Genomic DNA, 574,645 nt, shown 5'->3' on the forward strand with positions numbered 1-574,645 from the left:
GTTGTGGCAGAAGAGAAGCTATAAAAGAAGCTGCAGTTTCTCTTTTTTTCAGATAGTCCAGCTCCTGAAACATCAGTTTTGGGCGTTTGGTCCAATCTGAAAGCGTTTTGTTTTGTTTAATCATGCAGTGATCGACACAGGTTTCACTGTCCAAAGATCATAAATCACTTGGTTTATATTTACAGTTCTTAGGTAACGTACTGCAATCCTTTTGCATTTAAAAGACCTTTTTTTGTTGTTGTTTGCACTGAGTTTACTCTTTTAATTAAAAAGACAAATCACTTGGTAGCGAGAATAACAAGCTAAGGTGACGAATATTGCACAGATGCACAGCAAATATGGAGCTTCAGCCAAGAAAAGATAAGTGTAGCACAAAGCCTGGAAGGTCATATTTGAAGTAAAAAAGGAAAATGAACTTATTTCTCACTCCATCTCGCTCCAGTTTCACTCACACCATGCATCTGAAGCACAGCAGATGATTCTCTGTTGGCGATAAGCGGGAACTCTCAGTGCTTACAAGGTTTGCTTTTGGTCAAAGGCATGCAAGCCGTGCAGCTACAGACTCCAGCGCCATATTTACTGTAGACAAATGAGATTTGCTTATTTCCTCATGGGCAACAAGTTCTAGCATGACTCGGCTCGACTCATTTTTTTTTTTGCTTTTCCATTAGTGATAGTACCTGGTACGTTTCAAGTGAGCTGAGCCGATACTAAAATGTGATGACACTGCGAGTCATGAGCTCGCGACGTGCGACACAAGACTCAAACTGGACAATGCCAAACTGTAGATCAGTTGAAAAGACTTAAAAATCCTGAAAATGTGCGTTAATCTCCAACAATTAGCGACGACATTTCTAAAATCTCAATATTTAACACAGAAGTCTGGTGTATTTAGCAACAGCACTGGTGAAAGCCGGCGATCCGGAGCCAAATCCGTATTTCAGTTCAGTGACTGTTTCAGACGGAGTCTCACAGGAAGTACTGAACGATTCCTCTTGATGAACTGATTCTAATGATTCAGTACACCAAAAACGACTGCTTTTGCTCATCACGACACTTTCATGCAGCCATCACCGCCTAAAATGACGAGCCTGATACCGAGCCGAGTCGTGCTAGAACAGTGCCGTACGTCTCTCAAGACTTCTCGCAGTGCGGCGGGGACTGCTCTCGCTGAAAGAGCAGACTCATGCCCTTCCTGAAGCGGTGGTCCCTGACACTGTAGATGATCACATTACAGCAGCTGTTTCCTGTCAGGATCCAGAAGGCAATGAAGGAAAAGTTACACCAGGTGTATCCCACCACGTTCCCGAACACAAAGACCGCGATGGGCGAGAAGGACGCCGTGAAGGCGAATGTCAGGATGCCAATCGTCTTGGCAGCTTTGATGTCTGAAAAGGAGGGTCTGTGCGAGCAGCCGCCTCCTCCTACACTGCTGCCATCGCTCAGACTCCCCTGTGAGAGCAGTTTGCGTTTGCGCGAGTACCGTCGGATACTCGTGAAAGACAAGATGTTGACTGCTAGCGTTCCGCCGAGCAGCGTGAAGTCAAATGTTGGGAACAACAGCAAAATGTAGGCGTCGGGTGGCGGCTGGCTCCCAAACAACAGTGGCGTGTAGTTGCACATGCGACTGCATTCGTTGTACTCCAAAATGAAGTTACTGCTAAAGGTGAGAGGCGCAAGGGCCAGCAGGAAGCTAGCGGCCCAGGAGAGCAGGATGAGGAGCAGAGTCCGCTTACGCGTCACCAGGACGTCTTTGTGGAGAGGCCACAGGATGGCGACACTTCGCTCCAGGGTCATGAGGAAAATGGTGCTGATGGAGACAAACGTGCAGCCGGCAAACACGGGGCCGATCAGCATGCACGGCTGCCAGGGACTCACGAGTCCACCGACGGAGGAGGAGGATGCCGGGGACGTAGGACTACCCTGGTACCATGAGGGAGGAGCGCTCGTCACCATCAGCGATATTTCCGTGTAGACGGAGAACGGAACCACGAGGACACCGACCATCATGTCCGCTATGGCCAGAGACACTGTCAAAAGAGGGGGAGAAGAAAAGAGTTTAGGGGAAACATTCAAGTGAACCCACTGGCACCTTTTCTGATGCCAGTCATTTGGAGGAAGAAGAAAACAACACAACGGCGCTCAGTGACAATGTTAACCCTTTATAACCGAGCGTATCGCCGACGACGCGTTTGCACAAGTTTCGAAAAGCTGAGAAGTTGCGCGCCAGAGCCAACATGTGGTTATTACGGTGATTTCCCTCAAATCGGTGTCTCTGTCACCAGAGAGGAGGGAGTGGGAAAAACACCCGTACATAGTTTTCATTTTTTGCCTGTTTTTGCACATTGAGAGACATAAATTTTATGTTAAATATGTTTCATACTGTTTTAAATTCCAAATTCAACATGCAAAATCTTTTGTTCATGTACAACTGCTGTGTTTTTCTTAATTTTAAATTGTTAAAACAGTATTTTAACATGCAGTAAATTGTGAATAGCTGCCATATATTGGAAGTTATTCTGGAATTTTCAGGTTTTTTTTATTTATTAATGGTTAAAATAAGCAACATTTTGAGAGTTAGGTGTTAAAGGGTTAAAGTCATATTAACTATTTTGCATCATGGTGACATTACAATATTTATATATTCATATATTGGTCATTCTGCACCCAACATGTCGGGATTCATTTTAGATAATTCCAAATTTATGTTCATCTGGATGCCGACTCCTTTTTTCCTGTGAGTCATAATCCAATTACAAACATGAAGAATGTGCATGTTCTGCATTTATTAATTCATCTAATGTGAGTGTCAAAAGAAGGAGGCTTATGCTGTCTGCTGCCACAGTGGAAAGAACAGCACCGATTTGCATTTATTCAAATCAACTGCTGGTAAAAAAAGGTTCCCATCACTCACCTTTCAGGTATCCCTGTGGTGTCCTCGACTGCCTAGTTTGCACAAAAACAGTGAGCGTGACCACATTTCCGACCACGATGGCAAACGCCAGGCTGACCATGAACACCACGGTCAGGGTGCGATTGACAAAACCACAGCAGCAGAGAGTGCAGAGAGGGGCCAGGGTCTGTCCCGACCCCGGTGCTGCCGTCAGGTTTAATGGTCTGTCTGTGATTGGCAGCTGCGCCGCTGCACCGCCGGAGATAGTGACGTTGTGAAGCAAAGCAGTCATGGCCCGGGACAGACTGGTGTATCCTTGTGGATGTGATGGTAGAAGAGCCAATCAGGAAACCATGTCCTGTTGAATTAAACACATTTAAACCATTTTGCTTAAAAGAAATGAAAGAAAAATCGCACAGAATATATCAATTCATTTGTTATTCTGTCAGAGTAATCAGTCTGTATAATGAAATGTGCAAGCAAAGCTTTTGTCCCAACACAGAGCAACACAAATTAAAAATATTGGAGAGTAGAGCTGCAACTAACGGTTCTTTTCATAATCGATTAATCTGTCCATTATTTTCTCGATTAATCGCTCAATGGTCCATAAAATATCAGAAAGCCTTAAAAAATGTTGAACGCTGTTTCGTCAAACCTGGAAATGATGATATTCTCAATGTCTTGTTTTGTCCACAAACCAAAATGATTAACTTTTAATGATTTCTTTGTTATCCAGAGCAAAGAAATTGAGAAAATACTCACATTTAAGAAGCTTAAACAATCCGGAAATCTTGTTTTAATCATGAAAAAAGCCTTGAACCGATTAATCGATTATCAAAATAGTTGTCGATTCATTTAGTAATCCATGAATCGATGATTAATTGTTTCAGCTCTATTGGAGAGTATTGCTGTCCCTCCCTCTTCTCCAAGTGGAAGAAGAATCTATGAGGAGCTACTCTTATACCACGTTTTCCATAATATGACCATAAACAGAATTTGCAGGCGTTTTAAATTGCAAATAAACCCACTACTTCATTGTTATCAGTGAAGCCAATATTTCAATGGAACTTAATCTCTGATGACATACTGCGGTTGTTTTTTGAGTCGTTGCAGATGTTGCTTTGTCGTCAAGCTTCATCTTTATATGATCAATCCACAAAAAGCTGCTAATCTTCTAAATTCTGTTCCATCATAAAATGTCGTACCACAAACCAAATCAAGGTTTTGGATGACTCAATAATTCAGTCAGGCCCTGTCTGGTCCGCCCTATGTCAGCTGGGATTGGCACCAGCATCCTCCGCAACCCTCATGTGGTAGAAGGTGAGCGAATGAATGATAAATTGAGTCAGTCATGTATATGCCTGGGGAGCCAATGGCTGAGTGAAAAGGGTTGCCGGATCAAATCCTGACAGGTAAAGTGAGTAAAGGAGTAAGGCAGTTGGATTAAATGGGTTAATTGGACACTCTTAATGGGTGAGCCATATCCAGTGTCATGCCAAATACATGCCATTTTCAAAGCAGGCAGGATTAGTAACATACAAATACAGAGTTGTGTGTTGTAGTTACGCGCTTCTTCTGTGGCCTAACACTGTTGGAAGCACCTCAGTGCAGTCAGTAGCCCGGGCGCAGGACTAAACGTCTCTCAGCTGACAACTAAATACGCAGGTCCTTCAATCATTTAAGCTGCTCACTGGACCGGAGAGCAGGAAGGTACGCGCGTCCGAGACGACAGAGCGTAACAAGACTGGACGTATTCAGACCAGCGCGAAAACCCAAGTCCAGTGTCCTCACAGCAGCTGGAAACACAGTCAACAAAACATCACAGTTTAAATCCTCTAACTGTTACTGCTGCTGAATTTCTTCCTCGGAAATAATAAGAAGGGAAAACACGTCTGTTCATGTGGGCTTCGTGACGGGCACGTTGTTCCAGATCAGTGTAATTAAGTTTCCTTGAGGTTTATTACTAGGCACAAAATTCCATGAATATCAATCGCGTATGGAGACAATAATTATTTATTTGTTAGCCTTTCCTGGACTCGGGTGCAGCGTGTTGGACAGCAGCCCGGAAGAAACAGGGCAAAAAATGTCTCTATAGAGAGAGAGGGTTGTTTTGTTTTTACATCTCGGCCAATTAAGGTTTCCCTTTACAATTGATTTGGACAAAGGGGGAAATTCTGTATATAGATGGTTCCTTTAAATCTAGATTCCCTTCTTTATTCCACACATAAAGTTCAAATCTGCTGCTAAATCACATGTTATGTTATATTGCGTCATACACTTTTACAGAGTAATAATGTACAGAAACAACATGGTAATATTATGGTAACTTATTTTCTAAAGCAATTTCCACCTGGGTAACAGTACCAGTGTGGTAATTTACTGCCTGTATTTGATTTATTTTTACTGCTCTTTTAATCATGTGACCTTGACTGCTCTGAAAGGCACACTTTAATTAAATAGATCATTATTATTATTATTATTATTATCACCAGTTATCAGTGTAATAATCACTGTTCCACACACATTTTTTTAAATTGTTTTTAATTCTTATTACCAAGCTATTGATTGGTGATTACTATAATAATTAAATAATATTACAATTAAATGACATACCATATAAAAAAATATATATACTATTACCATATTGTGACTGTACTGTAATGTAATGTTTTTAAGCTATATTTTTGACACTGATTCATTTCTTTTTGCCCATTAAATTAAAGATATTTTGATATTTTTTATAATGAAATAATTGAAATGATTAGAAACCAGGGCTTTCCTGTCCATCTTTGCCTCAGAAGTGCTGTGTGGTTTCTCTGTTGTGTTGGATTCCTGTGGTAATCCTGCATGTCAAATACCAATGGGCTTCATATACATACATATATATATGTATATGTATATATATATATATATATATATATATATATATATATATATATATATATATATATATATATATATATATCATATACATATACATATATATATTTATATATATATATCATATACATATACATATATCATACAGTAGCTCCATGGTCATCGGCCCTCAGCATCCAGCTGGCACACGCTCGTCAGCCTACGGTCTCGAAATGAGCGCACAGCGTGAATCTCAGTCGGCCATGTTTCTGCCTCAGGTGATGAAAACCATTTGATTACTCTCTGAATGCCTGGCTGATACTATTGTCTGCATGCTGGATACTGTGCTACACTTCTCGACCAACGATACACATGCAGAGTAAGATAAACTGCTGCTGTTAAAGATTGCAGTTTTACCTCGTTGTTATTGTAAATGACCTTTAATATGCCATAGCGTATTTTCATTATGTTTTGTTTCTATAGTTATTTATTTCATAAGTAATCTCTTTGAAAGATTAACTTGTTTCCTTTATTTTACCGTAAATTTCCTGTTTTTAGGTTGGTGCTTTTATTTTGATACAGTGTAACCGGAAAAAGGGAAAAAAAAGACGAATCTGCAGATAGTCAAGCGTTTGCACGGCACAAACGGGTCTATTAAAAGTTAAAAACATTAAGAAACGTCTACTTATAAGTTTGTTTAGCACCTGGCTGATAAGGGCACAAGGTTTGTCATCATTTCGTTTTAATGTGATGACGTCCTTCTATAGTTTTGGCTTTGTTTTATTCCAGTGTATTTTAAGCTAGCAATAACGCTGTTTTGGTGCGATGTTGGGCATGTCTGTCGATCTGAAAGGGACTGTTATTTCAGTTGCTTGATTTGTTAGTATAAATAAATTATACAACATTTTTGGGTGTATTAATAACGATTCCAGAGGTTGAAATAACAGTTAAAATATTGAATTTCAAGTTAAATATGTTTGTTTATTACATTGTATTCTTTAAGTTATTATTGAACTAAAAACAGGCTAAAAACACACTTTTGGATACTGTTGAACATTATGAAGTTGATAATACTTTTTTTGTATTATTCCATAGCTCTTACGGTGTGTTCAGAGTGTGTTATCAAGGATTTTAGTGGAGCAACGTTACCTTCTGTTCAGTACAAAAATAAACACCTATGAACCATCAGTTACAGAGTTCGACCATCATTCAGCCGGGGACGCTACAGTTATAAAGACAATATTCTTTTTCTTTCTTCTTTTGGCTTTCCTCATGTCCTCCTTCATAACATCCACAAACCTTCTCTGTGGTCTTCCTCTTTATCTCCTGCCCGGCAGCTCCATCGTCAACATCCTTTGTCCACTAACCAAAGCATCTCAACCTTCCATCCATCCATCTTCTACCACTTTATCCTCCTCATGAAGGTCGCGGGGGAAGCTGTGCCACATAGAGACAAACAACCCTGTTTCTTTTATTTTATTTCCAAACCGTTCAACCTGAGCTGTCCTTCACATATGCTCATTTCTAATCTTGTCCATCCTGGTCGCTCCCAATGGAAATCTGAGCATCTACAGCTCTGCTTCAGCTCCTGTCTTTTAGACGGTGCCACTGTCTCCATGCCATACATCATAGTAGGTCTATACTGTCATTCTTTTCCCAAATGAATTTGTGGTTTGTGACAGTTTAGTCCTGTCCTGTTTCTGCTCTCTACCAACTCATTCATTATCTACTGCTTTATCCTTCACATGAGGATCCCAGGGGAGCTGGAGCATATCCCAGCAAACCTTGGGGGAAAAAAACCTCTCTTCATGTTTTTGAACTGTGAGAGGGAGCTGGGGTACCCAGAGACAACCCATCCTTGAACCGGTGACCCTCTTGCTGTGATGTAGCAATGCTAACCACTGTTCCCCTATCATGTAGTCTTCTGTGTTCTTCCCTGAAGCCAACCCTGAAGTAAAAATACAGTAAATAACCAAAGGGGGCGATTTAATTTGTTTTAAAATAATTCCGTTTGAATGAAACGCTGTGGGAAAATGAGCCTTTATACTTTACAACGTCAGTAAATCAGTCAATCACTATTTTCAGGTCTTTTACAGTAGAACATGAACATATATTCCAGTAGGCGTCTGTGAACTACTTGGTGTCGGCCTTCTTGAACTCCTGAACACTAGTCACATGATGTTTTTCACTTTGTCATTTGTCAGTCAGTCAGTCATCATCTACCGCTTTATCCTCAACCAGAGGGTCGCGGGGGGTGCCGTGCCAATCTCAGCTACATCGGGCGATAGGCGGGGTACACCCAGGACAGTTCGCCAGTCCATCGCAGGGCCACACAGATAGAGACAAACAACCATTCGCTCTCACACTCGCTCCTATGGTCAATTTAGAGTGTCCAATTTACCTATCCCCACACACTATGCAAACTCCATCAGAAAGGCCCTTGTTCCAATGATGTTTTTCACATTGTCATTTGTATGATTTTTTTTTTTTTTTGCAAAATAACAGATTTTAGCCATGTTTTCCTCAGTCCACACCAAATCCCATGGAGAAAATCGTCTGTTTTTAAATCCCGGCACACAAGAGTTGTCGATCTACTGTTGCCGCCATCATTAAGTTCAACTATGTTATTTTGTGACTTATTGTTTCAAGTCATCAGTTTGGATTCATCTAAGTGACACTAACTTAACAAAGCAGCAGCAGAGCAACAGCTCCTGTGTCAGGCCTGTGTTAAAAATGCTGATTTTCTGTATGGACTTTGGTGCAGGAGAGTGAGGGGATGACAAACTTCAGTCTCTAGCTGGATAAGGCTGTCTAACGGCGAGATAAAGTAAGGAACTTACTCTTAAGATAATTGTAGACTTAGACTTAGAGTTTGTTGTGAAGTGTCAGTACAGTGTCATCAGTGACAGCGAGTGTCCAAGTCTCAGACTCCATCACAAAATCTGCCATGGTGAATTCTGCTTTTCTTTGCACTGCCTGACAACTGTGATTCAGACGCCGCTGCAGCAAGAACAATACGGTTTTATAACTCAGGGCCATTCGCGGAAGTCTGCTGAGAATTAACACCTCGAAAGAAACTTGTAAAATACTTGAGAAATGTGGGAGAGCAAGGCAATGGAAAAAAGAGTCAGACACAGGTTATCCTTTTGCTATTATTTGTGTGGTAAAAATGAAAGAAAAGGAAATGTTTTTTGGATGAACCTCATTAAGGGGCTCTCTTGCCTTTACCTTGAGTGAGTATGACAGGTGGAAGTGAACCCTGTGGCAAGACCTCAGGCAAAATGAGACAAGCAGCTGACACACACACACACACACACACTTTAATTTAAGCTCCTGAGTGCCTGTGTGTGTGTCTTCTCGCATGTGATTGTGAGAAACAAAGTAACAATCATCAATATTCTGTATGTTTATAGAAGTGAGTCTGGAACCCTAAAGCTGTGCAGCCAGGGACAGGAGGTCTCCTCTTTACTCAGGAGGAAGTTGCAAAGTTGACGACATTTATGTTTAGGAGTAGGAGACACAATTATTTAAACTGAATAAACACTCGAGGCTCATGACATACCATCCACAGGAGGAGACCTTGGAGTGAGCACAAAGAACCAACTCAATTCAATCTCTTCATCCCCTGATGTGAAGAGGTTCACAGTGTGTGAGTAACTTGAGTTGTGACGTCAGCGGTGTGAGATTCAAGAGAAAAAGCGTTTGGAATCTTGTCCCGTGAGCTGCAGCAGGCAGGACTGTGATTGTCTCATGTGCGGGGACTTTGTGGCCAAAAAGGAGCTTAAGCCTGCGCAACTCATTTTAAGTATGAATGCGCATGTCACTCAGCAAAAAAATGATGTTCCCACGTAATTAAAATTCTAATTTACATTTTTTTTCCTGCCAGATTACACTTGCTTTTGACATAGAACCAGTTGTAATACTGTATTATTCCCTTGCAGCAACACGTCAGGTTCATATGCATGTCTACAGCCAAGAGTATAAGTGGTATATTGTGGTTCAGACAATATCACTCAGAACAGATGTTAATATCAAGTCTGAATGGGACCAAAAACTCATTGTGTGCTACATAAAAATAGCAGTAATGGACAGTCTGCACTTCCTGTAACTACTGTAATTATTTCCTTCAGTGTGTTTGACCCACTCGATTGCACTGTGTTACTTCACCTACCTAATTTTAAGATAAGATAAGCGATAAGACAGTTTTATAAAATAATCTGAAATCACTCTACTTAGCTGAGTAGAGTGATTTCCTTGAGAAGTAAATTACCGGTTATACTGAAAAAAGAGATGTGACAAAATGCTTATTGTCCTGGTTTATATAATAGTGTTTTTCACATATATATATATATATATATATATATATATATATATATATATATATATATATATATATATATATATATATATATATATATATATATATATATATATATATATATATATATAATTTGATAAGGTCACTTATTTTTCAGCTTCATAAATATGAATATTTTCTGGTTTCTTTGCTCCATACAACAAAGAAAACCCAATATTGTTGCTTCGTGGACCATTTGACAACACTCTTTGAGGTCCATTTTGTTTTGTTTTAATGATGTCACAGACCAGACAAAGGTAGACCACAGTCCAGATCTGGCCCTGGGGCTGTATATGTGTGAGTCATTTGGTTTTTAGTCATGCTGTAGTGCAATGAGTCGCTGCTTGAAGCAACTGCAATGATGCCATCAAGAGCATTGTACAAGAATAGCTGCGTACATGTGTGCGTTCTTGTATGTGCATGCAGGGAATTTCCTTTGACAGGGCTGCATCCCTGAGTGACAGGCCAGACGTATGTGGGAAGACCGTAGGGCTTGGTCAGAGCTCTCAGGCCGGGTCACCCAATGCACAGAGGGGTCAGAGGCTGGCTCAGAGCGGCCGCCCGAGGCCGACTGCCACAGCACATGAGCAGAAAGACGACTTCCTCTTGTCACTCTGACTCTGTCGGTGTTTGTTTCCCTTGTGGTTGTCACAGAATTGCACATAGTTCTTACACAGAAATCCAAATGCATGGATGTAGCCAGCGTTACTTTCTTTGACTTAGTTTTTCCTGCTTTACTTTACCCGCTAACAACGGCTTTGCTTTCATATCGCAATTTCACCACGATAAATAAAATAAATACTTATATTTTAGATTACATGTACAATCCCTCATGTACTGGGTAAGTACAAGTGAAAGAAAACAGAAATACTAATTAGTGTTTTGTTGGAAGCTAAAAATACATTGTATTTAAAATTAGCCATTAAACAGGGGAACAGTATATACAGAGGCTATAAGAATGTGCAATATGGAGTGTCATTTTCTTATTTCTTATTTTTCAACTATATAATAACACCTGAGTGCATAAAGTACTCAAAAGGTTTAAAATTAAGATTGAATTTGTGAAATTTCCAAGTTTCATAAATTCAATCTTGTTTTTATGAACAAAAAGAAAAGAAAAAAATGGTCTAATTTTGTGACTTATGCGCACTTATCTCTACTTTAGTGTATATCACTCCTAAAAATGACTTTGACTCAACAGCGCATACGAAAACGAAAAAAAGCATTTTGAAGCCTGAATATGTGACCTATAGACACACACACACACACCCAGGACGTCCATATAAGGAGTTGTGTATTATTCCCATGGCAAATTACCGATTATAGATCTGTGCCGCTAAGGGTGAACCTCCTTGGTGCTTATTATAGTTCCACATTCACACTCAGTATCAAAAGTAGCAATAATTATTCAAATATGCAATAATTATATTCTAATTTCTCATATTTTGCTACAGGGATTGTTCTGTTGCCCACTGGAATTATAATTTAAAAACTTAAATGTAGTTAATTTAGAACAAAACTACAAAATAATGGCATTTTAGCTTGTGGGCTGTACTAGAAACTGAATGCATTTTGTTTTATTCCCTGAATCTTGTCTGTGTGTTTGTCTCCAATAACTCCCAGGATAAATCTGGACGTTACACCCACTTCACGTTTACTCAGTCAACAGCAGCTGCATGACTGGATGAGACAGTGGGCAGGAATCCCCCTCTGCACTGTCATTCTTATCGCTTATATTTATTTATGAAGGTGCATTCGCAAGACTTTGCTTTGCGAAAGTAAGAAAAAACAGCCGATGATGAAAGGTCTTATTTATATTTATTTCATCTCTTAGTGAGAAACACCTGATGCTCAGCTCTCGTCTTCATTCATTATGTATAATTCCTCTTGATTAACCTGCGACGACTACCAGCCTAATTCAAATTCAACAGAACAAACGAGAAATATGAAATAATCTATTACAGGCACTGAAATATTTTCCTGTTACATCGCCACAAATATGCAGATGACTTTGTCTCTTGGGAAATAATTGTTAGAATTATGAGTCACCGAATGTCTTTCAACTGGTTTAACAAGGCAACAATAATAATTTTACTCCAAATAGAAATACTAGTAGCTACTTTTTTTTACACTAATGTGATTATTCATAATTCTATATAAGTTAAACAAATATAGAAACATTCTATCTCCTTGTGAGGCTTTTATTTCTCCTTTATTTAACCAGATAAAAGACCCATTGAGATCAAGATCTCTTTCACAAGGGCGACCTGGCCAAGAAAGGCAGCAGCACACATCATAGTTAAATAAAAACAGGAAGGCAGCAACTGCAATACAAACATGGAAAGTAACAGGTAGAGAAAGGTCACAGTCACAATTTTAAGAACACAGGCACTGTTCAATGGATTTTTGTTGTCTGTCTTTTAAGATGGAGCGGAAAGCTCCCAGTGGTATTTGTGTTTAAAAACATCAACTACAGAAATACTACACATCCACAAACACATGAAAAAAAAAAAGACAAATGAAATGGAACGACGGTCTTACTGGCATTTCCCGATGTTGTGCACCAGAGAGGGGTTTACGCACACAGGCGCCGATGAAGGCAAAAGAATCCAGCACTACTGTGTAAAGTGTGGGTAACGTCCTCCAAGAAGAAAGTGGAGCGGCGGTCCTCTCATCATTCCTTTCCTCTGAAGCACACTGACATTCTCTCCACTCTGTGCATCCCTGTGATTCACCCCCCTCTCTCTCTCTCTTATTCTTTGCATTGCTCAACCTCCAGCACTTCTCTCCTCTCCCCTCCTCTCCTCTCCTCTCCTCTCCTCTCCTCTCCTCTCCCCTCCCTCTCCCTCTCCTCTCCTCTCCTCTCGTGTCCTCTTGTCACCCACTGTGTGTCTTGCAGTCATTATTACATGCACATGCTCTTCCCTAGAGCTTCAAGGTAAAGTCCACAGCAGCGTTTCACTCCCACGCTTTCTTTTCCCGTGTGCCTCCCCCCCACCCCACTCATCTTCACCCCTGGTTTCTCACACCTCTCCCAGCATCTCTCTCTCTCTCACAAACACACACACACTGATCTCCCTTTACTTATGTCACTGGTACTCAGTCGTTTGTTTTGGATGGCGCACACAGAGACACACTGTACTAATGAGAGGTGGCTCTTACAGTAAAGGTTAGAATGCATCCATCCTCCCTGTCCACTGATGACTTCGTCCAGCATTCACAGCTTTGACCGTGTCATAGGTCAAGTTGTCTCTCTTGGGCCCAGGCAGCGGAGACTGCCTAAAATAAAAATTAGAGTTAGTAACTAACTGCTTAGTATTCGTCTTTGTAAATTCATTTCATTTATAATCCTTTTAAGTTCATATTTAGTGTATTTATTTGGCAATTTTGAAAGCTAGATGTGTCTCATGAGGGTTATTTATTATTATTTATGTGTTTTTTGGCTATTTGATTTATATCTGTCACACTAACTGTGTGATGCACATGTTGCACCTCAGTCTCTGGGGGTGGTTTTATGACACAATACTGAATCTTGCACCTGGCAAATACTTCATATTACAAAAAAATAAAAACTAGTAAAACGGCTCTAAAACTCATTAAAACGCACTCAAATGAGTCAAAACTAAATAAAAACTTAATCTAATGAAAAATGAATGAACAAAACTATTATAACCTTGCTCTGTTTGACCACATCACATTGATTTATCTGTCATTTTAAGTAAATGTATTTATTTATTGGCTAGTCAGTAGATCAAAACAAAATCTTAAAAAAATAAACACGTCATAGAGGTGGACATAACATATGTACACAACAAAAACCCTGGGTAAAAAACCCCCCAGGCTTACAAAGCCAGGTTTGTAACCCTGCCGGAAAATTATTTTTATTGCCGCACATCTTATTACTTCATATATAGTAAAGGTCACTTCATTCACAGGGGGATTCAATAGTGTGAGACCACTCAGAGTGAGCTGCAGAAAGGAGATTTTCAGACCTTTCTGCAGCTCACTGCACTTTTCAGTCACGGGCGACATGTTTTTATGCCGCCAAATAGTTTGTCACAAGCTCCGATCAGATGTATAAAATAATTCTTCTATAAATGATTCTAAAGGTGACAGTTCCTGTTCATCCTTTAAAAGTTGTTTATTTTCTTGAAGAGTTTAGCTGAGGCTTAGTTAATCAATCACACTACTGCCTAATTCTACAGTATGAACTTTGGTGCAAGAGTGAGAGCAGTTTACAAACGTCAGTTTCCAGCTAAAACTGGCCTCTTTTTTTTTATTATTTTAACCATAAAAGTATATATTTTATAAACAGTAGGGGAACTATTATAGAACCTTGTGGAACGCCTTTTTACCATAAAGACCAGATATGGAGATAGATAGATAAATCTGATAATAATCAACATTGGCTGATTATTACCATTTATTACTAATTAGACATTTTTGTTCTTGCTAAGTCACTAAAACCAACGCTGTAGTTTTCTTAGTTTTCTTATCACTTTTTTCATGTTGTTTATATTTAGTTTATAAAATCTACACTGGCTAAAACTGACCTTTTTTTTTTATTTTAACCATAAAAGGGCCAGAAAATGTCCTGTGAGAAAGTGTCCAGTTTTCCAGGATAACTTTCAATATCTGCAAGTTCTTTACAATTTACTGCATGTTGTAATAGTGTATTAACAATTTAAAAAGAAGACTGTAGTTGTATGTGAACACCAGATTTTGTGTGTTAAATTTGAAATTTGAAAAAGATGACGATCCACTGGGCTGCCAGTTTTCTCCGGGTTCTCCGACTTCCTACCACAGTCCAAAAACATGCAATGTGGGGATTAGGTAAATTGGACACTCTAAATTGACCTCAGGTGTGAGAGTGGATGGTTGTTTGTGCGATGAACTGGTGAACTGTCCAGCGTGTACCCCGCCTATCGTCCCCTATATCAGCTGAGATTGGCACCCTGGCAACTTCGTCGCTTTCAGACACCGTTGCCGTCAGTTGTCAGTCAGAGCGAGTTGTTGCGCTGAAGTACTAAGACTTGAGCAACAATTGAGCAAAACGTGCATGTCAATGCTGCAGTACTGGAGAGGAACATGGCAGAGTTGTCTGGATAAGTGGGTCCTTGTTTTTTGGATTGGTGGCAAAAATGTCTCTACAGGCTTCGTAAGGAGCAACTGTGAGGTGCACTTGACTCAAATCATTAAATAAAACGGAAATAACACTGGCACCATGCATGACTTCAATTTGATGTGGTTACCCCTCAGTGAAAGTCACTTTGAGGTCTAAGATATGAATGTGAAATCCTGTAGTCAGGCTTGTTTCATGTTTCTCTGATAAAGTATTTATACTCTGCAGACGTGTCAGGCGTGCACTGGAAATCATTGGTATCATCTATTCACTTGATGTTCATTTGCACTGTTTATTTAAGACCATGTAGACACTTCACTGTGTCTTACAACAAAAATAATGAACCGTTGGAAATTGTAGGGATAAGACTTGAAGACTTGCAACATCTTGAATCAAGGCAGCAAATTTAACACATTAAACATCTCATCATGGTCGCACAAACCTCTAATGTTTCTGTGACCCAAATAAGCAGCAGTAACACATGGACTTTCATCTCTGCAGCACAGTCCTGACTCATTGCTGCTGCTGCTGCTACTGCTGCCCATTTAACTATTTACTGCTGGGAATTAGATGAAAATGTGTGTTTGTTTTCACGGCGGAACACTCAGACTGACTCAGCAGCACATTTTGTAATATTACTGCACGTCCATAAGAGATAAAACCTTTCAAACACTGTGTGTCAGCAGTGTTTAGTAAAGTCTTTTTGTAGGTTACAATAAAAACAGAATACATTTTCAGTCACGGTTGTGTTCTGAAATGTACTAACTTGGAAAAAAAAGAATTACTTTACTGCAAAACACCAAATTATAATAAAACTAACACAAGATCCACAGCTAAAGTAAACTGTAAGAAAACAAAAACAACACAGAATTAGCAAAACTAAGTATTTAAACATTAAAAACTCTCTTTAAGTGACTTGCGGTGTTATTTTTACCATGCGATCTCACTGACTGAGCTGTACACATGCATAAATGTTAAATATTTATCATGCAAGGAACCACAGACCCCAAATTTGAATCACGGATTATTGCTCTTTGTCCTGAACCCAGTGTGATTTTATTTCACAATCCAGGAATAAACATTTGAGCAACAAGTCCCTGAGCAGCCAATATAAATACTCCACCTGCAGCTCTGCAACATACGACACACTTAAGGTTATTGACGATCCCTTCAGAAGATGATCCTTCTCAACAAAATGTGGTGAGTATTCTTTTCAACTGAGCTTCTACAATTAAAAAAACTAAAATGAATACTTATGCAGTGATGTTTCGTTAGCTCATGTAAATGAAGGGTTGAATATGTGCATTAGTCAATGTGAGATGTCACAAATATTACCTTCACAATATGCATTATACAAAATATAGAAGAATAGAAAAAATCAAATCAAATTTAAACTAATAACAAATACAGAAAGAAAACAAAAGAGCTAAAATATGAACAAAAACATTTAATGTTTCTGAATCATGTGGCTTTTGTTGTTTGAAGGTTTTCTCTGGCTCTGCTCTGCCTGGCTGCACAGACACACGTGTCTCTCACTGAAACATCTGTCGCAGGTAACAAACAAACACATGTCTGCGGTGATAAACATGCTTTCTTATCATTTACAAATAATTGATCATGTTACAGCTATACTGCATAGACAGGCAGCAACTGGAATGCTGTATTTTATCCTGGGTAAAACCTGATAACGTATGAGCCAATAGAACAGTATATATTTTATAAACAGTAGGGGAACTATTATAGAACCTTGTGGAACGCCTTTTTACCATAAAGACCTTCTTGCTAAGTCACTAAAACCAACAGTGTAGTTTTCTTAGTTTTTTGATCACTTTTTTCATGTTGTTTATATTTAGTTTAAAAAATCTACACACGAAAGTCAGACTAAAAGTGTTGTTCAATGCATGTGTACTAAAGTTAAGCAGTTTTTATGCATCATTTGTCATCAATAAACAGTTAGAACTTATCAGAAAAAAAGAAATTGGCAAAATAAATGAACAAAAATGGCAGTAAAATTGCCATTGCTCATAGAAAATCCCATATTAATCCATGTGTAGTTGGTTGTAATCAATCCAAAGAGAAGCCGTTTAAAAAAGTATAAAGATACGCAGTATACTTGTGTTTCTAAGTGATTAAAATAGGAATGATATTTCAGCCTCCAGGTTAGCGTCGCTGCGCTCCAGGCGAATGGTTGGGGGCACTCTGGCCCCTCATATCCCCTGGCAGGTCATGGTCTACATTTCTGACTCCGTGCTGGCGGGCGGCGCTCTCGTCTCTGACCGCTGGGTTCTGACGGCTGGCAGGAACCTGTTTGTCAGGAAGCGTCGACGGGAAATTCAGGGCAAAGAGCCCGTGATGCCTAAAGTGTACCTGGGAATCACAGGGCGGCCAGAAGCAAATGCATCCAACGAGGTCGCAGTAGAGAGGGTAAGAGCAAAAAACCACAACAAACAAACATTAAGATTAGAGAAACCTTGAATCAGAACAGGGCTGATAATCAAGGACAGGACACAGGAAGTTCTCATACCAGGAACATCTACAAAATAAAAGCGGCCAGATTTAACACTAACCTTCCTCTCTCCTGCAGATTGTTCTCCATCCAGGCTTCCAGAATCATTCTGACTGGGACAATGACCTGGCTCTGATCCAGCTGAAGCAGCCCGTGGTTATGAGCAATAAAGTGACGGCCATCCCCCTGCCTGAGAGAGGACAAGACCTGGACAACACCGCGGACGGGTTAGGGGCGATCGCCGGCTGGGGATGGGGCGTCCACCTCAGCCTCGCTGCATCACTCAAACACCTCATACTCCCTCTGGCCAATCAGTCTGAATGTAAAGCAGAATATGAGCGTGTCCCTTTCACACCAGATGTGGACGACAACATGTTCTGCACAGCAACTGCAATGGACAGGGAGAATGTTTGTTTGGGTGATGCGGGAGGTGCTCTGGCTGTCAAACACCCTGAAACTGGTGACATTTACGCTGCAGGGATCCTCTCCTATGACGAGGCCTGCAGCATTCACAAGCACGGTGTCTACACCAAGATTTCGTCATATTTACCCTGGATTCACAGTGTCATCAGGGGAGACACGGAGAAATCATTGGCTATGCGCGCTGGTGCAATGTCCAAAATGTATTCCTGGCAGCAGCTGTAGAGCTTCAGGCTTTTTAAAAGGGTCTTAAATGTAATTTAATCCTTGTAATTAAACTAAAGTTGAAAGTTAAAGTTTGCCGCTGAAAGTCCAGTGTGTGATCATTTGTGTTACCAATAACTGAGACTACAGACTGAAACAAACAGAAAACTCCTCTGTTCCTGTTCATTCCTTCCTCTTCCAAGCTACGGGTGCCTGAAAGGATGTTGTTCTTAGTTTGCATCGTAAGTTTCACCTTCACAATGTACTAGTTTGTCTATTGCTTTAAAAAGCTAAAAAACATATTTAAAAAGCTTATTCTAAGCAATATAGTATATAATGGTTGTATATTCAATTTCTGTCACACACTCGAACTTTAAAGTTGTGTGACTAAAGTAAAAAGTAAATCTATCAAATTTGTATATGTGCAATTTGACAGCCATGGAAATTATAACAATAAGTAGGAGGTTTATTATATTATATTGCTGTAAAACCAGCTACTTTTTTTTAGTGTGGAACCGTATCCTTCAATTTATATATACAGCAACAAGTTTAATTCCTTTATTTATTTCTAAAATACATATGGATACATTCTAAAGGCCATTGATTACTAAAGTTGTCTGCTACGGAAAAAGAAAATGTAGTTTAATGCTGTTATATTGAAGAAAGAGAGACCAAACGGCACAAAATTACCCAATTAATAATTCACATTTATTGAACAAACTCATCATTTTAGACATAAAATGACAAAAATAAATGGTATTTCTATGGTAGCAAAAACTATCTATAGAGGGAGTCACTGAAATGAAGCACAGCTGAGTGGAGAGGAAGAGAGAGAGAGAGAGAGTGCATCAAACTACGTGAGGTCTGAATCACAAATGGAAAAAAAAACACAAAACATTATCATAATGAACTGCACAGGTACATTATGATGGTTTGGTAATGATCAACTTATCATAATAAACTTAAGATAACAAAGTGCTTGTTTGAAGCAATTATAAAAAGCAAACAATAGGTATGAATCAGGGTTAGGGTGTTTTTATAGTCCTGAAGCCAACAACAAATGTTATCCTGCTAACAGAGGCTCCAGAAGATATAGTTTCTTATTTAATTTGGAGGAATTAAGCTGCTTTTACTGTTTCTAACTCAATATTTCATCATGTGGAGTCAGTTGCAATAAAAAAATCCAAATGTTGCTTCTTCTTTTTTTTTTTCTAACCTCAAAGGCAGTGGTGTGTGGCAGAGTGGATGCACCTGCATCCATCACAAACTCTTCTCTCCACACCGGATCGATGAGATGACGACAACCAGCTGATACGAGATAAGACGGAAGGAAAAATCAAAGTGCAAGGCCCCTGATTTTTTTTTTTTATGCCTGGACAGAAAATAGATTATATAATATATAATATTCTTAACATTATAATATATACAAGCTATTATCAGGATTTTGCAGACAGCTTTCATATAATCCATAAATTAAAATGAAACATCCCGATTCCCTGGACAACATCAAATTATGGTCTCCTGCATTTTCCCCTACACTGACCCTCATGTACTGTATGTTTGATTTGATTTCCTTCACTTACTTGAGCTTTCAAAGCAGAGGCGAATGAGATTGTGCTTGTTAAAAAAACAACAATGTTAAATCATCTGAAAATGGACAAGCATGGAAATCTGTTTATGTTTTAGGCCATAGATTATGGCGATGGATAGCATGTCTCTGCGTTCAAAAATAGCCCAGATGTTGCTGTAATTTGGAGTCTGTACATGATGGCGTGTTTATTTTTACTCATTATTTTGCGTTTAATGAACTGATTCTAATGATTCAGTTGCACTGAAAACAACTGCTTTACAAGTCACTCGTTTGTGTGTGTCGCCTGGAAAACAGCCGTGACTGCGCCCACGTTGAGTAGGTACTATTCTGTAGTGGAAAACTAACGTAAACTGTGCCGTGACGAGGCGAGGCGAGCTGGGACCATGGTGGAAAAGGGGACTGCAGAGAGGAACCATGTCATCAAGTCCCAACAATTCAATCAGGAGTCATTCTTCTGACTTGCGACTGGTCAGAAATTGTGTGGATCGTGTGGACATGACATTCCGCCCCAGCTTTTTTGAGCCTCTAAAGGCCTATTAAATATAAATTATCATCACTGCATAAAGTAACAGCTTGCTGGGTCATTTTAATTCATATTTTAGGTGGCATGACTTATACCAGTGTTTCCCACGGAACACTGCATGTTTCAGATCACACCTGATTCAGAAGAACAGCTCATTGACCATTTGAATCAGGTGTGTTGGAGCAGGGCAACATCTGAAACATGCAGGGCAGTGTTCCCTGAGGACCAGGGTAACCGGGGGTAACAGAAATGCTCTCCCATTTGAGAAGATGTCATGTCTTCATCCATCTCCACCCGCTTTATCCTCCACATGAGGGTCGCGGGGGGAGCTGTGCCAATCTTTATCTGACATAGGACAGGCAGGATACACCTTGGACAGGTCGCGAGTCCATCACAGGGACACATAGAGACAAACAGCCAATCCAATTTGACTAATCGCCAAATCTGCATGTCTTTGGACTGTGGGAGGAAACCGGAGAACCTGCAGAAAACCCACACACACGGGGAGAAGTCCCTTGTTTCTTCTTGCTGCAAAGGCAAAAGTGCTGTCATGTCATCCATATTTAAAAATGTCAGGCAGGCAGAGAGGCGAAAAAAAAATTAGGAACATAACGAATGCAGATGCTTTGAGACTGGACAGGAGAACTTACACTGTTAATTATAGTCATTGTATGGCCCTCAGATTTACATTTCAATGTGTTTGACAGCCACCATCACCATAAATTTACTTTATTTAGTAATGCTAATCATGGACAGTTCTTACATTTCAAAATGACTGCTTCCCTGTCTTCAAACGCCAGCAAATTCATTAGAATTCATATACACTGGACCTTGTCATCAGCGAACTGGGCAATTATTCTAATGTGTCATTCTCTCATGTGCAATCATAGTCTGTGTAAGTAGGATTAAAGTAGCAGTTAATCACCAGGGGGCGCCTCAGCTGCACTCGAAAAGATCTGCATTTGAATGAAGCTCTTATTTCTCAACTGATTTGTAAATATTCTCTTATTTTCAGGTCCCCCTTCTTCAGCAGAACACGTTGTCAGCTTTGTAAATTATGAGGAAAATAGAAACATGTGAGTGAACACCAGTTTGACTGACAGCTGGTATTGTCCAATAAGAGCTTGTAAATCTTGATGCTTCAAAATGGGAGTTCCTTTAGCAACAACAGTCTGTGTTTGCAGCTCTTGTTTTAGATTATTTCTTGTTTTTTTTTTTTGCTCTTATTTATGGAAAGTGACACGACTCCTTACTACAGGTGCCGCTTGGCTCAATCAATAATTGTTGGCCAACCAAAAGTAACACAGCAACGGTCTTTGCAGTAATGACCCACAAGGTGACAACTCAAAGTGTAAATCCCATAACTCTTTATTGCAACTGACAATAAAGGCATTTATTTATTAATTCATTTATCTTTTTATTTCATCTACGGTTTTGACAGTTTGAACCCAAATACTCTAAACCAGTGGTTCGGTAAGTAAACTTGTCGAGAGCCAACATTTTTCCAAGCAATTGGCCAAAAACAATGTTTTTTCTACCAATTTAATTTGTCCGATATTGTAAAAAGTGGCAAATTTAAGATAAACGATTAGCTTAAATTTGATAAGTGTCTTAAAAACTCAGCTCATCTTTTTTCTGCATGTTTTTGTCGTTTAAAAACAAAAAAAGTATTTTTGAATGAATCTGCCGGGCCAGATATTGATGCTGGCGGGTCAGTTTTGGCCCGCGTGCCACCAGTTGTTGACCACTGCTCTTAACAGTGAGTCTTTGCTGCTTTTACACAAACACCTCTCATCTGAGAGAAGCACGTCATGAGTCCATCACGGTCCACCGCGTACATATTGTGTTGTCTCCGTTTATGATCAGTGATATCATATTGACGTTCGAAAATGATTTTGAGTCAGATTAACTGCTCCTTTGTGGACTCTAATCCACATCATTTAACACAACGAAGGATGAGGCTGTAGGAGCAGTCAGTGAGAGGTACTTTTAAGCAGCTCTGCATCAGGGTGCACAGGGTTTCTCCTTTGCCCTCTGAAATATTAATATCCCTGTCAAAGACCATTACTGTGCTCCAGTCTCAGAGTGTACGCTCTCTCACTCCATCACACCCACCTGCAGAACACTGACTGACGTCTGGCTGTCTTCCAGTGGATTCAAGCAGTGATAGACCTGCCTGCGTGTGAAGTACTTTGTGAGATGAGAGTTGTGTATTTGTAGATGTCACGGAGGATGAGATAATGTCTCAGTAGCAGCAGGTCGCACGTCATCCTACGGTGTTTTCTCGACGCATACACGCTGAAGAATGATTTCTGTTTATGTTCATGGCTGCATTTAGCATAACTCAAAATCTGAAGGGTGGATTTAGATTCCATTTTCTTGGTAAGTAGGTTTTCCCCCCCGAGGAAGAAATGATTAGATTTTGTGAATTTCACCATCATGAGTTTTTCTAAGTTTTGTTGTTGTGATAATAATAATAATGCATTTTAAGGACACTTTACAGAGACAAAACAATAAAACAGCACGCAACAGGAGAAATGGCGTTGTGATATTACAGAGAGTATTTGCTAGGTAAGTTTTGAAGAGAGTCAGAGGAGGAGGATCTGAGGGAGGTCAGAGAGATAAGGAGTAGTGAGGTGGCCTTGAAAGCACAGTTGTATGAATTATAGACACATTATCAACTGACTGCGGCGCACATGGCAGAGCACACTGCCCACTCACACTCACTCAATAATTGTACACTTGCTTAAGTCTACATTATCTTTTCTGACTAGAACCTAAACATCTAATTCTCACGCACCAAAGTCCATTCTTATAATCACTGTTTTTAGCATGCAGGGACACGGGAGCTGCTGCTCCACTGCTGCCTCAGCTGGTACATTTGTGTCACTTATTCAAATATGAACAAAAGCTTTCACCAATGCTACAAAATAACACATTTAAAATTGTAAAATATCACACCACACCTTTATCATATATTTATTTTGCTTTTATATTATTATATTTTTATTTAGTTCAAAGCCTTGTTTTTTTTATGTGAGCCATAAAATGTGACGCTCTCTGTTCATCCATCCAGACAAAATGGCAGTCACTATTGACTGTCTTACATTAAACACAGATGCAGCGATGAGGCCAGTCCTGAACATCTGTCGCATCAGTAATGATACACATCAGCAGTATTCTCTAACCCTTCCTGCAGTCTGAAAACACATTGTACTGTATAAACAACTGCCAGTTCCTCGATGTCCTTTGTCCCCATGTGTAACTGTGGAAACTGAAGCTCAGTAAGCATCATCACCCACCCTCATATTTACTGTACTTATCTCTCTCTCTCTCTCTCACACACACACACACACACACACACACATTCACATGCACACACACACACATACACACAGCTTTTCATGGAACTGTATAAGCTGATGAATCATTGCTGATGCATCATTTTCCGCCGCTGATTCTGCCTTTTAATGATCGTGGCTTGACTTAATTTATAATAGAAACAGTGTGTGTCTGGTGATTAAGTACACTTCTGTACAAACATTAAACAGATATCATCAGGAAATTAAGTAATCAGGCATCAAATACAGTCATTATCTCAAAGATGTCTGTTGTCATATAGAAAAAGAAAATTCCACGGCAAAATTTTGATCGTACCTGCTTCTTGCTGCTGATTTTGGGTTTTTAGAGTTTTTAGAACAGGAGTATACAAACTTTAACCCTAACCCTAACCCTAACCCAGATTTGATAATGTGAAGATGTTCTAGGGCCAATGGTCGCTTCACACCTTTTTTTTAACAGTAACTTTTATACAAATGGACTTTTTGATTAAAATTGGTGGTCTAACTATGAGCTATTTTGTCTCATTTTGGACGAAATACTAAACTATGTGATTTTTGTCTCATTTTGGGCGACTAACTAAACTACGTGATATTAGTGAATTTTTAGACGACATACCAAAACTATGACATTTTGGTGAATTTTTGGCCGACATACTAAACTATGACTTTTTGTGTCATTTTGGACAGCATACTAAAATATAACATTTTTGTCTCATTTTGGAAGACATGCTAAACTATGATTTTATTGTCTCATTTGGGATGACATACTAAACTATTAGCATCCTTCTACCAGTATACTCACTATCCCTCCTCTGTACATGACCAAACCATCTCATTCTGGTCTCTCTGACCTCGAAAAATCGGTCCAAAACGTCATAGTATAGTATGTCGTCCAAAATCGGTCAAAAACGTCAAAGTATAGTATGCATATCCTGCTCTTGAGTCAACACTCGGCGTAATCAGGTGCCACTTCCTCCTCTGTCAGTTTGCACTCGTGCGGGTCAGCTGTGATACTGCGTGCACTGTGTGCAGACGAAGACATAATCGTAATAGTCCGTGCACCTGCAGACGAGCGATTGGGTACAAGATCTAATGACTGCAAAGACCAAATCAATTGGATTTAGCTGTGATATTCTGGTCGCCGGTGGCATCCAAAACATAGTTTTATTGTTATTAAAAGGTACAATGAATGGTGAACTCATAGTGGGTGTACCTGATTCTCAGTGAAGGAGGTGGCTAATGCTAAAGTAACTTTAAATCCATGTAAATCCATCGTTTGGAAAGAGCCGTAGATTTGTTTCTGATGTTTCGCCGCAGGTCTGATCCCAACCAAACGACAAACAAACAGTACATTTTGAAAACAGCGCCTCCTGGTGGTGACAGACATTATAGTAAATGTCAGTTTATTTACGATTTCGGGGAATTACTTTTACACAGGTTATCGTAACAAACTAAAAATTGGTGGAAACACTCAGAATACATGGTAGGTGATGCGTGCCGAATATGACGACAAATCGTTTAACGGCGTAGCCACGGCAACAACGCAAAGTCGTATTTTTGCGACAAATAAACCAAACTGCTTAAGAGTATGTCTTGGGGGACACACTTTTATATCCATTTCTCTGTCTCAATGCATTTGAAATGAAAAACTAGCATGTTTCAGTATCTGAAAAAGGAAAAATAACTTTTTAAAAAGTGCAGGTTGTTTTGACCTTGGAAGTGTAGCATTTGAAAAGGACCTTATTCTTTCCAAAGATTTCATTTTGAATTCCCTTCATGTTTGTATAATTACCTCAAACCGAGGAGGTTATGTTTTCGTGGACGCGGGTTTTTATGCAAGTTTGTCTTTCAGTTAGCAACTCCCTGTCGACACTTTCCGACAAATCAATCTGAACTTGCCGTGATTTCGGTGTTTAGACAAGAATCTACCCACTGATAACAAAATAGGAAATTTAAATTGGAACCATAAAACTAAGTTTCATCGGGATCTGATCCAGATTACAGATTTGGAGGCAATTTAAATGAAACATGATGTAGTTTTATTGGCCAGGACACAAAAGAGATTTATAATCTCACTGAGTTACATAAAGGTTGTAGCATAGGACGTCCCATTTAACAAGTTCATGTGTATAGCTGAGCTTTTTGTCATGCTAATGTGAGATGGTAATAGGTCACAAGTTACAACAAGTTTAATCTATTGCGACGCAATAAGATTAACCGACCAACAATAATGCATCACACACAAATAGATCCAAATTATTTTAAAAAGGTGCTAAAAACTACGCAATAAAGAGTCGTCCAACCTACCAGGACGGAGCTAAGCCTAGCTCGTCTTTAATAGCTTGCTGAGGATTTGAACTCACTGAGGACCCGGCGTAGTCAACATCAACAATCTGAATCTGGATTACCACCAAAAATAAGATCATAAAGTGGCAAGGTTGACACACTGAACACACTGAGCTCACCTCATGGATGTTCAGATCCCGAACCAGTCCTGGACGAGCCGCAAGAACCTAATTTGCCCAACCCAACTCCCAAGAAACCACCAGCAACACACCGAACAAACCATTTTAAGTTCAAAATGTCTGATGGCGGTCTGGTTCAAGGAAGTCCAAGTGCAGCTGGGACGATCAGGCCTCCTGTGCAGGACCAATCAGCTCCCAGGAACCACACATGTTGTTCAATCAGGCATGCACACCTGCAACCCATCTCCCTCTCACACGCAGACACAGGGAATACCAAACCGCAACCCTGATCCAGATCCACATCATGTGACAATTTGCAGACTAAGAATGTCTCCTCCTCCTTCAGATTAGATGGAGTCGCTTGAGGACACACAGCACAGACATGTTATATCTATATATGTACATAAAAAAAAAGAAGTCAAAGAATGACATCCTCTTGAGCACAAAGACAGAAAAAAAACGTGTTTTACTCAGAAAAACGCCTATTCATGGAGGATGGTCATGACTCAGAGACACATTTCGCAACCCAACTATATCTATCAGCGCTTAAATCGGCATTACGCCGCCTTTTTTTATTTTGATGGAGTGAGATGTCCTCTTTCCCCTTTCACGATGACTACACTGGTGTCTTTCATTGGGTGCCTGTTGTCTGCTCAGTGCGCACGAGAGACGAGAGGACGGGAGAATTGAGAAGAGCGCGGGGGGACACAATGGGTCTCGCGGTTCCTTTCACTCGACTCAGGGCCTTATCTCCTTTCAACACACTAGCCTGTGACGGCCACTATAGGAAAAGGATTTACATTGTGTGAGGAGAGGAAACGCGGCAAACTTTCCCTCCTGCTTTTACTCCGACACAGACAAACACGCGGCACAAAGCCCGAGCCTGGCTCATGTGCCACAGAGCGTGTTCAACCATCCAGAAGATGCCCAGTCCAGAGAATGGAGGTGATCAAAAGAGCTGACGGAGAAGTAGACGAGACAAAGCCTGCTTCGTCATTAATTCCAATGGAAAACACGCCATTATGGCACTTGAAGTTCATCGAGGCGAGTTCCCACCTTGTGTGTGTCTCATTGTGCAGTTTATCAGGCCGGCCACATGGAGTGTCAGCGCTAACCCAGTGACCGCTCGACAAAAGGCCAAATTAAGAGGAGTGAGGGGCTGCCGTGCCGAGACGCTGACAGGCTGACTGACGCCGTTCCCGAGGAGAATAGCATCCTGTCAATCTCAGAGCTGTCACCTTGACAGGAATCCTTTCTTGGGATGCAACCCCCATCGCCAACCTTTCTGTCACTCAAGGCCACACATGCCCACACACACACACACACACACACACACCTCTTCCCCTTTTCCGTAGTCTGCACAAGACACAAATAAGCTGCCTAAACAGTAAGATACTAAGGATACACACACACACACTCAATGCTGCATACACACAGAGCCACCTAAGGCCATAAGTCTGAGGTGGCTCTGTGTGAAATATGGCGATTGAATTTCATTAACACTCCATCCATCTCCTTGACAACTGTACTTCCACCACAGCACACTGTGTGCCATTACACCTGTAATGGCCTGTTCGGCTGTTTAGTTTATGAATCTAATTTAGTATGTGCATTGTATACGGCCACAATTAAAAAAAAGAGAATGGTTGACAAAGGAATAACTAAATAACTAAATAAATAAATGTGTAACACGGTCACTTCCTGATTTTCAAGAAGCGAGCTGGACTATTTCTAGTCTAGATGTTCTACCACACACACTCTAAAATCCTCATGTAACGGAAGAGTATTAGGGCCACATTAGAGATTAAAGTCAGAATTCTGAGATTAAAGTCACAATTGTGAGAAAAAAAGTCAGAATTCTGAGATTAAAGTCAGAATTCTAAGATTTGTCAAGTCAGAATTCTGAGATTAAAGTCAGAATTCTAAGATTTGTCACAATTTTGAGGGAAAAAAAGTCAGAATTCTGTGATTAAAGTCAGAATTCTGGGGAACAAAAGTCAGAATTCTGAAATTAAAGTCAACATTATTGAACAAAAAGTCAGAATTCTAGGATTAAAGTCAGAATTCTGGAAAAAAAAAAGTCTGAATTCTGTGATCAAAGACAATTTTTGAACAAAAAGTCAGAATTCTGAGATTAAAGTCAGAATTCTGGGGGAAAAAAAGTCAGAATTCTGAAATTAAAGTCACATTTTTTGAACAAAAAGTCAGAATTCTGGAAAAAAAAGTCACAATTTTGAGATTTAGATTGAGATGTTTTACACTCTCCCACCACATCAGAGTTGGGATTGTTAGGGGAGTAAAATCATCAAGTTACGGAAGAGTATAAGGGCCAAATTCTGAGATTAAAGTCAGAATTCTGAGATTAAAAGTTACAATTTTGAGAACAAAATGTCAGAATTCTGAGATTAAAGTCAGAATTCTGAAATTAAAGTCACAATTTTGAGATTTAGATCTAGATGTTTTACACTCTACCACCACATCAGAGTAGGGATTGGGTTTCTTACATTAGAGGAGTAAAATCATCAAGTTATGGAAGAGTATAAGCGCCACATTAGAGATTACAGTCACAATTAAGTCACAATTGTGAGGAAAAAAAAGTCAGAATTCTGAGATTAAAGTCAGAATTCTAAGATTTAAGTCACAATTTTGGGAACAAAATGTCACAATTCTGAGTTTAAAGTCAGAATTCCGGAAAAAAAAAGAGTCCGAATTTGAAGAAAAAAGTCAGAATTTAGAGACAAATCTTATAAGATTATTTCTTTAACATGTCTAAAGAACCTTAAACAATGCCTTTTTCTTGTTGAATCTCTCAGGACTAACTACTAAAAGACAATGTAAACATTTTCGATCAATAACGTCGGTTTTAATCTCTGGCGTTACCTGAAAAAGTCTGGTGACAACTTGCCAGAAGTGGAAGTTCACTCATTTCAGTTTGAATTCACTTTTGTAACAGTTTGTAAGTTTTTCATTTTCTTTATTATTTTTTACAGTGCATGTTTAGTGCAGCACCTGCACCTGAAGTCATTCCTTCTCCCAGGCCACGCAGAGCACCGGGGGTTTCCCGGGTTTCCCGGGTTTCCCCTCTTCTGTGTGGCTGTTCATCATGTTACAGTGGAGTGTTTTTTTTCTTTTATTTACTTATTTATTTTTCAGAAGCTCTATATGAAGGCTGCATTTGTCTGGGGGCGGAGCAGCTGTCCGTGTGTACTTTACGAGCTGGTTCTGTTTGTTCTGCAGACACGGGAGGGGTCAGGAGGGTGTCAGCTTTGTCTTCTCCACTGCTAGGTGTGTGTGCATGTGCATGTGTGTTTGTGTGTGTGTGTGTGTCCGCCAGAGGACAGGTGGAGGATTCTCACTATATGCATCGACTGCATGTACCTGCCTTTTCCTTGGTCCTCCCCACATGCGTCCATCTATTAAAAGACAATAATATAATACAAATGTGTCAAAGTCAGCCAATGACAATAATAATAATAATAATAATAATATTATTAATAATAAAAGATGAATTTAAACAGTTTAAAACAGGATAATCAGGGACAGGCATGAGCGATATTTAACTTCCGCGACAGTTTCATGCAAAGACGGCCGACGCTTGAGGATCTGAGGCCGCTCTGGAGCTCAGGGTCAGGATCAGTAAAATCCTAAAATCAATGACTGGATGACTCATGATTAATGACTCGTACCAGAAATAGTGTAACCTGCAACAAATCTAACTAATCATTGTTAACTTTTAAAGTTGCCGGTGATGAAATCTGTCATGTAATGTGGATTTAATAGTTCCGTGATGGTCAAGCAACGCTGTCGCCCTCCTTTTTAAGTCGAATAAATGACCAACTAATCACCGATAAAGATGCCGACAGATTAATAGCCATGACAGTATCATAGTGTGATGAAACTGAGGGTGATTGTTTACACTTGTCATCCATCCTCACATCCAACCGACTAATTATGGCGACACAAACATAAGAAATCATAGGTTTTTATAAGCTATTTATTTACTGTGTGTGTCGACAGATGCATTATATATATATATTATATAAGTGTTTCAAATAAAGAAAATAAGGAAAAAGTCAGTGCAGTCTAATGGACTCAAGTCCTCTGCCTCCCCTTCTGTGGAGCTGAGGCTGCGGCTCGGCCCTGATGTGGGGAAACAGCGCCGCCCGTGGGCAGACAGCGGGACTGTGGAAGTGTTGTATTTTCGCTGAGATCATTGCTTTTTTTTTTTCTTAATTCGACCACTTTTAGTATAATGTAGTAAAACTTAAAATCGCTTTAATTTTTTTGTTATTCTTTGAAGGTCACACACGGTGCGTAATGTATATGACTTACAAACAGCAGTTTATTCTTTATCATTATAAATATTATATTTTTTTTATGATAATATTTATGATTTATAATAATTTTACTAATAATAATGAAGGTTCTCTTCAATTTGGAAGCGGATTCCTGCACAATGGATGCCAGCTCCTGGTACCCGAGAGAGAGAGAGAGGGAGAGAGAGAGGGAGGGAGGGAGAGAGAGAGGGGTTAGGAGCTCCAGATGGTGTTTAAACGCAGACAGAAGGCTACACCGAGGACAGAGAGAGAGAGAGAGAGAGAAGGAGGAGGAGGAGAGAGAGCCAGCCGCGGTTATTGCGCACAGTGGTCCCGTCAGCTCCACTCATCACCGAGGACAAAACAAGTCAGGGGGGGGGGAAAAATACAGAAATTTCTCAAAAAATCCACGGCGAGGAAAACAAAAAAAAAAGGCTCTAAAAATATGCTCAGCTGATTGTGATTATCTCCGGAGGAGGCGACTATTTTTCTCTCGCAGCATCTGACGTGCGAGGAGAAGCGCGTCGGAGGAGGAGGACACGAAGGAGCACGAAGGAGAGAGAGATCGGTTATTGTCATTATTTCGGTTCCTCTGCTCGGATGCGCGAGGACTCGATCCCGACACTGTGAACTAAAGAAGAAGAACGTGTGTGTGTGTGTGTGTGTGTGTGGGGGCCCTTTAAAAGTTGACACGGGGATAAAAAAAGACGCACCCTGCACGCGCAAGGACCCCGCATCTTCTCATCGTTTTTACGCGCGAGCCGTGGAGGATTTATGGACAAAATATAACCCTGTTTATTCTTTTTCCTGATTTTCCTTCACCTGGGATGTTTCCAATGAGCATGAGAGCGGATTTAAATGACCGGAACAAGTTGTGATTGTTTTTTTTCTATATATATACATGTATATATATATATATAATCACGTTCAGCACCAGAAGCTGTTTGCGTGACAAAAAAACTGCAAAAAACCAAAGACATCAGTGTTTTTCTTCTTCTTTTCTTTTAAAGGATCACAGAGCTCTGCGGTTTCCATGATGTCCTTTCTCTTCCCCTATAATTGAGAAGAGAAATATCCCATCATTTATTTATTTTTCTTTAAAAAGAAAACCCTGGAAAGTCAAGATTCCTTCTGAACTTCCAAAGGAGAGATCAACATTTATTGTCTCGTGTCTCAGAGACCAAAAAAAAAAAACCCCACCTGAATAGTTGTTGTTTTTTTAATCCCCACAAATGATGAAGATATAAAAGCTTATTATTTTTTTTTTCCAACAACAACAAAAAAAAAGACTCTGCTGTGGATTTATCATCGCCACAATTTCAGTTTGACCTCGACCTTCACAAAGTAAGTGCAACCTGCAGACTTGTAAATAAATAAATACAACTTGGGAGTCACATGCTGGTTACTGAGGCTTGTTAAAGCAGTCAAAGCTCTGTTTTACCCTTTATTATTTTTCTAAGTTATCATTTTTATCTTTGTGTGCAGTTGGATTTGCATAGTATGTCGTCTTTAGAGGTTTTATGGTAGAAACAAAAGGGGAAAAATGGGCACAAACACTAAAAAAACACTGAAGGGTGTTGAATCAATCACAAAATGACCAAAAATGACATGAGTTGTTACAGTTATTGTTGATGTTATTGTTGTGTTGAGGGAGGATAGGTGGGGAGAGGGAGAGAGGGAGAGGAGGGGGAGACTCGTTTGCCTCATCGGTCCGTGCTGCACATCAAAGTGATGCCACGAAATCTCTGGTCCCCGTGAACTTCGGCGTCCACCTGGACTGTAACCGGGGTCAGGGGTGTGAAGGGATAAAGCAAAACAATTTCCCTCGACATGAACTGTGATTTAAGCAAAAAGGAAAGTTTTTTTCTGTGATCTTTGCAAATTAGGAAAGAAATACAGGTTCCCGTCCTTATATTACTCAAATGAATCAGGTTTATTCTAACTAAATGATATGAAATCGTCCTCATTCCAACTTTATCACAGTAAACTGAAGGTAGACGTTAATCGTAGTCCCAATTTGGCATTTTATACATTCTCATTCACCCTTACGTGAAAGAAAAAGGTTGAGAAAGAGTTTCGATAACCCGATAAAGTACGTCGCTTGCTAGTAAACAAAGGCCATTAACTCAAAAGTGAGTAAAAAAGATGAGTGGTTTCTCTGGCTTCTTTGCTCCATGTCGCAAAGAAGTCATGGAAGAGCGTCATCGTCATCTTGAGGTTTGGGAAACACGGATGAACCTTTTATGGACCGACCGGGGGATCGTGAAAATCGGGAGTTGCAGTCCACGATGTGTGTGCGCTTTCTTAGAAACCTTGGGGACACTCCCTGAGAAACACGTCCAGCATCATCCAGAGGTTTCAGCCTCCACTTGAACAGCCTCAGCAGCAGCAGCAGCAGCAGCAGCAGCAGCAGCAGCGCACTCTTCCGCCCCGTGAGTGCAACGGTAAAACACTCAGGCCATCTTCTCTGCAGGACACAGCCTCGGTATAATTGGCCCTGGTAAATATCACCTGAATAATTGAACAGTCCATAATAGTCTCGAACAATGGATGGTGGGCGGTTGCAGGGGTGAAACCGCAGTGCAGACACCCGGCCTCACCGCACATTATACCTCCATCGCCGCCAAATGTGAGCGTCTCCTCCTGTCTCCTGACCAAACGCTGACCGCCCCGTCGCTCGCGGTCGCCGCCCATCATCGGGTAGCTCCTCGTCTATGCCGCACGTGCACGCCGACATGGCCGAGAAGCCAGAGCTCGATATTGGTCTCAACTTTATCCCAGTATGGATATCGAGGTGGTTTCCCTGAAAGTTTCTGCTCCTCCCAGGACATTGTTTACATTACACTGTAAATAGTGTTTAAGAAGAGATTAAACCCTGGATTTAGGGCTGCAATCAAGTCATCGATTCCTTGTTTGAATGATTCATTTTGAAAATATTCACACTTAAAAATGAGAAAACATGTTTTCAATCATCAAAAGAAAGGATTTCTAATCGATTCCCTTCCCATCAGTGTGTGCTGCAGGTTGTGGGTGCAGCTTATGTGTGGGCTTACTGTGTGTGTGTGTGTGATAATTATTGTGAGCTAAATGCAGGTGAAGCTGCCTGTCTCTTCATTAATGAGCGGAGCAGATGGCCCCGGGTGGGCGGGAGCTCCTGCGAGCGGCGCGGCGAGCCAGTCAGGTGGTCAGACACACAACACACACACACACACACACACACACCTGGGCCGACATCAGGCCTTTGTGTGTGTGTGGGTCTCTGTGCATGCATGGCTTCCTCTGTGTCAACAACCTCATATAGGCATTATGAGATCACATGTCGCGCTTATGCAAATCACCGCCCGTACGCGCACACACGCACACGCGTGTGTGAAAGTCGATACGTGCAAACAGACCCACTTCTTTAGGTCTTGTGTGTACCTAATTAAGTGGCCATGTGTGGTCCTTTCAATCTCTTGTGACCTCTGACATGCTGGATGTTTTCTCTGTACCTAATAAAGTGGTCAGATTAGATGCAAGTGATGTTATATATATATATATATATATATATAATCCATTCGATTTCAAAATAAAAGGGGAAAGCCCCTCACACTTCTGAAGAGGAAACAGTGTTCGCTGGTTCTGTTCGTCCCTGGGTGTATGTTCACGCTTGTGCAGCTCTGATGCTCCAAGCAGAGACACAGTGTGCTTATTGTTCGGTTAAAGAGAGTTTAATGAGCTCCGTGTGTAAATTTGTTTGTATTGTGGAGGGGGGAGAAATGGTTGAAATGTCTTTTCCCAGCTTTGAATCGGAATGGTTTCACTGGTGTTTATCCTAATCTATAATGGGAAAGACCAAAGATCTGGCTGTCTCCTGCTCCGTCCCCCGTGCTGGATGTGTGTGTGTGTGTGTTGCTGCTCTGCCCTGGTCTGTTCCACATGTGTTTGACATTACTGTGACAAGGCTGCCCAGCCTCTCTGGGGAGATGGAGAATGTCAGAGACTAGAGCGGAGAAGCAAACTGCTTCCCAACATCTGATGGAATGAGAAACACACTCGCTTGGATGGCCGGCCCGCTGACGCCACAGCGTGGGAGCAGAGCGGAGGGTGGAGGCCAAGTAAAACCCCAAATGTGTGTGTGAAATATCACTCTTTTTTCCCCCTCTTTTCCAAGTGCACACATCCACATTTGATTCCCAAGAAAAAACACACACGCAGCTCCTCATAATGCTGTTTTGCATCCACGGGAATTATCTTTTCTGACGATTTCCATGGACGCGTGTGGCGCAGGTGAAATTTTCCAATTACCTTATCGGTGACATTGAGAAATGAAAACACGCCGTCGCGGCTGACAAATTATTTGTTCAATTGACTCTTCATTCCGCTAAAAATTACCTTTCAACAGACGGCGCTGACAAAATTGCACCCTCCGCTTTTGCATTTCAAAAGGGGGAAACACTCTCCCGGCGCAATCATGACTACAATTGTGAACAAATGTCACAACATCGGAGAATTAGCGCGCACACTACAGCTGGATTTCTGACAGCTACAAGTCAAGAGAGAACGAGGGAAAAACCTTCCTCCTCCCTCCTCCCTTATTCCACTTCCTTACTTTCCCGCTGACCTCTCACTTTTTCTTGACCCCTCCCTCTCTTCCACGTCCCATTCTCTCCGCGTCACCTTCTCACCTCCCCGCTTTGTCCTCATGGTAGGAAGTGCGCCCGGGATCAGAGTCAGACGCAGGAAGCAGCTGGACTAAATCTACGGCGGCGCGGGGGCTCCGCGTTAATCGAGTCGCGCGGAGAAAATGGGAAGTGCATATCGCCACTGCTACCCGATATGAGGAATCCCCTCCCTTTCCCTTCTGCCTTTATCACAGGCGGCGAGTAAACAAACACAAAGCGGACGATACGGTGGCGTAAAGTTCCCGCAGGACGGGAACATTGGGGAGGAAGGTGCGTCACAACACTTCCATTCACCCGTCCTCTGTACAGCATTTGTGAAATTTCACAAAAAAAAAGAGCCGTTATCTCCTGGAAACAGATCCTGTGCCACACAGATGGTTCCGTCTCTCTTCAAATAGGAGGCCGAGCCAACAAGTGCGGTTTGTGTTAACAGTTAGTCGTACAGACCTTAATCTTGGCTCCAGCTTTCCTTCCTCTGCTTCTCCCTCTCTCTCTCGACACAGACACACCCGTGCACACAGAAACACAGAAAGTCTAAACACAGAATGCAAAGTACTCCACGTTTGAGGTGTTTTTGTTGCGGCGCGGACGGATTAAAAAGGTTCAGATGTTTTCTTCACGAACACCGGGTCACTTTGTGGAGTGAGTCGTCTCAGGTACGTGAAGGCGCCGGGTCGTCTCAGTGGAGCGCGCGGGGGGGTCAGGAGAGGCCTTTAAATGCAGGGTCAGCCCTATGTTCCCACATTTTTCTCAAAATCAAACCCTCTGGTCCAATATTGCTTAAATTGTGACAAAAAAAGAATCTTGAATTGAATCCAGGACATTAAATGTATGCCCCGACCTACCACAATGTTTTCTGGAACTTTCTGGAACCTTTTGGTGGGAACATAGGGCCTAATATTCATAAATATGGACACATTTCTTGTGGAACACGTGAAAAGTTTCTCCTAAATTTCCGTCCAGACCGCAGTGACGTTTCTTTATTGCCTCACCGCCCTGACCACAACACCAGATTGTCTTGATCTGGCCAATTAGCTCACGTCAGCAGCATGTTATCGGTGCCACAGTCGCTCCTTTCTTCCGCGTTCGTCGCGGCGGCGGCGGCGGCGGCGTCCCGGAGTCGGCTCATGTCCCAGAGGGAGTAGCTGGTATTTATTCCGGCGGGCTGTAGGCTAAATTGAGAAACTGTCAAAGCATGTCTCTAACCTGTCACATGAATGCGCCTCCCCCTCCTCCCTCCCTCCCTCCCTGTGGTTGTGTGTGTGTGTGTGTGTGCGACCTATGGGGTCCCCGCAGTGTAACGCAGAACACCCTTTCCCGTGTCTGGCTAATGTCAGGAGCTATTGTTACTGTGCCTGCGGGGCCAAATGAAGAGGTATGTGAGCCGCTCGCGACGCTAATGTCAGCACTGACAGCTTCTAGTCGTGACGGAGCAGACGGTTACCACGGAATAAAAGTGAAAAAAAAACATGACATCAAGTCAGAGAATGACTAAGCTGTTATTTGTGCTCCTGTAGCTGAAAGTGAAAGCTGAGTGTCGGGGTTTTTTTTTAAATGTGCACAACAAACCACGATAGCAAGAGACGAGGGTTACGTTCCCTAGATTGCCCCTCCCACTTAGCTCCACCCCTGTGGCAATGTTGTCCATTTGGGCTCAGCAAATGTGTCAAATGTGCTCGATTGGTTTGCGATTGGTTCAAAGTTGATCATCTCTCGCACAGTGACGGACCCACAATGCAGTTCTGCAAATGCGTACAAGTGCTGTAAATGGCTAGCGGTATGGTTGACGAAGAAACCCATGTTAGCGACATAAAGCTAACATTGGGTAGCAGCTAACCTGATTGCAGTCTCTTGTACACTTATTTATTGGGCACTGAAGTAACAGTAAAGTAGAGCTGAAACGATTAATCGATTATTAATCGGTTACTAAATTAATCGACAAGCTTTTTTTCATGATTATAACGAGATTTCCGATTGTTTCGGCTTCTTAAATGTGAATATTTCCTTCATTTCTTTGCTCTGGATAACAAAGAACTCATGAAACAGGAATCATTTTCGGTTTGTGGACAAAACAAGACGTTTGAGAACGGACAGCGGTCCACAAGGTTTTAATCGATTAATCGATTATGAAAATAATCGTTAGTTGCAGCTCTACAGTTAAGAGTTAGCAAGAGCAGCCACATGTCACACTCGCTGTTTAACAGTTTAACGGCACATGCAAAGATTTGGGGTTTATGAGGAGGAAGGACATACATGGGGCACTTGTGTGTGTGTGTGTGTGTTTGTTTGTTGCCAGGGTCAAATCCTTAGTCTTTTGTGCTCCATAAATCAGCAGCAGCAGCAGCAGCAGCAGCAGCAGTGACGTAAGAACAAACACAACCACTCTCTGCTGCAGCTGGCTGGAGAGAGGGAGAAACGGGAGAGTGGAATACACGGAGAGAGAGAGAGAGAGAGAGAGAGAGCAGGACAGCAGCTGTCAGGCCTCCATCGCACACCTGTCACACAGGAAGTGAGCGCCGGCCACTGTTTCCTGGATACACCTCCTCAAACACTGCTCCTGCTAGAAATGAGCGACGGACATCTGTCGCGAGGGTGAGACCGAGTGATGCACTTATAGCGACAATAGACACCGACATTTGCCAAACGCCAAATAAATAATACACGGAACACGTCGAGGATTTTCTCACGGCTGCGTCGCTGTTCTCACATTAGTGTGTGTGTGTGTGTGTGTGTGTGTGTGTGTGTGTGCGTCCAGACTTAAGAGGATGTTTGTGTTACGGCCGAGCTCTGTGACAGACAGGTCACTCTGTGAAAGGCTCCGGCGCTAACTCTCCCACAACTACAGTGAAGCTCACATGCCCTGAAACGAACAGCGGGACGTTTCCCACGCTTGCTCAAGCCCCCACCACCAGCACCAGCACCAGCACCGCCGCCCCCCCCTGTGACCGATATCAAGAAGTCCAGATGTAGCGTAGCAGCTCGCAGATGTGCGCGGAACTCTCTCCTCCTGTGTTTCCCTAAGCTCTCCCGAGCTTTTCAGGCAGACTGTCCAAGTGATGGAGTCTGATTCCCGTGTCCAGACATTCAGACCCTGACGCAGCGTCACGTTAAGCAAACAATTGCCCCTCTGTGGCACATAATGGCGCCTGCCTCGATGACGGTACGATCGCTTGTATCGCAGAGTTGGGATTACAGCCATGTTCCAATGTCCTGTCACTCAATACCAGTAATATTAAGTGCAATATGACCACAAATGCTAATGGTTTTGATAACATACAGTCGGTAAAGCCTTAGCCGAGTTGTTGCCAAAACAAGAGAAGCCTGGCTGAGACCAGCTGACCCGAAATGACCTTTTTTGGTCAACTTCCTAAAAAAAAAAAGAGAAAAGAAAAAGGATCCAATCACATAAAGAGCAACACTATTTCAAATCTCGGTGGTGATGTGAACAGGAAGTGACATCACCCGGCTGCGCTGACGTAGCACTTGGACCCATTGTCTCCTGTCGTGCTTGTCCTCCCAGCCCCCTGAGTCCCTCTGTTGTGGCTGCTGTTGGTAAAAAAAACTCCTCTTTGTTTGTCAGGTTTTGTCAGGCTGAGTCCTCTGGAGGCCCCCCTTGCCCTATTCCCAGGCTGCCCTTCACGCAGCCTGTATGCAATTAACAGAGTAATTAAACGCCTGATGAGCTAATTGGTGCTGTGTGAAGGTGCAGGTGTTCGGATGGAGGAGTTTATTTATGGCCGTGCGCGGTGAACATCGTCATAGTTAAGGGAATATTTTGAATCCGACTTTTCCGTTTGAATTTTCTTTCTATTCCGTGTTGTCTTTGCTGCGTGTTTGTGAAGTCGATGCGGCGCAGTCAAAAGTCAGTGCCGCTTGTGACCCAGTGTGACTCCTTGATGAGATTTACTTCTGCTACCAGACTCAGATCCAGATAGTTTGGCAGGGTCTGTCATGCTTTAGTCATCTTGCAGCAGAAATCGAAAACCGTATGGGTTTGGTTATTTTTATCTGTAATTCATTTAAGAGATTTATCTCCCGCTTGCTTTCATCCGCAGCAAGTACACGCACAATGGTCAGTGATCGGGAGGAGACAGAGAGTGTGTTGCAATAGATACCTGGTGAGCGAGCGGCGAATATTCAGTCAATATTGTGTAATGAAAGAAAATGTGTCTAAGGTCAGGCTTGGGGTTCCAAATTTGGCAATATCAGTCACGAGAGCGTGTCTTAAAGGTGCAGTGTGTAAGAAATTGTGCCATCTGACGGTGAGAATAGATGTCTTTATTGTGAAGTATACATCGTCCCATATAAAACCCAAGCACTTTTATTTTGAAATTCGGTGAAATATCAGCATGAATATCCTAAATATGATACCTAGGGTCATTTGAGTTTGAAACCCTTGTATGATGACACACCGTCGTGGGTCGTAAATTCAATATCTGCAAATAAAACCCTCCTCGGTGTCACATACTAGACCTTTAAAGACAGAGGTAAAGTTTTACGGCCGTGCAAAAACTCTCTCTCGTGTCAGTGCACTGGAGTGAATCATGTCCCCGTCTTGACATAATGGAGCTCGCAAACAAGAGCGTCTGATCCGATGCTGGATTGCGGCCGCCCCGAGGCTGCAGCAGCAGCAGCAGCAGCAGCAGCAGCAGCGGCGGCGGCTCTCAGCTGGCGATATTAGGCGCACAGCTGACAGGATGAAGTGGAAGAAGATGTGGCTGAGTGGGGAGGAAAGTCGAGTTATCATGCAGAGCAGAAGCTACATGTAAATCCCCTCTCTCTCTCTCTCTCTCTCTCGTGTCTGTCTGCCTCTCTGTCTCTCTGGCCCATTCCCAGATGTACATGCACAGTCACTTCCTCACATGTGCGCCTCTTCCTTGTCTCCTCCGCCCCCGCCGCCTCCCCCACCCCCACCCCCATTTCTTTCTCTGTGGCAGCTGTGCTGGTGATGGCTGTGTGCCCATGGTGCAAGCTGGCTGTGGGGTCCCAGGTGGCCCCGCGTGACAGTTATTGATGTTCAGGTGTTCAACTCCTCTCACACAGAGACCCTGGAGCCACACAAACAGAAGCACAACACACACACACACATGCACTCAATTGTAGCTCTCATGCAGAAACACAAATGCATGTATGTCATCACGCTGCTCGACAAACTGCGTCAACAATAACCGTAGATTAAAAACAACTTTCTACATTCTCACCCGTTTAAACTCGGTATTAAAGTGTTTTTTTTGGACCGGTGGGAGCATGTTTAATCAGCATTCACTCCCGGGTCAAAGTTTTTTTATCAGTTACTTGAGTAAACACTCTCGTTTCTCATTCGCCTGCTGCATTTTTGACTTAAATCTGCGAGACTTTTCTGTATTCTGCCTTGGTTCCTCCAAATCCGGGCTATATCTGCTAATTTTTTGTGAGTGTGAAAGAAGCTTATGCGATTCCTAGGGGGGGGCCCAGTATTTTGGGATCGTTTACAAATATGTGTGTGCATGTATGGTAGAGAGAGCCAGGGCCGGTGCCAGCGCCCAGTGCAGCTCTAACACACTCCAGATGTCTCTGGCTGGCCAGGGAGTTGTTCTTGGCACAGCCTGCCTTGAGTGAATGTCACAAATACTTTCCTTTATTTAGGAATGGCTCTGAGGTTGGTGGCTGCAGAGAAAGACGGAGCAGAGGGAGGAGAAAAGGGGGAATACAGGGCCATGAGGAGAAGAGGAGGGAGGCTCCAGTCCATTCTAGCATCTGGATTTTATTAGCAGCCGTTGGGAAAAATCTGAAAAAGGAAGTTTTTTCTCTGCGAGCGCGTCGGCAGCAGTGATATGCTGCACATAACCACTTCGCTGCCGACAAGACGAGCCGGGGCCCTCCCAGAGGAGAACAGATGGTCGCTAGAACTTCAATACAATTACATCAATAACAGCTTTCACAGACATAAGCACTAGTATGACAGGAGCCCCGCAGCTCGCAGAGGCAGGAATACAACTCCTCTGGCCCTGGACAAACTGTCCAATCCGTCCTCATTCTCTCCTTGTATTCGACTTATCCCGCGCTGTTCTTGCCAGTACATGATCTTGATAAAGTGGCTGACCCGAGCGACGGTTTCGCTCACGATAATCTGATCAGAGAGTCATGAGAGTGTGTTGTTTGTTCAGCCCGTCAGACGTTCTCGAGCCATGCACGGGGAGGATGATCATGTGCGCTCCTGCAAATGTGCGAGCGCGTGTGCGTGTGCGTGTGTGTACGCGTTGTACGGGGCCCCGCCTCCCACCCTGTCATTAGTGAGGGCTTTAAAGCCGCGGCGCTCTAAATCAGTTTGAGATGAAGTGGAGTCTGGGATCTGTCTGCAGAGTCAGCCCGTGTGCTGACACACACACACAATCACTGTAATATTATCACTTTAACCAATAATGTAAAGGATTACATTTTATAAAACAGCGAGAATAGTTATGCTGACATTTCTGTCCGGCTTATGATGACGTGGACAAAGTTCAGAGAGACAGATTTTGACTGCAAGGCTGATTTCAGTCCTGATCTGACCCTTCCGGCGATCGTGGGTACCTTCTGATTTTAGGCCGAGGAGTTAATGGACGTGTTTTTTTTACGCCATCGGACACATCAGAGTCTTCCCGGTTTCCAATAACCTGGAAATGAGAGCGAGTTGCGTCTGTTTGTGTTCTGAAATCATCCCAAATCCTGCGGGTTTCTGCGAGATCCCAAATCCCCTGGAGTGGTCCTGCGTCTGGTCTGTGCTTTCTCACGATTAAAACGTTGAAAATCGCTTGCAAAGTTCGTTGTGTCTGTGGTCTCCCGTGTTTTTTTTAAATTTTAACATAAAAAAACTTGTTATATATAAATCACTTTTTGAATATCGTTATAATAATACAATATTATCACTTTTCTGAGAAGTCTTACATCAGAAAAACTGGCTGATGGGTGCTGTGTCCATGAGGCGCAGGGCTACAATCCCCATGTTTTGATACGAAGGCCTGGTGGGGGGCTGGGGGCCAGAGGCTGAGGCTGTGTTTGTGTGGACTCCTCGGCGGCGTGATAGGGAACAGATGTGGGAAGGCAGGAGGCTGGGCAGCCAGCCAGAGCAGCTGGGAGAAATTAAAAACAACAGCATTCCTGGAGACTGGGGGAATTACAGTGAGAGGGGAGGGTGGATGTAAGGAGCCAGAGACGGAGGGAGAGTTTTAGGGCTATGCGGTCACCGAGGAGAGTCTCTGCGGAGGACGCGGGATTGAAGAGACAGGGGGAGGATTTGAGGGGATGGTCGTCAGCGGTTAGCCGGAGCTAATAAGTCACAGCTGTATTTCCAGGGGAAACATGAACGTTATGGAAGTCACCGCTCAGACATACGTGAAGCGGGACCAACATCTGCACTCGAACGACTTGTCAGTGCATGGTGGTGCAAAGAGGCTCTAATGAACAACGAGAAGGTTCCAGAAAGTTCAACAAGAGTTGTTTTTCATTGGGTTTCATCATTGCACGTGGGGGCGAGTGCAAGGCAGAGACACATTTCTTTTCTTTTTTAGAGCTCAGATGGCGAAACCGCTTCTTTGGTGAGCAATCATTTAGCCCCGGTTACGTCAAACGTGCACACGTGCAGCTGTTCAGAGAGACAGACGGAGGCGCAGAGGTACAGTGGGTAATGACTGCATCATGTTTCCAGTCCCTCAATAAGAGAGTGTGTGTGTGTGTGTGTGCGACAGGCGACAACACATCTGTGTCCAGATCTTGAACCTTAAGCATTTAGCTCCCACTTAGCTTTCTTTTGGTACATGTGTGTGTGTTGTCTCTTCAGCACACAACATAATGGGAGGACAGATGGCTGCAGATGGAGCTACACAGACCAAGCAGACTTCCTAATGTATTAAAAGTGAAATCCAGAGAATGGTTGCTTTATGTGTGTGTGTGTGTGCTCCGTGTCCTGGTCAGATTAAACAGCTGTCTGTAATCCCACAGTGGGAGTAGACGGTCCGTTTTGCTATTTGTGCGATAGTTGTGAGTAAAAGTCAAGCTTTTTCCACTGTGTGCCCATGACACGTGAACACACGTCTGTCGCGTGTGTAATACTTTTTAATACTCTTTTTTTATATTTCATAAAACCACACATCCCACAACCCAGGAAAGACTGTACTCGAGGTATTTCTTGCCATTTTTAATAAGCCTCTGTCAATTGTTATTACATTAATTAGACTATTATTACTATGTTGTGCAGATTAACCCATTTTTGTTCTCAGAAACTTGATAAATGCACTAATAAAGTACACAAAAAACATCATTTTTGCAGAAGGGCATCGCTGTTTAGGCTCAAATGTTTGTTGGCGATGGAGGAAAATGATTTTTAAAGGACTAGCATTAGCATTTAGAACAACCGCGTGCCGTTTTCACTGGAACATACAGTATGGTTGCCTCCTGGCAGGGCACGGCCCACTCATTCAGTAGCATGGAGCGCTTGTTTGTGTGTTTAGACTTGTATAGAAGAGAGAATGGCTCAGTCTATTTATACCAGCCGAACCCCAGCCGCCTCCATCTACAACCTTGTGTGTTTGTGTTGACAGCGTCTGGCGTGGGGCAAACAGCAGAGTGCCCCTCGTGCTCCGAGGATCGCCGTGTCAATGGCCCTCGTACGGCGCACTCCAGAGAGTGGCACTCTTTAAATACAGACACCAGCTGCTGAATGCTTGTACGTGAGAGCGGAGAAATAGGCTAAATAGGCTGCGGAGGGAGAAACAGCCGGATTTATCGCCGGCTCGTGGGAGAAGTGAAATGAAGAGCACATTATGCGACAGTGATTTAACGCCGTTCGCCGCCGCCTATAATGTATTAACGCCGCGGCTGCAAATGGGATTTTCCAAAAGGTAACGGCGTATAAAAAGTGGAGCAGGAGATTAGCGTAGCCGCGCTGCTAAAGTCATCGCACGTCAGGATACACACTTCCCGGCTTCTGATACCTTGATTGTAACGAGTGATTATCTGAGTTACTGTTGCCTTTCTGTCATTTCCTTCCCGTAACCCTACAGTTGGAAGGGGAAATCAGTTATTTGTGAGAGCGGTGTCTAAATGCCTTAGGTTGCTGCCGTGTGATTGGCTGATTAGAAAATTGGCATTGGCGAGCACATGATACAGGTGTGTCTAAACAATGCGGGGTTTTACGGCTAACGCGTGTGTGTCAAAACATGACGCTCCAATTGTGTGCCAACTATTCTGCTCCCATAAAGAAGAAATAAACCATGACTGAGTTCAAATATACTCTACTTTTGTTTACAGTCTGTCGTTTTCGATAAGCTCACAACTATGACGAGTGTGTAAGAGTGTAAATGTTATTATATTGAACACAGAATGCACAGAACACAGATGTGGAGTCAGAAAAATAACCATTTTTTCATTCGAACAAGATGTTTTTTCATGTTATTATGACGTAAAAACCTATTATGTTACGCTTGGACGCTTTAATGTGTGATCTCATCATGAGGTTGTGATGTCATAATAAAGTGAGACTATCTGATTGATTGTCGCGTTCTCTTCTCGCGGCCCTCGCTGTGCGCACCGTCCAGTCCCCTCAATGACAGAGCGCTGGGCCTTGCCTTGTTTGGTCCTGGCAGCGTGTCTGGCAGAGGACAGGAGAGACTCCAGTAGCAGCATGGAGCTCTGCCTGAAAGCCGCTCGGCAGTGATGGACAGCAGCAGATCCAGCTGCACTTGTCACTGGCTGTCAAGGCGGCTGTCTGAACTCGGGGACGAGAGGGGACAGGCGGGGAGGAGAGAGTGCGTGTGTGTGTGTGTGTGTGTGTGTGTCGTAGTGAGGGGCACTGATTGGGATGTCAGGGCTACATGGAGTGTGTATGTGTGAGCGTATTTCAGTCAGCAGCAGCTGAGTGTGTGAGCAGGTGTTACTGTATGTCTCCCAGGCCCATGAATCCTCCAACACAATACAAGTTTGGATTCATTTCCACTCTCTGCATTGATTTGTTTTAGTTCTTTTTTTTTTTCACTCTTGGGTGTAAGGAAACAATCAATGGTTCCCGGGTGCAAATGTGAGCCCTCGCCTCCTTAAACCAGCTGTTTCCACTTTGAAAGTCTGTTGTTTTTTTGTTGATGCTGGAGCTGCACCTTCATGGCTGTTTCTGTCTCCCCTCGTTCTCTTTCATATCTCAGGTAGCAGAGTGCAGACGGTTGGAACAATGCCAGATTCACCTGCGGATGTGAAAACCCAGCCCAGGTCCACCCCACCCACCATGCCTCCACCACCCCCGGCTGTCAGCCAAGCAACCAATCGCAGCGCTTCATTCACCCCGACCACCAGTAAATCAAGTAAGGAGCCCGGCGGATGTGTGACTATTTCTAGAATTACTCCCATCTTACTAATCTGCCTGTGAACAGGAACGATGTAACGTTATTTATATGAAAACAGGCTCTGTCAAGCAATACTATCAGGCGGGGACTAGAAGCATTTATCCTGTCAAACTGCTATTTGAAATAAGACATTATATTTAAGCCTAACAAACTTGAAATGAGCTAAAAACAAATTTTTAGCTATATTTTACTAGGATTGCGATGTGTATTTAACTCATTTTTAGTGACACTGTTCTAGATGAAGTCCACCGCCTACATGAAATTAGATTATAAACTGGCATTTTGAGACATAATGTCTTGAGGTTAGCATTCCTGACTCGTATTAGGCATTCATTTTGAGTTGGGCATGTTGACCATGCAGTTTTCAATAAAGCAGATTTGTTGTCTCGGTTCAAGTTAAGTCTAGACCCGTGGTTCTCAAACTTTTTTTGTTGGGCCCCCCTTTTGGAGGAAGAAATTCTCCCAGGGCCCCCCCGCCCCCCGACTCTCACAAAAGTGTAACAATGTGTCAAGTATAACATTTATTGAATCAATAGTAGAACAAAGTTTCACTTTTCTTTCAATAGTTTGTTGTGCAAATAACATAACCTCAATATTGCTTCGTGAGAGAGCAATTTCCAAACAAAAATATGAAATTATACTATTACTATACCATTATAATTATAATAGTGTCCTTTTTTTAAACAATAAATACATTTGGATAACAAAGAATACTTTACTAATATCAATAAATTGCTGTGAAAATAATTTTTTTTTGTATTAGCAATACAAATGCTGTCCCCTGCCAATGTTTTGAGACACAACACACTGAGTTTTTGGTCGTCATGAATCATTGTACTTCTGTATTATCCAAACCTTGTCACCAGTGTGGATTTTGTTGTGTTACGTCACTTAAAGGAGTCCGGCTCACAGCGAGACCAAAAGTTCCGCCTGTTAAACTTTAGTTAGGAAAAACAGAACTCGCCCCCCCTGGAAAGTCTCTACGCCCCCCCAGGGTGGCCCCGCCCCACAGTTTGAAAAAGGCTGTGTTGTGATGTGTCAGATAATAATCCAGACACAAACACAGAATGACACAGAATGCAGGGGAGCTTTGTGACAGTGACAGTGTGGCGGAGGAAGAGGAGGAGGGGGAGGAGGAGGAGGGTGAACGTGAACTGATAAGCACTCTGGGCGGCAAACGAGCAGATGAGCTGCAGGTGAGAGGCAGAGCAGGAGGAGGAGGACACCAGGTGAGGAGAGGGAGCTGATTGCCTGCAGGGCGCCATCTGAAATGAAATGTCAGTGAAATCACGGCCGAGGGGAAAACAAAGCGTCACAAATGAACGTTTCGCCGCAGATTCATTAAACGTGGCGGCGGAAAAGGGGTTTGTTGTTGTGTCTCCTCCGAGAAGTTTAAAGCAACAAACCTGCTGGTAATATTGAATCCTTCATTATGTCATAATCCATATTATACTGGCTGTATTGTGATAGGCAGTTAGCCAAATGCAATTATGAAGAGGATTACGAAATATCGCTTCCCTGTCTCGTGTTTAAAAGGCATTTTGACTTCAACTGTGCTAAATTAGAACGGCCAGTGGCCTTTAAATGTTTAATTGCACATTATTTACTGTGATCATAAGGTCTGTAGTTTGAATGTAGCTGTGCTGCGTTTCCTTTGTGTTCATTTCTATTTCCACTGTCAATTGTGAGTATAAAATGTGCCCAAACTTTCTAATCTCTGTAGTCGCACAGTGAAAGTCTAGGTCACCGATTCACAAAGGCTGCACTTTAATTCTGCCACTTTTATTTTCCTTTATTGTTGGAAAATGTAATGTGCACATGTTGGAAACAATTCATTTCTTTCCATTTTCAGTACAATAGTACATCCTTTATGATAATGGTGGTAATGGTCCAGGTTATGAAATAAGTCTGATCATAATAAAGTCTGACAGTATTTGATATTTTCTCTATATAACACATCTTTAATGTGTTTTATTTATTAAACAGTATTAAATCTTCACACATTTACAACACCTCCGAGGCCGTTTACCCTGGACTACACAGTCAACTGTCGCACTTAGGTCAACTGTCACGAAGGCTTTATAGGAGAAATTCCAAATATGTGTTTCGGACACACACGTGTTGGAGTCACTTGTGTGTCAGGTGTGTGTGTGTGTGTGTGTGTCTTTACATTCTACTCAGTGTGTGTCTTTTCGTGTGCCGAATGCCCTTGTTGGTGGGACATGTGTCTTTGAGGGCTTGTGTGTGTGAGTGTCTCTGTGTTGTTTACCAGCTGGCGAGGCGGGCATACAGGGGGGACATCAGCCCGGGGTGCTGTTGCGGTGTCGTAGACTACTTTCTTCCCTATATAGCAATGACAGGCCATGTTGTTTCACCTGTTGGCGGTCAGCAGTGTGGCTCTCCTTGCACCGCTCTCTCTCTCTCTAAAGCCAGAACACAAGCGCTGCCTCCTGGGATCACATGGGTTAGTACATATGTGTCGAGGCCCTCGACCCACAGATTAGGGCAACAAGCGTGGCTGAGAAAAACAGCAGCAACTAGTCTATTAAAAAAACTCAACTCTCTATGGTCTTGTGTTTTAATTATGAATTAAAGTTAGAGGGTTGCGGTCTTTAGTGGCTCGGCAAAAATCACGTTCAAACAAGACTCTGCCCATCTGTGACGTAGCCTTCACTACAGGTGAAGCTAGCAACAGCTAAGCTAACAGGTGAGTCAGCAGATTTGCTCATTACGGTGCGTTCCATTTGTAGTCGGAACTCAGAGATTCCGAGTTCGTAGTCCCCGAATTCGGATTTCCGACTTGGAAAAACTTATTTACTACGACATGGGATTCCAAGATAGCTGCCATCATACAAACACTGCTATTTTTTTTTTTACTAGCATTTTTTTAAGTAAATCAGTTGTAGACATGTAGCTACTCTGTTATTGTGCGCAAAATACCTCGTAGAGCGTTACTATCGACTGGTGTTAGCCCGAGATACGTTTGCATTTCCGACTTTTCAACTGAAACACATGGAACTTGGGGGTGATGTTCCAAGTTCCAGGTTCCGAGCTACTTCCAGTGTAAACGGAACTTTGCCATCGATGGCTTAGAACCCAAAAATACTTTTATACTCCACTTTCCAGATGCATTTGTGGTGTGATTGTCGTTTAGCTGGCTAAACTAATCACTGTCTTGTTTTCTGAGGGCATTCAAAATGGATCCAAGGTGAAGCTGCACTCACAGCGCCCTCTGCTGGATCATACGCAATTACTTCAGATAGTCTGCTGTGCCTCCAGGCTGTTTTAGTTTGAAGTGCCCCACCCCCAAATTTCAGATAAAAAGTGACAGCCCTAATGTAATTATATGATTTTCAAAGGGTTAAGTTGCTTAGTGCATATCCACTGTGAGCATAACGACCATTTTACGTCATAAATCGCAGCGCAACTTCCACGCATAATTTTAGTCGTCTGGTGCGGACATGAAAATATGAAAAGAGGGGAAAAGGTCAAACGTGTGAGTGCTAGCGCTCCTGTGTGTTTATGAGTTTGTTTGCGCTTGAATTAAGAAGGATATGTATGAGTGATTATTTTTATATATGTGTGTGTGTGTGTGTGTGCGTGTGTGTGTGGTGTCTATTCTGAACCATAAAGCTGCAAATCTACTTTCAGCTGGTGGACAGGTGTGGGTCCAAATTTGGCTGCACACCTGCTACCGGAATAAAAGTAACATGGGCCACAGGGCTATTTTTGGCACCTCTTTAACAAGTTCCTCTTATAGTTGTGTCCTACTGAGTGAGTGAGGGGGGAAGCGGGTGAGGAGCGGTGGTGGAGCAGACTGATATGGGGGGTGGAGGTGTGGACGGGGTCAAATGTATCACTTGTGAAACAGCTGAAGTTACCACAGACACACACACACACACACAAACATATGCCGAGAGTGTTCAGCAAAACTGGCAGAGAAGTGAAACACAGAAGTCGCTTCGTGCATCACTGATATTGTGTCATACTTGAGTCTGTTTCGTGTTTAATCTTGGACTACATACTCCTCTGTCAGCAGGGTGATTGTGGAAGTGTCTCTTCCCTCATCATAATCTACAGATCCGTCAGTTGTTCCCTCCGCACTGACCCATTTCATGCTGACTCTTCCCTCGGTTTGTTTATCTGCAGTGTTGAACGGGAGCAGCCATTCTCCTACTTCACTAAACGGTGCTCCATCCACCCCTAACGGCTTCAGTAACGGGCCAGCCATGTCCTCCACGGCCTCACTGTCCAACCAGCAGCTCCCGCCGGCTTGCGGAGCTCGGCAGCTCTGCAAGCTGAAGCGCTTCCTCACCACGCTGCAGCAGTTTGGCAACGACATATCGCCCGAGATTGGCGAGAGAGTGCGCAGCCTTGTGTTGGGGCTGGTGGTAAGTTCTCATTATACTTTTCCGGCCCTGTCCCCAAAAAAAAGAGACTCTTGTGTCCTCTTTGTCTTACTTCCCCCTCTTGTCTTGGACAGAACTCCACCCTCACGATCGAAGAGTTCCACTCCAAACTTCACGAGGCCACCAATTTTCCTCTGAGGCCATTCGTCATTCCCTTCCTGAAGGTAAATGCCATATTATGGACCGAGGGTTCAGGACAGTGTGTTTGTACTGCTGTATGACAAGTGCACTACAACCCGATCAACTATACAACGTCGATTTCAGATCGTCTGGCGTGAGACGCAGATGAGTTAAATGCGGCAAAATCGTCACTTCCAGGGAAGCTCGGCGTCTCTGGGAGTCAATGAGGCACAGGGTTGATGTATGATTATTGGAGGAACTGGCGGAACCGCTTTTTCTGTCTCAGGCCCCTACGAGCAAAGTGTTGAAACATATGATACACTCTAAATAAAAAGTTAATTGCAGAGTCGACGAGGAACATTCAATTGCTCGCCGCATTTCAAAAAGCTCCGTTATTTTCATCTCCCAACAGACGCGCGATGCAACGGATGCTCTTGTGTGCACATGTCTGACACATGTCTCCGTTGAAAAGTTTAGTATTTTTATTTGAATGGTCCCAGGAACTGTTCGTACCCAAAGAGTTTTATTATCTAATTAATTGGTCAGTTATTACTTACTTATGCAAGTTTACAAATGTTTATTTTCAGAAACTTGACGAAGAACTTAAAACCTTTATCAAAAGGTTCATTTGACTTAAATTACCCAATATTTAGTTTATACCTTATTTTTATTTAAAATAATATCCGATATCTTCAACTCGGCATTGACATTGGTCGTGTGTGTGTGTGTGTGTGTGTGTGTTAGACCTCCTTGCATGCAATGGTCCGCCACATCTGGGACATTGCAGCGATGGCTGTGTTACATCACGCAGACAGGTCTGAGAGAACTGTTTGACAGCACTGTTATGACAGACACACATACTCAGACAATACACACACACACACACAGCAGACAGAGACACACACACGCGGCAGAGGAATGTGTCAGGCGGCCTGTCTTATCTCATCCTGTCTATTTATCTATCACTTTATTTCTTTCCTCGCCCTAATCTGGTGTTATTCTACTCTCCCCCCGTCAGTCAATTGTTCCACCTTGACTTTTCTTGCTCTCTTCTCATCTACTGTTCTCTAAATCTACAAAACCCTTCCTGAAATAACGTTTTTCATCACTAATCTCTCTCTCTCCCTCCTTTTTCTTTTATTTCAACCACTGAAGGCAAACCTGCCTCTGCTGCAGAGAGAGTTGCTCCACTGCGCCAGATTAGCCAAGCAGACTCCGGCTCAGTATCTGGCCCAACACGAGCAGCTCCTCCTGGACGCCAACGCCAGCTCGCCCCTCGACTCCTCCGAGATCATGCTGGAGATGAACGAACACGGCAAGAGAAGGACTCCTGACAGGTAAGCGTGTCTCTCACGCGTGTAAACTTACTGTACACTGGCAAACTCTCACACTGTCAGTTGTTGTAAATGAATTATTTCAGGGCATTTCAGAATGCTATAAATCCTTTACGCGGGAGGCGGAAGTCTGGACAGTCCTGATGCCAGGCAGGCTCTGCCAGCTGTCTGGGAGGGAGGGAGGGAGGGGGGAGATAAACGAAGAATATGAAAATAAAGGCAGAATTAAGAGAGGGAGAGAAGAATGGAGGCAGTGACGCACAGTTAGATGTCCTCATTCCAACCCAAAGAGAGACAGAAAGAGCAGCAGTAAGCTGCGGGTTTACTATCATCCCACATTTGTGCCCCTGTGCTCGCCCATTATTCTCTGCGCTAAGAAGCTGACACAAGAGCATTAACAGGCGTTTTTCTTTTTGTCTCCAACCATAGACCATTCACAAGAACTAGAAGTAGTTTTCTTTGCAAGGCTCGGGGCATCATGTGCTTTCTGAAGAGGCTCTGAAAGTGGGAGACTGTGAATGTTTACTGATATTATGCTGTGTTTCCATCAAGACACACCGGTCTCAAGTCAGTTGACGAGTACCAGAATAAAGGGGCTGGTCATTTTGGTACTGTTCCTAATGGAATACGTATTGAGTATTGTACCAATAGACCATATATTAAAATGAACATAGTCTTCCAGTTGGAAAAGGGAGGCCCAGGACGTAGGATGGAAGTAGCAGTTATAGCCAACAGGGATTGCAAAAAACAACTCGGTTTGAATGGAGGTCTACGGGAAAATGAGTGTCATTTTTCACTTGATTTGTAATGTCAGTATTTATCTGGAGAGTTCATGGTCTCAGTCACTGGTCTCCAGTCAGTTGACGTTACCATACCATTTTTTGGAGTACCAGAGTATGAAGTATGGAATACGTAGAGTATTTTACCAATAGACCATATATTAAAATGAACATAGTCTTCCAGTTGGAAAAGGGAGGCCCAGGACGTAGAATGGAAGTAGCAGTTATAGCCAACAGGGATTGCAAAAAACAACTCAGTTTGAATGGAGGTCTACGGGAAAATGAGTGTCATTTTTCACTTGATTTATAATGTCAGTATTTATCTGGAGAGTTCATGGTCTCAGTCACTGGTCTCCAGTCAGTTGACGTTACCATACCATTTTTTGGAGTACCAGAGTATGAAGTATGGAATACGTAGAGTATTTTACCAATAGACCATATATTAAAATGAACATAGTCTTCCAGTTGGAAAAGGGAGGCCCAGGACGTAGGATGGAAGTAGCAGTTATAGCCAACAGGGATTGCAAAAAACAACTCAGTTTGAATGGAGGTCTACGGGAAAATGAGTGTCATTTTTCACTTGATTTGTAATGTCAGTAAACATTTATCTGGAGAGTTCATGGTCTCAGTCACTGGTTTCACCTTTTCTCCAATAGAACTTGACGTGCATTTTGTAAATGATGTTCCCATTGAGAGGAAAATGAGAGGGACACCATGTGACTGATAATATAGGAGCCTGGTTGCAGGTGAGGTCTATGAACGTAAAGTTTCAAAAACAGACATTGCACGGGTCTTGTAAAAAATTCAAGTTTGATTTCCATCCAGAAGACGATGTCCTTTTATTATATACAGTCAATGTTCTCAACTGGTGTAGTTGCCCCCTCGTGGCTAACTGCTAAATCCTGAAGTGTCCCTTTTTATATACATTCTACGGCATCTTCCTTTTTCGCCCGTGTTCTCTTTTTGCGGCATTTCTGTTCCTTTCTGATCCCCCTCCTCACCTTTTTTTTCTCTGTCTCTTGCTCGCCCCGACGGCCTGACCTGCAGGCTCCCAGCAGCTGTCCATATGTCATGGATGTGTCCAGATGGCGATGTGCTGACCGTAATACTTTCTGAGCAGAGGGTGGGGGGGCGGGGGTAAGGCGGTGCCGGTTTGGGGTTGGGAAAAATGGTGGTGGTGGTGGTTTGGTTCGGATGCATAATCTCGCTGTAATCAACACTCCTCCCCCTCCACCTCCTCGTCCCTAAGTCTGGTTTATATACAGGGGAGGGTGGGGGTTGGGGGGCGTGGCTTCATCGTGCCAGCTGTTCCTGCGATTTGTCAGATACTCACAGAGTGGTGATGTGTGCAAGTATAGCGAACATGCACAAATATACACGTGGATAACCTAGCAGGAGTGCACGAGCACGCACACACACACACACACACACACACACACACACATCCTCCACCGTTGCATTTATTTGATCCCCGTGACGATAAAGAGTGATTTCCATCCGAATGTGCGGCTATTGCGCTCCAGCTAAACAGATTAATATCAACACTCCCATTTAAACTGTCCAGATGGCTCACAAACACAACGTCTCTCACATGCTCACACTCAAAGTACACAGACACAATTGAGTGTCACTAAACATCTGCCAAACACACAGCGTTCAGCCTGTGTTGCCCTTTAAGCCTGAAAGCAGGGAGGGTGGGAGGGACAGAGGGAGGGAAAGAAAGCCTCGCAATCTAAGTGCAAGTATTCAGATTAAGAGTCTGAGACTCGGAATGTACAGTCGGACTCGGCTCTGTTTGTTTGGTGCATATGGCGCACAGCTGTGTGGAAGCTTTACTGTGAGTCAACAACAAGCAGCAGGGATAAATGACGTGCACCTGGTTTCCATTCAAATGTATGGACGGTTTTAACTTTAAATTAGGTTGGAGAAAATACACATTGAAAGAAAATGTAAAGTCTTGAGCCGCCACAACAAAACTGTGCAACTATTTTAGCCAAAGAAACAAATCTTTAATACGTACGACATATGCTTTTGTGATATTTGATTTTGTCACTGCTCTGGCTGACGCAGCTGAACAGATCCTAGAGTGGAACAACGGCACATGTGGTTTTTTGAAACAGACCTACGTACACAAATAAAGAAATATTACGGAGTAGATTTGACAGATTGCACGTGCCTCACCCGTGGAACAACACTTGAGGCCTCAGCGTTGCATCCAAGCAGTTAAACTTTCATCTCACGAGGTCTGCTTTTCACACTGTTTACTGGAACTGACATTTATTATTGCCTGGCTATAATTTCTCTTTTTTTTTTATTTGAAGTCATGAAACAATGTTGAATTTGTAAGAACAACCCACAATAATGGCGCTCTGTGTAAAACGGAGCATTTATTGGTGAAGTTGCGTGTCGCAGCTTCACCCTTCCCCTCCAAGTAGCCTTCCAAGTGTGTTGGAAGGGAAATTAAAAGATGTTTAATTTGTCCGTTGTGGGCGATTGTAAAAAACATGGTGGTCCAAAATGGATATAAATATGAAAGGCTCATTCTGGGGTGAAGAAAAACTTCTAAATTCTATACAATCAGGTGATTGTTAACATAAAAAAAGGGTTTATTTTATTTCTTCCCTTATTCAAATTGTAATAGTACTGAGAAATAGTATTTCACGTTCGGTTTCCCTCCCTTGTTCTCCTCTGCAGGACCAAAGAGAGCTCAGAGAGAGACGGTTTGCACCCAGAGCACCTCGCGAAGAGGCCCTGCACCATCAGCCCCAGCCAACGCTTCAGCCCCAGCACGGGTCTCCCTGCTCACCCGCCTCCTAATGGCCTCCCCACGCACCCCCCTAACGGCCTCCCCCACCCATCCAACCACCAAGTGGGACCTCAGCACTATCGCCTGGAAGACATGGCCCTGGCTCACCAATACAGAGACGCGTACAGGCACAACGAACACCGCGACGCTCGGGACAGGCATCGGCCGACAGGTAGAACATCTGAATCTATAGATCCGCAGGCGTACGTGATGAACAAAGGCCAGTTGTCGCTCCGGCGTGATAATCCTCGTGGCAGTGTGTCTATATAAAGCTCACAGCCGTACATGCCTGTGTGCTACAACTGTGACAACCATATATGCCGTCCTTCTGCTTTCCCATATGGAAAGAGGTGAATTTGAGGATTGTAAAACTGCAACGTTACAGGAGGAAACACAAAAATAATCCTCGTTTTTACAGTACTCGCAGGAAAATGGTCATAGTATTATGAAATAATTGAATTTATTTGTTGGAAGCGCACGAGTCTAACCCGAGATCTTGTCCTGTGTGACTCGGTTGCAGCGGTGCACGGAGCTCGCCAAGAGGAGGTGATCGACCACCGTCTGACAGACAGGGAGTGGGCCGAGGAATGGAAGCACCTCGACAACGTATGTATCAAAATACCTTCATTAATCCATATTTAGTCACTTCGGCCTGGTTCATCTTTGTTTCATTCATAAATATCATGACACACATGGGAGGAGCCACCGGGGACAGTAGGACGATACGGACAGTCCTTCATCACTGTTAACAGTTGATGGATAGGTGATCCTATCAGTGTGATAAATTAACAACACGTGGACTAAATCGTGTTTGTAAGACACACACACATACACACACACTGAGAGAGAGAGAGGGAGAGAAACAGGGCCCCAGATGGAGCTCAGGACCCAGCAGAGAGCAGCTCCAGCTGGGCAGAGCAGCTGAGACAAGAGCTGCAGTCATGGAGAGAACCGGCCAGGCCTGGACCCCTGCCAAATTAGAAACACTTCAGTGAAATAAATATAGCTGAAACACAGAGAGAAAGAGGGGAGGGAGGGAGGGGCAAACGGGCAAAGATGAATGAGAATAATGATATGGATTGAATGTCAACCCTGCTAAAACCCATTTAGCAGAGCGGGCCAGGTCTGGAAACATAAGGCCCTGTTGTCATTGTTTACAACAGTGGGGCAGAGAGAGAGAGAGAGAGAGGCAAATCTGCTGAGTTGGCAGTGAGTGTGGCAGAAGGGTTGGAAGGAAGTGGCTCAACTATTTCATCAGCAGTCCAGCTGTTGATTTCGTCGTCGGCGTAATGCTCTTAAGACGCTAAAAAATCACAGACTTCGCGAACAGATTGGCGCCGACAGTGGCACATTGTGGCACAGCGCCCGCGCGCTGGTACATGTATGTGTTCCGGGGACGGATTAAAGAAGCTCAGGGACTCTAAAAAATGACAACTAGTTACTTTTGAACGGGCTCCGTTCTCTGTTGTCGCCGCGGAAGTGTTCGGGTTTGGATTGTAGCGTCTGCAGCTGTTAGAATCTCTCATTCTCGGGAGTCGGGGATGAAAGATCTCTCGCTTGCAATTTGTGTTTTCACTCAAGCTTGTGTTCGACACTCATTACACATCGTAATAGATTTAGAAACATGATGAGGCGTGACCAAATAAGACACCGTCATGTATTAACTGTAGTTTGTATTCTAATGCGAGGATGACAACATTAAGACGGCCAAGATCAGGCTAAAAATGATTCTAATTCTAATAACAGAAAATAAGGTATAAACCATGGGTTAGATATGTTGATAAATTGCGTTTCAGTGTGTAAATTCGATCTGGAAGCAATTAACACAGCTGAAAATGAATTTTCCAACCTTTTTCTGTGCATATTTTCTAAAAAAAACACATGCATACACTAAAGCTGTGATCAGGAAGTCACATGAAGGTCACTGCTTCCTGTAATCCTCACTCCTGTCCCCCGCCGCAGCTCCTGAACTGCATCATGGACATGGTGGAGAAGACGCGGCGCTCTCTGACGGTGCTGCGCCGCTGCCAGGAGGCCGACCGCGAGGAGATGAACCACTGGATCCGGCGCTACAGCGACGTGGAGGAGATGAAAAAAGGTGGGAGCAACGGACAGCACTGCCTCCCTCCTCCTCTTCCTCCTCCTCCTCCTCCTCCTCCTCACCACAACTCCTCCTCCAACACAGCTAGCAGCAGCGAGGCGCTGCCCATAGGAACTCCCTCGGCTGCTGAAAGGCAGTCGGGCAGACAGACAGGTAGACAAACACACAACGCGGGGCATGTTTGGCAAAGCAAAACACTCACAGCGAGGTGGCGACGCCTTCGTAGAGACATTTAAACCCAAAAAACCACTCATTCTGGCTCATAATGTGATTAAATATCCATCCTTTCGTTGTCAGCATGCACATAACGAAGATAGTCGCATGTGGTTTTAACGTAACTTAAAACGTGGCCGCCAGTGGAGACAGAAGGGAGAACAGGTTTTCGCCACTCAACAAAAAGCTCACGTAATAAAACCTGCACCTGCTTCAGCCCCGACAATATCTGCAGAATATGTTCTCTGGCTTTCAGAAGTGACGTTTGTGCACCGCTCTCTCCCTGAGAGAATCAAAAAAAATGTGGATTTTCTGTAGGGAGCATCATCTGAGGATGTTGTAGTTTTCAAGCCTTTAGTTCAAATCTATTTTCCATGAACTCCCTGAAAATTAACTATCCCTTTTATGATGTATATGTAAAATATAACTTCTGAATTCCAATTCGTGCTTAGAGAAGAAGTTTTTTTTTTTTTTACTGACTCGGCCACATACAGCTTTTCTTGATTCTTAATATAAACCTTGAAACTGTAAAAGGGCGGGTTTGTGCAGATCAAGAGTGCAACTGAGACTGAGTGTGTGTTTGTGTGTGTGTGTGTGTTGCAGATATCCACCGAGACTTCTTACACCGGCCTCCCTCAGGATACCTGCCAGAAGAAATCTGGCGGAAAGCCGGTAAGAGCCGCGCATATGTACCATTTTCTCCCCCTCCGTGAATCACCCACACACACAGGAAGTCACTCTTACAGCCATAGGTCCAACACAGGGTTCTGTGTCATTCGGGTAAAGATGCCCCCTCCATCAGTCACCACTATGAAAGGCCACTGCAGTTAAAGCTGCAGTGAAAATGCAGTCACCTGGCCCGGTGAGGGTTACCGCAGCAGCGCAGCAGCGCAGCGCGCGTCGGAGCTCAACGTCATCCGCATTTCCCCGGGATTCACACATCATATCGGCACATACACATCAAATACAGACGTTTAGTGATTATACGGATAAAGAAATTGCAGGTGGGAGCGGTGCACTGCTCGGGGGCCTTTCCCGTTAGATAGCGCCCATCCCAGGAGTCGCCCCCGGCTCCGCTCTTGTTCCAGCCCAGTCCCAGCGCTATTACGTCGCAGTCATACTCCCAATACCCTGCGGAGGAAAGATGCTGCTGCTGTTGGCAAAAAATGACTGTGCTGCATTTTCACCAGCAGGGAAAGGAAAAAAAAAAAAAATTTAATTGCAGTTGTTTTTCATACAGGTACTACAAGCATCCCGCTCTCCCCAGCACTAAAGCACCTCCAAAACAAGCAGGGTGAGTAACGCGTCTCACTCCCAACATCTTACCTCCAGTGTTTTTTGTATGTCTATGTGCCACCTCTATCTCGGGAGCCAGGATGCCTGATGCAGCTGCCGCACCGCTCACTTTTTTTAATTAAAACCACACACGTATCCTCTGGTCTGGTTCAGGTTGAGAGACTGCCGTGTTTTTTTTTTTGAAAAATAAGATCTGAAAGTGTTTAAAGCGGACAGAAATAACACGTTCCAGGGACTTGCCAAATCCCCGCGGAATTAAAACGTTAATATTGCTGCCCCCGTGTTTTCCATTAAGTGCTAATTGCCCCGGCATCTGCTGTGCCGTCTCCTTGATAAGAATTAATTAAATTTGCAAACTAATCTTAGTGGTGCATGCGTTAGGCCAGATAATTGAGAAGCTTGGGATAATGCAGATATTGTTTGCAGGGGGAGAGGCGAGCGACGAGGAGGAGGAAGGGTATCAGAGAGAGAAAAGGAAGTGGAATGAAATGAAAGTGGAGGCAGGATGAGGCAAGGCACAGAGACTTGTGTTTGAGTGTGACTTTACATTGACGGAATACGACAGAGTATTACACTTTTCTAAGCGCGCAAACCTACAAAGTGTGGATAAGGGTTCTCCTCTACGGCTTATCTGCCGTTTTGCAGCGCAGTTTGAAACTAATGGAGTAGGCCGTCAATGAAAAGTGACAGTTATTAATGACTTTTCCTTCAAAGAAGCACAGTGTGTTTCCAATGCTCTTTTAATTGTACTACTACAGGGGGATAGGGCAAGATGGAGGCAGTGATGGAGAAGTGTACGACCATTTATTGATTTATTGAATGACGTGTGTCCACCTCCTCTACACTAGGTGGCGATATGGCCGCTTTCACCTTGTTAGTTTAGGCGGTTTGACCCCTTACGTTAGATCCATAAACCTCAAAATATAATGGATTATTTCAGCTGACAGAGCATAAATTCAGGCGATTTACAGCAAGGGAAGCTTCCTCTAAACTGTCATAAAATAAATGGTCTATGTATCTACAGCATTTCATGACTCAAAGTGTGCTAGAGCACAATCAACTATATGATTGGTCCATTCAGAATCAGCTTTTTATCGCAGATTTTTGTTCCCGGAGCAGCACGGCACATTAAAACCCACGGAAGTGGAATCTTCCATTGATCTGAGACGGCACATGGATAACCGCAGAATTTATGTGGAAATAACTGGGCCTGAAATGAGCTTCCCCTGTTTCAAAGACCAGCAACCGCCACTGATTTCTGGGGCCAACGAGCCTCTTTGAGTCTGTTTGAACATAAACATGCGATAGAAATTGCATAAACTGGATGTGTTAGTCTGAATTTGGTCGTAGACCACACATCACTGGTGTATTTTAAAGTGTAACTAAAGCCTTAGACCATTTTATCCCGGGTGTAAACTAGTGCAGTCACAGTTTAGCGTAAAGTATTTAAATGATACATGTACTGGTCAAACACCAGCTTCTGCTTTGGCTATTTTAGTCCATAATCAGTGCGACTCCTCCCCCTTTTTTAAAAGAAATGCATTAGCTGTTTCTCTGTCAACTTTCTCCTGTCGCGGAAAATTGGTTACAATTCTCTCACATTATGTAAACACACTGACTGACTGGGAAGGACAATGTCCTACTTATCTGAGCTCACACATTACCTGCAGGGTCACTCGCTGCATGTGTGTGCGTGTTATTTGTGTCAGGAGGGAGAAAAATCATTGAATCTTTACAAACCGCTGTGGTTAATGGCGGCGGAGGAGGCGTTCGTAGGGGGGAGTCCATGCCTTGTGATCACAACAAACCACTTTAGCGTTTGATGAATGATTAGTGTACATTTGTCAACACAGTTCTCAGGTATAGTCTCGTGTGCCACTGCGAGGCCGGTAATGAAAGATGGCAAAATGTAATCACTCCTGCCGCTGCGGGAAGTTTCTATTTTAGACTGCCATCTGGAGAGGATACACAACACACACACACGCACACCTGCCTGTTGTAAAAAACACAGCCTCCTCACTCATAGAGCCTGCGCTTGTGTTGGATGAACAATAGTCCCCATGATAACATCTACAATGTAGGAAGCCCTGCAGAGGAAATATGCATGCCTACTGCCGGGGAAATGATTCACACGGCGGTGAAAACTCTAACAAATCCACTTTAAACGACTCTTATGAGAGGACGACGTGCAAACAGGGAATCCCAGGATGAGCAGCCGGAGAATCCGGAGACATCTGCTGTTGTCAACACGGAAAATGATCGCGGCCAGACGTGTTTGAATGAATTATTGAATGTTCCCCCTCTTTTCGAGCAGAAAGTTTTAAATCTTGGATGATGTACATCTGCTCGCTTAGACACAACACGGGCGACAGCTTACGCTGCCTTAATAAAGCATGACAGAACAGACCGGATCGGACGGTGGTCACGAGCGCTAACACCCACCTCTGTCGCTCTTGTTCTCTCTCTCTCTCTCTCTCAGAGGAGGCCGTGAATGAGGTGAAGCGGCAGGCGATGTCGGAGCTGCAGAAGGCCGTGTCGGACGCCGAGAGGAAGGCTCACGAGATGATCTCGGCCGAGCGCTCTAAAATGGAAAGGGCGCTGGCCGAGGCTAAGAGGCAAGCCTCCGAGGACGCGCTAACAGTCATCAACCAACAGGAGGACTCCAGTGAAGTGAGTATCACACACGAGCTAACGCATCGTTTCGCCGCCGTCTCCTCTTGTGGTACGAGGAGATGCGGAGACGTTACCGACACTGACTCTGATAATTACACGGCTGCCGACAGGGCCAGAAGGAAAAACAGATGCCTCCATCTCGCTATTTTTACAGCATCACACTGAGGATTGCAAACCGCTCTCGAAAAATCTGCGATTCTTATACATCATGGCCTCAGTCAGGGGTGTCAAACTCAAACGACCTGGGGGCCAATGAGCATCTAGTCTGGTCAAGCAGGGGCCGACATAGTGGAAAAAAAGTGGAAAAAAACAACTATTTAGTAGCCGAGGGGTCAATATAAGATATTCATTATGATATTAGACAGAATTGCAAAGTAAAAGTGCTTGTTTTGATATAAAATGATTCAAGTGTAATACATTTAATAAAGCTACTATTTTAAAAATACATTTAGTCTTATATCCTGTCTCTATTCCATCACCTCGCACAGTTTTGGGGGGCGGGCCGCATGTCATCGATTGGAGGGCCGCGCATGGCCCCCGAGCCACCAGTTTGACACCCCTGCACTAAGTTAAAAGGTGTTATCTTGTTACTTCAGTGTTTGAAAGTGGTACAGACTTGTGACAGCATCATAGACAAGCAGGTACCGCTTTTATTTGGTGAACATTTTCGCTCCGTGGCAAAAATCTGTTTTTCCTTCTGTCCCTGCTGGCAGCCGCGCTGTCAGTAGGAACACAGAAATCTGTCTTAATAATATGCCAAAACCCCTTACAACCACACTTAAACAGTCCCTCAAGTTTGGGCACTCTGTGGTCGGGTTTCCAGCCTCCGTCCGTGTCTGAACTCCTTCCACACTTTCCCCCTCAGCCATCTTGTGTTGTGTAATCCACACAGCTGGGCCGGCGCTGCACCAGAGTGTCACCGTCAGTGTAGAAAACAGGTCCAGTTGTCTGTGCGAATAAAAGCAAACAGACCCAGATGGCTGGAGCACCGTGCCAGACTCGGGCCATTACGGAGCAATTGACCACCACCTGCTGGGCAACACAACTCACTGGTGCCGGTGCAGGCCTTTAAAGGTCCGGCGTGTAAGATTTAGTGACATCTACTGGTGAGACTGCAGACTGTAACACATGGGGGACTCAGATGATACAGATATTATTGACTATGTTCTTCTTTGTTGGTTGTGTAGTATGAAAACACATGAAACACATACTCTTATGGTGGCACAAAATGGCAGACTTCATGACACACAATCCTGGTGTCCTAGTATATAAAAAGCTTATTCTAAGGCGACTTCTATTTTTTTTCATTAATATTAGAGCTGCAACGAACGCTTATTTTCATAATCGATTCATTTGTCAATTATTTTCTCGATGAATTGTTGATAAAATGTCAGAAAACCTTAAAAAAATGATGATCCAGAGCAAAAAATGGAAGAAAATATTCACATTTTAGAAGGTTAAATAATCGTAAATCTTGTTTTAATCGTGGAAAAAAGCTTCAAACTGATGAATCGATTATCAAAATAGCATTAATGTTCGATTAGTTGTTTCAGCACTAATTAATATCATTCATTTTCCGCCACTAAACCCTCTTTGAAATAAAAGAGCACATCTGTATATGAAGAATAAACTGCACATGTCGCGTATGTCAAGGTCTGTGATGTCCTGGGACAAAAAAGAGACTTATTTTTATCAATGCACTCTCTCCCCACTGTCTCACCAGAGCTGCTGGAACTGCGGGAGAAAAGCCAGTGAGACGTGCAGCGGCTGCAACACGGCTCGCTACTGCGGCTCCTTCTGCCAACACAAGGACTGGGAGAAGCACCACCACGTCTGCGGTCAGGGCCTGCAGGGGATGCCGGGGGGCAGCAGCGTCCCTCTGGGCACGCCCTCGTCCTCCGGCGCGCCCCCCACTCACTCGGAGAGCGCGCCGCCGGGACCGCTGTCCCTGGCGGGCCAGAGCAGTATTGTGGCGGGAGCGGGCAGCGGCAGTGGGAGTGTCTCTGCCAGCCCCAAAGAGAGCAGCTCGAGCAGTGCCTCGCGCTCCACGACTCCGGCGACCCCCGCGCTCCTGGACGCCACCTCTCGCTGACGCCTGTCCCCCTCCCCGGATACGGATGCCCACACTCCACACAAACCAAACTGAGGAATCTTCATTGCACACTCCTCCTCTTCCGCCTTCCTTATCACGCTACCTGATTATCAACTCGACCTGGAACCCCGCCCCCTCCCCTAAAAATACCCGTTTTCTGTCTCTTCTTCACACGCAAAGATTCCAGTGTAGTGTCAAGCGTGAACTGTGCTGTGTCTCTTTAACGGAAACATATCAGACGCGTTTGCTGAGAACATGAACGGGAGTGAGTGTCCGCGTTAAGGACACAAGACAAGGGCTGTAGTGCGGCAACATCGGTGAGGAAGGGAGGGAGCGGAGGGGTGTCTAAGCCGATTAGCACTTGGGTAGGATTTCCCTTTAATTACCAATGAGAGAACAGTACCCAGCCCTCAGATGTGCACTACTCGTCCAAACAGTTCACTGATGTGGCACATTTTTTTCCAACAGTGTCCTAATGGAAAACAGGCAAGGGACATAATAGTTTTCTTCAATGGATGACGGAAAAGGGGGGAGGACCTGTGGTGCGATTAATTCCTCAGAAACACAGCTTAGTATTTATTAAAGGTTTCTTTCTGGCTTTAAGGAAAAAATAAAGAAAAGTCCAAATATTCTAAATGCAGAATAATAACAATAATGATATGAGAATAAATTAATTTTTAAAGAGAAAAGAAAAACTGCTAACTACCTTGCTAGCAAGCCAAGAAAAATCTACACCGGACTCACCTCTCTGCACCGTTGTGAACCCAAATGAATTCAAAGATGGAAAAAAAACAAAAAAAAAAAAACCTGATCCAAACCTTTGTATTACACTGCCAAAGTGAGTAAGTAAGCGATAAAGGAGACGCACTCATCTTTATAACCAAACGCAACATCACCTCCTCAGCAGATAAGCCAGCACGGAGAGGACCGGGCTGTGGAGAAGCTGCAGGAACGCGTGGGACCCCAGAGGTAAACAAACCAACAACTGTGACTCACGGTCTACACACAACCACAGTGATTCCTCAGCGACGAGTGAATATGGACGATGCTGTGAACGTGACTTCATGAAACGGATAAGAAACCCTGCCACAGTGTGATTTTTTTTTTTTGTTGTTGTTGTTTTTGTGAACGGTAACAGAAGGAGACGAAGATACGGACACGGCAACAGAGCTGCCAAAAACCTCAAAACACGCTTGGAAACTCTCCCTTTTTTTTGTTCCCCCCTGAAGGCATCACGTACAATACAGACGCATGGGAAGATTGTTTCCGAGTCGCTTTTCTTTTTAAAAAGCTCCGCAATGAGGAGATATTTCAAGGAGTTGCTGTTACCTTTACATTCACGCCCTCCTTTTTCCAAAGCATGATGAACAGATGTAAGAGCCTAGCGAAGGGAGGTGTAGACTTGATGATCCTCTCTCTTTCTACCTCCCCTCGCCCCGCACCTCCTTTCTACGCTCTTCCCAGACTACTTGACTCGCCCCAAAGCGGCGACCTGCTTTGGACAGAGCAGTGACGCGTGCTGGGGCTCAAACCTGCGTGTAGATATTGTTCCTCTTTTCATTTCTTTTTCTTTCTTTGTTCTTTTTCAATAACGTCTCTTGTTGCTGATGTCCACATGTGCTGCCCTCGTGTGTGTCCAGAAAGACGGACTCTTCCGTCGCTTGTTCCCTTACCATTTTCTTTCCCTTCCTTTGAGTTTCGGGCTGAGCAGTGAAGTCAGAGCACGGACACTCGGATGTCGATGAAAGGAAGTCCCACATTGTACTTATTGTTTGAGTTCTTGTATCTATATTAACGAGATGAAAACCCCCCCTCTTGTAGAATATTTTGTATTGCTCGCATTGTAAGACAGTGAGAGGACGGAGGTGCAATATGAAGAGAATTCAGCTACTGAATGGAACCTCAGCAACTGCCCGTAGGGTGTCATATAATATAGATACATATAAATATATTTAAAGCAACATCGGTAACTTAATGTGAATGTACATAGTATTTAAAGAGGTCCAAAAATGTGTTTGCCAAATAACAGAAACCTTTAAAGTTTAATGTCCAGAATATGATTTCCTCACAGTACATTTTTTAGCATTTTTTGTTCCCCCCCCTCACAAGCTAAAAACAAACAAAGTGGCACTGAGTGGAGGAGACTGTCAGCTGAAAAGGATTGAACAAGAGATTTCTTCATGTACACTTTAACCCACATGTTATCAACCTACAGGAACTGTCATTATCGGGGCTAAACGCCTGTTTTCACATCCTTTATCCATCAGTGTTCACCTTCCAGGAGAGGGGACACACACACGAGTGGATGTTTTATTAGGAAAGTTAATAAAAAGCTCACATTCACATCATCAGGCATCTTTTCAGCTCTCGCGAGAGCGAAACCGGGCAGGTCGTTACTGTAGGATTCAGTGATACGCCAGTGTTAAGCTCCAGTGAACTTCAAAGCTAATTTTTGATATCAGTCATTGATTATTATTATGACGTAGAGTGTCATAAGCTTGAGATCCACGTCCAGAGATGCATCCAGGCCTGATCAGAGGGGTTTATTCCCATCTATAGTTTGGTTTATACAAAATGAACTACATTATTTGGCGTGACGATAGCAAATTAAGCAAAAGAGATATAAGAAATTGTGATTTGAACTAAAGAATTAGCAACTAGTAGTAGTATTTAACTTTAATTGATTTAATTCTGTGGCTAAATCAATTTAAATATATCGTTTTAAAGCTTTTAAAAGCCCCTGCAGTCACAGGACTGGATGCATCACCTCCTTAGGTGGACGTTTTTATTTTCCAGCCCCAGCAAATATCACTTGCAAAGACATGTATGTGGTTTTTTTTTGTGCGTGTGCACGACATGACGCTCACGCTTACTGATCACGGTAAAAACCCTGCGTTCATATACACGTGGACCAAACACAAAAGAAATGGATACAGTTTTTGGACTCTTCAGATTGGATATAAGCTGCAAGGTACTCCTGCATCTGCATGTGGCATTCATGTACAATACGTTTGTCATCATGATTGTCTTTTTGTGTGTCAGATGTCCAGTCCCTCGCCCCCCCCTACACGACTACCATAGACCACTCTCCACACACACACACACCCCCTCGCTCACACTAGCTACCTCCTGTGACCATACAGCTAACCACCAGGAGAGGTTGGCCTGGACTTTGAAAGGCCGGGCTGAGAGCAGACAAGGACGTGCATATTCAAAAGCGAAAAAAAAAAAGGAACCGTCACTGGAATCGCGATCGATGATCCCACTGGAATTCACCGACACGTCGCGTATTAAAACCTGCATCTTACCAAAACGACGCATTGACTCAAACATAACATGCCATTTGTTGTCCAAAACCAATAAAAAAAATAAAATAAAAAATAAAGCACAGACCAAAGTACTCCTGCATTGCCATAGTAGGCTTTGACTCAGTGTGTATTGACAGACCAGAAATAATAAGGTTAGACCTCGGCGACCGCAGTTAACCAAAGTGTCTGGAATACTCAGAGCATAAGAGTGAAGAGCACGCTCAGTAGACTGCGCTGAGTTTGGAAATGTGTAGAAATCCCGTTCAAGCAATCAAAGCGCTTGTCGTCTACGTATTGAAAGGAGCCTCTGGGAAAACAATGGAGGCCTCTCTCGCTCAGAAAAGCCTACTGATTGCGTGTTCTTACAATTACAAAGCCTTGCAGAGATAAAAAAAAAAATAAAAAAAAATGAATGCATGGTGTGAGTGTTTGTGTGTGTGTTTGAATTTTGGTGTGTGATTTTGTAAAAAAAAAAAAAATATCCTTTTTCTTTGTGTCTCTGTACAAACTACTTGAAAACCTTCAGAGCTTTAATGAAACATCCCAGATCGATTCACACAGTGTGTAGCGTCGTCGGCGCGTTTCAGCGACAGTTTCCCTCTTTTGCACCTCCTTGTCTGCACGCCGGCCCCCAGACTAACCTTAACTAAACCAAACCCAATAGACCACATGACCAAAATATAACCAAAAGCTACAACGTCCTCCTTTAGAGTCCACTTCACTTAAAGGGCGATTCTTTTCCACCTGGGCCCTGGGTTTCAAAATCTGGGTGTGTCAATAACAACATCGTACGTTATGTCCGCTAAATAATGCTAGTTTTTGCCAATAAATGGCTGAAGTTGTTATCCTGCTCTCTTACTTTTGTTTGCTGCAACAAATCAGAAGTATTGAGAGAGTTCAGAATTACATTTTGAGCCATTTATTTGCAAAAACTAGCATTTTTTTGGACAAAACCATAGACCGTATACATACGGAAGTTCCCAAACTGACACATATTGGACAATACCAGTTGCCGATCACATAATTGACATTATTAACTCTTCAGGAAAATGTTTTCTCATGTTATCCAAGACTTTAATTCAAATGGAACCACGGTGGCTAAGTGCTACTTTCATCCTACTTCCTGAGCTCCACTTATCAAGACTACATTCATTTTAATATACACTCAGCACCTGGCAGCCGACCTGATCCACCGGGCCCGGGTTGAAGAATTCCCCTTTAAGGTTTCTGTCACACAACGGTCTGAAAACTGTCCTTCACTAAGATTCTCCCTCCTTCCATGTTCTGTTCAGCTGTGACGATATTATTGATGGCAAACTCACAAGGGCTCTGCTGTTGTAAGGTGTAAGGGTCTCCAGACACTCCTCATCAGCCACTTTTGTTCGTTTATTTGATTTTATGTACATGATGTGGGCAAAAACGCATGTTTAGAAAAAAGGTTTTTTGGCATTTGTCCCCTCCCACCCCTGAACCGGTAACTCTACCAATGAAGATGGTAGTGACACGTCCGTCCACTGAAGAACAGCTACGGTGGAAAGCTACAGTGGATTTAGCACTAGTTTCCCAAAAGCCATGGCTCAGGATGGCCTCGTTTTTAAACCTTTACATGAACAGGAAAAAAGAAAAAAAAAAGAAAAGGTTTATGGTTTTATATGTGTAGGGAATCATTCTATACTGTATTGTGCAATACGTTATTACAGAGGAAAACACGTTTCTGTCGGGAAGGTTGGCGCTTTGAAGATCTTTCTCCTTTTGACTTTATTTCTCCTCTTCACAAAGTCCTGTTGCCGTTTTTAGATGAAGTAAACTGTGCCAGAAGAATTCAATTCTGATTTGTATTTATTTCTTGCATGCTTTCCTCCCTGTTGCTAATACCGCTCTTTAACTGTTCGCTCTGTTGGATGTGTGAAGCTGTAAAACATTCTAATTCAGGTTATTGTCTGTGTTGAACAATGTAACAGTGTAATTAAAACATGAAATTAAGTATTCATTACCCTTGTTGCTTTTATTCTTAAGATTCAGCCTAAAACCTTTGTTCTCAAACTGTGGTACGTGTACTGCCAGTGGTACGCGAGCTTCCTCTGGAAAATCAAGATCGATGAAGTAACCATATATGGTTCCTTGTCCGTCTAGGGTAAAACATCTTCATCCTGAAGCAGATATAAACTTTAAGGAACCCTAACCTGCGGCTGATTGTAACGTAGCCTTCGCTGATTGGCTGAGAGAAGTCACATGATTTTCCAACCTCACTGGGCTGCATAGCGATGCTATTTTGGATATGAAAATGTGCTTTTGGTCACTTTTCTTTCTTTTCTTTTTTAATTCTAGTGAAAAGAAAATCAATTGGTGACTTGTGGACTGAAATGTGTAGGAAAAGCACAAGAATTGAATGAATATTTAGATAATATAGACTAATAATGTGACTTCTCCAGTTAGTTACTTAACCTCTGTAGCTTCAATTTGACATTATGGGTCAGGATCCATAATACTCTTATATACTCTATAATACTCTTACTTATTTAACAGAGCAATCATTAAAGTTCTGAGTATCAACATTGTTTTCCCTATTGGTTTAAAAAATGCTTTATATATATATATTATATTATTATATTACATTACATCATGTTATATTAGATTATATTACATTATCTTTTTAAAACATTTGCTTATCTTTACAAGAAACAACAATTTCATCCAGAATTCAGAGCCTTTATTCTGAAAAGAAATGTGAACTGACTCAAAAAGATTCTGTTGCTGGAATTACAACAATTAACTGACATATGTTTGGTTTGAAACATAAGAATAAAACACTGCTGTTGAAATGGATATCCAATTTCAGAGAGTAATGTCCGTAAAATAACGATCAGCATATGTTAGCCTCAAAGAAGAAGTCAGTCTGGAAATTGAAATAATGCACAATAATTGCAAACAATGCAAAAAGGGAAAATATAGTTTGTTAAATCACATTATATTACATTATATTATATTATATTATATTATATTATATTATATTATATTATATTACATATGAACAACAGTGTACTTGGGTTAAGGCCTGTACATGCAGAATTTAACGAAAGAAATAAACTCCTGTGAAGACCTCAAAGGGAATGACAACATTTCTTCATTAACCACACCCACTTCAAATTTCTGGCCAAAACACACAATAGTTGTCGGACACCACACAAGAAAAAAGTTCTGCTCAGATGACGTGTCAAGAACAAGCTGCAAGAGAATAATGACTCATTATTTTCTCGTTGCCCTGGGAGAGAGAACACAGTTCTTTGTTATTGTGGTTCTATGTGTTATGTACAGGCCTTTAGTTTTTTTTGATGTTTCAAATGACCTTAGTATCCAACAATAACAGCAACAGCTGTTCTGCATTATTTTTAAATTGATCATAAAAATCACAGAAATATCGCCGTAAAATGCAATTTCTCCCCGGATAACGAGAGCCTGTCAAACATGCACACGGATAACTCAATAGAGAGGGTTTTCAAAATTGTTTGACTTCCTGAGGATATGCAGTTTTCATATTTGATACTTAATTAGCGCTAACGATCCCTTTGCACAGCAGCCATCTTGACAGGATTTAGCGGTAAAGGCACAGGTGTTACTGATCAGGTTAATGGCGGCTTTGTTCAGCGCATGTAAGTCGGAACAGTGTGACAGTGAACCAGTATGAACCCTGAAAACCATGGAAGCTAAATGGAACTCAGCCATCGTTAAATTAACAATTTTACACGTGTGATTTCCCTACTACTTAGCTATCAAAATGGCTGCCATGCACGTGGCCCAATGATCCCGGCTTCTGGTTGGTTGGTTGACATATTATGTTGCCTGTGCCAGATAAAAGGTTTAGCCATAGCTAAGGAGCATGGAGAATAAATTAGTATTTGACCATGCTTTTATTTTGTAATCCAGTTTCACAGTTTTTGGTGAAGCATGCGCCATATGTTCTGAGACTATAGATCTCCAGTAGCTATTGTTAGGCAAACAAGTGAACACCATTTTGGCAGGGAATATACACAGTACTGTATATAAATAACAATACAACGTTAACAATTGTTTTTACTCTTCTTACTGATGTAAAAGTGCATGTGCGAAAAGCTTTACTGTATTTTAAGACACACAGACATTGTTAAAAAATTTATTTTATTTGACAAATGTATGGACACGATCGTTTTAGGTTAAACTGCTGACCAGGAAGCTAAGTCACTAAGTCTTATACGCTCCATTTTTATAGCAGTAATGCCATCCTCAGGATCTTTGATGAAATGAACTTAAATACCTTGTTTATTTTATGCATAAGTTTATAAGAAAATTGAGGTCTGGAATAATGTCTGCTGTGGTTGTTTCCATCAGTGGCGTAGTCTACGTGACACGCATGTATACGGCGTGTGCCCACTACGAAAGGATTGCCAGGATTGCCATATTAACCACCTGAAATACTAATTGATACCTATCAACTCTGTTTTCCGACAGAAATTGCACTCAAGTGGAGATAACTGTTGTTTTCATTAAAATTATAATAAAATTCAAAATGTAGGTTATTGCGCTGCTGTTCTGGCAACCCATGCAAGAAAGTGGGCTGGACTCTAGGGACACTTATTGGGTGTTTTCACTTTTTCACTTTAGAAGAAAACACCCATTACAGTAGACCACACTACACTTCTTTTTTTCAGAAGCTATTATATTTAGTCTGTCAGGTTCTGTGATTGTTTTTATTGTTGTTTTGTTTTTTGTCTCTGTGCACATTGAGCTATGTAAGCTTGAAACCGTCTTTTTTTCAGAAGGGACATGGGGTAACAAAGGGGGCCAGTCTGGGACCCTTCGCGCAGCAGATGCGGCACTGGCGAAGACACCCTCCTCCTTGTTCTCCTCCTCTTTCTCCAGCGTCCGTCACGTGCGCCGCACTGTCAATCAAACCCCCGCGCCATGACACGCATTCACAGGTGATATCTATTAGCTTACCTCACATCCCATCAGGTGTCGCGTCTGTACACCATTAAACGGTTTCCGTCCTGTTTGGAGATATTTTTGAGGGGGAGGGTTTTCGCCGAGGTGCAGTGTTCGCGCTGCAGATGCCATGTTGGAGCAGTGAGCATGGCGGACAATCATCTGGAGTACGGCTACCTGGAGGAGGGCGAGTGTGTCGGGGAGCATTTCACCGAGGACCCGGTGAGTTTCTTGGAAGTGTCGGTGCAGCAGGGGCCGATAAAGATGCCGTAGCGTTGCCCCGTTGTGTTTGTTAGCACGCATGTCAGCAGCAAGGTTGAGGTTTGTCACGTTGCTGCAACAAACGTAAGGAAACAACAGTGTGGAGAAGATAAACGACGACATCACTGAGCCTCGTCCCGCAGTGACATGTTCAACATGGAGGCTGTCCGGCTCCCTCCGTGTCCGCTTTTCCACGGTTTAATACAGAGCTGTGGTGTGAGTGTGAAATTATACAGTGTGTTTGTATGCACAGATTAAAAAAAACCCTCCTTCTACCATGAAATCTTAGTCACAGGGCCGGTGCTAACCATTGTGCTGCCCATGGCAAGATGGGAATATGGTGCCTGTACCTTAAAAGCATCACTACAGTGTTTTGTTTTGTTTTCTTTAAAAAGACACCGTGTTTCCTCCTACACTAATTCAGCACTTCTGGCTGCTAAATCATCACCTTATTAATATTAATCAGTCTGTATTGATTGTCACGAGGGCTGCAACTAATGGTGCGTTCCATTTGTAGTCGGAAGTCAGATTTCCATCTCGGAGCAACCTGACAGAATTCCAAGATGGCCGGCTCTGTACAGACACTGCTACTTTCACCACTAATGGCACTAATGTTGTATATGTTTCACAGTAAATCAGTTGTACACATAGTACTGTTCAATTTCAATTGATGTTGCTACACATGTTTCTGTGTGTGCTAATATAAACAAACATGTAGAGTGTTATCGACTGGCTAGCCCAGGATAGGGCTGGGCAATATGGACCAAAACTGAAATCACGATATTTTTTGTTCAAAATGGCGATATGCGATATCATAACGATATTTTGAACACCGATTGGCCGCTCAGCTGAGCGCTGAAACCGCTGATAGCTGGTGTGTACAACAGAGACCAGCGCCTCGGTGACGGACATGGTAAACAACGAGCCGCTGATGTGTTTTAAGTCCACTTGCAGCCAAAATCTGCGGCTAACCACTGAACGGCTAACTGGTGCTGGTGCTGTTAAACACTAGCATCAACAAACAGGCATTACCAGTAGTAACAAAGATGGTTAAGAAAAGTGTTTGGAGTAAAAGTACAAAATTTGATTATTCTTTTTCTGCTCACTCTCCACCTGCACCGTGTCCACCACGTTTTCGTTCAAATGTCTGTTGCGATGTGTAGCGTGGGTGGGAGAACACTACTTAATACGTACATGTAAGGGGCGTGATTGAGCAGCTGAGCTATGCTTGTAGGTTCAGAGAGAAGCGCTCAGCTTTATTAAATAGCGTTCGCAAGGCAACATCAAAATAATATAGTATAGTATAGCGATATTCTCTCAACTACATATGTCTTTCAGAAACATACTGGTATAACACTTACTACTACTAACCTCATCATCTGGTTATTGTTTACTAAAACAATCCACAACTCGAATAACCTTGAAACCTGTCTGAGTTGAAATTACAGTCTAAAAGTGTAACCGACTGTTTGACTTTGAAGAAGTTGCTTTGACAGCGGAGGACACAAACTATCTAAACTCCTCTTGAGCAGTGTGTTAAAGTATTTCGTGTTCTACACCACGGAGTTGGTGGCAGATTTGGGGATGCTGTACATCCATGGTTCTCAAACTGTGGTACTTGAGCTTCCTCTGGCGGCACTCGGAAGGAAATCAGAAATACTGTTCTACTGTGTATATACTGCAGAATTTTGTCCGGAGTTTGTAGAATATGAAACGAATAACACAAATGTATCTCGTGCTTAGCTGGTCTCTGTTTGTGTGTCAGGAGCTGGCGGCAATTAAGGCCCGGGTTCACGAGCTGGAGATGGAAGAGGAGTCGGGGAGACTACACGACGACGACGAGCGATGTGACCTGTCCGAGATGCAGCTACTGACCAGTACCCCCCGTCCTGGTGAGACACCGCCTCATTGTTTTGTTTGTGTCGCGTCAGCGTTTGGGTAAATCCACATTCTGAACCCCAGAAGTCTTCAGCCAGGTGTGTGGCAACTGAGCCTATAGGCAGGTGTGATGACTGCATTACTTTTTCCACCTGGTCAACACCTGTGGTCAAACCAGTGTTCACATGTGTCTCATCACTGCCCAATGAGGTGAAGCAGAACAGTCCTCCTTACTGCCTGTGGCTATTTTCTGCCTTTGTGTCTCTCCTCCTCCTCCATTGCACTCATCCCTTCCCATATTTTTTTGCTTCCTCCTCAATTTTGAGATGCACTGTCAATAATGATGCAAGAAATGGACATTTTGGACAAATTGACCACCCAGTATGTTGACATGACAAAAACATTTGAATTGCAGAGTTAGCTCTACTAAAACACAAGTAAGTGTCTTAGTCACACCTCAAATTATAAGTAATTTAGTTTCTTATTTGGGAGTTGAATAACTATTGTACATAAGTACATGTTCAACTTGACCCAATGTGGTCTATGGGTCCCCTTTACACCTGGTATTAATGTGTGATGTCCACATGTGATCATTTTCCGATCAGATTCTTTCGAAGCGGGGGAAAAGTCGGCGTTGATAAGTGGAAAACCGATGAAAGCAGAGGAGACTGTCACAGTAACTGTTTCTAACTTTCCAAGTACCTCTGCTCAGTTTTTGTGGGTGGAGCGGAGAGCATCAGAAGTGTAAATGTGATAGGTCTCTGAAGTGGTTTGGCAGATCGGATAACAATTTGTGTCTGTACACCTGTATTTACAATTGGTCAGGCGCTATCTGATTGCAATCTGATGACAAAACGCATTTTAATGCCAGGTGTATAGGGGCCCTATGTGCTCTACGCATGTTCCGTAGTTCAGGCGGCCCCTGAACTTTGACCCCAAAATAATAGAAGAAGCTGGTACACAGAATCAGGAAACGATGATAAAAACATGGCAAGTTCAAGACTTTTCATACTTGAGATTGAATTTATGCTCCATCACCTTTAAAAGTTATGGATAGAAAGACACAAAATGGCGCTCCAAGTGGTCCCAATTAGCTGCCGGCGTAAGTCGCCATGGTCCACAACCACAGCTTGATTTGACTACATAGAAACATAATTGCTCTTCCTGTTCGTTTGACCTGGAGTAACCTTTTGTGTGTACATTCTTTTATCCTGCACAGGCCCTTTCTACAACATGACTCCTGAAGAGAGAATAGATGCAGACAACCGATCGGTGTATGTAGGAAATGTAAGCCGTGTTTGATTGTATGTTATTTACATTACATGTTGCATTACATGTCACTTAGCGGACGCTTTTTTACAATATTTTACATATTGAGCGTGTTTTTCATGGCTCTGACCTAACGCACTGTCCCAACAAATCCCAGGTAGACTATGGAGCGACTGCAGATGAGTTGGAAATCCATTTCAACGGCTGTGGACCCGTGAACAGAGTCACCATCCTGTGTGACCGCTTCTCTGGCCATCCCAAAGGGTGAGTTGGACAATTTTTTTTATTTTTTTTTTTTTATTATTATTTAGAAACAAGCAAATATGAACTTCAAATTAGAAAAAGGCCCATAGTCACACCTTTTGAATATAGCTGTGATTACACCACAAATGTAGATATTAAACATAACTGAATTACAGTCAACAGCAAATCGTTTTTGTTGAAGCCCTTTTGAATATTATCATGGTCACGTGTCGTCCTCGTCTTGTTTGTGTTACGCCGCTGGGAGCGGATATCAATATCGTACACACACTGTGGACACATAAGGTGTTAATTATTAATTGATTTTACCTGCCATGACCCAGTGTTCTGGATTCTGATTCTAATGAGTGATTTAAAAACGTGTCACCTGCTGCCACCTTCTCACACACACCTCCATCACCACTTGGCAACAATGGAGACCTATGATTTATTCATGTATTTATTTTTTTTAGACAGTTGCAGAACTTTGTGGCGTTCATGTGGATAAAATGGTGACTCGTCGGGGTGTCACGATCTTGATTGTTAATTTGAATATTGATCGAAACGACGTCAGGATCTTAATAGCTATTGTTAATAAATGATTTAAATTTGACAATAAGGCCTTAGTATGGTACATTGCAAACAAATGATGGACATTATATCACTCATTGAAAAGGGAATTAAAAATTAAATGAGTTATCATGACATAAAACCAATGGTCCTAGATTATGGTGATATTATTCCTAACACCAGACTGGACACTTCTACAGTAAAATAGCATTTTTCTCTCCTCCCCCTTTTCACAGCTTTGCTTACATCGAGTTTTCCGATAGAGACTCCGTGCAGAGTGCCATTGGTTTGCATGAGACCTTGTTCAGAGGGAGAGTCCTTAAGGTGAGTCACATCACACTACATGATTAAAACAGCTCGTCAGACCTCAGTGACCATCAGCCTCATGACTTATACCAGACTTGAGGATACATGGAGATGGTCGGTAGTAAAAGTTAAAGTTAGTTTTTATTAATCCCCTTAGGGAAAGTATTCCTCTGCATTTTGACCCATCCTAGAATTAGGAGCAGTGGGCTGCCACACTGAGTAACGCCCGGGGAGAATTGGGGGTTGGGTACCTTGCTCAGGGGTACCCCAGCCCTTTTTGGCCGGGTGGGGATTTGAACCGGCGACCCTCTGGTTACAAGTTCCTTTTCCACTTGGGCACCTTTAAAACTTTTATCAGTAGCCAGGTCATGTTTTTACCGTAGTAAAGTAAATCTTTTGACTTTTGATGCTAACTGAAGGCTACATCAGTTCCCTCACACACATGGAAGAGAAGGGTGAGCTGCCAAATGAAACTTTGCCAGTAAATTTACACACTGTACCTTGAAGTGAGGGTCATTTTAAAAAAACAAATGAGTCCCAGCACTTTTTTTATGTCCGTCATGAAAATGTTAGCCTCGCTCCGTTTCTTTAAAAGACCAGTCTCTAAGAATTAGTGACATCTTAAGTGCATCAGTTAACTTCGGTGGCCTTCAAATGCCAGAAGGGATGTAAAAATTTTCACAACCCTCCCTCTCACCTTCAATGAGAGCCATTTTTCCTTACTTAAGCTTCTGCTTTAAAAATGCACACGCATGCACTGGCTGGTTAGAAACACGGTGACACAACATGGCAGCCTCTGAGAAGCAAAGCCCTTGCATAAAGCACCTACAAAAGGCTTATTCTTATGCTATTGCCATCATGTTTCACAACACCATCTGGAGCCGTTTCCGTCTGGTGTGAACACAGCATTAGGCTACAAAAACCAAACGATTATACACTTTAACAAATCTAAATACGATAGCCTGTTGAATTTCTGCCAATAAACCCTCCTTAATGTTACACAGTGGACCTATTTTAAAATAAATCAATAAATCATCCCAAAGAAAACACTTGGTATAAAAGTTTCCTTTGGTTTGCAGGTAATGCCAAAAAGGACCAATATGCCAGGCATCAGCACCACAGACAGGGGAGGACACTCCAGAGGAGGAGGAGGACACTCCAGAGGCAGAGGTAGAGGTTATCGCCCCCCCAGGTATCAGAGCAGCTCGCGAGGCCGATTCCGGTACCAGTCGACCAGGCCGCAACATCAAACGCCCCACCCTTATTACGGAGGCCCGACAGTGGGGAAGAGACAGTGGGGGCACATGGACTACCACGAACAGATGCCTAAACGTTATCCATGTCTTCTGCTCATCACGCCGCCATCCGAGGAGTTGGGGGAAGCGTCGAGTGGACAACACTACGCCCAACAGCGCTAACACTACCCACAGTCTACGTCCCGAGTGGGTGAATGGAAATAATTTTAACAATTGTTTCTAGGCGTTACTGAGTGGAGTGTGCGTGTGTGTATATGTACAGAATGGGGAAGTTTCACCCATGCATCAGTCTTGAGTTAGACACAATGTAAAGAACAAGGGCTTGGGAGCACAGATTGTTGGCATTATAAGCTTAAGTTGCTGTGGATGCATGGACAGACCTCAAATCATGATGCAGTTGCATTTCTTGATGTTTTTACAAACTGAATGTTTAGTGTCGCTGCTTGCAATGTTAAGTATCACGCCTCCGTATGTATAACTTTTTTTTTTTCTTTGGCTATGTTAAGTGAATAAATAAAACAAATATCTGGTATTCCATTGTAGTAAAATGACACAGTGATGTGCAACAGTTAAGTTTTATTAGTTATGCATTTTAAAATTAAAGGCAACATGTAAACAAAAGTTCAGTATTATGTACAGTGGACAATAGGATGTTCATGAGTAGAAACGGACATCATCCAGTTTGCACCATCATCGCCGATACTATTCCATCAAAGGCCCTGAAGAACAAATGGTTAAATAACGGTGATTAAAAATCTTAAAACAAACCCTTTAAAAGATTTCAAAAGACTTGACTCACTTGGACTGAATGGTGTCCCCAGGATTGTGGAAGGGGTTGCACATCACATCAGTAAATGAGTTGTGTAATTTTCTGAACATCTGGAAAAGAATGATCACAAGTTAAATGGTAAATTACTCTGACTCAAATCAGGGCTTTAATCTGACAGTTCATGTGTGTTCATCAATCCAGACTTTATATGAAAATGAAATGTTCATGGTAAAACCCAATTACATACACAGTAACTGTAATGACATTAAAAAAGCTTAGTGCACTTAAATCATTACAAAGTGAACCAAGTGTGTCAAGGACTCTACTAATTTGAGTTTGTGAGCATGTGTGCGTCGTGAACAGACGTAACTTACACTTCTTATTTCATTGTCCCTCAACGATGTGTTTGAAGAGTCCACAACAATGACGAATTTCACCTTGGAGTTCGTTACATACCCATATCTAGTTCACCAGTCAAGGATGGAAGACGGTAGTTGTTTCCTATCTGTATTAGTACATACAAAGGCAGTGTCACAAATAAAGAAGGATCATCTCACGGTCAAAAAAAAACTATACATGAAATTCAGGACCTTTTTTAAATGTAGTGTGTAATAAAGGATAACTTTAGATCACAATATAAATTGAGATCAACTCATAAAAAGGTACATCAAGTACTAAAATGAAAACATTGACAAAGTAATCCTTGCAGTAATGTTGTCAATTCCAGTCATTTAGGAATAAGTGACATTAACCCTGGTTTCTGAATAATTAATATCCATTCCAATTTTGGATGATGGGTGAAATCGACTGTATTCTGCCTGAAATAAGTTGTATACATTCAGATAATTGCTAATTTTATTATTTTAAGTCTTGTAGCTCCTATTTCCAGGTATTGTTATGGTGTTCTCTCCATACAGGTTTGTCAAAATATGGGAGATTGAGGGAAAAAATGCTTTTGAATCTGGTATTGAGGGATTTTGCCATCTTTCACTGACTTAAATAATAAATACACACAGAAACAAAGGATACACTTTATAGTCTTCAGTGGGATAGAGCAGACCCAGGTACAGCTCTCTCTGGTCTCCCAGTGATTTGCCCACGGCTGAGATCTTCTCCTCCACCACGTCCAGAGAGGTGTGTACTGTGTAGTGAAACTTCAGCTCATTTTGAGTGGGCACACTGCGAATGTACAGCGGGTAGTTCTGGGGGTGGGAAAGAATGCAGAAAAACAACAGAACGCTCAGTTATAATGAAACACGTCCATTAAATCGTCATAAATACAGCGGATGTTGGCAGGAGCCTGTCCTCAATAAATGCTAATGTTGTTAGCTCCCTTGGTGCATTTCATGCTGCTGAACTCTCTGACAGCCAGACAAACATGAACGTTGTTGCCAATTCCATTCTAAGAAGGTGTTAAATACATTTGACGTCACAAAACGCAGTGTAGATAAAACCTCAGATATTTAAAAGCAATAACCATTACCTCTTTCGCGATTACTGCTATGCACACCGCCATGTTACTTTTCCTCCTCTGAGCTGTCAGACGCGGTCACGTGATGCGTTGCGTTCAAACACAGTTGGAAAAGTCATAACTGGGTTCAGTTTCTCGTTTATCTATAGAACTTTACGTAATTAAAAACGTTTAATATCTTAATTATCCGCTAAACCCTTTTATTTTATGTTAGGAACGTAGTTAGGAAGGTGGTTATTGTTAATGAAGAAACTCTGTTCAGCGCGAAGTAAAATCTAACAGAAGTTCGTGAATGCACCAAAAGTCGAGGAACAAACTTGAATGTGTTTTCCCTTTAACGACGTTATCATGCGTTGTAATTGTTCGGTAGTACTATTTTGACAAAATAACAAAATATATAAATGAAATAACTCCGAATTGAGTCAAGCGGACACACCGCAAAACCTGCTCCACTCTGTATGCGCAAACATTGAGCCTAAGACCCGCACGAAGACAAACAAACCACTTCCTTGAAGCAGTGGCTCGTCTCATGTGACTGAGTGAAGTGGATCTCTTCTGCGAGGGATGGCTGCTCTAACTCTGCTCCTGCTGACTGCAATAATATGTAGTTCGCTGACTGAAAACCCATCGAATGTTTCGCCTCCAAACATCATCATCATGCTCATGGACGACGTGAGTAATTTTCGCTTTTTAGTCCAACACACTAAAGAAAAAGTTCACTGGCTCAGTAGTGAGTTATGAATATTAATATTACTCACCATGTCTGTGTCCTTGGAGTAGTAGCTGTTAATTTTACAAAGCATTTTTTTTAAATACATTTAAGTGTGTGGTTGTAGAGTATGTGTGGACCTGCTCATTATATGTATATGCTGGATTAGTTAATAATCTGGATTTTGCCCTTCAGATGGGTTGGGGGGATTTGGGGGTGTTTGGCCAGCCTTCTAAAGAAACCCCTAACCTGGACGCCATGGCTGCTGAAGGAATGCTATTTCCAAACTTCTACACTGCCAACCCTCTCTGTTCCCCATGTAAGTCAGCAATATTCCCTGATTTATACCTCTGTTTAGATGAAATTCTAACATCATTAGTTGTTTTTTGAGAAGCTTCAGGTCAACACTGAAGCTGGTTTTCCAAAATAATGAATCTCACCAACCAAATTCACTCAAATCAATGCAGCATTTCACGTAAAAGTCAAAATGAACGTCAGAAAGCAACACTGTCACTCTTTTAAAATGTTATGATTTTGAACATCGATCAGTATCTTATTACAGAGTAAAAACAGCACATTTGCACGTTATTAACACTGAAGTATACACAAGTAACACCAATGAATCAGAAATACAGCAGTTTGCGTCAATACCCTTTCTATATCCCTGCATAGTCGTTTACTTTGGGTTGAAATAAAAGCAAATTAGTGAAATTCTGGGACTTCAATAACAACAATAATAATAAAAAAATATATATGTGATATTGTCTGGCAGCACTTGAATATTTTCAGTTGCACAACCTTTGTATCCTACAGTAATTTACACGATAATGATTATTTTCATAATCGATTCATCTATTGATTATTTTCTCGATTATAAAATGTTAAAAAAGGACTGAAATGATGAATGTACCAAAAAACATTCATTTTTTAATGATTTCTGTGTTATACGAAGCAAAGAAACCAGAAATTATTCACATTTAAGAAGCTAAAACAAACAGAAATCTTGTTTAAATCATGAAAAAAAGCTTCAAACCGATTAATTGATTATCTAAATAGTTGACGGTTCATTTAGTAATCGATTAATAATCGATTATTAAAGCTCGAGTCGTCCTTCAAACATAGCAGAACAGAGTACAGGAAAGAGGAACAGAAAACATCGGTGATGTGAGAAACCATTTGTTAGAACTATAATAATGGATGTATTCAGATAAGTTTTGTCTCCTTTGTTGTTGAAAAACTATGAAAAAAATGAAAGTAGTCCTGTAGACAAACCACAAAAACACCATTTATTTAAGTCAAGCTGCTTTTCTGCTTGCAGTGTTGTATCAGTGGTTTGTGTATACAGTATTCACCCCCTTGGCTTTTTACCCCTTTGTTATGAAGCCCATAAAAAGCTCTGGTGCAACCAATTACCTTCAGAAGTCACATAATTAGTGTGCAATCTAAGTGTCACATGATCTGTCAGTACATATACACACCTTTTTTGAAAGGCCCCAACATGAAGCCCAAGGAACTCTCCAAACAAGTAAGGGACAATGTTGTTGGCTTAGGTTATAAAAGAATATCCAAATCTTTGATGATCCCCAGGAGCACCATCAAGTCTATCATAACCAAATGGAAATAACTTGGCACATCAGCACCCACCAAAACTCACGGACCAGGCAAGGAGGGCAACAATAAGCCGTACGCTCCATAGAGTTGGGCTTTATGGCAGAGTGGCCAGAAGAAAGTCATTACTTTCAGCAAAAAAAACCCCAAAATGTGCCATTTTGGGTTTGCCAAAAGGTGCTTTGGTGGGATGAGACGAAAATTGGACTTTTCAGCAAAGAAAACGCTATGTCTGACGCAAACCCAACTGGTCAGAGTTGAGGGAAAGATGGATGGTGCTATATACAGGGATGTTCTTCAGCAAGACCTGTACCACGCTGAAAAACACGCTGCTAAAGCAACACTTGAGTGGTTTAAGGGGAAACATGTAAATGTGTTGGAATGGCCTCGTCAAAGCCCAGACCTCAATCCAATAGAAAATCTGTGGTCAGACTTAAAATTCACAAAGCACAATCTTGAAGGAGTTGGAGCAGTTTTGCAAGGAGGAATGGGCAATTGTCCAATAATTAGTCTTCTAATTTCACAAAGTATCTCTCAATATCATGATAATATCACATTTTTGTGTCATTTTGTCCACAGCCAGAGCTGCACTTCTCACCGGCAGGCTGCCTGTCAGAAACGGCTTCTACACCACTAATGCCCACGCCCGCAACGGTACTCCCTCAGTACACATACACACATATTTACACCAATCGTTCACTAGCTATTAAATAACTGATTTTTTTTTTTGATAGCGTACACACCCCAGGAGATAGTCGGAGGAATCTCTGAGGATGAGATTCTGTTACCCCAGATTCTGAAAAAAAGGGGATATGTCAGCAAGATAGTTGGCAAGTGGTGAGCTCTTTATCTTTGGTCTTTATTCCATTTCTTTTGAGGCTTTTTTAAGGATTAGAGCAGTAGTTCTCAAACTCTTTGTGACCAATGTACTGCCATTATTACCAGTGTGGAAATAAACACTTTTTCCAGGACTTTAATCTCACAGCTGAAAATCCCAAATTTGAATCGGAATGCATCGCGAATGCGGCTCCTGTGCTTCAGGGGGCGACTCCACGTCAGATAGCATTTTTCCTAATGATTTAATGATGTTCAATTTAGTCAATTATGTTCCCATTTAGAGCAAAAAAGACAATAAATTCCACCTCATACGAGTGGGCACAGGTGTGATTTTTTTTTTTTACCCTAATGTAACAGCTTTGGAGTCATTGTGAGGGTTAAAGGGGAATTCTGGTATATTTTGAGGTCCTATGTTTATAAATGTGGGTGTGTCTATGTGAATAGTACTTGCAAAAAGTTTCATAATTGGTTTATATATACATATATCGCTTTTGAGTCAAGTTTAAACATTTTTTTAGCATACAATTTTTATATATATATATATAACTATATTGCAATAACGTGATAATATCATGTCATGGGTCCTCTGGTAGTGTCTGAATACTCTTTTCTTTGTTGCCACAGGCATTTGGGCCACAGACCACAGTACCTTCCTCTGGAGAATGGCTTCGATGAATGGTTCGGCGCACCAAACTGCCACTTTGGCCCTTACAGGAGCAACCACTCACGCCCCAACATCCCCGTCTACAACAATTCAGAGATGGTCGGCAGGTAGAGTCACACGCAAGCACTCGCAGCAGACACAAAAGAAAATCATCTTCTCTCCCTGTGACTCAGTGGAATACTTTGGCTGTCTGTTCAAGTGTCTTCCCTCCTCTTCCTCTCTCTGTACCAGCTGTGCTTGTGTATTCCATTTTCCGCCCATTTGTTTTTCCCCCCAAAACTGCCATATGTGTATTCAGGGTCATTGAAACTGGCAGCCGGGCGTGTTTTTCGCTTAGCCATGGGTTTAATCAGCGCTGCATACCTGGGCCCTGGACACACACACACACACACAGACACATATACACACAGGCATACGCACGCCCTCAAGAGACGGCAGGTTGCGTTGGCTGTGTGCGAGGACACCTGGAGGCGGCGAGGCGTATGAAAAGAGAGACGCCTGTCACCGCTTGTGTGTTCGCCGTGTCACGCTTCAGCGGCACCTCATAAAAGTTCCCTCTGCTCAGCTCTGCTGAGACTTCCGCCAAAACATGTCGCTCACCGAATGCCTTCCTCGAACACAATCAGCGTGGAGCGAGATTGTAAAGCCCCCGATGATACAATCGTGTCATTGTGGAAGAAGAAGTAGAGGAGAAAGGACATGGCACAGACACAGCAGCCATTCAGACCGAGGTTTATTTAGTGATTCATGTCAACGCACTTGTTTTTCAGATACTATGAGGAGTTTGTGATTGACAGGGAAACGGGAGAGTCCAACTTCACGCAGATGCTTTTGAAGGTAAGGCTCACTGCTTCTTTTTTCCAGAACTCCAGGAGGCGAGTCTTTCAAGTGTTGTCGATCCCCCAGTGCATTTACGTCCGAGTCCGACTATAATCGAGCTAGCCTTAATCGGACTAACATACCTGGATAATGAGATTCATAGTCCGATTACTCCTGCCTGCGTACGCTTAGTCGGATTGGAGTCGGACTTGGCGTTCTGCGCATGCGCCAACATTTCTTGGACCCGGAAGTAGATGGAGACGACTGCAGTGCTGTTGCCCGGAAATCATACGACAGCAACCAAAAGAGCCGCGCTCCATCTAATTTATTTAGGTACGAAACATGCAGAACCACAGCACCATCCATCTCACCGGTCATGTGACGTAAAGGTCAACAGGATGCTGCAATAGCTTATAGAGATACAGTGCCACCTACAGAGGCATACAGAGTCATATATACTTGGAGTCGGGTTGATGAGGTTACTCCGGATTTCCAAGTTTAGGGGGCTTACCATAATATAATTAATATAGGTATTAATATCTTATGGCATATAATTTGTGCATATTAAAAAAACAAATAACCTTTAAAATAATCCTGCATTAATCAGTTGAAAAGTCCCAATGCAGCCAGTGCTCGAATCACAAGTACTGGAAACTGGGGCTTCAGTCTGACGACTACAACATTAGTTACACCCAGTATATTTTCAATATTTCCTTCCATAAATCAAATAAATTAAGAAAGAATATTATTATTTTATTGTCCAACAGAGTCAAAAACATTCAAAACACCAAGTAACCAAACGAAAGCATGATTGTGGGCCTTTTCACGAGAAATACTTTTCGCACACTCTCGCTCACCGATCGCTTCCGTCGCCTGCTTCAGTCTCACCCGCTTCGCCTCCTGAAGGGATCAAACGCCGCATGCTGAGACACGCGGCGTGCGTGATACGGGTAACATGTCGTCATAAGAAGTGGGGGGATCCTGTTGAAGCTCACTTTCAGCGTTTCTTCTCATAACTTTGAAATAATGATGCTCTATTGGTGTCAGTGCTCGTGGGATGTGCTTCTGTTAGTATAGACAAACAAACTAATGTACTAATGTCTACACACTATATTTTATGTATATAGTATATATATATATATTTTTATATGTGTATAAGTTGACATTATAGAATGTAGCCTTTTTTCTTCGTCGTCTTTTGAATTATCTGCGTTACTAGTAAAATAATATATTGGAATATTGGATTATTCTCTCCAATATAATCCAACAGCAACCAGTGCAGCCTCCATTAAAGGGCTGTTTCACACATGGGGAAGTAAAGAATAAACTTAAATCATTATGATGTTGCCGTGTTGGATTACTTGGATTACATTTGACCATTTCTTTTTTTTATTTCATTCATATTTTATTTAATTTTTTTGGTGACTTAAGTGACTTAAACATCAACCTTTTGTCAATTTATTAAATTTTTTTTCCAATCCTAACCCTCTGTTGTTGTGGGAATGAGAGCTGTATTTTAGATCCACTGTCTGATGATCAAATGACACATTTATCTATGGAAATTAGTAAAATACTGTATATTCTTTTTGGTGAAGTGGCCCTTTAATGATTGCACAGTTAAATTAGACTCATTTCAAACAACAACAGGGAAGTGCAACCTTGTATTGTATCACAGCTGTGGCTAAGTGTCCCTAATAAACAGGCACCTGAGTGTACCACACGCACACACACACACACACACAAACATGGGCCCAGCCATTTCGAGCACTTTTTGACCACTTTAAATTGGCATTTCATAAAATAAAAAAATAAAAAACATAGACTAGAGGGAATAATAAATTGCTAACTCAGACACTTTGCAGGTGACAACATCAATGTCTGTGTGATTTCGTGGGCTTAAGGGTTTAAGAGGGGGGATAGTGAGATTTGGCAGTGGGTATGTGATGATTATGAGAAAGTGAGACTTTCTACAGCTTAACCACAGTTACAGGAAGGTCCTCATCTCGTACAGTGTCACGCTGAGGCTCAGCGACTTTGACATCTTCCTCTTATCTGGGTATCTGACACCTTTGCGACATGCCGTCATCGACACCTGCTTCGCGTCCTTTTTTTTACGTGCGAAATGTGATGTTTTAAAGAGAATTGTCGTTTGACGTCTGTGTTGAAAGTGTCTCACCTCTTGCAGGAAGGTCTTGAGTTCATACAGCGTCAGACTAAGGCTCAGCGACCCTTCTTCCTCTACTGGGCAGCCGACTCCACTCACGCCCCCGTCTACGCCTCCAAAGGCTTCCTAGGAAAAAGCCAGCGAGGCCGGTAAACGACATCCTGCCTTACTGACTCTTTTATACACACACAGTTCACCCTGATGAGGTTATACATTGAATATTGAATATTATTTTCCATGGCTGCTCACTGCAGGTATGGAGATGCGGTGATGGAGCTGGATGACAGTGTGGGTCACATCCTGTCCTCGCTGCGCACTCTGGGAATTGAGAATAACACCTTTGTCTTCTTCACGTCAGACAACGGAGCGGCTTTAACATCCGGCCCACACCAAAGTAGGTACATTCACACTTATACTCTACAGTATAAAGCACTTTACAGTCATAATTGCTGCTTATTCCTCAGGTGGCAGCAATGGGCCGTTCCTCTGCGGGAAGGAGACTACTTTTGAGGGCGGCATGAGGGAGCCTGCCATCGCCTGGTGGCCTGGACGCATCACTAAAGGCACGGTAAGTTAGAATAACTCAGCGATTCAAAGGTTGTCACAAATAAATCCTACAGAAATACGCAAAAAAACAATCACTTGCTGAATCCCTGACATCTTCCAGAGCCAGGTTTGTATTGTCTCTCATCACTCTGAATTTGTGATGCCAAGCAAGAGCAGCGCGGGAGGGGGGGATATTTTTCTTCCTGTATTAAAAAACGTTTTTCATTTCAAATGCTTATCAACAGCTACCAGAAGATGAAATATGCTCTATAAGGCAGTGTACAATTCTGGGGATCAGACTGAGAGTAAATAGTAAGAAATAATTGTAGAGGTCGATTGATAAGGCTTTTTTTTGTAGCCAGTTCCACTGTTGACCTTTAGAATGGAGTGCAGGCGATGGTTCATATATGATGGCAATTTTATATCAACCATCAACCACTTTTTTTCGCTCTCTCCATCTGATACAATAGAACAGTTTATTAACAGCAAATGTTGTACGTTAACCTAAATAAACCTTTCTTTCTTACTTACCAGGCAAATATTTAATTAGGGTTGGTTTGACTCACATTGTAACATGTGTTACCCCATTGTAATTGATTCTTCTTCTTCTTATTACGGCTGAGGCAAATTTGAGGGACTAAACATGCCAGAACACACTTCAGTCGTGGTGAAAATGTACGCATGAAAGTGGTGAGTGGGTGTGGTAAATGGGAAATGGGAGGGGCAAGTGAAATTGGGAAAAAAAAAAAGTCCCATCTCGGGACTCTGCATGTTGGGTCTGCACTGCGGTTTCTGTATAAACTTCAAATCATCAGAAAACTCAACTTTAGCAAACAAACTTTTGGATAAAGTGACACCGTTGATATGTACTGTTGTTGTTTTTTTGTTATTTAATATATGTATGATTTACTGTGACCCATTAACAGGTGCATCTTGGCCACACAGTGTGAGGGCATCTGTCTTTTCCCCCAGTTTCCTCAAATATTTTTTGGGCTGGAATTAATACCCCAACTCTCTGTCTCTCTCTATATTTTCCCAAAAACCCCCACCCACCCACAACGCGATCCCCTAAGCCCATGCGTTCTGCAAATGACTTTTAATTGTATTAGGGGCAGCTGTGACACGGGGCTGTGACGCAGAGGGATTTGGTGGAGGAGCGAGCGGAGGCTGCAGTCTGCAGTAAGCCTTGCCCCTGGCTCATCTCACAGGCGTGTGCTGGGGCCTGATAGCGCAGCAGAATAACGCGGGAGAGGGGGATTGGGAGCGTCTTAAGCGGCTAATCTGTTTGTGTGTTTGCTTAGGTTGGATTGAGCTGTAATGAGGACTTCAGTATCTGAATATGCCAGGCGCTCAGGATAAAGGAGCGGGAGGAGTGGAGGGGGGGGGGTGGCAGGGAAGAAGTAAAGGGGGCTGCTAGGGTATAGAAGAGAGAAAAAAGGAGGAGGAGTGTTGAAGACGCTGGCACTGGCGCTGTTGAGTTCGCAGGGCTTTGCTGCACCTGTGCCACATTCTCCTAGCCGGTGTGTCGACGTATCTATCAAAAGTGTGTAGATCATGAGTTTTTGTTGATCCTACGTCGCCACATAGATGGGAGGGGCATATACTGTAGTGAAACTATGGACAACAGCAACCTTGTGCATTTCAAAACAGTGACTGCGGTCCCAGTTCACAACGTTGAGGAGCACGAGTTGCCAATATTTCTGGAGCGTGAAAGCACACACGGATCCGCTCTTAAATTCAGCATTACACTGTCGTCATGCTCACACACACACACATACCTCACTTCCCCACTGTCTGCTCTGTGCTTTTATAAACACCAAACCCATTTAAATGATTTTTTTCATGTCGGCAACAGGCTGAGTTTGGAAGTGAAAGTGTGGCTGTTTGAGAGCTGCAACAAGGAGACAGTCACTACTCAGGTTTGGGGATTTTAAATAAAATGTTATATTAAGTTTTTAGCAGTTATTCTTGGAAAATAAACGCACATTTTTACGTCATCTTTTGTTTTAGTAGTATAACCGAGCGGCTATGTTCACCTATATATTTTATTTGTTTTATTTATCTCTGATGTACAGCACTTTGTTTTTAAAGTGCTTTATAAATAAAGTTGGGTTGGATTGGATTGGACCTGTACTGCAGGTCCAAAAACAAAAAAGATGCGGGGGGGCTCCAACAGCCAATCTTACACAGCACCACTTCCTATCAAACCTGGCTTTCAAAATAAGAGACACAACTTTCTGTGCAAACCTTTTGCCGCAATGTGTGGCAATAAAAGTAGCGTGCAGTCATTACTCTTATTAAACAAAACACGTTATTATTTTATCTTCTGTTTTAGTTGTATTTTCTTTATGATGTCTTTCATTCTACTAGTTAACTCTATGTTATATTTAGTTTTTTGTAGTCATTCCACAACTGAACAATGTGATTTTATGAGTTAATGTGTTATATTTCATACACATACACTGCTTTAAATTGTATTATATGGATGATAACTGCCATAAAAAAGTAAAAAAAAAAAAAACTTAACCAACCGACTGACTTTCAAGGTCAGTGGCAGAAACATAATATAAAGACACGACAGAATAATCGCGCGTGTGTTTGTGAATGCCGCTGTGGCTTGGCTGCGAGGACGACGATCTATAGATCCTCCCCTCAAGCATCTCTGGGGTTGTAGTGACAAAGCTGCTTAGTTGGAGCTACTGTACTGTGCGGCTGTGGATTTATCACAGCCCTGTGCTGTGTGGTAGGGAGGACACCCCCCAGACACAGGGTTGCCCCCTCTCTTATTTTGTAGTCCTCTGAAATCTCCGTTGATCTGTGCATTGAAAAGTCCATAAGCTTTTGCAGTGAAATAATGGAGACAATGAAACAGCCATGCAGGCCTTTGTTGAGCAGGTTTATCGTACCAACTGAGAAAAGAACAATCTCATGGTGTTAAGATGAGGGGGCATATTTGGGCGGTGGGGATTGGAGAAAGAAGAACAATTTCACTGTTTATTTGGGGCCTTTTTCTGTGGAAGCATCAATGAAACCTGGCTGCGGATCAAACTGAGTGTCAGAATGTGGAAGGAAGTTGATTTAAGCGACGAAAAAAAGAGCAAATATCCAATGAGCAGCAGCTCTCTGGGAAGAAACGCCTTGTTGATGTTTGAGGTCTGAGGAGAATGGCCTTGAACGGGGTTTATCGTGTGTGTTAGAGCAGGGAAACATCTAAAACATGCAGGACTGGCGTCCCCGAGGACCGGGATTGGGAAAGTAGAACGTACAATACAATACAATACAATAAGACACAAAGAGGCTTGACCGGCTTGTTTACCACAGCATCTGTGATGCTTCTTCTCAGGGGCTGGTGCGTGGAAAAGTTGTGCAGGTACGCCTGACAGGAGCAGAGGACTCTACTATAAACTCTACTATATTCTTGGCACAGAGATGAATCTCAAGCTTTTGGAACACAAACCAGATGAGCTACAGCAGCACAAGACCACACGGGGTGCACCTCCTGCCACTTTATTGGTTGTCCTGTGTACCTAATAAAGTGGCCAGTGTAGATGACCCATGTGAAGCTGTTGGAAAACTGCTGTTGTGCAGTCCTTTTTAATAGGATTGTCTACCGGAATGAAGGAGCACGGGTGGTCTTAGCACAGGTGCGGATTCAGCATTCCTCCACTGCCCGAGGGCCGCGAGGAGGATGAGGGGCGGTGGCTGCAGGAACAAAGGCGCCGAGGTGGGTGGGGTTGTCGGCCCCTGCAATGTTGTCGAGTGTCACGGTCCCTTTTGTTGCGTTTTATCAGGCAACAGACACACGGGCGGAGTGGCAGGGACCGGGATAGAAGCGCTGCCTCCTCTGATAACCAGCATCACCACTCACAATGCCGTGAGAGAGAGAGAGAGAGAGACTGTGACATTAACAGAGAGTGATGAGTCAGACAAAAAAGGAAGAAGAACAAAGCGGGGCAAGACAATGAAGTTCAGTTTTAGACTGCAAAGCAAGGCAGAGCTAATAAAGGGAAGGAAATGAAAAGGCGGCAACTCTTAAGATAGAGTTTGAAAGGTTCGGTGCTTGGTCTCGCAAGTTGTTAAACTACTAAATGTCACTTTCGCTTCTTGTGTGCTTTTGTTCTGCCTTCTTTAACAATGCGTGTGTGTGTGTAGACACTTTTTCTGGCATGAAGACTGACCTTGTGAGGAAAGAAGTCCTCATGGGTACCAAAACCTGGTCCTAATGAGGCAGAAACGAATTTCTAAAGGGACAGGTTATGGTTTGGTTAGGCTGTCCGAATCAATGGAAGTCAATGCACAGTGCTAACAAGAATAGCTGCGTGTGTATCTGTCTATCTAAAGGAGACTTGAATAAAATGAAGTGAAGGACTAAATCTGTTCGTGTGTGTGTGTGTGTGTGTGTGGTTGTGCAGATAGATCATGGAATGCGTTGCGGCGCCTTTTCTGTGGCTAGTTCTGTGGATACGGGGGGAAAAAGAAGGAATTCATTTCATTGCTTTAGAGCTTGTGTATGTGATTTTTTTGTGTGTGTGTGTGTGCGCGTGCACTCCGGTGCCTGCATGTGTGCCGGCTCCCGATAGGAGCACAGCGGCACATGGCGGTGCAGCTGCACAGGCCTGATAGCGCTATCTGATCGCGAGCATGCCGTCGCCCTCTAAGGCTCGCTCAGGAGAGAATGGAACGGAAGATCAAGGATGACAGCGAAAAAATGGCATTTTATCTGAATATAGTTCAAAGTTTATAAATAAAATAAAGCTTTTCAGTGGGACTGGGAGAAGGAGATAAAACACCAGCTTGCTCCAGCTCCAGCCGCCTGCCTGTCTGCCTGCTTGCCTGGGCCTCATCCTCTCCTCACTTCCTCTCTCTTTTTTGTCCCCGCTCCGTCTTTTTTCCTTCCTCACCAAAAAACTCATTTTGGAAATAGAGGCATTCTGGAGGTTTTATAATAAACCTGCAGGCCGAGATTAGACAGCAGACTGGAGAAATGCAGCTCCTTCCCACATGTGCGTCCTATCGTGACTGTGCCTTGTTGCCTTGTTCGTGAAGGAAATCCAGCGTGAAGGAGCGAGCTTTGTGGTATTCAGTCCAATCTTGATTTGTGAAAAAGCGTCGCGATAAATGTGAGATCAGTTTTTCGAGGATGCCTCGTGTCGTGTGTGAACACCTTCCTTGAGAGGTTCCTCAGTTTGTTTTTTTGTGTGAACTGGACCGTATGTGTTTCTCATGCTGCAGACGGCGCCTGTGTTTTGTTTACTCTTTTTTTGCAGGTGAGCTTCCAGTTGGCCAGTGTGATGGACCTGTTCACCACCAGTTTGGCTCTGGCTGACATCGGCCCTCCTGACAACAGAACCTTGGATGGACTGGACCTCACACCAGTCCTGTTGAGCAGCTCCGACAAGGTCTTAGACAGGTGACTACACACATTTATACTTTGGAGGATTTGTACCCTTTGGAGAAGTGTTGCTTTCGTCATCGAATCTTTTTCATGTGACGATAACTAGAATAAAATATACAATACGGTATTGTTGACGAATAAAAACGAGACACGATGTGGTTTACAAAATAAAAGCTCTGCTCATGTCTCTTCATCTTCGTTGACCCAAAACGAGACGAGACGAAAAACCGTTAGAATGTTTGGTCCTGGGGGAGAAAACGAAGAAATGATATGTGGACATACTTTGATTACGTGTACAAGTGGGTTTCTCCAAAATATCTGCTAAATAACTCTGTGGGAACTGTTATATTCTTGTGTATCCACAACAACACACATATATATATATTGATTGGGTTAAATAGAATTACATCACTAAAAAGAGAGTAAAATACAGTTTTCATTCGTCGACTAAAACTAGAAGAAAATAGTCATGGGTTATTCTGCTCACACTAAAACTTGACTAGATAAAAAGAGTATGAATGTGGTTAAAACTAATAAAAACTAAAATGACACTACTTTGCAGTCATGGTGATGGTTCAATGTCTCGTTAGCAGAAAACCAGACTTGCAAGATCAGGGTCGCCGACCCTGAGGTCCCTCGGAATCAGGAGGTCTCGCGAGAAACACAAATTGCTTCACGGCAATACACTCACACACCCTAGCCATGTAATGGCTTTAAGATCAGAAGATCATTTTAGATCTTCATCATGGCAGAAGCATCCTCAGTGGTCAGCTTGCATGCTGATAGCACCAAGTGCCCACACCTGGCAATAAATTGCATCCTGGTAACAACATGAAAACCGACCTGGCATCCCACAACCTGTAAACAAATACACTAACAAAATTAGGTCTGACTTTTCAGAGAAATTGAGAAATGAAGAGATAATATTGTGGCTGCAAATAAGTGCGCTGATGAAAAGTGAAAGAAAAAGACAGGTATGTCGGTGAAATAGTGGTTAGCATTGTTGCCTCGCAGGAAGAAGGTCACCACTTTGAATCCTGACTGAAGGCACTTCCCCCCGCAGTTCAAAAACGCGCAGTTTGGTGATTGACAAGCCAGAAACAAACACTAGACTCTCACTCTCTGAGAATTGATTCTTCTGCTCCATAAAAATGAATTGGACAGAAAAAATAGGGTAAAATTAAGAAGTGCCGATACCGGCCCCACTTCAAGCACTGGTCATATGTGAATTAAATGATATGATAAGCGTGTCAAATGTTAGAAATTCCACTCACTTACATTATATCTCCATTTGGTGCAAAGAAGAAGAAATCGGAGCATACCATCTTCCTCTCATCCTCCACAGGCCTATCTTCTACTACCGTGGGAATGAGATGATGGCTGTGAGGCTAGGACAGTACAAGGCGCACTACTGGACCTGGAGCAACTCCTGGAACGAGTTCAAAACAGTAAGTGTCCATTTTTTTTAACAAGGCAACTCTGTCCCGTCTCTTTTTTCCTCAGTTCTGGATTTGCGCCGGCACATCCGCCCTCTGTGATTCCCCTAATCTCCCTCCAACACACAAACACTCTCACTGTTGGTGTTATCTTGAAAGTGGCTCATCAGTCGACTGCTGTGTACATCAGAGCGTAATGAATATTAATGAAGAGCCCCCACATCAGCCGACTTACATCATTCATCAGTCAGTTGACTTGTTTGTTCGAACTCCAGTGGAGATTTTCTTCCTCTCCATTTTCATACCGTCCCTCCCTGCTGTCGGCTCATTCATCTGGCATCATGTCTCATTTTGAAAAGAAAGATAGAAGCCGGCGGTATCGCGCGACCACAATGGCGTCAACTCGGTGCTGATTAAATGTATCAGGAGGAATGTGAAATCCAGAGAAACAGGACAGCTTTGTCTGTCTTTTCTCTGCTTTGTCCGCATTAAACATATTCTCCTGTCCTCCCTCTGGGGCTCTGCTTTTCCTGTGATCCAGTTTGTTTTATGCCCCAGCAGTCGCTTAAATTGCTCTCTCCTTCAGGGCCGCTGAATCAATAGCAGCCTCCTTTATCAACTCATGTGAACTGAAGTGGAACTTCACAAATAATGGCATCTGATTGCCTGTGAGTTGCCTATTGATTCGGTGGGAGTACATGAAAGGGATGGCAGAGAGAACATGGACATGTATGTCTGGTTCTCTGTTTTTGGGGGCGAGGCATTGTTAAAAGGTTGAATCTTTAAAGAGTTTCTTGTAAAACTTACTAACTGTTTTTGCCCTCATACAAAATCACACTGAAGGAAGAGAGAATTTAACAAAGATCATTTATCCAGTTAGAAAAATGACATTGAGCCTAAAACTGTCCTCAAGATTTGGGTTTAGTGTGTAACTTTTAAATATAAAACAAACCTTAAACCCAACGGGGGGACTGGCAACACGACTAAGTATGACCCCCGACCAATCGTCGTTTATGGCGCTGGGCAAGTGCATAGGTCGTCGGGGAGGCGGGCCAAGCGGTTGTCAATCGTGGCTACCCAGGCGTTGTGGGTGATGAATCATGGTCACAAAAGAGAAAAGAAAGGAAAAAACACTGTGGACCGGTTCCTGGGTGTCATTATGGACTGTCTGAAGTTATATGTACACTCAGTGTTTATGTCTGTATCTTACACACTCTGTTATCATGTTATTGGTCAACGTCGTAGGAGATGTCAAGAAAAAGGTTGGGCATCGTTTGAATTTGAACGATCCCGATTCCGATTCCTTGTTCCAATTTTGATTCCTTGTTTCGATTCCAGTTCCTAACGATTCTCGATTCCAGTTCCTAACGATTCTCGATTCCGGTTCCTAACGACTCTTGATTCCGATTCTCTTAAGAGGCAGGGTCAAAAAAGTTTACATATTTTAAATGAGCTAGCTAACCAGAGGTCTTTCTGAATGAAATAGTCTGTCAGTGGATTCTTCTTCATTGGTGTTCGGTGGCTTCTTCTTCTTCTTCCGACTGGGTATCGAAACTAGGAATTGAAATTAAAAAATTTGAACGATTCCGGGAGAATCGGAAAGTTAGTCCCGGTTCCAATTGATACTCGATACTCGATGCCCAACCCTAGTCAAGACGGATAGTGACAGCAGCAACGTTGTGCTAGCCTACCAAAGTGAGAATGTGTTAGAACACGCTTCTTGTCCCCGCCCACCACTGCTCTGCTGCTGTATACACGCAAACGTTCCCTCAGTCAGCTCTGATGCTTGAACAAAACACGGACAAAGCATACAATTAATGTTACATCGTTTCTGTTCATGAAGACCAAACAGAGGCAGAATAATAACAACAATCAACAACAAAAAGTTACGCACTGATGCTAAATTCCTCCTTAAAGTTTGGGTTTATCCTCCATAATCAAATCTGAAATCTGCTGAAATCAAAAATTTACCTCGTTGCCGTGCAGTTTTGGTAATAATAATAAAAAAAAAACAATGTGACCCTTGATGAAAAATAAACAAGGGGAGATGTGTGTGTGTGTCTGTGAAGACGAATGAAATTACAGGTTAACAGGTGGAAGACATATTGCTCTGTGCAGCCGTGTTCATGCAGCTCAGCCATGAGGAAAATGAGAAATATCACAGGCTTAAATGGCTCTTATCAAACTCTCTTCAGGCAGTGTAGTGATGTTAATACCGCGAAACGTCGTCTGGCAGGAATGTGGCTGCTTTGTGTCGGGATTGCTGAGTAACCTGTGTTACAGTCGGAGCTCAATAACAGCTTTACGTTTGACCTTTGTGAATGCGTAGCACGGAAATGAATGGGAACTGAAAAATGACTCGTTTCACAGGTGTCCATTAGTCCTACTGTGGATACTCACTGGGAATGGGGCTGTTCCACATAGATATCATATATTGTGTTATGAGCCAGAGAAAGAGCAGCGGTTCTCAAACTTTTCATACCAAGTAACCACCTCAGAAAATATTTAGCTCTTGAAGTAACACCATGATCGCCAACGTTAAAAAATACAGTGGTTTAAATCAGCCAGTATGAGGCAGATTTATTCCCAATAAGATCATTTACTCTCTTATCATCCTCCTCTTCCTCACATATATAGTGAAAATAGATTAAGATGGAGTGGGAGATAAGGTGACTATATAGTATATACTATATTATTGTTGCTGATCACATACCCAGTGTAAGTTGCATGATCATATTGCATGAGGACATAAAATATCACAAAATTAGTGAGAGAATATATTCAAACTTGTGTAAAAAAAAAGAACAAACACATTTTAAAATCAAATTTTTTTAGCACATGAGCCCGAGTTTCCAGATCCTGCTGGTTTTTTTTCTTTCTTCCTCTTCTAAAATAGACAGCAATTGCCTTTTCCAAAAATCCATCCCTGGATGCTCTCGCGTCTTATCTCGTGGTTGTGGCTGCTCCGCTCCAGGTTGAAAGCAGCCTTGTTGTATCTATAGCGTTAATGTCAGAGCAGATACGGAGTTCTCGCTGTTATGTCTTGGGTGTAAGTGACAGAGTCGCAGAGATACGGGCGCTTTCCTGCTTTTCCCCCCCGATCTTTTCTGCATTTCTTAGCTTTTGACTTCAAAAATAAAAGTACATGTCTGGATCAGAGGAGGCTCTGCAGGTCGGAAGGTATCTGTCACTTCCCCCCCCCCCATGTCTCGCTCTTCTATATGTATTTTAAGGTGCTCTTTTGAGCGATCTCAGCGGGGGGGGCGGCACCAGCGGCAGCCTTACAGATGAATGCTCTCTCAAATATTACTTGTGCTCATCATAACGTGTGCGTTTGCCGGTGTGCAAAGAGTGTGTGTGTGTGTGTGTGTGTGTGTTTGGTGGAATAGGGAGCAGATCTGCGGGAGGTGCCGGAGGAGTGAGTGGGACTCAATCACACTAAGATCACTGCCAAGGCTCGTGAGCGTGGAGTGGAGAGATGAAGGGGAGGACTTGATCCTTGTTGCCACAGTAGCGACATAAATAACATGAGAGAGTGTCCATATAGACAACATTATACAAATAAATTCAGCTCGGAGCAGCGTGTCAATGCAAGCCATAATCTATTCCTTACAAAAGCAGGAAGTTAAACAGAATAAAAACTGACCGGGAGCTACATATTATCATGAATATTATTTTTTCGCGTAATAACGCTGCGAATGAGTATGAAAGAACTTTTACTTATATATTTAAATTATATCTTGCTAAATATTGTTGGATTTCCAATTTCCTAACTTTATTTTTATGTCAGCTTTTATTTTATTTCAATATACAGTACATTTTTCTGGGAAACCTTTACATTACAGTATAGTAACACCATGCTAATATTTTGTTTATCTTTTTTTTTTTATTATGGTTAAACCATATCATATCTAATGCAATTTCCAGCTTGGTAATAACAATGGAAAATCCTTTGCTCAGTCCTTGTATAGATGTTGCTTTACCATTTTTTAATACACATTAGCCATAGCGTTTATAAGATGAATATCCCTCAACACTGGTTACTCGATCAGAAGATCCATGGTCGTCCTCCAGTTCTTTGTTGTGCATTGACACCATTATCACTATTTCGTAAACATACTTTGCATTATCGCGTCTGTCGTCTCTTACAGGGAATCAACTTCTGTCCCGGTGAGGAAGTCCCGGGCGTGACCACTCACGATCAGACGGAGCACACGCTGCAGCCAATCCTCTTCCATCTGGGACGGGATCCCGGAGAGAAGTATCCAATCAGGTCAGTTTCCACGAGAACAAAAAGTTCCAGAGAACGAAAAGGGAAGGTCAGCGCGAGGGAATAAGTGAGGTGTGAGAATGGGAAGGTTGTTTGCCTGCTGGTAACACAGACGGTGGATCAGATCAATGCTGATTCAGTGGCATGAAAAAGAAAGAAGGCAGCGGCGGATTGATCGGCTCAAGCGGCGCGCGCCTGATTACACCCCTTCTCTTTGTGATTGCAAACAGCTCCTTAAAGATTACTATCTGGCCCCCAGTCCTCCGCCGCGCCGCTGCAGCTTATAATTGCAAGATGAATTGTCCATGTCTAAATTGAGAGCGGGTGCTGTTTAATGGAGCTTTGTGTGAGGAGAGGAGAGCGGCGGCAGAAGATGCAGACAGCAAAGGCTGGACTGAGGACACTGTTAAACAAGAGAGAACCTACTGTGTTAATGTGGGTCAAGATCCAAGCTTTTCACCAAACTATGGAGTAACAACCAACTGGCATCTGGTTGTGACACCACTCCATATAAATCTCAGTGTCCACTCATGTGCCATGCTTTTATTTTCCTCTAAATGGGATCAGCAAAAGTGACATCATGGTCTACTGAATAAGATCTGACACTATTGATTGAGACCATCAACTCCTCAGGAACACTTTTACTGATGTTATAAATGTAGATGTAGAAATGTACAAGTCAATGGAAAGCAACCCAAAAAACTGTATATATATATATATATATATATATATATATATATATATGTATATATGTATATATATATATACATATGTATATATACAGGGTTTTCGCCAGTGCAGTTGGGCATAGAGGGCCCCTATGCTGTGATTTTGGCCCCTACACTGCGTATCAAACGGCATAGGGGGGCTTTTCTGTTTTGTTTTTTTTCCTTTTTTATAATTGGTACTGTCGTAATAATAGCTTTACTTCACAACATTTGGCCCTCAAAATGCAGGAAATAGTGTTTCATATATATATATAAATTTATATATATATATGATATATATAATTACAATACTACAATACTACAATACTCACGCCGCTGCGCCGCACAAGTCCCTCCCATGCTGTGGTATGGATGTTTACGGTGGTAATATGCACTCAGAACAGTAGGGGGTGCTCCGTAGAGAAAAAGCGACCACTTGATTAGTTGTCAATAATTACACTCTAGTACATTTTAGGAAATAAAATATATATGACAAAGTTACACAGCCTTGTATGCAAGGGCAGTGCAAACCATCAGTGATGGATACACAGGTTTAATGAGGAAGCTAACTGTGCAAACAAAGCCTCGTGGTTTATGTGTCAAGAAAAGACATATTTATAGTTTGGCAGCAACAATGTGCGGTACAGCGGTACCTCGGCATGTCCTGTTAAAGTCAAACGCTGGCTCAACTGGAACACAGTTTTAAAAGCATTTGCGGCAATAAATGAATCATCTAGAATTTAAAAATGTGGTTTATGTATCAAGATAGGACATATTTAGCAAACAATGTCAGAGGTGAACAGCCCAGGGACGCTGCTGCTCACAGTGCCCGACAGAGCAGCGTTGCCTCGGCTTGTCTTACTGAAATGAACCACCAACTACTCGTCAGTAACACTAGCTGCCCATGGATATGCCTGACTGTAAATATGTAAATACTGTACGTCTATTTATCGGCCGATAGACTAAAGATTGCTAAATATCGGGCCAATATATCTGTTGACCCTTTACCAGAAAATGTCTTAAAAAATGTTGATCAAGGTTTCTCAAACCTCAAAATAATGATGTAAAATTCATGTCTTGTCCACAAACAGAAATTATTCAGTTTTAATGATTTATTTGTTTTATGTATCAAAGAAATCAGAAACTATTCACATTTAAGAAGCTTAAAAAACACTCTATTAATCTATTATTAAAATAGTTGACAATTAATTTGGCAATAGATGAATCGTTGCAGCCCCAATTACTTTAATTCTCTATATGTTGGTCATGATCAGTCATTCGGGTTTTTTTCTCCTCCCACCATGAAATTGAGAAATCACTCCCGTACTGCGCTCCGTTCACTGACTTGTCACATTTTCACACATTATTTGTTTCTAAAAGACCCAAATGCAGCTTATTTGTCTGAGCTTACAGGCTCACCGTCCAGCCAGAGCTCTGATCGAGCCACTTTTTGGCAGTCCTAAAGCTTTGGAGGAGCCTTTTCATGTGAGAGCTGCCAAGATCCTTAAATAATTAAAAAAAAGAAGCTCCTGAAAACCTGTCTCTTCTCGTTGGCTTTCATCATCACTTGAGCAAAATCTCGTGTGTGTTTACTGAGCATATACAACTCTTTAGATCTTAAAATTGAAAGAGAATATAATATTTGCAAGTCTGCCCCCTACAGTTTCGGAGTACATATTTTTACATCACCACCATAGTCTCAATTCAGTGTTCAATTCAGATGAAAATCCTGCACAGAAAATGAATTCTTAACTTTTCTAACTCATATTATTCACAAATAGACAAACACCAGCAAAAGTGCAAAGATAGATGACCATCTTCTTTTATTAAAAGCAATCAATATAGAATATTTATGTGATTTTTTAGAATATTTTAGAATATTAGAATATAGAATATTTAAGTAAGCGGACGCCATGACTAATACATTAAGCTGTTCTCAGAATCACCTTGATGAGAGAATATCGCGCGGTCTTCGCTTTGTCTCCCTGCTGCCGTAAAATCCTCCCGAGGCTGACCTTCCCGTAGCTCTGCCGCTCATATTTTACGCCGGCCTCATCTCTGCTCAAACCGCTTTTACTTGGGGAGTGAGATTGGATGATAAAACATTAATGTTGTTTTTCATTTGCCCACCTCTTAGCCTTGCTATTCAGTTGGAGGATGAGAAAAAAAAACAAAAAAACAATCAATATGCAGCCATGTGTTGTGCTCTGACACACACACACACACAGAAAATTAAAATGACAGTTATTTTCTGCCCTTCCCAGAGGAGGGGTCATCGAGTTTGTCTGAAGGTCACCCCCACATGCTGCTGCTTGACCTCTTCACTGCTCTTCTTCTTCTTCTGTCCACTCATATCTGAACCATTCATTCATTCTTTCTCTCCAGACGTTTGTCTTACCTTTACCTTTTTTTTTTACTTCTGATATGCATTGCAGCTCACTTCTCACCACTCGGCCTCCGTCTCTCTGCGTCCACTGGGACGATTCTGTGTATGCGCATGTGTGTGTGAGTACACACATGCGTTTATATGTGCGTTTTGTCCGCGTGCTCCTCGGTCCCCCAGCTGGACTCGCTGCATGGCTGTCATTAATCTCTGTCGACACCTAAAGAGCCACTTAAGATGATGTAGGGCCTGTCTGCACACATACCTTCACCACTGTCGCAGGCTGTGATATAGTACACACACACACACACACACACACACGCACGCACAACCATACATTCACCTCACCGTAGAGGAGTCACTGGGAAAAAAAAAAGAGATGAGATGATATAATTTTATAATTATATCATGTAAGAGAGCGTTTGGCAACGAACGCAAGGTTGTTTTTAGTTTCACTTGTTTGTCTTTTGTGTTTTTTTTTATTGACCAGTGGCCCAGAGCCACCGGGGTTTCACAATAAATGTGATTGCTAGAGTGGAGTTTGGCTACGTCCATACTGCTACTGCTACTTCAATTGAAAACGCAGTTTCCAAATCAAAATCTGGCCAGGAGATAAGGCAAAGTTTACTTTATTAATAATTAATAATTGACACTTTATTTACAACGCTGCTAGCATTAGGGTAACAATAGCATACAGTGCTCAGTAGAGTGGGATGGAATAAACTGACAACAGGAGGAAGCTCCGACAGCTTTTAGCTAAAATGTAATAATGCTACATCGGTTCTATGTTAAAGTGTAACGATGCAGACGTCATTGCGGGGAGATTGGATCTCCACGTCCCCTATTGTGTGTTATAGAAAACCAGACTTGTAGCTTGAAGGTTGTGGGTTCAATTCCCGGCTAGTCTACACGCCGTTGTGTCCTTTGGCAAGACACTTAACGTTGCTCTATATAAATACAACCCATTTACTACTATTATTATTATCATTATTATTATTATTATTATTGTTAATGTACAATCATGGTCACCAAGCTTTAATCTTCAGAATCAGGAGGTCTCACAAAGTCTCGGGTCTGGCCAGAAACAGGAAACTGAGAACAGAGAACAGAAAAATCGTTGTCGGAGGAAGCAAGGAAAGAGGAAACGACTGTCTGACCGAGAGAGTAAGAATGAGAATTGAAAAACAGAAGCCGACCAGCATGGACTTGGCTCCATGGCTTGTGTTTGCCACCTCTGTTTAAAATAAGTGAGTTGTTATGACGGTGAGGGCTAGATGGACCTGTGGTGTAAATAGAAAGAGTGTCGTCACCCACGAATGAGGACACGACTTGCATGTCTCTCCACTAAACCAGTGGTTCGACCTTGTGTCGGTTTGCATCTCCAAGGTGCTGTCGCTGCTGTGGTTGCCTCAGCCAAAGTCTCTCACCTTTTACACTTCCTACTTGTGCTGTTGCCATCGTTTGATATGGGAGGAAGCCTTTTGAGCGCCCTCTGCCAGATCCTATGGGGTACTACAAAAGGTCATTACAGCTTGACCTTTTCAACCCATAACATCGAATTTTGAATAAAACCCTAAAGTGACTGCCCCACGAGATGACAATTTCACCCCCATATACTTATAACACACAAAAATGTATATTGTATCCATTCAGGTTCACTGTGCATGGATATGGTGTAACAGGTGTAATTTCCTGTTACGTGGTGTAACAGGAAGCTGGTTCTCTCTGAGAAACAACAATGGTGAAAACTCAGAGCAGGGATTTCTGTTATGAAACTGACAACGAGGTGAAACTCCAAGTATAGGCTCCTTTCCGTTCGGATTTGGTGTTAGTATCTGTCTTGAGTGATCACATGTGCAGATTGTGTTAAGTTCAGGTGTGAACACTCCCAGTCCCTTGTGAATGCGTCCTCAGATCTGGTCACAGAAACCGCATTCGGAGGAGCTCTTAGGACACATGTGGCCACATTAATGAGCTGCAATCTGTCCTCAGGACGGATTAGAGACCGCCTCCTCAGCTGATGTCTGCTAATCCGCTGCTGGTTTCATAATTTCTTTTTTCTTTCTTTTTTTTTTTACACTAATCAGGGCTCATTCATTAATTTATTATAACTTGCAGCCACACTGTTCACCCTATGATTTCCCTGACAGTTAAAATAGTATTTCATGTCACAGCAGTGTGAGTAGATCATACAAACACAGTGACATCGGACACATGTGTGCAGTCAGACCCGTTAAAAACAGCCATGACAGTCAGTCAGTCAGTCATAAAACCAGGTCTCAGCTGAGTTGTGGCTCAGAATCACTGGGGTAAAGCATGCATCAGAGTCCAGAGCAGGATTTATGCTCATTTAGAAGGAAATGGAGTAATGTAGTTATAGCCTTAGAGGACGACGAGGCCTGTGTTGTGTTGGTGGTCCATCTGTCTGAGAAGAAACACACGTTTCTGTGTCTACCTACCTCACTCAGGTTTGCACTCACCATTTCTCCTCCTCCCACCCTTGACCTAAGGCCTTGAGGTTAACACATCCTCGGTTCTCACCAGCCGCCCACCTCGCCTCGCGTCCCCAGAGCAAACGGAGTGCAGCGCCGGCCCTGACACCGCGGGCAGCGCCGCACACACAGTCTGGCCTCATATGCTGCCTGCCACCGCGCTCCTGTGTCCCCAATCAATAGTCCTCAGTGAAGTGCTCAATTTCCACCGGGGTGGAGAAGACGGTGGAGGGGAGGGGGGGAGGTGGGACAGATGTATTTGATTGTCTCCTCAATTCCCCCACCTTCTGCTGCTCTGTGTGTGTGTGTGTGTGTGTGTGTGTGTGTGTGTGTTCCAGCAATAGTGTTATGAATCAGTAATCAGAGTGGTGACACACCTGAGAAATGCCCCCATCCCCCTTGGGTGCCATACATTATAAATCAAAAGACTCAATTTGCATACAGCCTGCTTATTATTCCAGATTTTGCCTCTACACCAGTAAGCTAAGGGTTATAATCATGATAATGAGGTGTGCTGACGGTGGGCTTTTTATTTATTTTTTGTGTGTTTGCAGAGGAGGCATAAACAAATGATATTATTAGTTTGTTGATTTAGAGGTCCGCACTCTGTGGTTCTCAGCGCAGACACAAAACAATGGAAAACTTTTGTGTCTTGCGCAAGTTTCTCCATACGTGGCATGCTTTGCTTGCAGACCTGTACGGAATAAATGTAGTACTTACAGTGGTCTGATAAATTTACTTCCATTAAGTTGCTTCATCACTTATCATAAAATGAATCGCAGCGGGCACAGATAAATGAGGGGAGGAATGAAAAAACTTGCCAAAAGCAGAATTTGAGATTTTAGATAGCGGAAGCAATTTAATCTTCTTTTTTTTTAACTGTAGATGGAATAATCACAGACTGCGTACAGAAATGGACATATAGTCCTCCTTTTCGCAAAGTTAAATCTCTTTTTGAAACTTCTGGAATTCACTGACATGAAAATGTAAAAAGATGTAAAAAGAAAAGTGTCAGGATGTTAAAAAAAAAAGTATTGAAGGAGACCCTGTGATGGTCTTTCACCCTTTGTCAGCTGAGATAGGTGACCCTCATGTGGAGGATAAAGTGGTAGAAGTTGAATTGAAGTGTATGAGGTATGCTTGGTGTAGTCGAGTCCTATTTTCAGCCACTACTGATTGCCAATTGGTAGCTTATTCAGACGTGTAACTCTGAGAAACTGATACGAAACTTTCTTATAATTCAACTCAACCTTTACCATTGCACCCCCTAATATTCGGGAATAAACCCAGAAAATACTAATTAATATGTGTGTATATATATGTATGTATATATATATATGTATATGTATATATATATATATATATATAAATATACACACATATATATATATACATGTGCTACATCTGTCCTACTTATCCAAGCTTTACTTATCAAACCTGGAAGTCGATGGGTGTAATATTTCAGTTTGCATTACAAGGTTTTTGTTAGTTTTTCCTTTAGAATCAGCCCCAATAGTTCCATTCTTTGGCACCCTTTCCTTGGGGTACCAGAGTTAAATAGTACGTTACCGTCAACTCGGCGCTCCACCAGCTCCATCCACGACAATCAGCTGATTGGGCGACAAAAAAACATCACTCTCTTGTGATTGGTGTAAATATCCCTTGAAGTCAAGGCACTTTTAAATAGCACTCTACCACTAAGAACTAGAGAAAGCAGCCACTTTATTCTCTGTTGTGTCGCGTTCATCGCCGCCGGTTCGTTGTCGAGTTGCACAGCCTTCGGGCAAAGCCCACATCCCGCCTACCAAGTAAAGGTACTGTTTTTAGTCAAAACACCAGCCTGACACAGGGCTTTCCCGTTCCACACCACACCAGACTGTACCAAACCCAACCGTACCATGATTGAAACACGTCTTAATTGCAGCCAGTGCAGTAGCATTGGGGTAATTGCAGGGGGAAAGTAAAGAGTGAGAGTATCGAGGAAAAGGAGCAGGTGCTGGCTGATGGAGGAAGCCTTGCTGCCCTGTGGGAGATCTAAGAGGGAGGGTAGGTGTGAGCTGGACAGAGCCTGGGGTTATTACTCTAATTGACACTTCACCTCACACACATGCACATGTTCCCAAGGGGCCAATCAGAGGGCCCACTCTGCAGCGGAGGGAGGATGGAAGGCTGGCACAGGTGCTGCCAGAGAGTGTATCAAGGGTGTAATTGCACTGCTGATATTTGTCTATCTGTGTGTCACGCCACCAGACGCCTACTCCCCCAACACACACACACACGGGCATGGACACACAGCCCATTAACCCTACAGGTCCTATTGAGAGCAGCGTTCCTTTGAAAGCCTTCAGGGCCCCTGTGTTTTACACACTGAATATAATAATGCACAGAGGTGCTCGTGCTCACTGGTGTCCAACAGCAGTAATTGAGAGACAGGGGATGTGATGGAGGTTACGCAGTTCACGCTGCTGAGTGCGCTTTACCAAAGAGTGACCGAGTGATTGGACAGTGTGTTATTGTTGTAATGGTTGAAAAGCTACAGCCATGTGGCCTTAAACATTAAAGGTCCGGTATTGTATGAATTGTTGTTTTTCATTAGCCCAGAATGAGCCTGGGTCGGCTCGAGCGCCACGTTTTCACAATAGCCCACAATGGACCAAGTCATTTTGAGTTTGACGCTAACTTAACGCGGACTGTGGACTGAATTGATTTTTTGTACTTTGTTTAAGAAAAAATATGTTTATTAGTAATGTATTTAAACGTTTAATGTTGTCATTTTTTTGTATTGCGTGGACTTGAGGTTTCCTACATTTTTTTTTTTGGGCTTAGCGGGCTGCTTGGCCAGACCAGGGAGCATCTAAACAGCAGCCAGTTCATTTCCATGTGTTGCGATAAATAGTTTAATTATGACGAGAAACAAAGTAATCTGTTTCCTCTGTGTTCATAAGCTTTCAGAGAGGATTCCGTTCCATTCAGTTTTATTTGTATAGCACCAAACATACATTATCTCAAGGCAGTGTACATATTAAGGCAGAAACCTTTACAATGTTATAGAGAGCAGAGAAACCTAACTGTTCACACAATTTAACCCGGAAGAAATCTCTGACAGAACCAGAGTTAAAAAATGCGCAACATCTGCCTAGACAGGTTGTGGTGAAGGAAAAGTTTAGACAAGACATTTCTAAATCAGTGATGACATGTTTATAGTACAGTATAGTACAAAATTATGCTGATATCAACTTCAGTTATAGCATATTAATAATGACAATAATACTACTGCTAATGATAATAAAAATAAAAGCCTCAATGTGGCCTCAAAATTCATTCATCTACCACTTTTTCCTCCACATGGTGGTCACAGGTCGCTGGAGCCAATCCCAGCTGACACATGGTGAAACTAGGGGTTCACCCTGGACAGGTTGCCATGTCTTTACCTCGCCTCCCTCTTTTCCTTTCACCCCAACCTGTCCAGGCAGATGCTGCACATTTTTGAGTCTGGTTGAGTTTGTGAACTGTTGGGTTTCTCTTCTCGCTATAATATTGTTTACTTTGTAAAGTGCCCTGAGAACATGTATGCTATCATTTGGAGCTATACCCACAAACACACACACACACGGACCACTTTGCAAACCCCGGTCTTTTGCCACTACACCACGTGAGGCACCTTATACGTTCATCAACATTTTAAAAAAACAAACAAACATGTTTTTCCTGAAAACAGTACATTCATCAATGTGAACCTTGCTAATGTTTAATCCAGGTGTTTACTAAAAATTCTGAAGAATTGAGTGAGTCGGTCGAGTGTCTGACTGACAGAGAAATAAATGGATCCTTTTAAAAGAGAATCTTTTCGGGCTTGTTTCAATGTCAGTTATTAAGTGTGAGATTTTGCTGTTGTTCTTTGTCACTGTCAGATAAAGATGTAATTGGTTTTGGGCTTTGGTCAGATAAAGCAGGACATCTAAGGATGTCTCCTCAATCGTGAATTGAATCTCAAATGTGTTTGTTTTTGTTTAATTGCGGCAGATAATAGATAATCAAACGGAGTGTGTGTCTGTCTGTGTTGCAGCGTTTTGTCTAAGGAGTACAGCGACGTGCTGAGCAGGATCTCTGCAGTCGTGGAGCAGCATAAGAACACGCTGGTGCCTGGTATTCCACAGCTCAACATGTGTGACATGGCAGTGATGGTGAGATTTACAGACCATAAACACACACACACATGTATATATATATATATATATATATATATATATATATATATATGTGTATATATATATATATATATATATATATATATGTATATATATATATATAAAAACAAATGCTGTGCCTCCTGCGATTTCAAAAATTGCAGCAGTAAAATTACAATGAATTGTTCAAAACCGCATTATTGATCAAACCTAAAAAAGACAAAACGATAATTGCAGTATGTGAAAATGGAGATGGCCTCATTACGTGTGATAATTTACTCATTATATAAATGTGATGGACTCAGTCCTCACTGTGTTTCCAGGTCTCCATTGAGCCTGTGATGCTCCATTTCAACATATTGACATTTTTTTTTTATTTATCACCAGCTTGCTTCATCCTGTGAGTCATATTATTTCATGGATCTTGTTTTACTGGATTATTTTTTTTGTGTGGCTTTGTCTCCTTACTCCCTGTGAGCGTCACTGCTCAGGATTTATTTGTGTCGCAGCACTGCCCCCTTGTGGTGAACCACAGAAACACATCTTTAAGTACATTTAAAGTCGTGATTAGGTTGTTTGCAGTCTTGTAATATCAGTCCCATTTTCTTTAATACATGGAGACCAAGGTTATGTAATAGTTTGGGATTTTTCATTAGTTTTAGTTTTTATTTAGTTTTCGCTTTTTGTTTTTAACAATTGGTTAGTTTTCATTATTTTTAAGAGAAGGGTTTGAATAATATAATTTTAATAAATAACCCTCATGAGACACGTCACAGTCTAAGAAGCTCAATCTTGAGAAAAAACATGAGCAAAATTAAAAAACTCAATAAAAGACGTGTCTAAACTTTTTTTAACGAGGATGTCAACAGTCCTTTTTTTCCCCTTTTTTTAACACTAACATTTACATACAAATACACTATTTTATTAAAATGTGATTTTTTTATTCACACAATTATCATTTTTAAATGGAAATGTAACCAAATCTAAAAGAAAAAATTGCCTTTCTTTCCACATCTGGAGTCAAATAACATTATATGAGATGAGTGCATGTACAGGTGGGTTTCGAACCCGGGACTCTGGCCGTGCAACATCTCACCGAGGGCTGGACTTTGGACATTCCTGACTTAGATGAACCAACTCAACCAAATTAACTACCTTAACTAGTGTTATGATTAACTTGCAAAGCCTTATGTCTCACATTCTAAAGAAAAACAAATGCTTTTATCATGAATGAATAATCAAATGCAAGCGTAAGGATTATGTACAAAATGAATTTACAAAAATGAAAACTAAGCACATTTTCGCTACAATAGTAGTTATAGTTAGTTTTATAAACACACAATTCAGTTTTCAGTTGTGTTAAACAGTTTTCTCTTCATCTGAGACTTCTTTATGAGCGAAGCATCTGTTGATAAAGCGCTCTCATGTGGCTAAAAGGTGAACTGCAGATAGAAAACCCAAAAGAGAATCTCCCGTTTGTCGCGACCCCACATCTTCTTCTGTGTTAACGTGGGTCCAGAACATTAAATGTCTGTTAACAATCGAATCAGTTTGCGCTTGACACACACTGTGAATAGAGGGAAAACGCAATTAATGTAATTAATTAATGGGTGTAGTCTGTGAATGCGGCAGCGGTTGTGACTTTTCCCTCTAAACTGGCTTTTAAATAAATACAATATTCAAATGTATGAGACCGTATATTGTACAGAACAGTGTTAACTTTATAATATCACCACCTAACAAGCACAGATATTGTTAAATATGCCATTTTTTCCTTCAATAGATGTGAAACGAACAATTAATTAATAAAATACTTTTTATTTTATATTATGTTATTATTATTATTATTTTTGTTATTATTTTTGAAAAAAGAATAAGAATAAGAAGGAACAACTTGGAAATCAGTCGTACATTAAGGACAGGGCAGGAGACAAAGCCAAATAAGGGCTTAAAGGGGCACCTACCCAGCGTGTCGAGGCCCACTAGTGGGTGTAGGTGGTATTACAGGTGAACCTCATCTTAAGGTGGAAATGAAAACTAATTTATATTAAAAAATATGTCTACTATTTGTGTCAATTTTATGTCACCGTGCGGCTGCTTCTCTGTTGCAGAACTGGGCTCCAGCCGGATGTGAGAAGTTAGGAAAGTGTCTCAAAGTGCCCAAGTCTGAGAGCTGGAAGTGCTCGTGGCCACACTGACACCATCAAGCAAAAAGACTCTAAAAAAGAAAAATACAGACACCCTGATTATTTATTCTGCTAAGGAGGTGTTGTCAACTCAAAAGGTAAAGCACGTATTTGGATGGAGTTTGTTAGATTTTGGTGGTGATCTGGATTTTTAACGGTGAGTTTTTGGACATTTTTGTTACATTACCTGTATGATACAGGTTTATGTTACCGTGTTATTTGATTGAAATCTGGGTAACAGTTACAGTTTGAGTGTATTGACACTGTTGGAAAAGTTGAGGTTTGCTCTCTCTCTCTCCCCGAGTGCTTTCTCTCATTTAACTCTCGTGGTAAATTGCCCCTTTGTCTATATTGGACAGGAATTTTTGTGGAATGACATGCCTTGACATAAAAATTGGCCTATTATTTATGTTTTTTATGATTATAACACATTTCTTCACGTATACAGTGTCAGAATAAATGTTTTTACAATTTAGAAAATCAACTCTGTATGAGATAGTAAGCCAAACCAAACAAATTCAATCCAATTTTAAAACATTTGAGTACTTTTCACTCAGGTATACTTACAGCTATACATAGAACTATATAAGTAAACTTAGGTTGTGCTGAAAAAAGTGATATTAGACGAGAATCTAGATATGAGTTTTAACATAGTGATGGAAAAAAAGGGGTTTAATGGTTATAATGTAAACGAGGGCATACAGGGTGAATCCATTTAGTTGCAACAAAAGGGCTTTGAGTACAAATAACTTTTTACAGCTGTGAATTTAATGTTCTGGAAGAAACCTGCGACAAGTGTCGGTGCTTTCAATCCAAAAACGTGAGCATGTGAGGGAAATGTTTTTGTAAAATATTATTTCAATCATTATCCGGCTGGATTATGGGATTAATTCAGCTTCATTTGTATTTGCATACTTGAAAAACAGATTTGGTTTGTCGGCTTTCTATTAAATTGTATCAAAGTTTACATGTGTCACTTTCAGAAGTCAATATTTGTGACTCATATTCAATGTGTTTGATTCATAAAACACTTCATGTCCACAAACATGCATGAAAAAGTGGATAAAAAAAAAGAAATTTGCTTACAGGTCCAAAAAAACTTGTGGACGGATGAAAGAGAACCTCACTCGTTCATCGATCAGCTACCACAACAATAAAACAGGTGACTGCTTTAAATGTTGTGGCTCATCAGTGTTTTATAGAAGTTTATTGTATTTACCTTAAATCATTTTTAAAAAGGTTCTGTTTTTTACCAGATTTTTTTCAGAGGTCAGTTTTTATGGGATTTATTTTCCGGGTCTGTTTTTACGAGATATTTTTTTCGGGTTTGTTTTTACAAGAGATTTTTTTTTTTGGGTTTGTTTTTACAAGAGATTATTGTTTTGGTCTGTTTTCAAGAGATTTTTTTGGGGTTGTTTTTACGAGAGATTTTTCTCTGGTTTGTTTTTACAATAGATTTTTTTCGGGTTTATTTTTACGAGATTATTTTTTTGGGTCTGTATTTACGAGATTATTTTTTGGGGTCTGTATTTACTGAGAGATTTTTCGGTTTTGTTTTTACAAGAGATTTTTTGGTTCTGTTTTTCTGAGAGATTATTTTTTTTTGGGTGTTTTTTTTGGGTCTGAGAGATTATTTTTTGGTCTGTTTTCTGACGAGAGATTATTTTTTTGGGTCTGTTTTTATGAGAGATTATTTTTTGGGTCTGTTTTTACGAGAGATTTTTTTGGGGTCTGTTTTCAAGAGATTTTTTTTCGGGTTTGTTTTTACGAGAGATTTTTTAGAAAATGTGCTGCACACCGTATGAAAGTGTGGGTGAATGGCAAAAAGAGTGTAAAGAAGGTTTGAGTGGTCATCAGGACTAGAGAAACACTATAATAAGACCATTTACCATTTTCATGTGATCAGTTTTAAACACAACCATCGTCATCAAACGTGTTCATGTATTGTCTATTTCGGCTTCATAAGGCCTCAGTGATTTTATTATAACTGCACATGTATTTTTTTTTTGGTGACAACCTTTGACAAACGTCTTACTGATGTGAAATAAAAATAGTGAAAAAGTGAAAGATAGAAATGCTCCAGACGTTAAATACACAATGAATTACAGAGCAAATAAACAAATATGACTAGATTTCAAACGGAAATAGATAATAAATAAATGAACAACTTGAGGCTGTAAACCTGTTACATAAAGTGTAGCAACAAAAATGGGACCTATTTTACATATTATGAAGCAAAACTTATTTAACTTCGTCCATTTCAGTTCAACGAGAAACACAATGGAGAAAAAATGTGTCAAAAAAGAAGTATGTTTTACCTTTTGAGATTAAAATCTCTTGTACAAGTAGCCAACAAACAACTGACAACAAATAGCACTGATAAACAATAAATACACAATATTGTAAACAAAGCAGGCATGACTTCCTTTATTCATCCATCCATCGTCAAACGCTTATCCAGGATCAGAGTATTGGGGGTAGCAGCTCGTCCTCCATCTGCCCAGAGGTCTCCTTCCAAGTCCCTGAGGCACCACGGCAGCAGCATCCTTACCAGGTGCCTGAATCACCTTTCCACACATAGAACTTCTCATCCTATCGCTTAGGGAGACCCCAGCTGCCTTGTTCTCAAACTGTGGCTCATGTACCACCAGTGGTGCGTGAGCTTCCTCCGGTGGAACTTGGAGTAAAATCAGAAATACTGTTCTACTGTATTGTACCAGGGTATGTAATAAGCAGCGGTGGAAAGAGTTTTGAAATAAATTCACTGAAGTAAAAGTAATTGACTTTAAAAAGTACAAGTACACAAAAATACTACTCAATTACAGTAAAGCGAGGAAATGAAATGTATTACTTTTCACTGATTCAAAGGTAGTTTAGTTTTGTTTGTTTTGAGTGAGTTTCTCGGTATAGCTTTGGGCTTTTGTTTGTGTCTGTGGAGACACAGTGTTGACGCGTCTTACATCGCGACTGATGGAGGGAAGGTTACGTTTGTGTTAAGGAATTAACCCCAGTTCTCTGAGTCATGAGCGATTTTGTGGGATACAGCAAGGTTGCAACATTAGCAACACAACTTACACACTGGAGCTTTAACCTGATGCTGATATTTAAACTTGAGATTGTGATTGTGCTTTTTTAAGAGTGTAAACCTCTGACTCAAGTTGGCAGGAAGCTTATATTTAGTCAGATGGGACTTCTTGTAATCTTCTTGTAGTCTTGCCTTTGCAGCAAGAAGACCCGGGTTCAAGACCTGGTCAGAATAAGGGTCTTTCTGCATGGCGTTTGCATGTTCTCCCCGTTTGTGTATGTGTTTCCTCCCACAGTCCAAAAACATGCAATATGGGGATTAGGCAAAATTGGACACTAGAGATGGGATGGATGGAGGCGTGTTGTATTTCAGAAGTCAGAATATCTCGGTGTACAAAGTTTGAATGACGCGTTCACAGATTTATGATGTTTGAGTGAGAATTGGATGGAACTGTGCATAGAGACGAACAGTTTGGAGACCATGTTGTTCATACATAAGTGTGCATAGTTTCATTTATGTATATATCAAGGAGTAAAAACGACTGTAAATATGTCAGATTTTACAGATACAGAGTAGATCTTGCATCTTAAAAAAAGCAGCACACATATTTATTTACGTCTTATTTGTGCAGCAGCAGCGGCAACGGCGGCTGTTTTGACATTATTCTTACTAACAGTCACTTCCTGTGCAGCTCTAAGGAAACAGCCAGTTTGAGGAAGCTGCGAGTGAGCTGTCGATTAGAGGCTCACATTGCATCATTGTCATCCTCCTCATCATCATCGCCATGTCAACAGATCCCGGTACATCAACAATCATGGACGTGGACGTGGCTTTTCTCAAATCCACGAGGGCCATGCTGAAAGCAGCAGAGATGGTGAGATACTGAACATCATCGGGAGCGTCACACGTCCTCTACACTTAACGGATGGAAGTAAATGAGGCAATAACAGAGGAGTCGCATGTTTTCTGTGTAATTCAGTCACTGGAGCTTCTGTAGTTTGTTTGACGAACTCTGACTCGAACATTTCAGAGAAGAAACTGAATCACTTACTTGTTTAAAACAAAAAAATGTGATGTGGAACCAGGAGCGAAAACTCACAGTCCACAGTTCCTCTTTCACTCTGAAGTGCAACATGGTGAACAAAGGACACATGTAAATCTTACAAATCGAAGTCACACCGTCACAAATCAACGTGTTTGAGTGTTAACGCTTAAATGCAAGAGGTGTTAGAGTGAGTAAGGGTTTGTCTGTGTTAAGTATATCATATTTAAAGTGTGTGAAAGGTTAGAGTAAATTATTTTTATACAAACAAACTCAACACAAACTTCTTTGGAGTTTGAAAACTAACTGAAGGGTCAGGTGAGAGATATTCAGCTGCAACAACTCAACAAACAGAATTTTACACACTAAAACTAACACAAACAGAACTTTCATTTTTTGACAAAAATAACTATAAAAATGGCCGATTAACCCAAGATGGCAGACTTCCTGTTGGGTGTGGATCATGGTCATAATGTCGTTTTCTATTCACCCCGACATTCTACGCATGTGTGCCGATTTTCGTGCATGTACGATAATTGTGTTGTTCGGGGGGAATTTGGACAGGGGGCGGCGCACTTATTGGCCCCTCCCACATCCAATTTTGGACCTACATCCCCCAAACCTTTTTTAGACGTATATTTACACCAGGTCTGACACAAATATCTGTGAGTTTTGGGTTCAAATACACAATTCATTTGTCGTAATAATAATAATACTAAAATAGTTTAATAAACAAAGATTTACAGACAAAAATGCTCAACTTTATTGGATGTCTGTCTCGTCTGCATCTTGTGTAGATATTTCTAAATAAAAATACAAATAAACTAAATATTACACATATGAAAATGGTCCTTAAAAAACAGTTTTAGTGACTTAGCCGCATTTATAGTAAGTAAACTTAGATAAATAAGTAGAATTGTCCCAATTCACTGGTCTACATTGAGTTAGAATTCATATTTTGGATTGATTTTGTTCAAATAAATGTTTCTGTGTCCGTGTTTCGGCTGCAGACGTCTCTGTTTGTGGCCTTTGTGTGTTTCACCGTCGCCTCCAGTCCAAGGCTCATCACAGCGACGGTGTTGGAGTTTCTCGTCACGTTGTTGCTGTACCTGCTGTACCTGCTCAAACTCAACAAGAGGCTGACGTTCTTCTTTTGGCCTTTCGTGGTGGGTGTATATTCGCCCGACCTTTTATTTTGAATGTCCCCGTGAGCAGAGAATACGAATACATGTTTAGTTTCTTCTTCTTCTTCGTTTCTTTTCAGGACATGTTTAATTCAGTCTTCGCTGCGGTTTACCTGACTGTGCTGAGCCTGATGGCGTTGACCACGTACACAGTTACAGGCACACTGGCCGGAGGGGTAAGACAGGTTTCTTTGTCTAATCGTACTTTAAGCTGTTTAGGCTGGAGAGTTTATGCCCTTACCCTTACCCTGAACTTAACCACCACTACTAAATGGCCCTAAAACGAAGTGGGTTTAAAAAGCCCTTATAAGTTGTGGACCTCACAAAGATATAACTACATGTACACACACACACACACTTCCTGGAGACTTCCCCCAACCACTTCCCCCAACATCCTCTAACCTCAACCTTCAAATAAACCTTAACCTAAACCTTCACCTTATTTGAAACGTAACTCGAGTCCTATTTCTTAAATTGAAATATTTTCTCCCTGAAAAATGACCTATTGTCCCCCCTGACAGGAAGTCAGGCTCCGACAATGCAAGACATAAATATCCACAATTACTGGACATGTCTTAATGTCATTTTGTCATTAGGAGTGAAAGTACAATGATAACAAGTATCACTATACATCATAATAATAGTAATAATAATAAATGGCAATGGCAGTGAGCAAACACTGCTATATATAATCCACATATAATAGTAATTAAAAGAAATGAATATTATAGGCATGTACATATGAATATACATAATAATAATAATTATTATTATTATTGTACATTAGGTTACATTTATCACATTCAATTATAACTTTAACATTTAATAATATATAAGCTTCAATTTCAATTGTCTATGTGTTATTTTTGATAACATTTTTTGATTCTATTTTATTTTTCTGTGTAGTTTTGCGATTTACTGATTTGTTTTGCATCAAAAATAATTTTCTGTTGTGAATTATATGTACATATATATATATATATATATATATATATATATATATATATATATATATATATATGTATATATATATATATACATATATACAGTATATATGTATATGCTATATATCTTTCCCAAAATTGAGCGAAATGCGTCGCTCACATTGCGCGGACTCCGGTATCCTCGCGTGTCAAGTGTCCTGTAGTATCCCACTTCATCATCAGGTATATACAGTATATATAAAGATATATATTAGAAGTACACAAACACACAAATGATTTTATCAATGTCATGTGGTCTAATGCTTTTATTTTTCTCTCTCGTCACAGATCGTTGGTTTCATGGCGGTTGTTCTCTTCTGTGCCGACACCTATCTGCTCTTCACCAAGATCACTTTCAACAATCCAAGACATGCAACACAGGGCAATCAATGAATGAATGAATGAACCCTTCACAGACCCTGAATAAAGGCTACAGTTTATGTGAATTTATATATAAATATAGCACAAAAAGTAAGAAAATGTGTGTTTGCTGGATTATTTCTTTGTTGTAACATTGTTTCTTGGCAGTAAATCTTATTGGATTGGATGATTGAAGTGTGAAGAAACAAAACATATTTGCAATCTAACAATTTATTAATTCAACAAATAGGGGCCTCAGTAGCATGTGGAAGGACCATACACAGCCACAACATCACCTCCTCCTCATGGTGTAAGATTTATTGCCAAGAAACAACACATTTCCTTACTTTTTGTGCTAAGTTTATACACAGAAACCACTTTTTTTCAGTCTGAATTATCAACACGTACCCGGGCCAATGGTTAACCTCACTTATAAAACTCTCGTCACCAAAACATGCCGTACGTGTCTGAAAATAGACTCGGTCGACCACAACACTGCAGCTGTTCTACTTTAACCTGCCGCTCGCTGATGTACACAAACAGCTTCATTCTGTAGCAGTCGCCTTGTGCATGTTTGGTAACGAGAGTAGACTTTCACTTTCATCACGTACTATCTTCTGCTTTTGTATGTGTATTTCAATATAGTTATTTTAGACGCATATGATTTCCCCTCATCCTATTTCTAATGTTTTGGGTTTGTTTGTTTTTATGTTGTGTCAGCATCTGTAATACATAGTGTTTTTCAGATCCATTTTAATAAATCATGACATTTAATGCATTTTGTGTGAAAGCAATGTTTCACTGGCTGTGTGAAGAGAATGTGACTTGAGTTTATTTTAGCATTAGCCACAGAAAAGACACTTTCTTTCTTGCTCCAGTTAAAAAAAAAGTCTCTCTGACTTATATGAATAATGTTTTATAGATTCCCTTTTAATGATTATAAGTAAACAACAGATATATTAAAACACAATACATTTGTTGATGTGATAGTGCAGGGACCTGTGGCTCCGTGGCTGCAGGATCCAGATACAGTAATTTACATGTCTGTCAGATTAAGAAAACAGACTGCTTTGGTGGTGGACTTCTGTCTTTTTTTTTGCTGCTTTCCTGTGGAGGGGTCACCTGCAGATGGTTCATGGCACTGAATCCTCTTTCACACTCTGCTGTTGACACCCAGGACAGTGGAGACAGTTGTTAGCACCTTCCTGATGTTGTTGTTTACGTTACAGACTTTCAATTTGCAGCATTTTATTTTATGTATTTGATATGGTCCATTAGGCAGGGATACATAGAAAACATATACCACACCCCATGGCTGCAGGATCCACATCTAGACCTCATGCAATGAAAAAAAGTGCAGTATATGGCCAAATGGGAAGGAATTGAGCTTGCAACCAGTGCCTTTGAGCAAAGTACTATTGCTTCCTGTGCACAGATTTACATTTGTATTATTTTATTCATTGTTCTGCCTGTAGAAATGACATTGTGGGAAATGCTGTCATAATATTGTACTTTATCTGCTTTACTGTGAAAAGTGCCTTGAGATGGCGCTATACAAATAAAACTTGATCTGATGTGACCGTGTAGTCGTGCAGCCGCGGGGGCATCGCATTTCACATCTGGACAAAGCAGCAGCAGATGTTGCGCTTCGTGTGCTCCGTTTCCGCGCTGTCATTGTTTCCGTTTCCACCCACGAGAAGACACTGCCTCGCGCCTCCACACAAACTGTGGAGCAGCCTGTATCTCCTTTCCTTTCTTGTTTTCTTTTTTTCCTTGAATCCGTTACGTGCAGTTTGGAGTCTCTGAAGCGATTTGAGGAGATACTTCTGGTTGAAGAATGGGGGACATCGAGGCTCCCAGCTCTCCGCCGAGCCACACCGCCACACTGCTCTCTGTTCTCCCGAGCAAAGAGTTCGCCTCGTCCAGGAAAGGAATGCTGCTTATTGCTGAAGTGGTAAGAAATGAGCAGAGAGACTCTCCTCTCATGTTCCTCTCTGAAACTCCTGGAACTCTCCCTGTGCCATTGCTTGTGTCTGTGCGCACAAATGCGCGCTGCGTTCTGGACGCTTTGATTTGAACGTTTTTGCAGAAGCGATTGCAGCTTCATGATGATGATGATGATGATGACGAGCATGTGTTGAATTACTTCACATCCAGAAACTGTTGCTTTGAATGTAGGTCAGTCTGCGTTTCCGTCACCATGTTTCCATTAGTGAAGGGAGGCGCGGTGAGGTCACGTTTTTGTCACATCTGGATTATGGAGACGAGTCATCTGTACCGTCAGTGATCTAATGTGAGATTATCTGCAACGTCCAAACAATATCAGTGTTGAAATAACACAAACAATGGGGAAAAGTGTGTATTTTATAGCAGATTTACTAACGAATCTGCTTTAAAACCACACTCTCTTCAAGTATAACATGTTTAATGAAAAAGATATGAATGATGAAGTATGATGATGAAGATCAGAATAAAAATGGAAACTTTTCTTGGACTGTCCAAGTGGATTTCACTTAACCAGGAAGTGAAAGTTTGTGTGTCGCTGTGATGGTGCCAGTACAGCGAGGAAGGAGGAGGAGGAGGAGGAGGACTGACCATGTGAGCCTTAACATTTGTGTCATGTGACATGGTCATCACATCCTCCGTAAGATCTAGCTCCGTCCTCATTTGTACGGCATAAAGCATGATCCCTAACTTTGACCCTAACCCACAAGCACAATTCTCCACGAATCTAAGCACCAAACTGAACCAGTTCCCCAAAAATGAAATTCTGCCTCATTAGGACCAGGTTTTGGTCTCCATGAGGACTACAAATGCAACACACACAGGCTGTTTACTGCTTCTTTACCAGCAACAGCCTTTGGCTAAAATTCCTCTGAAAGTTTATTGACCTCAGCTGACAGTGGGAAACACAACCATCTCCTTTTATACGAGGGTCCCACTTTTAATGAGTAAGAGACTCAGTGCTGGGTCATGAGGGGCAGGCGACGATCATGAAATACACACACACACACACACAAACACACTCTTTGTTAAACTGTAAATCACAGATTCACAGAGAAATCCTACTGTCTGTCATCCAGGACATAGTTGTAGTCGTAGTTGAGTTGAAGATGTTCCACCTCCCATCCAAGAGGCTTTTCCAGTTCATCAGCAAGCAGATAGCACAAACAGCACAGGGTCATTATTAGTTGTTGTAGTAGTAGTGGGGGTATAAGTAAAATAAATCAGTTAAATATGTCAGTTGTTTGGCTAATCTCATGTACAAAATCTGATTTTACTTTGCTTGATTTGAACATAATGCTACAGCTCTAGGTATAAGGTCAAGTCAGTCAGGATTTAACATTATTTGTTTGCTGTGTCCTTCAGCTAAAACCCCCCAAAACAGGCTTTGTCAAGCAAAACTATCAGACCTGACTGAGGGAGTGTTTGTGAGTATACAGCAGTAGTGCAGGGACGGGCATTTATCGCATTAAACTGCCGAACAAACAGGGTTTTTTTTTAGTAGGAACCTCTGAAATCTAGAGCTGAAATGATGAATCGATAATTAATCGATTACTAAATTAATCGACAACTATTTTGATAATCGAATAATCGGTTTGAAGCTTTTTTCATGATTAAAACAAGATTTTCGATTGTTTAAGCTTCTTAAATGTGAATATTTTCTTCATTTCTTTGCTCTGGATAACAAAGAAATCAATAAAAGTTAATCATTTTGGTTTGTGGACAAAACAAGACATTTGAGAACATCATCATTTCCAGGTTTGACGAACACCAATCCACATTTTTTAAGGTTTTAACACCAAACAATTAATCGAGAAAATAATCGACAGATTCATCGATTATGAAAATAATCGTTAGTTACAGCTCTACTGAAATCCAAGCTGTTTGCAGTCGTCTCATCTTGCTTCCACACTGTTGCTGTTGCCTCCATCTATCTTGATTTAACACAAATCGCTTCCTGTGTGCAGTGCAGGAATGTCACCGGGCGACACGAGATTAAACCCTGCTACACACATGCACAGTTTAATGGAGCTAAGGCCATAGTCTGACTAAGACAGACAATCAGACAACTTTGCCGAGTCTGAGCATAAATGCAGGGGAGAACATTGATTTATTGGCCGCGTACGTATGACTCCGCCTCTGTAGGTGGCGCTGTATTATCTCTCTATAAGCTAGTACGTATTGAATCAGTTTCCTGTTGACCTTTTACGTCACAGAATTCTGTATGTTTCGTATCTGCTGTACACACTGGATCCAACATGTCTGGTTGCTGTGTTGCCCGCAGTACAACAAGTCTGACTAAGTGTATACATGCCGGAGTGATCAGACTATGAATCAGATTATCCAGGTATGTTAGTCCAACTAAGACTAGCTTGATTTTAGTCAGACTAATGTGTTTACATGACATTAAGAAAACTGAATTATGCTCTTATGCTGAGTTCACACCGAATGTCAGTATTTCAAATTCACACAGTACACATAAAGCAGGGGTGTCAAATGTACGGCCCGCGGGCCAGAATCGCCCCACCAGAGGGTCCAATCCGGCCCCTCTGGTAATACTATATTTTTCACTTCCAGATACCTATGACTAACTGTTTGTGCCTGTATAGATCCACTGTGATCTGTAGGTTGTTATGCACATGTGCAAATGGTAAATTTAGGCATAGCATTGTTGAAATTGCACTTGTTTTTCTCAAGAAACCTCATTGAATGTAGAACAAAGGAAAACAAATTCAGAGTTCTTGTTGTTTAAAGGGTATTATGCTATTATTTTACTAATCCGGCCCACTTGAGATCAGATTGTGCTGTATTTGGCCCCTGGTCTAAAGTATCGCTGCTGCTGAACTGTGTTTTTGATAGAGAGCTCACAGTCTGTGTTGTATCACTGAACTCAGCTGTAGATTTGTGGCTTCCGGAGGGAAAACAGCGCGTAGCTTCATTATACCTCACAATATCAGTGAGACACACACACACACATCCTGCTGAGCGAGCATTATTACAGTGTGTCACACCGCTGTGTTCTTCTTGTAGGTTTTTTTTTTCCCTGTAATGTTGCGCTAATGAAGGACACATGGTACAGTAAGCGTGTGTGAAGTGTGCCTCGTCTTCCCTACATGGTGTGAACACAAAGACTGAGGAGGGCTGACACAATTCTTAGCTCACTATGTAATGTGTTTGTGGCCTCTGAGTGTAAAAGTCCCTCGTGTGCAAGTTTGTCTGTTTTCAAATGCCCAAACTGTCTTTAAATTGCAGGAACCTGATGTTTTCCATGTGATTCTGCTCCCAAAAATACAGCATATCGTCACGTCATCGGTATAATCAATAACACAGTTTGTCGAAGTTTGACTGTTTCATTCAAATTGTTGATGATTTTAATCTATACTGTCTGTCAAATTCAAGTTTTTATATTTGAATGGTAAACAAGAACAATATCTGTTGGTTTAAGTGTTTGATTTCTTGCCACATTGTTGTTTAAAATGTTATGGATAAAATAAATATACGAGTTGACAAAAACGTGTAACATAAGTACAGTTTTTAGTTACTTTATTATGGAATAATATTTCAATAAATAGATGTGAACGTCTTCTGGTTTCATTTATTTACTGGAAATGTTCATAATTTAGTGTTGAAGGATTTAGTAATACCGACTAATATGGATAAGGAGAGAACTGGCATTTATTTTTTAGCGTCAAATTTGCAAAATATGTGTGAAAGTGCTTTTCCGTCTATGAAGACGTTTTAAAACCACAATTAACTTCAATGAATTCAGTTAATTCATTCAATCTTGACTGAAGTTTTTGTCCATACTGCCCGAGCCCTAATTTCATGTCTTGACTTAAGGGACTGACTGGGAAACTGAGGAGAAACTAAAGGGAAACTTTCCCTATTTTAAGGGAAATTGAAGATTCTTTCCTTTTTTAATTATGTACATACATAATTAAATACATACCTTTTTAATTATGTACATACATAATTAAAAAAGACAACTTCAGTTTTGTATTTGACAGAAAAGGAGTCAGCAAAATGCTTTATGACTCTTTCTTTGTTGCCTTTCATGGTTTTCTATGATTATAAATAGAAGGGTTTGGGGTTTGGGGTCTGTTTGGGTCAGCACAAATTTTCACTATTCATGCAAGTTTTGAGACTAAATAAACAATTGATCAGTTTATTCACTTTAAGAGAGGTCATGGAAGGTTTTTTAGTCCTGATGGATTGCACTGCTATGTATCACTTGAGGAAACATGGAAAATAAGGTGATTTTGTGCAGTTTTGAGTGACATAATGTACGTGTAAATATACATAATCTATGTTACCAACATCCCACTGTTTATTCTTCAGGAGCAAACGTTCCGGAGGATCTTCCCGTGCGCTCGGAGATTTCTCAGGTTTTTTACTTGACACTTTTTGCCCTCACACTGACAGCAGCTGCAGCAGTTTAAGGTCGAGTCAGGGGGAGTTTTCCGCCCTCGAGCCCGTGTGGTGTGGCGTGACTCAGACTGAGACAAAGACAAGATGGCCGGGCCTGTCTGAGATTACAGCGCTTTCATTTTTCTGCCGATACGGTGTGTCTAATCTCGTCTGACAGGAACTTTCCAAACGCGAGGGAAGGCTCACTTTACTCTCATGATTGCAGCTTCGTGTTCGGGTGTTTTTAACCACAGCTATGTTGCTGTTGCTGTTGCTGTGTGAAAAGAAATACACTGAATAAATGTGAATGTGTGGATAATCACTGTATTTACACAGATTTGAGTAATCCACAGTGGATTACAGTGTCAAATCTCAAAGTAATTTATTTTTAAATAAATATACTAGGGATGCAAGTAGAGCTGAAACAATTACTCGATTAAATACATTTTTTAGAATCGATGAATCAGTTTTAAGATTTTTTTTCAGGATTAAAACAAGATTTGTGATTGTTTCCTCATTTTTTTGAACGTTTTTCTGACATTTTTTGGACCAATTTTATTTTTTTTTACTTAATCGATTATGAAAAATTAGCGGTATTTATTTTCTTTATTGTGCAAAGTAAACATAAATTAATAATAGTTGAAGAGGAGGTAGAAGCCTATTCAAGTCCACTGTTTTAGTCATCAGTCATAGCAAGGGTTGATACTGTGTATGCCTAAAATACATATACTTGATTTAAGGCCAGAGCAATAAATGCAAGTATCCTAAAATCTGTTTTTCTAATTTTTTTTAGGTTCTCTCCTTCATTTCGTTCGTGTGCTTCGCCGCGTCCACTGCAGCCGGCTTCGTCACCATCCCGCTGGTGGAGTTTCTGGCTGCTCTCTTCTTGTTGTTCGCCTACTCCACCAAGTTCTACGAAAGGTTTCAAAGCTTCTTCTGGCCTCTTATGGTGAGATACACTTTTTCAGTCTTTGCCGTTTATATTATACACACACACACACACACACACACACAGAGAAGTCTCAAAAGTCGCACACTCTGCATTGTGTTGAGCAAAAAGAGGCCAAGGACAGACCACAAACTCTCTCTCTGAGAGAAAATGCAACCAAAAAACAGCATTCAGGCACACGTGGACTCTCTAAAACAAGATAAATGATAAAGAAACATAATAAAATGCATAATTAGGGAAGCTGCAGCACAAAACATAAGGGATGAAGAAGTCACGTACCTCTTCCCTGGAGTCTCACAGCGGGGAGGGAAGAGATAACGCGGGAGACACACCCACAAAAACAGACAATAGGGAAACAAACAAACGAAATGTTTGTCACGTCAAATACCAGTCAGCAAAAATACATTTTACGGAATAATTACATGAATAATTGAATAATTGCTGCCCCCGCAATGCGGCCCTCCACTTAATATCAAGCTATAATGAGTCATTTCTGTTTTTATATTTTCCGTCATAAAGGCATTCATTTATTGTAAATTAGTTATCCTTTCATGTCAAAACAGTTTTATTTTGAAATGTGCGATATCATTATGGAATATCTTGGTTTATTGAATGATAAAATCACTCCCCTGTACTGAACAGTTGATCTTTCCCAAAATGTGTGACTTTACCGACCTCCTCCTGAATTTGAAATTATAATTGCATTTCATTCGAATATGTATTTTGTTGTTGTTTTTTTTTGAATGGAAAGGACATTTTGAGTTTTGAATATAATAGTATTTAGGCGTATGACTTGACCGACTATAATAAATGGACCTTTGACTCTTGTGACCCTTTAAGTTACCCTGCACTCTTGAGTTTGATTCAGAATCTCATACAACCACTCATCAAAAACCCAAACTATTCCTTATTTTAACACATTTTCTTTGCTCATGAGACCACAAAGTTGAAATTGAAATGACGCAAACGCAGAGGTTTAGTTTAGGCTTAGTATTTGGAAGTCGTTTTGTTTGTTTTAGAAGGTTTTTAGTTGTTTTTGAAAGACTCAGACACACACACAAGGGATTCAAACCCACGACTTTGTGAACAGTGATGTGACATCCTTGTCCACTGGACTACCTTCAGCGCTGGAGGTGAGTGCCTCCACAGGGACAGAGGGTCACGGAAAATGTGATGAAGGATGAAACAGTTTGTCCTCGTATGTTCAATTTTTTGATGAGAAACAAAGAAATTCACAGTAACAGCATCAAGTCCATCAGAAGATGACTTGTATCTCGGAGGTTGTAAGTTCTAATCGTACAATAAAGTGAATTTCACACAAAAGAAAATTGATTAACAGCAAGAGTTTTTTTATGCAGCTCAGTAAAACGAGTAAGACTTGTATGACTGAGAGACGTCTTACTAAAGTATGACTTTTTTGTCACTTTTTGGACGACATACTATGCTAGATGTTTTGGTGTCAATTAGGACAATATTGTATAGAATGGCTCCACAAGGTTGGTGTAGTGGCTAGGACTATTGCCTTTTACAAAAAAGACCCGGGGTTCAATCCCTGGTTGAAACAAGTCATTCCTGCAATCCTGAGAGGTAGTTGTGTAATTCTGGACAACATACTATACTATGACTTTTTTGACTGATTTTGAACGACATACTATACTATGACTTTATTGACTGATTTTGGACGACATACTATACTATGACTTTATTGACTGATTTTGGACGACATACTATACTATGACTTTTTGACTGATTTTGAACGACATACTATACTATGACTTTTTTGACGGATTTTGGACGACATGCTATACTATGACTTTTGTGGGTGGTTTTGGACGACATACTATACTATGGCGTTTTGACGATTTTGGGCGACATACTATACTATGACTTTTTGGACTGAATTTGGACGACATGCTATACTATGACTTTTTGGACTGATTTTTGGACAACATACTTTACTATGACTTTTTGGACTGATTTTGGACAACATACTTTACTATGACTTTTTTGGGTGATTTTGGACGACATACAATACTATGACTTTTTTGACCAATTTTGGATGACACTATACTATGACTTTTTTGACCGCTTTTGGACAACATACTATGCTATGACTTTTTTTTACTGATTTTGGATGACATGCTATACTATGACTTTTTTGGGTGGTTTTGGACGACATACTATACTATGACGTTATTGACCGATTTTGTACGACATATACTATAACTATGACTTTTTGATTTTGGGCTGACATACTATAGTCATAGTATAGTATGTCGTCCAAAATCGGTCAAAAAAGTCATAGTATAGTATGTTGTCCAAAATCGGTCAAAAATGTCATAGTATAGTATGTCGTACAAAATCGGTCAAAAACGTCATAGTATAGTATGACGTCCAAAATAGGTCAAAAATGTCACAGTATAACATGTTGTTGAAAATCGGTCAAAAAAACTGATAGTATAGTATAGTATGTTGTCGAAAATCGGTCAAAAATGACATAGTATAGTATGTCGTACAAAATCGGTCGATAACGTCATAGTATAGTATGACGTCCAAAATTGGTCAAAAAGGTCACAGTATAACATGTTGTTGAAAATCGGTCAAAAAAACTGATAGTATAGTATGTCTTCCAAAATCGGTCAAAAAAGTCATAGTATAGTATGTCATCCAAAATCGGTCCAAAACGTCATAGTATAGTATGTCTTCCAAAATAGGTCGAAAACGTCATAGTTTAGTATGTCGTATAAAATCGGTCAAAAACGTCATAGTATGTCGTCAAAATCTGCAAAACGCCAGTATAGTATGCCCATAATCGGTCAAAACGCCATAGTAGTAGTATGTCATCCAAAATTGGTCAAAAAAGTCATAGTATAATATGTCGTCCAAAATTGGTCAAAGACGTCATAGTATAGTATGTCGTCCAAAATTGGTCAAAAACGCCATAGTATAGTATGTCGCCCAAATCGGTCAAAACGCCATAGTATAGTATGTCGTCCAAACTTGGTCCAAAACTTCATAGTATAGTATGCCGTCCAAAATCGGTCCAAAACGTCATAGTATAGTATGTCATCCAAAATAGGTCCAAAACGTCATCGTATGTTGTCCAAAATCGGTCAAAAAAAGTTGTCTAAAATTACCCCAAAACATCTCCTGAACTGGGGTCTTCTTTGTTCATGGTGAGAGTGTTAAACACTACACCAACATTCTATGTTGCCCTAAATTACACCAAAACATCATAGTATAGTATATCGTGTAAAATCAGTCAAAAAATTCTGTCGTCCAAAATGAGACAAAAAAGTCATAGTTGAGTGACATAGTTGAGTGACAGCTCCTGCAAGGCATTCTAGTTGGAACTCCATAGCAAGCATCAACTAGAAAATTCAGTGGCCAAATTGTGATCGTGCCTGCTTCTTGGTGCTGATTTTTTGAACCTTTAAAACTAAAGTATTTAGACCTGGGGTGTCCAAATGTTATTTTAACGAGGGCCAGATTTGATCTGTGAAGATGTTCGGGGGCCAACGGTCACTTCACACCTTTTATTGATCAGTACCTTTTACATACAAATGCACTGTTTAATTAATATAAAATTTTCATTGCCACAATTATCCACTTTATATGTCAATGTAACCACATAAGCAGGAGTGGAAAAAGCATAAAAGTTCTGATCAGCACAGGTTGGTTTCAAACACAAGACTCATGTTTCAAAAGTTTAGCTCTTTACAAACTGAGCTAATGGAGGCTACATATCACAGTCCCTCCCTAGCCATCAATAATACATTATAAACCCGAAGTTGCGGGCAGTACAAAATCTCACCGAGGGCCTTGAGTGGCCCGTTATGCAGCAAACTTTTGGGTGGAAGAGGAATAAGAAGAAGAAGAGACGTGCTGAACAATAACAAGAGATGCTTGCCTTGCAGCAGCAGGCACTATTTCCAAGGACAGGTCAGTTGCTCACCACCACTTTAATTATGTGTGTTAGCGATTAACATAATTGAGAATTTCACAATTTCCAAAACACAATCTGCTAATCTCAGATTAATCCGGATCCTCACTGTTAAAGGGGGAGTTACCTTTGAATTTGTTATTTGTGGCATAAACACTGAACTTGTCAGGACCAGTTGTCCTAATGGAGACCAAAACCTGGTCCCAATGAGGCAGAACCTCATTTCAGAGGTTAAGGTTCAGCTTTGTTCTAAATGAATGGAAGTAAATACAGCGTCCTAAGACGGATAGGATTTGCAGACCTGTGTGTACGTCGTGTGCGCTCTAGAGATAACTCGACGGGCGTTAAATGTCACGTAAATGCCACGACTGTCACGCCTTCTCTTGTCCGGGGCCCAACCGTCTGCCACAGCTGCTTTCAACTATATCCAGGCCTCATTACCTGATTCTTATCAAAGCAGAGCAACACTTACTACACCTGTTTACCTCTCAGATATTAATGGGATTTCAGGTTTTGGATGCTTATTGTTCTATTCCAATACAAATGGGGAGGATAGTGCTGCTACAGAAACACACAAAACAAACAAATCTATCTTTCTGTCTTTATTTCTTTGTGAGATGAAAGCATTCTGTAAATGACCTCTGTGCTGTCAAGCTCCCCGTGCAGAAGGAGACATTTTAGGAAACGCCTGTGAAAACTATGTCTGAAACCTGAGTAACAGTAAAAGTGAGAGTCATTTTACAAATAATAATTAGAGCATTTTTTTTTTACTCGTGGCAGTCAACAGTCATATTGATAGTCATGACATCAGCATCACCCTTGAACTTCCTTCCCCTCAGCTGGGTCTGATAAATAGGGAGGTGTGAAGTGACTCCTCACGTGGCTCAGTGTGAGTGTGCACACACACACACACACACACACACACACTGAGCCTTGAATGAGTGTGTTGACAAAATGTGAATGAAGAGAAGGAGAAAGAAGTGTATTTAAATTGACAAACTGAATCTGTCGCTGTTAAGCAAAACACTAAGCGAGAAAAGGATACATGAGTGTCTCTTCTTTTAAAAAATGTGTGATATCTCATGGTGAGACAACGGTGGCCTTCACGAATCAGAAAGGATGTTCTTGTTCTTGTTGTGTGGTAAACTTCTGCTTCACAAACAGAAACACACCCTTATTAGTTGAGGCAAGATTTCAGCCTCTGTAAAATAACAACAATGCTTACAAAAGTACATATAAAAGGTGTTTTCTAAAGGCCCAGGTCTAATTCCACACACGCGGACCCTGGTATACTCACACGTCGGGGTCCTGTAGTATCTGACTTCACCATCGGGTGGCGGTAGAAGTCTGGACGCAGGGAATAGGACGCATTCCTACCGAAGAAGAAGGGAACGATGCTACAGCTCCCTCCCTCCCGAAATGTTGTTTCCACCTACTATTGAGGGGGAAATTTAGTTGGCCACGCGCACCCTACGTGCTGTCAACGCGCACCCTACGCGCTCTTTGCGTGCCGTTCTTTTGGAACCGCGCCATTGGTTCTTGAGGTAATGAAAATTTTATTTAATCTGGGAATTCCAGTATTTTACCACCTGGGTCCTAAGATTATAAATATGGGTGTGTACGTGAATAGTACTTTCCATACAACATTAAATTTAATAGTCGGTCCAGTAGATCGCTAACCCTAACCCACAGTGCAATAGCGATATTCTGAGTTATATCCATAAAAAGTGCTTGTTTTCGCCAATAAATGGCTTAGATTGTTATGGTAAGCAAGGGCATAAGGTTTGTTGTGGGGACAAACACACGTATGTGTAGTATAATCATTTTTTTTGAACTCCAAAATGTCACATACTGGACCTTTTAAAACATGCATTAGTGATAGCACTTGTCCTTGAAGGGTGACAGGAGGGCTAAAGCTAACGTCAGCTGACAATGGGCAGGCTACGTGTCACAGGGCTGACATATAGAGACAAACATTCACACTTGGTCTTCACACCTACTGGCAGTTTAATGTCTCCAGTCAACCAAACCTGCATGTCTCTGGACTCCAAAGGATCTGAAGAAAACCCTCTCAGGGTCGAACAGAAAATGTCACGCAGAAAAAACCCTGATGTGCAGGTGCAAAGTGAGTATCCTAACCACAGCAACATCCATGGTAAAGACAATGTCCGTACGATTCGGTTTACCCAAGGACACCAAAGCAGAGGTATACATATATTGAGTAGCCACTAGGGGGCGAGTCCTCAAGTTGTGAAGAATAGTCTGTTTGACTGGAAGCCAAATTATCACCTGATGTAAATATTTTCCTGCTGAGTTGATCGTATTAATCACGGGTTTCGAGTCAGTAAACCTTCTTCAGGTGGTGTCATCAGTCACAGTTGAACTCTTACTTATCCATTAAAACCAACCAGCTTAGTTGGTTGCCTAATGTTTATTGCCTATTGTTGTATGTTGAGCTGAGTCAGCTGTCAAAAACAGTTTTGTCTAATGTTGGTTTTTACAAGGCTCAGCCTTAAGATCGCAGTCATAACTCGTTCAACTTAATTTCTTTATAACCATTCAGACTGTAATAAAAGGCTGGTTGTTATGTAGTTATGGCAAAATAAAACCAGATCAGTATCATGTAATAACATGATTGTTAGAACAACGTAAATTATAAGAACTAGTGCATATTGTTTGTACAGTATAAGATGGTTTTATAGATTAGGTTTAATTAAACATGTATTCATAGGTTTATTGTTCTTACAATATTCATGTTGTTCTAACAACAAACATATCAGATTATCATGGGTTATTATGGGTCGTATTTTACAGATTAACATGTGTTTATGTGCCTTTATTTTCATCACGGATGACACCATGAGCATTTCTCCTATTTTGTTTCCTCTTTTTTGTGACGTTAGATTAAATTTATAACTAGACAATGAGTCTTTCTCGGTGAATATCAGATCCTGTTTCTTCATAAACATCTCAAATGATTGACCACTTGCATAATTTGGCAACAAAGTAAATAGACGAAGTCCCCAAGATGACAACGTGTATAACCTATAAACTCTATTTGTGGTCCAATTCAATCCCAATCAAAAAGCACAAAAGCATAAAGCATAAAAGCCGAGACTCTTATCAGTCTTTATTTGATCACAGTGTTTTCGCCCAGTTCCCCACCATAAAGGTCACAGAGCACCATGTGTTCTGTACACTCTGTTCCATACGTTGGGTTTTAAAGAAGAAAAAAATTAAAGCGCTGCAGTGCATGCTGTGTAACAGAATGTCATTTTCTTTCTTTGGGTGTGTGAAGCCATAGAACGACCGCAGGCGGCTCGTCCTGCTTTAGCTTTGTATAAAAACCCTTGCAGCAGCTTACATGTGATCAATATTGTGACCAAGTAGCTCTACCTGTACTACATTTTGGAAAGTGCACTATCTATCTATCTAGATTTATTTAGCATAATAAATATGTTATTACTGTATCGTTCCATATCAAATTGAGCACTTTTATTTTGAAATTCGGTGGAATATGATGATGATTAGGTTTATTGTGATATCATGGCACAATATTGTGCTATAATTTGGCCAAAATGTAAGACAGTTGCACTTATCACAACAAAGACACACAGAATCATGGCTTTAGCATTTTACTGGTAATTAAAGCTTAAAGTAAGCTGTAGTATCTGATTAAGTTTATTCATTTATTATTTTTTGCAGTGTAGTACTGCGTCAGGTGCCAAATGGCCACTAGACGATGAGGGTAACCCCCACCACACCCACACACACACCCTAGTGACTGTTGTGCTGCTTACATACAGTAAATGCCACCAGTTCTGCACCAAAGAATCGAATATCATTGTTCAGTGTCAACCATGAAAGGGCAGATTATACCTTTATTACACTGGACTGGACACGTTATCACATACTGAGACATTCATGAAGCTCAGAGTATTGTAATTCAAGTGTGATATTTGCATACTATTATATATACTATTATTTGTTGTTAACACTCTCAATAAATCCACATACGACATTCACCGTGGCTTCAAACGTCCTTGGCTGAACAGCTTTTTTCACAGTCCAGTGTGCTCCTCTGTGGGATTTGCTCTTGTTCGGGCGTCTCCTCTTCGTCCTGTAGCTCCCACACAAACTCTAACGCGCAGTCCTGCATCTTGGACCTGAAGACGCTCTCGAAATATTGATTCTGGTCCTCTGTAAACATGTTTTTCCAGTCGCCAGTCTTACCTGAATTGCAGAGGAAGAGAACAAGAGGTCAAACAGGAAGTGAAACACTACATGTCAATCAATACACATGAATGTCTAAATATTATTTTATTTACGTTATTGGATTTTGTATATTTGTCTGCTGCCTTTTACATTATAAACAAGGTTTTAGATTTTCCTGCCATACATTAGATGAAATGATTGATTCTACTGTCATGCCTGTATTATTTATTATGAAGCTACAGCCAGCAGTTACCTTTACATACAAACTATAGAATTAATGTATTCATCATCAGTACATGTGGGCTCAACAGACACAGATATATAAGGTCCACGGTCCCAGTAGACCCCTGTAGACCATAATATTTAAGTATTTAACACTGAAACTTTGGGACAAACCTTCATTAGACATAAGATTTAAAAAATGAATTGCCTCTGTGAAGGTGTTATATGAATGAGGTTGATTTAATTACAATAGAAGAAAACCTTTTGGTCAGATTTATATTATCAGGCACACTGAATTCTGATTTTATACAGATCAGAGTTGACAGTTCACCTGAAAGTGACCTGTGAACGCATCGAAGAATATATTCTGATATTATATCAGAATGAAGTTTTCAGTGTCACTGAATCATTAGAATCAGTGCATTAAAACGATTAGTTCAATACTTCTTCCATGACCGGAGCACAGAGGGTTGGGGTCAGCAGTGCTGTTGCTAAATACGCCAGACTCCTCTGTTAAATATTACGATTTTAGACATTTCCCTGGTAATTGTTGGAGATTAACCCACGTTTTTTAGGATTGTTAAGTCTTTTTAACTGATCTACAGTTCGGCATTGTTCGGCTTGATTCCAGAGCATCAGTCATAAAGTGGTGGACATTGGATAAACTAATGTATAATTTCAATTTTCAACCAAATAGTTTAAATGTCCTCTTGTAAAGTCCTGACTTGCAGTACTCTTTAGGTTAGTAGCACATTCTAATCTTAATTGTTTTATATATATTTGAATTAGACATCATGAGACATAATTAATAAATAATAACAGAACCTGTGGCCTCACCCTTCCTCATGAAAGAGCCTTTACTGTGGTCCATTATGTTTTCAGGGATGAGAGTGTAGTTGACCATCTTGTTATTCTTCATGCTGCTGAAGCTGCAGTGTTGCACACAACTCTTGACCTCGTCCTCCGCTAGGGGGCACTGTAGGAAAGAGCTGAGCCTCCTTATGGCGCCGGGTAGGTCCTGAGCGCAGGATGAAGACCATAATAATGTTAGTTTGTCGACATATGGTGCGACAAGAAAAGTTAAATCACTCGTTTTGTACCATTAACATCTCTTCATAGGTGATGTGAAGAAAATTGTCCATAACTGCCATCTGACTGGTCCATCCCTTAATATGGTCAAACCAGGACCCATAAGAGACTGAAAGAAAAAGGGTTTTAGAAGTGATTTTTAACTACACTTACAGCTGCAAATAATTAACTAAGGAGGGGAAACAGGGTGTAAACTATATTTTCCTCATGGACTCACGTGTGCCCTTGAGGAATTTATTTAGAAACTCTGGAAACGTGCCAGCCTCAGGAAGGAAGTTCGCTATTTTGTGGAAGTGGTAAAAGGAAACCACAGCATCTTTAGGGTTTCTGCTCACATATATGACCTGTGAGATGAAACAGAGCCACAATGTCAGTTTGAATGATAACGTCACCATATCATTGCACAGCCTCTACTAAAGGGCCATAATAAGTGGTTTGCATGGCAAAAAAGAGTCACAGTACACACAAGAGGTGAGAGTCAAAAAGAGAAGAGATGAGTTTTAGAAAAAGGAAGTGAAGTGACCTTTCAAATATGTGTATAAGTGGCAAACCATTTCACAATTTGTGAAGCTTATCAGCTGATCTTAGAGACCGTGAGAAGTTTACAGCTGGAGTAAAGTCAGAGAGGTAAGGCAGGCCATTTTGACGCACGTGCACAAACAATAATAACTTTAAATGGATCCTGTAGTGTATGGGGAGCCAGTGTCATGTCTGGCAGTTCTGGCAACATTGTGCTAGTAAAGTGAGACGGAGGCAAACAGTTTAACAGTACAACTGAAAATACAGGGGAAAAATTATTTGTATGGCTCAAAAAAACTAGTAGTTCAGTAATGAACCACTTTTACAATATACAGTTCTAGCACTACTCGGTTTTTCTATTGGAATCGAATAGTGCTAGAATTGTATTTTGGAAAAGCAACATAAACATCTTGCCCCGCCTACCCCTGCGCTGCCACATCTGTACACACAAATGCTCCCGCGTACAAATTAATTTACATCGCTTTCCTTTACAAAAACCAATCGGAGGCAGAATAGTAACATTGAAAAACTGTGCCGACAACAACGCCGTGGTTCCAATGTCACGTCGACATATAATTCTGACCTTAGCTTTGGAGCCCTGGAGGGCAGGGCCGAGTAGCTGATGAGGCAGGTGTGTGGTGATCACTCGATGTGTGCTGGTTGAGGCTTCTAGTACGGCAGCGCTGTAGAATTGTTCCAGCCAGGGAGCCCTGGCCCAGTTTGGCACAGTTTGGTTAATGTGCGCGTCTCCTCTGTGGGACATGAGAGTCACTATTTCCTGCATCCATGTGGTACCTGTTGAGGGATACATCTGTGAGCGAACCCTCATTAAAATAATTCACACAAAAAAAGCACGGTTCTAGTTTAACAAAACATTTAGACTGCAAATTAGGTGTCAGATGGTCGAATGAACTCTCCTCTCTATAGTTACCTGACTTTGGGTAAGAGACGATGAGAATATCTGTGTCCTGAAACAGAAAGCTGACGGCACGTTGCAACGACTCCTGTGTGTGCAGGTGTCCAGGAAACAAAATATCATGAAATGTCTCCTGAACATCCAACCTGGCCATGTCTAACCTCAGTATAAGTTTACTGTGTATTACTGTCTGTCTCTGTTTTAGCCTCCTGTTGTTTTTCTGTCTACCTTCCTGTGCCTCTGCCTGTTGCTGTCTGTCTCCCGGACCGATCTCTCCGTGGTCAGTTGTGGGCGGATGAAGTCACGACACCATGACACTCTTTAGCTGCACCTAAAGAGGAAATGACAATGTGGCTCGTCGACTGCCTGTAAGTCTGTGGGATGTGTTTGTTGCAATGCTGCTTGCTAAACACCACATGCATCATTGTAGAAATGAGCACAACGGAAACAACAGATCATTTAGCAATTAACCTGTGACCTGCAGAGTGAGTTATCTGATGTTAGCAGCGTTTTGGTGACAGAAGTTACACAATCAAGATTGACGAGTGGAGTGTTACACTTTAAATGGCTTGTGTGCAGATACATAAGCCCATAATAATAATAATAAGCCTGATGTACTTTATATATCAGATGTGGTTGAGAAGAAGATTCCCTGCCTTTGGAGCTACATTGAAATTAATATATCCTGGAAGATAGTTGTACAATATTATTTATATTATTATGTTATATTATTATATTATCAAGAGTTTTTTCTGAATTAGGAATATTGTATACACTTCTTGCTAAGTGTTGCAACTTAGTGGAAGATCACAGAGGCACCAACAGTAGAACTGGAAAATGAACTTATTATAGGGAACATTTCTCAACAAGTAATATTCTTTAATACATAAATGAACTGTATGTTACCCAGTATTATTAGTATGCATGAGTTTACTAGTATACCTTTTATGTTAACTGACTTTGGTTAATGTCTTTTTTTTAGGAAGTAGCAGACAAAACGTAGTTGCCTACTACAACAAAATGTAAAGCAGTAGCAAAAGGATGGAGTTATGCAGAGCACAAGTTAAGTAGGACAGAGTGCAGAGAGCTGCACAGGAAATATAACCACAGTGGACACATCATATCAAAAGTTATATCGAGGAAAGAGCAACAGGTTGATAATACCAGAAAAGGAAGCTTTGACAGCTTTGACTTGCAGTGTCATCTTAAAACATGTGAAGTGGAGAGATGCTCAGTGTGATTGTTTGAACAAAGGGTGTGCCACACGGATCCATTGTGGGCCCAGTCCTTTTCACTGTATTTATGACATTATTCCGTCTTTGAACGGTTGGAATAGTCGCATCCTTATGCTGATGACACTGACATATTATTGCAAATCTAAAAGTATGGCGAGCTTACAGCTGTCTTTTAATGCACCCTATTAGTATTAACCTTGTACTCGTACAAATAAAACTACATTTATGTTGTTTGTTTTGTTTCTTCAAGCTCAAAAATATAGAAATAGTTTTCTGTCTATCACTATTATTAATGGATCACCTTATCATCCTAACAGATCACTTTGGTGCCAACATACGGGTTTACTTGTGGATCCCAGAGTCTGTAAGAGCAGAATAAGACGCAGAGCCTTCAGTTACTAGGCTCCTCTCCGGTGGAACCAGCTCCCAGTGACAGTTCGGGAGGCGGACACTCTCTCTCTGTATTTCAATTTAGACTTAAAACCTTCCTTTTTGATAAAGCTTATAGTTAGAGCTGGCTCAGGGAAACCTGAACCATCTCTTAGCTAGACTGCTGGGGATTAATATGACTTTTACATTACATTACATGTAATTTAGCAGACGCTTTTATTCAAAGGAATTGAATACAATCAGCCAGGGGTGGAGTCAAACTTGCGACCATTGCGACCATGCTGTCTTTCGCACACAGGGCACTGGTCATAATCACTGAGCCACTCCACCTCTCCACCCCAGGGCTTCATTATATGTCATTAACCTGGTTCTTTCTCTCCCTAGTTTGTGTCTTTCCTTCCTGTCCGCTCACTCTCTCTCTCTCCTCTCTTCTATAAACTCTAAACTCAACTCAACTTTATTTATAAAGCGTTTTAAGCAGCCGTAGCTGAGACAAAGTGCCGTACATGAAAAGAAATAAAACAAAAAGTGAAAAGAAATAAAACAAAAAGTAAAACAATATAAATACTAAAACAATAAAAACAATAAAAAACAACAAAAATGTTAAAACAATAAAAAAATAAAGATATTAAGAGAATAAAAACAATAAAACACTAAAAACAAGAGCAGAGTCTCATGCTGAGTTGAAAGCCAAGGAATAAAAATGGGTTTTAAGATGAGTTTTAAAAATGGACAGTGAGGGGGCTTGTCTGATGTGGAGCGGGAGGACGTTCCAAAGTTTGGGACCGGTAATGGAAAAGGCTCTTTCCCCTCTGAGCTTCCGCTTAGACCTCGGCACCTCCAGGAGAAGCTGGTCAGCTGACCTGAGACACCGAGCAGGAGCGTAGGGATGGAGAAGCTCAGAGAGGTAAAACATGTCATCACTGACTCAGAACTGTTTTGTCTAAACCTATAACTAAATGCAATTGTTGTGTATCTGCTCTTGGTCTCTTTCTTCTGTCTCTACCTCTGTCCCCCATTTTTCCTTTCACCACAACCTGTCGTGGCAGATGGCCGCACATCTTTGAGTCTGGTTCTGTCCGAGATTTTCCTGTTAAAAGGGAGTCGTTTCTCTCCACAGATGCAATAAATGAACCTTTTTACTAATTCTGGTGCACGGTGATATAATTTATAGACATGCTGATTTTCTACTCCCGCTGACATTCATTAGTGCTGACTGCGACACCTGTCTCAATGCTCTGCCATGACCTCCTCGGGAGAATAAAAACAAGTGATGGTGCTCAGGTGCCAAGTCATCAAGGTTCACACAGTGGGAAACAAAATACACAGTGGAAAATACTCAAAGAAAAAACACAGGCAGAGCTCTTCATTAACCCTTAGTGCTCATGCATTTTCCATTACTATGTTAAAACGTACAGTATATAGAGAGGCTATAAGAATGTGCAATATAGAGTGTCTTTCTTTTTTTACACAGCCTAGGCAATCTGATGAAACATTTTCTTTTTCATACCTGAGCAAAACATACTCAAAATGTTCAAAATCGAATTGAAATTGGGAAATAAGTCACGGTTCAAAGGCTCGTTTTTATGAACAAAAAGAAAAGAAAATCTATTTTGTGACTTCTGCACAGTCACTGCTACTTTATGTTACTACTAAAAGTGCAATCAACACCCACATTGTTTTTTTAAAGTTAGAATGTGTGACCTATAAACACACACCCCCATCCCCATCCATATAAGGAGTTGTGTATTTCTCTCACTGCAGCCCCACGTTGTATTGTTTTGGTTCTGAACTGTTTCCAGCTGCAGAAGACAGATAATCCTGTTTGGATAAGTCCACAATACAGACGGCAAACAGTCTACAGTTTGTGAGGAAACTGCTTTAACAGCGAAAAGTCACATTGGACGTGTTTCTGAGAGAGAAAAACATGCAATATTTATTTTGACAATGTAGGTGCCAATAGTGAGGCAACTGTCAGAGTGACTCTTTTTAATCTGATAAACAGGAACTTTTTAAATCCAGGCCAAATGTACAATCTCAATTTAACTGCAACTTCTGACTTACTAAGTCATTTTCTATTATTATTATAGTATAAAATAATAATTATAACAATCATATTTTGACACGGGGGGGTGTGGCACCCTGATATTTCTTCTAAAGATGATTTTCAGTAGTGGATCACATTTGATAGTGAAGCAAAAGCAAATATTTGGGCAGCAGTGTGACTAATCGTTGTGGCCTCATGCACAAAGTGGTGAAGCCTGTCAAGTACAAACTCGTTTGACAGTTACATGTTTAACAACCTGAGCGACAAAGAGACAGACATAGTAAATATGTGCACTTTAACTGTACAATGCTAAAATTGAGAATTTACATAAAAATATCTTTAAGATTCACGGTCGAGTGGAGGAAAAATCTCGGTGATAATAAAATGAACTTCAGAAAAGCACTTGCTTTTCATACATTTTACATTATACATTAACCAGCATTTATTAGTTAACTACTGTGGAGATTTCAAGGGTGTTGGAGCTACTCTGATGGTTTTATGGGCGCTGATGCTGTAAAGAAAAACAGACACAAGGAGGAGTAACATGCTGATGTTTAGTTAAAGGCACAATAGGAAGGGAAAAGAACAGGCGATAAGCGTCAGATATAGCACGGAGACACAAACAAACTCTTAAAAACCAGCCAACCAGAAAGAACTCTGTTTCCATGTGTGTTTTGTAGAAGTTGAGAAGAAACGGTGTAATCATAGCTAACGAGTGCAGGGGTCACAAAATGCTGTACAGGGTTTTCTTGGCTGTACATTTTGCTGCGTGGATCAGCTCCTGTGTCTTCACCTCTGCTGAGGATCCACACATGACCAGAGCTCTGAAGCTCATGTCTGAGACGCCGCTCATTGACGGGTAAGTGAAAATGTGGAGCGTACTACGGAAAATGTGGAGCCTGTGTGACGCTTTTAGCGGTGGTGTATCTGCAGCACGACAGCACTGTAATTATAACATGATCTCGGGCAAAAAGCTTTGTGTGTGTTTTCTTTCAAAACTCGAGAGTAATGGCGTCTGCGTGTGTGCTAAGAAGCTCTGCTCCTGCTCAGAACTGTCTGGCACCGGCAGCTTCAAAGGGCGTAGAGGTTTATGTGCGGCACTTTTTCCACACAACACCACCACATAAAACAGGCCCAAACAAAAAGTTACAGGGAAACAAGTAAACACCAGATGTCTTTGTCTGGGGTGAGTCTGAGATGAATCTGGACATTTCAACAGCACTTTCTCTGCTAGGATTCAGTCTCCACAAGGAAATTTTTTGCTTATTTTAACCATAAAAGGGCCAGAAAGTGCCTGTGAGTAAGTGCTTTTGCCCATTTTTCCAGAATAACTTTCTACATCTGGCAGTTATTTCTAATTTACCACATGTTAAAATAGTGTACAATCTAAAATGAAGAAAAACAATTGAGTTTTATTGAGAAAAAACACTGTAGTTGTACATGAACACCAGAGTTTACGTGTTCAATTTGAAATGCGAACAGTATAAAACATATTTAATAAAAACATCTGTTTGAATTTTTGTCTCAATGCCCAAAAAATGGAAACTATGTACTGGAATTTTTCCAACTCTTTCCTCTCTGGTGGCAAAATCCTACTTAATTTCATCTGTGTGTGTCATTAAAAGAAGAGGACCCGAGTCCAACAATCAGAACCAGACCAAATTTGCGCAGAAACCAGAGCTCTTCTGGGTTTTGAACAAGAAACAATGCTTTTAAACTGAGAACCATGGTGTTGAATAAAGACACAAATGAGTCTCTGTTGGTTTCGTCCCTGTTTGAGTCATGGGAGCTTTGTTACAGTGTGAGACCTTTACCCTCTGATCTTTCAGTCACAACGACTTGCCTTGGCAACTTCGAAAGCAATTCAACAATCAGCTCAACAAAGTGGATCTTAAAACCCTAAACACAACACACACCAACATCCCTAAGATCAAGGATGGACGACTGGGAGCGCAGGTATGGAACCGATGGACTGGGAAGTTAATAATTAAAGGGGAACTATCAATCATACATTAACTTCTGAGCACGGGATCTTATCTTGACAGATGCTATTGCATCTGTCATTGCATTTAGTGGGAATCTGCGTCATATTTAAAGGTGTGGAGGTAATTTCACTCAACAGATCTGGTACAAAACAAAGGATGATAAGTGATGTAAGTGACATATGATTATTGCCTATGTTAAATTTAGAAAAATGTTTTGCAAACATTCACTCTCACTCACTCATTCACAACTACATTTAGAATGTTCAATTAATCTCTACATGTTTTTGGACTGGGAGAGACAACTGGAGAACCTGGAGAAAAGGGGATTTTTGTTGAAAGGCTAACCACTACTCCACCGTGTGATCCACATTTGAGCATGTAAAGCCAAATCCTCCATTAATCTGACGTGTGCATATCAGATTCAGGACTATGCCGTTTTTCAGGGTCTGTTTAAACGAGATTTTTTGTGTGGGAATGAGTTTTTCTGAGTGAAAGAGACGCTTCCCATCTTGATCGTTGAATTGAAAGCAAAGATGTCCCAGTTGTTCAGTTTAATCCAGTTTAAACTGATTGGAATTGTTATAAGTTTGTCGACTTTGACTTTGCACAACTTGTTGTTGTGCAGTCTGTCAGAGGGAAAGAACACAGTCAGGCAGGCTATCTGGGCAGGAGGTCTAGTGGGCTACATGATCCTCCTGGAGCTTCTCATCTATGGAAGCGTAACACAAGAAATCTCATAAAAACAGACCCCGAAGAAAATCCCATAAAACAGACCAGAGAAAAAGTATTGTAAAAACAGACCCCGAAAAACAAATCTCGTAAAAACAGACCCCGAAAAACAAATCTCATTAAAAACAGACCCCGAAAAAAAGTATCGTAAAACAGACCAAAAATCTCGAAAACGGACGTAAAACGACCAAAAACAAATCTGGTAAAACAGAAAAAACAAATCTTGTAAAAACAAAAACAAATCTTGTAAAAACAGACCAAAGAAATCTCATAAAAACAGACCCCGAAAAAAAATCCCGAAAAAAAGGTTTCGTAAAAACAGACTGGAAAAACGTCTTGGTAAAACAGACCCCGAAAAACAAATCTCATAAAAAAAATTTCATAAAACAGACCCAAAAAAAGAGCCGGTAACAAATCGCATAAAAACAGAGCCTTTTAAATTTGTCAGTGAATACAAAACATTCCGTATATTGAAGATATAAAAAGAAATGTGTAAAATATCATTGCTGCTGTATAAAGCTCAGTGATCTACCAACCCAACTCATCCACCCTCTTTTGTTCCTCTCTCAGTTCTGGTCGGCCTATGTTCCCTGTGACACTCAGTACAAAGACGCAGTGAGACAAACACTGGAGCAGATCGAAGTGGTTCACAGGATCTGCAAAGAATACCCGCAATTCTTCGAGTTTGCCGTCAGTAGTGGAGGTGAGACGTTTGCATGTAATGTTGCAGACTTCAGTTCATACTTGCCTCTGAATCACCTGCTATCCCATGTCTGCACCACACAGACATCCTGAACGCCTTCCGCAAGAACAAGACTGCCAGCCTGATTGGGGTGGAGGGGGGTCACTCCATAGACAGCAGCCTGGCCACCCTGCGCATCATGTACCATCTGGGGGTTCGATACCTCACCCTCACGCACTCCTGCAACACACCGTGGTAAGATCCAGCAGCACATGTGCACAGGAAATAACACACACACACACACACACACAAGGTCAGAGTTCATACCACAAAACACACACACAGGTGTACACAGGTACAAAGGGTCATCTCTAACCTTAACCTGAACCACAATTCCAGTCTTAGTCCTAAACTTAACCAGTTCCTCAGAAATGAGGTTCTGCCGCATTAGGACCAGGTTTTGGTCTCTGTGAGGACTACTAGCCCTGACAAGGTCAGTGTTTATGACAGAAGAGGGTCCAAAAAAAGTGCACACACAAGGTTAAGATTAAGCATTAACTAGTCCTCGCTAAGATCAGGAATAACGCTGTGTTTAGTCCAAATGAATAGAAGTCAATGCAGATTCCTAAGAAGAGCTGTGCAAACCTGTGTGTGTGTGTGTGTGTAATTGAGTAATTGCTGTTGCCTATGCTTTATTTATTTTTTGGAATAAGAGATGTCATTTTAGGATTTGAACTCATTCTTGGTTGACGCAGTGAACATTTTTAAGATATCTGTGTCCTTCATAAGACAGGACAGAGAAGTCATCTCGACCATGTGAGCTTATCCAGACACTAAGTTTTTCAAACCATACATCACCTTAAAGTTTGCTCCACTCCAACAGAGCTGAAAAAAATCATAAAACCAGACCCCAAAAAAAGTCTTGTACAAAAAGACTTGAAAGAAAATCTTGCAAAAACAGACCCAAAAAAAGATCTCGTAAAACAATCTCGGAAAAAAAGTCTTGTAAAAACTTTTAAAAATGATTTTAAGTGAATGCAATGTGCTTCCATACACTGAGGATATAAAAAGAAATGTGTAAAATATCATATCATGCTATATTGTAAAGCTCAGTATTAGAAGACCACATCGCAGGCCCAACACACATTCAAACCTACAATAAGTTTAAAGCGCCCGGTTAAAAAATAAAAATAAATAAATAATACACTTAATTTATACAGTGCTTTTAAAGCTCTCACAGTCCAAAAACACCAGCCTGTTTTTGGACGGTGAGAGGAAACTGGAGAACCAACAAGCACATGGGGAGAACATGCAGACTCCATAGAGAAAGGCTGATCGTCTGAAAGTCAGGCCAAGCCACACAACGTGCTAGGCACTACTTCGCTGTGTGGCCACTGTAATTTATTTTATTCTAAAAAGAAAGTAAGAAAAAATGCATGTTTGGGTGCAACACTTACTAGAGGTAAATATTTCGACATAAACATCTGTGGGATTTTCTGTCATTATTCACCATCAAACTGTCAGTTTGGCTCAGTTGCATCCATGAAGTGTCTCAGTGTCACGTTCCGTTAAGCTTGTGTTGTGGAGAGTGTGGTGGTTTCCTGCAGGTGAGCCACCCAATGGAAACACCAAGATAGAAATGTGACACCTTGTTGTAAAAGAGTCCAAACCAGAGTTCCATCCACTGATCAGTTTGACTTTGACATTATCAGTGTTTTATTGTGGTTTTTTCTTCCTTTTTCTTGTCAGGGCGGATAACTGGCTTGTTGACACAGAATCAGAGCCATCGCAACACAATGGCCTCTCTCCATTTGGCAAGGTCTGTCTATGAGCCGCATTAGGCAACATTTACAAACTTGCATCACAGACTAAAGCCACTTAGAAACACTAGAGTGACTTCACTTCTATTATTAACATGTGATGGCATTCTGCCTCTGTCTATTGTGTTCGTCCTAGTGTTGATTTTTCATGTTCCATTGATGAGTCTCTCTTCATTCGAGTAGCAACTAATTGAGGAAATGAACCGCCTGGGGATGCTGATTGACCTGGCTCATGTGACAGTTGCGGTCATGAACCAGGTGCTGGACATGTCCAAAGCTCCCGTCATCTTCAGCCACTCCTCCGCCTACAGTGTCTGTCCACATAAGAGGAACGTCCCCGATGACGTTCTCAAGAAAGTTGTGAGTTTATGTGTGTGTTGGGGTTTATACATGTCCAGTTATGTGTCACTCCTATCTTCCGTGGGAGTCTAAGGGTCTAAGGTCCGTCTAAAGTCATACTCGATGGCAGGAGAGTTTCACATTGCAGTCAAGTAGCGAGTTCACCCTCTTCTGTCTGTCCTGAGTTGTACCCATGTGTGGATAGCAGTAGACTTCCTCATATAACTGCAATTTTCAGCGCTTACTGTCTTCGTCTTTGACTCTTTTGACCGAAACGAGTGCCTGGAAAGGGTCGTACGTATAGTCAAACGGGAGGTGTTTTTACATTTTTTTTGTGAAGGGTCCATACAGACCAGCACAGAAATGGGCGGATGATGAAATGTGCATCACGTAGAGCCCAGCGGACCTTTGCAGACAAAGAACGTGTGACCATGGGGCTAATCATCCACTTGCACGGTTTCTCGCTATGCAGACGATACCTGACTATACCTGTCACTCCAAACTCACTCGCTACACATGGACATGTGGGCATCTTCAGTTTCTATTAACAACAAAATCAACTACTCATCCTTAACTCCCAACGAAAGCCATATTAAACCTCAGTTACATTTACTATCTCTAATATTTGATCATTTTTTGTGTTTCGTTACATGGAAGTGAAAGCGTCTTTTTGGAGAAACGAGGAATGTAGAAAAACATACAGTATTTTTCGCATTTTAATGTGAATTTTTAATCTGAAAAACAAACAGATGAGGTATATGATGTAGGTCTATTAAAAGGATAGATTGCCGTTGGAATCTAGTTATGAATAAATAGGAATAACTCAAATCTCTATGCAAGAACAGAAGGCTGGATGAGGGTTTGGGGACCCATGGCACTGAGAATTTGAAACAGGTGTGTTGGAACAAGGACAGTTATAAAACATGCAGGGCAGTGGGATTGAGAAACCCTGGGCTGGGTCACCAAATGTTACGGACTACTGGTCCTGGATACTAGTTTCCTGCATATTATCTCAGATAAACTGACATAACATGATAAAACTATGGTCTTTATGACACCAGAGGCTTAAAAGCAGCTGTGAATCGGCGACTTGTGTCACCTTGCGCGTTATATAATGATGACAGTTTCCCAGTTCAGGGCAATAAAAAAAGGTTATTGTGCAGCAATGTAAAAGAAGCAAGATAAAAAAAAGTTCAACCAGGAGCCTGCCAACAGATAACATAGAGGTCAATACCCTTAGATTATAGAGAGGATAAACGCATCTCTTGGCTCAGGTCCTGTCATTCTGCCTCAATCACATCTCATTCTTCACTTTCTCTGACCAACATTCAGGGTTCGTACATTCAAGTACTTTTATAACAATAAAATGGCCGGTGAGTGATTTTTTCCAGAATAACTTTCAACATCTGGCAGTTATTTACAATTTACTGCGTGTTAACAATTTAAAATGAAGAGAAATAAAAAGGTTTCATTTAAAAACTGTAGTTGTACATGAACACCAGATTTTGTGTGTTGAATTTGAAATTTAAACCGTATGAAATATTTTTAAAGTAACATTTGTTTGGGTTTTTGTCTCGATGTCCAAAAGCAGATGCCGATTCGCCGACTTCCTGCGGCAGCGCGAGTGACATTATTGCAATAACCACATGTTGCCGTTTGACGTGCAACTTCGCAGCTTTCAATTGTGCTCTGAACGACCAAAATGTTGTTCTATAAGTCGCGATCAAGTACACAAGCTGCGTCAAAGCTTCATTTATTCCTCCATCTTATGATCAGACTATTCAGACAAATATCTGTGTTGTGAAAGTTATTATGGTTCAAGGGTTTTTAAGTGCTTTGTAAAAACACTGAAAACACAGGCATTTTCAAGGACATCAAGCACTTAACGAACCCTAAACATGTCTCTCCAGAAAGCAAAAAACGGGATCGTCATGGTGAACTTCTACAATGACTATGTGACCTGCAGCCATACTGCAAAACTTTCAGACGTCGCTGGTAAATTACTGTTACGATCATGACAGTTATCGTTCCCTCAGCACCAACACACCCACCCCAATATTCAAGCACTTTAACCTCTGTTTACTGCTGTCACCGTAGATCACTTTGACCACATAAAGAAAGTGGCTGGGGCTGATATCATCGGATTTGGCGGGGATTATGACGGAGTTACCAGGCAAGTATAAGCAGTGCCAACACTAGCTTGAAAGGATTTTTTTTCAGCTGCTTATTGAAAGCTCTGAGGAACATCTGACACCAACATGCACATTTTATAACTAATTTGGATAAGCTGTGGTTATTAAGAACTTTGTTCTAGTGTTTTCGTCCTCGCTTTTATGATTATGTTGAGGAAAAGGCGTGTAATTGTAGCGCCCTGTTGATCTGTGATGAATCAGCTCGACACAACGTTCTGTGTTTGTTGGTACACCAGTGTTTGTGTGTTACACTTTGACAGTCCAAGAAGTAGAACAGCTACATAACACTACTCAAGGATGACAGCTGCATACAGTTAGAGACGCAACCATGAAAAGTTCTACTGCTGCAAATAAACCTGGACGTTTAGTACGGCTGCATTTTAAACACGATCATGATTTTGGCTTTTCAAGAACCCCACTTTTTCCTATATTATAAATACATGCTTCAACAACTGCTGCTGCTGTTCCTGCACCATGCAGCTCCAAGTTTCTTGGACACAGTCTAAACAAGTAATGCTACCATTAAAAGACAAATATACATATGAGGAGGTGAAGGAGAACCAGTGTAGTACAAGCTATGGGTACGATGTGGACGTGAAGGACGCTGGATGTGTCCACTCCCTCAGCACTCTGGCCCTGCTGCTCACACTGCCATTGCAGTTCTCTTCAAAGTTTAGACAATAATTAACCCCATTTTTCCAATATTATAAATACATGCTCCAACAACTGCTGCTGCTGTTCCTGCACCATGCAGCTCCAGGTTTCTTAGACGCAGTCTAGACAAGTAAGGCTACCATTAAAAGGCAAATATACTATACATAACTTACCAAAAGTATCGTAGAAACAAAAGAGACAACAGAATATCTGCACTAGAGCTTTAACGTTCAGACAGGGGGTAAAAAGTTATAGACTAGTCTACATGCCGATGTGTCCTTGGGCAAGACACTTAAGCCCACATGACAGCTGTGCCGGCAGAGTGTGAATGGGTATGAAAGATAAGTGATAGGAAATGTGCTATAAAAGCAGCTTTGAGTGGTCATCAAGACTAGACAAGTGAAATATACATACAAAACCATTTACCTAGACCTAGAAAGTGAAATCATCCTTCCTGTGTGTCCTCCTCTAAGATTACCAGAGGGTTTGGAGGACGTGTCCAAGGTGCCCAACCTCGTGGCTGAGCTGCTGAGAAGAGGATGGACTGATGAGGAAGTCAAAGCTGCTCTGGGAAATAATCTTCTCCGGGTTCTGAAAGAGGCTGAGATGGTAAAGAACAGACATTCACACACGTACACTTGGGACGATTCATCCCAGCAATTCTAACCTAAATCAAACCAAACTACATTTCCATCCATAAAAACCCATTTAAAGAAACATCTTTGCATCTTTATTTTTAGTTTTACACATTAAAATCTGATGATAGAATTTGAACAGTTTCATGCTGCCATTTGTAGCTGTGCAGATTGTCAAGACGGGGGACAAAGTGCCTTAAGGGTTATCTTCAGTTAAATATTGCAATTTACAACACACAGTCTAATATAATATTGAGGATAATACATTTTGTAAGACATATGAACATAGATCAGACAGGGAAGGTCTGATGCTGCACTTTAAAGCTGGGGCATCTATATAATTTATATAAAGGTCAATACAACGATTCAATTTTATTCTACACTGTGAAAACACAAACCTTTTTATTAACTGTTTTGCCTCAGATTTGTAGAATGTTCATTATTTTCTGTCCACAAAGAATTTTAAAACCACATTTTTGTTCAACTTTCTCACAGGAACAAAACTCAATCTTTAATGATGTTAAAGATGAATAATACTCACATTTTTATTGCCTGTGCCCCTTGTTTGCATCTCTCTTGCATGGTTGCAGTGAAGATAGGAACTACTTGTAGCTAACGCAGTGCATCAAAATCAGCTCGATGCATTGGAGCGCAGGCGTTAAAATTCAGTGTCAGATATAGTTTGACCGCAGACTGAGCTACCGTCGCTCAATTCTAGCTACTTACTTGATTAAAACGTTTACTTTTACTTCTAAAACTACAGTACATTTTGTATCAGAAGACTTTTACTCAAGTAAAGTGACTTCAACTTCTACCAAAGTCATTCCCTATTAAGTATCTGAAGGTAGTGAAAAAAATGATCATTAGGGGAACGTTCGGGGAACCAAAAGAGAATGTTCGCTAAAGGTTGTGACAAAGGAACATTCTGGGAACCAAATGTGCAACCAAAAACTTTCAATGACAACCACAGGAGAACCTTCAGGGAACGTTCCCGCAACCAAAAGGTATCGTTCCCAATGTTCTGGGAACCAAAAGCAGTTGGCTGGTTGTATTTGTACTTGAGTAACTATTTTCAGTACTGAAAACGTTCGACTCACAGTCTTCTTCATTCTGTGTCAGGTCCGTGACAGTCTGATAGACAAGACTCCAAATGATGTTCCTATTCCATATGAGGAGGTGAAGGAGAACCAGTGCAGGACGAGCTACGGGTACGACGTGAGGGACGCTGGACATTTCCACTCCCTCAGCACTCTGGCCCTGCTGCTCACACTGCTACTGCAGGTTCTCGTCACAGCAGCCGCGTCATAGGCTGATGATGTGCAACTCAAGAGTTTGCTTATGAATACTTAAGGAAAAATCAGTCTTAAATGTCTTGCCCCATCAGACACCCTCGATTTACATCTAACAGCTTGATTCATGTCTAACTTTAATTGACCTTTACATTTAAACACTGTTTAGTAACAAAGTTTAGACAACAATAAAGTCAGTGGAATAGAAATAATCACGTCCAGTCACGTTTGGCTTGATAAGGTTTGAGTCATCTTGTTTTTAACATGAACAAAAATCACACAAGTGTAATGTGAATAGACAAAGACACACAAAGTGTTCCCTATTCCAAAGTGGAAGTGCTCCATCTAGTGTTCAGAAAGGGTTGTGCGTTTGATTTGATTGTTTTTAAAATGCCACTGTTGTTGTTTGTTGATCACTTGTTTAAGATTTGAGAAGTTGATTTGGTTCTGTTAACTGATGACATGATAAAAAAAAAGACGCAGGTTAGAAAGAGCATATGAACAAAAGTAAAAATCTATCTCACACACACACACACACACACACACACACAAGACAACCTTGAAGACTTCAACATCCTGCTGAAGCACTTGGTCTCATTCACATGATGAAAAGGCTCAAAGAGAAAATGTTTGAGAAAATATCCACTACTCATCCTCCGTCACCGATTCTGTTAAATAAAGTAAAGTAATAAAAGCATTTTTTTTTTTTTAAATAATAAAATGAAATAAAATGAATAAATTGTTGTGTTGGTAAATCCAAATTCTCCAAGGACACAAGGCTGTGACCTTTTGTCTGCATGATGCTTTTCATATTTGGAACACTGTAAATGAAAAAAAATAAACAATTAGTAAATAACAGTTGTGCATAAGTGTAATATTCAGATTAACAGCCTGAGTATTTCTTGTCAATGACAGTGAGTGGTTCAGCCATTAAGCACTCATGAATGGCGTTTTCTCTGTGTGACAGTGCTTCATTTAGTGCCCTCACGTGTGCGCGACGAGCACAACACAACGCCATGAACCAGACCTGTGTGAGTCACTGGGTTCTTCTCAGCACCAAGACCAACAGACGTAATGAAAAGTGCACGAGTTACTAATGAACGGACACACTGCTGCTCACATGACCAACCAGCAGCAGCAGCTGGAACCAGCGTTAAAAACAAATTTGGTTTCAATTCGTCCAAACGAGCCGTGTGGCCATTTTCCACGGGAATAAAGGACTGTATATAAAAAGTGGGTGTAGTGTTAAGAATTTGAGTTTCACATTATGATGGGAACATAATCTACAAAATTGACATAATGTGATATTGAAGAAGAATTCAAACTAGTGGCTGAGACCATTAACTCGCTGAGCTAACTCCATTTGAATGGAAGTCTATGTGTCTAATGAGCTTCTACTTTTTACATGATTTATAACATTTTCCTGAGGAGTTAATGGCTTTAACCATGAGTTTCCACTCTTCCCCAGCAGAACATGGTGTCAATAATTGATCTTCCCTTTCAGAGGAAAATGGATATGAATAGGAGCCTGGTCGTAGGTCATGGCCCCGGGATTTAAAGTTTGTTTAGACATGAGACACAACATGCGACGTCACAACACAAAGGGGATTTTACAAGCCTTCACAAAGCTTTGGATGACAAAAAAAAACAAACAAAAATAAACGGTTATAGTTTCAAGTGTAAAATAATAATAATCCCGACGACTGACAGACTTGGAGCCTTGGCTCTAAAGTGCACTGCGTCCAAGCAGAGTTATGAGTAGCCACTGACTTTAACTGAATTAAGATTGTAGTGAACTGTCAGAGATGCAGTTTGTCTAGAAAAACGAAGAGGGATAATTCAAGTTTGTCACGGACGAGGACGTTCTTCAAACGTATCCATCCTGAGTCTCATTCTCCGGGTTCCTGTGTTTCACTGCCTGACAGCAGAGGGGAAAGAGCCGGCGCAGAGATCCTGTAAGGCAAACTCTCTTTAGTCAACATCTTCCTTGTGGCAGAAACTAAGCGCGAGTAGTTTTCGGGGTTGTACACTGACAAAGGGGGGCGGGTGCACAGTAGAGGCAGGTTGACCCTGTCGGGCCGGGACAGGAAGAGAGGCGGGCGCCGCTGGTTCTCGCCGTCCTTCAGAGAGTCAGGGAGCGGCTTGCGCTTGCTCTCGGGCAGGAGCATTATGGAGAGGACGGAGAGGACGGCGAAGGAGGCGAAAATGACGTGGTGGAGGAAATAGCCGCTGTTGTTCTGGAGCTCCATCAGGGAGGAAGCGGCCATGCCAACGCAACCCGCCGCCATCACCAAGCCGAGGCATCCACCTCTGACAGAGAGAGAGAGTTTCATCAACAAGCAGAATGAGCTGACACAACCATGGTTATTATAGTTAACAATAACTAAATGAAACTGAATTGTGTGTTAATAAGACTAAAATTGTAGCAAAAATGTGCTTAATTGTCATCTTTGTGAATTAAATTCATATATAATCCTTTTGGGTTCATATGAAGTGATTTTTTTTTTCTCTGCCAGCAAAGGTTTTATTTGAGACAGCGAATTCATTCATTCATTCATGATAAAATGTTTTTAATTTGTTTTTGTTTACAGTGTGCAACATAAGGCTATGCAAATTAAACATAACATTTGTTATCTAATTGGGTTGAGTTGGTTCATCTAAGTGAATCAAACCTCGAGCCTTTGTGGGGTTTAATGTTTCACCTTTTTGATTCTAGCACCTGGCAAATATACAAACAACTAAAAACTAACAATAAAATGAATAAAAACTAAACTAAAACTAAGAAGAAAAAAAAAAACTCTTAAAACTAATTAAAAACAAAAAGTCAAAACTAAATAAAAACTGAAAATCCAAAAACACCTGAGCACCGTAGCTTCCAGAACCAACAGGAAAACATTGTGCTTATTGATATTCAGAGGTGGTTTAAAACGAGGGCCAGTCAGTATAATCGAAGAGGAACATTTATATTTGTCAAACCAGAGATGTTAAAACAAACTTATTTATCCTTGCAATATAATGTACTATAAACCATTTCACTTAATGAAAACATGTTAAAACTAATACTAACAACGCTATTTGTTGTTCTTGTTGTTGCCATAACTATATTTTTGTAAAAAAAAGAAGATTGTATTAGTTATTTTGTCTAAATATAAAAAAAAATCTTTAAAATTTATTCTAAACAAACAAAAAAAAACAATCTTTGGTCTTTTAAAAGATTAACTCAACAATGTGAAGCAGTTCTAAAAGAATATGATCACAAAACCAACTCAAAGAGCTTTTGATTCTATTAGATGAACGGATACACAAAAACAATCACTGAAACACATCCACTGAAGTACAACGCTAAGTTTCCACAGTAATGGATTTACAAACCGCCACACACTTACCGGACGACAGTTGGCATCACCTCGCAGGCGAAGAACACACTGAGCATCGCGAGAGCCTGAGAGGACAGCAGACCCACGACAGAGAGAACCAGGACCAGACCTCCACGCAGATCTGACACACAGGAAGAACAACAAACCTTCAACCTTCAATTTATCTGTGAACAAGTGACTCCATGTTGGGTCTTGACCCCAAGAGAAACTGTTTGACAGATTTTAATCCTTCATTACCTCCAACAAAGAGATTCTGTTTTCATCTGTGTGTAGTATGTCCTCATTGAATTTAGATTAGAATCTGTCAAAACCCATGAGATTAGAACAAAATGTGTATATGACACTCTGATCTGATCCAGATATGAATTTAAATGTAACATGTTGAGATGCTGCGACAACTCCGCTGCAGCTTAGCTATGTTGATCTATTGAGAGTGGAAACTACCTGAAGTCACTGATTTACTGGAAAATATAATGTCAACTAGTTTCTCATGTTTGCTAGTTTCACCAAACTAAACTAAACTAAACACTTCAGGTTGTGAAACATAAAACAGGTTTATATAAATCAATTTATGAGTTGAGTTTTAGTCTAGAAATCCTGAAAAGGTGCTATTATTTTGATACTCATGCAGATCATAATGTATAATAAAGTTTAATAAATCATTCAGTTAGAATGATTTTTGTCACTTAAAGTGCTGATGTCTCAAGTAAAGGGCTAAAGCTTTGAGAATTAAATAGAGCCGATAAAATGCATTTAAATCCTGGGCCGAATGTTAATGCTGGCGGGCCAGTTTTGGCCCATGGGCCTCCAGTTGCTGACCCCATAACAAAAGTTTTGTCTTTTCTTTGTCTTATTTTGAGGCATAAATATTAAAAAGGGAGTAAAATAAGTCGTGAAATGGAGCATAAATAAATATGTTATATAGATGTAGGGTTACATTGAGTGAGGGCCAGCAGCACCAGCGACGACAGTCCAGTGATGATGGCAGAGAGCAGGAGAATCCCGCGCCGACCGAAGCGATCGACCGTCACGCAGATGAAGACGCAGGCCAGCGCTCCAGTGATCACTCTGAGGAAGTAGCTGAAGTAGAAGTTTGTGGAGAAGCTGTGGAGGTTTCTGGTGAAACAGTACTGGATTCCTGTTCCTATGAACCTGCACAGGAGGAAAAATGGACCTTTAGCATCCGTGAAACCAGAGAAACATGTGACAGCGTTTGGAGACGGAGACTGTGCGTTAATCATTCTCTAGGGGCCGCACACAGGAGAATATGCTGAAGTTTTATTTTTGTTATCATATTTTCTCCACATGGAAACGGCATTTTGAGAACATTGAATCACTATTTATGGAAAACAGGTCCCAGAGTGGGAAAAATGCCACCCTTGCATTTTCCTGTACACAACCACTATGCTACTTTGGGAAAATGATGATGTCATCGTCCCACCTCGTCTACCTTTTGTGTTTGTGGAGATTATTTGGTAAATTTTTTTTATTTATGTTCATTATAGTGGCGACAACAAAAAGATATATCCATGCATACACAGAAATAAATATGTGATGTTTTGTAAAGAAAAAGAACATAATTGACATATATAATCTGTTACAGAGGAAAGCAGATGTTCTTATGAGCATATATGCATGCATATACACGCTCGTATACACATATACACTGTACATATACGCACACATGCCCCCTCTTCTGCTGGCAAGAGTTTTCACAACTATGATTTTTAAGTTTTTTCCTTTGCACCTTTGGGTTAAAGGGTCAATTTGCTTTATGTGTTATGGATCTATCAATGAAACACCATGAAAGGAGATGACCCCCAATGAAGTGATTAACATTTGGCCCAGGATATAAATCAATGTTATCCATCGTAATAAGCTCTCAGAGCTTTAGCCCCACTCAAGAAGAAAGACACCAATGGAGATTCTTAGGAGTCTGACATCAGGTCCTATGAGCTCAACTTATTTTCTTTCCTTAGTTTTGTGTCATTCTGTCTCTCTTTCTGTGATTGTATAGGTTGTATTGTATACTTATTTGAATAAAGCTTTGTTTCGGGCATGTGTACTTATGTTCTGATGGACGAAGATCTTTCTTGAAACAATACCATTTTAAAAACGACCAAGAAAAACATGCGTTGGTAAAGTTGTGTCTCCATGTGGACGAGGCCTTAAACTGCCCGTGGCTTTCAGGTGCATTCACTCACAGAGTGAAGCTGAGGATGAGGCAGTTCTTCCAGATGATACGAGTCTGACGCAGCTCCAGGACTGAGTGATAACTCGGGCGACAGTCTTCTCCGTACACTGAGTCGATCTCTGAAAACAGACAAAGGACGTATAAAAAACTACCTTTACATTTCAAAAGGGCATTTTCAGAGAAATGTCTTTTTAACCTGCTAGACATAAAAGATTTTATGATTCAGGTCAATGCCAAATCCCAAAGTTTGTGCCACAGCCCACTAGTGGACAAAGGAGGTATTGCAAGTTGGCCTAGATGGATGCATAAATTGTGAAAAATTGAAAATGACCAAATTCATCAAAACATAATATTCTTTATTCTGGAAAAATGAATAAAAATATGATGTCTGATGAGTTTGTTATTCACATATTTATGATATAAGCTGTGTTTTTATATAAACACAACCTATGGATTCTTAGTTATGGTAATCACAAGTATGCTTACCAATGTTGAGATTAAGATTATTTATTAATGACTGGTAGTAGAAATTTAAGAAGCTCTGATTTAGATTAAAGCTGAAGCAATTAGTTCGCTGACAGGAAATTAAACTCCAGGTTCATGTGTAAGTACCTGACAGCAGAGTTTCTCCAGGGTAAATCTCATCTCGCCGACAGACTCCGTTCCTGGTGGAGAATCCCTGGACACTTTGCTTGACCTGAGGGATCTGAGCCGTGGCCAGCAGCCAGCGAGGAGACTCAGGAAACACTGAGCCAAAACTGAGGGAAGGAAAGAATCTCAGTGAGATACAGAGTTCACACATTCATACAAATCCTGAAATAACAGTGGGTCAGGCTTGTTCACATCATCTGGACACTCCGAATTGACAGCAGGTGTGAATTTGATGGTGTGATGGAGTGGCGACCTGTCCAGGGTGTGACCCGCCCACCTTTCAACCTATGTCAGCTGGGATTGGCTCCAGCTCCGCCTGTGTCCCTCATATATTAAAACAGGCTGAATTCAAATGGCTTTTCTTCATTACTTTATTAAACATATTCACAAGGAAGAGTTGATTTTGGTGGTGATCCAGACACAGAACTGGATTGGTGAAATTTTTTTCAAATAGGTGAAATAAAAGTAGGTGAGGGAATTGACTTTCTATTGAGGCAGCTCGTCAAAATAAAGCCACTTCTGTCGCACCAGCACTTTGAAACAGTAATCCACGCCTTTGTCACCTCTCGACTGGATTACTGTAATAATGCACGTTATGTGGGGGTCAGTGGGACGTCCATCTCTCGTCGCCACAGTGCATCATTTAAGCTGGCCTGAAACAGGGCTCTGTGATCTGCCTTGGCACATCAGACAGGCCTCCTCTCTTTTCAGTGACCTTTGACACCGTTTAAGTTGTTTGTTTCATGTTTTTTATTTGATTTGTTTTTATTGTGGTTTATTGCTTGGATGTTACTTTTAATTTATTTGTGTTGTTTTAGATGTATCCTATCATCTCGCATGAGCTTCTATGCCTTTTATTTATTGCGCCTTTATTTATTATTGTGTACCGCACTTTGGTCCACTGTGGTTGTTTTAACGTGATTTACAAATAAAGTCGGATTGGATATTGGAAACTGAGCAGGGGTTTGTTCTCTCCAAGTACTTTGTCTAGTTGTATTTGTATTATATTTCACTAAATATCTCTCAAACTGGTTCAAACATGTAAACTGAGACTAAAGTAACTTGTCTTGCTTTAATGTTAATTATTATCTGTGCAAGAGAGGTCATATATTTTGCTGTATAGCAGCATAAATACAAGAAAGGAAAGGTTGGCTTTAGATGTGACCTATTGTAGAAATGATTTTGGAGGTGATCCATATTCAGATCCAGATTCAGAGATGATCGTAAAGGCTCCCACACCTCAATTGACATCAAGTTCACGGACATTTTAAGAACTTTCCAGGAATATTTCCCTCAAATTCAGGGACCGATTGTGCTGAAATATCTTAAGATGGGATCTGGACAAATGATCTTGGACAAAGTCAGTCTTTGTCATTTTGTTTTGTGAGTCAGAGATCTTGGAATTTGCATTTTCTCCATAACTGTGTTTACACATGAATTCAGGTGTGGCTGGTATAAAATGTCAGGTTCATGTTAGGGCACAATAACAAGCACCTGACGCTTCAGCAAACACGCACGTGATGAGGTGATGTGACAGTGTATCAGTTATGGAAATGCTGACTCACCACCAGTAAGAAAGCAGCAGGAGCAGAGGCAACGTGACCACAGCCTGGAGGATGGGCCAATCACGGCACAGGACCGCGACACCCGGCAACAGCAGCTCTGCGAACACGGCAAAGAAGCTGCTGATCATGGCGACCATGAGGCGGTGGGGAGGATCGCACAGCTCCAACCCTGAGAGAAAATGACAAATGACGTCAACACAGGACGAATTTAAAGCTTTGTGGTTAATGATACGGCATTCATTCATCATCTTTAACAGTGCATTCGTTTCAATATATAATTTTAACGAGGTTCCTGTTCTGTTATTGGTGAGTACAATCATAATTTCAGCAATTTAACTGTTGCTTATTAAATAAAAAAATGTAATATATACATATAAATATGTGTTAAAAACTATTCCTAACTTCAAATTTCTCAAATTAAATTAGTACAGTGGCTCCATATCACAGTAAATATGAAACTTAAGTCTTAGAAACCTTTTTTTTTTAACTAAAAATCAAATTGAAATCACACTTACTGTACACACACTTAGATATTCAAATTATTCGGCTCTAGTTACTAATAAGACAATTTTGCCCTGTGTAGTTTTTCTGGATTTTAACATTTACTTTAAGCAAAATTATTAACCATGTTAGTAGAAAGTACTTAAACTGATGTTAAAAACCGTATCTGCTCATAGTCCACATCCACACTGCAACATTTTCATTCAAAGGCAGCATTTTCAGACAAAAATGATCTGTATCCAAGCCAAAGACTGAATATAAAATATAAAATGGACACAGTCTTCTAGTTGCTAAACAAACTGTTTGGATTTGTGGATTTAACCAACTCCATGACCAGAAATTCACAGATGTCTAATGCAACCAGACACTCAATCACACGCTTTATGTCTCTAAATGGAAAAATAATTTACAAAATTGAGACTTGAACTGCAATGGAGATGGATGAGAAGAGGACTAGATGGAGGAGGAGACGGTAGAGTGCAGAACTGCGTTTAAGAAGCTGTCCACTAAATGGGAACATAAACAATACATATACATATATATATATATATATATATATATATATATATATATATATATATATATATATATATATATATATATATATATATATATATATATATATATATATATATAATAATAACAATAATACATTTTATTTGTAAGCGCATTTCTAACACTCAAGGTCGCTTTACATATTAAATGAGACGATACATCAAGTACACAGTTAAGTTGAGAAAAAATAAAGCAGACTAATTATAAATAGTTAAAGGTAAAAGTTAAGATGAAATAAAACGGACAAGATCAACACAGTAGATGGAGGTTAAAAATGGACATATTTAAGAATTTAAAATGCAAAATTAAGGTGATAGTGGGGGGATGGTCATGATGTAAGGTAAGATAATCTGAAAAGGTACATTTTTAGTTGGGATTTGAAGGTGGACAGTGATGATATTGTTCGGATGGGTTGTGGGAGTGTATTCCAGAGTTGGGGGGGCAGAACAGCTGAATGACCTGAGCCTTTGTGGACAGACGGACAGGTGGTATGGAGAGGAGGGAGGCTGAGGAGGAACGGAGAATGAGGGAAGGTGTGTATATGCAGGAACCCCTGATGTATGAATGGACCCTCATGCAAACACGATAACCAAAATCTCCCACAGTCAGAGTCAATTTTCTGGGTTAAATCAAAGAGGGACTCTGCACGCTATGTTCAAAAACACAACTGCAAAGTTTGACAAGCTCAAAGATTACCTCAGGGCACACTGACATAAAGAGTTTCTCCTGAACTTTGACCTCCTGCCCCGGCAACAGCTCGGATTCTGTTTCCACATCCTCCCTGTCGACTGGGGGTGGGAGATAGAAAATGAGCAGCTTTACTTCCTGCTCACTTCCTCGCCTTCGCTTCTGTCCTGCTATTGTTTTCTCGTCTCTGTGGAGGAGCGGACGCCGAGCGGACGCCGACAGGACCGCCACTGACATTTCTGTCAGGCCGTCGTCCAGCTCAGCTCCACTTCAGTCTCATCTAAAGAAAAATGAAGACCCACTCTAACCCTGACCTCACAGGAATGCGGGAGTGTGTTCGTATATTAAAAGCAGAGCCAGTCCTAGTATTACCTCCTCCCTCGCAGGAATGTACACTATTTTAACAATGTTCACGTAATTACATTCCACATGCTGCTTCACTCTCGTTTTAGACAGTTCTAGAAAAAAAATACATAACACAGTCGATAGGGAAACACCAAATCTACACTAAGCCATTTTCATTTAAAAACAGCATTTGCAAACAAAAATGATCTACATCCAGACCAAGGACTGTTTAGAAGCCTTCAGATTTGTCATTTAACAGGCACCAAAATTGTTTGAAACCATCCATCCATCTTCTACCACTTTATCCTCCACATGAGGTCGCGGGGGTGCTGTGCCAATCTCAGCTGACATAGGTGGAAAGGCGGGGTCACACCCCGATGGACAGGTCGCCAGTCCATCGCAGAGACAAACAACGACTCACTCACAGATGTCAAACACAACCAGACACTCGTATAAGCCGTCACACTGGTGTCCACTCATATGTGCCATGCTTTATCGTCCATTTTCCTCTCAATGGGAACCATAATTTACAAAACTGACATTGGAACTGCTTTGAATGAAGGATGAAAAGAGGATGAGATGAAGAAGATAGGGTGAGAAGAACTGTGGAAGACAACATTACACCTGTTAGTAACTCTAATTATTATTAGAAGAAGAAAATGGACATCGTGTGTGAGAAGTAAAAGTTAAGTAGACTTCCATTTAAACTTATTTCTCTTTTTAAATTCCATTTTGTTGCCCCCTGGTGGCTATTTAATAAACGTTGTGGTAAGAAGTAAACGTGTATGATATAACCATTCAGCTCCACTGGGCATGTGAGTGCTGGTGTAAAGAGGAAGCAGATGTTTGCATAGTTTTCAGAAAGTACTATTAAGGACAAAAGAAGAAGAGCAAGGATTTCTGTTATTTGAGCGCCAATTAGGTCAAACGACACCTAGAATGGAGTTTTTGAGTTGTTGCCTTTTTTTTCAAAAGGTCTCCATTTATATCAAATACCACCTGAGAAAATATTGCCCTCTTGAAGTAACACCATTATCACAACGTTAAAATACAGTGGTGTAAATAGACCAAGCTAAGTCAGCTACAGACTTTTCACAGGAGGCAGATTTATTCCCATCCTCCTCCTCACATATAGTTCACACACTGGTATAGTGAAATTAGATTAAGATGGAGCGAGAGATAATAGATAATATTGGCTTTATTATGTTGCCTATCATGTGCAATATTTCTAGATCATGCCTTTCTATTTGCACCACTCTTTTGACACCTTATTTTATATTTCACTTTTGGTGCATGCAATCGTATATTGGTATTGTTATTGCAATTTTGAACAATTCCTTTGGGATTAATAAAGTTCTATTTTATCTTATCTTATAAGGTGACTCTAATTATTAATATTACATTTATTATTATTATTATCTTATTTGTTTTTCATTTGCTACACAGTCCGATCAAAATCCCTAAGCGCCACACACCGATCACATACCCTGGTATAGACAGTAAAACAGTATTTCTGATTTTCCTGCAGAGGAAGCTGGTACAAGTACCACAATTTGAGAACCGTGGGTGGAGACTATTGGTGCCTTGACTCCGCCCACATTGAGGAAGTTCTATGAAGTAATTGAAACCAAACCAAAGCAAACTGTGTAGAGTCAAGCCGTGCCGTGCTGGTACCGTTTAGTGGAAAAGTGCCATTTGTGCCTTTGCAGTCTATGGCCACGTCATCGCACTACTTTGGCATTTTCGAGCCTGCTGGGTCCATTTTGTTTGAAATTGTCTGGACATGTCACAGGGCGAGAGTAACAACACACCCCAAGCAGCTGCCTGCTGTCAGTCACAGCTCAGCACCACACACTTCATCACAGTCATCCGCTGAAATCCCCACACACACAAACACAGTCACAAACACTATGGCAACATCATGACTAATGAGCCCTACACTTCCATTTTATTTATTACATATCTGCACACAAACACCGACAATGAAACTGAAAAATAATGAGTTGTATGTATGTAAATGTTATTAGCATTAATATTTTCCTTCCCCTGGCTCCTCATTTAAGATTATTTTCTTCACTTGTTGGTGTTTTTGTTGTTGGGAAGTTAAGTTACGCCTCTTTTTCTCCTGTGAAGAAATAATAATATTGCTGTATTGTAAGAAATAAAGAAAATTATGATTTCAATTTTATTTCTTGTATATTCAACACACACATACTCCTTCCATCTCCCTCGTATCTCATGGAACCAGAGGTCAACTATTCCTGTGTTGATAAATATTAACCTTATTCAACAACAATGAGACCAAAGAAGTCAAAACACCATTTGTTTTCAACTGAATGTCAAACAATTCACACCAATCACTGAAGTATTTCCTTGTGTTGAGGAAAAACTAATGTCTCATGGTGTTGGGACCCCAACTCTTTCCTCCTGCTTTACCACAATTAAAAATATGTCTCTCAGGGGAGGATGTGGTTTCTGTGCCTGACAATCAGATCAACTCACTGTTGGCATTGATTCAAGGTCTCGGGGTTGAGACAAGGTTAAAAATACTAAAGCAGTCGCACACATTTATTGTTGTGGTAGTTGGTGTAGAGATTGTTTTAAATTAAGTTAAAGTCAAGTGGCAAACGCTCCTGACACCAGCTTCACGGTCGGCACCTCAATCAGACTCCTATTGGACGACAACACTTGTCAATCACACTGGTGTCCACTCATATGTACTGTAGCCGTACTTTATCATCTATTTTCTTCTTAAGAAAATAATTGACAAAAAGTACACAACATCCTATTAAGACCATTAATCAAGTGAGCAATAGGCTCATTTTACTATAAACTTGCCATTTAAACAGACTTATTTTGTCACCCACTGGTGGCTAATCAATATATTTGTTACTTGCTGGTTTCAACTAGCAAAGCTCGACTATAGAATTAAAAAGTCTGATATTTAGCAGAAAAGTTTAATTAAAATGGATCTAAAATGCTAAAACAGTTTTTAGGTCAACACAATTTTTTTTTAACCTTAATATAATTAAACTAGCCATTTATCCGACTTGTGGATAGGAGGATTTTAATTGAATTTTTTCTAATAACGAAGGCTCAACTTTGTTATGAAGTTATAATAAAAAATGGGGGGAAAAACACAAACAAGGTCACATGAGGAAAAGATGGCAAGAGATCACAGACAACATGACAAATAATCTGTTGTCTCTTCATAAAAATGTTAAAAAATGTGATTAATAATTTTGACGCTGACGTTAAGGCCCCATTTATAATGAAACTTTGTATAAAACAAGGAGAAGTCATGCAAAGGAGGCCAATAGATTCAGCTTTCACTGGTAAAAATGTCACATTTATTCAGTTCTTCTTTTGCATTTACAAAAGAATGTAGTCGTTCATGTCTACTGGAGTAAAGACGAGATAAGGTCAAAACAAAGATAAGCGAGGATTTCTAACTTGCTTCTGTAAGCACACACTGGGATTTCTCTTATCTTCGCCTGATAACATCACTCAGGAGCAGGTTAGGTAAAGAGAGACCTGTGTCGGTCATTCATAATCAATATTTAAATCACACTCTGAATGTTTTTGTGGTTTTATCACGGTAAAACGCAAAAAAAAAACAAAGGTCCTGCTGGATGAGCAGTCGTTGATAACCTTCATGTACACAACCGGCGCGATACACCGGGAATCGCTTTAACGTTATTTAACTTTTACATAAGGTGAAAGGACTAATGTGCTAATGACTTTAGCAGCAGCAGCAGCATGTCCTGCACTGTGGACATGTGGACGGTGAGGGTGAACTTAAAATAACATCATGATATTCCAGGGAAATTTGTAAACAGTGATTAACAATATTGATATTGGACAATATTCAAATTCAAATTCAAATTTCAAACCAAACTTAGTTATGGGGCCAAGATAGAGAGACAGGAGACAAGCCTGTTGTCAGATGAAGGACACAATTTTGCTGCAATTTTGACCCCGATTTTGAAAACAGGCAGAAGCTCATTGATTTTTGGACATTCTACAACCATAAAATCAAAATAAATCCAGGCGCTCAGAATATCATTGAGTGTTGGAGAAAGTGAGCGGATTCCTTTTCCAAACCACCATAGTTCAAATGTGTGTGCAGGATACTCACGGACAATGTACGAGGACAAAAACACTCCAGCGAGCATGGCGCCCTGAGAGAGACGCAGCAGCAGAAACACCACAGCGCTGTTGGACAAACACACAGCCATCCCCAACACACTGGACAGACTGATGGACAGGAGGAACCCGCGCCGACGGCCCAACCTGAACACACAGCGTCACATGACACATGCCGTCTTCTCTGAAATCAGAGGGAAAAAAATGAGAATGAATTACTTACCAGTCGCACAATGTACCAAGGAGGATGTATCCCAGAATCCATCCCATCATAAAACAGATGTGCTGCAAAGGGATTTTCCAGTAGTCGCTGCAAACCAAGTTCCACTGTACAGGAAGGAAAAAAAGGAAAATAAAACACAATATTAACTTGGACCAAAGTGTTTCTTCAAAAAAATAACAGAGCGTTAGAGATGAAAAACGCTGCATTCAGAGAACTCTCGTCTCACAGTCAAAAACACATAAACCCCGTTCAGGTCAAAACCAGGAACCATTGTCTGGCTGAGGTTGGGTTTGGTCAAGTCATGCAACATCGGAATTTCCAGTTCTTTTAGTGAAACTGAGTAAAATAAAGTGAATTTTAATGGTGAATTCAACTGTTTTATTAAAAATATGGTGGAAACATTTAATAAACAGTTACAACTAGTGAAAATTTGTGACATAAAAGTACAAACTGATAAGTAATTTTGTTTAGTTTGTCACGATTTACAACAGGACAGTGAACGCAACACACAGGCTATTAAAGCCATCCACAGTGGATGTTATCCTTTTCTTCCATTTTGCATGATTCTTTGTTTTTCATTTCTCGTCATGTGTCTGATGTCTACTCGTGACAGTCGTTTCTTCTTCCTCGCTTTTGCTGCTTCTTTTTTGCCAGCTCTACCACAATGAATGTCTAAAATAACGCTATCCTTGGTCTTAGACCCAGTACCTGGCTAGGGTGTGTGTGTGTGTAGTGCCATGAAGCAATAAGTGTTTCTCGTGAGAACCAAGACCTTGCGAGACCTCCAGCCCACAATCTCCCCACAAGAAGACATTCAACCATCATAATGACTCTGAAGCTGGTAAATTAGTATCTAGTATCTGTAATTGTATCTCTCTTATAAGCGTTTCCTATTGACCTTACGTCACAGTAAAACCAACAGCGAACGGCGACATGGACGGTTGTGGTTGCTGTGTAACAAAGACGGCGCCACGTATGATTTCCCGGCAACAGTATTGCAGTTTATACGTCGAAATATTGGTGCAGAACGGCAAGTCTGAATCCAGTCCGACTAAGCGTATACATGCAGGATTAATCAGACTATGAATCACATTATCAAGGTATGTTAGTCCAACTAAGACTTGCGGAATTTCAGACTAACGTGTTCAAATGACGTTAAGGAAACCGAATTACTGTCTTAGTCTGACTAAAATCGGACTTTTAACAGGAGACACATCATAACTCCAGGTGTGAACAGTCCTCCTTAACTCTGTCCACTTCTGTCTAAACATCGGACCACAGATGGATTTGTGTGGAAGGAGGAATGTAGATCACGTCCTTCCTAACCGAGTTAAAATGTCTGCTGACAGTTATTACATTAGAATGAAGTAGAGCCTGTTTGTCAACAGTGACTCTGCACCCGGGAGGCACCAGTCACTGCCTTCCTCGAACATTAAGATAAAGTTAAATAACAGAAAATCACAAACCACAGCCAGTTTGAGCACAAATGGAGCACAAAACTGTCGTGAAGATTTGAAGATGGACTCTGTGGCTGGTGTTTGCCATGTTTAAAATAGATGTTACAGGTTTTTTCAGGCGTCCGTAGCGAAATTCAAACCTCACACCTCACCTCACCCAGGAGGAAGTGTGCTGAAAAAAATCCCACTCAAGGCCCAAAAGTTTCCCTTCAATCTATTCAAGCCTTTGCAAAACTTTATTGAGATTGCGGATGTGCAGCAAAAATTAAACATGACACAACAACAACACCACAACATATGCCAAGATAATTAAAAAAGACTCGTAAGGAGGAGGAGCGGCTACAAGCAGATCCTGAGAAACATCAGTACAACAAACAGATAAAGGGATAAAATGTCAGAGCAGTTAAGTCAACAACAACTCTGTTTCACAGAGCAAAAAAAACACACATTATGAGTTTTACCAGTTGATATTATAGGACTGTACACAAAGGTGTTTATTATTTTTACCCGAGTATATTCTCTTAACCTTTGTTTAATTAGGAAAGCCTTTTCCTGGCCTTGTCTTGGCCAGGAGATGCAGCAGCAGATTTAAACTGGGTTACTGACCGACAAGAGTAAAATGACACTTCAAAAAGTGTCCAGTGAGACCAATACTAGGATTAAATTGTTTTGCAATTGATTCCAAGCTTATGGAGCAGCAAAATTGAACTTCTTTTTTATCTAACTCAGTATGGACATTTGCAATAATCAGTAGAAATAACGTCTGGAAACAAAGGCCGCTTCAAGTTGATGAACTCCGATGTCGTTTATTCAAGTTTTCCCTTTCATCGAGTTCCTCCTTTGTCCCTGTGAGTGACGCCATGGACAGAGGAAGCAGCGAAAGACGTGTTTACTCAGGAAGGAACACGGAAGCCTTTAGATTTCCAGCACCAGTTTGTCATGAGGGAGAATGCTGTATTTAGTTCCTCGAAGCCACAGTAAACAGATATTAATCTGAAATTACCCATAATGACTTTGTCCTGCTGATCAGCCCACACTCAGAGACTGCAGAAAATGCTCTGACGTGTTCAACATGTCTTAGCAAACACTTCGATCTAATACTAAACCTGTGTTCTTGAATAGCATAAGACCATATTTACATGAAAGTGCTGCCTTTTTTTCTTTTTCGTTCTTAAAAAGTTTTCCATAAAGCAAAATCACTTCGATAAATGTCTTCATCTGCACAAAAGCCCTCACAAATGACTCCAAAAGTTATATGTAACACTGCTACAGAAATACACCAAAAACAGAGAAGAAGGCATGCAGCATGTGGGCTGGGTACAAAGTTGTTTTCTTTTTAGAAAGATATATTCGAACAACGACAGAGTGACACAGGTGGGGCTATGACATCATCTTTGCACATTGGTTGTATACACAAAAATGCAACAGCAACTTTTCACTGGATGCAAATAGTTCAGCTTTAGGTTTTTCTTTGTAACTAAACTATTAAAAATAAAGGAAAATGAAAGGAATAAGGCCTAGAGATTGCTTTCGGAACATGATGATGGTGAACTCTTTATACTTTTTTCCCTGTAATGTCATTGAACTTTTTTTCCTAATAAAAGGATAATAAGGATTTTTAAAAAACCCAGTGGTTTAAGGCTCCAAAAATGGCAGTGGCTCCAATGGAATTTTTACACTTGTTGCACAACATGACAATCAGACTGAGGTCTACAGTCAAAAAAGAGCCTCATTCAGCTCTGTATCGATCGCACAGAGTCAAAAGATACTGCATGTTCAATGCAAACCCTAATGCAACTTTTTACTGTCTCTCCACACACACACACACACGTCAGCGTCACAATGAGTTTATGTGTGAATAGGGAAGAGGCAGTAAATGCAACATTACAGACGCCAACCGCTGAAAAACAACAACAACACACAAACAATCGCTCATCCAGTGCTTGGTGTCAATAACCTACATTGACAACCAACTGTTTTCCATTCAAAACGATCAAATATCTAGGATGAACCGATATGATACTCGGAATCATATATAACCCCATGTTTCACTATGCACAGACTGTAAAAAATAAAATTCAACAACAGCATTTTTGCTGAGTCATGCTTATTTGTTTGTATTACACAGTTGGACAATTGTGTCTTTGAAATAGCTTGAAATGTGTTGTTAATAGCTTTATAGGTTAAAATGTCTAAAATGACAGCATCGTGCCATCCCTAATATTTAAACGAAATTTATCAATACTATCAGAACTGACTGAGGGAGCATTTGTGTGTATACACAAGCAGTGCAGGGGCGGGCGGGGACAAGAAGTGTTCATCCCTAGAAAACTAGCCAACAAAAAGTGCTTGTTGTACTTTGTAGGAGCGATGGCTATCTAGTAATTGCGTCTAATGCTCTGCAGAGCAAGGTGCTGAAAATGGAAGCCCCGTCGGGGAGAGGTCACAAGGTCAAGGGTAAGATGACTATGTCTTGGTGACTACTTCTTCTGTTGTTCGAAATAGTTGTTCTGCTTTGTGAGCGAGGCTTGTACTGAGGCAGAAGTTCAGTTTCACCCCACCTCTTGATATGAAAGACCTAAGATCTAAACATCAGCGCTATAGTGAGAATCACAGAGAGAGACGTGTGTCGCTGGTAAGCTTAATCAACACTGTGGGAACTCCTCAGACTCCTCATTTGCTTAGATTTCAAAGATAAACTACAGTTTAAGTGAACAGTGGTTTTCTTCATCAGTCCACACCTTCCTTCTCTCCTACACTGTTTCAAAATGACGGAAACGCATTATTTACTCGATGCACCAGTTCTTCCAAAAAACTTTCATGCAATATTTCAAGATTCAAGACAGTTTTTAATGCGCAAAGAGAGAATGAGCATGAAAATAGGCTCATGGAAACTCGCCTAATGGAGCTTTTCCATTATTCAGTTCTAGCACGTCTCGACTCTACTCAGCTTGGTATCAGGCACCTCCTCAACGTGGGCGGGGCCGCCATGGCACGGCTGCACGAAGCTGCTGCAACGTCATTTTAAATGCGACACAAACACACAGATTAGTGACGAGCAAAGCAGTTATTTTTTGGTCCCTGACCAAGGGAAACCTGGGGTAAAGTGTGTGTCTTCACCGTCCTCTTTCCAAAGAGCCAAAAAGCCAAATATATCAAAAGTCTGTGCAACCTAATCTTACCTACAAAAAGTAAACTTACCTACGCTCCTAACTAAAAACAGGAGAAAAGATATGGAATTATGGATTATGGATTTGTGTCAATATTTTCAAACAACACTTTTTAAGAAGCAAATAAAATATCGATTTAAATTGTATTTTATTGTTGGAAAACACAGTCGCTCCAAAACTCAGTAGCCAATCGGCATGCAGCCTCCTAAGGCCCGCCCACAAACAAAAAACTAAAACTACTCCTACTTCTGCTATTTAACATAAAAATGATCCATTTTTTCCAAGCACTTCAACAATTATTATTCATCTTAAACAAACAAAAACAAACTCTCTCAAGTACTGAATCATTAGAATCAGTAAATTAAATAGATTAGTTCAGTGCTTCCAGCATGACCGGAGCACAGACTCTGTCTGACACAGTCACTGAACTGACTGGCTTTCAGCAGTGCTGTCACTAAATACACCAGACTCCTCTGTTAAATATTGGGATTTTAGACATTTACCTCTCATATGTTGCAGATTAACACATGTTTTCGGGATTTTTAAGTCTTTTTAACTGATCTACTAGGTACTAACCCCAACCCTGAGTAATGGAAAAGCTTCCAATTCTAACGCAAGTGTCTGAATAAGACACTATGAGGTCATACTCAGGTTAGTTATCTGTTACTGTAGATGCATTATGTTGACATACACCTTCATCAGACTATGGTTATTAACGAATGGAGTTTCCACAGCCGTTGAAGTAATGGGTGTTACAACAGAGTAGCCAAAGCAACCAACTGCCGGGGGTCCCCGAAGTTGACAGGGGCCCCTCCTAAGTACAACTGATTAGATCAAGCCTCGTCCAGTGCTTCACTAAAAACATTCAGCACTAATGGCTGAGCTAACAGCAGGAAATGAAGCGGATGAAGAAGAAATGAGTGCGTTCATCCGGATCTTAAAGAAGACACTAAAAAACTTGTGTGGTTCCCTATTACACACATTTCTACGGGTCAAATACACATTTAAACCTGGGTTTTTTGACCACTCTGAGAGTTTGTGAGCTCCCACATTAAAGTAGGTCAACGTGGTCTCCTCCAGTGTCTCTCGTGACACCCGCGTTCTCACAATTTGAATGCGATTATTGCGACTCCATGTACCATAATCTGAATAACATCTCCTTCAGAACGAGGACAGTGGTTGGTGTATCTTGGTATCCATGCACACACAGTCAGTTATGGCCCTGGGGCAGACTTCCTGATAAGTAAGAGGGAAAACAGGCAGCAAGGTTTGAACAGTTTAACCTGAGCAAATATTGACTGATGAATGTGAACAACCACCTTCCACACCACAAATGTTCCCTGCAAAGATAAACCAGCTTCTCTTCCACGGATAACACTTCAGTACCACCATCATGGAGAACGCCCAAAACATTTATTTTTCAAGTAATGCAGTTTTAGTTGGTAAAAAAAAAGAAAAGAACCAACAACGGAACCTTTAGACAACATATTCCATTTTTTTTAAAGTTACAAAACGGTGGTATGTTTAACTACAAAAACTATTACTAAAGCCTGCCCACACTAGAGGATTTTCAAAACAGACTTGATTTCAAAAACGTCGGAGGCTACAGACACAACAAACTTTGTAACCGATTTAAATCAATGTTTTCAACGTGAGAAAGCACAGACGAGACGATCCAGTCAAGACACAGGACTTTAGAATATAAACAGACATGGAGACGGACTGTTGGCGTCGTCAGTTAATAGTTGTATGTGCGAGATGTTTTGTGCTGACAAGCGCAACAAAAGCGTGGATGAGGAAGACGGAATCAACTTGTCTTGTTAGCAGTTCTAAACAAAAGTACACAACATCCGTTTCCCGGTCGACTCACTCTCATTGGTTATTGCGGGGTTCTGCTCATGGCCCCCAATCACTGTTCAGCCATAAATATTAAACAAATTTAATAATTACGATTTGAAATCGGGAATACGCTGATATGTACTATGCCATTAAAATTGCATATGTTAACCCCTCACACTACAGAATAATTTGGCCATGTTCAAATAAGCCTAAAATCAGAAGACATCCACGATTGTTGGAAGGGTCAGATCCGGACTGAAATCTGGCCAATTATCCTCTAGTGTGGGAAAAACAAAAGATGGAAGTGAATGTTGGTCACAAAAACATGTGACAACAAGAGCTACAGAAAATTACGTATGATTTAAAAAACAACTTTTTTATTACTTTTGCTGCATTCCATTTATAGTCGATGTCGTGGCTTTCAAACACTGCTACTTTTACCATTAATAGCACTTCTGTCCAGTGGTGTAAAGTAATGAAGTACATTTACTTGCATTACTGTAACTGAGTAAGCTTTTTGTGTACATTTGTGTACATTTTGTAAAGTTTTTTTTGAAGTACTACATTTTCAACATCACATCCATTACTGAGTAAAACAAATGTTAAAAAAATGAACGCACCCAGAAACTTTGGCAGTGAATTATGACAGGTGAATGATGAGGATAGGTAATGATGAGGACAGGTGAACTGGCGTTAAATAAGGTCCCTGAGTGAGCGAGAATGTTAATGCATTTTTGACCTTTGACCGATACATTATCCATCCATCATCTACCGCTTTATCCTCCACTGGAGCCTAACACAGGGCGATAGGCAGGCTACACCCTGGACAGTTGGCCAGTCCATCGCAGGGACTGATACATTATGTGTTTACATATTTTATTTTGTCTGCACTTTAATTTGAAAATTAAAAACAATTCAAGTGAGATTTGTGTCCCCTTGTCCTTTTTTGCACGACACAAGAAAGAACCCCAACCATGTACATTTTAAACAAGCTACTTTTTGACTTTAACTTGAGTACATTTTTAGGCCAGTACTTTCAATTGTACCTAAGTATAAATTTATCAAAACAGTGATACATTTACTGGAGTAGAATATTTGAGTACTCTTTCTCTGTTTGTTTTGTTTAGCTAATGTTGCTGCACTGTTTGAGTGCACAAAATACCACCTAGCTTGTTGTTATTGACTGGTGTTGCTAACATTAGCTAGCCCGAGATATGTACGACTTCTAGTTGAGAAGTCGTACATATATATCGGGCATGTGTTTTAGTAAAAACATACGTCACAAAAAATAGAGACACACATTAAAGTGAAAAAAAGAACCATAAATAAATCGTAATAATTATTAATGGAGAAAAGGGAGGCTCCCCCTTGTGTCACTTCAAAATAAATCACTAGGACTCTATGTTAGGAATATCAATGACTTTCTCCATTCACAATTAGCTTAATTAACTAAATTATACCGTTAATATGGTTAACATGGTACACATGGTGCCGCCGCTACTTTACCTCAGTGACAAAGTTGGTGCGAAGCCCCGCAGAGTGAACGTAGTCCCAGCCTCGGGTGCAGGACACCCTCTCTCTGGGAACATGACCGGAGAAGTCGGAGGTGTTGGGCGGATATTTGAAGAGTTCACAGTGGCTCAGACCGGAGCCGTTCACCCACGGGATGGCGACTTTCAAGTATCCCTGTCTGGAGAAGTTGCTGAGGAGGAACGCGGAGGGCAGCAGCTCCGGGTCGGGCGTACAGTGGTACGACTCCGGTATGTGGGTGAAGAAAATGTCACTGAGCAGATTCAACGTGACCGCGAAGTTTGGGAACCAGCTGAACAAGACCACCACCCGGTTGTAGCGTCCGTATCCGCCGCTGTGAGGGAAAACATTAGCCTCGTAATCCATGTGAAGAGGAGCCTCACTGTCATCTGTGTCCGCGCCCATGGCCCCCTCACTCAGACTGAGGCACGGAGACACTCCACAGCTGCGAGACACAGCAGCAGGTGAAGCACGCGAGGAGGGAGGGAGGAAGGGAGGAGGGAGTGAGGGAAGGAAAGAAGGAATGAAGGATCAGGATCACCCGAGCTGATGAGATAATAATAATAAGAGAGTTCATATAAGAATTAAGTATGTTAATGTAAATAAAAACCCATACATTCTCAGTTATACAAAAGAATATATACATTTTATAATGTTTTAAAAAACAAACAAATGACAATTTGTGTGAATGTGCAAAAATAACAACACAAAAACGTCATACAACAACAACAACAAGTAGGACACCAGCAACATCAGTGCTTGTCAAAGTGTGGGAGGTGGCCCTCTGGTGGGCCTTCGAGGGACTGCAGTTGGGCCTCAGAATGGTCTAGAAAAACAACATGTATTTAAGGTGCTATAAACGTTTTATTTGTAGATTCATAACAATGGAAGCGTATTGCATTCACCTAAAATCATTTTTAAAAAGGCTCTGTTTTTATTTCATTTTATTGTCTCAAACCCAAAGCAAAGTAAAACTGGATTAAACTGAACCACTGGGACATCTTTGCCTTTATTTCAGCGATCAAGACGGGAAGCTTCTCCACGTGTTTCTCATTCACTCAGAAAAAGTCACCCCCCCACCAAAAAATCTCACAAAAAAGGACCCCAATAAAATCTTGTAAACACAAACAAAAACACGTCAGAGTTGATTTTCGGTGAATGCAATACGCTTCCGTACATAACAACCCCTTTTTAAAAAATGTATTATTTAAATAACTAAAATTTGCTTTATTTATTCTCAGTCAAGGAAAAAAATTATTATTTTATTAGTTGCAGCCTTAAAATAAATCCTGATCGTTTTCATGGATGAATGTGGAAAGTTTCCCTGCTCTCACTGACAGGAAGTCATCCCCATTAAAGATTCACTGACCCATAATAACATTATGGGTATTCATTTCTCACTGACTCACCAACAGACAGCTGAAAGAGACATCACTGATAAACGATGAGTGATGGTTTCAAAGCTACTTTCACTTTCACAGACTGTTGAGCGTCACATGCTGCTGGGGAAAATGACACCGTATTCACTCGGTGACTCACAGCAAACAAACGGGAGTTTCTACCTTGTGACCGAGTGTTTGAAGCCATAAATAGTTTTGGGGGTAAATCATAAATCATGCAGCATGTGTTGTTCACTGACAGGACTTCACTGGGTTCAAGAATAATCACATGAGAGCAAAATGAATTAGATTTACGTGTTTAATGTGTTGGTTCTTCCTGGTGACATGACAGACAATTATATCTATCTTTCCTCTTCTTCTTCTTCCGGCTGTTCCTTTTCCTTAATTTAATTTAGATTTTTACATCTGATTCTGATCCTAATGTAAACATGTGTGCACCCTCAGTGGCTGCATACATTAGGCCAGAGTCTTTCTAAGGTACTGTAGACGAGGAGTCTGACCTTCTGTCTGGATGACGACCTTTGAGTCAGTAAAAGTGGTTTTAACTTGCTTCACTGAAGCGTTCAGTGGATTTGACACATTCAAGCGTCTCGTCCAAGGACACAAAGAGTCTGAGCAGAGCCCGGGAATTGAACCCACAACCTTCCAGTTGAAAGGTGAACAACTCGCTCTACCACTGAGCCTCAGAAAATCACTTTTGATATTTAAGTTCAGGAAATGTCATATACTTTAAGGCGACTTCAACTTCTACCAAAGTCATTTTCTGTTCAGATACTTTTTTTTTTTACTTTTAGGTACTTTTTCTTAGGTATAAAATACATTAAACATTATTCCAAAACTAATCCCTGTAAATCAGGGGTCCGTACATGGCCAGGTACATGGTACGAACTAGCTGCTGTCCTGCTGTGGCATCTACACATGGAACAAACAATATTTTTATCATATCACACATATTAAATTCAACTCAATTTAATTCTTCTTCTTCTTCATTTACAGATGAATTTGGCATCATAAATGTGATTTCTGTTGTGAACTTTATATATCAAAACAAACACTTTGAAAAGTCAGTTTTAACTGCAGCATCGTGACCAGTCATGTCCAAAACTGTACATTTTTCCTGAACTTTCTGACTTTTTCCTCTTCACTGGACCCTGGCCCCTGACCCCTGGCCCCATCCTGACCAGAAAACAACTGCTTTATAAGTCACTAGTCACTCGTTTTTCATCTGCAGAGATGCTGCTCTCTGCTGGATCACTTTGTTTTGCTCTGGTTTGGGAGATTTTTGGATGACAGTGTTTGACCCGTGTGTTTGTAGGGGCGGGACAATGAGTTTACAGGAGGACAGGGGAGCAGAAGGTGTGGCCACATACAAATCGTTATGATTAGATATACATTGACACAAGAACACAGAAGCAGGAGGCGGCGGGTAATATTTCAAAGTTTTATTAACGAACATAATCTCTGAGGAACAACAGCAGTTCTCGCGCTCTCTGTACATGCAACTGTAGAAAATAACAATTTAGAATTTTTACTTTTCAGTTTTAGTCTTTTTTTTTTGCCATCCATCCTCGTTTTTCAGGTTCTCTCCGTTTTATGTTTTTTTTTGACGTTTTTTTCTTCTTTTTCTTTTTTAGCAGGAAAATCAACAACAGCTAGAGGTGAAAGTACTGGATCTCTGTTACAGCACTGACGATAGCATCAACAAACCCCCTCCCCCCCCGCCCCCATACAACCCCCACCCCCGTAGCTGCTCCAACAATATGTACACAAATAAACTACATTGTACAGATAAAAAAAATGTTACATTGTTACATCATTATCACCGGCAGCGAGCGCACGCAGCTCGTTGCTGTTAGAACCCCACATTCTACGCAATTTTTCAGACTAGTACAAAGAGGAGGGTGCAAAACGTCCTGGGAGGTTTGTTTTTATTTACACAGCTATGTACAGTATGTCTCTTTCACGCATTACAAGGAGGAAAATTTACACAGCGGAGACCAACTTCAACTCAAAACATACCACAGGTGTCAGAAAAAAACAAAACAAAAACCAAAAAAAAAAAAGGATAATAAATAGGTTATTTCTCACCATTTAAAGAGTAGTTCTCCATGCTTTTTATTAGTCATTTTCATTCTAAAAAATAAAAATAAAAGGAAACAAAGAAACAGCTACAGTCTGGGTTTTAATTAAAAAGTAATAAAAACAAACAAAAGAAAACTAGAAAAAAAAAGGCTTGAAATCGTGATTCTACATCATGAAAAAATAGCAATTATGTATCTTTATGTCCAGTAAGAATAAAAAACAAAACAAAACATCAAATCTAAAATAAACATTGAGTGAATGTAAGGAGAGTAGAGGTAATATGTTGCTGACTGAGGTGGTGTCAGGCTAGCATCTGTATCACCGCGGCCAAGTGCTCTACTGTGCATCTGAGGACTGATGTGTGTGTGTGTGTGTGTGTGTGTGTGTGTTCGGATTCAATTAAACCAGAAATCACTCTTTTGTTAAGCTGAATATTCACAACGGAGAATCAAAGCGGTCGCACGAGAGTTATGAGATTCGCCGAGCGCGGCAGGGAACGAACGAACGTCACTTATGTCAACCAACCATCACTATTTCAAGCCTTTGTGGTTCAAATAAATGACTGATGACGGAAGAAGAAGAAGAAGAAACAAAGGCGGGGCTTAAACCGTTAGAAGGTGACGCATGGAACGGACACACGCACACTCGATGACTTGTAAACAATAGCGAGAGGGTGGTGGTGTCGGTCGGGGCATAGTTAACGGTATACATTCTGCTGTGTAAGCCATGTGATTGACATGCCACTGGTGCTTATGCTTCTATTAGGAAGGAAATTTTTAAAAAAAACATTCACTACACACACTGAGCTAAAACACACACACACACACACACACACACACACACGGGTTCGTCAACAAAAGACATCCATAAACCTCTTCCCCCCCCAAATAAAAATAAAATAAAAATCATGACCAAGAGGGTTTTTAAAAAAAATAAAAAACAAATAAAATCTGGCTATGTAAATCCAAATATGTGCGTGTATGTATATGAACCAGGATGTGTGTAACTGTCACAGAAAAATAATAATATATATATATGTGTATGTATATCCAAGACTATGCATCTAGCCACCTTGTCTGCACAGTGTAATAGCAACAACCATCGCACTTTACTAGACAAACCGGACACCGCTACGTTGACTGACAGTGTGTAAATAACTTAAAGTTTCAGATACTATTGCCATCAGGATACATGAGCAGCTCACACACACACACACACACACACAGCCTGTGTGGTAGGTCCAGGGGGAAAAAAAGCTCTTCAAAAACAAGGACCCACGGACAATTTTGAATCAATGCAGATCACCACAGACCAGCACCTCGACGGAATTCTGAACGGACGATCGTAAAAAAAAAAAAAAAGTAAAGGAAAAGAAAATAGTCGATTCAGTGTTACGCTATTCCACTGTTTGTGTTGTCTGTTCACTTTTTGGTTCATTCGGAGAAAAAGTCTCGTTTGTAACTGTCTGCTCAGGCCCGACACAACAACATGAACATGGCAAAAACCTCCCCCCAACACAACTGAGCAATATGAGGAAGTAACCTATTTATTTCTCTTTTTTTTTAAAAAAAAGTTCTTTATAAATTAAGCACTGATAAAAAAATCGGATGGCTAATTTTAACGCAGGGTTTTATGACTCGACTGACAAACCAAACTCTGGAAATTAAACTGCTCACGGGTCGTAATCAGAAGTGAAATACACTTAAAAACACCCACTCATGTGAAAGGCCACAGGTCTCATGCAAAGCAAAAGAAGGTTCTTCAATTTTCTGAACCACAGTGCCATCCAGTGAGTAAAAATGGAACAGCACCAAGGGGTGGGGAGGGTGGGAGCTGCTCTCCAATCTCGTACAAGAGGCAAAACAGACTGACAGGACAATGTGAAGTCGGAGTGGTATGAAAGCTTTGCGAGGCCGTTACAACGCTTCAGTCTATTCAACGCGAAGCTGAGAGCAGGACGTGTGGTGAAATGCTGACAGACCAGTGTCGCCTTGGTTTTTCGGAAAAACAAACAGTTTGTGATCGCGAGAAATGATTTCAGTCCAATTTTTGTAAAGCAAAAACAAGAAAAAAAATGAACCCATACTACGTGAACACGATGGCATTGCTTGTAAATGACATCTAACTTTCATCCCATCAATATATATCTATGTGGCTTTGCCCAACAATGAGTAATTTTTTATTTTTTTTTCACTGAAAAAGGCATTTTCTTGGTTCGAAAATTTTCAGATAGAATTGTGTAGTAAAGTAATGAATAATAATCCTCTGTCTATTCGTTAAATAAATCCTCAACAGTTATTCTGCTACATCCGAGGGACTGTGTGGTGTCGGGGGGCCTGTGGGAGGCCGCTTTTCTCTGTCAGCTATATTTGTGTTTTGTGGTGATCCACATCCAGGTGAGGACACCTCGTCGGCCCCTGGACGTGGATCTAGAGATGGGATCATAACAACTGTGCACTGGAGTCGTTCAAATACTGACAGAACCGTGTACACATTTTGGCCCATGGATATGAAGGGGGGAAAGTGCTGCCCAAAAGTGAACTGTACATAAAAAGATAATTTTTATTTCTTTTATGTTTTTTCTTTACACTTAACTGAGTGATATTACAGTACATAGGTTATTTACAACTGTGCAGTAATGTGTGGCAAAATAAATTATCTAGAAGGCAGCAAGAATACATTGGTTAACGAATATAAAAACTGTACATAATTTACGGAATACAACTTTTTTTCTGTTTTCTTTTGTTTGTTTTTTTCCATTAAACTAATATTGGCTCTGTAGTGTTTCAAGTCACTTCCTCAGAAACAATGAAATGCCCAAGTAAAGAAATAGACAAAAACAAGATTTCTCTCCTGCTAAACCACTATTTCTCAAAAGTCTCTTTGCGAGTCTCAACATTCGTTGTGTTTGTTTCTTCTGGTTGTCCTGTGGTGTTTTTTTTTTTTTGCAGTCCATGGCGGTCTGACGTGTTTGTGTGGGAGCGAGCGGTGGGGGATTGGGTTTGGCTGGCCGAGGAACACTCCGGTCTGTCCTCAGCGAACCATGCCCGTCCTCTTGTGTTTTAGCCAGGCTGAGAGGCTGCGGGTTCAGTCTCCTCCCCCTCAGACACTGGGCCCTGATGTGCGCTCACTCACACATCGCTAACTCTCTGCTGTATCCTGACCTGCTGCAGGCTCTGCTGCTCTGCTGCGCGGAACAGGTGCAGTGAATCGAAACGGCTTCCTCTGGTCGTACTACAACGCCGACGGCTGGTTGTAGCTTCCACGTCTGTTCGTCTCAGCTGTCGAGGCGTAGACGCACATAGAAGATCCACATGACGCACCACGACGCCGTTGACAGTCCAGCGCCGACTCGGTCTAGTTCTCGTGGCCCCAGCAGGAGAACTGGATCAACGGGAGGCTTTGCCTCAGTCCTCCCTCAGGACAGGCACCGCACTGCTGAGATAGCTCTATTCAGATAGCTCCTCCCGGTGGTGGTGGTGGTGGTGGGTCTATTGAAGCAGGAGTAAAAAGAATGCAGAAAATACATCTCTGTCCCCCGGTCTCACCAGAACTGAGCACTGAGGAGTTGCGTCCTGACGTCAGAGCCTCGAAGCAAAAACTGTATCTGCTTCTCCAACTCTGATCAAACAAAAGTGTTAAAAACTTTTGAGGATGAAAGTGCAAGTTGTGTATTTTCTTTTTTTCCCCAGTAAAAACAAGTTTCCTTCTCCGCGGAAGGGAATTGAGAGCAAGTTTTTCATCTTTACTTTTTCTATAGAATATAATCATTTCTTATCTAAAGTCCTCTGTAAATCTTGCTAGCCCTTTCCGTTCGTTCTGTTAAACGAAGTCTCTTTGAGAAGAACTGATTCAGACAAAGTTTGCGCTCCATCTGTGAGCATGCGTGTGTCACGCAGGCAGAAGGACAAAGTCGTCATTGACATCAACCATTGGCACATAGAAGGACGGCACTTCGTTGACACAGAGGGACTTGTGCCCCGCTGGGTCCAGCTCTTGGACCTTCAACTGCCACTCCATCCTTTGCACTGCGTTGAGGGCGGCTGCCTCGTGCTGCTGCCGCATCAACAAACATGTCTGCGGGAGAGGAAGCAAAAACATAAACATGCTTGGACTTCACAGCACATTAATAATAATAATTAAATCATGGCAAAATTCATACCTTCATGCGGTCATATTTGTCATCCACATCCTGAATCCAAGAAATGAACTGCCGAGCGTTGAAGCGGTCTCTCACGGATTTGTTCTCATCACCCTGCCAACACACATTAAGTTAGAACACAGACTAAGTCATGGAGTTTGTTAAAATCAGTGATATCCGACTCTTACCTGGCTCTCTGATGGCATATTGTACACTTCAGAGTCCAAAAGCATGGTGCAGGCGCTGAATGGAACAGCCTGATTGGCTATTGTCCTCGCTGCTCTGCAGTGGACCCTCAGAACCTCCTGCTCACAGGAAACAATCAGCTTCTCCTGTGAAGGGTAAGCAAATGCAGAAAAGGACGATTATTAGTAAATGAAGTTGATGAAATGGGTCGAGATCAGTAAATATAGAAATCAGAAAGATTTTTCAACTTTTCAAACATACTACCCCTATTCTAGTAATACAAAGCTAAATGCAAATCAGTGAAGTATTCCTTTAATGTTTAGTCTTTAAAGGCACAGAGTTGAGGAGACATTACTGTATTTCTTACCCGTTCTATGCTGTGCTGCAACCTGAGCTTCCCTCTTACTGCCTCCTGTTGTCTGAAGAGTTCCTTCAGAGGTTCCGACAGCGACGGAGGCGGTGCAATCTGATGAGCAAATATATATTAATAAAAACTGTTGTCGAGCACAACGCATTTTGTCAGGGGAAATCTGAAAGAACCATAAACCCAAATATGACATGTATACCAAGCTGAGCAAAAAGGTTTAGGTGTGATAACGTACCACAGGGATGTGAAGTTTGCTGAGGGGCTTTCCATCCAGCAGGTAAGAGCCCGTGTAGGTCACATATTCAGCGTAGCACTGAGGGGCCTGTGGGGTGATGTAACACAAAATCTTCCTCTTCTCCTCAATCTTCTTCCTGATCTGCAGGTACTCAAAGTAAGGGTTCGAACGGTCACTGTGGTAGGGCTCGATATCGTCCAGCTTGATGGCATTTACTACTACGGCCAAAGTCTGCTGAATCATTTCTCTTGTCTGCTGCATTGCCGTGTTTACCAGCTGGACCTGGACGTGCTGCCCAGCAGAACGAGCAAATTTCCTCTTCCGTGGGTGCTGGGTCTGAGACTCGTCATCGTCCACTTGGAGAGGGCGTCCTTTTGTCGTCCTACTGAGAACCACCGTTGCGGACGTCGTCACAGAAGCAGGTACAGAAACTGCGGAGACTGTATTTGTTGCAGTGGAGGAGACGTGAAGCAGAGACTCTTTGTCCTTCTTCAGAGTTGAGAAGGAAGAGCCTGAGGTGGGTGTTGGGGTTCTCGTAGGGATCAGGGTGATGCTTGCTGTTGGACTGGTGGTAACAGGGGTGGCAGTGGCAGATGAGGTTATTATGCTAGAGGTAGAAGGGACAACAACAGTAGGGGGATTGTTCTTGGCGCGATTGCGGGTTATTCTTTGTGGGATTTCATCTACCTTCTTAGGCATATCTATAACGGTGGATACAGTGGTCAGGGTTACTGGGGTTAGCTTGGACGTGGTCTCCTGAGTGTCTGGTAGTTCCACTGTGCTAGGAAGGTTGACTGCCACTGGGGGCTGAGGAAGAGGACTGCATGGCACAGGTTCTGCTGCAGGCTCAGGCATCTCCTCCTGTCTCACCTCTGGCTTGAGAGTAGACACTGAGTCCAGGGGTAACTGCAGTGACTCAGTGAATGAGTGGATCTGTATGTGATGTTGCTGACTGGCATCTGATTTCACTGAGGAATACAATATATTGGACTCCAACTCATCGGGTCCTCCATAAGGTTCTTGCCTTTCCTGTTGTTGAATAAGAGACAGAGCACTGTTAACTGGTACACTCTGGGGTTCAACATCCAAGTCTTGCTGAAAGTTGTCATGCGGTGATGGTACAACTAAATCTTGTCCAGTGGGCTCTCCCAAACTTAGGTCTGCAGCAGGGCATGGTGTCTTAGCCAGGCTTGGAAGGTCAACCTCCATGATGTCTGGGTCTTCTCTGTCTGTTATGCTATGTCTGATGTGGCTCGGCACAATTTTGGTGTGGTCCACTAGTTCGGGGTCTCGAGGCTCAGCTTCTTCTGACTTGTCTGGTAGTGGTAAGTCTGGCAAAGAAAATGGTCCCAGGTCATCCAGTTCATCTGCATCAGCCGAGAATGGGTCTGCCCAGGGCACCACAGGCTCGGGGCCAACCGGTGGAACCAGGTGACCCTCAGTGGTATCACTGAAACTGTGTGGGGTCTGTCTGTTGTCTGGTTCTACACATGTTGGCTCTGTGTCAATCTGGTGACTATCATCTATACTAGGTTTGTTGCATTCCTGAAAGAATGACTCCAGCCTATTGGAGGAGGATGAGGTGTTTAAATAGTTGGGTTCCCCATCCATAGTTGTGTCATGCCTCTCTGGAGAGGAGGGGATGTCAGCCACAGCCTCCTTTTGCTCATCAAAGTCTTCTGGGTCCTCTTTGGGCCACCTATTCCAGGTAGCATATGGGGGAGTGATCGAAGGGTGTACAGAGTGCTGCATGTCACTGTCTGAATGTGAATAAGGACTGGTGATTTTAGAGACGGCAGCTTCTATTTCCCCATACGTCCGGTTGGGTGATTTGAGGTCCATATCAGGGTTCCAACCCATGCTGTGTTCATAGCAGTCCTCTCCTTGGTTAGGTCCAGTTTGGGTTGGGGAGAGCTGATGGACCTCTGAATCGTGCCTGTCTGGAGACTCAGCAGGCCAGCTCTTTCTCAGGGGGTCCTCAACCTGAGGGGAGAAGGGACATGGGTCCCTTGTTTGCTCAGGCTCCTCAACTACACAATGGTCTCCATCACCTCTCTCATCCATATCACCCTCTTCTTCTTCTTCTTCTTCTTCTTCTTCCTCTTCGTCTTCTTCATCTTCCTCCTCTTCTTCGTCGTCCTCGTCTTCCTGTTCCTGCTCTTCTGTGACAGAAGGAAGATCTGACAGGACCAGGTTAGGTTCACTATGATGAGGCTCTGAGATGTCATCGATGTCCAGTGGTGGCAAGGCCGCAGGAGCTGGCGTTGGTGGTGCAGCAATGTCAAAGCAGGGCTCCTGAGGGTCTGGCCTATGAACTGGAGTGGAAGGTTTGGGCAAGTAACTGTATACACTTTCAGGAAGGTGCTCATTACCCTCAGGGCCAGTAACAGCTGGTGCTGCCACATCCGGTGTTGGGTGTGCTGGCTCCAGCCGGGGGGACAACATACCGATTGGAGAAAAGTAGTGAGTTGACAGGCACTCTAGCCTATCTATTGTTGCTGATTTGTCCTCTAGAGTTTGGGAGGACGATGGATCAAAGTCCACCTCTGGATCAGTTTGCTGCTGTCGAAGGAATTTGTCAGCTTCAGCCTTGAACTCATCCTCCAGGGGCCGGCGGACATCTGAGGATGCAGAACGACTGACAAGTGGCAGCTGGAGGTTCTTCGCAGGGGTAGGGCAGGTGCCTTCCTGGAAGCTCTGGGGATTAGAGTACCTACTGGGTGGAAAACAGAAAAAAGTAACCATTAGAAACCGTGCCTCATTCAACAGAGTAAAATTAAATAATGGCAACAGCAACCCTGCAGTATGTTGTATAATTACTCACCTTTCAAAGAAGGATGGGGAACAAGCATTCATTGACATAGTCATAGCTGATGAGTTCTGACAGTCCAACCCATCCAACATGATATCAGGGTAATCCTCTGCACTGCAAGATGGGGTTCGAGGAGTCTGCATTACTTCTTCAAAACTGGGACAGGAGATGACAGACGTTGGTGTGGGAACACCAGTTGGCCTGTTCTGATCTGGCCTAGGAGAGGCAGGGAGATGCTCCTTCATTTGGTGGCTACCAAGCCAGTCTTTTGAGTTTTGACTGTCTGGAGGCTGGAACTTCCTGCCTGGGGACATCATTTGGGGAGGAAGACCCACATCCTTCAGCTTCTTCTCTTTAAGTCCAGATTCAAGACTGTTGGATTTCTTTGAAGATAGCTCACTGCGGTTTTTTCTGACTTCCTCTGTGGACTTGGTTTTGTCTTTAAGTTTTGGGTCCCCTGACTTGGGTCTCAGTTTCTCCATCTGCTTCATCCTTTCTTTGTGTCTCTTGTGTTTCTCTTCAATCTCCTGGTCCTTTAGACTCAACATCTGGCCAAAACTTGTCATTTGATAATCATCATCCACTAGCAGTTTTTCACGTGGACGATTATCTTTCCGACCTGTGTCTTTGGACTGAGAGAGCTTTTCATTTTCATCCTTGGTCTTAGATTTAATTTGATCCATTCGGTTATCTTTGTCCAATGTGTCCCGATTTCTCTCTTTCTTCATTTCAAATTTAGGACTGTCTTCTTTTGACCTGTCTTTCAGAACGGTGATCTGAGGGCTGTCTTTCAATCCTGATTTGACATCCTCTTTGGAGTGTTTAAATGACCCAAAACCATCAAGGTACTTATTCTTCTCCTCCTTAATTTTTTCCTTATGTTTCTCCTTTTTCTTTTTGTCCTTCATTCTGTCACTGATGACACCAGATCCTTTGTCTTTGTCCTTCTTGGACATTTCTTTTTCAAATTCCAGTGTTTTCTCAAAGTCATCTTCTCCATCTCCCTTACCTCCATATGGAAATGTGTAAGGGTCAGCTTCAAGGGGCATGGGCTCTTTCTCAAAAGGTAGGCTTTCTCTGCGGCTGTAGGACTCTCTGATCTCCTCTGTCTTGTCACGTTTATCTCCCTTTTCTTTCTTGACCTTTTCTTTATCCTTGTCATGGCTTTTCTTAGACGAAGATGAAGATGAATGCCGATGCCTTTCCTTCTCTCGGAACTTGTCCTGGGGCGTAGATATGGACAAAGAGTCTCTCCTGTCCTCGGACACATCAGCCAGACTGATGGATTCATAGTAACTACTAGTGAGGACTGGCTCGTGACCTCTGTCGGTGAAACTATCTGAAGAGATTTCACTGTTCTTGTCATTGGAGTCGTCCTTGTAGTCATTCATAGCTTCCTCTTCTAATTTTTCCAAAAGGGACTTTTCATTCTCACCACTGCCTTTTGAAGGTTTTCTTTCTTTAGAATGGTCCAGCTTGTCTTTATATTTACTTTTTGTCTTTTCCTCACTGGTGTCCCTTTTGTCCAGCAGCTTCTGCTTGTTTTTCTTGTCTTGGTTTGAGTCCACTGACATCCTGTCTTTTCTTTCCTTATGTTTTGCATCTACACAGTCCTTCTTGTCTTTATTGTGTTTCTCGAGGGAGCCTTTCCTCTCTTTACCTGTGTCAAATGTGGCCTTTTCTTTCTTCTTTTCTTTGTGTTCTTTGTCTTTTGCCTTTTCTGTGTTATGTTTTGTCTCCAAGGAAGATTTTCTACTTTTTTCAGAGGGGAAGTGATCCAGCTCATCCTGATCAGGTGTTGAGTCTTTTCGGACGGAGTCAGACACGAGGACACCACTATTGTAGCTGTCATCATCGTCATCACTTTCATCAGTGAATATGTCAGCTATCTTGTACCATGTTTTCTCCCGGATTTTCTCGGGTTTTCTCTCCTCTTTCTTTATCTCCAAGAAATCTTTCTCCCTGTCTGCATGTTTGTCCTGGGAGCACTTTTCTTTCTTATCCTTGGTCAGTTCCGAAGACATCTTTCGATCTTTTTCTTTGCCATGAGACTCTTTATGTTTGTCTTTGGCTCCCTCCTTCTTGTCTTTGGTAGCCCGGTCTGTGTCCTTTTCCTTAGCAAGTTTTTCTGTGGAGCTTTTCTCACTCTTCTCCTTCTCCTGATCAACTCCTCTGTCTCTTGTTTTGTCTTTGTGCTTGTCTGCTTTTATCTTTTCCCTCTTTTCTGTTCCCTCGCCTTTCTTTTCTTTCTCCTTTCCAGAGTGGTTTCTTTCTCTGATATCACAGGACTTGCTGGCATCAATGTCTTTGAAGAAAGCATCATTGCCATACTCGTCTCTTGTAGATTCCTGCTTGATTTTGATGTCCTTTCTTTCTTTTAAGGACTCATGCGAGTCTTTGCGGTCTCGACTGCTGTCCAGAGAATCCTTGTCTTTTTTGTCTTTGACTCCGTCAGTGGACTCCTTCCGCTTCTTTTCTTTTTCAACTGAGTGACTTGAGTTTAGTTTTTGTTTTTCTGACCAGTCTTTTTTCTTTTCATTTGTCTTTTCTGAGGAGTCTTTGTCTTTCTTTCTTGAAGTGGCCTCTTTCTCTGATCTTTTCTCACTGTGATCCGACTTCTTGTCCTTGACTTTGTTCTCTTTTCTGCGTGTCTCTTCTTTAACAGTCTCAACAATCAGTTTAACGGAGTTGTTGGCTTTGTATTCCTTGTACTCTTTAATGGGAGCGTCCCAACTATCTTCATAGAGGGAGGAGTCAGACGACATCTCAGAGCCCCATCTGTCATGGTGGTCATCCGAGGCACTGAGCTTCGTGTCCTCCAGATTGAGGAAACGGTTGTTGACGTCATAACTTTCATAGTCAGCGTCGTCTTTCTGTGCCTTGTCTTTTTTACTTTTTTCTTTCTCCTCCTTGGTGTTTTTCTCTTTGTCTACCTTAAGATGTTTTTCCTCTTTCTGCTCACTTTTCCTGTCTGCCTTCGAGGATGACTTCTCTTTGGACTTTTTCTTCTTCTCCTCTTTGTGAGCTTTTTGTTTATCCTCCTTGGGCTTCTCTTTCTCTTTAAGATTTCTTTCCTTTTCAGATTTTGCAGGCTTCTCCCTCTCCTCCTTGCTTGTTTTATCCTTAGTGGAGTCCTTTGTTTTCTTATTTTTCTCCTCCTTTGTTGTTCGATGCTGATCTTTACCAGATGACCAATCCTTCTCTTCTGACTTACTCTTCAATATCCTGTCCTCCTTTTTTGAATGGTCTTTATCGTGTTTGGACAACTTGACTTTGCTCTCAGCCGGTGATTCGGACTCAACGATCAGGGACTTCTGTCTTGAGTCATCAAAATCAAAGGAATAACTTTTGACAAATTTCTCATTCATGTCCTGATTAAGCACTAGACTCGGAGTCTTGTCCTTTTCTTTATTTTTGTGCTTATGCTTCACTTTGTGCTTCTTCAGCACTTTGCCGTCGACATCAGTTTTGGACACGGCACTGTCCACACTGGAGTTTTTGAAGAGCTCAGAATTTTTCTTGTCTACAGCGTTACTGTGCACATTGTTGTTCTTCTTTTTGCTCTCCTGTGCTTTCCTCTTAACTTGTTTTATTGACTCTACACTGGAATCAGCGGAGGAGTAGTCAGACTCACTGGAGAGTCTTGTTCTGACTGAATCTGAGAGAGAACTGACATCTGACCATGTAGGAGATGACACCGTCTTCCATCCATCTGTCCTCCACTGCTTTGGATGCTGTTCTGCTAATGACTGAGCTTGTTTCTGAGAGTTCAAGTTACCATGGGAAGAGGAGGAGGATGCGTTAAAGCCGGAGGATTCTTTCAGGCTCGCTGCAGAAGAGTCCTTCATACTATTTGAGCCCTTGTCGTCCTCACTCTCCATATCCCCACAATCAGAATCAGATGTACAAAATTTGTCGTTGATTTTACCAAACCGGACTTCTTTACTGGCGTTATTTTTGCTCTCCTTCTTCCGCTTCTTCTTGACTTTATTCTTGTCTTTCTGTTGTTTAGAGCTCATGCTGCCAGAGTCTCTAGCCTTGGTATTTGTTTGCTGGGCTTGTTGCCGTGGTGTTGGTGCTGGCGTGAAACACAATGTCCTGTCATCCTCATCTGAACTGTTACTGTCAGAGATGATCCGCCTGACAGTTTTCTTTGGTGTGAGCGAGTTGCTTTTGGAATAAGTTTTGACCTCCATCTTGGGTATGGAGATGAAGCTGTTGGCGCTGTTGGCTGCCTTGGCGATCTGGTCCTTACGGAAATCCTTTTTCAAAAGGTGTTTATCGTCCACAGGGGGGACACGTTCCTCCTCATCGTCCTCGTCAAATTCGTATTCATCTTTGACTGGTGTGACAGCAGATTTAGGAGGCTCTATGGGTTTCCCTTTCAATTTCAGGCCTTTCTCAAACTCTGAGTCTGTGTTATTGCCATCGACAGAGCTGGACGGTGCAAATGAGGGGGCATCTTCTTCCTCTGAAGATTCTGGGTAAATTGAAAAAAGAGGCACAATCAATACATCTTCCGGCTGTATCTACATGAATAGCTTATATAAAATCTAACAGTCATGTAATTATCAAATTATCAACATTTACGCACCTGATGAACTTTCTTCACTTGAAGTGTAAGTGCCTTTCCCCAGCAACAGATTTAACATCGTTGGAGAGTTGGCAACCTTCAGTGGTGTTTCACCTCTCCTGTTGCTTTGACATGGGTCCCCTCCATACCGCAACAGCAGCTTAACCACCTGGAATTAGCAAAAGAGAATATTTAATGAATACAACCTGCAACATAAGAGGTAATAATAGATGATTAGGTGGTGTAGAATTTATAGTTTATAAGAAACTACACACGGCACAAGCTAAGAAAACAACCATTAACTTTTCCATGTTCAGATTCAAATTTCTTCAGTTTTTATGCATTTTTCTAAAATGTTTTGTTTGTATAGTACTTCATTGATACTGGGCAAATTTTTTTACCTTGAAATGTCCATTATTGGATGCATCGTGTAAAGGGGTGTCATCATCCAGACCCTTGGTGTTGACCTCTGCCCCGGCTGCCAGCAGCTGCTTGGCCACATCATAATAGCCCCTATTGCACGCTTCATGCAATGCAGTCCAGCCTAGAACATTAGAAAACCAGTGAGAAATCTATACACAATATATGAATGAGTGTATGATGCGTCAAGCAGAGCAAAACTCACCTGCAAAGTCTTTTACATTCACATCAGCTCCCTCGCTGATGAGCTCCTTGATGCGGCGTACCTCTCCACGGATCGCTGCTCTGTGCAGCCGAGTCTCTCCTCTCTCATTTCGTTTATTTACTTTGTCTTTGGTTTTAGATGCAGAGTTTGGTGTTCCCTTCTGACCCATACTGGACTGTGACTGATGCTTTGGTGTTGTATCTGTTGGTAGGAGATAGATACTTGATGTCAACACAAGGGCAGATTTGTATGGCACATTTTTTTTTGTTTGGTTTAACAGCTTACAGCCACAGGGAGGCAGTCTTGCTCTACCAGTCGCCATAAAAGGGGGTTGGACATACTTCAGCATTTCATCACATTTACAAGATTAAACCCAAGTCTAATATAAATCACATTTACATAATTGCGTTTGCCTAGCTAGGGCCCCAAATGATAGTGAATGAAACACACTCATGTCATTTACAGTATATCCATGACAACAGGCATGCAACAAAGGAATTAAGTGTCTATGTATTGGTCCTCACCAACCTACTAACCTTCTATCTTAAATGTCAACAGTGAGAATAAAATGCACAATAACATAACAGTAATATTTTTTTTATTTAGGTATCCAGCACATCAATTGATTTATTGATGTATAACAAATGAATAAAAACTAAATCTTGCAAGCATGTTATGTTCTAGGAGTGCGCTGTGATTTGGTTCAGATGATGAGATTGTGCCATTAGTTCCAGACTAACGCAATATCAACCAGATTAGTCTAGTTTCACTTCCTTGACGGTCTCATGCTGTATTTGTGAAAGTCATTCCACTACGGCTAATGAAAACAATGTGACAGCTGCAAAAATACAACAGCCACTTTCACTGACAGTATAAAGTAACATAGCAACTGTAATGAATGTGAATTTATGTGTATATCATTTATTAAATGAAGCTGGTCCTGGTCATGTGAAGAGAACAACCAATATTTGGCAAAATAGAAGTGAACAACATGCCAAGTGAACAACAAAAACAATCAGCCCCACGTCCTCTCCCCCCTTAAGCCCCCCATTCATTCATCTCCTGAAGACATACACGTACACAGACTACACATAAAGCTCTTTCCTCGTCGGCCACCCATCCACAGAAAACGTGGCTTCCATGATAAACACGCACCTGGACTGTTGACGGACTCCTCAGCTGTCATTTGCATGAGCAAGGCCACCTGCTGCCGTTCAGAGAGGGGGTACCCGGCCCGGATCCCTGGCATCCCCATCCCAAACGGCAAGCCCGCCTTCCGAGTGTTGGTGGGCTCCTTTTTAATGCGCTTCCGTTCTGGACCTGGTTTCTCTGTAAGAGTGATGAGAAAGAAGTTCATTTAAACACGTTGACACCAACACAAACCAATGTAATTTACAGAACCTTATGACAGGGGGAAGTAATAGGTCTGTTATTAGCGTTAAGGCCACAAGAGATACATTATCACTGTGTAAATATTAATTGGTGAAAATTGCTTGGCAGTGTGAAAATGAGTGTGAATGGTTGTTTGTTTCTACATGTCAGTCCACTGATAAACTGGCCATCATCTGTCCCCTCTGACCCTTAAAGGATAAGTGGCATATATAATGTTGCATCGACCACTCTTGTGTATGTGTGACTGCAAAAACAACAAAGCACTTATTATTATTATTATTATTATTATTTCCGCTTCAAAAAGCTACCGCACAAACGTACTCACATACGACATATGTAATCAAGTATGTGAGGAGTTTGGAGGTAGGAGGGTTTGACTTTTGAGTTATAACCCAGCTGCCACAGGCTGTGTGTTTATGTCTGTCAGTCTTTAAACCAATCAGTGCAAATCAAGAGGAGAGGAAAGAGGGTGTGACTTGGCAGAAATACAGTTATTATGACATATCTGGTGTACATTTCAATTCAAAGTGGCCTTGCCAAGGTCAACTCATGCCGGTCTGCCAGGCTTACTGGAGACATGGTGCTACTGGACAAAAGCAGCTGCTCCACAAAGACACACCCAGCAATTATTTTCAGTAGCAACATACCAGTTGATGACCCTTATGGGGGGTGAAGCTACGCAGGATGCTAACACTTCATAGGTTAGGGGGAACAATTTCCCAATGCAAGAAAACACCATCAACACTACAGACTCCTACAACAAAAACAAATTCAAATGTTCATATTCAGATTAAAAAACCAGGGGACTAGGTCTGAATGTGAATTCTGTGAGATGATTTCTCATTCCAAATATGGCCTCATTGCTCAAGGCCCACAAAAACACAATTAAATTAATCCAGGAGGGAACGAGGCGGCTCACAGTTCCGGTGGCCCGAAGATTTCCAGGAAAATATTTTTCAGTCACGAGTACAGAGCTGATGAACTTTCACTAACATCTGTGAACACTTACAGTTAACGTGCCCCCCACCCCTCTTTGATACACTCTCATGTGCTCCAAAGCATTTGCCATTTAGACACATTCCTCCTGCTCTAAGACTTAAACAGCAGGAACCACAGAAGCAGTCCAAACATGTTTTTTGTGCAGCAGAACAAAAAGTGCTATGCTTGCCTTTCCATGCGGTATTTACAACATTGCAAACCAGGAAGACAGTTCTTACCCTGATGAACCCAAGCAGAGGGCTGCGACTAAACAACACAAGGCCATAGTCACCAATATGAGACTCATCAGTGGGGGCAACTTGACAATGAATCTCTGACATGGATGTGATTCACAAAGCATAAACATTCAGACATACAATCATACAAATTACTAGGGCTGGACAATATGGCTGAAAATGTTATCCCACTAAAAATGTTCCATATCAGTCAATATCAATATCAATAACTATGATATATTAAAAAAATACTTGTTGTGCTGAGATAAAGTTACTAAACCAGTTTACTTACTCAAAACATTAAATACCTTTTATGTGAAAGTGTGTTTGCACAGTGAATACATGTTGTGCTAATAAATACAGAACCTTTATCTTATTGATATTGATGACAATTATAATGTGATATATCTTGTTACTGAATAGTTGCCCAGCCCTAATGGCATCCAATTTTTCTGTGTTCCACATGCTCATAAATTAAAGGACAGGATTTTGCTTTCATGAAGTCAGTTTTTGGCTCGTCACTTTAAGAATTTAAGAAAAGATGTCGACATTCGTGAAATATAACTGCCCATTATTCATCATAGTTGTGTAAAACACTTCATGGATGGCTTACAGAATTACACAGATGTACTAACAGTTGTGTGTCAGCTCCCATAGCATGGATCTCTGTTGGTTGTCTATTTAGAGAACACTGCTGGGCCTTTGTGTGTCTCCGTAAAATGATATTGCTCAGCTTACAGACGGGGCTGAAACCTTACTCTCCTCACTGCATGAAACTTGACTAACAAGATAAGAGGAAAGGATAATAAAAAAAAGGAACGCAACCGAGCAAGGGAGAGTCAACCCATGAATAGACTGTCTACATGAACCATGGGAGGGGACCACATCAAACATAAATGTCAAGCAATAGCTGTTAGATTTTGATACGGCATGCAAACAATTATTCAGTGTTCCTGTGTGCCAAAACAAAAAGACTGTCTAGTTCAGTTAGCCAAGTACAAGAAGAACCGCTCTAACCAGACCAACCAGGTAGATCTGACCAAAGCACATTAGAATGAAAAGTGTTCCGTTTTGTGGCTCTTACAAGTCACATAAACAGGAAGTTAAGGGAGAAGAGGCAGGAAGTGGCCAACAGGATGTTTTGTCAATGCTTCGTATTGAGCAAGAGAGACTCCTAAATGTATGTAATGAACATAGAGTGCTGTACAAAGCGCCGTCTGTCCTCTCTGTCCAGCTGGCACATGTGGAGCATACTGCTTTTGTTAGATAGTGACTATATTAGCTTCTGTTTTCTGCTTTCGTCCAGAGTGAGTCACGGAGACAGAAAGACAAATCTTTGTGTGTTATAACCTGCCAGGAGGAAAAGACTTGTTAGCTGAAGATCTGAGCGCAACACTGTCTCCATGCACAGCCCACTTCACATGGCTTAGCTCACACCCTACTTCAAAATTCATAAAACCTGACCATCACTCCCGTGACAAAACTGACCCAATGGGAAAGGAAAGCCTGCAGTTGCAATAAATATCCTAGAAGGCACTAAAAGATTAAGTGATTAAGGTATGGTGCCAATTTAAAAAAGAAAGACAAAAAGACCACTTGACTGGGGGCCATGTACCAGCAAATCTTCTAAAATCATTAAAACAGACAGACATGTTTTGGCCTTATATATAAGTGGCCATTTTCACACTGAGTGACATTTTTTATTTGAAATGCTTTCCCACTGTGGAAGGAACAAAGTAAGCCTGATGCAGGGTAAAAGTACAACAGGCTTTCATTTGCCACTTGTGTAATTGCTCATTTTAAATGCCATTACAGCTGATCACGCCACCTTGCTTATTTCCAGTATATGCTGCCTGCCACACAACGTTGTATATAACAACTCATTTCAACTCAAATGTCACATCCACAGTTTGACACAGAGGCTTTAAACCTACCACTCTTTATTTTCATACCTGATGAATTTGAAATGTGCTATATACAGTAAAAGTTAAACAAACCTGGCTTATTTGAAGCAATCACTGTATCAAGAGCAAATTATTTTTGTGGTTTTCTTATTGCTTCAGTGAGGATAATCACAAAAATGATTAAATAGAAGTTTTCCAATGTAAACGGCATTTTCAAAATTATCCTTCTTAATGTGGGCGTAATCTGACAAGACTGTACTACCATCAGTCTCTGAAGTCTGACTTGTGCTGTAGATAGTGGTTAATGAGAAGGACGGACAGAGGATGACCCGAGGAGGGGAAAATGCTGCTGTCCAGCACTCCTCATGAGGAGGTCAAGGGAGGCTGGTTGAGTCTTATAAGGATACATGCCGATGTGTCCTTGGGCAAAACACTTAACCCCCACGTTGCTCCTGACGGCTGCGTCGTCAGCGTGTGAATGGGTATAAAAGATGAGTGATGGAAAAATGTGCTGCACATAGATGCATTGTATGGAAGTATGAGTGGAATGGGTGCAAAAGCTGTAGTGTAAAGCAGCTTTGAATGGTCATCAAGACTAGAAAAGTGCTGTATAAATACAGACTATTTACCATAAGCATGGAAGTTTTGAGGGACTTCATTGACCTTCATCTTTAACGATCTGGAGTTTTCTATCCTGAGGCATCAGTCCATGTAATACCTTGCAATATTTCTAAAACCTCCGTGCATAAACACTCAAGTAGCGTCTCGGCAAATGTGTCCGGTCATTACAGAAATAATGCAATAGTGTTGAAATGGATATAAATCAACCAAAGCTCAGGCGTGAGCAGACCGTAGTTTGATATTACTCAGTAATTTCCAGTAACAGATTTCAACGCACCTACAAACACAGTTGATGCATTTTATAAAGGCTACTGAAGCAATAGAAGACAAATTGATTAGATAGGAATCACAAGCTACACAGCAGGGAATTTGCCTGTATAAAGCATTCACTTGATTTATATTTCCACATTTTCCCCTTTCCTTCTAGCAATCGCAAATCTAAAACATGTTAAGAGAACCCCCAACATAGTATTTGGTCCAAATTCAAGCCTTTAAAATGTACTTCATTATTTAGTAGTTTAAAGATTTCAGTAAACGTTTTCGCAGAATATTTTGGAATATGATACTGTATCACATAGCAGGTAGAGTAGTGTCAGAGGTGTAAAATTTTGCAGAGCACTTTGACACTGTTCAGCAGGGTCAGAAAATTAAAGCAACAAAGTTAGACTATAAAAGACTGATTGAAAACAACAACTCAAACAGCTGCAAAGGTATGGAGACACATCAGTAGGGCTGAGAAAATACTCACGCAGAGATACAGAACAAATGCGGTTATTGCACCAAGAATGGGCTCCAATTGTTTTGCCTACTAGATGCAGTATGACAAATACTAGCACTGCGACTGAATTAACATTGTGAATTCCATAATGGCACGGGCTGTGATACTTTCAGGCTTCCGCAGATTGTCAACACAAACTATCATGACGCAACTCGGTTGTGAGTTGAGAGTCGAGGGCTAAAAGACCATCTTGCCCAATCCAATAGCAGACCAAGTTATTAGCATACTAACAGACAGTCCCACTATTGTTTTGAGACAAGAGTTCACACCTTCCCTTTCTGTATGTGTTGGGGTGTCTACAAGAAGCAGCCTGATAAAACCAACTGGTTTAGATTCAAGATTCAAGATTCTTTATTGTTATTATGCAAGCAAAACAAAATGTCCTCCCGAGACTCAGCACACTTAGCACACATTGAAATGTCCTAAATAAAATAAAAGCACTTGTAGAAAATAACAAATAATAATGATTAATAATTAATGATATCAAACTAGTTGTGGGGTAAGACCATATACATTCAGGCCTCTACATGGTGCAGATTTAAGCAGTAATAAGCAATGACATGATATCACAAAACACTACAGGATTCAGGAGTACCACAGGAAAGCAAGAAAGAAAGCAAGTGAACACTTATCAATCAAACATGTCACCTCTTTCAACTCCTTTGTGCGAAGCAGTAATTACACACAAATCACAATGTCTACAGAATACATGCACAATCTTACGAAAACGTGACCGTGAACAATAACCGTCAATCTGTTGCAACACATGCCAACACTTTCCGCTCTCAACTCCTGTCTGGAGTGAAAAGCCTTCTCAAGTCTAACGGCTGAACATAAACCAATGTAGCAACTCAGCCGTTGCTGATGATGAAGGCTGTTACCAAAGTCTCAGAGTTGGACCATTTTCAACAAACTAAATCCTGAACCCTTAAAGCCCTAAGTCAAACAAGCATGAGCAGTAGTCCTCATCTCTCTCTCTAATTTAAGAAAACACACAAAGATGGAGCCTTACCAAATTCAGACTTGGTCAGGCTTGTACATCATACAAATCCCCACTTAACTGGATCATGCTTTGTGAGGCGATACCTGTCTGTGACTGCAGGAACAAACTGCTATGGTCTGCCATAGACACAAAAACGACTCGAAGCAAGAGCTGAGAGCCTTTCACTTTAAAGCCCCACCCCCGTCACAGAGCATGGGTAACTACTTCCTGCCTACTCCAAAGAATGTGATACTATGACTCAATTTACTTGCTGATTCCCAGTTTACACTCACATGTGACGGTAGAGATGTCAAAGCATGAGTTAATACATCCAAGCGTCCCCTTACCTGAGTCAGAATCTTTCTGGTCTCCATTAGCTCCAGTAGTAAAGGGCAGCTTCCTTTTAGGGGCCTTTTCTTTCATCTCTTTGACGCCATCACTGCGATCCAATTTGGGTGTCTTGTTTGACAACACTTTATCCTGTAATGGAAACGAGATAAAGCAAGAAAGACACTATAAGGAACAAGGACATCTGGTAAAGGACTTGACAAAGGACAGAATTAAAAGAAATACAAAATTTTAAACTTGTTTTTTTATGCTAGTTATGGATCTTGCAGACTTTCTGCCCTCCCTCCTATTTCTATTATGTTTCTTTGTGAAGCAAAACTTTTCAATGGAGTTTCCCACTTCATTCCTGGCCCGAGGAGAAGGGGGCTACACTGACGCCGACTTAGCTTTGTGGTCTACAGCTGCTGGAAACAATCAAAAGCCCAACTGTATACGTGCGACCAACAGATGTAAATACTTGTGTTTGTGCAACTGGTTTCTTTGTTGTGTTGGGGTATGATAGAGATGGCGACTTGCTTATCCTGAGTAAGAGCTTTACGACATTGAGAACTGAGACTAAAACTAATGTACTTTAATTTAGAGAGAAATTTAAGGTTTTGAGGAACAACAGTTGCAACGGCGTCCCCATAAATGCCCAAAAGATAAAAAAAAAAAAACAACAACAAAAAAATCCCAGACAGCATATAAACAAAGCTTTGCCTTTTACAATGCAATGGCTTAAATTCTGTTTATTTACTTGAGCTACAGCTGTATACATACACTTGAAATCAGAGGTTCCTCGGACATATTCTTCAAATAAGTGACCAACTATGTTATGTGTAATCAACTTTCAATTGCTTTTAAAAAACACCTTAAAAAAAAGTGATATCAGCCTTATTTTTCAGGTGGTGACTGTGTTTGCGCAAATTAGGTGACACTCTACAGGAAATAAACATTACAGGATTAAGCTCTTGGGGAATTTCCACCAGCTGTGGATTCAGTCAGCTGGAAAACATTCATATTTGTCACCTTGCACAACTGTAAAGAAATGGCACATAACAACAAAGTGTGCAGGTATTTTGCTGCGGGGTGAAGATGTCTTTAATCATTATTCTTTATGCACAGAGGGATTAATAAAAATAAATATGGGAGCAGGTCAGATATAGTGAATTTGTGATGTAGTGTAATTTCTTTCAGTTTCTTAGTCTGTCTCTGACTCCTCTCTTTCTCTCCTCCAGGCAGGTTTCCTATTATGTGTCGACTCTTGGAACTCCTCCCCCTGCCCAGCCCCAGTCATACGATGATGTCATGGTACAGTAGAGACAAACAGTGTCAGCTACAGTCGGCTGATTTCTCTCTCGCTGTCTGTATCTCTGCTCATCTACAAGAGGACCCACATTTCACACACAAGCATGTGTCATGTGTCAATGCTACAGTTCCTCTAGGGAGGGAATCGAGACATAAGGAAGTGAAGACCAACAAAAAATACACATGGCAGTAAATACAGAACTAAATACCAACTGCATTAAAACAATCCCTAAAAAACCTAATCTCTGGACCTGAATTTAAAAAGGCTCTGACATTGAGACTTTCCTCGATTCTGCCTTCATAAGACACCCTGTTTGGTGGTCTCCTAGCAATGCCTGCTCTGTTCTTCTCACTCTTTTTTCCACCCACCCCTGTGCTCTTCATTCCCTCCCTCCCTCCCTCCCTCCCTCCATGCCAGAGTCTGATGCAATCCTTTGCAGAGGGCTGTAAATCCATGCCTGCATAAACTGAACGTCCTCTTTGCCTCTTGGTGCTGCTGCCTGTGGCTTAACACTTGGCACAACACTATGACATCATCAAGCTGCGCCTCACACTTTAGGAGAACCTTCTTTTCATAACATTCCAACACTGAATATGTCTTGACAGGTCAATACATGCTTGTAACATGGCCGAGGAAACTGAGTCTGAGAATTTGACGAATATTAACAGTTTATTATCAATAATATCCTATTAAATGTATATGTTAGATAAATTGGTACCAACTAAGGAATATGCAAAGACAAAATGTAAATAATAGAAGACAGATGTGGTCTCTGCTTTGTTCTTGGTACTCCCGTGTTGTTGTGTAGAAACAAAAATATTATTGTTGATTAAACTACAGCGGCTGTAGGTGCAGGAGGGCAAGAAATCATTCTTTTTTTTTTACATTTATTGATGTATCAGGTAACAGCTGGTCTTTGGTGCCAGATATTTGTAATCAACGAGCCTAAGACAGATTCAGATTTAAAATGTGATCCCTTTTATAATGAGCTATGTTTGCCAATAGGTTTGCATGTGTGCCATTGTTCTGTGCTAACCACTTGTTAATAATAGCACAAGTCATCTGTAGTATTGCACGAATCATCTTGTACCAATGTGCAAATACCTTCCTCAATTACAGAAGAGAAACAAAAGCATCAGCGACAGAAGAGCTTTACTGAAACTGGTGGACATTCCAGTATCATGTTTAAAGACACTTGGGCAGGCAGATAGTTTCTGTTGCACGACATGCATCAAGGTAAAGACCAAACTTCTTCTTTATTTCAGCCAATTTATTTCGTGTTTGTAAATGTCGTTCAGTATCAGGTATCAAGGATAAAAACAAAACAAAAACATGTGGGTACTCTGTGTGTGTGTGTGTGTGATGTTTTCAGTCTTACCTTCTTCCCACCCTGCTTTTCCACCATGTCGGTGTTGAGTGGGAAGTGGTCCAGCTGGGGGGTTTTAGAACCCCCACCTTTGGGCATCGTTCAGCTCTCCCCACGCCAAGCTTCATTCACGCTGCCATTGCATCGTCATCAACCGTCTGGAACAAAGAGAAAGAAAAAAAAGAGAGATGGAGGGGTGGGGGTTAGCACCTGGCCACTATGTTTCTTTGAAAACACATTTACACGCTGCCAGACAATGCAGCCATTAGTGGCACATCAAGCACTCTATTTTCAACCATTACACCCTTGCTCTTCAGGAAGCGCAGCTGAGAGGGAGGGCAACACACTGGGTTGAAGCTGTGGCGGGAAAACAATCTATTCTCCAGGCTGGAACTAGAGTAAGCAAGGTCTGGCTAAAAACAAGTTTAGTAATTTTAAAGCAAGATAAAGCAATGATATACTGGAACTTTGGAGTGACTGGCCGGAACACACTAGGTTAATGTAATGGAACACCCTTCTTTGTGGATTTATAGCTAAATATTTACAGTGACAATTTGAAATCTTCCTAGTAATGTAGTAGTAGTTATGAAAATAGAAAACAGACTGCTGCAATCGTTACGTGTACAGTACGTGTCTATTTGCTTTTTTGTGCATGTACAAAACAACATGTTGTGCATAACTACCTACACCCTTATTTCATGAAGTGAAGCATTCAGTTTCACAGGGCCATGAATTAATCATACATTCCATCCACCAGTTTTCATAATGCGCTTTCTCTTCTGAGTGCCTCCAAGTATAATCATCCTTGTGAACAGATGAGACCATTTTTTTTTCCCTCGACTGTGATACACTGGCACTCCTATCTTCTTTAGCGCCACTTACATTACCCTGCCCCCCACCTCCTTCTTTCCCCCTACACAGTTATCCTACTCAAAGTCTGCTATTTATATCCCTCCAGTCAAGTCAGTCAAGAACACCAACCAGCCAGCCAGCCAGCCAGCCAGCCAGCCAACCGGAGAGGCACACAACTGCAGAGGATGTACTGCTCCCCTTTTTACTGGTAAATGGAGACAGAGAGAGGGAGACACAGCCCCTTCCTCTCTCCTATGGCTCATTGTTACTCTCTCATTGCTACTACTGCCAGGAACTCATTTCAACATCCCCTAAACTCCCACTACTCACCACACCAAACACAGTGGAAGGGAAGGTCAACCGCTCTCAGAAATAAACAAACCTTGCAGCACAATTCACATACGCACACCCGCACACAGACACACATCAAACTAGGTCAGCTGGGCTTCTAGAACAATAATCTCTCAGCACTATTCTGGGACTACTATGATGGGCAGTTATAGCAACTGAGCTTTTCGCTGACATGTGAAGTACTGGAAGCATGTTTGTTAGCTACTCTCATGGAGAGGAAACACTGTTCAAAACCACAGGCCTCATTTCCTTTGTAATTCCATCCCAATTAAAAGATACACAACATCTGCTAACAGTGTGTGTTTCACTCAGTGAAGTGTTGTTGCCCACTAAACAGTTGATTAATTCCATGTGTGCATATATGTACATAAATCTGTGAGAGCTGCAACAATTTTGTACATTCAAAGTGAAGATACAATCGAATATACATTTTGTGATGTGGTCAACCAGCAATGCATCTGATCACGAGTACTTCAGAGCTTTATTTTTCAAGTTCATGTGGCAGATCACAAGGGTATAGGTCATGATATGCAATAGGAGAAAACATTCTATGTGAACATCCGGCTCTTACCAGCCACTAATAAGTAATAAAACTGTAATTGGAGGTCTGACAAAAGGAACTTGATGCACATATGGCAGAATTATATATATAAAAAAACATCTAAACAACATTAAGATTAACTGAGAAACACCCTGCAGATGAAAGAACAAAGAAAATTGTGAGCAGAGTTTACAGTTTACAATAGACAAGTTAAATGTCCTCTTAAGCAGACTTTATTATTATTATTATTATCACATTATGTCACTGACACATCTAAAATACAAAGTGTGGAAGTATTTCTATACACCTTAAATGGAAAAGTAACTAATAAATCTAAAGCCTCAGCAGCTCTACCCATGGAGGTGGTGGTTGGGGGGATTTACCTAAATATAGTTGAAGGAATATTCGTAGCCGTGAAGCAGGGTAGTCAGGGGTGAGATATGAATGACCCACACTAGCTTGCACACACACACCTTGCCCTCCATGTTCACTGTTACATTCTCTGTCCATCCTCCTGTAGCACCCTCTCTATCCTGAGCCACTCCCTCTGCGGTCAGACAAAGGCCAACACTTGAGCATATTGCAGCATACTGTGGGGCACACACTCAGAGACGTGTTCACACACGCACACACGCACACACACACACACAAGCCCACTTACACGGGGATGTCATAGCACAAGCTTGCTTAATTTGAAAAATATAACATTAGGGCTGACATCAAGACTAAAAATGAACAGTAATTTGAAAAGCTAAAATCTAAATTACCCTAACCATTCTCTCACAGTTCCACAACTAGTGAAACTGTTAGGCGAGATGAGCACTGGCCATTTAATTAAGAAAAAAAAATGACTCTGGAAGATAGACCTTTTTTCTACTATACCAACTTTAAACATTGCAAAACTGTCTGCTACAACACTCACTCATGATTTAACGTTATAAGGTAAAACAAAACACAGTGATGGGAAAACAACAATGTTTACACACACACACACAGCTGAAAAGCAGTGAAGGTACAGGTGCAGAGATGAAAAGCAGTTGTTTGCTTCAACGCCAGGCCACTCCTTACTCATGACTCTCACTGTACACACAAAAACACACCTCAAATTTTCCACACTGACAGCTGAACAACACAGCAGCTGCATACAGGGATGGGCATGCTAGTCTCCGTCTGTCTGTGCTGGTGTGTGCACAAACCACACAGTCTATTGCACAATCAGGCACAAATCAGTAGCACGCTGCCTGACTGTCAGACAACTGATATCTTTGAGTTGGTTAACGGATATGCTATGGCAAATATGGAGGAGCAGATGTTATGCAGGTCAAAGTGTCTTCATGCCAGAGATGTTTATCACATATATACTTCTGTGTCCAGTAATAACCACGCTACAGCAACAGACAGCAACATTATTTTGACATCACCTGCAGTACAATTGAGAAGTTATCTCTTAAATATATTTCCTAAAAAAGGTTTACGGCTAACAATGCACCTGCATGTTTCTACATCAACCTGTCAGAGAAATAATACATAATCACTGGTCACAAGACATTGGTATTAGAACATTTAAAAACTGCTTTCAATGATTTAGTGAATACTCAACACTTCTCATGTTGCAGCAGATGTGTCACATTCTGTACACATCAGTCAGCGTGTTTACATGCGAGTTAAAAGTCGGATTTTAGACAGACAATAACTTGGTTTTCTTAATGTAATGCAAACACGTCAGTCCAACTAAAAATTGAGCTATTCATAGTCTGATTACTCCTGCATGTAAACACTTAGTCGGACTGGAGTCAGACTTGGTGTTCTGCTTGTGCACCAAAAGTTTCCCCACAGTCTTTGACTCAGAAGTAGAAGGAGATGACGTATAAACTGCAGTACTGTTTCCAAAACAGAACAAACAACACGATGGCGTCAACTAGAGCAAAAGCTACGCAGAAGAACCACATTTGAACTGACAAAGAGTTGAGATATATGCTTCTTCAGCTGGTATGAAATGTACAGAACCACAGTATGATCCATCTCACGTTCACCGTTTATTTTACTGTAACGTAAAGGTCGACAGGAAAAGCTTCAAATAAAACACCAACCAAGCACTGACATAGTATAATGTACTTGTACGTGTCCACCTTCATGTTAAGGATTGCACTTCTGAGGGACGTATGGATGTATGAGGTGGGGGTGCCAAATGTAACACTGCTAATTCCCTATGAACAAATCACATTTATGCATTTAGGCTCACTAAACTAAATGGAGCTCGCGGACAAGGCCGCACTCTCCGTTGCTCTGTCTGACGAAGTCAGACAGAGTGCTCCCATCAACAGCAGACGTGGCAGACATCATGTCACCATTAAATAAGCAACATCACCAACTCCGATATGTTGGCGACGACAAAACACTGCTTTGCTAACTTCCGCTAGGTGCCTCCAAGCATCTGGCATGTCCAATGCCAAAACAAAGAGAACGTGTGAGTGCAGCCTTAATGTAATGTAGGGGTTGACAACCTGTCTCTCCTCTGCTCCTCTTGGGTTTATGTTTGTGTGTTGAGAGGATTGAGAAGCTGACACACACAGCGAAACAGAGAGCAGAGGGCAGTTAATGCTCTTACACTGAGCTGCAATGAAAACCAGTGCACATTGGGTTTTTTCCCCCCAAGGCGACAGCAGGTGAAACATTGCAATTTACTGTAATCTTGAGCACGACTCAAGTACATGTCTCTAGATTACCCAACTTTGCCTCAAACCTCCTGTGAGGCTATCAATTTGATATTTGGTAGATGATGACTGGACCATGTTTTCAGTGTCGTCCCGCACTACGAACCATTGCTACCACATAGAATATACATCTATATCAAATGTAATCAAACAAAATCAATTTTCAGTCCAACCCTTTAATCTCACCACCGCACAAGCTAAATGTATGTATGTATTGCAAAGGAGCTTGTTAATATCAACATTGTAGAAGAACTATTTTGTGCATTTGTTTACACTATAGTGCCTAAGGCAATCTATTGACATGTCATGCAGGAGAATGGTCTAGAGAAGGACGACAGCAGCAGCAGCAGCAGCAGCAGCAGCAGCTAACTAGCCTGTTTGGTGTGCAAATAAACCAGCCCGGCTCAGGCTGCTGTATCCTGGCAACCAGAGCCCAGCTTGCCTGCTCAGTCCCTGACCTGGGCCCATTCACTTCATTATAAACCTGTGTAGAGAAATAGGAGAGCGATTCATGAACACACACAAACATGTGCTAACACATACACACGCTCCCGAAGGAAAGCTGCATTATGCTAGAGGAGAAGAGTGTGCTTACAAAGGGAGTAAGAAAGAGCAGAGTTACTGTGTACATCGTGCTCAATCAAAGAACAGCGATTATCTTTGCTCTTACTTCAAGTTTTCCCTAGGGCTGGGCGATATGGAAAAAAATGTTATCACGATATGTTTTTCCATATTGATCGATCTCGATTCTTATCACGATATGTAGTTTTTGCAGATGCTGCCAGTGTGAGGGACATCCTTAAGCTTGAAGATATAAGAGATTCACTGAAACTTTATAATAAAGTTTAATAACAAAAAACAATTATTAAATAATAATAATCTCAAATATTTATTTATCTGACACATTCAAGTGCTAAACAAAGACAAAATAAATGTCAAAACGAAACCACTATAGCACTATTATATTGTTTTTTTTTGGAGGTATTGAAAAGTGCCAAAATAAAAGGTTGTGCACATCTTTTGTAATGGAAACATGAGTCATCTCCCTTTACACAATAATACAAGCTTTTACTTATAGAAACATTGTATATAAAATAACAACTGTGACAACTATCACATCAAATTGCTTTGGCTGGACAGTGAACATCTCCAGTACAAAAACAGTAAACATGGCCCTGGCACAAATGCTTCCTGAAATATAATGTAGATCTCTAGAAATATTTTTAAAGTAGAACGAAATCTGAGCCAATGTAGTAAACCAGACAGTTATTCTATCATTTACCCCATTATAGGTTTTTTTTACAAGAAAGACAAGTCTGTCCACCACATCTGGCTTTAAAGCAGCGAGGCAATAACTAACAGCGCTTGTTATATGTTTGCTCCGCTTTTATAGTTTATGTATTTCATACGGGGCAATGGCTGCAAAGAAGCTAGCGACGCTAACGGCAGGCGTTGTGCTAGCTTGAGCCCACAGAGTCACACTGTCAATGTAAACACTGAGGTGGTGCCGCCACAGGCGTTGTGTACCAACCGCCGGCATATTTTACAGACCGGCTTCGCCTGCTCCTGGTCGCTTTTGCAGTATACAAACCACATCCACACAATTGACGTCGTGTTGCCTTTTTTTAACAATGTCTTCGCTGTGTTCGGCATGATTTTCGTTGTCTTCGCTTATTTTCTCCTCATTTCTTCAACTTCTTTCCTGCTCTCTCTCTGGTGGGAACTTTAGCGACGCTGCTCACAATGGGACGTGGGCGTGTCCTACCGGCATACGGCAGCTGACAGACTCTGATACTGATGTTGTTGCTGCGCTTACTTTTTCATGTGATATCGAATAATATGTCCCGAGCTTATTATCGAGATCGATCAAAATTTTATCGCGATCCCGAATCGAGATCGAATTATCACCCAGCCCTAGTTTTCCCACAGATCTCATTCATGTTTGGGAAATATTTGTTTCAAATGCGTGGGTTCAGTTTGCTGAATACACAAGTTTTAGTTTGAACTCAGCAAATCCAACATTTATGATTCATATTAATCAGTCTATGGTCTAAATACTACATTTATTGTGCTTCTTAATCACCGTCCTCATCGTTTAATATCGATATGAGCAGCAAGTGACAAACAAGGGCATCTGGAAATGACAAAATACATTTGAAATATGAGTAAGTGGGAGTGGTTCTATTATCCATGAGGCTCTAGGAGTAGAGAGAGAGCCAGACAGCAAGAAGAGAGGAGTGAGATGTGGGGAGGAATCCAATCACTTGCTCTGATTTCCTATTCTGAGCACGTTCACTCTCCTTTATACCTCTGTGTTCCATCCAATAAGAGCTCAGTGCTTACTGCCTGCCAGCCAGTCTGGTAAATCATACCGTCTTTGCCAGTGACCTCACTGAGACAGTTGCAGGCCTGCATATACACACACACACACACACACACACACACACACACACACATATATTATATTATATTATATTATATTATATATATATATATATATATATATATATATATATATATATATATATACATATACATATACATATATATATATATATATATATATACATATACATACATACATACATATACACTGTATGTGTGGAAACATACACATACACATACACAATCTAGTGCTTTTCTGGCTCGTCCCTCTCCAATCCCTCAGCTTCATCAATGCTCTGACTCATGCTCATTTCTTCCCCCTCTCCTCCCCGAGTACTCCTCTCTCATCTGCCTTTCTCTTAACTCTCTCCCTCTCTCTCTGTGGCAAAAGCCTGACATTGCCACAGCAACGTGTCAGCGCACGTACGCACACACGCATGCATGCACGCACAGAAAGCCTGTTGCCTAGCAACTCCAGGATGAGACAGATGCAGGCCTATCAGAGAACCCTGTGAAAGAGTTGTGAACGAAAAGAGGGATCCAATTGATAGAAGAGTGCCTCTACATATCAACATCAAGCAAAGGAGGATTCAATCACTTTATGGATCAGTGACTGACCAAACAGAGCCGTTTCACTCATTCACACACCTTTGTGCTGACAAATGTCCTTCCTATAGAGCACAATTATTTGTGCCTTTTCATAAAAACACTAAAACGCAAGAGATTGTGTAAGCTTTACTCTCGGTTCTAGTCATCACTACGTAGTAAAATAATCAGTGTGCGACAGCAAATCTACCACTACTGCAATAAAAACAACATTCAAACATTAGCTGAAGCCACATTATCTGCTTGTCCAATGATGAAGCACCTTTCCATTTACAGGGAATGCACTCAAGCTTATTAGAATGATAATCACACAGCAAAAAAACAACATCTAACAAAACAGCAATTTATTTTGACATCTGTCTTTGATGTGTGTGCATGTGGACACACAGTGTGAAGCAGTAACATGGCAAGCTACTTCTTATCTGGGAGATATCACTGAATGAGGTAACATGATAGTAATTGAGCCCAGTATTTATAATATTTGCAGAATTATAAACTAGTCGTGTGTGGCAACATTCCTAAAAAAAAGAGGCTATATTAAGTTAATGTTAATGCAAATAAAACATTTGCTTTGACCCCATGTTGATAACACTGAAGTGGCAAAACACATTTAATTACTATTGTATATATATATATATATATATATATATATTTTTAAAATAGGTCAGGTGAAATGCTATGTGTTCGTCATCACAAATGCATCAGCAAAACATTCATTTTGGCATTATTTTAATATCTGCAGATCAGTTTGAAATATCACAGTGAGTAATGGAGCAAGGTGGAGCTGCCACAGTAGGCTGTTAGATGAAGAGCCGCAAGCGACAGGCTGCGCACCTCCAAGTTTCTCTGAGAGGTAAACAACTCCTCTCACTATGCCTTGTTATTCATAGACTCAAAGGTGTGCAGCAAAATCTGATCTCTGCTGCTCATAGAATGATATAAAAAGACCAGTCTTTACCTGAATCCTTTAATAAAACAATAGATTGATTTGCCGCCACCATATTTCTATAAACAGGCATTTAAATTAAGTTTTGCTGCAATAACCAACTATAGGTGTTGAGGCATCAAGGCACACCCACACAGAACAGCTCATTTAATTTAGATCCGAGGACAGAAATAGTTGTGCGAGAGCCAGTAGGTGCCAGCATCATTTACAGTAATCAAGGCTATGTTGTCTTTCCTTCTCCAGCCTTTCAAATATTAACCCTCAACACTGCCACATTGTTGCGACACATTAAAGACCACCTAAACAGGTGAAGTTCTCTGACCCACTGAAGTATCACAGTCAATTGTTATGCATCTCAAGACTCATAGGTTGATTTATCACCACTATATTTACACTGATTGCTGCATACATTTTCTTCAAATGATTAAAATCTTGTTCCATATGTGAGTTGTGCATTGATTCCAAAGCGCCTCCCAGCTCTTCCATCTCTCTCGCTCTCTCTAGTCTCTCTTGCAGAAACCAAAGTGACGCAAAACAACCACACTGATAACAACAGACACATCTGCATCGTGATTCCGGCTAAAAACAACATAATATAATGACTGTGTGAATTTGCATACAGAGCGGGGAAGTGAGATCCAATCACAAACGGTCACAGGAGACGCATCCAATATACATAGTGATTAGGGCTGTTGCGGGGAAGGAATTCCCCTTGCGGTGACTTAGAGTGGCTTAAGAACATGGTGTGCGGCGTGATTGCGCGTGGAAATACACTGAGTTAGCAAGGGTGTTGCTAACAGCGGGTGTGAGCTATGATCAACCTGTTTGCCCAATGGATTGTTGGCTACAGTATTCAGTAAATAGAACAATTAGCCGGGCCAAACCAGTTGCCATTGTTTTTGTCTGAACTGGTCTGAATATGAGCATGTTGCCAATGCGGCGCTTTATTTTTAAATCTATTGTGACAGCCCTCATGTTGATGCCAGGTTCGAAAAGAACACTGGCCACTTGTGCAATCAGATCTGAGACAGGCGGTTAAAGCTTGAGTCTGAATTTTGGCTTATGAATCTTTATTTATCAAAATCCTCTTCACGTCTGGATAACCATCAAAAGATAAGGATGTCTGTGGAAAAATAAAAAAATCTAGTGTAGTAGGAGTCTGGAAAATGTTGCAATAACAGGCTACACACCAACCAATATATCCCACCCCATCACGTCTCCATTCTCATTGAAACCCAGAGAATACACACTGCCTGGAGCCAAGTGGAAAGAGTGCAGATAGAACAGTTTCATTGATATGGACTACATCATGATCATAATGACTGGCTGTGTTTATTAAGGACAACAGACACCAGAATTTGAATCTTTCCAGACATTATTCATTGATGTCAATCAGGACATATATCAAGAAATGCAAGGAATGTCTCTCTATTTGACTGTTACTTGGATCTTTTGACAGGCCTCAAACTTTGCAGGTGACTTACTAAAGACACCACATTGGCAGAATAGACCTTGATATGCCCTATACAAAATAACGCTAAAAGTAAACTGACCACCCACTAAGAAAATCTAAAATAGTTTCCAATAAAGAATGTTTGAAAGGTTTTGGTGTCTGTGAAATTATATATAAATTAAGTACAACATCACATGCCTTGAACAAAGATCAAACAATGCTTTTACTCCTGAACAAGGTATCTTGGGAACGTTTCTAAGTCAATAAAAACTAGATCTGATAAGTAGAAGTTTGCATTATAAACAACACGCCATTATGCAAAAACCTGATTCAGTAACCTGCAGATGAGTGGTAAAGATAAGTGAAACTACTGTGCAACTCATACCCAGCAAATAGAAACAACATTATTTGCAGAGCTTGAGGAACAACCTGGATATCCACTGATGACCGACAACATCACGTACACCAATTTAAACTAAACCGCAATAAATCACCAATGCAATTTCCAGGTTCTATCCGTTAATTCAGACAAAAACAACAATAACATGAATGTACTACACTGAGAGCTCCAACTACACAGGTTGACCCCACAGCTGAAAGAGAAATGCAACTATACAGATTCACCTACACTCGTTTTTGTGTGGACAAGTCCTTAGACTAACCACACTGGGGATGTCAATTAAAGACTGAGGGAAGAAACTTTTTTGAAACACCACCATGCTTTTCATCAATGTGAACATTACATTTCACATTGGTGATCTCCATTCAACTACTTATGAAACGACAAGGAATAAAGGTCAATTACTTGCCCTTTCTCCTTTTTATTATTATTTATTATTCTTCTCTTTTGACTCAAGTGCTAAAAAGATTAAGTAATGTCCTCTGACTCAAAGGAAATAAACTGACTGCACTGTCAGAAAAACAAATATCTTGCTCAATTTAGTGCTTAATTTGAAAACATTCTTTGTTCTGAAATACATTTTTGGATTTCAAACCATTAAGCAGAACTAAAGAAGGAGGCCAGGCATCAGGATTTCCTGTTCTTCATCAACTTATGGCAGGATGGTTATATGGTATGTGCTTTAGCTCACTGAGGTCACTCCATGTGCCTATAATTGTAAAAATGTGCAAGATGTTAAGATGTCTGTGTGAGAGCCGAGGTCATTATGCTCCTGCAAGAGACTGACAGAGAAGATAAATGACTGAATGTGTGTGTGCTCAGTGTCTCTACTTCAGAGAACATGAATGAGCGTGTATGCGTTCAAGAGGGTGTGTATGGTCGTACAATGTGAGGCACGATGACTGAATCTACATTAATTAAGGATTACGTGAGGAAGTAAAAATAAATGCAGAGCAGAGGGAGAGTGAGAACGCCGGGATGGATAATGAACGAGAGAGAAAGCGACAAGGCAGGAGAGGCACAGAGGGTGGATGTGACCTTTTCACAGATGAGCATCATAATGTCTCGCTCTCTCTCCATACACACACACACAGATGTAGAGCAGAATTGTAGCCAACATCCAAAAATTATCCATTTTGAAATAAACTGTACGGTGTGATGCAATTGTGAATGTAAAGTGTCCATGCGTTTTTGAAAGGTGCTTATAATAAAATGCGTTATTATTATTATTGTTATAAAAATAAAAATAATAAGCTGTGCTTATAAACAACACTAGTTTCATGCAGCAGGAGATATTCCTTGAACATTCAAACATGGTTTTAGCAGTCTGTTACAATCCTAGCTACTATTGGCGCTTTTCCATGATAAAGTTCTAGCAATAATCGACTCTACTCTACTCAGTTTGGTATCAGGCATGTCGTTTTCCATTACTACGATACCTTAAGAAATACTCTTCCAGGGATAACACTCTATGCCAATCAGTGGCCGGCAGTCTGCTGACACATTTAAGTATCAGCTGAGCTCACTTGAACCTCGCCGGAGCAGGTACCAAAAAAAGCACCACTTATCAGATACTATCCCTAATTGAAAAGCAAAGAAAAACAACAAGTGAAGTCAAGTTGGGCAGTGCTAGACCTATATAATGGGAAAGTACCATAAGAAAACCTTAAAATCTATGTCTTTCCTCAAACTGTAGCTTGGTTTGATTTGGTTTCAGGAGCATTTCATTTGTGCTCAATTGATTTCAAAAAGCACAATCAACTTCACATAAGGACTATACTTTTGGTTAATTTCCTGTCCATTACAGCCATTAGCACTTACAAAAACACACATTTGGTCAGGGAGCATTTATTTACAAAACTCTAAGCTCACAAGACAGTACAGCCTCTTTGTGGAGTCCAGAGGCATCCAGGTTTTCAGCTTATCATACACACCTAACAGACATGGATGACTCAAGCATTGCCCAATAGGTAAAGAAATCACATCAGCTAATGCTAACATTCCAACACCTGGCCAATCCCATCATGTTCATGCAGTTAGCATGAACATGATACACCATCCAAGCTGAAAACTTGACAAGACCGTTCTCCCCAGTCTTCTTGGACAGTGTGCACACAACAATGGCGGACATCACATTTTACTCAGTTTAGCACCAATAGCAATTATTGTTATGAAGTCAACCATGACAGACACTTCTAACTTCCATTAGCAGTCACCAACACCAAGAGTCAGGCCCGCCCACCAACAAGCATTAAAGTCACAGGCACTTGTGAACTCCTTTTACTGTGGTGTAACACTGCAGTAGGAGCACTTGCTCAGTTGTTTTAAATATTAGATCATATAGAGGTTTAAATTTGTATCAGATTTCTAATCTGTAGCCTTATCAAAGCTTTTCTCCTTAACATTCCATCACACTGTTTCCTGTTATTACACATGGACCAGAAGATGGAGAGGACAGCTAAATTATGAAGCCAGGAGAACAAACCAAACAGACTAGAAGCAGACAAGACAGAGAGACAAGCAACCTGATGCCTGCAATGACAGAGGAACACAGGCGGGGCCAGAACAGACTAAACACAAATACAGTAGCAACCATTCCGAATGGAGCCTCAATGGCTGGGCCTCGGAATCATTCCTCTCACTCTCATCCACACACACATCCACCCACACTGACAGACGCACACGTGGATATGGAGTAGCTGGGGACCAAACAGAATGTTAATGCTGTCCTGGTGCAGAGGGGTGGAGGGAGGCAGAATCCCAGATGAATTATAAATCACTGGGCAGGGCCGGATGGAGGGATGAAAGGCCTGCTACTGCAGAGCACAGCCAGCTGAGGGCTGGGGCGGTGCCTGCTTAAAGAGGGGGCAGGGATGCCAGACTGAGGCAGTGGTGAGAGCATGGGCATATTTGTAATAAGAATGTGCACATTAGGATTTCTTGGCTGTGCTGGTCTGTGTACATATTTTATTTGATGCAAGAGATTTTGACTACAAACTGCACCAAACTGTATGAAGTTTGGATTTATGCAACCTGGTGCATCATTTCAAATATTAAATTTACATTAAAATGTATCTCAAAGTAGTTGCAAGTACACTACTTATTTGATATGACCAAACAGTGCAACTCTACAGTATAGTGGTAGTGGAGGTGGGCGATATTGGCAAAAAATATCTCAATTTCTTTTTATTTTGATGATATTTATTTATGGTATATAAACTTCAACCGTAAAAAATATGAGAGTTTAAAATAAATGTCATTAATAGAAACAAAATCCCCAATTTTCAGTTAAATAGAAAATAATCCTATTACTATATACTGTACATACCTATTGGGCTGTCAGGTTTTCCAAAGATTAAGTTCAAACTTATTTATAATTTAAAATTTGTTAACAATTGCACATTTAAAACATAAATGATACTATTGCAAACGATAAATATTTCACAACTAAAAGTGGTAGGTGAACCTGAAAACACTCAAGATCAAAATGTACAGACTAGAAGCACATCAGTTTGAAGAAGATGGTGTAGTGAGCAGAGCTTGGCCTACATCAATGGCCTCTCTGCTCATCAGTGATATTATGTTGTTTTGCGGGGACAATGGAGGACACAAACTAAACTGTCCACTTCGGCGGACAATCACAACACCACAGCATCTAAACAGTGGCATGTGGAGGTTTTTCTGTTTCTACAATAGGGGTGTCACAATCTTGATTGTAATTCAAATATTGATTGAAAGAACTTCACAATATTGACCTTTGAAAACAAAGATGGAATTCAGGATTCAACCACGCCCCCATCACAGTGTTATGGTTGTAGCCATTGTAACACGACGACACGGTACCTCCTCCTGCTAACTCGAAGCTGCTGCCAACTAATAGTGACCATGGCAACTGCTGTTTTGGGTGACGCATCTACCAAACTCGAACCCCCTCACACTTCTCTGAAATCAGCGGTGTGGTATTTTGCGTGAACGTTGTTGACAAAGAAAACCACAGTGTGTAAGCTACGTTATGCTTATGTAGCAAAGCACAGGACATCTCCGCATGCATCATATGGACGCAGACGTAACTACGCATCTGCAGATTCAGCCGTTATCGTCGCCAAGTCCTGCATGATTAAAATCGATTAAAGAATTTTATGAATCAATATTGCATCCTTCAAATGAAGGTCAATATAAAGTGGAAAATGAATTTTGTGAATCCAGCCCGAATCATAATCCATAGCAGACACTCGTAAAACTACAAAACTATGTTTATGCAAGTGTCGCAGAAATCCTTGGGTGCGTTGTTTTTCTGCATCAAATTACTGAGAAGTTTATGATGTTTTAGGATAGTATACAGGCCCTCACGTAAGACAACATTTATATACATTATACTTTATTAGAATTTAATTGAACACTAAATATTTTTTTTAGTTGGTCTGTAGTCTTTCAGCGCTAATTGGCCTTGAAAAAGTTCCTGAAGGGTAGCAAGAATGAGAAAATTGCAGGTCAAATCCATTCGCTAATGCTTTCTGTTTTACTTGGGTTAATTCAGTATGGCACACACTGCAGTCATTCATAAAAATGTGCATACTTTTGAAGACAATTTTTTATACACCAGCACACACAGTTCTGTGCAACTACTCTTACTGGGATAATGACTTCAATTCACTGGGAAAACCAACACATTATCACTAACCTATACCAAAAACCAGTTAATGCCCATCCATTAATTGAATCTGATCACACAAAACACATCTTATCTTTAATCTTAAATAGTTCCACAGTAACACAGTTCTGTCTCATTAAGCCCAGGCTTTGGTCCCCATGAGATATACTGGTCCTGACAAGGTTAATGCCAGAAAAGGTCCTGAAGAGGCAACAAAAACACTCACACACAACACATGTCAACATGGCAATACATTGTTTCATGGAAAGAGTGTACGGGAATACTTCAATAGTGCATTTAGTTTGCCTATGCCAAACATCTTCCCACTTTCACCACTGCAGAGTGAATATTGATGCAGGAGAAACACAACAAATACACAAGTATGCGAACAAACAAACAAACAACGGACAAGGTAAGGTCTGTGGCAGGCCACACTCACTGACAATAGAAGAATCAATACACTCATCAAATTGGACACAGAGGCGCCAATTAGTGGTTAGAGCAAGTGCTGTTGAGGATACCTTGAATGGTCATCAATGAGGTCACGAGACACGTGAGAAATTCAACACACCTAAACTCTCTAATTAAAGAACTGTTATACAGTTGTTTTTCACACAAGAAACACTGATCCAAATGTCCATAAACCTGTAGATTACCAACCTGTAATTTTGATTCGAAAACTAGGGACACACTGGATGCATTTCTAACGTGTGACAGCTGCATTCCTGATCTGCTGCATCCCACATGTGTCTGGTGTTCACACAGCAAGTGTATTGTGTCTGTTGTGACCATATGTTTTACATATGGTTAGCCTTTAAAAGTGGCCATAAATGAAAAAAAAAAAAGAAAAAAGAAAATTGACTGTACGGTATAAAGCCATGCAATTTACGATCTTGCAGTGCTCATACTTGGAAGAGGGTACAGGAAGGGTTGTTTATATTTACTTTTTGAGACATTTTTCAACAGATATAGGTTATGTAACTGTGGTGGAAGATCTCCTTCACAATCTATTTTGCTGTAAACCCCCTAGAAGACCACCATTGCTCCCAAGTAAGAAGTGACTCAGATGTCAGGCTCAAATGGGCAGTGACGCCGTTTTAAATCCGATAACATGGCCACCAAAAAACAAACAGCTAGAGTCATCCAGTGTGGTCCAGGCATGAACAAGAAAAAAGAAAGAAAGATATTTACTCCAGAGATGAATTTACTGTTGGCTTGGAGCACTGATTGCATCATCATCCCAACACACACTCTGTGGTAGCTTCGTGAGACACATGTATATTGTGACAACATATAACAGGGACTTTGGGGAAATTCACACACCAGCTAACAATTAGTGGAGACCAAATATAATACCCCCACCTAGGACTAAATAAAGCAACATAACTATATAACAGACTTTCACTGGGTAACTAAAGCTCCCATCTAATAGCCAGACATAAAGATCTAAGCCAAGCAGCACAAAGCAACTTGTTTACATGCAGTTTTAGAAACAAGTATGCATGAGTGTCTAAGACTGGATGTGTGAATGTGTATTTCTATCTGGAATGGAAACTGCAGTAACTAAAAGAGGCACTTCCTTGAGGGAATTATTCTTCTGGTGCTCACAAGGTATCACTTCTCAGCATGTGAACCTGCACACAGATGTGCTTTTAACACACACACAACCTTCCAGGCAAACGACAACTATCAACATATGTATGCAATTTAGCCAATTAAAGGTTTAACCCATAACCCAGTGCAGCCCTACCGCAGAGATAGAACATTGTTTTTTTTTCCATGTGAGCAAAAGACAAGGGATTAGAAAAAGATGTTTTAAAATTAGAAAGCGTGTGATTAGTGAACAGCAGACCCGTTTAATGCTTGAGCTATTTCCATGACAGTTCGCCATTTCACAGAGCCACACAAATCAATTACAGAACAATTCAATTACAACAACATCGCAAACACAAAATAATTCTCTATGCATCTCAATGTATCAAAACATCAATTTCCAATATTACTGCAAATGGAGATGTTTTCTTAAATTAATAGAAAAGTGATTTAAAAAAATATTATACTCTTACCATTTTGACACCTATGATGTAATGTACAAAAAAATAAGGTTTTTACATAGCAGCTATTAGACCGGAATCTAGCTGGAAAACTACAATTGTAATATGAAGGTTTCTGACTTTTTAAATCAGTTACAGACCTTTACCTTGCGGTAGGTTATATTTGTCAGTTAGAATGTAGACATTAGGTTGTGGAGACGAGACTATTTGGTCATCCTGACTTCCCTGACCTACGCCTGTGTAGTGCTACATATGCGTTACCTCAAACCTACTTTGTCATTAACACTGCATGTTTGCACAGACAAAAAAGAAGTAATAACCACCACAGAAACAGGATTACACAAGACCAGTGCAGCTCTAGGGTGAAACCCAGTTCTGACACACACCACAATGTCTGTCGGGCCTTGGTTAAACTATATCATCATAACTTTCAGTTCAGTTCAGCAGAGTGATGTCACTGCCACAACTGCTTGAAATAACTGACTCCTATTTAAGGGGTTCATTTAGTAAAACTCATCAGTGCAGAATCATCCTAAATATGAGAAATGTCCACATCTATAAAGCTAAATCATGCGGCAAAAAGCATAGCAAACATTATAATTTTGATGTTATTCTTATTTTAAATTATGTCAATCTACAGTCCTGTGCATGGAACATGTTCTCCAAGCAGTGTGTAATAAAAACAACTCCATGTCTGTGGTGTCCACAGCTGTCCAAGAAAGTACTCTTGGTAGTATAACTGACCACGTATAGGTCTGTACTTTCTTTATTTTCAAAATGTATAAACTGATACTGCAGTGCACTCTGTATAATTGATGAGTGCTGTGAAATAATACAATAAAAAAAATCCCAGCTAACGCAGCTGGGATTTTTTTCTGCCAGTTAGTGAGCAGACATCATGTCCATGCTAATGCCTTACTTCGAGCTACAGAGCCACAGAGCAGCTACCTCTGGTCATGAAAGCAGCACAACAGACATAACAAGTGCAGAAGTAGTGCTACTTTCAATGTTAGCCATGCTACAGCTGTGATACCAGTGTTAAGCGCTGATTAACAGAAGCTTCAGACACTATCTAAACAGGATTTAAGTGACACCAACAGGTGGAATGAAAATGCAATAGATTCCTCTTGGCTAGAAAAGTTGTTAAAACAGTATTTGTAATTCCCAGGGACAATAAGCAGCTGGTGTTCCCAACTGGATTAGCTACAGGTTAGAATAAAAGAAGAAAAATCCCAAAACAAAATGTGTAGTCGTCTCAGCAACGAGACTGTCGAATGATTTGAGGACAATAAATCACGTATGATGGAAAAAAATATGGTGACCTGAGTTAAGAAAATAGTTGGGTTTAAAAACAGTAATAAAAACACACTTGCCACACAGACTGAGGCTCTGAGGAGAGCCAATTCAAATTTAGTGTAAGAAACGACTGTTTTTGTTTCGTATTTGACTGACCAGACGGAGCTCTCACGCAGCCCAAACTAGTCTGAGACCTTTGGGTGCTCTTAAAAAGCTGCCAAACACTCTCGATCTTCTCACTTCTCTCTCAGCCGTCCCCTACCCCCACTCTCTCAGGCTGGAATTTCCTGTTGATGGCCCAGTGCAAACGCCCACTCTTTTATGGAAAAGTTGCTTTGAAGATGTGCAGGAGAGACAGAAAGAGAAAGCTGCAGAATAGAATTGCATGTCATAATGGTGCCTTCTGGCTAAATCTGGAAAGTTTACACTGCTGGCACACCAACAGAACCATTTACCAATGCCAGGGAGACCAACTACAACTAAAATTACACCAGTGGAAAATACACAGATTTACAGAGAATAAAAGTTGTTGACCAGGTTATAAAAACACGTTGATAGAAGTATTACACAGAAAGGCAAAGCGGCACAGAATGCAGGACTACACAAACATCAGTCTTTGCCTGGACAGCATTCACTAACAGATGTTGTTAAACTAAGTTCCTGGTCTCTGCACAAGAGTGGTTTCAAGGAGGGCCCACAGTGGGACAGTTCAGAGGACAAGGGGTGCAAGGGAAAAGAGACAGACGATACAGGTGTGTGTGAAAGTAAAGCCCTCAAACTTAGCGTACTCAAGTTTCCTTCACAAAGCTTCCATTTTGACTTAGTGGACCCAACCCCCTCCTCATCTTGCACACAGATGAAAATCCCTTCTCCGCTCGTTTGCCTGGCATTTCAACTTTGCTCTCAGCATGTCACATGTTAAGGCACAACGTAGCATGTGTTAGTTGACCACAACAAGCACTAGTAGATGGACTCTTAACTGTCAGTCCACTCTGTATGTGATGTAATATTGGGCTGTTTCACGGAGCACTGGAGGGGGGTGGCGTTGCTTGGCATTGTGTTTTTGCTTCACCCCTCCTCCTGTTTTTGTTCGGTTGAGTGACTCATCAAAAAACGCCCCTGTGCACTCTTTTGTATCCATCTAAGGTCTGGCCAATATGAAAGCAGCCCTGGAGAGAGGAAGACAAAAGGATACACATGTGACACACCAAGGCCTTTTGGGGATCTGGGTCAGAACAGAAGTGAGCCGCTTCTCAAAGCCTGTCTTTCACTAGTAAACGCCTCTGACAGCCTGTCGCCCAAGGCAGTTTCACTATACCCTTATAGACCTATAGTTTCATCTCAATGGCTAACTTCAAATCCAAATGCCATACGAAAAAAGTGATCCTTCTTGGACAGGGCAGATGTATGCGCACACACGCACGCACACGCACACACACACACACACACACGTATGTCAAAAAGCCCATGGTGTTCATAGGAGGCGATTCGTCAGGGCAGAGCTAAGAAGCAGAAGGCAGCATTCATATGCAGATAATTCGCCATGTGTGGAAGGACCACAGCAAAAAAGGGGGCTTCCCTCCACACTATAACTTGGCTACACAACCTCTCATAAGGATGTGACACATTCAATCATCATGTAGCAGGCTGGAGGACTAGTTAAAGCAAAGCCTACCAACAGATGTGCAGTGTGCACTGGCCTGGATTTGACCCACTTAGATTGCTAACACGGTCACGCAATGGGTCTGGGCTTAAAAATAGGGAACACATATGAGAATAAACTAAAATCCTACATTGTCAAGATGCAGAAATTAATTTTAAATAGTTCAAAACATCTGGCAGCAAAAAGCGTAATCAAAAAAACAGCATCATTCAGGTGAAAGCCACGTCCACCGCTAGCAAAACAAACAAGAACCTAAAGAATTAACAGTAATAATCTGAAGTGCCAGTTAGGCGGAAAACCAATTTCAATCACAAAATGGTTGTCTGTAATCCCGTTGCCTGCACACTGTCAAACACTTCTCTTACACAACGAACGAACGAACGAACAAACAAACGAACGTGAGAGGGCTCAAGATAGAGCAACGGAGCAGGGATCCAGCTTTTGAAGCATAAAGGAGTGAGTCATGATGACCTACATAGGCTGTGGGGAGAGAGTGAGAGCTAAAGAGAAGGGGGGTGGGAGAGAGATTCCTTCTGCATATCAAAGTGTTTACTTGGCTCTGCATGTGCCTTCTCTGTGGGAGAGAGGGAAGGGAAAAGGGAAAGCAAGAGGGGGGTAGATAACATTAGGATGGAAAAGAAAATGAGTGAACAGGAAATGAGTTAAATAATACAATGGCTGTCACTGTTGTTGTTGCCTCTTGTTGATCCCTGCACTCCATGACACACGGTGAGACCAACCATCAATTTCGAAAAATGTACCTTTAATGCGACACAGGTCTGGACAATCAGTCAGTGGTTTCAATTTGCACAATAAAATGACAGAATGGAAACAGAAAATTCAGAAGAATCTTAAAATATATCTAAACGAGATAATAAATGCCAATAAGTGCGATAAGCAGATATTTAGACAATATTGCAGCTTCCTTATTTTGCTGCACTAAGAAAAATAGCAGAAGTGGCAGATGAGAGGAGGAAAGGGTAGACTGATGTGGAAACCACAACATTTCCCGACTTAGTGCAATCGTCAAATAATACTACAATAACAGATGCAGCAACAACAAAACATAACCACATGACAGCTAATGAAGGTCATTATGCCATTGTTGCACCTACCACTCATTCCTCTCTGCTGACCTGCTTTGCACCAGCTGCTGTGTATTTTGGTGAACTAACTTCAAATATTCCCTCAGCAGTAGTGAATGGAAACACAAAAAACTTCAGAAACTCAGAAACCTCGCTCCAGAGACCAATTCATAACCAACATCATGCCCTCTACCATTGGTTGTGGTCAACTGTGGTCAATCTACAGAAGAAAAAACAAGATTTAAATGTACGCGACAGGGGTACAGTGTTTTCATGATATCTCAGCTTGAATTCACTTCATTACGAAAGGGGACCAGCAACATTCCTGACCGATCAATAAGTACAGCAAATGGATCCAGTTGCATTTGAAGTATAGCCGTGGATCTGGTTTCCTAATTACCTCTGCCACTGAACCTAGCTCTGCCTCCTCCTTTTGTCTCCACCACAAATTTCCCCAGTACAATGGAGAAGTTTTCACACTATGTGTGGGCCTGAGCTGTTGGGGAGAACAGAGGAGCAGTAGTGACTTCAGGGAGAAGCACTGAGGGAAAGCAAAGGAGAACAAGGAGAAGCGGTGATGCAAACAGAAAAGCTCTTATTCTGAAAATAGGACAATGTAAGATCAAAACATGAAACTCTGTGATACACTATCTGCAGTTGAAATATCTTTCAGATCAAACTGAGTTCTGGGATCAGACACCTTACTTTATTGATTGGAATAATAGTCAAATCAAAGCAGTGCTATGTGAAAAGAGGAACGCCAAACCAAGGCCATGGTACATGCCAATCTAAAAATCACAGTAGATGTGAATTCATAATGTAGTGGCGAAAGAACACTTAATTCCAAAGCCACTGAATATTAGCTGTAAGTAGGGTACTGTTGTAATTCATCAATCATGAAGGCGAGAGAGAGTTGTGTGAAGGATTTGCACATTTATTTCCACTTGCCGTACATCCAAGTTACATTTCTATCCACATGTATCCAAGCTTCTCGAGGATCAACAACACATAGAAATGTTGCCCTGATGTTCCAGGTTGTGAATGACGATCTATAGATTCCAAAAGTAAGTGTCAAATCTTGCATCAACTACCCGGCATAACCCTGAACTAAAACTAAATTAACTCTGGCTCCTACACATAATACTAGCATATTTTGCAACGTTTGTGCCACTACAGTATATAGCTTTTAGGAAATAACATTGCCACTACTGCATTTGACTAAATAAATAGAATTTGTGAAAAGATACTGTAAAAAAGACAATGGAGCAATAAACAGAGTGGCAGAACTCCTCTTCCCCTCACTGTCCTTTCTGTTTCTTTGAATTTTGTGCTGTATCACCACTAAATGTGGCCATGGGAGCTCTGCCAAAGAGCTGTAAGACTGCCATCCACAAGAGGATGGCTGCTACCAAAACAACCGACTACGTCATCACTGAGTACACTTTCATCCACCAGTCCTCTCTCATACAAAAAAACTGGAATCATGTGTCCATTTGGCCTCCTCCACCAAAAAACAGATAACATAGAAATACAATATAAATGTTACAATGTAGAGTGGGGAGGGAATAGACATGGAGACTGGCCTGTGTGGACATATGGTAACAAGAGTATGGGGAGTAAAATGAAGGGTGTGGTGTGCTTGTGTGTGTGTGTTTACGGGAGGTGTTTGGAAATGGGCAAAGGCGACTCAAGCGAGATGAGGTTAGGGCAACGAGGGAGGAAAGAGGAGGCGGCGGGGGATGTAAGGGGGAGGAGGAGAAATGCACTAAAAGGACTGGTGAATTATTGATGAGAGCCAGCAGGCTGGCCCTTAGTACTGATGCACACACACACACACACACACACATATTTGAAAGGTGCACACAGGCATTTACAAGGAGCATGGATACTGTTACACATTACATCAGCTGTGCCCCATCCCCTCTCCTCTTTTATCCTCCAGCCATCACCCACAACTTTAGCTTTTATTGAGTCGGGCTGTCCCATTGTGTCTCTACTACCTCAACCCGTCCTCTTGCCCTCTGTCACACTATCTCCATATTATATTTCAACCTCCCTAGCAAGTCCGTTGTCTAAAACACTTCTATCAACACTTGTGGAACCTCTAAATCACACACTAAGCAAAACAGCAATACAAATAATAATAACAACAGCAATAAGTTGTGTTGAGAGCAAACCTTTGTAGGTGCCGACCACAATATTCAAGTTCATACAGAGGCTAAAAGACACATAACCCCCATCCCACAATGATGTGTGCAGGCTGAGCTCAGCATAGTGCTCCTGATCAAATCCATTCTGCACAAATATAAAAAGGGGGGGGTACAGGACGAATATGACGCCACCCCTTCTCTGAGCCCTATTCCCGCCTTCCTGTGTGTGTGATAGTGTGAGAACAGAAGGAGAGAGAGAGGGAAAACGTGCGTGTCATGGGGCCTGCAGGAAATGTTGTGTCTGAGACTGGAGAGTGAGGGAGAAAAAAAAAAAAAACAAAGCTGAGGGAAAATGAGAGAAAGAATAAGGACCACAAAAGTGACACGGGCTTTCGTCTGTTCTGTTTTACCGTGCTCATCACAAAATGAAGGAAGTGGCTTATATTTTGATAGGACGGTGTTGCTAGAAAAACTAAACTCGATCACATAAGAGTCATAGCAACCAGCTCAGTCCTCCAAGAAACGTCTCCATCCCCATCAGAGACAAATAATACATACACATGATCCACATTTATGCATGTGTCTGCACAACAGGAAGGAATATGTTTATATTCAAACAGAGAACAGAAATGTATTATTATTTGTTCTATAAAAGTGCATCTATATCCATATCCTGTGCCACTGGAATTAAAATGCCTATTTGGGGGTCTTTGGCAAACAGAGATGTTCTAATATTTGATACTGGAGCACGGGCATATAATTAGGGTTTCCATACGTGCTTATGCAAACAGAGCACTGCATGCTGAAGTGAGCAGAGCAAAGCTGAGCTGCATAAAAAGCTGCCTACTAGCTCTGCCTCAACATTGTTGATGCCTCTAGAGCTCTGGTCTGCCCTTCCCCCATTTTCTCTACCCTCTCTCTCTCTTTCTCTCTCTCTCTCTCTCTCTCTCTCTCACTTTCTGTTTCCCCTCCCCCTGACTGCGGCAGGCAGGCAAGCAGGGCAGATGGTATCCTAGCAAGGAGAATGACCCTGGTGTTCGTGCCCCTTGTTTTGAACCTGCAGTCCTGATTGTCCAAGCCTAATCCTACACTAGCCAGAGCTGCTGGAGCACTGCCAGCAATCTTATTAAGCGCACAAAGGCTTTTCATTCCAGCTAAGGTGCTAGCTAGCTCATCAGTCAACCCACTGTGGCTCTGTGCCGTCACTCAGCTGCTCTCCTCCATCCTTCCTCTCTCAGACTTGCCTCGTGAACTGCTTGCCAACTTGCTCTTTATCCCCCCGTATGTTCATGTTTTGCCTGCTTCCATTCTCCTCTTCCTGCTTCTCTGGTTTCTCTTCTAGTCAAGTTTGATAAGGTTCTGGAAATTGCAGACATTAGGCATTTGTGCTACATTTAGTGTAGCAGCAGACACAGTGTAATTTTGAGCGATAATGTGGTTAAACGATAAGAGAGCGCATTTGAATACCACGAGGTATTGAATGTGGTCTGTACATAATGGTTTAAGCACATGGCGTGTTAAGGTACAAGCGGGACCAGTGTAAACAAGGCAGAATAATACTAAGGTGATTAAGGCTGAGAACTGGCACTTTGTGGACTTTATCAGCCAGTGGAAAAAGTGACCAGCAGTAAACTGATACGGTATGTGAAAAGGTTCATTTACTGTTCTACATGTCTTATCAGAGATTAGGACACATTTAGCTAAATTACTACACACAACATGTTTTAACTACTGGGCTACAGATCAGTTAAAACATGGCAACTACACAATTCAGTGTAAGTGCAACCCCCATTCATTAATTTACTCACTTGAAATGTTAGAAAACACACACGTAATCCCAAGAAGAAGACAGGAAAACCATTTCTTACACAGAAGTAAATGGAAATCATGATAATTACAAAAGCTGCCATTAATTCACTGCGATCAGAGGACTGTGGTTTGTTAAATCCATGAGCATATTTTTCTTATGCCTTTGCCATGCACTCTGAAACACTCGCTCATTCTTGCCGCCTCCTCCACTCGTTTGTCTCAGTCTCTCGGAGCTAAAATCAAAGATTATGACTGAGAATTATAAAGCCCGTTGCCTAGCAACCTACACAAAAAGCCACACTACATCAGATCACATGAGGGACATGTGCAGGCTCATACACACCCACACGCGCACAATAATATAGGGCTTATGCTTCCCTGAAGCCAAATCTAGAATGACTGGAAAACAGAAATGCTTCGTGTGGGTGAATACCTATTTTTCATAATAAAAGTGATACATCCTTTATACCCAAGTCAAGGAGAATAGCAACATATTCATTTTGAATGAAGCAGAACTCTTTATTGCCATAGTGCCAATTGTGAGTGACAATTACAGATACATAAAAACACTGATATTTTGACTGAGACAACTGCAGCAGTACAGCACGTTGCTAGGTGAAAAGCAACAACTCATAACGTGCTGAAAAACAGGACTAACAAGAGAGAGAGAGGGAGAGAGGTGGAGAGAAAGGACGGCATTGTGGGGCCAGCACTCCTTGGTTTAAAGACGGGCCATAAAGAGGGACAACCTTACACTTTTACAGCTGTAATGTTTACCAACACAAAAGGTTCAGAGCATAGTCCAGTTCACTGTTGCTCAGCTCAACCACACGTCATTTAGTCCCGAGATCCTTTCAAACCTCAAACTCAGAGCTCTTTGAAAAATTAACCTTTTGGTGGCCAGTATTTCTCTCATCACATGGTGTTGGTAAGACTTACTGCAGTGGTTTTCTAAAAGGCATTCAACTTTATTAACACAAGCAGGTAAAGTCAATGCAGATGATATACAGGAGGACAGCTTCAACCACACCAGCTAACCTTCTGTACTTAAGAATCCATCAGGCTTAGTGATCAATAGAAATAGGTCGTGGCTTTGTGCTGCAGCTGCCGCATTGTGATAAAAGCCTCACTGGGCCTGACCCGGCAAAAGTAAAGACTGATATTAAGGCTGTGTTGGATTACCTGCATGCTATAAAATGCAATATTGGTCTCATACTGTACACTGCTGCAGTCCCTCTTTTCATCCTCAGTATAAAAGCTCCATTTTTGTTTTTGGCTCTTCTCCCATTACGCCCTGTCAGCTCTGATTGGTCAGCTGGCCCACTCTTTTGTGATTGGTCAACCATGTAGAGAGTGCATCGGAACTGTCAGACCCCTTAAGCAGAGGCTTCCCAATCAGCAGCAAATGCCACTGTAGCCACGGCAACAATGGCGTTGGTTCCTCCGTACCAATTAAAGACAAACTAGACAGTAAACAGTCATGTTACGTGTCTGTTGGTGACGCAGACTCTTTGCAGAAATAAAGCCAGAAATGCAAATGAGATGCTTCAGGCTCTCCAGTGGCAGTGTTTTCTGTGTGAGAGTAAAACTGCCTTTGGCCTGAACTTTGTAACCACAGTAAGAAAACCCTTTACATGAACAAAAAGCTGCATCACACAACAAAGCAGGGAAGATCTCCAAACACAAAACAAAAGATGGACACCTTATTATGCTACAGAAGAACGACGAAGCTTAAATATCCACATAGGTCTTGCTGCAGTACAGCAAGCACTCTCCCACATTTCCTCATACTGCTGCAACCCATTACACATGCTCTCATACTTCCAGTTTCCACTTGCTAGAGATCTGACAGGATTACATATTAGTGCCGCGCAACAAAAGGTAGCCTCCTTGATTTGAGGGATGAGGTGGGCGTGTGTGCGACCGTCACACGATACTCAACATATGCACACAAAAAGCTAAAACGCTAAAAGTGCTTCTCAACAATCCTGATGTTTATATTGTATCACATCAAGGATGATACAAAACTACTAATCATTATTCAACATATCTTTGAAAATGATTGGTATCACCAACTCAGTTCTAAGTACTGCAACCGATTTGTGTATGTTTTTACGTGAAATAACGAGAGAGAGAGAGACTGCTGGTTCAAAGTCTTGCAGAGCTTCATTTTCCCTTGTTTTCCTCGCCTCTTCGGCCTGTGACATCATCACCGCTCCAGAGATGCGCTCTATATTTAGCTGCTCACATCCGTGGCTGGGTCTCTCTACTCCTGTCAATGTCTTGGCTGAGCTCAATCTTCCTCCCTCTCCCTGCCTCAGAAGGTTCATCTCTCTCTGTTAGCTGGTAGGTTGGATGGGCTTTGGGTTGTTTTTTTTTAAGGAAAAGGGACAGAGCTAGCTGGAGAGACATTACTAGAAAGGGTCTGAAGGTATATAAAGGGGGAAATGCTAATGGAGAAAACCAGAGGAGAGGGTCTGGAGGAACAAGCAGGACGGTGTGAATAGCTGTGCTGTAAATCAGGCTCTCCACAAAGTCTCACTGCGAGAACGGCTCACGTGTTGCCTCGTTACGCCACACTGTCACAATGTGTGTCCCCACGCTCATGCACTGGGAAAAAAAAAAACACACACACAAAATAAGCCCCTGCAGAGCTCTGCAATACTACACTGCACTCTTCCACTGCTGCTCAACGGTACATTATAAAAGACTGTGTGGGAGAGAGGATGGGGGAGGGTGCACCATGTCTGTGACTGGCATTTCAAACATCCTCTCTGCACAAAATAACATCCTGGGAAGATAATCTGTGAGTGTGTGACAATTTATTCAAGCACACGTTTCTGCAGTGTGTGAAAGCCAGTGAGTGGTAGAGGGGAAGTGCAGGAGACCACTGACTTCTCGTCTAAAGAGAAACGAACAGCTTCAGAAACCACAGAGCTTCATCTCATTTGCTGTATCAAATCGGCCTCACTCGGTGGCATCATCAGCACTTATTCATTATTCTACTCAATGCTTTATATTTTCTACATTACAGCCTGAGTCGCTTGCTGCTTATAGGTCTGCTCTGAAAAACTTAAGGTGTGGCACAGTTTCAGAACACGCTAACATGTGAAGCAGCTAGAGGGTTTACAGTGTTTTGGTGAACAGGAATGTACCATCTGATTGCTCTATTTATGGTTCTCTTCTTCCAACTGTCCCTGTCTGCAGGAGAATCATCAGGATCACATGGGATCAGGGCACTAACTCAATGACAAGCTCCCACTCAGTTATGCTATGTACGTGTACCACAACACGTTTGGAAAACAGGTTATCTGACATTAGCTGGTTGCACAGATATTTTAGAAACATTGTCTGCAGTGTCTTTCCTTCTTCGAGCTCGACAACCAGCCCGGGCAGCTGTCCTGAGGTCTCTTAAACAAACAGCACCACCATCCACACTGACATGGATATAAAGCAGCTGGTCAGCAAACATACCCTGCACTCAACAGCTGTCAGCCATCCTTACCAGCTACCAGGATGGTTGATTTATGCTGCTGGTCTTTAAAACCCTATCTACCGGCATAAATCCTGCAGGCTCTGTAGCATTCCAGAGAAGTGGCAGTACGAAGGCTGTTCCTCGGAGGTTTACTGGTCTAGCTAGTACTGTACATGCAGTACTGTAGTAAAGGTTTGTCGGTTTTAGAACACTGGAATTTCTCGTTCAACCACACATGCCTCTTTATTCCTGGCTTGACTTATAGTCAGAAAAGCAGCTCATGTATGGCACATGTTTGATTGCAAAATCACTAATCTCCCAATCCATGAGGCTTAATCAGCAATGCACACATCTGTTAACTATATTGTCCTTTACCCACCATGGCATAATCAGTCATCTTTGAAAGGTTAAGTGGCTTTGCATTCTTTGAGCCACTCTTGCATACTTATCCATGAATACACATTAGTTTACCCCGCCAGTAATGCGCTAGTGATTGAAGAGGCAACAAGAGGCTGTTCCAACAGGTGGGTGTACACATGCTGCGAGGGAGATTCAGCAGATTATCTAGCCAGCACTCAGTGCAGGCTTTCCGTGATGCACCATGTGTATTTGTGTATATTAACCCTCTAGACAGAACCATTGAGAGGCAGATCCTCCTCATCTCATTCCCAGTCATATACTGACCCATCCCCAGCTCTCCCATTCACAACAACAACCTCACAGTCTGAAACCACGAGTATGGGCAAAGAACTGATCCACTTAAACCTTCTTTTTATAACTTCCAGTCAATGCTAAACGTGGCCGAGTTCAGTTGACGCACAATGTGACCATCTTTTACCATTTCATTTGACAATACATTTACATACACAGTTTAATCTGACTAAGACAGGCAATTGGACAAGCAGACAGGAGAAAATCCATTTATTGAGTGTGTATGTCTGACTCCGCCTCCGTAGGTGGCACTGTATCTCTCTATATGCTTGTGCCGATCAAATCAGTTTCCAAGTTGGCCTTTACATCACAGGAAAACAAACGGCGAACAGCAAGATGGACGGTCATATGGATCGTGCTGTGATTCTTTATGTTTCGAACCTGCTGTACATTCTGGAAGTGATACCAATTGTCCGAAGAAAGGACGCCGCCACTACCGTATTGCAGTTTATACATCATCTCCTTCTACTTCTAATTCTACTTCGGGGTCAAAGGTGCATAACGTATCTACCACATTCCGAGTAAGCGTATACATGCGGGAGTAATCAGACTATGAACCCATTATCCAGGTATGTTAGTCTGACTAAGACTAGCTCCAGCATGTTTACATGACATCAAGAAAACAAATGATATCATCAAAAGACAAACCCTACATAAAACCCCTGCATCAACAGAGGTGCATGAGACACATGGACATGTTTTCAGTGTCGCTCAGGCATAGAAAACACATTCATTTCCTCACATTTTTCAACTGCAATAGAAATTCAAAGAGAGGCACATTTCTAGTGATGAATTCTTGTCCTGCTGTCACTAAAATAGTCACAAAATGTGAGAGTCTGCAAAAAGTATTGCCATTTTATTACCAGTTATAAAAAAACAGTGACAAGAACTCCTGATATGAAATATCACTCTTTTTCTAAAAAATTATCTTCACTTTTCTCATGTAGCTTTTTCTCGTTTTAAAAATGACGGTTAGTGTCAATCAACAGTACCAGTATCAGGAAGATAAAAAACAACCTGTCAACACTTCCAGTAGAGTCAAATACTCTGTGCAGCCATTACACCAGAATGAACAGATCATATTTGTATTGGAAAGATGTAGCCTGAGTAGCAAGGTTATAAACAAAACACAAAGAGGCAGAAGGATACAGAGAGTGCGTAGCCGGTATAGCACTGTCCTTGCTGTTCCCCTCAGGCTTCTGTGACAGGTGCTATGCTTTATTCCACTGCTATGCAGGACCTTCTTTCTCTGCAACTCGCCTGGTTTGGCTACGTGAGCCACTGCACTGGAAAGTTGGACAATACACTGCCAACTAGGGCACAGGTCAACTGAGCTTGTGGTTGGCAAGGTTTCGGCAGAAAAAAAAAAAAAACATTAATGGAGCTCAACAATGAAACTGGAGCTTATCTGGTCTGAATGGGAAACAATGGAAAGGTATAACTGTCTGACACCTACACCTTGGCTGAACTCAATGAACCTGATTTTGTGGGAGGAAATACACAGGCATATACCAACCTGAGCTAAGCTGACTCGCAGCTCTGCCACTTTCATTTATATAATTGTGCGGAGGCAGCCATGTTGCTGATGCAACGTGGTACTTCACTCAGCTCAAGGCCAAACATGGGACTATATAACTATTTTATAATTTTAGTCTATTCAGGGTCTGGTGCTCGACATCACACTATACACACACAACTAGAGGGAGGGGCAGCCAAGATAAGCTTGAGAAAAACACCACATTAAAACCTCAAAGGAAAAGTCCCACAAGTGCCAAACAGGACCAATGTGAAATTGTTCATTGTGTCTTTATCATTTCATTCATTTCCCCGTTTGTTAAATCACTTGTTTACTTATGCAAGTGGATAAATCTCTTCCCTCACTCGTCCTGTGTGCTACAGGAATAAGCAGAATAATTTAAGGCTCCAATTCTGGCATTCAGCTACATCAGAGTGACAGTTTTAGCATCACCCATAGCAACATCTACTACATTCTGTCTTCACAGAATAGAAGATTTCACGCAATCCATACTTCAAAATGTAATTTCCATATCAAAAGCAGAACCGCATGTAATCATAAATTGGAATTGTGGGTCACATTGAGATAAATATGGAAAATATGGGATAGAATTTCTTGATATAAACTGTGATAGATGAAGAACCCTGCTGTGATGATTTGACTGAAGAATTCTCTCTCTTCCTTTAATAAATCAAACATTTAGATATAAAGCATTTCCAGAGATGCAAAATAATGTGCTCAACATGCTTTGACTTTGAGGTAAACCTGAATTCAGTTGTACAAAAACAGTGCCATTCACCACAATGGGGCACAAGTCATAATATGAGGAATCTGCTCATGCATTAAAGATGACAAATCTGGAAACGAAGATTTGCGATTCACAATAATGCTTTTTTTCTTTTTCCTTAAATGATAGCTGCATTAATTGGTATCAGTGCGATACCAGTGCAAGGATTTAAAAGAATTCCCTGAAGATTGGTCACATCTGGCTGGTGCATTTATAAAGCCAAGTACCAGTGTCGATACCAATCACATACAGTGTTTTTATCATGCCGGAGCATATGGCTGATGTTGAGAGGTGAAATGTTAACCGCTTTGTCTAGACAGCCAAGCAGTCTCCAAGAGCTTGAGGCATCTCTATACTATCAGCATGCTGTGCTATGACCACGTTCCAGTCACACGCACATGGACTGGTGCATGCACAGTCCATGTGGCCACAGATCTTTGGCCTCTACCATCGCGAACACAGGTGAATGACCACATTTACATCACACAGACATCAGCTGACTTCAGAGGACTCACAGAAGTTAAATCAATGATTCTGCCCTTTGCCATTACTCAACCATTATGCAAAAAATTACATCACTGGTCAGCCGAGCAACTGGTAAATAATTCATGACATAACTCAAAAAGTAAAAGACCGATTTGGATGAAGTTTTCTGGATGTTGTAGGTTATGACCCATGAAAGAAATGAGGTAGGCTTCTTTTTTTTCCTGAAATAAATAATGTTAACCTCACATGAAGGGGGAATACATTGACAATGTGAAAGTTTAATTGGCCTTGGCAGAGTGCTTTCTCTACTTTATCAAAATAAAGTAACTACTTAAATAACAGCAAATAAGTTGTAAAAAGGAGATTTGAATAGGTTTGAAAGCCACAATTTTGAACGATATCACAATGCGATTTTAATGGCACTAACAACAAAGGTGAGAAATTAAATGTACTACTTCAGTGGGTGAAATAACTGTTTCAAATTCATCATATACCCGACATGTTTTACCAGTCTTTGTGATCACTAGCGGGGTATACACACAAACACAGACGGACACCAATGCCTTAAAGATAAGATTCACAAGAATACAGTAGGTTTCTCACTCAAAACCATTACTGACGGACATCAAACAAAATCTACTGACAATCACTTCAATGAGGTCACCAGTGCCAAAATATTTTGGAACCATGTTCTGCCTCTTTCAAAGGGCTTTTCACATGCTTCTTATTAAGACCGTTACAAAGTAAATGCTGCAGAACAAAACACCAAAGCAAAGATACAGTACAATTTTAAGGATTGTTGATGATTAACTATGTAACAATCTAACACAGACGTATCGATCTACCGTTTAGTCTTTACATGTCTCATTGCTACTATGCTACAATGAGTTAGATTTCAGCTGCTCACACTGTGCGAGTCATGCCTGTGATTGAGAGCTGATAATGCACTATAGCTGTACCACTGACAGCTTAAATACTAGTTCAATATGTGTCCAGTTGACTTCGTTATTATTAATCTAATCCAAACAACACTGGTGTTGCTGACAGACAAAAGACAAAAATACAACACAACCCACAACATGTTCAGTGGGTGACTTTAAAGGTTTGTGGTGTGACCAGGAGAAGCGGACTAAAACGCAGGACAGATAATAGATATTACAGTCACCACACATCACTGTCACACAAACAAGCCACTTGCTCCTCACAAGCACACAGCTCTCTACATGTGAGGGCGGATGAGAATGAGTCACTCTTCCTTCTGGCCATGAAAAAAATAAAAAATTATAAGAAAAAAAAGACATGGAATCTGTGGCAGAGGACTAGGCCTCGACAAAATTGCTTTATGTGCACAGTAATTGTTTTGGGTTTTTTTTCCTTTCAAATGTTTGCATTATTCATGTGTATTTAGTCAAGTTCACACTGCATGACGTTCATCATCAGTTGGAGGATCTTTCAGCAACGGGACCTAGAATGTATGTGGTCACAAAAACACACGTGAGAAGGGACATAGGGAATGACTCAATGAAACAACGCTCCATTTACATAGACAGAGCCTTCTGTGACTTCAGTCGTGTTTTTAGATGTATTTCTCTTTCGCTTTCTCCCTCTAGTTCTCTCTGATGAACCACTGCTGTATTGTTGTTCGGGTCTTAGCCACCATCTCCCTGTGCCCTGTCTCCGATTGGTTGGGGGTGGCTTGAGTCATATCAGATTATATTTCCAGTGTGCGGGAAATGAGATCAGGGTCTTAGAAGCGATGGGAGGGGTCAGTGGACTATTTCACACACGGCGACTGGCAACTACATATCATGAGTTGATTAAAGCTTTGTTTCCATGATGATACGGGTCGGTTCGGTACAGTAAAGCCCTGGTTTAGGCTTGCGTTTCGACTGAGAACAGTACCTTTACTTATGTAGCATGATGTTGTACCGATGTGACGACAACAAACGGCGGCATTGGACGAGACACAACAGACAACAACAACACAACATGTCCTTTTTCTTTTTCTAAGTGGTAGAGTGCTATTTAAAATGGCCCCAACTTCCATGGGATATTTACACCGGTCAAAATCAGCTGGCTGTCGTGGGTGGAGCTAGACTATACCATACCATTTTACTCTAGTAGCCTAAGGGAAGGGTGCCAAAGAACGGAACAGTAGGGGCTGGTTGTTTTAATATTATTCCTACAGGAAACACAAAAAATATGCACCGTACTGTACCATTCCACTTCAATAGAAACATAGCTTAAGAGTAATTAGCTACAGTTCATGAAAACTCTGGGTGAAAGACTTGTAGTACGAACTAAAGTGAAACAGGGAAACAACAAACAATATCAACTTGCTGCAGTAATAGTAGTGTGTTAAGGAGTAGCCGTTAACACGTCGGTCTATACAGAAGTGGCAAATGGGACATTGTGCAAGGCATGAAACAGGAAAGAAACAAATGCAGAGAGTGAAGAAGAACAGAGAGAGACCAGCTTTATATTTAGCTGATACATCATACTATGCGAGGCTGATGCCTGAGACTGCCAGTTAAAGCAATATCCACACTAAGTCTGCTAAGTCTGAAAAGGCATCTCTTGCTCCAAGTTCAGGCCAAAATCAATGTTTTCCCACCCATCATGGTGCTTTTCAAAAATAATCTCTGGAACAGTTACTGCTCCAATTGCCAGTTTTGAATTGTGAATGTGACTAGGAAAACTAAGCTCTTCAAACATGATGGAAAAAAGACTTTTATGGAGCTTACAGTGTACTATGGCTCAGTAAAAATGAAAAAAGATTCTCACCCCCAACTTAACCCAACTGTTGGCGGACAAAGCCAGTCATACAATACAGATGACGGCATTCACATGATTGCATTAATGGTTGATATTGTCTGAACTAAAGGATAACACTGGAAATGCTTTAATTTTCTTTCTTCTGCTCCCACACTGCAAACTTAATTTGTCACACAAAAACAAATACAAGCTTTTCCTTTTGTATTAATATGGCCACAGAATACAACCACAATGTCCCTCTGTTTCCATTCTGGAAAGAATCTCACAATCCAGTTTCAATGTGTGGTATTTTGCAGCATATATGCTCTAGGACAAAGCTGTGTTTATCATTCCATTTTAAAGCCAATACATTTTAGCAGGTAGGCCGACAAGTTTGAAAAACATATAGAACAAGCTAAAAAAAAAAAATCCAGTATAACTATAGGAACTACACAAGATGCATTCATTTTGCAATGTGTGTGTTTTTTAGGGCAAACTGGACAGAACGTGTCAGAAATGGGAAATACTGCACAACAAGGGAGATGAGTGCGGCATCAATTGAAGGCATTGATACGAGGACAAAATAAGACAACTCAAACTCCTGGACATCTATCACACATACAAATGCCTGATTCTTAAGTTAAAGGAAGTTCATCTACTGGTTCCTAATGTCCCATGTGGAGAAATTTGTTAGTGGACACCTTTTAAATGCCAGTTAAAAGTTACACAGGATTTCGATGATACTGACTAAGTCAACACTGATGACCCACAGTTATAATACTCACACCATATTGTAACAAGCTCAGAATACAACAACACTTTGCTCTGTTTGAAAATGTTAAACTTCCATCTGTTTAAAAAAGGTGCAAGACGTGAGACTGTCAGTAGCAGTGGCAATAGGTTTTGGCCAGAGGTCACAAAGTGGCAAAAGTATGGAGCACGAATAGAAAGCTCTGACAACTACCATGTAAGAACAGCAGAACACTGTCTTTCCTGAGGTGTCAGTTAATGGCCTTTGGTGATGATAAGAGACAGACACAGGCCCCCTTTACACCTGGCATTAGAATGCACTTTCTCTGATCAAATAGCTTATCACCACATGCATTTACATCTCATATTAACATACATCTCCGGTGTCCACATCAAGATTGTCATCTGATTACAATCACACCTCTTCTAAGGAGTCCATTCAACAGTGTGACTTCACGTTGTCTTCGACAAGCAGAAAACCTATGAAAGCAGAGGAGATTGTGCCGTTTTGTTGCCGAGACACCAACGTATTTTCCTCAAGGGTGAAGCAGAGATGTAACGGAGACACAAATCACATTTACACTTCTGTTAAATCTGGTCACAACGCGTCTCCGGCCACCTCCTGAAGTGGTTTGGCAGATCGGATAACAACCCGTCATCGGGTGAATTTACACCGGCACTTACATGTGGTCAGGCACTATCCAATTGCAATCTGATCACAGAAAACACATTTTAATGCCCAGTGTGAAGGGGGCCACAGAAGTATGGTGAACTAGCTGACTTGCAAAAAACCTAAAATGTCTTTTAGAACAGAGGTCAGCTCCTTGAAAAACTGCATCACCATCCCCCTTCCTATAGCCATAAAACACCCACTCTACAGACTAACTTTTTTTCTTTTTTAAACAAAGGATGCCCCTCTGGCCCTTTTACCCCTTTCTTTACTTGACTGTGGCTCTCCTGGTCTCCTTCTGTTATGGTTATCTACACCACTGTGGACAATACGGCCGAGGCAGTAGAGTCCAATAAGGGCCTCAGATGGCTGTCCTTCCACCCACCCCCATGTCACATAAAGCTCTCACTTAAGTTGGTGGACAGCAAAAGGTGATGGGATGGGGGGGGTGTTAGGAAGGAATGGGAAGAGGAACTAAAGCCATTGTTACCGCATAACAATAGATTACATCATTTCACTGCCTTAAAGAGGTGCAGAGCAATCAGTGAAAATTCAGCATTTCTTCCAAACTTTAAAAACTAAAAGAGACAAAATGTACACTAATCAATGCAGCCACCATAACTGGGAAAATGGGAATAAAGATGGTGGTCAATTCTTTGATATCCTGAGAGCAACTCTGCTCTATAAAACATGCAGTGCATGTCTTTCACACAGCGAGGTTCTCTCCTCATCAACAGGCAGCGTTGGTATTGATCTTCCCTCAGGGTTTTCCATTTACAGTCCACTTGTTAGAGGGAGGGTGTCTTCCAGAAAAATTTATTCTACAACTGCTGATTTCCAATAACATTGGAGTGAAATGGGACTGTCTGGGTGGAGGTAGAGGCTTTCCGTGCAGGATACTCCAATGTACTATGGTGAGCATATTTTGTAAGAAGTGCCAAGGAGGAAGTTGAAGTTGGAAAAGAGACCATATGGGGCTGAGAGCAACAGAAGTGATTGTGGACATGAAAGTGAACCCGCGGACATTGTTGATAAGAAAGGGTTATGTGACTTCAGTTGTGTGGAAATGCAGCAGATAGTGTGGGTCTACAATTGGTGCCAACCAGGACAGGAAACGCAACAAACTGTTTTAAAATGGGACAGATGGACAATGAGATGTACATCAAGAATGTAAAATGTAGCCAGAAGTGAGTGGAGTTCACTGTGAAATACATTATATGCATCTTCCTCAACAGCGGCAAGTTGAGTGTCCCTGAAAAAAAGATTCTGGTCCTATTTTTGAGAAAAACAACGTACATGTTTGGGGCAGTCACTGTGACAAATTTGGAGCATGCTTGCAGACAGATTACTGACCAGGGCACGAAATGGAACGAGCAGAAAAGTCATAATCAAACCGCCTCTCAGTGCATGAATTCTCCTGAATATCCAAGTTCAAAATGATGTGCTGTATGTAATGGTGTAAGTCTGACGTTCAGAAAACGTTATTGCCATGGAACGAAAAGCTATTATGCATTTGCAGGTGAAGCGTCCGCCGCTGACAGGTGCTCACGGCAAGTGAGAGGAAGGCTGAGTGGCTAAAAAAGTCGAAAGACAGCCAGTGAATCTCAAAGGGTGTGGTGGCTCTGTATCACAGAAAAAGCAAGACATTCCAGAGACAAACAAGCAAAGTGCTGGTTTGTCTGCGAGAGCAGACAGCAGAGTGTTCCAGAGGGAAAAATAGTTACAGAGGGACAGCAGCAGGCCAGTGCATTTTCTACACAGTAGCAAAAGCCATATGTCAGCATAGTTTAGCACACACAGGATCTTTATGGAAAGGTCTGAGAAGGCAAAGACATTCTACCTCCCTCTGGTTTGTGTCTGTCTGCCTGCCTGCTTTCTCTGTCCACCATCACAAAAGCACACAGACACAAACACTGCTTCCTTCACTCTAATCTGCAGAGAGCCAGAGAGCAGGTTGGAGGAGGAGGGCCAGGAAGATGAAGTGGCGTGGGAAGGGTTAAGTCCAAACACATCCATCTGCTTCCTCGTCTGTCCTCCTGGCTGGCTTTTGGCTCCAGCCCAACGTTTACACAGCACGTAAGCACATACACAGAACTGCACACAACCAAACCACAATTCTCAAGTTTGAGTATTTTTGCATCACTTTTATTATATAAGAAGGAGGTTTTCCAGATGCCTTCAATGAGATACTACTGACCTGTGCCAAAGAGCTGGCCAATACATTTAAGACAACATCTGAGAATGTCTTCAGCATTTCTCTGAAGTATACTACAGCACACTTTGACCAAAAGGAGTACTTTTTCACTTTGGAAATACTTTTATATCTCATGTCGGTTTTAGGATGTGTGTTTCAGATTGTCTTTTTTGTACATGCTGAAAATGTTAGATGTATGTTAGAGTTGACAGCATCATGTATGGATGTATGTTTATTTATTTCGGTCATGTCAGTTAGATCACTCATCATCTTAGTGTAGTCCACACAATACACATAGCCGAAAGGGAAAGCGGGAGAAGCAAAAGCTTATCTCGTCCCGCCCCCATTACCCACAGAATACATATATTCATCGTACAATACATAATTTACATACATGCTATTTTTTTTTCTTTTCTTTTTCATATGACATTTTGACATCATAATCACATGCACAGATTTGTTATATTAAAAAAGAATAATTTCAAGATAACAACAAAACTATCAAACAGAAACAGAAGCACTTTACCCAGCTGATGTCCCATTAGCAAATTTCAAATATTATGTATCTAAAATTTCTGTTCTTGCTTTCTTGATTTTGTTATGTATCCTTGGCAGGTGAGCTAGGGTCACCAGGGCCAGTTAGTTGTGTGATTGTGCTGTTTTAGGCTGAGGTATCACACAATCATATACACTTTCCCACCAACTCAGAAGCCTCAGGGCCAAAATAGCATTCTCCTTTCTCTGAATTTGAATTGTACTGTTAATGTTTGCCTTGTGTTGTGTTTGCGCGAACAGTGTTAAGTGCAGTACAAGCTGTACAAGCTCAGGTATTCTGCCAAACCTGTGTAGACTATCTGTGCAGCTAAAACCACCCTCTGTGTAGCAACTAAGGTTGTCACAGTATTTCATGTTCCTACTGTACAAATTTGTAAAGCCATGGACACCACTGTGGCAACCCCGTGTAATTCATGTAAGCTGAACTGGGTTTCCACGATGTGCTGATCATGGAGTTAACAGTCCTGATGACTACAATGACGAGACACACCTGACATCTCAGCTTCAGCAGCTGGTCTGACAGGAGCGCACTCACGATGCCATTATATGCTGTCAAGCGAACCAACCTTTCCTCTGAGTGACCGACAGGGCTAATAACTGCAATATCGTATTACAGCAATCAAAACAGCTTTAGTAGACATGTTTGATATGTTTGTGTTTCCATTAGCAATAGTACCAAAATAGAGATTATCAATGTTTGGTTCCCTTCACTTGGGGCACCAGAGTAAAATGGTATGGTTATGGTCAGGGTAGCTCCACCAAATACAGTCAGCTGATTGGGTGGCAGATAAACATTACTACTTTGTGATCGGTATAAATATCCCATGAATTCAAGGCCTGGTTACGTCTTGTTGCGACAAACTGAGCTGCTGGATGTCCTCCATTGTTGTCTGTTGTGACACATTGCATGCTGTCGCTACAGTGTCTACAATGCTACGTGGCCTTCGGGCACAACCCACACCCCGCCTACCAAGTAAAAGTATTGCTCTCACAGTTGGAAGCAAGCCTGACCAAGGGCTTTACTATTCCAAACCGTACTGTACCAAACCAAACTGTACCATGATGGAAACACAGCTCAATATTGTTGTTGTTGTATTTGATTGAGTAGCATGGGTGAACTCAAAGATCAGGTATCCCCTCTCTGAATATAATATGCTTGCCCTGATAATGACTTAACATGATTTACACCAACTTGTTTGCAACGTTATGAAACAGGTGCAATAACTGAAGGATATGTTCGACTATAACCACACTGGCAGAACATACACAGTGAACGTCATATACTCACAATGTGCCTTCTCTACCACTTCCTGCAACTACAAAAACCCTGTCCCCACGTGTTCAACCCATGTCTCTGACAATAAAACATATTTAAAAAATAAAAGAAGGTTACAAGCGGTACGAGAGGTTACAGAAAGTCCTTAGCAAAAAAACTAGCATATAAAAACTTTCAGATATGAGCCTTTGATGAAATGGATACACTCTACATGCCTGAACCTATCTATGCATTGCACAGCTGGACAGCTGCAGGGAGTCAAAGGAAAGAGCATAAAGGGAGGAGACAATATGCCCCACTGCAAACACCTTCATAGAAGAGTATGTTGTCACTGAGAAGAAAGATGGTTGTCTGATGAAGGAGCACCTGGTTATGGAGAGGCCCGAGCCTCCTGAAACCTCAGTTGTTCAGCATATATAATTACTTTACTTCTAGTACTTTACAATATATTTGCAATGGTAAAGTTGACACTGAACAACTTATTCAAACTGCTGATGTTGAGGTGTATGTGACAAAATAAAAGAATAAGACAGAAAGGGGCGTGCAGACTAGCAGTGTGTCAGACAACAAGGTCAGCCCATCCCGGGAGAGGTGTTGGCTTTCTAACAGAGAAAAGCTACTTGAAACCAAGGTCACTGCTCTGTGGCTGTGAGAGGGATAGGGGAGTGGGGGCCAGACAGGGACAGCTTTGCCACATGGTCTGTTGTGTTCAGGGTTTGGTGGGCTGTGAAGACAACTTGAGAAAGTAAGGCCGTCACTTTTTACCCAAAATGTAGCTATTCATTAAGCGCAACAAGCTTCAACCTAAGTGTAATATGAAAACTGTCACATTTGAGTGGGAGGCGGGGAATGTCTGAATATCTTAAAAGGAGTAGAAATCAGATCTTTAAGAGAAAGTAAATCATTAAAAGGTTTAACATATCCACAAAGAGCCGAGGCAAAACTTCCTGAAATCAGATGTCTTTCTGACATAAACAAATCAAAAGAGTCCACCACCAGAACGGCTAGAAACTATATGGCGCAGGGAGCTGAGCTGCTCTTTGCACTCATCCTTCCTAATAAAGGACGATTGACTAGCACTGCCCTTTGATAAAGCACAAGATTAGAGCCGAGAGGCCTGTAGAAACTGGACACATCCAAAATCGGGGTTAAATTTAGCAATTCAAACTACCTGCTAATCCAGGCAGAGCTCTCTTACATTGACACGGAGACATATAATGTGACATGCCAGTATGTGTCCCTTTCATTGTAACTGTCGAGTTGAAGTTCTGAGACAAAGAGGTGTGTGCACTGTTAATTTCATGGTACAAATCTAAATGTATTCTAGTAAACTGGGAAAGTATGTGCCCTCACAGACCTGAAACCCATCGGGAGATCGTAAACATGGGTGAGGTTTGCATCTTTAGACACAAAACAACACAAAACACCCAACCATTTTGTTTGTGCATGACATCTACAAGGACTGAATAAGGAGTGATGGATGCAGCTGGATGAGGGTTATTGAATGGACAATCAAAACCAAAATGTGTATAGAGGGAGGGCTACTTGACTGTTATCTTATCCTCCCCCACCTTGGACCAGGGCCTAGCAGCTCTAAAATTAGCCATCACATCTAAACACAGTCTTTGGTGCAGCAGCTACACTTTGATGGGAACTTGGCTCATGGCTGACGCACTGAAAGCACACTCAAGCCCATCTCCAAATGCACCGAGATGACGCCAAGACACTATGCACGCAAACTAGAGACACACAGTCCTTGACTGTCTCAATTTTTACAATGACATTTGGATGAAACCCTTATACATACAGATCATGATCTATTAAAATACAGCCAAAGAACAAGTGTATTAATAGCTGGAGTACCATGTCAAGGCTCTTATAAAGATGAATTAATCACATGGGTGAGCCACAAACATAAAAAAATAAAATAAAAATAAATAAATAAAAGAAAGGAGGGAGCGGCTGTGACTCAGCAGGGACTGAGACTGAAACAGGCTACTTCTTCAAAATACAGGGTTCAAGATGCTGATGGAACAAGAGTTTGAGGCAATTCAGAGACCACCAACGTTATAAAGTAGCAGTGAGTCTAAATCAGTCTAACAATCAGGTAGAGATCCTGTTTGAGCATGTGTGCATTAACGTGCACTTAAGTTTGTGGAAAACTAAGCCTGGGAAGAAACCATGACCTCCCAGCAACAGCAGGAAAAAAAAAATACCTTAATGAAAGCAAGCCGACATCCTGTGCTCACGGAGCAAATGTAGATGAATATATCCAGCACTATTTTTGTCCACATTTGTGAAACCACGCTGTTTGTATTCATATGTAGATAGCAGGAGGCGGCTGCATGTAAATTTAATGTTTACAGTATCAAAATGCACTGACTATTTGTTTTGCAACACTGCCAACAGGATTTACAATGACTGCTAGCTTCTTTGTGACCTTAATACGCACATAGTCTTCAACATAACCAAATTCCTTAAGTGTCATAAATAAAAAAAGAAATGATATAATTTAATGTAGAAAGACAGTCACTACATTTCCATGCACAGTCACTATTCCGTTCAGTTGGACAAGCACTACGAGAGAAATTGATTTATTGAATAAAGTTTGTCGGCCTCTGTTCCGCTAGGGGGTGAAACACCCCCATCAGCTTGTTAGAATTAGGTGGTTTCCTGTTTAGCAATGCTGCTGGATTGTCAGCATGTCGAACTTCATTCCTTAACGTAAAAATATCCTATTCTTGAATCTGATAGGGCATAAATGGTGTCTCTTCCGTCAGTACAAAAACTGTACTGGCTTGAATTTGATGATGTTTTTGTCACTATTGTCCTATTCTTCTGTGTAACAGCTCCTTCTATTATTATAGGTATTAGCCAGGTGTGGGAGCTGCACCCAGGACAGCTTCAGTTTGACAGCAGTAGCTTAACTACTACTTGCATTACCTGGGTGTGTTACTCCTACTACGAGAGATTCAATATAGTAATATTTCACTTGTTTTTTGTTGGAATAATGCAATTTGGGTTTTTTTGCAATGTCATGTAAACATACCAAGTTTGACATATAACAACTGTAACAGAGTTGCAAAGCCAGGAGATGAAGGCTTGATTTGGTGAAATCAGAGGAAAATCAGACACAAGTGAAATGGAAACACTGCTCCTGCGACATCACTAATGCAGACATTTGTTACTCGTCTCATTTACAACATTCCATGGACAGAAAAATGCAGAGTAAAGAGCGTGCAAAGGACTCAGTGCAGCTAGATTGTTGAACATAAAGCTGCCACTGTGCACTGCTATTTATCTTTTTCACTCTCATACCTACAATTCACTTGGACTCAGTCGGCGTGCTAACTGGTCTGAACCTCCATTACACAGAGCACATTGGCTTGCCCACTCCCACCCAGCAGTGGCAGACTGCCAGGTGAGGAAAAACAGTGTGTGTGTGAATGCATTTGCCGCACAAAAACTACAAACCACCTCATAACCTGTCAACAATGAGAAATTTGGCTCAGTGCTTTAATACTCCTGAAAATAACTCTAACCTTGGGTATAAAAGACAGGACATGCTGATGAGGAACCCCTGGGCAGACAGTAAAGCATCACGCAGCATTCCCTTGCTTCCCATTTCCCTGAAACTATATGACCTATGGCAGTCCTCACATTCCTTTGCCCAAAGATGTGAGCTCCTTACCATTCAGCTTGCTATTAGCGTATTTCTCTGCACTCCATGCCACAGTACCTCGCCTGTTCCCTGCAAACAGACTCCTTCTATACAGCATCAGTATGCAGCTTGCTTAAGGGGGAAGAGGAGGAGCAGCAGAGGGGAGGAAGAAGGGAAGGTTGGGAAAACAAAGCCTCTATAGTCGTCTCTCCAGCCGGGCCAGACCGAGCCGCACTAGTGGGGGTGAGTTATGTAATGCCACTAGCAGGGCCCACTTCCCTGTTTCAGAGCTGCAGCACACACTAATCTGCACTGAGGAACAAGCCCCGCTTTAGAGAAAGGGGAGGGGATAAAAGGGCAGCTATGAGGGAACCAGTGGAGAAAGTGTGATAAAAAGAATTTTAGCTTTTTCATCTGTAACAAATCGAACAGACACCTCCCTGTCAGAATGGTATCAGTCACATTCAACACATTATAGCTGCTCATACCACAGTATTTTTAACAGGCAAGTAAAAAGTAGTCGCTGCTCACACAAGGCCTGGATCTATAGCTTCAATTCCAAGCATATAACTGCTGAATTACACAGTAGCTTGCAAAAAATGTATGTCGTTAACATGGTTGTCACATTAGTCTTGTACAGTTAACAACAGTTATCTGATAATCTGTATCATATACACGGATACATGGTAATGACTATAATGGACATATAGAAATTGAAAAATGAAATATATACCTTTAGAATCAAATTGCATAGTTCTGGGAAATCAGTGGCAATACCTAATCACAAGACACCTCAGTCAGTTCTAACCATGGAGACCAGGTGGAGGATTTAAAGCAGTTAAAAATAAAAGTCTGATTCTGATTTACTGAGCTGCTTGCCTGGAAACCATGTGACTGGCATCACATGAGAAGAGGGAGGAGGAGAGTGGCACAGGGGTTGTGTGTGCGTGTGTGAGCGTCTCCATCCCCATAGGCTCAAATACACACAGCATGTATTTCACTCCCCGCACCACAATGAGCTTTGTGATCAGTTTCCTTGGTTTCCACTGACAGTAAGCAGATATAGGCAGCTCAGAGAGGTAAACAACAGCAGCTCTTGCTGGTGCACTGCTACAGACACACAGACACTAGAGAGATAGGTGGGAGGAGAGTAAGTAAGAGAGTCAGAAGCAAAGGGAGAGAGATGAAATTGTGCAGTAGAAGGTGGGGTTGGAAAGTCAGTCAGTGCTTTTACACGCATGTTAAAAGTCCAATTTTAATCGGACTGACACAATTATTTGGTTTTCTTAATGGAATAACACGTTAGTCCGACTAAAACCGAGATCTTAGTCCGAGTCTTAGTCGAACTAACATACCTAGATAATGTCATTCATAGTCAGGCATGTGTATGGTGTATCAGACTGGAGTTAGACTTTGTGTTCTGCCCGTGCACCAAAAAAAGACAAAAAACACAGCAACTACAAGTAATGCTTGTTCTAATTTCAATCCAATTCAAGTTTGAACAAATCTATGTGATGACGTGTAAATTGTTCAAATTCATTCGAAAACCTCCACCAACCCTTTGAGCACATGTGGCCATCCCCCACCACCGTCACCACTCCACCCCAAAACTCCACAAACACAATCACGGTTGTCTTTACTTTACAAACACTTTTAGTAATTGTCACATTACATTAACAGTGCTGCTAGTGTGAGTATTAATGACATGCCGATCCGAGCGACTTTCTGTTCTTTATCATCCAGTAGCCGTTTGTCAACACAAACATCTTAATTTCTGATATTATGTGATAGAAACACAAGTCTGTCAACTCGATTGGGAATGACTGTGGCTCCCTTTTGTTTACATTATTACAGATAAGAACACAGCGCAGATGACCCCCCGGCGCGGTGTGCGAGTGCTGTGTGTTTGGAGAAAGCTCCCCGCGAGATGCAGTTACTCGTCTCTCCACAGAAGTGGTGGACACTATATATCTGCAGAGAGAGGAGAGAGCTGAGGCTTGCATGTTGCCCTCACTGCTGCTGCGCACTGCAGCTGACAGCCCTAATACAGAACCACAGCATGGTCCATCTTGCCGTTCGCCATTTGTTTTTCTGTGCCCTATAGGTCAACAGGAAACTGATTCAATGTGCAACTTATAGAGCAAAAAGAGCCACCTACAGAGGCGGAGTCAGACGAACACAGCCAATAAATCGCTTTTCTCCTCTGCGTGTATACTCGGACTAGGCAAGTTGTACAACTGCTTGTTTAAGTTGGACTACAGCCTTAGCTCGAGTGTAGCAAATGCTGGTCAAGGCTACAGGCAGTACACACTGATCACCAGGCTGCTGTTTTTTAATAACACATTAATTTGTTTTGTAGCTCCCAGATGGAACATTTCTCCTCGGAAAAAAATTATCTCTCAGTGTGATTTTGCACATTTTGATGACAGCCTGTCTAATAGCGATGATTTTATGTCACACTTGAGGCAAACATAAACACACAGAAATAAATACTTTGTTGGTGGTCCTCAATTTACACAAAAAAAAAACAAATAAATAAATAAACACATTCTTCTAATCCTTATAGAATTAAAATAAGGACAGTTATTCTGCAAATTCTGGGCATACAGACATTAGCGAAGCCTGCTAGCACACTGGCTTCAGTAAGTAAGTATAGTAAGTTTCAGTTTGACTGTAGCAGTACTTACAGTCAAACTGAAAGATCACTGATGCTAATGTGCTCTAATTTTTATAAAGTCACAATGTAATGTTTTATGAGTTTATGCTGAGCGTTGCTCTAGTACATCATGTTTTTTTGTGGCCCGAAAAATCCTGAACACAAACCCACAAGTATTGAGTCCCCAATTCAATAAAACATAGTTCAATCTATTTAAGAGTTAAGACATTATTGTCATTATGTATAACATGATCAGAAACACATTTAGCTATGTAGGATGTAGTTGTGTGACTGGGACTGAGACAGAGTGATGGATGCTAGTTCTGCACTACAGAAGCAGTGACCTAGTTTTCACAGTCTCTAACACACAAGTGTAAATGCACAGACACAGCCTCTGACAAAGGGACAGGAAAGCAGAGGTTAGGCGTGCACTAAGCCCTCTTCTTAATACATGCATTCCAGTGGATAGACCTCAGTGCTGCTGCACTTGCTTGTTGGTACAAGCAACCGCTGCACACAAAGTCTCTTGCATGACTGACAATAAGGGGTAAGGTCTGGCACTTGCAGCATGTGACCACATATACGTACAAGAACGCTTACAAACAGATGGGTGTCTTTTAAAACCTGTTAAGGCAAAGGGACGACATCGTTTTTTTAATTATTTCACCATTCACCTTTTTAGGGCTACATTAGGTCACTAATCTTGCACATTTGACTAATGACCAACTAATGACCAACTGATTCTCCTGGCACATATTGTGAGAGGATCTCTTAGGAGGAACTGTCACTGATGCAAAGGGTAAGTTCTGAGTGCAGGTGGATCCCCGCTTGTCTTTATTTAACCCCCCCTTCTCTTTTTGCCTCCAAGATCAAAGCTATTTCATTGTGCTTTTATTTAGGGATGCAATAGGAAGCATATCTGCGCAGTTCCATCAGAACAGAATGTTTGGTTCATCTCACACTGTAATCCAAATGGATTAACACAGAGGAAGAAGAAAAGTCTATGCCAAACAGTGCTGGTGGGTAAAGTTTGTGTTTGGCTCACAACATGAAAAGATCCTAGCCAGCCAAAAGTCTAGCTCTGAATGACACAACTCCACACATCATCACGCCGCTAGCTATAGTATAGCTCTATTATACAACATGGGTTGACTGATGGTCTAAAACCATGTACATGTTATTGTGATGTAATTCTAAGATCTGAAGACGATGTGAAAAGGATGTCTTCAAGTACTACATGGTTGACATGAGCATAAAGATGAATAAAAATAGAAACTTGACGGTTCTATTCATTGCTCTCAAACTGCAAAACAGGCATCAGGCCACCACACAAGCATACACACAAGATACAGTATAACATGTATTATGATGCCACCTCTAACATGCCTAGAAAGCAAGTCAAAACAAGAGCACATTTCAATTGCATTTGGCTTAATAAGACGGAGGTTTGGCCTGATGAAGACGTACATACCGATTCCATGGCTGTGGGAGGAGAATGTGCGCTAAAATCCAACTAGAAAACACCCGCTGCAGAATCCTGAAAAACAAGAACAAAACAAAACCAAGCATTAATTACTGGGACAGCACAAGCAGTTTCACATTGCTAATGCTGGATATACTGGGATAGATGAAGAGCGTCATGTTTCTCTTCCCATGATTGGTTCTCACACCGTTCTCCACAGAGAAAGGAGAAAAGCCTAAGGAGCCGATATGTAGTGAAGCATTTGGTCCCCTTTGTTTTCCCTCTAAAACCTTGTCTTTAACTTTGCTTTGTGTCTCATTTTCTCTTGTCCTGAGCTGCATGTATTGAGCCAACACCTTCCCTGCTAAATGGAAGAAGGTATAGAGGGATTATCAATGTGCCAATATTCAAAAGCTGAATTTTGATAATCTCCTACAGTCACAATTTTTCAGATTGAGACACATTAATTGAGTAAAGAAAATAAACTGTTAAATATTAAAAAAAATATATATATATAGGCTACAGGTATGACAGCCATGGTCTACTTTGTAAGCACTTTAACTAAAAGTTACTATCTTACAGCCAAACCGGCATTCATTTGGAAAACCCTTAAGTTCCATAAAATGTCAACAATTGCACTAACCATGCTTCAGTTGTTTTAGTATTGAGTTGAATGCATTTTAATATGTGATTTAAATGCTACTTAGAACATATGTAATAGTAATTTATGGTGAAAATTGCAGCTCCACCTTAGCTTGAAACAAAAAATAAAGATTTTGAGTTTGAGAAACTAAACATCTGACAAATTAAAGGACATATAGAAAGACAAAAAATTCTGAATGTGCAAGGTGATGCAGAACAACATTTATGCATATCACTACAATTTGTTGTGTGTACACCAATGAACTTTAAACATTCAAAATTCTAGGTATGTGAAACGTTGTCACGACCACATTAACAATGTTAATCATTTGAAATAATACTTTGTATTAATAGTTTCATATTATAGACTGTTAACGGTGCACAAATAGGGTTAGGGTTGAACCAGGTTGTTCACAATACATAGAAAATTTCCAGCCACAGCCCAGTGTCCGAGGCCAGCTAATGCTCCTCGCATGCCTGGCTGGCCCTTCCCCCAGTCCCGTCTCAACTACGAGGACAAGGATTTATCAGGATTTAGGAGGTGGAGCACGAGAGGGTATTTAACAGAGGTCCATTGTCAGGCTAAACTGGTAACATTCCAGTGATTATTGGACCACCCCACCACCTCCCCAGTCTGAACCCACATTTGTCCCATTTGGTTTTAAAGCTTCACGAGGGGACTGAAAACCAGCAGTTGTTAGCAACTAGCGTTCACGGCTAAAACCACCAAGAAAAAAACCAAAACAATTTAGACAAATCCCTGGGAATGTTACCCGACAATCTACATTAAGGTAGAAGCGTTCAACATTTGTTAAGAGTTATCCAATATCTCTGCTACATGATATACTATTGTGTTGAACCTGTATAGAGGGTTTAACAGGGAAGAGCACTAAAGCTGACAGTATAGACAGGGTGACAGGTGGAAACACAGGATAGGATTAAGGCCAGACCTCACTGCAAAGGCCTAAGTATTAGGAAGCATGAATGTTAGATTTGTATTAGTGCTTGTTCTGAAGAGGAATTTAAGGGGCTTTCCCAGCAGGAATCACAGCACTGACTGAATGTAATATCCCAGCCAGGACACAGGACACTACCCTCCCAAAAGATCACCAATATACATTTCCACAGTTTCAACTGAGAATTGTACACCATGTAAAATGTGCCTAAACCAAATACCTTATACTTCATATAGTATACCATTAATTAGTGAAAAAAACAAAACAAACCGGTAAGGCAAGACATACAACTGAACCAGCACAGGCTGGGACTGGTATTTGGCATTTGTTTCCATCAGCATTCACAGTTAAACTTCAGACAATATATACAGAACTGAAGTGAAAGTAGCACACTAGGTGGCAATGACAGGGTCTACAGTATAGTAACAGTTGCTTTCCTAATTGCTAATTAACTTACCTAAGCTACTTTCTTCAGGAAGGAATGAGAAAACAATAACACCACATATACAAGCAATTTAATGCTGAGGGGACAGATGAACCGCAGTATTTACAAAATATAATTTATGTATACAATGTAATACTTGAGCACAGGATGATTATAATTGAGCAGATAAAAGCATCAGGTTAAAGGTCAAACTAGGTCTAAAACAATTAATCGATTGAGTGAGAAGCCCTCCTCCATACTGTGGAGGTGCAGCAGTGTATTCAGCAGTCATACATTACTACAAATTTCTAGATCTGCATCACCATGGCAACATGTCTGGATATTAAATTCACCTGCAAGTTTGCTGGACACGTCCTTGTTACCAAAAAGGGTGCTTCAGCTTATCAATGTATTCAAGGTTTTTACCATACAGTGTATTCATGAGGAACAGAACAGTTTGTCAGGGACAGAGAAGGAAGTGAGTGCGAGTATAACGAACAAGCCACAAGCCGAGAGAGCAAATGAAACCAACACTGGTTTTAACAGCGAAGTTCAACAAGAATCATTAGCTGCTATTGATGCCAACAGACTATGGCTGCAGGTGAGTATAAAACTCTTCACTAGCGCTCAGGCAAACATTTAGTTGAACCAAACCAGGGGCTCTTGCTTGTTGATATAGCTTATTTAAAACAGTGGAAAATGCTAAACTTGGCACTAGCATGTCTTACCAAAACAAACGCAGTCTTGACTGCTCACACACATCAGTAAATCACACCATGAAAACAGATATGAAACAAGATGTATGCATCAACTACTTATTAATCCAGGAAGGACAAGAAGGACTTTCTATGGAACTTAAAACTAGAGCTGAAACAACAGCTTGTTGTGTCTACTGCTGTATTCGAATGGAAATCTAACTCAGAACTGCAGCAAGAGAAGTCATGAACCGGACATCTAGTGACCTTGGTAAACAACACCATTTGAAAGCAGCACATTCGTATCCAGAGTATAGCTTTTCCAATGGGTCATCTAATGCAACAGCTGGACCAGTTACCAAAACAAAGGCCCAATAATATCACACAGTGGAGCAGTGTGCCCCCACTCTCTGCTCAAGACATCCAGTCCAATTCTTTTCAATACTTCAATCCGGGGATTTAACAGTACTGTTTTTGATTCTTTATAGGATAAAAAAAACAAAACTATAATGTTAATAAAATAAAATATTTGTTTACGTAACTTTTTAACATGTTAAACCATGTTTTGGACAACACACCATCGTCGATAGGGACTCGTAATGACATAAAATGACATAAAAGCTATTAACTCATGGTGACATAATTTAAGTACCTGCAGGCTAAATGTTTGTGTTGTCGACAGGAAAACCACGGCATGTAAGCTATATTATGTGTGTGTAGCAAAGCACAGGACATATCCGCAAGCATCATAAGGACATAGACCTAACTACAAAAACAACTCCGTTAACACAAGCAACTCTTCTGTCCTTATTTGGAGCGAAAGCTAAAACGATAATAAACGCTAAAGACGAGTCCCTGGATTTAAATATTTAATTAACGTACTGGAACTACGCTACGAAATGCCAAGCAGGTCGGATTTTTACTACAAAGGTGTTGCATTTGATGTCTGATAATGTAAAGGAAAAGGTTATTGGAGGTCTAAACAGTGCAAATTTAGTTACCTTAACAACAGATTGCTGGACTTTCAGAGCAACACAGTTACTTATCTTGTTTTTACAGTTAGTTTCCTAACGACTGGTTAATGTTACATTCATATTGTTAATGCATAATTTACATTCATATGGTTAATACATGATTTCAATTTGACAATAAGGCCATTAGTGTGGTACATTGTTGTTGCTGTTTGGCCATCGTCATAAAGATGTTGCAAAAAGTGTCAACACCTGCCTGAATAGGATACCAGGTTTACACGCAACTGTTCATTGTATTTACAATAACAGTTTATTTGTGCAATGACTTGAGCAGATGCCTTTTCACAAAAAAACAAAAAAAAACAACTCAATGGCAAAGAAAACAACAGAGAAAGCTTGTGCTCAGTTTTATACTGACAATTTTAAGCCAAAATGCTGTTTCTTTTAGTGCTAACTGTTGCAATAATTGCTCAACGGTGGCGTTTATGGCATTAAACTTATATGGTGAGGTACCAACAATAAGAAGAGTTAAATACTGAAGAAACAGTTAGTCAACACAGCCAAACCTGCAGACCACTAACAACCACTAACCTCCTTATTAGCGAAAACTATTGAATGAAGACTGTTGGCTCCTTGTACATGACCACTGCTGACATGATATTTGTTTGTATGCCTTTTAAGGACCTTCTCTGGTATAAACATTGACTTTATTAGGAACCAATCCTGGTTTTGAAGAGGCAGAGCCTCATTTCTGAGTTAATGGTAGAGGTTTGCTGTAAGATTCGGTAGAGATGTGGTTTTGGTTAGGCAGCCAAAATTAATGGAAGTCAATGCCAATTCCTAACAAGAATAGTTATCCAAATCTGTGTTCAGTTTGGCACCTCATAACAAGATAAACGTCATTTTTTACTGAAAGCTTATAGAACTAGAGGGAGAATTACTGCTGCTTCAAAATGTGAAATCTTGACCATATAACAAACCTATCAGTGTGCCTACGGGGGCTACAGAACACCTCTTCAGCCAGTCCAATGTCTGTCTGTTTTATCAGCAAACAGATCACAGGCAGCTGAAAAGCGAGCCGCAACAACACACTAACGACTGTCTTATTTAATAAAGGGTGTTACAGGCATCGCTTACGTCATGCAGGGACAACTACATCATTCACACTGCAGTGTTTGTGGCACAGTAAATGATCTTGAACAAAATTTACAGGCTTGGTGAATTCTGAGGAGTTCATATATAGGACACGGTATGCACAGCATATTAGAAATGTTGGCACGGACAAAACTAACATGTAGTGTTGATAGGTGTGAGAAAATGAAAAATGCTGTCTGGTGACAGACCTATGAAATATTACATTAGCCTCAAGTTATGCTTTTGGCTGTCCTATCAATGGAAAGAAGACAAAAAAAAGTAAAGTGCACGAGAAATTATTTTAAGGTTGGGTTCAGACTGACTTTAACCCTTTAACAAACACTGCTAACACACCCAAATAATGTGTTTGGGAGTCAAGCTCCTGCTGCATGTATACTGTGAGTTGGACCAGAGTCGGATATAAGTTGGTTTGTGTGTGCTGCTAATGCACCTAATTTTCAACTCCATTTTTAGGACATAGCGGACCACTTTTATGCTCTGTCAGCTCGAAGAATAGACTCCTAATAGTGCTCAACAGGCTAACAACTGGCCGCAAGCAACCTGGAAACTACCTAATACTAAAAAACAAGTTGAAAGGGGGCGTAGTAGAGGCAGATACATTTCATTTAAAAAAATGCTGCATACTGAGACAAAGCAGTAGTCCTAAAATTCTAAAGACTTACAGGAGTCGTCAAAACTACTACGGTTGACAAAAAGTTCTATGTACATGTTCCTCAACATAAAACAAAATTTAAGTGAAGTTTAAACTTCCAGACAATCCTAGAACAATACCAGTCCACAAGGAATATGCAGCGCAGTTCGAGAAGAGGGCAGAGACCAACAACGACTGGTGAGCTTTTATCACCGCGCAATGAGCTTTTATCACCGCGCAAACAGATGTCAGTCTGATACTGGCCATAAACAGGTCATTGTCAAATGTTCTTTTACTAGCTCCAAGTAAACTCTCCAAGGGTAATTTTGCATCAGATGCAAAAAGAGATCCTGTATTAATGCTGGAGTCAGTGACGTTTCATAACACAATGACGTTGGTGTTGTGTCCTGTCATGCTAGGTCTAACTTTTACACGGACATCAATCAACCTCTGCTGAAAAAGCATAACAATAATTATGCAACACAGTTTGCATTAAACACAGACAATACCCTGCCTACAATATCTGGAGCTCAGCTGTGACTCATCAATGATGTCGATGATAAACCCCTATATTAAGTTGTAGCCCTAAACCAGACGAACAATAGGAAGCAACAGCAGCTTAATATAGCAGCCTGGATTTGGCCTGCAGTATGTCGGAGCATCAGGTATCAGGGCTTATTGTAATATCTTCACTAATTAGATTCAGTCCCCTGCTCTTCCATGCACAAATACTGGAGGGAAAACCTGACACTGAAGAGTATGGGGAGACAGCTGGGGGGAGGAGGAGGAGGTGGTGGGCCAGGGGGAGGAGAGACAAAAAGATGCACACCACAACATCTCCTCTTCAAAAGCATCTACATTATTAATAAAGCTTGGCCTATACAGGGAGGGACCGCAGCACACTGGTCCTTCACATCCTCAGCATATGCAACCAGCACAGATATCCACCTTAGCTCTATTCAAATCAGTTTAACCAAACACACCAGTGTGAGATAAAGCATCCGCATAGAAGATGCGATGAGAGGTAATAAAAAAGCAAATGCAGAGAGAGGAGGTGAGAGGAGGGGCAAGATGAAACTAGCAGGTAGTAAATAATAAAGAAGGCTGGGATGAGTGGATACCAAGTGAACAATATAACAGTTAAATAAAAGCCTGATACTGAATTAAAGAGAAGTGTGTGGAGGAATAAGGGCAGCAATGAGATGGTGGTAACAGCAGCACTGCTCGTGACATAGTTTGCAACAGCCCTTGTTTGTTCAGCACAGCCATGCCACAGCAAGCTCAGCTCACTCTCTCACTTGCTCAGTCCCCCCTTGCTACGAATCTTCTGCTGTTGTCAAGGTAACAAGCTCTCTGGACTGGGAAAAACCTTTGAATTCAAAAGATGTCTTTTTTTCCAAATGCTGGCCTCCACCTGAAACCTGCATGTGCTCCCAGTTCACAGCCTGCGCAGTTTAATGTATATTCAGCTTGGCTTTACAACAAAGGAGAGCACTTTTCAATTTTCAAATGAATTAAAATTCAAATTACCATAATGTAACTCCATACTGTAAAAGACTGTGGTTATTTTGGCTGATGTAGCAGGAATAGAAATGTAAAACAATAACAATGCAGTGCTTGTTCAGACATTCATAATAATGTTGTTCAGAACTGCTTAATGCAAATATAATTGAGTAAATAAATACTAGGCCTCATCAACAACAAGATTTAAACTAATTAAACAATTGCCAACAAGTATAATCCTTTCTGATCAGGACAAACATCCCTGGAATTGTATGCATTAACTCAACAAAATGAATTAACTTAACAAATACAAGAACGTTTCTTGTAATGGACTGTAATTGAAAGACATAAACAGCCTAAAGATGAGGAAAAAAAGGCAAGTGGTCGATGACAAAGTATTTTTAAGAAAATTGAGAAAAGGTTCTTGAGCAGAACTCCAGCGAAGAATAATGTACGATAAAGGTAAAGAACACAATCTTGTGTACAACAAAATTATAATTGGTAAGTCCATCAGGCTCACGCTAAGATTAAGGAGCTGCTGCATCTATGTGTGCCGCCATTTTCCAGTGTAGATATAGGCACGAGAAAAAAGAAACACCGACAGCCAGGTGCACCCTGCCACACTTACACTCGCACAAGTAGTTAAGCTGCAATCCCTTTTTTAAATCCTAATTCAACCCTTTTAACACACTGATGGTACAAAGTCTGAACCCTTACTTACTTACATTTTGACTCGCTATTCTGCGTATATAAAACACAGCTGTAGTCTCAAATCAAGTCACACACACCATGCGCTTCTCCATTCGGTCAAATACAGAATCACTCCCTGATGTGACATGACATGAAAGGCTAAGACACCCCACTGTGTTGGACTTGTTGACACTGCAGAAATACTCAGGTTTGTACAGTGATGTTACAAATGTTGTGTTCACAAACTATATTTGACAAACACTGGCAGAAGCGCGCAATCCAAACAGCAGCCAAGTTTAATTTAAGCCAGACAGCACGCTTATTAACCACCTACTGCTATTGTTGGATAGCATCCTTTCAATGAGATGTTTCCTGCTCTTTTTAAACTTAGATGATGATATTCTTTATAAACAAGTACAACCTGGATGACATAAACTTATACACGAGCAGGGACCACTGCATTGACAAATCATATGAAGGCAGAGTGGGTTGAGCAAGGAGTGTGGCTTTGGATGTATTATGTAACTAATGTTAATGAGTGAACCATCTCTGATGTTAGGATGAACCATGTGTTTCCTGTTCCACTAATTACAACTCTAACAAATGACAAGAGAAAGCACTCTTAGAAAACAAACCTATTGCAATGTTGCTCAGTTTCAATTAATTTAACAATTGTGTGTCCAGATCACCACCAAAAATTAATCTTTTTTTACTCTCATGCCACTCACAGACAAATAAATGGGGAGAAAACATAACCACCCTGGCAGAGGTAAAAATGCAATTTATTACCTATTAGGCAAACAAAACCAATCAGAGACATTGCCTGAGCCATCAAGTGACTACAGCATCCAGGAAACGTTGACTAATTACTAAAATACTGCCAGTGTCTCTACATGCATCCTCTCCTGAAACAATTCATGGGTGCTTTTTTGGCACGTTTTTAGTCATATTCCAACTGGTTGCAGCCACTTAGCTTAACACGGGCATTGTTGCTGTTGCGTTTCCTCTTTGCCACCATCTATTTTGACGTAAAAAGACTTCCTGTTGTCAGTACATGCTACATTTAACATTGCCATAGCGTCGTGTGGAACTCTTTCGTGAAGTCATTTGGCAGTGGGTTAACGTAATGAATATTCATTCATATTTTCCATCAAAAATCATGAAAACATATATTAAGATATGGATTGGGATGTGTTAGTGTAGCCTCTGGTGCTTATTTCCCAAATATTAGCCAAACAGCCAAGACAAAAACTAGCATTTGTAATTCATTTAGCCTATTGACTGACACTGTGATTTGATTTTCGTTGAAGAAAGCTTGCTCTGCCATTCAGCCTCACACACACACACGACCTGAGCATTTCCACAGCACTGCCATTTGTCATTTTCTGTTGCCATGGTTGCAGTGAAAGACAGAGCTCTATGAATATTGGAAATGGAGGAGTAGCAGCACATGGTACATTATCGACATAAACACCCGCACATGCTCCAACACCACAGAACAAGTCAACACTGTTGGTTCTGAAAGCCTGTGGCCATCCATACGCCCACACATTTCTCTGCCAGTTAAAAAGTAGGCATTTAATAAATATCTCCCACTGACACACATTGTGACCACAGACTAAATGCTGTATCTGAATATAAAGCTTTATATCCAATTCCACATAGGCACATGCAAGTAAAACCCTATTCTCAATGAGTGATGAGTTATAATATCACACAGCATGAATTCATTGTGTCAGTCTGATATAGGGAGATGTGGACAGTTCATGTTTACCTCACGTAACTGACATGCAGGCACGTGGGCTAGCAAATAATTGGGGGGAGGGGGAAAATGCCCTAGTACAACAAACCCAGTATGTTGCATGTGCTTACTGTGCAAACACATCGTGCATGTTGCCACGATTATCTTGACAAAGAGCTATTTCAGACCTCCCTTGCATTTCACTGGCCTTGAATGGCAAAGACTCACATAGTCTCTCGTTTTTGACAGGCCTGAGCCACATGCACTCCAGAGTTTCTCTAAAACCTGAGGGGGCATGGCTTTTCACAAGCATATGGAGTCACTGAGGAAAAAACAGCTAACTAGGAGGGTCATGCATGAAACTGTTAGTTGAGAAAGCCCATATCTGGTAGCCTCTCATATTTTTTACTGTCACAATTCCATCATACAATATATGTAGTTGACCATGTACTGTACTGCAGGAAATTCATTTTATTTTCATTCATCAAATTCTTTATCTTCTTGAGGGAGAGCTGGAGCCAATGGCAGCTGACATAGGTGGGTTGTACCCTGGACAGGTCACCAGTACATCACAGGACCAACATACAGAAACAATCATTCACTCTCACACTCACACCTGAGGGTCACTGGCAGAGCTGGAACTGACATCAAGCAGGAGGATCCATTACATATCGTTTTGCTTTTGAAACATGACTTGGATCTGGAATTACAACTAATATTTGTCTGCACAGCAAAAGTAGAGTCAGTTATTTGATGACGTCTCACTGAAACTTAATATACCCAACATCAAAATACTGTTTATGTAAAAGAAAAAAATACAGAACACTCCATCAGTATCTGTCCCTCCTCGTGTTAACCATCCTCTTCCCTCTGTTGCTGGTAGATGGTCTAAAAATTAGCCGTACACTCATCTCAAATGTGGGTCTGTTGTCTTCTGCAGTAGAGTTAAATACAAGCCCTGGTCACTGTTTGAAGAATTACAGTAGCCAGCTGGACTTCAACAAGTAGTGGTCCGTTTGGCAGACAGCAGGCGCTTATAGAAAGCACTGGGTGGGCGTGCATGAATTAAAGCAGTGTGAAAAATACTGCACAGCACACAGTGGGAACATGACTACAGCAGTGAGCGGTGATGCGCGTATATGGCAAGACAACACAGCCCCTTAAAATAAGTTGCCCCTGCATGTAAACATTCCAAGTAAGAAAACTATGTGAGGTCATCACTGGAGCTACTATAATTTCCACGAACATACACACACGCCCACACAACGTGAGCGTAGGGCATGTTATTTTTTTCTCACACTCCTGGGAGGGGACAAACAAATCACATGAGGGCTTGCTGGAGAGAGCTTTAATCCCTTACATGAGAGAAGCAAGTGACGACTCCACTCCCTTATGTGGAGGCATGACTGCAGCTACAGTATATTCACACAAGGGAAGAGACATACAGGACTTCGATTGATGGCTAACGCGGCTGCCAGTGTAGCAGTCACAACATTATGACACAGGATAGCATATTAGAAGATGAGTGTTTGAGGTGTAACAAATTATCTGTTTACCCCAACCTGATCCATTAGTCAATCAAGTAATTAAACTGAAAACAATAAAGAGCCTATTTCACTCTCAGCTTCAGCTCTACCCTGACATTTGTACAGAAAAACATTGCTGTTGAATGATAATCAGTCTCTTGTTGCCTTACACAAACAATAGAAGGAGCTCACTCAAGGCCCTGGTATACTTCCGCGTGTACTGTGCGAATGGCGCGAAGTGCGTCACCAACGCGCACACTGCACGTGCAGCCCAGATTTTGGAACCACGCACAAAGACTGCATTCAGTGTGCGTGGACAGCGCATGCGCCAACTTCACTTCTACCCCACTGTGGAGTATAAGAAGTAGTCACCAAGGAAAAGTCATCCAAGAACTGGCCATCACTCCGCCTGACGGAACTTGCGAACCAGACGTGTTCCAGGGAGCTTTAGCATTGTTGCCACCCGATGCTGAAGTGGGATACTACAGGACCTGGACAGGGTCTGCGATATACGACGTGCAATATGCAAGGACGTATACCAGGGCCTTCACTTCCATACAGTCAGGTTGCAGTCTCACGTGAATAAGCAGTAATATTGTAAGGCATCTAAATAGGCAATAGCAGAAACACTGCATTAATACTAAATATATGCATCTTTATATGTGGACTGCATGACATACATGTCATATAAATGCTCATGTATTATACTAAATATGGAGAAATGTGAAGGCTGTTGGGAGTGTGTGTGCCTAATTTACTATGATTTTTGTCAAAGAAGGAAACAAGGCAAACAATTACGTCCAACGCCCTTTGCTTCCTGCGAGCAGTGCTTCCTGAGGAAGCAGGGCTACTGCATAGATGTGGAAATGGGGGAGGAGACCGTCACAGATGGGAAAGGGAAGGTGAGAATGCAATATACAGAATAGTGCTGAAGATGAGAAAGAAGATTTGGCAGAGACCCACATGACCCCACATATTCACAGAGGACATAAACCAACCAACAACCACCAAAACCGGCTTGTGCATTTATTATGAGATCAAATGACTATGCAGTAATCACGGGAATTTATCTTCTTCCAGCACCGATCGATATCGAGCGAAACACGACACCAGTGTGGACCTGCACAATGCTATGATGGGCAGTCTTTCTCCAATGGTGGATAACGACCCCAAAAATGGGTTGTTGGCCAAATAAAGTGGGTTGTAGCAAAACAAAATGGGCCAATGCCGTTTATACTGATAAAGTATGATGTTACATTCAACAGATCTTCATTTCTCTCCACAGACAGCGTACTGGATCTCCCCACTCAGCCAGTTTTTACTGCTCGGCTGTTTTGGCGTTTGCAAGTGCAAATGCGAAATTTGAGCAAATGCAAGGGCTGACAATTAACACAGTGCAGTGGATTAGAGACACCACACATATAATTCAAATTGGGTCACAGCAGTTACAAAGTAAAGCACAAGAACATGTTAATGCAGCTTTAAACACGACTGTGTATATCATAGACAGACCATTCGCTCTGAGAGTACTGATCACAAGTGGTCAATGTTAGTGCCAGGTCTTAATTTGCGGGTCCACGCGTCTTCAGAGTTCCACTGGAGTCCACATGTCACAGATTTCACCTACTGCCCATTTCCAAGGTGGTCCGTGTGGACTCATTGTGAACAAACAAGCGCACCTCCAATTTGAATTCACTCGCTGCAACTCAGAATTTGGTAACCATGGAAACTTGCTCGAGGTTAGGCAAGGAGGTCCCCCAGATCCCACACATATACAACTCGGTGTTAAAAAAAACACAATGACATACAACAGAGGGCAATCTCCTGGAGGGAAATTGACACTAGTGGAACAAAACATTAGATTGAGTACACGTGCGCAGAATGCTAGACTGACACAGACTCTTAAGTTTAGTATGAAATGAACCGCATGTGGAAATGTGAAGTGGCTCTCCACAGATGCAGAGCATGGAAAGTTTGACAGAGGCCCCAAGCACAACTGTTCACACCTGCCATTAACATGAATCCTGGATGTCTCTTGCGACAACATATGAACAGATATCACTTCCCCAAGCTGTATGCAAATACACGTGCCCTTCACAAGAGCAAAAACATGTTGTCAATACGTCTGACGGTACAGATGTGTCTGTTGTCTGTGTGTGCATCTGGGTCAGTGTATCAGTGTGAGCAACTGATAATGGGAAAACTTCCGCAGCTCTTTGTTATCTCAGTCACAAATTGTCACTGTTCATATATCACACAAACATGGTTTTCTTGCTGCTGAGTGTAAAGATGATTCAGTACGATAAGTTGATGGCCAATGGGCTGCTTTCTATTGCTTCATTTTCACCACATTTGTAACTTCAACTTTGGCATAGAGGGAAAAGAAATAAAACATACACCATTTGAGAGAGAAACTTTGTTTGGTATAAAAACAATTCAAGTGGACAAGAGACGAGAACAGGGGTGCCGGGGTGAAGAAAAAGAGGACAAGGGAAAGAGTTCGGCCAAGTGTGTGAGAGAGCAACATAACAGTTCACCACAGGAACGAGTTCAATAGACAATAATATAATTTGTCCAAGAATCACAGAGGGCGATGTGATCATATTAAATAGATATGCAGCACTTGACTTGAGTGACATAAGGTGTGCTTATATTCCATAATCACATCAGTAAAGAAAATTAACAAACATGTAGATAAAGAACATAAGACTCTTTCACATTTTTAAACCTGGATGAACAATTAAAACCATGTGGTGTTATTTTTCCAAACAATGTCATCTTTCTGTGAAAATGTGACAACTACCCACTAGAGCTCAGTGACAATTAGGTGCTAATAAAATGAATTGCACCCAAGTAAGACAAAATAAAGAGTATGTTGATGAATGGAAGATGCAACAACTGAAGCAGACAAAGACGAAATTAGTGTGTCCAATGTGGTCTTGCATTTCCACAAATGCAAATCTGAGCTGAAACCAATAAAAAGTGGCAAGCATTGCAGAGTCATTACACAATTCCAATGGTCAAAAAAAACTATTTGATCCCTGGATTAATTTGATCCCTGATTTCTGACAGTGGGAATGGGGTACAAGGGCAAGGGATTGCTAAATGAAATCCTAAAATTCAAAATCACTGGTCTATCAATTCAAAAAAATAGACATTCTCTTCAAACTCGGATGCTGGTGCCACACAGTCCACAAAAACAGACTGATCACAACCTTGGGAAATGTAATGAGGTATCAACAAAATCATAGCCTCTGACATTGTTTGAGATGAAACGCTGAGGCAAAATATGTGCACATTTAAAGCTTACAGGATCTGTGTTTTTCCATTATGTAAATAATTTAATGGTGGGGCTCTTAAATCCGACTTGAGCTGGCTACAAAGCAGGGGGGCATTTTCATGCAGGAAGCCATGTGATTCATTATACTGGTTTTATGACACTACGGTTTGCATCCTGTCTTCCAGGTGTGTTTTCCGACACCACAGACCATGAATGAAATACTGTTTGCTAAATCTCTGATAACAGTTTCCTCCCATTGTCGAAGACGACTGAAAAATCTTGCTAAACCTGTATAATCACAAGAAAAACTATAATGACAGAAAGCAATTTTATACTGCACTGGCATAAATCTTAAGGCATGTTAGCTCACAGCATGCTAAGTCTAAATTGAAAATGAGAGATAAAACTGGAAATGAACCAGCAAACACCAAATATACACAATTTGTCCTAAAAAGCAGACAAACATGTTTCCTTTGACTGTTCACCTTTTCCTTTGAAAACAGCATATTCAAACAGACTATGCAGTGATTGTGGGTGAGAAATGGCTTTGCATAAGTAATGAGGAAGAATAAAAGGCTGTCCTACATCGACGCCAGAGATTACACTGCTGGCTGCTGTTTCTATAAAAAGCTTCACTGCAGGGAGTATGAGTGGCACAGACACACATCCAAACACACACCCCCTGCAAACACACACACGCACAAACACAAAAACAAGGGGGAATATTTATAGGGAAGTAGGTTCTAGCATCACAAGAACTTTGACGATCAGTGTCTGGTTGACTCTAGTCATCCAATCACAGATCTGTGACTGTTGCAAGCCTTGGCAGACAAACCTTGTGAAATGCTGGAAAGATTATTGGTAGCTCCAAGCCAACTTAAAATGCCTTCTATATTTCCTATTTTCAACTTCTTAGACTTCTTTCCTTCTAGTCAAAGCAAATAACTCCCGAATTAGACTCACATCGAGTGGCACAGGGACACGATGTAGATGTACGTAACCCTAGATACAGGGGCCTAACACATGCTGGCCTGTACCTTTAAGAGTTGCTCTTAGCTGCCACATATTCAGAAGGGAAAGTCCCTGAGCAGGCTGACTGAAGTCGATGTGATTTTCCACTCCCTCCTGACTGCTCTGCTTTAACACACTAGCTAATTCCAAACCATGTCCCCCCTCTAAAAAGACATTTCATTCTCACCCTCTTCACAGCTGTTTTCAGCTATGAACTCCAGGAAAAGTCTGGAGTTTGTGTTCACATATGACAAATTGAGACATTGTCTGGGTAGAACACATTCCCAAGTGCAGGATATTCTCTGGATGACCCAGGTGAGAGGGTGGTACCTGGCTCTAATATGTAGAAGGAAGGACTCTCACTGTGGAGGATCCAGCATTTGTCCCGCTGCTTCTCAAACAAGCTGATGCAGACATAATGTGGAGTTGATGAGTTGGCAGAAAAAAAGTCCAAAGAATGTCCAGATCAACTTCTGCAGACATTTGCTGTAAAACATATAGCCCCTGTGGGGAAAACTGTATGAAAGCAACTAATGATTCTTATTATAGAATTGTGTGCTATAACTATTACTTTTTACTGACTCATACTCAAAAACCTGAAGACACTGTTACTATGATATACAATATATGTATTTTTAATGCATCAATTCCTTTATTTATGTTAACTTAAAAAAGCCTCTCAACAGTGAAACTACATGCATGCAACGAGTAGACATTTTAGTCATCATATACACAGTTGTGTTGAAGATATTCTTGGAATTTGTTTTAACCAGCCAGTGGCTGAAGCACTAATGTCTTTTCCGGATTCCAGAGCTCTTCTGAGAGCAAGCTATAACATCACAATGGACACACATGGAGTCTGATTTGACTGTGTAAAGCTAGACTATATCTCTGATTGCTACCTGATGCTGAAACATGTTTTCTTTGTCAAATATCATAAAAAAAAAAAAAGATAATGGGAGCGGGACGAGATAAGCTTTTGGCTTCTCCCGCTTTCCCTTTAGGTTATGTGTATTGTGTGAACTGCACTGCTGGGTGATGAGTGATCTAAATGTCATGACGGAAATTAACATATAAATACAAAAATACAAAAAATAAATAGCTTGAAGAGCTACAGCAATTTGTAAAGGGCTTTAATTAGCTGAAATTAGAAACTAACAATGTTACAGTGGTTACGTTTGCATCTTTTACTTTGGTCTCCATTTAAATCTATTGTTTAGATGATGAAATTAATTAAATAATATTGAGCACTGGCCGAAGTTTAAAAAAGTAATGATTGCTTCAACCATAAATGCTAACTGCTGGAAGATGAACGTGCACTGCAGTATCGTACCGGAAACAGCTAATTGCTAGCAAACAATAGTTAGCAACTTCCCAATAGCGCTGATCGAAGCTAAAGCCATCAAAACCTGCGTGCAGCCATTAGACCCCAGAGTAAATGCTGATCAAACATATCCACACAGTTGAAAAGCCAGTTTAAACCTGGGATTTATCTGGGGTTATTTTAGCATGGAGTTCACAGCACTAGCAACTCTTAATGTGGAAAACATGAACACAAACCCCTGAACCTTGTTCAGCCGTCTACTGAATCCATTTCTGTCACAACCTGTGCCCCACTGGATGTGTGTGCAGTGTGTGACAGCTTTGTCGCTGCTCTGCTGCGTCAATCTGTTGTTCACACAGGGGGTATGTTGTCTGCTGTGGAGCTGCTGCTATGTTTTCATAGTGTGTGCCTTTGAAATTGCCACAATGAAGCTTTCTGAAAAACTGCTGCATAATATTCAGTTTTTCAAATACAGACTCTAATCAAGCAAATGCACTTTCATATCGGGCGTCATAATGCCTAAGCGCTTAAGTAGTAGTATTTATATCAGTCACCTCTGGCACCATTAGTTGTTTGTGATCAACAATGTTTGATCTTTATGTTGCCAAAAGCAGTCAGAAAGCTTTATGAGCATGCAAACATGGTTTGACCAGCAATCGCAGTATTTCTGCTAGGTGATAATGAGTGGCCAAATTGTGTCAAAAGTTGCCGTTTTTACCACAGCCCACTCACTGGGTTGTCAATGCAGTAGCCTGAAATTAATGAGGAGGCCGTGGTTTGTGATGCAATGCTACTGCTGGTGTGAAGATGACACTTTCCCTGGAGCCCCTCTTAAAAACTGTCACATGCATACCTCTGAGAAGATCCAAGTTATCCTGGAAGGCTCTATGAACTCAGAAAAATGACACACTGGCCTCATTTGTCTGAACTACACTTTGAGTCTAAAGCTTTAAATGAGAACAGCCTTCTTTTTCCAGTCAACAACACAGTGTGGCCTCCATTACAGTGACCCGGGAACAAGAACTTAAATTCCACAAGCACTACAAAACTTTATAAAGATGCCTTCAACATCATCGGTATGAAAGTAATTTTCCTCAATACATTCAAAGAAGGAAACGTAAGAAAAGCATCACCATCAACAGGTGTAACATTAGAGTGCTGTTAAAATAGACAGTGGGATGAATCACAATCTCTTTACAGCCACCAGTCTGGCTGTAAAGACAGGAAAGAGCTGAGTGGTGAAAATGCATGTACTGGTCAAAGGGGTGCTTAGATCCTTTGTGGCAACTATACTGCCCCACAGCATGCTGAGGGAAAAACAAAGTAAGGATTGGAGAGCAGGGGCGTGGGCCCCAGCTGACGGACCTCTTCTCTTTGGTCTTTAGGTATGCCTTTGCTTTTCATTCACATCCCACTTGCACAAGCGCAGAGGCCCGTCTCCTCACAGTCCTGCCCCTCCCCCCTTCCTGTTGTTGCATTTCAATGTAAATGGGTGGATGAATGGCTGCAGCTGGCCCATCAAAAGGCCAGCCCTGCTGAAGGACCTTGGTGATTGAGATTCAGCCAGGCCATACCATCCCCACCCTCCCCACCCGACACTTTGTGACGACACCCTCCCCCCGTCTCAGCTTAAAGCTTATGTCCAACATGAAGAGGACGGCTGAGTACATGACGGCTTAAAGAAAACTGATACAGCTGTTTGTCTGCAAGCACACCAGCAGTCGGCATGAAGTAATTTCTCAATGTGACAATAAATCCCAGACATGTTTTAATTGACATCAGAGTGGCAAAGGTCTGTTATGAAAACTAATTCAATGTTTACGGTGACAGAAACAAACAAAGTCAAAACTGATTTCACATAGATGACATCCATCGTCCATTTCAAATCATCCGTTAAGATGTCACGTTGGAAGAGGAGCTCATAATGCAATCATGAAAAGTCAGTGATAACAAATTGAATCCTCAAGAACAATATTATTTCCGTTCTGCAAGACCTGTAACACTAGAAGGGACAAGGTACAACTTCAGTTTTGTTGATGAAAATCAAGTGCAGTATACTGACAATCAGGAAACTGACTGCCAGATCTGAAGTGGGATTGATACAATCGGGATTTACTCCCAGGACAAATGCTACAGATGAGCTTCTACTGATTTATTTTAGCAGTCTGGTTGTGGACTATGCACCTTTTCCTGCATGACATGATGACAAACGCCGTTAAATCAGTAAATCAAAAATTGTTCCGCTGTTGCTGGGTTTATAGAGTTGCGTGCTGGATGTTTACAGTGTCTCTTTCATGACGTCAAACTCAAGTCACCAGAGGAAAAAGACAGAAAGACTAACTTCTCTGCTGGCAATAAATACTTAACTGATGTGTGCTCAGTAGGTAAAGGGTATGCAGGTTCCTAAAGCAGACTAAAGCCAGATGTTAATGGGTGTTGGTGTGGGTTTACTGACTGATAGAAAAGCGGCTTAAAAAAACAGATAGGTAGAGGTGCTAAGAGAAATCTAGGTAAGCAACTCTGTATTGCCCTTTTCCTGGTGTATAGACTAGACTGATTAGACCACAGCAGCCTAGCCCAGAGGGACACATTACACAGATTAGCCAGGTCATTAGGTCCCAGACCTGATCAACTAGCCCTCATTTCAAATGTCATGTATGTATGGATAATACATCATCCCATGCAACTTCCTGCACATGCAATTTAAACTGCAGCTCTTTGACCTAAAAGCTGCAGAGTGCAACGCTTAGTCATTTTCGTTCACTTTATACTGCCTCCGCTTAGTCTTGGTGAACATAAACAATATACCGTTATTTGTAAGCTGCATCCTTCATCTGTAAAGCAATACTTTCTGAGAGGGCTTGACTGAGAGAGCAGTTGTTTGTATACACCAGCAACAGTCATACTGCTGAATGACTGTTTTGTTTAAGAGGAATTAACTTCTGAAACCTTTTGTGGACACTTCGAAAGTGTCCACGAAGTGTTTTCAGTCATACTCCAACCTGTTTGAAGCCATCTCACTCAGTGCAATGTTGCACATTGCAATAACCCCTAACCCTCTGTCTGTCTTGAGATTAAATGCACGACTTCCTGTGCATTGTGGGAATGTTGCCGACGCGAGACCTTAACACTGCAGGAATACAGAGTCATTTGTATGCAACCGAAATTTGTTTATATGAAAAAGTTTCTCACTATAATTTTAAGATTGACAAGTGCCCTACATCCACAACGTCTTAGTTATTTTTACGCCAGACTTCTATTCTACTCTGACATTCATGTGACGAAAGAAAAGAAAAACGTGTGGAAAAACCTTGTCTTTCTTGTCTTCTCAGCGATGAATGGAGAAACTGAGACTTTTGGAAACATGGTCCCCAGGGTGGGTCTTATCACTCACTACATGACTTTTAGCTGTGAATGCAAAGCAACACAAACCCTTAGACACGGGGCGTCTCATAGTTAGTCCAAGCAAAGACATTGCTAGTGTGATTTTACTGTTCCTTATTTCAATGAAGCAACCAAATTGCAAATAGGCTATTTGCCTTGTGTTTACAACAGCATGACTGTGTAACTAGTTATAGGGATTATTTGTGATACAGAGCTATAAAACTAATGTACATTAAGCCAAATCAGTATCCCTAGCGAGAAGGACATGGCCATTTGCCTGACAGTAGCTGCTTTCAGTCATGTAGTGGACTACTGACATTTTCCAGAGATTGTCTGGAGGGTTTGCGATGTAAGAACGCAAAATTCCACAGTAGCAGCTTCGGACATTCTGCAGATCATCTGCTGCCACCTCCCTATTTGATTGTCTGGATAGTGATACTGTGAATCCAAGGCAGACAGGCTGGAAAAAATTCACAGCATGCATGTGTGTCCTGCATATTTAAGCCTATATGTCACTTCTCACCTGATGCCCCTGCTGTTGTGAACATGTCACCCACTGTGTTCTTCATGTACAAATGGTCAACTCCAAAGAATGCCTTGACCTAATTTTGTCAGAGTTTATGTCTGAAAACAGTTAGTGTTACCTAGTTTGGTTCTCTCAAAAAGGGCAGATGGGTCTGCCATTTTTAGACATGTCTAGTCTAGGATCATTGGTTTTATGTCGTGAAAACTCATTTAATTTTTAAATTCCCATTTCCCATCTTGTCTACAGGGTGTCATGAGTAATATAATGTCTGTCAATTGTTTGCAAAGTACCACACAATGCCTTATTGTCAAATTTAATCATTTATAAACAATATGAATGTGACAAAACCAGTAAATGCTTATCCAGGGGTTTCCACCACCGTATCAATGTCTGATGCTACAAACACGACTATACTTTATAGAGTTGCCTACGTTCACAGAGTTGTTTTTGTAGTTACGTCCACGTCCTTATGATGCCTGCGGAGATGTCCTTTGTTGTGCTACACAATATAGCTTACACACCATGGTTTCCCATGAGTTTGTCAACAGCATTTGCGTTGTCACCCAAATCAGCAGTTGCCCTAGTTACTATTAATTGACAGCAGCTTCGGGTTAGCGGGAGGAGGTAACGTGTTAGTTGTGCTACAATGGCTACAACTTCAACACGGTGCTTTTTCTCCCTCTGCCACGTCGGCAGGACATCGCACAGGGGACGTGGTAAAATCCTCGATTCCACCTTTGCTTTCGGAGGTGAAGATTGTGAAGTTATTTTGATCAATATGTGATTTACAATCGAGGTTGTGACGCCCCTAATGTACAATGGTGGTTTTTTTTATTATTTCAACGACCTGCTTTTCCTCAGAGCTGGTATTGTCACATAAAAAAAACATGTGTGTAAATATTGAACATAATAACCTTCCTTTGAATCGTTTTGATTCCTTTGAATTTGAAACATTTTCCAATTTTATCTTAATAACCCTGTCCTAGTGGGAAAGTGAATAACATAGTGAAGGCAAGGCCAGTGCACCATGCAAGCCTGAAAAGTAAAAAAAAAAAAAGAGTTGTCTAATTTAGCTGGTGGTGTAAACAGCAATTAAACTACTACTTTTTGGGTACGCAGTGTGAGAAAAATCAAATCTTACTTATAAAAGGCAGAGCATGTTTGAAGTAATTCAAAATTAAAATCAAAATCTCATTATGAAGTAATGGTAATTATATTGCACCCTTTTGGCCAACATGGATGTTCCCAATCAGACTGCAGACTACAGTCAGGCTCAACAACAAATCGCTCGCAAACACCCCCCACACATAAATCTTAAAACTATTGCAACTTCCCCTTTTTAGTGGTTTTTCAGAATCTTCAAATGTTTAATTGCCTCACTGCAATTATTTTACCAGCAGGCTCTGAAAACATGAATCAACAACGCAAACTAGCCACACTATTTGTCAGCTCATAACATATTTTTAAAAATGGCAAAACATAGGACACCCCCAGGAGTCTACTTCAGTGTGAAACTAGTTTTGAAATTCTCTGCACACCTTTAAACTATACAGTATATTGGTAACTATGTCTTACAAATAATAGCGCAAAATAGCTCTTCTATAAGCTGCTAGCAGAAAGACCAAAAACCAAGTCTGTAAAAGCACATTTCTGGAGAAGCAGAAGCGTGGCTAAACAGGGAACATTTCCCTTTGATATGGAAAAAAGTGGGGGAAGAGAAAATATTATCAGGAGTGGTGTGGTGGAAGGCATGCATGTAACCACAGCCTAACATGAGTTAGAGATGCCGTCAACCATCAGGACCTCCTGAAACCCAAAATGAGGCTCTGCAGTCCCTGAGGGAAACAGCAGGACTTGGGGGCCGCCATTTTGTTCCATTTCGCTTTGAGGATAGCGGAGGGGGCAAAGGACTAGGCTGTATTTCAAAGGGCTTTATGTGCCATTTGAGTATCTGCTGGGATTGTGCTGGTAGAACCACAGCTTTAAAATATTCAATAAAACTGAACACAGAAGAAGAGAGGGAAGCAAGGGAGAAACTGAGTCAGGGACAGAGACGGGGAGGCAGAGACAGAGAGAGAGGCAAGAAACAGGAGTAGCCATGCTTGTTTACCTAAAAGGACCACACTCTCAGCACAGGAGGGGGAGGGGAGAGCTTGCATACAGAGAGGGCAGGCAGAGTGGGTGCTGAAGTTGCAGTTAAAAGGCTTCTTTCCCACTTGGTGCAAGCCATCGACTTCTACCATTTCATCCTAAAGGAGGTTTCTCAATAACAATTACGGGAGAAATTGCTCAATGGTTTATGTACTGTCAGCCACCTACGCATTTCATCATTACATAATACATCTTACAGGAGGGCCTCAAACCAGGAAAAAGTAAGATCCATTGTTTTCCCTGAACAACAGATTGAACAACAACCAAAATGTTGCATTACTGAACTTTCTGAGTCAAAGGATTGCTGTGCATTGTACAATACTAGGGATGGGCACAGATATTCAATCATTTGTTTTTTTTATAAAAAGTTGATCAGTTATTATGACTATTTGCCTTCTTCTTTTGAAGGGGTCACCACTGCCTCCATCTTGTCCTATCCCTTGTGTCCTCTTCCATTATACCAACTGTCCTCATTCACAACATCCATGAACCTTCTCTGTGGTCTTCCCCGTTACCTCCAGCCCGGTAGCTCCATCTTCGACATCCGTTGTCCACTACAATCACTGTACATACACTGCACACGACTAAACAACGATACAACAGCAATGCAAAACTGAAAAGAGGTTTCCTGAAGCTTCTCCTCAAAGACCAATACGCTATAGATCCCACAGAAGCAACGAAATCCGCTCGGGGCTTTAAATGTGTCATGTAATCTGCTCTTCTAAACTCACCATGCGCAGAGTTTAGAATCTCAAATAGCATTTTTGCTTGAAACGTCCAACTAACACTTAGGAGCAAAACTTCATCTTCGGCTAACTGACACTTAATTGTAATGATTATCTGTATAAAATTACATGAAACCTTTTATCATGGCAACATATTTGGCCACACGACCCAGCCCGTAAGCGCCATTTTTAGGTGTAGTATTTCTGCATTTCCTTCTTCATCTGATAAACCACTGTTGTGTTCCTGTTTGGGTTTCAGCCACCATCACCCCCATCCTGGTCCCTGGGTGGCTTGGTTCGGCACAGACTGGGATCTCTTCCTAATGTGTCGCAGACCCTGATCTGCGACACATTGGGAAGGCGTCAGTGGGTCTCAGCGGACTGTGTCTTTGAATATTTCACACTTAGCAACTGCCAACCACGAGCCAATCAGGGCCAATTAGCAACAACTTGCAAAAACTCATCAGCGTGGATTATCTGACTGGAAATCTTGTAGTACTGTGAACTTGGATTAAACTGTAAGGACAGCAAAAACGTTGCAGGCCATCACAGACTTTGAATGTTGTGGCCCTATATGAGAATAAAATAAACTGCTTTTAAGTAAACATGCAGAGTCAGGTTTCAAAGCTTAAGTACCACTGTAACAACTGCAGTGCTCACCGTCTTTTACATCTTCCCTCATTTGTCATCCTTGACATGCTTTTCTCTGTTTTGATAATTCTGTTATTATTTGGGCTGTGGGTCTCAAAACCAACATTTGAGTAAAAAAAGTTAAATAATTCCAATGGGACATGGTCATAATGATAATAAGCTCAATTCTATGAAAGGCCACTTACTGTCGAGTCACCATGAAACACAGAAGTTTTTGCATGTTGTATTAATGCTATTGTATCTGCTTTTGACATAAATCACAAACCAAATTATAAAAACACATGTTTGGATCTCCAAGATAGGCAGCAGGTGTAGAAGAGCAAAAGGAAAAGCTGGCTGCCTTTGAATTATAAACAAAAAATCTACAACCTCAGCTCATTGACCTTTCTGGTGCCAACAAAACTCAATTTCCTGTTGCAAAAGGTGGATATGCCATAATTCTATGATATAAATGCAATTCTATGAGCAACATGCCACTCAGATTGCATCACAAGACAGAAGTGACACTAGTAAATGGAAGCAAAAAATAGTGCCCACTACACTGCAGTCCTACAAAAATATAGATAGAGTATCACAGGGAGAATGATGTTTGGTACTGCACAAGACAAAAAACTAAGAATTCAGCACAAAAACTTGTTTATGTTTACATCCCAAACACTGCGATATCTATGAGTAAAAGAATGAAGCACTGGAAAACCATATGAATTAGGGTTTTAACTGTAGCACAGAGAACCTACACAAGCTCAAGGGAGACAGAGATATGCATCACTGCCTCTGCAGTATAGTCAACATGAACGCCCCAACAAACTAAAACACTCTCTGTATCTTGGTGGAAAACACCACCAGCGGCACTGCAGTGTTTTCCTCAGCATTGGTACTGCACCAAAGTAGAGAGGTTCTCATCCACATCCTGTTTCCCCCTCCAACAGATCCACAATACAAGAAACCTGTGTCTCTCCTTTATATGTTATTTACCACAGAAAACACAGATACTCCACTGAACCAGCTTAGATAATAATCACAGACAGTTATCCCCTCATATAACCTACAATTAGTCAACTATTTACCAACATACTGATGAGTTCATATAGCTTGTGTGCATTCCCATACCCAGGCTTATAAATGGTACTAAAAAGCATGTACGTGTATTTTACTCATTGAAGTTGTTGCAATCTTGTTACTTGAACTCGTGGCACATCCATTTTGCTTTTGGCTGCAACAGTCCAGCAGATGGATAAGACTAGTGCTTCATGACAGCAAATTAAGACGGAGTGTACACCCAACAGGATAAGCACATGGACTAGTATTATGTCAGGCCACCTGCAAAATAACTACTGCCACTGTGACGGTCAAAAACAGGTCAACATTTGGATGTTATTAGTGCTCTCCTCTGGGAACTGCAGCGATAATTGGAGCGTGAGATATTGAGAATGCCTCATAATGATGACCCTGAGAGAACACACATTGGTATAAAAATGGCATAAAAATTGCATAAAACACAAGCCCTCCAATACACAAGAAATTGACTGCCGGGTTGTTCTGGTAGCTCACGTACACATGCATTCATGATTCAGGAGAGTTTGCAACACAAGATTACTCAAAGTAGTACCATTTAGAGTAAAAATGTCAACACTCGATTAGTTTCATCACACACACGAACTCATTTTTACTAGAGCTAGATTAAATACACCATTACAGTTATAATTGTTTTACGTTACAATTATGTGAAAAAGTCTTCCGAGTACTACACTTCAGCATTTTCAAAATGAACCAAGCAACATGGTGTCAGCAAAGAAATTGTTTAAATTACAAAAGATATCCAAATACATAAAAGCCAATTAATACCGTATGTATTTACAAATCCTCATTACATATATACAGTGAGGTGGCCCGTGTCCGAACAACCACAGTGGAAACCACGGGGGTGGAAATAGTCGGTTTGTTGTTGTTCCCATGTTAGCTTTAAACGTGCGAGCGAAGTGGGACTTACCTCTGTTGATTTCCACAAATAATTAAATTAAACTGAAACGGTTAGTCTACGCCGCGGTGTTTTCGGCCGATACTGGATGGTCCCATTTGTTGACGTCGGTTTCAGTAAAGACTGGCCCGGACACATCCGCATAAAGTCGCGACGACCATGGCAGCTCAACAGCAGCTCCGAGGAGTCGAGGCTAGCGCTAGCTTGTTGCGACCGTACAGACCAACAAACAGACGTCCAAAAGAAAAAAGAATAAAATATCCACGAAAAGTCGTCTACAGCGTAGCCTTTTCACCTGCACCGCAAACTAGGAACATTAAAAAGTCCATATGCACGACGTTAGGCTTGCTTCGGTGGACGTATGTCATCAAACGATAATATTTTGTTTCTGTTTAATCCTCTCCGCCAACCCATTCGAGCGGTTTTCGAACGGCCTTTGACTTCGTTGTGTGGACATACGGAACGGAAATGCTTCAAGATAAAACGAGCGTTGTGATTGGCTCCAGTTTTGTGGGCGGATACTGTTTCGGCGCACAGTGATACCGACGCCATTTTGGATCCACACATCAGTCTGTTTCCGCTTGAGGACAAGCTTAAGCGTGGCTCCAACATGGCTGACCGCAATTCGCAGTTTCAAACGCAATAGACCACACTCCATTATAAGGTTGGAGACCAAGAAAAAGGAAATGGAGTACAAACATTAAGTGTGCTTGTTTTGTGCACCCATATACTCCGCAAATCATGTCAACATACTGTAATGTGTTTCTTTGTTGGTTATTTGTAATATATTTAGACATGTATTTGGTTATTTTAACATTCACAGCAACACCTAGTTTGAACACACGTCCAATATTAGTATAAACTAAGACCTTTATAAAATATTATATTTACTGTATATAATGGCCAATTCACATATTACTCATCATATACTTACATCGAATACTATTGACCATACATGTAGGTTCTTATGGAACTGGGGTCTTTGTTTACCTTGGAGGGGGTTATACATCAAATGCGCTGTATAACATAGTTCGCTCGAAAGCGGAGTATGCCGGTGAAGCAATTGAAGCACCCACTGTCCAAACGAAACGCGAGATGATGAAACGAAGGATCTCATTGGCTCAAAAGTCATATACTTTCATTGGATAGCTCAAGATGTCATTCAAACTAACCCGTACACGTAGCGTTTCACCAGGTTACCGCTTTTATTATTAACATGAGAGAGGTGGTTCAGAGACTTTAACTCTGTTATTGTTTGCGCTTAGTTTCAAAAGACTGTCTACTGATGTCACTGGCCTTGACATCATTAACATTTACCTATTCATGTGGTTATTTGCAATTAAAACCCTGACCTCAAAATATGTCACATGTTTTCACAAGTTGGATTGAACAATTATCAGCAAAAAAAAAACTGCACTCAGGGAAGGCATAGCGCCCTACAACTTATCTAACAGTGCCCTCTGCTGGTGTATCACTGTACACGTCTGAAATATTTTTAAAATTAAAATCCGTTCACGTCAAAGTGCTTGTTTGTACCGTTAAGTTAAAAATATTAAATTCAGCCTCATTAAATACATTTTAAGGATATGAAGCTTCATAAATGTGTTGAATGCGCAGTGACTGTTTGTCACCTGGTGTACTATGCGTAACACACTCTCGAAATTAGCCTTACATATTTAACATTATTAATTAGGAATACAAATCTTCTAAATGTAGATTCAAGTTTTGCAGCACAAGTATTTTTAACAGACCACAGCGTCCGAAAGTTTCAGCGAAAACTCCTAACACTGCGCAAATATCTGCGCAGCTGGTAGGTTCTCCAAGAACATCCGGTTCAAAGTTCAAAACAAAGATGTTTTTGTAATGCAACGAGATGTCTTTAAATGCAGCATTCAAAAGAGAATTGTGGTATTTGCAATTGAGAAAACTAAGCAATTACGATATGATTTAGTTTAGGGTGAATTCGTGGTGATTTTTTGCTTCTTTTCCGTGGTAATTAGTATATATTTGTATTATTCTTCTCTTTGCTGACATCTTTGTCCAGCAGCGCGATTGAATAACTGCAAGCTAGCCGTAAACGGAGGTAGAAGTAAACAAACCATTTTTCTGCGGAAAAGAACATTAATAACTATGCTGTTACAGTTGCCCGTTTGCTGTCAGTGACAATCGGCACCATGTCAGCGTTGTTGTTACATCACCGTGCTGGCCTGTGTAGAAAATACAGCACCCGTTTACTGTGGACGCTGTCGAGACGAACCGTACTGGTAAAGAAACCGGTACTCAACTTAAAGAATGTGCTGTCACAGCGGACAAATCAACCTCAAAAACTCATCCAGGTGAGACCAAAATAATTCATTCAGCTAACACGAAAACCCATGTACCTAAACTGTACATGTTGTATTTATAAGAATAAAGCTCTTTAAACCACTGTGGTAGTTGTAACTTAAATCTGGCTGATATTTGCCATTTGGCAACAAGTTTTATACACCGTTTTGTTCCTAGAAACTTGATAAGTCCTGCAAAGTGTATTTACACTTCTCTTCCATACAAAGTTTCTTGTATTTCACATGTATTTATTAATTTACCTTACATTTGTCATTGTTCATAGAAAACCCTTGTGTTTTACTTCTTATTTGTATTGTTTTATTAATGTTTTGTCACAGCACAACAACATGTGTGGTATCATTGCTGTTATTCCCATTTTAGAGCCTTCTCCACAGGCCCCTGAGTCCCAGTTTTGTGGGAATTAGCAAAGAATTAATCAGGAATAACCTACTGAGGAATCCTGTTGGTTTGGTAAATCTGTTAGGTAAGCAATCAGAAAAACAGCAGTAATATGATTATTTGTGTTGAGTTCTGACAAAGCGGCTTGCTGATTTCAGGGGCAACAAACTTCTTCAGTACCTCTCAGTCAAAGCAAGAGAAAAATAAAAGTAACAGACCAAAGGGAAAAAGTCCAGAGGAAGATGAAGGTAAGTAAATTGCTTTTAAACAACTTTCTTCTTCATTCAGATATTATTTAGTTTACGTCTATAATTTGTTTCACCGTTCAGAGGAGAAGAAGCGCCGTGAGCAGGAGGACCAAATGTACAGAGAGCGCCTGCGGACCCTCTTCATCATCGCACTCGTCATGAGCCTGCTGAACGCCATCAACACCAGCGGTGGCAACATCTCATGGAACGACTTTGTTCATGAGATGCTGGCCAAGGGAGAGGTGTCACGTGTGCAAGTTGTTCCTGAGAGCGACATTGTAGAAATTTACCTTCACCCTGGGGCAGTAATCTTTGGAAGACCTGTACGTTATTGAGCAGGAGCAATTCAAAAAGTAAAGTGCAAGTGTCATCAGAGGTTTCAAAGCAGATTTAAATGGTGGCCTCTCATTTTCTTGTCACTTTGCAGAGGCTGGCGCTCATGTACAGAATGCAGGTGGCCAACATTGACAAATTTGAGGAGAAGCTTCGAGCTGCTGAAGAAGAGCTGAATATCCACACCAAGGACAGGATACCGGTGTCTTACAAACGCAGTGGATTCTTTGGAAAGTAAGGAAATGATCTTACTTTTCAATTGATTTAATATAACCTGGAAAGTTATGAACAGTTGTGTATATATATTACCTTAGAACAAGTCTGTTATATTATAGAGGGAGTGGAGTCATGTTTGTACAGTAGTCTAGAAAGAACAAATCAAACGCTGGCTCTAGGAAGGGTGTATATGACTGGCCACAAACCCCTGCTTTCGCTATTGTCGTGCATTGAATTGAAAAAAAGAAGGACAATTTTAGCAATATTCGTTCTCTTTGCAGTGCAATCTACTCTCTGGGAATGGCTGCTATCGGCGTGGCTATTCTCTGGTATATCTTTCGTCTAGCGGGCATGGGCGGCAGAGAAGGCGGCTTCAGTGCTTTTGTGAGTGACGTCACATGAGTTCTTTTCCATGTGTGTACATTTAGTTGTTTTTTTTTAGTTGTTTCTGCGTATTCATTTGCACGCTTCTACAAACCCAACAGAATCAGCTGAAGATGGCCAAGTTCACCATAGTGGACGGCAAGTCGGGCAAAGGTGTGAGTTTCAAAGACGTGGCGGGACTGCACGAGGCGAAAACTGAAGTGAAGGAGTTTGTTGACTACCTCAAGGTAAGAAACCAGACTCAGAACCATTTATGTCACTTGTGTTTAGTACGTAATGTTTTTGTAATGTACCCACTGAGTAGTGCGACACAAAATCTAAATACAGCTATGCCCAGAAACACAGAGAGACATTTGTTAAAAGTTAAAAGATGCACTGTACAGTTTTAAACACTAAAGTCTCTTTCTTACCCACACTGGTGCCGTGTGTTGTCAGAGTCCAGATCGCTACCTCCAGCTGGGAGCCAAGGTTCCTAAGGGTGCGCTGCTGCTGGGGCCTCCAGGCTGTGGGAAGACGCTGCTCGCCAAAGCTGTCGCTACTGAGGCTCAGGTTCCCTTTCTGGCAATGGCTGGCTCTGAGTTTGTAGAGGTCATTGGAGGTATGTCAAGAATCAACACGATACATGTACGTGTATAAAACTTTAATTTACTGGGACAAGAATATGATTTATCATATACGAGCTGAGATATTACTGGAATTTATTGAATGAGGTACTTACTTGATCATCATAAACACATGACTCATTTCTTATTTGTTGAAATGTTGTTGTCACCCCAGAGATATTATATTATGGCAGACTTAGTTGAAGTTTCTAATTACTTAAGAGAGGTGGAATAAACCAAATCCACTACTTTACCTAATACATCAGAGTGATGTTGTGTTTGTGTTCAGGCCTCGGTGCTGCGAGGGTCAGGAGTCTGTTCAAAGAGGCTCGTGCGCGCGCGCCCTGCATCGTCTACATCGACGAGATCGACGCCGTCGGAAAGAAGCGCTCCACCAACATGTCGGGCTTCTCCAACACCGAGGAGGAACAGACCCTCAACCAGCTGCTGGTGGAGATGGACGGTGAGTAGAGAGCACTTTTCCGTTGACAGACAGAGTATAGAGTATCGAGAGGCGTATAAATAATCGTCTTCTTTTACAGGCATGGGAACGACGGACCACGTCATTATGCTCGCCTCCACCAACCGAGCAGATATCTTGGACAATGCTCTAATGAGACCAGGTAGACTGGATAGACACATCTTCATAGATATGCCCACACTGCAGGTAATGTGAATGGAATATCTATCTATCTTCTATTTATGCTAGTTGACTATCTAGCCAACATCTTTTTATATATCTCTTTATGCTAGTTAACTAACTAGCCAATATCTTTTTATATATCTCTTAATGCTAGTTAACTAACTAGCAACATCTTTTTATATGTCTCTTTATTCTAGTTAACTAGCCAACATCGTTTTATCTATCTCCTTATGCTAGTTAACTAGCCAACATCTTTTTATATATCTCTTTATGCTATTTAACTAACTAGCCAACATCTTTTTATATATCTATTTATGCTACTTAACTAGCAACATAGTTTTATATATCTCTTTATGCTACTGAACTAGCCAACATAGTTTTATATATCTCTTTATGCTAGTTAACTAACTAGCCAACATCGTTTTATCTTCCTTATGCTAGTTAACTAGCCAACATAGTTTTATATGTCTCTTTATTCTAGTTAACTAGCCAACATCGTTTTATCTATCTCCTTATGCTAGTTAACTAGCCAACATCTTTTTATATATCTCTTTATGCTATTTAACTAACTAGCCAACATCTTTTTATATATCTATTTATGCTACTTAACTAGCAACATAGTTTTATATATCTCTTTATGCTACTGAACTAGCCAACATAGTTTTATATATCTCTTTATGCTAGTTAACTAACTAGCCAACATCGTTTTATCTTCCTTATGCTAGTTAACTAGCCAACATAGTTTTATATATCTATTTATGCTAGTTAACTAACTAGCCAACATCGTTTTATCTTCCTTATGCTAGTTAACTAGCCAACATCTTTTTATATATCTGTCTATCTATCTATCTATGCTAGTTAAGTAACTAGCCAACATCTTGCTATGTCTTTATTCTTAAAAAAATGATGAAGTTTTATTAAGCATTAGCTCTTGTTTTTTTCCCTCACTGTCTCTCAGGAGAGGAAGGAAATCTTCGAGCAGCATCTGAAGATCCTGAAGTTGACCGAGCCGGCTAATTTCTACTCTCTGCGTCTGGCTGAGCTCACACCAGGCTTCAGTGGTACAAAAATGACACCCGTTTACCTCTGTGATCGATAAATACACAACAACTCTGTACATCACGACACGACAATCGTGAAATCTCCGGCCACCAACTCATTTTGTGTCTCTGCAGGCGCAGACATCGCAAACATCTGCAACGAAGCTGCGCTGCACGCGGCCAGAGAGGGACACAAGTCCATCCACACCTTTAACTTTGAATATGCAGTGGAGAGAGTCATAGCAGGTACAAAACACTGAATACAAACACAAACAACAAGTCTCAATGCTGCTATGGAAACGTCTGACGTGTGTGTCCTCAGGGAGTGTAAAGAAGAGTAAGATCCTGTCTAAAGAGGAGCAAAGAGTTGTTGCCTTCCATGAGTCTGGACATGCTCTTGTGGGATGGCTGCTTGAGCACACGGATGCTGTCATGAAGGTAATATCTTATCTGTAAATGATCATTTGTCCACTTCCAAGGGATTTTGATTTTTTTTAAATGTTCTAGGGTTGTAAGTTATGTCGAGAGGAAGAAATTATTAGATTTTGGTGTTGATATGGACCCAGATTTGGACACAGCAGGAAACAAAGCAGCTTTCTGTGAGCTTCTCAAAGTGCTCGAGGTTGCGGGCTTTTATACGTTTGACCAAACTACAGCAAAATTCGAGTGCATCTTTGTAACAAGGTCAGAACGAGTGCAATTTATGTTAAAATATTGACATTCTGATAAATCATCACTACTCTACTACACAAGCACCCTGTGGTCAATGGACCACGCCCACCTTCAAACTCCACAAAAAAAACACCTGTCAATCTACAGAAAACTGTCTCTGTGGTCACAACACGCACACACAGTCTCACCAATTGAAAACAATACTAATTAAGGACTTACAGAAAGTTTTTTTAAAGATAGTAGTTGACCAATTTGCTTATGTTTTGCCTGTTTGTCAGGTGTCGATTGCCCCGCGGACCAACGCAGCTCTGGGATTTGCCCAGATTCTGCCTCGTGACCAGTACCTGTTCACCAAGGAGCAGCTGTTTGAGCGGATGTGTATGGCTCTGGGAGGACGAGCGTCTGAAGCCATCACCTTTAACAAAGTCACGACAGGTGCGTCTGCCTGATATCCACCGTGATCACAAAAAAAATCAATATTCGGGTATGAATCAATGCTAAAAATAAGTATTGCATTTGATATAGGCTCTGTGAATTGTATCGCATTTAATTTTTTTATCTGTCTGATATCCGATCCAGTGATTTTGACCAATATGGACCGATACTTTTTCTTTATGAATGTTATGTTGTTTTTAAAGACTGTTTTCCACACTGGACATGAAAGTTTAACCTAACTTATTAATGATTCATTTGAATGGTGTTTTCAGATATTTAATGCACGTTCCCTACTCTTGTTTTCCCTCAGGAGCTCAGGACGACCTGCGCAAGGTGACCCGCGTCGCGTACTCCATGGTGAAACAGTACGGCATGTGCGACAGCGTGGGACAGGTCTCCTTCCCGGACACGGAGCCGCAAGGTGCCATTGGGCGCCGTCCTTTCAGCCAAGGCCTGCAGCAACAGATGGACCACGTGAGTGCTAAAAGTGGAACGGGTTCTCTGCGCTCAAATTAGCACGCCGACAACTGTTGTCTCGTGTCATCAGGAAGTAAAGATGTGTTGTTCTTTCAGGAGGCTAAGGTGTTGATCGCGCGTGCTTACAGACAGACGGAGAAGCTGCTCTTGGACAACAGAGACAAGCTGATACTGGTCAGTTGTTCCTGGTTTTGATCGTACATTCTATTTTTGGTTCAGTGTGACGTTACAGTAAGTTACACCCACTTGTTTTTGGATTTGTTTGTTTTTTTTAGTTGGCCAATGCCCTGCTGGAAAGTGAGGTGGTGAACTACAGTGACATCGAGGCCCTGCTCGGTCCGCCTCCTCACGGACCCAAGAAGATGATCGTCCCGCAGAGCTGGGTGGAGGCGGAGAAGGACAAGCAAGACACGGGAGAAGACGAACCTCAGCCGCCTCCACGCAAACGCACAGAGGAGGAGATGAATCATGAGCTGGTCTGAATCTCAACAATGTGTGTGCGTTTTTTAAACTGCTGCATTCGTGTAGGTCATCAGGGCAAACGGGACGTTTTATAAAAGCTGGAACTGATTCCTTTACCTTTTTCCCTCGCTCGGTCGCTGCATATAAACCAATGGAAACAGTAGTCTGTTTAAAGGTCCAGTGTGTCACATTTAGGAGGGTTTATGAGCACAGGTGTGAATATGGAAGTGTAAAATCACTTTAAAAGAAAGATAACTTGGTTTAAAGGCTGCGTTCACCAGCTTGTGCTGCCATCAGAGCAGCCTGTGAAACAAAATAAATAATACTAAAAAAGAATGCTCTGTAGTTCTCTGATATCCCTGACAAAGGGAGGAGCGAGCGAGGAGTAATCCGTTTGTTGCATTCTGCAATCTCACCACTAGATGTCACTACTGAACCTTGAAACAGAACATTGCAATAAAGTAAAGCCTTTGGATTTCAAAAATACAACACTGTGCCAGAAACTGTATATGCAGGTGTGAATGTAACATTCATTCATTGTCTACTGCTTTATCCCGCAACACGTATAGTCAAACAAACTTACTGTATTTGCATTCATTGCTGTGTTGGCGTTTAAATAAGCTAAAGAAAGTATTAATGTACTATAGTACACTTCTTTGGTGACTTGTATTTGGCAGCGTCCGTGAATCAATCGGGAAAAATGGAGGCTTTAAAAGCTGTTATGTGGCTGCACACAGAAAGAGAGTGATTATTTGTTTGTTAATATGACGTCGCAAAGGATATTGTTGCCTAATATTGAAATAAAGACATATTTAAATATTAAACGTTGCTGTACTGTTCAAATGTGTATGAATTCTGCGTATTAGACGCTACAGTGGAGATTTACATTTATTCTGCAGACGCCAGATAAATCAAAATTCAATCAACAATACAAATAATAATAACAGTAATAATAAAAAACATTCAATTGTTTAACCTCCAAACAACAACTGGCTACAGAATATTGTGTAGATGACTCATGAAACATTCCACAGATGCTGGAATGGAGGATTTTTTGATCAAAAGAAAAAACAAAACCAGCAAAAATCATCTTATAAAACAATCACTTGTATAAAAAAAAAGAAATACATTTAAAATGCTGCTTTTTTTTCTTCATATTTCAGGCTTATTTTCAGAGTCTGAGGATAAACAAAACCACGTGGACACACATAACATGCACAGCTCCTCCTTGTGGCCGATTACGTCAGCACATTATTTTATACATTCTTATTTATTTACTTTTCCTGAGCTGAACCTCGAAAACATCACAACAAACCAGTCGCTTCCACATTTCGTCTTCCGTGCTCCTCAGCGTGGGTCATACATGTTGGCCAGTTTCTGAAAGCGTGGTCCCCAGTTGTTGAGGTAGTCGTAGTCCTGGTCTCCGTCGGAGCTGCTGGAGGCGATGGAGCTGAGGCTTCCTGCCAGAGAACCCTCTCCCTCGTAGTCATAGATCAGCGCGGTGTCGTACGGCGGCACGTTAGGGTCGTTGTCTGCTGCCTCGAGGCCCTGAGCAAGGAAGAGCGTTGGACCCATTATTAGTGATTGATAATTGCTGATAAGTGTAAAAAAAAGTCAAATATTTTACTTACGTTTTGATGAAATTTACATGCAGATTGTATAAAACATTTCTCAAGTAAAAGTATGAGCTAAAGGTGGTTGTTTTAAATTAAAGGAACATTTTTAAAGCATAAATTGTCAAATTATTTCCACCAAAAACAGTCCTACTGAAAATCTATAAATCGAAACTGGTCAATGTCACAAGTATTTATTTATTACATTTATTTTATTTATGATATATTTCTTTTATTAAAACAGCAGCTTAAATATACTGTATAAAATGTAGCTCACATATTTTACATATTTTAAAGATGGATAAAGTGCAAAAAATAGACAAAAACATAGACTTTTATCAAATCAGCACCATATAGATTTTGATTGAAACCCTGGTTTTCATATAGATTAAAAAAAAAAGATTAATTCTAATTGTCCAATACTTTAAGTATAATATATAGATCTTCTAATAGAGGCCTCTCACGTCGTTGATGTAGTCCTCGATGTCAGTGGGATCTGCAGGAGGCCTCCTGGGGTAAATGGGCGAGGGCAGGTTCTGCGGCGCGTCCCTCCTCAGCGGCTGCTTGCCCCGAGGAACACGCGACACTGGGCAGTAGGAACCCGGGGTTGAAGGCGTGTCGAGGGGATTCCACAGCATATCGATGTTAAAGGCGTTCTGCGACGAGAGAGATGAGAGTTTAGTGATCAACAAACAAAACCAGCAGTTAATATTAATTTACTACTCGAGTGCGACTACACCCTGAAACCACTTTTTAAAACAGAATCAGGAAGTCACGTGACCTGCGCAGCCTCACCTCATCCTCCTCACCCCCTCCCTGCTCGTCATAGTTGATGACGTTGTCGCGGATGTCGTCTTCCGACTCCCCGATGAGGAGACCTGTTCTTTTCTTGATGTGGTGCCGTCTCCCGCAGGTGGTCACCGCCACAGCCAGGAGGAGCAGCACTGCCATCAATCAATCAATCAATCAATCAATCAATCAATCAATCACAGGGAAATCAGTATAAAGAAGCTTTGATCATGAGACTTTAAGAGGGCACTTCCTGTTTCGTGGCCAAATGGCAGCTAAATTGAAAATGGCTAACTTCCTGTTGGGTAAAGTTTGTGTCTGTAGACGCGTCTGGGGTCGAGCTCTTGGGTCACGTATGGCCACGCCCTTTTGCCTTTGATGTGATTAGTACAGACTGACTTGTTTTTTATGATAAATGGTACGATAAACGTGCTCAGAGGAGCTCGTGCATTTACATAGGCTGCAAATCACATAACATGGGTGACAAAATCCAAAATGGCCGATTTCCTGTTGAGTTGAGGCCATGGTCCCAATGCACTTTTTTATTCGTCTTGAGCTGTGACAAGTTCACACCAAGTTTCGTGAAATTCGGTGGAACTTAATTTTGGCTTGCTATGTTTGACCTTAGCGACCTAAGAGAGACTTTTTATGCACATTAACCTCCTCAAAAATGGAGGTTTTTCCTCTTTGAGTGCTTTATCTTTGTCAAAAAATAGACTTACCCAGCAGGAGTACAACACTGGCCGTGATGACCATGAGTGCGATGAAGCTGATTCCCACACTGGAGCCTAAGACGGCGCCAGCCTCAGACCTGCAGTCTCCGTAGGAGTCGCAGGCACACACGGTGACATTGACCTGAGCATAAGCGCTCAGGACTGGGCTGCCAGAGTCTGACACCAGCATCGTGACCACATACTCTCCCTCCTCCAGCTCTATGAGGGGCCGGAGCACGGCGTGAGTACCTGAGGGAGGGAGGAAGGGAAGGATAGAGTAAAGAAAATTAGAACTTCAAATGAATCCACTCCACTCCCTCCATCCTCCCCCTTGCTGTCGTTCCTTACCATTGATTGGAACAACAGTCCAGTTGACGGACACGTAATCCGCCGTGTCAAAGTAAAAGGGTGCGGCGTGTGGAGGAAAGTCTTCATCCACTGCAGTCACGATCAGACCGGACTCCACCCGGTCTGCGGTCCTGCACACAGAGCCGCTGCGAGGGAACAGCTGAGGGGGGAAGTCGTTGGTCTCCTTCAGTGTGACGGCGACGGTCGCCGTGGTCGACACGCCTCCAGAATCTACGGAGGTGAAGGTAAGCACAGTGTTTAACATCGTATTCATCATTAATACACAACCAAATCAATCATTTTTTCCCTCTTAATGTCACACAGCAATGTGAAAAAGTCCACCTCTGGTTTTGTGGTTGGCCTTGCTGATGCAAAAATTAGGATTTTATCATTAACAGCTTCTATAATCTGTGGGATTTTTGACAGAATGTTGTGACTGAAAGTTGGTCTTGTATATTAACAAGTTTCCAATGAGTTTTAGGCTCCTGTCTTGAATAAACCTGGTTTACAGAAGCCATATTGTACATATAATAGTACTTACTAATAACATTAATTAGGGTTCCACTCCAGGTTTAACCCTTCGTGCTCACGCAGCACAGACCTGTGTCAATTGCTGTAAACTTCTTCAGACTTTGCAAAATGTGTTTTTCCATCTCCTTATGTGTTGCTGAGTCAAAGTTATGATTAACTTTATGTTACATATTAAAAAAAAGTTGCAAAATAGACACTTTATTCTTTTATTTTTGACCATAAAAACAAGCAGAGCCAACTTTATACTGTGAAGTACAGTATGTCTAAATTTCAATTAAGCCAATTTGATTTTAAAATGATTTTAGTACTTTTTGCTGAGTTGTGTTTATTATAGTTGGTGAACTAGAATAAAATCACAGATTGCCTGTAGGTTGTGCTGAAAAAGAGGATTGAAGACGCTCTATATTGCACAGAAAGCAGCCTAAATGGTCTGTGTTCACAGGTTTAAGAGAGACACTACATACTGGACATTTTGACCTGCAGAACCATTTTCTCTGAAAAGTGTCTGCTATTTTATGTGATTTCCGGGTTTATTCTAATAGCGAGGTTCAGAAATAATTATATATGGTGATAAAAGCATATAGGTCACATCATAAACATGCAGATTTTGGGGATTAGGCTAACTGGACACCTATTGACCGTAGGTGTGAGGGTGAGAGTGAATGGTTGTTTGTCTCTGTGTGACATCATGGTGATGCAAGATGGTGGCCCTTTAAATAGCAAGCCTTTTACCTTAAGTACATATAAAACGCATATTCAAAGCCAAACTGAAGTAAATATACACTTATAAACACATAATTATGAGTAGTACATCCCCCTAAATGTCACACACTGGACCTTTAAAGCAGTCCCAGGAGTTGATTTTCAAGAAACTACGTGATAGTTTACCTCAGATAGATTTTTTAAATACTTGAGGAAGAGAGTTCTATTAATTAGTGGACGAACTGACCTGTAACCTTCACGACAGCACTGTAGACGTGGTTTTTAACATGTGGAGATCTCATGTTAAAGCTTCTCTTGGCTGAAATGTCCCCTGTATTGCTGTCGATGTGCAGCCATCTCTCTGGATCTCTGATAATCTCATATCTAGCACACACAGAAAAGACAATTCATCTTTTTTATTATTATTATTTCATTTCATGGGTTAAATTTTTATAAACAGGAAAATAATCCTCCTTATACCTCAGGTCAGAATGATCAGGGTCAAAGGCAATGTTGCTCTTCAGCAGCGTACCAGGAGCCACAGACTCAGGGACCACAATCTGTACGGGGTTCTCCCTGAAATGTGGAGCTTCGTTCTCGTTCACGACGGTGATCGCCACCGAGGCCGTGCTCGCTGGGAGGTTTGGAGCCTTGTTGCTCAGAGCGTTGAGGTTTCTCACCGTTAGAATCAGGACGTATTTACTGTGGGCCTCAAAATCCAGGGGCTGCAAAAAAAAGAAAGGACAGAAAACCTGTTTATTAAAAGGAAAAAATATGAAAACATGATAAATATTATTTGAGTCTTTTATGAACATTTATAAATCTTTTTTCTCAGTTAAAATCTAACCACTAGATGGGGTTGTTGAGTTGTGTCAATGAAGACCAACACCCAACAACAACATGTGATGGACAGTGATAGGTTGTATAATCGCATAATTCAGTTATATATTTCTGTAATAAGTTGTGTAAGAGATAGCAAGGTATAAAACAGTAATAATATTATTGCTCAGCAAAGTTAACCTGCATTATTTTTTATTTATGTGATAGTCTTTAATTCTTTATAAAACCATTCATATTCCAGGCTGTTGCCAAAAGGTAAATAAAGAAAACAGTAAAAGTGTGGAGAGACGGATGTTTTTTGTTGTCAGAGGCTGTTGACTACTTTTGTTTATATAAAGTGGATTCAATTCCAAAAGAGACATGTTAACATTTATTGAATAGCCACCAGGGGGCGACTCCAGGGGACTGGACACGCGCTGTATATAGGCTTGTTTGGTGTTTTAATTACAGTTAATCACATTTACACACATTATTATTGACTATTTTATACATTAATAGATTTATATTATTATTATTGTATCAGTATAGATCACTCGATATAAAAAAAACAACAACTTTAATTTGAAATTCAGTCGTATTTTCTCCACTTTTTCTAGACCTGCCCCTCATGACAGACTGATGGGAGTATGAAACCCCACCTTCTAATTTATTTCATCAGTATCACTTCTTTCCTGAGCAGGTGATGGTCTAAGGAAAGTGCTACTTCCAGGTCCTCTTCCATAGAACATGAAGTCAATATTTTAAATTATGTTCCCATAGAATAGACGGGACATATGAGTGGATACCAGTGTGACTGACAGCTGGTATCATCTGATAAGAGCCTGGTTGCAGGTGATGCCTCTGAACGTCAACATGATTGTAGTTACACAAGTAATTTAAATCAAAGTAATGAAACATGTTACTGTTTATACCAGTCAGTAAGTCATTTTTAAAGACGGCCCGTAACGATCACAGCCCTCCCCCTCACTGTACCTTCACCACTGACAGGACGCCCTGGTTGGTTTCAGGGTCTGTAGCGATGGCAAAGTTTCCCTCAGGGTCGTTGGAAATGAAGTATCTGGCCTCCCAGTTTCCCGTTCCACGGTCGTCTCTGTCGCTCGCGTTCACCCGGCCGATCTCATAGTCGTGCCTGTTCTCCACTGCAGTCATACTGTACTACACACACACACACACACACACACAAATGAACAGAATTAAAAATAAATATCTATTTTAATTCAGAGAAACATTTTTGAGGTGCAGCGTGTAATGTAGGATGCTATGATGGCAGAAATTGAAACTACTACCCATAAGAATGTTTATACAAGTGTATAATCACTATTAAATAAAATGAGTTGGGATTTACTTGACTATAAGAGTTTGGCATTGTTCGGTTTGATTCTTCTCGAGTCATATGACATATGACTCTTCCTGTGACGACACTGACTAATCGGTGGCTGGAAGTCTGACAACATCAAGCATAGCATCGAACCCTAAATACTAAAAAATGCTAATGGAAAGGCAAAATAAGCCTGCTGGGATCATGTAGTGGAAAAGCAGCATTAGAGTAAGCCTTTTATATACGTAGGTCTGAAACGATTACTTGATTAATCGGTTATCAATCAATTACTAAAGCTTCTTTAATGTGAATGTTTTCTGGTTTCTTTGCTCCATATAACAAAGAAACCATTAAAACTGACAAAAACGTTGGTTTGTGGACAAAACAAGACATTTGAGAGAGAATATGAAAATATTTGTTAGTTGCAGGTCCTCCGTTTGTCTCACCATGAGATTTCAGTATTCTTTCACACTGGACCTTAAAATAACAACAGAAAACTCTTTTCTAAAACTCACAGAGGTGGGGTTAAACCGTGGAGCATGGTTGTTGATGTCAGTGACGTGGATGATCGCGACACCTTCACTTGTTAATCCCATGCCCGTCATATCAGCCACCTGCAGTTTCAATCGGAAACTTTTCACCACCTGAAAAATAGCACAACAACCACTTAAATAACGAACCACACAATGGGGACTTCCAAAAAGAAAACCCCCTAAAAAATTAGCAGCAATTGCTTACCTCTCTATCCAGGCCCACATCTCGCGTATATATGGCTCCTGTCTCGTTGTTAATACCAAACATAGTCTTGGTGACAGCGTTCGCAGGGATACTCTCCTGGCTGATGATGGAGTAGCTCAGAGCAGCGTTTTCCGTCATCGGGTCGTCTGCATCAGCGGCTGAAACTGACATCACGGACGTGCCTGTTGAAAGTAATCAGAAGCTTCAGTCAGCTGTTAGGATCAGCCATTAAATCAGATACTGGCCAGGATCCCCTGATATGACTAATGACTAAAACTGTAGGCTGAATAGGCTTCTACCTCCTTGAATTCTAGTCTTACATCCCCCACCACTGTTATTTTTTATGTCTATTCATTTTGGACAATGAAGAAAAGTTATATCTTCATATGCTACATCACTAGTAAGTAAGTAAGCAAAATATTATGTCCATTTCACTACAGAAGAAATTAAATGACCCCTAAGTCCATGCTTTAAACTCAATATTCTAAAAACAAACAAAAAAAAAAGAAAAAAAAAAAGGGAGAGCATTGCCAAGCCAACTTATTATAACGTAATAATTTGAGTGAACCAGTAACTGATATTTTGGCCAACTGAGGGCAGCAGTAACAAGGTAAACACAACACATGTCTTTTAATGCGACCTATTATTATTATCAGATTCATCAAAACTTACTCCATTTACAGTAATAAAATAAAAACAATTACTGCAACAGCTTTAAATTGTTATACGTTCCATGACATCATCACATGGCCTCTATTTATCAGACACCACAGTGGGCAGTTGATGTATGTGAGGTCTCCTCAAGTGTAGAAGGAGGAGCCTGTGCACGTGAGTGAGTGAGGAAAATAAATGTGTGTGTCTTTAGCAAATAGCTGCAGGCGAGTAGTTGTGTTCAGTTGTGTTCAGTTGTGTTTACTTTGATTTCTTACACAAGTATTGCAAATGAACACAAATTATCCAGTGACTCCAACTGTGTGAGCAATGCAACTTTAGAAATAACTACCTTTGGTGTGCATGCGTTGAGGAAATCTACATTTATACAGAGCTTCAATAAAGGAAACCTTCTTGTTGTAAGATATTTTTGGGAGCATTTTATAATCCACTATTTGAGTTGAGCAGTTGGTGGTCTTTGAAACAAGGGAAGCTCGTGTCAGGCCCAGATAATGATGCGATAATGATGTAAATGATGCGATAATTATGTAAAACTGACAACTATAATAGTGTTTTTTTTTACAGTGTTTATGTACAAATGGAAATGGGCTATATCACCGAGCAAATAACACACAGCGACCAGCTATTTGTCTACAGACTTGAATACACATGCGTTTACCTGGGACTGAGAACTCGGAGACAGTTCCAACAAATTGGCTCTGGGTGAAGGCGGGTCTGTTGTCATTCTGATCCAGCACCATGATCTCTATGGTGGTGGGATTCTCCAGTCTCTCTCCACTGGGCGACAGCGCAAAAGCTTTAAGCTACACACACACACAGATATGACAGACATGTTTTTCAGTAACAACAGCAGTCATGAGAGTATTGTTTCCATACTATTAATTACCACAAAAATCGTTAATTACATTGGGAAGTACTCAACAGATGACAGCTTTATTTGCCGTACATGTTCTCAACATATGCAGGAAATGGCAGAGAGATATGTGCAGGATGTTTGCGTCTACATCACGAGTCATCTGGTCTGAGACATCCTGAAGTGTCTCCCCCGACGCCCATAAAGGCTCCTGGAAACTGACCTCTGGCCGTTTGTACTAGCGTCTGAGACGGATCCATGTTAAAAACATGGACCAAAACGTGGCCACTTTCTTATTGAGCACTTAAGGGGCTTGTGCTAAGTACCTCTGTCTGATTGTGCTCCAGGACACTTCTCAAGTGTCTGGGTGATTTAAAATGTCACATCAATAAAATGCTCTCTCACGGTGAAGCTGTTGTATTTCTCCCGGTCCAGTGGCCGCTTGCTCCTGATCACTCCTGTTTTGTCATCTATCTCAAAGAGATTCTTGGGCTCCTGGTCAACGCCCGGTCCCTCCAGCTTGTAGATCACCTCACCTGTGAAGATTTTGTCCGATTTGATCTGGAGAGAAAGCGGAGAAATGACTGTTGGAACCTGGTGGGGGTTAAGGATTGAAAACCATATGTCGTAACACCAGATGTGAGTATGTTGTCAGAGACCCAGAAACAAGACTTTTTTTTAAACCCGGAGAGGCCTTTTTCACTTACATCAGGAAATAAGATTGTGAACTTATAATCCCTGAGAGACCATATTTTATGCTTTTCCCATTCACCGTTTCTGACATATCATCTGTGCGGCTCATCCATCACTTCATAAAAGCGCCTCCATATTTATATTCTGTTGGTGATCTGTAACAGCATTTGCACAACATTTACATCTCACATAACTTATAGGAAAAAAGGGTCAGTGCTGTATTCGATCATCTTGTCAGGAAGAGTTAAATCAACAGTGTGTGGCTGCATTTAAACTGGGCTCTGTGTGTGAATCAGTAGCTCATTTAAACGTTGATTACTACTCATTATTGCACTCCTTATGTACACTTGATCAATAATAAAGATATAGGATGTATCTAGGAAAAAGATGCGGCTTACTTTTAACATTTCTTTATCAAAATATAAGAGATTAAAGGTTTAAAATTAATATTTAGGTGAAATTAACCTTTAAAATATGAACTTTAAAAATGTAGTATTTTTGTGGAATCAACCTTTAAACTTTTTTTAAAAACTCCAAAGCTGAATTTTAACATTGGTCAGAACTCTCTGTGGTTTAAGGTGATTTTAAGAAATAACATGATAATGAAAACAACACACAGGGTTAGACAACAACCATAGCAACATTTTTATGGAAAAATTGTCAGTGTAGGTTGGAAATTGTGGTAAGGAAATTAGTTTGTTTAGAGATTTTTGTGATTATTTCCTCAGCTAGAGTGTGCCACTCTAACGGCGCAATACAACGTCCCAAAAAAAGTATAAAACTTAAACTGTTATTGTTTAAAAACTGTAATAGGTATCAAAACTTTGATTTAGGTTAAAAAAAGTCTCAAGTCTTGAGACCCGTTTCAAGTTTCAACCATGTCTCTACACTAAAGTATGAGGCTGGGTTGTGATCTTTTTTTCAACCGCTTTCCATTCATGTGTATGTGAAAATTCTTCACTCATTTGTATTATTGCATTATGTTAAGCAGGCACTCTAATAACATTTGTTGTTGTTTTTTTTTTTACCTGGACAAGGTTTTCAGGAACCTGCTTGCTGTTCTCCAGCACTCTGATTGGAGGGATGATCCAATCCCTCTTCACTCTGACCACTCCCACGCCTTGGTTTCTCCAGGGGTAGCGGACCTGAGGATGCAGCTCCTCCTCGTTGTGAGGAGGTTCAACAGAGCTCCACACCTGCAGGGAAAAAAAAAAACACAAACACACACCATGAAAATCACAAAAGACAGTCACCGCAATGAGTAGTTAGTCAGACATGAACACATGTTGCATTTCACTACCCACAACACGGAGATATGAGGGAATAAATCACATTTCAGACATGGAATGACAGCAGTTCTGTCATTATAGATATTTGCAGCTGTTACAAAACAATGTGAGGAGAATTCCTCAGTGCTACATCACTCCCAGTGGCCTGATGGAATATGGAAATGTAGAATCCATGGGATTGTTGAGGGCAGGAGGGATGAAGGGCCGCAGAGTCAGGTTTCACTCGCTAATACACGTCTGTGACGGCTTCCTTTGATCTGGGCGCAAACTCAGCTCGGGGTCGGGGAAACACAAACACTCATGTTAATTTCACAAGCTCTCCTTCTGTCGGGACCACATTCACACAAACTACACCCACGCATGAGAAACACACTCATACGACAGCTGTCGACTATGGATTTAGATCCTGCGCTTTCCCACCCACATTCTCCCCCTCGCACTCACAAACTCCCCCCCTCCCGCGCTCAGTTCTGCACCTGACTGGGAGTTTGGAGTCACCTTACGGGTGTGGAATTCCACGGATACAGCGTATGTGTGTATGTATGTGAACGCCTGTATATAAGTGATATACATACAGGATACGCACATGCATCAAATAAACACCAGCCCACGCTCAAGCATACGCTGTTTACACACTTCCTTCCTCCTCTGTGAGAATACACTGGAGTCAGCATTATACTTCCCACATGTTTAACAGCTCAAATCCACGGAAAGAAACGCACATAAATGTCAGTATCCACTCGCGCATAAATAAATATTGATTCACTTTTGAGTGATACCAGACAGAATCAGCCCAATGAGGGGATGAATGTGTGAATATATGGTGAATGCTCCTGTAATAACCCTGCCCAGTCTCTGGAGTGTGGGAGCTGATATTCGGATCCTCTGATCCTCTGACACACTGCAGGGCAGCGCAGGGAGGAATGGCAACAATTGTGGGCATCTGTAGGGGCCGAAGTCGGAGGGCAAGCTAATCTTAGACTGTTCTATACGGTCGACCCCCACCTATTTAGCTTTTTTGTAGCTATCATCATCCACACATCCACAGATGATGTTTACACTCACATTCCAGTGCTGTACTGTATGTCACCCACAGGAATTCATCCACTTCCATGTCGGAGACTCAAACCTCCACCAGCATCGCTCGCATTAGCTATTGTTACTTAGCCTCAAAATCAATAACAACTGTGTGACACCTGCTTAGCACATTTAAAGGTTTGACTGATTTGTGCACACGTGTTTACGTTAACTGCTGAGTGGCTTTGACATGAGTAAGGGTAATCTGGGAATAAAGAGAAGAATGAGACACATTTATACTACAAAGAATTATTTTACATAATGAGATTTCAGAAGTTGGATATCAAAATGTATATAGCGGCTAAAGAAAGTGCTCAAAAAGGGCAAACCATGATTGGCATCATCGCCAATATGACTAGAAAATGTGTAATTTTGAGTTAAGCTGCTCTCAGAAAAAACAGAGGTAACTATAGCTTCACATTCTAAAACAAGAATAGCATATCACAAATCAGTGTTTAATAACAAAGGGTTAAAATGTACCAATTTCCAGAGATAAACATGTTATTATATTATATTATATTATATTATAGATACACATCTCATTCCAACAACAACAACAGAGGAAATAGGGATTGGACAAAATTCTAACAATTTTTAGGAGTAAAATATCTGAAAAAAAGGTCAACTTTAATCCAACTCTGTAATAGAATGTGAACTAAAAAACCCAGCAGCATCATAATGATCTAAAGTGTATTTAAAACAGCCCTTTAATGATTATTGCTTGGAAAAGCCTCAGCCCCATAAACCCTCTTTTGCAAACGTTCTCAAATTATAACCACAGTTTATGTAACAGGTCTGTATTTATATATTATATAGCATTTTTTCACCCATTCAGTCACACATTATTGTCATATGATTATTGTTATTGTAGACTAGCAGAGCCAGGAATTGAACCCACAACCGTCCAGTTGAAAGGCAACTTGCTCTACCCTCGAATCCTAACAGACTAACCAGTTTAATTGTTTACCTAATACAGTAAACAATTAAGGTTCTCAATCTTTTTATACCATGTACCATCTGAGAAAATATGAGCTCTTGAAGTAACACCATTATCACCAATGTTTAAATACAGTGGTGTAAATAGACTACAGCTACAGACCTTTGGATGTGTGTGTCTTTGCTCACTTTACTCAAATATTATCTCCAACTTACTCTCCCCTATGCAGGCAAAATCCTGAACAGGTCCCCAACCAATCAAAGGACCAACACCCATTCACACTCACATTTTCACCTTTGAGCAAGTCAGCAAATCAGTAAAAAAAAAGGAAGCTGAAGAACCCAGAGAAAAAATACACAGAGAAAGAGCCTGGAACACAACTTAAACCAAGAACCTTATTCTATAAGATGTTGTAAATGTTTTACTAATCCAATTTCGATCTATGTAATCAAGTTATAGAGTCAAAACAAACATGTATTTTTCAACACTGATGCTGTGGAGTAGACAGTGGTGGGGGTCACCGACTATCTTCTACTCCTTTAATGTTTTTACCAGACCAGGATGTGGAAACACACGTGAAAGTGTCGCGTTGCCAATTAGACCAAAGCGTCCCTTTTCTGACAGAACTGAGTGATGACACCACACACATCATCAACTGTTTAAGGGGCTTTTCCCAGATACTGTTACAGCTTGACCTTTCACCTCCAGCCCTCACAGGAGTATGGACAGCTTGTTTGGGGATGAAACAGCTCTCACAGACACAGCGAATGTCACTGAGGACTGTTTGAGAAAGACTCACCCAACGTCCTTAATGTTGGATCAGTCTTGAGAAAATGTCCTGTCATGTTGTGTTAGTTCTGGTTTTAAAGCAGCAGCATAACTTTTGGTAATTGTTGTTGAGTGTTTGTGTGTGTGTGTGTGTGACAGCAGCACAGCAGTGGGGGTGGGGGTAACAAGCATTTATTCCATCAAACTGCTGAACGACTAGGGTTTTTTTGAGCAGTAGAATTTACTTCTGAAACTTTTCGTGTGTGCTTCTTTGTGCAGTTTACTAGCACAATGTTGCTGTTGTGTCCATCTCTCATCTTCACAAAATCACTTCCTGAGTGCAGCCAGACATCACAAGATTTAAACGCTGCTACACTGAGAAACACAGAGAGAGTCGCGTGGAGCTGAAAGACTTAATCTACATTTTGTGAACTCATTGGACAACAGTTTGAATGTGACAGACATTTGTTTATATTTAAAGGTTTTTAAGCACCACAGAAGCACAAACCTTCACCAAGGCCACTCAGTTACACACAATGTCGATACAGTCGTCACCAAAAATCTAATAATTCCTTCTTTAGGCCATAAACCTATTTCCCCAAATTGAAATTAAATTAAAATCCGCCTGCCTTTGGTTTGTAGCTTTCAGTCTGCCCACCGCTCACACAAACAACTATGGAACTACTATGGAATTAGATTTGTGTCAACATTTAATGGGCGGGGCTTAGGAAGCTGCCTGCTGATTGGCTACTGAATCTTGGAGCACCAGCTCAAAGGACCGGAAGTAGTCACAGGCTTGGAGTCGTTGTCCGTCTGGAACTGTTTTCCCCATCGACACCCGACAAAATAATTGTAGGTATCGACTCCAAGCCTGTGACTCCTTCCTGTCCATTGAGCTGTCACTCCAAAACCCAGTAGCCAATCAGCAGGTAGCTTCCTAAGGCCTGCCCATGGTCAGAATCGCAAAGAACAAATCAGGGAGTGCAAACACAAACAAAACTCCGATCATTGCAAACAAAAAGTGTATTTCCAACAAATAAAATACAGTATTTTTGAATGATTAAATCAATATTTTATTTGCAATTTGTGAATTTTGATTGTCACACAAATTTTGTCACAAATCTAATTCCATGAACCATTGGTTTAGCTTTGGTTAGTTGAAGATCCAGTGTGTAAACTCTGTTGCCCCCTGTGGACATCCGAGTAATTACAACAACAATGAACTCTTAGGAGTTTGTTCCACTGTACTTTGGTAAGTTATTTGTTGTTTCTCTTTTACCATAGTGTTAGTCGTCCTGACTTCATCCAGGAAACTTAGAGCTGTTCAGGCACACGGACAGGCAGCTGTTCAGGGAGTGCCTGATTGCCGATGATGGAGCATGCATTTTCAGTATCAGATGCTAACGCTCACGTGCACGACCACGTGAGAGGCTAAAATCGTGATCATGATAAAAATACGATTGTGAACTCCAACTGAAGGTCCAGGTTTATTTTAAGCAGTAGAATCTTCTTCTGAAACTTTTTGTGGGAACTGAAATCAGCACAAAATATTTGTATATAATATTTTTTAATCCAGCATAAAATCATTTATTTTCTCATATGCTTATGATTGAGCTCTTTTAAAGCACTTTCTAGTTATTCACACCGTGTGAAATGTCGCCACAGACCCAAAACAAAATTTACTGCACTACACTGAGAAACAGAGAAAGCTTCACTACAGCTTTGATGAATAAACATGTTTTATGGCAAAGAAATTGTCATAGAAAGGTTAAATATAAAGTAAAAAACTGTAGTGACCCATCTGACATGTATTTGTGACTGTTTTTTAATTTACCACTGCTGCAAAATGCATTCATCCTCAAACATTCATTCCCAAAGCCTATGGAGCCGTCACTGGTACAGAAGCATTAGGCTACTTCTTGGACACACATTCATGAAACCATTACAGCCGTCCGTCTGAGCATTTGCTGATAAACTACCATGATTTAAGTGCATTTTAATACGGCAGTGCTTATGCCTGTCAGACACAACAAACCATTCATACTGATTGATATTTTTGTTGTTAAACGTGTAAAGTAATGGTATGTGGTGTGTGTAGGGGGGAATGTTTACATCACACTACATCGGTAATTAGGAATAATAACGCCACGATTACTGTTACTGTTTTTAATAAGAGAAACATTTTTCTTCTTGTGACGTTCAATTTCTTTCTAAAAGCAACATCCATCCAGAGAACGCTCACTATGACGCTATGTGGGAGTGAAAACCTCTGTCTTTGCTTGTATCGAAATCTCTCTAGTCATCACTAGTCGTCCTCCTCCCTCCCCCTCCGTCTTCAGAGTTTCTCATAGTTTGGAGCAGTTCGTAGGGGACGCTTATAAAAAAAAAAAGGATAAACTGAAGCACAAAGGAGGTGCAGAGAAAATGTGGGAGTATAAAACGGAAGCAATTGCACGTGGATGCCCAAAAGTGCTCCAGAACCACATCACCTGACATTGTGCAGCAACATCAGGAGGAAGGAGGAGAGGAGCAAGCACACGACGGGGAGGAAAGTGAAGAGGAGGGACAGGGAGACCATGACAGGGACAAGGATGGACAGGGTGTGTGTGTGTGTGTACCTGGTCTTCCTTATGTTGCGGGGACCTAAATCTGTCTACAGTCACATAATGGGGTCTCCTCTTCCTTGTGGGGACACAAATCAAGTCCCCATGGCATAAATGACTACATTACAGGAATCATTTTATTCCTTTAGACTTTCCTATAGATAGATAGACAGATTGCTTTTTGCAACATTGGCAGACAAAGTCAAATCCCCAAGCTGTAAGTACATATTAATATCCAACTATTACTGTCTCACCAATGATGGTGGGCCACCACGGCAAAAAATGCCAGGGCTGATTTTTTTGAGCCAGTCCAGCCCTGACCTGATTCATCTCTACTGAGATCCCAGCTTTATTCGGTCGCAATCGTGCTCTTAGCATTACATTCCATTGTCAGAGCTATTGAAAAGCTCTTAAAAAGTATTTCATTTAAATTTGGACGATGCTGGCAGTACCCTGATAGTAACGTTCGATGGAACTGTCCTGGAAATGATCCAAAAACATTCATTTCCTACCCTGGTCTCCTCAATGCAGCCATGCAAACAACTCAAGGAACAACTATGTGACTAAACCGTTTTGTCTGACGGTCCCTTCAACCACAGGGTCAGAGGTCACACAGGTGTCGCCCTGTTGCAACCACAGCAGTGCTGCTCCCACACTCCTGCTCCTTGCTAAGTCATGACTGCCTGGCATCGATGGAAACTCTATTTATGGTGCCACTACAAGTGTGTGTGTGTCGGTCTTGGAGCAGATGTCTAATGCATAAGAATGCTGAGCAAGGTTATAACATAAAAAGGAGACTAAAGGTTAGGCTTCATAGACACATCAGAGATTTCATTCATTCACCCGGCAACATTTTTCATAGACACAGACCACAAAGCCAAAGAAGAACATAAATCACAAATACTTAAAAAACAATCCCCTTCTGACAGTCCCTCCAGACTTATGACAAAAAAAGTGCCAACTTATAGTCAATAAACTAAAACAACCATTCCATTCTGTCATCATCAGTGCACACGAACATTTAACAGTTTTAAATAGACCACATATAAGAAACCGATATGTAGTCTCCTGCTTTGAAAAGTGAAGACGGAAGGAGTAAGGAAGTTGCAAAAAGAGCTCCATTGAATGAAAGTCTATGGGAAATTTATACTTGATTCATAATAAACAGTTTCCTAAGGAGTTCATCAGTCATTTCAGGCAAACTGCTCATGATATGTACGTTATATAAGAATCTACTCTGTCCTCCTCTCTTGACTCTCTCTGTCCTCTTACTTCCCGGCGGGTTCGTAAGTCCTCCCCAGCCCCGTGGTTGTCGGACTCAGTGCGTGCTGAGAGAGCCACGATACGGGCAGCAGAAAGAAAATGGAGGAAATCAAAACACCCTGATGACCTGCTTTCCTATCACTCTCTTCTCTCCACCTTCACTGCCTCTATCTCTGCAGCCAAACGATCTTTCTATCAGACTAAAATTCAATCCTCTTTCTCTAACCCCAAAAAACTTTTCTCTATCTTCTCTAACCTCCTTGATCCCCCCACCCCCCCTCCTCCTTCCTCCCTTCTACCAATTCACTTTGTCAACTACTTCACAAAAAAGGTAGATGACATTCGCTCTTCTTTCTCAACCCCACCTCCTGTTCTCACCACTCCACCAACCACACATTCAGCTCCTTCTCTATCCTCTTTCTCCCCTCTATCTCAGGATCAAGTTCTTTCCCTAATAACCTCTGCCCGCCCCACCTCCTGCCCCCTTGACCCTATCCCCTCTCACCTTCTTCAGTCAATTGCTTCTGATCTTCTTCCTTTCCTCACCCACCTCATTAACACATCTCTGTCATCTGGTTGCTTTCCGGACTCTCTTAAAGAGGCCAGAGTGACCCCCCTCCTTAAAAAACCCACCCTTGACCCGTCTGAAGTAAATAACTACAGACCTGTCTCTCTTCTTCCTTTTCTCTCCAAAACTCTGGAGCGCGCTATCTTTAATCAACTCTCCTCCTACCTTCACCGGAACAACCTTCTTGATCCTCTTCAGTCTGGTTTTAAAGCAGGTCACTCGACCGAAACTGCACTTCTTGCTGTCACTGAGCAACTCCACACTGCCAGGGCTGCCTCTCTCTCCTCTGTGCTCATCCTCTTGGACCTTTCTGCAGCATTTGACACAGTTAACCACCAGATCCTTACTTCCTCCCTTCAAGAACTAGGTGTCTCAGGCTCTGCACTTACCCTTCTCTCGTCCTATCTTCAAAACCGAACATACAGAGTAAGCTGGAGAGGATCCGTGTCGGAACCCTGTCCTCTAGCTACTGGGGTCCCTCAGGGTTCTGTCTTGGGCCCTCTCCTCTTCTCTCTATACACCAACTCTCTTGGTTCGGTTATTCGCTCTCATGGTTTTTCCTATCACAGCTACGCCGATGACACCCAACTCATTCTCTCTTTTCCCAGCTCCGACACACAGGTAGCAGAACGGATCACCGCTTGTCTGACTGACATCTCTCAGTGGATGTCTGACCATCACCTGAAACTCAATCTCGACAAGACTGAATTTCTTTTTCTCCCAGGAAAGGGCTCTCCCACCACAGATCTAACCATCACCCTCGACAACTCTGTGGTAACTCCTTCTCACACCGCAAGGAACCTGGGTGTGACACTTGACGACCATCTCTCCCTCACTGCCAACATTGCTGCAACAGCTAGATCTTGCAGATACATGTTGCACAACATCCGAAGGATTCGGCCTCTCCTAACCCAGAAGGCGGCACAGGTTCTGGTCCAGGCTCTTGTCATCTCACGCTTGGATTACTGCAACTCCCTCCTGGCTGGTCTTCCTGCATGCGCCATACGACCTCTGCAACTCATCCAGAATGCGGCAGCTCGACTGGTCTTCAATTTACCAAAATTCTCCCACACTACACCGCTCCTCCGCTCCCTTCACTGGCTTCCTGTAGCTGCTCGCATCCGCTTCAAGACTCTAGTGCTTGCGTTCCATGCTACAAACGGATCCGGTCCAGCCTACATCCAGGACATGATCAAAACCTACACCCCAGCCCGCCCACTCCGCTCTGCATCGACAAACCGGCTTGCTGCTCCCTCACTGAGAGGATCACAGAGGCACTCGCAGAACTCGAGACTGTTCACTGTCCTCGCTCCCAAATGGTGGAACGATCTCCCCATCGACATCCGGACAGCTGAAAGCCTCCACATCTTCCGACGCCGACTAAAAACACATTTGTTCCGACTCTACCTCGACTAAGACGACAAAAAAAAATAAAAAATAAATTGTATTGCACTTATGACTAGCACTTCATAGTTTGTTCTACTTGAAGCTCTTACTTACTTCTAGCTCTTATTTGTACCCAAATGTTTAAATGCACTTTTGTAAGTCGCTTTGGATAAAAGCGTCTGCTAAATGACATGTAAATGTAAATGTAAATCTGACCTCCCATTTTGAAGCCTCTAGGGTCGTGATTTGGCTGGCACTGTGTAAATGTTTTGTATCTGACATGATGTTCCATTTAAGAAGAGCTGAACCTAGTGAATGAGACCATTCACTCCGTGGAAAACTAGTTACTGATGTTTGAGAAATTGAGTGAGAAGTAGAAGTTCATTTTCTCTATACTTCCATTCAAATGACACATTAGTTTATTCTCATTAGGCTTCAGAGGGTCTATGGTTTCAGGTCATCTTCAATCGCATATTATGTCTCTTTTGTTAATTATGTTTCAATATAGACGATAATAAACAATCAAGTATGGCACATATTAGTGGACCCATGGCTGTCTGTGAACTTCTGGTCCCAAAAACTGAAATAGCACAGGTGAAATAGCAGATCAAGTCTTAAAAATGGTTTGTTTTGCTCCTGGAAGACACTATTCTATTTAAGACATTTCCTTTAACAGACACAAAGGAGACACACACCTATCGGGACAACCTAATCAGACACATTCTGTTAACACAAAGACCAACAGTAGAACACAAATCCTAGATGTTTACATTTCTTGTATATTTACTGAGAAACTGTAAAAAGTTAAGGGATTCACAACTCAAAACAGAACTCCTTGGGTCAAAGTGATTAGAAAAAGACAGGAAAGGTGATAGAATATTGATTATATGAAATGCAGTTAGAGCTTCTGTGCTAATTAACTCATGTCTACAACTGGAAAGAAAGAACCTGAGGCTTGAGCAACAACAACAAAAAGAAAAAAATAAACTTCAAAGGTCAGTCAGCGAGTTTACGATCTGGAAGTTTCTCTCTCCTTTGAAACCCTAGTCAGTGTAAAACAGCTTGCAGGTATCTATGCCCAGCAGGCCCCGTGATTCAGACTCTAAACCCTCTGACTGATTGTTTCCGATGAGTGAGACCTCCGCGCCAGCTGGCCGCTGCTACACTCGCTTGATTTGTACCCAATTTCATGGTCCAGGAGTGGCTCACCGCTCTTTCCACGAGGGGGGATTACGGAGCGGGACAAATGGCATCACGTATGCATCTGGGAACAGCTGTGGCTGCTGCCCACTCCACACCACAGCATACACACTCCCAACACACCCACTCATCCAACACCGACTGTCCACATCTGAGTGAAAGCAAGCAGGTGACGCTGAGCAAAGAGTTGAACTGACAGTGGCTTATGTTATGTTTTTATTTCATTCAGATCATTGATTGGGATTTATAATAAATACGGCTTTTTGCTACCTTTGCTAAGCAGCGTATGTTTTTGGTCTCATTTCGTGAGCAGCATAATTAATAAACTAAAAAAGGTTATGGCTCAAGGAAGCAATAACGACATTTTTGATTTTGATTTAGATGTCTTTAGCAGTCATTGTACAAAGAAAATATGTGCTTTCACTCACACTGAAGGCATTAAACATGTACAATATACAGTATCTAGTCTTTGGGTTTTTTACAAAACATATTGCAACACATCATTTCTTTTGTTTGTGCATTTTCATGTGAGTTTTTGGCCATAATTGGAAGAAAAATAAGGACTTGAGATTCTGAAAACTGCCTTTAAGATGCACATTCAGTGTTTAAAAGGTATGACAAAGAGAAATGTTTTTCTCTTTCTTAGACAGAGAAATGGAAATCCACACAATTATTACAACCTTGATTGAAACTGAAACATTTACAGTATAATCCACTTTCTTGATGTTGATCTGTGTCCTGTGTGTTCCAAACATACCACCAATTTGACACTGAGCAGCGATAGTTGTGAAGTTTCCATAGAGGGAATTTTAAGCGATTGTAGTTAGATATTGCATTTTTGTGAATACACTAGAGAATGTTTCTATTTATCCAGATATTGACTTTACTCTGGTTATTCCTCATCTTATTTCTTGGACCCGTCTGACATCATTACATACATCAGCGGCCTCATTACGAAGCTTATAAAAGCTGATGACTTTGATCCTGCGCCTCTCAGGCCATATTTGAAGTTCAAATCAGTCACAGTATTATGTTCCCCGCTTTACATAAATAAAATGTGTCTAAGATCCCGAGTATTTGAGCAAAAATATACAATATGTTGTGTAACGTTATGAGGCTTAGGGCCTCACTGTGACAAATTGGTTTTCCCCACAGCTCCGTCAGTGATTTATCACTCCCGCTTTCAAAAGAGACGTTGCATATTTTCACCTGACTTTCTCCACAATCAATTTGCCAAATGTACAAAAGTAGCCCAGGTTTAAAATAACGTCTCTGAAGCACAAAGATTTATCCATTTCCACACTAAACACAAACATTGAGCATGAACTATAGAGCACATTACCGTACAAGACTTCCCCTCACAGAAGTCTCCTTCACTCTCACCCCTCTAACCTGGGCTGCATTACGGCTCCAAACAGAGGGGAGGATTGATGATGGTTGGAAGTGCTGCTGGTAATATGTCAGTTTACACTGTCATCCATTTTAGATCTCAAATAATGGCGTCTGCGAACGATGCCCAGAGCCTTCTGTACACATGTGGGGTGTCGTCCTCCTCACAACACTTCATCACTCCTTTACCACCAGGGTCAAATGTTTATATCAGCCACAACCTCAGAGTGCAGAGCCAGTGTTTAGTGCCTCTGCTGATGAAAATCAGTGGATGTTTGCCTGAGGACATCACTCAGGTAAAAAGATTGTAAACTGTGTATTTGAGCAGCAGGCCAGCGAAAGGTCATTCCCCAAACAAGATCACACTTTGAAGGGGCAGGAGGGGAGAGGTGGAGAGCGCAAAAATAGAGGGTAGACTGTACCAAGATCCACACAGCAAAGGAAGGAGAGGAGGAATCACGCAGGACAGCTCAGTGCAAACACAAAAACAACTCACAGGAGCTCATAAAATCCAATGCTTTCAATTCCAAAGCAATCAGAAACCCATTCAACCTCCATTCCAGTCACTCCACTATGCATTCTTCCAAAGTCAGCAACTAAACTTAAAGCTGCAGTGTGTAACTTAAGATTTTTTTGCTGTAGTTGATTATTGCAATTTGGTCTTTCATGAAGAGAAACTATGTAACTTTATTTGTATGCTACGTCCTTCTTTTCAAACAGGCTCACTCAAGGCCCTGGTATACTTCCGTGCGCAGCGCACACGGACCCAACGCGCTTTGTGTGCATGACGCGTTTTACATGTAGGCTGTGCGTGCAGCGCAGATTTTAGAACCACTGGGTCCTGACATTCCCTAATTTCTATCCCACCAGTAGGTGAAGTATTAAGCCTCGCTCACCAAGCAGAAAAAACATTTCGACAACAGAAGAGGTAGTTGCCAAGGATAGTCATCCGAACCTTGACCCGGCTGACACCCCGACTCCCCTGCCCTGACAGACCTTTCAGCTAATGAGCCGCTCGAACTAGTGTCCGGGAGAGCTGTAGCACCGTTCTCTTCTTCTTTGGTAAGAAAGCGTCCTATTCCCGGCATACAGACTTGTACCGCCACCCGATGGTGAAGTCAGATACTACAAGACCCTGACGTGAGAGTAAACCAGGGTTCCGCGATACGCGACGTGCACTTCTGTGTGCGCGGAAGTACACCAGGGCCTTCAGTCACTCACTCATCTTCTACCGCTTTATCCTCCACATGAGGGTCACGGGGGCGCTGGTGCCAATCCAAGCTGACATGGGGGCAAAAAGCAGGGTACAACATGGACAGGGCAAACACACAGAGACAAACAACCATTCACATTCACAACTACCGTCAAGTTTAGAGCGTCCAATTAACCTAATTACCAAACTGCATGTTTTTGGAATGTGGGAAAAAGTCAACATACTGAGAGAGAGAACCCCTGCACACACAGAGACAACATGCAAACATGCAACATGCAGACAAGGCCAACAGTCAACCTTCTTGCTGTGAGGCAAGAATGTTTGCCACTGCACCACCGTAGGAACCCCAAAAGGACCTCAAGGCTCAAATATAAAGTTAAATACATTTTTAAGCAGTAAAAATAAGGAGGTAATGATTTGTTTCTTACCTGACAAAGCAGTGCACCCAGCACAAACACCATCAACATGTTTGCTGTCATCCTCAGTACCTGCACTCAGATGATGAACCAGGGATCTCCTCTACTAAGATCTGAGCTCCTGAGTGACCCCACAGAGCAAAAAGGTCCAAACTCTTCAACCTTACACTCTCTCTCTCTCTCTCTCTCTCTCTCTCTCTCTCTTTCCCCACTTCTCTCTATCCTCTTGCTGTCTCTTCTCTCCCTGCTTCCCTCTCCGAGCGTCTGTCCCTCACAGCTCCTCCCTGTCCAAAGCTGGGGTATGTCTAACAGTCGTGGGGGTAAGGGGTTAGAATTTCACCAGCGTCCCTCCCATGTTCCCCCAGCACATGTGCTGTCACTCACAAACCCAATGAAAGAGGGAGCGAGAGGGATAAAGACGAAGAGTGGGCCAGGGCAGCTGTTGGTGGTGCAGACAGAAGTGTCTGCACCAGTTGGACATAAGTGAGTCAGTAAACTTTACTGAACACTTTTTGAAAAAGGTGCTTTTACGGGAAGAGAGAAAAAAGAAAGTCAATACGAAGTTGGACAAAGCAGAAATGTGCAGTCACTATGTATGAGGATACTTTAATCTTAATTTCTGGATGTTATGTGACATTAATCTTGTTTTTTTTTTTTTTAAACAAACAACCCAAAGTTTCCAACATGTAATCAATTATTGCCCCACAGAACTAATCCACAGCTGCAAACAAGCCAAAAACAAAACTAACAGCACCAACCTGTATGAAATAAATCATATCTTGATTAGTAAAGGTAGGGTAAGGTAAAATGTTATCTCTATAAGCCCACAACATTGTTTTGTTTTGTTAATTTAACTTTTGTCAACACTGAAAGAAAGGTTTGTTTCAGGTAAGCCACCAACTGTTTGGACAATCAATGTGTTACCAACACTAAGAATGAAACAGAAATAAAATATTTCCGGTATCTCTACAAACCCCATTTGACAACACAACCTCTGTCAAAGTTTTAAAGGATCTCAATGGTCTTAGGAGTTGTTATTCTTCTTTAATCCGTCTCATCCAGACCAACGTTAATGTCGTGAGGTCAGATGCGAAGCCTCGCTGTGCAGCGTGGCGCGTGCTGTGCCGCGGCCTCGCATATTCACAGCCCTTTGATCTCCTGCTATTCTGGACCCTCTGTCAAAGCAGAAGATGAAGATCTATGGGCGATGTCAAAAACGGAGATCGCCACGACTGCAGTGTTTGAAATGTGACTGAAAAACGGACAGCGATCAAGTACAAGCGAGGAATGCCTGTGTGTACGAGTGATTTGGATGTTTGTCCGCCTCAAAGGGGGAAAAAAGTTGGGAGGACTTGTTTGCTTTGTTGGATAAATGTCCTCGAGGGAGGAGGAAAGATGTGTTTGTAATTACGGGATGAGAGCATGAAGTCCAGATCTCCTCCACGCTACTTGAACACTCATCAACGGCCTCTCAGCAAGTCTACTCAGAGGTCAACGGTCGATACGGATCTTTAGAAAGTAAACAAGACTGGACCACAGTGGCTTCTCTTTCACCACAGACGCTTCTCTATCTGCACACCAGATGCACAAACGTTTCAAATGAAATGCAAACATGAAGACAAATAAACAAGTGAAACTCACAAATGTGTCATGAGTGTACAGTTAGAAATGAGACAAAACGACCCTGTTGATGTTACAGTGGAGACAGTGTCGTGGCAGAATCACTGAGTGTTGGCAGGCTGACTGTGCATGCTGAGTGGGTGTGTGTGTGTGTGTGTGTGTGTGGTTCCGGAATAAAGGATGATTTTACAGCACCTGTCTCTGTCAATTTAGGCAGAGGCAGTTGGCAGGAGCCACCCGGATGTTTTCCACACACAAACACACCCACACCCACACATACAAAAACACACTCCTCCATTCATTTGACAGCCTAACCAATTCCTCACCCCCCTATCTTAACTGGTTAATGCCTAACTTTAACCAAACCACAATCCATATCCAAGAATTAGTGACATCTAATGGTGAGACTGCAGATTGCAGCAAATGGAGAACTCTGAGAACATTTAAAGTGGCTTTTTAATACAGTACTAAAAAAACATTTGATTACAAGAAAATGAAAACAAAGGATTTTTATTTTATACACATATACAAACATACCTATGGGCTGTATGTTCCATTTCTCCCAAAGAATTCCCATAAATGTTACATACTAGACTTATGGTCTAAATGTGGTCCTATCTAAGTTACACACACAAAGACACATAAAAAGGTCCAAAGGTAACGCCTTCTGTAATTTTAAACTTGAACCATTTAAAAACTTGCACACATCTTGTGTTCCAACTACAAGTAAGAAAGTCTGAACAGACAATGTGAGAGACAGCGGTGCAGTGTGAGTGAACAGGTTTCAGTCTGTGCGAAGAAATCTCATGTACAGATTAATGTGTCGCTTCAAAGACTCTGGAAATGAAATCATCCTGGCACTAACAAACAAATGCCACCAGTCCCAGCTGTGGAGACACTGGTACAGATGCCTCTCTGTGGGTCACTGGTCTGTATTTGTGTGTGTTTAATTTGATTGGTTTTCTCGAGTGTACAATAACATACTGATTGATTGATTTGAAACCTTTTGTACAGATTCAGAGACAGAGCTCTGCTGCCCACTGTTGGCAGAACAGAGCCAACATAAGACTGCAATCATGACACAAGTGGACAATCTCTAAGTTGCATATTACTCACCCACTCATCTTCTACTGCTTTAACCCTTCACATGAGGGTCGCGGCGGTCACTGGTGCCAATCCTACGTGACATAGGGTGAAAGTTGCATCTTAGTTATCATACTTTAGTAATGAAAAAGGAGTGATTTTCTTTGCTACATTTGTGAAGCTTTTATTGTAATTGGTGCATCTGCAACATGTCTTTTTTACAGCTATATCACTCTGATACAGTCTGCTGCCAACATGTTAGCAAATAGTCGCTTTATTTTGCAGAAACAGCACATTTAAAGTCAAGTTTATGATGAAGCGATGAATAGATCCCGTAATCACTCTGTTTAGTGAGATGAAAGCAAACAAGGGGAAGCAAAGAGAGTGATGTCAGTGAAAAAAAGATGAGTGACTCAATGACACACACCAGGATCTATTGTTCATTTAAAAAAATACTAAGTAGTGAATCTGTAAGAAAGTGCTATATGAACTTCATCTCAGTGACAATGCTTTCTATCTTTGTATCTTGTATCTTTGCTGCTATAGAGGAAAGTTGGCGTTATTTTCGTATCTACATCATTTTAAGGTACAGAAAGCACCCCCACACTCACAGCCCATGCAAAAACCTTTTCTGATGCAAGCATTTGGGTCAGAGACCTTCCTCATGGCATAAACAGACAGGAAAATGGAGTTCTGAGTACAGTGGACTACAAATAAAAGGCACAGTAGAGTTTGTGTGACAAACCAAGTGGCAACCACCATGAGAATCTGAACCTCCATTTTCAAACCGTCATCAGCAGCAGGACACCACACCAGGTGCCACTTCTGACACTTTATTAAGTGCACCTGATAAAGTGGTATGTGTTCACGTTTATTCAACATCTCTACAGACACTGTGCTTTTAATTTGTAGTCCACTAGATTGACGACTACATTTCCCTCGAGATGTTCAGCCACTCATGTTCAACCGAGTGACACAACTGTTCAGCATTAAGGCTCATCATCAAGTTAAGATGCGTCTACAGTTCCCCCCCAAATGTTCAAGCACATTTCTAGAAAGTGTGGCTCAATTTCTCCAAACAACTAACAAATTGAAAACACAACCTTCAATATTGTTCATGTTACATTACTCAAAACACAAACACGTGTGTATATTGTACATAGTATGCAATAAAACCAAATAATATCACCTATGTATGTGAGCACAGTGAGCAATACTACAAAGAGAAGTTGTGCATCAATACAAATAGGTTACAAAAGAGACACAAGTCACTTGTAACCTCTTTTATACTCTTATATGATTGAAGTGTTGACTTCGCACAGGTGCTACATGAGTGAGACTAACTGGTAATCAAGGTCAAGGTGTTTCCAGGTGAACAAAGTGTGCACTAACGGAGGCAATTTGTTGTCAGAGATTTGCAAAAATCTGTGTTTTACAATTTTATTTGAGTGAGACCAGTGGAAGTGTGCTCAGAGTTCAGCAGTCTGGAGTCACGTTGTTGATACGTGAGCTTCAGGTTTCAGAATTGTGTGCATAGTTCCATTATTTTGGGGTTATAAAATGAGAAGAAACTGTTGTGAAGAAATTGTGAAGGAATTCTAATAAGGTTTTTGCAAAAGACTGAGTGTGTATATGCTTATTTTCCCTACTTCAGCTTGATACTCTGTAAATTCAATATCTCAACTAAGTTTATCTACCACATGAACAGGGTTTTCTCTTACGTTTTTATATACAATCCTCAATTTAAATATACTATATATGAATTGAGGGATGTATGTATATATTATATACATACATATAAAAAAAAACCTGTTCCAGTTGAGAAGTCTTAAAAGCCCCCACAATTGTATCTTTGGCTAGCCACTGTTAGCAATACCAGTAGATAACAACACTCTACGTGGTATTTTTCGACTATTTGAGTATTATCCTCCTCTTAGCTACTATATTCCGAGATTGACTTGCGTTTACAAAAAACTGCCACTTAATTGGTCGGTCACGTGACGACTGCTTTAGCGATACCAACACTTAAACACACACAATTATCGACTGCAACAACAAATAATTCGTTCTTTTTGAAGAAAATATGAAAAGGTCTAGACTGCACACACCATAGAACACAATAGCAGTCTAGTAAAATGTTAACGCCACCTTTTGTTCTTACCTTTACGCAGACAAAATAGACCACAGTGGCCGCACCTGCGCCTGGCACAGTGCTCATGAAGTCACAGCACGTATTACACTACAGCGCCCCGCAGTGGCTTGGCGAAGAAATGCAGTCATTGTGACTGTGCGTGTTCTGTTGTAGAACCTGTTTCTAATATGGTTAAAATAAGCAAAAAAACACACAGACATTTTCAGGGTGAGGTGTTAAAGGATTAAGTCATGATACGGTGTTATCAGGATCATATCATATATTGCGATATACTCTCTACTATATGGAAAAAGCTGCATATTTATGGATATAATGAACGACACATACGATCCATGAATATGCAGGTTGATTAAATGCTACGGGAGGGAAGATGACAAGCAGCATCTTTGCTCGGCTGAACATAGCCACTGTTGAATGTTAATGGAGACTGTCAGCCACGGCGGAGCATGAAGAAATGAGATCGACACTTTTCAAAGGCTTGTTCCTCTCGGGTCTCACTGAGGTGATAATAGCAAAAAAAGACTGGTAGTGCTCTTGAAGATGGAGTCTGGTCACTTCACAATACTCTGAACACACAGGTGGCTCAGGGGGCCCCACTGATCGGAATATAAGGAACCAAACCCGGGAGGTGTCTGGCTCACCGGGCTAACAATAACACTATTAATGATGGATATTGAGAGAAAGGCAAAGGTGTAACTGCTTCATTCTCACTACTGTATTTCTGGCATCAGTGGAAGCTGCAGTTGATGATTTAGTCCAATTATTATTTTGGTTATGGTTTTCAGGTGACTTTTTTTGGTCACCGTTCGACTCGTCATGTCATTAAAAACACCTTTAAGCACAAATGAGATGACAAATGCCAAGTGAATACTATTCTCTTCATTGATTTTGGATACATAATAATGTAGGCCTCATTTTTTCTGCAAAAAAAAATGGTCCAGGGGGCAAAGAGAATAAAAACAAGATTCATTTTGGATCAATATAAATGAAGATGGTGTCATTTTTCTATCATATTTAACATCATAGGGACACGTTTAAGCCAAAAGGTTTACTATTTTAGCTTTAAATGATGAGCATTTTACCATGCTATTAGAAGAAAAGTAAATACCTCTTTATGGTTTGATAGACTTTGACACATTACAAAGGAGTTAATCTCGTTATAGTGTCTTATATACCTTTATTCGTGTAAAATATGGATGCTTTCCTTTATTTATATGCTCCATTTGCTTCATCTTGATGTTTTTCAGGGTATTTCCACCTGGGTTTATTAATAACCCCGTGGTGTCGTTGCTTCCACTTTGTTGATGTTTTAGTTTTGTATTTATTTCTTTAATTTTGTTAAAAAAAAATCCATAGTGTTGTTTAAGTGTGTGCTATGGTGTATTTAAAGGCCCCTCATAATAAATCTAGTATTATTATTATATTATGTTTCATCAATGTGACATGTGTTTTTTGTATTTATTTTTCAACATTTCTTTACACGAATTAATTTGAAATGAACTCATGTCCATCACATGAAATCTTTCTGTGCTTACAATGAATTACATGTTGATTAAATGTTGTGTGACAGCCAAACAGGAAATAAGCAACACAAAAAAAAACAGAATATAAACCTAAACATTTCAATCAATCAGCCCTGAAAGGTATTTTCCATCGATATACAGTTTCAACAGATTTAAAAAGAATTCAGTTTACTGATGGCTTCTGTATATACATATTTGAGCACATTTGTCATCCATTCATGTGAAACTGTTCTCAAAAATCAGCTCTTATTATGTGTCTTATTTTCCAACATTTTGCATTGCAGAAACTGCAGTGACTTTGACCTCCTGCAGGGGGCAGTGTTAGACCATGTAAACAATCAACTGGTGGAAGCAACAGGAAACTTGGGACTTGAGGGTTTTGTCTAATAATAAGAGAACCTGCTGAAGAATAGAACAAATAACTAACGACCCTGAGGAAGGAGAGAGAAAAAAAAAGGAAACAACAACAGAGACTAACTCACAATACAAGCGGCGTAACGCAGAATGCTAATCAAAATAACACAATCACAAAGAGCCGAGCAGCATTTCTGACTGCGTTTACATGTAAAACAGCACAATACGTTATCATAAATAAGCTCTGCATTAAAAGTTGACCTGTCACTTTGCTTGTCGTGTCTCTGAACGTCGCGTTTACAAAACCTGTCATTTCTTCACCGGTGCAGGAAAACAGAGAAACACAATGAAACATCACCAGCAGTGAAGGGAGGTGTGTGTGTGTGTGTGTGTGTGGTGCTTGTGTGATAGTGCAGCTCTTACTGCCTTCACCCCAGTCAGCCTCCACCATGGTGGGTTGCCAATTAGAGCCAACACATATGACACACTTGACTCCCCCGCTTGAACCATGGCTGGAGATAATAGGCCTCTTCCTGCAGCTCAATCGATGACATACTGTCCCAGGGTGGACGTCTGCCTCACTACACACACACACACACACACACACACACACACACACACACTCGCACGTACACGCACGTACACACGAACATGCTCTCTTTCCTACTTTCTCTCCCCAAACCACTTACGTGTCGGGGAGTAAAATGTCAGCTTTTTGTTTCTTAGAAAGAAATGCGGTAAACAAAAACAAACACAAACACACACACAGAAGTTTACGCAGCTATTCTTCTGAGGACACTGCAATGACCTCCATTCATTTGAACAGCCTGCACACAAAGCTGCATCCGCAACACTAACCTTATTTTAACCTAACCACAATTCAAATCTTAATCAGTCTGTCAGAAACGAGGTCTCATTAGGACCAGGTTTTGGTCTCCATGAGGACTAGTGGTCCTGACAGGCTTTGAGTGTACACACTCACACCTACCCATTCTCCTTCTTCATCACCTCCACCGAGGAGGTTATGTGTTTGTTTGTTTGTTTATTTGTTTGTGAACAGCAGAACTCAAAAAGTAAAGGACAGATTCTGATAAAAATAAATCGAGAGGATGTAGGTTATGGTACAAGGAAGGATGCATTAGATTTTTGTGATGATCTGGATCTGGATTCAATATAAAAAACAAACAAAACAAACATAAATATACCTCACAAGATGGGGACTTTTTTGTCACTAGGGCTAAATATGTAATTGCGATTTTTTTTCCCGGAGAAAATATCTCACTTTTGAGAACTTTTTGAGTTCAATAATCACTGTCTGTCTGAATTTCCTCCGCCTGTATTAGGCTACATCTTAAAGTGACATACAGCAGCGCCATCAAAACAGAACAATTAAATTGCAGCCTTTGCAATTTGCTAATTGCATTGTTTCAAATTGCAATTTGAATTGATTGATTGTTCGGCTCTAATTGACACGGTGGAAAAGTGGTGTTTTTTTTTGTTTTTTTTCCTTCTACATTCACACAAAAAGTGACTCCCACTCTTATTTTCCACTCTGAGATAAGACACAGACATTTACAATGCACAGTGTGTGCACCTATAGAGCTAATGCATCAGTTAAGTGTGTTTATAAGTCAAGCCCGGTCCACAGGCGGTGTGTGTGTGTGTGTGAGCCGTGTGAGGGCACCTGAGTCACGGAGCTTACACACATTATGGTAATGGATCTATCTGCTGTGTACTGTAATAGACTGACGGCTTGTGTGAACGTGCTCTCACTTACGTGTCTCGACGCCGCGGGTCGCTCGGGTGCATCTCGATGCGGTTGTTGCAGACCGTGACTATCAACGCGACCGGGTCAGAGCTGGAGAAGCAGGAGCGTAAACGATGTCACGAGGCAAAATATCTGCACAACAACATCCACTTGGTGCTTCAGTCTCAGACGTAGACACACACATGCTGACAAACAATCAGAAGAAACTGATTATTAAAACACTCAAACAAACAAAGCAACACAGCAAACAGTGTTAACATAAGAGCATATTAAATGATAAAGCTTAAAATCAATAATCCCTTCACGGATTCTTGATTTAATCTTTCTAAAGGCAGGAATTCTGTTACTTTGTCCAAAAACGTTTTGAAATTATAATCAATTCATGAATAAGTAAGGGTGACGGTGGTAAAGCAAGTTGTCTTTCAGCTCAGAAGTTGTGGGTTCAACTACCAGCTCTGCTAGTCTCCTTGGGCAAGGCACTATTGTATGATATTGTATGAAAGTGTGACGCATTTTTGAGTGATCATCAAGACTAGAAAAGCATTTATTAAAACCTTTTTACTAACAGGAAGAATACATTTCTTGGGTGTTTTTATTCTATTATGACTTGTAAAGTTATTTATCTGTTAATAACTGTTTTTTTTATTTTACCCATTATTTGCTGAATACGACAGACATATTATCCTCCACGTTAATAAAAGATTCTATTGATATTCTCTTCTATTATACACTTTTTGATTGTAGCCCAGTGAAAGAGCGAGTCCTTTTTCAGCTGGAAGGTTGTGGGTTCGATTTAGCTTTGTATTACTAGAATAGGTGTAGTAGTTTTGAAAAAGTGTGCTTCCCAACCTCAGTTTCCCCTGAGTTGAGAAATAACTTCATTCTTATTTTTGGTTTTTTTTCACCAGTGATGCTTGGTTTGAGCCTTGGTCCGAGGCTTGAAACTGCAACGCTAGTTCCGCTCCTCATTCCCAGAATGTAAACAGTGGCGGCCATCTTTGCTAACAGTTACGCTAACAGGACCAAGTGTCACTGGTGGGCACGTAACAAATAAAACAATGAAGATATTTCTCAACTCAGGGGAAACTGAGGTTGGGAAGCAACATTTTTCAAAAATACTACCCCTATTCTAGTAATACAAAGCTAAATGCTAATCAGTGAAGTATTCTTTTAACCCCACGTTGCTCCTGATGCCGTGTGAATGAATGCACTGCACATAGATGCGCTGTATGAAAGTGCGAGTGAGAGAACATATGCAGACCATTTATAATTTTGCAATGTTATGGAAAAATAAGCATTGTTTAAAATAAACAATAACATTAGCTTATATCTAATTTTATCTCTAATATAGATTTAATGAGCTAGTCACAACAACAAAACATGCACAAATGTAATTTCCACTGTTTTATATTTTTATATAATATAAACGATTGAAAACTCAAAAAAACACCATATTTGTGTGTGTCTGTACATTAAAAGCAAAAAGAAGGAGGAGCAGCTGAGGGACGGTGGAGAATAAGAACGGGTCTCTGTGGGACTTTTTTTTGGGAGGGTGGGAGGTAGACGTGAATGGAGGGACGGACAGTAGTGGGTGTGGAGTTGGAGGTTGGTTATGTGTGTGCATGAGCCTAATCTGCCTCCATCAGCTGTCAGAGTCAGGGATGTCAGGGCAACCAAGACTCCTGGTCTTCCCCCTCTCTCTCTCTCTCTCTCTGTGTCCCTCCCTCTCTTCACTGGCAATGTCATGTTGTCAGCCCACATATGCTTGTCTGCAGTCGGGGGAGGGGTGTGTGTGTGAGGTGGGGGTGGGCACAGGCACATGGGCAGCCTCCGTCTTTTTCCTGTCGCTGTCGACACTTGTCTTATTGCCTGTGAGCCGTCGACATTGTCCCATTTTAACCCTTTCAGCTGCCTCTCCCCCCCACCCCCCGCCGCCCTCCTCCTCCTTCTGCCTCCGCGCGTGGACGACTCCGGAGTTACAATTTCTTCATTAATCCCTCATTCTGCTGGTCAAAAAGTCCATTTAATCCCAGGTTTAAACAGGTTTTTTTCACCAGTGGGAATGCGTTTAATCAGCATTCACTCTGCGATGCATGCAGATTAAATCAGCTTTGGCTGTAACACCAGGGTCAACACTTTCATTTCTTCTTCGTCTGCTCTTTTTTTAGAACGAGATGCACTATTTTCTGGCGGAACGATACGTTACAAATGAATCTCTCAGATGTTAGCATAGTTGTTAACATCAATGTTTGATTATCACCAAATCAGCCAAACTTAAGAGTTCTGGGGCCTACTTTGAAATCTGAAAATCCTCTTAAATGTGAATATGTTTGACTTTCTAACATTTTTCAGCTTCTTAAATGTTTATATTTTCAACTTTCTGTCATTTCTCAGGTTTTTGAGGTCCACACCCAAACCTTAAACACATGATTGCTGTGTATATTACCTGCTATACTAGATCAGATAAAAGAAAAAATAACACATATTTAATGTTTTATTCTAGCCTATGTATTTTACAACTTTGTTACAAAACATAAAATGAAAAACATATTCATTTATTCTTTTATATTTACCTTTCACGGCCCACTTGTAGTACTGTCACGGTCCACGAGGGGGCCCACACTTTGGGAATGTTGATCTAAATCAGGCATGTCAAACTCAAATGATCTGGGGGGCCAATAAGCATCTAGTCTGGGCAAGAGGGGGCGGGTCTAGAGAAAAAAAAGTGGCAAATGACGTATACTTCACAATAAAAACATATTCATGATGCACAAAAACAGAGAAATAAATAAAAGACAAATAATGACAAGGATAAGTGGAATTAAAACAGCTTAAATATATGTCATTTAATGTTGATTGTAATACATTTTATAAAGCAATAATTAAAACTAAATGTCTTACTACTATTATACTACTGTCCTCATCATTCACCTGTCCTCGTCATTCATTCACCTGTCCTGGTCATTCATTCACCTTTCTCGTCATTTATTCACCTGTCCTTGTCATTCATTCACCTGTCATCGTCATTAATTTACCTGTCATCGTCATTCACCTGTCCTTGTCATTTATTCACCTGTCCTTGTCATTCATTCACCTGTCATCGATTCATTCATATTCCTGGTCATTCATTTCGTCCGTCATTCATTCACCTGTCCTCGTCATTCATTTACCTGTCCTTGTCATTCACTTGTACTCTTCATTTACCTGTCCTCATCATTCATTCACCCGTCCCCATCATTTACTGCCAAAGTTACCGGTGAGTGATTTTAATTTTTTTAATCCAGGCCAACATTTTTTTACTCAGTAACATATGTGATATAAAACTTAGCAAGGTACAGTACTTACAGAAAAATTTACTTAAGAAAAAGTAAAATTCTAGATTTAAAAAATGTCTTTAAAAAGTGCAAGTACACAAAAAACCTACTCAATTACAGTAATGTTTCCACCTCTAACAAATCTAATAGATGTTGCCTTACAATAACTGTGCGTCAGCTGCTCGTACAAATAACAAATTTCTTGTTCTCCAGATGAGAAACCGTCTTGTGCCGAGCACTGAGAGATCCACACGCACAGAGAGCAGTTGTGCATGAATATGCGGCTGCTCTCGCCCCGCTGACCTGCCCTGTGGTATCTGCCACGGGGAGCTTTGAGGCGACCTGTCAATCAAACTCACATTAATCATCAGCCTTCTCCTTTCATGGGGCTCACACTGAAAGTCTTGTTTCAGTGACCACATGACACACCGACATCTCCAACTTCTACTTTCCAAACAAAAAGCTGAACTCTCTGTCCATCTATGTTTCTAAAAGTAGCGCTATCAGACCTGACTGAGGGAGTGCCTGCGTGTATACAGCTGCAGAGCAGGGGCGGAGTCAAGGAGAATTTATCCCGGAAAACTGTGAACAGCTGGGTTTTTAGCAGTAGAATTTATTTTAGACTTTGTGTAAACGGCTACAGCTTTGGTCTCAGTCGTTGCAACGGTAGAAAAAAAAAAAACCGAGAGAGGTATTTGGGGTAGTATTCAAACTTTGCCTCAGCAATCATGTGCATGATTCATTACACCTGATCAATGGCTGATCACACTTTTATGAGCATCACGTTTAAATTACATTTTTACACACACACACCAGCACACAAATACATAAAAAAAACATAAAAATACGCTCAAAGTCACACGCACACTGAGAGAGACACACAAACTCCTCCTGGCTATGAGTACCCTTGCCCCGAGTGCTCCCTGGCTGCAGTCTCCATAACAGGCAGGGAGACAGTCTGAGTGCTTTATGTTTGCTGTAACACAGAGTCATCACTGTCAGAGGCATTGATTTGTCAACAACGTTGTGATACACTATAGATGGATAATGGCCCATCTTGTGCACAGTTGTTGCATTTTTCTGGACGGCCGCGGAGCATCTGTTGTTGTTGTTGTTGTTTTTTTTCCTCCGTTTCTTCTCTCCTTTAACCTCTCTCTCTCTCTCTCTCCTCACACATATGCGAGTACACTCATCCCTGCAGTTTGAAAACAATAAAAGAAAAGCAATGTGTCTTGTTCAGCCACTAAATAGCTGTCTGGTTTGTGTCTCCTGAGGTGGTTGCACATCAGTGCCTGGCTCATCTATCAGGACAATGCAGCGCCCTCAAAGCTCCAGGTATAAAGATGATAAATACCTCACCTCCTGAAAAGGCCATGGAAAAAGATGGATGGATATGGAATGAGAGAGAGAGAGAGAGGGAGAGGGTTACAATTGTTGAAACAAAAGGGAGAAAAAACAGTGGAATGAAAGAACTTTTCACTTTTTATGAGATTAACTTAAACTTAAGCATAACATAACCAAAGAGTTGACTTTATAAGTCACATTAGAACTCTTGTGACCCGGTCGGGTGTGTGTGGGTCCAAAAACATGCAGATTTGGGGATTCGGCAAAATTGGACCGTAGGTGTGAGAGTGGATGGTTGTTTGTCTCTATGTGTCCCCGTGATGGACTGGCAACCTTTCCCAGGGTGTATGTACCCCGTCTCTTGCCCTATGTCAGCTAGGATTGGCACCACAGACCCTCATGTGGAGGATAAAGCGGTAGAAGATGGATGGATGGATGGATGGATGGATGACAAGAACTGTGGAACTTGGCAAAGGGAAAATAGAGGCTGACATTTGAAGCTGTTTAAGTTTGAGTTAGTTCAATGCAGGTGAAAAATTTCCATTTCAAAACCACCCTTAATATTAAATTTTTCATTTCATATAGTGTTGGGGTCCAGTGTGTAAAATGCAGGTGCAATTATGTGTGTACAACCACCTGATTATATTACAATCAGATTTTTATATCTATGTCAGGAGCTGGGCCAAGCTCGTCCAAGGCCGCCATTTTGGATCACCATGTTTACAGTAGCTGACGATGGACGAAATAAACATCCTTTAAAGCAGGGGCGTCAAACTCAAATGACCCCGGGGGCCAATGAGGGAGAATTAAAGTGGGGGGGGGCTAAAAATAATAATACATTATTTGATGTATTGAGGTATTGCAATAAAGATATTTCACAGCATTTCAAAATGAAAGTGTTTGTTTTCGATATGGAACGATGTATACTTCACAATAGATGCAATGATGCAATGTAAATCTATTATAACATCAAAATCAGATAAATAAATCTAAAATTAAGTAAAAACAACTTAGATTAAAACACCAAACAAGCTAATATATGCTCTTAATAAAACGATTATTACAACTGATGTCTTATTATTACTATTACAAAAATATCGCTGGCAAACATATTTAATAATACACATTTTGAGCGCTATGTTTAAAGGAAGAGAAGAAGATCGCGAGCCATGTTTTCTTTAAGTGGTGGGCTGCATGTATTTGACTGGGGGGCCGCATGTGGCCCACGGGCCGCCAGTTTGTCTCCTCCACTTTAAAGTTTTGACGCTAACTGAAGGCTACATAGGTAACTTCATTAAATGCGGAAATGTACTCACTGTGCATGGGGTTGTATATATATATACATATATATGTTTATATAATATATATATATATATATATATATATATATATATATATATATATATTAATGATCCTCATTTGACTTTTTATAATCTTCCCAATGAAATAAAAATGCTTTTATTAATACAGCCTCTTCATAGACATTTAAGTCAGTAAATCTAAAGCTCATATGACAAAAGGACATAATTAGATAGTTCCATTACTGTAAACATATAATTACCTGAACTCTTAAGATTGGCACTTTAATCTGTATGTTTGACATTTTTCAGGCTACGTACATTTACGTTATATTTGCATTGTGCACACATTTTGTTGCTTTTGACTCAACTGAGGTTTCTCCCTTCGAGTTTAGAGTTTAAAAAGGTGCAAACGACAACTGCTTTAAAGAACATAACAAGGGCTCTTCCTAAAAAAACAAAGTGGTAATGGATAAATAAATAAGTGATAGAACTCGGCCCAGACTGCCAGTGCTGCAAACCCCATTCCCTGCACTATTTGATTAAACAGTACTTTCTCCTCTTATCGGAGCTGTCGCTGCATGAAGGAGCTATCTGCTCCGTGATTGGCACACGACTGCCTGCCGCCGGTGATAGCGTTCCACTTTGCTTAGGTAAATAGGAACTTAACTGAACTGAGACAATTTAAACAGTCTAAATGTACGGAGATTAGAGCCGGCCAAACAGTGGCTGAGCACGGGGAGACGCATGGCCGCCGCATGAATAAGAAACACACACACACACACAAACACGCGCGCGATCCACAAAGTCAAACACACGGAGACAAAAAAAAGGCAAACAGAGGGAGAGGACACAGCCTTTAGTTGTTTCCTGATGCCTTTTTGCCCTCTGACCTACAAAATCATTGTCTCTGCTCACACAAACACACATACACACAAATTGCATGAGGCAGGCAAAGCAAGATGGACCTGGGGACAAGTTTCCGCCTGGACGCCCTCATTTTCTGAGACGGTCTCGCTCGGCTCGGCTCTGCCTACAGGCCTTTTCCGCACTGGCCGGTCGAGTGAGTGACCTACGCTGACTCTAACGCTGTGTGGCAGGGGAGACCTCGAGACAGATGTTCCCTGCCAGTGGCGCGGTGCCGGAAGTGGACGCGGCATCATCGTGTGCACACACACTGCAGAGACGGAGGAATGCTCAAGAGGAAGCGCAGCAGTGGGTGGGTGGTGTCAGCGGTGTGTGTGTGTGTGTGTGTGTGTGAGGGGGTTGTAAAAGAAGAAATAAATCAAGTCAAAGCAATTTGTGGCAATAGCTGCTGCAGTGTCATTAGGAATCCTGTCACGCAGCAGCTTCTCTTAGCAGTCAGCAGACGCAGGTTGACAGCAGGCCAAAGAGGGTCCCCACACACACACACGTCTCAAAGCTTCCACCTCAGATACATTTCTTAACCAGTGAGTCGACCTGCCGGCAAACTCATCGTCTGCTAAACTTCCTGGAAACTTACAATAGCTGTTAATACAAGGTGACCGCAAAGACTTGTGTTGTTTCGTTCCAACTGACACAATAATGTTCGATCAGGGGAATTTAAATGCAAAATCTAAGTAAAAAGCACTTTAAGTTCAATTTTTAAGCTCACATGCAGAAACTAGTGGGTATAACAAGGAATTTCTTTTAACCCAGGTAAAGCCACTTGGAAACTACTAGGTTAGGTTTTGAGTTCCAAAGCCACTAAATACCAGCCTGAATTGCAGACTAAATACAGAATTCTATTTAAACACCTGTTTAAACCCAATATTAAGTGTGTTTTTGACCAGTGGGAATGGGGTATCAGTTTAGATCAGGGGCCACATACAGCACAATTTGATCTCAAGGGGGCCGGACCAGTAAAAATAGTAAAATAATAGCATAATAACCTATGAACAACAAGAACCCCTTTGTTTTACATTTACTGAAGGATAATTTTACAAAACATGAAATGTCTTGAGAAATATAAGTGCAATTTCAACAATATCATGCCTAAATTTACTATTCACACAGCACACTGGATCTATAAAGGCACAAACATTTAGTCACGGGTATCTGGAGCATTTGACATTACGTTTAGATTAGTGTGAAATTTTAACAAATTCATCCTGTGGGCCGATTGGACCCTCTGGCGGGCCGGTTCTGGCCCCCGGGCCGTATGTTTGACACCCCTGGTTTAGATATATTCCTTTACTGATAAGTCATGAACAAAAACTAGTTGGCCATCCTTGCCTGTATACCCATACTACAGATGCATGTCACTCCTCAGACTAGCATGACACAGAGCTGGTGACTTTCCCTCTACAAGTTTCTGACATGGTTTTAAAGGAATACTTGCATTTAGCTTTGTATTACTAGAACAGGAAATAGGAAAAATTGAGCTTCCCAACCTCAGTTTCCCCCGAGTTGAGAAATATCTTCATTCTTTTCTTTGCTACGTGCTCACCAGTGACACTTGGTCCTGTTAGCGTAACTGTTAGCAAAGATGGCCGACACTGTTTACATTCTGGGAATGAGGTCTCTGAGTAAGGCTCAGACCAACTGTCGCTGGTTTAATTATTTTTATAATCAATTAATCTGTCGATTATTTTCTTGATTAATCGATTAATTGTTTGGTCCATTCACTTTTAATGATTTCTTTGTTATCCAGAGCAAAGAAATTAAGAAAATACTCACATTTAAGAAGCTTAAACAATCAGAAATCTTGTTTTAATCATGAAAAAAAGCTTTGAACCGATTAATCGATTATCAAAATAGTTGTCAATTAATTTAGTAATCGATTAATAATCGGACTCCCATTGTTTTTGTTTGTCTGTTTTGCTTCTCACGTGTTTTTACTGTGCTCCGTATCGTTTTTTTAAGCGTTTTATGTTTTTCTGCTTTCTAGTTTTTTTAGTTTGTCTATGTCTATGTGCTCTATGAATAAATAAATACATTTGAGTAATGGAAAACGACGTTCCTGATACCAAACCGTGTAGAGTCGAGTAGTGCTACAACTGTATAATCCTTTTATCCAAAAGTAGCTTCACATAAATAATAAGAAGTAAGGTAACACTTATTATTAAGGAATTATTAAGCACGTATTAACACCTTATTCTACCTAACCTTATTGTACCTCGATCACAACATGAATTAAGATTTTTCCTGATTATGGTGTTAATACGTGCTTAATAATTACTAATAAAGCGCTGGTACGCTACTTTATTGGTGAATATGATCCTTAACATAACGCGTTACCAGATAAGAGAGTACATTATACGGTGCATTCAAGTAACAACAAATAAAAAAAGTTTACAGTAAACACGCTCGAGATGAGATGTCTTTTATCGTGGCGACGTGACCCGTCGGAGTGAAAGAGACACAGATTACAGACGTGCACATGCGGAGGAGAAGTGCGCAGACATGTCGTGTCTCGCGTTGCGAGCGAGAGGAGGAGACGGCGGCGATAATGCTGCCTGAGCAGAGTAGTGCTGCACATTTCTCCTCACAGCTGCCACTTTAATGAGCAGACAAAATGGCCACCATTGAATAATTAATATGCGGGTCCATTAACAAGGCATTAGAATGCATTCTATGTCTTATTGATTTCTTTTCTCCTGACATTTTTTTTTTCTTTTTTCCTCCTGTGTTGAAAACTTTTACTCCATCCGTAGACCACTCTGCGTCCAGCGCTGGCGCGAGTGAAATATGGCTGCTGCTGTTTAAATGTCAGCTTTGTAATTACACGTGGAGCCACGAGATGGGCAATCCCATCGGCCCCGGGGCCTCTGATTTATGGTCAGGCACTGATGGTAACAGCACAGACACATGCAGACAAAACACATTCACACATAAAAGATCCTCCTCCTCCTCCTCCTCCTCCCTGCACTCACACACACACACAACAAAGATCAACACAGATTACACACTGGGTTTATTTACTGTACAGAGTTTATCCGTTAACTTCCTGCTTTCAAGTACTGATGGTAAACAACAGAGTGCATCCTTAATGCAATTATACAACATTTCATATTGTGCATGTAAAAATATCATTAGTATAGAAGCCTGCCTGTCTGTATTGCAAATACATTCAAATTAAGAGAAGAAAATTACAATTTAAGAGGGTTTTTTGTGTGTGAAAATTGTTTCACAAACTCAGAGATGAGTTAAAATTGTGTATTAAGTTTCAAATTCACCCTAAAAAGGCTTAGAAGAAGATTTAAATGAATAAAATGTCATTTGTCATTAAGTGAATTCATTGTTGTTGTTGATCTAAATCAACGCTATAAATAAAGTTTAGGTATGTATGTCTTTCCTTTTGCACTGTGATTTTAGGTAAATGCACAATTTCTAAAGTAAAGAGCACATTTTTTTATCATTATACAAATAATAAATCTTGTAATCTTAATCTGTGTTACTCAAGTGCCGTCATTAAATGCCCGAATTCGTACGCCAAAGATCCATGAATCTACAGCAGTGAAACAATAAGTCAAGTCGAGGTGTAGCCGAACTAAAGATAATTCATTAGCCGCACGGGCAAACCATGAATCACGACTGATGCATGAGTTCATCGTCTTATTATCTATCATTGATAATGAATGAAGTCTGCCGTCGTCATATTGTCGCGTTGTGATGGACGACGCGAGGACAAGATGGAGTCAAAATATCAAATTATGTTATGTTTCGGTGGCCGGATTTCCGGTGCATCCCTATTCTCAAATGTAACGTTCTTTTGATTCCTTTGATCTTTGCAATGTAAAAAAAAAAAGGCATTTGTCACTCCTTTGTGACATCATATCGACTGAATGATTAATCAATAAATCAAACCGTAATCACAGACCTAATCTATAATAAAAACAGCCTTTATCTCGACCACTGCATCAATTCAGAAATTGATACCAGTGTCGCTCCTCTGCCCAGTGTGTATAACCCTGTCCTCCTTTTTCATCCTTTCTCTCTCTCTATTCTTTTCTTTTTTGCTCAGTGGTCTAACACAGTCTAGTGGCATGTGGGACGCCCCGGTTCGATACGCTCCCTCTCTTACACACTCCGCCCATCAGTCAGATTCTCGGCTCAGATACCTGCTGGGAAAACCAATCTATATCTGGACGAATGGAGGCGAAGCGAGGCCAGATCAATGTACAGATATTGATACGCGCAGCCATGCGAGGAGACTTCACTCCCTCTGAACTCATTCTCTCGCGCTCTCAATGAAAAGATTAGGAATTGAGATGAACTGCTGAGTAAGGTGTGTGTGTGTGTAGATGACAAAAGAGACACTGTAACACACTGGCAGATAGAGCAGAGAGAGGGAGGGTGGAGATACACGGTGGAGACACAGATTACCACCACAGAGCTCAGTAATGGTGTGAGGGGAGCGCGTCAATAATAAATACCTCCCATTACACCACAGTGGACAGGCCCGCCGCAGCCCGTCGCGGCGCGACACCTGCCGGCTTCCCTCATCTACCTCAAATTACACTGATGCTCTCACACTGAGCGCGTGCGAGAGGTGCATCAAGCGCCAGGCGGATTTACAGCACGGCTGTATGCACAGATACACACATAAAACCGCACCTGCGGCTGCGGAATTCATTTTCCAGCACAGTACAGAGGTTGATTGTCAGGGTTTGATCCCCTCTGATGACTCCCTGTCTCTCTCTCTCTCTCCTCCTCCTCCCTCCTCCCTCTCTTCAAAGAGACAAGGCTTGACATCCAGGTGTTTTATAGTATTTGTGGCTCTGATCATCCATCAAGCCGATCGATCACTCTCCCAGCAGCTTTTATTAATGATCTTGTCAGCCAGCCCGCTCTCGGGTGCAGCCGCTTGTCCAGAATGATAGATCATTAGCTAGTCTGCCTGCTATTTATTCTCTCATGACCTTGTCTCTCTGCATTGTGGAGCGGGCCGAGTTATGAGAGGTAGAACATGATAATTCAGTATTGATTCTGTTGTTTTGTTTAGGTTTTTGATTTTTATTTTAGCCGCGTTCAAATATCAAAGACGGATATTGTGACGGAGGGGAATAATAAAAGAATTTATTTGAGGAAAAAGTGGCAACACCGTACCAACGTATTATATTATATCTCCCCCTGGGATGTTGTGGTGTCAAATTATCGACGCCATGGTGTTTACTTTCTGACTGAGACCAGTATCACTCACAAAGATTAAAGGATAGTTCAGGTATTTTTGAAGTGCGGCTGGTATGAGATATTGGCACATTATCAACATGGACTTTGCCGAGTGCGGAACCAGGCTGGGACGCGGACTCTCAGTCTCCCTGATAACGTGTCAGGCGGAGAAGGAAAAACAGATTTTAGACACAAAATCTTTGCAGAAGCGCACTTTGCATTACCGCAATTACGCGATGGTTTGTGCTAGTGTTGTAGTACGTGCGGAAATCGCATCGCTTCGGGTACAACCAATAACTTGACTCATTTATCACTTGAAATTTTTGTCACCGTTAACGGCTGTCCCCTTTCACACGCCCCCCCCCCACCAAAAGTGAATGTGAGTGACAGGAGAAGATGTCAGCCAACTCATCTACAATAAAATTTGGTTACCTGAACCACAAAGTGTTCGGTTTAGGTGGTCTTGACTACAACACTAGTTTGTGCTATGGGAAAAATTCCGGCGGAGTCAAAGTCAACGTGTGGTTATTACGGTAATTTCACTCGCGCTGTTGCAGGAAGCCGGAGAGGAAAGAGTTGGGAAAATGCCTGTTTTTGTGTTATTTGAAATATATTGTATATGTTCAAATTTCAAATTTAACACACAAAATCTGGTGTTCGTGTACAACTACAGTGTTTTTCACAATAAAACGTGTGAATACAGCATTTTAACATGCGGTAAATTGTAAATAACTGCCAGATATTGAAAGTTATTCTGGAAAAATGCATTTTCTGGACCTTTTATGGTTAAAATAAGCCAAAAACAGTCCATTTTGAGGCTTAGGTGGTTAAAGGTTAAAGGGTTTGTCACTTAATCTCACTATGAGTCAGACAAACTGCAGTTTGTGAGTTGTTTTTTTCTCCACACTACCACGTTACTCAAACGCCGAGGTCACAAGACAACGCGTTTCAACTCGCTGATGCAGTGGATTAACAGCGCTTAAGGGCCACAGTGTAAAATGATTGATTTTCTCAATGGAACCTTGGTGTGGGGGAGAAAATGGTTGACAAACGTTCCGTTTGAAGCCAGAAAAAGCCGTCTACCATATTCCTATATGGATTTTATAAAGTGTGCCTTTAGTTAAGTGGCTCAAACCTATTTGTGTTATCAGTGAAAGCAAGTGTCTGGGTCCCAGGACAGTTCACAGACACTGCAGTACTGATAATGCGTTAATACCTCATAGAGGCACTCTTCAAAAACACTGAATTATGGCAATAAACTTGGATTTTGATTACATTTTCAAGAGAGGTGGGTTGTAATTAGGAAGAAATGAATAGAGCGGTGATCTGGACACTGAGGAGCCAGAGGAAAACTGAGTTGTTGTTTTTTTTACCTGCTTTTCATCTTAAAAACATATGTTGTGAATCATCACAGACAATGAGTGACAGACAGTGATGAGGGACAAAGAGGACGAGGAAGAAAGCGATAGGAGGAGAGTGATGGAGAGAAAAAAAAAGGTCAGCAGAGAAAAGGGCAGAGAGAAAACAGAGAGCGAGTCAGCGGGAGTCTCAGAGGAGCGAAGCCCGAGGCTGAGCCACTGAGGTGTAAGTAGCTTTAGAATAAACATGAGCTCCATGTAAACAACAACCTGCCATGACAAGCATCGGTTATGTGCCCACACAGACCTGGTGGGGATGTGGATTCACTGGTGTGTGTGTGTGTGTGCTGTATACTCAGGGTGTCCCCAGGGCTGGAAAGCCTTGCATGTCACCCTCCGATCACTCCTCCTTCAACCCACTCCCATGCATAAAGCCTGTCATGTTGATCAAGTAGCTGCAGGCCCGGAGCCCTTTGTGATCGTCAGAAGCGTGAACACATGAATGTTTGACTGTATAATTGTAGTTTGATTTTCTGTTTGTGCCAGGATTGTCCAACAAAGCAGCAGCGTGTGGGGCTCCGTTCACATTACCAGGCTGAAGTGACTCGTGTCGGAGTTTTTTTTTTTTTCTTCTTTTCTTTATTGTGACTCTTTGCAGGTCTGTGTGGGCACAAAAATCAGCTTTTCAAATCAGATCTGTGTCACCTCCGTATGTGGTCTGAGATCAGATATGCTGCATATGCAATGACATGAGAGTGAGTGTTCATACTGGAATATTAAATGGTCTGTATTTATGTAGCGCTTTAAAATAGGTGTCTTGCCCAAGGACACAACGGCAGAGTTGGGAATCAAACCCCCAACCTTCAAGTTGAAAGACGACTCACTCCACCACTGCACTACCGTCGCCCCAATCTTGCAGCTTTTTGCCTATATTAGCACTTTTCCACTACATGGTCCCGTCTCGTCATGCTGTGACAATGTAGTGGAAAAGCACCATATGTCTTTGCTGAGCCACTGACGTGGAGCGATGGCGGTTCAGTGGTTGCACGTTTGATTCCCGGTTCTGCCGATACAAAATGCCGATATATCTTCGGGCAAGACACTCAACCCCCATGTTGCCCCTGAAAGCTGTGCAGGCGGCGTGTGAATGGGTGTGAAAGACAATGTGCTGCACGTGGATGCTGTATGAATGTGTGCGTGAATAATAAGTGTGAATGGGTGAATGGCAAAACCGTAGATTTGAGTGGTCATCAAGACTAGAAAAGCGCTATATAAATACAGCTCACTGCCCTAAACAACGACAGTGGAGAGTAGTGGACGCAGTTAGCGGAGGGATGTCGAAATGTGAGATTTAAAGGTTTTTGTAGTGAGCTTCCACTTCTGAATGTGAAAACACAAGCTATGAATGGTTTAACTGTTGAGGTAGCTGTAGAAACACGGTGGTAATTGCCTGTTGCCTAATGTATAAATAAAAATCTTTATTTTTATTCTCATTACCGTAACTCCTAGACTATTTGTGACATCTAGAAAATTCAAAAACTATGTACAGGCGATCTGTCCACTGCGTCTTTCACCCGATGTTAACTGAGATTGGTACAGCACCCTTCATGTGGAGGATAAAGTGGTAGAAGATAGATGGATGGATACGGGAATGCAGAGAAATAGAACTTTGCGCCCATATACTTGTCATTACGGTAGCCCTGCTCAGTGCCGTAATTCCTAAAAGGTTGAATAACTGCCGGATATTGAAAGTTATCTTGGAAAGAGGGGCAGAAGCACTCACTAATTAAACATTTTTTGACAATTCTACAGCCATAAAATCAAAATAAATCCAGAGTGTGAGCTGTTTGAGAGGACAGTCACATTCACATGAAAGTCAAACGCAAGATAACAGCAGTTATACATGTGAAACCACTGAATTTGATCTGTATTGAACTGGAATTGAATCAGAGCCGAACACAATGCAGCACGTGAACGTGCTCTGTGGTGAATTATGAGGCCATTGTGTGTGTGTGTGTGTGTGTGTGTGACTTCTGACCTGTTTAATATTCAGTCAGTGTTCAAAGAGACGTGGGGCAAACTTCCCTCTCCGGCCCAGAATCATTCATGACGCGCGGCTTTCATGTTCACAGCGGGGTGAGTCTTCTGAGGAGTCAGAGTAACAGAGGATGAGTTTCAAAGTAACACGGCGTTTGCTCAAGAGCACGCGCAAACCCCTCTGAATGCGGGAGCCTGCATTGCCACGGTGAGATCCCTCTGCGCTGGCTGCCCCTGTGAAATCTGAATTTGATATTTCAATTATATATACTGTACAAGTCTCGGAGCACATTTCTGAACTGTTTTATTCTGTAGCAGCCCGAGTCCCTCAGGTAAGGTAACAAACTGAATTTAAAGACAAAACCCTTGAATGAATCCTAACATAACAATATTTTAGTTTAGTTTTTTTTTGTTGGATGAGAAGTGTTTACTTATGTCAAAGTGGGTCACTTTTTATTTTTTTTATCAATTTTCCACAAACAATAGAATGACTCAAATAAGTTTACATAGATCTGTGTTGTATTTCAAAGTAGACCCACACGACTATACAGACTATAGTTCTTTTATACAGTATCTATATATGAAACTTTATTCCATGCTGTCATCTTCATTTTATGGGTCAAATTGGTTTTGCAGGAGGATTATAAAGGTTAAGTTAAGACTATAAGACAATTTTTTTTAATGATTTTTTTTTTGCCTTTAAAATAGCAAAAATTTGTCTAGGTAAACTTGCACACAGTTTCATTTCAACATCTTAAACCTGTCCCAGACTACACGATAATCGGCCAGATTTCGGTCCCAATCTGGCTCTCCCGGCAATCGTGGGTGCCCTTTAGGCTGATGGGCGGGGTCACACCCTGGACAGTTCCCCTGCATACCCGACACTCGTCTTGCCAGTCAACTCCTCATCAGATGAAGTAGTTAAACCTAGATCGTCCACGTTCAGGCTCCTTCCTCCTGTCTAAGCCTCACCTCACCGACTGCACCTGTAACCAGCCACGTCCACCCTCGTCTTTGTCTGCCTGAGCAGTTCCGAAGCTTCACCATCTGCCTCTCTCGCTCCCCAACCTGCCTGGTTTAACAACTCCTGTTCACACACACTCTGTCTGTCCTGCTCAGTCAAATGGAAACTACTCTCTAGTCAAGAACCTCAGCAAATACCACCTAAGAAACGCTGCCTGTTTTCTACAATAAACACCTCAACCCTCCCATCTGTGATCGTATTTCCAGACAGTCTATGACCTTTAACACCAAGACTGGAAGCAGTGAGCCATGTTCTGTTCAGAGGTTTAAAAATCAGCCTGAAACTGCCTGAAATTCATGGCAAATGTGGAGCTGAATCTAACTGAGGACCTTGAGCAGAATATTTTGGGCTGTTTCTAGCATTTCTGCTGCAGGGTTTTTTTTTATATTCAACACAAAAACAGAGACACAGATCTTCCAATATGCCAAATATATTTATCCACATTCCATTAGAGATAATTGTTGATGCCATCTATATCCACATTGAGTTTTTGTTTTGCTGCTCATCGGTTTCTTCGCTTCCTCTGATTTTCAACCTGTCGAGCACTGCTGTCCGCCTTGAGCCAGGTGCATGCTGGGATAAGATTCTCAGAAGCGGGGAGAGGAAATTAATCTGTGATTGAATGAAGTGGCGTTCAATCAGTGCGCTTGATGTCATAAAACACAATCTATTTTCCTTTTTAAACGTAACACTGCACTTGGCTCGTGATGCCACCTGATTCCTGTTCCAACATAATCATCTGAACAGGAAGCGAAATTACACAAGAGAAATAAATCTTAGAGGCAGGTTTGCACAAAAAAGTGGAACTGCGACAGCGCAAACTAACAAAGATGAAAACTAGGGATGGGCCAATACGATTTTCAGCCAGCGCGATCGAGATCAGTTTGATCAGAATTCGGAAAAAGAAAATAATAAAACCCCAAGAAAGAAATGGACATATCTGAACTGAATTTGAATCATTTATATTTGAATTTCTATTGTTTAATTTGAATTATTGCATTGGCAACCTTCTATATATTGTCACATTCAGACATCCGGGTACTAGTAAAGGAAGAGCAATCGAGCGCAGATACACAGCTCTCTCCTCTTCGGCCAATCAGCACTTACGTTTTTGAGCACGTAACTTTTATGGTTCCACCGGCTCTACTGGGGTTACATATTTGAAAATTTATTTTGAGAACTGAATTTGAATTGTCAGGACTGAATGTGAAAATATATAGAATTTTTCAAATTCAAATTCAAATGAAACAATACAAATTCAGTTTTTGAATGCAATTAGTCACGTTTAGCAACTTAAATTCAAATATAAACGATTCCAACGCAGTTTCAGTTTGAACTCCAACAGATTTCAATCACACAAGTCTCCACTCTATTCTATTTTCCTCTGAATGGGAAGATAATTTACTAAACTTGGAAAAAGACCAAAAACTAGTGATTGACACCATTGACTCAACAGGATTTCCCATAGACTTCCATTCAAACAGAGTTCTTTCTGCAATCAGCAGAGTCGCCGCAGTCTCTTTGACATCAGTTGGACACGGGAAGACTGCAGTCTATGCGTGTCCCCTATAACCCACCCTCCAGGACCCTGGGGCCCAATAAGCAGCCATCTGTAGACACGTTCTTCTGCAACGCTCCAGCACACTCAGATATGGAGTGCTGGAACACGTGTGTGTGTGTGTTTGTTTGAAAGAGACGGAGATAAAGGGAGGTGGAGGTGGTTCAAGGGCACTAGTACTCCATCAAGCTTGAGTCAAGGGAATATCCATCGGTTTCCCAATTCCCATGTGTGTAGCAGGTGAGTAGGAGAACCCCTCTAATGCCCTACACACACACAAACACCTATAGTACAGTGCACTCACCTATAACTGCACAACAGCTCTGCACTTTTGATTCTTACCCTCTGCTGCTGCTGAGCCCCAGTGTGGCAGCCCCGGCCTTCCTGCCCGTGGCCCTGACCAGCTCTCAGCTGTGGCGTGGGTGGTTGGGTGGGGCGGTGTGGGGATGTGGGACCACTGAAGCTGTCCTCTGGTGCTCCTGCAGCCCTGTCTGCTCATCCATCGTAGCCTGCCAGCCCACAGATCGATAGCTCTGCTCTCTTAATCAGGTCTCTGGTGACTGTGGGCGGATCGTGAGTGTGTGTTTGTGTGTATGTATTGCGCGGACAGACGCTTGCACAGGCTGAGAGTTTGCACTTGTGTGTTTCTTTCCATCTTAACTTCTCTAACATGCGTTTATCTCTATTTATTTCAGTGCGCTCTCTCTTTCCCCTTCTTCATCTCTGTCTCTTTTACATATCACTTGTTCAAAACCCCATGCTGGCTTCTTTTTTGTCATTTCTTTAATCCCCTCTTTCTCCAGTCAGCTCTTGTTAAGGCGCCAATCTCTCTGACAGTCTTTATATTTGAGCTCCTCTGTGCTTTTATCTTTCATCTTTTCATGCCTTCTCTGTCTATTCTGGCTGCACGCCAGGGTCTCATTCAAGATGCGTCTCAGAGTCAAGTTGGTCCTGGTGCTGTCGCAATCTATTTTGACTTGTGATGGAGACAGAAGAGGCGAAGTGTCTGGAGGAACGGCGATGAGAAAGGATGAGAGGTGAGAAGAGCAAGCGGAGCGGGAGGGTTAGTCAGATGGAGTGCAGGGCATCCAGCTGTGGTGTTGTGCCTTGCTAGAGAAGCTGCCTTCAGGCTCTCATCACACCTGCGTAACCACAGCTGCACACACATGCACGCACACACACACACACACACAACATCAAAACAACAAATCTGGTTAATGAAAAAGTAGCAAACAAGAAATAACTCAGAAACACTTTTTAAAGTACCTTTGTAAAAACTTCTTTTTTTTTAATTTTCACATTAACATTTCAAGTCCATCAAAGTGTGTGCGTGTACAGAAAAAGAGAAAATCATATTAACCACTTTTTCCCGATAATTACTGTCCCTTAACTGACTATATGCACTTTATTTTGGAGTGTCACCAAAATAAAAGCCTGCTTCTTAACTTCCTGTCAATTGTCGTTAATACCACCAGCAATACCTTCATCCCATATTCTAAAATTACACCGTTTCCACCAATAAAACATATGAATATCTGCCAATGAGTGCACTCAAAGCTCTCTTTACCAAGAGGTCCTGCTGTGTTTAAGTATTTAATAGGAGCAGTTGAACATCCTGTGTAATGTGGAATTATTCATCAGGAGCCAAGGCAGACTCCACTCGCTGTTTCCCTCCTTATTAAGGATATAATGGAACAGTGCAATCTCACAGTTATGCAAAATGTAAACACTTCACAATGCAGGGTCTATGGGACATATTAGCTACAGGCATGTATGTATATACATACATATATATGATATATGATGATATACAACTTCAAGTAACTACTAAAGGAATACTTCACCGATTAGCATTTAGCATATTACTAGAATATTGGTAGTATTTATGAAAAACACTTTTCAATGGCGGACACTGTTTACATTCTGGGAATGAGGTCCCGTCCCCCTACGAGTGGGTCTAAAGCAGGGGTGTCAAACTAATTTTTTTCAGGGGCCACATACAGCACAATTTGATCTCAAGGGGGCCGGACCAGTAAAAATAGCAAAATAATAGAATAATAACCTATGAACAACTCCTTTGTTTTACATTTAATGAAGGATAATTTTACAAAACATGAAATTTCTTGAGAAATATAAGTGCAATTTCAACAATATCATGCCTAAATTTACTATTTACACAGCACACTGGATCTATAAAGGCACAAACATTTAGTCACGGGTATCTGGAGCATTTGACATTACATTTAGATTAGTGTGAAATTTTAACAAATTCATCCTGTGGGCCGGATTGGACCCTCTTGCGGGCCGGTTCTGGCCCCCGGGACGTATGTTTGACACCCCTGGTCTAAAGGCTCCAAGGCTCGGACCAAGTGTCACTGGTGGGCACGGAACAAAAAAAAGAATGAAGATATTTCTCGACTCGGGGGAAACTGAGGTTGGGAAGCACAAGTATTCCTTTAAGTATTTACACTCCCACATTTCCTTTGCACTTTAAACTGTGAGACAATAGTTGACCTGTCTTTTTTATTTTGCTACCTGGACCAAAGAGGTTATTATTTTTATGGCTGTGTTTGTCTAAGAGCACCACGATTCAAAAAAGTAAAGAGTGGATCTGGATGAAATTTTCTGTGGATGGAGGTTATGGACCAAGGTCTAGTGTCAATCCACCCTCTATACCGCTAATCCTCATCCAGGCATCCATCACAGCCACAGGGCAAACATACAGACACACAATGGCTCATACTCACACCAGCTGAAAGTACCATCACTCCAAAACACCATGGTTTTGGTTTGTAGGAGGAAGCCAGGATACTTGGAGACAACTTATCTGCACACCCACACACAGCATAAAATATCAACACAGAAAAGGCCTGGCTGAACCAGGATTTGGACAGAGAATCTTTTCGCCTTGAGGAATCTCTGTGCTACTCAATAGTCTGATCCTTGCTTTAATTCATACAGTAGTGTACTCTGGAGCGCTATGAGACACACTTTCAATATCACAAAAGTAAAAAGAAAAATTGGGTCATATTAGGTTGCAACTTACATGCTGTGTGTCTGTTAGTTTTACATTTAATCATTAATGGAGTGGCACAGAAGTATGTTTTTTTTCTTGATCAACATAGAAGTTAAAGGTCCAGTGTGTAAGAATTACTGGTGAGACTGCAGATTGCACCAAAAGGGGAACTCTTCTGCACACATCCCCCTTTCTGTACCACCTCAAGGGACAACGGTGGCCTTCACCACCTTCAATACCAGAAACGTTGCAAGCTTCCACTTCCAAATTGTGAAAACACCAGTTATCTTGTCCTTAGAGACTTGATACTAAGAACATTTTAACGCTTATTTGACGATGATTAATTTTTTTTTTGGACGACCTGTCTCATTTATTTACATAATATTTAGTTTATACATTGTTGTTTTATTGAAACACAGGTGCATTTTGAGTCGAAAGACAGACTATGAGTGTTGTTTTTTTAAGTTAAGCAATTGCATATATGCTTTTTTTTATTAAACTTATGTTTTATAAGAAGGCATCATATGTCGGCCATCGGCTGCACTGATTTGTATAAAACTTTAGAAAGATGGTGACCCAAGACGGTGGCCTCCATTAGGCAAGACCCGTGCTTAACGTTTATATAAACGGCCTCTTCTACGGCAAAACAAACGTCTTTAGTTTTATCATTATTGTACAATTGCATACAATATTTTTGCCAATAACCCCCCAAATGTTACTCACTGGACCTTTAAGTCATTTCCCACAAGGAGTTGATCCATTCCTCTGTATTCACCCTGCACTCTAATCTGTGACACCATAGGACGTGACCAGGAACCTGTATGTTGTCATACATGCTGAAGCAGTCCAGTGGGTCAGGGGAAGAAGTGTCGCAGGAGGTCCTTCTTGTTGACCTTGCCCATCTGATTTCTTGGCAACTCCTCCACCAGCACCAGACCTGTGGGGATGATGTAGGGCGCCATGTGTTCCCTGCAATAAACACTGGTGTTAATCAACTGATGGCTGTTTACTGTCGCCGCACGCCGGCTGAACTAATACATGCACAGCGACACACACGCGGCATGAGGGTGTGTGCACGCGCTCACACATGTGCGGCGACAAAGAGGAAAACAGAAAACAACAGCAGAACAAAGGCGAGCCCCGTGGCAGACGAGTGGAGATAAGGAAAGAAATGTCCTTCATACACTCTGCATCCACAATTCACCTTCCAGACAGAGACAATTCCCTTTGTACAAAACAATATAATCACTGTGGGATGAAATAAAAAAAATAATAATAAAAGGGAAAAACAGAAGGCTGAGATAATTAAAAGTGTTTTATTTTTTTGGTTCTGAGTGCATGGTTGTTACGTCAAGTCTTGAAGGCCTGGAGCTTTTTTATTATCTTCTTACCTAGTTTGTTTGCTCGTGCAAGAGTGTGCGTGCGTGTGTGTGTGTGTTCTTGTGGAGCGAGTGAGAGCACAATGACTCATATCGCCGCCATCAAACTCTGCTTCTTAGCAGATGTCTCCGTGACTCAGTGGCTGAAGTGTGAGCGAGTATTCGTACGTAGATACACATCTCTGTAATGCGGGCTCACTCGTGTCACCAGTTTCTCCGGGGGGGCAATGTGTCGCTGTGCGTGTGTGTGTGTGTGCGTTGTTCCTGGCTGTGTGGGGAGCAGAGAGTGTGATCGAGATTCAGACTGACAGCTGAAGCCGGGGCACTGAGGAGTGAGCATCCATCTACTTGTTTATGTCTCATTTTATCTCCCACTCTCTTGCCTACACTCTGGGCCTCAGCAGAGGGTTGTGTGCTACCACTGTCTGTCCGCTGGCAGCACCTGTGGCTGCAAACACCGTGTGTGTGTGTTTGTAAGTGTGTGAGACTAGTGTACGTGTATGTGTGCATGTGTTTGTAAGACCTTTTCTGACCTTAAACACTGACCTTGTGAGGTCCAGTAGTCCTCATTAAGATTATTATAGTTAACGAATTAACTAATGGAGATCTAAAAGTGAAAAAACATTTCCGTTACCTGAAATAAAAATAAACACTAGAGGGTTTTTTTTAATAAAAAGATAACTAACTGAAACTGAATATTGTCTATACAAAACTAACTAAAAGTAATTCAAATTGTAGCGAAAATTTGCTTAGTTTTCGTGTTAAATTTATTCTATACATAAATAATTATTTTGGGTTAAGATGAAGTGTATTTATTTTTTCTTTGCCGGCAACTTTGAATTTTCATTCATTCAATTTGTTGTATTTTCATTTAAAAATAAAGACATTTCAATTTGTTTTTGTTTACAATGTGTGACATAAGGCTATGCACGTTAGCAGATGTGTCTCATAAGGGTTATTTATTATTATTTACAGTATGTTGTTATGTTCATGTGTGTCTTTAGTCTACTTTCTTGCAGACTGTTATATTTAATTGAGGAATGGTTGTTCCTCTGTCCTAATAAACTTTTAAAATGCCGGGTTTTTATGACACAATAAATGACATTTTTGCATCTTGCACCTGGTAAATTCTCCATGTTACAAAAAACTAAACACTAAAACTAAAAATAAACTAACACGTTTTAAAAATAAAACGCAAAAACTAAATAAAATCTAAAACTAATGAAGAATCCCAACCTATTAGAACCTTGCTCCTCATGGAGACCTAAACCTGGCCCCAATGAGGCAGAACCTAATTTCTGAGGACACCAACACCAATGCTTTAGTGAAGTTTATCTGTCACTTTGAACAAATATCTAATTGCAATTATTTTGACAGGAATTGTGATTGCGATATGATTCGCGATCTTACAGTCATTTAAAACATGTTTAAAATGATTACTGTGTGATATTTGTGCAGATCTGTGACAAATACATAAGTTCTCTTCAGTCTGTAGAATAAGATGTGTATAGATCCGGACAATAATTACATTTAAAATTATATTTTGACACACATTTTGGCTTTAACGATTGGAAAATTGCAGGACGCCGTATTGGAATTTCGATAAAACTGTCCAGCCCTAACTCAGCTCTCAGCTCACGTCTTGGCATTTTTCAAATTCAGGCGAATATGGCTTTACTCACTCAGACAACAGTGCTGATGAGTATAAAAAATATGTGTTTAGGGCAAACAAATAAAATGGTAAAAAAAAGAAGTATGTGACCGAACATGTGTAGAGTCAAAGTGGAGGAAAGGACTTGAAATATAAAGTGTTTATTATTGCAAAGTGGAGGGTGGCCTGCCACCAGTAACTGTCTGCATTAGATAAAATAAACTCTGCTGACATTTAGAAAGGGAGAGGAAGAAAACTGTTTGCTCAGCCCTTCGCAACAATCATTTATTCGCTTCTCGCGCGCATATTCTTCTTTCTCATCTCCTGTCTTTCCTTCAGCTCCCCTCATTAGTCCAACTCTGGCCTCTCTTTCGCTCACATTCTCTCCTATTGATCTGAGGACTGCGGGGCGAGTCATTGGGGATGAGTGTGCTGAACTGCTGCAGAGAATTAGAATTTTTTTTTTTTCCTTTTTACCACAGGGCTGAAAAACAAAGAAAAAAAAAAAGAAGCCGTGGAAATCATCTCCGTGAATCACCGTAATAAGACAGGGTCAGCACTCAGCTGCAGTAATGGGAGATGGTGCTCTTTTTTTTTTTTTGCGTTTTTTTGGTAAATTCGGGGTGATGGATTGGTTGGAAGTTATTCAGGTCACAGTCTTCACTGGTGGTACGGGCTGGAGTCCACCTGCTGCCTTAAAGCACTTTTAAAGGTGGCAGGTGGTCCAGTGGTTAGTGGTTTAATCCTTACTGGTCGTGGAGACCACAAACACCACTGTCTTTAAGTCTTAAAAAAATAAAACAAAATGCAAAGAGCTGCATTTTAGGTACTAAGACAACACTGACATTCTGATCATACATGTGATATGATGAGATATGCACACCTGAATTCCACCTGGCATCAAATCCATAATCTGGAACACACCTGAATGGAAACTCTAACGGTCGAGTGTCTAATCCTGCATACACATTCAACTTTTTGTTCAATTTTGACAGAAATATGATTTTCTTTTTACAGTTTTCCCCTTTAAAAGAGATACGGAAACGAGAACACTTACCCATCACAAAAACTTCAGACTGAAAAGAGTACACAGGAAGTTACTAACTAAGTAGGACAGACAAACTTACAGATAAACCCACATTACCTCCATGGCGGAGGCAACAAATACCATACACAATATTAATATTAATATCACAGTACCTTGCCCAGATCTTCAGCTCTGGCAGAGTCAACCTGTGGCCCCTCTTTAGCTGCATCACTGCTGTGACTTTCTGACCCCAAATGGCATCTGGGGGCCCGATGACGGCCACATCTGTGACATAAAAAAAAGGGGTTAACAGAGGCTGACTTATCTGTAAGTGTCGGCAGATTTCATTATATGGATAATGAGTGAGCGGCACTCGTACCTGCTATGGCTGGATGAGCCAGTAGGTGGCGTTCCACCTCGAGGGCACTGATTTTGTAGCCGCCACTCTTGATGATGTCAACACTGGTGCGGCCCATGATCCAGAATACACCGTCTTTATGGATCGCTGTGTCTCCTACAGGGCAGACATGACATGAGAGGAGTTTGGTCATTGAGAAATATTTTTGATATATTTTTTTATAATAATTGCAATGAGAATTTTTAAATCTATCACAATAAACTTAATAAATAATAAGGAGTTATTAGTCTTTTTTTAAGCTTTTGATTAGGCTATATGCACCTTTTCTAAACAGTGCTCGTCGTAACTCAAACCTGTTTTACTGGGAATTCAAAATAAACGGTTTCTTGCACTAAAAACCACAACAACAGTAGAGTTTTTTTGGGAAGAAACAAGTCATTCATTCATTCTGCCTCAACATGCCAATCCCAGCTGACATGGGACAAAAGGCTGGGTACACCCTGGACAGGTCGCCAGTCCATCACAGGGACAACCGTCACACCTCCAGTCAATTTAGCGTCCTATTAACCTAACCTGTACAGGAAGGCCCTTGGTCGAACAGGGAAACCGAACCTGCGATCCTCTTGCTGTGAGACAACAACGCACCACGTGTTGCCACTTTCACTCGTCAAAAAACTGCAAATATAATTTGCATGACTACAGGAGTTACCGAGAATGTAGGGTTAGAAAACCTGCCTGAACACAAGTGTGATTGTGTGTGAGCTAGAGGAAGTCAGAGAGCAGTGGATGGATGAGAGTTCCCCTCACACACGCAGAGAGAGGTGTCTGGGGGACAGGTGTGGGGGAGGATGGGTACAGTGCATGGGATGAGGGACTCAGCTGGGCCTGGGGATGACAAGCAGAGGAAATGGGTCAGTATGGATGAGTGGAGAGAGACAGGGGGGGATAAAAAATGGACATTGGAGGGAAGGAGTGTTGGGAAGAAAAGAAGAAACAGGAAGGTGTCCTCTCAGATTATTACAGGTGGCGCGTCCACAGCTGGGACTGAGGAGCGAGGGGGAGACGTGCGGCGGTTTGAGCGCGACACTGTCGTTTTTAGGGTCACGCGGTTGAGCAGAGGTGGTGTAAAGAAAGAGCGGACAAAGTCAGGGACGGAGGCCGCAGCTGGAGACACAGTACTCCGGGGGACATGGGGGACAATACATTTAATTTAATGGACTGTGGAAGAATTAACAAAAGAATACACACTGATTTTAAAGGCTTTTAAAGTTTAAAGGCTAATTTGACTTTTTATACTTTATCAAGAATGTAGTAATGTTGTGTTCATGTATAAATATTTTTTTTAGATATATTTTCACATTTAGATTAGTTTAGAATTTTTCCCAGAAAGCAAAGAATATGTTGCAGTGACTCTGACAAAGGAAAGATTGTTTTTATCCCTAGCTGACCTGAAACAGTGTTTAATGTTAAATAAATAAAAAAAATAAAAAATACGATAAAAAAATTATGATTTTGGTTGGTAGCCATTAAAGGAATAAGTTGATGCTTATTCACTTTGATTACAAAATCAATGTGAGCTATAAATGGAGCTTTCAGCATTTTTTTTTTTAGGAACATTTCCAACAAGTTTGGCTGTCTACACCAGAAATATAAAATCAATAAAATAAAACAACTGGTCTTTCCTCACCTGGAATCAACACATTTTGATAGTGGACTGTTTTTTACTGCCATCTCCCATCTGTCTTTTACTCCATCATTTAATCTCATTTGTTCTCTCATCTAACCCCGTATCCCTCTATCCATCTTACATTAATGTCAACTTCTTCAATTCCTCCTATTCCAGTGTCACACAAACACACATAACTATGTTTTTTTTCTCTTTTTTTTTACTCCAATCCTTGCCCTCCATTTTTATCCTCCACCATGTCTGGAGCATCTCTCATCACATCTCCTCTTCCCTTCTCCCCACCTATCTTCCCGTCTCCTCCTTCCCTCCTTGCCTCAGCATCAATAGAGGGCCCATCTGTTCCCATACATCACGCACTTCATTTCAGTTTATTAGCTGGGATAAATCATAAATATTTCATTATACATCACGGGCGGCTGTCGCCTGCACACCGACAATTTATCACCGCTGCCCTCTCTGCTGGCTTGCCACGGCGGCTATAAGCTTTCCAGTCTATTAAACAAGATTGATACAGTGTGTAAATTTAGATATTGGGAATTTCTTCACAGACCACTGCTCCGCACTGATAGGCCAGGGTAGCAGAGGAGGAGAGGGGGGGATGGATGGAGGGAGGGAGGGCGAGCAAGAGACGGGGGAGTAGAAGAGCTTGGCTGGGTGTTAACGCCACACTCTCTTCCTCCTCTGGATGAGGGGTAAAAGAAAGCAAAGTGGCACGTAGCCCTCTCATCTTTAGTAAATAGATGGGAAGGAATGGTTTACATATTGTTATTGTGCCCTGTGTGTGTTTGTCTGTGATTTTTGTGCACACAAGCAGAAAAATCACCTCAAAATGCATCTTTTTGGGGAGCACATTTTGAAGAGGAATGGTCCCAAAATGACATTAAGGAGACAGCGTTTGATAAAAGAAACACAGGCAATATACTTGAGCTGGGTTTGAAGTAGTTACACAGGACTCTGACCTTGTCTCTTTGAGGAGAAGGAAATAACAGGGGATAGAACAACATGTTTGGAGAGAGACACGAGTGGGAATAGTGATTGGAGAACACAGACTGATGAAAGAGGAAAGATGGGCGGGGGGGAGGTTGTTGGGAACTGTGTTACTGGGACTCACACACACACACATATACAGTACGTGCACACACACGCACACAAACACCACTTCAGGCATCAGAGACTCTCTGCCATTATGTGTTATGGCGTTGGAGCCAGATATGGCCGAATGGCTTTCTTAATTAAAACGATAAGAAGCCTAATTGCACTGGGCTTTCATCTCATTCTGAGGCATTAAAAAAAAAAAGTGAAGGCACACACTGTGGAAATAAAAAAAGAAATAAAAACAGATCAAGACTTCGACTGAGAACGGAAGGCAGAGGGAAAACTCCCTCGATGAAAGCAAGAAAATGACACTTGTCACCTCTACAGAAGTCTGCTGCACCCTAACTGCAGGAAATCAACATTAAAATGTTTTAATGATATTAACTGTCATTTTGTTAAAAGGGAAAAAAATGACACAGGGAGATAAGTGTCAGTTTTATCTTCAATAATGAAGAAATTGCCTTCAGAGTAATTGGCCTGCATTACTAAACTGGAATATGAATCTGTGATTAAGACCCTCTCGTTGGTTCATGAACAAAACACTGAGCGCTGGTAGGAAGCAGCTCTACAGTATGGTACTATCTTGTTTTTGCTTTGTATTTATATAGCACTTTCCTAGTCTTGATGACCACTCAAAGCTGCTTTACACTTCAGTTTTGCCATTCAATGTAAATATCATCACCCATCCATTTTTTTTTTATTTTTGTGGACCGTATACTTTGACTGCACATTCTCACTATAGCAAACTCTGGTGGCATACTCTGGTTATGGTCAAAAGAGACAATGAAATAAATTTCATTTTTGGTAAACATTCAAACTTCGGGGTGGGGGGAAGTTCATTCTAATATTTGATGGTATAGCATGTCAAGTAATATTCATTCAGGCATGATTTTGGGGAAAGCGACAGCCCCATCCTGAAGAAGATGGTAAAGTTGTGTGTGGGACACATGTACAACCTTAGCGTAAGAAAAAAAAAAGTACATACAAATAGAGCTGAAACGATTAATCGATTACTAAATTAATCGACAACTATTTTGATAATCGATTAATCGCTTTGAAGCTTTTTTCATGATTAAAACAAGATTTCTGATTGTTTAAGCTTCTTAAATATGAATATTTTCTTCATTTCTATTTGAGAACATCATTTCCAGGTTTGACGAAACACTGATCAACATTTGTTATGGTTTTCTGATATTTTATGGACCAAACGATTAATCAATTAATCGAGAAAATAATCGACAGATTAATCGATTATGAAAATAATCGTTAGCTGCAGCTCTACATACAAATAAAGGCTCCTGGCGAGAATTGAAGCAGCACACGTGTATGACTTTAAGATCAGTTGTGCGCAGTAAGCTCCATTAAATCTTAGTTTGAAACATACTTGCTTATTATTATGGCTGTATCTCCAAGTACCTTCTAAATCTAAGAGAGACCCAGCTTCATGTTTAAACAAGCACTTGCATGCCTCGCGTGGTCCTGATATACGCTGACGTCATGCAATCCCATCATGCAACAGTTGAATCAAAACACTGCCTTTTGCGCAGTTCAAAACCAAAGATATATTTTTGGTAATAATCCATTAAACTCATCTCTTTGCCGGCCGTATTCATAAAAAGTGAATATGGTGGATAGCTGTGGTTCATTGAATGCATTGTAAACACGTCACTCTTACTTTGGCTTTTAAAAGTATCACTGAATGTCCTGGGTGTTGTGTTTTTATGATACATCCTTTGAGGGTTGCAAATGACAACTCACTTCATTGTATTCCTATGCAATGACACTCAAGGCTTTCAGATAATCTGACAAGCAAAAGGGAGAGAATTTTCCAAGATTGCCAGAAAGGCAGCAGAGGAAAATCACTGCCTTAAACTGATCTCCAAGTGAGAATAGAAGAAGGAGCAATGGGAACAACGAGCGAGAGTATACTGATAAAAATCTTTGATATCTTGTTTAATTTACATAATTTAGTCTATCAAGTCAAACATGTTGGAATACTGCAGGTCTGGAATAATCGCTGCTGTAGCCGTTTCCATACTCGTGAAAAACACGGTCAATTCTGTAACGTATCGCTCGATCTCTTCGCGACAAATGACAAAGGCCAACACAACATCAACAGTTCAACCTGCTGCCACTCGTACTTCTGCTGGAAATGTCTGGGACGCAGAAAGGTCACTTGAAATGCACCAAAAATGGACAAAGGCGTTACATGAGTCTGACCTTGGTTTAGGCAATGAAGTCAATGAAGACTTTGAAGATGTAAAAATGCAATATTAAAATGCACTTGAAGGCAAACTCATAAAACATGTAAACCCAGACATCAAGAGCCAACACAAGAGTAAAATAATAAATCAACATGAATCACAAACAAACTGATCTCCTTTCTTCTTTTTCTTTTCTTTCTGCCCTGCTTCACTCAGGACCATCTTTTTTTGAGGTGGGAGTTATTGACATTCTATTTCATCTAATTAACTAGAGATTTATAAAATCTGGAGCTGGGAAGATTAGAGTTAATATGATTTTACTGACAGAAATTGCTATTTTATTTATGAGGTATTTTCAAGTCAAGTCAAGGTTCAGTTCATGCATTTACTAGTTGATTTTGAATTTGATGGAGCATTACATTATTAAAACATAAACTATGCTTTATTCTAATGCAGGAAGAGTACTTTTAAGTCATTAAAAACTGTTTTCCGAAAATGAATGAGTCACATTTAAAATAAATAAATAAAAAAAACAAAAAAAACAATTGTATTTGCAGCCTTTGCAATTTGCTAATTGTGTTGCTTCAAGTTGTGGTTTTGAAATTGTGAAACTGTCATAATTTAATTTTCTCTGACAAAATGATTTGAGTGACAAGAGCCTTATCTTTGTGTGTTGCCGACAATAGGTTTTATAGGTTTAGTAAACAACAGCACCCAACCCTGCTTAGAAATCGACTTGATTTTCGCTCTTCAATTTTAATTGTATAATTCTGATTCCTGATTATTTATTCAATCTATATCCACATATTTAAATGCAGAGAGGGGAGAGAGAAAAGAAAGAAGGAAACCTAATTTGAGCTGCGTGGTGAGGGAAAAGCAGCAGCTATGATTGGCACATGAAGGCACATAGACAGGCAGCTTTTCGGGGAGCGATTTAAAGCAGAGCTTTGCTTTTGCTTTATCCTCACTGCTGATGCTCCCTTCCCCTCCCTGGCCATGTGCATTTGTTTTCAATGGAGCTGGTGAACATAAGCCGTGGAGGCATGTCCAAGCCAATGAAAGAACAGTCAACCACCCACAGCAAACAAACAAATCAACTGACATTGTTCATAAAAATGGTCAAGCAAAGGCCTTTACAACAATAGAAAACGTGCAAAAAGTGCAAATACTCATAAATACATGGGGAACAGAGAGTTTATCCTGAAGATACCAAGAAATGCAAGAGATGTCGGCATCTGTTCAGTTCTTGCCATTCGGAAAAAGCCAGTTTGATGTTTACTCGTGTGTGTGGCCCCACAATGGGTTTTCTCTGCTCCTTTTTTTGCGGCTCTGCCATGATAAAAGTCTTAAATAACGCTATTGCTGTCTTGATCTTATAGCCAGTAGGCTGGGAAGCGTGTGTGTGGTGCTGTAAACACGAGACATGATGTTGCAAGGCTAGTTTTCCGCTAAAAGACAGTAGTGGGATTGGTCACAGCCCCAAATCTCCATGCAACAAGACATTTAATCATAATAATGACTTTAAAGATGTTAAACAAGGGTAAAAATCCTGCATAGCTCTGCTTGAAGTTTTTAAAACATATTGAATATTTTAATGAATGGCCGCCCACAACCAAAACTAAAAGTTGGCATATTGTAGTCACTATTGGGAAAGGTACGTTGTGTTTATGTAAGCCTCTGCGCGAGCATCACACAAGTGTTTAAAGTGTGCCTGATGAGGAGCACCGCCACCTCTGTGAGAACAGAGGAGATGCACAAGTGGAGTCACCGCCTTTCATCACATTCATCACAGCCCAAACTCTCACAATGCGGGTTACAGCCGAGTGCCTGCCATCAATGTGGAGAGGAGAACCTCATCTAAACAAAGAAGACAGAGGTCTAAATGTGAGTCATGCCTCTTCTCAGAGTGACTGTAAACACTTAGCATATATGAATATTAATGTTCCACATTAAAGCCCCAAAGCCTAGATGGAAGAGTTAATGAGGATAAATAACAGACAGCCAGGCAGTGAAATCTCAGCTTTGACATTATTTATCATCCTTAACTTTTGTCAGAGCTCCTATTTTAGTAATTAATATCGTACAATAAAGCACTTTGCACTTGGATGAGTGATCTAATTTGTTTAATATAATGCAATTAGAGGAGCGTGAATTGCTTTATGTTAATGTTACTGATTATATTCCTCGCTGGGTTGCTTCTCCACCAGCGGATAACAAGCTGAACTTGAGGATTGATGTCTGCCTCGAATCTGATCTGCGTATATCAAGCAAAGTGCGTGGCGGCTGTTTACATGCCCTTTCTCTGCACCGAGAACCCAATCATGAGCTAAGATGACACATTAGCTATGTTTGCATGTGCGAGGTTTCCATTCCATCGCGTACGTAATATTAAATGTGGTGTTTAGTCAGAGTGGACTATTTCTGACTTTTCCGCATCTGTGACTCTCGTGTCTGTTCGTTATTCTTATTTGGAACAGAAATACACTGTGTTCTTCAAACAGATCATCAGTTCAATAACATCACATTTACGTGGCTCAGACACATGGTTGCACAAAGTTTCTACTTTTTTCTCACTAAAACTAGGACCAGCATGTGTTTACACCTTTGCTGTAAATGTTATGTTGTTGTATGAAGAGGGGAAAAACCGGGAGGATGTGGTGTTGGTGAATCCCTCAGGGAGCTCTGACATTGGAGTTAGGAGGACACAATGTCACTTGGGGTAAAATATGACGCCGGGGAAACATGGAGAGCAGCGGAGGCAGGGAAAAGGAGAGCAACATCTGGAAGCAAAAGGACCTGTGTACAAATGACTAGTGATGGCTCTGTGCAGAATTTACCCTGCAGGTCTTTACCAGAGCCGAACTGCCCTGGGTACTTAGTGGTGGAAACATAGCTAAACAAGGATGCAAAAGGCAAGGGGGGACAAATGCATGATGTTTGTGATGATGTGTGATAAGAGCCAACACTGAGGAGGAGGTGACAGTTTTCCTATAGAGCTGCCAGTCACGCCACATAGCACCCACTGGCACTGGAGAGGACACTTCTAGCCAAGTGAGAACTTATTGATCTTAACACTCACCCCTCTTACACTCCATTTTTTTCCCCTCTCGTGTGGCTCCTCTTCCGATTATCCTGTCAATGTCCATTATTAGTTTTATTTGCTTCTCGCACTTGAAACTTTATACACTATCAACTGAAATGATTGTAAAAAAAACAAAACGGTTTGTTATTTTCAGTTCAAAGCAATCCAGCTGACTGATGTGGCAAGAAGTAGCTTTCAGGTTATGAGTGTCTTGAAGAAGACTACTTCATTTAATCTTGCTCTGGACAACAGGGAAGAAAATATCCCGCCTTTTTGCCACTGAAAGTGTACATTCATCCCCCTGTGTTAATGTGAATATAAATAATAATTGACTAAGGTGAAAATGTCAACATAAAGAAGAACGTCTCGTTTTGTTAAATAAAGGCAATGGAGATAAATAAAGGCAAATGAAAAGATGGTGACTTAAATGCTTTATGGAGGTTTAGTTCCACTGAAGAAAAAAATAAAATGTGGAATAAAAAAACAAAAAACACCAGTAACCTTTCTCTTTTCAATACATGTGACAAACTAAATACCACATTTCCATCATGTTTTCCACATTCTGTTTTGTTTGGTTCATGTTTGAATGGCACGCCATTATTAGTGTCACCTTGATACACCCTCTTCTTCTCCAATGATTTAGAGGAACCCAACAGGCAAATTAGTGCTGCTAATGGTTTATCTTGATGTCACCAACTCAGAGTAGTCACTTAACAACAACAGAGGATAGAAAGGCACTATACTACTACTTTACCAACACTTTACTATTATTTGCTTATTTTGTGAATGTTCTGTTCAAGGTTTGGGCCACGTTTAAAGTGAAACTTGACTATCATTTTTTACTTAAGGGTCTGAAACATTTCAATAATGGAAGCATTCACAGAGTGCAAACCTCCACCAAGGTCGCTCCACTTCGCACAGTGTCAGTGCGGAACAAGACGACACAAATACACACAGAGTCGCATACAAAGCAACAAATGACATTTTTAGCAGAGATGAAAACAAGTATGTCAAAAAAAATCCACTATGCTGCAAGGGAGGCAACTATTGAATCACCAACAATATTGTTAGGATCTAACGATGTAACTGGTGAGAAAATATGAAGAATAATTAATTAATTTTAATAATAATTAATTATTTGATTAATTTTAATTAAAAACGGGGCACCACTCCTCTCAACAGAGGAGAATGACAGGTCCAGCAAGGACTTTCACTTAATGACCTTAGGATGGCTCTCGACTATCAACTAACCATTAATTAATAATAAAACAATTTTTTTTGTCACATACATGCAAACAAAAATGACAGAAAACCTTAGAAAAAAGGTTGTAATTTATTAAAGTATTAAAATTTGGTTAACAACAAAATGAACTACCGATAAACTCTTTGAATGTGCATAAAAGGGAATAGATATAGGTGCAGGAGTGTGTGTGTGTGTATGTAAAGAAAAGGGGGCGTGTGACAGCGTGGGAACCAGGAAGTAAACAAATGACCAAAAAGGTAAGGAGAGGAAGTAGTGGAGGGGTCTATGACGTGACGGTTGTCACGGTGACGCTCCTCCCACTTCCGGGCTAACAAATGTGACCGCTACGTCACTCGCTAATCATTTCATCCTTGGGCCATAACCTACAACCTTGACAAAAGATTCCATCAAAATCCATTCCTTGCTTTTTAAATTATGGATATAACTAGTTAACCGATAATAACTGCCGTATATTACTTCTTTTGCACACTTTGGAGTCTCTAAAAGAGTTTACACTGATAATCGTTAAACGGTCAAAAGTTTGAGTGTGCAACCTGTGACACTTTTGACCTGCAGTGAACCGTGTACCCAACTACTTAAAAACCTCCTTGTATCTTGTTTACTCATTCTCAGCTAAAATGCTGATGGTTTCCAGGTCAGCACTGAGGAGTCCCTCCCAACACTTCACTCTCTCACTCTCGCAGTTAATGAATGTGTTGTGTATGTTGTGTTTTAGTGACACAGCACCAGTACAGATACTGAATTTTTGGCACTTTATTAATACCCGCGTGCTGTAAACCCTAGTAAATACATGACTAATCGCAATTCATGGTACCATCTCCATCGTATATTACTAGACGGGCAGTTTTCTTGTTGTTTCAATGCATAACTCAATTTGGATAATTTGTAGTTTTGCTTTTATCATCAACATTGAGTTTTTTTAAATTCTAATTTACCAGGGTCCAACATACTGAATGTCTTGTTTCAAGGGACTTTTTTCCTTTTGTCTTAACAGTCAAAAAACATATAATATAACCCCTACAAAAATAAAAATACCTGTAAGGAAATACCTCTCTCCATTTCACCCATCCTCTACTAAGAAACTAGAATAAGAATTTGGAGTGGTGGGCAGCCACTGAGCAGTGTCTGGGGAGCAAGGGTGTTGAGGATCTTGTTCAGGGGTATCTCAGCACATGTTTTTTGACCTAGCGGGGATTAGAACCGGCAAAACTCGGATTTAAAGCCCAGTTCCTTTTCCGGTGCTGACCATGTTTTAACTTCCTTCACTGATCTAGATAGGTTAAATCCTCAGGATTCATGAAAGATCCTTGTATTTTTTACCATTGTTTCTTTCTTTTTAGAAGTATATTCTGAATCTAAGTAAGCAGCCGTATGTGTAGAATCAGATGTGATGATTGTAACCTGACGGATACAAAAAAGCTCAGACAAAAGGTGACAAGAGATCAGCAAGTCGGAGTGTGAGGCTGAGACAATGTCAGTGAAAAAGGTGGAAGGTGACACAGGGAGACACAGGTGTGAAGGATGAAATGGGTGAGAGTGTAAGAGGGGAGGTAGAAAGCTCAGGAGAGGGTTAAGTGCGAGCGTAACTTGAGTTGGAGTTTACTGTCCACGTAAGCGTGTGTCCGTCCAGAAATTAAAGGACCAGTGTGTAAAAATGAGTGACATCTAATGGTGAGACTGAAGCTTGTAATACACCTAGAACTCTTCCTTTCATCCCTCCCTTTACCAAGATAGTAAGCTTCCACTTGAAAATTAACAACTGGGAGGAAATGGGATAAGCTTAGTTTCTGAAGTACTTTAGTTGAATAATATTGCAATATTTAATACATAATATTGCTGCAGAGGTCTAGTAAGCTAAGGCCTTTCTAACTCCACACCCTCAAATGTTTTTCAACTTTAACCTAAAAGAAACTTTGGTTATCACTTGAGGCAGTTTATACTTTTGCAGCTCCCATTGGACTCACAAACGATTCATACTGTGTGTAGTATTTCTCTTAAAGACCAGTAAAGTTTAATAAATGTACTTTAAAAGGTTAAATCATAGAGTCAGATTTTTTCAACTCTGTAACTTTTTTTTTTTTTGAAGATGTTTCACCAAAAGTTTTTTTCTCAGTTCCTCAGAACACAGCAAGTGTTTCAGTTTCTTATCATTTAAGAAGATGATACACCTGCAGGAGTTGAGCTCTGAAGGTACTTCTCTGCGACCCAACACTATCTTAAGACCCCTCTCTGTCCACATCTCTTTACACTAACACCTATATAACACCTACATTTCAAATGTATCTCCCCCACAGTTTTCTTACCCTCTGTCCTCAGTAAGATCCCCAGCCCACTCTCTATGGATTATCTTCTACTGTACAAAGATGCCCTCCACACTACTCCATCCACTTATAAATCACATCTCACACATTTTTGCCTCCATTAATCACAAATATCTCTTTTCCACAAACAACAAACCTCCCAAACCCAGTTACAACACCTCTAATCCACTCAAAGCCAATTAATGCGACTCTGCCCTCTTAATCTTTCTATCTCCCTCATCATACATCCACAAACGTGGAGTCATCTTCAGCAGTAACCTCTCATTTGAACACCATGTTAACCAGTGACCCAGAACAGCCTTCTTTCACTTCAAAAACATTCGCCTTTGCCAATTACTTTCCCTCTTTGCTGCAGAAACTCTCATCCACACTTCCATCACATCCAAGACTCAAGTCCTTAGTAAACTCCAACTCATCACTGCAGTTCTCCAGAAACTTCGCTGGCTTCTTGTCCCACAGCAGATCCTCTTCAAAGTCCTTCTCTTCACTATAAAGCCCTCCATAACCAGTCTCTCTCCTACCTCTCTGAAATGCCTCCTTCCTTCCTCACAACAAGAATCCTGCTGCCTATGCTACTGTGATGCCAACCTCCCTTAAACCCCACTCACATCCAAGCACCAGCTCTGGGGTGAAAGAGTTGCTGCTGCCTCCCGTCTGGAACTCTCTCCCCAAACATGTCACGGTACGAATGTAGACTGTTCCTCATGGTACTTTTATTTGGCCAAGATCTAACCATTAAGGTATATAATTGTTTTTAAGTTATCATTTGTGGGCAGACAGCCGCAGTGACATGGATGGATTCAAAATACTATGTTTACATTCATTTGAACTTGTTTGCCAGATTTATTTCAACAATCCATGTAGTAAGGGATGTTTTTGTTTAGAGAATCAAAAAAGGTTTTAAGGTGACATTAAGAAGTTGTATTTTTCAAGGCTACTGTCTGTCTGGGTCTATGTTAGTAGCAGAAAGACAAAAATGTTGAATACTTCAGTATTTCTTGGGGGAAACCCATGGCCTAGTGGGAAGTAGTGTTGTAATCAAGACCACCTAAACCGAGACCAAGTTGAGACAAGACCAAGACTTTGAGGGGTCGAGACCGAGACAAGACCAAGACTGAGGCAGTAAAAGTTGGACGTGGTCCCAGCCGTCTCCGTTAGCGCCACTTTGCAGAATTTACACGTTGCGCTGCGTTTTCTTTTGGAGGTATTTATGCACAAAAACACTTTGTGGTTCAGGTGACCACGTTTTATTATAGATGAGTTGGCTGACATCTTCTCACGGCCTCTTCTTCTTCAGTCGCTCACATGCACTTTTGTGGGGGGCGTGTGAAAGTGGGCGGGAGGTGTGACAGCCGTTAACAGTGACAAAAATTTCAAATGATAAATGAGTCAAGTTATTGGTTGTACCCGAAGCAATTCAGATTCCGAGACGAGACCAAGACCTTCAAAAAGTCCAATCTCAAGTACTACAACACTAGTGGGAAGGGAACTTGGCTTGTTTTGCCAGTTCACAAGGTTAAGGACTGGGTCACCTCTGAACCCAACCCCCGTCGCTCCCCATTGATTAGGTTAATTGGACAGTCTAAACTGACTACATATCCAGCGTACTCCTAGTGCTGGTCCCAAGCCCGGACACATGGGAGGAAGGGAAACTGAAAAATTGAAAAAGGTCTCTTCCAAATCAAATATGGATCACCAAAAAAACAGGTAATCTTCTGTGGCAACCTCTAGAGATGGAGTACATGATGATTTATCGCAAGTTATATCATCATTGCAATATAATCCCATATTGTCATCATCATCATCATCATTATTGTGGTTATCATATAAAACTAATGCAGTCTAATGCAACAGTCCATTACTCCCTCCTTCACGTTCAGCTCTTGTTACAACTGTGTTAAAGAGGTTTTAACTAGGTGTGTAATCCATTGACCACTGGGTGTACAGTATGTGTGTGTTTAACTTGATTAGAGAACACAGGCAGGTAGTTGTGCAAGGGACCTGTTTGATAGCTTCCTATAGAGCAGTCCACAGTGAGACTGTGTGTGTCCGTGTGTGTGTGTGTGTGAGACTGTGTGACAGTGTTCATGTTGCTTGAGGTTCTGGTCTGTGGGAAGCTGATTGCACTGGCTCTCATTATGTGGCCAGTGGCTGTAATGGAGTGTGACAGCAGCATGCTGTGCTCTGGATCTCTGTCCTTCCAGCCTGCAAAGCCAATTAAACACACTCTGCCCTGCTCTCCCACTGCCTCGCCCCACTTCAGTCTCCATCACTCCTGCCTTACTGATTTTCGCACCCCCCACCCCCTCCCTCCCTTCCTCCACAGTGCTTCTACTTCTTCCTCCCTCCATCACCAACACCATTCAAGGCCCATCCCTACCTTGTCTATCCCCAGTCTCTCTGGGGCCACACATGCCACTCTTTCAAACCCCTTTAAGCTCAACACCCCCAAGCTCAAACTCAACTCCTACCTCACAGTTTTTTTTTTATGCTTCTGGTTCTTATTTCCTGTCATGTACAGTACATTACAATTCAAAGCTACTATTGCTTTTGGCCACCTGCCTACACCTCTCAGTCTCTCCTCTGCCAACCTAATACCTGTCTACTGGTGGCTTTGCAGGGAAAGCAGCACTCCTTTGGGGGGCAGGCAGGGAGAGACTTTCAAGGCTGCAGGGTGAGAAGACCTTCTGCTGACAGCTTCCTTCTGTGTTGCCAAACACACACACACACACACACAAACACAACAGACAGAGAGAGGGAAAGGAAGAGCGAGACAACTACACTTGGTTCCTTAGACCCAGAGCAGTCATAACCACTTAGGAGGAAAAATGCCTCGCAGCACCAGAACACACATTGTCCATTTATAGCGCCTCCAAAATGTGCACATGTGCACACACACACACATACCTGTGTGTATAAGTACACTTATACTCAATTTATGAGTGTGTGCCTCCATGACAGGCCTGGTGGTCCAGTGTTTAAAATCGAGCCCTAAAAAGTGCAGTCTGCAGCAAAGACGAAAACATTTTTTGACATCTCTCCTTCCCCCCCGTGAATCTGCCAGACAGCACCGCTCATGTAGATGCAATTAGTGGCAGAATTCACTCCCTCCAGGGGAAAGTGTATGCGAGCGTGTGTGTGTGTGTGTGTGGGCATGAACAGTGATGAAGTGTGAGTCGAAGAGAAAAGGGATGAGGACAAGAACAGGGCGCTGTACCTGTTTTGAACCAGCCGCTATCCGTGAAGGACTCTCTGGTTTCCTGATGTTTGTTCCAGTACTCCTTAAATACAGACGGACCTCGAACCAGGAGCTCGCCCTCTTTCCCCTCCAGACCTGAACGTACCTGTGGTATGTTTACAGGGAAAAGGAAGTTAACTATTAAATGACTACCTAGACCTCGGGGTGTCAAACTCGAATGATCTGGGTCAAATGAGTGTTTTGTTTAGAGAAGTAAAAGAGTAAAAAGTGTTCAGTAACGGGAAATATGAGCTTAAAATCATAACACAGTACTCTATCATGATATCGCAATTAAGATATCCATGATGATGATGTTTAATTCAGAAAGATGCAAAAATAAATCTATGAATATCAAAAACATACAGAAATAAACCTCAAACAATGCAGTAAAATGTAATTAAAAGACTCATATATACTGTATATATATATACAATTTAAAGTTCAATAAAATACATTTAATGTTTTAGTATTACTAGTATTATTATAAAAATTATTGTTAGCAAATACATTTAATATCATATTGTATCCCCTCACTGCACAGCTGTGCCTCGGCCACATGTGCTGTGTTTAAAGGAAGACAAGAGTGCGGGCTATTATAGCATATGGTAGATATTATATAAGATATTATGGGCCAGAAGTTTGAAACCGCTGATCTAAACCATCAGCAACACAACATTATGCTGAAATGAACCTCAACTGCATACAGACTAGAAGTTAAAGTGCTGAGTGTCTATATTTATAGGTAAAACAAAACTTCCCATTATTCCCATATAATTTCCCATGAGGTCGATTTTTGCCAAAAAAAAAAAAGCATTATTTATTTATTTATTTTATCCACTGTAGATAAATACATTTTTTTCATTGATTACCCGAGTCTCTCTGTGATTGGCCTCCACAATTGTTGTGTTGGTTGCGTTACTCATGACAATCCGAATTTCCACACCTGGAAGCGGTGACCCCACGGCCCCTGTCAAGAAATAAGAATCACAATCATTAGTATCGGTTCCGTTTTTTTATTGTCACTGTATGTTCATACAAGCACGAATTTCCCATTGCTCGTTCAGTGATTGCATTCCATTCCCTGAACCTCGCAGAAATTTACCAGGGTCTTTGAATGCATCTCGTTAGCCACTACTCTTACACTCTTACACTACTCTTACACTTTAAATCTGTTAAATTGCACAACCAGTGTTCACTTTATGTACAGTTCTTATTTCTTGTTCATATGCATATATTTACACTTATTTTATGCATATATGTTATGTTAGTTTTTTTGTAATATTCTTATTCCTTGTATATATGCATATGTTTACACTTATTTTATGCATAAATGTTATTTTAGTTTCTTTGTAATATTTATATTTTTCTTATGTATATTTATACTTTTTTTCTACAAAAGCATCTCTTTTTACTTTATGCTGGTGTTTTTGAGTGGACAGCAAAGTAAGAATTTCATTGTACAGGGAAACGTGTTTCTTTACTGTGCATATGACAATAAACACTTTGAATCTTGAATCTACTCTGAAGCCAGCATTAGTGTCACCGGCTCTGGAGTTTGTTGTTGCTTGTTGTCTTGGAGTGGAACATTTCCCATAATTTAAAGTCTGAGTGGAAGTTAGCTTGAATTTAATGGAGTTGATGTGTGGAATAGCCAACTTGACACTTTGTTTACAGTCAAGTAACATATTGTATCATTAAATGCTGTATTGAAGAGCTGATTTCTAATTAAGTGTCACTTTTTTTTTGTCATTTTTGTCTGTCTTTGGTCTGTGTGCTGTATCAGGCTATGTGTGTGGGGGGGATTATTGATTATACCAATAATCCTGTTGAATATTTAGTGGCATTTGTGTTAGGAGTGCCCGTCCCTACAAACTAATTTTTATTTTACAAATAATTAAAACTACCACTTGGCAAAGAATAAACAAGCAAAGGACAGTGCATAAAAATAAGGACATAAAATAAAATCAGAGTAATTATAAAATAAGTACTGATGATTAATAGTTAATACTGTATATAAATAGACTGTGTCTGTATTAAAGTACAAATGCATAGCAGCATGAGAAGAAACCTTAATGCATTTTCTTTTTTTTTAATGTGCAGGTTGCAGTGTTGGTGAAGGTTTCAAGCAGAACCACTCACCAACTCAGAAAATAAATACACAAGCTCAAAGGAAAGAAGGTCTATGGTAAGAAAGGTGAGCCGATTTCTGTCACATTTAAAGATGTTGAAAACGTATTGATGGTAACTCTTTCTACCACAGTGAGAGACTGCTTTCTTCCAAGATGGTGCTGACCTCAATTTGCAGGACATAGCAGGTCACTAAATGGTTTTCTGAACTTATGAATCACTGTAAGCCAAAATCCATGCGTCTCAGTCACCACAAGTCATCTTATATTGACAATAAAGCAGATTAAACTCATAACGGGAGAAGTATTGTTGCACAATTGTCTTATACTCCTAAAAACTGATACCAGTGCTAGATACAATTCAAGACGCTGTAATTTATAGTGTCCAGACTTTTCAAAATTGCTATGAACTGCAGCATCAGTGGTTTGGATTGATTAATTATTTGTGTCGTGCACAAATGTGCTCAACCCTCTTGTTAATAAAAAATAAACCACATTCATATATCCAAAAGAAATCAGAACACAGGAACGTGTGTTGTTACAAGTACTGTAGGACAGAACCCAAAATCAAACCTGGAAACTCCAGTCACCAGGACTAATGGTAAAGCTCATTGTTTACCATAAATTATTTGACTATTTTCCTTTACAGATGAGATGTATGAATGTTGTTCGCAAAGTAACCTGTTCAAAGAAATAGAAAGATAAATTGCTGGAATAAAATAAGGACTTAAACTCATTAGCCTCATGTGAAATATCTAAATTAAAAATCTCGATACAAAATCAACCCATAACTAATGGGATCATCCTTCTCCGCTTCTAATTTTAACCAGCTCTACGCAGTAACACTTACAATGTGTTACAAAAAAAGTGATTTAAACTGTTAATTGCTCACATTCACTGACTTTTTTTTTGTTTTAACCAATGGAGAAAAAGTAGATTATAATGCAAGTCAATGGAATTTCCCCAGTGACCAAAGTCAATAACAACAAGATGGGGGTTATAATGTGTGTGTGTGTGTGTGTGTGGTTTCTTTAAATCTTACCACTGAGTAATACGGAGAGAATGTTTAGATCAGTCCTCACTTGTTGAAAAGGACCTCAGAGTCTATTATATAATTTCACAGACCACTGGTCTGCCAATGAAGAGCAGCGCTGTCCTAATTAAAGAGTGAGTCTCTCACATATTATTGATCTAATTCTACAGCCTTGATTGGCAATGTCTATCACATGTTGCCCCCAAGGCACTTAACACATCAAGGATGAGAGAAACCCAACAGTGTCCATAATGAGAAGACACTTGGCTTCAGTGGAGAGAACATCCCTCTTAACAGGAAGCATTCTGCGGCAGAACCAGACTCGGAGATGTGCTACTCTCATACATTTCAAAGAAATCTACTGTACTTTCTACTATAATTGTATGATGTCTTACAAAAAGAAGTATTGATCTCAATCATTCATCTCCATTTCATCACACCGTGAGTTTTCACATGTATCCACTGTCCCTGTCTCTTCACATCCAGCACCTCGAACAAGTCCTGTACAACAGTATGTGAGTCAGAGTGACCCATCTCTACCCAATATTTTAATTACATTACCTTGGACTTGTGAAGAAGTTTTATTTCACATTGCTATAACTGTACTTTTACTGAAGTAAAGATCTTAAAACTTCTTACACCAGCAGTTATAATGATATCCTGGACAGCTGTGTGAACAAGGTTAATTGACACCTAAAGCACAACTTGGCTCTGGTATCTCGTTTTTATTAGAGTCATAGAGTGGGGGAGTAGAGATATATCAGGATCAGCTACAGCTGGAGGACGTGCAGTGTCTTGCTCAAGGACATTTCATCTTTTCAGCCCAGTGGGCATTTAAATACTGAGAAGTCTTCCATGAGGAGAAACTGAAAATATGTCCGTAAAACTGTATTTAAAAGCACAGGAGATAGGACTTTTGGCACGATTGACTAATAACCTTTCAGCATAATGTAAATCAAGTCATCTGAGAGAGACAGTCACCCCTGTTTACAGTATCACAACTAAATGTGTAGGGAATTTTAAGAGAGAGAGAGGGGGCTCCTATTGCCTGTTCCACGTCTCCTCCACACAGGTCTATTTCAGTGCTGGATGCATCCACTGAAACTTCCTATTCATTAAACTGTAAAAAAAGTCGATAAGACTGGAAAATAAACATTTTGTATTTTAATTTTGTATTTATGTTCCTAGCAATCCTTCGTACTGCATCTTTAAAGCTCCAGTACAGAACTTCTGTCGCCCCGTGTGAGGAATTCTGAGTGATTATGAACTAGTTGCAATAAGCATTTATTCTGCCAAGCTGCTGAATGCCCATTATTTAGCAGTAGAATCCACTTGTAAATCTTTTTGTGTCTGCCTCTTGGCGTTTTCAAACTTTTTTGCACTTTACTAGCCCCCGTGTAGCTGCTGAGAAACGCTGAAACAATTAATCGATTACTAAATTAATCGACAACTATTTTGATAATCAATTAACCAGTTTGAAGCTTTTTTTCGTGATTAAAACAAGATTTCCGATTGTTTAAGCTTCTTAAATGTGAATATTTTCTTCATTTCTTTGCTCTGGATGAGAAAGAAATCATTAAAAGTGAATCATTTTGGTTTGTGGACAAAACAAGACAATTGAGAATATCATCATTTCCAGGTTTGACGAACACCGATCAACATTTTTTAAGGTTTTTGAATTGAAAGTAATCGTTAGTTGCAGCTCTAACTGAAACTAGTACTTTCCCAAATAAACTGATGCTTTTAGAACGAGACTGAAACAGGAAGTCAGATGATTGGAGTGTCTGTAATCAAGCCAAATCATTTAAACCAGTCTACCTGGAGGTAAAACGTCAAGTAACTTTTTCAGCCTCCTGTCGTTTTCCTCTGATTGGGCGTGAAGAGGTGCAGACTGGGTAATCTCCTATCCCTCCACAATCAATTTTTGGTTAAACTCAGGGAACCTATGTGCCCTTTTCTCTTCTTCTCTCATCACGGGAGTGAGTGCAGTGTTTTGGTCCCAGAGATTCAACAAGATTTATTGTCATTTTGAAGATTGCAGGCAACTTTGAGTGTAAACGCTCCATCCTGGACACAAAATGGTCTGTGTTAAGTGAAGCAAAGATGACGGAGGTTCATGTGCAGTTAATGTCATAAATAATGTTCAGGTGAAATAAAAAAACAACTTTACAACAATATGAATGTATGACGGCAGAGTAGGGAGACAAAAGCGCGGTGCTGTATCTGCCCTGCTCTGCATTTCTATAAAAAGGCTGAAAAGTAGGAAGAGAAATCGTCAGAAAGATGAAAGGAGCCACAGAGAGTGAGATAATAATAAGATGGAAAGAACTAGAACAAACTCATCTCACATGTTTACATTTCATCAAGGTCAATATGACCTAGAAAGGCACACTGCTGTTAATCTGGAACGCTCCAATACTGTAAGCTACACGGCTAAATCAGGCCAGTTAGACGCCTCTAATTACGGTGGAATATTATTCATACGATTGCTGTCGATATGGCGCATTAAATGCTGCGTTGTGTGTTACTCAATTGGGGAAGGACAAAAAGAAAAAGTGCATGTGTGAGAGGGAGAGAGAAAGAGAGAGAAGGAGGGAGCGGGTGACTCCACTGCACTACTCTTCTGAGAGTGTTTCCTACGGATGGTATTGATCTATTTTAACCTACTTAAAGACAAGACTGGAACACACTGAGTCAAACAGCCACAATCTCATGACTACATGCACTCGCACAAACACACGTCATGCGCGCAGACACGCACACATCGCGCTGCAATGGAAACATCAATAGACCTCTTGAAGGCATTCTTAATAATCACCCAGGAGGAATCAAACACGGCCTGTTCAGTTTTATGCCAAACATTACCTAACCTGACAAACAAACAAAACAACAGACAGAGGGTTTACCCAGTCCACTTGCAAGCTAATTGGCTTTACCTGTAAGAGGAAGAGATGTCTGGGGAACAGGAAGGGAGGGAGAAGATGGGAAAAGAGAAGAAGAAAGGGGGAGAGAGGACAGGTAAAAGAAAGCAACCAACACTAGTCTGACCTCATTTCCAGCTGTCTTTGTTTCTGTGTGTGTGTGTGAGGGAGGGAGGAAGGGAGGGAGGCGGAGCTGGGATCGTGGGGTTTTACCTGACAGCAGCATCAGAGAAAACTGCCTGTGATCAAAACACGACCTATAGAGCGCGAGCACTGAATCAAACTGGAGAGGGAGGTAGACGTATCAGAGATAATATATGGGAGAAGCAGAGAGTACACTCTATAACTATCAACGTTCCTTTAGTCGGAAGTGCAGAATAAGAGTTGACTCAGTCTGTCTTTACTGCAATGGTATTTTTTTTTTTTTGATGCACAACTCAGATTGGAAGACAAATTGAAAGAATGATCTATAGAATCTCTTCATCTGGTTTCAGTGACACATCAGCCAAACCAAAGTTAAAGTAATGTGCTACTAAACCATCAATCTTTTTAGCTGTATGCAGTCATTTCCACTGCCATCCGTCTCCATACATGCTCTACCTCGGGCTCTGCCTGCCATCGTATTCCCCGACAGTGTTGGCAGTGTATAGAATTTCTGATGTAATGTGTTTTCACAAAAGAAATCCGTTATTGTTATTTTACTGCTTATTCTTGTACATTTTTACCGAAGATTAATATAGTGTCTGTTTCTCTTGAGCAGTGAAAAGCACAGGGATGTCACAGTAAAATGAAAACAAGAGTCTATCCACTGGGAGAAAATCTACAGTTAACTTGAGGAAGCACCGACAAGCTAAGCACAGCTCTTACAGTGTTGGCTGTATAACGATGGTAGAATAATTGTATTCAAGGGACTCGACTATTAAAAAATTGACAAGGGAATCAAAAAAGTGCTTTAATTTCTGGTAAAGTTAACGTCTAATGAGTTACTTTTTCTCAGCTGTATTGCAAGAAGTTGCTTTTTAATTTAGGTCATTTTGTAATGAAATAAGCGTATGTCCTCTCTCCTAGCTCCTAGACCTAGCTGGCATGGGGCACAGTGTGGAATCATGAGCTTCTACTCACTTCCTGATTAAGTTACTGATCCTCTGTCTTTTTGTAGCACAGCACAAGTTTCCTTATGCCCCACAATGATGAGCTATTTTCAAAAATGTGTCACAGACCGACAAACTCCCCCTCACTCCCTCTACATTTGCGATTGGGGAATAGCTTGGCACCCTGTTTTATTGTGGAATATTTACCATTACCCTCAATACGCATAAAGATTTCTATGGTTTGAAGACTCTTGGAAACATTTGAGCTAATGTAGGTACACTAATCAAAAAATATATAACATCACAAACACGGTTTGCCTTGGAAGGCCTTTACACCCTCTATCCTTTGACCCTCACATTGAGTGAGCGAAAAACACCACAAAACACATTTGTAAAAGGGGAAAACACTTAAGAGATGTCAAACCTTTCCTTTAAAAATAAACATTTAGATCAGATCTGGCATCATTTCCTGCCTGTTACAGTTTTTGCTTATCAGACAAAGTCCTGCATTTCACGCTGTTGTGTGTTAGTGCTGTTTTATGTTTTTACACCTGAGGCTCCATGGCAATATTTTTATCAAACGGGGAAAAAAAAATTAATCAATTATTATTACTGGGTGCAGTCAGCAGTTTGTACCTGGGATGCGTGGGCCCTTGAGAGGGTTGGACAGTGCCATGCCGATCTCGGTCATGCCGTAGCGTTCTAGCAGTGTGTGTCCTGTAATCTCCTCCCAGCGCTGGAGAGTGGGAAGAGGCAGAGCAGCTGAGCCTGAAACCATTAACCTACACAAGGAGAAAGAGAGGGAGAGGGAGAGGGAGAGAGAGAGAGAGAGAGAGAGTGAAGGGGGTCAGACATGAAGAAAACACTCCAGGCTGTTCATAACACATTTCCAGGTTATAGAGCACCATAAAAAACTTTATGGAATATGTCAATTTAAAAGGACATGATGATAATATGGCCAAACACCAAACTCTAAATAGGCGTTTACTGTCACAGTCTGTTCATTTATTATATTGATAAAACATTCAGCTCTTTTCTTTATTAAAAACACCGTTTCGCCTGGACAAGAGGTGCTCTCCATGGTACTGAAACACAGCTGCATGTGTTATCCTGTGATAAATGTTTTATGATGATTTATGACAGTGTGAGAACTGTATTTTTAGATTCTTAGACATGAATGGGTGGAGCCTTCCATCTGTAATCTGCGCTCATTTGTTTGTATCCATGAGCTTTCAGAAAAATATGTGCAAAAAATACGTAGTACATTTTATGAATGCTCAATGACGCAGATGAAACTGATTAACTATATAATATTATAAACAAACACTAATCAGTGTGTTACAAAATGTAACCTTATAAAGCTTACCAAGTTATTAAGGAAAACAAGTGTGAAAAACAAGGATCTTTAATAAGATAATTGCACATCACAAGTTCGTGGAATGACTGGAACGACGCAGGCTCCCCCCTTGAGGCACTTCAAAATAAATCTTTATGCTTGACTGCATTTTCAAGTCATTCACGTGACATTTCACTTCATCACAATGTGAGATAATATTGTCTATTGTCCAATCATAAAATGAGAGTAAATATTTTGCTCTAGTTACTTGATGGATAACATTTTTAAAAATGTCTGAACATAGCCTTGGAAATATAATCCAGGTTCTGGAATCTAAATGTCTAAACCAAAATACAAATGTTAACTAACATGTCAACGATTGATCCTACAGAAAGTACCTGATCCTTTGTTTGCAAACTGCTTTGACAAAGTCTTTGACGTGGGGCTGTGTGAAGTGCTGATCATAGTACTGGATCAGCTTGGAGTAGATGGTTGGCACGGCCATGAACACATTGACCATGGGAGCCTTGGAGGTCAACAGGATCTCCCAAACCTGGGACAGAGACCAAAAACAGAGAGGAAAAAAAAGCACAAAGAGGGAAGAGGGAGGACAAGAGATAAGTTAAGTTTAAAAAACAAGGAAAACAGTGTGCCTAATTTGAACCCAGCAAACAAAACAATTTTTATATTCTATTAGTTCATGTGATAGAAAAGAGTGACATTTCTTTTATGTGATGTAAATGGCAGAGTAAATTCCAAACAGCAACCTTTTATTAAACCTGTCAACACAATGCCAAAAAAGACAAGGGAAAAAAGGCCGGATCTGTAAAGGTCAGGGAGAAGAAAACAGCACAGACTGCTGTGGGCCAGTTAAAAGACCTTCTGTGCTGCTATGTTCGCAAATGTGCCTTTTTGTACTATTACAGTGGCTGTAAACACACACACACACATAATGGACATAAATGTACATTGTGAACTACATGCACACATAAAAAAAATACTGTCCAAATATCATATAAACTCACTGGTTCAAGGACAAAGTCATTTCTCTCTCTCTCTCTCTCTCTGTCTCTCTCTCTCACACACTCACACACACACACACACACACACACACAAATACACACGTTTTTAGGACAGTGTCCTTTTATTTTGACAACCAATATAAAGCCTTATCCCTAACATTGATAACAACCAGTTAATGTCTAATTCAAATATAAGCCTTAAACCTCCTCAGAAATTAGGTTCTGCCTCGTTAGGATCAGGTTTTGGTCCCCATGAGGACTACTAATCCGGACAAGGTGAGTGTTCATGAGAGAAAAAGTAAGAAATACACACACAGAGTAGTCTGGATACAGTGCAGTAGATGATAGAAGGACGGGACAACAGCCTGAATTGAACGACAGCTTCTCCTAGCACGAGAGACAAATGCTCCTCCCCATCTGTCTCCCTTCCCCTCCCTATTCATCCTCACACTTCCTCCTTTTTCGCTTTACCTCCATTTCCCAGGCGTGTCTTTTCCATTCTCTACTTCTCTGTCTGCCCCTGAATCTGCGCTTCACCTATCTTTCTCCACTCTCCCGTTACTTCCCATTTCTCATTCACTTCCCTTATTTCTCCATGTCATAGTTCCGCGTCCCTCCCATCATCCCTCTCACCTACAGTATCACCACATCCTTTTTAATGTGCCAGAAATACCTCGTCACATGCTTCTGTTCTTTTGATTCACCTCCTCTTCTTCTGATAAACAAACATAACGGGCGACATGTACACAAATAAAACTGAAGACTCGTCTATACTCAGATGCCACTCTTCACAATATCATTAGCCGCTATAAAACTTTTGGGCACCGACAGTTCACCTGCACATGTACCGAAAAGAAGTTTGTGCAGAGGAGAGGGATTATTAACTGTGTGTCCTGACCATTCTGGGTGGTGTCTATCATGTGCAGTGGAGCGCTTCCACCAAGTCCAGTCTGGAGGAGAGAGAGAGGCAATTTATGTCTGTCAAAGAGTTGGCCTCCACCTAGGGGACAGGCTGTGGTGAGACCCTGGAGCGATGGCCTGCATCCTAAACAACTGTATGAGCTGCTTAGTCCTGCGCTCAGCATGGGATCCAATACAACTGCCAGTTTTTCTCCAAACATTATTAGAAAGTTCAGTCGGCCATCAAAATCTGTCAAGTATCAAACCTTGGTTTCAATTACTGATTGGACTTTTCTGTTTTTTAAATATGATTTTGTCCATTCCATGCATCAATAGAAATAATATTGAATTGAATTGAACTGAACTGAACTGAACTGAACTGAATTGAATTGAATTGAATTGAATTGAATTGACTTTATTGCATAGTGCATTTCACAGATCAATATTCAATATAATAAATATTAGGGCTGTTAGATTTTGAATAAGTATCTAATTGCGATTATTTTGACAGGAATTGCAATTGGATTATGATTCGCGATATCAGAGAGAATAATAATTTTTTCATTATTATTATCATTTGAATTAGAAAGCTGTATGATATTTGTGTAGATGTGTGAGAAACAAAGATGTTCTCTTCAGTCTGTAGAAATGATACTGTGACACACTTTGGCTTTAAAAAAATATCTAAAATATAATACAAAATATAACAAAATATTGCCATTTCGATAAAATTTCGATTAATTGTTTAGCCCTGATAAATATTTTCAATGCAACAGCCTTTAAAACCAGGAAAAGTCATCAAAGAATCCTTATCACGAAATCACAATTCTATATCAATAAATTGCCCAGCCCTAAATTAAAGGGACAATGACATGGGAATTCATACAGTAGTTGATAGTAGATAATAGTAGAGATAATAGTCTGTTAAGAGTGGCAAATGACCGACAACCTGCTATATGACTTCATTTGCCACCACTGGAGCCAAAAAGGTGTCAAAAGCTTCATGTACCCCCCCCACCCCAAGTCCTGCTCAACCAAAACCATTAGCGCATGAAATATGACTTTGGAGATAACAGTTTTGACTCTGAATTATAGAAGAGGCGGACGTGAGTGTGTGGTAAGTAACGCCTCCATCAATCAGTCGACTTAATAAAAAGCCTTCACCTGTTAGAACGGGAGAATTCATGCATTATCTGCAATAATATGTCGGAGCACAGGTTTTATTTACCAAGTAGAATGAAACATTTCCAGGAGGATATTTAAAAATATGACTCACTGAATGAAGCACCCGATAGGGATTTAAAGGAAAATATATATATATATATATATATATATATATATATACATGAGCGGTGCTGTGTAAATCCCCAGGAGGAGAATCTGTTCCTGTCAGTCTGATCGCTACACTTAAAAAAGGCTTATCTGCGATTTACTGGATCACAATTGCTGCACTGAAAAATTTTGGCCGCTATCTACAGACGAAATCGGTAAAAATCAATGCCTGCCTCTGCTGCCGAGCTGTACCCTTCAGAGATCTTCTAAGGGGAGAAGAGACAGACTATCGATTACTTCACCAATGTACTGTAACTTCAGGAGGAGGAGAAGAAAAGCTTTTTTTCTGAGGTTGAAAAGACGGGGGGTTTTTGCGGTTTGGTACGCAAGGTCAGTGATAACGGCTTGAATACTGATAGCTCTAATACTGCAGTAGATGTCATGCGTGTCCTTTAAAGACCTTTCCTTTCGATCTACCTTCACTGTCATTTCACTGTCGAGGTCCTGACAAACAGAAATACACGTCTAGAAAAACACGTGCATCTAAACTTCAATACACACACACACATACACACACACCTAGCACCCCATCTTCCCCTCCCTCCCTCCTCAGCCTAACAAGCACTATCATCCTTCAATGTCAGCTCATCGATTGATCTGCTGCTTAAGCCCCTGCTGAGAGTCGGCATTGGTCAGATACAAAGCCACACAGAGCAATTCATCACTGAGCCCCAAACACTTAGTTTGACAGGCGGGGGAGGGAGGGGGTGTAGCGGGTGGAGGAGAAGGAGGCGAGACTGATAGAGGGAGAGACAGAGAGTAGATGAAGCGAGGAGAAACGAGGGAAGAGGAAAAGTAGAGGGAGGAAACACAGAGAAAGAGGAATTGATGTGGAAAGAGCTGAAAACCCTTTTTCAGCCATGTGGCATCGAACGTCCTCACAGCCGAGGCTCACTGCTGTAAAACTGCCTCTTTTGTTCCGAGGGGCGTTAATGAAAGTTACACTGTACCAGGAGACAGAGCTAGAGCGAGGGAAAAAGACAGAGATAAAGTGCCGTCTGGACCTTCTGAGGCTGGAACTCGGGCAGCATGATGCAGGTGGCGCCCACCCAGAGAGGGCACAGCAGCTTGTTCACGATGCCATGCACATGGTGGAGCGGCAAGGTGTGGAGGATGACGTCATCTCGGGTCCACGCCCACTCTGAAACCAGACACTGGACCTGACAGGGAGAGAGGCAACAGGGGCATGACGTGAAAAAGAAATAAATGAATGTGTTTAATGTCATTTTAATGTCATTATTGTGTGTGCCAATGTGATATCAGTCCGATACAGTCATCTTAGAGCTTTTCAACTATGAAGCTGTGAACAACACATTTGCGCTGAGTCATTCCAAGCGATTTCAACGGTCAACAAATATTGTTCCCCAATAAAAAATAAATGAACTAAGAGTCTAAAACAACGCAACTCAGAAACTTTGGCAGTGAATGATGAGAACAGGTGAATTGGTGCTAATTAAGGTCCCTGATTGAGTGACATTTGTGACCTTTGACCCATTTTGACTGATACATTATGTGTTTATATATTTTATTTTGTCAGCACTTTAATTTGTAAAGGTTTGCCAGCGAGAGTTGTGTCCCCTTGTCCTTTTTGCACGACACAAGAAATAACCTCAATCTCATAAAAAAAGTAACTAAAGCTACTTTTTTACTTTAACTTGAGTACATTTTTAGAACAGTATTTTTACTTAAAAACTTTATCAAAATACTACTTGACTAGAATATTTCAGTACTCTTTCCACCTCTGCTGATACCGATACCAAGTCCTGTATTTGCTCATCCATCAGAAATCAGCGCACTCATCAAGAGGGTGGAGGGTTTCATCAGCCAAAATCACCACTTTTTCGATACCGATACTGATACCAATATCACAAACACCGATACCAGTCCAATACAGTAATTTTAGAACTTTTAAACTATGAAGCTGGACAAAACATTTGTGCCGAGTCATTTCAAGCTATTTCAAATGACACAATTCTCCAACTGTGGAACAAATTAAGAAGAAATAAACAGACTGAAACATTTGTACAGTCTGTGCAAAGTATGAGATAATATAGGATTTTTTGGATTGTATCAGATTGTACATTCTCATTTGTCTGATATTCGATCCAGTCAGTGACCAGTATTGGACCGATATTGAAACTGTGTATTGTATCATCCCTAATAAGCATGGTTCGAGTTGTGGGGGAGCAGAGGAGCGCTCGGCTCCCACGAAAATGACACAAGCTCCCCTAAAAACCTACTTTGAGACATTTTTAATGTTAAGTTCCCACCTGGACCTCTTTTCACCAAGTTGGTACGGCCACTGGATTTGAATAGAAATTAATAATTAAGGTGCCCGTTTGCTTGTCGGCTGGAAATCAATTACTTTTTTCTTAACTTGGATTAAATAAATTGTTGTTTTTTTAAAAATCACATGTTAAAATTGTAATAATGTGCATTTCAGAACAGTTTTTCAGTCCATAATAATAGTGTAAAACAACTCTAATCATTGTATGTTGTTTAGGAATCAAATGAATGCAAAGAAAGTTACTTTATGAACTAACCCTAACCCTAACCCTTCACACATTAAGAAGTGCAATAAACTTGAGGCCTTCTCTGTTGCATACAGATGGGTATGAAAGGTTGGGCAAGCCGCAGTGTTAAATATGTAAAGAGTTTAAAATGATACAGACAAATACATACAGTGATTCTGTGTCACAGAGAAGCAGCAGAATTATTCCTCACCATCTCTCAGCAGCTGCAGCCTCTTGTATTTATTAATTTAAGTCTTTCTCCCGAAATTGTGTTGTAATCCATTTTTTTGTTTGTTGCATATGCCATGTGGGACACCGACCGATTCCCTTACCCTCCCCGCTCTCACTCAGTCACACTAAATGGGTGTCCCTGGTGCGTGAGATGCTGCACACAATTGATGCACTCAAAAAAAAGCATTAAGGTCGGCCCGTAATTAATGCATTAACACTTTTCCAATTAACCCAATCAATGGGGCGCAATCTTAGCAAGGTACCCAATCCCCTATTGGAATTCGAACTGGCAACCCTCCAATTACAAGCCAAGTTCCTTTTCCATGAGGGCCATGGGCATTAACACTGTCAGTCCTAATTACTATAAACAAGGCGATATAAACAGACAAACTCTCATAATAAAAATACTGTTATATGCATTAACAGTATGCAGATTTATTTGTCTAAACATACAGTGATTCGAGAGCCTCGTATTTATTTATCTAAATTAATAATATATAGTAGGGATGAGCCGATACGATACCCAGTATTTGTATTGGTCTGATTCTGGTCGAAATCACTGCCACGGATATCTGATATCTAAAAATGTAAAATCCGATACAATCCAAAAATCCTATATATAGCATACTTCACTATGCACTAGGGCTGAAGAATTAATTGTAATTTGATCGATGCAATTTTCAAATGGCAGAAGACGCAATATTTGATAGTAGTTAATTATTACACATCTTATTCTACAGACTGAAGACCTGCACACATATCGCACATTAATCCTTTTAAATGTTGTTTTGAATGAATAAACTATTCCCTCTGATATCACGGATCATATCGCAATCCAATATAATTGCAATTAGATATTTATTCAAAATGGTTCAGCCCTACTATGAACAGAAATCAGCAATAGTATTTTAGCTGAGTCATGTTGTGGGCTGTTTATTTCTTATCTGTATCGGACACAAAAAAGTGGTATTGTTCCGATTTTTTGCTGATATGTAAGCTATATATCAGCATATATATGATATATGACATGTAATATGCTTGGGACAATAACCAATACCATTTTCTCCGTGCCCAAATGCAAAGGTCATTTAGTCCCCTTTGTAGTGCAATTAATATCGTATATGCATATGCATACTCATGTCATCTTATTCAGCGTAATGTTTAATATCTGCCAATACCAATATGGCACCAATAATATCCTGCAATCCTACCTGAAAATATAGTGTATTTCAACTCACAAAGACATCAAAAATATTACACATGGAAGATGGCCATCAAGTTTCCATTTTAAATCCAAGCTTCTATCAAATTTGTCTCGAGAATTCCTTCACATTAACCTGACACTGGAGCTTTTCATGAACTCTGACAACCTGATGTTGTTGCCTTCCAGGGAAACAGACAGACTCACTTAATCACTCACTCGCTCACTTTCCTCAGCCAACAAGAGATAAATGAGCCTCTGTCGTCTTTCAGAGTGATTTCATTTCCCACACTCTGTTGGTATATTTTCCTAAAATCTTCAGGAGCACTAATGGCATAAATGAGTGATTATTTTAGAGACCTTGATAGGAACAAAAGAGGAATGGGTGTAGGTGGGTGTCTAAACACACGTGTGACTCCATTTATAAGTCTTTCGGAGCTCTTGATCGTCAGTATTTTCTGACTGCACTGTGGAAAATACCTGCCTCATTGAGTTCTAAAGCCTTTGTCAGAGCTGGGAGTTTGGATTTTTGTCAGTAACCTTGACTAGAATTAGTAAATCACCTGCAATTTGAATGAAAATGTTTTGGAAGGTATTTAAAAACGATATTGATTGTTTGGCACCATCAAAAAAGCATATTAACAATATACTTAGAAATCTTCAAGGAGTAATGAGCAAAAACCACAGAATATGGACAAATACACTGAAGATTGTGTGTATTCTTTAGTGGCCATTTACTAATGGGTTTTATTTTTAATTGCCTTGTCTCTCCAACTATTTAGCACAAATTCCTTTTATTACAGTCTGAACTAACAACCAGGGAGAGTTTCAAATGTGTAGGAGGCTTGTGATAGCATAGCATTTGAGAGCCATGTGAGACATAAATCATACTTTACTATATCAGTGTATCAACTTAAACTGATTTAACTGACTATTATATGCCTAATTGATTCATCAGTGGATTATTTTTCTCTATTAAATGATTAGTTGTTTGGCAGAGGAACATGCTGAAAATTTTGATTATTATTTCCCAAATTTCCCAAATCAATTCCCAAACACAAAAGTATTCAGTTTTAATGATTTCTTTGTTGTATGGAGCAAAGAAACCAGAAAATGTTCACATTGAAGAAGCTGAAAAATCAGAGAAGTTGATATAAAGCTTAAAAAAACCCACTCAAATTGATGAATTGATTATTGACGAATAGTTCATTATTAATTTATTAATAGATTAATCGCTGGAGTCAGTGAGTCACTGTTACTTTATTTGTAATATTACATCTGATTTGAAGGATAAAAGGATGTAAATTTACATATGTGCAATATTTCAAGAGCAGTCCTAATTGCACTGCAAATATTATGCTCATACTATACATACATATATATATATATATATATATATATGTTCAGGTTACTTAATACATAGTCCTAACAGTTGATATCTTTTATAATGTACATTCATAGATGTGGAAATGCATGTTTATTATTTATTACCTTAATGTCTTTGCTGCTGTGACAATTACTCCGTTGTGGGACTAACAAAGGATTATCTTTTCTCATATTAAAGTCTAAAAAAAGACTTAAAAACAGCCTTACATGAAAACAAAATTAGACCTCATGTACTGATTATTATCTTAATTACTAGAGTGGCACTCAGTGTGGTCTTCGACTGCCATCACCCAGCTATTAAAGGTTTGTATGTAACAACCATGCCACATTCACTCATCACAAAGTATGAACTCCAGCAGGTCTTCTTAATGATGTCTACATTATTGAATGCGTTGAGTTGCTGCCATGTGACTGGCAGATTAGATATTTGCATAGACAAGCAGCTGAACAGGTGTACCTAATATATAAAAGTTGTTGCTGTCAACCAAAGCTTGAGTCTACAACTATAGGGAGGTAAAGTGTAATATAGTTTGATTCCAGTATAATTTTGATTTAAAAGAGAAAACTTACCATAGCTTGGATGCTGCTGTGTGTATGTAGAACGCCCTTTGGTCTCCCCGTGGTCCCACTGGTGTAGATGATCATAGCTGGTCGATCAGCCCAGTCGGTGATGGCTGCTTCCTCCTCCTGGGAGTCTGTCCCATCTAAAGTGCTCAGGTTCGAAGTAGGAGGTAGTGTCAGACACGGCAGACCCAGCTTCAGAGCCAGCGGCTCGAGGGTCTTAGCAAAAGAATTACCCGCCACCAGCAGAGAACTCTGGGAATCGGATATTATGTACTCCAGTTCTTCCTGAGGGTGTTTTCGGTAGAGCGGTACTGCCGTCCCACCGCTCATCCAGGCTGCCCATTGCGCCACTGTATAGGAGGCATCATTAGCACACAGGAAGGAGATCCGTTTCCCTTCCAGACCGCCAAAGTCAGAGTTGAGAGCAGCACTAATTCTACCTGCAAGACCAAAGCTGCTGCAATACAGCTGCTTGTAGCTGTGGCTTCCACTGCTGTCTATGATAGCAAGCCTGTCTCCAAATGCAGGAGCTCTGACAAACACAGGCTTCTGGTTTATCCTCATTGATGGGGCTGATGTCCATCCATGAGCTCTTCTGTGGATAACAGTTCCCAGTAGCCATCGTCGTGGTTCTGATGGAGAAAAAGTCCTGTGAAAAGAGGCTTTCCAGTGGGGCAAAGTCCTCTTCAGAAGGTGGGAGGCAGTGGCAACAAGACTTGATAGCATGTTTGAGCAGTTCATGCCCTCCATAGACTGATGTTTAACATGGCTTCACCCTCAGTCTCTTGTATCTGCTCATATCAGACCTTACCTGGAAAGGTAAGTATCAGCACATGTGGGAGACAAACCAGTTTTAATACTCCACATTAAAAGCTCGTTCACGTTTGTAATGCAGGAATGCAGCAATAGTAAAAATGTGTAAAAGTAGTGAAGAGTCTTGTCAGTGTTTGGGCTGTTAAAACACCTATCAAATTATTTGTGTCACTTTATTTGACATTATTATTTGTCAGAGTTAAAACAAAATGATATTTATGATTTAAGGAGGGCTGACAGAAACGTCAGTCCTTCAATTCCAGGTGAAGTTGTCACTTACCCTGAATTTTGACTTTGTTTTTGTATTTGAAAGGGACAGACAGGAGAGCGACTGTGATACAGAGCGGACCACAGTGAAAAAACGAACGATAAAATTACATTTTCTGTTCAGTGAAGTGTATTAAACGACGCCAGTGTCTCTGTCACCGTCTTATGTCCGTTAGTTCAAACTCACCTTACCTAAAACGTGAAAGTCGGCTTCTCTGAATGTGAAGGACGGTGCAGCGTCGACAATCTTCCGACACGGAACAGAGTGCGACTGTAATGGTTCCTGCCTCGTACACATACAGCAGCTCATGTGTGGCGATTTGGGCTTTATAGTTACTCATATTTAGTTGTGATACCGTAGTCTTCAAGATATTATTTGCTCCCGAAGATGTTGTATAAGAAGAAGGTATGATTCTAGTTAGTTTGAAGTTAAAAACAAATTTGAGTAACTGCATTTTTACCCAGATAACTGCTGCACACTTGATTGCTTTTTTAATTTATTTTTTGGATCATTCTATGTAAACCCTAGATACGGTTCTGTGTGAAAATAGTTACTGAAATATTCAGACAACCCTGCCATGGTAAACACACTTAAGCCTCCTTTCTTGGTGAGCATGGTGAATTGACCATGAGTTGCTGCCATCTGATTGGTTGATATTTGTGCTAACAAGCAGATGAACATGTGTACTTAATAATGTGGCTTGAGAATTTATAATTCTGTATTTATATTATCTGTGCCATATACAGCAGGGGTGTCAAACGTACAGCCCGGGGACCAGAACCGGCCCGCCAGAGGATCATTACAATATAAATGTTATGTCATATGCAATATTTTTCCCTTCCAGATACCTGTGACTAAGTATTTGCCTTTATAGATCCAGTGTGACTTGTAAATGGCAAATTTAGGCATGATATTGTTGAAATTGCACTTATATTTCTCAAGAAATGTCATGTTTTGTAAAAATATCCTTTATTAAATGAAAAATAAAAGGAGAAAAACTTGTTGTGCATAGGTTCTTATGCTGTTATTTTACTGGTCTGGCACACTTGAGATCAAATTGTGCTGTATGTGGCCCCTGAACAAAAACGAGTTTGACTCCCCTGATATACAGTATGGAGCAGATAATATTAAACTATTCGGGGTGCAGTGTTTATAAAACAGAGGTAAATGAGGTAGTGTTGCTTGTAGAGGAGCTTGATCGATAAAGAACATAATGCATTTCCCATCACAAAGTGAAGGTGTGCAACGTTCCATGAGGAATGCATCACTTTTGTTAAGAGACGTTTAAGTTCAGCACAGCCAGGTTCCTCGCGCCTCCCTCGCTCCTCGGAGACTGGGGCAGGGGGACGAGCGTAGCACACAGCTATATACCCCACACAGAGCTGTGTTTGGCTTTAGATGACATGCCAGTCTTACCACACAGTGTGCCAACCAGCTTGGCTGGCTTCATCGTCTCAGTGCAAGTAGGCACATTCAGCCGCCAGCTGGCAGTCGCGGGCCTCAGATAAGAGAATGGTACCAGACATGGCACACGTTCAAAAAGTTTTCACTTCCCTTTTTCAAACCCCCTACACTGCAAACGAGGATGGCATGTTCCTAATGAAATTGGAGCCTTTGTTTAGGAGAACTCCCCTCCACTCTCAGGAATAGTATCGTCAAAGACCACTTGCTCCCATTCGGGTGGGAAAATGCTATGCAGGGGGATGCTATGGTACCCCAGCAGCTATATCATTTCAAGGAAATCCTTTATTTGTCGGGGAATTTGGACCGTCTTCGGGCTTTTTGATGCAAACGACACTGCCACGTTTCCTGCGGATTAAACCAAAAAATGACCAAATGCCGTCTCTGTCGGTTAAATGAGGCGCAGACGATCCACGTTTTTGGATTTGTTTCCTGGAAGATGGCCATATTTTTGATATGCGTTATATTGGAACTGGAATTCAAGCCACTGAGGTTTTTTTTTTGGGGTTTTTTCTTGTGTCACAGCTACTGGAAATCTACAACACTGCCCGAACGTCCAGCGTATGTCTGTTCTTCAGGGGCGAGAGGACCACACATGGCAAACATAAGGATTTATAATTATGGTTTCGGGGGAAAACCTGATGAGACAGAATATGTAGCGAGCAGAAGCTGGCATTCTGCTGCAGTGGCCTTTTGCCAGCACCCCATTCAGCAACGACCACCTGAAAGGATCTTGCAACTGATGGGCAGGATGGCCGCAAGCCGGCGCCAACTCCCGCTTTGGCAAAGGAGTGCATCTGAGGAAAAGGGAACGAGGGGACCCCCCATAGATCGACGAGAGAGGCTGAGATGGTAACACAAACCATGGGGAGTGCCCAAGCATGTGTCAGGTTGGCATCGATGTGAGAATGTCTTGGCAAGCGCGTCGTTCGCTCCCCTCCCACTTCAGCTCACACACAAACACACTGTTGCCCTGCTTGGAACACATGGTACATCAGCAGCGGCATCTGGCTGCACTGACTCCTGGCAGCTGCGCTTCGTCTTCGCCAGTTGGGAGTCTTGGCACTGCCACTTCATCAACTACCTGTAGCTCCTCCTGGGTAAAAAGGCAAGCAATGAATTATTCCGAGGCTGCAGCTGCAAACTTGACTTTCATCCAAGAGATTCGCTGCAAACATATGACTGCCTCGCGGAGCACATGCCACCCACATGCTATTGCATGGTTGATGACATGGCTTCCGTTTTTGCAAAGAGAATTTCTGCGTTCTGGTGTGACGGCATAGATCATTTGAATCTATAAGCTATAAAAGTTCAAGTGAGTCCAAAAAAACCAAGGGAAAAATAACCCCATCGACAGCTGGAAGGTCATAGTCTACAGTGATTTTTTCCGCTGTAAATAATTCAAATCAACAAAAGCACATTCAGCAAACCGCACAACACAAGAGCGGAAATATAACGAGTCCATCTCTTTTGTTTGGAAGCGGTGTTGACAGATCAACTCGAAAGGCAGCCAAGGATCACACTAAAAGGAATTCCCGTCTCATTTGTTTGCGATGAACAAAATGAACGCGGGACCTTTAAACTCTACAATGATTGCCTCACATTCTATTTCTAATTGACGTTCTGACAACCAAGGACATTTTGCCGCAAGCACTGTGAATACATTTCAGGTGACACCATGGATTGCTGAAAAAAACAGAAGGGCAGCTGTTTGTGACCGCTGCCTCCCGTCAAGTCTAAGATATGTCGCTTTGCTAAATGCTTGTTTATTTCAGGGGCATTTTTCACCCTTTTATCCTGGAATCTATGATGAATTGTAATTGTACAGGTGTCATGTGGTCCAGAAATACACTCACTGACCACTTATTAAGGTGCAGGGGTTAAGTGGCACCTGGTGTGGTCTTCTGATGCTGTAGCCAATCTGCTTCAAGGGTTAGCAGATGTGGTCTTCTGCTTACCATGGTCATTTTCCTCTGACCTCTGGAGAAATGCTAGATTTAAAAATCTCGGGGCACACCCAATGTGCCAGGGCAGGCCGTTCCAAAGTCGAGGGGCGGCCACCTCTGCTCTTCAGTTTAGTTTTAGGGACTTCTAGCCAGAAGAGCTCTGACTGGAGTGTGCATATGTGCCAGCCCATTTAAGGGCAATAAGATGTCAAAATGAATCGCACTGGTATAGCTCTCAATTTTTCCAGCTGCACTTTAGTTCAAAACAGTGTTGTGTTATGACAACAGTTAAGGGTAATAAATGATTGTAGTGTATTTAGAGTCCTCAGTGTCTTTGTTAGTTCAGTCAGAAAGTATTTTTCCGCTCATGTTTTATTTTATCACCAACTGCCTTGGATTATTTTGCCTTTTTTGTTTTTGCTTTGTTTCATTTGTTTCCATTATCATTTCTTCATCAAGGTTGACGTCTTGTCTGGATAGTCCTTGAATTATCACAAAAATCATAAAACTGTTAAAAATCGGTCCCCTGAAACTCACTCTTCCACATACAAACACACACGTGGACATCTTCTGTATCTCTGTCTGTGAGTGTTAGTCATGTGACAGTGACCCAGTGGGAGGTTTCTTTCCCCTCCATCTGTGACGGTCTGACCCATTTTAGCCCTCGGCCACGTCCAACTGTTCCATGTCCCGAACATATGTGCGGTGGCAGGGGGATAAGCAAACCATGGCCACACAGGACCCACAGACACACACTGCTGCTATGACACTGGACTCTGCTTTCCTTGTTTGCCCGTCTCCCACAGCATATGCCATCATCAGCATTAGCCCTGAGGATTCACACCTTAGTGATTTGACAAAACACAATTTTTACCCCAGCCTCTCCTCCTCCTGCTGCTCTGAGCCAATCTCGTCCGTCTGTGTGACAGATTTGATTGTTAGACAAAAGGGAATTTGTCAAGGTTTTTTTTTTTGTGGATGATGTGTCGCTTTCTATTCCCAGTTCTCGTTGGGAAACAGATTTACAAGTGGGGTAAAAATCTACTCCGAAGACACGGGACACCCTTTAAAGAACATGACACGGCATCATGTAAACAGACGCGACATGTTTTTGCACCTCAAAAAAAGGCACGCCAGCTGTTATATTACAGCAAGTTTTGTTGTGGCTGGCGTAGCGTTACAGCATGATAACTAATGTAACCTTCACGTTGAAGTCTGCCCCTGAAAATTTGAAGGTCTAACACTTTACCCTACCCCTCCTACTACCTCAACGAATATTTAGACTTCCGATGCATATGTCTAGGGCTAAGGGTTCATACTACATTTTTGTTTAAAAATGCATAAATTCTTCTCCTCCAGAGATGCCTGTTATCCACAGTACCCCAATAGGTAGTGGCTCCCTTTGTGCATGTGTAGGTTTTCCCATGGTCCAAAAACCTGCAGAGGTTAATTGGACACCCCAAAATGGCCATAGGTATGAATGTGTGAGTGATGTATATATATATATATATATATATGTATATATGGTATAAGAAAGTAGTAATCTATTAACCACCTGCAGAATAAATTAACTTCCTGTTTACACTTCCTATTGTCAGGTAGACTGGGCTGATATACAGGTTGCAGTTTGAAAACACTGTGTTTTATTGAAAACATAGTAGTATGGATGTAGTTGAAGTCGTTGGTATAAGTGAAATGGCACAGAGTCGTCATTTAGTCAGTACGCAGCTTTACTTCTGTTGTTTTTCTGTCTTAATTGAGCCCTTGACTTAGTGGACACTATCTGTGCAGATCATAACACTGGAATAAAATAGGCCAACCAAAAGGGTGACTGGGGTTTTTTCCAAGTGGTGCATGTTGGCAGATGAGATGGTATCACTGCACAGAGCCGGGGCCCCACTGGGGACTTTGGTGTGGGAGGCACATATGGTCAAACAGGCTGCTGATGAGCTGCTTTACATGAGCCTCCCATCATGGTCTTTGGTCTCCGGCAGAGGATTTGAACTATGAGTGTGCAGTATTTGGGTTGGTGCTGGATTTTGAGTTCAAGTTTGCCTGCTGTAATTTACACGTTCTGTGAATAACTGAGGCAGATGGTGCGGTCAAATGGATGGAATAAAGTTGATTTAACTGTAAGGTAACTCACCCTAAATAAATGATGGACAACTTCCTGACCTACTGGCTTTAATAAGCTTTGGATCGCTCCGGATTTTTTTTTTGAAGGCTTCCCACTAATGTCTTATTGATTCCTTTCTTTCCCTTTTAACTCCCACATATGAGAGTGGAAATGATTCTGTTAGACAGCCGATCAGGACTTCCCCCCTCCATCTAACTCGTCCTGCATCCTCATCAGTATATTGCCTTATTGAACACTGGAGATGCTTATAGCAAACAAACAAGCGAGCACACGGATGCACTATTAAATGTCCATATGTAAAATGAAACATTTACTTCCTCCATATTGCATTGCTCTTTAAAAGCCTCAAGAAGTGTTTATCCCGTCAAACTTCTTTCTGAGCAGTAGAATTCCCATGCAGTTGTCTCGCTTTACTAGCGCAATGTTGCAGTTCGCCGCCAGCGTGTCAAAAAAACAAATCACTTCCGGTGTGTGTACAATGGGAAAGTGTCACCGGGCGACACACGAGCTAAACACTGCTATACTGACAGTGTACTGATTAATTTGAGCTTTTTTTTTAAACTTTTCTCACTCACCGCACCGCAAACGCGCACAGTTATACATTTTTAAAGCAGCTACACACACCCTCAGTCACTCTTACACGGGCACAAAATCACACATGCTTGCTACAGACTGCCAGGCTGCTCGGGTGGTGTGCCATATGCTGTCTAGCCTCTCAGGGCGGACAGAGCCGACTGCTGTACCGCTGTCCTTCCTGACATCAAGGGAAGCCCCCACTATAGCACAAGACCTCAAATTCGACTTGTTCTTTTTTGTTTAGCGGCGGCATCATATCTAATGATTAAAAGTATAAACAAGTCAAGTTTAGTGTGAAAGAATTAGTGACATCTAATGTGGATTGACTCCTCCACTGACCCCTCCCCTTTATTGAGTGCGTCAACATACCAGAAGGGACGACTTTCTTCTTCCTTTGTGTTGTTAAGCCTCCATTTTCAGAACATAAAATCACTCTTATCAGGCTTAACGAAAACCAAGAGATGATTTTAACATCAAAGTGATGGCACTCTTGTACGTAATATACACACTGGACTGTTAATCAATATTCCCACTTGGAAAGACACTCTGAGAAACACTGGCCCTTTTCTTTTTTTCACCAGTTGTGCCAAGTTTCCACTCTATGGGAACCTAATCTTGATATAAATTGTTGTCCACTCCACTTTGTACAATAATACAATAGTATATATATGTATATATATATGTATATATATATATATGGAGAGAGAGAGAGAGCACTCCCAGCATCCCTACCAGCAGCAGTGTGAACATGTCTTGTAAAACTGTAAACAAGCAGAGAGCTGCGGAGATGCAGTGCAGACAACCTCTAACCTCGCAGGGAGACATTGGCAGGTCCTGCTGCCACTGACTCACTCACTCCATCTGCAGATAAGAAGTGTTGAAAAATTCATTACAACTCAGAAAGTGGGTTTTTTTTTTAAACAAATAGTGCCATCTTGGGTCATCCTCCCTTTTTAAAAGAAGGTGAGGCAGAGAGTGCAGGAGCGTGTTTACCTCTGGCAGCAGGAGTGCGATGGGCGTGTATGTTGAAGTGAGCGTGTTTGTGCAGCGACTTGAGGGGTACGGCACGCGTGTTCAGAATCCATGTTATCTGTGTGTTCATTACTACTTTGCATTTCAGGCAGGGAGCGTGGACGCTTCACTAAATCGCAGGAAGGATTGTTAGACACGCGTGTTATTAATTTTTTTCAGGGTCCCTGTGGCGTCTGTATGAATCTTAATGCTGCTGACTGGGCTGCAGCTCTATCGACTTTCTTTAAAATATGAAGAAGCTTTGCTGGAAGCGCCTGGGGTCATTAGCTGAAGAGTAGGCGCAAATCCCTCACCGAGCCCGCTCCGGCTTCGCCATGTTAAATGCGCTCTTAAAATATTCATAATCATACTCTTGCCTGCACAAGCACACGCACACACACGTGCACTCGCGCACACACACACGTATGTGTGCACACAGACAATGCACCAGGGACATGAGAGGGGATCAATATTAAAATGTATTCCTGTTTTGGTGTGTGGTTAATTAGCTGCGGTTCCTTTAAAGCGTGAAGTTTGAGAGCAGATTAACAGTTTCTTTTTGTACACAGGACAATATTTACTCCGGCGCCACGCGTGCAGGCGCAGGCGAAACGCACATCAGAGCATGTTGACATATGGAAACAATGATTCCATTTTGCTGCTCGCGCCTGTGAATATTTCCACAGAAGCCTCTCACAATCATATTACGGAGACAAGACGCAGGCTTATCTTTCTCTGCGACTCGCTCGGCTCGGCTGTAATTTGTATGTTTTTATGTGTCTGTAATTCAGTGTGGATTTGCATTGAATTTGCATAACACTTCTTTGGAGTGAGAGTGTTTCTAGTTTGTTCAGTACATTGTGTACCTCTTCAGGAAAGCGGTTCATAAATCCATACATTATTAATTGGAAATAAAGGTTTGTAACCACCCTCAAGTATTAAGTCACTACAATAACAATAATCCAAAGCTCATGAAGTGGATATTATGACAACTTGGACTGTATATGTGTTTATTAGTGAAAATAATGTAGCAGAATAAATGGTGTGATCTCAGCAAACTGCCTGAAGCCAATATTGAAGCCCTTATATCAGCTATGGATCGATAACCCTACTGCAGGTCAGAGACTTACTGTGTAACACTGTGAGTCAGCTATCTGTGTGCACGTGCGTGTGCAGCTCTCATGCTTTTATAGTCCAATTACTTCCCCCTGTGCTCTCCGCAGCGTTTGTTTGCGAGAGTCGAACAAAGCTCCTGTTCAATGGATTTTTTTAAAAAGCCAAAAATATCAGTCACATTACTGCATTTATCCGAGCACTTATCAAAGCACGTCTGCACACCGCTGCGGGAAAACAAAGTCTCCACAGTGTCTTAATGCAATATCAGAGGCAATGTGTTTATGACACATCGAAATGTATAGTGGTAATAGTTTGCATCTGTGTTGTGCCAGTACTCAGCTTCTTTACATGACGGTCAACAAAAACAAACAGTCAATTTATCTGTGCGAGTGTTTTTTCTATTCTATTTTTCTATGAAATACCATCTATCTCATTTTTAATGAGATCGATGAATTTGGTTTGTACACAAAACAAGATATTTGAGATATTTGAGGCATTTTTCAATGTTTTCTAACCTCATATGGACCAAACAACTAATCGATTAACTGAGAAAATAATCAGCCGAAAGCACATTATCTGTCCAAAAGCCTCTGCAGCGTTCAGACTTGAATTTAAAAGTCAGTTTATGATATAAAAGCTTCTCTCTGTTCAAACATCCAAGTAACAATGAGGACATATCGAACAACGCCACTACTGCACCAATATTAGGCGCTTTTCAACCATGAAGACGGCCATGAAAAGTCATTTGAAAAGCTCACAGTTGACTCCATGTGAGTTGCATTTTTATTCCACGTCTCTCCGCTCACGGCGTCGTAAAACACCAGAAACTCCCCGAAAAGACGGCCAACAGCGTCACAAATGGATAAAATACTGATAAATAAATAAATAAAAAGATTGAGAGTGGTTAGTTGAAACATGATAGGTGATAAATAGAAGGTGCTAGATAGATAATAGAATGAATGCAGTTTAAATGAATTCCACTCGTTCCTTTGAGTTTGATTATTTCAAATTCGAAAGGCATAATCAGTATTGCTTAAAGCTGTATTGCATGAGTTCACACACTGCTGATTATCACCCAGGGACAAGTATTTGCTTCCTTCAGTCATGTCTGATAGTATTGCTTGTTTCGTCAGATGAAGGAGACACATAATGTTCCAACACATCAACAACAACAGTGAAGGAAACACAAGTTATGCACTGCACTGTTAAAACACATTATGATGAATGAAAATGAGATTAATTAAATTAATTAAATTCTTTATTGCTTATTCCTTGAGGGTCTGCGGGTGGACATGAGGCGAGCAGCTTGATCAGCGAGCAGCGAGTCACTGATCACACTGAAAAAGATAAACAACTGGGATTAATTCAAGTAAAATTCATTTTAAAGAAATGTTAAAAGTGCTTATGCCCAATTAATGAAACGCCAAATAATAATTAGTAGACTCGCTGTTGCACAGTCGGGCTGTATTCATTTGTATTGAACTAATTATTAGCTGAACATGACCCCTGTGGCACATGCTATTTTTACCCCTGGATAATTTGAACAGGGGTTAAGTTACGGCCCATCAAAGGCCTCCAACATGTTTGAAGCAGGTGCTGCGATGGAGATCAGGCCAAAACAATCATGTTGCCACAGAAAAGAGACAGCCGGCCTAATTGAAGGCTGTTTGTGTGGCATGCTGCTGGACAATGGACGCGGGCTGGCAGATGTATCCGGGGGGGGTTGAGTGATACACACAAAGCCACGGAGAACAATACTGCGGGACAATGGGGGCGGGCAAGTGCACACTTCTGTGTGTGTGATTGTGTGAGTGTGTGTGTCTCAAAAAAAGAGGCAACAAGACAGACAAAGTGCATTTCAGAGAGAGTGATCGGGATTTATTTGTACAAAAAAAAGGGGGGGGTGGGGTTATCTAAGAGCTGTAATATTGATATTTTCACACTATAACAACTACCCAGCAGTAGATAACAGGCAGTAATTAGATCTACCAGCACCTGGATTAGCTAAGCCATTATAATGCCATATGGACTCACACACATGTCAACTTAGACATGAATGGCAACAATAATGACGTTCACACAATCAAATATTCATATATGTGTTAACGTTAATACTTTTGTACATCAGCATGCAATTAAATTAGTACTTTTATACAATATGTAGTACTGATGTTGTAGTACTTTTAGGGGCTGTGCAGGATGAGCTGTCAATAAAGTACTAAAACTACTTCTGCTAATAAATAAAAGATTAGCAAGTTTGAATGCATGGGTTTTAAAGGAATAGGGATTTTCGTATCTTTCTGATGATAAAACAGGTCTAAAATGTTGAATTAGTGGAGAAACTGCACACTGCCAATAACTGATTGCCGAGCCCTAAATGTACTGGTATCAGAGGCTAGTGGCAGGATTTCAAATGTGATGTTTGTCTGGCTTATTTCAACACCAACGTACAAAAACAGTCAGCTAATCGGAATCAAGGCTCGGATTGAGTTCCAGTGAGAAGCTTGAAAAAACATGGCCAGATCCACAAGGTGGCAGCTGCCTCTTGGAAAAACCCCAAATTTAAAATATCTGTATGTATTAAAACTTGGGCTAAAAAAATTAGCAAATTAATCGCACAATTTTCTGTAATGTGATTAATGTGATTAATATTTACATAAGAACATGGAATGAACGCGCTTCCTGTCAATCCATGATGTGAAATTACGGACCCAATATTCACTCCTCCCTTTCCTTGTGCCAGTGGACTACGGTGGCCTTTGCAGACCAGAAAGGATGTCATTCTTCGTCGTTTGCGTCGTAAGCTTCCACAACGAGCGGCTGGTGTGTTTTAAGTCCACTTGGAGTCAAAATCTGCGGCTAACAGCTAGCGCCGCTTAAGACAACTAGCGACAACAAACAGGCGTTACGTCACCACGTCAACTTTTATTTTGTAGTAACGAGTATCAGAGATGGTTAAGGGAAATGTATCGGAGTAAAAGTACACATTTTATTTAGGAAATGTAGTGGAGTAAAAGTAAAAGTTGTCACGAATATAAATAACGAAGTACAGTACAATATGTACAGATATGTGAAAATTCTACTTAAGTACAGTAACAAAGTATTTGTACTTTGTTATATTACAACACTGGCATTAAAGTATCTATAAAAAGGTCCTGTTCTAAGGCTACAACTACACACCCAATATTTACTCCTCTCTTTCCTTGGTGTGCCTGTGGACTACGGTGGCCTTTGCAGACCAGAAAGGATGTCATTCTTCGTTGTTTGCATCGTAAGCTTCTACAACGAGCCGCTGGTCAACTTTTATTTTGTAGTAACGAAGATGGTTAAGGGAGATGTATCGGAGTAAAAGTACACAGGTTAAGTACAGATATGTGAAAATTCTACTTAAGTACAGTAACAAAGTATTTGTACTTTACATTACAACACTGGCATTAAAGTATCTATAAAAAGGTCCTGTTCTAAGGCTACAAAATCCCAAACAATTTCACTGGGTAGTGAAATTTCAATTTCAATTGTGAAAGAAACAGAGAACAACGCTTGTTATATGGAAGGAAAGTACTGAATAACTTCCTCTAGTAAAGTCTTCATCTTGTTCTTACTCAAGACACCCCACACACACACACACACACCCGTCCAGTGGTATGTATTGATCTGTGTTATAGCTTAATGTTGGTCTTTATGGCGAGGCTGTGGTTAGACAGGCCGGCAGGAAGAACGACTTACTCCTGCCCACTGCTATAACTGAATCAATCCATTAGGTGGGTATTGAAACTGTGGTCACTCTCCGCAATGTGCGGCGATTATATATATGGCTGCAAATTGAATTATTCAATATGCAATTCAGTTATGGGCAGCATGTAAAAACCCAGATAGAGATGGATGTTTTCCTCAGGCCACAATGCATTACATCTATACATAAAATTGAAAATGGGAGCCATGACATCAGGCGATGAGGCGTAATTATAGTCCGCTGAGAAACACTGGGGCATGACTCAGACAGTGTGTGTGTGTGTGTGTGTTTTAGACTGAGAAGGAGAGGGGGAGTGTGTGTGTCCATGGGAAAGTGACTGCTGTTTGGCTTGGCCCCCCGTCCCCTCTTTCAAAAGACTGTGAAATCAGAAATTAAACGCCGCACCATCGTGGAGCAATTCAGGCCCGATACGTCCTCCTCTCTGGTAATTGTTTGTTTATTGGACACTGTTCAAAAGCAATATTGTGAGGGTCTCTGCGGGCTCTGGGAGACGGCATGTAAACTGGACAGGGGTCACGCGATGTCACCGGGTGATATGGGAAAAGATAGCAGGGACTTTAATAAACCCTTGTCAGATATTAGAAGATAAAAAAACACAACATATTTATTTGTATAGCGTCACTACATACTCTGCATGATTACTGTGTGAGCCTAAATGAAAGGACAAATAGAAGTGACCTGACTAGCAATAACAAGCTGTTTGAGGTGGTGGCAGCACAGACCGCATTGATATTAGCTGACCACACAGGTCATGACCGGGCGTGACCTTTCGACCTTTCACTTCTGTGGCCCATTGTCCACGTTCACTCCGGCCCATTTGCTCCTCTTTTGTTTCCTAGCTTTGCGAGACGGGGGAAAACATGGCGAGGCGATGAATTATTTCACACATAAGCGGAAATGTAAAGACTTTACAGTTAAACCAAATATTAATAAATGTTTTACTTCATTATCGTATTGATTAAGGCATTGTTGTGATTTGTCAGTTTGGATAAAAATAAGTAAAAAAAAACCAGATTTCATTTAGTTTTAACTATTAATATATAATATTAAAATCATTTAAAAGCTTTTATATATATCATATATCTTTAAAATTGTTCATAGGATTCCGTTTAAACAAGTTGTAATTATTAATTTTGCATTCATTATTGTAATTATTAGCTGCTATTATTGTTGAAACAATATTTAGATACTAAGGTAAAGGTTTTTAGATAAATCAAAATAACTGAATTGTCACAGGTATACTTTTAGTGCACTTGCAATCAAGAATGAACACATTATTAATTTGGTGTTGATTGGGATTGGTGCATTAAAGCGATAGTTCACAGTTTTTTCTTTTTTGAAGTGTGGTTGTTTTACATACAGCTGCAATTAGAAGGTGTAGGATCCACGCAGGCACAGTCTGAAGAACATAATATGGCTGCCAGCAGGGACTCCAGGAAAAGCCGATTTTAGCCACCTAACAAAAGGCTCACCTAATTAAGACTTTGCCTGCTTGATATACACTGTCTCAAGTCTATGTTTGCCACTTTATCTCCTCATTAGTCGGCCTTTTCCTGTTGGGAGCTGAAGTTGGTGTTGGTTTGGGCTGTCACGTTAAATCCAAAATCAGGATATCTGAGGTTAAAATTGTATTTTGAGACATAAAAACCTGTTTGAGAAACCAAAATCATTAATACGTATCCAGCAGGGGGTGCTGTGAGTGCAGCTTGGCCTTAGATCCACTTTGATAGCCCTCTATGAATATCTTTCCAACTTATGACATAGCATAAAAATATAAATTTGTGTTGATTCGCAGGCAGTTTTTGTTATTAGTTAAATCAAAACTGGACAAAACGGGAGTTCATTATCAAACAAACAGTTTGTCATCATTTCGAAAAATGAATGGACCAATGATACATGTATCCAGTTGCTCAGGGCCCCCAAATTGGGAGGCGGCCCCCACTGGAAAACTGACATGAGGTCGGTTGTACTTCGATGAGAGATTGCGATGACTGACTGAGACGGAGACTGTGATGTGATTCAAACAGAGAGGGCCCCCCAATGTCTGTCTTTGCCTTGGGCCCCCAGAGACAGAAATAATGGCTTTACGTGTCAAATTTGTATTTTGGGTACTTAAATCAAAGTAGTAAAATAAAATTTTAAAATACTTCACTCTGAAATGTACTGTAGTTCCAACAGCCATAGCTGACACTACTACTTATATCAAGCACGACTACTCTGTCATTCTAATTATTTTTTGAACATCCAGTGACTGTCTATGTGTTATTTCTTTAAGAAGAGAAACGTGCAGCCACATACGGAACACAGCGTATACAGGGTTCATGGAATAGACAGACAGACGTGAGTTTAGTGACAGCTGCGGCGGCCGTGAGCAGGTGTGATGGATGGATCCACAAGACTAATTTAGCCATACACTTGTGGTGCTAACGAGGCCTCTCTCTACACACACACACACACACACACACACACACAGCTCGGAACAAATTACCTGTTCTCAACCTCGAGCACCTCCCACCCTTCCTGGTTAGTGTGTGCATGTATCCAGGTACACATGCCCTATACGCACACACACCTGTCATTTGACGGCAGGAAAGAATGGCAATGACGTCTGATGAATAATTCAACTTTTCACACCAAGTTCTCCTCTGAACCCTCGCGGTGAGACGACTGCCTCATACATCCTCTGTCACTGCCGTCTTGGACTCACAGTTTGTTTGGTCTCATTTCAGACGTAACCTGCAGACCCTGCTGCCACCGCCACTGTTCAAGTACACATGAAAGTAAAAAAAAAAGGAAACGTTAAAGAGAATAAAAGATTCATTTGGTAAAATACAGTTTTTATACACACATTTGTACAGTAAACCTAAGTAATTGTGTTTGTCCATTTGATCACATTTCCCTGCGGATATCTCTTAATATGAGACATGTTCGCAGATTAAAGGGTCAAAAAATGTATAAAAATAAAAGCATAGCACAGTTAAACTAAGCATAATACAGTTTCAAACATTTAACTGGATTCTAATGGTATAGGATTTAAACTGTTAAGGAGGATTCTGCTTAAAACATTTGACCTTTAAGTGTCTTACTATTTCTATCTTGTTGAAACCAGGTGTGATTCTTCATTGCTAAGACAGGAAACACTTACTTTATGAGTATCCGTTCATTCATTCATTGTCTACTAGTGTTGTAATCAAGACCAGCTAAACCGAGACCAAGTTGAGACCAAGACCACAGTGTATCGATACCAAGACAAGACCAAGGCTTTAAGGGGTGGAGACCAAGACAAGACCAATACTTTGAGGGGTTGAGACAGAGACAAGACCAAGACCGAGGCAGTAAAAGTTGGACATGGTCCCAGCCGTCTCCTTAAGCGTCGCTGCAGTCAGGACCTGCCAAAAAGCAACTGCACCCTATAACTCTGGATTGGTAGGGCTTACATTCTCTATCTTTTCAGCATTAGCAGTAGAGGAAACCAGGTGCATGTACAGTGAATTTGGTCAATATCGCTCCTTGCAATAAAGAGTTATAGGGTGCAGTCACTTTTCGGCAGGACCTGCCAAAAAGCGACTGCACCCTATAAGAGTTACGATCTTACATGTTACATGTCATTTAGCAGACGCTTTTATCCAAAGCGACTTACAATTGAATTGAGTACAATCAGCCAGGGGTGGAATCAAACTTGCGACCATTGCGACTATGATGTCTTTCGCACACAGGGTACCGGTCTCAACCACTGAGCCACTCCACCCCCTTATGATCTCTATCTGGTAAGAGTTACGATCATGTAAGAGTTACGAGCATGAGCAGTAGAGGAAACCAGGTGCATGTACAGTGAATTTTGTCAATATCACTCCTTGCAATAAAGGTCACACGGTGGTGCAGTGGTTAGCACTCTCGCCTTGCAGCGAGAATATAGTATGTCGTTCAAAATCACCAAAAAAAGTTATAGTATAGTATTTCGTCCAAAAAGTCATAGTATAGCATGTTGTCTAAAATCACCCAAAAAAGTCATAGTATAGTATGTTGTCCAAAATCAGTCAAATTTGTCATAGTATATTATATTAGTCATTAGTCAAATTAGTCATAGCATAGTTCGTATGTCGTCCAAAATGTGACAAAAAAGTCATATAGTCTTATAGTTTTTTATGTCACACGTCAAAAACTGAAAACTTTCCCTATTTTATCAAAATTTCTTTGCTCATTAGACATCTCATATCTTTATTGACAAAAGTCCTTTGAGTCTTTTTCAAGCCTAGAGCATTTCTCCCATTATCACAAGGTCGTTGATGATGAAGTTGAAATCCTCGTTGAAAGGACGCAACGGACGAACGCAGGCATGCAACGGAGACTTTTAGCTTGTGTTAGGGTTTTTGAAGTTATCTTGTTTGGCTTTGAGAGCTTTGAGTTTGGTTTTGTAAACACCCAGACAGAGACACACACATACAGTCGTAGAAACATACCTCCAGCGGGATTTGAACCCACAATGTTGTGAGCAGCGATGGAACGTTCTTGTCCACTGGACCACCTTCAGCGCTGGTGGTGTTTCCCCACAGGGATAGAGGATCACATGAAATAAGTTAACTGATGAATGATCAAACAGTTTGTCCTTGTAATTTAACGGTTAAATTTTTGTAAAATACTGACCCAAGATGAGAAACCAAAAAATTCAGAGTAAGAGCATGAAGACTGAGTCCACCAAAAGATGACTTTTTCATGGGTTCAATTCCTATAATGATCAAGACAACTTAAATTTCAACATCCAAAGTGAAGATTGAAAGGAGACAAAAAGTCTGACCATCACCAGGAATTGGTTTTGTGGAGTCTGACACAAAATCAGAAGCCAAATATCAGGAAGGGCTCTATAGCTCAGTGGTAAGAGCACTGCTCTCGTAAAGCAGGGGTCGTGAGTTCAATCCTCACTGGAGCCTTTCATTGTCTTTGCCCTTCAGAATAATAAAAGTATTCTCACCTGTTGTTGAATTGATCCTTGCAGGGGCCACAATCTCCATGTTGGATTAAAAATGTTTTGTTCTTGGGGACAGTCAAATTCATCACACCTTATATATGTTAAAAATTCAGCTTCCAGGGCCTCACACAGTGACAGTCACCTTTTGTAGAAACGAGATGATGATAAAGTTGAGTCATTTGTGTTGCTCTCTGTCTCACGCAGGATTTCATGAGATGTGTGACTGCCTCCATCACCTTCTTCATCATCTCCATCATCGCAGTGTCCAAATATGTGGATGAGCCTTCTAAGGCTGCTGCGGTACATGAAATATTTATATAAACAGTCAGCATCATCATCATCATCATCGTTGTTGTAACTCTTTGTTTCTCGTGTCACCTCGTGTCGTCTCTTCTTTCCTCAGGTGTTTGGATTCATCGCCACCATCGTGTTCGCTCTGGATTTTTACCTCATCTTTAATGAGCTGGCCGATTTCCTGAAGCAAAGAGATGACACACAGGATGAGCCGTCAAGACAGCAAGGTGAACGTTCATATGAAATATATAGTGTATTGATTTTCTCACTCAATGTTTGTACAATGTTCACTTAAATATCACCCGGAACTACTTTCTGTTAAATCATAAGTCTCGAGTGAGACGATACACTTTCACTCGCCAAACTTTGATTCATCATCTGGTCCATGAAGAAGTAAACACTCCTTGTGTTTCGTCACCTTTGTTTCCAGATGACTCTTCAGACTCCGACTCAGACTGAGACCAGGACGGATCCTCACCAGCCGACACAAAGTGAACCTTTTGCAGTCGAAGCTGCTGGTTTTCTACCCACGACAAGGTTACATTAATACTGTCCACTGTGGGCGATCACATTCAGGTCACACTGACTGTAATTAAAGCAACACTATGTAACTTCTGCTGGATATGCTGCATGTCATTGGAGCAAACAAATCTGGGTTCAGAGCTTGCTAGGCCTCATTGCTAATTTGGCCGTTTCAGTTGCTAGCTAAGCTCACTAAGTTACACACTTCTTACATTAACAAAAAAGAATGTATTAATATGTTAGTCTGACTAAAAGCAGACTTTTAAAATACATGTTTGTCTGACTGAAATTGTTCTAAATTGAAATTCTCGTTCTTTAAACCAACACCCAGGGAGTCGGAGCAGTTCCCGCCCCGGGCTAAGAAGCTGGTGATAAACAACAGTGATGTTTTATGTTCTATCAGCTTAAGGAACTGCATATTTCAAGGTTCATAGATGGTAGGAAGACTTGGAATGGCGCTTAACACGCGAACAACTATACTAGCTGCATGCTAAACCAGAAACAACCTAATGCTAACAAGCTTAAATCACTGGGACACTGGGACAAGGACAGTCGTCTTTTTAAACGACGTAGTCATGCATGGAATGAAGTGTTTCTACCCACTCAACAAACTTAATGACAAATAGAACCCAGTGAGCATCAGCATCATTTTAAAGCTGTTATTTCTTTTAGAGGAAAATCTTGCATAGTGTTGCTTTACTTTGCTGCATTCTGTTTAGTTTCTGCTGGAGCCAAAATATGTTTAACGGTGAAGAACTTGGATGTTGACGTTCTTCTGCTGAACGTTTCACGCAGGAATTTAAAGCCATGTGACAAATATGCCGATAGTAACTTACTTTTACTTTCTCACAGTGTTTTCCAAACTTTCTCTATGGGGGGGGCAATTTTTTACAGAACTGTCAATCACAAAATCCATTGAGTGAATTACAACTTCCTTTTATGCACATTATTTAAAACATATACTTGCAAATCTTGCCTGAAATTTTGGGGAAATTCAGCTACTTGTGAGGGGGGCAAAAAAAATCTCCCGTGACCCATCTGTGGGTCCTGACCCAGACTTTGGGAGCCACTCATTTTGAAGTACTATTATCAACCTGTTAAGTTAAAGGTCCAGTATGTAACATTTTGGAGGGTTTATAGGCAGAAATGTAGTATACATACATTGTGAAGCCAAAGCTTACTGTACTGAAGAAGAACATCTTTTGTGTATACCATAATACCGTGATGCTGTTGTAGAGTGATTTGGAAGAGTCCACCGTGTATTGCAATCTGCAGTCTCACCATCAGATGTCACTCATTCTCACACACTGGACCTTTAATTGTCATTAAGCTGTGAAATTGTTTGTATGGACGTGTGAGATCGTTTGTAAATCTGACATAAAGACTAACAATGACCGACGCACTGTGACCTTCATTACAGACACAGTGAACACTTTAATGTCCTCGGTGAATAAATGTGTAGGATTACCACTAGTCAAGTTAACAAAGATGTGTAAACCACGTTAAACATGTGCTCATGAGTGTGTGTTTTCCTTACATCAATGGAGGATAGTATTTCCTTATTGGGGCTGTCACTTTTTTATTCCAAAATCAATATTATTTGGAAAGTGGGATGTGAAGTTCACGTTGAAATTTTAATTATGGGCTAAAAGATGTACATCTACATAAAGTTTCCCACCATATCATATGACAGTGAAAGCAGCAGCAACCAAAACATTTAGGATAAACTGGTTCATAAATGTGTGTTTCTGGCAAAAAAAGATGAGGAATTAAGGTTAAAAGCTGTTGGAGCTTCCTCCTGTTGTCATATTTTTGTAAAAAGTCAGATTTCAAAGCAACTTTCTCTGGGTCATTTCATTGTGAGATCATCAGTGTTTTTGGTTGAGAGCTTTTTAGGTTAAAAACACTGATGACCGTGTGTTTTTCAAACCAATTCAGTTAGCCCAAAGTGTGAGGGCGTCGCTGCCTGTCTGCTGTGTGTGAATTAATAATGTCTTTTTTGTTTTGTAAAATATCAAATATGTAAATTATTGTGTGTAATGAACGCCATATTTTCTTGCTTTTCTTGCTAAATGTTTGCCGCTTCAGTTCTACTGAGAAGCGACTGTAAATGTAAAATTTACAGTTTTCATGTGGGATTTCAACTGCTGTGAGCGATTTACACAACAAAGTGGCGATAGATACCGTCATCACTGTGCCTTCAATTAGACAGTTTTGTTCGTTGGGATATCGAAGTGCCTTAAATAAAACAGTTTGTGTTAAATGGTAACAATATGCACACGGTGCGTATTAATAAATGGGGAATTTAACATGAAAAATGTTCCCAGATCTAAAGCAAAATGCAAAAGATGTGAACGGATGCTTTTCCTGCAAAATAGATAAAGAATTGCGCATATAAAAGAACATTTCAAGGTCCAGTGGGTAACATTTAAGAGTGTTTATTCTTTGAATGAGTGTATAATCATTTCAACAATTAGCAATTGTTTTGTATTTGTTGAGAAAGCATTAGAATTAGCAGAGGCAGCCATTTTTATTTTTCGACTTTTTAAAAAGAAATTTGTTTAAACATTGAACAATAGACACGTACGGCAGAGTATTAGCGCCACAGTCTAGTGTTTTCTTTACATGTCTTTCTTTCTTTTCTTTTTACATGTGGCCAGAATTTTGACTTTAATCTCAGTGTTCATGATGTTTTATTTTTTACAAGTGGCCTTAATACTCTCCCGTAGACATGTGGTCTACGGGAGACACAGCAGATTTCAAATTGCAGTACATTTTTACACATTTCTCGATGTATATAAAGCCAACATCTTCAGTGTATATGTACGAGTATATGATCCATTTCATCCCAGATTTAGTATATTTTTCTACTTCTAGACTGAGAATGAAACTGAGTCTTTCCATTTAGCATATTTAGCAATAAATATTTGTCTTTGTGTCTATTTTTCCTAGGCACAATGTAGCAAATGCGTAGCGCTGCCATGTTTCCATATGAGCCCAAACAGATAAACCAGTCACTAATTCTTACACATTGGACCTTTAATCTTTTTTATTCAGCTAAACTCATTTGCTATGCGTTTAACTACGTCAGTCAAGATGAAATCAACTGCTTGGTGAATTATTGTGGGTAAAATATCATTATTTTGTATTATTAAACACGTGTGGAGAAAAATAAAAAGCTATTTTCAATCATTTCCAAATCACTTTATTCAGATTTTCAATACAAACCAACGTGAAGCCAAGTGAGAAGGTTTTTTTTTTTAAATACAAAAATCAACCGAGTCCTGACCACTCCGTGCTGTAGCACACATCATTGTTGAAATCATTTACAGCGACAGCACACCATGATTCAAAGGAACGACAAGAAGAAGAAGAAGAAGAAGAAGAAGAACACCACTCATCTCTAATTTCACTCACACAGTCTACACTTTCCCGGATCACAAACCGCTCTGTTCTTTCTCTCTCATAAATACACATTTTTTTTCTATAATAGTTCTGTCGCACGTGGAGAAAAAAAGCTGCTGGAAAAAACAAACCGTTAAAGGTAAGGTTATATTCTCACGGTACACGTGTGTAACGATTGTTATAGCATCACTCAAAAACAAGCTCATCCAAGTGGCGGATATAAATATACACATGTGATTGTCTTTTCAGTCACTGAGCACTGGAACACTATATATAGCTATATCTATATATAGATATATCTGTTGTAATTATGTCATTGTGTCATTTCAGCACAGTCACCGACACAGAATTGCATTTCAGATAAAAACCAGGAGGTGGAGCCATCGAGTCGAGTTGGAACCTGCTCAATAAAAGCAAAACAAAGCAAAACAACAACAAAAATGTGCCGATTCATCACATCGGCACAATGTAAACACAATAACATTTCATTTAGTCCTTCATCCTAAAAAAAAAACTACAGGAATGTGGGATTTTTATTTTAAAGGTGCAGTGTGTAAAATGTAGGTAAAATAATTTTCATTGAATATCAGAAGTAGGACCGTATGCATGATAAATTGGACACTCTATAATGACCGTAGGTGTGAGAGTACTCGATGAATCGCTTTTTTCATTATTAAAACAAGATTTCTGATTGTTTCAGCTTCTTAAATGTGAATATTTTCTTAAAGCTGAATCATTTTGATTTGTGGACAAAACAAGACATTTGAGAGCATCTTCATTTCCAGGATTGACACGCACTGATCAACGTTTTTCGGACGTTTTATGGACCAAACCTGCAAGTTGCAGCTCGAGTTCTACAATACACGAGGATGAGGTGAGGGATAATCAGCTGCAACGTGCAACTTCGAGTTAGCCGCGAACTTCACAACACCTGCAAAGTGGAACGACAGAGTGTATAATACATGAAATGTGTGATAACACTCACTAACACACACACACACAGATATTTAACTGAACCAAGTACAGAGTTAAATAGAGTTAAATGTTGCTAAATGGTCCATCGCTTTCTTTTCAAATTAAATTCCATTTGAAGCATCATTCTCTATCATTGATCATCAGAGATTGAGAAGGCATATACAGTTGTTCAGGCTGAGGCACCCTGTGAGTTCATTTACATCATTTTTTTAAAAAGTAATCAAGGAGAGAAGGAGCGTGTCTGACATGATTCTCGGACACGAGTGAAAAATCACTGGGTCAGATATCAGAAGGAAAACAGGATTATCAGATATGATTCAACAACAAAATAAAAGGAAATAAAACAACCACACATAACAAAGACTGTAAATGAAAAGCGTGTTTTAAATGTTGTCATGTTGTCACTCCTGGCAGGCAATCGTCTCGTTAATGTGCCGTTAACGTAGTAACATGACAACCAGTCACCTCATTATATAACCTCCGGGTTCACAGTGTTGACTTAACACAAATGTCAAAATGTAGTATTTTCAAAGGCTAGTGGACATTTTTTTTTTTTTGAATGGTCACACACAAGCTGTTATAAAATTAATGGAGTAATTAATAGTTAAAAAAAAAAGAAGCTTTGGTCTCATTAAAACACATTTTATCAAGTTGTGTTGTACTTCCTGTATTTATAGCAGTCATTGACCCTGTACTGTTACTGATCTTAAAGGGACAGTTAAGGTTTTTTGTCCAAGTGTGGCTGTATATGATATTTGACAAATTACTAACACTTAATAACACAAATCTGCAATATCTTAAGAACATGGTCGCTGCGTTATCCATCGAATAGCCTTCTCCAGTAGGAAACTGAGTTTGCAAACCACTCACTCTCCTGCACCAAAGTCCATGGAGAAAATCAACAATTTAAGCTTGTGTTGACACAGGAGCTGTTGGTTTACTGCTGCCTGATTTGGTCAGTTTGTGTCACTTAGGTCAATTGGAATAAAGGACTTCAAACACCGAAGTCACAACATAACATATTCTAACTTACTGAAGGAGGCAGCAGTGGATTATTAACCCCCCGAGTACTGTGGTGTGAAATCGCTGGTTTTCTCTATGGAGTTTGGTGCGGTGAGCGAACAGTTTACAAATCTCTGTTTCCTGTTTGTTTGGTTGCATTAGGCTGCAGACTTGGCCAGGTCAGTGTCGATAAGACGTCGTTACCGCATACAAACACACCTCGTGGTTTCTAATAGGGCACGAGAGGTCACGTTAAAGGCATGTGTATGATTGGGACTAAAATGTCAGCCTTGGTCACAGATAGAAGCAGAAAGATAAAGGTGCGTCCGTTTTCCTGCCGGTTTGTTTCCGACTCTGTTTTCGTCCCGGTTCTATAATCACATTTGTGACCACAGGGTATATAAAGAGCAGCGTGATAGAAGCAAACTGTACGAAAGCCGATCCTCTTCTACTCTGCTGCATTCACAGTGAAACACAAAACATCGACACCCTCATCGGGGCAGGAGCTGATGCACATGTAGGGTAAAGTCAACCTCTGCTGGCTCTTTGTGGAAGTCATCCTTCGCTTCTTTACAAAAGGTGTGTGGATTTGTTTTAAGAGAAAACAGTCACAGAGCTCATCTGTGGCTATGAAATGAAAGATTTAGTCAGTGACTGAACAGACAGCACAGCTGGAGCGGAGTGATGAGAAGTCAAAAGCGCGTGGGGAGCAGTTACTGCTCTGAAGGGAGCGGAGTCTCTGCTTTCTCTGAAGTCTTTCTGCGTGCTCGCGCTCATGCCAGATCAGACCGTGCCTCCATTTCCCCGCGCGACGCGGTGCGCGCTCTCATGTAGTCGTTGCTCTGCGGTGCCCGCTGAGAGCCGTTGCCTAGGCGCCATTTCCGCACTGCCAGGAAGGTGTTTACTCCATAAACGGCTGTCACCAGGAAGCCAAAGATCTGTGCACATAATGATAATAACATAAATAGGCTAAAATAGAGATTCAAAAAACAGGAATGACTCCTGCTTCATATGCACATCTTTTATAAAATGCCTTGGTAGAAGATTATAAAAGGAACAAAAACAAACCAGACTGCTCGGTTTTGACGACTCACCACTGCTGCTATTTCAGCTCCAGTGTTGTGGTTCATGCAGGCCAACACCAGAGATGACAAGACAAAAAAGAAGGTGCTGGCAGCCGTGTTGATCAGGTCCTACAGGAAGACACAAAGCGTTTTTGTGTTATTGCAGCAGAGGCAGAGTTTCTGTCCTGAAACCATAACATTCTGGCTTTGGTACTGAAACATTATAGCAAGTATTTTTATAATAGAGTGGAGGAGTGTGAGACTGCGACGGCAAACAGTCTTCTCACCAAGGGCCTTGAACTACTGTTTGTATAAGAGAAAGTACAAACTATTCAGTTTTTAAAACTAAACTTAAAAGATGAGATTAAAATGAACCAAACTTGCAATCATAAATAATAAACCTATCATATCTGTGTGCTGCTTCTTGATAAGACTTATTCGTGATAGTACTTGGAATTGTGTTGTTATAGCATTGTAACACCTGTATTGTGTTGTATTGTCGTATATATATATAAAGCCAAGTGACTACAGATGGAAAATTAGCTCAATGCTAACTCTGGTTGAAATTGAAATGTTGATCATTGTATAAATAATAATAATAATAATCGATGAATCAGTTTGAGTGTTATTACAATAATTATAACAGGTATTCAGATTTTTCAGATTCTTCAATGTGAATGTTTTCTAGTTTATTTGCTCCGTATCATTATTTCGGGGTTTGTGAAAAGCACAGGCCAATATTTCCCAACATTTTCTGCCATTTTGTGGACCAAAATCCTTTAATTGAGAAAATGATCCACAGATGAATGAACAATAATCATTATTTGCTGCACTTGGAATCAGTGTTTGGTGCAACAGCCAACTACAATTTAAACCCTGTGCTTTTATTTTTTCCACCAAGCTGTCAAGCTGCAGGAAATGAAGCACATCAGCACTGAGTAAAAGAGACTTTTAAGATGTGGCCTCGGATTTGTTTTGGATGTAAAATGTCATCACTTCAGTTATTTATTCGTCTAAAAACTGGTCATAACCAGTGCACAGATTTGTACATAGGCAGAAATATGTAGTGTGAGATCAAAGCACCGTTGACCTTTAACCACCGTGTTCTAATCACTTTATTGTTGACTCTAAATTGCTGTTGTTGCCAGAGATGCTAGGAATTTTTCCACTAATACATTCAGAGGCATGTAAGGTCACAATGACCTTGTTTCACAGAATGTAGATAAAAATACTTTATTGAGCCCAAAGGGATATTAAGAAAATTTGCCCTGGAGCAGAAACAGGCAAAGGCTCCAGTGAGGATTGAACTCACGACCCCTGCTTTACGAGAGCAGTGCTCTTACCACTGAGCTATAGAGCCCTCCTGCAACACACATCCATCTATATCAAAGTGACAGAACACTCACGCATGAAAAAGGCACATTAGCATCTCCTGCACCTCATTGGCCGCTACTATTAGCTCAACATGCTGTGAACCTTGCATTACTTTTAGTAGCTCTCACGCACTGTTATCTACCATGTTTGCGATGGACAGTACACACAGATCGTGCGGAGAACAAACTGAGTGCAAATAATTTCTATTAGACTGCAAAAACTCTCTGTTATAGTGCAATAACTCTATTGGACTGCAAAATGTTCTATTAGAGTGCAAAAACTATCAATAAGAGTGCAAAAAACTATGAATTGGAGTGCAAAAACTACCAGTCAAAGTACAAAAACTATCAATTGGAGTGCAAAAACTATCAATAAGAGTGCAAAAACTATCAATCAGAGTGCAAAAACTATCAGTCAGAGTGCAAAAACTATCAGTCAAAGTACAAAAACTATCAATTGTAGTGCAAAAACTATGAATAAGAGTGCAAAAACTATCAGTCAGAGTACAAAAACTATTAATTGGAGTGCAAAAACTATCAATAAGAATGCAACAACTATCAATCAGAGTGCAAAAACTATCAATTGGAGTGCAAAAACTATCAATAAGAGTGCAAAAACTATCAGTCAGAGTACAAAAACTATTAATTGGAGTGCAAAAACTATCAATAAGAATGCAAAAACTATCAGTCAGAGTACAAAAACTATTAATTGGAGTGCAAAAACTATCAATAAGAATGCAACAACTATCAATGAGAGTGCAAGAACTTTCTGTTAGAGGGCAAAATCTATCAGAGTGCAAAAACTTTCTATTAGAGAGCAAAAACTTTCTATTAGTTTGCATACACTTTCTATCAAAGCAAAACTGTGAATTAGATAGCAAAAACAGAGGTATCTTACGATATGAAAATCCTCTCACTGATTCCACACGTGTGTATCTGTTTACACATGAAAGAGAGAGAGAGAGAGAGAGAGAGAGAGAATGAAATACTTCCCTCCAGTATTTTACTCAGCTTTTTCATTGGTTAGGAAGGGGTTAACAATATAGTGCTGTGAATGTCTGGGGCACGGCCCTCGTGATCAGATACGTGATTGTGATCATGGCAGACATGGTCACTCATATTAGAGGCTCACACAGTGGCCATGTCACACACACACACACACACACACACACACAGTGACAATATAGCAGAAACTGTGGTTTAAACATTAACACATTACGACGGAACCATAGCACCACATGGTCAATGTACACCCGCGTCATAATCCTCACCTTCCGGTGAAATCATCCCTCACACTCTCACTTGCTCAACAGGCTCATTCAGTCATTCTTATGTACACATGTGACACCGCCTGCTGACAATGTTCACACACACACACACACACACACACTTATCTGTCGCGCCCAACTGGTTTAACAGGTTAAACTGAACATTCACAACAATGTCCTGTCTGTCACATGCTTCTCATGTGCAGCAAGGTTTCATTTTTCATTTCTCTTAGAGCTCCAGTCACTTCAGGACTCTTTTATTTGACTTTCCCCCACAGACCATGTTTTAACCAGGTCAGCACTCTGTAAAACATAAATTGCACACGCATACACCGGAACAAACCACTGGCTCTCTGGATGATTCTCTCTCTCAACCTACCCTTCTCTCTGCAGAGCTCTAAACAAAACTGCTCTTGTGTATGTAAGAAGACAAGTATTATATTAAGACATCATCGTAGATTAAGGAAACATATTAAATTGAAACACTGTCTTCACTGATAAAAATGGTGCAGCCAGGATGTAAAAAAAAAAGAATGTTTACGTGTGGGCAGCAAACTCTTTTTTTGTTTTGGTCTGTTGCTGCACCACCCACCCAATAACACAGCTGGTAACGGTTGCCAGTACACAGCAGCTGCAACCATGGCTCAGAAACGCTGAACGTTACCGAACCTAAAAAGCCTCAGGACCCCTCAAAGAAGGTCTCCACCAGAGGAGAAAAAACAAGGGTCTGCAGTGGAGCGGCGTTAACAGGGATGCAAAACAGTCAAGGTTAGCCACCGACTCAGAACTGTTTTGTCTAAACTGATACAACCTGATACAATTGTTGTATATCTGCTCCTGCTCTCTCTCTCGTCTGTCTCTACCTCACCTCTCCTCTGTCCCCCATTTTTCCTTTCACCACAACCTGTCTTGGCACACAGCTGCAAAGGAGGACGGAGTTTTTTCTCTCCACTGATGTAATTGTGTGAACTGTTGGGTTTCTCTGCTCTTAATAATGTCTACAATTTAAATAATTATAAACATTTCAATAATGTGATTTTATATAAATAAAATTGGATTGTTTTTGCAGTTCATTATTATCACCTTGTCTCCTCTCAACATGCAATAATTATTTAATGCTGCTCTAAACTGTGTTTAAAAGCACAAAGCTCCATGGATGTATGCACTTCATTTCTTTAAAGACCCCCACAATTGGGTTATTTGCTTATTTTCCAACAGGACTTATAAAATAAAGTAATGTAGTGTTTTTGACAGTAAACTTTAGTTTCCTTTTATGTCCAACAAGGACATAAAACCTTTAACCTGTTATCAAGGGCGCAGTTCAAAGATGTCACAAGTACACAGCTACAACTGTAACTGTACACACCTGTCTGTGTCAAGTCAAGCTTCTCCTGTGACCACACGTGACCCAATTTCACATCCACCAGCTGTATGCAAATTATACAAACTGACAATTTCTGACTGTATGTGTGGGTCCAGGTATGACTAATGTTGTGGGGAACTAAACCTGTTTACACAGTCACATTGTCTTCCATGTGGGGACAAAAAGCAAAAAGCAAGTCCACCTGAATGAATGTCGAACGTGTGTGTGTGCACTTCTGTGTATAGTAGGGGTGGGTCATATTTTTTATATTTTAGATACTTTATTAATCCCCTTAGGGAAATTATTCTCTGGGGTTGGGTACCTTGCTCAGGGGTACCCCAGCCCTTTCGACCTGGTGGTTTACAAGCCAAGTTCCCTTTCCACTTGGCCACAGGCTACCCTATGATATTGGCAAAAAATAATATTTTGCTATCGATATTTAGCCAATAAAATGTGATTTCAATTGTCTGAATTATAACTTAGTAATTGTTGCTTGCTGATTATATCAATTAATGCAAAATTAAAGGAAACAACTATTATTTATGGTCTTAAAACTTGAGCTTAAAAAACATAGAAATTGTTGAAATACAGAAAGAGAGAAACAAATGTCATTAATATAAACACAATACCCAATTTTCAAATAGACAAGAATATTATTACTGTATAGATCTATAAAGACTGTCAGTTTTTCCAAAAATTAAGTTTGAACCAATTTACAATGACTCGTAATTCAATTACTCAAATGTAATAATGTTACATCCAGAAACATAGGTCTGTCAACTTGATTGGGATCGAGTGTGGCTCTCTTTCGTGTACATTATTACCCACTGATGAGAACACAGCGCCCAGCGGAGGAGCGCTGGTGTTATGCCGGTGTGATTCCGAGTTCTGCGTGCCTGCCGAGAATTGCACGCCTCTGACGGGAACGCACATAACTGAAGCGGAAACCATTGGACTTTGAGAACTTAATGCTTTCTATGGCGAGCTACGGCTTGAAGGTGATTTATTAACGATGATACGTTATCCGAGGACAGCAGTTTGTGGTTTCTGTTTCTTAGCGACTATAGTAATATTTTTCCTACAAACATTTCTGTATGAATGTGTTATTTGTTAGAATTGAATTCAAGAGCTGATTGTTACATAATGTGAAATTGAAACGATTAAGCCCATAATGGCCTACAGTGTATCATGTTGCAGGGCTGATTGTGGAGCTGCCAAAATGTGCATTAATGTGCAACAGGTAGTGCCTATCCATTTTACATTTTACAACATTACCTTTATTTTGATTTACATTTCTGGCTGTGTGTGTGTGTGTGTGTGTGTGTGTGTGTGGCTCTACATTTTAGTTTTGCCCTCAATAATAGACTCTACTAATCCTCATAGGACTGCATCTATGGAAACCCTGGAGGATGCAGCACAACAACTATGAAGTCTAAGCCCATGACAGTTGTAGTGGCTCACGCGGGGCCAGAGGGCTTCATGTGGAAATAAAATGTCCCTCCGGCTCTTACGTCTATGTCTGACTCTTTTTGAAACACAAACAAAGACGGTCATCGAATATTTCAGGTCTTTTATGTGCTTGGTTGATTCGTTTCATCTGTCAAACCCAAGAGAACTTTTATTGGATTCCACTAAGTATGTTAAGTAAATACAGGATGAGTAAAGTGGTTCCCAGTCTGAACTGTTGATAGATTGATGTCAGCAGCTAATAATAACCACAAGCCTCATCTGTGTGTGAGCAGATTCAGGAAGAGAGATGCGGGCCATTACCAGCAGAATTAATGGACTCAAGCAGAATAAGAATGGATTCACGTACGCACAGACACAAAAAGTACAACATCATTCTCTGTTCAAGCCATCAATGAGTATAATCTTTTTCCTGCTATAATGGAATGGGGATGATATCACAAACTGGATTATCCACCGATACCAATATCGGTCCGATACATGACTCAGCTAAAATGTTGCTGTCATTGTTACAGTCTGTGCATAGTGAAGCATGCGGTGTATAGTATTTTTGGATTGTATTGAACTTTACATTTTTTCTGTCCTATTTATCCATCTTAGTGTCGACTTAGCATCGTATCGACTCATCCCTATAATATCATTTCGCATCGGTGTGTACACTGGTCCAAAACAGATGCTATTGTACAGTATGTACAACTGTATTAGTTTAGTAGTTGGGGATGTGTCACTTACACCATATTGTGAGAACAAGTGATCCTGTTGTTGACATGTGACTAGTGATGGGAATCACAACAGGATACCTCACGATACGCGATACATGGTCCACGACGATACCAATGATGTCACGCTACAACGATTCTGTGATAATCAATATATCGCAAGACAATCATATAGCAATACGTCATGATATCTGTCTCACTGAAGACAACAAAACGTCCGTGAAAAGTTAAAAATGCAGGATTTCTAACAAAGTGCATAAAGTCTATGTATTGAACGTGGATGGAGCCATCTCTTAACGTAGCTTTCTTCACCATTATCCTGCCGTAAACTCCCTCTTCAGCCAGGTAACGTCCACCCAAGCTTTATTCATTTCTCATTCATTTGAGACATCATGTAGCAACGCCCGGTGAGCGAAACCAATGTTTGTGGGGAGGGAGACAAAGATTTAGAAATTGTGGATGCTCCACTGGCTTTTAAATGTATGATTAAAATTACAGATTGTCACCCGGAAAAGATTAGATTTGAGAAGATGCGAGGGGAAACAAATTCAGCCAGGCAAAAAGACTCTGAAGCCTCATTTTCACAAAGTGGTACAATACAATTCAGCTCCCCATGGTGCGGTTTGGAACAGTAAACCCTGATCTGACTCGCATTTCCACAGCAGAGTGTGTGGGCTGAATACGTAAATTAAATTATGAAGCTATTTACGTAATAAGCATAAGCGTATTCCGCAAAGAAGAGCTACATGATGCCGTAAACATAGAGCAACAATGGAGGACATCCAGCACTCTTCTTCATGTGGCTGTTTATCACAAGAAGAAGACTGGCTTTGTTTGAGAGATGGCTTCACAGAAATACACAGTCGATGTTCCCTACAGTGCGTCTAGCGCCACCTTGTAGGTAAACCACAATGGTCACATCATTGTGGTTGGTACCCCAACAGAAACTGGGATATAATGTTCCACATATAATTTTATTCTGGTGCCTTTCTCAACATTTGACAAGGGAAACGCAAAACCAAACTGTACCACTTAAGGTCCATATAAACAGACCCTAAAGGAAGCATTTACAACCTAATTTCCTAAAGATCACAAGATATACTGGCAAATATGCAGCCAGAGACTGGCGACCATTTCCGTAATGGACAAGAAAGGATACAGAAGGTTGGAGCCAAAGAATGGGTCAGTGGGTGTCAAATCTCAATACATTTGTGGTATCGACCTAACGAGGGTTGCTGTTTAACCCTTAGAACACGGAGCATTTCGGCTGCCTTTTTTCCATTACTATGTTAAAACGTACAGTATATACAGAGGCTATAGGAATGTGCAATATAGAGTGTCTTATATCCTTTTTTTCAGCACAACCTAGACAGTCTGATATAAACACAACTGTATAAACACACCTGAGCAAAAAGTACTCAAACTGTTGAAAATTGGATTGTATTTGTGAAATTTGGAAATATGTCACAGTTCAGTGCTATTAAAAATACTAAAACTGCGATATATAATGAATTTGGCTCAACAACGCATAAGACGGAAATAAAACAATTTTAAAGCCTGAATATATAAACCTTTAAACATGTCCATATTAGGAGTTATTCCCACTGCAATTTACCATGGCCACCAAGGGTTAAAAACAAATGTATATACCAAAATAAATGATCTCAACAGTGTCAGTGAGCCAACAAGCATGCAGCATGCTGCTTGACCAGGAAGTTCTAATAATAATGGAGGTCATTCTCAAAAGGAGAAGTGAGTGTATGTATATTTAAATCATCTCTTTGTACACCAAAACCTTACAACACTAAATTGAAGTTCAAGTTAACAGGATGTTGATGATAATGCTGATTGTGACTAGGATCTTAGTCCTGACTGGGCCTCTGTATCTGACAGTGTGAGTTGTCCCATTTTGCCCCAGAGCCCCCTGAGCATGGCCAACAGCTCTTTGGCTGTGCCTAATCAGAGCAGTCTGCCCTCCTCTGTCTCTCTGTTGTGGAAAACAAGCTCACTCCTTCAAATGAAACCCTAAAGTTCAACTAAATCACTGACAAGTCACCAAGCAGCTTTACAGCAAAGCTCTCGGCTTTACAGCAAATGAACACCATTCATTTCATTGTGGGAGTTGGGGGTGGGGGTGGGGGTGGGAGGTTCAGGCCCTGTGTTTCCCCTTCAGTGCCTGCCAAAGTCATCATAGATGATGAACTGGAGCAGATGGGATCTCATAGCACATAACTGTGCAATCAAAACCTCCTTTTGAGACTGCATTATAAAACAGCTCGGTACAATGCACAAGGTCCGTGTTAGCACAGTTAGTAGGTGGGAAGAGAGGGAGACAGCAGAGGAGTAAACAGCTGGTTAACACTGGTTAAAGTGCTTACTCATGCTGACATTCCCTGGGCCCCAGTTTGACTAGAGCAGCTTTGAACTTGACATACATAAACAGCGTGAGGTAGAGCCTCCACTGTGGAGAGCAACCAATCTTCAGAGTGATACTACAGTTTAGACCCTAGGAACAATAAATGTCAACAAGCTTTTTCTTTGTCGTTCAAGGTAAAAACCCCAAAAGGACTCTAAATGCCTGGCCTGTACATGGCGCTTTAGCGCTGCTATACCAAAACTGTAGAAAAGGACGTTGATATTTTACAATTAGGGGTGTCAAATTATCGCGTTAACTGCGATTAATCAATTACAGTAATATTTAGCACGTTACGTTTTTAAATTGCGTTAATCTAATTTTTAATCTCTAACTTTTCTGTTTCTGTATGCAAGTTGCGAGTAAGAAGGAGTTAGCTTACCACCAAAGCAGCTCGAGTTTAGCCTACCACGTCAATGCAAAGCACCCAGCGAAGACGTTAGCAATTTAGCGAGTCATAGCAAAGCTCTTCGCCAAACTTAACTGGAGAACACCCCACGTAAGAGCAAGTCTGTGACCGACAGGCTACTTTATAGACCCGTTTGAGAGCTACATCACAGAAATGTGCACGCTCAGATTGGGGTGAGAAAACACACTTGGCCTGGAACTAGTAGCAGTAGTAGTACTAGTAGAAGTGGAACTAGTCAACAGGCTACTAGACTTGGAATGTTTGTATACAATGAAAGGGTCTATATGGACCTGATGTTTTATTTTATTTGTATTTTCTAATTATTTGGAGAAAATACAGCGGAATTCTGTTCAAGTTTGTTAAAACAATAAATGACTTTATAAAGCCACGTTTGTTATGTATCAACCATTTGATCTGCCGTAATAATACATTTAAATGAAAACACATCAAGTTAAGGGCTTCTGTGTACACAATCACAGAAACAGAGACACAATGAAGAAAAGCCATGGCAACCAAGGAAAGGAAATTAAAGTTAACATCAAGCAAATGGACCAAACAATCTCCAAACACAAGAAAAACAGGACAACAGCAACGGAGATAAACAACAAGTGGGATTATGACATCATTGTTTTCCCAAAGTAGCGTATTGGTTGTCTATATGAAAACACAAGAAAACAGCATTTCAGGGCTCCGAAACAAATATTTGTGTCATAAAAACTGAATTTGTTGACCTATAAATACAACATTCTTTTTCTTTTATACCAAATGTGAAAATGTCCTAATTTTTGGCTCCTACAGTCAACCTAATATTCTTTGATGGGCAGCATTTGCTGTGGATTAAACGGCTCACACACACACACACACACACACACACAAATGCATGTTAATTACATGTATTAATTAATATCATCAAGGGGCAAGAGGAGGATTTAGATAGAATTAACAGACTTGAGCTCACCCTCTCTCCATGTTTGAGGTGGAATATTGCACCAGTAAAATATGGCTGTATTTGAATATCATGAAATATAAAATATAAAATATAAAATATGGCTGTATTTGAACATTATGGCTTAACCTTAATCTACTGGGTTACTGTGTGATCCATACTGTGAGCTGTGTAGCCCCTGGAAATACAGCGTAAAACCATTTTTCCACTTTTCATTGTAGAAGAACTAGCTGCAGCTCACAAAATACCAGTCTGTGTGAGTGTAATCAAATACTGAAAGGCAACCAGTGTCTATGGGAGAACTCCCGCAAGCTAATTTGCTTCCCGCTGAAAATGCATTATCCTGGTGGTGAAGCGGACACTTTATGTTCAAACTCACACTGGGCCTCGAGAACATTTTCGTAATCTGCTCCAAAATTGCTCGTGCGGACACGCTGCGTCCAGTACAGCAAATGTGAGCGTCTGCGGGGAGCACATTAGCACCATGCCCCAGTATGATTATGCTAAGCTACACTTGTTGATTCATGAAATGAAAAGTCCAGACTTCAGACATGCGACACAATTACCACTTCTGCTTTAGATGAACAGCGAGATTAAGTGGAACTGTTTTGATGTGAAAACAGTTTCAAAACAATGTCTCACCACAAGTACGGCGAGCCAAAGGAAAGAGTGTGTCACTGAGACGGGTGAAAAACAGCTTTGCATTGTCAGATATTTCCATTACATTAGATGACAAGTGCACGTATGATGCTCGATGTATGAGCGCTACTGTCCTGTTACTCTCAAAGACTTGAAATCAAACTGAATCCTGTAAAATGAGAGCTTGTGTAGTTCATAATATCGGAAAAATACATTTTATAAAGTCTGACATGACTGAGATGACACAGGGATGGGCAATACATCAATTCTATCGATTTATTGGCATTTGTAGTTTGCAGATTTGCTTTTTAATGAAAAGTCGTTTCCTCTTTCATTTCCAACACTGACCTCCTGCAGTTCAGATAAGTTTCCTGGAAGATGGGACATTTTTGGCGCCAGTAGAAAGTTTGCTGATGTTATATTTTTGCTGTCGTTTCAACGCTTGTATTTTGTTGCACTTTAAAATTAAGGGGGACGTTTTGTTTAAATCCCACAAGGAAAATAAAAATAAATAATGAATGAAAGCAAAACTTGTTTTAAATCATTTCTTTGTCATTTGTGGTTTGTTTTTTAAGAATTAAACAAAATGTTTTGTTAAAATTGTTGTGTTGGGTGTGCGAAAAATCCCCCAACCCTAAGATGACTTCATCCATATTTTGCTCTTCTTGTGACATTTATGGCCAAAATGCATTATGAGAAAAATCAATGGTGTCAAAGGATGACTCCACATTTTTATGGACCTTTTCTTTAACTGTTTCAAGACTTACAGTCTACAGCCACGCTAATGGCTCTCTAAGGCGAAGTAAAGCAGCATAACTGAAAAAGCAAAGGACATGTTTTTCGAGGGATGTAGGTTATGGCCCAAGGAAGGAAACTATTAAATTGAAATCATAAAAAGATCAAGTACTATTGTGAGATGTCTGGTTACTAACACCACTAAAGACCACTTCCTGATGTCGTCTTTAGTCTTAAATGCAGAACAATTTTACAATTAGATACTATTTTACCAAGAACTTCACAAGTCAAGTTAGGAACCTTCTAATCTCTAATGTCTTGTCTCCTGCATTATCTCTCTGAACGTACCGTGAGGCTCCAGTTGACATGGGGGACCTTGGTGTGCAGGTTGAGGGTGAAGATCAGGAGGAGGACTCCCGTCACCACGAAGGCACTGCAGCTGACAAACTCAAAGAAGTAGACTCCGCCACAAGGAGAACACATCATGATCGTCTCTATGCAGATGAACGCGATGAGTGACAGGACCTGAGCGGAGAGGGAAGGTGACAGGAGAGACAAGGGTTAAGGAGGAGGTGATCATTGAGGTATAGGTGAAGTGATGAAGCAGCAGCATTCAGAACCATCATTTAGCATTTTCTCTTTTTATATTAAAAAGGTCATACATTGCGTAATGTTGGATTTGAATTAAAAGATGAAAGAATAAATTGCAAGGTCAAAAAAAGTCATGGCCAAGTTTGACTGATTACGTACTTTAATGCTTTAAAGTGCCATTCAATGTGTCTTTTCTTTGTTTCCCTCTCTATTCACGTCTTTGGTTGCACACAATGTTCATGCAAACTGCAAGAGCCATTTATGCAGAAGTTTTTCCTTTCCTCTCTCTTGACATTTGCAAACATTTCCTCTTCTTCTTCTTCTTCTCTTCTAATTTCCAGGAGGCTGTACACTGAGAAGTGCAATGATGCCCTGCACAAGTTCCCCAGAGGTTCCTTGAAATCTAATATTCAGAGGCGTGCACACAACAGACGCAAGGACAAACTGTGTTTCATCATAGTTACCACACTGTTACCATACCATAGTGTATTTGTTAGTTTTCTGTGACACACGGCAATAGAAACAGTAGAAACAGAGAACGTTTAAAACAGTAAAAGGTGATGTAAGGCTTCTACACAAACATGGTCATTATCACCTCCACCTCCTCTGTCTCACTGATTCAAGTCGCTCTAATGACTTTAAACGTCGCGAAACGTTGTGATAATTGAGAGAAATCAAGGCCACAGGCGATAACTGCACTGCGTCAATAGAAACCATTAGAGAACACATTGTTCCATAACTCTAATAATGCAGCGTGAAGGAGTCCTGGCGCTGGAGTAAGAGCTGTAAGCTACTGTTTGTGCCTGTGAACGAGTGACTGAGTTCAATATAACCTTCATTCATTCAAAATGTCTGCCTTGTATTTACAGTCAGGCCAAGAATCACAATAGCTTTCCACTAAGTTGACGGGTTCTGTTTGGTACAGCATGGTAAGTAGGGTATTTTTGCTTTTTTATTAGGTATAGTACCAAAATAACCAGCCCCTAGTGTTGCACCTCCCCTCGGGGGAACCAGAGTGAAATGGTACGGTAAGGTCAGGGTGGCCCAGTGGCTTTACCATTCCAAACCAAACCGTACCATGATGCAAACACAGCAAAAGACCATCTTTGAACACTGACAAGCTGAAAACCAGTTTACAGGAAATGGCAACTGTTGCTAATCAAGCTAATAATCAACAACTGAGTAATTAGCCAACTAATTCAATAATCAATACGTGTTCCGTGCTGAGTACTTTTCTTTTTAATAAAAACAAGTTGGGTTTTTTGAACTAAACATATTTGGTTTGGGGGAAAAGCAAGACATTTGAGGATGTCGTCATTTTGAGGTTTGGGAAACACCGATAAACACTTTTCTCACTATGTGACTGCATGTGAAACTCAACATGAATATTCAGCCGATCATAATCCAAACTGGTTCCAGGCCAGTTGTATCTCATTGCTCTAAACAGTCTCCATTGCAAGAAAAGACTATTCCTCGTCTTAAGATCGTCTGAGCAGCAGCAGCTCAACAGCCAACTATATTTATCCCGAAAGTACAGTGTTGCTTTATGACAGCTGGCAGTGTCTGTGGAGAACTTCCCTGATTGTTTCTTCCTCCGGTCTTCAAGACCTTTGGAGGCAGCCTAAGTAACAAAGTAATCAGATTACCCGTGATAGGCTACAGCAAAGACATGAACAAAAACAAATCCACTGCGCCTGACTTCGGTTTGTGCAGCTGTTTGTGGCCTCATTTGTTAAATATATAGCTGTTGGATGGAGAGCAGCCCATCTGTGGCTGAAACACAGCCAGAGTGGTTACACCCTAAACAATAGTAGAGGGCTGATTGGGCTAATGAATGATGTCATGGCTCTTGAAGGCAGCATATTGCTCTCCCCAAGTCCCTTTGTAGCAGGTGTCAGGGGAGGAGGCTGCGAAAAACATACGGCACCACATTGAATAATGCGGTAAGTAATGATTTCATGTTAACCTTCAACCCGACACAACATGGCACGATACCACGAGACATAATTCCAACTGTGCAACAAATAAAGAAGATAAACAGCCCTCAACATGACTCAGCTAAAACGCTGTTGCTGATTTTTATTTATATTTTGGATTTGACATTTTTAGCCATCCGATATTCAATCCAGTGATTCTGACCAGCTCGTATTGTATCAGCTCGTCCCTAATTACTGCCTCTTGGACGTTACACTCCTCATAGACCATCTGTTGTGTACAGACAATAAAGGAGACCCAACTGCAGAGACCGGGCACCATTATGTGCTGCTCTACCCGTAGTATGGGACTTCAAGAATAAAGAAACGACCAAAAGTGCTGAACATGCTTCAGCAGCTGCCCACAGTCATCTATGTGATGGAAAATGTGGCCAGAATTTCAGGTTATATTTCACCCCAGAGGGCATGAACGGCAACAGCAACGGCATCCATGTCTCCACACACACACGTATGGACAACAGTCTTGTTGTCTTTGTGTCTCCCCACAAGCTCTGAATAAGTAATGTTTCAACCAGAGGAGGACGGAGGAGCACACGGTGTCCCTCTCGGAGCAGGAAGTGCTCGCCGACATTCGGGAGCGCCTGGTAACTTCATTACAGAACATTCACGGGGGGAGAAAAAAAGCAGCTCATCATAATATTTTAACTACAACATGTTATTACAGCTGCTCTTCCAGGATTGCACAGGCTGTTTTTGTCATTGGTACTACCAAAAAGAAAAAGTTGCAGTGTTTTCTTTCAAATATATAATGTCAAATGAAAGGCTAACAACAACAATATATCTACAATTCTGACTATAACTTCATTATGACTTCACTTCCAGTTTCAGTTTCATGATGTTATGGATAGTTTCAATTAGGAATTCTTACGAAGCACTCGTTAAAAGGATTGTGTTGATAGACAGACATAATGTTGAACGTGAGAAGGATTATCTTAATCCTGACAGATGCACACTTGTCTCACTTCATGTCCGTATTTACTTTAAGACTCAACTGCTCCCTCCCTTCCTCCCCTCGTTGAGTTGTAGCAGTGTCATGTCAAAGTTTCAGCTGCAAACATCAAACTGACCCGAGCTCAACGTCGTTAAAGTATTGTTTTGTGTCGACGCGAGCTGGATTTGGGCCGAGAAGCAGAGGCGTAGCAATCCGCGATTGTGGTTGAGTGTCTTGCTTGAATTAAAATGAAGTTGTTTCAATCACACAATAGCAGACTGTGTCCGTCTCTCGCGACTCCTAATGACCCTCTTTCACACCTTGACTCAGGTGAAACTAACAACCTGAAACTGGGTCAGAGGCGTGAACGACCTTTATTGCTTAACTTAACGACCACTAGATAGGTTTCCAGCCGACAGAAGCTGGTTGTGGTAGAGAACGGTTTTCATTGGTAATAGCACCAAATTAACCAACCGGTTCATTTTTTGAAACCCTTCCCTTGGGGTACTAGAGCAAAATGGGTTGGTATAGTCAAGGTGGAACAAGAAAAGCTCCACCAATGACAGTCAGAAAAAAGTCACTCACTTACGCCCGCATTGTCTCGTTGAAACAAAAGAACAAAGAGCTGCTGGACGTCCTCCTGTTGTCTTTTGTGTCACGTTTTACATTACATTGTCACTTAGCAGACACTTTCATTCAAAGCAACTATGGAATTGAGTACAATCAGCCAGGGGTGGAGTCGAACTTGCGACCATGATGTCTTTTGCAGACAGGGTAACGGTCTTAACCACTGAGCCACTCCCCCCCGCGCGTTTGTTGTCGTTGCATCGGTACGACCTCTTCATGCTACGTATCTCGCCTTCCCTGCCTACCAAGTAAAGGTCCTGTTCTTAGTCAAAACATAAGCCTGACCCGGGGCTTCACCATTCCAAACCGTACCATACTGTACCAAACTGAACCGTACCAGGAAATACCACATTTGTCAGAACCAAAGCAGCCTCAAACAAGTCCAGCTACCTCCAATCCAAAAAAGTCACAGTAATTGGTTGAAATTGCGTGACTGTTACGATCTTAATATTGCAAATTACTGGAGGGCCTGTAATAGGACTTAAAACAGTTCAATCCCCAACCCCTAAACCTCCATTGTTGTTAACAATGGAGGTTTAGGGCTTGTTGGGAAACTAGATAATTTGATTGATGTTCTGTCAGGACCTACAATGTATCAAATTCCTGACAGTGTAAAGCAGCATGAGGCGAAACAACATTGTTGACCCAGACACAGCTAGAAAAACATACACTATACAACCCCGCAGCCAGGACGGACCCAACTGTTGATGGTTCTGTTTGCTCAGTACAGGCTCGAACACCAACCTGTGCATTCATTCATCCGTGGAATGAAAAACTGACACTGCCATTCAGTGCTCTGCTGTGGAACGATTCTGTTACAGTCGGACACGAGAACCCCGGTCTGCACAGAGGAAAACAAAGCTGTTCTCAGTCAAAAAAAAAAAGAAAAAAGGGGGGGGCGGGTCAATGAAAATGTCGTGACCTGATCTAATAAATTACCTCCCGAGTATAAACAAGGTCTGGGTGTGGAGATAATATTGAAAACACTTCCTCGTTGAGTTGTAAGGAAGTACGGACAAAGGCCAAAGGAGGTAGGTGAGGCATTTAGGTCCTCCACATGTACACTTTTAAACATTTAAGAAACATGTGATCCACAGCAGCCTGTGCTGCACTGAACCAGTCTGTTCTGCATGGACTCTTACCTCCATGCAACTGGTTTCTGTACACAGATGATTTATTAAGAACACATGACTAGTGCCCTTTCAGCCACAATAATGAACAACTCGGCGTTGTTCGTTATTCCTGTTTTTTTGTGAATCATAAAGGCTTGTGACTTGTGGATCTTTTTTTAACACTTTCTTCCCATGTCATTTTTGCCATTTCGGCCTGGCAGTCTATATACATTTCAAGCTGAAATTCAATGAATTGAAACTACATTGTTTGCCTATGGACTTCAATGTGGGAGTGTGAGGGGTTTATAAACTTCAGTTTCCAAATAAGAAAGGCTGCCAGCCACTGATTGGTCACTGGAAGAGAAGTCCGACACAAGGTTCAAGCCGACCAACGCCAAACTGTAGATCAGTTAAAAAGACTTAATTATCCTAAAAACGTGGGTTAATCTCCAACAATTACCAAGGAATGGTTTAAATCTCATCATTTAACAGAGGAGTCTGGTGTATTTAGCAACAGCACTGTCGAAAACTGGATCCCAGATAACGTGTCAGTTACAATCCCTTAAAAACACCACCTTAGCATAGAGGTATTTACTAGGGATGCACAATGTTGGACTACATTGCTCGGGCCGATAACAGATACGGATATAGATGTTTTCCTTGCGGTCATTTAGTCTCTTCTGTAGTGAAATCAACATACGATTTTGCATACTCATGTAGTAGCAAAAGTAGATATACAATTCTTCAATCAGCAAAATAATAAATACTCTACTACCAATCTACTCAGTCTATCATTCGTCATATTGGGGGACTTTAGCGTGTTTAAAGCCAAACTTTGCCAATACCGATGTAGTATTTACGGATTTACGCTCGGTTCTGCACCGCCACCTTCATCCATCAGTTCTAAAAAGGTTCAACACAAAAGTCTACGCTGACACAGAGAGAAACAACAAGCGATCCAGACGAGCATTTAGAGTTTTCCTCTGAGACGCTAAATGTAAACAGCAATGGCTTTCATTAGTCCTGTCCTTGTAGATAAGTGTGCGATGCAACTTGCTCAGACTGGAAAGTCAGAATAAAAGCTGCACCAACCAGCTGAAAAGGTACATAGAAAAGGTCAACATTAGATTTGAAACAGTCAATAGGACGCGTGTTTACTTTAGCCGTATAATAGCTGCTAATGTTTTCCAGTGACAGAAATAAGTTCACACATCATTGTTTCACAAAGTGCCCCGGCAAATTTGCATGACACGACAATCAGCCTGTGATCAAGTGTGTTATTCCAGCATTTACATTCAATTTGCATCAGTGCCTTTGCGACGTTGTGTGCAGGTTTCCACTTTCGGTGGTGCAGAGAAAACAATGCTGAACAAGTAGTTTGATAAACCCCCGAAAACAAACGCACATGAATATGGACCTTCTCAGTCATTTCGTACTCCTATACTCCCACACCGGTGACAGATGGCGTCCCACAATAACTTCGCACAACTTCACACTGACTGAGGTCAACATTACAGGTATGTGCAACAGCACAGGCTTACTGCTCCTCTCACAGAGCACTGAGAAATTCAGCCGTCCACAAGATAAAAAAAATTAAAAATACTCTTTAAAATTTAAGCAAAAGGGAAGAGGACAAATTTGTCCTGTACTTTTCTGTATGCTTCGTTGTGCGTCCGACAAATGTTGTTAGAGGTAATTGCTAGTTTCCTTGACTAAACTCCGTGGCTTTTCCTGTTGTGGACACACTCCTTGGAGTGTTTGAGTGTGCAGGCCTGTGTCTGACTATTTTGGCAGCAGAAGAAGAGAAATGGCTGTGGCTTGATAGATATTTCCTCCTCTGTTGAATCGTCAGAGCTTCGGGGAGCGCTCGCTTTTGCTTTATTGTTGCCTCTTCACCGAGTTCAAACATCTGGTTTAGGTGCGTTGATTCAAGAAAACTGTGCCCTGTTTTTTGTCCAAGAGCAAAATCTGATTATGGAATTATGAAATGCGAGGTCATCACAAGAGGAATCAGTGACATCACTACAGAGATGTGATAAGTCTAAATTGTACCAATGTATTCTTAAAAATAATATTGGTAAAGTGTGCATGGCTGATCTGAGAACAGTAGTTCTTTGACCTAGTCCAGGGGTCGGGAACCTTTTTGACTCAGAGAGCCATGAAAGCAAAATATTTGCAAATTTATTTCAGTGAGAGCCATATAATATATTTTAAGACTGAATTTAACTAAATGTGAGTATAATAAACCTCTGAATTTATTCTTTTAAATAATGTTGTTATAATACTCTTCGCGCAGTGTGTCACCAGCAGCATATCTTGCAATCACACTGAACTGCGACAAATGACTTACGTCTGTTGACTCATCCAAAGCCAGGGAATAGAACGGTGCTGCATTTATGTCATTCACTTGCGTTTCCTCCACTTCCAAAATCGATGGATGGATTAAAACAAGTGATAATATTTTATGTTTTATCTGAAAAGCCGAAATCTGCGAGCCAGATGCAATCATCAAAAGAGCCACACCTGGCTCCCGAGCCATAGGTTCCCTACCCCTGACCTAGTCCATTAAGAATCACATGTGATTAATATTATCATAAATATAAATATGTCATACCATAATCTTGGCTGAGGTCCAAGAATGATGTCGCTTTTTTTAACTTCACTATCTCTGAAACAACAGACATCCGTATCTATATTTTACGTTTCACATTCTGTCTTCACAAGAAGTCTCTACATATTTTCAGTGAATTCACTGAGTTACTGTGACTGTGAAGGTACAGAAACTAATGTTTTATCGATGATCGTATTCATAAAAACAATGCAATGCTACTGCAATGATGACCTAATTTGTGGTCCATCTATTATGACAAGAAGGCAGCAGCAAGCACTCAGTGAGTGGATTTTAAGTGCGTTTGCAGGAGTCATGAAATGTAATGAGATTCCTTGAATGCATCTTGAAGTCTTGAAGCTTAACACACTTTAGATTCCCCAGAAGTGATGAAATATACCAGGGTCAACACACGATACACCTACATTACTTTGAACAAATGATACCATACATGGCTGCAGTTCCATTTACACTACAGCGAGGGTCTACAGCAATCAAGCCATACACAAGCGCTCCAGTGGTGGCAATATCTCGCCAGGAGTTTGCCCCAGTCCTATGTCCTCTACTGTAGTGAGCAGTTGATGGCGGATGAGCTTCTCGCTCTCATACACAAACAGTCTACGCACACTGTTGCAGGCATGGGCGGAGGATGACAGTTACATGTCACGGATCATTGCAAACATCTGCAGAAAGCATGAGTGCAATCGACTTTTTTTCTCTTTTGCTTGCACACCTTACTTGGGAATCACCAGGAGTAAAACCTTTAAATGCTTTTTATGGTAAATATGTTTAATATCGTGACTTTTTGAGCTTTAAAATGTGCAGATGCATATACATTTTCTTCATTGTAAAACAAATCGACATGGAAACGCAACATAGTCGGTCTATTGTTTTAGTCTGAGGGAATATTGGTGTGTTTGCTGATGTCCAATACTATGCGATTATATCGGCATCACTTGAAAATTAAGCATCTTATTACTTTGAAACATGATTATGAACCCACTATTATTTAATAATGGTGGATAAACCAGGATCTGTGTAGCTGTGTACTTGTTCATGTTAGTGTTTACTCCTTCAGGGACAGAAGTAATAGTAAGGAGAGTGTAATCGTTCATCTATAAACAGCTTGGTGGCCGTTATCCACCAAGTGATGCGTCATCATTTGCTTAAGTCACTTTAATGGTGCCGCACATCTGTGAACATGACAGTAACGTGTGCTCGCGGTCAAACACTTACCACTTCCACCACCTTCAAGATCCCAAAGTGTGACTTGAGGTACTCCATGTCGCACCTTATCCCCCCGAACACGTTCCGCGAGTGGACGGGCTCGGTGGTGGTCTGATACGGGCTGCTGGCCCCGGAGATCATGGACGTGTTGGAGGCCTCGCCGTCAAAGCCCTCCGGCTCCTCGCTGGACCTCATGATGGTTTAAGGGTGAAGCTGGACTCCTGACAAGAACTGTTACGACATACACAGCCCTACACGGCTCCGCGCTCACGAACCGCCTGGATGCAGGTTATGTGACAGAGAGCACACTTTGTTCCATGCAGCCTGGAAGCGGATGGAGGAAACAAACCGGACTGTCCACTTTTCATCGCCGCCCCGCGGGGAAACAGCCGCGGCGGTTGCCCCCTTTAGCCGTTGGGCGCAGGGGAAAATCCGGTTAGTATCCGTGTTAATGCCACCCTGCGGTGCTTCCTCCCGCGTCTCTCCCACTTCCAACTATGTTAGGCGGGTCACTTGTTCGAGTCCCCCCGTGTGTCACTTTGCAACGGTGAGCGGTTCTCGTGAGTTCAGGAAAAACAAACGCCCACCGAGCTGCGTGTAACCGAAAAACATGAAGCCATTGTGGTCCAGAAGAGCGGAGAGAGGGCGCCTGTGTTCCCTATTGTAACCTCAATGAGGGCTGCTCTCTACAGCGACCAACTGTGAGGCTGCCTGCTCTCGCCATGGATGCGAGACACGGCTTGTCTCCGCCCCTCTGAAAACTGCACATTCTTGTGAAGGCTCTGCGCCAGGTTTCAAGTGTCCCCAAAGAGCCTGCTAAACGAAACCAACAGGAACCACGACGACAGCCTCGACCTTTGCCGCCGGCTCGCCCGTCTTCTCAGGGGCGCTGCTAGGAAATTTGGACCCTAAAAATGGGGCCCCGAGTTACACACAACCACTTACATCACATACATCGCTCGAGTTTTATAACCCAAAGTTGACTTATCAACTGGTCTGTGATACTGCAGTGTATAAAGATTACGTTAGGTCATTATTGGTGTGCTCTGCAACATCGGATACATCAGAATCCCATACTGTGTTAGCAAACCTACTTCTACCATCAATATCACTTCTATCATATTTGTTTCACAGTAAATTGTGCAGGGCCCCTGGTCACAGACTAGAAAAGGGCCCCACGTGCCCCCCACTCTCACAAATTTACAGTGGTACAAAGGTTGGACAAAAGTAAAACATATTTTGGTTTCCATGTTAAGAATTTCACAGCTAAATATGCTTTTTTACAACAATAATAATAATAATAATGATAATGATAAAAATGATTGATGTTAGACATATCACAGGCTCCAGGGCCCCATTAAAATAACAGAGCGCGGCACAGCACGGCACAACTACACCGTTTGGTTCATTTCCGTTACCATAGTAGCTCCTCAACATGGGCAGAGTCATCATAGGGCCCCCTGAGCACATGGGCCCCCGGGCCAGGGCCTGGTTCAGTGATCCATCCTTGGTCATACTTCATTTTTAACCATAGACATATTCACATACTCATACACTGTTTGTGTGCAGAAAATATTGCGTAGGAACTCGGGGATGATGTCACTCTGAGGCACCAAGACAGGTTCATTAGGCTTCCTTTCTATCTAAAACTAACACATACAATGGCCCTCCCACAAAAGAAAATGAGGCGTCTGTTTCAACTTGTTATAAAACATGAATTACAGTACATATAAAATCATATAGCTGGCAGAGCTTGACACTAAGTGTCTGGATCTCTGCTCACTTTCAGTACAGGACTGTGTGGCTCTGTCGTCACATGTATCTATACTCAATGAATAAAACATATACGATAGCAATAGACGGGGGCAAAAGATACAACTGTGGGAAGTGCAGCACCTTCTGATCCCTCATGGCACCAGGCCGGACAGGAGAGTGTAGATAAAGGGAAGCGATGGTCCATAAATCTTTGTTTGTAGGTGTTTACTGTCTATGAGCGTTATCGTGCCAATAAAGTAGACTGAGATATCGGACACAAGTGAGTGTGATTTGAAAAGAGGATAAACCTAATTGTTTTTGGCAGAAGCGATTTAACTACACTTTCTGCACCTTAGCGCCCTCATATGGTTTGTTGTGGTAATAAAAGGTTGCCTAGGTGATGGCAGATGACCAGAAGAAAGCGATACCTGAATGTCACATCCAAACAGTTATTTCCATTTGAGTGACGTTGCAGTGGACAGAGGGATTAATCTTGTTTGGGGATTTATTTAAAAATTATAAAAAGTTGTGGAGAACTTTATCGGCAAACATTTTTTTTTCTAAGCTATCGTAAGAAGCTCTTTGTCAGAAGATCTAACCTCAATAGATACTGTAAATTGACAAAAATATTCAAAACGCCAACCAATGTTTGGATTCTTGGTTTTATTGAAGCCAGGGGTCTGATAAACATTTTCCTTATCTTTGTCAGCGTAAGAAGCTAGAATCCACATGGCAGCTTAGAGGCTACAGAGTTGTGTTAACAATACAATCAAACCTCCAAATTAGTTCAGGACACAAAAATGCAGCCGGCCATGTGTTAACAATATACAACGATATCCTGAATACAAAAGTACTGGAAGCAGAAGCTCGTAGTGTCATGAAGACGCTGACTGTCGAATAGTGGTCGAAGGCAATTTTCGTAAGGACGCGAGGAGCCGCCTTTGAGTATAAAAGTTACAACATGTGATCATCATTCAATGTTGGAAACAACATCCAATCTTCACGAAGAGCAAGTGCAACTGTGAAACCAAGCAGCATTCCGCTCAGCTCGGCCACTAATTTTAAGTGTAGTCATACGGTTTCCTCAGGATAAATCAGCACTTTAAGTAGTTTGACATTTCAAAATTCTTGTGAACACAAAAAAGGGTTTATGGGCAAAACCATATTTAAAAACAACTCCATGCTGGGTGTAAACAAACAAAAGGGGATGTTTCACGGACAAAAACCCTGTGGATATGTATTTGGTTTATCTACTTCAAGATGAAAACATACAAACAATAGTTCCTAAAGAATTGATATTAGACATACAATATCTTACTAATTATTCCATAATTAACCACAAGGGGCCCACGTTATAATTTAAGCAGCAAATGCAGACAAACAATGCAGCTTTACGGTTGAGATTAACTTCTAAGGTCGTGGTTAATCTAAAAAAAAACAAAAAGACAAATATGCATCCTGTATCTTGAACTGCAGCAACAAGGAATTGATACAAGTGTCCCTGGAAAAGTGCTTCATTGAACATGTGATGGAGCTGCTGCTCCTGGCTGTTCTGAAAATGTGCTTCATCGATTTCGGCAACAGATCCTCAGGTGCATTTTCCACCCAGTCGCAAAAATAATAATTAAGAAAAAACAAAAAACAAGAGCTTCAGTTTTGATCTATGTAAATCTATAAGTTGTGTAGCATCACTTTTTTGACAAAAATCAAAGATGCAAACTGTACATGAATATTGTTTTGTGGTTATTCCCTTACAGAATAAGCGTTAAACTTAATTATCGTGTATTTCTATACCAGTTTGGTGACAAAACTCCTTTTTTTTTTTTCCAAAATCCCAGATGTATGGCATTTTCATGGGGGGTTTTCGTAGAAAACAGTTTAGGCAAGTCTGAAATGTGGAATGCAAGAGCTCCATGCAAGATTTGTACAAAACAAAATGGCCACCAGTTAATCTCATGGATGACTAACAATAAAATAAAATAAAGAAAATCAGGTTTCTAATATGCATCTTTGGTTCCATGTCCCAATTCACTCCAGTTGTGCTATTTTGTTATTTTAAATAACAGACAGCTGCTCTCCTCCATTAATCCACATGAAGTACAGATGTATAGCATCCATAGGATTAAGTGGGGCCTTGCACACAGACCCAAAAATGATAACGTACACAATTTCAATAAGATCATGATGCCATGTGACCATAAATATTACAGATTGTTTGATACAGTTAAAGTATAATGTATTTGCTTTAAAAAAAATAATATGAAAGGAATTGCCTTAAGACAATTGTAAGCAATCCTTTAAAGACACAAATGAATTATTTCTGTGAAGGCAGGGCGCCCGGTGCGGCTAACGTCTAGCTGTACATTAAAGGCAACGGTTGTGGTTCTAAGCGGGCGCGGAGAGACGCGAACAAAAAAGGAAAAAATCTGTTGGGACGTGAGGGACGTTTCTACCAAACACTTCATGTAGAAACTGGGAATGTTTTTTTAACCGAGTACAGTGTGAATAAAACATGTGAAACCAAAGAGGAGCAGAGTGCTGTCAAACACTGAACAATACAAGATATCATTTGATCAAACCACAGTAAGTAATTGTATGCGTTTTTGGCTGCAAAGCGAATGGTTTCAACCACAGCAATTGTTCATCGGTGGGGAAGGAGGAGGGGGGGGACCACAGTTCCATCATGTGGTTTTCTTCTTTAATATCAGCAGCCTGTATACAGTTTATATGAAGGCATTTAAACTACTGCTCTATTGAGTTCTATCAACTAGGCAACAGAAATGTTGTTTCTGGAGAACTAAAAAAAAAAAAAAAGGCGACCACAGGCTTGTTGTACATTACCAAAAATGTAAAATGCAATAAATTATTTTGGATGACAACAAAGAAATGGACGAAAACCTTTGAACCGGTGGTGCTACAGTGCCTTTCCTCTTCCGTAGACAAGCACCTCTACTATGACACAAACAGCTAACTGTGCGAGGCACTTAGGCGGTATAGTAGGAAAGATGCTGCCCAACCCCCTCTGCAAATATACACATCTGTAGTTAAAGAAGAGATTCTGTGTCGGCCTCTAAAGCCTGTTCAATCCCAACCAGTCGAATTAAGTCAAACTAACCGTCTCCTGAATTAGGACAGAATTTCATTCTATACAAAATCAAAAGTTGACCTGAATACATTGGTTTGTTTTTATATTTACAGAATCCTTCAGGGCGACAAGGACAAATGTGACGTGTTGTCAGCTTTGTGGTGTTGTCATATTAGTGACGTCAGTGGCATTTTGTGATGTTTTCTGGATCTGATGAATGGTGGTCAAAAAAAAAAGAAAAAAGGAGGCGCTTTTGTATAAATATCAGTATCATATCCAACATTTTTTTCTTCTTTTTGTTTTATACACACTACATACGTTTGCGAGTTTTATTAAGTACTTATTTTTTCAATTAATATATATATTTATATATATTTGTAGTTTAAATAGCTTTCCAATCACAACCGAATTCCTTCCATCAGACAGGCTGAACCAGAGGCTACAGGTCCAGTGTGTTTCCCCTCTTTTAACCCATGAGAAGAGCGTGTTTTGACCCCGACAAAGTGGAGTTCCTACAGCCCAGCAGGTCAGACTGGCTGCCCGGGAGTGTGCGCACATTTCCTTAAACACAAAATAACATTGACACTGGAAGAGAGGAGGGGAAATAAAGCCAAGCCTTCAGCACTTATCTTAACACCTCTCTCTCACTCACCAGAAGCATCTAAAAAAAACTTGTTTCGGTGAAACCGCTGCTCACTGATATAGACATTGGGAATTTGGTCAATTTTTTTTTTTCAAGCTGACGTGTACATGTATTTTTCCAGAGTATTAATGCAGTGGACAGTCTTTTTTTCTTCTTCTTTTTTTTTTTTCAATTTGTGTTGCTTCACGCTTCGTTCTCTGTCGGCGGCGGCGGTACGTTGTTAGCTGAAACCACGGGGTCCTGTTTGCGAGTCATCCTGTCCAACTCTGCCTGGACATCAGTCAAACCCGGCTTCTGCCCTTGGGAAAACGGGAGACAAAAGGCCAAAAGTAATCTCCTGTAGCTTCTGTGTGCGTTTACAAATTGCAGTTTTGTGCGGCCAGCAGAGTGGATTGATGGGGGTTGGATGGAGATGCGGTCCCATGCCGGAGTTTAATGGCTCAGCGCCAAAGTTAACACACATGCAAAACTCATCATCAGACAAAAGGGATCATGTGCACATGCATTACTCTTTCAGCTGGGAGTCACAGAGATGTTAACGCTGCACAGCTCTGGAACAAAAAGTGCATGTCAGTGGTTCCTTTAACAGCTTTTCACGGAGAACATTCAGCAGTATTTGACTTTGTTACATTTACCTGATATAACAAAGTAAATGCTGGAGCTAAAAAAAAAAAAAAAAGACATGCAAAACAGCTGGAATAAAACACATTAGTTGAGCAAGTGAGATGTGATGGGACATGGAGTGAGCCATATTAGTTTGATGAGGGCATGTATGGTTGGAGGTTTGGTGCATACAGGCCTGGCACAGGTTTCTCCCAGATGACAGAGGTTCGCTCAGAGAGAACAACTTTTCTTTTTGTTTTAACCTTCGTTTTCAGGCTGCAGAGATAAAACTCCAGACAGGGAATATGGTCCACAGCCTCAAACAACAAGTGCCCTGTGTCTAACTCCTCTGGTGTTTAAAGTGCTCAAACTGTTGTCGTCATTAGCACTGCTGTGAAACGGCTAAACTCTGGGGAAGAAGGTGTGAGAATACGGAGGCTGTTATTGCTCAGATTAGAGACGGGAGTTTTTTTTACCTGTTTTCTTGGCAGACCCTTGCACTCCAGCTCCCACTGCGCCACTTCCTGGACTTCCCGGGGACCCAGTCTTTTTACTCAACAGACTGTTGAAGAAGTTAGCCAGCACTCCCTCATTGGCAGCCCCCGCTGCAGGAGACACAGAGAAACAGGCCATGTGAATGTAAAAGAAAAGCCTCCACATATGCTGTACGTCAGGCAAATACGTTGGTTAAACTGCCTTTAGCGAGTTTATGGCACACATTCACCGTGGCATCGTTTCAATAAGATTATGCAACATTTATTTCAAACCACAGATGCATTCCTTTGTTATTTGCCAAGATCTTGAATTAATAATACAAGAGCTGGGCTGGGTTAAGGTTAAGGTGTGGACTGTGTGGTGGGAAAAATGGTAACTCATGCTTCCCAAACCGTTCTTTCACAATTTGAGCATGATAAATCCTAGCATACGACAAAAAAAAACATTTATCTTAGTGAAGAATCCATCCTAAAACTTGAGTGTACATCCAAAAATAATCCTGGTCACGCAGTTTTACATTCTTCACTTTATTAACACGCACACACACCTGTGGTGAATCTTGTGGAAAATTTCTCTTCCCACTACTCCCTCCCCGTGTCCCACAGTCATCCATAAATAATCCATAAATGATCCATGATAAATAGATCATGACTATGCAGGACCAACTCAATGAACCTCTTTTGGAACTCTCAATGACAGAAGAATGGAGAAGACTGGCCAACAGGGAAAAAAGGGGATTCACCGATTGTGAAATCCCTTGAAGGCCACTGGGTAATTCAGGACATATATTTAGTCGGCTGACCTGACGTTTGGGCATTAACATTGTTGAACGCAGACCTCACTAAGTTAAACACATTAAAAAAATCAAAGCCTCTTTTCTTTAAAAAGTTGATTTCAAACTTGTTGTTCAAGAAGTTTAATGGAGACGGGAAACAGCAGCAATACTTCAGGACAGGAGAAACCTAGTAAAGGTGGTCAACATGTGGTGTGGTTACTGACTGCGTGCTGTGTGATGGGAAATATTTTGCCATGGCTGTGGTATGTGCACCAACATCCTCCACCTTTAAAGTCTAAAGTTTGCTACAAAGCACAGCAAACTTTGAAAAGAACTTAACTACTTCACAATATGCAACAGTTAAAAGCCATGATTACAGTAAACATGGGACTTTCCTGGTCATGCGCATGACCAGGAAATAAATGGGAGTTACCTATAAATCTGTCCCACCAAAAAAATAAAAAAATAAACTTCAGGGTGGAGTTTGCACCTGCTCGTGGCTCTAGTGTTTTATTTCAATCCAGCAGTTCAAATGTTTTGATTTCACTTCTCTTCCTGGAGCTTCTCTCTTTATAGCAGCATAACTTGACCTCCTTCATGTTTACTGTTGCATGTGGCCGCCCAGCATTTCATTAATTCCAACACAATTTCATACTTATCTGTTCATTTTGAACACTACTGCTCAAAAACAGCCAGCATAGAATGTGTGCTGTGAATTATTTGAGTTGTTGCCACTTGGGGGCAGTATTGCAGCACTTTCCTTCATCTACGTAACAGTGGTAAAATCAAACATGACTGGAAACAATTGTTTTAAACAGGCTTCTTTGCAGGGGTGCAGGTGTTTATTTGGAAATTTGAATTATGAAATCAGTAGAAAACACTGTAACAATCTAAAGAGCCCAAGATGTTAACTTAAGTCAGGTTCTCTTACCTTTCATGTTAGGATCTGGCTTTTTGACAGCAGCCATTGGTGAGCCGCCGGTCACCGTCTGTTGGCCAGGACGAACAGAAGGCCTTGGAGATGCTGAGGACGGTCGTCCTGGAGACTCCTGCAACACAGACGACAGCGCAAGACTGTGACCACAAACAAATGGCATAGTTTGTGTGTACAGTCGAAAAACTGATACAGTCCAGGGAAAAAAGTAATAAATCTATAGATTACTGAGGAACATTAAGACACTTACGGTTGCTCCTCTTGTTGGAGTGGCCGGCTGCTTTGCTAATAAAGACTGGAAAGAGCAAAAGTTACTCAGCCATTGATTCGCAACATCAGATATCTATGTACGCAAACATTAAAATAAAACTTTTCCTTGAAAAGGAAATTCATACAGACAATTTATTCAATTTTTAAACCTGTAAAACCTTAAATGTACATGAATAAAATAAAAAGGGAAGTTGATGCATTTAAATAAAAGAAGCTGTTTTACCCCCTTAGTTTCTTAAAAACAGGAAGTGAAGGCAACAATAGTTGTGGAATTTTTAGACCAAACCTTTCCATTTTAAATATTAGGGAAGTTTCTCCAAATCCGATTTTAGAGTCACGATTCGATTCTCAATCCATTTCAGATGGATCTGCCATTTTCAGACTTAAGTTTAGTCTAGGATCATTATTAAAATGTCTTTAATTCTTTAATTTCAATTGTCTACATGGTGTCATGAGTGACATAATGTCCAACATTTGTTTGCAATAATAATAATGTATTAACAATAACCAGTAAATGCTTAAATCCAAGGTTTTAAAACACCAAATACGGTCACATGTCTGATGCTACAAACATGCCTATAGCGCTAGTTATTGCTTTAGCACGAGTTGACTTTACTCATAACTCATAACAAAGCTTGCACACCACGTTTTTCTAGTCAGCGGTTTTCGAGTTCGGTCGATATGTTGTCCAAATCAGCATCTGCCATGGTTACCATTAGCAGCTTCTGGTTAGCGGGAAGACCTAAAATGTAGTCGTATTACCCCCTGTGGCACACCTGCAGGCCGTCACACTGGGGGCGTGGTTAAATCCTTGATTATACCTTTGCTTTTGAAGGTTGAGATTATGACTGTTTTGATCAATATTTGATTTACAATTAAGTTCTTGACAGCCCTATAAAATCTTTATATAAAAAACAATTCTGGCGAACCGAATGAAACCCTTTGGAGGGCCAACTTTGGCCCACAGGCCCTACTTTAGACAGTCATGTTAAAGACACATCAGAATCACATGATCATAAACTTCAAATTAGTTTTACCGCAAAGATACCCTTTTAGAATCCCCAGTTAAATTGCTATTCATTCAATTTAAGACAAGCCGTTTTTTAAAAGACATTATATTAGAAATTAAATATGGAAGCTTGCCTTTAAATCTCACCGACTAGAGAAAGAAAACATGAAATATGCGGGAAAGACAGACACATACCTGCTGCTTCATCAGGAATACCTGCTCATCCTCTGCGTTTATTTCTTTCTCATGAACCAGCTGGAGAAATGAGCAAGAGGGCCAAGAATGTGAGGTGTTAATGGTAATCTATTAGGCAATACATTTGGATTTTGAAGTCTTTGCATTGTTATACCTTCCGAACTGGAGGCTTTGTGATAAAATCTTCAAAAGGATCTTCAGGTCTGACCGTTGTGAGGTTTTCATGCAAAATCCCAATTTTCTTCTCATTATCCCATCCAGATGGACTGAAATACAGAACTTAACTGTTAATTACAGTACAACTATACAAACATTCATTTAATTACATACTACATGAAGTATAAAAACAAATCTCTTGCTTGACATACATGAAAACTGCATCCTTCTCCACCACTAAGGCAGGTGTGGTGAACTGGAAGTCATAAATCTTATGTACTATATATTTGTAAAGCAGATCCAGGTTCTTCTCTTCTTTGACTGATGTATAGAGCAGGCCAGCTCCATCTGTTATTATCCGTTAAGGCAGAAATAATCAGGCACCGATGAAGGCGGAACAAGCAGAAAATGCAGAGCACTCACCCGTAAAATAATCTATAAAGTATACATGTACAAGCTATAATGCATTGAAAGGATACACTGTAAGCAAAATCGTCTGATGTTGGACTGGATGAAATCAAAGTGCTCCTCTCTGTAGTCGTGCTCCTTCTCTAGTACGCTGACAGCATCACACTGGGGAATTAAATATTTAGAGGGGAGAGAAATTCATTGTAATGACAGAAATTAAAATGTCAGTATTCAAAAATGAACATTCTACAAATTAATGATTTTGTTGTGCATTGCAATAAACGGTTTTTACTCCCAATTAGAGAGTTCACCTTGACGCATCACATTGATAGTAGTAGAGAAACATTAAAAGACGAGCACTTCCTTTTTAATACATTATTATACGAGTACTCAATCCCTGTTAAGTGCATTTTTACAAGACTATTCATGGATCATATATGTGGTAGTTCCCGTTATTCATATTGTGCCATGATGCCACTTATACACAGAATCCATATGCTGACATTTGGGTGCAGACAGTCTCCAGAGTTTGTTGTACTAATAAGACAAATACAGCAGGATATTGTCTGTGTGAAAAGCGTTCACAAGGAGGAGGAGGATCTCTGGAAGTTGAGTAAGTGGGTGGTATCTGGCTAAAGCATATAGGAGACAGGACACTCGTCCATTCACTCCCTTTGGATTCTCCTCACATGAGGCAAACTAAGACATTATATGAGGAATGTCCCCAACATGTGCCCTCAAACCATCTTTGAATGTGTTCTTTTTGTGGTCAGATTCAAACACATTCAGGACACATTTGGTGTGTTCAGACCAGGACCAAATCGGTTTAGAGGCACCACAAACACATCGACCATTTTCTAGTCACAGCAAGGCCGCACTGCTGTTTGCCTGAAGGACTAAGCAGCACATAAAATGGTAGCTTTTTATTTGCAGATACTTCATCAGCCTCACTCAGCATAACACTGAAGTAAGAGCAAAGAATAGCATAAACAAATCAATGTGGAGTGTGCAGACAATACTAACTAAGGAGGGCTATTCAACTACTAGAGATGTAAATCTTTGTGAATTTTCCTCCAACTTGACTAGGCAGCAATCTCCTCAATCATGGCATTAAATAACCAAAAGAAACCTTGTGAAAGGTTGAACTTTGACTATTTGGAACACAAATATTGAATACCCAATTCATTCTTGAGTTCAAGTGAATCACTTATCAATTTTAAACAAATTGCCAAGACATCTATGAAGAGATTTCATGTCAAATTGGCCAGACTTAACTCCACAACACTCTACATAAAACCATCCTGATTGGTGCTATGCCCAGGATGACTAGTGTTACTGTTGTTCTGGTGAATTGCAATTAGAGGAAGCTGTAAACCCCGAGGAGACAATCAAGCAAGCAATTGGTGGGAAGTAGTTGATATGATAATTATATTAATGAAAACAAATCGGTCAAAGCTGCATTTGCAATTGCTTTATGAAAAGGATTTGAAATTGTGCCGCACTGTATTGTTACACTGAAAACAATTCAATTCGATTTGCTTGGCATCAACATTTTGGCTCATGTATTATGAAGTCACAGAAAGAACCTAAAAAAACAACTGCAATACATAGAACACAAAAAGCAGACTCTGTACTGTACTTGACTTCAACTATTAGCATATGCAGGAATTACTAACCTTTGTGCAAACTATTAGCACTGGAATGCCCAGATTGTATGTGAGTGTGTTGTCTCCCAATGGCAGCACAACAGCCTCGTCTTCCCCTGCTGTTGGAGCCCGTCGCTGTGGAGAGGATAAGGTGGCGTCCTCTGGTTCTGTGTACTCCTGGAACGCTTTCACCACTGGTGGGAAAAAAACAAAACACAAAGTCAGACCAGTATACCTGAGATGTTTAAACCTGTGTGAAAAATCAATCATTTAGATGATGATTGATGAAAGCGCTGTTTGAAGTTTAAAAAAAAGAAAGTAATCCAGGTCTGCCTTTCCCACGGATACCAATCAAAGCTGGGGCTGATAAAAAGCTGGAGGTGAACGCCAATATAAACACATTTCCACTGATAAAAAAGACATTTAAACACATTATTTGACCAGTGGAAATTGTGTATTAGTGACAGTACAGCTTTTAAACTCAATATGAATCTGATATTTCTTAACAGGTCAGGTCAAAGGCTTTAAAAAATAAATAATTTAACCTCATAAAACCCCATTTTTTATGAATATATTAAAGGAAGAGCTAATCATGCATCTGCTGCCACAAGAGTCATGCAGATCTGCACCTCTGCTCTGCTGCCTGGTATCAAATAAAAATACTTTTTGTCCAACTGGTTTGCAGAGTTGAATTTTCCTGCTCTATTTCAGCCATTCTGACATGCCTCAATAGGGCGTTGATACACACAAACACACTTGCAGCAAAAAACAACACTCAATACCTTTGTAGGTGTCTTTGATAAAGCTATGGAGCTACTACTTGTAGCTTTTGCAACACCGATGCAGAACTTTGAACACATTTTTTCTCCCAACAAAGTCTGAAAGATAAATATACGACATCCTGCACTTTTATTTTGCTCTGCCACAGCTTTCCAGACATTTATGAAGCTGTGGCGGTGGTGGTAGTGGTGATGAGGGGGTTATATGCAGGAAGCTTTGGCCTACTTCCTCAGGAGCTTCAGGAATGCAAGAGGGGGACAGACCACAAAAGCACATAGACTTGCCGTTTGGAGACAAATCCTTTACTTTTAGACACAAGTTTTAGTTATATAGGCAGAGAAATGGTGTTAAACACAATCCAAAGTGGAGGCATGAATATATAGAGTTTAAAACACTGATTATATTGTGTGAGCATCTCTGGACTTTCAGCCTTTGTCAGCTGGGATTGGCTGCAGTGACCCGCGACGCTCATGTGACAGGATAAAGCTGTAGATAATGACAATGGACGGATGAATTAAATATGACATCTGAATCTAGATTTATAAAGATCTTAATGACTGCTTAAAAAACAATGTGACTTAATTCTTTCCAGTCCAGAGACATTAAGTCTTGGTGGGTCATGACATAGCACATGCCGTTGAGATTTATTGAGGGAAAACACAGACAAAACTTGACTATGTTTTCTTATATTTGTAGACTCCATTGAGAATGTCTTACAACAAATACCTTTTTTGTAAAGTGAATTATTCTAAGGAATGCTTTCAGTAACTTATGAAGGTCTGTTACTTGAAAACCTCACTATGTGATTTACCTCTTACAGAATGTGACAGTGTAATGCAGAGCAGATATTTTGGATGGCGTCACACTTTTGAATACAAAGTGAAAGAGACAGAGAGGCAGACTTTGCCCCACAAGACTTATCTGTTCCAGAAAAAGGTGAGGCCAAAATGCATCACAACACATTACCAAGGTTAACTCGAGCTTATTAAATTATATATACACAGCACTTAAAGTACTCAAACTGACAAAATGATATTCTCCAGCGGGTTCCTGATCACATCAATAATCCTTTCTACATGGATGCCAGTGAAAGCCTACGTTCATGTTTAGCTACAAATTATTCATTTTCTGGCCCAAAAATATTTTAAGAAACAAATGTGGCCTCAGTGGCTGCCGACAGCCGTCAGGTAAACAGAGAGACTTCCAGTCAAAACAAATACCTAAAATGTTTCCCAACAGACCATTTCAAAATAATGTATTTTTAAAATAAACCCCCTCATCACTTCCAGAAAAGACAGTGTGGTCCTGGTAGTAGTGGGCCGAATCCATAATTCGACTTGAGTCAACTCGGCAGCCAATCTACTTCAGTTACAGCAGCAGAGCACCCGTCAGCATGGCCGGCCCACTGACTGACTCAGTTTACGTCGCTTCCTTTCCCCGACACTGCTGCTGTGGAAGGGGTGGGAACCATGATGCAAGATGACTGCAAGACTCACTGGACAAAACACACTTCCAGGCCAATGCTCAGCCTGCCCCACTCACTCACACTCAAACACACACACACACAGACAGACTCATATCCACAAATAGATAATCTGACTAAGTGTCACCAAAGTGTTGGTGGCATTATATGATCATGCCTGCACTGATAGACAGTGGGTGGGGTTACAAGGTTAAGAAGGGACACAAGTGAAATCTGACAATCAGATATTGAGCCTCCCAACTTGTACAGAAAAAAAAAAACTTCTGTACAGACAAACACTGCAAGGGCAGATTCATAAATTAATAAATATTCCAATTAGTGCATATAACCACAATCCACTAAATACAAACTCTAGACAGTATTTTGCTCCTTGTGTTTTGTTTAAACCAATAAAAATCACACTTAACTAACACACATTTGAACACAGCCAGTAAAGCAAACTGCAAATGTGGACTCATAAATCATTAAAAAACAGTTTTAGCTTTAGTCATCACTTGGCTTACAGCCTCCCTTTTCTTTTCTTTTTCACATTTGCCTGCACATGAGAATGCTTGTTGCCACTTGTCACAGCATTAGCATATTATATTACACATGGAAAGACTACCAGGCCTGTTCTGTCACAATTCATCTGCAATGATTGGACATCTTTACTTCTTTGCAATTCTGTCCTTCCAGACATTGAACCAACAAGAGTGTGCAAACTTTAGAGGCAGACATGGAGCTTGTTGTAAAACCCTATAGGCTGATCTAACTCGTCTCAGGAGCAACAATCTTTCCAATCATAAAAGAACTGTTCATGAGTTAGAAAGAAGCTATTCTAAAATTACCAGGAGAACATCACACGCATTGATTTTGCAAATCTTGCCCCGAGCCAGAGCACACAGCTGAGGATCATGGGCCTCTCTGGTAATAACCAAGAAACAGCTACCAGAATGTGCAATGTTGCAGTGCTTCGCCTTTGGTAGCACTGCAGCGATCAATCTCTCATTTTTCCCCCCAGTAGCCACTCAGCAAGGCATATTCTCATGTAATTAAACTAATGAAACAAGTCAATATAACACAAGTAAATCATACAGTAATTCTTGTAAATACATTTAGAGAAGCCTGCAAATATTGAAAATACTACACACTGAACCCATTTTATTGTCTACTTGTATTTATTATGTGATTAACTGTCCAATCATGAATAAGTAATCACTACTGTGATAACTCAGGCTAGATTAATTAACTTGAGATGGATATTAACCCTGAGACTGTGTTCAAGTCAGCAGTGTGGTAAGCATTGCAGCTGAAACACACAAAAATGCAAGGTCTCAAGCAAATCCAGTTGCCAATTGCACTTTTTTTTGCATCAATCCATTGTTAAACTTAAAATCAAGATCAAATACACTGTGGAAGGATTTCTCGCTCTCTTTGCTCTGATTGTTTTGTTTGTTTGTATTGTGTCTACTTCTATTCATGTTTGTTAAGACATGTGCTCTAGCAAATAGATGCAGGACAAATTTTAGACATTTGCTTAACAATAAGCATATTTATCCATCTATAAAGACTGTACACAATCACATTAGAGGCATGTAAGGGTTCGAGTTGACTGTGACAGCTTTGTCCTCAGGAAAGCCAGTGATGTCAAAGTAAATTAAAACCATCTAAATGGAAAGCTAACATTTTCAGCAGTATATGCATCAATGGGCAGGGACTAAAATTGTGTGCGTCATTTCAATGCCATCCACAATACAAAACACATATGGGCTGATAAAGTCAACTATGACTTACTTTGTTGCTCCATTTCTCTCATTTTCTCACGAGGGATCTTGAGCTTGTCCACATGGTCACGTAGCACACTGGCCCACTTCTGTAGTGACTCCATGACGGTCCAGGGCCGTGACATGTCCGCAACAAATAGAGCTAGACTGTCAGGTAGGGACTGTGCTGAAACAGCAAACTTAAGTAGGCCTTTGTGGTATATGTCCCCATCCAGGATCCACACATTGCAGCGAGTAAGGTCTGCAAAAGGACAAGCAAAATAATTACATACATGCAACACAAAGATATATATATATATATATATATATACACACACACACATATTTTTTTTCAAAGATAGTAGTTAACCAACAGTAAAGGGTACAGCAGATAGACTCACCATCTCGATCCTCATCTTGAACATTTATGTACAGATATTCCAGTCCCCTCCCTTTCTTGTTGTGATCAGTTCCTTGAAGTTTGGCCATAAGTGTTGTCTTCCCTGATCCATGGTCACCTGGAAAATGTGTTATTCATCAGTTTAAACAGTACTTGGACTTGTGTCTCTTAAAAAAAAAAAAGCACATGCAGACTTAAACCTTTCCTCTTCAAAAACAAGTCAAGTTCAATTTGCTCATGGTGTTTTTCTTTTCCAGGAGACAATGTGTCACAAAACTTTCCTATTAACAGTTACCAAGGTTTTTATGGAAGCCACACCCAAAAAGCATGACCTCATCCAAGACCATTATGTATTTTAACGTTGTATATTTCATACATGCATGCATTCTGTTCAACAGCGGGGATGGTGAAGCATTTAAAAGGTGTGGACTGTGATTTTGCAGTCTGTTGGCTCTTCACGCCCTCAGGGGTTGACCAGCACAAGTGCATTGAAAAAAAAAAAAATCATACATAAATATATCAATACATACCGAATACCAGGATATTTTTTCCTGCTGGCAACTTTGAACTCGATCTAGTTGAAACTTCACTCAATATTGAGGACCTATACAAAAACAACACATATATAGTTAAACAAATAGGCATACAAAGAAAGACATGTGACTGACAGCTCCTGAGTACAGAACATACTGGTTAGTTGCTACCATAACACAAAACACTCTCGGCTTGACTTACACAGCAATTACTTGTAATCTTAGATATTATTCCGCTTTGAGCTGGCCCAGTGATGAGACACGGTTAAAAAAAACAGGAAATGATAAGTCATGTCCACTCGGAGTACTTAAATCTAGATTACATACTAGATCAATGCAACGTGTCAAGCTAAAGCACCATAACAGTAAGACACGTAATTTATAAGGGCACACTACAACCATCTCTACGTTTCTTCATACTTCTTGTTCAAATTTGATACAAGCCACACAATATTATTGTTGTTCCTGTTAGCTTGCTCCATCTACAGAAAGGAGAAACCCGGTTGTCTGGACATTGTCAAAGCCCCAGTTACTGTGAATGTCTCTATCAAACGTGACTGCCAATTCGGCAGCACTCACTTTGAGTCTATGAAAACAACTAACAATGTTCCGTTACCTCTAGAGTAACTAAATCAGCAAATCCATAGTTATCTGACGTTAGCAAAGCAGCTAACACAAGGAATGCTAGCACACTGACCGCCCAGTTTCACTCAGTGCTAATGTTACTGCTAGCTACTGGGGCCGGTGTTTGATAGGGACCGACCGGCAGTGACAAAGCAGAACCGTGGCTGCTGTGCTCTGCCATGAAAGGCCTCAACTAGCGTGGAGTAGTTTAGGGAAAAGCAGAACTTGCCAAAGGTTTTGTCCTTCTTCGTCTTCGTTGTTGTCGTTGCCTGGCCCGGCTGCGCCCGAGAGCTGTTTCTCCAAAACGGGAGCCATCTTCTCTTTCTACAACCACAAAGGCAAGGCCCTGCTTGGCCACCGCTAGCACCGCCCTCACTCTTAGTAGCCAAGGGTGCGTTGCATTTGTTGACCGGCACGTCGCGCCGAACCATGACGTATGGAATGGTTTGATTGAAATACAATAAATAAACAAACACTTATTGTTTATGTAGAGTTATGCACTAATAGTAACATAAACATAGGAAGAGTATTGGCGGCATTAGACGTTTTCTTGTTGTTCAAGCATGTTTTCATAGAACAATCAAGCAGTACCCTGGACACGTGCCAATAAATGATGTCATCTTTAACAGCTGATGCCCATGTAATAATAGTTTATAAAGCACTTTTCAGGACACGTTATAAACATACAGAGTAAAATATATATGTATTTTTAACAACATAAGATAGATATAATATAACAATTGAGTAATGCTGAATGCGGAATGTTTTTGCATGAAAAGCGCAGGTGTAACTGATCAAATTCATCATGGCTCTGTTCAGTTAATGTAAGTCAGCACATTGGGACAGTCAACCAGCATGCACCCAGAAACTGAGGAAGCTTAATGGAACACAGCCTTCATTTATTTGATTATTAACACCTGTGATTTTTGCTAGTGCAACCTGTCAAAATGGCTGAGGTGCTAAGTACATGCAAACTTCTGTAAAACATGTTTTTAAAGGGAATTTAAAAGAGAATAAACAGCTGTTTGAGTTTGTGTCATGATTCCCAGCCTGTTAAAGGCATACTGTGAGGGTTTCCATAGATACAGTGGAACACAATTGTCACTAACTCACTGACTGGCAATAATAACAGCTGTACACCTGACAACAAAAACTGAAACAAGAAGTGGACTGAACTGTATTTGTATTACTTTATCTTGCACAGAAAGGTAACATTGTTTGGTATTTCAATACCCAATATGGTATTTTAAGGGAAATAATAATAATAGGATATAATAGGACATCAACAGCCTCGTTTGTCTCAGTGGTGATATATAGTCAATAAAGTGAATATTACAGATTCCCTGTTTTGATATAAACATAAAAGTCCTGTGGTTTTGTTTTGTATAAATACATGTAAAGCCATTACTACATTATTCTGTAAGAAAACTCCAGTAGATGGTGCTGTTCCTGGCTGAAAAGTGAACAGGAAGAGAACTATCCCCCCCTCACCCATTTAAACCAAACATTAATTTTGACAAAATTAAATTTTAATTAACCTCAGAAATATCATTTTGGAAAAATAGGATATTATATGTATACAATAACAATTTATTTTCATCTATGGGCAGTTAAAATAGTAGTGTGACTCCATGTGGTCATGAAACGTCTCACTGCAGCATTCCTCGTAGATAAACTCCTCCCATTGCTCTGGTATTATTTATGCATTGAATGTACAATGAAAACTCTCTGTTATCCACTTTAGAATCATGAAATATTGGAATGTGACCGTACCAAAGTGAACATTATTTACGTATTAGCAGACACAGTTTTTAATCACATTACCTGTGCATTTCAGTTGGTATCACGCTCATGTTGTAACACTATAACTAACATCACTGGCCACTTTAATAGGTACAAATCTGCCAATCACATGACAGCAAGTCATTCAGTTCAAACTGAGCCTCAGAAATGAAGAAGAAAGGTGATTTAATTGACTGAAAACTGCCGATATACTGGGATTTTCCAGCTCAATTCCAGTTAAAGAATGGTCCAAAAAAGAGAAAAACCCCAGCGAGCCACAGTTCTCTGGAAGAAAATGCCTTGTTGTTGATGATGAGAAAGGCCAGAGGCTGAAATTCAAACAACCACACTGCAGATGACCTACAGCAGCAGCAGCAGACCACACCAGGTGCGGCCTCTGCTGCTTTATCAGCTGCCCTGCGTGCCTTAATAATGTGACCAGTGAGTTCATATTAATCTGCCCAGATTACTCTTATTACTGGGAATCCAATGACACATTCCTGCACACACTCACCCTGGTGGTGCTGCTTTTAATCCCAGCACCTGTTTCAGTGTTTCTCCAGCTCCACCTCCAACGAGCGTTGGACATGAACACAATGATAACTGCAGGCTTTTCCAAGGCCTCTCCGTGTGTCTGTGTGGAGCAGACTGCTTTGGCTTTGACGGAGTTTAGACTCATGTGGGAATGCATTCCAGAGCTTTTGCATCATGTGAAACTCAGCCGTTGCTGCCCCCCCCCCTCCACCCTACCCCCTTTGTCACTGTTTAGCTGCGCTGGCTGCCAAGCAAGGACAACAAACAAGACAGGTTCTCTTTTGTTTGTTTTCTTTCATAGAGGTTTGGGAGACAGCAGCAGTGTAGCAGAGTATTTTCTAAAATCCAAGACTTTGATTTGAACAGAATAACTGCTAAGAGATTTGTCACCTGTTGTATTTCATACACAATAACAGCTAATAATATTTATTTTCAAAGAAGAAAGCACAAATTATTTAAAGAACATCTCACAAATAACCATAAAGTAAATGTAAGTGTTCCATTATCACCATAATATATTTTAACAGAAGAGGGTGCTGTCTCCTCAATTATACTCTCTGTTGTGCACCAATGTATGAAATATGAGTTATAAATGTTTTCTTCAAAGATTGCACATGGATAGAAAAGACCCTGTAAATGACCAAAACAATTGGGATGTTTCAGATCCAACACTGCATATGGTAAAATGAAATTGATCATTTTCTGTGAACACAATTCACCTTAAAAAAAGAGGAAAACCTAACCAGTTTGGGCTGCTTTTCATGTCCGTAATGTAAGTGGATACCAGGGTGGTGGGTTGTGAGTGATGCAAACCTATCATTAGTCCATCAACTTGAATTGGTGTCACCAGAGTTTCTCTCCCAGTTTCACTGAGAGAACCTGTTAAGAAAAAGTGTGAAACACAAAGTCTCTTATTTGAAAATATCATTCACTTGCTGCTGAGTTTGAATGAGGGGCAGAAGTGAAAGTTTGAAAATGGTAACGACTGTAGATTAACTCACCTTTTTTAAGTGGATTTTATCTTCAAAAATCTTCAGAAACCACGCTATTTCAATGTGGGGGCAAAATGCAACGAGAAGGGTAATGGTGCGTTCCAGTTGTAGTCAGAACTGGAACGCAGAATTTCCAAGCTGAGGGGGCGTTCCTTCAACTGGAACTCCTTAAGTCGGATTTCCAACTCGGAGTAGAAATCCAAGATAGCTAACTGTTTTCTTTTTGTGAGTCTGTCTCGTTAGTTGCACATTAAGTCAGTTGTACACATAATATCGCTCAATTTCTATACATGTCCATGTTTTTTTCCGAATTTCCAACTGAAACCAGTCAAACAAAAGGTGCGGTCACTCCCAGTTCCCACTTCCGATGTAAATGGAATGCACAATAAGCCCACTGAGATTTAATGACATACAAATAAAACTGTTTTGATTTTATTTGCTATTGTTATATTGTTGAAAACTAACCCACATTATTGTGATTTTTCTGTGTAGATTGAGAAGAGTGTGTTTGTGTGAGCAGGCCTCATCATGGCTGCAACAGAGACCGGTGCTCGGCAGATAGAGGGTGTGTGCAGGGGGAGGAGGGGTTAAAAGACTGGGAGGGGAGAGCCTGCACTGGTGGGGAAGGCTGGACTGTGATACCAGCGACAGATGTCGAGAGAACTGTGAGGGGGCTCCACTCCACTCCTCTCCTCGGTTGCAACAGCCTCCTCCTCCTCCTCCTCCACCTCCTCCTCCTCCTCTTTCCAGACTGCACCTCTGAGAGCAGGGGTGGAATCTGCAGCTGTCACTCCATTATCACACATCCAGCCCCGGAGCCTGGAGGAGAACAAGAAGAGAAAGAAGAAGTAGTGTGACTGATAGCACAGGAATACAGGTCAGTATCTTATTTTTACACATGTGTGATTTTTTTTTTTCTGTTGAGTTAAGCAAGAAAGAAAGAAAGAAAGTGAAGTGAATGAGTGAGCGCGAGAGAGAGGAAAAAATGCATTTGAGCAGAAGATTACCTATTGTTCCCTCTCTCCTTTGGCCAAGTATGCAAATGTGTTACATTAAAGACAGGATTCTTTAAGATTTTCTCTCTCTCAGTGGGTGGATGGAATGAAACCTGCTGCCTCTTCTCTGCTTTCCTTTCTAAAACATCATATTTGTGGCAGGCAAAAGCACAAATCAAAGTTATGGCATTAAAAATGCATTAGAAGCACACTATTTCTTGTGTAACGAATATCCTTTTTCTTTTTAATGTGTCGGACAGTTTGAAATGCTGGTGTAGAAGAGAGAAAAAAGGGGGGCAGAGCAGCTGAGGGAGGCACAGCAGTGGGTGGGTGGGTGTGTGGTTTGAAATGAAATGGGGGATGGAGGCAGCTTTTATCTCAAGTGTCCGTGGCCAGTTTGTATAAGTGTGCAGGCCAGTGTAATTACCATGTATGGTAGCCTCGTGGGTTATTGTGTCGCTCCCACTGTGTTGTAGCTGTGGTTTCTGCTTAAACTTAACCAGGCCCGTTACTTTTGTCAGTGAGCAGATGCTGGTGAGGAATCACCATCCTTTGTTAGCGCCGGTCACACACAGCACATGCTACCGGTGTGTGTGTGTGTCTCTCTCCTCTTAAAATGGACAAAAAGCCTTGCGTCTACGGTACATATTGATGTATCATTAATTGAATATTGACCTGAAAATAGTCACTTTCAATCCACTGAGATTAGATTCTTTTAAAAAGATAAGAAAAAAGAAAAAAAAAAAAAGGGAAGGTCTCCTCATTTATACACTTTGCTGTAGTATATTCACAATTCACAAGAATGACTGTCCTATCAATCTGGAGTAAAACAATATAAATGATTATATTATAGTGCCTCAGATGTCTTTCTTTTTGACTCCATCCTAACGATTCTCCCTTAAGACTGAAAGGACATGCAGGCATGAATAGACGATCGTTTTTTCCCTTGATGATTACCCGATTTCCTCTCATATTTCGGTAAACCAATGCAGCGCTCGCCTTTGTTTTTTATCATACATTTTGCTTTGTCTGATGTGGAGGCCTCAGACATGTGGGGTTTTGGCAAAAGGAGGAGAAAAAAATGGGGGTGGGGGTCGGGGGAGTGGTGGTGGTGGTGTAACAAGTCAGCCACATAAAAAAGTCAGTATGATGAATTAGAACTGTAAGCAGAACTAGGAAGCACTCTGTGAGTGCAAACCTCTGCCAAGGTTTAAGATGATTGTGTCTGGATCAAGAGCGCCACCAAAATCAAATCATTTCTTCCTTGGGCAATCATCCACCAAACAAATTCATCCAAATCTGAATCACTAATACTAACATTTTCATTAAAAGCAGCCTGGTATGTGGTGAATCCCATCTTAATTGCTCCACTGCAGCACTAGGGACAGTTACCACATTGATTGCACCTGCACACACACACTCCTCCCTCCCTCCCTATGTAATATTTCAAATATTTCTATATGGTGGTCTTGGGCACACTGAAACAACAGACCAGTCAAATTAGCATATCTGCACAGAACCACGCAGCTCTAGTAACATAAAGACGAACTTCCCAGTTCTCTACCGTCACCGAGGGGAAGTTGAAGTGTAGCAATCACTGGGTCTTCCTCTACTGCTACAACTGTGTCGTGACATTAACACAAAGAACGACACGCAGCTCTTTGTCCCATGAACAGAATTTGTGCACATGCACACGTATTATTGTGGTTTGTACCCGGAGGTTCTGGTGTTTTTTTTTGCGACACCCATCCACAGTTCCTCCCTCACTGAGATTGTTATATCTGTACATCTATAGGTGTTCGACTCAGTTATGGGTTTATTGGACACATACAGTTCCTAATTGAACTTCTGGTTTACAACAATAGACCTAGCCACTTTATTAGGTACACCCATGTCACCTAATAAAGTGTCAAGACTGGCACTCAGTATGGTCCATCTGCTTCAAGGTTTAATGTGTTGTGCGTTCATAGATAATCTTCTTCATGCCTTGTTTGTAACGCGTTATCTTGGTTATCGGGTCATTCTCTGACCTCTGGCATCAACGAGATATTTTTGCCTGTTGCTCACTGGATATTTCTGCTTTTTTGGACCACTCTCTGTAAACCCTAGAGATTATTGTGCACGGAAATCCCAGTAGTTGAGCAGTTTCTGAAATACTCAGACCAGCCTATCTGGCACCAACAACCATGCCACATTCAAAGCCACTTGAATTATCTTTCATTTCCATCAGCTGTTGCCCTCAGAAAAATAATATTTCAAGTCCAAGCCCTTCTTTGGACAAAAAGAAATGCAGCAAAGACTCAATATGTGCAATAATTTAATCAGTAGTATATAAGCAATTCATGCCAACAGACAGACAGAGGTAATTAAACATACATGAGTAAATTAAGAGTATCATCAGCAAACATGTGACACCATAGGTCAGTCTGGGGTCTTTTTGTTACCACAGCTCAGAGACACTGTGCTTTATTTCTCATGTTAAATGACATCTTCATGTACTTGCTCCTGCAGGAGACATCATGGGAGGAAAACTGAGCAGGAGGAAGAAGGGATATGACGTGACTGACCCAAAAGAAACGAAGGATGAGGTCACAGCAGTAGCTGCTTCTGTAGAGGAATCTGCTCAAGAGAAGGACGGAGTCCCACCTGCTGGGGCTGAGGCAGAGTTGACGGCTGAGGCAGACAATGTGGTGAAGGAAACCGCAGCGTCAGCTGTGGCAGCAGTAACTGAGGCTGTAAAAGCTCCAGAAGAGCCTAAATCTGCGCCTCCAGAAGAAACAGCTGCCGTAGCTCCAGAGGAGGCACTAATTGCAGCAGCTGAGGAAGCAGCTCCACTCTCAACAAAAGAACCTGCAGCAACATCTGAGGAAGCAGCTGCAGATGAACCTCCTCCAGCAGCAGTAGAGAAAACAGCTCCAGTATCAGAAGAACCTGCTGCTGCTCCAGTATCAGAGGAGCCTGCTGTACCAGCAAAGGAGGAAGCTTCAGTATCAGAAGAACCTGCTGCTGCTCCAGTATCAGAGGAGCCTGCTGCACCAGCAAAGGAGGAAGCTTCAGTATCAGAAGAACCTATTGCTGCTCCAGTATCAGAAGAACCTGCTGCACCAGCAAAGGAGGCACCTCCAGTATCAGAAGAACCTGCTATAGCTCCAGTAACAGAAGAACCTGTAACAGCAGCAGCCAAGGAAGCACCTACAGTTGCAGATGAACCTCCTGCAGCAGCACTAGAGGAAGCCGCTCCAGTATCAGAAGAACCTGCTGCACAAGAAATAGAGGCAACTCCAGTTGCAGAAGAATTAGTTTTGGAGAAAGAGGAATCTGCACAAGTAGCAGCAGAACCAGTAACATCGGAAGATGCAGGCCCAGTAGTACCAGTCGTGGCAACAGAGGTGTCGGCCTCAGTGGTAGAAGACCAAGCATCAGTACAGAGCTTTCCAGAGGCCACAGCAGAAGCAGAGGAACTCTCAGAAGAACCTGTGCAACATGAAGCAGAATCTGAGCTTGTAGTTGCATCTGAGGAGCACCCTATTGCAGCAGCTTCTCCAGAGACAGACGATGTTCCTGCCAGCACAGAGGAGGCACCTGAGGAGCCAGAGCCCATCTCTGTTATTGAGCCTGAAGTAACTGTGGAAGAGACAGTGGTACCTGCTGTTGTCTGTGAACATGAGCCAGTGGTTGAACCAACTGTAGAGCCAGTACAGGAACAAGCCCCAGAACCAGAGCAAACCCTTGAGCCAGAGCCAGAACAAAAACCAGTAGCAGAGCAGATACAGCAGGTACCAGAGCCAGAGTTGGTGGAACCATCTGAGCCAGAGCCCAAACAAGAGCAAGCCCCTCAACTAGAGGAAGTACCAGAGCCAAAACTAGAGCAAGAACCAGAGAAAGTACTAGAGCCAGAGCCTGAGCAAGAGGTTCCTGCAGATGAACAAGTAGAAGAAGTTGAGCCGGAGCCAGTCATAGCCGCAGCTGACACTGCTAAACATGAGGCTGTGGAGGAAGAAGCCCCTAAGGCCTTGGAGACTGCAGTGGAGGAGGTCCCCACTGTTGAGCCAGAAGCAGCAGAATCTGTCCCTGAGATTATCATCTCAGAGTCTGTATCCACCAACAACTTTACTGCTGAAGCTGAAGCTTCCGCCGAAGAGGTGCCTTGTCCAGAGCCCGCGGTTGAAAACAAGATGGAAAATGGAGATTTAGAGAGTCCCTCTGCTGAAGTGGATGTGGCAGAAGACGATGCACACCCAGCTGTGAATGGAGAGTGCACAGCTTCTGCTGTTACACAGACACCGGAATGTGTGAATGGTAGTGACAAGCTGGAGGAGATGCCCATTAAGGAGCAGAGTGACTTTGAACTGAAAAAGGACGTGAACGTGGGTGGGGGCGTCCAAGAAGTTCCCGATGCAGTCTCCGACATGGTGGAAGGCCTCGGCAATGAGGTCACTCAGGCAGTCTGAAAAGACGCCACCTTTCAAATCAATGTGAATACAGTTTAATCCTCTGACGGTGTGAAAAAGCCACGAAGGGTAGGCTAGGCTTTTTTGAAGTGCTGTAACCACTGCAAGTTCAATCGTGGTAACTCGGGCAAAGGGATGTTTCCTTTGAGTAACCAAAAATGAAATGCAACCACTTTAGGATAGAAAGAGAGAGCGAAAGATGAGAGAGAGGGAGCAATAGCAGATGAGACTGAGGTGGAGAGAGTTTGGAATTTGAAGTGTGAGTGCAGAGTAGACTGCGAAACAGCGGAGAGCAACGATACAGGACAGTAAATATGTGATACTAATGAATGAAATGCGTAAATCTGTCAGCGTGTGAGCTCAGCGAATATTACAAAGTGGTTTATTGGAACAGCATCCATTATGTTATGTGATTTTGACTTTCATATATCCTTTCTATTACCACATGGAGAGAAAAGACATGAACTGTTTTGGCCTTTTATAACAATGCTAACGTGTGAGGACTGTTCATTTCAAACTGTTCAGAATAGAGAATAAACAGAGTTTGTTATTCGCTCCACAGTGATCTTACTTTCTTTCCGTGCACTCTTGCAGCAGCAGGTCATATGACACAACATCGACTCTCCTTTTGCATTCGTCTCTGTACTAAATTAGTCAGTGAATCTCAACTAACTGTCAAATCCCAAACTGTGCAGTTGCAGGAGAAGCATTGGAGTAAGAGTAGCCTGTGGTGCCAGACACTGGCACCACTGTTCATATCAGCTCTAGTGGGTCAAAGTTTGGCTGATTATTCACATGTACAAAGAGCAATGTCCTGTAGGTCACCGGCCACTTTATAAACATTTTAGTCAGGTAGTACGAGCTGTGACCATTTTGTGTCGCCAACACACATCACGACTGGGTAAATAAATGGCTTTCATCCAGAGAAATCAATCCATTTTTCTTTTTTTTATATGTAGACTTCATCATGTCTCTCACATATATGAGACTGAATCCACACTACTCTGTTTTCATTTAAAAATGCAAAATTTCTACCAATAAACTGTCCACACACTGCATTTGAGAGTCCAGAAAACACTACTGTTTCCTCTCGTAGTTTGAAAACACGGGGGCTGTGTTTTAGTCTGGACCGGCAAAAGGGAGACATTTGAAAACAATGACAATGTTTAACCAGCGACCCTTTTCCAATTGATTGATAAACAACTACAGAGAGAGAGAATTCAAGTCCTTTTCAGTGTACTACAGGACATTTCCAGGTGTGTTTGTGTGGGTGCAGATAACTTTGGATGAAATACCGATCTGAAAACACTGTTTTCAATTAAAAAGCGTAGCAGTAGTATGGATGGATGTAGCCCGAGCCTCAAAGCCTCAATAGCACTAGCAGCCCTTGCCAACATTTTCTAACATCTCACAGATCCATCCCAGCGGGGGGGGGATGGGGTAGGATCGCTTGCATTAGGAGAGGAAACGGAAAAGGGGGTTTAAGTTGCACTTAGGAAGAAAAAAGATGTCAAAGATCTATTATCTCTTCTGGCAATGGACACTGTGATAGTATTTCATGGACTGAAATTAGACATGCATTGGGGTTGATTCGCGGTGGACGGTGCGTGGCAGGGGTAAAAAGGTTTTGACACCGACCTGACGTCTTCTTGTAGAATGCCGCCACGCCTGCTGCTCACACTAATGTCAGAGACCATAGGGTCTTTGTCGTGCAGGTGCTAATGCGCACACATTCACAGAGTTCACTTGTGTTCATGCTTATGTGGACGATGTATGTGTGTGTGTGTGTGAGGGAGAGAGAGAATGAGAATGAGAAAATATGATCAACCAACCTTGAAATAACTGCTGGACCATGGGTCAGATCATGAGGGGAGATCTGATGGAGATAACAGAAACATCCCACTGAAGTAGCTCCATAATGGCTCCATCCACATACCAGCGCTCGCTCTGGTTCCTTTAAGAAAAATACTCCAGCTCCTGCACATTATATTAAAGGAATGTGGTGGAGAGGGTTTAAGGGGCCAGGAGGATGAACGTGCCTGCACGTTTTTTTCTTCTTAATTCCTGAAATTGCGTGTAAAAAAAAAATCATATCCACAGTTGGAGTATACGTACATTATACACTGCGCTTGTCTGTTTCAACAGAAAACTAAGGGTTGTTGGGTTTCTGAAAGTCGGCCAACTGTGAATAAAAGGTACAAGGGCGTCCATCCAAACTGAGCTGAATGGCAATTGCAGTATGGCCGTTTTTGATTTGAAACTCCGTTTATTTGACCTTATTTGCTAAAGCTATCATTTACATAGTCATTCTCCTGAAGGTGTATTTTAAAGGCATGTCATGTCCACATTCCTCTGCCTCGCTGCCCTTCACTCGCTGTCCCCTTTTTTGTGTTTTGGTGTGGGAGAACTGGGTCCTTGTCTTTCAGGTTTTGATTTAAACACAGCCCTAATGTTGCATACTTGTGAAAAGCCAGCTGCACTGCCTGGTTACCCCAACACTATGCGCTCTATACGCAAGTCGTCGTCCCCCCGCACAAAGCTCGGACTGTGTCTCAGCCTCGCTTTTCCCCCGTGCGCAGAGGCTTGCCCGCAGGCTTTAGCTGTCCGCAACGGATGCCTCGGAGAAGCAAAAAAGAAAACACGGACCAAATCCAACGGCTATATCATGAGAAAATTCACAAGGCTCTGACATATTAGGTTTTCAATCCACCCCCCTCCCCCTTTCTGGCAGAGAATCAAAGACGCAGGTCCAGGAATCATTGCTCTGCCTTATTAAACAAACTCCTCTACTCACAAACTTAAATGGTTGATTCATTGGTAATATGTAAGTGTGCATGCATGAAGGAGAGGAAAGTGGGAAAAGGAGTCAAACAAATGATATACCATCGTATATAGGGAGTCTATATAATCCTTTGGTACGTTTATGTATGGTTTACTGAGTTAAACTTAACTTATACAGCTAATTATTGACTGTTCTATAAGCGCTTTCAAACTTGGTTTGAAGTTTAAAACATTTGTGGGATTCTACAGAAGCAGTGCAAAAGCAGTACAGGGAAAAATATCTTTTTCTATGAATCTTTGAAAAAAATTGACAAAGAAACCACTCGATAACGCACATTTAAGAGGGAGGCGAGGACCTTTTGATTTGACAGCGCTTTGCAAGTCGCCATATTTTGAATCAGATAAATGGAAAGCGGCAAACGCTGCAGTGTTTTTCACCAAAAATGTGGTTTAAATGCAAATATTTACAACAATAAGCACACTAACAAAGTTAATTCCCGTACTGGATCAGGAGAGGATTGTGTCACAGTCTTTAACATTTAGAATTACAATAAAACCAAAGGCTGTGTAGTTTCCTACAATGTTAATACACTCCTCTGTCTCGCTCAAGACAAATCCAAAAATCTGGATTTGGATCACCATCTAAATCTATTCATTTCCTCCTTGGGCCATAACCTACATCCCCTGTAAATGTCATCAAAATGTGTCCTTTACCTTTCGAGTCATGCTTCTCACAAATAGATAAACAAATATAAACACATGGATGAAAACATAACCTCACTGGAGACGGTAATAAGTAACAAACTAAGTCAAAGATTGTTTCCAAGTCTGAAAAACACCACAGAGGTTGTCAGATTTAGATTTTAATTCTAATGTGCATGGAGGTAACAAAAATCTTCTCTTTATACTAATTAATATTAAAATGTAGAGGGAAAAACAACTCAGAAATAACCAATATTGTATATTGTGGCTCATAAAAGCGGATTGAAAGGAATGTTTCCTTCTCTAACACTGAGGCATTTCACCCTTCACTGAACTTGCCTGATGCAATATTGAGCATGAGTGTATTTACATGCCTTATCCAGAGGTCGGTCTTATTAAACCACACAGGGAACCTTTAAGACGACTCAGACCTCCGAAATGCTTTCCAATATTATTAGATGTTCCAATTCCCTCTCTCCAGCCGTTCAAACTGACTGAGCGGATAATAAGAGTCGGGTGACAGCAACAGCTGATCACTATTTATTATTCCAGCTGAAGTACACGCAGGGAAATACACAACGCAAACCCCTTCCCCAAAAAAAAAACAACAACTCAATTTTCACTCTGTCTAATCCCAGACACAGCGACTCGGAGGCGTTCACTAACGTCTCACGCTTTTATTGCTCTCCGCCTTAAGTGGCCCGTCAAGACACGACGCACTAAGTAACGGACTAAGATGCATTAAGTGAAAGGAAGCGTCTGTTTCGTGGATGCATCTTCTGTGCGCCTGCATGAGCACACTACAACTTCAGTGCAGATCTCTCTCGCTCACGTCATCGCTGTCACTGCCTTGTCTTTCCTCTCCAACAGATGTGTTTAGCCTCTTTATCACTCTCTCTTGTTTTTTTGCCTCTTGATCACTCTCTCTGGTTTTTTTGTGTTCCATCTGTGGCGGAGACTCCCACCCCCCCTCCGAATCCATCCATCTGGACCTGTGCACTAATGCTGTCATTGTATCAGGGCAAGCAGAAGCCTATTAGACAGAGCTCGGTGCTAGTAAGAATCAATATTGATCCGTGGGGTTTGTCTAATGGATGCTGAGAGCAGCACTGATTCCCCTTTGTCTGCCCAGAGATCCCATCACCCTTAAGTCCTCACACACACACACACACACACACACACACAAAGAACTGTGCTGATGCAGCTGCGGTGCTGAGTGAGCACTTTACAGTTTGCCTGCATGTGTGTGTGTGTGTGATTTCCAAACACTTCCTTTAGGATTCTCAGATGTACTTACTTTACATCTGTTTTTCTTAAAGCACGACGACGCAGGTCTTTTTTTTTTCCGCGGGGCTGCTGGTGCCAATCCCGGCTGACAACAGGGTACAACCTGGACAGGTCGCCAGGTCGTCCATGGCAGGACAAACGTTAAGAGACGCACAATCATTCACTCACAAACTCACGCCAATTAACCTCTGCATGTTTTTGGACATGTAGGGGGAAACCGGAGAACCCAGAGAAGACCCACACACACGCACAGGGACAACAGTGCTAGCCATGAGTGCCATTGAGGGCTGTCTCCACTCCCCCTGCAAGACCTGAGCCACTGACCTGGAGTCCTCAGAATCAGGACGTCTCGTGAATGTCCCACACAGTCTCAGATCTCGGGAGAAACATGAATTGCTACACACACACACAAAACTGGACGGGCTTTTCGAATGTCGAGAATTAAAAAACAAACAAACAGACGCATGCTAAACAGATGCCGATCAACATGGACATGAAAACAAATACACATGGACAATGAGGATAAAGCATATGTACTCCAAAACTGTAGGAGGCGCTCTGTAGAGAAAAAGCAAGAAAAAGTGGCTGAAATTCTTCTAACTCCTCCTCTTCCTCCACACACAGTGTGTTCATTCATGTCTTCACAAGACGTTACATAGGGGAAGGATCAGTGGGGTTACACAAATGTCAATCCTTATATACAGTACATGTTGCATAAAGATGAGTTGAATGCTTATTATCTCTTTAAAACCTTTTCTTTGTGGCCCTTCACTTGCTTCCTTTATGAATTTACTGAATTTACTTTACTATAGAAATAGGGACATTAACCCCGGACCTTAAAAGTTGTATAGCCTTTTCTTGGCGGACTGTTGTTTTCAATGGTTGGTTTGTTTGTTCAAGCTGCTGTAGAAACATGGAGATCCTTCAGTAACGTCCTTGTCTAAAGTACATCAAAAAGGCTTATTCTAAGGCAAAAACAAATTCATTTCCAAGCAATAAAAGTTGATTTTCAAGCAAGTATACAATTACACAAACATAAATATTGAGAGTATATTCAATTTCTGCCAATAAACCCTCCTAAATGTTACATACTGGACCTTTAACTAAAGGTGGCAGCAGGTAGCAGTGTGGACATTAGCTCAGTTTTCATTTTGGCTCAACACCTGCTGAGATTTTCTGAGCTCAGGCTGTTAAATCAGCAACTTTCAAAGTCACAGCGTTTGCTGGGGTATAGCTCCAAATTGAAAGTGGAGACCACTCTCCACCACTGCTACACTGTGGCCATCATTCTTTAAAAATCTGGACACCCTAGACAAGTGCATCCCATCAATTGTGGAACTTTCCTAAATGGATTCATTGACACAAACAAGTCCAATCTTCCAGGACTGAAAATATCTGCTGTCGAATTTATCATGTCTCCCTCTGAAGTTACAACACTGTTATTGAGAAGCATTTAACTATATGTAATCGTCCTCACACTGACGAAACAATAATTCCACACTCTCGGTTACCTCAGCCCGCACTGCAAACGAGTGGCTGCTTACAAGGAGCGCAAACTCCCGGTGTGTGTTTTAGATTAGAGATGGAAAACTCACTCTGTGTGCAGTCACCTTGATCGAGCCTCCAGGCTCTGTACGTTCCAGAGAAATATGCGGTGAGAAGTTTACTCCCCCTCTTTGACCACTTTTCATGTGTACACTTCAGTGCTGTGTCTGATGTTGCTGATATCATGGAATCAAGCACTGATGTGATTTCATTTTAAGGATAACTTAGAAATGCACTGTTACGTGGTGTCACACGGTGGTGCAGAGGCTAGAAGTTTTACTCTCCCACAGTCCAAAAACACACAAATTAGGTCAACTGGACACTATAAACTGACTGTAGGTGTGAATATGAGTATGAATGGTTGTTTCGGCTCTGCGATGGACCCCGCCGTTCAGATGGGATTAGCTCCAGCACCCATATAGAGGATAAAGCAGTAAAAAGTGAATGAAACCTTGTTTATTTTGGTCTCTCCAGCTCTCACCTCAGTCGTCAGGTGTTTTTTTGTTTTACATTTTATTTTGCCTGCTGCTCGAACATGTGTAACTGAGGTGGAAACCACTGCTGTCACATCAAATTTGAACCAGATTGCAGCAGCCAGCAGCCCGGCGGTAAAGTGTGGAGAGGGATTACATAAGTGGAGAACTATGACCTAGACACCAACATTGTTTCTGCAAGAAGAAGAGGAAGTGAATAGTTTGCATGCCCATATGCAGTCTGGCCCTACCAGTGACTGTATATGACAAACGGATGCAGTCTTCCGGTTTCCTTGGTGAAGTCAATCAGGAAGTCAAAACATACTGAATAGCCTCTAGGGGGCGATTTAGTTGATTTATAACGTCAGTAAACATTTTCCTGAGGCGTTCATTATCTCAAATGCTAGTTTCGGGTCTTCTTCAAAAGCACACAATTGAAATTTTGAGGAAAATAGACGACAGAATGTGGCACATATGAGTGTGATTGATGTTAGATTATATATTTGCACTACGGGGTCAAACGGGTCTACCCAAAGTGGCTCTTTCTCAAGATTAATGGACACTGAAGACCCAAATGAGGGCTACAAGCTGAAAAGCATCCGTCAAACAATAGAGATGTTCTATACACTTCAATCATTGCAGTATTTCTCTTTTTCATCTCAATCATCATCTCTCCTCCTACCAACCAAAAATAAGCCAAGCTTAGAAGAGCAAAATCGAAAATGGTCCTTAAATTAGAAGCAGTCTCAGACTTTGGGACTCCAGTGTCGATGCTGTTCGCTCTAAGTGACAATGCGAGGCAATTAACCTACATTTGTTTCAGTATATTGACACAAAAAAACACTTTCACTCACGTATCTATTTTTTTACAAAGATAAAACTCACTAAACTGTGTTTGTTCCCTTGTAATTGAATTCCAGTTGTAAACAGTCTTAGCCTCAGACACGATGGCTGCAGAGGAGTGTCCACCGGGGAGAAACGACCTTCACCGGTTCTCTGGTGGCAGAGCTAAATCAAAAGCCGCTGCTTGTTTAAGACAGCCACTGTACACTGGCTGTGTGGCCCCCGGTGAATTATTCATACAAAATGAACTGACCTCTGCCGTTTGAAAGACAGCCTGGACAGGGCAAGGACGAAAGAGATGGAGTCAAAGGTAAGCGGGGTAGGAACAGAGAACGCAACAGCACGGGGAGGGAAGATAAGATAAAAAAAACCACTGGAACGATATAATCTGTCATGTTTGATGTCTTTACTAACCTGTTGGAGCAGTAACTCACTCTCTGACCCTCTCCCTCTCTCTCTGTAGGAGTATGTGATCTCAAATGTCTGCCTTTATGAGGACTAATGTGACTTTTAGGCCTGGAAAGAGAAAGAGGCGATATGTACAGGAGGTCGGGGACATATTAGCCACCCCTCACATCTTTGTCTGAAGGTCAAGACTTGGGCCCAATCCCATTTTTCATGTTCACTGCTAACCTTTGCCCCTTCCCACTAGCCCCTGGAACTGAGTTACAAGGGCTAGTGGGTTCAAATGTAGCCCGACGAAATGGGACACCCCGTCAAGAATGTGACACATCATCACGTGAGCGGTCATGGTCAGCTGTTTTGGTGGAGCTGTTTAGTCTGTTGTGTTTAGCGTAGCGTCACAACACGCTAAGCATCATTGGCTTTATCACGGTAGCATTAAATGGTAAATGGTCTGTATTTATATAGCGCTTTCGAAGTCTTGATGACCACTCAGAACTGCTTTACAAAAGTTTTTGCTATTCACCCATTCACACATATTCACCCACACATTCATATAGCACATTCTATTCTATAGGCTTCCACAATGTTGGGTTTTGTTACCTGGAAAACATCTTGGAAGTGTGCCCTTGAAAAATCTCTTTTTGAGGAGCTAGCTAGCCCCCATAGCGCTAGTATAGCCCTAGTACAAGTATTGGGACACTCACCCTTTGTAGCCTTATGCCGTGCTCACGCCACAAATTTTTCACACGACAACTTAACATACAAAGTCAATCTACAGATGCGATATTTGCGTCGCCCGGGCCGAGTGCCGAGATAGACGCGTTTGGCGCACAGCTACGCGACAAAATTGCATACTTTCGTGAAAAATTGCGCTGATGCGGTGGCCAATCAGCATTGAGATTCTCAGTATGACGTCATGTACTTGCTCGGGGAAACGTATTCTTACTTTATTTCTTATGAAAACATCTGCAAATAGGAACCAATTCAAGAGCTCTCCAAGTTAGCTGGGGAACTTGTCACGTCGTGTCCGGCTCCATAGAAGTTAAAAGTTACACATTGCAGCTTTAAGTTAAGTCTTGGGTGCAATTTAAAGGGAGGGATTGGGTCAAAAATGGTCCTCACAGGTATAGAAGTGTGTGTTTTAGCATGAATGAGGGAGCCGTCTAGAATTCCCAGCCTCTGTAACATCAGCCTGAAAGTCATTCAAGCAAGATACTCTGTTATGCAACACAGCCACGTACAAATGCTCATCAAGACGGACCTGCTGTAAAGTCTACTCACATGCAATCATGCATTCATGACGTGTCATTGTTCAGTCAACAGCAAAAAAAAAAGAAAAAAAAAGTAAAACACCGGGTTAGATGAGTGAGGCACTAACAGACAGGTATGACAACCTGCAATGACACATCTTTCTTCAACACCCTCAGGTCGACTCTCAGCAGCACATTCATTAACTCATTCTCTGCAGCTTTATCCTTCACACGAGGGTCATGGAGGGGCTGGAGCTAATCCTAGCTGACATAGGGCGAAAGGTATACACGCTCGCTGGACGGGTCACTCGTCCACTGCAGAGATGAACAACTATTCACTCTCACATTCACACCTAGGGTCAATTTAGTGTCCAATTAACCTCCAAACCAGTGATCGTCTTGCTGACACCTCACCGGCTTAATTAAGGTTAATCGTAATGAAAGAAAAGCATAGAAATGACAGGCTCAACTGTACAGACGACCCCAATAATGTACCCTTTCCACACACACTCTAGTTTGTGTTACGGCGCGTAAGACACCAGTGATTGTTCTATGGCATGTAGATGTAAAAAAAAAAGTGCCCGTCTTCACAGCCAAGTGGAAATAGCAGCACGAAGCATCTGTCACCTACTGTCCAGCTGCGACAGTCACATGACCACACAGCTCTCAACTCTCAAGACACGCATGTAAAGGTAAAGCAGATGGAATCATTTTGTGCTACTGATCAATAAGTAGCTTAAAAATCTTCGCATGTAATGCATTTAAACTTAAAGTTCAGTGTTTTAACAAACTGTGGACGAGATGCAACAACACTGCCTCTCGCAGCTTTAACTGATTTTACACTATTGCACAATCGCTGCATATAAAGGCTCCATAAATGAATTCCAGGAATGTTTGCGATGAACTGGACCAAAAAAAAAAATGTTTCCCTCAATATCCCTGCATCTATATAGCGTAGACATATTCTCGTGAACACTAATATTTTTCATCATGGCGTGTTCCTTGTATTGCCTTTGTCTCGTCCTGTCACAACAGGTTTGACGGCGTAGGACTTTAAAGAACTGTGGCAGATCATCATCCACAGCTTTTCACATCCAGTTACATCAACAGAGTAGGGGAGAGAGAGAGAGCGAGATATCTTTTCCACTGAAATGCATTTACGACCAATAAAAAAACCCATTGACAATGTCTGCATTTTTGGAGAATAACAAGAGCTCTGCAGACATTTTTTTCCTCCTCATAGAAAACAATGACGCATTGTAAAATAACACTTGTACCCCTATCCCGCTGCCTCCATGTGAATTATAGCATGTTAAAGTGATTACATCTCCTGCAGATGACCGTCTATTTACCGTTAACTGCATTGCTCGCAGAGATGGGCAGTCTGTGTGAGGCCGTGTTTGTGTACAAGACTGAATTTCAGCTGATGCTTTTAGAATGAGGCGGGAAGGACTCATAAAAAAGGAATCCCTCCTGCTTGGAGACACAGCAGAAAAACACTACCAACCCCCACCACACACAAACCAAATTAAAATCACAGCCTTTACCAGCCTCACAGTGCTCAATCCAATTATTAGTCACTAGTTTTGGATCATAAATGTTGTGTGCGTGCACTTTAGAAAGTGTTTTTCGTGTCTGCATCTCAGCAGAGGGGAAGCTGAGGGGAAGGTGGCACACAAAAGAAGTGATATAGGAAGTGTGGGTTACATAAGGAGTGGGGGGGGGGAGGGGGGAAGGGGTGGCGGCACTGGCTTTATTGTATTACAATGACAAGGCGTTCAAGCAAACAGGCCCCTCCCTCAAAATGTATGTACAGAGAATCGCGAGGCAAGTGAGAGAGGGAGGGAGGCTTGCACAGCTATCCTTGTCAGGACTCTTCATTGACTTCCATACATTTGGACAGCCTAACCAATACCTTACTCCTCACCTTAACCATAAACCCTTAATGCCTAACCCTAACTTCTTCCACCTAATTACAAAAAAACACCTTAACTAGAACCTCAAAAATGAGATCCCGCCTCATTAGGACCAGGCTTTGGTCGCCATGAGCACGATGGATTGAAACAAGGTCAGTGTTTCCACCAGTGAAGGGGTCCAAAGAGGTCACAATATCACACACATGCACACACACACACAGTCTGGTTTCAGTGACTTCAGAGGTCATTATTACACTCATTTCCTGGAGACTCACCTTAATCTAACCTCATCCTAACCATACAACGTGTCATCACCTGAAAATGCAATCATTTACATCATGGGGACTTGGTTTTTGTCCCCATAAGGAAGATAAGTTCTGATAATTTGACACAATGTTTTACATGGGTAACCTAACCTAAACTTAATTTTAACACGAAGCCTAAATCTTAACCCTCAAAAAGCTGTTTTAAGGGGTGATGGCACGTGTGAAGTAGAGAAAATGTCCTCACTCTCTATGGTTTATATGTGTTATTTTGGTCCTCACAAAGACAAACAGGCACTCTCTCTCACACACACTTTGCCCTATGCCGCCACCCCCTGTGATGCCCCTGGCCCACGGTTGTGCCATATGTTCACCATGGCAGTTATTCTTTGTTCTCACCCACACCCACACACTCTTCATCCAACAGCAACATGTGAAAAAGTGCCTCCAGACCGAGGCTTCAGGCAGCTACTGAACAACACCACCACCACCACCACCACCGCAGGCTTCAGTGAAAGATGGTGACAGAAACTAAAACTGGTACAAACAGACAGAACCAGGCACAAATATGATCACACTCCAAAATCATGTTCCTTTTTATGGGATGTACCAGTTTCCCCATATATGAATTTCATCCGAAAACGGCGCCTTTCATCTTTGTAATACAGTATATTGACATAATGTGAATTAGCAGTAGCTGACAAGGCTGTGCAGCGTCGGCTCTGTGTTGCATGTTGCACCCTAAGTGTAAGTTACTTCACTCAGTGAGAAGCTTTACAGTCTCCGTTGAGTTACATGGTTAACTTTGACCTCTATGTATGTATATCTATATTCATATCTTCACAGGAACCCTGTTCTATTTTATTCAGCGCTCTGTGATAAGTGGCTGTCATATTTCACAAATGATCGCAACATGTCAAATTGGTGATATATTTCTTATGGATGCTTGAGTTGCACGTTGTAAATTTAGTGAAACTGGACTGTGTACAGCAATTGGTGGCCCGTGGATCCTGGTGAAGCAGCCAGCCAAGCTGATGAAGCAGGTAGAGCCAGCAGAATGACTCAGCACTGAGACAAGCACTAAAATGTCATACAGTGCTTCGCAGGTCTGGATTGACCATCACTGCAAACTGAAATTTATATCACAGAACCATTCACGTACACTGGGCATACACATGCCTGGGTCAACCAAGAAGAAGCCGATTCTCTCTACAGGCAAATGGTCAAATACTAGTTTGTACATAATCGTTCTTGGTACTCAACAACAAAGTCAGTTCTGGCCAGGACATTTCATAATTCAGGAGAAACTCAAGTGCAAACGTCCTGGGAAGACCCCACACAAGAAAACAGTTCTGCCCAGATCATCTGTCAAGAACAAGCTGCCAAGAACTCCCAAACGAGGACTGTACAGGCAACTCGGGAATCAATGCAATCAATATTTTTGATTCCATCATTCCAATCTATTCAAATATGGTTTGGAATTGGGGCCGAAGTAAAAGATAGAAAACAGTAGCCAACGTCACATTGTCCCTTGAGATTTATAAGGCTTTAGTTGTTATCTTCACCTGCTTGTGATGTGTTTGTGGCGTCACAAAGCACACAGCGGGGTGTAGAGGAAAAAAAAAACACAACAGCGCAGACTAATGCGGTGTTCCATTTACATCAGAACTCGGAACTGGGAGCTACGTTACCCCCAAGCTCACCCTACCCCTTCCAGAATCCTATCTTGGGCTAGCCATTGCTAGCCATATAGCGATACCAGTCAAAACAACACGTCACATGATAGCCTGTTTGGCGCACACAAACAACGTAGCAACATGTCCACTAAAGGTGTGAATCTTTCAGACTATCATGATTTAACTTCGATTCCTTCACGATTTGATTTAAAAATCGTTTTCTGAAACAAACTTGATTTGGTGTGTAGAGCTGCTAATTTGCGGGTCGACTCTGCTGTTGTGTGTTTCTGTCATCATGAAAACATAGTAAAGTGTTAGCAAGATTAGGAAGCTAACATATTTGGAAAAGGGCAACATAACCTCAAGCAAATCCAAGAAAAAAAGAAATGTATTGAACTTAAACTGAACCCTTTGTAGTGGCACCTCTAACGTCTACAGATAAAAATTAAACAGTTCTATGTTTACGACGGATTTAATGTGAAATAAACACGACAAAAGTGGTATTGATGGTAAAAGAAGCAGTTTTTTGTGGGTATACAAGGTTGCTCCTGATATCCAAGTTGTAAATCCGACTACAAATGGAATGGAGCCTAACCACAGGCCGTTGGAATGGCGCTAGCTTGTTCACCCGGGTTCAAAAATGTGTACCTGTGAATGTTTAGTGTCAAAGAGGCTTGAGGTCTCTATTTCGACTTTATGGTTTCTGAATGAAAACCAAGCCAGCTGCATTTTCAAACGTCTCTTTTTTTTTCCAAGGCTCTAAAACGCTGGGTTAGTGTGGACAACAGAGAATTTATGCATTTTTAAACAAAAGCAGAGCTGTGTGCGGATGTAGCTTTAGCTGACGCTCGGGGGAAGGCAGACGAGAGGAGAGTTTGTGCGTCTGTGTGTTGTAACCTCTCAAGAAGGTTCCCCATAAATTTGTTTCCGAAAAAATAACAGTGAGTTATCCTTTCTAATTTTGCTTTTAACTTTCTCCTGACCCTCACTGCTCAGCTTAAGCAGAATAAGATGACACACAACCTTACAAAGAGCACTGTGTTATATGCATACTGTATAACTTCAAACTAACATAAGATTATGGCTTACTAACCCTCTTAACTGCTAATAGGATCTTACTGTAGGAAAGTCTTTTAACAGTGTTTCTGTCACTGAGTGGAGGACGCAGCCTGCTGCCGAACATGGAATGTAAAACACTCCTTTGACATGAGAAGTCTGATGTTTTTCTTCAAAGGGCGTCTGTGTCGTGGAAAGAGTCGGGGAAGGGGAGGGGGGAGGCTTGTAGCATGAGAAGGAGGGCAGACAGTTACATTAATCAGGACCCAACCTTACCCTTACCCAAACCATTTATCTCTGTGATACCTAACCCCAACAGGAATCCAACCTAAAAGGGATAGTTTTGGGAAAAGGCTTGAACCAAATCTCAAGGGCGTATTACAGTTAATGCTGCCACCAGTGAAACACAGTAGTTTATATTTAAAAATGACACACTAAAGCTTTAAAACCAGAGCTTTAAAACCACCAAAATCCAATCCCCTAATTCCCTTTCTTGGGCCATAAACTACATCCCTAGAGAATGTCATTAAAGTCTATTGTTTACCTTGTGAGTCATGCTGCTCAGGGACAAACGTGACCAAAAATACAACAACCTCCTTATTGGAAATAATAAGCCGAGGAAAAACTATACGGAGACATCAACACTTTGGTCCGACCATAAATGAATGTGATTGAAGTGATGTGACAGTGATTCAGCTGCTCCAATCTGAGGTAACAAACAAACAAACAGAAGAGTATTAGGGCCATACTGAAGAAAAATGATTTAAGCTGTCGAGAATGAAGTCGTATTGTTACGAGAATAAAGTCGTTTTTATTTTTTCTCAGATCATGAGCTGCAATTGCGACAACATGAGGAATGTGGAGCAACTTGTTTAGTTATACTTTTGGTTTGGTTCTTCACAAATAAGAAAACCACATTTCACCACTTTGGAAAGATTGTGTAAGAAACGGAGTCGCCAGAGTTTCTCTGGAGAAAGAATCACACAAACTTGGACGGAATTCTCTCTTTTGTCGAGGAGGAAAAGGCCGGACCTGGGTCGACTGCAAGGCTACATCTGTGGATGGAAGCATACACCACTAAAAAAGTGAAAAGTAACATTACTATGTTCTTGTAATCTTATGATTTTGTTCTCGAAATCTTACAACTTTATTCTTGAAATCTTATAACGTTTTCTTGAAATCTTACGATTTTATTCTCGACATCTTACGACTTCATTCTTGAAATCTTACGATTTTATTCTTACGAAATCTGAGAAGCTGTCCACACAAAAACAAGTCTACTTTTTATCGTATTTAGCATTTAATCCACACAGAAATGCCATTTTGGGAGCTCTGAAATGCACTTTTTGGAAAACAGGTCCCAGAGTGTGAAGATCTCAAAACATCACCGTTTTCATGTAGACAACCACTATGCTACTTTGGGAGAACAATGATGTCATAATCCCACTTCTCTCTTGCATTGGCATTTGCGGTTCCTTATCTTCCTTGTTGTCATCTTCCTCTCTCCGTCTCCTTGTGTCTGGAGATTGTTTAGTTCCTCATTCTATCTATTACTTATTCAAATGAAGACAAAAAAAAAACTTGGCGTATGTGCCGTGTGCGCATGCTCAACAGCCTCTTCTCTGGTTTTGTTGTATTTCTGTAGGAGCACTACAGTGCCACATACAGGCCTGGCATATGTACTAGGTACAATGTTGAAATGCACTTATTGTAAGTCGCTTTGGATGAAAGCATCTGCTAAATGACTTGTGACATGTACAGCGTTTAAAGACGTTTTGGGAGGTGTGTTTAAAATTCCATTTCCGTGTTTTTCTTTAGAATGGCCTTAATTCTCCGTCGTAAATACATATTGTCCATGGCAGAGGTAATAAGTGTTAAAGTCTCACTCTCAGTATTGGACCCTTTTCAAGGATCCATACCACTTTATCCAATCAGGAGCCAGAACTCCAAAAAGAGGCAGTCCTCTCTGCTTGTGATGTTAGAGATTTTGGCGGCGAAGCAGTGAATGTGCTCCTAAGGTGATGTAGGGAGGGGAATGGTATCTACAGCAAAGGACAGAAAGTCAGCCAAGAGATGACGTCACTGACAGCAGCTTTAAGATACAGCCTGGCAAAGCAATGAAAATGCTCCCGTTACCTTCAACCAGACTCAGCTCATGTACAAATACTGCACAGTTCTCATTTCATGTTATAGAATAGTATTAGTTATTTTTGAGGTGCAATGGCAAACAGATGTAAGGAGTCAGGGAGACCAGTGCACGTTTGTGGTTGTGTAACTGTGATATTCTCCTGTGTGATATATAGACCATTTTGAACTGCTGTTGTTGTGTGTGTGTGTCTGCAGTAGATAATATTCTTACTAACACTCTGCCAGGCCTCAGACTCCCCACATGGCAGTGCAACACATTACTCCGTTGACATTTCAAAAAGCCGGGAGAATTGAAAACTTGGCTATGTTTAGAGACTGTTGAAAAGTGATGACGCAGTTCCCCGCGTTCACCTCCTGTTTACTTTTTAGCATCCAAGCACTGTTAAAACTGACATTTATTGCAATTGTTGTTTCTTGTGAGCATTTTTTTTAGCTTCCTTATGCACTTTTTTGTATATATACATTTTTTGTGAGGCAGAATGGATGTGGATTAATGGTACATGGCTGGTCTGTATTTATATTGTGCATTTCTCGTTTTGTTGACCACTCAAAGTGTTTTTTTCCAATCACATATCTATCTATCTATCTATCTATCTATCTATCTATCTATCTATCGACCTATCTATCTATCTATCTATCTATCTATCTATCTAGCTAGCTAGCTAGATAGATAGCTGTCTAATGAGAGGATTAGACTCTACATATTTGTTGCAATCCCTTGTTGAGGTTACCGTGTCCTCTCTGTCTCTCTCTCTGTGTCTCTCTCTTTCTCCCCCTCGTCTCTTGTCAGGCAGAGTGCTGCATATGTGGGTTTCTGTGGTTTAACACAACATCCCCTGGCCTGCAAACACACTAGAACTCCGCACACCCCGGCACATGTGGGCACACATGAACCAAGGCTACATAAAGCAGAGACATGCTCATGAAAGCTCAAAGTGCTGTTGCTTTGATGACTGTGGTGCAATAAATGGACGGGGGCCTGTTTGTTTCATTCTCAGGAGCTGACTGTTCACAGGCCACTTTATTAGGTACACCTGTTCCACTGCTCGTTCACACAAATATCTAACCAGCCAGTCACATGGCAGCAACGGTATGGTATGTTTAATTTGTATAGTCGGAATTTCCGAGGTCCTGAAACAGAAACGCCCCCTGAACTTGGATTTACAACTCGGAGCAAACTCTACTCATTTTACTGTTGATAGCACTTGAGTCGCATCGCAGTAAATCAGTCGTACACATAGTGCTGTTTAATTGTAACCATCGACATGTAGCTACGTTGCTTGTGTGCACAAAATACCATGTAGACTGTTGTTGACTGGTATTGCTAACAATAGCTAGCCCGAGGCATGTTTGCATCCATGGTTTTTCCGACTTCTCAAATGGAACATGGTGAACTTTGGGGTGACTTCACGCCCAGTTCTGATGAAAATGGAAAGACATGGTCAAGACGACCTGCCGAAGTTCAAGGTGATCTATGTGACTTATTAAATAATTAAACTGAGATTTTGAGGCTCAACCATCTCCAGAGTTTACCAAGAATGGTCCGAAAAAGCGGAATTTTCCTGTGTGCAGCATTTCTGTGAAGAAAAAAATGCCTTGTTGATAGCAGAGGTCAGAGGTGAATGTCTAAGCTGGTTCAAAATGACAAAACTCAGACTAATAAACACTCATTACAACCAAGGTACATATATAAGACGCTCAACACCTTGAGCTACAGGCGCACCAAATGCCACTCCTGCCACTTAATATGTGTCGTCTGTATCTAATAAAATGACCGACAAGATCTGCGAGTACAATCACAGGCAGGAATCTGAAGAATGCTGTGATGTGAACTCCGTCTTACACCACATATAGGGGCCACATGCAGCTGATTTTACCCACTCACTCCCAGTGTGTGTGACACTTTTATTCCCCACCACTAAAAGTGTTTATCATCAGGGTGATCGCTGGATAATTGGCTGCACAAAACAAAACAAAAAAAAAAACCTTGCAACCCACTCCCCGCCTCACTCGTTCACTTCAAACTCACAAGCTTGTGCGTGTGTTTCTGAGGTTTGCTATACACAGTCCAGGGTTGTGCTGCTCTCTCTGTCATCCAGAACAGAAAGAGGCCGTGCCACTTATCTGAGGAATTCACCCAGAACATCTCTTCATAAACACTCCCCTGTGGAGCACATCTCTCTCCTCTCTCTGTCTTTCTCTTCACCCCTTCACACACACACACACACACACACATATACAGTATGTGTATGTACAGTCCTCTGGATCAACACAGCGTGCCAAGAATTTTCTTTATGCAGAGCAGAAACCAAAATGTACACAAGAGGTAGTGTAACTCAAACAATATCCATCACGCACAACCCGACACGGTCCACAAGCGCCACCTGGAACTTCTATAACGCGCTCACATCACTGACATAGTTCTGCGTCTTGGTGTTTTCCGTGGTATGGCTGCAGAAAAACAGGTGGTCCTCATTACAGCTCGCCTTAAAAAGCAGGAAAAAGAAAAAAGAGTCGAGACGGGGGTAACGTATGCAAGCATCTCTCACAATGTGTTTGTGTGGTTTATGATGGCGGAGGCTTTTTTCGTTCACTCTCATGAGTCACGAGAAAAACCTCACATCAGCAGAAATTCACGACGGATCAGTCACAACCTCCTCTCCCACTGTGACACGTCACATGTCTCTCTGGCTTTCTCGCAATTCACAGGAAGTGACAATGTTCCGTTGAGACCCCGTCTCTGCTGCTGCCTCACCTCAGTTGCAGCAGATGTGTATCTGACACAACAAACACAGACGTGGAAAGCACACAGGACGCCGGTGTTCAACTCTGTTCAACGAAATTCCGGCCGCCCACTGATCTCAGTGATGAGGGGAGAATGTCCCAGAGCGACGACCGAGATAAGAAAGGCACCTGCAGAATGTTCTGAGGTGAATGATGAACTAAAAAAAATACCATACATACTCTACTACATGTACAATGAAGTCAAACTAAAGGGCTGTACTATTGCATAATGGGTATGGAGAAAGGAACATGATGTCCAACCCAGGTTATTGGCTGCTTTGAGTGGATTTATTGTCCAAAAGTGAGCAAACAAACAAAAGAACAAAGGAATCCTGTCCGTCTCTCACTCTACTACGCTTATACTCATATTAAATAACAGTGTTAGGAGAATGTAAAGTGCTGTCGGTTTTTCCCCAAACACTGATTGGACGTCAGATTATCTTCAGGAAGTGGAAGAAAATAGGAAGACCCTCATTTCCAGGACTGGGTGACTGAATTAGACAAAGTACAGTAGCTGCATAATGAAAGAATGTCATATATGATGCAGGGTAGGTGATGACAAAGGCCTTGTACTGCCATGTCTCTCCCTGATTATATATACTAAACACTATGAACAATTTAAAGGACATATCATAGCTAAAGACGGTACGACCATACACTGATAATCAAAAATCACAAATAATAATAACACCTATATCTAAATACCAAGGGTAATAGCAGCAGGTTTGTCCATCCTGTCTTTGCAGACAGACAGACAGACAGACAGACAGGCGGGATACTAAATATACAAGAATTCATGAGACTGTGTCTACAGTATGTGCAATAAGCCTCATGCATGTTGTGCATTTGTCGAGTGTAATGTGACACCCGAGGCTCGTGGGAGGGGTGAGGCTGGGCGGGGGTTGGTGACGGTTGATGGTGGGGGCTGGGTGGGGAGGGGGGTAGTCCTGGCTGGATTTGAAGGTCTGACCCATCCATGGACGCAGACCTCCAGACTCTCTAAAGTCCTCGCTGCTAATGGAACATGAATCCAGATGAATAATTAGTGGATGTTTTTTTTTCTCCCTCTCCAGGGGTTGCCACAGCGGATCATCTGCTTTTTCAGTGATCCGCATATTCAATTTGGCAGAGATGTTTTTTAATGCCTGATGGCCTTCCTGATGCAACCCTCCCATTTTATCCAGTCTTGGGACCGGCACCTGGCTCCTCGAGTGGCTGGGGTCAATTTAGAGTGTCCAACTGACCCAATCAATGGGGATCAATTGGGATTGGGTACCTTGCTTAGAGAGATAGAGCCAAGTTCCCATTTCACTGCCCCCAGTATTTGGTAGAACCAAAACCCCGCCGCTCCACCAATGCCACCTAACTCCTCCCTTTCCTAAGCACGTCAGGGAACTACGGTGGCCTCCACATTCCGAAAAGGATGAAATCTGTCTTTTACAGCTCACTCTTTATTAAGCTTTCACTTTAAAGGGTGACTAAACTCCGCCCAGTGCCTGATTTTGAAAAAAAAAAAGCCATGAAATGGGCTGAGGAGGCAGATTTATTCCCAATAAGAGCACACAAAGTGCGCAGGACCATATTGATAAATAACATGACTTAACTAACTGCAGTATACCACTTCACCATTGGGTGGCAGTGCAAGTCGCATTCCTACCAAAGACGAATTGAACAATGCTACAGCTCCCTCGTACATGTCTGGCTCAAGCGGCTTGAAAAGCCCGTGGGGCAGGGGAGTCGGGATGTCAGCCCGTTCGAGGGTTGCCAGGTTGAGGCTCGGATGACTATCCTTGACGGCCACTTCTTCTGTTGTTGAAATGTTTTTTCTGCTTGGTGAGCGGGGCTTAATACTCCACCTACTGGTGGGGCGGAAGTTCCGTTGCAAAATATACCAGCACCTTAAGATGGCGGCCTCAGTGAAGCAAGGCCCTTGCCTGAAGTACTTATAAAATGCTTATTCTAAGGCTGCAAAACCCGAAAATGTTCATTTTGAAGCCATTCCACACTTATATAAACATACCAATGTGTCATGTATTCAACTTCTATCAGTCAACCGTCGTAAATGTTACACACTGGATCTTTAATGTTATTACAAAATATACAGATTTAAGTGTTTTAGTATTAGTGGCATCTCTACAAAGCATTTATTTGACAGTGATTCCATCTCGGATAAACTTGCCCCACAGAAAAAGCAGCATAGATACACACACACTCATCAACGTTACTCTTCCTTGCTTATTTTCATTGTATACACTCAGTTGTTTACTGTAGAAACCGAGTATCATCAATTAATGGTCAAATAGCTTTCCAGTTTCAGTAGAGCTCCTCCTCCGCCCGTGCAGTGTGCGTTATCTGTCATCTGTGTGTTGCATGAACTCATTAACAATGCATCTGGAAAGCATAAAACTATTAAGGTCTCGCAGTTTGGACAACTCCACCCTCACATACTCTGGCTGCTTGAAGCCCCAGTGTTGTGTGAGTGCAGAAATCACAGATGCCGTTAACAAGCTGTGAAATATCTTGATTTGTCCACGCACCGCACCAAACCCACGACAAGTTTGTGGGGTTTTTTTATTCGCCGTCTCAGCGACCAAACTGTTGCTGTTACTGTCTGTGTCTCCTTTATTTCCACAAGAGTCTGTCCGCACTGTACACAGGCATTCGTCAGGCCCTGCTCCATCTGTTTGTAGAAAGAATAGAGAGGCCCTCCGCAGACCCATGAGAGGTTTAAAGTATGCCGGCCTCCTGCAGTCTCCCGGCAAATACACTGAATAATCCACTCCACTCTGGCAGGGCCGGCTTTAATTCAGCCTGGGCCTCATGTGGAGGCGAACTCGTTGGAGCGCGGCCACGCAACAGCCATCGGAAGACACGAGACGTCTCCTGCACCCCTCTGTGCCTTCATCTTCAAACTGCACGTGCGTTTGCTGAGTGCGGCGCTTTTATATCGTGAGAAGATGGAAAAACAACTTTAATCTGTGGTTAAATTGTCTAATGAAGAATTGAAGGCATCTCTATATTACATTCTCCTACAACAATGTGTGCTTTTACTATTTTATACTCAATAGCCACTTTATTAGGTACACCTATATAATATCTTTTATTATTTATCCTCATCTGAGGCCGGCATACTTTAAACCTCTCATGGGTCTGTGGTGGGCCTCTCTATTCTTTCTACTGTTTACTATTCTCTGATTTATTTGTATCTGAGTTCCAATCTTAATCAACTTCTTCTGTTGCAAAAAACGTTTCGTAAGTTTGGCAACTTCAGGAAACTAAAAGTTCCAACAGTATTATCTGATATGAACGTTCAACAAATCTGTATTTATCACTTAGTAACTTCTTCAAATCTAATCCCTTTGTTGACTCATATAAACACCAGGCACGCTGATCACCTTTAACTTCCTTTTTTATAAAGCAAAACACGGACAATTCTCACTTTGATAATGTGGCGTACAGATAAGGAACTCTAAAATTCCCATATAGCCAGTTTTTATACTGTGTATTTCTGTGGCTTTCTCTTTTTCCCTTGTGGATTTTATGCTCTTTGTGTGCGAAACACTAACTAAAACACCTGTTTCAGCAGGCAGACGTGGTCAAGACGACCTGCTGAAGATCAAACCGAGCATCACGGAGAGGAAGGGCGGTGATTTAAGTCGCGCTGCTGGCTCGGGTATTTCATCTCGACCGTTGAAAACAGCCTTGTTGATGCTCAAGGTCAGCGAGAGAAGACTGACCGGACATGCATGAGGAGGAACATCTGTGACTGCGACACGTGTGTCCACTGTACATGATAAAGGTTTAAAAAGGGTTAAAAAGAATAAAAAAATATGTTAAATCCAGTGGAGGGAGTTAGGATTGTGCGTCACTTTTACTTTGCAGTATCTTTAATTTCCCTTAGCTGAGTCATGCACTCACCCCCACCTCCCCCTACCTCCCCCCGTCTCTCTTTATCCTTTTTTCTTTTTCGCTGGAGGCTTGCAGAGAGTATCGTGTCGTTGGAAGTGTGGCCTCCCTGCAGCCTCTGATTTAGTGATTGATTTGTGCATTAACAACCGGCCGCTCCTCCTCCTCCTGACTCTGCCAAACAAACACACGCACACACACTCGTGTCCATTGTTGGGGCCTCTGGTGCTTTAAGATAACACAGTGTCAAGCTGAGCTTGGACAGTGATAATGCCAGGACGCAACAGAGTGCAGATGTGTCTACCTTTTTTTCCATTCAACATTACGGAGAGTAAATCTCTCCTTAAAGCGATTCTTTTTCATATTTTACTATAGGAATATTTACAAACAACAACGTGAAATCACGTAACCTCCTCGTGACGTTATAGAGTTACATACGGGTTTCTCAGCTCAGTGCTCAGACATCCGGTCACAGCTGTTTTCAGCATTAAAGCTTCTACAGTGTCGTACAGGCTCGGAATAAAATAACAAAAACAGTCACTAACTGAGCAGTTAAAAGAGAACTCTGGTGTACAAATAAGTGACTGTTGTTCATGTCGACTTAAAATGTGATTTCTGTGACACCACTTTATTGTCACTGCCCCCAAGTGGCCAGAGTTAGCAGTTATGAGCAGCAGGGAATATCACATACGATTAATACTTGAAATTCTTACATCTTTCTCACTACCTACTTAATACAGAGCAGGTCAGAATTTTGACTTTTTAAGTCAAAATTCCAACGTTAATTTCGAAATTGTGACGATGACTTATCTCAGTTCTGAGATTAAAGGAATCTCAGAATTATACATTTTCCCCTCAGAATTCTGACTTAAATCTCAGGACTTCATTTTCTCACTATTGTTATCTGTAAGATCTTTCCTTGGAGACAAAATCATGCAATGACTGCCGTGGATTAAGTAGCTTTTTGGTACTATGATTTGAAAGCAATTAAAAACAACACAAAGCTCAGTTTCCCACAGTGTCATCCTCAAACTCACTCAAACCACCTCTTCCTTGGGGCCAAAACCGAGATCCTCAGAAGAGTAAATCCAAACCAAGCCTTTATGAGTTTCCGTCACTCACGACCAGACAAACACAGCACAGATTTGAACTATATTAAGCCTCTGGTGACCCGGTGTGATTGGTTATTAAACTTCAAACTTAACAAAAACAGAAAAACTGTCTGGTTTTTGACCAAAAACAAGCACTGACGTATGATAATCTGGACTGATGGACACATGATCATCTTTAAGAAGCAGTGGACAGACATTCAATTTGGGAAATGGCCAATACTTCTTGTTGGGAATCTGCTCTATCCTCCTCAGAGAGAGAGAGACGCGGTGTGTGAATGTGGGACAGAGAGCTGTCGCGCTCAGGGGGGTTGGATATAGAGTCTTACAAGGAAAACATCTGCCGAGGGTAAATTTCCATTCTGCTGCGACTGGGTGGGAAGAAACAACCAAATGAAAACCTGCACTGTGCCCCGACGGTTACATCACGACGACCTTCATGATCCTGTGTTGCATATATTAGATTACGCTCACAGTGAGGGACAAGTGTCCAACACAACACTGGCACAGGTAAATCATTAAAAGTGTAAGTTAAAATTCTAAAATGGAGTCTGTGACTAACACTTAGTATGCAGGAATCGGTGACTGAACAGGTTTTGCAAAATAAACTTGGAACTGAGGTACAAGTTAACCCATGAATGGCAACTGCACACAGGGAGGAGTGGAGTGCCCTCTAGTGTTGGATGGAGTTATGTCAGCAATCACCAGTGCAGCCAGAGGGTACATTGCTACAAAATGAATATCAGAAACTAATATGGGTGTCAGCTAACGTTGATTCCATGTTAAAGGTGCAGTGTGTAAATTTAAGCAATATTTAGTGGTGAAATTGCATCTCGGACCAAAATATCCCTCAAAACTCAAACTATAAAACCTTCAGTTAGCATTAGAACTCAAAAGATGTTCATTTACTGTATGGTACTTTCCATTAGGTCAATTTGACTCTACTCATTCTACTTTTTGGTGATACTACCTGGTACATGCTCTTGCGAGGTTCCAAACGAGCTGAGCCGATGCTAAAATGTGACTGTGATTGGTCAGAGAGTGTCGTCGCTGGAAGAGTCACGAGCGCGACGTACGGCACGAGAATCAAACCGAACAATGCCGAACTGTAGACCAGTTAAAGAGACTTAAAAATCCTGGAAATGTGCGCTAATCTCCAACATTTAGCAAAGGAAATGTTTAAAATCACAATATTTAACAGAGGAGTCTGGTGTATTTTAGCAGTCAGTGCTCCAGTCCTGCACGATTCAGTGAACAAACTATTTTAAATGAACTGATTCTAATGATTCAGTTACACCGGAAAACAACTGTTTTTGCCGGTCACTAGTCTACGTCACGTATAAAACCTGACCCCGCCCACATTGAGGAGGTAATATAGTAATGTAAACAACGTCTGATGCCAAACCGAGTCGCATAGAGACGAAAATATAAAAGGCTCAATCTGGTGTGATGAAAAACAGTAATTCATACAATCAGGTGATCATCCACCCATTTTCTACTGCTTTATCCTCCACAGGAGAGTCGCGGCTGTGCCAATCTCAGCTGACATAGGGCGACCTAATCCCCATATTGCACATTTTTGGACTGTGGGAGTTAGCCGGAGAACCCAAAGAAAACTCACGCACACGTTCACATTTCAATTCCTTTTTGTTTGTGTTGTGCTTCAATTACTTACGTTGATATTTATTAGTAAGATTCCATCCGAACATGCTGAAGTAAATGCATCAGAGAACAGTAGTTTTGTTTTAATAGCAATAGACAAGTCAAAACTCATAGTGTTCATTATTTTTTTTAACCCAAATAAACAAAAAAAAACCCTCAGTGATCTGATATGACACAATAAGTTCACCAAGTGCTGCTACAGTGAAAGATAGAATTCATTGAAGCTACCGCAAGTTTCACAGATGAAAATATGACTCAGGTTTTGAATTGGTTAATATTTCCAGCTTTTTTTCTTACATTTTCTTTTAAAACACAAAAATTTACAAAGAATGGATGCAACGCTGTTACTTTATGTCTTATATGATAAACAGAACAATCACTCTGACGAGCCTTAATATCCATGAGAAATGTTTAGCTTCATTTATTTTTAATTCCAGCTTATTGCAATGTTTTGATTGGATTTATTTAAACCATTTGTTGCAGGATGACTTTTGAAGAATTATTATGATTGTTTTGTTTGTTTTTTTTAAAACCAACCCTCTGAGTGCGAGTGAATCACAAGTGTAAGGTGGCAGAGGTCTGTGACATGGCGTTGTAAATGAAGGTGTTGCAGAACGGCACAAACTGGTGGCTGATGATCTTGATCGCCTCCTGAGCTGCTGACCCTGAACAAACACATGGACAAACGTTAATGGCACAGCTTTAATTATTTAACACGGTTTATGGTCAGAAAATGCTGGTAAAGCAGAATCACAGATGAACTCATGTCTGAAAGTAAAAGGTAAAAGTTTACCTCCCAGGAACGCTGCAACTGTGTGCGGCTCTGCTGCGCCGTTTCGACAGCTGCAAGTGTGGAAATAAAGAATTAGAAATAAAAACATACTGTACATATAGGGGTGTGCGATATTGATGAAAATCAATATCCCAATACTTTTCGGGATTTTGCCGATATTTTTGCAATCCTCAAAAATGTGTAAAAGCATCGAAGACCACCAAAAACTATCACGAGAGCATTTTAAACTGACACTTCCCCCTAACGTAAACAATACTCATCATATTTGAGCTACAAGGCATTAACATGAGAATGTGGATACACATTTAACTGCTGCCAAAGTTTGTTGAGTGTGTTTTCTTGTTGGTACCTTAGCTGGCCGGTCGTGGTCTACCGCTGACTGCCGAAGCTTTTCATATTCTTCATATTCTGTGCGGTGGTTAATTCACAGACGGGGAAACAAATTCGTTGTCGAGCTTTGACGGCAACCGCTTTCCGACATAGGTTGCAGATTGGCGTCTTTTGAGTGGACATGCTCATGCGCCGCAGTATGTCCTACTAGGCTTGACCATGCAGTGAATGTGTGGCCTCTCAAAAAGGCGTGTTTTGAATTGTGATTTCAGCAGTGCCGTTGCTAAATACACCAGACTCCTGTTTAATGATGAGATTTTAGACAATTCCTTTGCTAAATGTCGGAGATTAAAGCACGCATTCAGGATTGTTAAGTATTTTGAACTGATCTACATTTCGGCGTTGTTCGGTTTGATTCTTGTGCCTCTTCCTGTGACGGCAGTCTGACGACGTCGCGTATTTATCGAGCTAGTGGAAACACGCCGTACGTCACTTAAGCCACTACAATAATAATAATAACTAGAGCTGAAATAAGTAATTTAGTAATCGATTAATAATCAATTAATCATCAACTATGTGGGAAATCGATTCATTGGTTTGAAGCTTTGTTCATTATTAAAACAAGATTTCTTTTAGCTTCTTAAATGTGAATATTTTGTTCATTTCTTTGCTCCATATAACAAAGAAATCATTACAACAAAACATTTGACAACCTCCTTACTTCCAAGTTCCACATTTTTAACGTATGTGTGTGTATATATATGTATATATATATATATATATATATACACATATATATACATATATATACACATATATACATACACATATACATATATATATATATATATATATATATATATATATATATATATACATACACACACACACACACACACACACACACACACATACATACATACACACATATACATATATATATATATACATACATATATATACACACACACACACACACATACATATACATGCATATAAATATATATACACATATACACACGGTGAATAGAGCAGAAACGGTGACTTACAACTCATGGATGTAGTCATCTTTGATGTTGACGTTGAGGCTGTACTCCTGCAGTAGACTGTTCACACACAGCTTCAGTTTGCTGATGTCCTCCTCCACCTGGTAGTCGTAAACTCCTGAATGGACGGGATGTAGTGTTACGTGCGGAATCATGCGCCTGATAATATGTAAGCGATTCTCCTGATACAGCTGCCAGCCCCTTTCAACGTCACAGCAGACCGATTAGAGCTCATCGACAGGGGAAAGCGACTCTGAATGGCAGTCATTAAAGCTGTAGTATATACGCAATATCTGTTCAGGCCAAAATGTGTCAAAATATTATTTTAGATTAATTATTGTCTTGAACAATACGCACCTTATTCTACAGACTGAGACCTTGTTTCTCACAGATGTGAACAAATATCACACGGTAATCATTAAAACATTTTTTTGAATGAAAATCAGAACAATTTTCATTCCTTCTGACATAGTGAATCATATTGCAATCACAATTCCCTCTGAATAATCTATATAATCAATAATATATCAATATGTGTCTATATATATCTATATATACACACACATATATATACATATACATACACATACACATATGTATATATACATATACATACACATACACATATGTATATATATATATATATATATATATATATATATATATATATATATATATATATATATATATATATATATATATATATATACATTAGTGCTGGGCCGTTAACGGCGTTAACGTGCTGCGTTAACGCAAGACTCTTATCGCGCGATAAGAAAATTATCGCCGTTAATCTATTCTCAAAGTTGGGTCTGGGACCTGGGTCCACATAGTGAGCAAGCTATGAATTTCACTTTGATATGTTAGCGCGGATGTATACCTGGCCCAGAAGGCTCTGACCTGGCTGAGCGCGGATGTAGGTAACGTTACGTTATGTAATTTATTGTCATTTTTTGTTTTATAACGGTCTATGTAATTTACCACGGTGAAAATGGTTTCAGGTTGGATATCCAACCGTCGCGTCCGACAACTGTCTGAATGAATATCCAACCTGAAACTAACTTCACGCGGTATAGCTTTAGCTAACGTTATCAACGTTTTGCTGATTAGTTGCTGATAGTTGCCTACTACTACTAGCAATCTTACTCTGATATACTTTTTCTGTCCTACTCCTAATGTTAGGTGTGATGAAAACAGAGGAGCGCCACTTAGCAGAAGAAGAATTCAAATGAGCCATTTAATCTAGATTAATCTAGATTAACTCCAAGATTGCAGTGAGATTAATCTAGATTAAAAAAATTAATCTATGCCCAGCTCTAATATATATATATATATATATATATATATATATATATATATATATATATATATATATATACATATACATATATATATATATATATATATATATATATATATATATATATATATATATATATATATATATATATACATATACATATATATATATACATATATATATATACACATAATAAATAATAATGTGAAATAAATGTTAAAAGCAGTAAAAATCAAACTGCAGCTATGAGGCTTCCGGACATTAAAACTGCAGGAGCTTCCCCAGTTGATGAAACACATTGGTATCATTAACCTGATCTATTAAAGCTCCAGTGCGTGATGTAAAAACGCATCAAATTGTGTCTCCACAGACAACCAAAAACCCTCACTGCTATACAAAGAAACACAGAGACAGTCATGTGAATCAGCATTGTGCGAACTCATGTGACAATGTTTTGAATGCATCAGACAAGTGTTCATGCTGAAGTGACACAGTACAGCTTTAAGAACAGGAAAAGCATGCATGCGTGAAGTTTGGCTGTACCTGGGTAGCGCGAGTGCTGCAGGTAGAAGCGATCAACGGCGCGGAGCATGAGGTAGAAGACCATGTGGCTGTCTGGACTGTCCATGCACGAGGCTGAGAAGACAGCACACATCGTTAAGCAGCGGCTAGTATGCTGACCGGAGGAGAAAACAACACCACAGTTTAGGGCTGATTTTAAATCAAAATCACGATTTAAAACAACACAATTAGTGCAATTAAATTGGAAACGACTGCAATTTATTAGTTTGATGATTGATTAAGCTATGCTCTATAACCGTGGTTCTCAAACTGTGGTACACAAGCTTCCCCTGGTGGAACTTGGAGGAAAACCCCTGCATTTTTAACGTTGGTGATAATGGTGTTTACTTTGAGAGCTCAATATTTTCTCAGGTGGTACTCGGTATAAAAAGTTTGAGAATCACTGATCTAAACCAATTTAAACGTACAGCAATTCATACATTAAAGTATGAAACTGAAGCTTGATTCAGAAACAACACTAGACATTAACCAAATCATTCAGCTTTACAAGGTTTAACTTAAACACAAGGCATGCAAATACATACAAAGAAGGTTTTAATCAGGAAGGAATAGTATTTTTTCTTTTCTTTTACCACTTACCAATTTCATCTCTATTTACAGAATCCACACTATATTCTTCAGCCAGAGATCTGCAGCGCACGACCCTCAGGAAGGCAGCATTCTTACCTACACGGCAAAACAAATAAATACAGGTGTGTGTTACAATATGCAGAGTGACCAGTGAGGTCATTAGAAGCAAACGGAGGCAGCATTTACAAGGAGGAATCCTCCCTTTCCAAAGTGTGTCAGGGAACAACAGTTGTCCTCACAAACCACACAGGATGTGAGTAAGTGCTCACAGGACGTTTTCTGGCCCTTTTATGGTTAAAATAAGCAAAAAAAAATCCAGAGGCTTAGGTGTTAAAGGGTTAAACAAAAATTGTTTACTCACAGAAGAGTTTGATGTCCTTTTCAGGGATGCTCTCAGGCGACTATGAGAAAATAAAAGTCAAATTAATTACACTAGAAACCTCCTTTAAATCAAATGCATTTAAGTGAAGGCAGTTTTCACCCATGTTCTTTTAATCCTGCTATGCATTCAAAACCCATTTGTACACTTAGTAATATAGGTCTACATGTTATTGTGATGATTTATTTTCATAAAAAACACTTAGGTACATATGTATTTAACAATGTATTGACACTGAAGGAAACCGAGTAGCCCTGATGGAAATTCACTTTCTTTTTGAATGTACCTGTAATTTTCTCGACCAATCGCAACTGAATGAACCTTCCGAGTAGCAAAATGTGAGTGCAACATGTAATTTAACGTCACTTTATCAAAGCCATACACTCATTACATTACAGCTGCCCAGAACCAAAACCAAAACACCTAGATCGCCCTCTGGTGGCTGGCTTCAGTGCCGGTCATAATCACACCTCTATTCATAGGCCAAATACTTTCTTAAAATTTTATAAGAAATGGGTTATGACATTTCTAATGAGTAATTTGTTATAATAATAAAATCAAAGGGAGTGAAATGTCACGATGGAGTGACTTGTGATTGGTCGAGTAACTAAGAAAGCAATCACTACACACGACCACAGCTGAGCGCAGCAAGAACAGAGCTTTGAACACGTACCTTTCCGACAGACTGCAACAGACTTTCCACATGCCTAGAAACCGTTGCTGCATCCTCCATGGCTTTTTCCCTGTAACTGAAAGAAACGACAAAAACAAAATGATCTCTCTGTGGCGTCGTATCCTGCTGCCATACATTCAAATGGTGGGGAAAAATGTACAGTTGTTTTTCATTCAAAAGCCACACATTAAAAACACACTTGCGTGGCCGTCCTGCAGATTCCCGTCCCGTTAGAGCTCGCCAACTCCTCAGAAGTGTAATGCGTACCACATGCGACATAACTGAGTGACATTCACGCAGCTTGGCGTCTCACGTAAGATATATTGGATATCAGATTGGGAAAATCCCAAATGAAAAACGTTTCCAAATCATTGACTTAATACCAAACCATTTCTAAAACAGTTTTTCTAATTTCAAAACTTTTCCAGGAAATTCATGGAAGGCCAGAAAATGCAAGAAAAAAAAAAAGCATTAAAACTGAGTAAGAAATTCTGTCAATTAGATAGCCAGTAAGTATAAACAGCGAAACGATTATAAAATTATTTGACGAGAGCCCTTTGAAAGTACTTTTTGCTGTCGTGCACACAACACAATCCGCACACTTACACGTTCTGAAGGTTGATGAACTTCTGAGAGTCTGCAAACATGTCTGGGATGGTTCCTCGTACAGGAAGGCTTCCGTTGCCTTCATTGTGAACAAACTCCTTGACGGCACGCAGCATCACCCAAAAGGACGAAGACTGGCGAATGGAATAAATTTGTTTAGAATATGTACCACTACAATGACCACCACATGCCAGAAAGGATGTTGCTCTACTCTCCCTCGTTTGCTCCTACTTCAAAATGTTAAACACACAATCTGATCAGATTATTGTAGACTCGTGTTGGCGCAAGATGGCAGTCTCCATCAAGCAAGGTCTTTGTCTTAAGTTCATATTAAAAACACTTCCTAAGGCTATAAAACCAATCTATTTATATTTTGCAGTAATTAAACACTTATACAAACATACTTAAGGGTAGTGCATTCAATTCCACCAGTAAAACTACCTGTAAGAGCCATGTTTGTTGTTTTTGGAAGATGCCAAGGTGATACACCTCAGGTTGATGGGAACATGCAGTTTCATGCCCATGTATAATGATTGTGTTTTAGCGTATTAGACTGCAAAAGAAAGTTGTTTGTTGGGTTAAATTGAATTGTTGGTTTGCAGAATGTTAAGGAATAAATACTTTAATTTTGGAAACTTTGGAGAATCATCTTTTACACCGCCTAAATGTTACACAGTGAACCACAAAACCAATCTAAGTGAGAAGAATATATTTGGTCAGTTGAGCCAGGTTTCTGGCTCCAATGAGCCACTGACATATTAGCATGAATCCTATTTAAAGATAGAGGCAAAAAAAAAGCCATGCACCATGTATACATGAAGTCTCGGAGCAACTGACTTATAAACCTAAGATGTGTAATACCACAGGGGCCTGCAGATGCTTTTAATGAAATGATCCTAACCTGTGAAGTGATGCTGCTACACTGCTCACTGTTGAAGAGATCGTCAAGAGCACTCGGAATCTGCAGAAACAGGAGATATAACACAAAAGTCTTACTTTCTGACATTGGTGCAAATAATATTGTACTTCTACAGCCGCCACTGACCTAGAGTATTTGCTCAGTGACATGTTTCTCTCCTTCTAAAAGAGTCCGACAGTAAATCCAGAGCCGCTTTCACACTAAAGTGAGTTGGTAAACCCAGGATTTTTGAGGTAAAAGATGCTTAAAAAAGGGCAATTAACAACATTCCCGTCATCATTGCTTGGTCTTCACTGCGGTTATTTCCACATTGAAATGTCATAAACACGCAACACCACACTGGAGTTTGGTGACAATATGACAGTCATTCCTATGTTTTTTTTCTTACATGATGAGACACAAGATAAAACCATGACATTATCTGAGATGTGGTACCTTGGTTGGATTTAAAGCAGTATTCACATTCTTGATTGCTTCCTCAAAGTTTTCTTCATCTTCTGGGACACCATTGTCCTTCTTCAGCATCCCTGACCAAACAAAACAAAAAGATAGAAGAAGAAAAATCAGGATAAAACACTGACAAATTCAAAGCCACACTGTCCAGTAATTGACCGGATGAGCAAATACAATCCCGAGCCCCACATATACCTTCTCGAATAAACTGTCTGAATGCCTCTTTCTCCCTGTAATTCTTCGGTGGCTGATCGTCGTGCTGCAGTGAAGAGAAAATAGACCTTTAAAGTACAGCAACAGCCACAAAACACCACAACGTGTCAAAGTGTAGTACCTCATTGAGCCACTTCTCCAGATATTTAGCAACGACGATGATCCACGGCGTGTGACTGTGATCCTTTACACATTAAACAAGGAATGAAACATTGACAGTCGTGTCAAGTTGGTATCGTTTAAATTGCTAAAAGAGCACAAGTAAAAGCACAAACCTTCTTGTTCATGTTGTCGAGGTCATAGGACTGAATGTGGTTGGTGAATTCACTAAAAGGCTGATCTAACCTCAGGTCCTCCAAGGCATTGTCTGGGTGAGACTCAATCACTGAGGGGAGAGGGGGTGAGATTATCTACAAATACAATAGTATTATACTAAAGGAATTGGAAATGACATGTAAGAATAAGAAGCCACAGTTCAGTAATAACCAACCATGTATCAAAACAAATATGAATACAGGGATGTGAAATAGGGTTGCACAAAAAAATCTGGCATAATTGTGTTTTCAACATCCACTATATTATAATTTATTAAGTCATAAAGCAAATAATCTCACGTAAATGACAAAATGAGAATCTATGATTTTATTCAATTCCACGATAAAATACTTTTGTAATTTAAAATTCATTGAAATTTAAGAGAAATCGAAAGGAAACTGACCTGTATGCTCCCGCATCACTAGTCTCATGTAGCCTATGAGGCCGTAGGTTTTACACACGAGGAAAGGAACCGAAGCTCTCCACAGGACCGAGCCGAGCCTCAAACATGTGCTGCAAACGTTCAAACACCATGCGACGATTTAACGAGACAGAAAATAACACCATCTAATCAAGCCTCTGCAAAAGATGTACAATTCTAAGTTAAAGATTGGACAATTACACTAACTTGTGTATACACATCACTATATTCCAGGATGGACTGCACAGATTGAATAGATAAACAGTGATAGTAAATATCAAATGTCTCATACCTTTCTGGTAAATGGACACCGATTACTACGGTAAACCTGTGGAAAAACTCTGGGTCATTGTCGAGAAGTTGGTCTGGACTCTGCAGGAGTAAAAAGAAACACATGTAAATAAAATCCTGATAATTGTTTTTAAATATTTTGTATAGAACAGTACTGAGTGTACTCATAGAATTTCAATAAAACTTGTGTTTAGTTTCTTACTAAAATACAATTTCTCCTATGACAACATGAGAGACAACACTTCAAAGCTTTAACAATACCAACCTCCTCAACAAAGTTTCCACTGACGTCAGTGTTGAGTTCTTGTAGCAGCTCAGTGGCAGCCTGTGCTCTGTTCTGCAACACAAACACCAAGATCAGGGCCCATAAAAATGTTTAAATAATCCCACATTTATATGTGAAATGCTAAAAATGTGTTAATAAATGACCACGAAGAGATCAGTGGTGCCACTTGCGAGACGGATTGCCAGTCCATCACAGGACCACATAGAGACAAACAATCATCCACTCACACACTCATGGGCAATTTAGAGTGTCCAATTTACCTACTCCCCAAATCTGCATGTTTTTAGACTGTGGGAGGAAACCAGAAACCATTATGATTAATTATTAATTAACTGTTGTGAATTGTAAAAGCTGTTCAAGTACTTTTTATAATACCGCATACACATTTTGATGTGCACAATAGTGGTTTTTGAACTGATTTTGTGATGGAAATAATCAAGTGTATGTTGCAACACTGAAAGAATCAGCTTGAAAACATATATTATTTGTGCGCTCTTGTAAGATGAAAAAAATAGCATAATGCATACCTTTCCAATGCTGTTGTTGCTGAGGAAAAAGCTGCAAGACAGCATCAAGTGAGCCATGAGTTACCTAAAACTATTATTTGTGTTTTTATACTTTTTAAAAAAACAAACAACACTGCAGACTTACTTATTCCCAACATCTTCTCCAGAAACGGTGTGTCCATCAACTATGGTGAATGCTCCAATACCTGATCAACAGATCAATTCATTCAATCAGAGAGATGCTTCTACCAGCATCAACACCTTTTCAACAACACACACACAATCATGTGACAGGAGTCACGTGTTATTCACCTGGGAGAACAAGGTTCTTCAGGATCTCTGTTCCAGTTGCTGAGGCGTTGATGAGACAGACATGAGCATTTTCCAGAGTTTCCTGCCCGTGGTCACCCCACAGTCTGTAAACACAACATCACTTTATCATACAATTCATCCAAAACAACTATGTGTAACTGACAGTCACTTCGCCAGTGGTCTAAAAGCTTATTAATGTCTCATTGTTATACTGTTGTCTAACAACAATATATGTCCTATGAACATTTATATATATATATATATGTTCATAGGATAAATAAATAAACACAGAGCCACTGCATTAACCTGTGAACACAGCACGCTAACGCTAGCTAACAATAGCATCCCTGTCTGGCCAATATTTCTGCCGTGACTGCTCTAATTAAATGCATATACACTTTTACTACATGGAAAAAGGGTTCTATAAAAAAGCCAAGGTTTTATTTCATACATACCGGAGCTGTCTGTCGTATTTCTGCTCTTTGGAGGCTTTGGTGGCTGCCATGGTTTCTTTACGAGGAAACAGCTTCTTCTTCGCTGGGTTTTCAAGGCAGCAGTCATCCACTGTGACGCATGACTGCCCCCCCCCCGGGTTATCCGCACCACGCTTCATCCTATGATTAGAGTGTGAGTTGAGGGCCCCTGGTGGGCAAAGTAGGTACTGCGGAAGTAAATGAACAAACACATTTTTTAACTTTTGTTTGGTGAGTAATTATTTTTTAATTGGTTTGATTTTGTATGTACTTTCACTAGCTTCAGTTCAACCAGTTCAAGGAAAAAATACTTTAGTTGACAGCTGACACTGAAAGTAGACGTTACATGTCTGCCATCTTGTGGAGAGTTTGTGTCATTGCACTAGGTTGTGATAGAGGAAATGAAGGGTCAGACAATAGGTTTTCTTTTCAATGCAATCACATTTATTGGCTTTTTTTCTATGCACAGTTACTAAGCAGCCTGATGAGCCGTTAAAATGAATTAGATATAGAATGATGGAATTTTCACAATGTTGTAACCCGCCAAAATAAATACAAGACTGAAGGTGTTGCACAGCTCCAAAATATACAAAGGCTTGGAAATCATCATGTAAACTTTGAGAAAAAGAAAAAAAAAACTTTTTATTTTTATTTTTTTATTGATTTATTTTACAAAAGAAAGAATTTGCAAGATTTTTTTTTCTTTAAAAACTTATTTACAGGTTTATACAAAAATACAAAAGTGATTCAAATCTCTTTAAGTCCTAGCTAGTTTTTAACATGGAGCTTCTTCTTTTTTAATTTTAAATAGTTACACATTTTCTGCATCATCCGTATTTTTTTTTTTTCTTCTGTTCTCTGGCCCATATTTTTAAGACTGTTAGTGTTATTCCATACTGTACACCTTTGAAAAAATATCAAGTGGTTTCCCACTTTCCCTTTTGGGCAAAATTGTGTGCAGACATTGGAAAGCAGTTTTGGGGAAAGAATTTCTATCTATCCAAGCGTATAGAGTCTTATTTTTTAAATATTCCCAAGCTACTAAGAGCTGAGTGTTAAAAAACGAGTTTTGCATTTTCAACCACACGTCGTTTATCTGATAAAACTGTGTCAGTCATTCATTTTCCACTGCTTTTGTGACTAAAGGAAACAGTCTTGAAGAACCTTCATAGCATCAATGCTGGCACAGGTACAGTACGGAAAAACAAACTCTCAAATACATATTTGAGTATTTCAGTTTTTAACTTTTTAAATGTAATTTCAGTCACGTTGTATTTTTTATTTTTTAATATATATAATACTGTATCAACTCTACAGATATGTTTATTTCAGTTGTTAGTTGTAAGGTTTTGTGGGAATCAAACAATTCAGTTATGAGTCAAAAGTAAATACAATGAATTTCTGAAACTCCTTTCCTCTTCCTTATGTTTGATCCAAAGCGGCTTGTCCAGATACTTTAACATCACTCGCACTCCCAAACATCCACAGCTCCAGCATTAATAGGACCCAGCACCAAGAGTGTTGGGATTCTTCGTCCCAACAGATTCAATATCATTTTCTTTACAGTCTCTTACATTTATGATTGTCCAGTGAGTAGATATACAGTACAAGATAAAACCCCTGTTTGTGATCACGACTATACAGAACAGAATTAGCCAGACAGTTTGTACATCTATAGAACACACTATTGAACTTGACAGTTGGATGGAAAATACAAAAATCTTTTTTTTTCCTCGCGGTATGGAGACATCCCGTAGATAAAAAATAATGATATGGTGGTATCCTTTTCTTTTTCGACTTTATTTTCTTTACTTACTTATTGCATGCGATAGGGAAAAAAAAAACAGAAAAACAAAACAACACAACAGATGAAACAATGGTGAGGAACAAGTGCGTTTCGGCGACATGGGCATAATGATGGATGTGAAATTCTTATCAGTTCACAGCTTTGCACTCTCTCCATCTTACACAGTGTCAGTTCTGCAATTCAGATTCGCTGAGTATCGAACAGTTGTCTATCTATCTATCTATCTATCTATCTATCTATCTATCTATCTATCTATCTATCTATCTATCTATGTAGTCTGTCTCTCTGTATCATTTACAATAAAACAGTAATATGCTTGCTGAGGTATTCACAGAATACAGTGAATAGTTTCTATTGAAGTACAGTATATGTATACAGTATGTGGTAACTCTTTACATTACAGTTTGGCTACAACATAGCAATAGTATGGTGATATTGTGTTGTAATAGGGCAGTAGTATTATGGTAATACCATCTGTATTTATAATGCAATGTCCAGCTCGGTAATAACACACATACACAGTGTGGTGAAAACGAGAGAATATTACAATAATGCCGCGTTATTTCCAAACTAATGTCCAGGTAATTCATCTTCCACGATGTCCCACACACGTTTATAAATGTTATTACCGTGCTAGATGGTATTACACTACTGTTACTACATCATGTCACTGTCATGTAAAGTGTTACCGTACATGTGTTGTGTTTGCTGTGGTAGGCAGGTGAGAGTTCAAACTTTCCACTCTTTATTTTATTTTTTACTTCTGTAACAGTGTGATATTTATAAGAATTTTTTTGACTAAATACTCTGATCCCCCCCGTGTCATTTAATTAAAGTGGTGGTGGTACACTGTGTTGGGTTTTTGTGATAAAGTCAGACAAGGGTAAGACAAAATAGTCAAATACCTGCCACTGGGTTGAGCTTTCACCTGTCTAATGCTACTGGGTCAGTGCAAATGAAGGAGAGGCAACAAGGAGAGGAGAACAGTGTATATTGTTAAATTTGAAGTGATGTTAGTAAAACCTGTTCTTCTTTTGCTACACACACTCAGGTTCGTTTCCTATAAAATTCTGCTCGTTTGTTTTTATATAGATATGACCTTCTTTTTTTTGTTTAAATATTCAGTACAAATATACATATGCAATTTCATTATAAGATATATATATATATATATTTTAAGGAATACTCTTGAAGAATTGAGTGCAAAAGCGAGGTTGATTCTTGGACAGCTTCCCAAATAATTCACCTCTAAGTCAAACCGATTGAGGACCTTCTAAAGCATTTTCACCGTTCTCCACTCAAACTGCTTTGAAATGCACCTTTTTTCTTTTTTTTTTCCGTGAGCACAGCGAGACTGGCCAGCAGCTGGAAACGCTTAAATCAGTCTTTGTTTTTTTAAAATAAGTATGTGATTGAATTCTGGTGGAACATGGCGAGGGTCCTTGTATATGCGCAGAGACGTATAAATGCCCTGCTTACAACATACTCTGGTAGAGAAAGGCCACTGTGCGATTGTCCAAAATTAGCCAGTATCTTAGAGAAATGGGCTCCATCTAATTACAAGCCCTTGCTCCATCGAGTTTGAAATTCACGTCCAAGACAAATCAATTTTTTGATCACTGAAAATGGGGGTTAAGAAACACCACCAAAAACCTTTCACAGTGAAAGATTCATTAACCTTATTATACAAAGGAACCACAAAATGTTAAAACCAGGATCCTGGGGATGTTTCCATATAGGGTCATGCAACATGGTGAGACTTAATCATCATGTTCTGAGGCGCGTTTTTATAAAAATACATGCATCATGTTATCTTTTTGGATATAATTTATGTGAAGAAATATATGATTGGCTCTGTATGATATACTCTCTCTATGCCATGTCTGCAGATGGAAATGTGATCGATATGTCGGTGTTGTTAGTAACTTCCACGTCAAAAAAACCCAAACAAACCCTTTTTCTGTTGGCAGGAATATTGAGTATGGACTCTGGGAATTCAGGCAGATGCTTTGGGCACCAAAAGTTCAAAGACTATTAAAATTTCAAGAGGGTTTTTAAATTTTCATAAGAAAGCAGTTTCTCTCTCTCTCTCTTTCACGCTCACTCTCTCTCACACACACATACCTTTCAAAACACAAGATGTAGAAATACATTGTCCATATTCCACAAAATTTCTTTTTATCATTATTTACCAATCATTTGGGAGCTTTTTTCTTTTTTTTGCAAAGTCAATCAAAATAGATCTTAAATTTTTAAACTGTGAGGAAGCTATTGTTTCGATTATACAGTATTAATGTATAAGACGTCATAATCATCCATTAGTAAGTCAGTATCTCACAAAGCTCTGTCTGGCACCCTTAAATAGAATAGATATATATATATATAAAAAAAAAAAATTCTGTTTTTCACACTGAAGTACAATATTGGCCTTGATGAAACCCCTATCCTGTAGAAGAAAAGTACGAGGGGCCATTTCACACGTGGGACACAGCAAAGATGTGTCATTGTGTTGTTTTAGGATGATCTGTCGTCATGGGGGCTCCCATCGGAATTCTCTGTTTCCCCTTCAGAAATGGCTTGCATGGGGGCCGTGTAGAGGCGGCTGCGTGTACTATAGCGACTGCTGTTGGCCACAGGTGGGATCCGTGAGCGACCCTGTCGAGATGCAGCTGACAACGGTAGGGTTTTTGGGGTGAAACTCTCAGAGATGGCCCTTGGAAAAAGACCTGGTATCTGGATTGAGTCCATACTGGAAATAGTAGGTTCTTGGAGTGTGGAGGGTGTCTCCTCCAGTCTCATGGGCCCCTCTTGAAGGGACTCCCCAGGGATTTTAGGGGTGATAGGGCTCTTTAGAATCTCCGTAGCTGACATGCGGTAGCTGGAATCTGACCGGCTACCTTTCTTTAGCAACAGGAGTTTAAACTCCTCATTGGATGTGGTGGATTTCTTGGCGCTGCGGTAGATCGGCACGGGGGCTCGTTGTGACCCAGCAGCAGTGGCTAAATTGGCTGGAACGATAAGAGGAGGAGCCGGTGGGATAATGATGGTGGCGACGTTTCCAGGGGTCACTGTTGCTGCGGGGCAAAGACGAGACTTTGCGTTCATGTCCCCTGAATCTTTACGGCCAAGGACCTTTCTTTTGGATCTGATTGAGAAAATAACGGAACAATCATAATTTAAACAGCAGAACATAAGGTAGTACAGAAAATAACTCTTAAAGGAATACTGATTTGCATTTAGCTTTGTATTACTAGAATAGGGGTAGTATTTTTGAAAAATTGTGCTTCCCAACCTGTTTCCTCTGAGTCGAAAAATATCTTCTTACATGCTCACTAGTGACACTTTGGTCCGAGGCTTGAAACTACAATGCTAATTCCGCACTTTTTAGACCCACTCGTAGGGGGGCGGGACCTCATTCCCAGAATGTAAACAGTGTCCGCCATCTTTGCTAACAGTTACGCTAACAGGACCAAGTGTCACAGGTGGGCACGTAACAAAAAAGAATGAAGATATTTGTCAACTCAGGGGAAACTGAGGTTGGGAAGCACAATCTTTCAAAAATACTACCCCGTTCTAGTAATACAAAGCTAAATGCAAATCCGTGAAGTATTCCTTTAATAGAGAAATAGCTGTATTGTCACTAACATCTGAGAAATAGTTACACTGCATACATTGTGGACAAAAAGTTATCACACCTGTGTATCATGGCAAACAGGTCCTCCGTTGTACGGGTCTTGTTGGGTGATGTGATAATGTCATCATCCGCTTTGGAGTCGTCCGTCAGAGGGGAGAGTGAGTTATCACTGGGCGTAGAATCTGTAACACACAATATCCCTATCACATGTCATCTGGTTGTCTGATCATTTAGTGCACAATCTGTGAAATATCAGTCAATACTTTAAGATAAAAATGACCTATTTTTTTGGCAGCCGGTTGCTCTTCTTTTTGCAAACAAATAAAGACTGGCATATAAAATAATAAAGAGTGGTGATGTTAGTAGGGCTGTCACTTTTTTATCTGAAATTCAGATGTCTGTTCAAACCCTTCAAGTTCAAAATATTCAGCCTAGAGGCACATCAGACTGTCTGAAGTAATTACTGTTTAAATCAGCAGAGGGTGCTGTGAACACAGCTTGGCCTGAGACATGCTCATACCATGACATTTCTCACACTGATAAGTGTCACCGCACATAAATTAGTACTCTATAAAATCGATGATGCGAAGGCAGATTGCTCTGCATAGTTCAGTCATACAGCTGTCTTGGATAAGCAACCTATCAGCAAATCAGAAAATAGAATTTCTTGTTGCTGGGTAAATACTGTTATATAATATAACACTGTTTGCGCTCTGATTTGCACAGCTCCGCCCGTTTACACTGCTTTTGCGTCTCACGTCCGCCCGCTGGACATCGAGTACTTCTCACGGAAACACACTGTAAATGTTGTAAACACGTTTTACTTTCCTACTTCCTCTCCCGCTTGTTCCATTGAATTTATGTGGCTCTGCTGGGGGCATCTGCAACTAAGCGGACACAACCCCCCCCACATTAGCACCCCCCCATCTCACTCCACGTCAAGTTCCATACTTGAGATCCCATAAATCATCTGCCTGAGCGAACAATCACGACAGCAAAGCAGCGTTTTTTTTGGTTCTACACCATAGATGGCAGAGAAACAAATCTGCAGACTTAGCTGTTAGCTTAGCAGGTAGCTGAGTGTATTTGGGTGTGTGTGTGCTGATGCAGGCATATTCAAATCAGCCACAGACCAGCTGGTCTTTTTTACAAAAAAGTCATATTTCTTTGAATTTAGTGTAAAAGCTTACCTTTACTGAAGTAATCCTCTGTGTCAGGAGTAGTGGAATCATCTTTGCACTCCTGCGGGTGCTGCAGATGGGCACTTCTGGTAGCACCTGATGTCACTTCATTCTCCTCCTCCTTGTCTACTTGTCTTCCTCTCCTTGCATCGCTGATTAGGTAAGGATGCGATGTCTCCATTGTGGTGCCAGGCACTTTGATTGGACTAGCCCAGGGCCCTGAGTCTGAGTGGAATCCTCCAGCGAACTCATATGCTGGAGGTGGAGGGTGGTCCGATCGCATTCCTCCTCTGGAACATGCAGCCCTTGGCGGTTCTTTCACCTGCTCTTCCTCTTCTTCCTCTTCGTCGTCGTCATCATCATCATCCTGGGAGAAGGAGCGCTCCCCCAAAACCCTAAATTCAGAATGTGTATTACTCGAGTGTGTGAGCCCTCTGAACTCTGCGTGTGAGTGGATGTGTGTGTGTAAATCCACAGGCGAAGGGTGCGGTGCACGTGGCACAGGCCGATGCAAAGGTGAGCTGTCTTCAGACAGTTCTGAGGATGGGTCTATTCGGGTTCTGAAGGCTGTCATAGCCCAGAATGTACCAGGTCCATAGCGGTCCTGTCTGAGCAGCAGACTTTCATAGGATGGAGGCCCATCGGGGTGACGACCTGGGGGATGTGGGTGGGAATGTTCCGGGGAGGAGGTGTGGTCATGACATGGAGGTCTGGGAGGTGGTCTACGAGGAGGGAGAGGTCTTGGTTTAATAGGTGGTGGAGCCAGAGTAGAACCACTAGGTGGACATTTGGGTCTCGTAGCGGTCTCTGTGCCGCTTGCCGTTTCTTGGTCTGAAGTAGCAGAACAATCCATAGACTGACTAACAGGATGCAGCTGCACAAAACGAGGAGCAGATGGAGGTATCGCCAATTGATTGGAGCTATTCATTGTTGAAGCAGGGTTTGAACTCTGTGGCAGGTTGGTGTTTGGTGTCTCGGGGGGCAACAATTTTGTTCCAGTGGTAAATACATTTGAAACTCTGTGTTTGGTGTGGTGGAGCGTGTGGTAGTGATGTGTCCGGTGGGATAGCGTGTGTCTGACATAGCCACCGTGAAGAACATTGAGATCAAGTTGAGAGGGTGGAGGTGGGAAGTCCGGGTCTCTCTTATAGCTAGAGGAAATGGAAACTCCATCCCTGGGAAAGTGCTGCAGGGAAGAGAGAGAAGACTTCCTCTCTGGTACTTTGGGCTTTCTTTTGCCAGTGGAGGGAGACAGAGGTCCCGGGAAGAATGCAGCTGATGATGAGGGCAAGGTTGATGTTGGAGTCTCTGATTGGCTGGAGTAGCCACTAGATGGTGAGGCCAGACCAGCCAGCTTCTCAGGAGACCCAAGTTTGAAGTCTCCAGGTGGGAGAGGTGGACTAGCTGCCCTGGTCTCCGAGGCCTGGGCAAAGGCCTGGCTTTGTGTTTCTGTGGAGGAGGAAGAGCTGTCTGGTGACTTCATACAGTCCATGACAGTCGTGCCTGTGGCTGTGCTTGAGTTCGACATAGTGGTGTACTCACCATTGTTGGACTTTGGCTCAGAGTTGTGAAGCCACAGGTCTGCATAGTCAGATTGCACGGCACCTTCATCCTTAAATGAGTGTGTATCTGCAGAGCTAAAGGACATGGGCTCTACTATGTCCACAGTTTCGCTCAGGCCCATTCCCCACGTCCCTAAAGGCTCTGCCACTAAGCAAGATGTCTCTAACGGTTCAGGAACACCTCCAATCTCCAGCTCCAGTTCTAGCTTCAAATCTGTGGAAGACAAGTTAAGCTCTTGTTCACTAACTGTCTTTGGTTGATCTTGATCTGCCTGCGTGTCTGTTCCGACATCAACACAAACACTGTTCTCCTTCAGGGAAGAAGTCCGTTTGGGCGGCGGGGGTTTGACTTTCGGTTTTCTCGTTGAACGACAGATCCTCCCCAAGGTCATAGTGCCTGATCTGAAGTCAGCTGAGGGGTGGCGGTAAACTCCAGGAGATAGAGCTGTTGACCCACCGTTGGACTGACTGCAGTCTGTTCCTGGGTGTGCATAGTTATACATGTATCCTCTGTAACTCTGATTACACTCCCCAAAATGCACAGACGACGAGTGGAAACTCTCTGTGTCAGATGTGTAATGAGAACCTAACACTTTCTCACTGTTACTGGATTTGTGGTCACTAAAACAGGTTGGGTCTTCTAGACCTTGTTTGGAGCGGTACCCCTGGGTCAACCCATGGTTCTGACTCAGGCTTTGGGTCTGATCTGGGTCTTGGTCTGGATCAGTCTGGTCCTGGTCTGGAGGGTAATTCCACTCCCCTTCACTTGCTGTACTGACCCCTGCATCATCCAGCTGGTCTGTGGCTGAGGATGTGAATGAGCTTGACCTGTGGCCCTGACCCTGTGGTCTGAGGTCAGAGTGGTATGAGGGATCCAAGGAATATCCCTCATCAATGGCATTGGGCACAGTGTTGAGTGAGAGCTCTGAGTCGCAGTGGGACGATCCTGTCAGTGGTGGAGAAGAAGGCGGAGGAATGGTTTCGGATGTTTGAGAGGGGCAGGTGGAGCTGGAACCACTCCAGTTCCCACTTGATGATTGGTGGTCCTCCTTGTGGTCCACATGGCTGCCTAGCACTCCTGTTGTAGACACCGAGTGAATAGGACTGCTGAAAGTATCTGAACTTGATGAGATCTCACAGCTACCCATGTCAGCTTTGCGGGGTAAGCGAGATCGCCCCCTCTCCTTCCAGCTGTGTTCTGGGCTTCCCCCTCCACCAACTCCTCTGTCTCTTTCCCCAGATCGCTGCAACCTTTTTAGGCTTCCAAGTTGCAGTGGCTCAGGAGGCGCCTGGTCGTCTGTGCTCTCCTCCTCATCCTTCATCATCATCATCTTCATTCTTGGACTAGGCCCAGGTGGAATAAAGTCCTCCGCTTCATAAGGTGACATGTCCTCGTCCTCATCATCGTCATCGTAATTGTCATCATCGTCGTCATCGTCGTCGTCGTCATCGCTGTCCATTAGACGTCCACCTTCTCGTGGGAGGCTGCGAGAGCGTAGGCGTCCACCGTGGGCTGAGGCAGAGGTGTATGTGGAGTCTGACTGGTCTCCCAGGGAAGAAATGTTGCCTGTTGAATGCGACAGAGAGGCGGGGATTCCCTGATGGCCACGTTGCGCTCGAATGCGCCTTCTGGAGGGAGCAGCTGTACCTGAAGATGAAAAGACAGAAGAAAGAGAAGGAAACAGAGGGAGCATTTTGTTTTAATAAAGGTGGACCTCATCCATGCTCACTATTCCAATTTACAATAAATAAATCATTTGAATTACAGTTTGATGGAACTTGTTTGAGGATGAAAGTACACTAGTTTGATTGATAGCTTTTAGATGATTAGATGTCCTATTCTAACTTAGCAATGGCTGCTATCTGAAGAGTAGATGCAATTTTTATTTTTTTTACAAATCACTTCAGCAATAAATTGCTAGGTGAAAGGTCCCGTTCAGACCTGGTTTCAACATCCGCCCCGAGAGATTTGATCACCTGTAGATGACACTACAACTGTTCAAACGTAGCGTTTAAAACGTGTCCTGAATGCACCTCATGTGACCACATGAGACTGAATCTGGCTTGCTCCAGGCTGCATTTAAAAATACACTAGTATCACGTTTGTTCCCAAGGACAAAATTCTCTTTTTTTGTGTGTAAAGTTGGTAGAAGTGAATCAAAGCTCTACTCACACTGCTGTAACATGAAATAAAGGTTTAAGGTGGCTTCGAATAAATTGGTGTATGACCGCTGATCAGTGCAAAAATACTGTGAATCTGCAGTGATTCAGAAGATGTCAGTAGCAGTCTCTCATCTGTCCTGGGGATCGAATGCATTCACGCAAAAAAAAACCCAAAAACATCCGAATGTGGTTTTGTGATCACATCTGAGGATGCATTCATTTGGATTGGGAGTGTTCATATCTGCACATGATCACTCAAGACTTCTGTAAACACCAGGTCTGAATGGGGTCAAACAATTTTGCCATTTAATTTAAAGAAGGGAATTGAGCAAAAATCCTGTTGTTTTTTTTTCCTATAGAAAAAAGTACGTAAGACTAAAATAAACTACAAATAAAGAACAAAATATACTTGTTCGTTGTCACAAACGTACATGCTATAAGGAAATCGTCTGTCTGGCAGCCAGAGTCACGAGTGTGATGGAGGCGACCACTGATTGAAAGATCTTCCTGACAGAGAGAGAGTTGGTGCGGGTTGGCATGGACGATCACTGTGCGCTCTCTTGCTACGGGTGATTCATCTGAGTCTAAATGCAAAGAGACAAAGCATGTTGTGTGTCTGAGATATCATGTGCAAACCTTCTCTTTAGAGGATGAAGATAAATATGAAGGAAATGATGCAGAATTAAGACCCATACAGTAAAACACACTTTCTATCAATCAGCGGATTTGCCCATACCCAAGTCGTGATGTACTCTTTTGGGGATTCCTGTGATGGTCTTCCTCCTCCTCAGCTTCCTTCTCCTCTGAAGAACCGACTGGGAGTGGACGAGTGAGCAACGAGCACTTGCTTCCCTGTCAAACCCAACTCCTGCAATAACAACACAAAGACCATAAGACAAAGACTACTTAACACATACCTTTATTTCTGGTTGTGTGATTTATGCCCATATACTATGTCTGCACAGCTTTATTTATTTAAGCTCTGTGTATATATTTTTTCTACTTCATAACCTTTATTTTAAGACCTAATTACCTTCACCACGGATATCTGCAAGTTTGTCCTTCTATTAGCAACTTCCTGTTTACAGTTTTTGATTAATCATTCTGAATTTTTATGATAAATGGGTGATCATCCAAGTATGTTTCTAATAAAATAATCTACCCACCGATGACATCACAAACAAATATCAAATTTAAATACCAAATATCAAAGAAATCTCTGTCTATCTTATAATTAGACAGGGATAAAGAGATACACTTGGGGAAAGAAATCCGATCTCTATCAAAACTCATTGGAACACAATTTGGTTTGTGTTTGCAGGATCAGACTAGGTTTCTCCCAAATCTGATCCAGATTAAGGATTCTAAATTTAAATTTAACATGGTTCAGTGTGTATATCTCAGGATGAATGTTGTCATTGCTTATACAAGATGTTAATAGCTATAAGGTTGAGGTCCGTGCTCTTGGAGTGAACTTGTTTTCAGTTCCGCTGAGCATGAACAAGGACACGGAGCGACTTCGAGGCAAAACAGATGAAAACACCGTCGTACAAAACAAGGAAAACACAGTTATACGAAACAATAACAGGCTCATTTAAAAGAGCTTGAAGGCCGATCATGGGCGGTTGTTAAGATTCCAAGATAATGAGAGCTTTCCTAAATCTGTCCTGGCACAAGGATCTTGAAGGAACATTAAAATGTGGGTCTCTCAAAAATATTAACATTAAAAACTTGACCCCAGTTACATTAATCCCCTTTTTAATCAAATATGAAACCTGTTCATGTTCAAAATATCCATCCTGCAAACGCCACCAGACATTTTAAAGTAATGAAACAAGTTATCAAGCAGAGGATGCTGTGAACGCAGCTCGGCCTGCATCCGTGCCCTCTGGGACGCATGAGAAGAAGACATCATTGATGTTGTGACACCCAAACTGTAGTACCTGGGGTGCCCTAAGGGGTACAAGGTAATACGAGGGTCTTACCTGTGACATTGATGGGGATGATGCAGGAGGAGATGGAGTGAGAATCGGCAGTTATCTTCGGATCTGACGGCGGGAGGTTTTCCTTGGACGAGTGTGTCTGTTTCTCCAGGGTTGAGGAAGTATTGGGGGCGGAGGCCTTTGCTCGGTGACCTCCTGTGACCTCACCACCTTCGTCTTCCCCGGTTGAGGTAGCCTGAAAGCGACACCACATGCTGACACTGTCCTTTGCTAAAAGGGTCACTATTTTACCATCTCTCTAACGTTAACAAAAAAAAACAAACAAAAACAAAAGACAACACAAATTCCCAATACCTTTCTATTCCATGGGATGAAGATGCAACTTTCAATGGGGTGAAGTGAGTAAAAGCACTCAAACTATGAACATAAAATACAACAAAAGAAACAGACGACATGAAGCAAGTATTCAAAAAAATCAATGTCCAAAGAAAAAGGATGGATAAGGTTAAAATGGCCTCTTAAACTGGCTTTGTAATGTATTTATTTGTTGTTTTTTTGGCATATATAAGAATATTTCTTACCTTTCTTTGGATCGTCTGCATATCTGCTTCTCTCCCCGGCCTCTCCTGTGACAGCAGGGAAACACATATTGTTCAGAGCACTTAAAAACACATTTTACATTTTCTTTTTTTTTTTTTATGAAATGAGAACAATGGATGTTCTTACTTTTCTCTGCATGGTCTGGATCTCTGTTTCTCTCACCGTCCTCTCCTTCAGACCATTCAGAAACACAAGTCAAGGTTAAATTAAATAAAGACATCATTTCTTATACAAATACAAAAAAAAATGTTTACGAACGGGACCAAATATAACCACACCACAATAAATTAAAATTTAAAAAAATGGAATCTCAACAGATGGTAACTGTACACACAGATGGAAGTAACACGCATACAGTTTATTTTAGATGTGAACAGACACACAGACACATTTGTCTTTTACCTTCCTGGGTTGATAGTCTAACTCTCGCTCTCTCTCTGCTCTCTCTTGCTGCATGGCAACATGAGAATGAGATACTGTGTCAGTTTATCGTAAAAAAACATACTTGAAAAAACTCTAAACGTTGTCAGAAAATACAAAATATTAGAATATTTAAAGTAGTATAATTTCCTTCCAGCAAGTGCAATATTATACTCATTATTATGAGTGCAATACTACTTTTAATTATTACGACATGTGCAATATTACATCTTATTTTTAAATTTCTACCCCATGTGAATTTGAATAAACCTACATTATGTCTTTTATTATCTAGTAACTGCTCTTTTGCATGGTATATTTTTATAATTATTGTGTTTATATAGCATTTTTCATAGAAAGTAATATAACTAAAAGTGCTTTACCGGGTACAAACATAAATAAGGAGAAAAAGTACATGCAAAAATGATAAAATAGCAGATTTAAATATAACTGATTGATATTCTCTGCACGATATTATTGACATGATATCAGTATTGGCAGATATTTGGCAGCCTGTTGCAGCAGCTCTCGCTACTTTCTAGCGTTTTTCCCCTTAAAACTTGTCTTTTTTTACATTTGTCCTTCGATTTTTGTGTGTGTTTTATTATTGAACTATTTTATATAGTCTTAGTGTGTTAATATCTTTATATATTGTAATTTTTTTTTGGCAATGCATGTTCATTATTTATTATCTTTATCTTTACCGTCTTTCGCTGCTGTAATAATGTGAATTTCCCCACTGTGGGATGAATAAAGGACTGTCTAATCTAATCTAATCTAATTATGAATTTAACTATACATTTCTATATGTATATATATATATATATACTGTATATATATATATACTGTATATATATATATATATACACACACATAAATACATACATGTATATATACATTATATATATATATATATACAGTATATATACATATATATATAATGTATTGTAAATGTATTAGTTGTTGGCTAAAGCACTCCTGAAAACTGAAAAAGTCCAATATCGTGCATCACTGTCTGCGTTTTTCTCACTTTTCTTTGATTTGATGGAATTTGGAACAAATCTCTGGCCCAACAATTTCCCGCGGGATAACTAAAGTTCCTCTGACTCTGATTCTGACAGTCTTGTCGTGAAAGTCATGTAAGCCCGGACTTCAAGTGTGAGATACACTTAAAACAAACTACTCCTCTTAGTTCCTGGCACTTAAAGAGAACAGCGTCCAGTGTGACACATGTGATTTATCGGTGGCTACATCTCCTTTTGGCGCGGCGCGTCGACCTTACCGCTCGTGCCAGGCGACTCCTCTGTTGCCGGCGGATGCTGTGAGGTGAGGGGAAGGTCGGCATAGGCGGCGCCACTGAGATGGAGATGGTCACCCTGTTTCTCTCCCGACTTGTGGAGCGCTGGTGCTGTTGTTCGTCTGTAAAACGCACAGAAAAAAAACGCGTCATGCTTTATCCTCTTTCTTTTTTTTAGCCCAGCATGGTGGGACTGCACGGAGCGGATTGGCGGATCTCACCTCGGTTCAGGGCTCTGAGACTGAGCTGGGCGTTTCTGTGCAGCTCCTCCAAACACGGCGGCCGAGTGCAAGGATGAAACACGTTGTGTTGTTGGTGCCATGAACCCTGATAGTGAATGGACAGCTTGCTTTCAATATCCAGGTTTGACACCGCTGCAACGAGAGGAGAGAGATACGACGTATTGAATTAATACACAAACAAAGTTGATGAGTTGAGAGTTTTGATCAGATTATTATTCGATTACTAAATTAGTCGACAACTATTTTGATAATCCATTGATCGGTTTGAAGCTTTTTTCATGATTAAAACAACATTTCCAATTGTTTAAGTTTCTTTAATGTGACTATTAATCGTTTTGGTTTGTGGACAAAACAAGACATTTGAGAACATCATCATTTCCAGGTTTGACGTACACCGATCAACATTTTTTCAGGTTTTCTGATATTTTATGGACCAAACGATTCATCGAGAAAATAATCGACAGATGAATCGATTATGAAAATAATCGTTAGTTGCAGCTCTAATGTAGACATATTAGATCATTTTATGACAATGATGGTTTCTGGTCATGGATTGATAACTTTGGTTTACGAGTGATTTTTGTTATAAAATAATCTATTTAAAGGGAAAAAATGATCATGTATATAGTGTTAACTTAACTTAGCCAGAAAGGCTAATTTATGGCACTTGTTAAGTTTTCTTACTTGAAACTTGAAAGTCAAATTAGCCTAAGTATCTTCAGCCTCTATAAGTAAATAAGTCCAACAAAATGTTGTGATTAGATAAATATACTGAAGTCAAGTCAATCACACGAGTACAGGTTTTCATTTTTTGCAGTGTATGAAAGACTGATCAGAACATACATTTGCAAATGTAATGCAGATATCTCATCAGCCAATCACATGGCAGCAAATCTATGCATTTAGTCATGTAGACATGATTACGACGATCTGCTGAAGTTAAACCGAGCATCAGGAAGGGAAAGAACGGGGGTTTGTAGTGACTTTGAATGCAGCGTGATTATTGAAACTGCCAATGACAGAAAAGTTAAACCTTAAAATAAACATCCGTATAAGACCAACTAACAAACCTGGGGCTAGAAATAAGTAAGTGAGTCTGAGTTGACCTCGGTTTGAACCCGAAAAATGTTATTGGAGCACTATCTGTCCCTGAATGTCTGAGTGTTGCAGTTTATTTAAACCCGCAGCGAGCAGAGCTAATTAATTAATTAAGGACATCCCTTAAACACGGGTAATTCAATAGTTTATGAAGGGAAATACAACAAGTTATGGTCACATTAAGACAACTACTAGTCCCTGTTCAATTAGAGCCAGGTCAGGATTTACATTAGACACAAAAACACATAAAAAAATTCAAAATTCAAAGTTGAAACATTAACATAAAGAAGAATATAAAAATTCTGTTTCTCAATTGTATGTTTTAGTAGCTTTTTGTGTAATATGGGGTGTCCTGAATCATGTTTTTCTATCAATACTGATTTCTGTCCATTGTATTGCATATTTTTGTGTGTTTGTAGCTTTGTAATTTCAATTTGTAAGACTACAGGGCGAAAAGCTCGGCTAATTCTGACACATCAATTACAGCAATTTCAAATGTATTCAACGTCTCAACCAATAAATAAATGAATTCATACATAAACATGAGACACATGCCACGAGCTGCCAGCAGGTGGCAGTTAAAGCCACTTCACCCGTTCTAACTGTGCCGCACACAGCAGCAGACCACTGCTCCTCCATGTTTGTTTCTAATTATAATTGGCACAATTACCTTGTATGAGAAAACACAGAACTCCACCGTGAATGAATGATGAATAACTGAGAATCGCAAACTTTAATGTTGCTGGTTATCAAAGAGAGGTTATCCCGCTGCCTCCTCAGCCTTTGTGACGGATGCCGCGTTTCTCCTCTTTTAACTTAAAATTCAAAATGCAACCGTGTCCTTGAAAGCAACATTGTACATCAGTAGCCAGGCAACCTTTCATTGCAAACCAAGGCTCGTATTTGCCTGCAATTAAATCAGCGAGCTCACATCAACAATGTTCAGCTGCCTTTATTTTTTCTTTTTTTAAACTACAAGGTTAAAGAAGCACAGAGGGCCTGGATTATTCACCATACATAAATAATACAAGGCTCTCTGTTGCAAAAACAGTTGTTTTCTTATTTTAGTTTGGTTGTTGTCTTCAGATGAGAGGGTGATTAAAGAACATGATAATAAAATACAACCAAAAAAAAAGAAAAACTCTGAGAGAACTTTTATAGACAAAGTTAGAGGAACTTTTTACTACAATGTTGTTTTTTTTATTCCTTTTTCCAGCTTTTTTTCCTATGTTTTTTCTCTTAAAGCTGAAAGATGACGTTTTCAATGTTGGAGAATCTTTGTTATGGGATCACAAACGTGACAGATCTCTGGGAATAAACCAACTGTTTTGTAGGGGTGGGTGATATGAGCATACAATTATATCACAATATTCCGTCATGATATAAAGATAATGACATTTGTGGTGATATTTCACAGAATTTCAAAATAAAAGTCTTTCTTTTGATATGCAATATATCTATAAAAAACTTATTTATGATGCAACATGAATCCAAGAGGGTTAGGACAGAAAAAACTGTATATTAAGTTGATATTAAGCTACATGAAATTGATTAGGGGGTGCAAGTTGGGACCTCTGTTCAACAGCGATATAGCAAAGCTATAGTTAAAGTTGAGGAGAATGTACATTTACATTTTAAAGAATATTAACAGCAGCAGTTTCACCAAAACAACTGCAGATCAACATAAACTATACATCTACGTAGCTGACGTTTGTTGTGATGGATAAAAAGTGACACAACTTATTAACATCAGCAAAAGGGAAGAACATGGTTTTATAGCAGGAGATCACGCCGTAATACGACAACACTTCCAAAGTAGGCGGAGAATAACTTCTTAGAACTATATAACACGATCCACAGTGAACACCATGAAGATCTAAAATGACAGTTTGGTATGAGAGGCATCAACAGGAAGCCAAACAACAGCTCACACTCTTTTGTAATGCAACGGGAAAAAAATCATAGACAGGCTCAGTCATCCAACACGTACAGTATGCTTCATGTCACCGCGGGAATACTCTTTTTTTTTTTTTATCTCTATGTGGATGAATGTAAGTCATTAGTGGGGAATGTATTATGGTATGGTATCTGGGTCAGGCAGCACAACTCGTACGGCAGTAGCTGCAGAATCTTGTCACCAGTATACAGCTGTTATGTAAGAAACGCTATAGAGAGATGCCCGGTTCTGCACAGGAGAACCTGTTCCGCTCTGTGAACTTACAGCAGGTTCTCCATCATCTCATCAACAGGGAAATGAAGATATGATTCCAGTTCCAAAGGTCCGTAGTGGATTAGGGAAAAAAGTCATTTATACAGCAGGGGTGTCAAACATATGGCCCACGGGCCAGAACCGGCCCTCCCAAGGGTCCAATATGGCCCGCTGGATTAATTTGTTAAAAATTCAACATTATGATTAAAGTTTAATTTCAGTTTGAGATACCTGCGGCTAAACTGGAAAACTTTTGCACAACATTGTGTTGAAATTGCAATTATTTTTCTCAAGAAATTTCAGGCTGTTCATAATAGATGCCTCATTAAATGTACAACAAAGGGAAACATTTGGAGAGCTTGTTGTTTATAGGTTATTATGCTATTATTTTACTGGGCTGGCCCACTTGAGATCAAATTGCGTTGTATGTGACCCCTGAACTAAAATGAGTTTAACATCCCCGATGTACAGGATTGTCTGAAACTGAAAAACCTGGTCTCATTGGACACTCATTAGTGCTGTCACACGTTTAAAATATGTCATAGTTAACTCGCGATTAATCCCAATTAATCGCACATTTTTATCTATTCTAAATATCATTGCATTATCTTTTCTCATTTTAATGCTCTTATCAACACAGAAAAGTGGATCGGCTTGCTTTGTGAAAATGTTTTTAGCCGAGCTAATCCGAGCTAAAGGATCTAGCGGTCTTCGGTGGTCTCCTTCCTATGGTTAGGGGGTCTGCCAGCTTGGTTGGTAACACTGCATACATCATCACTTGGATGTGGGGAGTGCGTTGAGAAACAATCCAGACTCTGTTGGATACGGAGAGCCTGCTTGGAGACACAGCGCTCGCCATCCACTCAAAACGTAACGTTAGCCTGCTACTCTTTAGCCGGCTCGCTAGCCCAAACAAGTGTGCAACATGCCTGTTGTTTTGTCTCCAGTCTAGCTAGATCCGGCGTGGTGTTGTAGCTTTTCTAATGTTACTAGTTGTTGCAACAGCATGTGAAAGAACCCCCACAAGGTGTGCTAGGCCAAAAAGAACGTTAATCTTGCGATAAAAACAATTTACGCCGTTAATAACGCGTTTAACTGACAGCACTAACGCTTATTATTAGTATTTTAAAACAGGGCTGGACTGGCACAAAAAAATCAGCCCTAGCATTTTTTGCGTCATTGGTTAGACAGTAATAGTTAGATATTAATATGTTGTAAGGTTTTTCAGGAAAAATAAAACACTGTTTAATAAAGGTGAGCTGAGAATGATATTTATTATATAACTATATTCCATCATGATATCGCATTAATGATATTCATGATAAGTTACAGAATTTAAAAGTGCTTGTTTTGGTCTAGAACAGGGGTGTCAATCTCATTTTTGTTCAGGGGCCACATACAGCACAATTTCATCTCAAGTGGGCCGGACCAGTGAAAATAGAGTTTTTTCTCCTTTGTTTTACATTTAATGAAGGATATTTTAACAAAACATGACATTTCTTGAGAAATAAAAGTGCAATTTTAACACTATCATGCCTAAATTTACTATTTACACATCACACTGGTCTATAAAGGCACAAACATTTAGTCACAGGTATCTGGAAGTGAAAAATATTGCACTTGACATTAGGTTTAGATTGTAATCGTAGTGTGAAATTTAAACAAATTCATCCTGTGGGCCAGATTGGCCACATAAAATCAATTGGAGGGCTGCATGTGGGCCACGGGCCGCAGGTTTGAGACCACCACAGTCGTTACTATTTTGATGATAAATCATGTGGTAATGCTCCATCTCATTTTTCAGCCCAAAGACACTCAACAGTCACATTTCTGTCAATAAATACCAATATAAATAATGATAACACGATGTAAACAACATTGAATTAAAGGCACACAATCATATAGTTATAGTGGTTAAATATTTTACCTCTGGACCGCACAGGGACACATCCAAAACCAAGACAAACCAAAGCCATGGTCAGGGTCTGTTCTCCTCTCACTTCCTCTTTCTAAAAGTCTTTTTCACATTTACTGCACGGTCCCTGACGTCTACGTCTCCGTCGCTCCACAGCACCGTCTTTACCGCAGTCCTGTGTACAAACGATCCGCTGCAAATTCCGACACATACGCGAGCATCATCTGCAGCAGGCGCAGACTCTCCCCCCCTCCTCCTCCCTCCTCCACTTCCACCTGCTCTCCCTCCCTTCAGTTGACCCAACGCGCTCCCTGGAAACAAACACTTCCTTTTTTGTCCACGACTCACTTAGGATTCACCAGGAGCTACGTTTTCCTCACCAAAGCTCACACACACTGCTCTGTTTCTCCTCCGTCACATCACCCCCGTCATGCACATGGTAGGGTCCTGCCTGAGCGTGGCCTGTCGCTGACTGTAATCTCTTTATGATGCAGTATTATGTGAAGGCAGGCTGATTCTTCACCATCAAGTATTAACATATTAATCCACCACATGCTGGGAATGTGTACCACGTGCTCAGTCCTCCCATCATCACAAAGCAAAGACCTGCCATTGTGTGTGTTTGTGTTTCTATTGGATTGGTTTATTTTTATATCACTGTAGATTCAAAACAAGATGAAGCATCACAATTTGTACTACTGTACTGTAATGCAAGGATGAGAATTTAAGGATGACATTTAAGATTTAAGACGTTTTTAAGCTCCTGAACCAAACAAGCACAACTCCCTGTCCTCGGGTGTTTCTTTTCTTTTTATGGCCCGGACACCGACTAGTTACTGGTTATAATCTGCGTGGTTATTGTTTTTTGTCATCATCATCATCATCTTTTTCCTTCAAGTGCACCTGAGGTCACTTTTGAGGTCTTTGCCATGACCAGAATTGCGAGTTTTAGGCCGATCCAATGAATCTTACAGGAATTACATGTCTTTAATCTGTATGTAACCATGGTAGTAAATTACACACTCAAATTCTTTTTAAAAGAGAAGAGAAATTTAATCTGCACTCTTTATTTTGTGTCACCACTGATGTGCAAAGACCTCCAGGCTATGAAAACAAGAGATTCTTTTATTATTTTACAGTAATTACACACTTTTACAAACACATTTGTGGACAGTATATTCCATTTATGCCAATAAACCCTGATAAACGTTACACACTGGACCCTTAAAGCATCTCAATATTAGTCACTGTCTACTGAGTCAAAATGTAATAATTTACATTATAGGGACTTCAGAGGACGTTATATTGACTTACATTCATTTCCAGGAGACTTACTCTAACCTTAACCATAACTAATACTGGCCTAACCCTAACCCAGTGACGTGCGGTCAGGGGAATAAATATTCTTTTGTTTTTCTTGCTATCATATAAGTGTAATTAAAAACAACTTAATGTTTTAATTAAGGTCAAAATTGAAATATAAGCTTCTATTTTAGGTTCATATATATGTACATCCGACGAGTTCCTTCCCAGTCATGAACCTCAAAGCACGTCACTGCCCTAACCCTAACCTTAACCTAACCATACAACATGAAAAACACTTAGAAAACACACACACACAAACTTGTAAAACTCAGTCTTAACCCTGAAAAAGCACTTTAAAGTTGTGGTCAAAATGTCCTCACAAAGATAGGTTTGTGCCTTTATTTGGACCTCACAAAGATATACATACAAGCACACACGCACACAAAATGAGATGAGCACCCTGCCTGGTAATCTGCTGTAATCTGGAGCTCTGGCAGTTGACTGACTTTGCAGTGTAGCTGGGGGGAGCTGGCAGCGTTTGCTCGAGTCGCTCTCAGCCACCCGCCATCAACTGGGCGCAACACACACACACACACACACACACACACACACACACACACACACACACCTCGTGTCTGCACATGCTTCACTGCAGTGGTCAACACGAACAGCGGAGGTTGTGAATATTAAATGTGCGGATGTTTCATGTGGCTTGCCTCATTTAGGAGTCTGTTGCAACAGATTTCCTCAACAGCACTGCAGGGAGGCCTTTAATAGCTCCTCGTCCCCGGGGTCGTTTGTCAGTTGTGCTATTGAGTGATCTATGATACATCAGGGCAGGATCACAGACTTTTCCATATACGAGCGCCTCCGTAACCCCGCACCTCGTGGAAAAGGCCCTAACGACCTTATCACTTAATTACTACCATCTTTCAAGTCGCTCGCTTACCAATGGAGATGGTGCTCATTTAGACTTTTACATTTACTTGTGATGGAGTTGTCTCGGGACGTAGGTTATAGCCCAAGAAATATAAAATGAACACTTTTTGCTCCCGCACTGCTGCTGCTGCTGCATACACACCTATGCTCCCTCACTCAGGTCTGATAGTATTGATTACTGACACTTACTGTATCGTCTCTACATCTGCACTTAATAGTAGAAATATGAAGTAAATATTAAATACATAAATATAAAAACACAATTTTAATATTTGGGATGAATTAATACAGTTTCAGTGACTTTATAGCGTTTATTCATTTTCTTAGAGCAACAATGATTGGCCAGTTAATTAAATAATAATTACTCGCTCTACCTCCACTGTTTTCTGTTTTCAAATTTCACTCAGGAGCAAAGATCAATCTTAAATGATCTGATATTTATTGTAGTTATAATCGATATGGACTGATTTGAAGATTTTTGGGGCATATTGTAAACATTTGACAGATATAGAGTGGATTACAAATCTATTTAAAATAAGATTGAACTGTAATTACAGTTTTTATTTAGTGTATTGTTTATTTAACAGGGACAACGCACAATTTCACACTTGTTTCAGAGTTACCTAATAGCTAAATTACGTCGCTGGGCAAGTAAACACACAACAATTAGGACAAGAACATAACATAATGCATAAAAATAAATAACAAAACTAAAAGTAGACAAAAGACTATAATACATAAAATAGCCTGTGACATTATAAATAATCTGGCCTATTCAAAACAGAGGATAAAAATAGTAGCTAATTTACAGAGCGGCAAAATATTTGATCAATGCTAAAAACATTAGCGAAGTCACGTTGTCAAAACTCTTCACACATTCAACAACCAGAGGTCTGTGTACAGTAATCAGTGAATGATGTTTCATTGCTTTCACACAAAAAGCAAAAATCATGAACTCTTTTTTTCCAACTGCAAAAAAACTCTTTTTCAAATGCTAACACACTTTGACACAAGAATCAAGCCGAACAATGCCGAACTGTAGATCAGTTAAAAAGACTTAACAATCCTAAAAACGTTGGTTAATCGCCAACAATTACCAGGGTAAATGTCTAAAATCTCAATATTTAACAGGGGAGTCTGGTGTATTTAGTGACAGCACTGCAGTTCCTTCTTTGAAACCAACACGTTTACTAAAAGACTGGACAGTTTAGATTGGAAGAAAAACAAAGTTTTGTAAGAAAAAGTTATAATGTTTTAGTCTGATATTAAATTGCTTAGAAAAAAGTATATCTTCACAATTGACCCATGCTTGTTAGTGTTTAAAGAAAACCCTGCGATAAATCACACCGCCCCTATTCCCCTTCTTTTCATCACCCATGTCTATTTTTCCAGGCTGCACACCTGCGCTATTGTTCCACCGCCTCCACCTCAAAAGCCCTCAGTTCTGCTCCTCTGACCCGCACACCGCTCACGTTAAAGCAAGTGAGGACACGTCTCTGCAGCATAAAGGTCTGGGTCCATGTCGCCGAGGTGAGTCACAGTGTAGAGCCGCGGCTTTTATTTATAGCAACCCACCGCGTCACAGTGAGAAAATATCAGCAACATAAAACAGCAGCAGGTTAAATGTTCAAGGGATTATTTCCTGGCACTGCACACACACACACACACACACACAGACTCCACAGACTGAGCTCATGTGCTGCCCCTTAGTGGCACAGCCTGAGCGTTACACAAAGCCAGACACTGTGTGTGTGTGTGAGAGAGAGAGGTCCTCATGGAGACCAAAACCTGGTTCTAGTGAGGCAGAAGCTCTTTTCTAAGGGACCGCTTGAGATTTAAATTGTGGTCAGGTTAAGGTTAGGCAATAACTGGTTATGGTTAAGGTTAGGGATAATGCTTTGTTTATTGCAGTGTCCTACGAAGAATAGCTGTACAAACCTGTATGTGTGTGTGTTCTTGTATGTGTAGTTTTGTGAGGACCAAAAAAAAACAAAACTCAGTGAGGACATTTTAAGATTAGAATTAGAACAGAATAATCTCTAATTATTAATCTTTTACTCAACGAATCGTTCATCAACTATTTTGATAATCAAGTTTTTTTTTTCATTATTAAAACATTACATTTCTGATCGTTTCAGCTTCTTAAATGTGAATATTTCCGTTTCTTTGCTCCAGATAACAAAGAAATCATTAAGTGAATCACTTTGGTTTGAGAACATCATCATTTATTAAGTTTTAACTAACATTGATCAATATTTTTCTATATTTTATGGACCTCACAAACGTGTGTGTGTGTGTGTGTGTCGCCTCAAAGCCACTTCAGGGAGCGGCAGAAAGGATTTGCAAACACTACCATATGTTTATTATATAGTTTCTATACGAGTGGAAGATTAGCAGAATCCAGTCGTTCATGACTTAGTGAAACAAGGTCACTGTGAAAACAACATCGTCTCTTTGTTGATACCTGGGGGACGGACGTCGCTGGACAGACGTCCTCCACTGAGACACAAACTCGCACACATTGGAATTAGAAGAACTAGTTTACCTCTGTCATACTCAGATTAATTTAACTTAATTTACAGGGACCATCAACCTGTCAGGCACTAAGGATGGAAATTAGCCTTTGGCTATAATCTTTAATCTTAATCTATATTTATATACAATGTTCCTTTTTTTTTTTGTTTAGAAGAGCAGTGGGCAGCACCTGGGGATCAGAATTTGAACCGGCAACCCTTTTGGTTACAATCCCAATTCCCTTCCGCTTGGCCACTGACTGTGTTTTCTTCAATTCTACACTTGTATGACACCACAGGATTTACAACATTTATTACTTTACAAGGAAGTAAAAAGGTGCGAGGGTAGCAAATAACAACAATATTTTTATAATTGATCATTGAAAATAGAAAATGTTCAATTATCAATTAAAAATGTTTAGATCAGTGTTTCCCAAACCTTGAAATTATGGATGGAGGATTTCTTTTTTTTTTTTTTTTAATTAGAACAGAAGAAATATTTCTTTATCTAGTCAGTCTTAACACTAACCTGCTTATATTTAATTGTACAGAGATAAAGAGTGGTCTTTTTTTAAAGTTACTTCATCATAACGCGAACAATAGAGAAAAGGAGAGAAATTAGTTTGGGAAGGATTAAAAAAAAAAAAACATGAATGGAAGTCAAAGTTCCTCAGTGTGTTTCTGTGTCAGCACGTCAATGTTTTATCATCTCTTGTTGTTCCTCTTACTCCCTCAACCTATATTTTCCCCGGCTTCTATATCTCCAGTCCTCATCAATACTGCAGTGTGTTCCTAAAGAGTCAGTAACCAGTGAGCGGGAAAAACGCTTCTGTTGTGTTTTATTCAAACTTCATTATTTTCCTTTATCTGACAAATTGGCATAACTGTGCAGAAACACACACACACGTGTGGAAAAGGTCTATGGGTTTGGGATTAAATTGTTGTGTACGTGATGTGATGGTTCCTTTTACTTCAACTGTCGTCCTGTGACTTTGTTGTCAAACACACGCGTGTTCACTGGGAGCCGTGTTTGTGCGTGTGTTCAGCCATGTTGGCGGAATGGCACAGGACGAGCCGTCGCCCATGTTATTTTTAACTGCGTGTCTCTATGGAAACCGGCACATATGCCAAGGGAGGGGAGGAGGGGAGGAGGAGGGAGACGGGGGAATCTCCTGCTGTGAATGTGTTGAGGAAGACTCCTATTAGTGGTCATAGTGTGAATGGGTGAGTGTGTGTGTTTACAGGGGGAGAGTAATCAAACACACACACATATATGTATATATATATATATATACACATATATGTATGTATATATTATATATATATACATATACATGAATATATAAGTAAATCATTCTAATTTCAGGAATGAAGTCATTCATCATTGTCATCATCAATACCTGACGTTATTTCTAATCAATGGACCAGCATCAGCATCAGCATCAACAGCAGCATCATCATCAGCATCAGCATCAACAGCAGCATCATCATCAGCATCAGCATCAGCAGCAGCATCAGCAGCAGAGACTCTGCAGTGACTAAGATGTTCCTCACCGTCAGTTGTGAGTTTTGTGGGGAGGGGGGTTTACGTTTGGGCGAGGACATTCTTCATCCTCCATGTGTATGTATGGCTTCAGAAGCCGCTCCTTACAGTTATCAAACCGAGCGAACGTTGGCCGTTTCTATGGAAACAACTTAAAGATTAAAGCCGCGAAGAGAAGAGAGCGGGGAGCCGTGTCGGAGTGATTCCCACAATGCCGTGTGCCCGGGGATCTCCGGCAAAGAGAGGAGAGGAGAGGCAGACAGTGGGAGACAGAGGCACGGGAGTGTGTGTGTGTGTGTGTGTGCGTGCTCTAGTTCTATGCACATTTAAGGACATGTTACATACACTTACATTAAGAGAACTCAAATCCATTTGGTGGCAAAAAAAAAAATTTGGTTGGTTCCCACAAGCAGGGCCGGCCTAAGCCTTTATGGGGCCCTAAGCAGAATTAGATTTTGGGGGCCCCCTCCCACCTCGTAGTAGTATAAACTGCATCAATTATAGTTGTGTTGATGACTTTGGTTTTTTACAACTTTGAACAGATGTGCATTAAATGAGCAAATCTTCAACTACAAAATAAAATAAATAACTTAAGCTAACACTACTTGGATAGCTAAAGATATCTCCATTTCTAAAAGTGGGTGTGTCTGCTTGTCTTTGTCCCTGCAGGCTGGCCAGAGAAACCCTCTTTCCATGGGTTTTGTCTTCCTACCGCTAACACACTTAACTTTTGTAACTTATTTTGCTTTTCATTTTCTCCAGGATCACCTGCCCTTTTTGTCCCTGCCTCGTTTGATTTAGTTGTTTTTTGAATTTTGACTGTTTTCGTGTCTGCATTTGGGGTTAATATATAAGGACAATCCTGAAAGCACTGTATGTCGAGGTAACTGACATCTAATGTACAAAGGTAGAGTAGCTTATATATGCATATGTGTATATATACACACATATATATATATGTATATATATATACATATATATACATATATATATACATATGTATGTAGCATTTTCTGCAAATATCATTAACTTGTTTTTGTTTTTTTTTCGAAGAACAAAAACAAAAGTGCTTTAGCTTGCGTTTAAACCCGGCTTATATAACCTATAGCTCAACATTGTTAATGGTAGGACTGCAATTTAGGATTATTTCCATAATCAAAAAAACAACCATAAACAAAATGTCAGAAAATGTTGTCTGGAGTTTCCAAAACCTTGAATCAATGATGTTCTCAAACGTCTTTATTTTGTCCTGACTGAGAGAAACTGAGAGATCTTCTTTAAATCATATATATATATATATATATATATATATATATATATATATATATATATATATATAAAAAAAAACTTTTTAGTTAATGATTAATCTAGTAATGAATCGTTACTTGATTTACCAACGAGGCGGACGAGAGGAAGAGATGACTTTGTGGTACGGAGCCCAAAAAAGAGATTCCATCGTGCCAGTGCAGGTGATGCCGACCTCGTGTCTGCTCAGGCTCTGACAGAGGTGACGTTCACCGTGCTGTAACTTGATGTAGCGTCAAAATCCTTATTTGAAGGTCTCTCTCTCTCTCTCTCTCTTTCTCTCTGTCTCTCCCCCATCCCTCCCCCCCTTGTGTTTGTGAAGACTTAATATCTTTGGTCATGTGTCACAACTTAGTGGTGCCGTTGCACCTCAGGAGCTGACGGATGCAAGCGTACACACACACACACACACACACACTCTGTCACACTCACGCACAGCAACTTCATAAGCATCACTGTCTCTAATTGGAGCATTTTCCTCACACTTACACTTATTTGCATCTTCTCCTCTTTTTGGATTTAATGTATGTACATCATCCCCATACCCTCCTCTCGCTTTCTCTCTCTCTGTCTCCCTCTCTCTCTCTCGATGCCAGTGCTGTTGTCAGGCTGAAGCCAAGAGCAGCCAATCGTGTGGCTCTGTGCTGAGGAGCTCTGGGGTGATGTTAGGCAGCTTCATGCTCATACGATGAGCTTTGCCAAATGTAGGTCATGCTTCTCCCTCTCTCCCTCTCTCCCTCTCTCTCACTCTCTCGCTCTCGCACACACACGCATGCACACACTTTTGCAGACACACAGAGACACATAAACCTCTTCACCCCTTCACGGATGCACTCAGACACAGAAAACAGATAGGGAAGTGTGTGTTTTTCATAGACTGAGTGCACACACACACACACACACACACACACACACAACTGTGTGAGCAGCTATTGTTGTCAGGACTCTGCACTTTCATTTATTATAAAAACCTATATTCTTAACCCAAACCAGTTAATGCCCAACCCGAACCTTAAAGCTGTAGTACGTAACTCTTACGAGCATGTGACTGTTACATTTAAACCACTGTCAAATGACTTCACACAATTCTTATATAAGCTTAATGCTGCACATGTAACAGAGTCAGTCCCTTTTCATGTTATAATTACATAAAATGTACGTAAAGTTTTTATATTGATATTGTACCCTGATACGGGAGTTTAAGTTTTTAAGTAATTTCTACTACACCGCTCACACACACACACACACACACACACACATACAGGAAGTGATTACTTTGGCGTCAAGACAGACGGAGGCAACAGCATAATTGTGCTAGTAAAATGAAGCGATTTCATACTTCATTTTGGATTATGACTGAAAACCCAAATGTGCGTCCACAAAACGTTTCAGAAGCCGGATAAATGCTTCTTGTCTCCGCCCATCCCCAGGCTCTGCATACCCACAAACGCTCCCTCAGCCAACTCTGCACTGCAGCTTTAACCTAACCACAGTCAGAGCTTCAGAAAGTTATGGTCTCCTTAAGGAGAACAAAATAAATAAATAAAAATTCAAATTGGGTATTACCCACACACAGTATACAAACGCAAGGTGGGCTAACACTTTAGCCTGTTTAGTAACAAGTGTGTATCAGTTGCTCACAGGCTGGATGGATTAAAATGTTGGCATCCTCTGTTTTTGTGCAGCCAGTGTTTCCACTGAAAAGCTCACACTCTTGCCTCCTCCTGAACTCTCACTGAACTGCCTCTGTCTGTGCTGCAGTATAGAACACAAGCAGCATTAACCATGTGAAGAGCAGCCATCGCCGCCTGCACACGATATAAATATATATATATATGAAAAAAATTTACACATTCACAGTTTTTACCTGACTGAAAGTTATATTATTAATATTTAACTTTGAATTTTGGATTGATATTAATGTCGCACTGGTTGTTTTTTTAATTATAATACATCTCATCAGTATTTGTTGTATTACTACTGTAATTATACTTTTTTTACTGTAATATATCTACTTTCCACATGGTACTGAATTCTTTTTATCAAAATAATTAAATAAAAATACGATAAACATTTAAAACATATTGAGAAAAGGCCCTTCTTTGATGATGTTGGGAGCGAGGTTATTGGAGTTAACTGAAGCTGATACTGATACTGAAACTTTCATACATAGTCCTTTTGAGTTCATATGAGGTGTATTTTGTTTTTGTTCATAATGTGGAAAAACATAAGGAGACGCAAGTTAGCAGATGAGGGTTTTTTATTATTATGTTATGTGTATGTGTGTCTTTAGTCTAAACTAAAACTAAGCATTTACAAAATATAAAAAATACACTCTAAAAACTAATTAAAACCAACAAAAAAAACCTAAATAAAAACTGAAACTAATGAAAAATCCAAAACTATTAGAACTAAATAGAATTAAGGCCTTTATTGTGAAATATCTGCAGGACCAGCAAAAAGCAGATGAGGATTCAAAGTGTTAAAAAGTGTATTATTTCTGGCAATATTCATTAGCAACAATCATTAAAAACAAATAAACCGTCTGTAACCTGTGATAGACAGAGATATTTCTTTGGTTTTAAACAGTGTAGGACACATTTTGACTGATCTATAACACAAGTCTTGTCATTTTTAGATATTTTAATACAGAAAATGGTGAATTATATCTTTAAGGCAATGCATATTAATGATATACTATATTTAAAATGGTGTTAATGAACATAAATGTATGTAGTTACACTACAGTCTCAGACACGACAAAACAAAAATATTAACAGAATTTATTAAAAGCTACAAAGTGAACATAATCAGCACTAGACTTCATTTATGTGTGTAACACATTAGGTTTTCAATTTAAATGCACAGTATGTAAGGTCTGCCACTAGGGGTCTCTCAATTGAACAGTAATAAATAGACCTAGTTGTAAGATAATGGAAAGCAGTGTGGGATCATGGGAATTGCTGTATGTTGCTTGTTAGACATGATCCATTAGTGGGTATAATAAAAAAAAAAACACTTGCACTGAATATTTCCTTCCTCGCGATGATGTTTCATACAGGGTTAAAGTGGATGATGTCATTACAGGGCAACCGAAATGAAAACTTGACTAGAAATGCAGATTTATGTGGAATTAAAGGGTATAGCAAATGTAATATTAGTGTTGTTTTTCTATATTTGAATGAATAAATAAAAGTTTTACCATCAGGAAAGTAATTCCTCCACAAATTCTCATTCTCTTCTTTTTTTGAGCAGACAGGAAGGCAGAATGGAACTTTCTGGAGGTACCTGCACTATTTTTAACTTAAAAAAAAAAAAGAAATACAACAATATCACAGTAAAATGGAAGAAGTCAAACTATGGGAAGCACCTGCAGCAGCAGCAGGACACCAGTGGTGAGAGCTACTGTATAACTCCAGAACAGCCAACAAAAGCTGTCACTCTCAGTGAGATGATCCAGCAGCAGCGTGTATAAAGGTTTTTATACAGATAAACTATATATAAAAACAGTAGTTCGTTGCATTTATGAAATTTAAGAACAAAAGGAAAACTTGACATTTCATTGCCGTTTCTACCCAACACAGAATTATATATATCTAATCCTCCTATTGTTTGTAAATGCAAATTCATAGTCATATGCAAAGTCATATTTAGATTGTGTGTAGTTCATGCTTGAGAAAACCTGCCTGGCATAAACTGATATGTGGATCAAACTTCTCCATGTTCACAAGACAAGACAAGAATCCACAGTTGGAAAACAAATAAAACTAAAACCAAATCAGGAAACAGGTATCGTGACACCAGCGATCTTATCTTAACTACGGAAGCCCAAGAGGAGCATCTGCTGTGGCAGTTAAAGTTTTGTTTAATTAAAAATGAAAAATACTAAACTACAAATGCGAAGGAATCGATAAAATGATATTTATCATCCAGCCTTAACAAGAAGCGCTTCCAACATGTGGCGTGTGTTTAGGAGACAGAACGGTGAAAAGAGATGATGCGTTGTTTCAAATTGTAATTTTGATTTGAAAATTGTTCGTTGTACAGCCCTAATGTATGAAACTGTGTCCAAAAAAGATACATTTTAAGCTAAAAAAAGTAGACAAGGAGCAGAAGTACAAAGTGGAAGTATTGGTTGTTCAAGATTAGAAAGAAATTTATAAAGAAAAAGGATAATATTCATATTGCTTTCTTTTTGAATAGCAGACCATGTTTACCTTGCCTGAGAGCGCTTAGGAAACCTTTCCACCTCACAATGCTTTGTTGTAGGTGGAGTTAGCGTTAAACCGTGAGCGACTGACAAATATGCAGCCTCTCCTGGCACACACACACACACACACACACATAAAGCTACTCCTTAGTGAAATCATTTCTACTTCCCTGGGTTGCCACTGCTAGGTTGACCTATTTTTGTCCAGACCTCTCTCTCTCTCTCTCTCTCTTTCCCTCCCTCTCTCTCTCTTTGTCCCTTCACTTTCTCACTCCAGCCCCATAATTCACCCTACTTAATAATTCACCACAGCTTTAGAAGCTGCTACTCTAATAAACGACGAGCTCCGGACAACAGTGCGTTCTGTGTGTTTTATTTCCACAGACACATTCTGCGGCGTGACATAATAAATAGAATAATGAGCCCCGTGTAGCACAAGGTGTACTCCACTCATCAGCTTATTCCGGTAAAGAAAAAAAGAGAAGAAATGAAATAAAAATCATTTCTAAAAGAAAAAAACCTCTCAACATTCATCACTTTGTTGGGAGAATTAAAAGACACAGACATAATGGTGGTATGGGTGTTGTTAAACCGCAGAGTATTTTGCAAGTCTATGCACAGACTCACTCTCCCTGATGTGATTGGACGGTCGGATCGGACGGGAACCAATAAGGACGCCGGGGGGTGAGAGAACAGGCACAGAGAGTCCTGATGCTGATGCTGGGCACACCCTGTAGCCCTCTCTGTCTGTGTGTGCCTATAAAATGAATGTGTGTATGCAAAGTTGCTTGGTTATTTATTTATTGTCTGCATGTCTGCTAAAAGACGAGATATTTTTAACTAAACATTCCAGCAGCCTTAAATCTCCTCCCAGGAGCGGATGATGCCAAAATACAACAGCCGTAATAGATTCTCCGCTCGTATTGTCGCGGTATTATAAATAACACTCGCACCTCTGCGACGCGAGTGCGGGGACTCGTGTGAACCTTTAGATTTGACGCTGGGTTTTCTGAATTTTCCTACAGTTTTTGCCATTCACGCACACATCATTCATAACGTGGGGTAAGTGTCTAATGTACACTAGCGGATATGGGAATCTAGCGCACAACCCTTCCGTTTGAAAGCCCACTCGCTTGCCCACTGGTCCACCGTCGTCCCCAAATGACATATTTGAGCTGCGAGAACAGAATCTTAACCTCACACATCCATTCAGTGGCTGTGTACAAGGCTCCGGATGCTTGTTTACTCCCTGTGGCATAAAAACAAGAAATAGTTAATAGGAACTGTCAACAACGAACGGTACAGAGAGTTTTGTTCCCAGTCTTTTATTTAAAATTGAGTTAGAAACATTAAATCCACCTCCATCCATCCATGATAAAAACAACCATTCATACTTATGGTCAATTGCATGTTTTTGGACTGAGGAAAGAACCCGGAGAAAACCCACGCACACACGGGGAGAATGTGCAAACTCCAGAAAGGAGAAAGGCCCTTGTTCCAACCGGGGCTCGTACCCGGGTCTTCTTGCTGTAAAGGCAAGAGTGCTAACCACTCCACCAGCCGTGTGGCCTCTATTCAAAATCATATGTTCCAGTTTATGTAAGTTAAAGAAATTGTAGGAAAAGATCATCAGAAAGATCATCTTTAAATAAAAAGTAGGTTTGAGAAACACCGTCGTATATAGAAGTAAATAAAAGGGTTGGTTTTGGACTCATGGTTTGACAAGTTGAGCTCCAACAGTAGAGCTGAAACAATTAATCGATTACTAAGAGATTTCTGATTGTTTAAGCTTCTTAAATGTGATTTTTTTTCTTCATTTCTTTGCTCTGGATAACAAAGAAATCATTAAACGTTAGTCACTTTGGTTTGTGGACAAAACGAGACATTTTAGAACATCATCATTTCCAGGTTTGACGAACACCGATCAACAGTTTTCAAGGTTTTCTGATATTTTATGGACCAAGCGATTAATCGACAGATTCATCGGTTATGAAAGTAATTGTTAGTTGCAGCGCTAGTTGAATTTCGAGGTGAAAGCAATAACAGACAAACATTGTTCCAAACAGCTGGGGGAGACATGTTTACATCACACCTGAAATTAGACTTTTACTCACTTCTCTCCCCAAAGCAACAAAATCCACGAGCGTTACCACCTTTCATTGTCACACATTTTAAATCTTTACCAACACATGCTGACTTTCGATAATGGGAAGACAATCATCAACAGCTGATTTGTATAACGCACCACATTAAATATTGGTGATTATTATAACCTCAAACATAATAAATAATAAATAATCTTGTTTAAAGTGTAGACTTTCTGTCCAACCCAAGGAAGACAAGTCCCCATAATGTGACAGCGTGAACGTACAGTAGATCCCTGCGACATGAGTAATACTTCACACACACACAAACACACTTTCCCCGTCCTCCTATCTCCTTCTGTCATCTTCCTCCCGCTCCTTCTTCCTCCCTCTTCCTCCCTACACTTTAACCACGGGTGCTTCTTGGAAGCCAATCGCCTGCGACGATGGCAATATTTCCGCTCCACCTCCTCAGATCACCGGACACCGATCGCCTTAACACACCGCAACCTTCACTGAGGGGGAGCAAATAAAAGAAAACACACACGCGGGGAAATTGGTAATGACGATAATGTTCGTCTTATGCAACATTGTAAATTCCGCATTTGCTATGCTCTCTTTGTTTCCCCCTGGACATTTCACCACATCCAAGTATTTGCAAATGTGACTAGATCAGGTTTCAACAAATCATTATTTTAGATTTCTCCGTGAACAGAGAGCATGGTCAGCTCGAGTCGTTGTAAACAACCTGACTTTTATCTACAATTGGCTGCAATTGCCACACTGGCAGCTCTGAGGCGATGGAGAAGTTTAAAAACCCTGCAGTTTTAAAAGTGACCCTCATAGTGGAGGATAAAGCAGAAGATCCAATCCAATTCAAATTTATATATAAAGCACTTTAAAAAACAACAGCTGAAACAAAGTGCTGTCTTGTAAAAAAATTTAAAAATGTGTGACCTAATAGTCCGTTTAGATTTTGGCATCTGATCAGCTGACCTCCGACCTCAGAAGACGGATGGATGCAGGGAAATAGAGCTTTGCACGCATATACTCGTCATTACGGTAGCCCCCCGGGACAAGCGTCCAATCACAGACGAGATTCACCCGCGCGTCACATGTTTGTGACGTCAGCTTCTCAGCACCATCATTCCTAAACTGCCAGATATCGAAAGTGAAAGGTATCTTTTCGACAATTTACAGCCATAAAATCAAAATAAGTCCAGGCAGCCTGAATATCACGATGGTCATAAGAGGGTTAAACACTCACTTTCAGCTTCAGTTTAACCTCTGTATCTGTCTAATAAATAAGAATCCTTGTAATGTAAAAAATAATAAATATAATAAAATATAAAAACCTTCCAGCAAATATGAAACTATTGTTGTTTGGTGTAACTACAAGGGGACACACAACTTTCTAGACAACTTTTGTGATTTCTGTTTGGCGGATGTGATGAATGCAGCAGGAGCCTGGGTCACACGTCACATGACTTCACAACATCAGAACGTAATTTCTCCTGCTGTGATGTCACATTTCACTTGAAAATTTGACTAAAATCCAAAAAGCACCCGTGGCTGCTCCATGACAAGTCAGCGCACAACTGTACAGTAAAACTAGTGTGAAAAGCATGTATGATCAGTCATTTACAGATAAAGAATGCAAAAAACAAGCACGTCAGGGAACTATGGTGGCCTTCACTTAAAGGAATACATCAATGATTAGCATTTAGCTTTGTAGTACGAGAATAGGGGTAGTATTTTTGAAAAATGGTGCTACCTAACCTCAGTTTCCCCGGAGTTCTTCATTCTATTCTTTGTTACGTGTCCACCAGTGACACATGGTCCTGTTAGCGTACCTGCTAGCAAAGATGGCAGACACTGTTTACATTCCCCCAAAAAGTGGGTCTAAATTTGCGTAATTAGTGCGGAATTAGCATTGCAATCAGCCTCGGACCAAGGCTCAGACCAAGTGTCTAACAGGAAAAGGTGTCCACCAGTGACACTTGTTCCTGTTAGCGTACCTGTTAGCAAAGATGGCGGACAATGTTTACATTCCCCCAACAAGTGGGTCTAAAATTAGTGGAATTAGTGCGGAATTAGCATTGAAATTAGCCTCGGACCAAGGCTCAGACCAAGTGTCTAACAGGAACCTAGACCAGCAGGCTCAGACCAAGCAACCAGGCTCAGACCAAGTGTCTAACAGGAACAGGTGTCCACCAGTGACACTTGTTCCTGTTAGCGTACCTGTTAGCAAAGATGGCAGACAATGTTTACATTTCCCCAACAAGTGGGTCTAAAATTAGCATAATTAGTGCGGAATTAGCATTGCAATCAGCCTCTGACCAAGGCTCAGACCAAGTGTCTAACAGGAACAAGTGTCCACCAGTGACACTTGTTCCTGTTAGCGTACCTGTTAGCAAAGATGGTGGACACTGTTTACATTCCCCCAACAAGTGGGTCTAAAATTTGCGTAATTAGTGTGGAATTAGCATTGCAATTAGCCTCGGACCAAGGCTCAGACCAAGTGTCTAACAGGAACAAGTGTCCACCAGTGTTACTTGTTCCTGTTAGCGTACCTGTTAGCCAACATGGTGGACACTGTTTACATTCCCCCAACAAGTGGGTCTAAAATTAGCGGAATTAGTGCGGAATTAGCATTGCAATTAGCCTCGGACCAAGGCTCAGACCAAGTGTCTAACAGGAACAAGTGTCCACCAGTGACACTTGTCCTGTTAGCGTACCTTAGCAAAGATGGTGGACACTGTTTACATTCCCCAACAAGTGGGTCTAAAATTAGCGTTAGTTTGGAATTAGCATTTCAATAGCCTCAGACCAAGGCTCAGACCAAGTGTCTAACAGAAACAGGTGTCCACCAGTGACACTTGTTCCTGTTAGCATACCTGTTAGCAAAGATGGCGGACAATGTTTACATTCCCCCAACAAGTGGGTCTAAAATTAGTGGAATTAGTGCGGAATTAGCATTGAAATTAGCCTCGGACCAAGGCTCAGACCAAGTGTCGCGTAACAAAGAAAAGAATGAAGATATTTCTTGACTCAGGAGAAACTGAGGTTGAGAAGCACAATTTTTCTACCAACCCTATTCTAGTAAATACGTATTCTGTAAATACGTGTAAAAGATACAGAAACGTATGGCGGGATTAGAGACGTCTTTTTTCCCCAACACAAGCGAACTAGACCTTCAGTAAACCTAATTAAGCAATTAATAGAAGAGGACAGGAGAGAAACGCAATGACAAACTTCTTAGATCATGGTTTGAAAGGTTTTTGGGGGGTTTTCAGCTCCACCCATCTGAGCCGAGATGAAAACAAAGTGCACAGTTTGAATCTGTGAAGAACAGACAGACGATGGCCTCGTGGAGAATCACGCGCGGAATCTACTGAATGACTCTGACAGCTTTGAAGGAGTTTCAAAAAAAAACCAAAGAATACAGATTTTAAACCCCGCCAGGGAATTCACTTGCATTTAATCTCCACAGTTAAAGTAGATTTTACAAGCGTGTGTGTCTGTGTGTGCGTGAACAGCGTCACTACAAGGTTCATGCAGCAGTTGTTACCGAGCTTTCGTCTTTAGCAGATGAGACTGTTTCATTGTTGGCTTTAAAGAGGTAGTTCAGTGTAGTTGTGTTACGGTAGCGACAGAGTATTAGAACTACACCGAGGACGCTGCAGAGCGTGCCGGTCGTTGTGGTTATTATGGTAATTTCCATTGCGCTGTTTTGGTAAACCGGCAAATCAGTGTCTTTGTCACCAGAAAGGAGAGAGTTGGAAAAAAGGCTCAAACAAACGTTATTTGAAATGTTTTTCATTGTTCCAATTTCGAATTAAAGACAAAATCTCATCTTCATGTACAACTACAGTGTTTTTTCCTCAATAAAACTGTATGTTTTTCTTCATTTTAAATTGTTAGTACACCATTTTAAAATGAAGTCAATTGTAAATAATTGCCAGATATTGAAAATATTCTGGAGAAATGGGCAAAAGCACTTACTCGCAGGACTTTTATGGTTAAAATAAGCACAAAAAAAGTCCAGACGGACACTTTCAGGCTTAGGTGTTAAAGAGTTAAAAGGGTTTTCTAAAAAGTTTCTTTTTCTTGCAGTTAGTCAGTCTTTTCTGGACAAAAAGTTTGTAAAATGCTCACAATTGCATCACATCATCAAACGTGTTATCTTGTGACTTCAGTGTTTCGGTGTATCCTTAGTTTGGATTTAACCAAAGTGGCACAAACTTAACCAGACCAGAAGCGATTTCCTCTCTGGACTTTAGTGCAAACTTTATAGTTTCTAGCCCAAAAAGGCTGTTGATGGTGAGGTGAACAAAGTATTATAAACTTAAGTAGGTACATGTTTTATTAGGTGAACCTTTAGTTAATTGGCTAAAATGTGTCTCCTGCACCCTGGGCCCTTAAAGTCTCTAGAAACACCTTTGGAAGCTTCCAAAATATCTAAAACATTTAAAAAACTATTAACATTTATAAATAACTTAAAGCTCCAGTGTGTAAGAATAGGTGACATCTCAGAGAACAGTATTTATTTGACAAAATCACGTCATAGAACCTCATATAAATAAGTCTATGTCACTGTTTTCTGATACAGTTGGTGGAGGTTTGTGCTCTGTGAGTGTTTTCTAGTTTCCCATATTAAACATGTTTTTAGATATCCATCCCTCTTTATCTGCTTGGAACAGTGCTGAAGTATTGAGAAACATTTGAGTCGTTGAATGGTTGTTTGACAGTCTATCTTTCCTTTAATGAAGACCAGGCCGCAATCTGGACTCTGTACAGTAAAGCGATCCTGTTCCTCCCCGAGGAGCAGAACAATGGGAGCTGACTGGACCAATTTTGCGAAACAAACGTGACGACGTTTAACCACAGAATGATGCCGACTCACTCATTTATGTGGACATCCAGTACACTCACCGCATCACTTCAGTACAGCAAAACAGAAAACACTACGCGGATGAAAACCAGATTTATGAATACTTTGGAATTAAACTATTTTGAGTTTTTTTCAGCTGGTGCTGTGAGACTTTAGTCCATGAGATACTTTATTAGGCACACCCAGTAGACTGAGCATCAGTATTTAGGCCATAACAGCACCCATTTGGAGACTTATAGTGCATTTTAACGTCTACACTGATCTCTAACTCTTTATAGTGAATTTCTAAAGCTTAATCAGGAATTTAAGAGAGTAAAGTCTAAATTTACGAGAATAGAGTCTTAATTCACGAGAATAAAGTCATAATTTAAGAGAATAAAGTCTAAATTTACGAGAAAAGAGTCTTAATTTACGAGAATAAAGTCAGAATTTATGAGAAAAATTCTTAATTTATGAGAATAAATTCTTAATTTACGAGAATAAAGTCTTAATTTACGAGAATATAGTCTTAATTTACTAGAATAAAGTCTTAATCTAAGAGAATATAGTCTTAATTTACTAGAATAAAGTCTAAATCTACGAGAATAAAGTCTAAATTTAAGAGAATAAAGTCTAAATCTACGAGAATAGAGTCTTAATTCACGAGAATAAAGTCATAACTTATGAGAATACAGTCTTAATTTACGAGAAAAAGTCTTAATTCATGAGAATAGTCTTAATTTATGAGAATAGTCTTAATTTATGAGAATAGTCTTAATTTAAGAGAATAAAGTCGAAATTTACGAGAATAGTCTTCATTTATGAGAATAAAGTCTTAATTTAAGAGAATAAAGTCTAAATTTAAGAGAATAAAGTCTAAATTTAAGAGAATAAAGTCTAAATTTAAGAGAATAAAGTCTAAATTTATGAGAATACAGTCTTAATTTATGAGAATACGGTCTTATTTTACGAGAAAAAGTCTTAATTTATGAGAAAAAGTCTTAATTTACGTGAATAAAGTCATAATTTATGAGAATACACTCTTAATTTACGAGAAAAAGTCTTAATTTCTGAGAATAAAGTCTTAATTTAAGAGATTAAGTCTAAATTTAAGAGAATAAAGTCTAAATTTAAGAGAATAAAGTCTTAATTTATGAGAAAAAGTCTTAATTTACGAGAATAAAGTAATAATTTATGAGAATACAGTCTTATTTTACGAGAAAAAGTTTTAATTTATGAGAATACAGTCTTAATTTATGAGAATACAGTCTTAATTTACGAGAAAAATTCTTAATTTATGAGAAAAAGTCTTATTTTACGAGAAAAAGTCTTAATTTATGAGAAAAAGTCTTAATTTATGAGAAAAGTCTTAATTTATGAGAAAAGTCATAATTTATGAGAATACAGTCTTAATTTACGAGAAAAAGTCTTAATTTAAGAGAATAAAGTCCTAATTTATGAGAAAAAGTCCTAATTTATGAGAATACAGTCTTAATTTACGAGAAAAAGTCTTAATTTATGAGAAAAAGTCTTAATTTATGAGAATAAAGTCAGCTATTTTCCCGTCTCCACAGCCCTCATTTTAACAACTCTCCTCTCCTAAAACAACAGGTTAGAATATTACGACTTTGAATTAGTTTTTTCTCAATGTGACCCTAATAATCTATCATAATAAAGACCTGTGAACACTAGATTTAAGGATCAATTGTCATATTTTTTAAGCATAATAAGGCCTTGATTCTGAATGATCATATTTAATACTTTTCAAGGACCTGCAGACACCCGGTAATAAAATGCCCAAGGAGCGCATGTGTGGCTATTAAATGGAAATGACTGTGGAGCAATTAAAGTTTCATCATCCTCATTACCCTAAAATATTAACCTGTAGGCTTTTCAAATCTGATCTAATGACGCAACACAGTGCGTCGTGTTATTTCCCCCCAGTAAATAAACAAACTTATTTGTATATTGTGTCATCGCAGCAGCAGAAGTGACAAACGACTTGGCGACAACAAAAGCAATGAGTCTCTCCAAACTCCACAGGCAGGAGGAATAATATCCACAGGCTAACAAGCACAGACTCTCTACTGTGACTCTGACTCTGACTCTGGTGAGCCCCAAAGCCCTGGAGCAGTCTCTTTGGTTTTATTCTGCAAACGTGCCGCCGTGTTGGAAGTGTGGAGGGAAAGCCGAGCAGAAAAAGCTTTTGTCGGTGCAAACTTTCCTGGAAGCGGTTTGTAACCAGAGCAGGCCCAGAGTCAGTGTTCGTGGCAGCAAGAAAAACACCAAACAGATGAAGATCCAGTGTGTGCAATTGAGAAATGTTGACAAAAACAATCTGAGGTAAAGGTTCAGTGTGTAAAAGTCGCAGCTGAATATCCCTAACCTGAAGTATCGGAGAATCTATGCAGCTTCAGCTAGCATCAAAACTCAAAATATGTTTTGTTTGTCCACTGTGGGCTACTGTAAAAACTGGTTTAGGGTTGGTCAACCTCGGTTGTTTTTAAATGTGAGTTGAGTTAAAACATTTATTGCAATTCGACTTGGGGCCGATGCCTCTTTCGATACTTCCAGGATCAGCTAAGCTAAAATTAGCATGCTTACAAGAGACTTTTGCCGGCTAGCTAACTGAGGCGGAAGATTTACCTGTAATGCATGGATTCATGTATAAATCTTCATTTATTTGATCTTCACTTTCAGCCACATTTAACGCAGAGAACCTGTGATAATGATAATGACAATGTCAGGATTGGAGAGTACCCAAGGCTGTGTCGTGGGCCTTTCAAGTTTTAAGTTTTTCAAAAGCCTTGATCGCCAACGTGTTGAGGAAATACGATGACATACGTCAGAATAATATGAAATGTAGATAAGAAACAGTGGGATGTGAGAGACTGTGTCAGCCTGATTTTATTTAAACTTTATTGTATTTGAGTGTTTTGTTGATCTCCTGTTAAACGGGGGCAGATTAAATCAGATTATTCTTCTCTCAGTTCCTTTTCATTCATGTTCTCTTTGTGTGTGTTTGCTGTGTTTGAAGAATGACATCAAAGGGAAAACAAACAAGTTAAGATGAAAATAGTCAGAAACGCAAGGAACGTGAATAAAAAAAACCTTTAACGCAGCTTTATTAACGCGCTCCGAGGTCAATCCCGCTCTCGATCCTGTTTCCCCGACAAAAAGACACAACATAACAAGATCAGCGTCCGTCTATCTGTTTACCGCGGAGTTAAGCGGCGTATTTACCGTTTAATCTCTTCAGATTGGAGCTACGTAGCGTCGTGGCTTTAGGAAAACAGTATAGCTGCCAACATATGGAGGCGAGCCATAGAAGCGTACGGAGGTGTGCACTTTGTTGGTCCAACGACAAAGACCATGAGGAAAAGGGAATATTAATATATTACTCATATATATATTCATGCCATCTAGAGATATGAATCGAGATGTCTAAGGATTTGTCTAAGGAGGTGTCAAACATAAGGCCCATGGACCACAACCGGCCCGCCGGACAGTCCAATCCGGCCCGCACGAAGAATTTGTGAAAAATTTAACATTATGAATAGAATCAAAATGTGAAATACTATATACTTTTTCACTTCCAGATACCTGTGACTAAAGTTTTTGTGCCTTTGTATATCCACTATGTTGTAACGCACACGTGTAAATGGTCAATTTAGGCATAATATTGTTGAAATTGCAAGTCATTTCAGGTTGTTCCTAATTTATTTTATTTGCATAAACCAAAGTGAGTCCTTCTTGTTTATAGGTCATTTGATTAAGACTGTATGTGAGGTGTAAAAGATGACCGATGACTGGCCTGGGTGATTATTGGTGGGTCATATTCTGGCATTTTCCCAATTATTGGTATTGGCATTTTATTTGAATCATCACAACACTATTAAGTATTATTAGAATCTGTTATCTATCCGTTGTCTACATAAATGACAAGCGGGGGTAAAAAGAGGCTGTGCCGCTTTGTGTTTTTTTTGCACGTAGCTCATCAGAGGGCAGTTCCAGAACTGGAGGACAGTCTGCGCATCATTTTATTCATTCATTTGCTTCTAAATACTGATTATGTCAGGTGAGGTCAGCTGATCGGCTGCTCCTGACTGTGCCAAAAACTAAACACAAGCTCAGAGGGGAGCGAGGGGAGTGCTGTTGTCGCACCGAAACGGTGGAATGATCTGCCTTTGCACATCCCAGAGACAGCTTCTCTTTGACACTGTTTAAGTTGTTGATGGGATTTCCATTGAAGTTTGCTTTTTGTTTCATTTGATCGGTGTTCATTGTGTCTTTTCATTTATTTTAGTTGTTTCAGATGTATCTTGAGAGCTTATTATGCCTTTTATTTAGTGTGTCTTTTATTTATTCTTCTGTACAGCACTTTGGTTCACTGCTGGTTGTTTTAAAGTTCCTTACAAATAAAGTTGGATTAGATTATCAGCCTCATTAGCTAATAACAATTGGTATCGATATCAGCAAAAACCAATATCAGGTGAGTCCTAGTCATGCAAATAGCCAATACACAGACGCCCCTTGTTTGCTGCTACACATGGCTTTGGTGGTGATGGTGATTAAATGATTAGGGCCCGAGCCACATATTGAATGGCAGGGGCCGAAATGGCTCCTGGCACAAACTTGTGCGAGGAACCTATTGTTTTCAGATTGTTATTATATCCGTGGAATTGCGATAATTTTTGAGGGGGTTAACGTGTATAAAAAACCTTGAAACTTTGCATGCAAAACGCGATATTGGCATAGTTCTCTGTCCCGTGCATTGCTCAAGCGCTCTATGGCGCCCCCCTAAGGTGAAAACAGAGGCATAATTATGCAAAACTTGGTGGGAAGATGTTATAGACCAAGACAAACAAAAAAGTCGACCGTACCCATGGCCTCAACTCAACAGGAAGTTGTCCATTGTGTATTTTGGCGTCCATTTTGCCCATTTGTACCCTACGTAAATGAGTGAAATAAAATAAAACATAAAACACACCAATTTGTACTATACGCATTAAAGGTGAAGTTGTCAAAAGGTTTTGCGGATTCTAACCGGCGTGGCCACGGCAACACTATGCGAATTTTGACCATTCGCCAAGAAACAGGAAGTGCTCTATGACTTCGGCATACAGTGAGTTTCACGGAATTTCCCGAAACTTGGTGGGAAGATGTTGTAGACCAGGAGGAGCAAAAAAGTCGATCGCAACAATGGCCTCAACTCAACAGGAAGTTGGCCATTTGGAATCTTGGCGTGGGGACGTGACTGTGTGCACTCCTAGTTCTTGTTGTATTTTGTATTTGTGTGGAAGTTTCTCTTGTAAAAAAAGATTTCAGACTCCACGAGACCCAAATTCAGTGGCGAAAAAAAATGGGGTGAATTGAGTGATAAACTCCTCCTGACACTGAGCAGCTGCAGCATTTGCATAATCTATGTTTTAATAATCCCGAGGTTTAAAGATCTTCCCAATTCATCAGCTCCTCTTTATCTGCCACTGTGATGGTTATGGATTTATTGTAATAAATCTGTCAAGACTTCAACCTAGTAAGTCATAACAGTGTGTTTAATAAAGACGATGGCAGCCTTAAGAGTCGACTGTAACGCAGTGCATCATCATAAATATTAATCTGTCAGCTAAATACAGGAGGGAAAAAAAGTACAACTAACAAACTGGGATGAGGGATTATCTAATTAGAATCAACATGATGGTACTATAATAAAAAGTTGTAATGTTTTATCTCCATTTTTACCATGAGAATAAGATGACACATAGCCATTTTTGTACAATATTGAAGAGCTACGATCAGAAATTAAGTAAGTAGTAGCAAAATGGTTTTGCCTGATGAATATGAAGATGTTTTGGCCCGGATTTCATTTGCTTGGAAAAATATTGGCCCCAGGGCAAATTTACTTGCCGGCCCCTCGTCTTTTATAAGAGAAAGAGAAAACTCATTCATCTGAGAAACAGGTAGATAAATAAGGAGAACATCAGCCGCCTGGATGCACAATTCTCTTCTTCTTCTTCTTCTGTTTGATGAGCTGTCGGTCGTGTGAACACTCGAGACACCAGTCTGCCAAAGCGGCATTAACGCGCGTAAGCCGGTTACCGCACGTGATAATGAGCAAAGTGACTGTATGAGATCAGCGGCTATCGAGGCTGTGGCTGCGCCGCGCCGCCGCTTAGCCATCAGACGGTGTGGCGCAGAGGTTCAGCCGAGGTCGCACCGACCTGAGGATTACTGCCTCTGATCCACCGCGAACCATATGGCCCTGCTTCACTTTAACACACTTAAAGGTCTGGTTTACCACACACGCTTATTTCCGGTCTGTCAGTACCATTGTACTTACAGAGGTTATTTTTTCCTCTGTTTTTAATTATTATATTGTTGTAACCCTTCGACAGCTAAGCCTCAAAATCTCCGTGTGGACTTTTATGCTTATTTTAACAGTAAACATGCTTTTTTTTCAATATCTGGCAGTTATTTACAGTTTACTGCATGTTGAAATGGTGTATTAACAATTTAAAATGAAGAAAAACAAAAGGTTTTATTTAGAAAAAACACTGTAGTTGTACACAAACACCAGATTTTGTGTTCAATTTGAAATTTGAACAGTATAAAACATATTTAAAATAACATTTGTTTGAGTTTTTTATCTCAATGTGCAAAAGCATATTTTGAATCATAGCAACGTAAACGACAAGCTACAACATTGTTTTGATCAAAAAAGAGCTGGAGAAGCTGATGTAGACATGTTGATGTCTACATGCAGTCATCAGTGAAACCGGAGCTCAGGGACCGTCTATAAAGTGCAAGACCCGAAAAAAGATATTCAATAACTTCACTATAGAACAGTGTAGTGTCGTCACACTTTCTCTTAACTTTACTGCACTAAAAGCATAAAAATGTCATCTTTTGTTGATTTTATGTTTGTTGTCCCGTGTGAAGCTCCTCCCCTTTCACAGGTCACTTCCGGTTTACGCAAACTTCGGGTCACGTAATTTGCAGGAAATGCTCATTATCATTATAAATGTTTCTAATTTTAGTCGGAAAATGGGAAAAAAAAAAAACAAGTCATCTGTTTTTACATTTGTCATTTTATTTTGAAAATCAAATCAACAGTTCGTAATCTGTTTTTTTTTTATCTTTTTTTCGTTTCATTTTGTAAAAAGAATGATACACGGATTGACCGCCTGTAGTTCTGACTCCTGATTGGACAGTGCCTTTAACTGACAACTATTAAGCCTCTGAATGCAGTCTATAACACATATAATTCATATAATACTACAAAGTACCACAAAATACAGCATCACTGCAGATCACCTTCACGCCGCACTAGGTCACAGGATTATCTGACGCTTGAAAAACAACACGACAATAGTGACATTGGGAAATTATCGCTGTAAATATTATCCAGTGTGTTTTCCTTGGTTTGTTGTACAGTAAGTACAATTTTCATGTTTTTAAATGTAATGTTGTGGAGTGGATTTTTGGCTTTTTTTTTTTTTGATTGTTTTCTTCAATCCCAGAAAGTTTCTCTTCTCCTTTTTATCTTGTGCTCACAAGATATGGATCTTATGAGTGAGATCATTCATGGACTCACACTGAACATGTCTACACAATAGAGACATTATATCGGTTGCTGACCATGGGATAACTTGTGTTCATAAACCCATCAATTGAGTGAGTTGGAAACATTAACTGCTTCATTTCTTTACTTGTTTTAAGGCGACTGTATGAGCTTTAAAGAGAATATCAGTTAGAAATGCTGTGTTTTTGTTAACAAGACAAGTTGCAGATGAATACACTGCTTACATTACTACAGTGCGTGCTATTGGTTGGGGAGCAGGACTCGATAGCGCTGGGTTGCTAGGGAAAATGCCCCACTACACCTTGGCCTGTATCCACACAGAATCCCCGTTGAGTTCCTGTGTCCTGAAATCTCACTCTGTATTAATCATCCCTGTGGTAGGAAGCTACGTTATGCTGCTAAGATCTGTTGACCCGGAGAAATATGTGCTGTCTGATCTGGAGTAAAAGCACAGTCTTCTGTGGAGGACGGATGGTGCGTACAGCACGTTCCCTTTCAGAACCCCGGGAATTCCAAGGTCATGGAACTCGGATGAACTCGGATTTTTCAACTCAGAAAATCAAAGACGGATTCGGAACCACCTCCGTATGTGGTTTGAATCAGCTTTGGAATCAGATGTCATGTGTTTTTGTGTTTCTTTTGCGATTTGGGCTGCAGTCTAAACGAGGCCTTAGTGCCCAAGGCAAGATTGGGATTTGATCTGACTGACCTTTGCAGCTCAGAGGATTCCTCAGTGTTTCAACGCTGCTTTATCAGCTCTGTCGAGGGCAGATCCGGGAACTTGACAAGTACTTCTACATCTATACTTGCTCCTCTTGTCTCCCCTGTGCATCTGAAGGTGTCAACCTCTTCATGTGAAGAGAAGTAACACATTCTGCTTCCATCCTCTAAACCAGAGGTGTCAAAGTGGCGGCCCGCGGGCCACAAGTGGCCCCTCCAACTGATTACATGCAGCCCAAAAAAACCCTTCTCCTCCTAATATAGAAATACATTTGCTTGTATGGCTGTATTCACTTAATTTAGCATTTATTATTATTATTATTATTATTATTATTATTATTATTATTATTAATAATAATGTCAACGTCAAACATGTTTGATTTCAGAGGAAGCTGTGATTTCCCTTTTTTTTGCCTGATAAACGTTTCAGAGACATTATTTATTAATATTATATTATATATTAATATTAATAATAATAATAAAAAGAATAATAACAATAATAATAATAATAATAACAACAACAATAATAATAATAATAATAATAATAATAATAATGATAATAGATTTATTTTGCATATAAATATGTTATCTTATTCTGAAGTACATATCATTTTGTATCCAAACAAGAACTTTTACTTTGAAAATCGGTGAAATATCACCATGAATATCTCTATGGCGATATCACGGTGGGATATTGTGTTGTAATTTTACGCTCGTATTGCTCACCTGCTTTGTCAGCAGAGAGGAGAGAGTTGGAAAAGTGCCACAGTTGCATTTTTTGCGCCTGTTTTTGGACATTGAGACATTTTAAATATGTCTTATACTGTTCACATTTAGAATTTAACACTAAAAATGTATATTTCTACTTAAAACATTTTATTCTAAATTGTTAAATTATAAATAACTGCCAGATATTGAAATGTATTCTGGAAAAATGGAACATTTTCTGGCACTTTCATGGTTAAAATAAGCAAAAAAAAAGTCCAGGCGTACAGTTTGAGGCTTAGGTGTTACAGGGTAAATTTATAACACATTAAAGTGCACACAGGATATAAAATAACACTTGAGGGGCTCCATAAATTTTAGTCTGAATTTTTTTTTTCATCCATAATATTATAATAATGATTGAAAGTCTGTTTAGTCACATGGAGTTCTCCACATAACTGCATACCAGTTCAGAGTGTGATTAATGTAAGATTACAGTGAAGGTGGAACACAGAAGTCTGACTGGTGACTGAGCTGTTGGAAAATAACTGATTAAGCACAGATACCAGGGCAAATAATAGGGTTTGTGACGTTAATATGTTAGGCTATTAATCTGCTATCACATGTCATCTGCAGGGACATGGCCTCCGTGGAGTTATCTCTCTCTCTCACAGACACACACACACACACACGTGCACAATAGTGAAGGGGAGTCCCCAGTGAGTCACACAATCGGTTAATTGTAATTTCTTTGCCACTGTAATTATTTGACTGTGTGGTGATAATTACTATCATAGAACGGGAGCAGAATGAGTTAGGATACTGTAATTATTTTACACATGCTACATCTACAGTATTAGTACAGTATAATATTGACTAAACAAATCTTCTTCTTTGTTTTCCTTGTCTCCACTTCACCTCCGATAGTTTCCCATTTTGCACTACTTTGGCCGAGACTGAGTTAAATGGCACAAAATTTGGTTAAAACTCAAAAGAAAATTCATAAATTTGCATCTAATGACATCAAGCATTTTTTTAAATACACACAAATAAAAAAAATGTAGTTATTATTTTTTGAGGTTATGTGATTTTTCAGCTTCTTAAATCAGAATATTCTCTTATTTATTTGTGCAAAATAACAAAGAAACCATTAAAACTATTTTCATTTGATTTTGTGGACCAACTAAGTGAGAAAATAATCAATTACGAATTATGATGATTATAAAAAGCAGCCCTACTAAATTAGATCAGATAAAAATAGTGAAAATTCATATGTAAGCTTTGCCACTTTCAATGTTTAACTCTTTAACACCTAAGCCTCAAAATGTCTGTCCGTTGTTTGCTTATTTTAACTATAAAAGGGACAGAAAATGTCCTTTGAGTAACATTTTTCCTGAATAACTTTCAATATCTGGCGGTTATTTACAATTTACTGCATGTTAAAATGTTGTATTAACAAGTTTTATTTAGAAAAACACTGTAGTTTTTCCAGGTTTTGCGTGTTCAATTTGAAAGTTGAACAGTATAACACATATTTAAAATAAACATGTTTGAGTCTTTGTCTCAATGTCCAAAAACAGGCCAAAAAGTGGAAACATATACAGGCGTTTTCCCCACTTTTTCCCTCTCTGGTGACAAAGACTCTGATTCGCCGAGGGCAAACCCCTGGTGAGAAATGGAATGGAATGAGAGAACAAGCACGCATGCTTGAAAGACTAGACTGACCCAGACCCTCATGCAGGTATGAACAGAACCGCGGGCATGTGCGCACATGTGGAGATGCAGAGTGGCTCAAACGCACAGTAAGTGTTAACTGGTTAAGAACTCGATATGAGGCTGTAAACTCTCCTCTGGAACATCTGTGGTGGCCTGCGGCATTGAGCTGATGCGTCTCCACAGCGTGTGCGTCCATTGAGCGGGACAATGTGCATGCAGCACACATGCAAAGTCCATACTCTCATCATCGTGTCACTTATCACTGCACCTCGTGTGTGGCTCAGGTTAAAAAACACCAGGACTCCCTGGTGTTTGTTTGTAAAAGGAAACAGGTTGTCATGTGTGCACATGTGTGATTTTTGTGTCGGACGCAGGCGACGGTTGTAGGTCCGGGTAGGCTCTCTGATATAATCAGCTGTGACACATATATGGCTAATTAGTGCAGCCTTGGCTCGGCTGTCCTCACCTCTCACCAGCCGGCTGTGAAATTGGATTAATTTACTTCGCCTTAACACAGTGTTTCAAAGGCTTCTTTTGTTTAATCCAGAGGCAGTCGATTAAAATCCCAAGAGGGCCAGAGAGAAAACTTCCTCAAGCCAAGGTCTAGAACTTCAGAATGTCTCTAAGTGGAGCTGGTTCAGTCCAATAGACTGTATGTTTAAATTATGTATAAATCTGTGCCAATTTCAAGTGGATGGGTTGGAAAACATATATATATATATATATATATATATATATATATATATATACATATATACATATATACACATACATTCTTAACTATTGTTGTATCAATCCACATCTCGTCAGTCATGCATATATTTCACAGTTTAAGCCTTGTTTTAAAAATGAATGGATTCAGGGAACGGAAAATGTCGAACGCTTTTACTTTGAAACAGGAAATATGGGATTTGTGCGTAACACGCGACAGATTGCGATTGTGCTATTTAAACTGTGGTGGAAGATAATTTTATCTGTGTATGTTGTCGTGAAACATGAGCTCTAATCCCTACAAAACCAGCACAGGTCGCTCAGTCTGGCTAATGGAAATCATGTGTCCTGACTGGACAAGATGCACAGAAATACAGGCAGAAGTTACCGACAGTATTTAGCTTTGAATGACATCATTTGCAGAGACTGTGCACAGAATTAGAAAATGTAAATGTGTTTGTTTTAATCGCTAATCTCCTTACAAAATCCAATTGTCCCCTTTTTGGCGACAACTGACCAGAAGTGTCTTATATTTCAGCGGAAGTTGTAAGTGACGCTCCGAGCATGTAGCCCATTCACTAGTATGATTGAATGTTGTCACGCATGTAATTAGTCTGCATTTCCTGGACCTCAGTGCCATAAATGCTGGAAAAGCTGCACCAGTTAAAATCCAAATGCGCCATCAAAACAAAGCAGTGATCAGTGATTTATGGAAATATGTCCAGATGAGTCCAGAAAAGACGGCGTCTGGTCCGAAGTCCATTATTAGGGGACTGCTACTTTAATCCGTTATGCTTACTTAATGGCCAAATCGCACATAATGCTGTGTAGGCATTCAAATGGACGATGGATTAGCGTCGGCTAATCGAATCATGTCATACACCAGCACAGGTGATAACCGATCAATATAGATATAGTCTTGAGCTCAAACACCACAAAGACCAAACAGGGTTCGCAGACAAGCTTAATCTCCCTGTTGCCGGAGAAAACAACAACGTTAGCAACTCTTGCTAGTTACTTAGCCACAACAGACACGATGCTCACCTCTGAAAAGCTACCTCAAACGCCAAGTGACAGACACACCGCCAACATTTAAAGCAATGCACAGTATCTACTTCTGAGTCTTTACACCCTATTTTCAGCAGAAACATAAGCAGACATTTGTCTGAGCGACTTCTCAGATTAGCATTTCTGGTCAGTTTTACACAACAGGCACGACAACTCTGACGGATAATATTGCTTCTTTTTTTTGCTATTGAAGAACGTTATGCTATGAGTGCTATGAACACACTGGTAAAACTTTCAAGGCAACATTAGCAGCCGCAGGTAAAACCACAGCTAATTATGCTAATTAGTTGTTTGTGTCCCAAGTAACAGTAGATAAACAGTAGCTGTGTCATTACTTTTATTAATTCATCATTTAATTTCTTTCATTCATTCAAACGTCCACACACGAGTGTTTGCACGACATTGTCGAATTTCAGAGTTCCACACATTATCAAAAAGTCGGCCCCTGAGATACTTCCCTAGGTTTATAGGAAGCACGGTTCAAGGCAGGAGCTCTTGTAGTCCAATTAGTTTGTCTCTACTTTACGGTGTGCTAAGGTACTTACAGAGACAATCTGCTTCTAAGAAAGTCCTTAAGAGCAGCTCAGTCGTGAAAACAAGCGGCCGACAAGCTCTCCTAAGACTTCCCTGACGCCATCTGTTTCCATCTTACACTGATAGTTTTATTAAGTCTATCCTGAAGCTCCTCCGCTCAAGCGACCGGGCCAGTGTTTCGCCCCCTAAATCCCCAGCTGATACACATAATCTCTGCGGTCCATATTCTGAACTCAGCTCGAGCACATGGTCACAACGTTATTGATATCATTGGCTTCCCATCTCATTTTGTCGTCTGCTAACACCGGGCTGCAGTGACTGTCAGCGATGGGGGGAGTATTAACAGAGAGAGAGTTAGTGTTGTTACTTGATTTATAATATACTATACTATACTATACTACCACACAACACTTTTACATGGGTTGAGGGACAGAAATCAACACGTTCATGCCGCTCACCTTTGTTGTGTTGTGGACATTGGCATATTTTGCTTATTGTGCAGTGTGATTGTTATTTACAGTCTCCGTGTACAACTGTTGGGTATTATTTGTATTTATATTGTCCATCACTCACACATTCATATGGGAAGTGCATTTTCTGCATGTGGGAAATGAACACACAACCTTTAATTTAAAAGACAAATCAGTCAACCACTGAGCTACTGTCGACTTTCATTCAGTAAAAGTCAATTAACAATTTCACTGCACAATTATATCAACAACCTTATGAGATCTATTTATTGTCAAAACAATGGCGTGTAACTCAGGCTTAAAGGTGCTATATGTAATAAATGTTAAATTGCAATTCTGGCTTTACTGACTTTATGTTTTGATTTAATGTTTTTTTTTTTTAAGTTTTTTTTTGGGCTTTTAATGCCTTTAATCGATAGTCAAGTGCAGATAGGTTATAGGTTGGAAACACCAACTGTTACCGCACCTAACAATCCTAACTTACCTCAGTACCCCTCTCAAAAATGCCTCAACCAGAAAAGTGGAGAGGAAGCTGCTTTACACTACAGTCTTGCCATTCACCCATTCACTCTTTCATACACCACATTTCCTATTACTCATCTTTCATACCAATCAACGCCGGGACTCAAACCCACAACCTTCGATTTGAAAGGCGACTCGCTCCACCACTGAGCTACCATGGAGCTAAACAGGCTCAGTGCTTATCAAAACAAAAGAGAGGGCAGGACATATATGTACAGTATGTGCATGAACAGAGTGCAACACTGGGTGTAAGTGCAGCTCCTTGTTTCCATGGCAACCACGCGCCACAAAGTTTTTAATTGGGATTGCAGGGTTCAACTGTTTTGAACACTAAAAGTCATTGTTGCACATGTTTGACACTCATATATAGATATACATATATATGTATACATATATATATATACATACATATATATATACACATATATATATATATATATATATATATATATATATATATATATATATATATATATACACACACATATATATACACATGTATATCTACTATACTTTTATTACTAGTCACTTATTTTACCTCTCCTGGCATATTTTAATATATTTTTTCACATATGAGTTTAATGTGTGCACAAAATGAACTGAACTCAACTAAATTAGATGTACTACAAGTGTCAAAACATATTAAATCTCCTCCCCAGAGATTTGAGATTACCAGAGAGTTGGAGGATCCAATCCCTCACAAACCAAAGGACTAATACGTGAAGAATTTGACCCACAACATAAACAGAAAATGTGAATTTAAGTGATTTTATGACATAATAATAATAATGAATGTCTTGCATACAGCTCCTTTAATATTCTCATTTCCTCCCGTCTCTTGTGAATCTGAGTCTGAGTCTTTTTTTAAATGTCTGTCTGTTGTAACATGACCGCTCTCTGCCAACAGCACCCCTGCAAAGTACAAAAACACCCTTCTGCGAGAGCCTCTGCGTGGGACTCTGTTGTGATGCTGAGAGGAAATCACAGAGTGAGTGAGTGAGGGAGGCAGAGAAAGAGAGAGAGAGAGAGATAGTAAAAGAGAATGATGGTGTTTGTCAATGAGTTTCAGTTCAGGGTGTTTTATTATGTAGATTAACACTATCATCTTTAAGCTGGATGTTTTTATTTTCTTGTTCATCTTTAAATCTACTCAGGAGTTCCAGCCCCTGTGTTTACTCAATGTACGCTGACCCAGAGGAGAGAACATGCTGAATGTGGAGTTTTGTTTTCCCCCGACCTGTCTGTCAAAGATTTTAGGGAGCAGTGATGATCGCGACCGTGTCTCGAGGGAGAGAGGACAGCAGCTCAGGACAGGTCAGTGTCACAGGAAGCTGACACACACACACACACACACTGTGGACAACATTCCGATACACAGCAAATTTCTCCAGAGCGACAATTAAGTATTGTATCTAAGGCTGTCAGAGTTAACGCAATAATTTAACGCATTTAGCACAGTGTTCGTAGTGTCTGGTTGACACTTGATTGGTCTCTTTGAAACCACGTTTACACGGATACACTTAAAAACAATTGTGTCTGAAATGCACACTGTCTGGACTACTCATACATTTGACTCATTAGAAGAGAATAACACTTTTAATTGCGATTAATCTAGATTAAGACATTTCAAAATGTGAAATGAATGAGTTAATTGCATCAATTTCTGAATGCATTCATCTCCCCTACGTGCACACCACATGTAATGCACACACACATTTTAAAACACGCAAACAACAAACCTTAAAGAGCCTCTTTCATGGCATAAACCTAAAAATCCCAAAAACCTCAGTGTAAAATCAGAAATGCACACAACTGTATGTTTTTTTTAGATTTATTTTTCTGTTTTAGAAAAATAGAGGATTATGCATAAGCCTGACTTCCTGTTTTACTTTGTAGTTTTCCTGTATGACTACTTCCTGTCAACACAATTTATCGCCAGTTCAGGGATGATACAGGTTTTGATTTTACATTATGTTTTATAAGATAGTCTTAGAAAAATAAAATACACGTCTGTGTGTAACGTTATTCTTATAATATCTTATATCTTTTGTTTTAGTGCTTTTTCTGAGAAAATCTAATACACGTTTCATGTTATCTCCGGTTTTACGAGTTATTCTTATCAGACAAACACGTGTTTTTGTGTTATCGTTGGTTTTTAGCCTCAAAAAGCAAACAGTGGAGGATCCTTACATGAACCAGTTATCAGCTGACTGGACTTTCTTTTTTTTTCTCCATACACAGTAATCACTATACCACCACTTCCTTTCAACCTGGCTTTCAAAATAAGAGCTTCTGCATTTTACTACTTCTTATATACAAAACTTTGGTCATAATGCTTAACAATGAAAAATAGCTTACAATCAGTATCTTGTTAAAAATAAAATACATGTTTTATTGAATGTCATTTTTAGTGTTAATAGTTATTCCATAAGTGGAATTAGTGGTAACAGGAAGTAGTCACACTTTCACACATGAGCAAGGAGTTTCCTCCCTACTCTGGTGGGTTTGTTGACCTTTGTTGACCTTTGTTGACCTCGTTCAGACCCGGTATTAACATCTATTCTGTTCGCATTTGGCAATGAAAATGTGTTCTGGGTGCAGCCGGGTGATTATTGTCAAGATTCATTGATTCATCGATTCATCGTTTGGTCCATAAAATGTCAGAAAACCTTAAAAAATGTTGATTGGTGTTCGTCAAAACCTGGAAATGATGATGTTCTCAAATGTCTTGTTTTGTCCATGAACAAAAATGATTGACTTTTAATGATTTCTTTGTTATCTAGAGCAAAGAAATGAAGAAAACACTCACATTTAAGAGGCGTAAAGAATCGGAAATTGTGTTTTAATCGTGAAAAAAGCTTCAAACCGATTAATCGATTATCAAAATAGTTGTCGATTAATTTAGCGCCACTTGTTTCAGCTCTAATTATGACTGTTTTCAATAAAGAGTCTGCTGTGTGTGGACGTGTCTGTGTCTGTAGTCAGCGTGTTTGTGTGTCAGAGAGAGCGAGAGATGGGAAAAGAGACAAGAGGAGCTTGAATCAAAGCTCAAAAAAAGGTTTTAACCATTAGAAAAGAGAAGCGTCGGGCGCTTTCAAGCCACAACATAATGATCGGATCACTGATGTTAATACCAGGTCTGAGCAAGAATGTGGCGTTTCATCACAAATCAGCTGTTCAGTCAGTGCTTAACACGGACAGAATTGTCTCTTTGATGACGGGAGCCACAGAACTCGTGCGGAATAGCTCGTTTTTTTGTTTTTGTTTTTTTTTGGCAGAACGGCCTAACGACAGCAGAACCACCACAACATGAAAAAGCCGGGGGCCAGTGCGCGCGGATGAGGAATCATCTCCAGAAAGCCAGCTTGTCAGCCATGCAGCCGACCGCGTGCTGTGATGTACACACACCAAGAGGTTCTGCATGCATGTTTTATAGCGGGCTGCAACAGAGACAGAGGCACTTAAAGCAGAATTCCAAATGATAACCTGAGAGACAGAGGAAAGAGGCTCGCAGAGTTCAGCGGGTTGTGTGTGTGTGTGTGTGTGTTGCCCTTGGACTCGCTGGTGTGTTTGTGTGTTTGTTGGAGGTGATTTTTTTTAATATTCCACGTCAAAGAGCAGCTTGCTTTTCATTTAGGCACAAATGTTAAAGCTGAAGTGTGTAACTTTTACATATGAATGAATGTCCGTTACATTCAAACCATTGCCAAGTTCACGCAATGCTGATGATTTACCCTTTAACACCTAATGTCCGTCTGGACTTATTTTAACCATAAAAGGGCCAGGATATGTCCTGTGAGTTAAGTTCCTTTTCCTGAAAAACATCACAAAATTGTTTTAAGTTTACAAGAAACATCACAAAATGTTAAAATAGTAAATTAACAAATTAAAATGAAGAAAAACTATGTTTTTATTCGAAACAAAACGATTTAGTGTGATAAAACACGGTTAAAATAACGTTTGTAGTGTTAGTTTTTGTCTCAATGTCCAAAAACAGGCCAAACAAGTGTTTTTCCCACTTTTCCCCTCTCTGGTGACAAAGACGCTGATTTGCAGGCTTCCTGCAACAGCACAAATGAAATTACCGTAATAACTACATGTTGACTTCGACATGCAACTTCTTAACTTTCAGAACCCGTTGGAATGTTTACGATAGCACAAACCGTCGCGTAATTAATGCAAAGTGTATCATCATATCTCATGACTCCCAGACATATCTCAAACAGGAAGTCATTCATTTTACTTCAAGACTGAGGGTCATTTCCACTGCTTCTTGGAGTTTGGGCTAATGTCGCAGGAAGTTAGCGGCGTTTTTGTTAAACTAAATTTAAAATCTCATCCTTCCAGGATATTACACACTAATTATGTATTTATCTGTGGAAATATGTCAAAAACACATTTGTAAATTGATAAAAAAAAAATAAAGAATTTGAATTTGTATTTGAGAAAGTATTCTAACTTTACAGCATTTTTGCCTAAAACTTTTAAAACAGTACTATGTATACATACAGTATATACACATATATATACATATACATATATATATATACACCTATATATACATATATACATACATACATACATATATACATACATACATACATATACACATATACATATATATATATATACACCTATATATACATATATACATACATACATACATATACACATATACATATATACATACATATATACATACATATATATATATACATACATATATATACATATACACATATATACACACTTCAACAATACTCAAGCACCAGCTACTCTGAGGTGGTTGAAGCGGGCCCCCAAATCAAATTCAACTTAGGGCCCCATAAAGGCTTGGACCGGCACTGCTGGATGGCAATGGACGGTAAATGGTTGTTGTTGTTGTTGTTGCGACAAACAGCCACAGACTGAGCTGGATGTCCTCCACTGTCGTCTGTTCTGAGGTTGCCGTTCGTCGCTAGCGGTACGCCGTCACGCTACGAAAACGCCAGGCACAGGCCCCACCCCCCGCCTACCATGTAAAAGTACTGTTCTCAGTCAAGCTGGACCCGGGGCTTTACTGCTCCAAACCAAACCGTGATGTCATAGAAGTGGTGGAAAGAAGTGACTTTTATCTTACAAAATCTGCAGTTTTATTAAAATAAAAGGTTTTGACTTAAGTGAAGCAGTTTGAGTTACAATTAGGGTTCACTTGGGGGACCAGAGTTAGCTTCTTTGACTTCAGACTTTCCAAGCAAACAAACAAGGGTTCGATTAAAAAGGAGCTGTTGTGAAAGCACCGTAAATGCTCTGTTATTTATTTTATTTTAGGGTTATGTTTCTTCATAGGGAAATAGATTTCCCTGTTCAGTAACTTGCAGAGCATTAAAAAATCTATGTAAAAGGTTTGATAAACTCATACTTTGACTGTCAAATAAAACTGTGATACATTTTAACCATATTGCCCGCCCCTAACTGTTGTATTATGTAAATCACATCATTATCCGAGTATCTTATTCAGAATAAGGTCAATCGTTTTATAGTATGCTGCGTGTGACATCATCCTTATTATGGGTTATGTGAAGTTCTGAGTCCGTTCTAACTTGACGAGCTGAAGAAATAATATAACATGGCACACAGTGCATATTTATTTACTTTAAACCGTCCGAAAAGCGCTGACATACGCAGGCTCGGAATTTAGCCGGGTGTTTACGCCGCCTGGATGACCCTGCGGAGGCTCGGAGATGTGAACTCGGCAGACAAGTTGGACATCTCCAGTGATAGAAACATGATGCATGATTAAGTGCGTTTTGAATAAAACACCACAGAGTAACTATCAATTAGCCTGAATGGGTTCAGCCTCTTGTCCCTCCTTGTGCAGTTTTCATGAGTCAGCAGCGGAGATCACAGATTATCCATGTTTCAACACAACTTCCTCTTCTTTTTTTTTCTTTTTTTTTAAATAGTGCGATTTAAAATTAATGAATGTCACACATGTGCATGTATCCAGGTCAGCTCACCCCCACCTCCGTCACTCCCACTGAGAGACGGTGCTCCTCCCCACATGCCTTTCACATCTCCCAAACCATGCGCCGCACAAGCGCAGCCTAACCTTATCTACCTCCGTCTCTCTCTCTCTCTCTCTCTCGCTTTAACTCTCTTATCAAACCCTCTCCTCTGCAGCCTCGTAAGTGTCTGGGTGGAAATCAAAGCGCATTAAACATTAAATATGCTGTCAAGAGGCAGAAGTCTCTCCGAGCTGATGAAGATGGGGAAAGTAGGGCAGTGAGGGAAGAGGTGTCGATGGGGAGGAGGAGGAGGAGAATGGACACAGGGATGCAGAGATGCAGGGACGAGCAGATGGAGGTAGAGCCGCGTTAGCCGTCACTCGGAGTGGATCCAGGAAAACATCTGAGCTGATCTTGCCCGTGTGTGTCTGTGCTGAGGTGTGAGACAGAGAGGATGTGCTTGGACGGAGTGTTTTCCTCACCAGGCTTCCTGTGGTTCCAAACCAGATCACTGACTCACACAAAGAAAGACGTTGGCAAGCAGTAGGTAAATACGTCTCCATTTCTCCTCCGACTGAGGGAGTTTTTTCTGTATTTGCACGAGAAACAAAAAAAAAAAAACACATATTCATCCAGACCACAGTGCACACGTGGCACTGTTTGCACTCGGCCTCTTCTTCCTTTCACCCATAAAAAGGCACACAAAAAAAAAAGCACTGAATGACATGATCTCGGGAAACTAAAGCTACGTCAAACTACAAAAGAGAGTGAATAAAAAATGCATGACAGAAAGAGAAAGAGAGCGATATTGACACAGGGTTAAAGCAGGCCCCTCCTCTCTCTGTCTCTCACCTGTTACTATGCAGACTAGTGAGATAGAGTAGTCCCGCCGCCACAGGCCGTGCACTCTCATGGCCTCGTTTCAACGATCGATGGGCTAAAGTGTGCGGCACAAAGTGTGTTAGGGCGTGTCCGTGTGATCTCGGGACAGGGCTTGTGTCTAAATGGATGTGTTTTGGGCATAACATCAACTAAGCCAGTCAGTTTTTCCTTGTCATTTCCTTTAAAAGCCAGGCGCACCTCTGTCTTCAACGGAAATTGAAGGAGTGAACGATTATTCCCGCCTGAGGAGACGGATGTACCAGTCGGAGAGAGACGGGACACGAAAAGCAAGCCCTGAACTGATGGATCTGCCAATGATTTTTTCGTTTGGTCCATAAAATATCAGAAAACCTTAAAAAATGTTGATCGGTGTTCGCCAAACCTGGAAATGATGATGTTCTCAAATGTCTTGTTTTGTTCACAAACCAAAATGGTAAACTTTTACTCAATTCTTTGTCATCCAGAGCAAAGAAATGAAGAGAATGCTCACATTTAAGAAACTTAAACAATCAGAAATCTTGTTTTAATCATGGAAAAAAGCTTTGAACTGATTAATCAATTGTCAAAATAGTGGTCGATTAATTTAGTAATCGATGTCAGCTCTACTCCAAACCATACCATACTGTACCGAACTGAACTGTACCATGATGGAAACACAGCATCTGGTTTCGACTAGGCCTGTCACGATAACGAATTTTGCTGGACGATAAATTGTCCCACAAATAATTGCGATAAACGATAATATTGACCATTTTCATCTAATACAATGATAATGGCTTTGCAACCAATTCCATCTTCCTCCAACTCTCAACTAGAGTTGTTCCGATTCCGATACCAGTATCGGAAGAGCCTCCGATACTGCCGAAAATGCTGGTATCGGTATCGGTGAGTACTGGAGTCCAGGCACCAATCCGATACCACGATACTGCACTATTTAAAGATTTTAGTACATAAAGGCTGCACTTTAATTCGTTTTTTTTATAATTATTCCTATATTTAAGTTGCTGTTGCACTACTGTTTTTGATACTGTTCTATTTAAAAATAAAGGGCTTCCATTTGCTGTATTCATTCATGTTTTATAAAGGGTTTACCCTGAGCAAGGCCTTACCACAATGATAATCATATTACAGTATCACACGCAGGCATATGTATGATTTTTTTTGGTATCAGTATCGGTACTCGGTATCGGCTGTTACCGACAGCACGAGTATCGGAATCGGTATCGGAACATCTCTACTCTCAACTAGCGTCTGGCTACTCCTCACGCAGAAAAAAATGATCGCGCTCATTTTATTTATCGCGCGATTCATTTATCGAGGCAGGCCTATTTCCGACAACATTGTACGACCGCGGCACAACACGTCCTACTTTGTGATACTTTAACAGGGAAGTGAGTGACACTCGCTATGTTTACATGGACACGAGTCATTGGAATAAAAGTCTTTTTAGAGGAAAAACAGATGATGTAAGTCCACGACAATCTGAAAACTCTGATCCGAGACCATCCGGAAACGAATTCCGAACGAGAGGGCTGGTTACGCTGATCGTCATTCAGATCGGGGTTCATATAGTGTGTTCAGAGACTTTGCTGTGAGAGTGAATTTAGTGAGCTGTGGTTCAAGACTAATGACAATTAACACATTTAAACTCAGGCTTGTTGTGGCAGCTTTTGTTTGGAGCGTTACTCTCGTTTGTGTTCGGTGAGTTTCTATTTTGACAACGCTTGTGTTCCTCTGCGATGTGCTCTAACGTAGTTTAAATTCAAAAACCAATGAACCACAGACGGACTGGCGATCTGTCAGGGTGTGACCCCGCCTTTCGCCCTGTGTCAGCTGAGATCAGCGCAGCACCCCGCGCGACTCTCATGTGGAGGATAAAGCGGTAGAGGAGGGATGGATGGATATCGGAAAGCAGAGAAATAAAGCTTTGCACCCATATACTTGTCATTACGGTGGCCCTTCCACGGAACCACCGTCCAATCACAGAGGAGATTCACCAGTGACGTCAGTTTCTCAGTATCGTGATTCTTAAACAGTTGAATAACTGCCAGATATCGAAAGTTATCATGGAAAAAGGAGCAGAAAGGAGTAGAAGCACATTTTTTGACAAATCTACAGCCATAAAATCAATATAAATCCAGGCAGCCTGATTATCTTGATGCTCATAAGAGGGTTAACCATTAATATGAGGCGTTCTTCTGTCACATATAGTGGTATTAGCATTTTTACCCTTGTTTCCAAACATGTTTTAATCAAAAACGAGCACTGTTTAAAGTCTGGGGCCGAGGTGAACAACGGAAGTGTAAATTCCAATCCGGACTAATCGTTTTGGAGTGAAGACCATAAAACACGAGACCACTTTAAGACCAACACAAGACCAACGAGTCGATTGTTTAGCACAAGTGCATTTTGCTGTGTTTCCATTATTTGGTACAGTACGGTATGGTTTGGAATGGTAAAGAATTGCCTTTCACCCGACGCGACGACAATGAACAATGACATTGAACGCAACACAACAGACAACAATGGAGCACATCCAGCGGCTGTGATGTAGCCGGTCTAGCTCCACCTGAACAGCATGGTACTACATCTCCAAACAGTAGATGTGGACGAGAGTGACAGGTACAGACGTAAAGCCAGTCTCTCTATGAACAAGTCTTAATGTCAAACACATGGACGGTAAGAAGAAAAAGCGGCTGATTTAATTCTTGTCTATATTTTCTTGGTAAAATGTGATGATTTTGTCACAGCCGCGACACTGATACATTTGTGTTGTTGTGGCGGCAGCAGCAGCAACAGTGACACCACCACGCTTCTGTAGAGAGCACAACATCTCCACTGTCTGAAACATGACGCTTGATTAACAGCGGGTTCAATGAAACAGCACACAGTCAAAATCAATCAGGCCCGAACGTGTTCAGCTTCTAAACTAAAGACTTATTTGTTGCCAGTTTTGATGAGTCAGAGATCACAGTTTCCACACAAGTTTCTCATTTAAAATTGGATTTAAATACTGAAAAATGTGGAAGATATGGCATTTTCTTATTGAAAGCAAACCAAAAAAATATAATAAATTAAGGTTCATAATTTAAAAAATCATTAACTTATGAAATGAACTTTGAACTAGTCATTTTTGGGTATATAAAACCTCTGTTTATAGCCACATTCAATAAAAAAAGGGAAATTACACCTATTTAAACCTGTGCAGACTGTAGCCTACGTCTGTGGCCTTGGTCATCCTCATCCTCTGCTAGCAAAATAATACAGCAACGACCAGCCAGCACTGAAATTTCCACTAAAATTCTCCAATATTTCAGTGCAATAATCTCTATTATGTTTCCCTGGAAAGCAGTTCTTTAATACATTGAACACTGATGTCTTCTGGCTTCATCGCTCATGCAATGGAATGACAGCTTGGTGTTGTGTTTTAGATTTGAAGTTAAATCAAGCCAAAAAAAAAAAAGGAAGTGACGGAGAACTTGTGACATCACAACCTCACATGACGCCCCGACAGCTTGGTTTACAAACATGGGCTGAGCACATGTTCTCCACAGATTCAGCAGTTCATACTTTCACACCAAGTAAACAGGGAAATAGATGTCGACCATTCAAAGAAAGAAGAATTATCTTTTCCTAAATATATTATAATATAATATAATATATTTCAAAAATGATGTAACTATATATTATATTATATTATTACTGAAACAATTAATTCAATTTTTTCATGATTAAAACAAGATTTCTGATTGTTTCAGTTTATTAAACGTGAGTATTTTCTTCATTTCTTTGCTCTGAATAACAAAGAAAGCATTCAATTATCATCTGTTATCAATTGCACGATTGATCAATTCCTCGCTCTCTATGCTGAAATCATAATTATGTGACGCCTTTGAAATACTGTTTTTCCACAGTTGGTTTGTAACGCGACACAAACATTTGAGAACTTTTGCCTCTGAGCTGTAAAAACACCCTCAACACCCATGAGTTAGGAGGTTGCTCTCCTAACCTCCATCATCCAATTCCCTTCTAAGGCTAAAACTAATCACTCACTCACTGTACTTACATACAGAGACAAACAACCATCCACTCTTACGTTAACCCCCTATTTAGAGTGTCTAATTAACTTAATCCACAAACTGCATGTTTTTGTGTTTTCAGTGGGAGGAAGATTAGAACCGGTGACCTTCTCGCTGCGCCCCCGTGTGGCCCTACAGCTAATCACATTTTCAAATTTCAGCCAAAAGCAAACCAAGTCGCGATGTCACGTACAAGACTCCGAACTTCTGTTTTAAAGCCCTCAGAACTGCAATTTGGTCGATGTGATGCAACCACTCCCATGATGATGAGGTGTTTACTTACATGTGCCATATCTGTATCTACTTGTTCTAGACAAGAACTAACATTTTTTACAAAATTGTTCTATTTAAGAAGACCTTAACTAACAATTGAGACCATTATCTGCTCAGGAAAAATTATTATATCACTGTGATATAAAAGTGAGGCTAATTGTTCCCATGGATTTCCATTCAAACTCATTTTATTTTGTATTTTTGAAACCAGTGGAGTGACTTCCTGTTCCTAATACCCCTGCTATTCAATATATTCTTACTTCCTGGTTGACTTCACCAAAGAGTTTTAACATTCTCACACATGATGAAGGGTTAAAACTCTGTCACAATGACATGAACGTCTGTAAACTTTGGTTCTGGTTTACAGACGGCAATAAAACTGGCATTATCCTGGAGACCGCGTTGGACGCATGTCCCGCACAACTCTTGTCACGAATATCTCCGGTGTTCCACGGCATGCCGTTTTCCCTGATGGTGATAAACACAGAGGTTCTGAAACCTGAACACTGCCTAATCTGCCACGTAGAGATTTACTGCAGGCTAGCATAATATTGACTTCCCTGAATCTTGATACTCCCCCGTGATAATAAGAGGAAACCCTGTTGTCACTGATAGTTGATCTCTGTGTGTAAACAGAGATATTCAGCTCCTTGGGGGTTATCGCGGCGATCGCGGAGAGAACGATGGGAAGATAATAGCACTCTTGAAAGCTGAGGAGAAGTAGGAAAGACATTGGTTGGCATCCAAGTATTATGAGTGCTGGCACACGGATGATTCTCCGTTTAAACAACACTGACAAAAGATCATGTTGTGTTTGTCCTTTTTCCCAACATGTTGAAAGAAGATATCTACCGGCCAGAGAAGGGAGATGAATTCATGAAGCTCCATAATCTACTGTAAAAACTAAATACAAAGCATTCAAACAACGCTAGCATACCTTAATGCTGTGTTCCATTTGTAGTCAGAACACGGATTTAACCTTAACTAACGCTTGAATGTGAACTGAAGCCCTGAACAACCTCACATACCTCGAGTTAGCTTCCCCCGAACAAACACTGCTACTTTGACCATTAACAAGCACCTCTGTCATATTTGTGTTACAGTAAACCAGTCGCACATTCTCACATGGATATGTTGCTACACTGTTTCCGTGCAGAAAACACCATGTAGAGCACATGTGTCAAACTGGTGGCCCGGGGGCCACATGTGGCCCTCTAATCGATTACGTGTGGCCCGCCCACCACTGTGCAAGTTGATGGAATAGAGACAGAATATAACTAAATGTATTTCCCAGCACTATTTTTATAATAGTAATAAGACATTTGGTTGTAATCATTGCTTTATTAAATGTATTACACGCAACATGAAATGGCATATATAAGCTGTTTTAATCACAGTTATCCTTTTCATTATTTGCTAAATTTTCAATTTAATTTTGCACCATTGTGAATCAAAACAAGCACTTTTACTTTGAAATTCTGTCTAATATCATAATGAATATCTTATACTGCCTACCGGCTACTAAAAAATTGTTTTTTACACTTTTTTTCATCTATGTCGGCCCCCGCTTGACCAGACTATATGCTCATTGGCCCCCAGGTCATTTGCGTTTGACGCCCCTGATGTAGAGGATGTTATTGACTGGTTTTGGCTAACAATGGCTAACAATGGCTAACATTGGCTAATAGTCGGGCCATTTCCATAGCACCAAAAAGGAGGATATGCTACTATGCTACAATACAAAGTATTTGTATTTATTCAAAACAAAACAACTGACAGCTGATATCTAAGAACAGTAGCTTGCAATACAAGTGCACAGTCTTAACTTGGTGCACTCATACCCATAAACTGGCAAAAGAACTGCCAGAAAGCAGAAGATTTCTGGACTGGATAAATGAAGCTGCATCATCATGTCAGTCTGCAACATTTCTGCTCTTTCCAGGCAGCATCCAGGAGTATTTTTTTTTGTTGTTGCCAAGGAACTTCTGGTACATGTGCAAACTTCCTATAAAAACGACATTATAGAAGCGGCAGTGTCACGGCAACAAAACCAACGAAAGTCGTCCTCCTCAAAGCCAATGCTCTGTCGACCATTCAGAATGAAAGTTTTCGACGCTTCTGTCACGTTAGCTACATATCACAAATACTTGATCAATCAGCTGTTAGACCATAGATATTAGGGCATTGGAAGTTGTGTTGCATTCAGTGCAACTCCAAAACAGAGCCAGACAGGGTATTTAAAATCCAGACGCACAGCCACCCCGATGGCTAACAATAGCGTCCACGACTTCTCGAGTGGAACGCAATGAACAGTGTTTACCAAAGTGCAAGCCACTGCCCACTAGAGGGCGTTGTAGGTATTGCAGGAGGACAGCAGAATGGAATATAAATCCAAGTCCAAGTTTTAAATATGATGGAGCACTTTGATAAACATTTTTCTATTTACTTAAATTTTGTGCTGAATTCTTTCTTGGGCATGATCCTTGGAGGGGTCCTAGTACATTTTTAAGGGCTTTAACCTCCTGAAGTTTGGTATTTGACACTGTAAACGCTGGGCCAGGTCTAAGAAGACCTCAACTAATAATTTGTGTCCTTATAATCTGTTTTTAAGCATGACATATTGTGTGCTATAACATAAAACATAAAATACCTATTTATAAAGAGGCCTTTTAGCAGAAGGAGACGCAATAAACTTCTGAATGATGCGTTTGCTGGTCACACCAGCAGTTGGCAACAATTCCATTGTGAAATTTGGGACAAGATTTCTGACAGTGTCCAAGGATTTGGTGCAGACTTGGATCAATAAAGCTTTAAATTGGCCAACGTTGAATTAATCAGATGGATTGTTCCAAGGCACGTAAGTCACACAGAGTAGTGATTCCACACCATTTATTTAATTCGACTCAAAACTAGAGAACATTTCATAGTGAAGAACACGCAATTCTAGAAGGATTTAAATTTTATAGAGCTGTGATTTTGTTTGTTTTTTTCCTTCATTTTCCGTCAGTGGAAGCAGATACATTTATCTCACGAGTCCTTGTAAGGACCCTGACTCGAGGCACTGACGTGAAAGGAGTTTTAATTGACTGCATGAGCTCACTGTGGCTCTCTCGGATTGGAAAGGCACAAACCTGCAGAGCTGCATCTTTGGAAAAGCACGACGCTAAGTGATCTTGTATGTCCAGACTGGCTAAAGAGACAATCCACTCAAAAAGAATAATAAAAAAAGATCAATATTTCAGTTTTCAGAGCACAACAGGTGCCGTCATACAGAGTTGAGATTATTGAAATGGGACATTTGTGTGTGGAAACACAAGAAATTCACCAATTGCACAAAACCCAGTCTTTTCTCGTGCATTTTAAATCCAAGAGAACTCAAATATAGCACATTCTTCCACATCCACAAGCGAACACTGAGCTGTGAGACTGGTTTGTGTAATTAAGACATGGCTCGCCTCATATGCTGTGATGTACTGTATATGTGTGTGTGTGCATATTGATGGGGGTTGGGGGTAAATCCAAAGAGGGACTCTGTGAGTCTATACAGTAGCTTTAGGCCCCAAAATCCTCTGCTTTGATCATCCCAGATTGTGATCACCTACAGTAGGAGTGATGATGCACACACACACACACAGAAAACCCACAGAGGGGATGGACTAACATGAAAAGCCTCACACTGAAGGGACTGCAGAGGACATAAATAATATGTAGCTGCTGTACAGAATGTGCTGTTACATTCATTGAATTGCAATTTGATGCCAAACAGGATTAGCTGCACTCTTTCTTTCTTTCTTTCTTTCTTTCTATCTTTCTTTCTTTCTTACAGCACAAAACAAACACATCCAAGTCATGATTATTGCACATTTACCTGCAACACTGGCATCTGGATTCATTATTGATGCTGTGTTTGGTGCATGTGGACAGGGTGGGTTTTGGCGCACGGGGAGACGCCTGTGAAAATCCCCCCCCACCCCAACACACACACACATGCACGCGCTGACACACACACACGCACCAAAAACATCTCTCTGTTTTTTTTCTTTTTTTGATAATAGACGCCTGATTCTGAACTTCATGTATTCGCACCGTGAACGAAGGAGGCGCTCGCTCCGGTCACGGCCACCGCCTGAACATGTTCCAGGTGTGCGCTTTACCCGCAGTAACGAGACTGCGATGCTGTTTGAGCCAATGCAGCGGCCACGCACGCAACACACGCGCACGATTGTGAAATGAATGAGCAGTCAACACATGAAGCCTCCGCTGCCGCCGCCGCCGCCGCTGCGGCGTTAAAATGCATCTGGATGTTGCTCCGATGTGCAAACGCAACCGTGTGACACATTTCAATGAGGGATGGGAGCGCGGCCGCGTCTACAGCGGGCGTGCGTGCGTCGTGCAGCTGCGTAAAAATCATGTTGAGGTGCGGGAGCCCTCTCGAAGCTTCAAGACACATCTTATGTTGTATGTGACAGAATAAAAGCACAACAGTCAGGCGCGCGCGCGCACACACACACATCATGTGATGATGATGATTATTATTATTATTATTATTATTATTATCATTATAATTATTTAGAGGACGGGGTTCACTTACGCACTGCCTCCTTTTTAGGGTCCAGGTTGCTGGCAGTCTGCTGGATCTGGCCTATTTTGTTCTGGAGGACCCAGACCCGCTGGTTGGTGCTGATGATGTCGTTCTCCAGCTCCTGGAATAAGGAGCAGGCGTGCCGTGCCAGGTCAGACAGCTGTCGCAAGGTCCGGGACAGAACCACGTTACTGATGGCACACAGGTCCTCGAACAGCAGACCTTCATCGTTGGGGATGTGGTGCCTGCACAGAAGCTGCGGCTCCACAATCCGTTTGGCGAATGGCATTTTTCACGCCACGGATAATAATAATAACAGGAGTTGTAAGCCAAATGTAAATTCCCAGTGATTAGAAGAAGAAGAAGAAGAATGAGGGGAAAGGGGAACACAGACAACATCCAAGTGTAGATAAAAATCCGCGAGAGAGCCGATGGAGGTTCGGGCCGACCTGCGCGTTATCCCCGGGCGTCAATCCAAAGTTCCCACATTCTCCTTGAGATCCTCCATCCTGCTGCTGCCGCTGCCGCCGCCGCCGCCGCTGCCGCTGCTGCTGCTGCTGCTGCTGCCGCTGCCGCTGCTTTCTGGGGGAATCACTCACACTCGCGCTCACACATGCACACACATGCACACACATGCAGGACACACAAGCTAAGCTCAGGTCAGCGGTGTGAGGATGCGTGAGGAGTCTGCGAGCAGGAGCTGCCGCCGTGTGGCGTCAAGACACACGCGACCGAACGGAAGCGCCGCACAAATGGTTTCACAATAAAAGCCGGGGTCATGAGTGGTGAGCGCTGGAAGAGCACACATGCTGACACAAGCTCTGTCTCGGTCTTAGTGTATTCTAATAATAACAATAATAATAATGATAACAATGACAATAATAATAATAATAACAACGATAATAATAAAACAGAATTTATTTGGGGAAATTACTGCTCGTTTTCGTTCCCAAAACGTTCTGGGAATGTTCCCTGAAGGTTCCCCATAGGTTCTCCTCTGGTTGCCATGGAAAGTTTTCCTAACGTTCCCCTAACGTTCCACAACAACCTTAGTACTACCTTTAGAGAACGTTCTCTAAAGGTTCCCTGAACGTTCCCCTAACGTTACTTTTGTACAACCTTTATTCCAGAGAGTGATATCGGTACATATACTAAGATATTTATACTAAGGTATGACATACTAAGAAAAAATGTTATATACTATTATATATTATACACAATAAAATATTATCCCTATAAAAACAGTATCAGTGTGCTTTGCAACATCAACAGGAAAAGAATAAATGTAAAGGTACCGTGTGTAACATTTAAGAAAGTTCCTTTACAGAAACTATACTACCATTAAAATAATAATAATAAAAAGAAAACAAGTTTGTTTCACATAGACTTAGAATTAGGGGCAATTCACTTGTAATGTAACAGAGCTTCATACGTATATAATGTTTATATATTGTACAAACACACTTTGAGGTACATCTGTGTGAATGTTGCAAAAAGCTGTGCAAGAACACACCTGATATTTGTTGTTTCCTGTCCAAAAAATTGTTTAAAAGCACAGTTATTCTTTAGATTTAGATTTCAAGAGCAAAACGTCTGTCTTAAAATCATACATGACATGTATTGTGATAATTATCAATATGAATTGATTTGAAAATGTTTGTCGTGGCCATATCAAACAATATGCTAGTCTGAAAAAGCCTGATAAATGTACTTTAAGCAAGAGTTTGTTACATTTTTAAAGGTAAGTGGAAGGCAAAGAAACAAGAATGGCTTGGTCTCTTACTACCTACAGTTCTACAAACTAATAAATAATGCTCATCAACTGACAGAAAAGTTGACAGGCTTGCCAAAAACAACATCTTTTCTGGCATGCACAGGCCACCGTCGTTCTCTGACATGCTTGGAAAAGGGATGTGTGAGCACAGGAGTCCTCCATTGGTTGCAATCTGCAGTCTGACCATGTAATGTCCCAAATTCTTACACACAGCACCTTTGAGAGGGAAAAGTTAATTATTCAATCAATTCATTTCCTACTGCTTTTTCCTCCTTAAGGGTCATGGAGGGAGCTGGGCCAGCTACGGTCAATTTAGAATGTCCAATTAACCTCATTCCCAGGAATAGAAACACTCACTCACTCACTAGGACATGGGACGATGGTCATCAGTCCACCCCCCACCACCAGGATGTCCATATAAGGAGTTGTGTATTATTTGTTGCGTATAATTCCCACACACTTAAAGACTTAAAGACTTATCTCATGATAAAGTCAGGTGGAATAGCAAAGAGGCTCAAAGTTTGAATGTAATGGGAGTTTGCATTTAAAAGTCAATAAAATATTCTAAAATGGACAGGGAGCCAGTCTAACGAGGCTAAAACTGCGGTGACGCAGGATATCGGTAAATGCGTCCCCAGCTTTGAATACACAGACATTAATAATGCGTTTGGGCTTTTATTTTCCACATCTGCCCGTGCTTTTGTACTGTGGTCATGTCGCTGTAGCAAAGTCAATGAGGGGCCAAATACATTAAAACATTCAACTAAATAATTTAGAAACTTAAATTTTACCAAAGAATAGCCTTAAATAACGTAAAGCCTATACCTTTTGTATGGGTACCACTTTTAAAGATGGTAAACTATCAGAGGAGAAGCAGGAGACCAAATAGTATTTTGAAAAATGAAACCACACATTCACATTATTTGTGGTGTGTTTTTTTATGAATTGTGGGTGATTCCCTTTGGCAAAGTCTGCAAAGATTCCAACTATATGGAAATGCGACATATATAATATTCAATGTGCTGAAAATCACCTTCATTCTCTGCATGTGGCGCAGATCTCAAGCTTTCACTTACTGACCCTGAACACACCACAGAGTCTGCGAAGGTGGCCACAGGTGGAGCTAATTAGGGAGTGGCATGCAATCACTCTAACAGGACTCAGGTGTGTGACCGCACTGACGACACAGACAGGAAGTAAATCCAACTGAAAGGAGACAAACGCTGGTAGAAGAGACTACAAAATAAAAAAATACAGTATAAAGCTAAATATTAATACAACCATGTGAGTATAAACTTGGAATATTCCACTTTAACTAAACACTCAATTGCTCGAGAATAGCTCACTCACTCACAGCAAGAACCTGCACTCACTGACCAGGGTTTTTCCCCCTTTTCTTTTCTTTTTTCTTTTTTTGTGCTGAATGTCAGTTTCCCCGAGTGCTAAGCCTGGCTGTTGTCTCATTCATTCACCATGATTAGCCTACAGCCTCTAGGCTCAGGCTGTATATAGACATGTCGGCCGGGGGAAAATGCTGCTGCTGCAGCACATTTGAAGCAGCGGCAGATTGACAGTAAACTATCATGGGCCTCACTCCGAGGTCCCAAGAAGACCTGAAATGAATGCTTCCACATATACATCTGTAACCCCGGGATATAAAAATAGGTGATTATTTAGATAAAAGCCTGTGTGCAATCATCTAATATCATTTATTTATTTATATTATGAATATGAGGGGTTCACGTGACATGTATCAGAGTAAAAGGAGATTGCTTTTGCTTTTATTTTTCTTGTAAAATGACATTTTGGAAAGCTTTAACTTACCTAGACTGAACAAGGAAGATAGTGCTTTTTTCATTTATATGTTGTTAGCACTCCCACACTCCAAACATTTAGGATTAGGTAAATTGGACACTCTAAATTGACCGTAGGTTAATGTCAGTGATGTAATGTAACAAAGTACAAATACTTTTACTCTGATACATTTCCCTTAACCTTCTTTGTTACTCGTTACTACAAAATAAAAGCGGAGTCGGTGGCGTAATGCCTGTTTGCTGTCGCTAGTTGTTTTTAGCGGCACCGGCTGTTAGCCGCTCAGCTGTTAGCCGCAGATTTCAGCTAACACACATGCGGTTCATTGTTTACTGCATCTGACAGTACCCGGCTCTGGTCTCCGGGTTTCTGGTCTCCTGTCTCCGGGTTCCTGTTGTACTCGGCTGTCAGCTGAGCAGCCAACTGGTAAGCTAGCGAGCCGATTGACTCCAAAAGTTGTCAGTTTAATGTTCTTTGAAGTTGTTCGCCTTCAAATTTACTTTGTTTGTATACTATTACTTTTACTTCAAATACTTAAGTACATTTTATATCAGAAAATGACTTTTGATACTTAAGTACAGTCAATGTCAGGTACTTTTACTCAAGTAATATTCTAAAAGGTGACTTTAACTTCTACCAAAGTAATTGTCTGGTAAGATACTTGTACTTTGGCTCAAGTATCGCTTTATACAGGACTGCACAGCTCGTCCCACGACCCTCATGTGGAGGATAAAGTGGTAGAAAATGGATGAATGGATGGATGGATGGATGGACGGACGGACATTTAAAATAGGAAAGTGTTCCCAGGCATGGTTATGCCAAACAATTCCACAGAAGGGCACTGTTGTATCAGCTTCCAACAGTTCATAGCACAGGTACTTGGATAAATGCACGTGTGAATGATGGTAAACTCAGGCTAGATTCCCTGAACTGTTGTTGCGATGCTGCTGTGGATGGAAAGACACGGCAGCACGTTTTTTATGTCTCCATTTTATTGTTTTGGTAGATTATTTATCAGCACACACGGGGGCATTAAGTAATCTCTTGAGGTTAGTAATAAATCTAAATAATAAACTTTGGCCTTATGGCTGATTTCTTATCAGCAGTCTGTTGCGTGACTTGCTTTTTATTTAGCGCTTGGTAATCCACTGCTGCGTGATAAGCAGATTGGAGCTGTTGTTTCCTGGTTTGTTTTTGTTTTTTGGTTGTTTTTCATATCAAAGTTCATACACTAGCACGTTTTCTTTTTTTTTTTGTGACATAGAAATAGGGTTTGTGGTAACAGAACCATCTGTGAAATCATCAAATAGAATAAAAAGGAGCATATTCTGTCCAAAACAGGTTTGAAGATTACACTTACATGTTAAAAAAAACATTTATTCAAGTGCAGTTTTGAGGCTAATGATTTAGTTTGATATTGCCTCTAAATTGTTGCCTCGGAATGACCAATTTAATAATTGTATAAACAATACAGGAGAAAGTGAACTTTCTGTAAATCTCTGCAAGGGGGAACTCCAATTCTTACAGTGTACTCCCCCGATCTTACAGGTTTAAAAATAGATTTGAAATAATCCTGAATTCTGTAACTGAATCACCAACAAAATCCAACTTCCTTGGTTCCTCACCTGTATTTTCCAGAAATCACCTCCTCGATGAAGGTTATTATTAAACATAGGTCATTTATCTAATGGTGCATTTTACTTAAAGGGTTAGTTAAGGGTTACTCATGTTTTCGCTCACATCACACATCACAACTCAAGTGGTAATTAAGCGTTTTCCTAAGGTAGAACACAATCTGTCTGTGACGCTCGCCGTTCTGTAAATGAAAACTCGGATACACCCCCAGTTATGACCCTGCCGTCCAAAGGCCAAGGCAGCACTCAGGGTTATTGAAACTGTAAAACCGAGTACAGCGTCCCAACGTCTCAGAGTTCGCTTGTACATGTGGATGGAGCTGAAGCAGCCAAAGATGCTCGCACATATTCTTTTAACGTTGCTGGCCGTGTCCCGCGCCGTCTCCGCTCAGGGGGACGTGGAGACAAAAGCCAGGGAGTTTCTGCAGAGGTTCGACGCGGAGGCCGGCGAGCGGATGTATCAGTACTCGCTGGCATCGTGGGCCTACAACACCAACATCACGACTGAGACCTCAAACAAACTGGTAAGCGAAAGGGAACCACTGACATTGACACTGACACAATACTGACATTTATGTTACTTGGTTCAATGGAGTAGAAATCTGTCATTTCGGACTAACTCTCTCTTTTATTGCAGAGTGAAGAGGGCGAAGTTTGGGGCAAATTTTACACCCAGATGTCAGAGGAGTCTCGGCAGTTCCCCATCGATCAAATCAAAAATCCAGAAATCAAATTACAGCTCATCTCCCTTCAGGACAAAGGCTCTGGTGCTTTATCCAAAGATAAGGCCGAACATGTAAGTATGCTGTTTTAGGTTAAAAGTCACTCTGTTATGCTTGTGTTGGAAGAGCGTAGTGTTGATTTTCAACTCGTACTCTTCCGTTGTCGAATCTTCTTGCAGCTGAGTAAAGCCATGAGCGAGATGAGCACCATCTACAGCACAGCAACAGTTTGTCTGAAGGACGACCCGCATGACTGCCACACTTTGGAGCCAGGTACGCGTTCATGTGCGACCTGCTACTGTCAGCCAGACTTAGATAAAGCAGTTTATAATTAGCAGAGGCAAAGTCTCTTTAAAAAAAGGGCCTTTTTTAAATGGAATATAGACTTTTTTTAAATGAAGTTTGAACAAAGATACACTGTATATTCTACACTGTATATCATTATATGTCATTAGAGCTGAAACAATGACTCGATTCATCGGTGTGAACCTTTTTTTCATGATTAAAACAAGATTTCTGATCGTTTTAGCTTCTTAAATGTGAATATTTTCTGGTTTCTTTGCTCCATAAAACAAACAAATCATTAAAAAGTGAATGTCAGAACAAGACATTTGAACATTTTCTTTAATGTATTCTGACATTTTATGGACCAATCAAGAAAATAATCCATAGTTGGACTTCTATATTTAATTGTTCAAATTCTAACTGTGACAAAAAGCACTTTGAAGATTACACCTATACATGATTTTGTAGTTTAATGTTGCCTCGAAATGGACCATTTCATACACAACCAGTGCAAATGTATCCGAAATCTCACAGGGTTAAAAATTGTTTTTGAATAATCCTACATATGCGTAACTATGGAATAAGATTACTTGACTAGATTACCACAACAGTATGTCTACCTTGGTTCCTGGTATTTCACACGACATATTTATCTAATGGTGCATCTTGTAATGACCCTGAACTTGAGCAGATTATTGGTATTAATAAGAGCACACTGAAAAACATCTGCCTTTGTCCATTTGCAGGCCTGGAGGACGTGATGTTCAACAGCAAAAACTATAACGACCGTCTGCATGTGTGGGAGGGCTGGAGGAAAGAGGTGGGGAAGAAGATGAGGCCTCTGTACGAAGACTACGTGGATCTGAAGAACGAAGCCGCAAAGCTCAACGGTAACACACCTGCAGTCATTGGATTTATTTCAAACATGTGATTGACTTTTTGAGATCTTATACAGTCGGGGAGTGTCGTCGTGTCTGCTGTCGTAATCGCTGACTTCCTCCTCTCCCCGAAAAGAAGCTCCAGAGGAAAACAAAACACTTAATTGGGGTCACTGAGATGACTGCGACCAGCCAATAATCTGTTCTAATCTGAGAAGAGCAAATGTAGACCACACCCTGAAAATGTCATGTCAATGAAACCATGTTTGTTACAGAAGGTGTACTTCCTGTTGCCAGTAGGTGGCACAATGACTTATCATTGTGGAATAATTGGCCCTTAAAAGAAGGAGTAGAAATAGAAAAAAAGATTTTGGTGACCAACTTGGTTGCCACAGTAACTCACATACAGATTAAAGGAAGATGAGGGCGGTGGCTAATAGGAACACAATGTGACAATTATACAGTAATTCCTGCACCTGAAACTTGGTCAGATTGCAATTCCACAGGTCCTCATGTGCACACCCAGTTTTTCTTACATGAAAAAACACTCAAAAGTTGGAGGGTGAAAAACTGAATTTCCACCCCGCCAGTAGGTGGAGAATTAACGGCATATTTCACCGTTGGAAAGATGAATGTCTATTAAAACTGGGTCGTCTATGTAGTAAGAATTATTTGAAATAATATTTGAATCAAGTGGCTTTCTTGGCTGAGAATGACAACAACTCCCAGCATGCACTGCGTTTACTGCCCCGTGATCAGTAGAAAACTGAGGGAGGCCAGAATTCTTAAAAAATACTACTGCTATTCTAGGAATACAAAGCCACATGCAAATCGGTGAAGTATTCCTTTAAGCCCCACTAGGAATGCGTCCCGACTTGTAGCGCCCCCCCAATGGAGATGTCAGATACTACAAGACCCTGATGCACAAGTATACCAGGGTCCACAGTATGCGACACATTATAGGCAGGCAGACATATAACAGGGCCTTCAGTGAAAGAAAATGAATAAAATAATAATATGAAGTGATATAAATAATTATCTTGATGTGTTGTTCTCTGACTGGACTGTTCAGGTTTCAAAGACTATGGAGAGTACTGGAGATCCAACTATGAGACCATGGAAGAGGACAGTAAATACAAGTACACCCCGGACCAGCTCATGGAAGACTCTAAGTCAATCTACCTCCAGGTATGACTGTCTGGATTTGTGTGGGGGGGGGCAGGTTCAGCAGTGCATGGAAAATGTTAAGATTGTTTTATGGCTTTTTTAAGAGAGTCCTGGCAGCAGCACAAAAAAGTTACACAAAGACAATAAAAACAAACAACTACTAAATACAGTGACATCTTACTATAAACTGTAGTTTGCACAGTTTTTCCTTGTGAACTTCTTATTTAGGACCCATGGGCTACAGTAGCTAAGACATTTGGTTTTAGGTTTGACCACTTACTAACACTTTTATGAGAACCTACATTACTCCAAACTAATAAATTATATATAAATTATATAAAGAAGATATACAAGATGCTTTTTTTTTTTTCATACCTACCATAAGTAACTGAGGTTTAGAAGAACGAAGGTGGTATGTTTTTCCTGTGTGTTGTAAAGGACTTTCAGTAAATATACAAAAAAAATGTGTATAAATATGTAAAAATATCATTTTTGGTTTTTTTTACAGATCCTGCCATTATATAAGGAGCTACATGCTTATGTGAGGGCCAAGCTTATGGAGGTCTACCCGGGACGCATTGATCCAAAAGGACCTCTGCCGGCCCACCTGCTGGGTACGTTCAGAATAACAATCATGTTATTGTTATTATTACAGATATCTGATTGGAAATATTTAAACATGCCGATGTTAGTTGCAGCAGCAGCACGGTGACTTTCACTGCCATGAAATATCAAGTTACATATACAGGAACAGAGAAGCACTTCCTCTCAGAGAAACTTTCTGGGAACACAAATTAATGAAAAGTCTAAAAGGGGAAGATTAAAAAGAGCAGAACACAACCAGAATCAGGGAAACCATAACCACTTAATGCCTAACCCTAACAATTTAATTTGATTTAATTTTAAGAGCAGCCACATAACAGCAAGTCTTGTCAATCTATTGTGTGTGTGCACAACCCACATTGATGTACAGAATAATAAATCACAGTTAACTTAATTCAGTTAACAGATGGGTAAAAGTAACAGCCATACAATATCACACAATAAAAACAACAATACATGAAAATAAAAATAAAATAATAGAGCGTAGGCATCATTCCACATCACAATGACCCTTTAAATGTTTGACTAAAGGTAAAGAAAATCAGGCCGAAAGCTTATAAATTGAGATTTAGATATATTTTATGTGCATTTATTGTGTTTTCATGATTTCATATGGACATATTTGATTGTTTAAAAGTAACAGTACACAGGAGCACAATTTACTTTCTCCAAAATACCCTTTGAAACGACACACATCTGACATCTGACCACCTAAGAGTCTCATTAAAATGAAGGATGATATTTGTGTCGTTTGTTCAGGTGACATGTGGGGAAGATTCTGGACCAACCTGTACCCTCTGTGCATCCCCTACCCGGACAAAACAGACATCGATGTCAGCAAAACCATGCTTGAGAAGGTGCAGTGATTGCGCTATAGCAAATCCTCTGAAATCATCTACAATATCTCCGCCTACATTTTCTTTTTTTCTTCTGTTTTTTAGGGTTGGACTGAGCGTCGTCTTTTCGATGAAGCGGAGATTTTCTTCACGTCTGTGGGCCTGTACGAGATGTTCGAAAACTTCTGGAATAATTCCATGCTGGTTAAGCCCGACGATGGACGCAAGGTGGTCTGTCACCCCACGGCCTGGGACATGGGAAACAGGAAGGACTTCAGGTAGTGCGCTGACTTTAGGTTCCAGGAACAAATCACTTGGAAGGAAGGAAGGAAGGAAGGAAGGAAGGAAGGAAGGAAACTTTATTCATATAGCGCATTTCATACACAAAGGCAACTCGATGTGCTTTACATGAAACAAACATTTAACAGTAAGAATTTATTCATATAGCGCATTTCATACACAAAGGCAACTCGATGTGCTTTACATGAAACAAACATTTAACAGTAAGAATTGGAGAAATAAAAACAATTTAGAAATAAAATAAAAACTATTTAGAAATAAAATAAAAACTATTTAGAAATAAAATAAAAACTATTTAGAAATAAAAACAATTGAATAAAAACAATTTAGAAATACAAATAAAAACTATTTAGAAATAAAATAAAAACTATTTAGAAATAAAAATAAGTTACGGTTGAAATCCCAGTTGATAGGAGAACATGTTATTGCCATTGTGGTCATTCCATTCCATGAGATTAGCAGATTATTTCCGAGGGAGTTTGTGTCTTGTGTTCATGTTCATTAGACAGACAATTATATTATGTGTCATCTTGAGGATTTCAGAATTGGAGGTGCACGTACGTGCCCGACTTGATGTCGCCTCTGTTCTATTCGGCCAAGTATCATCAAGAAAATTTCCTTCAACTAAACTACGGAGAAAAGTTACGCACTGCAGCTTTAATGATCATACTAGAATGTTTTTCTTTGACAAATTAGATTTCTTTAAGCAGAGTAAATCCACATGTAACATGTACCCATATTAACAGGTTAGGGTTTAAAAAAGGCTTGGTACTCTCTCAGTAGTTCTAGAATTCGGGGATGCCCACCTATTTTATCTGTCCCTACTCTACAGAACAATAATAATAATCATGTTTTCTCATAGTGACCTGACAGAGTTCTTCCCAAAATTTAATATGGATAAAATATTCATAATGAGAAAACATTACATTTGGGATGTTTAACTAAAAACAAAAAAAAAATAGTTTGGGTGTATGTTTTATGCTTATACACTTACAAAAGTCATTTGATTGGAAATCAGTACATCATTATGAGCTTGCCGGAACAATTGAGTTGATCAGTAATGTTTTCCTTCTCGTAAAGATAACCAAAGTTACAGTGGTGTCAAACATTAATCCATAAACCCGGCACACTTTAAGAGGTTTGAGCGTCTACTGTGATGTTTGTCCAATCCAAAGAGTTCAAATGTCGGGTGTCACGGCTCCGTCAGACCTCAGTTCATGCTAAAATGACTGTATGAAGCTGTTTTGTCAAGGATCTCATTAGTTTGATCAGCTTGTGCTTTGTTGTTTGTGACTCACCGGGAACAGTGCGACGCGTGTTTTTATTGCTGCAGCACATCTGATACGATATCGTGTCACGTTTGTGCTGACACTGACGCTCTCTCGTGTGATATCTGCAGGATCAAGATGTGCACGAAGGTCAACATGGAGGACTTTCTCACCGTGCACCACGAGATGGGCCACAACCAGTACCAGATGGCTTACAGAAACCTGTCCTACCTCCTGAGGGACGGAGCCAACGAGGGTTTCCACGAAGCCGTCGGGGAAATTATGTCCCTCTCTGCTGCAACTCCCAAACACCTGAAGAGCCTGGAACTTCTGCCTCCAGACTTCACGGATGATAATGGTACTACTGATGTACACTGACCACTGTCCTACCACAGAAACCTTGGTTCTCCAAAACGTTAAAGGTCCACATTTGATGGGTTTACTGGCTGAAAGTGGATATACTACCCCTAAGTATGTTTGTAAAAGTGTATAATCACTTTATTGTGTTTTCATAGCCTTAGAATGAGCCTTTATATGTTCTTAGGAAAGGCTTTTGCTTTTACGATTGGCCACAATCTTGTGCCGCCGCCCCTTCTACAGCAACCTGGACCGATGTGTGTTTTGTGCTTCCAAGCAGAAGCTTGGTACACAAACAAGGACGAACTCATAAACCTGATAAAAACAGATAACTCGGATGCAGAGAAGACAAAAAAGTCCAGTTCATAATTCAAAACACTTGGGCAGGTGGGCAGGCAAGGTCAAACACAGGAAGGCAGTCAAAAACCAGGCAAAGCAGTCAGGCAAAGGCAGGGCAAACATCTCAAAAGTGCAAAGTGAGTCAAAGATTAACAGGCGATCACTGGGAAGAACACCACAGAGAGAAAGCAGCGCACCATAGAGCAACAAGGACATGTGGTGAATGCTGAACTTTATATGCACAGGTTGACCAGGTGAAAAGAACAGGAAGAGGATGTAGGCGTGGTCAGGTAAATGGAGGGGACAAACTAAACAAAGACCAGAAACTGGAAGTGGAAGAAAAAGGTTTTTAACGTACTTTCACTACTCTCTCCTGTGCAAAGGCCACCGTAGTTTCCCGCTGCTGTAGCTTGCACTCTACAGTCTCACCAGTAGATGTCAGTAATTCTTACAATATATATAAAGACATTTACTCAGCACTTTTTTTACCTTTTCACACCTATATTCATTGTTATACCTTTGTGAAAACACATAATGCGCTATAACATGGCCTTCCTTCACTGAAATATCCCAAGAGGAATATTCCCCTGTAAAATAAAGTATAGCATCTCTCTAAAATGTCCAAAAACAGACAACTCTCACTCTGAGTGTGATCGGTTCCCTTTGGCGTCTTTGTCTTTTAGAAACGGAGATCAACTTCCTGCTGAAGCAGGCGCTCACCATTGTGGCCACGCTGCCCTTCACTTACATGCTGGAGGACTGGAGGTGGCGGGTGTTTGCAGGACACATCCCCAAGGATGAATGGATGAAGCAGTGGTGGGAGATGAAGTGAGTAACGTGTCTGTAAATGTACCATATGCAGCAATTTCGGAGGTGAAAGTATCACCGTAATCAAATATGGTCGTGTCGTGGTACTGTGGACGTAATGAGGTTTTTGAAGGCCCAAATGATGGACTATATATACTGTATACTACCATGCCATACAAGTGGGTCGTGGAAGGTCATTAAATATAAATAAATAACTAAATAAATACATGTATTTTTAATTTTTAGCTTTGTAATTAACGTCTAAATTGCTCCCTCCAACGAAAAGAACGAAGGAAAGGATCTTTATTGTCATTATACGACCGAAAAACGTAAAATGATCCGTGTGTTGATAAGAGTCATGGTTTAAGGTTTGGGTGTGGGCCACAGAGGATTTTCAGATTTCAAAATAAAGGTATCCCACCATCTTCTGACTGAATGTTGCCTTGTTTTGTCAAAGTCACACGAGCATCTACGCTAGTTTGAGTCCAATTAAATAAACAGAAGCAAAAGTTATCCAACGACCAACCATTATTGGGTGTGTGTTAGTCTTAAGTCGGGTTTTATTCAGACTCAGTGAATGCTGACTCTCTGTTACCATCACAGGAGGGAGATGGTGGGGGTGATGGAGCCGGTGCCTAGAGATGAGACTTACTGTGATCCTCCTGCTCTGTTCCATGTATCGGGAGATTATTCTTTCATCAGGTAACACACCACCCTCTCAGAAAAGCAGGAAATCCAAATATAACCCACGATGAAATATTGTATATGTGTATTTGTATGCTCCACAGATACTTCACGAGAACCATCTACCAGTTTCAGTTCCAAAAAGCGCTCTGTGATGCAGCGGATCACAAAGAGGAATTATTTAAATGTGACATAACGGGTAACAAAGTGGCAGGAACCAAACTGAGGTATGAACAACTTCCTGTGCCTCTTTGATGTCTGTTTCGTTCCCACATGAAATCAGCAGTCGTAAAATGTCTTGTGTTAACAGAAAGTAGAAAATATTCACATTTAAGAAGCTGATAAATGACTGATAATAGAAAATATTCACATTAAGAAGCTGAAAAATGTCACAAAGTGAAAAATATTCACATTTAAGAAACTGAAAAATGTCACAAAGTAGAAAATGTTCACATTTAGAAGCTGAAAAATGTCAAAAAGTAGGAAATGTTCACATTTAGAAGCTGAAAATGACAGAAAGTAGAAAATGTTCACATTTAAGAAGCTGAAAAATTACTGAAAGTAGAAAATATTCACATTTAAGAAGCTGAAAAATGTCACAAAGTAGAAAATATTCACATTTAAAAAGCTAAAAAATGAAAGAAATTATCAAATATTCACATTTAAGAAGCTGACAAATGTCTGTTTTGGTGTCAGCGCCATTATCATCGTTCATCTTTTCTGCTATAGGAATATGTTAGAACTGGGAAGGTCCCAGTCCTGGACCAAGGCTTTGGAAACAATATCCGGTGATACCAGAATGGATGCCAAACCCTTGTTGAATTATTTTCAAAAACTGCATGACTGGCTGATAGTAGACAACCGGAAACACAACAGGAATGTGGGCTGGGAGCCAGGAACTGCTCCAAGTGAGTGCAAATGATTATTACCTCAATAAATAATCCTTTAAATAAATTTCCTTACGGTCACACTATACAAGAACTAGTTTGGGAATCAGTCATGAAATCCTGAATCATGTCAATTTTTTTCAGGACATGAAAAATAACACAATCGCCGTATGTCGCTGTTTTCATGTCAAAAGGTTTATATAAGAAAATCTTTTTAATATACGTCATTTGATTTGCTTTACAGGTTCAAATGCTATCAAAGTAAGAATAAGTTTGAAGGCTGCCATGGGCGATAATGCAGTGAGTATTAATAAGTATTTTGCAGCTTTTCATTTGAACTGCATATCAAGGCATGTATGAATGAACTGAAATGTGTTGTTTTTTCAGTATTCCTGGAATAACAATGAGATGTACTTGTTCAAGAGCAACATTGCATACGCTCTGAGGCAGTACTACAGCGAAAAGAACAAGAGTATTCCCTTCATGTCAGTATTAACTGCGTCAAACTGGCAATACAGAAGAAAAAGGATGCTGTGCTTTGTTTTCACATCTGTTAAAGGGTTTTTGTCTTTTTCTAACCTGCAGATCAGAGAACATCATCGTCGATGATGAGACGCCCAGAATCTCCTTCTACGTCACAGCCAAAAACCCATTAAATCACTTAGAGGACGTCCCAAAGAATGACTTGGAGGCTGCAATAAGGTGAGATGGCGGCTTCATTACGTCGTAGTCGAAGAAACATGATTAGGATGTTCTATTATTACTCCGCCATTTTGTAGTGTCAACCAAGTGCCATCTTGGTTTGCTCATTTGGAGAGAGAGGGGGTGGAGCTGGGGGAAGAAGCCGGGCGATGGAGGAGGGCCCAAAGACCAGAATGTCGTTATGACATCCATTATCAATCACACCACAGTCACGCCCTAAAGATAATCTTCTACTTCACTCTGAATGGACGTCGTGCTTGACCGAGACCATAAACTCCTCAGAAAAATTGACGTTTACTGCAAAAAGTAAATATCACGACAATAACAGACAGAAGCTGCAATGAAACGGGATCCTCTGATGTTGTTTATCTACGCCCAGGGCCGGCCCAAGCCTTTATGGGGCCCTAAGCTGAATTTGATTTTGGGGGCACCCCTTCCACCACCTTGGACTATTATTGATCCCAATGTAACACTTTAATTATATAATTATAATAATTATATAATTGCATTATTTAATTGTGTTTCTCACACTTTGAGGGCAGTGAAATCACAAAAGTAGTATCAGTTATGAGTAGTAGTAGTAGTAGACCGAATAACTTGAGTTGAAGAATATTTAGATATCTGATGATGTCTAGATTTCTTTAGAAAGTTAAAATGTTTTGGGGTTTTTTCTCTACACACTTCTGGGGGGCCCCTGGTGATCACGTGGCCCCAAGCAGTGGCTTAGTTGGCTTACCCCTTGGGCCGGCTCTGTCTACGCCATCAGGTTGCACCTTGTTATTCGTCGTCGACTCATAATGTGGCAAACGTAAATGTGAAATCTTCACATTATCAAATCTTTTAGCCCTTGTTAAAAAAAAAAAAAGTATGAGCACCCCTGTCATATGGGCTTCCACTGCACCTCAGTGGACCAGGTCCTCTGAGGAATTCAACCTCTAGATTGGGACACGGCATTAGTGAACCATAGGATATACAGGATTTTTGATTGTATTGTACATTTCCACACATCTGTCTGATATCAGATCCAGCGATTTTGACCAACCGATACTGAGTATCATATCGGCTCATGCCATTTTGATATCGATCCCAGGTTAAGCCGGGGCAGAATCAACGACGCCTTCCAACTGGACGACTGGACGCTGGAGTTCGTGGGTATCCCGGCAACACTGGCTCCTCCCGTGGAGCAGCCCGTGGAGGTGTGGCTGGTGGTGTTCGGCGTGGTCATGGGAGTCGTCGTGCTAATGGGCGTCTATCTGATCGTCTCCGGCATCCGACAGCGCAAGGGGTGAGTTTGGCATCGAGGCATCTTTTTATTTTTTTTAAGCGATCACTTATTGACGCGACTTCCCCTGAGACGCGTTGTTTTCCTTCATGTGTTTGCAGGAAAAAAAGGTCGGGCGTCGAGAATCCCTACGACCCATCCAATGACGGGCAGACTAACAAAGCCTTTGAGGACAATGAAGGGGAACAGACGGGATTCTGAGTCGACAGAAGGAAGATGTTCTGAAAGCTCCGTACGGCTAAGAATGAGAAAGTCAAGAGTGTTGCTTTTATAAAGCCTTTCCCTCCGTCACCAATGCTGCACCACCTCACATCAAACAACAATAGAACTTTAACTAAATATAAGTAATTATATTACAGTTGACATACTTTGTGAATGAACTTAGCGTGTGATTTACTAACGCCATACTTTTATTATACTTAATAAGCTTGAGGTACTGTACATATATATTAACATAAGCACAATTTACTTGTTTTACAATTCTTTTGAACAACTCTTAATAAATATAAGGCAAGCAACAATACAGTGGAATATTTCAGCTGTGTCTGCATTATTATTATTATTATTATTAACTTTTTTTAAAGAAAATCAGGCTACTAAAACTAAAACTGTGTATTAGTCCTCTAAAGTCGCCTATATTTCGCTTTTTTGTTAAATTATGCCAAAAATGTATGTCTTTCTTTACCGATTAAATGTGATAACTCAGCAGAGAATGTTATTTGAGTTAGATTCAAGAAATCTATGTACTGGACTTTCAGAGATCATGCGTTATCGTTCTGTTGATACTTGTGATTTGCATAACCTCATAATCTTGTACAATTCATATATTATTTCTTTCTATTGTGTTGTGGACAGTCCTTTTTTACACCAACACAGGGTTTTGACATACATTGATAAGAATTTAACGATTCCATTATCGATCCGATTCCTTATCGATTCTCATTGGGTGAGGGAATAAGTACAAATGTGTTTGTTTGTATAAACTCTCTTTACTATCTGATTTTCACATGAATTGGCCAGACAAAAAAAATGAGTACATCAGAAATACACTCTGTACCAAAGCACAATAACTCCAAAGGCCTTTGCAAACATAAGCAGTGCACAATACACCATACAAAAAAAAATATCTCCTGCAACTGATCTGTGGGCCCTCGTCTCTGGGAATGACAGAAATATGATCATGTAAACAGCAAAAAGTCAGGTTTAAGAAGTTGGACACAGAAGATGTGGCTTTTCTGTAGCGTTCTCTTCCAAAATAAGACACTTCAGGGAAATTAAGTGGATTTTCGTTCCTTTCTTGTTATATATACACTTTTTAACAGGAGTCTATGAAAGATTTCTGTGGCCCAGACAGGAAGTTCATCACCTCTAAGCAACTTTAGATCATGTGGAACATTTTAATGTTCCCTGATTTGTTCTTTTTGTTTGCAATTCTGGCCATGGGCGGGGCTTAGGACTCTGCCTGCTAATTGGCTACGTCCAAAAAAAACAAAGAACAAGTGAGGGAAGGTTTTTTTTTCAGACAAATAAAATACAATATTTTTGAATGATTAATGATTTGTGAATTTTGAGGAAGAAGAGTGAGGAAGAGGAAACATTGGACGGTTTTTTTCAAATGGAGAGAATTAAAAAAAACAGAATCATGCAAAAAGAGCTCACCGGCTCAGGGAGGGAGGAGCGTCAGTGGAGAGTTTTTATGACGGTGAGCATAAAGCGGTAGATGTAAATGTAAATATGTACTCTGAAAAAAGGTGAAAAAGCAACTGAAAACATCCCTACTGCTACGGGAGTTCGTGTAAATTTATCGTAAGAAAACAAATATATATATATCGCAAAAGTAATTTTAAAATCAATGCGAGTCTTTGATACTTTGACATAGCGCCCCCTATTGACAAACCGCCACTGGTTTAACATCACAATTCCCAAATACAATTCCTGAGCGAATTTCACTGTGGTTGAATAACAAAGAGGAACGTGTTCTCGGCTGTCGCTCCGTCCAAAGTATCGATCGTTACCCGATCGTTAGTGGATTCTGTGTTGACGATCTTAATGAACCACCCGCTGTGCAGCGCCGACTCAAACGTCCTCTTGTGCAATGGGTCCGACTTCATGTAGAAGACATAAGCGAGTTTGGTCTTGTCGTTCATGGAAATATGCTGCAGCATCTGCTTTGAGCATGTCTACAACAACAAAGTGTGGATTACTTTCAAGTGTCAATTTTGTTTCTTTCAAGTTTTTGTTTTTTTTATATATATATAATGGACATCAATTTAACATCATTTGACTTTGACTTTCCTGAAACCAACACACAATGTCTATAAGACATTGGCGGTATTGGAGATGGGCCAGCCTCATGCTGTGTTTCGCACCGCGGGATCATTGTGTACATTTTGTGACGCGATGGACGCTATCCGCTGTATTTTAAACAGAAGTAACAGGCATTTCTGTTCACCATCAACCAAAGCAGTGTTGCACTCTCTGTTGTGCAAAGCGTCGTCTTGTGTGGTTTCACAACACCATTGGTGGGTCGGGAAACCACACAGGAACGACGGCCAATCACAACCATCGCGTCTCTGCATTGACTTTGTATGTAAAGTTGTCGCGCGATGAATTGGTGTCAACACGCCATCAGGCAGGCATTATTTTGATAAATATCAACATTAGGAATATTTAACATGAGTATTCTTTGGTGATTTTGGCTGATTTGAATATTGTGTTTTTCTTGCTAAAATACTTACTAAATAGTTGAGGGCCGAAAAGCTCTGATGTTGAGGAAACTCAGGTTTGGATTTTGAATATTACTTTACTTCTGATGAGAAAAAATCATTTTCACCAACTATATATATATATATATATATATATATATATATATATATATATATATATATATATATATATATATATATATATATATATATATATATATATATATATATATATATATATATATATATATATATATACCCACCTGAGCAAGAAGTACTCAAGATGTTTAAAATGGGACTGAATTTGTGAAATTTGGAAATACGTCACAGTTCAAAGTCTACTTGGCTCGTTTTTAATGAACAACTTTTTTTATGAACTTTATCGCATTATAGGTTTGACTCGACGACACATATTTGCACGTTACCTCCACCTGAAGAGACACCCTCTGTCCGTCCTTGTTGCACCTGAGAAAGTGGTCAGAGTCAGTGAAGTTTAGGACCACTGGCATTCCGCTGAACTCATTTGCAGACGACTTGTAATAGTAGATTGTGATCTTCTCTGGAAAGGACACAAACAAAAGGAACGCAAAAGGAAGCCAAATGGCGGCATACAATTCCACCTCTTGCAGGTGATTTTACTTTGAATGACAAACCTGGAGATGATGAAGGGTAGAGATATTGCCCGTCATACACATTTCGGAGGTACTGGTAGGTGGCCACGTTTTCGATTGCAGCGTTTAACTCGCTGGCGCATCTTAAACTGCCGCCTCCTCTTGCAACTGAAAGTTTAACATGGTAAATGTAAATGCTCTGTATTTATAGAGTGCTTTTCTCGTCTCGATGACCACTTTACACAACAATAAAAGGGACTTAATGTTGATGCAAATGTAACAGTATAGATTGCAATAATTATAGCTGTGTTATTTACACTAAACCAGTGTCTTGTTTTTGAGCTAAGAGGGCAGTAAAATCACAAGTGGCCTATTGTTACTTTGCACGTTTGTATTCAAAGTGAAGCACTCAGTGTGCTGATACTGAATTTACAAGTAAACCAGTTTTTAAACAGAAAACAACAATTGTCATTTTTCAAATCAAATCAAATACTCAATAAATAAAAAAAATAATAATAATAAAATAATATATATATATATATATATTATAATAAAAACAAAAAAATAATAAAAATTACCCAACACTATTTGGATATGGAAATATATGGAAAAAATATTTCTTTAATATGATAAAATGTGGGGGTTTTACTCTGCACACTCAGCAGTTTAATGAGCTTTGGCCGGCTCTGCCCCCATTCATTCACAGCCACCACGAGCAACGTGAGGTTGCCCAGGAATACATCACAACCTGGACCTGAGAAGTTGTGTTTTTGGCTGCAGCATAACTCCAAAAGTACAAGGCAGATATGGAATATGTTTCCTGGGGATGTGGATTATGGCCCAAGGAAGAAATCCCGTTTGATTTGACTGTGGATGAATTAGACACAGTCGGAAACTGAACCGGCCTTGAGGGAGGTTTGTGTCTCTCAACCCTTTCTCTAGTTGACAGTGAATTGCCTCATGTCTCTGTATTGACAAGGAAAAGGGTTGTATTGTTAGAGGAGCAGAGGAGAGGCGTAAAACCTACTCACCAAGTGTCACTTTGCTGGATTCTGATATCATGACAACATCATGAAAGGTGCAACCTCTGCCCTGACATCCCTCACACACGCCCCCGTCACTACAGCCTCTCCCCGTCACCGTTGAGATTCTGGTTTCCGTCAGGCTAACGATGAACATTTCCTGCTTCTCCCCATTCTCCTCAGTTTCAGTTGGACAAACCTCCTCCTCCTCCTGCTCCTTCTCCTCCTCTACAGCCCCATCCTCCCCTCCCTCTCCTTCCTGCGCCTCATCCTCGCGCTCCCTCTTCATCTCCATGGTGAAATGGAGAGAAGTGGAATCCTTGAAGAAGGGAAACAATATGTCTCCATTGCTGGGAGGCTGCTCCTTGATCTTCGTCTTGCTCGCCTTGTGCACAGTCTGATGTGAACGGGCAGAAGAACACGGGCGTTGATTAGAAATGTCTTTTTGCGTCAACCACACGAGCACACGTGTACACGTGTTCTTTACATGAAGACATTTTATGGTCAGATGGATCGTGGGAGACTTGTGTTCGCAACCTTATAGAACAGGTTTATGTGTATATGTTTAAAATAACATGACGTTTTGATTAATGTCACAAGCTTTGGGAAATAATTAATTTAATTACTCTTGTCCTGATTTATGAAGTGGTTTGGGTCACTATGGTCTGCCATCTTTAAAAAGTGAGAGTCTGTATAGGAAGTTTGGGAAACAATGCTTTATGGTACGGGATAAAAGTTAATCAGGGTACTCTCTGGCCTTATGTTGTAGAGTTCATATTAATCATCGAAAAAAGGTAATATTAACTGTAAATATTATCATAATTGCTGTTATTGTTGCTTGTGGAGTTAGACTACCAAAATATATACAGTAATATGATATTTTACTGTTATTCATAATAATTTTATTGTTCTTTGGTGGCAGGTCAGTTTGACTCCAACGAGAAGGCCATTAAGGCTAACACAAGAGCAAAGGTTTGTCCAATTGTGAAATTTGTTGTTGTTGTTTTACCATGTAGTTCAAGATTCCAGAGTTCTATTCGTCATATGCACCGTTGCACTCCTATGACACACAATGAAATGTAATCCTGAGTCGACAAAGTCAGAATCCTGAGATTAAAGTCAGAATTCTGAGAATAAAGTCACATTCTGAGATTAAAGAAAAAGTCAGAATTCTGAGATCCATGTCAGAATTCTGAGATAAAAGTCATATTCTGAGATTAAAGAAAGTCAGAATTCTGAGATTAAACAATTCAGAGATTAAAGAAAAAGTCTGAATTCTGAGATTAATGTCAGAATTCTGAGATTAAAGTCATATTCTGCGATGAAAGAATGTTCACTCTGAGATTAAAGAAAAAAGTCAGAATTCTGAGATTACAGTCACATTCTGAGATTAAAGAATTCTGAGATTAAAGAAAAAGTCAGAATTCTGAGATTAATGAAAATCAGAATTCTGAGAATAAAATCAGAATTCTGAGAATAAAATCAGAATTCAGATTATGTCAGAATTCTGAGATCAAAATTAAATTCAGATTAAAGTTGCACTCTGAGATTAAAGAAAATGAATTCTGAGATTAAAGATTCAGAATTCCGAGATTAAAGAAATGTCAGAATTCTGAGATCAAAATTAGAATTCCGAGATTAAAGTTGCACTCTGAGATTAAAGAAAATTCTGAATTCTGAGATTAAAGTTACATTTTGAGATTTAAGAAAGTCAGAATTCTGAGATTAAGTCATATTCTGAGATGAAATAAAAAGTCTGATTTCTGATCTTTTTTTCTCAGAATTCATGCATATTGTCCATAGCTATAGTTAAATTAATAGTCTCTTCACTGTGTAATGAAAGCTGTTGTCCCACTTATGAATAAACCATGTGACACATAGTGTAGGTTAGAAATAGTAAAGTAGAAATAAAAAAAGTAAAAAGTCTAAAAACCATAAAAACCAAGGAAGCCTTGATGAACTCACCAGCATTGGATTCCCCTCAGCTAACATTTGTGCCAAGTCTTTAGGTGGGAGACCTCGCAGGTCCACGCCGTTTATCTGAATCAGTTTGTCTCCCCTCCTGCCATAGTTTGATACATTGGAACCGTTATGAACGACACAATATTGAAATGGTAACACTTCATTTTGATTATACCCTAGCTAACTGCCAGTAGATTATAATCCAGCCCCGACACAGAAGGACCTGTTGACTGTAACTAGTATTTTTAATTAGTTATTAACCATCATTTCACTAGTTCTCTGTAGACTGTGTCCACGTACTTCTGCTTGGTCCTGTCGGCTGAAAAGTTAACAGGTTCATGTCACAGAAATGATCAATTCTATGTTGATTATCTGTGGACAATATGTTTATTATCATTTAACATCAAATTTTAGATTACTTGACATTTAATTGTTAATTTGTTGACAGTCATCAGAATATTAGTAGGGAAACTACACTTGAATGTGTGTCAGGATCATGTAATTCAAATGGAAAACAGTAGAGCGTCAACAACGGACTATCACAATAAAGTGATACCATTTATATTTTACATTTCTGTAACTCGAGGAATCATTTCAAATCGAATTCATGTTATATAAACCCAATGTTTATATTGTTGTGTTATATATAAACCCAATTTTTAGGTATATCTTACTACAAAGTGGTGTTTATAGAATGACACAGGCTGAGCAATACATTTTTGCTTTGTCTTTATTTGTGTTCCCCTATCTTTTGGTTCTTAACCCTTTAAAACCTAAGCCTTAAAATGTCCGCCTGGACTATTCTGCTTATACATATATATATATATATATATATATATACATATACAAATACTTTTTTAATGTAGTTAAGTACAATATTCACATATCCATACTTTACTTTGTTTATATTTATATTTTTAGCAACTTTTACTATTACTCCACTGCATTTCCTATCTCTTAACTATCTTTGTTTATTTGTTACTACCAAATAAAATCAGAAGAAAAAGAATAGTTGGTATTATGGTCTGTATTTATATAGAGCTTTTCTAGTGTTGAGCTGCTTTACTCTTTTTGGCAAGATTTGAACACACAACCTTCCTTCACCCTACCACAGAGCCACTGTGGCTCAATCCTAACTCCACACCTTTTTAAAACTTTTACTTCTAAAACATTTTATATCAGAAAAGTACAGTAAATATCATATACTTCAAGACTTTTACTATAATCTAATATTATAAAAAAGTCACTTCAACTTCATGTCAGTCCTGTTCTGGTGAGATACTGCTTATTTACAATGTGTATCAACAGTTTAAAATGAAGAACACAAAAAACAAATTGGATTTTACAGTTTTACTTAGAAAAGTACAAGTACATGGACAAGCGATACTGGCACTGGCGATACGCTCGGTGCTAAAGGGTTAATTGACCAGATTTTTGATTGGAATCAAATCCTGGTCACTCGAGGGTCACTAACTGTTATTTCTTTTACATGTGGACTTAACTGTATGTCATTTCTGTTATGTTGTTTTTTGCTTCTATCTTTTTGTCATTAATGAACAAAAGGAACTATTGTGGGTTTATGGAGACCCCACATTTCTACATCACGACACACTGTGTCATTACATTCATCAGCGTTACGGGCAGCGAGAACATGTGGACTAAAGCAAGTCAGTATCTGATCAACAGTGACGGATACATACCTGACAAATATTTTTTCTCCACTTGTTTTCGTGGGCTTCATCACCTTTTCCACTTCATAATGATGCTTTCCTTCATGGATCTTGTGGCCGACAATCACCCCACCGTGAACCCTGGAGTCCTGACAAATAAAAAAAAAAAACATGAATGAGAAATATCATCCAATGCACACAGTGATATAATTCCTGATGTGATAAGTTGTATAACCCACCTCCAGATCCATAGAGCAAGACAGTAAATGCTCGCTGTCTTAATACTGAAGACTAAAGCTGACACCAGGTTTTTAAAGCCGTGTGGTTTGGTGGTTCTACTTCATATGAATCAAAGGGGAAGTAAAGATGATAGGACACACGGTGCCACTTCGTCAGAAAGAAGAAGTGAATTATGCAGAAACAAGGGAAAATTTAATAGCACAAGGATTTTATTTGAATGAAACTCGAACCAAACAAACTTTCTTTTATTTACGATTACTTCTTGCTTTTGAAGTGAAGCAATGACACCGTCCGTTATGAAGATTTTGAACAAAGAGGAAATATTACAACTGTCACTTTTATCATAGGTTATAACAGAGACATGGGAACCACAGGAAGAAAATTACTTCCTCTGTATCAGTCGAGAGTGAACAATATACAATACCTGTTTTTTATGTTATTTATTTCTGTTACTTGAGGATAATTAACATTTAATTGACAATCTGTTACATCAGTTTCCCCATTGGATAATATGTATATATGTGGGTTTGTTTCTCTATAACAGAGGTGTAAAACTAGATTGTATATACAGCAATATTTTAATAATAGTATTAATAAGACATTCAGTTGTAATTATCACACTATTAAATGTATTACATTCAACATTTACTTACATATATTAGAAAAGCTTCTTCAATGTTTTGATTACAGTTGTACGGAGCTGATAAAGGGAAAATTGGAGGTTGGAAAAAAAAAACCCTGTACTTTTGCAAGATCTTGCAAAATTTTAATTAATTCATTCATTCATTCATGTACTTCCGGGTCAATGTGACCCATAGTGACTGTAAATTCATCATTCAGGCAGAGCCACTGGACTTTGATTGACAGCTCTCAGGGAGCTTGGGGCTGCCAGGTTGGGGAGTTTCACCTATAGCATACCGGCAAGGCAGAACCTTTTAACATCTTATTCAACAATTTAAAAAATAATTTTACTGCAGCCCTTCAAGAAAAAGCAGTCACTGGCAATAAATGAATAAGACCATAAATTACTATGCCATTATTAGCCTATTTTATTATAATTTTACAATAGGTTTAAATAATTGCTGTTCCACATAAGAAATATATGATAGATTGATAGGTTTTATAGGTAGCTAACGAAACGTCGCTATTATGTTCTATGGACAACATTAACGTTAGTTGTCTCTCCTCTTTTAATTTTTTTTACCTCATTTACCTGAAACTTGTATTTGAGTAATGACAATAAAGTTGTATCTCATCATCTCTTGCCAGTATCATCCCACAAAATGTCGCAATAGTTTTGCAAGATCTTGCAAAAGTACATCTTTTTTTCTTTTCTTTTTTCCATGTCCCTTTAGGGGCTCCGTACAGTTGTCCAATTCATTACTTGTTTTTTTATTTTTAGATAACTAGCCGCAACTAGCAGTTAGCCGCAACTAGCAGTTAGCCGCAACTAGCAGTTAGTAGCTTCATCGCTGTACCTTGTTGTTGCTCCTTACATTTTGATCCAGAGTCACAAGAAACAAAGACAACTGAACCTCCTCCACTCCCAAGGCTGCAGCAGGACATTTCACAAAGGCAGGAATGACTTTTCTGGGTGTATTTTCTCTATGCTGTTAGGATGAGACACTGGTGTAGCGGCTCTCCTTTTCCCCCACCCAGACATCACAGTGTGTGTGTGTGTGTGTGTTGTAAGCCTAAGCCTTGGACTGATTTTGCCTGTAAATTACTGTGAAACAATTATTTAAAATTTATATAAAAATATAATAATTTTAAAATATTAAAATTATTCTGGTTTCATTATTAGAGGTAGTAGTTTCTGCACTACTTTGTTCATTTTCTTGTTCTTTTTTACACATCTTCAGAGCTAGCTGGTGGGACTGTGAGAAAAGTAATTTAATTTGCCTGGAAATGACAAATAAAAATATTGACTCTATGAATCTATGTATGTTCTCTCTGTCTCTTCTGATGTAACTACATATCATTGCACGGAGAAGTACTGAAAAAGTATCTAACATTTTGCCCTCTAATAGTAACAAAAAAAAAAAATTAATTCCTAAATTTCAACAGTCCTTTTCTGATAATTTCATACAAAATGGGCAGTATCTTGAAGTCTGTAAGTGGTCATTTTGAATGATAGTAAATCAGTCTACTCAAATATAGCTCCATTTTGTCAACAAATATTCACACCTCTGCAGACTATGGGCCTTTGAGAGGCAGAAAATTACGCAAGTAAATTCTTAATAACATCTAATATTTTTCCCCAGAATACAGAACACAGCAACAACAGCTTTTAACTGTTTTTACAATATTGTCTATATATCCTCTTCTCCAGTACTGGGAGTATTGGGGTGGAAGTGTACAAGTCATCATCACATGCTGTCGCATGCTGCCCATTTTCCTGACCTCAAACCTCAAACAGCAGCCTCATCAGATCAGCCACGTAGTCTGAAAAAATAGTACATTGAAAACAAATATTCAGTCACAAGATTTTAAAACCCATTCTTTGTAAATAAATATTTCTCCGCATTTGTACAGTTAGTTAGTTAAAAGTTGATTAATTTTATTTCACTTTGGGAATGAAACCATGAATTAGGTTGGCCTGCAGCTGCTGTCTGCTGACAGCTTGTATTTTTAATTTTGATGCAAGCTACAACCTATGTAAACATGATAACGTTAATTGGAGTTTCCAGTCTATGGCCACTTTAAGTTTGAAGCCTGACAAGCAACCCATGTAAGCGTTAGGCGATTAATAAAGTCTTTCAGTCTTTTTAAAATTCAAATTCATGATTAATAATTTCCTTTTGTGATACTTTTTTCCCTTTGCATTACAGTATGTATTGTTTTGTATCTATTTTGTGTCTTGCTTATCCTTGAGCTATATAAAAGTACCTATTCCTTTGTTTTATCCAACAGTGTCTTTGCATATAAGTGCATGGTGCAGCCCATGGCCAGGTGGAAAGCGAACTTGGCTTGTAACTGGAGGGTTGCCCCCACCAGGTCAAAGGGCTGGGGTGCAAGG

At 40.7% G+C, this 574,645-nt stretch overlaps 22 protein-coding genes, 3 long non-coding RNA genes and 2 other non-coding genes across 37 annotated transcripts; 13 read left to right on the top strand and 14 right to left on the bottom strand.

Moving 5' to 3' along the window:
• Nucleotides 1–982: 982 nt before the first annotated feature.
• On the bottom strand, nt 983–12,902 carry LOC122772130 (trace amine-associated receptor 13c-like). The gene is made up of 3 exons (XM_044029833.1): nt 12,651–12,902; nt 2,915–3,251; nt 983–2,030 (listed from the first exon to the last, which is right to left on the bottom strand). The coding sequence occupies exons 2-3, from the start codon at nt 3,183–3,185 to the stop codon at nt 1,135–1,137; spliced, it is 1,167 nt and encodes a 388-aa protein (XP_043885768.1). The 5' UTR covers nt 3,186–3,251; nt 12,651–12,902; the 3' UTR covers nt 983–1,134.
• A 3,333-nt stretch (nt 12,903–16,235) lies between these two features.
• LOC122772657 (haptoglobin) lies at nt 16,236–18,453 on the top strand. Its single transcript, XM_044030852.1, has 4 exons — nt 16,236–16,431; nt 16,717–16,784; nt 17,384–17,655; nt 17,816–18,453. The coding sequence occupies exons 1-4, from the start codon at nt 16,409–16,411 to the stop codon at nt 18,380–18,382; spliced, it is 930 nt and encodes a 309-aa protein (XP_043886787.1). The 5' UTR covers nt 16,236–16,408; the 3' UTR covers nt 18,383–18,453.
• A 12,217-nt stretch (nt 18,454–30,670) lies between these two features.
• Nucleotides 30,671–64,175, top strand: cbfa2t3 (CBFA2/RUNX1 partner transcriptional co-repressor 3). Of its 4 annotated transcripts, none has more exons than XM_044029895.1 (12): nt 30,671–31,941; nt 45,416–45,571; nt 49,763–50,004; nt 50,097–50,186; nt 51,298–51,479; nt 54,950–55,233; nt 55,582–55,667; nt 57,024–57,315; nt 57,979–58,047; nt 58,616–58,669; nt 61,151–61,341; nt 63,059–64,175. In XM_044029895.1, the coding sequence occupies exons 2-12, from the start codon at nt 45,442–45,444 to the stop codon at nt 63,434–63,436; spliced, it is 1,998 nt and encodes a 665-aa protein (XP_043885830.1). In that variant the 5' UTR covers nt 30,671–31,941; nt 45,416–45,441; the 3' UTR covers nt 63,437–64,175. The 4 variants fall into 4 exon arrangements, with proteins under 4 accessions (XP_043885830.1, XP_043885833.1, XP_043885832.1 ...); XM_044029898.1 differs by having other exon boundaries at nt 57,024–57,159; XM_044029897.1 differs by having other exon boundaries at nt 30,674–31,941; nt 63,068–64,175.
• Nucleotides 64,176–71,639: 7,464 nt separating this feature from the next.
• pabpn1l (PABPN1 like, cytoplasmic) lies at nt 71,640–78,104 on the top strand. 2 transcript variants are annotated; one of them, XM_044030895.1, is made up of 6 exons: nt 71,640–71,925; nt 73,733–73,856; nt 75,062–75,129; nt 75,269–75,375; nt 76,158–76,245; nt 77,307–78,104. In XM_044030895.1, the coding sequence occupies exons 1-6, from the start codon at nt 71,851–71,853 to the stop codon at nt 77,643–77,645; spliced, it is 801 nt and encodes a 266-aa protein (XP_043886830.1). In that variant the 5' UTR covers nt 71,640–71,850; the 3' UTR covers nt 77,646–78,104. The 2 variants fall into 2 exon arrangements, with proteins under 2 accessions (XP_043886830.1, XP_043886829.1); XM_044030894.1 differs by having other exon boundaries at nt 71,641–71,925; nt 73,730–73,856.
• trappc2l (trafficking protein particle complex subunit 2L) lies at nt 78,040–79,822 on the bottom strand. Its single transcript, XM_044030900.1, has 5 exons — nt 79,736–79,822; nt 79,282–79,454; nt 78,627–78,714; nt 78,283–78,362; nt 78,040–78,202 (listed from the first exon to the last, which is right to left on the bottom strand). Exons 1-5 carry the CDS (start codon nt 79,766–79,768, stop codon nt 78,157–78,159), a joined length of 420 nt encoding a protein of 139 aa, XP_043886835.1. The 5' UTR covers nt 79,769–79,822; the 3' UTR covers nt 78,040–78,156.
• A 225-nt stretch (nt 79,823–80,047) lies between these two features.
• On the top strand, nt 80,048–111,093 carry galns (galactosamine (N-acetyl)-6-sulfatase). The gene is made up of 14 exons (XM_044030889.1): nt 80,048–80,395; nt 80,628–80,751; nt 82,620–82,694; nt 82,775–82,877; nt 83,502–83,648; nt 84,312–84,378; nt 86,546–86,673; nt 86,779–86,918; nt 86,989–87,092; nt 92,338–92,480; nt 93,811–93,913; nt 98,053–98,174; nt 107,820–107,937; nt 110,052–111,093. Exons 1-14 carry the CDS (start codon nt 80,288–80,290, stop codon nt 110,136–110,138), a joined length of 1,569 nt encoding a protein of 522 aa, XP_043886824.1. The 5' UTR covers nt 80,048–80,287; the 3' UTR covers nt 110,139–111,093.
• Nucleotides 111,094–113,842: 2,749 nt separating this feature from the next.
• Nucleotides 113,843–117,498, top strand: LOC122772684 (CKLF-like MARVEL transmembrane domain-containing protein 3). Its single transcript, XM_044030899.1, has 4 exons — nt 113,843–114,025; nt 115,204–115,359; nt 115,458–115,553; nt 116,649–117,498. The coding sequence occupies exons 1-4, from the start codon at nt 113,936–113,938 to the stop codon at nt 116,751–116,753; spliced, it is 447 nt and encodes a 148-aa protein (XP_043886834.1). The 5' UTR covers nt 113,843–113,935; the 3' UTR covers nt 116,754–117,498.
• An 823-nt stretch (nt 117,499–118,321) lies between these two features.
• On the top strand, nt 118,322–391,242 carry cmtm3 (CKLF-like MARVEL transmembrane domain containing 3). The gene is made up of 5 exons (XM_044030898.1): nt 118,322–118,674; nt 123,925–124,080; nt 388,362–388,457; nt 388,561–388,678; nt 388,882–391,242. Exons 1-5 carry the CDS (start codon nt 118,558–118,560, stop codon nt 388,908–388,910), a joined length of 516 nt encoding a protein of 171 aa, XP_043886833.1. The 5' UTR covers nt 118,322–118,557; the 3' UTR covers nt 388,911–391,242.
• Nucleotides 131,880–135,349, bottom strand: sult5a1 (sulfotransferase family 5A, member 1). Its single transcript, XM_044030893.1, has 6 exons — nt 135,000–135,349; nt 134,652–134,863; nt 133,767–133,893; nt 133,561–133,658; nt 133,298–133,478; nt 131,880–132,256 (listed from the first exon to the last, which is right to left on the bottom strand). The coding sequence occupies exons 1-6, from the start codon at nt 135,136–135,138 to the stop codon at nt 132,057–132,059; spliced, it is 957 nt and encodes a 318-aa protein (XP_043886828.1). The 5' UTR covers nt 135,139–135,349; the 3' UTR covers nt 131,880–132,056.
• On the top strand, nt 139,174–149,839 carry dpep1 (dipeptidase 1). The gene is made up of 10 exons (XM_044030892.1): nt 139,174–139,515; nt 140,486–140,612; nt 141,941–142,073; nt 142,157–142,307; nt 143,802–143,871; nt 144,056–144,232; nt 146,122–146,206; nt 146,309–146,384; nt 147,531–147,666; nt 148,812–149,839. Exons 1-10 carry the CDS (start codon nt 139,388–139,390, stop codon nt 148,998–149,000), a joined length of 1,272 nt encoding a protein of 423 aa, XP_043886827.1. The 5' UTR covers nt 139,174–139,387; the 3' UTR covers nt 149,001–149,839.
• On the bottom strand, nt 149,209–171,658 carry slc22a31 (solute carrier family 22 member 31). The gene is made up of 9 exons (XM_044030884.1): nt 171,198–171,658; nt 163,226–163,329; nt 162,995–163,149; nt 156,769–156,937; nt 155,165–155,310; nt 154,563–154,671; nt 153,296–153,510; nt 152,368–152,479; nt 149,209–151,291 (listed from the first exon to the last, which is right to left on the bottom strand). Exons 1-9 carry the CDS (start codon nt 171,624–171,626, stop codon nt 150,871–150,873), a joined length of 1,860 nt encoding a protein of 619 aa, XP_043886819.1. The 5' UTR covers nt 171,627–171,658; the 3' UTR covers nt 149,209–150,870.
• On the bottom strand, nt 177,246–271,853 carry ankrd11 (ankyrin repeat domain 11). Of its 2 annotated transcripts, none has more exons than XM_044030879.1 (14): nt 271,421–271,853; nt 245,454–245,519; nt 197,548–197,693; nt 194,881–195,013; nt 188,798–188,971; nt 187,643–187,843; nt 187,419–187,561; nt 187,039–187,186; nt 182,457–186,924; nt 179,633–182,345; nt 179,398–179,496; nt 179,033–179,176; nt 178,866–178,958; nt 177,246–178,780 (listed from the first exon to the last, which is right to left on the bottom strand). In XM_044030879.1, the coding sequence occupies exons 3-14, from the start codon at nt 197,632–197,634 to the stop codon at nt 178,595–178,597; spliced, it is 8,589 nt and encodes a 2,862-aa protein (XP_043886814.1). In that variant the 5' UTR covers nt 197,635–197,693; nt 245,454–245,519; nt 271,421–271,853; the 3' UTR covers nt 177,246–178,594. The 2 variants fall into 2 exon arrangements, with proteins under 2 accessions (XP_043886814.1, XP_043886813.1); XM_044030878.1 differs by having other exon boundaries at nt 179,633–182,348.
• spg7 (SPG7 matrix AAA peptidase subunit, paraplegin) lies at nt 273,247–280,468 on the top strand. Its single transcript, XM_044030881.1, has 17 exons — nt 273,247–273,744; nt 274,115–274,217; nt 274,291–274,380; nt 274,462–274,703; nt 274,808–274,947; nt 275,211–275,313; nt 275,415–275,540; nt 275,749–275,911; nt 276,205–276,378; nt 276,458–276,582; nt 277,517–277,619; nt 277,734–277,844; nt 277,921–278,036; nt 278,549–278,705; nt 279,016–279,179; nt 279,279–279,356; nt 279,458–280,468. Exons 1-17 carry the CDS (start codon nt 273,583–273,585, stop codon nt 279,662–279,664), a joined length of 2,364 nt encoding a protein of 787 aa, XP_043886816.1. The 5' UTR covers nt 273,247–273,582; the 3' UTR covers nt 279,665–280,468.
• Nucleotides 280,517–303,842, bottom strand: cdh15 (cadherin 15, type 1, M-cadherin (myotubule)). Its single transcript, XM_044030880.1, has 14 exons — nt 303,576–303,842; nt 290,483–290,650; nt 289,167–289,322; nt 288,567–288,711; nt 287,237–287,418; nt 287,014–287,142; nt 286,153–286,335; nt 284,821–285,065; nt 284,588–284,724; nt 283,108–283,338; nt 282,769–283,008; nt 282,053–282,201; nt 281,722–281,913; nt 280,517–281,192 (listed from the first exon to the last, which is right to left on the bottom strand). The coding sequence occupies exons 1-14, from the start codon at nt 303,624–303,626 to the stop codon at nt 280,992–280,994; spliced, it is 2,409 nt and encodes an 802-aa protein (XP_043886815.1). The 5' UTR covers nt 303,627–303,842; the 3' UTR covers nt 280,517–280,991.
• LOC122772686 lies at nt 306,332–332,066 on the bottom strand. Of its 2 annotated transcripts, XR_006360794.1 has the most exons (7): nt 331,398–332,066; nt 330,474–331,287; nt 327,551–327,657; nt 314,637–314,774; nt 312,073–312,248; nt 308,428–308,580; nt 306,336–306,361 (listed from the first exon to the last, which is right to left on the bottom strand). It is a non-coding gene; the product is annotated as an uncharacterized LOC122772686 (long non-coding RNA). The 2 variants fall into 2 exon arrangements; XR_006360795.1 differs by lacking the exon at nt 308,428–308,580 and having other exon boundaries at nt 306,332–306,361.
• Nucleotides 332,542–371,639, bottom strand: acsf3 (acyl-CoA synthetase family member 3). Of its 3 annotated transcripts, none has more exons than XM_044030885.1 (10): nt 371,382–371,639; nt 370,116–370,920; nt 365,219–365,374; nt 361,359–361,513; nt 360,261–360,406; nt 353,323–353,420; nt 352,433–352,559; nt 337,584–337,718; nt 337,378–337,489; nt 332,542–334,116 (listed from the first exon to the last, which is right to left on the bottom strand). In XM_044030885.1, the coding sequence occupies exons 2-10, from the start codon at nt 370,857–370,859 to the stop codon at nt 334,002–334,004; spliced, it is 1,788 nt and encodes a 595-aa protein (XP_043886820.1). In that variant the 5' UTR covers nt 370,860–370,920; nt 371,382–371,639; the 3' UTR covers nt 332,542–334,001. The 3 variants fall into 3 exon arrangements, with proteins under 3 accessions (XP_043886820.1, XP_043886822.1, XP_043886821.1); XM_044030887.1 differs by having other exon boundaries at nt 371,377–371,639; XM_044030886.1 differs by lacking the exon at nt 371,382–371,639 and adding an exon at nt 371,203–371,370.
• On the top strand, nt 388,047–388,119 carry trnat-cgu. Its single transcript has one exon. It is a non-coding gene; the product is annotated as a tRNA-Thr (tRNA).
• Nucleotides 391,243–392,162: 920 nt separating the features above from the next.
• On the bottom strand, nt 392,163–416,671 carry cmtm4 (CKLF-like MARVEL transmembrane domain containing 4). The gene is made up of 4 exons (XM_044030897.1): nt 415,851–416,671; nt 407,100–407,276; nt 395,450–395,548; nt 392,163–395,293 (listed from the first exon to the last, which is right to left on the bottom strand). Exons 1-4 carry the CDS (start codon nt 416,034–416,036, stop codon nt 395,129–395,131), a joined length of 627 nt encoding a protein of 208 aa, XP_043886832.1. The 5' UTR covers nt 416,037–416,671; the 3' UTR covers nt 392,163–395,128.
• Nucleotides 396,707–396,779, bottom strand: trnat-cgu. Its single transcript has one exon. It is a non-coding gene; the product is annotated as a tRNA-Thr (tRNA).
• A 1,568-nt stretch (nt 416,672–418,239) lies between the features above and the next one.
• dync1li2 (dynein, cytoplasmic 1, light intermediate chain 2) lies at nt 418,240–433,751 on the bottom strand. Of its 2 annotated transcripts, none has more exons than XM_044030891.1 (13): nt 433,607–433,751; nt 432,751–432,824; nt 432,222–432,338; nt 431,852–432,082; nt 427,846–428,009; nt 426,241–426,334; nt 425,974–426,109; nt 425,760–425,871; nt 425,606–425,665; nt 424,382–424,426; nt 424,129–424,246; nt 422,404–422,532; nt 418,240–421,618 (listed from the first exon to the last, which is right to left on the bottom strand). In XM_044030891.1, exons 1-13 carry the CDS (start codon nt 433,690–433,692, stop codon nt 421,602–421,604), a joined length of 1,383 nt encoding a protein of 460 aa, XP_043886826.1. In that variant the 5' UTR covers nt 433,693–433,751; the 3' UTR covers nt 418,240–421,601. The 2 variants fall into 2 exon arrangements, with proteins under 2 accessions (XP_043886826.1, XP_043886825.1); XM_044030890.1 differs by having other exon boundaries at nt 418,240–421,623; nt 433,607–433,750.
• LOC122772687 lies at nt 421,927–424,441 on the top strand. The gene is made up of 2 exons (XR_006360796.1): nt 421,927–422,152; nt 424,141–424,441. It is a non-coding gene; the product is annotated as an uncharacterized LOC122772687 (long non-coding RNA).
• A 3,562-nt stretch (nt 433,752–437,313) lies between the features above and the next one.
• Nucleotides 437,314–442,690, top strand: si:dkey-56m19.5 (fibrous sheath CABYR-binding protein). Its single transcript, XM_044030882.1, has 2 exons — nt 437,314–437,562; nt 440,192–442,690. The coding sequence occupies exon 2, from the start codon at nt 440,200–440,202 to the stop codon at nt 442,129–442,131; it is 1,932 nt and encodes a 643-aa protein (XP_043886817.1). The 5' UTR covers nt 437,314–437,562; nt 440,192–440,199; the 3' UTR covers nt 442,132–442,690.
• Nucleotides 442,691–467,909: 25,219 nt separating this feature from the next.
• Nucleotides 467,910–478,483, bottom strand: nae1 (nedd8 activating enzyme E1 subunit 1). The gene is made up of 20 exons (XM_044031224.1): nt 478,388–478,483; nt 477,933–478,036; nt 477,766–477,826; nt 477,642–477,672; nt 477,094–477,165; nt 476,830–476,909; nt 476,520–476,629; nt 476,077–476,186; nt 475,923–475,985; nt 475,784–475,847; nt 475,571–475,662; nt 475,118–475,177; nt 474,217–474,350; nt 473,611–473,686; nt 472,920–472,959; nt 472,568–472,654; nt 471,950–472,042; nt 470,110–470,224; nt 468,731–468,780; nt 467,910–468,602 (listed from the first exon to the last, which is right to left on the bottom strand). The coding sequence occupies exons 1-20, from the start codon at nt 478,435–478,437 to the stop codon at nt 468,493–468,495; spliced, it is 1,602 nt and encodes a 533-aa protein (XP_043887159.1). The 5' UTR covers nt 478,438–478,483; the 3' UTR covers nt 467,910–468,492.
• Nucleotides 478,484–480,466: 1,983 nt separating this feature from the next.
• On the bottom strand, nt 480,467–547,798 carry nhsb (Nance-Horan syndrome b (congenital cataracts and dental anomalies)). Of its 2 annotated transcripts, none has more exons than XM_044030224.1 (13): nt 547,089–547,798; nt 493,234–493,386; nt 492,998–493,134; nt 491,698–491,745; nt 491,422–491,466; nt 491,277–491,321; nt 491,050–491,112; nt 490,738–490,930; nt 489,489–489,620; nt 489,184–489,336; nt 485,037–488,237; nt 483,908–484,028; nt 480,467–483,357 (listed from the first exon to the last, which is right to left on the bottom strand). In XM_044030224.1, exons 1-13 carry the CDS (start codon nt 547,366–547,368, stop codon nt 482,727–482,729), a joined length of 5,202 nt encoding a protein of 1,733 aa, XP_043886159.1. In that variant the 5' UTR covers nt 547,369–547,798; the 3' UTR covers nt 480,467–482,726. The 2 variants fall into 2 exon arrangements, with proteins under 2 accessions (XP_043886159.1, XP_043886158.1); XM_044030223.1 differs by having other exon boundaries at nt 483,908–484,046.
• LOC122772300 lies at nt 532,188–534,802 on the top strand. The gene is made up of 3 exons (XR_006360760.1): nt 532,188–532,264; nt 532,431–532,590; nt 534,555–534,802. It is a non-coding gene; the product is annotated as an uncharacterized LOC122772300 (long non-coding RNA).
• A 4,758-nt stretch (nt 547,799–552,556) lies between the features above and the next one.
• On the top strand, nt 552,557–564,256 carry ace2 (angiotensin I converting enzyme 2). Its single transcript, XM_044029447.1, has 18 exons — nt 552,557–552,823; nt 552,937–553,095; nt 553,201–553,294; nt 554,053–554,196; nt 555,257–555,372; nt 555,860–555,965; nt 556,714–556,811; nt 556,896–557,068; nt 558,490–558,716; nt 559,738–559,882; nt 560,465–560,563; nt 560,650–560,772; nt 561,275–561,453; nt 561,677–561,732; nt 561,820–561,917; nt 562,018–562,134; nt 563,225–563,419; nt 563,518–564,256. The coding sequence occupies exons 1-18, from the start codon at nt 552,608–552,610 to the stop codon at nt 563,615–563,617; spliced, it is 2,445 nt and encodes an 814-aa protein (XP_043885382.1). The 5' UTR covers nt 552,557–552,607; the 3' UTR covers nt 563,618–564,256.
• Nucleotides 564,257–565,021: 765 nt separating this feature from the next.
• On the bottom strand, nt 565,022–571,719 carry il1fma (interleukin-1 family member A). Its single transcript, XM_044029723.1, has 7 exons — nt 571,626–571,719; nt 571,417–571,535; nt 569,720–569,816; nt 567,764–568,151; nt 566,775–566,900; nt 566,547–566,680; nt 565,022–565,596 (listed from the first exon to the last, which is right to left on the bottom strand). Exons 1-7 carry the CDS (start codon nt 571,635–571,637, stop codon nt 565,363–565,365), a joined length of 1,110 nt encoding a protein of 369 aa, XP_043885658.1. The 5' UTR covers nt 571,638–571,719; the 3' UTR covers nt 565,022–565,362.
• Between the last annotated feature and the right edge of the window lie 2,926 nt (nt 571,720–574,645).

This window comes from Solea senegalensis, linkage group LG7, assembly GCF_019176455.1.
Source record: "Solea senegalensis isolate Sse05_10M linkage group LG7, IFAPA_SoseM_1, whole genome shotgun sequence".
Lineage (NCBI taxonomy): Eukaryota > Metazoa > Chordata > Actinopteri > Pleuronectiformes > Soleidae > Solea > Solea senegalensis.

Bases quoted from the DNA above. Each gene is read 5' to 3' on its own strand.
- LOC122772130 (XM_044029833.1), bottom strand. From the start codon at position 3,185: ATGACTGCTTTGCTTCACAACGTCACTATCTCCGGCGGTGCAGCGGCG. The intron at 2,031-2,914 runs GTGAGTGATGGG...CTCTTTTGACAG, and splicing joins ACCACAGGGATACCTGAAAG to TGTCTCTGGCCATAGCGGAC.
- LOC122772657 (XM_044030852.1), top strand. From the start codon at position 16,409: ATGATCCTTCTCAACAAAATGTG. The intron at 16,785-17,383 runs GTAACAAACAAA...ATGATATTTCAG, and splicing joins CACTGAAACATCTGTCGCAG to CCTCCAGGTTAGCGTCGCTG. The intron at 17,656-17,815 runs GTAAGAGCAAAA...TCTCTCCTGCAG, and splicing joins ACGAGGTCGCAGTAGAGAGG to ATTGTTCTCCATCCAGGCTT.
- cbfa2t3 (XM_044029895.1), top strand. From the start codon at position 45,442: ATGCCAGATTCACCTGCGGATGTGAAAACCCAGCCCAGGTCCACCCCA. The intron at 51,480-54,949 runs GTAAGCGTGTCT...TCTCCTCTGCAG, and splicing joins AAGAGAAGGACTCCTGACAG to GACCAAAGAGAGCTCAGAGA. The intron at 61,342-63,058 runs GTGAGTATCACA...CTCTCCCCACTG, and splicing joins AACAGGAGGACTCCAGTGAA to TCTCACCAGAGCTGCTGGAA.
- pabpn1l (XM_044030894.1), top strand. From the start codon at position 71,851: ATGGCGGACAATCATCTGGAGTACGGCTACCTGGAGGAGGGCGAGTGT. The intron at 71,926-73,729 runs GTGAGTTTCTTG...TTTGTGTGTCAG, and splicing joins AGCATTTCACCGAGGACCCG to GAGCTGGCGGCAATTAAGGC. The intron at 73,857-75,061 runs GTGAGACACCGC...TATCCTGCACAG, and splicing joins GACCAGTACCCCCCGTCCTG to GCCCTTTCTACAACATGACT.
- trappc2l (XM_044030900.1), bottom strand. From the start codon at position 79,768: ATGGCGGTGTGCATAGCAGTAATCGCGAAAGAG. The intron at 78,363-78,626 runs GTAAGTTACGTC...ATTCTTTTCCAG, and splicing joins GGGACAATGAAATAAGAAGT to ATGTTCAGAAAATTACACAA. The intron at 78,203-78,282 runs GTGAGTCAAGTC...TTTGTTCTTCAG, and splicing joins GGGGACACCATTCAGTCCAA to GGCCTTTGATGGAATAGTAT.
- galns (XM_044030889.1), top strand. From the start codon at position 80,288: ATGGCTGCTCTAACTCTGCTCCTGCTGACTGCAATAATATGTAGTTCG. The intron at 84,379-86,545 runs GTAAGGCTCACT...CACCTCTTGCAG, and splicing joins TCACGCAGATGCTTTTGAAG to GAAGGTCTTGAGTTCATACA. The intron at 98,175-107,819 runs GTCAGTTTCCAC...TCTGTGTTGCAG, and splicing joins GGAGAGAAGTATCCAATCAG to CGTTTTGTCTAAGGAGTACA.
- LOC122772684 (XM_044030899.1), top strand. From the start codon at position 113,936: ATGTCAACAGATCCCGGTACATCAACAATCATGGACGTGGACGTGGCT. The intron at 114,026-115,203 runs GTGAGATACTGA...TTTCGGCTGCAG, and splicing joins TGCTGAAAGCAGCAGAGATG to ACGTCTCTGTTTGTGGCCTT. The intron at 115,360-115,457 runs GTGGGTGTATAT...GTTTCTTTTCAG, and splicing joins TCTTCTTTTGGCCTTTCGTG to GACATGTTTAATTCAGTCTT.
- cmtm3 (XM_044030898.1), top strand. From the start codon at position 118,558: ATGGGGGACATCGAGGCTCCCAGCTCTCCGCCGAGCCACACCGCCACA. The intron at 118,675-123,924 runs GTAAGAAATGAG...AATTTTTTTTAG, and splicing joins TGCTGCTTATTGCTGAAGTG to GTTCTCTCCTTCATTTCGTT. The intron at 388,679-388,881 runs GTGAACGTTCAT...CTTTGTTTCCAG, and splicing joins TGAGCCGTCAAGACAGCAAG to ATGACTCTTCAGACTCCGAC.
- sult5a1 (XM_044030893.1), bottom strand. From the start codon at position 135,138: ATGGCCAGGTTGGATGTTCAGGAGACATTTCATGATATTTTGTTTCCT. The intron at 134,864-134,999 runs GTAACTATAGAG...ATCCCTCAACAG, and splicing joins CGTCTCTTACCCAAAGTCAG to GTACCACATGGATGCAGGAA. The intron at 133,479-133,560 runs GTACAAAACGAG...TCCTGCGCTCAG, and splicing joins CCTATGAAGAGATGTTAATG to GACCTACCCGGCGCCATAAG.
- dpep1 (XM_044030892.1), top strand. From the start codon at position 139,388: ATGCTGTACAGGGTTTTCTTGGCTGTACATTTTGCTGCGTGGATCAGC. The intron at 139,516-140,485 runs GTAAGTGAAAAT...CTGATCTTTCAG, and splicing joins GAGACGCCGCTCATTGACGG to TCACAACGACTTGCCTTGGC. The intron at 146,207-146,308 runs GTAAATTACTGT...CTGTCACCGTAG, and splicing joins AAAACTTTCAGACGTCGCTG to ATCACTTTGACCACATAAAG.
- slc22a31 (XM_044030884.1), bottom strand. From the start codon at position 171,626: ATGGGCGCGGACACAGATGACAGTGAGGCTCCTCTTCACATGGATTAC. The intron at 163,330-171,197 runs GTAAAGTAGCGG...CTTCCTGTACAG, and splicing joins GCACCAACTTTGTCACTGAG to TGGAACTTGGTTTGCAGCGA. The intron at 152,480-153,295 runs GTAACCCTACAT...CCTGTGTGTCAG, and splicing joins GCTGCTGGCCCTCACTCAAT to ATCTGCGTGGAGGTCTGGTC.
- ankrd11 (XM_044030878.1), bottom strand. From the start codon at position 197,634: ATGCCCAAAGGTGGGGGTTCTAAAACCCCCCAGCTGGACCACTTCCCA. The intron at 187,562-187,642 runs GTGAGTTTTGCT...CTAATGTTCTAG, and splicing joins GAATGTAAAAGACTTTGCAG to GCTGGACTGCATTGCATGAA. The intron at 182,349-182,456 runs GTGAGTAATTAT...TTTTCCACCCAG, and splicing joins TCCCCATCCTTCTTTGAAAG to TAGGTACTCTAATCCCCAGA.
- spg7 (XM_044030881.1), top strand. From the start codon at position 273,583: ATGTCAGCGTTGTTGTTACATCACCGTGCTGGCCTGTGTAGAAAATAC. The intron at 274,218-274,290 runs GTAAGCAATCAG...TGCTGATTTCAG, and splicing joins TGGTTTGGTAAATCTGTTAG to GGGCAACAAACTTCTTCAGT. The intron at 276,583-277,516 runs GTAATGTGAATG...ACTGTCTCTCAG, and splicing joins TAGATATGCCCACACTGCAG to GAGAGGAAGGAAATCTTCGA.
- cdh15 (XM_044030880.1), bottom strand. From the start codon at position 303,626: ATGACAGCAAACATGTTGATGGTGTTTGTGCTGGGTGCACTGCTTTGT. The intron at 289,323-290,482 runs GTAAAAAAAAAA...CTTTCTCTCCAG, and splicing joins TTCCTGAAAACCTTGTCCAG to ATCAAATCGGACAAAATCTT. The intron at 286,336-287,013 runs GTGAGTTTTAGA...GTGTGTGTGTAG, and splicing joins CACGGTTTAACCCCACCTCT to TACAGTATGACTGCAGTGGA.
- acsf3 (XM_044030885.1), bottom strand. From the start codon at position 370,859: ATGGAGGGCATGAACTGCTCAAACATGCTATCAAGTCTTGTTGCCACT. The intron at 360,407-361,358 runs GTACTTTCTGTA...CTCCTTGTGTAG, and splicing joins GTTTGCAAACAAAGGATCAG to GTTAATGGTTTCAGGCTCAG. The intron at 352,560-353,322 runs GTAATCAATGAA...AACATACCACAG, and splicing joins CCAATCACAGAGAGACTCGG to GTACGTTCAGGTCTGGAGGG.
- cmtm4 (XM_044030897.1), bottom strand. From the start codon at position 416,036: ATGAGGTCCAGCGAGGAGCCGGAGGGCTTTGACGGCGAGGCCTCCAAC. The intron at 395,549-407,099 runs GTACGTTCAGAG...GTCTTCCTGTAG, and splicing joins ATGTCAACTGGAGCCTCACG to GACCTGATCAACACGGCTGC. The intron at 395,294-395,449 runs GTGAGTCGTCAA...TTATGTGCACAG, and splicing joins GAGCTGAAATAGCAGCAGTG to ATCTTTGGCTTCCTGGTGAC.
- dync1li2 (XM_044030890.1), bottom strand. From the start codon at position 433,692: ATGGCTCCCGTTTTGGAGAAACAGCTCTCGGGCGCAGCCGGGCCAGGC. The intron at 426,335-427,845 runs GTTAGTAATTCC...TTAATTCCCCAG, and splicing joins TGCTAATAGTTTGCACAAAG to TGTGATGCTGTCAGCGTACT. The intron at 421,624-422,403 runs GTAAAAAAAACT...CGTTTTCCCAAG, and splicing joins AGGGTCTGCCAAGAAAACAG to GGCAGAAGCCGGGTTTGACT.
- si:dkey-56m19.5 (XM_044030882.1), top strand. From the start codon at position 440,200: ATGGGAGGAAAACTGAGCAGGAGGAAGAAGGGATATGACGTGACTGAC.
- nae1 (XM_044031224.1), bottom strand. From the start codon at position 478,437: ATGGCAGCCACCAAAGCCTCCAAAGAGCAGAAATACGACAGACAGCTC. The intron at 474,351-475,117 runs GTTAGGATCATT...TCCATTCGCCAG, and splicing joins GTAGCAGCATCACTTCACAG to TCTTCGTCCTTTTGGGTGAT. The intron at 468,781-470,109 runs GTAAGTCACCGT...CCACACTTGCAG, and splicing joins GATGACTACATCCATGAGTT to CTGTCGAAACGGCGCAGCAG.
- nhsb (XM_044030223.1), bottom strand. From the start codon at position 547,368: ATGCCATTCGCCAAACGGATTGTGGAGCCGCAGCTTCTGTGCAGGCAC. The intron at 491,746-492,997 runs GTAAGGTCGACG...GTTGCCATGCAG, and splicing joins GGAGTCGCCTGGCACGAGCG to CAAGAGAGAGCAGAGAGAGA. The intron at 489,621-490,737 runs GTAAGACCCTCG...TTGTTATTGCAG, and splicing joins CATCCCCATCAATGTCACAG to GAGTTGGGTTTGACAGGGAA.
- ace2 (XM_044029447.1), top strand. From the start codon at position 552,608: ATGTGGATGGAGCTGAAGCAGCCAAAGATGCTCGCACATATTCTTTTA. The intron at 557,069-558,489 runs GTAGTGCGCTGA...TGATATCTGCAG, and splicing joins GGAAACAGGAAGGACTTCAG to GATCAAGATGTGCACGAAGG. The intron at 561,454-561,676 runs GTGAGTGCAAAT...TTTGCTTTACAG, and splicing joins GGAGCCAGGAACTGCTCCAA to GTTCAAATGCTATCAAAGTA.
- il1fma (XM_044029723.1), bottom strand. The intron at 569,817-571,416 runs GTATGTATCCGT...AAACTATGGCAG, and splicing joins GGAGAAAAAATATTTGTCAG to GAGGGGAGACAAACTGATTC. The intron at 568,152-569,719 runs GTGAGTTCATCA...CGTTCACATCAG, and splicing joins CTGAGGGGAATCCAATGCTG to ACTGTGCACAAGGCGAGCAA.